At 39.4% G+C, this 458,438-nt stretch overlaps 7 protein-coding genes across 17 annotated transcripts; 5 read left to right on the forward strand and 2 right to left on the reverse strand.

Moving 5' to 3' along the window:
* Nucleotides 1-3,990: 3,990 nt before the first annotated feature.
* Nucleotides 3,991-287,233, reverse strand: LOC131685291 (serine/threonine-protein phosphatase PP1-beta catalytic subunit). 9 transcript variants are annotated; one of them, XM_058968909.1, is made up of 9 exons: nt 287,096-287,233; nt 286,017-286,352; nt 170,139-170,222; nt 40,535-40,666; nt 20,621-20,836; nt 20,398-20,537; nt 20,118-20,216; nt 19,814-20,053; nt 3,991-19,668 (listed from the first exon to the last, which is right to left on the reverse strand). In XM_058968909.1, exons 2-9 carry the CDS (start codon nt 286,066-286,068, stop codon nt 19,552-19,554), a joined length of 1,080 nt encoding a protein of 359 aa, XP_058824892.1. In that variant the 5' UTR covers nt 286,069-286,352; nt 287,096-287,233; the 3' UTR covers nt 3,991-19,551. The 9 variants fall into 9 exon arrangements, with proteins under 9 accessions (XP_058824892.1, XP_058824890.1, XP_058824889.1 ...); XM_058968907.1 differs by having other exon boundaries at nt 287,082-287,233; XM_058968906.1 differs by having other exon boundaries at nt 286,017-286,346; nt 286,923-287,217.
* A 7,938-nt stretch (nt 287,234-295,171) lies between these two features.
* Nucleotides 295,172-300,318, reverse strand: LOC131685287 (zinc finger matrin-type protein CG9776). The gene is made up of 7 exons (XM_058968894.1): nt 300,057-300,318; nt 299,472-299,975; nt 299,226-299,416; nt 298,033-298,268; nt 297,590-297,968; nt 297,051-297,528; nt 295,172-296,995 (listed from the first exon to the last, which is right to left on the reverse strand). The coding sequence occupies exons 1-7, from the start codon at nt 300,073-300,075 to the stop codon at nt 295,365-295,367; spliced, it is 3,438 nt and encodes a 1,145-aa protein (XP_058824877.1). The 5' UTR covers nt 300,076-300,318; the 3' UTR covers nt 295,172-295,364.
* An 18,172-nt stretch (nt 300,319-318,490) lies between these two features.
* Nucleotides 318,491-343,165, forward strand: LOC131685289 (uncharacterized). Of its 2 annotated transcripts, none has more exons than XM_058968902.1 (2): nt 318,491-322,154; nt 343,149-343,165. In XM_058968902.1, exon 1 carries the CDS (start codon nt 318,491-318,493, stop codon nt 319,973-319,975), a length of 1,485 nt encoding a protein of 494 aa, XP_058824885.1. In that variant the 3' UTR covers nt 319,976-322,154; nt 343,149-343,165. The 2 variants fall into 2 exon arrangements, with proteins under 2 accessions (XP_058824885.1, XP_058824884.1); XM_058968901.1 differs by having other exon boundaries at nt 318,524-322,154.
* Nucleotides 323,154-328,153, forward strand: LOC131680951 (uncharacterized). The gene is made up of 2 exons (XM_058961665.1): nt 323,154-328,094; nt 328,139-328,153. The coding sequence occupies exons 1-2, from the start codon at nt 323,154-323,156 to the stop codon at nt 328,151-328,153; spliced, it is 4,956 nt and encodes a 1,651-aa protein (XP_058817648.1).
* On the forward strand, nt 328,075-329,825 carry LOC131685293 (uncharacterized). Its single transcript, XM_058968914.1, has 4 exons — nt 328,075-329,453; nt 329,513-329,573; nt 329,641-329,720; nt 329,776-329,825. The coding sequence occupies exon 1, from the start codon at nt 328,212-328,214 to the stop codon at nt 329,220-329,222; it is 1,011 nt and encodes a 336-aa protein (XP_058824897.1). The 5' UTR covers nt 328,075-328,211; the 3' UTR covers nt 329,223-329,453; nt 329,513-329,573; nt 329,641-329,720; nt 329,776-329,825.
* A 45,453-nt stretch (nt 343,166-388,618) lies between the features above and the next one.
* Nucleotides 388,619-432,695, forward strand: LOC131685294 (actin-binding Rho-activating protein). Of its 2 annotated transcripts, none has more exons than XM_058968915.1 (4): nt 388,619-389,494; nt 430,235-430,377; nt 431,040-431,199; nt 431,296-432,695. In XM_058968915.1, the coding sequence occupies exons 1-4, from the start codon at nt 389,450-389,452 to the stop codon at nt 431,515-431,517; spliced, it is 570 nt and encodes a 189-aa protein (XP_058824898.1). In that variant the 5' UTR covers nt 388,619-389,449; the 3' UTR covers nt 431,518-432,695. The 2 variants fall into 2 exon arrangements, with proteins under 2 accessions (XP_058824898.1, XP_058824899.1); XM_058968916.1 differs by lacking the exon at nt 388,619-389,494 and adding an exon at nt 414,955-415,097.
* On the forward strand, nt 427,511-430,208 carry LOC131685290 (trichohyalin-like). The gene has a single exon (XM_058968904.1). It carries the CDS (start codon nt 428,692-428,694, stop codon nt 430,186-430,188), a length of 1,497 nt encoding a protein of 498 aa, XP_058824887.1. The 5' UTR covers nt 427,511-428,691; the 3' UTR covers nt 430,189-430,208.
* Nucleotides 432,696-458,438: the final 25,743 nt, after the last annotated feature.

A 458,438-nucleotide genomic window follows, 5' to 3' on the forward strand; every position in this document is an offset into this window, starting at 1 on the left:
AGTACCGTTATTCACGCAATTATAAAATAAAAATATTTTTATAAGATAGTGCAAATATCATACTACAAGTGTGCAAAAATTCATTGAATTATCTTAAGTAGTTTTTGAGATATAAAATTTTCAATTTTATCATGCAATAAAGTTTAAGGGTTAATATCTTAAAGAAAAAAAGGAATTTTACCGAAATATTTATACCAAAAGCTATTCACCATAATCCCTATACAATAAAATATACCTCATGAAGATCGGTGATTTTGCGAAAAATTCGAGGATCACTTGACATGGCTTTACTCTGCTGCAATTTGATTCGGTTTTTGTATATTATTAATGGGAAACGAACCAGGAAAATGTTTCTCCGTCATGATACTAAGTGTTTCTTGGGAATCAATGGTGAAAGTTCCATCGTCCTTCTTCACGCTACCTAACCCGTTTGTATGATCTTTTGAAAGAGTTCGCTCGCACATCAGCCTCCAACTCTTTCTTCGAGATTTCCTAATATCTACGTTATATGTCGAAAAAGACTATTTATACTCATCCCACGGTCCAGTCGGTTCAGCCCGGTTGAACAGTTTCCTAGAAACTTGCCTGAGCTTTTCTAGGGTTTTGTTCCAGCATGGTGCGTCGTTATTGGATGTACGCGTTTTAACGAAACAGCTTCTATTATAAGTATCCATAAGTTTAGATGTTATAATATTTGACAAGATCTCCAATTCTTCTTCGGTTTGGATTTCTGCTTCAAAACATGCTTTTGCGCCCAGCAGTTGAGAGCAGAATGTATCTCAATTTGTGTTTTAGGATTTCGATAGACTTCTGTTAGGGTTTCTCCTGCATTATACACGAAGAGTATGTGGTGCGTGTGGTCTGATAGAGAAATTTCATCGGACACAGGCCAGTTTACGATGTTTTCAAAGAGTTTTGTACTTGACATTGATAGATCCAGCACTTCCTCGGGTATCGCATTTGTAAAAGTAGGTTTATTGCCTATATTACATATATCAATATTGTTCGATAATATATACTCTATAAGGCGTTTGTATCGCAAGTAATAATGGACTGCTTATTTCTTTTCCTACAGTAGCCAACAAACTCAGTTACTTCCTGTGGAGGGAAGTAAGCAGAAGCGACTATAACATCAGTCCTCCCTCTCGTTGTTGGTATATTTAACTGTATTGCCACTGCCTTTTTTATAAATTCGGTTATTGGTGTATAGTTAATATTTGCACTTACCAGAATAGCCGCACGTGGTATATTCACCGAGTCGTCAAATATTACCTTACCCGTTTGTGTAGATATTCCTAGAATATTGTTTTTTTAAAGCACGTGATTCTTGGATTAAAGCCACGTCTATACTTTCTTTTGTGAATATGTGGCAAAGGATTCCAGTTGCTTCTTTCGCCTGATGCAGATTCGCCTGGATTTTTTCAGTTTTGTAACTCATCATTCGAGTCCCATGACTTGCGAAGAAACAAAACGTCCACTGTGTCAGAGATTCGCTTAACACAGTAAGGGTAGACCGAATACTACACGACGAGCTATAAACTCGCAACTTCAAAGTCGTAGCATTGGTGGGACAGATGGTGTGGAAGGCGGACACCGAGTGGCTAATTTCTACCAGAGCGGCGGAACAACAAACGAACTGGTAGCTATCGAAAGAATGTGTGTAATGAGAAATAAAGACTGTTTCTTCAACTACAGCATCATCAATGCATTGTCGTCAGCGAGCGAGACCAGAGAACGAGAAAGATGCATTTCAGGCGAAGCTGGAGCGTGTCTATGAAACCTGTCCGCAGTGGTATGTTAAGCTGTGTAAACCGGAGATCGGGCCGAACACACCGTTACAAATAGTAACGGCCAACGGTACATGCACTTCACAGCCTCCCGAGGACTGGTAGTCCGAAACACCTTCTTCCCCCGCATAGACAACCACACTGACACCTGGAGATCATTTGATCGACAAACCGAGAACCAAATCGAGCACGTTTTAGTCTACAGAAAATTCTCCTCCGACATCACAAACATTATCACGCACTGCAGTGTGAACACGCAGAATTTTATGCTAACTATGCATATTTTTGTTTCTCAGTGAACATGAAGTCGAACTACCTCGTAGCGGTCTGCATGCGCTCAAAACTGTGAACGGTGCACAACACTCGTCGAGCACGGACACCAAGGCTCAACATCGAGCAGCTACCAAAGGATAGCTCTGGCGAGAAATACGTGCAGCAGCTAGAGACAGTCGGCCTTATTCAGCGCGGCGTGTGACGTGAGACGACTAATCTCAGCTTACTTTGTGACTTTTCTCACCCGATTCTGAGAGTCGACTCGGGTGAGGTGAGATTCCCCATTGCGGTTAAATGGGCGTCTCACGTCACCCGAAGTGACTCTTCAGAATTGGGTGAGAAAAGTCACATAAAGTAAGCTGAGATTAGTCGTCTCACGTCACACGCCGCGCAGAATAGGGCCGAGTACTACCCTTTCGTAAGTACTAGCCGTACTAATTACGTAGTACTGCCAAGACCGTACTACACACAAAATCTCCGAATCGAGACAAAGACTGGGTTAACGGCCAGGGCCAGCAGTTAGTTGAGGAGAAGCTTACGAGAAGGAACGAAGAATGATGCAAAAAAGCGCAGACTGATCTGACGAAAAAAGCGCCCTGAAGAAGTTCGGGATCGATGGAGCAGCTGTATCGCGTTAATTACACACGGAAATTCTACGATAAAATGAAACGAAAGGGTATGTGCTACAAGCCAACATGTACAGATACGCTAATATGGGAACCTTCCTACAAACGAGTGTGAGGTGATCGATAGGTGTAAGCAGTGTTATGACGAACATCTGTAATGGCAGGCAGACGATATAAGTAGCGCAAGAATCAGTCTGGGGACGTGTGCAACCGACAACAAATTCCCAGCACTGGATTTATCTAAGAATCAGGAAGCAATCGGACGGTAGAGGAATAATAAAACCGTTTCACTAGAGCACTCCACAAGGTGATTTCGAAGGTGTGATAAAAAGAGAGGAGATTGATACGATTTTCCAGAAATCTGTTCACCTTTTTGGCTACCCTGACCACGTTGATATTATGGTACGTTATTTTGAGACGATAGTAGAGACACAAATCCGACTGTTCACTTACCTGTGAAAAGATCGTTTGATCGAATTAAACATTTTTAGGTGGACTCTGTTATCTGAGCTGTAATGTCCAACCCCTGATATCGGAGCGTTACGACGCCGAGGTATGTCTTTAAGTCAGGAACCAAACGACGTACTCATTGTTACGGATGTTACGACGCCTATTAACTGTTAAACATTTTGTTGTAAAATAGTTATGGAACTACATTTCGACTTCGCATCATCTTAAAGCCGGGCTAAACCAACGCCGAAGTTGTGTTCCTTGGCATATAACTAGTCAAGCGTGATGTCCCGCTACAAAAGAAGTACTTATTAATCTGATGAGATCAGTGAAACCATAGTACCATGGTTCGGCTAGGCAAGCCAATGCAATATGCACTAAGCTATGTTCCTCTCTAAGGAGAAAAAATTTGGAATGAAACCATTTTTTTCCACTAATGAGAAAATTTGCTAGAACTACGTTTGCACATGAAGGGCATTAAACCTATAGATACATTAGTTTTGTAATTGCTCAGGCGCTAAGTTAGTGCCGGATTCTGATGAGACGAAATCGAAACGCAATTCCATAACAAATTTAGTAATAGGTAATCCTTAGTGGAGAAAAGTTGGCTTTCAACCTAAAATTTTTCTATTTGGGATGAAATATAGCATAGTGCATTTCATTGTAGTATCATTGTACTGTACTTACCTGTATGTAGAATGTCCAAATTAAAGAAATGTTCCAATCCCAAATGAATTTGTTGCATGATCATTTGCTTTCAGAACAAATGTTAAGTGATACAGAAACAATCGTTACATAAACAATCGGTGTTTTTAGTGTTTAGTTTCTTTTTGCTGAGAAAAAATGCTTATGCATCGGATAAATGCAGCAACACATCGTGGGTTTATTATAAAAAAAACAGTGCTCCGTTACTGATCCTAGCAATCTATACACTGGAGAAAAAAATCAGAGCTGATGAGCTTTTGTCCAATAAATAATTTTGTTCTCTTCTACATCAAGAAGGCAATTCATTTCTTACTTAACAATTTATTTGTTTTGTTTGTAATCGTTTAAATTTACTGATAACAATGATCAACGATTCAGGGTTCGGGAAATAAGAAAGTTGCATGACATGACTATTTAAAAACCTTTTATATATATTTTTTGATGGTTTCTTCTTCACGTTTACAATCAATGCATGTTAATTAACTTGGCGACTACACGCATAGCTTATGATAGCTTTTCAGTGTTAAATACGCGGCCTCGTGTTCTTGATTCTCAAAACCATTCCACTTGCTGGTTTATAATCGCTTGATACAACGATTGTTTGATTATGTTATTTGCCTAATGCTGCACGCTCGCAGTAGAGACCCGTTGACATGTCTGTTTTCACTCTTCTCATCTTCAGCTTGTTATTGGTTCTTTTCCTTTCTTCGCTTCGACCAATAGACGTTTATCAGGTGTTTTTGTTTCATTTCCGAAGTGATATATTCGTCGCAATGTGTGTGTGTGTGTGTTTGCTTTACATTACTTTCCATGGCTTTCTACACTAGATTTTTTTTTTATCTATAATGTTCTGACTTGTTCTGGTTTGTCTATTGTCCTCCTACTGGCTACATTTAGTTCCGGTTTTATAAGATTATGATTTGTTTTACAGTACTTTATTTTTTTATACAACATTGCTATATATTTTCCCAACTCCCGGGACACCTGGAGTGTGTGGGTGTGTTAGTGTATCTATATCTGTCTCAATTACGCGTTAACAAGTTCGGCGCTGGGACTGGTCTATATAAAAACATGATTATCATCACTGTTTTTGTTTTGTTTGTTTGTTTGGTTTAACTCGCACATCGTCAGTGATAGTAGAATTTAGTGTTTTTTTTTATAAATACATACTTTTATAATCTTGGGTGGCTTTGCTAACCCCGTTCTTTTACTCGCTCTCACTCTCTCTCTATCTTTCTCTCACACACATAGAGGACCATTCAAGGTTTTCAACCAATCATTCTGTTGATAATTAGGTCTAAGTAGGCTAAAGTTTTCTTGCATGGGCTGTGTATTGTTGGTGTGTGTGTCTGTGTTTTATTTGCTATGTAGACCGACTTTTGCTGACAAAAATCACAGGTAGGTAGTAGTTATAGTGTTAAAAGCAAAATGTTGTTGATTTCTAGTTGTTTCTATTACCTTACGTGTGTTTACTGTATTGTATTGATGCACTATTTTCTTTTCTTCTTGTTTGTCGTTTTCATCTTTCCATGATAAGGGTTTATCTGTCGTGCAAATTAGTAGACATAAATCTCACGACAGTGTTTCTGTGATTTTCCTTATATTGATGCTAGTTAACAACTCGAGAGGTTGGGGTATTTCTGTGGAAAATTGTCATCGTCTATTGAGTAGCGAAAGCAAATAATAAAAATGTTATCCGATGAATCAGCTAGTATTTTTTTTTCAAATTCACAATCTTTTCAGCAGCGCATTGGAACTGTGTTCTAAGGCCAAGGTGAAGCTAGTACTGCAAGACTTCATCGCATCAAAATCATTTGTGTTTCCAAAAACGGAATGTCCCGGTAGAGCAGAAATCCTGTTATACTGATGAGACATAGCAAAGCCGCGATTTAAGATTTAGCATCAATCCGTCGCTAAATTTTTCCGACTCTCAGTTAGTGTCGGTTTCTAATGAGACAAAAACGTTACGCAGTCCATGACTTTATTAAATCAAGACTTGTGACTTTCACACACAGAGTAGATTCTCCAAAAAAAATCGCATTAGGGTAGAATATTAGTTACCCAATTTTTTCTCCTTAGGCTGGATTTTCATAAATTATTTCATGTCTCCAACATTTTAAAAAGTGTTTCTGGGTTTAATGATGTGTCTCGGCTTTTTATAGTACGCTTGATAACATAACATTACACGATACTGGGTCACCCCTTACGCTTCATTGCAGCGAAAAAAAATCTATCGAGCCAAGATGGGTATAGTAGAGGTTAGTAGCACTACACTCGCATTTGTGTACAATCGAGTAAAAAACGAATACGACATATGTGAATGAACTTGTATTTTTCATTTATATTAAACTCACCGTTACAAATAAATAATAATTAATCGCGACACCTTTACCATATTATGTCGTCATAATTAAAGTATTATTGCGCACTTCACACCAACCTGGACTCCGCACTTTCAAACTGCGACTGATCAAACTGCTACTGAAAACTGCGAGCTGTCAAAACACATGTATTTCAAGTGATAGAGATGGTACTTTCATAGACAGACCAGCCGAACTAACCAGTCTATGAGAAGAATTTAATAGAAGAAAAGTAAGCGCACAAGTGCGATTAAAATCCAGTTTTTAGTGCCACAAGCAATATCATCTTTGCTTTTATGTGGAGTCGAAGCTGCAATCTTCACGTTTTCCACAAATAAAAAATAAAAAAAAAATGCAGCTCGAAAAATATTTGTTGTATCGTGTACCGAGGTAAATTTTACCAATTAAATTTAACTTTAGGAAGTATACAAAACAAACGTTCCTGGATACGTGATGAAGCACCTTCACGATGAAGATCAAACGAGATCCAAAATTGTTTTTCAAATACTTCAGAATGAGCCCAGAAGATTATAAGAAGTTATTGAAACTCGTTCGTCCCAAGCTTACCCAAGGAAAATGTGAAGGCTTAAGGTCCAGGAATTCGTTTGGCAATGGCGCTGAGTATCTCGCTACTGGTGACCCGCAAACATCAATAGCTATTTTTAACAATTTTTGAATTGCCTTCTCCAAAGCATGTAATGTCATTCGTGACACAATTCGGGCTATTTGGGAGATCTTATCACCAACGTACCGGAACCTAAACGTGAAATAAAATCGCCATTGTTTCTAAATGTAACAAGTACCACTTTCTCTCGGAATTATGAAACATTAAATTTAAAAATTTTCCGCTTCATGGAACCTGGATACATAAGTACAATAAAGACTTCATTTGTTCTATTTGCTGTATGTGACACTAATTGTAGTTTGTAATCTCAACTCAAGCTGCTTCAACACAGTGAAATTTCACACGATTTTCTTTTTATTTCAAATACCAAATCCTTCACTGAAACAGCACTAATCAATTCCTCTATTTCTTCATCACCTCTATCACTTCGGCATATTAAATGTTGAGTCACTTGAATTCTGCTAAAAAATAAACAGATACAAACGGAATAAAGCGACATTTCCAAAAGCACCTCTTGAGATATATGACATTTCAATCGCCTTTTTACACTGTTCTACCCACTCCTTAAGCCTAGAAGTTTTTTTCTTTCTTCCCAACTACATGTGTAAACGATATGTTTACCTGCAAATTAAAATGTCGAAACTTGTACTATAGAAATATGTGGATACCCAATGGGTATACTACATCTTGGCAAGTAACATTTCAATCAAATCAGTCGGAACTCTTTGTCTAGTTTTCGCCAGAATTTTGCCTCAAATAAAATCGATTCCTTAGTATGTGCAGTAAACCTGGTGGAAATCAATCAAATTTCTAAACCTTCTAATTAATTTATGTCTCTGCCGTATCGGAAATTGGAATTCAAAAATTCATCTCTGTTTTATTAAGGAGATATTCGCAAAGTCTTAGGAATGCTAGAATATGAGTAAGCACAAAGTTTTTGCTAATATCTGAGGATCAGATATTTAGGATAATTCGATAAAAATACAAAAGAAACAAATTCGTCCGGAAACATGAATGTAAAGGAATAAATCAATCGTTTATGAAAATCCACACCCTTATTCTTGTTTATGAAGTATGCGAGATTCGTTCGAAAGTTATTCGATCGAATAGTAAGACCATTTGATTTTGCTGTCGTCAATGAGAATACGAACCACTTTCGTTCGAACCTCGCATTCGTCGTAAACAAGTGTAACATGTCACCCTGTCCCATTATCATAACATGTCAATCTGTATTTGACTTTGTTCGATAGGAGTTAGGTCTAGAATTGTAATTAAATTAACTGTCCATTTAAAATCCAACCGCTACCAAACCTCACGAGTGCAATCTTCGGTTACCAAAGCCGGAAAACACAAAACGCCAACAATGATTGCGGTTGAATCTATCTGCAAGCAGTCATGCAGCGAATTCAAGACTACGGTTTCACCATACGCCCAGGAACGCGTTTGTTTGAGCAACAGCGGATCCGGTATATAGATCTCCTACTGGACCGTCATGGCGTGCGTTCAAATCCAGTGAGACTATCAGAAACATACGAAATCCAAAAGGACCTTACCGTTGTTCGTTTCTTCCTATCAATTATTACGGAAAGTTCGTTCGATGTCCACTGGACGAATCATTCAAAACCAGCTCGTCGTTGAAGTGGACTTTAGAATGCCAGCAACCGTTCGACAAGTTCCAATCGGTTTTCTTGACTAAATAGTGTCTAGAGATACAGCATCGGTTGGAATTGGAATAACATACCCACATGTTTCAAGTCCATAAAAAGGAAAACAAATCGAACATTGATAATTATCGGGGAATCTCGTCTTTGAGTGCCATATCAAAACTATTCGAACTGGTTCTTTCGCAGCAAACACTACATTGCCGACAGCCAACACGGTTTTATGCCTAAACGACCAACCTATACTCGTTCACAACTTATGTACTCGATGTATTGCAACGGATTGCAAACCGATGCTATTTACATGGATCTATCTGCGGTCTTCGACAAAATCAACCATGATATCGCAATAGCGACGCTGGACAAACTCGTTATTCATGGACAACTTACGCACTGGTTTCGTTTCTACCTCGATGGAAGGCAACTCCAAGCAACATTAAGGACTGTCTACCTGGAACACTCCTTGCTACATCCAGCATCCCGCAAGGCAGCCATCTCGGCCTTGTAATATTCCTCCTTTACTTTAATGGCGTCAATATCAAACCACAAGGACACCGCCTTTCTTTAGCCGATGACAAAGATTTTTCGACCAATACGGGGTACAACCGATGCCGAGCTTTTTTTTTCGAGTGAACTGGACAACTGCAGTACGTGGTGTTATCTAAACCGAATGGTTTTAAATCCGAGTAAATACTCAATCGTCACGATCCAGTTCACCTAGCATTTGTTCAATTCGAACATTCCAAGATACTTCCACATCAAGGTTCTCGGAGTCATCATGGATTCCACACTAACGTTCAAACCACATACTTTGTACATCGTGGATAACGCATCAAGATAATTAGGGTTCAACTTCCGCAAAACTTGAAGGACGTAAACTGTCTACAATCGCTTTATTGCGCATTGATTCGCTCAACACTAGAATATTGTCCTGTTGTTTGGAACCCGTACGACCAGAACTGGCTTGACAGAATCGATGCTGTCCAGCGCAGGTTCAAACGCTTTGCACTCCGATATCTTCCTTGGCGTAACAGATTTTAGCTGCCGAGCTAGGAAAACCAATGTCAGATAATACAGGCCGACACTCTATGCGTCCAAATGGACTGCTCTCGAGCCTTGTTCGTCGTCTTGGACTTACTGTCAACCAGGGTGGATTGCTCCACAGTCCTCGGATGAGTGGATCTTCAAACCCGCATTCGCACTCTACGTAACAACTCTCTCCTGCGATTACCTTTTAGGAGAACAAGCTAGGGTCGTCAGAGCGCTGTTACCGGATATCAGCGTATTTTTAAATGTGGCGATGGCATTTGATTTCCACTTGACGAGGAATTCGATTGAAGCTAAAATATTGTCTAGCCTTAAATGTAGCTAGTTTAAGCAACCACTATAGAGGCCAAGAGGTCTATTGGTGAAACTACAACAAATAAACAAACAATAAGTCGTTAAGTTCCCGAGGTAAGACCAAGGTTACTTAGCATGCATCTCCAGCGCTCAAAGCCACAGAACAACGTTCTTCTTAGCCGAATCGGAATGGATTTGTGTACTCCATGGTGTAACACAAATTTCACAAATTCTTGTTCGAGAGGTAGTTCAATCTTGAAATAGTTCATGCGCTGCTACTACGAATCTTTGGACCTAAAAACAAGGAATACCAGTACACACTGCCAACCGGTTTCAGTGTAGGGCTCTAGCATCGCTCTTCTACTACTTCTTCATAGAATACGTTTCGACTACCAGGTTCGGAAAAACAGATGTGCTATCCTGAATCATAAATCCGCATATAAAGCCAGACGAAGACTTCGTCGTAGTCTGTGCCACCCTGGAAGAATAATTGGGGTCATTAGCAGTCAGAAACGTCGATCAATTACCTTTTAGTTTGAACTTAATTAAGGAGACAACCAAGTTCGATCCAGTTCTTCAGAAGGCGTACAATTTCATCCAAGAAGACTGATGAAATACGATTCGAAACTGCGATGACCTTACGATTACCGTGAAGGTTTATCGATCGTCCAAGGCTGCATTATGTACGGAGACAGAATAGTGACTACTAAGCTCTACCGAAAGAGGCGCCTGAATCAACTCCACAAGCGTCAGCCCGGAGTGCAATGAATGAAAGCTGTCGCATGTAGATATGTGTACGTGTCAGGATTTGACGAGACGAAAGTCAGTTAGGTCAAGGCTTGTCACCTAAAGCAACACCAGAATCTTGGCCTATCGACCACTGGTCCATAGCTGGTTCATGCAGATTATGCGGGTCCGATAAACCGTTGTCAGATAATAAATGCCGACACTCTAGGCGTCCAAATGGACTGCTCTCGAGCTCTGCTCGTCGTCTTGGACTTACTGTCAACCAGAGTGGATTGCTCTACAATCCTCGGATGAGTGGATCTTTAAACCCGCATTTGCGCTCTACGTAACAACTCTCTCCTGCGATTACTTTTCAGGAGAACACGCTATGGTCGTCAGAGCGCTGTTACCGGACTTCAGCGTATTTTTAAATGTGGCGATGGCATTTGACTTCCACTTGAGGAATTCGATTGAAGCTAAAATATAATCTATTCTTAATTGTAACTAGTTCAAGCTACCACTATTGAGGTCAAGAGGTATATTAGTGAAGCTATAACAAATAAATAATAAACCATAAGGTTCCCGAGATAAGATCAAGGTTACTTAGCATGCATTTCAAGCGCTCACAACCACAGAACAACGATATTCTTAGACAGATCGGAAAGGATTTGTGTACTCTGCTGTAACACAGTTTCACATGTTCTTGTTCATGCGCCGGTACTAAAAATCTTTGGATCTAAAAATAGGAACAATACCAGTGTACTGTCAACCGGTTTCAGTGTAGAACCGTACATTACTCTCCTGCGACTTGTCCATGGCATACGTTTCGACAGTCAAGTTCGGGAATGCCGCTGTACTGTCCTGAATTATAAAAAATTGGAAATGTCAATCTGTTACCTCTTAGTTTCAGCATGATCAAGAAGACAACCAAGTCCGATTCAGTTCTTCAAAAGTTTCATCCAAGATGACTGGCCCAATACGATTGGGAACTGCGAGAACTTTACGATTACCACGAAGATTTATCGATCGTCCAAGACTGCATTATGTTCGGAAACAGGATCGTGATTACTAAACTCTACCGAAAGTGACATCTGTATCAAATCCATCCCCAGGGTCAGCCGGGAGTGCAACGGATGTAAGCAATCGCACGTAGCTGTGTGTATTAACCAGGATTTGATGAGACGATAGTCAGTTTAATCAAGGCTTATCATTTAAAGCAACACCAAAATCTTGGCCGTCAACTACCGGTCCATGACAACGGGTTGATGCATGTTCTCGTAATCGTCGACGCATGTAGCAAATTGCCGCAAGTTTTCACAACTCGGCGGATCATGATAACAGCAACCATCAACCTGTTTCGTTCACTGTTGGTCAACAAGGGAAAGTCAAAGGTCCTCGTCAGAGACAATGGCACACAATTCAAAAGTGCACACACTCAATTCAGTTCGGTAATTTCCGCACAGCTGAACAGTCAGTAAAAATTTTCAACTGATAGCTCAGCAAAGTGGCGTTAATTTACTGATTTTCAGCGATATATTTACCGAGTTTATTCAAAACAAACGTCATTTCTACTGAGATCTCTGTAAAAGCTTTGTTAGCCGAGTGCTCGGCTATGCAAAACTCGGTAAAAGTAGCAAAAAAAAAGCTGGGATTCGGTAGCACAAGATTAAGTGTGCAGAGTTCAGCCAGTTTTGGGCAGTTTGGCCGGGAGGAATTGTGTTTCGTAACTTTGAGAAATATATTGTCCAAAAACCTCGGACTCCTCTAGTGGTCAACTTTCCAACGCCTGTAACACCTTTAGCATTAGCAACACAGCATTAGCCGAGCGCATGCACTCTTCTGTGGATGGACTTCAGATGCCGGCACTCAGCAAAAACGTTCCACCTGATGCCGACATCACACTTTCGCCTTCCAGTAAACTCGGAGAACATGAAGGATTCGTTCCTGTGTCATCAGGTAAATACTTAGAATGTATCTGTTCATCCGAAGTTGGACAATAAGATGCTGCCTCCGTTCAGAATCAACCCCCTTGCAGGCGCATGATATTGCTGCTCACGTCGCTTTCAGCCCTCCTATCAACTTTGAGTACATATGGAGGTCCCATTTATGCGTCACCAAGCGTACGAGACTGCTGCTGTGTCATCAGGAAGCACGTCTCTTCACAGCATATTCCGCTCTCTATAGCGACTACAGAAGGACTAAGCACTCTGTGCTATGCGGACATGACTCATCGTACGGTGGGACGCACTGCAGCTAGCACTAAGGAAGTTCCAGTCGAGCAATTGCAGCCAGCGTTTAAAAGTCGTCCCGGTCCTGTGTACGGGAGCGGTCAACCGGTCTTCCAAATCGATACCAGCGATAACTACGAACCTAATTAATGCAAGCACTGATCAGCTCCTTGCTTCCTGTTAACCGCAGCATTCAAACCTACATATATATAATCAGAATGTCAGTCGTATGAACACAGGAATCGATGATAATTTGGTAGCAAGTTCGGATAAATGCTTCGATATAAACGCCCTCACGGAAACGTGGCTCTGCGATAGCACGTTCTCGGTGCATGCATTAGGTGTCAACTACGATGTCTTCCGTACAGATCACTGCTCACGCACCAACCTCAAGACTACCGGCGCACAGTGTCGCCTAGCCGGACAAAACCTCAAAATTTTATTTTAGATTTTTCATGATTTAACTTTTTTTTTATTTCTTAACATGTTGAATAGAGTCTTCTCAAAATATTAAGTGCCGAGCACGAAAGTTAGATTTTTTACAGAACTTCAAAGGTGAAATAGATGATGAATTCTGAAAAAAACTGTATTCAAACCTAAGCTATTCAAATGAATATATCTTTTTAGTTAAGATTCCGATTAGGGTTGAACTGGTTTCATTTGAAAGGTTATTCGCTGGACTTACGGTTGCCATTCAATTTAGTCGATACAAGCCTTTTTTCTCGTTCAGACATGAATAACAAATAACAAATCATGCAATAAATTAAAGTTATAATGTTCAAAGTGGCTGTACTTTTTTTTGAAACAGTTCGGAAAGATCGCTTGTTGTTCATGATACTTGAAAATTAGTTTACTTTTCGAATATGAATATCTTGTTTTGCCCCTTTCTGCCCCGAGATATGAAAAGAGATGATTTTTCATGATATGTCTAAAGGAGACGCATGGTAGCCTTTGATTACCCAGGGTTCGTAATATAATTTATAGATGTGTCTTGTTAATATCAACAATCGAAAAAATGTATAGTCTGCTAAAAAATTCATAACATCTATATTTTTGAAAATGAATTTTTGGATATAGTGCACTTTATATTCGTAAATGTTGAATTTTCGAACCACCCTAATTGCCAAAATTTTGAGGTAATGAAAAACAAAAAATAAACATCAAATATGAATTCAACGTCACAAAATTACCTTAATGTAAAGTTTTCATCAAATTCGGGCCACTTTTGAGGTTTTGTCCGACTTTTGTATGGAAGGTGATCACTGTGCGGCGGTGGGTTGCTTGTACCTATCCATCGTCGATTGAAAGCGCACCTAATTAAGGATATTTTGAAGGTCTGTGGCGAACTGGTGTGGGTGCAAATTAAACTGGCTGGTTAGGCACTTTTTCTCTGGGTGGTTTATTAGCCACCAGACCGGACTCGCGATCTGACCTTGATTGATGCACACACTGAGTCACTGGTACGGATCTCTGCTCATGTAAGCCGGGTTGACGAGATCTTTATTGTTGATGATTTCAACTTTTCCGGATTAAAATGGCGCTCTGCTTCTGACGGATTTAGGTTCGCAGATCCCGAACTGTCATTTTTCCACGCTGGCATCACAAGTTTGCTTGTCTGCTACTACACTGCCTATAATCGCAAGTCAGTCCCATGTAGATATAGAATCCCATACAACATGAGACTGACTGGTGATTATGGGCAAAACAGTCTAAATCTGCTGCGCCAAAGGAATAACGCGGTGAACGAGATCAACAGAATCCTCGATCTGTGCCTTTCGAGCAAATCTGACTGTACACCAAGATATTCGTGGGAAACAGAGCTACAAAATGTCTGACACCATCAGCTATAACTTTGGAAGAGCCGGCTAGAATATCATTATTGACTTCCTTGTTGAATATCCACTGATACGAAATTCTGGCCAATGGCGATGTCAACGTTGCAGTTCACAACTTTTCCAATCTTTTGAGCTATGCTATCGATAGATATATACCCAAATCCAACGTCCTTCAATCTAGGCACCTAACGTGGCAATCTGCCCAGCTGAGACAGTTTAAAGCGACTAAAAGAGTCGCTCTGAAGAAGTACTCCAAGTTTGGGGGGCTACGTGCAGTGACATCATTACGGCCATGTTAACCAACGTAGATTGAAGACCGAACCTAAAACTTTCTGGAAGCATGTAAACAAACGAAGAACAAAGGGTTGCCTTCGACAATGGGCTATGAAGGGCGTAACGCTCTAGTCCACAGGAGATTTGCCAACTATGCTTTGAAAAGTTCGCGGGTGTTTTCTCCAACGAGAAACTGACACCGACCCAGGTTTAATTCGCGGCACTCAGTATACCTCAATCATACCAGTCGTTGAATTCTATCAATATTGACAATAATATGGTACAACTGGCGATTGGTAAAAAGAAGGCTTCAACCTCGGCTGGTCCAGAGGGTATACCAGCTATTATTCTTAAAAAAATGCTCCATCGGTGTAATTGAACCTCTTTGTCATCTGTTTAAATTGTCGCTAACAACCGCTCCCGACCTCTGGAAATCCTTCTTCATGTTTCCATTTCACAAAGTAGATAGAAAGAAAGTTGACAATTACCGTGGTATTACAACGCCAAGTGCAGTTCCTAAGCTGTTTTAAATGGTTGTGTTGGCACAAATTCAAACTTTCAGCTGCTTCTGACAAGAATTATCACGCTATTGCAGTGTCGCAGTTGGATAGACTTGACTTTGGTACAAATAGTCTCCGTTGAATGCAATCGTATCTCAGTAATCTACCCATGATCGCATAGTTGTACCGTTTTCTGTGGGATTTCCAATCTTTATGGGACTGATATGCGATCATGGGCAGTGTTTATGCGAAGAGTGCTTCGCTTCATCTGGTATTCCGCAAGGCAGCCATCTCGGTCCATTGATTTTTCTTCTGTATTTCAACGACGTCAATGTTTGTTTAATATGACCACGGTTGTCATTCGCTGATAACCTTGAATTATACCACAGAATCCGGAATACTGACAACGCCACTTTCCTTCAACACCAACTGGTAACCTTTGTGGAATGCTGCGAAATCAACCGAATGACCTTAAGGTTGCACAGAGAAAGGGTAAAATTCGCAAACGATAAAAGCAGTTTTTTTCCACACCGTATGTCAGATCTTCATAAAAATCAATCAGCGTATGTAGAATGTTGTTACAGTACTGCTGATTGATTTTTATGAAGATCTGACATACGGTGTGGAAAAAAACTGCTTTTTTCGTTTGCGAATTTTACGCTTTCTCTGTGCAACCTTAAATCATAAAGAAAAATGCAGGAACATTACGTTCTCAAGGAAAAAGCTCCAATTCAATTCGAATACTGTCAAGCAGAATCTACGATTGACAGAGCAAATTATGTCAAAGATCTCGGAGTTTTTCTCGATGAACAACAGACGTTTAAGCAGCATATCGGCTATATTGTCACCAAGGTATCACGCTGTTTGGGGTTCGTAATGAGAATATCTAAGCACTTTTCAGATATTCACTGCATGAAATCTCTCTACGGCTCACTTGTTCGATCAACACTGGGACATAGCTCAATTGTGAGGACCCCTCATTACCTCAACGGTGTCCATCAAATTGAGGCAGTACGGCGTAGATTTGTTCGGTTTGCCCTCCAATGATTTCCGTGAAACAACTTATACTAGCTGTCAAGACGTAGATTGGTAGATTGCTTATCGGACTCGATACATTGCAAGTGCGACGGGACCTATCCCGTGCTATGACGATTTTGGTTACTTTGAACAATCGAATTGGCTGTCTCGAGCTTCTAGGTACCATAAATGTAAACGTTCGTCCCCGAGCCCTCCGATTGCCTATTCGCAGGACTAATTCTTCACTAATAAGATGGAGTGAATTGTCAGAAGGCGGTCAAACGCTTGAACTCCTATATCAACAACAGTACGTATTCCGTCTTAGAGCAGGAACCGGCACTTATCCCGCCAACTGTGGAGAAGTGGAACACCAATCTGTTTTCGATAGCCTGCATATATCGCTATACTCGACGTGGCGAAGGTACGGTGTCATGATATCGTGGGAGTATTGCAACAGCCGGTCAACTTGGGGTCACTTGAGTTTCGGTGGTCACATTTATTTGCTGACACGAACGATGAACCAACGTCGAGGTTCCATGCCCTACCATGGACAGCTCGATTGTGCGCGACGAGCAAAAACTAGACCGTCATTAATTTGTTACGCTGACCTCAGAATATGAGCTACAAATCCTTGCACCCATTAAGTCTGGACAAAATTAATAATGTAGCATCATTCGGTGCAACACATGTTTAAGAAACCTTTCATCGACAAAACACCAGTTCAGTTTGGTCCTGGAGCCCTAACGTAACAATATTACTGCCGTACTGAGTCTCCCGTTCTCCAGTCGACTTTTTGTGTATGAGGCTTGAAACATAACAACACCTTCCAGGTGGGAATCTAGCGTGGCTAGTCCGACAGTTCTCCGAAGCTTCGTTTTCGTCTATGCCAATGTCAGCTGTTGTGGATTCGTATACGTTTGGACAACTTATAACGATCAGCTCCCGACACAAGCGTAGCAACCGCCGCACTTATTGTCAGTCAAGTGCTAGGCCACAACAGAATATTTTACGGGGTGAAGTTGACGTCCTGCCTGCAATAAAAAGATCTTATCCACCTTTTAAGCCCCATATACCATGGGACAATTCATGTTGTTTCTTCATTGGGCGGCCACATTCACCATCGATAGATGATCGCTGACATTCTTGGAACTTCCAGTCGAAGAGAACTGCTTTCTACTACAGATAGCCAGCGAAACCCGGGACACAAGCCTGTTCGCAGCGTACAGAGCAGGTGCTGTCTATAACGAAGCCAGGGCGCCTGATGGCCACCAAGTACAGCAATCACGTGCGGATATTCACCGATGGTTTCAGGATCGGTGATGATGTCAGAATAAGCTTCATTGGCACAGGAGAACTGTGCTATTTAACGGCGATTATTTCAGCCCATGACTTCCAGACTCCAGCTATCCAGACCAATCATACTTTGTTGAATCTCTAATCACTGAAGCATCGACGGCAACAAAGTCTTGCCGCCTGGCGACCAAGGGAACCCGAACCAATGTCTTCGTTGAGACACAAAAAATGCTTCAAACGTTTTATAATGTTTGCTATAATACCGCTGTCCAGGGATGCCATTATGCCAGATTTATCTGGCACAGCCAGAGGTTTTGGCAGCTTCCAGACAAAAAGACAAATCTCTCATTCTGCCAGATTTTTAAGTTTTGGAAGCGGCTACATACACATTTTGGAAATTTGGGTAAAAATGTCCCAAATTTTACAAAAATCGATTGATGCACATTCTACGAAAATCCCTAAATTCCGAACGTAGCGTTTTGGTCTGTTGAAAAACAACGGCAACGTATCACCATAAATAACAGACATTTAGATTAGAACACAACTAATTTAAAAAGTAGTGCAAACTTCTCAACTGTTAGTAACAACTAGCCTGATGGTTGTATTTCGACTGCACAGCATCGTACACTGCGATACCCATACAAACGTTTGCTAAACGTTCTTTAGTCGCTCGCTTTATTCAAAATGGCAGTTGGAGGTGCTTACAATCGTATGAATATGAGCCTAAACGTCTGTTATATGCGGTATTACCGAGTAGCGAAATCTAATATAACTTGCAAAATTCTATTACAATCGTTGGAAAAGAGTATCAGAACAAAAAAGCGATATCACAGGCCGCCAACACCATCTATCCAAAAGCACGAAGCTACATTTCGGTCCTTTCCCAGTTATTGTTATAATTCACAGCAGATTTATTGCTTCTGATTCAATCAAAATAAAACGTAACACTAAAAATTTACTGATGGGCAAACAAGAAGATAGAAATTGTGTTTTCTTGGAAAAAAATCCGAAAAAAGACTTAGATAACATGAATTTGTCAAGAAAAAATACCCCAAATCTCTCTCAGTGCACCCGTCTGAAGGTGGAAAACGTCACCGATGACGATGATTGTTGTTGTTGACCGGCGGACGCTGCTGCCGATGTTTGCTCATTCGCGTTTGCTACTAAACGAAGCGGTACCCAGGGGGAACCGGTGGTTGCGGAGGAAGAGGACGACGATGAAGGTAGTGGTGGTGTCGGCGGTGGAACTGCTATTGGTACTTTGACCGCTTTCGGTAAGATTTGTATTGTTTGTGGTTGTTGGGAGAGCGGCCGGTCCGTGGGTGAATGCAACCGTAGCGAGTGTATCTGCTGCTGCATTACCATCACCTGGTGATGGGATGGCGGTGGCGGGGGTGGTATCGTTACTATTAGCTCCTCCTCTTCCTCCTCTTCGTAGTCGTCCTCTTCGCCATCGTCATCGTGTTCGTCGTAGTAGTCAACATCGTGGACGTTCAGTGTTAGGTGAGTGGGTTTGCGGGATTGCTTTGTGGGTGGGTAAGATGAACCACTTGCAGAAGAAGAGCCTCGGGAAAAAGCAACCGAATGCTGGTGGTTTTGGTTATCTAGGCGGGTACTAATGCTACTACTGGTTAATAATGAATCGGATGTGTTTGTCCCGACGCCAGCAGGGACGGCAGCCGATGAACTGGACATTGATCTTGACGTTGACGCTAATGATGAGGCTGAGTTGCGCAATGCTGATAATGATGATGGTGATGATGATGATTTCTGTTTCCTGCTGCTTCCGCCGCCACCACTGCCGCCACCGCGCCGTCGGGTCAGATAGCGATTCAGGAGGGAGAGAAATTATTATTTTCGTTTGCTCGCTGGCACCGGCTGATTCTGGTTTCGCTGGGGCGTCTGCGGCCGCTGCGCGTTCGTACCGGTGTACTGATATTTGGCCTTCTTCTCCGATGGTTTCAGAATCTGCGAAAGTGGACAATAAAACTAGTTACGTATAGATTGCCATTAGATGGAGTACAATCGTTATCACTTTCTTAGTACGGTTTTCTTGCATTCGGCAGCAGAATAAATCGTGATAGGCTTTGTTTAGCTATTGTCGTGAACTCACCTGAAAGGAACACATTAGATGTTCGTCCACTGACATCATACCACCGGCATTGTCGAACTCCCCGCAGTAGTTGGGTGCCGAGAAAAGCGTGACCAGCGAGCGTTTGGCGAAAAACTCGTACCCATCCTCGACGACCTGATGTGCCCGGCAGATCAGGTCCAAATCGTGCATACCGAGAAACTTGGAAACCACATCGACACCGAAGGTGAAACTTACGCCGCGATCGTTCTCACCCCAGCCCTGAAGAAAATAAAATAATATTCTACATTCCACGAAAGCCACATTACACGGGTCACTAATTTACCTTTACATCTTTGTCCGGATCGCTCCACAGAAGATCGCACAGCAGTCCAGTGTCTGGAACGTCCGTTGGTCTCATAATTCTTCTAATTTGTTCCATATGCTAAAATAGAAATAGTAAAGTGAGTTTATTAAAAATTCGAACAATAGAATCAGTAATTTAAATTCTTCCCAGAAATCCTTTAAACTATTGATACCAATTAATCCCGCGGAACAAAACCAAAACAATCAACGGGCTTTTAGGTCGAGAAAAATGTGCAAAGCCGCTTGCATGACAAACTCACATTCAAATCCGGGCTCAATCCACCGTGGCAGCAGAAAATCTTCTCATCGATGATGGCCGCAATCGGTAAGCAGTTGAAGCAATCGGTGAAGGTTTTCCACAGCTTAACATTGTACCTTCGTTTGCACTCATCGTAGAATCCTGAAACGGAGGAGAAGAACAGGAATGGAGTGGATATCGTTAGTAGCCGGCTATAGCCCGTTCGTTATCTTCCAGTTCCGTACCGTATATCCTATTAATACTGGCACACTCGTGATTGCCCCGCAGCAGGAAAAAATTCTCTGGATATTTGATTTTGTAGGCCAACAACAGACAGATCGTCTCCAGCGACTGTTTGCCCCGGTCCACGTAGTCACCCAGGAACAGGTAGTTGGCCTCCGGTGGGAATCCACCATACTCGAACAGCCGCAGCAAATCTGTGTACTGGCCGTGGATGTCACCTGTGGAAAAGTGCAGAAGAGATTGAATGAGCGACTCATGCTGACTGGCGAATGTCATTAATCTTGTTCTGTTGGGTTGAAGCACGCTGGTTCCACCAAGCACTTTTTACTTTCGGATTTACTAGTGCAAAAGAAAATTCTCTTGTTTACCCCTGTGTGATATCGTTTTTTTTATAGCGGGGGCTCATAGGACTGCGGCCTATGACTAAGTGGATCTTGGCCAGTCTCGGGAATCAAATTTAGCGAAATCAGACGAAGTGGCGACTGTGTAAACACCGGTCCTCAGGATGACAACATTTTTGTCTCATAAGAGGACCCTTCACGAGCAGTAATATTGACAAATTATTGATAAATATATTGATCGTGTAAGTACATATTGAAAATATTGATTCTGTAGAATGCAAATGGGATTGACGTATTGAAGTAGCCTTGACAATATTTTTATTGACAATATTCTTGTCCCGTGTAGGGTCCTCTATAGAGTGGCGTCTTCTAGTTTTACTACTCCTATATAATGTTCTCCTGCCGGTCTGTTCGAGTAATTTATACAAAACCGCTTCTATATTGATAGTTGTTATGATGTGAACTAGGAAATATGCTAGAGTGGTGACATGATTTTTAAGAGCCACAAAACAGTCCTCCATCATTAGAGACACTTGAGAGATATTCTCATCTACTCACGAACAAGCCAATCTGTTCGAATCGAATACCAAATTGGACCACTTGGCATTCGATTCGAACAAACCACATCGACCTGAGGAAGAAATTCGTCAGCTCCAAAAGCAAAAGTCAGGATTGACTGGTCGAACGAATCAATAAACCCACTCCCAGGTGCCAGTCCTACACTCCTTCCCTGTACCAGCCAACATACCCAAGATCAAACGAGTCGACAACTGGCTGGAACCACTAGTATATATACCATTCTCCGCATTCCCCAAACAGTCGGGGAGGCACCCATTCCAATGGGAATATATCATCCCAGACGAAGGCTACATGACCAGCACAAACCCGTACCTAACTCTTTGAAACGCCCATTTAATCAGAAATAATAAGAGATAATAAGAGACATCAGCCATCGTCCGACTCAGACCGAACAATGCGTATTTCCACTGCATATTAAACTCTTCAGCTTATCAAAATGAAAAAGCAAAACCGTTTCGTTTCGTTATTCACTGTGTTTGTTGCTAAAGGTTTCTATTCGTCCGATGAGTTGATGGCCTTTTTTTACAATGGAGAATACATTTACGTACTAGCCCAGTACACGTGCTATTAGTAGATGCCAAGCTACCACACGGGGTGTACTGGGGGTGTGTCAGGCTCGAATGGTGACGCAGCCATTAATACTGACTAAACTCCATTGGGCTCCGCCATTGTTCCCCCCAGGGACTACATCTCGGTATTACTTCTGGGGGATGGCTGTACTTGATGTACTCATTCACTCTCGCTTACGCGTTCATATGTCCTGTATGAGGCTTACTTGGGTGCTCTCTCTGTCACACCTTGATTCACTCTCTAACACTCCACATGAGGCTTACTTTTGTGCTCACCTTTTTTGTTCCTTGCGAGGCTTACTTTTGTGCTAGCCTCTAACATACCATGTAAGGCTGACTTGGATGCTCACCCTATCACCTGGTTCACTCTCAATCGTATCACTCTATTACACCCCTGTCGCTCCCCCTGGCATCCCCCCCCTGGGATATTTTTCTTAGGCCGCACTTCTGGCATACCATGTGAGGGTTACTTGGGTGCTCAACGTTTCCATACCTTGTGAGGCTGACTTTTGTGCTCACCCTTAACATACCGCTTCGCTCCTCTGCCACGCCCCGAGGCATCGATAGCTAAGTCCCAACATACTACGCCACGGCCCTCCCATCTTGGCATGAGGCAGTTCACATATACGCCTATAACTCGCTCTTCTGCCTTGCTTCGGGGTGGCTGGGTTTACCCCTTACGCGGTTGCCAGTCGCTGCGCCAGGTATCAACCGGTGAGTCCACCTACCTTTCGAGGAGTTGTCCCACTCACGCTGCCATCTGGCGATCGAGGTCACCCTGATGCGCTCGCGGGCTCCTCTATTTCCACGTAGCTCGAAGCACTCCTCATCTTCCCGAATGACCAGCCCGACTGGCATCATACTCGCTATCACGCAGGATGCATCGTGTGATACGGTGTGGTAGGCAGATATCACCCTGAGGTAGGTACTCTCCAATTTCCGTAGGTAACTGGTTACCCTCAGTGCTCTTGACCATGACGGGCCGCCGTACCTGAGGATAGATACAGCAACGCCTGCCAGTAGCCTACGTCTACTGGTGCACACCTTTGAGCTGTTGGACATAATCCTCGATAGTGCCGCAACAGCAGTCGACGCTCTCTTGCACGTATAGTCGACATGGCTGCCGAAGGTCAGCTTGTCGTCTATAATGACTCCGAGAGACTTCAGACTTCGCTGTGAAGTGATCGCGACTTCTCCCACATGGATAACTGCATGTTGTGCCGACGATAACTACCTCCGTCTTATGCTGAGCGAGTTCCAGGCCTTTCGCGCTCATCCATTCCTCCTCCGTGTTGATCGCGTGTTCTGCAGTTAGTTCTACCTCAGGGATTGACTCCCCATAGACCTCCAAGGTTACGTCGTCGGCAAAGCCGACGATCTTGACTCCAGGAGGAAACTTCAGTCTCAGAACCCCGTCATACATGAGGGTCCATAGCACCGGGCCAAGGATCAAGCCCTGCGGGACTCCGGCGGTAATCGGAACCCTTTTCTGACCGGCATCGGTGTCGTATAGCAGTACGCGGTTCTGGAAGCAGCTTTCCAGAATCCGGTACAGACCCACCGGTAGGCTAAGCCGGTGTAACGAGAGCGCGATGGCATCCCAGCTTGCGCTATTGAATGCGTTCTTCACGTCAAGTGTCACTAACGCACAGTATCGAATGCCTCGCCTTTTTCATTGGATCGCTATCTCGGCAGTCTTTATCACTGAGTTGAGAGCGTCCACTGTGGACTTACCCTTCCGAAAGCCAAACTGGTTGCTTGACAGACCGTCCGTACCTTCTGCGTACGGGGTTAGCCTGTTGAGGATGATCCTCTCAAGCAATTTGCCAGTCGTGTCGATCAGACAGATTGGTCTGTACGCCGATGGGTCGCCTGGCGGCTTCCCGAGCTTCGGCAACAACACCAATTTCTGCCTTTTCCATCTATCGGGGAAACGGCACTCGCCAAAGCATCTCTGCATAGCTAGCCTGAACATGTTCGGGTTCGCTATGATCGCTGCCTTGAAAGCGCTGTTTGGATTTTCATCCGGCCCTGGAGCTTTGTTCATTGCTAGGGATTTAGCCACTGCGAGTAGTTCTTCATTCGTCACTGGAGCCACCATTTCGGTCGTGCCCGCACTGTCTCGTAGTGCAGGTGGCCAGGGGCTTGTGGCTCGAGACGGGAAGAGTACTTCGATAATCGTTGCCAACCGGTCACAATCCGGTAGGCGTCACCCCACGGATTCGCGTTGGCACTCACACAGGTTGTCGAAACACGCCCTTTTGCTGCTTTTAATGGCCTTGTTAGGGGCTAATTTCGCAGCTCGAAACACTTCATGGCGGTTCTCTCTTGCATCCTCGGTGCGGGCTCTTTGCATCCTACGTCTAGCTCTGAGGCAGGCTGATCGTAGAGCTGCAATCTTGGCACTCCACCAGTGTACCGGGCATCTGCCTGTTTCTTGGCAGGGTTTTTCTCGGCATAGTGGTGTCCCACGCGCGTGACAGAACGGCTACCAGCGTATCCCCGCTTAGACTGTCGGTGGTGGCCTCCAGTCCCAGGGTCGCGGTGAAAGCTTCGCTGTCGAAGTGGTTGGACTTCCACCCGCGTGCCTGATAGGGATCTCCCGCCCTCGGATGCTGCACACCATAGTTGATCCTAAAGCGGATTGCTAAATGATCGCTATGGGTGTAGCCTTCGTCTACCCTCCATTCCATGCCTGGAACCAGACTCGGGCTGGCAAATGTTACTTCAATCCACGCCTCCACCCCGTTTCTACGGAATGTACTAGCGGAGCCATTATTAGCTAGTACAGTATCGAGTTTCGCAAGCGCCTCCATTAGCGCTTGACCCCTGCTATTTGTACAGCGGCTGCCCCACTCCACTGCCCAAGCGTAAAAGTCTCCCGCTATGACTACCGGTTTCCGGCCCACTAGGTCTGACGAGAGCCTGTCGATCATCTGGTTGAACTGTTCTATGGGCCACCTCGGTGGAGCGTAGCAGCTGCAATAGAACACACAATTGATCTTGGCAATCGCAACACCCTCGGCGGAGGAGTGTATTACCTCTTGAACCGGAAACCGTCCCGTTGTATAGATTGCCACCATTCCAGACCCGTCCGACACCCAATTGCCGTTGCCGGCAGGGATGTTGTACGGGTCTGATAGGAGGGCGACAACTTTCCTCGACTCCGAGACTGACTGCCACAACAGCTGTTGGGCTGCTGCACAATGGTGAAGATTTAGCTGTGTGACGTTCATGGCTTCTTCTTATTTGCCTCACCGAAGGGACACTAAGGTCCACCCATAGCATGATTACGGGCTTGCTTCTTAGCGGTGCAGTTAAGGCATTAATGCGCCTTAGTGCAGCCCGCTCCTTATGCCCCTCCTCGCCGCAGCGACGACATAGTTTGCTCCTGTCTGTACCCTTACATTCGTGCGACTTATGGCCGGACTCAAGTCACCGATAGCACCTATCCACTGAAGGCGGCTGGGGTATGCTAATTGGGCATACCGACCAGCCGATCTTCAGTTTACCTTTCACGGTAACCTTTTTGGCATCTGCCTTCAGTAGCCTGAAGTAGGCTACTTGGGGGACCTTCCGGCACCCTCTCAAGTGCTCAGAGGCCCGCTCGATTGTCACGTCGCATTGCTCTTTGACGGCTGCGACGACATCGTGAACTCGTCCAGTTGTTTACACTGGAGAGTCATTTCCGCCCCTAACGACCTCACCTGGGTGCCTTCACCCAGGACCTCTTGGGCCAAGATCTTATAGAATGCACTGGATTGTGCGCCTCGCTTCAGCACCAAAATCATTTCTCCTGTATTGGTCTCACGCTGCGCACGTCTTGCCCGAGGGTCGAGAGACTTTCGGCCGCCCTCATCGACTTTAGGACGTCGGCATATTTGTCCTTGTCGGTCATTAACCACAAGGCCTAGCCTCTGTCCTTGGCCTTCTTCGCGGGCCGAGGTGCATTCGGTGTCGGTGTTGGCTTCTTCTTAGTGACCAGCGTCCAGGGGTTTACGCCCCCCTGCCCCGGTTGCGCCGAGTTTCTGGTACCTTCTCTCTGCCCGGCGGTGTCATTTTCGCCCCGGTTTACCTCGACAAAACGGCGTTTGGCCGTGACGGTTACACGCCGTATGGTGTTGGTTTTTGCACCCTCGCCTGGTGACTTCCTAGGGCGCTTCGCGTTCGACGTCGTCTTGCGCTTGCCCTTCGAGGGGAACTCAGCTGGCGCTTCGAGCGACTTGGCTGCTCCATAGAAGGGGAAGGCCCCTATCTGGATACCTATGTCGGCCTTCTCTCTTCCCTCCCTCTTGTAGGCCACTGTCTGGGTTTCTCTGTCGGACTTCTCCCGACATTCCACCCTCTTGGCGTGAGCCTGCTGTTCCTGTCTTGCGACACGAACGGCCTTCCGTAGCACCAGCAGGCTCTGTTTCAGCTCCTTGCTGATATTTTGCTTCGCGTTAGTGGACTCGATTATAGTATCGAGCTGCTCCAGCACTTTACGTATCGCGGTTAGTGGCCCGTCCAGCGCTTTGGTAGGGTTATTTTCTACCACTGCTGGGGGGTCACTGGTGCTGTCGGATGCAGCCCCCGTCGCTCCACTACTCTTCCCACTGGAGGGAGATCTCATCAAACCACCTTTAGTAAAGGGGTTCGGCACCTCCGATTGTTTGTTTTTATTGTTTTTCGCGTCGCTCATTGATCCCACGAGTTGCGCGAGAAAGAAAAGTCCGCCACGCCAGAGCTCCGCAGTAACGTGGTAAGGGACACTTACCGTGTGGGTTGCCCAGGTACCCCACAGGCTCCGTTAACGATCGAGCATCTTTTTCACCCCCTCGATCACTCATCCGTCGGTACGGGTCGCTTCACGCCTTGGACTTGGGGTTATCACCTTTTTTGCTTTACGTGGTGACCGCGACCCAGATCATCACAACCATCCTCCTTTACCAGGGCTTTAGACCTGTAGCTCTGGTTCTCAATAGTTTCAAGTACGTAGGTGGTTATTACAGACATGCTACTATTAAGATCCGTCATTCGCTAGCGGAGTTTGAGTGGATGGCCTGCGGAGCTTCGAATGTTTTGTAGCTTTGGGTGTGGCTCGGCGAGTCGGTGCCCAGTGCAACAAAGCTGACATGGCCACTCTAGCAAGTATGATGCCTGTTTGCTTCGAGTTGTAGTTGTTATATGTTATATGTGTAACCCGGTCCGAGTGAGGCCGAGGGCTTACACTAATGTGTCCGCCTACCAGACGTTCAGCACCGTCGGTATTCATGGAATTTTTTGTGGAAGTATCCTAGATATGTTCGAGGAATCCTACATAGCTCAAAGAGGAGATAACGATCCCTTCGCTCACTGGATCTCTGGGTAGGATATCTTGGAGGGAGCCGCCGCACAGTGGGACCAATCTAAAAAAGGTGGGACAAAACCTATTTGAGGCCTTAGATGTCATTTTAGAGCCAGCATTTCTTCGTAGGATATGTTCACAATATTATTCTGCAACTTTTTAAATATAATATTTTGTTGTTGGACTAAAGTAGAGTACCCGAGCAAAAAATTTTTTTTTTCAAAAAATTGTTTTAGAGGGTCGATGTTTTCGACAAAGTTGTAGAATATTATGTTTTGAATAACTTCTTCTAAGATACCACAGACATCAGACATCAAATTTGAGGCAAAATTGTTGTTTTTTGAAAATATGATCAAAAAATCAGTTTTTCGACATTTCCATGCTAAATACCTTAAGAGCTGGGGTCAGTTTGTGTTGTGAGTCATTTGTGCGGGAGAGTGTGTCGTTTTGTTTCCATAGAGTACGATTCTCGCTTGACGCCGCAAAGTCATTTTCGTTCACGATGTAAGAATGGTGCCGTTTTGGTAATATCGTTCGTGCTGTTTACGAGTTTCCTTTTGATACATTGCATCGAGAAGGTCCATTTGGGTAAACTGGGGGAGTATGAGATGTTCTCGCATGGTGTTGGTTAGGTTTGGAAATGAAAGTTTTAAATGATTGTGTGTTTCGTGAGAGGGCCGTATTCATAGTGCAGTGATAAGCGTATTGTGTCTTGTGAAGTTTTGGTAGTGAAATCGGATTCCTAGAGTAGATTGAGTTTCGCTTTATGATCAAATATGGCATTCCTGAGGATCTGACAGTATGCGTGCGCTATGAAATTCCGTTTGAACTAATACCACTACAATTACATAGCATATGTGTTACCATTGGAATGCCTTCCTGTGATGGTGTGCACCGTCCCATATTTAAAGCGGGGGAAGACAATTCCAACAGGATTATCTATGACATTGCATTAAGTTTCATTCAGCAAAAATAGGACTTACTAGTGTATTGCGATGCTCGTGTGTTTAATTTCAATAGAACGTGAAACGCACGGGCGAAGGCTACGCGAACGCGAACGAAATTCACACCTTTCCGATCCGATTCAGTGGCGGTACGGTAACGTGTGCGGGTGCCGGTATTCTTTCGTGCGGGACTTGTCCGGGACAGTGTCATATCGGACAGGTGTGGATGCTCGCATTTGAGTTGTATGGACGGTGTCTATGGGCGGTGCTGGACCGGGACTGGGACGGATCGAATAGGTATGAATACAGTTTAAAAGTATAGATTGGGTGTAATTGTTCCATTTCATGCACACCGATTAAGTTGTTTACAGCGTCTGGCGAGAATTCGACGACCTTTGTTATATACTCCCATTTCTACACGCCGACAGTTATATGCACAGGGATTCTATTAAAGATGATGCGGTGTTCAATTGTAAGAAATAATGTCACTCACTTTTCTCAGAGATGACTGGGCAAATTTGAATTTTATTTCGATCGGAGTTGTATGAATCGAGTATGACACCACATAACATATGCTTTGTAGATAATTTTTTTCTTTTTTGTCAAATTTTGGCCATATTCCGCCGTAGGCACTTGAAGCTGAGATTTATTTCTCTTACCAAGATACGTTTCAGACCGTCGAATTGCAATAAACACCTGAATCGCGCGCGGAAATAAGTGCATATAACCCCAAATCTAGTAGATTAACACGTTATGTGCAAAAACGCTGTCATGACACGAAAAAAAATTTAAAAAAATCTATTAGCGTAAAAACTATATGCGTGCGTAGTTGATTGTATGTCCGACGTACAAACTCGGTTGTTTTGGGTACTTGGGTAGTGCTTATTTTATACCGCTCAAAGTGTAGTTCAGTCAGCATAATAATTCGCGCAAACATTGATCGCATAAGAGTTGGCATTTTATTCTATCGTTAGTAGAGAAACAGCAATGAAAGTGCATATTAAAAATACTCTTGACTTGTGTTTCTACTAAACAATTCTCAAACGAATATTGATATCAGATTCGCTCGCGCTTTTAGCAATACTCCTACGGCCGGCTGTTTGGAGTTCAAATTGCTGTAGTTTAGGGAAAAACTAAATCACTCTCGATGGCCGGCTATCCAGAGTTTAAATATAAGAAAAATCATAACTAAATATCTTTTTGCTCTGAGTATACGTGTACTCGGAGATTAACCATCCCACCGCATAAAACAAATTCATTTTGTGGTCGCATTGCCTGCTTGTGGCGAATCCTAGACCTGTACCTGTCCTTCAATCCAACTCCGTAATACCTACGGAAGCGTCGCTGAGTCGGGGGCCTTCCTTAAGTAGGTATTACATCAACATTTCCTACCCTATCCTAAGTATCGGTGAAGATGGTCGTGGCCGGCAATAACGATTCTCATGCTATTGGTTTACTGAACTCATATGAGATATAGTTCATTCCCGATCATTTATCTCACAAGCAAGATGAGTTGAGCTACCTATAGGCAACATGATAATCGTTAGTATGCAATCTACGAATAGCACCGTGCTGCGCAACGCAACGCAACGCATTTCCATGCTAAATACCTTAATTAATTAATTTAATATGTTCCACAAACTTGCAGGTAACGCTAAAATACAACTTTTTGTTGAAGGAACTAATAACCTAAAATCAATATTTTGGCTTCTAAAACTATTTTTCATATAAATTTACTCTATTTTCATCAAAGATTTCTGTTTTTAGGTACACTTTTGTGCAGCCAAACTTTGGCTATTGCGATACTCTATTATTCGTAGAATAAAACTAATACTACATAGAAACAGGATATAGTTGGACGCATTGTTTGGGTGACCATTCATGTACGACGGTTTATAACATAAAATGTGTCCATATTATGTTTAATTTATATACATTATTAGCTATCAACAAAATCTTACATTTTTTGCGCACATACAAGCATATAGAACTTCTGGAGTTGATCAATTACGGTTACAATATGAAAAAGTGAAAAAATAATATAAATTTTGAATTTAAACTGCCGAAGAACAACGAATTCAGCTCAAAAAATAATGGTATTTTCAACAGAATTGTTCCAAATACAATATTTGACAACTTTGCTGAAGGCTCCAGCCATTTAAACAAAATTTGATTTATTTAGTTCGGGATTTCTACTTTAAATAAGATTAGTTCTACAAATTCATAAAAGTAGAGTAATATCTATTTGAGGCCTTAGATATTATTGAACCTAAGTGTGTGGAAAATATTCACAATATAATTGAATCATTTCTATTTTTTTAGATGGTTGAAGACTTCAGCAAAGTTGTATAATATTCAATTTCAAACATTTTTGTTAAAAATACCTTATACATACTGTAGATTTATTTTTTAATCCGAAATCGTTGTTCTTTGGCAGTTTAAATTCAACATTTATATTATTTTTTCCCTTTTCCATATTGTAACCTTAATTAATCAACTCAATATGTTCTACATGCTTGTAAGTGCGTGCAAAACATAAGATTTTGCTAATAGCTAATAATGTATATAAATTAATAATAATATAAGCACATTTTATGTTATAAACCGTCGTACATGAATGGTCACCCAAACAACGCATTTTATTCTACGAATAATAGAGTATTGGAATAGCCAAAGTTTGGCTGCACAAAAGTGCACTTAAAAACAGAAATCTTTGATGAAAATAGAGTAAATTTATATGAAAAATAGTTTTAGAAGCCAAAATATTGATTTTAGGTTATTAGTTCCTTCAACAAAAAGTTGTATTTTAGTGTTACCTGCAAGTTTGTAGAACATATTAAGGCTCAAGTTACCTCAAGGCTTGGTAGTATGCGTAAGAAAAATTGTGTTCAGCTTTGCCACCAGATTATCCATTTAAACCTTTTCAAAACTCTAAAAGAAGAATATCAGTCGATTTATTAGATCATCAGGATTCAGTTCATGCAAAATACCTGCTGGAAAAATCATCGGCTTAGCTGGATGGTGCTTTTGAAAAAGTGGCTGTGATTTTTTGTCACACTACCACACCGAGCTGGGGTACGCAACACAACTGCGCAATGAAAAAACCATAGCCACTTTTTCAAAAGCACCATCCAGCTAAGCCGATGGTTTTTCCAGCAAGTATTTTGCATGAATTGAATCGTGTTGATCTAATAAATCGACTGATATTCTTCTTTTAGAGTTTTAAAAAGGTTAATATGGATAATCCGGTGGCAAAGCTGAACACAAATTTTCCTACGCACACTACCAAGCGTTCAATTCTAACACATGCTTAAAAAAGGTAACTTGAACCTTAAATTAATCAATTAAGGTTTTTAGCATGGAAATATCAAAAAACTGATGTTTTAATCATATTTTCAAAAAACAACAATTTTGCCTCAAATTTGATGTCTGATGTCTGTGGTATCTTAGAAGAAGTTATTCAAAACATAATATTCTACAACTTTGTCGAAGACATCAACCCTCTAAAACAATTCTTTGAAAAAAAATTTTTTACTCGGGTACTCTACAACAACAAAATATTCCATTTAAAAAGTTGCAGAATAATATTGTGAACATATCATACGAAGAAATGCTGGTTCTAAAATGACATCTAAGGCCTCAAATAGGTTTTGTCCCACCTTTTTTAGATTGGTCCCACTGTGCGCCGGCGGCTACGAATGTTTACTAACTCCGAGCAGTTTAACTAGGAGGTGATTCGTAGTGAGCCAGGTTTGAAATTTTGAGTTGATCGACCCTGGTGATTGTGTTTTTGTGGTGATCTTTGTATCACCAGTGTACAATCAGAAGAGAGCTCTTTGCTCGAGACGTTCAGGGCGATTAATACAGTACTCGAGATTGCCAGATTGATTCCTCCAGCTGACCGTGAAGTGTTTCCTTGTTTTAATCCGATATTCGTAGACTATATCCGCGCAGGGTACTAATTTGAAAAGCAGCTTCACGTTAAGTCTCCAGCGAGCTTCCAGTACATGCGCCACATCGTTTCGGTTGATCCCACAATGCCCGGAAACCCAGAAAATTGTAGTCAACGAGTCGTAGTGGTTTTCGTTAGGCTGTACATACGGTGCGCGGGATGTACCCGTTTCCAGGACGGAGGTTACCGATGCGAAGTCGGACAGTATGACTGTCGAGATGCCATCTATTTCGTTAACCGGCGTTGGGATATTCGTGCGGTTTCCATTCCAAATAGAACAGATTCAAAAAAAAGTCGGAAGGCGCTGTCTGTCCTTTTTTCCAGACTCGCACTCCCCAGCGGTCGACCAACTTGAACGCATCCAAAGCCGATTTTTCATTGACTGCAAACTTTGTTCGGACTACCTTTACTGAGATGGTCCTACCCCAAACAATATAGATAAACCGGATTTGGCACGAAAAGCGGTCTCGAGTCCTGTGGAGAAGCCCCATTTCAAGAAGTTCGATGCCAGTGTATTCCAGAAATATGTTTTGGGTGACCATCGGAGAATGCCTCCGTTGGTATGCTTGAAAGTAGATTGGAATCCAGTCAGATCATTTTGTTCCTCTGATGGCGGCCCTCGCGTTTTAATTGTAGCACTCGATATCCTCCAGATGGGGATCATGCCCATATCGCAGTATCGATGACGAAATAGTAGATAGTAGACGTCTCGTGGTGCTTCTCGGACCGCCGACGTTTGGCATACCAAAAGTCGCCAACGAACGCAATAGCGAGAATCATAATTATCGCTATTGCGTTCGTTGCTTTCGCCGACTTGTCACAGGTGTAGCCTGTCCCGACCCGACACCTCCAGTGTCTCATCCATCACCATTAGTGACACGTCGTCCGCGAAATCCAAGATTTTCACTTTCCTGGGAAGCCGCAGTGTTAAGACCTGATCGTACATTCCGTTTCAAAGAGTTGGACAGGGAATGGAGCCCTGAGGAACGTCCACTGTGTCTCGCATTGACTTTTGCCCTTCGCTCGTCTCGTACAGCAGCACTCTGCTCTGGAAGTAGCTCTTCAGGATCTGGCATAGATCGTCGGGAACCCTCATTCTGTGCAGCGCTGCAACTTCCCAGCTGGCGCTGTTAAATGCATTCTTCACATCTATCGTGACCAAAGTGCAGTATCGATCTCCTCCTCGCTTCTGTTTGGATGCCTTCTAAGTACACTCGAGCACTGTCCGAATAGCATTCACTGTCGATGCTCCTTCGCGGAATCCGAACTGCATCTTGGACAGGCCGCGCTTACCCTCCGTGCGTTTCGTCAGCCTGTGAAGAATGATTCTTTCCAGGAGCTTTTCGAGCGTATCCAGCAGACATATGGGCCTATACGAGGACGGATCGCCTGGTGGCACATTTCGAGGAAGTTGTCTTCGTTTAAAAACTTCTGTAGCACCATCCTGAACAAGTTCGGATATGCCACGATAACACCACGTTTGGTATTCCACCCGGGCCCGGGCTTTCTTTGATTCCAGGTGCTTGGATGCGTTTGCGAGCTAATTGTTAGGCACTTGTCGATCGTCCGTGTTTGCTTCTTGCCTTTCGTTGAACGGTATCGGTGGCCAGACAGTTGGGTCGTGCTTCGGGAACAGATCCGCGACTTCAGCTTACTCGGGCATATTTCTGCTGACGTCGTCGAGCTCTTCATTTTCACCATCACGACTCGGTACGCGTCACCCCAGGCATTGGCATCCACTTCTTGGGACAGCTCCTTGTGGCAATCTGACTTGCTGAGTCTGATTTCCCGTTTCAAAGCGGCCCTAGCTTTCCGAAAAGCTGCCTTGCGCTCTTCTCTATCTAACACCGATATTGCTCGCTGAGCCCGTTCTGAGACAAGCAGCGCGTAGCGTACTAAGCGAATCGTTTCATTGGACGCCGACTGTTCCAGTTTTCGCGTTCCTTCTTGTTAGATCAGCCGCATCCCCGCTCTCGGTCTCGCCTTTCGGCCGAACTGCCTCAACGAAGATGTCTTTGTTGGAGGCTTTCGATTTCGTCTTCCACCTTCGGTTGCCGGTCATCCTTTTCCGCCATGCTGAAGAGTTTCGTTGAGTGATACAGTAACGAATCGTCTGGTGGTCGCTATGCGTGGTGTACGCTTCGCATACGCTTCAATCCATGTTTGCCGTCAATGAAGGACTACAGAATGTGACGTTGATGATAGACTCCATCCCATGTCTCCGAAATGTGCTAACAGAACCTTAATTCAGAGCTTCCCGCAGGATACAGACACACTTCACAACCCAGACGTTGAAGTCACCACCAATGACTACCGGCTTTCGACCGATCAACTGCTCGATTAACTGCTCCAGCATAAGGCTGAACTGCTCCACTGTTCACCCTGGAGGAGTGTAATAGCTGCACACGAAGCCGCCGTTGCTTTTGGCGATCAGGAAGATTTCGTATGAGCGCACTACCACTTCTTGAATGGAGAATCTACCGATAACTTGTATCACGGCCGTTCCCTATCTATCCGCCACTCAGTTACCGTTATCAGGGGGACTTTATACGGCTCTGCAATCAAAGCGACATCTCACATAGGTTTTGGCGTAGACTGCTGCCACAACAGTTGCCGTGCGGTGTCACAGTGATTCAAATTTATCTGGGTTATCTCCATTACCGGTGGCCTTATAGGTAAGATATTTAAAGCCACCCGTCTGATAGCCGTTTCCGTCCGCTGAACTGCAAATCATGCACTTCGACCTCTGCGTGTAGTCTTCAAGCACATCGCGGATCTATCCGGGCCCTTGCCAAATGTCCAAAATCCAAACACTTGAAGTATTTCTCCGCACGTTTATTTACTCATGGGGCGGCTCTCAATGGGCATCTCGACCATTCAACCGTAACTTTGCCTACCTCCAGTGCCTAGTCTGCAGCGGTTACCGGTAAACGAATCATCGCTGTCTGAGTTCCTCCGTATTCCTTCTTCAATCGGATCGTCGTGTGCACCTCGCCCAGGTTACACTGCTGCTTCAGTGTACCTCTCAGCTCATCTTCCATTGTGATTTCATCTAGGTCACACTCTCCGGCCTTTTCACCCATTGAATTGATAATAGTCTCCTGCTAGGTCCAGCTGTTAATCGTGGGATTCTTCTTCAACTCGAAAGGCATTTCGTCTATTAGATACGCTTGATTCTTACCACGTTTTCCCTTAAACCCCTCAGCTCCGAGTCCTCTCTGACCTTCTCAAGCAGCGCTGCATACGTTGTCGCGGCATTGGTTTTGATGAGCGTGGCTTCTCTCTTTGGCGTCATCTGACGAGCCGAAGGTTTTTCTTTCCTCTTCAGCTACCATTTTCGCTCTTCCTTTAGCTTTTGCTGTTTCTCATGTTACTTTTTTCGACCTATAACGGTACTCCAGCTTTTTCCATGTTAAGTGACGTCCTTACGTTCGACAACAACAGCGTTCTCGGGCGTCGAGGTTTCTTGTCCTCTTTGGAGTCACGGAAACTGGTGTGTTCTCCACTCCAATCTGCTTTTTCTACCCCTGCTTCGGAGGGACTAGGAAGATTGTAGTCTTAGCTGACGCCAATACTCGCTCAGCTACATCAGCCCTCCGCGTTACCGTGTGCTACTCCTTCACGGCAGACTCTAACGCCTTCCGGATTCTGAGAAACGTCTCCTTAATGTCGTTATAAGCATTGTTTCTCGCATCCACAAACTTATGGAACTCCTTCGCCATGTACTTCGCTGCCACTATTTTTGGCTTCTGGAAATCTTGCTCTTCTCTAGCTGTTATTGCTTCTCCTCCTCCTGCTCTTACTGAATGACTTCAGCTGTTGCTGGTGGTGGTGACCTCACCAAACCACCTCTGGCGAACGGATTCACCGCACCTGCTCCGTATGTGTAAGTTTCTTGTTTTTGCCTTTCTCCTTTAGAAAGGTTATGTAATCACTCTGAACATCGTCAACCTGGTCGCGGCCCGGAGGGCCGTCTGTCATATACCATTCGACTCAGTTCGTCGAATTGTATGCGTATGGGTCATTCCATGCGAAGTGATCAAGGCACGTGTAATCGACCTTCATGGATTTGAACCAAATTTGGAGGAATTGTTCATCTAGGGTCAATATATAAAAACCCAAATTTTTGTGTCAATTGAACCATCCCTCGGGTCAAGGGAGCACCCCCCGTTTTGGCAAATTGCCAAAACTCTTGATTTTCTATTTACTCTAGAATCAAACCACATGATGGCTTTTGAAGAAAATTTTTCTAGGAATCTAGAAAAAATATTATTTTTTACCGGCAGTGCTGCCAACTATGCGATTTTTTCAGTTAAATATTTAAAGTTAATTTTTCTCTCAATACAATATTTTAATTTTGAAAATTTTAACGTCATCGCGTTCCTCAGACATTTTTACATAAAAATCACTTATCCCAATATAATATGAGCGCATCCTGAGATACGCCGTTTTGAATAGAAAAAACCGTCATTTCCCATATAAAATTGCAAGCGCAGCACTAAAAAACTAACTTGCGTATTCTGAGTTCAAACATAATTTTTCGTGAAGTAGAAAAAAGAAGAGAAATGATGAAAAACTACGTTTTTGGTTTGCTTCTAGCAGATCAGGGTCGATTTTTATGACCGTTTGAAGATTTTCTCAATTTTGGCCAATAAAAATGTATTTTTATATGAGAAAATGGAAGTTTTTCCCATCAAAACGGTATATCTCAGGATGCTCAGGTGTTTTATGTAAAAATGTCTGAGGAACGCGATGGCATTAAAATTTTCAAAATTAAAATATATGTATTGAGAGAAAAATTAACTTAACTTAAATATTTAACTGAAAAAATCGCATAGTTGGAAGCACTGCAGGCAAAAAAAAATTTTTTTTTTCTAGACTCCTTGAACAATTTTCTTCAAAAGCCAACTTGCGGTAGAACCGGAGATATGAACAAAATAAAATCAAGGGTTTTGGCAATTTGCCAAAACGGAGGGTGCTCCCATGACCCGAGGGATGGTTCAATTGACACAAAAATTTGGGTTTTTATATATTGACCCTACATGAACAATTCCTCCAAATTTGGTTCAAATCCGTGAAGGTCGATTTCAAGTTTGCACCTTTTTTTGATCACTTCGCGTGGAATGACCCGTATGTATGTGTGTGTAAGTATGTATGTATATGACCAAAAATAAGCACATCGGTTACTCGGAGATGGCTGAACCGATTTCATCAAACTTAATCTCAAATGAAAGGTACAACGTTCCCATAGGCTGCTATTGAGTTTCATTAAATTCTGAGCTCCGGTTCCGGAGTTGCGGGTTTAAGAGCGCGGACATGCAGCAAATTCACATTTTTGCCTTTCTTCTATAGAAAGGTTACGCAATCACTCTAAACATCGTCAACCTAATCCCGGCCAATTTTTTTGACTTACATAGGTTTTCTGTATTTTAACAGGGTCGTAGTTAGGGGGATTCGGTGAGGGGCACCCCCCCACATCTCTCATCACCCTTCCCTAAACCGCCCTTCCCTCATCAAGTACCCCTCCACGCGAATAAAATTTTCTAATTCCTCTAGAATAAACTTTCCTAGTGGGTCTGAAAAACCAGTGAAAAATTTGGTTTGAAATGATTTTGAGTTGAGTGACTAATTTTAAATTTCTTAACAAGTTGAAATTTTTTGGCGGGGTCCAAACCCCCGAACCCTCCTCCTGGATCCGCCGCTGGTTTCAAGTGTTTCAGCGTCGACATATAGCGACTTAAGTTCATAGCTGTCGATTCATTGTACGTATGTGTAAATCGCACCGAATATTTAATAGACATTTCCACCATTATATTAAACATAACCAGCCATGGAATCGTACTTTGGATAAATGAGAAAGGCACAATTGCACCATTAGGTGGATTAAAACGGGTTTTTTCTACATTTTATTGGGTCCCAACTCCTGGCCGCTATCTCCACTCGTTGTACCTTGTCGCCTCTTGTGATCCCATGGTTATCTATGAGAGCAGTGAGGTCATGCTAGGGTTGACACTATCCTTCATGGGGAGTAATATTCAGAGCCGGATCGGCGTGAAATCTGGACTGGTCCCACCGAACCTAGTACCACCAACTAAATGGTGAAGAGTTTTGAACGTAATCATAGACCTGCCAGGGTTTTGGTCGGTACGGGGGCAGTCGTGCTGTTAGCCCACTCGCCATTACAAGTCGGTGTCATCCGAGCTTACTCAGGGAGTAGAAAAGCACGCTTGTCAGCCCAAAGTCGCCATCCGATTCGTGACCCGTGTCCTGTCCGTTGACGTGACAGGATGACAATCCAATCAAAGTTAAACCATCTTCAGAGGATGGTCTTGATGGCGATGACTGGTGCGTTCTCGACAACACCTACTGCTGCTCTCAAGGCACTCTTGAACATAAAACCACTACATGTGTTTCTGAAACAAGAAGCACTTTCTTGTGCATACCGTCTTAAGGTTATTGGGCTCTGGAACAGTAACCCAATAGATCGTGTAACTAGCCACACAAGACTGTGGCCCCAAATGGTAACTTGGGATGAATATACACTTGCTCCCAGTGACCTTACACTCACATGTAGTTTTCCTTCTAAAACTTTCAATGTGAAAATTCCTCTTCGTGAGGAATGGTTGTCTGGCTGGATGGAGCGACAACTTGAAGAATACGTAGTTTGTTATACGGACGGTTTTTTGTTGGAGGGCCGAGCCGGTGCTGGTGTCTATTGTCATGAGATGAGATTAAACCAATCACATTCGCTTGGTAGATACTGTACCGTATTCCAAGCAGAAATCTTTGCGATTCTGTGTGGCGTACAATCCGTACTTCAACAGGGATTTTGCGGTAAAAGAATCTATTTTTGCTCTGACAGTCAGGCTGCCCTGAAAGCACTTAGTTCGGCAGATTCGAGATCGAAATTAGTAATCGCATGTCGAACTCAAATCGAAGAACTTAGCATTTCAAATGCTATCTACCTTCTATGGGTACCCGGTCATTCCGGTATTACTGGAAATGAATGGGCGGACGAATTGGCTAGAGCTGGCGCTGCGACTGATTTCGTTGGTCCAGAACCAGTTCTACCACTGTCAATAAGTTGGATAAAGCACAAGATTCGCTCTTGGGCTGCATTCGAACATGCCAACCATTGGCGTAGCTTGCAAACTTGCGTTCAAACAAAGGCTTTTCTGCCGGATGTGAGTCCGAAAATGTCAAAAAATTTGTTGCATTTTTCCAAGCACAACTGCAGTATTCTGGTCAGGGCACTGACTGGACATTGCAAACTCAATTATCACATGGCTACTATTCAGCGCGCTGAGTATTATTCATGTGATCTTTGTGAATCCGATTACGGAACATCATATCATTTGATATGCAATTGCCCTGTATTAATGCAATTGCGCATCCGGATTTTTGATTCTCCATACATAGATGAACCTATGTACAGAGAGCTGAAATTTAAGGATATGCTTTTGTTTCTAACCCAGTGTGGTAAAGAGCTATAGTTTTTTAGCCGTATTTGAATGACGTTCTGTTATCTCAATATCCCCTCGGGGGTGTTGATATATCCGCTCACTGTTTGAGTAGAGGTTCTAAATCCCTCCGGGGGTTGGAAGTTTTATTCCTGCTGTTGTAGCACCTGCAGGTCGTTCAGCATCACTCCGGGGGTGCAGAATGCTCTGTTTTAATTGTTCTGTGTCGTTGTTTTCCTTACCCCTAACCTTACCACTTCCCCAATCCTTCCCATCAGGAGAATGATGAAAAGACGATTCTTGGCAAGGCACAAATCTCTGATCAACATGGGGAACGTGCCATTTGAGCCAGACGCTACTGATTCCTGATTCCTGTCCGTTGACGTTCGCCATTGCCAGTATGTCATAATCAGGATGTTACTGGCGTCGATCCTGATGTGCCGGTTGGGGAGGAGGGGTCGTAAAGTTAATATTAAAATCTTCTTAAAAGAAAACTATTTTTAAAATAAGAAATCATAAGAATTTTCAAAAATGAAAAAAAAAAAAGAAAATTGTGTCCTTTAAACTACCACAATGTACCTGCTCAAAAAAATGATTTAAATTTAAAAAAAAAACTGGACATATCACAATCACAAATGATACGTCAAGATCGATAGACAAGGATTCATGGAATGTCTCAGGAGGAACCTCTACCACAGGAAAACAGGTTAATATTTCTTAGTTCCCACCGCTAGCATACACTTACCGCAAATTTTCAGTGGTGCCTCAAGTTCGAGCAGAATAGGTTGCTGAAGAAAAATTTCGCGTGACTTCAAACACAGGCCTCGAATTTCCTCCTCCGACATGGGCACTGCTTTTCCTGGGCGACATCCTCTGACTGAAAACGAACGAGAAACAATAAAGAAAAATTCGTTAGAAAGGCAGTTTAGGGTGAGCAACAGTTACTGCTGTCGCTGATAGATGCTGCTTTTATGTTAGCAACATGGAAAATGGTTGAAATGTGGTTAAATAAAGTAGAACCCAAAAAATAAAACGAGCATAGCAAAGGTGGTAAGTTACCTTGTGCGCAGCGCACATGGATTCGATCCCCGATCCCGCATATACAAACATTTATACACGTGAAGAGCATAAAACCTATCACTTAGCAAATCATGGAGTGCGTTTTGACTTCGTTTCGTTAGTATCTGGTATCGACTTGGAACAGTATTATTATGCACTTGCACATGTTTCTTCTTAGTGAAGAAAAACTTGGATAAAAACTATTTTCCTTCCTAAGACAAATATTTAAAACAACATTTGCACGTGAAGGGCACAAAACCTATAGCTAAATTACGTATGAAATTTGCGTTTCGACTACGTCTCATCAGAATCAGACACTAACTTAGCGACAGGACTAAGCTAGCATCGGAGTGATGGAAGTTTTGAAAACGAAAACACTGTTTGTGTTTCTGAGCAAACCCCTAGTCCTACGAGATGTCTTGCAAGTAAAGAATTACTGATTAAGTTGATGTAAATTAATGACATCGGAACATTGCCAATGCAATATGCACTATGCTATCGCGGGACATCACGTTGGACTAGGGGTTCACTGAGAGACACAAATAGTGTTTTCATTTTTGGAGCTAGCAACAATCCGGTGCTAGCTTAGTCCTGTCACTAAGTCAGTGTCGAATTTTGATGAAACGAAATCGGAACGCGAATTCGACGAACGAAATTGACATTATAGTAAGCGCAGCTTTATATCCAGTGAAAATTTCGTCGAATTTATAAATCAACAAATAAATTGAGTTAGTTTTCGCAATGCTTATCGACAGAAAGATCTATCTGCCATCACGAGTCCAACTTATCCTGAAAAACTTACAACCAACTAACTTTGCCCTAAACTTAATTTAATTTAAAGCACAAAAACGCGTTCGTCCTCTTTCGAATCAGCAGCCCTTCCGGGAAACAATGTAAATCGCTATTGAAACAAAACAAACCTAATAAAAATCAACGCACGCGATGCTAGCAAACTCACACTCAAGCAGCTAGGTATGACATGTGCGGCGACAGCCGATGTATATCCACCTCGTCAAGGTAAACGCCAAACCGAGAAATAATCAAGTCACGAACACTGCCGTCTCTGCCGCGGTGGTCCTTCTTTTCCCCCCGGCAGCAGAGCTTTCGCACCCAATAAAAGTCAACACATCAACGTCACTCGGGAAAACGGAGCCCAACTCAGCCCGGCAGTCAAGTCGTAATCAGATGAGTGTGATGTGAATATGAATGATGAGCGCGGTTATGTTGTGCGGGAGCATTAGAGTAATTGTGAAATGGATAATTTGTTCTGCTTTTGAAATATTGTAAATGTTGACTTTGAAGTTCATACCAGTAATATGCTTTACAATCAACTCAATATCTTGTGGGGACATCGAAATTGCTCTTAGGTTCCAATTGTAGCACTATCTACCTTTCAACGCCTACAAAAAGTAATTCAAGCTCATGGTACTTCATATCACTGTGGAACTGAATATTCTGCTTTGACAGACATCGAAACCGTTCGGAGTTCATGGGCACTATTGAATTGATGCAAACAGATATAAAAGGTTGCATTCGATGATAATAGGAAAGCATCACATCTCAGACATGCTTAGTGCATATCGTGGTTTAATCCAAGGTTTTTAAAATGAAACAAGATAATTGGGAGGATAACAAAACATTTGAACGTACAGAATATCTTTGCGTTACGTTTCTCTTAACTCCACCCGCATCTGACCGTCGAAGTTGCACGGCGTTGTTTGAGGTGGAACAGAGCCTTGGCCAAGGGGGAGATATTAAGGAATTGGACTGGATGAATACTGTACAGATCAACCAAGAATTTTTCGAATTTCATGTTGTTTAAAATTGTTTTCGTAAACGAGAAATTAAAACATCTCAAACATTTGGTCGGTGTTAAGTCAGACCGGACTAAGTCGCAAAACATCAAAAAATGAGATAATGATAACACTGGATAAAGAATTTCGTCAGCTACATTCGACTTTTGCCAGAATTCAAATATGTAACAATAAACAAGAATTATGACAAAAATTAATTTCCAATCATAATGTAAAGGATACTGCGATTCAAACTTTAAAATCGTTTTTCTCGAAATCAATATTTTGTCACTTAGTCCGGTCTGACTTAACGCCGACCATTTCAAATAGCACGTTTTGCCTTTCTCATCTATAAAGGTTATGCTATCACTCAGAATTTCGACTTTTTAACCGGGACCCAGATGCACAGTTAGAACAAAAGGTGGACTAAAGTCCAAACTCTGTCGTATCGGTTCAAATAGGACGGTTTTATGTAATTTTGGAACGCTGAATTCGTTTTTGATATTAAAACATTTTAAAAATAAGCATTTACTATTCATTAGGGTGTCTCATAAATATTTTTTTTCTAAATCGTTCTTAAAATTTGTGTATATTAATTTTCGTGTGCCTCATCGTTTTTGATATTAACATTTGTAAAAAGAATTTCATTATACATTAGGGTGGCTCAAAAATAATTATTTTGTTGCGAAGGCTCAAAATATTTTTTAAAGAAATTTTTGTGCTCTGAATTCCTATTTTGGTTTTAAAAATAAAAATTAGCTTTACTACTTATTAGAGTGTCTCAAAAGTAAGTATTTTGTCTCTTATATTGATTTTTTTTTTAATAGTAATTTTGGAATTTATTTTCCATATTGAAACGAATTGATTAACTTCTCATTACGGGGCTTCAGAAATGACTATTTTGTTTTTACGGATCAAATAACACGTGTTCGACTAATTTTGGAACGTTTAATTCATTAGTGGGTTGCTTGATATGAAAACTACATTTTCTATCTTTTTTAAACGATTTTTTTAGATTACTTATTTCATATCATAAACAAAAAATCCAAAATCCCTTTTTCGCGTATGTGGTTCATTTAAAATGGTCATATTTTATATGAATAATATCGCAGCTATATCAGTGCTATGAAAATTCGGATCAAAATAGTCTCACCAATTGACCAGAACTCAACTGTGTTCACTCAATTTGGCAGCTATTGCGTAACTTAGCAAGAAATAGTTCGAGAAACATTTTATGATATATTTCAAATGGTTGAAAATATTTACTGACTTTTAAACATTCTTAATACCTTTACCATCGAAAAAACCATACCTTCTACTCGGCTCCCTACTCTTGAACGCTAGTAAAACCCTTGGAGATTATGCTATCAACGCTATTTGAAAGTTGTGCATTATTCTAGCCATAAAGTGATTATTAAAATTTAATATCAGTAATAACCATGCGTCTCCATTCACAGAGTTTTTAAATTTTGACTGCTTATCGCAAGTTTTCGCAAAACTAGCTTAGACTCATTTTAAAGAGAAAATTAAAGGCTTTCGAATGAGTATAGTGTGATCGCGGGCATTCACGGGCGTCGTTTTTGTTATCGCATTAGAAGTTCGCATTCAATAAAAATTCATGACAAACAGTTATCTAAACACTAACTAAACCAACTAGTGACTTATTTTTGGCGATTTTACGATGTAATTTAATCACATGGATAATTTTGGTGAAGAAATGCAATGCATAAAATCCACCGTTTCTTTAAAAAAACGAAAATAACCGTATGTAGGTCCTAAGATCAAATAATGTAAAAAATACATGAGTTATGCCCTTCAAAAAGCTGTTAAAAATTCAAATCACCCAAAATCTCGCGAAAATGTCTCTGATGACTCAGCTGATAGGAAAAAAATACTAGTGAGAATAGCGCACAAGTTTCATATATGGACTTAAGTCCGGGCTCGTCCCACTGTGGGATGGCCGAGTTGCTTGTACTAATCGGTTCAGTTCGTCGAGATCGCAAAATGTCTGTATGTGTATATGTGTGTATGTATGTGCCAAATAAAATCGCTTATTTTCTCAAGGATGGTTTCAGGGTTGATTTCAACAATATTATATTCAAAGTTTGAAAGTTGTAGAATCGCCATAGGTCGTTATTGAATTTCATTTGGATTGGGTTTCTGGTTCCGGAGTTATGGGTTGAAGAGTGCGGTCACTCAGCAAATTTCCATATAAACTGATAACACCATGATGACCAAATGATGCAATATATATAAAAATGTATGCGAAATGAATTAGATTTGCGGGTCTACATCACTAATGATCAATCAAAGTAACTTTGACCACATTGACCGCCCTGACAGTTCTTAATTCCTCCGGGGAACTTGCCAAACTTCTAAGTTAATGTCCCATCTACTTCTCAGCGAATTCTAGACCGATTTTTCCAAACTTGATTTCAAATGAAACAAATGATACTCCCATTAACTGCTATCGAATTTTATTCAGATCTGATTTTTGATTCCAGAGTTGTAGGTTGGTTAGTACGGTTACACAGGAATTTCCCATACAAACCGTTACAATCGTTCAAAAATTTACTGAAATGGACATCAAATTACTTCGATTCGCAGATCTCACTGATGACCAATTAAAGATTCTTTGAAGTTATTGTCCACAATTCCCGAAGTTTCGGGCATACCTATTCCGGAATTAAAGTCACATCGGTAATTCGGTATGACTAAACCGATTTTCACAAATCAAGTATCAAATGGAAGGTACCTAATGCGGTTGGTTGCACCTCCCATCAAACCCTCCTTCCCTTCCGAAGCCCCATTGGTCTCATTGACCACCACAAATAGTTCCGGCAGTCCCGGAAATTAAAAAATAAACTCACATCTGTTTCTCGAAAATAGCAAAGCCGACGGGTAAAAAAACGCGTTAATTGGAAAAACCGCGTAAAAAACCCTCATCAAAAGACTTAGAATATTTTTGGAAGTTGTTTTTTGTGCGTAAGTCGCCATCTTGGATTTAAAAATGGCGTCAAAAATCAATTTCTGGCACCTACTCATCAAGACCATTCCCAAAATACTCATAGTGTTAAGGTGCGGGCATAAGGAGTCTTCCAGACCCGTCTCTACCATCATTGCGAAAATCTCTACCATCTTTGCGAAAAAGTCTTTTGCATTCAAAAGGATACAACAGGAATATTTTACGCAAAAACCGCGTTAAGGCACCATCCATAAATGACGTAGCATTATATGGGGAAGGGGGAGTTTTGTATTTTGTGATGATGTGTGACGACAGGGGGTAGGGGGTCATGTCATGCTACGTAGCTTTTTTAAATGGGAATAGGGGTTAACCCGATGTCACGACAACCTTACCCGTTTCATTTAATTACTGGCTTTTTTTTAAATTTTTCACGGGGACAAGCGGGGGGAAGGTTTACCATCAAACTACATATTTACCAGGGGGGTATTTAGAGGTTTGTGACGAAATGCTACGATGGGGGAGGGAGGTGTTAAAAATCACTCAAAAAATGCTACGTCACTGATGGATGATCCCTAATTGTGAAATCCGCGCAAAAAAACTGTCAAAATTCTTTAAATTTATTTGCATTTAAAAGGACTCAGAAAAAAAGTATAAGTCCTTTGCATTCAAATTTTTTCGAAATCCGCGCGAAAGAAACTTCTAAGTCTTTTGCTGTGGGTTTTTACACGGATTTTCGAATTACCACGGTTTTACGCGGATTTTCCAATTAACGCGGTTTTTACGCGGATTTTCCAATTAACGCGTTTTTTACACGGTACGTATACCCTGCGTAAAAAAAACCTGAGTGTATATAAAAAATAAAACAAGCCGACCGAACGCTTAGCATGTGGAAACTTATTTGTATGCATGTATGTGAAACACACACGCTTTGATTAGTGCTTACATACACTTGTTGTAATTGTCCAAGAATAAAATATTTGCCTTGAAGAACAGCTCATGCAATAAAGAATGATAAATTATAGTATTATTTGTGCAATGAATATACTTCTACAATGATTTCCTCCCATATTATACACTTCGATGGTTGTATTGCATGTGCTGTGACGAAATGTCGAAATAAACAAGATGCCGTCGCCTAATACTTTATCTGTCCAAAATACTGCAAGTTTCATAAGTTCCAACATTTATGTTTGTTCATCATTGTGCATCATTCATCAATATTCGATTACAATTGGATCGTTAATACATGGATTGACATGTGTTTGAATCAAAACTGTTCACGTCATTGAGGTAAGCATCAGCCCTGCCTTTGCAATAACCCGGAAAAAATAGGAAAAAATCTCCGCGTATAAGGGTTGAATATCTTGCTAAGTTTTGTTGATTTTGTAATTTTGTTGAAGCTGTACGAAGGGAATGGTGTAGCATTGCATCGATTTTTCTAACAGGCGCTCAATAACACACTGCTTAGGCCAATTGCAGCGGGCCGTGATTCTAAATGTGATATTCATTGTACAGTTCAGATATGTGCGGGCGTAGTGACTTCGCGATCGCATGTATCATCACGAAGGGCCCGAGTATTTATACGTTAGCGTGTTCAATCGCGTGTGCGTTTGTATGCCGCGTGTGCTAACGTGTATGTAATTTCGCGTATATGAATTCTATTATATAACCGTGTGCTTCGCGTATATTTTTCAATGATCCCGCGCGGACCGTGAATTAGATGCTTAATTTTTAGTTTATTGTACAGATGCTAGAAAAGAGTCGGTTTCCCCATATCACTACAGTTCCCGGTCACGTCACCATGGAACGTGTTGTCTAGTGAATATTTTTTATTGGTCCACCTGAAAGCGTGAGTCTAGCCTGCTAGCACCGAGGGTAGAGACTTCCGGACGTGACCGATTCATGATTGCGCGAATGGTGGGTCAATGCTTGAGACCGTGTTTGTAAGTTTGTAGATACTACAACGTTCATTTAATTACCAGCGTGTTTAATGTTAGCAAAATTACGAGCGTAAGTATGTGTAGATGATTGCAATTGCATATTCGCATTTGTGACCAGATTTGAGTTATCGCGAACGCCACAAGCGTTTGTACGTATATGAGCGAATATGCAATTAATTGTGTTAGTGAGTGTATGAATCTAATTTAGGACATAGTAACAAAAGGAATCATAAGATACCGAATAAAAAAAACATCTAAAGAGATTTATTAATCTTGCTATGCTGACCGGGAATAGACGATTAACGTGATTTGGTAAATTAATTATACCTTATTTATTTATTTATTTAATTGCAGGTTTTAACCAACTTGGTCATTCGCCTAAATTAAACCTTAATTTATCCAATCCGACCTTCCCGAATGATTAGAACCGAATGCATAAATTGAACACCGAACGTATTAGCTGCTCTATCATATACGCCAGTTCTGCATCCATTCCCTAACCCAGCTGTCATAAATACTCAGACGAACACATACGCAGATAGACATACAACTAGCACATAATAATTATTACAAAACGACCACTAATAGGTTTATGTTTTTTTTCTTTTTGCCTTTCTCATATAGAAAGGTTATGCAATCACTCTGAAAAACGTCAACCTAATCCCGACCCGGAGGGCCGAGTGTCATATCCCATTCGACTCAGTTTGTCGAGATCGGAAAAAGTCAGTATGTGTGTATGTGTTTATGTAAGTGTGTGTGTCTGTTTGTGTATGTGTGTGTGTATGTGTGTGTGCATGTATGTGCGTATGCGTCAAATAATGTCACTCATTTTTCTCAGAGATGGCGGGACTGATTTGCCCAAACTTAGTCTCAAATGAAAGGTGCAACCTTCCCATCGGCTGCTATTGAATTTTGGATCGATCGGAATTCTGGTTCCGGAATTACGGGTTTCAGAGTGCGGCCACACAGAAATTTCTCATAAAAACTATAGGAAAAATTAAAAATAGAATTTTTATTTTTGATGCTAAATGTATTCAAGGTGCATAAAACGTCGAGATTTGATGCAAACACGAAAAAAATTTGACGAAGATTCACTTTTTTGGATTCTGCACATTTTTGCCTTTCTCATATAGAAAGGTTATGCAATCACTCTGAAAAACGTCAACCTAATCCCGGCCAAATTTTTTTTTTCGACTCGCATAAGGTTTCTGGATTTTAACAGGGGCGTAGTTGATGGTTTACGGAGAGGGGTTACACCCCCCTCTACTGTTCACTCCCCTCCTTTAAAAATCTCCTTAAATCACCCCTCAGACCACCACCTCATACCCCTCCCTTTCAACCCCATCATCTTTAAACCACCACTATATTACAAATCATACCAATTTAAGCTGGGGAGTCGTTCGTTCATGGGACTTTCGCCCTCCTCACATACCCATCCCCGCATGACAAAATGAGTTAGCAAGCAGATAACATTGATCTAACGCTGATTAGGCTAATGGAGTATGATATTTTTTTGTTTCAAGTGTTTCACCGTCGACACGTAGCTCATCAAGTTCGTGGCTGGCATGCCATTGTGTATAAGTGCAAAGTGTACTAAAAATGTAATGGACATTTCCACAATTATATTGAACATAAAAAGCCTCCGTGCCATAGTTTAGAGAGATGAGAAAGGCACAATTGCACCGCTAGGTGGATTAAAACAGGTTTTTTATAGCTTGTGCATGATGACGATGTCGACCGATAAATGGACGCACAATGACTCCCACTGTGAGCTCCGTCCCTTAACACCGCCATCAAACTGTGGAACAATGTTTGCAAACACGACCTACAGCAAAAGTCAATTCACGTTAGTATGGACAGGTGCAATTTAGTGCTGAAAAGTTCACTTTAGCACAGTGGTATTATCAAGTTTGCGGAACCGTGAGCGTAGGTGTGCGTGGATGATCGCGAAGGACGCAAGCGTTTGCATGTTCACAGCCGTTGGATCATTTGCATATTCATGCGTGTGTTTATGAATGATCGCGTAGATCGTGAATAGGATATTTAATTTTCAGTGAGCGGTTCAGATTCTAGAGGAAAGAGAGAAAGTACGTTCATACCACTATAGTTCCCGGTCATGTCTCCATGGAGCGCGTTGTGGATATCAGCGTTATTTATTATCGTTTCTAAGACCGAGGGTAGACGTAAGCGGTATATGATGGCGCGAACACGGGAGGTTCACGTATGAGACGGTGTTTGTAAATTTATAAGTGTTAGGCGGTTCACTTTATCGCCGGGCTGTCATCATGTTTGGAAGATCGCGAGCGTAGCTATGCGTGGTCGATCGCGAAGGGCTGCCAAAGATCAACTGGTGTATTGTCATCTTCGGGAGTCTTGGTATGGGACACTTCAACTTTAAAAGAGCCCCACACCAGGGCTCATCGTCAAACCCAGGGCACCTCTTAAGAGAAGTTTAAGGCCCTAAGCCCACTATGTACATTATTTAGACCGTGGCTAAATGGGTAATGAAGATCGCCAAGTTAAGTACTAAATTTGATCACAATGTAGCTTAACTAAAAAACAGTAGTCGTACTGAAAGTCTCTATGTGATATAATCACTGTAATACTGCTTTAGTGTAAAAGCCCGCGGACCACATCAAGATACCGTATCATCCCGAGGGAGAAAAGTATTCAGTTTATGGGTTCAAATACTATCAGAATGTTGCCAAAATCTAGATCTTGGTAAATTTAAGAAGCAAACCAATAAATATGACAATAAGAGCATTTGCTCTTCGTGCAGGTAGGACTGCCGCTAATTTTCGATCTTTCTTGTGAATTCAATTCTCAATCTTGATACACGATACAACAGTCATCATTCCACTCAGACAAAACCATACTTATTTCCCACGTACAGCAAATGCCCTGTGGAATAGTTCCCTACGCAAACAAAATTAGTTTGCTACGCCCAAAAAAACGTAAATTTTGTTTACTGATAAGGTAAACATGACATTTAAAATGGTTCCTTTCTTCAAAAGATTTTGTTGAAAAAAAAAGAAAAAAATAGTACCTGCAATTTAATATAATATAAATTTTTGTTTTTTGTAAAAAAATTGCAATTTTCTATCAGTATACTTTAACTAATTCTCGGATAGTTTTGCAGAACGAAATACGGTAATGGAACAAAAAAATTGAAAGAAGTTCATGCAAAAACTTCTTCGCCCTTTCGAATAATTTATTTGGTCTCAAAACGTTCTAATTGCCAAAGAAAAACATGGCGATTCATAAACTGAACAAAACGCAACTGCAAAGTTTTGTTCGAATCGGCGGTGGTCGGCCTCTTTCTTATGAAATTCTTCATGGAATACTTTGTTGAGTGCGATAATATTAGAGTCTAGGTTCCCGTGTACATTGAAGATAATACGGTCGAGGTACGACCACGCGATTTGCCTACCGATACACCCGATGCCACTATTTGAAAATTCATATCGCGATATCAAGATGTTCTCTTCGTTAGCACTTTCACGCCCAACTTTTTTTCTAGCTCATATAGGGTTCCAAAACTATTTTTTTCTTAAAACACGAAAAACTTGTTTTATTCAAGATAAATTTTTACTCATGTAAAACAGTCGAAATTCATAGGTTTGATCAGTTTTCAATAATATTTAAACGCAACGTCATATCACAATTTCATTTTTCATCGTTACCCCAAACCTCGGCAGCACTGCTCCATAGGGATCCAATCACAAAAATTACAGATATGGGTCATTCCATGCGAAGTGATCAAGGCACGTGTAATCGACCTCCACGGATTTGAACAAAATTTAGAGGAATTGTTCATCTAGGGCCAATATATAAAAACCCAAATTTTTGTGACAATTGAACCACCCCTCGGGTCATGGGAGCACCCCCCGTTTTGGCAAATTATCAAAACCCTTGATTTTCTTTTGATCATATCTCCGGTTCTATTTACTCTAGAATCAAACCACAGGATGGCTTTTGAAGAAAATTGTTCAAGGAGTCTATAAAAAATATTATTTTTTGCCGACAGTGTTGCCAAGTATGGAATTTTTTCAGTTAAATATTAAAAGTTAATTTTTCTCAAAATACGTATATTTTAATTTTGAAAATTTTAATGCCATCGCGTTCCTCAGACATTTTTACATAAAAAACACTTATCATCTCAATATAATATGAGCGCATCCTGAGATACACCGTTTTGAAGAGAAAAAACCGCAATTTCGCATATAAAATCGCAAGCGCACAACACTAAAAAACCAACTTGAGTATTCTGAGTTCAAACATAATTTTTCGTGAAGTAGACGAGAAATGATGAAAAACTACGTATTTGGTTTGCTTCTAGCAGATCAGGGTCGATTTTTATGACAGTTTGAAGATTTTCTCAATTTTGGCCAATAAAAATGGATTTTTATATGAGAAAATCGGAGTTTTTCCCTTCAAAACGGTATATCTCAGGATGCGCTCATATTATATTGGGATGATAAGTGTTTTTTATGTAAAAATGTCTGAGGAACGCGATGGCATTAAAATTTTCAAAATTAAAATATACGTATTTTGAGAAAAATTAACTTTTAATATTTAACTGAAAAAATTGCATAGTTGGCAACACTGTCGGCAAAAAATAATATTTTTTATAGTCTCCTTGAACAATTTTCTTTAAAAGCCATCTTGTGGTTTGATTCTAGATTAAATAGAACCGGAGATATGATCAAAAGAAAATCAAGGGTTGTGGCAATTTGCCAAAACGGGGGGTGCTCCCATGACCCGAGGGGTGGTTCAATTGACACAAAAATTTGGGTTTTTATATATTGGCCCTAGATGAACAATTCCTCCAAATTTTGTTCAAATCCGTGAAGGTCGATTTCAAGTTTGCATCTTTTTTTGATCACTTCGCGTGGAATGACCCATATAGATTTTTAAAAACGTTGTTTATAAAGAACATGGGTATTAGGGGATCGAAAAACAAATTTGTGTTCTCGTTCTTTCTTATTGTGATAAATTTCAAAGTAAGCTCAGATGCCAAATTTTACATCATTTGAGCAATTTTAGACACCCGTCCACTTCGCTTGTAGTTTTTGACATTAACACTATTGGAAAAATGAGGAGAAAATATTAAATGCTATGACTTTTGAAGTAGCATCCGGAAAATTACTCTTTATACCTTTTTACAAAAAAATAACCTTAGCATTTGGAGATATTTTCAGGTAAATTTAATAGTTAGAATTGAGATATTTTAGTTTCTTTAAAAATACGGTAAATTTGAGTTTTGAGGCATTTTGTCGCTAAAACACCTTATTTTCAATAACTTTACTGCTCTATGCTGCAAATCATAGGGGGACCCGGGGCTATTAAGATCGTGGGGGTAATTCGAACCACCTCGAATTCTCAGAAAATCATGAGACTTTCTGACTGTCGTACATATTTGTGGAACCGCTAGTTTAACACATAAATTTTGACAGCTGAATTTAATTATTTGGTTTGATTAGAAAGGAGATTCAATGTGTTTCATTTTTTTCATTTAGAATTATTTTTTTGTTTGGGTAAAAACACAGATATTTTCAAGACGCTCACCACTTTTGTGCGAAATGAGCGTACGGGGCTATCCGGACCCCCTATTCCATCAAACACCGTTCAGCGGATTGCGGCTACACAGACGATTGCATATGCCATAGCAAAGCAAATACGTGAGGCGCTAATCGACAGCTGTGACTAACCAGATTGTTTTTGTAACGAAATTTATTTATTTTTTTTTGCTTCTTAAGGAGTTTCTCTAATAAATATTTCATAGGTAAACATAATTGCCTTGTAAAAAAACTAAACAAAACGGTTCCAATTGCCTCGTAGGAAGGTCCGAATTACCCCTACATTACAAAATGAAGTTTTGCAAATCGTCGCCTAGCGCTGCCATGGAGTGGTGCAAATGACCGTTACAGCACCAAAATGTAGCTCAGGTTTAAAACAATTAGGACCTTTGACCGATAATTTTTTTTACATTTATCCACTTAAAAGGGCGATTTGCTTAAGAAGGTCTGAATAGCCCCGGGTTTCCCTACATATTTTGCAGTTTTTCTAATGTGAACAAATCTCAGGAATCAAACGGAACCTTTTTGACCTATTTTTAGAACACGAAAAATTGAGCTTCTAGAGCATTTTGACGTTCATATCAAATTTTGCCATTTTTTCGTGCATATCTCAATTTTCTACGATCAATTTTCATAAAACTTTTTTTATTGAACATGTGAGGTTCTCAGTAACAAAAAAGAAATATATTTCTTACTGGTAACATTATAAAACATTAGAATTTTTGATATTTCGTCTAGATTCCACATTTTTATCATTAAATTGCACATATGAACTCCATTTAACAATAAATTATTGTTTAATTTATTACTTATAGTGTAATATAAGCTTAGGGATCATATGAGCAAAGTTTCATTTCTAATAAAATATGGAAAGTTGGGGTATTACGGTATTTAATTAGAAAATGTGGATTCAACACTAAATGTCGAAAAATTTGATGTCTCTGAATTTTCCTGGTAACGAATCTATTTTTATTTTGTTCCTAAGAATTGCCCATATCCTATAAGTTCATTTTATTAAAGTTTATCGAAGAAAAGAATTTCTGCATGTGCTTCTAAACTACGTGTAAAAATTCAATGGACGCAATTTGAAAAAAAACTTTTACTATTTATTTATTGTAAATGCATAAAATTCACACGGGTCTGTTAAACTCACGCATTGAGCCCCGTCAAATAAACGAATTAAAAATTAATAAAATGTAAAATAAAAGTACCTCAAAGTTGACGTACAAAATCGTAACTATCTTCCGACCGTTATGGAACCGAACCTAATTGATAGGAAAAGATGGAAACAACCCTAACCAAATAACCACGCGAAAAAGTGAAAGTGAACAGTTGCATCGATCTCAACGACTATAGCGCTTCAACGGCCGGATAGACGCCAGCAGTGGAACCTGCTGCAGCAGTGCACACGGTGCTGTTATTATGCGATGCACTTGCAAGGGTGCTGTGCTTCTGCATAGACAAGATACATTGCACGGCAAAACCCCTCACATTGTACTTGACTAGTTGTGATTCCCACTTGGTGTGTCTCATTGTATGTTTTATTTTATTTTTTTTCCTGCAACCCTTGCGTAACACTTTTCATGTGTGCACTTGGAAGCTTCGGCATTCCATCCCTGACGTTGCTTGTTGACACTGGAAAGCGTATGCAAAGGGTCAAGTTGGTGGCTTTTCGGATTATGCAGAAGGTAACACGGGTGGAGTCCTTCGGGTACGTAATTTGCAAGTTCAGAGTGAAAATCGATCTTTCCAATTAAATCACTTGCTTCGGGAGAAAGGTCTAACTAACCTAGCGTGACCCCTTTAGGATACAACTGATAGAGGGATTGTGTAACATGGGCAAATTAACACCACAAAATTAATCAGTCCTAATGATTTGGGAAACTGCTACGCAGCCGGTCGGTTCTGGGTTGTTCTGTTTGTCGTCCTCTGGCGTAGGTTTGCCTATGAAATAGGGTGGAACACAAGGAAAGAGTTCATTAGTCCATGTCGCCCAAAACCACATCTTTTGCGTTATCATTTTATCGTTTCGGAAATGGAAATGTCAAAATCACTAACTTTTGTAACCATCTATCTTCCGTGAAATTTTTATTATTATTAATGGTTAGTTTCGACATTATCAAGATCCTCAGCCCTGAAGCATTCATCGAAAATCTAACCATTGGTCTGTGAAGATAGTCGCAGGAAAATGCTATTGCCGGTAGGCGTGGGTAACAAAGAAAGGCAGAGTCAACAAGGTGTCACCCGAAACATTATAATTGGGTCAATTATTTTTACTTCACTTTTATTTGCTTCGAAGCTTTTTCTCTCTCTCTTTCTCTGTATGCGTTCGGCTCGTTTTAATCTTCCTACCAGTACTCCTCCGACTGACTGATAGAGCCGGGTTCGAAAACAGACTCGAATTCACACACCCACCTGCCAGGGCGCAAGTGCCCCCCTCAATGCACAATGGAACGAATCCTGTAAAAGTTGGTCAAAAGCTGTTTTTAAAGTATTTTTTTGTAATTTTCCGAATTAGAAAAATATTTAGGTATTATGAAATAAGCAATTCAAGTCATGTGAATTATAACACACACTTCAACAGTTGTCATCAATTGGAATCGATACTATTTTTCACTTCTGTTCTAGGCAATGTTCACAGTGGTACTGATGAGACTAAATCCAATAGTTCTTCTTTATCGAGAGTTGTCCTACTGGAGCTGTAGAGCTAGGATCTCGGAAGGGCTCCCCGTAAGAATCAATCACTACAATTGCAGACGAGACGGGAAATGTCACCCACTAAAACACTGCTTAAGACCAATTGCGACGGGCTGTGGTTCTGAATGTGCTATTCATTGTACGGTTCAGATATGTGCAGGCGTAGGGACTTCACGATCGCGTGTGTCATCGCGAAGGGCTCGAGCGTTTCTACGTTAACGTGTTCGATCACGTGGGTGTTTGTGTGTCGTTGTGCTAGCGTAATGTAACTGTGTTCATTCGCATATTCGCGCGAACCGTGAATCAGATATCTAATGTTTAGTGCACGATTCAGATACTGGAAGAGAGTGAGATCTTCCATATCACTAGAGTTCGCTGTCATGTCACCATTACACCATTCAATTTAGCACTCAAATATACACCAAAAATAGCACCCTACTTGACTTTTTATTTCGCCTTGTTTTAATCCCGGAACGGTTATTCTAACAAGTGATTTTTTTTCGAACAGTGTAATTTTAAAGATTCGGAACATAATATTATACTTAATTAAATACAACGTCAGTGAAGACAATTTTTTCAATTCGTCCCACTGTGCATCTGGTCAGGTCGGTGAGCACTAAGCAAAAATATTTTTATATTGTAATATATGCTCCGCCACGTTCTTCCCTGCTAGCTTCCTAGACCGAGCAAAGATTTTGTTTGACTGACAGAAAAACGAAATTTGATACCAACTGCTGTCGTTATATGGTAGCGCGCCTGGTCTGGTTGGGAGAAACTTGAGGAGCTGTCGTCATCAAGGTGATTCGGATTCAGGCAATTGTGAAACGATGTGTGGTATGCTGCTATGTGATTAAAAAAGATCACATCATTTTCTCGGAACAAGCTAGATGGATTTATGCAAACATAGGAAGAAAGAAAAGACCCCGTAGCTTGCTATTGTATTTAATTAGGGATAGAGTCCCGTTTCCGAAGAAATGGATTGGATGAATGCAAATCACATAAAGGTAACTTTCGTAATACAAAGCACATACGTTTGACGGAATTTCATCCAAATCATGGGATTTTTTTGTAAATCGACTTTAAATTTTTAAAATCGATTTTTTCAGTGTAGGAGTCGATAAAGAATTTTTTCAATATTTTTATTCAATTTTTTAGCAAAATTTGTCATTTTTAGATTACAGCTATTTGAAAAAAAAAAATGGTAAAAAAGTTTAGCCCTTAGACATACTACTCAAGGGAGAGCAAGGAGTTGAAGGAAGAAAGTTTAGAAAAGCAAGCTTAGAGTTTACCGGTGACTTAACCCTTTGTGGGAGTTTACCGTGACTTAACTTTTTGTGGGTTCCGGCAGCATGAAGTAACAAGTTACATTACGCTCGTCCGGAAATGCCGCAGACTCAGGTGATTCGCATTTATAATGCTAAAAAGTCCTGATTCCTGCGGTAGCAGACAAAGAGTTAAGTCGCCAGTAAACCTTAAGCTTGCTCATATGACCCTTTCCACGCTTTTCTAAACTTTCTTCCTTCAACACCTTGCTCTCTCTGGGGTACTATGGTTCTTAATATTGAAAAATATACTTCATTTTCAAGTCCTTAGCTAATTGAATGTGGTTGCGAAAACTTATGCGTAGATGATCACGATTGCATGTCCGTCTTTGTGTATTATCGCGAAGAGCCCGAGCGTTTGCATGTTAGAACTGAAGGCATGGACGTAGCCCTAGTAACAATTGAGGTATTATGATAGTTTTGTAGGTACTCATAAAACTTCTATTGCATTTGTAGCGTGCTATAAAACTTCAATTGTGTGTGATAGTAGAAATCATCATCAAAAAATCAGAGGAAATCGTGCATAACAAAATCTGAGAAAAAGATTCTGTCTGACTCATTTGATTGGATCTTCTGTGACTTGGTCAAATACCACTAATTTTTAATTCGAGAATCCATACGTTGCTTCAATGAAATGTTTTTAAGAAATTTTATGATGAATTTTTCAAACGTAAATATAAAATATGATGCCGTTCAGGAATGAAATATTTCCATTTCACAAAAGACTAAACAAATGAATAATATTCTGAAATTTGAAGCCTAACACATAGGAAAATTTTCTGAAAACCCATTTTATTAAAAACCTGAAAAACATGGTAAGTCCACTGGACATGGTAGGAAGGTGGGTCGGGGTTAGGGCATAGCAAAAAAATTTTTTTTTGGATTCTCAAAGGCCCCCCCTCTCATATTGTGACAAGTGTCAAAGTAAGCTCAGATGCCAAAATTCACATCATTTGGACAATACTAGACCCCCGCCCACTTCGCTTGAAATTTTTAAAATTGATGCTATGGGAAAAAATAGAGGAAAAATATATTAAATGCTATAACTTTTGAAATAGCACTCAGAAACTTACAATTCATACCTTTTTTAAAGGGAATAACCTTATTATTTGAATGGAGATATTTTTGTATCTCGAAAAATACGGGAAAGTGGGGTACTCGGCCAATTTATCCCCAAAATCCACTATTTTCAATAATTTTTCTGCTCCGTGATGCAACTCATACATTTTTTTTATTTCGATTATAGAGGTTTTAACCTTAAGGTCATTCGCCTCTTCGGGTTTGAAAAATCTTTTATGAAAAATTTCTAACCCTATGTGCGGGGTCGGGACTCGAACCCAGGTGCGCTGCGTACAAGGCAATCGATTTACCAATACGCTACGCCTACCCCCCAACTCATACATATTTTGAAGTTTTTCTAATGTGAGAAAATCTCAGAAATCGAACGGTACATTTTTGACCTTTGTCCGAATACGGGAAGTTGGGGTTATAGGGCCTTTTGTCATTCATATTAAATTTTATCATTTTCTATTGCATATATCTCTATTATTCTTCACTCAATTTTAATGAACTGTACCTTGTTGAACGTGGGATAATCATAGGAACAAAATAAAAATAGATTCGTCACCTGTAAAATTCATGAACATCAAATTTTCTGACATTAGGTCTCGATTTCACATTTTTATCATTATATCGCTCATATCAACTCCATTTAACCATAAATTATTATTTAATTTGCTACTTTTAGTGTGAAATATTCTTAGAAATCACATGAAAATTGTTTCATTCCTGGGAAAATAGGGGAAGTTGAGGTATTAGGGCAAAACATGAAAAAAATGGGATTTGTAGAGTTAAAGTCAATTTTTTTATTTTTTTGAATTTTACCGGTAGCAAATCTATTTTTGATTTTTTCCTAAGAATTTTTTACGCTCAACAAGGTATATTTTATAAAAATTGATAGAAGAATGCAAGAGATATATGAACGAAAAAATTATCAAATTTAATATGAATGACAAAAGGCTCTATAACCCCAACTTCTCGTATTCGGACAAAGGTCACAAAGGCTCCGTTCGATTCCTGAGATTTTTTCAAATCAGAAAAACTGCAAAATATGTATGAATTGCATCACGGAGCAAAAAAAATATTAAAAATAGGGGATTTTGGGGACAAAATGACCCAGTACCCCACTTTCCAGGATTTTTCGATAACAGAAATATCTCCATTCAAATACTGAGGTTATATCCTTTAAAAAGAGGTATGAATTGTAATTTTCTGAGTGTTACTCCAAAAGTTATAGCATTTAATATATTTTTTCTCCATTTTTTCCCGTAGTATCAATTTCAAAAATTTCAAGCGAGGTGGGCGGGAGTCTAGAATTGTCCAAATGATGTGAAATTTTGCATCTGAGCTTACTTTGACATTTGTCACAATATGAGAGGGGGGGGGGGGCTTTGGGAATTTAAAAAAAAACTTTTTTTGCAATGCCCTAAGTCGGGGTACAGGAATTGTCTACGGTGAGGAAGGAGATGATTAAAAAGAATGTTTTTTTTAATATTGTTTAAATTTATTTTTTAATATTTTTATATTTTTTTTTATTTTTATATTTAGTTTTTTTTTTGTCCACTTGGTATATGAACATCCCTCTAGGGTGCTAGAACCAAGGGCACGGGTTCCGGACGCGATCGTTTCATGATCGCATGAGAACGCGTTTATGTAGTCGTACTTGACCGCGTTCATAAATTGTGTTAAATGTGGAAAAATATTCGCTTGATCACAACGGCGTTTCTAGGTTTGCCAGATCACGGGCGTGGATGATCACAATTGCACGTTCGAATTTGTGAACAGAGCTGTATAATCGCGCAGGACTCAAGCATTTGTATGTTAACGGATTTGATAACGTGGGCGTGTGCGTCGCGTTTATGTAATTTTGCGTGTATAAATTCATTACATATTTGGGTTGAGTTTGATGAATGGGAGTGAGTTCCCTATATCACTACAGTATCCGAAGCTTGGACCCCTGAGATTTCTAGTGTATATGAGTAGGCTGCTAAGACCAATGCTAGAGGCTTCCGGACGTAACCGATCCATGTTGGCGTGGGTACGGCAGTTGGTAAACTTAAACTTGAGACGGCGTTTATAAATATGCAAGTGCAACCATATTGACTTGAACGAGCCGTTGCTATGTACGCGAGACCGCGGGATAGGTGTGCGCCGATAATCGCGATTATATTGCACAGTGGTCCATAATGCAAATTTAGCAGGAAATTTGAGATTTCACTAAAACTAAATAACTTACACACAGAAAAAAAATGTTGGTAAAAATAAAAGTTTTTCACTCTTAGCAAAAAAACAACCAACGCATACTCTTAGGTGAAAAATAAAACTTTTATTTTGATTACTATTCTTCATTAGCTTAAAAGGAAAACTTTTATTTTGATTATTATTCTTGATTAATTTAAAAGTTTTACTTTCAACCTAATAGTTCGCGTTGGTTGTTTTTTGCTAAGAGCGGAATACTCTTACTTTTACCAATATTTTTTTTCTGTGTGTAGCCTTATCAAATCTTTGGAGAAGTTTTCGTAGTTTGTGAGCCCCTTCTTTTTGTTAAAACAACGGTTAGGGTGGTTCTAATTTCACATAGATCAAAAAATTAACATTTTAATCATTCTAGCTAGAGCAAAACGATTTCAAGCGAAGTGGTAGAACGAAAAATTTTGGTAAAAATTGCTGAAGACCTGTAAGTTCTACCTGTTTTACAACAAATTTAAAATCGAAGGTTAGGGTGTTTCTTAGTGTTTCTCAGAAAAAAACTGTTTTATTAAATAACTTTTGCGGTAATGATTTAAAAGTGAAGTAGTTTTCAGGCAACTTTAAGATTGTTTCAATGCGAATAATTTGTATTATGGCACCAAATATCTAATTATTTTTGGTGAAGAGTTATGAGCACTTTTTAAGCAAAAATGGGATTCTTTGGAATACCAATATCACTCATTCGGGCAAACAAAAGATAATTCTTTTTCAACTATAACTAAGGTCATGATTAGAGCTATAATTGAGCTAAAAATAGCTAAATCGTTATTTTCTAAAATTTCATAAAGTTGATTTAAAAAAATCTATTTTTGATATTATAAGTTCTTATATCTTTTGAATAATAGAAGCTAGCGTTTTGATGTGTTAGAAGAAAATATTAGTCTTCTAAAACTCTGAAAAACATCTAAAGGATACGTCGGAAAAACATGAAAACTGAAAAAGTTATATTAAATATTTTGTTCTTTATGAATCGACCCTTTGTAGTATGTTTCAATTACTTTCACGGTGAACAATATAAAAAAAAATAGTATCGGCTTCATGATAAAATATTGCACTTCACAATGCGTTTCTATTATTTTAAATAGTAGGTAGGGTGGTTCTATTTTTTTAAATTAGAAAATTAAATTTTTAATGGTTCGAAATAGAGCTTCGCTGTTTTCCAAAAAATTTCAGGAAATAAAATTTTAAAAACTTTGTCGAAGACACTGGCACTCTACTTCGTGTACTTTTTATTTTACAAGAAATTTACAAAAAATAGGGCGTTCCTTAAAAAATTGTTTTCTTTATATAACTTTTGTAGTTTTGATTTTTCATTAAGATCACTTTAGAAATACTTTCAGATGTTTTGAAGGAGAACAATTTGTCTCAATATACCAAACCTCTAGCTTCTCTCGTTAGAAAGTTATATACTTTTTACTAAAAATAAACTATATTTTGAGTAAATGTTGCAAGATGTAAAAAATATCATATTTGCAATGTTTTGGCGATCTATACTATAAAACAAGCTATTTTATATGACAACAGCGGTATTCAATGTTAAGTGCCCTAATCAAAGGTCATGCTACTTGAAAAAGTTATATTTTTAATATATAAGTTCTCATAATTTTGATACGAAAAAAGTTTAGTAGCTGGTGTTTTAAAGAAAATTATGCGTCTTAAAATAATCTTCAAGTTGTCCAAAGGGTATTTCAGTGTAAAATGAAAATGCAAGTTTTAGAAATAAAACCGGGTTTTTAAGAAACACCCTAAAGCTTATATTTGGATTTGTCGTACAATGGAAATTATAAAAGCTAAAGCTTGCGTGTCTTCAGCAAATTTGTCTAAAATGTGTTGTTCTACAACTTCATCGAAGACAGTCAAGCTCTGTCTCGAACCGTTAAAGAGTTCACTTTTAAATATTGCTAAAATTAGAACCAACCTAGTTTCTGTTTAAACCAAAAGAAGGGCTTGCAAGATACAATAACTTTGCCAAACATATTTTAAGGCTAAATCATTTAATTTAAAAAAAAAAAAAGTTAAAATTCCTGCTAAATTTACATTCTGGACCACTGTGCATCGATTTCATGCGTGGACAGATTTGTATTATCGCGAAAGGAACGATTGTTTCTACGTTAACGTATTTGATGGCGCAGGTGTTTTTATGTCGCGCATGTTAGCGTGTTCATAACTTTGAATTCGTTCATATAACCGTGTAACCGTTTGCATATTCGCGTGATATTTCGAACGATCGCAAAAGCTGTCATTATTTCGGTTATTTTTGAGTGTGAGCTCCCCCATCTCGCTGCACACTGGGTCAGAAAGAAAAATGAACAAGTCAAAACCTTTAGCGGAGGTGGGCGTAGCGTAGTTGGTAAATCGATTGCCTTATACGCAGCGCACCTGGGTTCGAGTCCCGACCTCGCACATAGGGTTAGAAATATTTCACAAGCGATTTTTTTAACCCGAAGAGACGAATGACCCTAAGGTTAAAACCTCTATAATCGAAATAAAAATAAAAATAATCTAGCGCTTTGGGTAGACAATTTTTTGAAATGCTGTCTTTGGCAAAGTTTCTTAGTTTTACCTGCGCCTTTTTTTGGAGATGTAAATTAGTTTGACATTTCACTGCATTGGTGGCGCAGCGATGAAGTTAAGAAATAAGAAAGCATTTTAGCGGTTTGGAGTATTTGACGAAGTTAAAGAACGTTTAAAACTATGATAAGTTGTCGATGACACCAAAGCTCTATATCTGTTAATAACAAAGTTATAGCGATTTTTATAAAATTTCACTGAAATTCACGTTTTTTGAACTATTTTTTTTCATATTCGTTAAATAACACTTACAATATTATGCTTCTACCAGAGCTTATAATATGCGATAATATAGAATTTTCGACACGTTTTAAATAAAATATGAGCAAAAATATTGGAAAATAACATTAATTTAAAAATTAGTGTTCTCAAGAAGTTGCAACTGTCGACGCAAAAATCCGTCGACGTTTTTTTCAGTGTAGCATATATGTCGTACCAAATGATGGTCGTCCTACTTGAGGTGACATAGTTCACACAAATCTCTCATCTCATGCTTCCACAGGAGCCTATGTCTATTGATGTTATTTGGTCTTTAGACCGGCGATAACTGGGCGCTATCAGCCTTCTTCCGATAATAGCAGAATGAGAGTGTGCGCGATCGGATCTAGGCGTGAAAACACTACCGAAAAATAAATAGTTGATCGAAGATCTGTACCCATACGGCTTTAATCTGACTAGTTTCGATGATCACATGTCAATACGTACTCAAAATTCGCCGCGTCTGTATTTATGAAACCAATTTCAAGTACCGTTATTGCTAACTAATCAGTGCATCGCGGGTTATCAATACTTTGTAATTACATAAATAATAAAAAATGTTGTAATAAATAGTAATCTGGTCATTTACGCAGATTGCCGTTGTTTAGAAAACAGGTTACTCTCGGTAGCCGGCTGCCCAGAGTTTAAAAGAAAATTGAAAAACTAAATAAGCTTAATCCTTGCCACCGTGTTAGTTGTCCTCGTTGTTTTCTCACATAAATACAGGGTTGTTACGACAGACGACAAAATAAAAACGCACCAAATCCGCGCGAGATTTAGCCCGGTTCTCGAACCAAATAAATGTTGCCTATACATTTTCAAAACTAGCAATAGTTTTTATTTGAAAATTTTAGGAAATTTCTCATGTACCTATATCTTTTATTAATAAGCTAAATAAATTGTGCCTTAAAGCATTCCTATCTGGCGGAGTTATTGTGAACATTATAACCTAAAATATTTTCGACAAAATTCTGTCGCTATTGATAATTCTGATTGCCTTCTTTTGACCGCACCATCTGATCGTGCATCCACATGCTTCACGTTCGACTGGCGAACGACGAATTCAGCACTTAGTGCAAAAATGCATGCGAATCTAACATAACTTCCCAACATTCGATTAGATCTCTTGGGCGCACTATATTGACAGCTCTGCTTGAAATAGACTTCCAATCTCTGGATCATATTTTTCGTGGAAAAGATCGCGAAAAAAATATGATTTGGCAAGAGAACTGTTCCTGTGGCAAGAAAACCAGCATTTTCGTGACAGATAACACTACGTATTCGGAAGTAAAGGAAGTTCCACAACAAACGATTGTTACCATTCATTAAGCCTCATAATGAACCGTTACGTTTTGGACAGACTTAGTCAGCTGTCGCTACAACAAGGATGTGGTACAATGATACTACAGTGGATTCTAGTTCATACCAAAAGAATCAGCAAATTTCCTCCAGCTCCGTCTAGTAGCGAAGCATTGGGCGATAATGAAGCGGAATTTGAAGATTAAGTGCACAATCTCTAGCGATATTGGTCGGATGAAGGATTGGAGGAATCAGCAGGCCAAGGCTGTGATAGAAGAAGGTCAGCAAAACAAAAAAGTGCGTGGATCTCGTTGAAATATTTAACGAGGAATGATTAGTTAGTTTCAGTTGTTTTCGCCAAATAAAGTTTTATTATCTTTGCTTCATCCTTAGAAAATTATTCGATTGAATGAAAGTTATGTGCCACATTTCTAAGAATCTAGCATTTATTGTTGGTTGCAGGATTTGGAATTCTCCTTTTCGTGAACAGACATATGGAAGATATGCAATAAACTGATTGTCGTGAAAACGAGCGCTAATGTCAAACTCTGGTTGATTGCCATGAAAATTGAAGCCTTCTGGTCACAGCTGCAGGTTTCCTGCCAGATCAACAACGTACCAACATGCTAATCCGCAAAAACAAATGTATATTTCTTGGGAACATCACAGCAATCCCTGGCAACAAAAAACTTCTGGCTCGGAAGCTGTTAGGAATCCAATTTGACACGTTTCAACGACCATAAGGATGTATCGGTTTGATTTGGTGCGCACCTGATCATATGACTTTCGGGCTCGCATTTTAACCGTTTTAGAGCTGCACAGACGGTTGTTTTGGCTATTTTCAAATCCTTTGCGAAAACAGATCGAAATGGTGAGTTAAGCGTAAGCAATTAAGCAGGTTGTGTGTGTGATCTTGTTTTAAAGGCAAGATACGATCACTGTCGCCAATGCGATAAACACGTGTTTTTTAGTGAATTTGTGGGTTTATGCATTGGGCCGGGGTCCCAAGGGTTGCAGGTTCGAATCCTGCTTCTGGAGTGATTTTTTCACACAATTTCTTTCGTTTCACTCACCATTTCGGTCCGTTTTCTCCGTTGGATACTACCGAAAAAATCTTAAATAAGTTATTGGCACTTACGCCAAAGCCTAAAAAAGATGGGTGGGTAATGTCAGAGACATAACCGGAGTGAAGTAGAATACACTTTAGTTTGTTAATACGAATGCTACAATTTTGACTATCTTCTGATAGATTGTATTAAAACCAGTTATTTTGTTATTTCTAATGGAAATATCGAAATATGGTACACGTACATCGAAACCAAAAATATTCGAACATATTAATCCTCATATGGTAACCCTGAAAAGAGCATTTAATGAGAGTGAAACAATTCATTTGGCAACAGCAGAGAATCGGATATACTTGTACCGTTATTTCGCTATTTCCATTAGAAACACCGAAATAACTTATTTTAATAAAACCTTTCTGAAATTAGTAAAAATTGCAGCATTCGTATTAATAGCTTAAAATGTATGCTACTTCATTTCGGTAATGTCGTTGACATTATTTTCCCATCTTTTTGTAAAGAAATGGCGATATAATCACAACAAACGGTCCTTATCAGGACCACAAAATCGTTCTCAGAAGATTTACAAATGAAATTTCCATTTCGTGCTTTGGAAAATAACTTCCTTTTTATCGGGTTAGTTATTTTCTATAATAATATCCGAAAAATGTGCGATAAACCAAATAAACTGACCAATTGGAAGGAAGCAAGAAAATACCTACAAAAATTTGAATCAGAAAAGTGACATTGACGGAAAAATGCTTCGATCGTTTCTAAGTGTTTGGCAACTGAAGTTGCCGATTTAGCACATTTCGAGAAAAACGATTTTTAAAGTTTGAGATTGAATATCTCGAAACTTAAATATTATATAAAGAATTCAAAGAAGACAATTGATGCTCCTATCTATTATGTATTGATCTCTCAAATATTAGGAAGATCGGTTGACTATGTTGCGAGCATTTACTAAAAATTTAAACAAAAGTCGCACTCACGTGTCATAGGCGTGTATTAATGACAAAATTTGTATGGCGTGTCATAATAGTGCATGGAAAATTTTCCATAGAAAAAAAAGCAGCAATTATTAACTTTTATTCATATCTTTGGCTTCATTTGATCTATAAACATTCGGTGAGATGCATTTTACAGGAAATGAGTCAGGGAATCTGGAAAAAAAATAATTTTTTGGTTACAGTGTTGCCAAATATGCTAAATTTTAAGTTTAAAAGTTAAATTGCATTTTTCTCACAATTCGTGTATTTTTATTTTGAAAATGATTATGCCATTGTGTTTCTCAGATAGTTTTACACTTAAAAACATCTTATACATCAAGATAACTTGAGCCAATCCCCAAACAATCATTTTAAGCAAAAAAAATAAAAATTTCTCGGCACGTTACTCGCTATATCTCAGTAACCAGGCAGAATGTCAAAGTTCTGAAAACGCCATTTTGTAGAGATTTTTTAGAAAAGTAATGCGGCATATCTAACTCAGTTTACCTCAAAATGGCGTTTGTCATAAGATAGCACAACAGCGACGAATCTGACAAGTGGACTTGCTGAAACCGACTGAAATTCTTTCTGACCAGATTTGCGGCTTGGTTCATGAAGTTAGCGGTAACCAATCATGAACAGTCAGATGATTTTAAATCGGTTTTTTCGCGTGTGTGTGTGTATTCTATCTTACATCCATCAGAAAATAAAATGATGGCTTCTGCTAGTAGCACGCTTCAACACAAACTGATTCATCCACCAGTCGTGTACAGCTCACAAATATTTCTCGGTTTTGTACAGCCATCCGTTCGCGCCATGCAACCAAATACGAATGTTGATAGAAACAAATCTGTAGCGGACCTATATTTAAAACTTTTCATCATTTAAGTGTTCGGTTGGTGCACCATATTGACGGCTCTGGCCGAGATAAGCTGAAAATTTTCACCATTTTCGGCAGTTTTTGAAAGATTTTTTAAAACACAGTATTTTCGGTATTAATGCATGTTATACATACTCCAAATTTTAATAATACATTGCGGAACATATTTTCGATAAAATTGCCTTAAACCTCAAATGATTCTATTAAGTATGATGGAAGTTATTAACGTTTAAAATCTGACGCGACTGCCACAGCCGATATTTTGAAACGGGCCCCCATATTGAAGCGTTAGAAGTATTCTACTTCAAAAAAATTATTCCTTTGCGATCCTCGTACGCGACCATGTCGTAATTCATTGCTTTTGGGCAGAGTCAATTCGCTCCTTTTTCTATCGCGTGGTAATTCGAGAAAACACCAAATTGCACAGGATTCCAAGATAAAAACTTTGTGAACGGATTGCTGTTTAAAACGTTTTTAACCGATCACTTCACCGGTCAAAAAACGGTGGATCGATTCAACATGTGCAAAGTTTTATATTAGAATCCAAATGAAAAGAAAACTCAGAATATTGGATGCATCAATTCATTTCAATTGATGTTTCAACATTTTTAAAATAATTTTAATTTCAATATCTGCAACCTTGTTCATATTATTCTTAATCACTCTAAATAGTTACAAAGCGGCATAATGGAGTCCCATATTAATGTTCATAACCATGACTCGTTTCTTTGAGGGATTAGTGATCCCAGTGATTCGCTCCAATCGTTAAAGAATCTGATAAAATAAAATACTGTCGAAAATTAAATTAACACCAAATCTGCGCGATGCGTAATTTTTTTTCGAGAGTTGTCCTACTGGAGCTGTGTCTCGAAAGGGCTCCCCGTCAGAATCACATACTACAATTTGCAGACGAGACAGGCAATGGCGCCCACTAAAACACTGCATTAGGTCAATTGTAGCGGGCCGTGATGCCGAATGTGATATTCATTGTACGGTTCAGGTATGTGCGGGCATAGGGACTCGCGATCGCGTGTATCATCGCGAAGTGCTCGAGCATCTGTACGTTAACGTGTTCGATCGCGTGTGCCTTTGTATGTCGCGCGTGCTAACGTGTATGTAACTTCGAGTGTATAAATTCTATTTTATGACCGTGTGCCTTTCGCATATTCGCGTGTGTTCTTGGATAATCGCGCGAGGACCGTGAGTCTAATACTTTATTTTTTGGTGTACTGCTAAAATGCTAAAAGAGTGTAAGATATTCCATATCCCTAGAGTTACCAGTGATGTCGCCATGGAACGTGTTGTATAGTGGATATGAGCTTTATTTTTTGATTGGTCCTACTGAATGTATGGACCTAAGTTATTAGCACAGAGAGTAACGGTTTCCGGACGTGACCGATTCATGAGCGCGCGAAAACGGACGTTTGTAGGTTCACGTTTGAGACAGCGTTTGAAACTTCGTAAGTGCTAAAACGTTCTCTTTATTACCGGGGTGTTATAGAGTTTGCGCGATCGCGAACGTAGGTGTGCGTTGTTAATCGCGAAGGGTTTAAGTGTTCGTATGTTAACGCATTTGTCACGTGTGCTCGCGTTCATGTGACTTCGCGTGTACAAAACTGGATTTTGTAACCATGTGGCATTTCCTATATACGCGTGCATTCTTGGATGGTCATGAGGACCTTCATTCTGATAGTTTTCGGAGTACAATTCAAAGTCTGACAGGGAGTAAGTTACCCCATATCACTAGAGTCCTCGGTCATGTCGCCATGCAACGTGGTGTCCAGTGGATACGAGAGCTTTCTTTTTTAATTGGTCTAATTGAAGGCATGGACCTAGTCTGCTGATATCAAGGATAGAAACATCCGGAAGTGACCGATTCATGATCGTGTGACCGCGGAGGTTTTTAGGTTCACGCTTGAGACCGCGTTTCAAAATTTATAGGAGCTGAAACATTCACTTTATCACTGGGATGTTATCATGTTTACCAGATCGCGGGTGTAGGTGACAGGAATGATCGCGAAGGGCTCAAGCATTTGTATATTAACGAGTTTGTCACGTGTTTAATTTCGATTTTATAATGATGTAGCGTGTACTGTTGTTTGATCGCGCGCGAACCGTGAATATGATACTTACTGTTTAGTGTATGGTACAGATGGTAGAAGAGAGTCCGTTTCCCATATCACTAGAGTTCCAGGTCATGTCACCATGGAACGTGTTTTTTCGTGAATATGAGCGTAACTTTTTTAATTCGTTAAACTAAAGACATTGATCCAGACTTCTAGGACCGAGGTGAGACTTCCGGACGTGACCGTTTCATGATCGCGCGAGTGGTGGGTTAATGTTTGAGACCGCGTTTGGAAGTTTAAAGATGGTACGTTTACTTAACTACCGGGGTTTTTTCGTGTAGGCGAAATCGCGGGCGTAAGTATGTGTGGATTATTGCAATTGCATGGTCGAATTTGTGGCCAGGTTTGTGTTATCGCGAAGGCCCCGAGCATTTGTACCTATATGAGTATAAATAGCGTATAGTAGAGATATACCAATAAAAGCAATCATAGCATGCCGAATAAAGAAAAAAGATGCAAATAGCTTGATTAAAGGTTTATAAATTGACGTATACTATTTCGGTATACATCAGTAATGGAAAAGCAAACTAATTGATGTGCAAAAGTACAGACTAATGAAGTAGAATAGAAAAACACATTAACATGCAATCAAACTCGTCTAAATGCAGCAAATGTTGAATATTTACCATTAACGACAATTAACAAACAACGACCATTAACGAAACGAAAGACTATGATTATTACAAAGCGACAACTAATAGATTTCCACTTATGTATTTATTAAATTAATTTAATTATTAAATTAATTTAATTAGCCTATGCACGATGCGGAAGTCCACCGATAAATGGACACGCAATGACTTTCACTGTGAGCCCCGTCTACGAATACCGCCATCAAACTATGGAACAATGTTTGCAAACATGGCACACAGCAAAAGTCAATCCACGTCGCCAGTCGGTCACGTTACCGCTCGCAGACCAGTGGTTGAGCGTTGGTATGCGCAGGTGCGGAGTATGAAGAAACATAGAACATAAAAAAACGCATAGGCCCTCTCGGTCTCCTCCATGCACTACTATCGAGGCGTAATGTAATAAGCATCTTAAAGCAATTGTCTGTCAGAGGTTCTGTAGCACTGATGCACCCAATATCCTTGATGATGTTTGCAATACCGTCAAACCGCTTAACCTTGGGGAGGGGGGTTACTAATACCTTGCAATTCAATAAATAAACAAATAAATACTGTTGCAATAAATTGTGATTCGGTCATTTACGCAGATTGCCTTTGTTTAGAAAATAGCTTGCTCTGGGTAGCCGACTGCCCAGAGTTTGAAAGAAAACTGAAAATCTAAATAGGCTTAATCCTTGCCACCGTGTTAGTTGTCCTCGTTGTTTTCTCACGTAAATAGTCGAGGTAGCTATTGAAATTTAACCGATCGTCGACCGTCACACCCAGGGACTTCAACGCACGTATCGATGGAATTAAGGGTCCACCAGCACTGGTCACTGCATGAACGTTTTATGGTTGTTGATCAACACTACCTCCGTATTGTGGGGAACCAGCTGCAACTGCGCATCACTACGGCAAGAGCAACTCAGCTGGTCTTGTCAAACACGTTCCTCACCTCGATCTACCGTAGAAATTGTTCTCCAGCGGCAAATTACAGCAAACCATTTAGCTCCTGATTCCATGAGCCGATTTCAGTGAGCCATTTAGACATCAGCATTGTCGCGATCAACGCGAATAGTTCCCGGTGGTGAACTTACATTTCTCCGACTGAGAGTTCCCTGACGGCGGAATTTATCCCGATACCGATACCCATTTCCGACTCTCGTTTAGTGAACCAATAAGCCCCGGCGATGGACCTAGCCTACTCAACGGGCATACCGGTAGGTGCCGAGGTCTGTTGACAATTTTCACTACAAGTAACGTATGAAATCTTCTCAAAAGATAACTTTTTCAAAAGGAATTTGGATAATTTTATTTTTAACATTAGGCACATTTTTGACGAACATATTTAATTTTTGAAAACAAAAAAATATTTCGGAGGGTGTTTTGTCATCTTTATCTTAACGTAGTATTATCCACATCTTTTTCGCCGACAGACCAAAATCTTTGAACGGATTAAAATCACTTCGATAAATTTCCTTATGAGTTATAAACATCTGATATGAAAAGTTACAACGTTCAACTCATATCTAACGTATTCAATGTGCCAGAAGCCCCAGAATGAAAACAAGGTTCGCATTATAATTACCCTATCACTACATAAGATCACCTTTTCGACGAAACGCCCCAAGAAGATCGACCTCGCAAATCCTGAAATGACGTCTCGACCGATTAAAGTTCCAGTATCAATTACCGATGTAAACGTCAAGTGCTAATGTGTACAAAATAAACACAATTACAAACACTCGATCCGTTCTACTAGACAAACTATTGTTCATCTTGGGAATCCATTGAAAAACCGGTATACAAACCAAGCAATTTCCACCGAGTAGTAGTTTCAGTTCAGCTTCCTCACCTTTCGGTTCGCCAACCAGCTGGCGGCAATGTATTCACCAATACATTTTTTTTTTCTCTTTTCAATTACACGTACGTGCAGTAAAATTGTACTCAATTTGTCCCTTTGTATTAACAGTGGCTCGTTCGCAGCGTCAAACTTCACGGCGCTACTAATTACTGAAATTATCAAACGCTCTCCACATTTTCCCTCCGTCCGAACATTCCTTATTCTGAGTCAGGTTTGAAAGTATGTGAGAGAAAACCTGATACGGCAGTGCGGGACAGTGCGCAGTCAATCCAGTCAGTCAGTCAGTGGGCGGCGGTAGTATGTAGTTTGCCGGCGGGAAAGAAAAACAATTCTATCAAAGCTAATTGAGGGTTAATTTAGGGCTGCTGCTGCTCCCGGGAAAATCGATTGTGTGGTGACTGCGAAAGTGGATCGTTTGCGAATTTGCGTGCGAATAATTAGGTCAATGTTGGTTCGTCGGTTGCCTTTGTCGGTCGGTCGATCGGTTGATCGTGTGAGGAGCTGTATCCTCGTGATAGATCAGCTCTGGTTGTTTGTAAATTTGTTTGCCCTGGTTGTTTGTACAACTTATTTGTAAACTTGGCTGCAAATTATTTTTAGTTAGATCCGTGTCCACCGATGTAACAACCAGTCGGATGTCGACACAGTGAATACCTTAGGAGATATGAATAGCTGTATGAAAAAAATATTTGACCTTTTTCTTCCGTAAATATTTAGAATAATGAGAGAGAAAATCGAGTAAAAATTTTACAGTGCGTTTCGCCTGACACTATGCATGGAGCATCCCGAGACATTACTCGGAACCAGTGAGTTTCTTTAGGTGTGCAAAAAATTGTGTGACGGTTTGCATTTAGCGTCTAGCTGGTGTTAATTTGGTGCTAGTTTGATTAATTCGTCCAACTGGCCCCAAGTTGGTGATAGCTACTGATGAATTCGTAGCACAAAAATCCAACTTTATCCTCATTAGAACTTTTTATATTATTTATATTTTTTAAAAACATAGTAAATCTCCTGTTAGATATCCATAGTATAAATACACTACTTAACACGAACTGATGGCAAAAATTGTCTGACATAGATCAAACCTGTAAATCACACAAACTCCCTCGCGTAAAAAAACCAGTTCAACTCATTCCGGTTCGCCGGTAATTTTTACTGAATTATTCATTTCATGATGCAGCACACGCTATCGAAAACCGCCTATACAATCGAACCATCCGCGTAATTTGAACCATCTCCATGTCACGTGGTTCCACGGCTATACATATTTACGAAACAACAAACAGGCCAGGAGGGGAGTAGACAGATACGTTTCCACTCGATATTCCCAGAGTGCCAAAGTCCATCCAGCAATCGCCCACCAATATCCGTGTAATGCCGCAGAACACCTCTTCCCACCCAGTCAAGTTTAGTTCAACTTATCAATATTTAATGTAACTGGATACCATACCAGTTGACAATAACCGGTAACAATGCCAACCTCCTCTCTCCTCCTTGCCCAACAGTGGAAATAATTGTAAACAAGCGTAGTCGAACTATTTTTAGTAACCCCCGCTGGACTACAAATGACACATCCCAAAACCAAGTTCGTCCCCAGTCGGTCTTTGCCGTGTGGGGCATTGGTAGCATGTGCCACTTGATTATTATTATTCGATTCATGTTCATAGTCTGGTTACACACGCTTAATGGGCGGTTTGCATGGCGGCAGCCGGTTGGACGTGTCCTGATGGAAGACGGATATTTGAGCTGTGCCATCATCGTATTGTCTCGAGCTGGTCGCCCTTTTGGCTATCCGATAATGCGGTTGTGGTTGCATAACAAGGCACCCCAATGTGTGTATAGGTATGTAAGGAGAAAAATGAATCGGAATCGGCCACAACTTTGGGATCTGCCGGTAACTTGGTAAATCGAGTGAAATGATTAGTTTAAGCTTTCCAATTATCCTATTTTTACCCACTCTCTATTGTCAGTTACTCTACTATTTTCAGTTACTACTATTCGATTTTCATCTAGATCCTATATTAAAAATTTAAACTGAATTTAAATTGATTTACAAAACCATTCGGCCTTATTTTGCGCGGCGCGTGACGTGAGACGACTAATCTCACTTCACTCTACGTGACTTTTCTCAACCAATTCTGACGAATCACTTCGGGTGATGTGAGACACGCCCATTTAACGGTAATGGGTTATCTCACATCACCCGCGTGGACTTTCAGAATCGGGCGAGTAAAGTCACGTAGAGTGAGGGAGATTAGAGGAATTCCACGAAGATCCGTCCAAAAATCTCCAAAATCGTGATCGACCATCTTAGATTTCGATGAAACTTTACAGGTTGGCACGGAAGACTAAACATTTTCCACAGTCAAATTTTTTTGACTCAAGCGCAATTTTTTAAAAGAGCGTAGACGATTCTACATGCAATAATTTCAATTTTTTTTTATTCTATTACACTATTTTATACAGTAAAACTACCTGAGAACGAGTTACAGGTAATGAATACATCTGTACGAAAAAAATATACACTGAAAAAAAATTTACGCCATTTTTCAAAAAATCAAAACTTTATGATAAAAATTCAAATTGCCAAAAAAACATTTTTTCTAATTATTTTATTTTTTGTTCACAAAAACCTAAAGAGAAAAGAAACATTTTGAATGTAATTTCACAATGGAGAAATTATCAGCAAAAAAGTTTTTCTATCAATAACTTATTACATGTTTTTAAATTTCATACTAATTGACATACAAAACTGTAATTTTATTACAGAATATAATTCTAAGTATCATTTTGAATCAAAATTTAACAAATATCTTCCAAAATACGATAGATTTCGAAATATTTGCTTCTCTATGATCCAAATACACTGAAAAAGCATCTTTTATGTCTTTAAAACGATAAACATTAGACTTTTGACAATTTATAATAGGGTAACGCGTATAACTTTTAAAAAGGACATAATTACACGAATTAATTGTTTTTGTTGGAGCAATATATCTCGAAAACTATCGCATTTTGGAAGATATTTGTTAAATGCATTTTGATTTAAAATGATACCGTAAACCGGGGTGACATTGATCACTTTTCGAAGTAATCATTACATAATTTTAGACGCAACACATTTTTTTCAAGTTTAATATTTTTAAAACATGTACTGATGTATGGAGAACAAGATTGGATGGTTTTATCTAAAATTGTCCGTTCACAGCTATTTTTTCAAAAATGATTTCAAGTTGAAGTCCGTTTTCGTATTCCGGGGTGACTTTGATAACCTGCATGTTCACCCACATTAAGTTATTGATGTCAATGTTTTTCATTCCAGTGATTGTTTAAACTAATTCTGGAAGGATACTCATTGTTAAATAGATGATAATTAGTATTATACAAAGCATTTCAATGTACTGTAAAATTCGAGTAACCAAAATTCGTATAATTTTTTTCAACTTGAATGAAAAAATCTGAAAACCTTTAAAACTACTAAAATTGTTTTGTTTCAGTGTTTTATCAATGTACAAAAAGTGTCATCCATTTTAACACGTTGGAATATTGAACAATAAAAAATGTTGCGAATTTTAACTTAAAATAATTTGAAATAATTACCAACTAGTTTCACAAAAAATGTATTAAAAATAAACAAACTCTTAAAATTAAATTAAACATATCCCAATCTAAAGGAAAATAAAAACTCGCTTGTAATTTATTACTCTTGCTCAAATCTGAGATTTATTTGTTTTATAAAAATAGACACTTTACGAAGCTTCGTAAAAATCAGGTAAAGTCAAATTTCGTTTTTTTTGTAGTTTTTGTACACAAAAACCGAACAATATACTCAAAATGTATAACAAATCAATATTTTATAAGTTTAGAGTAAAAATCATTTCAAATTAAAATGATTCGGTAGACTATTCTGGTTTAATAAGCGATCTACGAAAGAAGTGTCCAGTGATCTAAGTCACCCCGGTTTACGGTACTTAGAATTATATTCTGAAATAAAATTACAGTTTTGTATGTCAATTAGTATGAAATTTAAAAACATATAAAAAGTTAATGTTAGAAAAACTTTTTTCCTGATAATTTCTCCATCATGAAATTATATTCAAAATGTTTCTTTTCTGTTTAGGCTTTTGTTGACAAAATATAAAAAATTAGAAAAAATGGGTTTTTTTTGGCAATTTGCATTTTTATTATAAATTTTTGTTTTTGTGAAAAATGACAACTTTTTTTCAGTGTATATTTTTTTCGTACAGAAGTACACTCAAGTATTTTTATTACGCGGTTTTCTTCGCGCGGTATTTTTTTACGGTTTTTTTACGCGGATTTTGAAATTTACGCGGTTTTCATTTACGCGGATTTTGAAATTTACGCGGATTTCATTTTCGCGGATTTTGAAATTTACGCGGTTTTCATGTACGCGGCCTGTATAACCCGCGTAAAAAAACCTGAGTGTATTCATTCCCTGTAACTCGTTCTCAGATAGTTTTACTGTATAAAATAGTGCAATCGAACAAAAAAAATTGAAATTTTTACACGTAGAATCGTCTACGCCCTTTTAAAAAAATTGCGCTTGAGTTAAAAAAACATTGCCAGAGAAAATCATGGAGAGCCATGTACCGAACACAAATGTAAAGTTTTCGTTCGAATCGACGATGGTGATATTTTGCGGTCGGCCGGTTTCTCATGGAATCCCTCATTAGTCATTAGGGCATCGCAAAAAAAAATTTTAATTCTCAAGGCCCCCCCTTCCATATTGTGACAAATGTCAAGGTAAGCTTAGATGCCAAATTTCAGATCATTTGGACAATTTTAGACTCCCGCCCACTTCGCTTGAAATTTTTGAAATTGATACTACGGGAAAATATAGAGGAAAAATATACTAAATGCTATAATTTTTGAAGTAGCAATCAGAAAATTACAATTTATACCTCTTTTTAAAGAAAATGACCTAAGTCTTTGAAGGGAGATATTCCTCTTTCTAGAAAAATAGGGGAAAGTGGGGTACTGGGTCATTGTGGCCCCGAAATTCCCTATTTTCAGGATTTTTTTGCTTTGTGATGCAAATCATACATATTTTGGAGTTTTTCTAATGTGAACAAATCTCAGAAATCGAACGGAACCTTTATGACCTTTGTCCGAATACGGGAAGTTGGGGTTATAGGGCCTTTTGTCATTAATATTAAATTTTATCATTTTCTCGCGCATATATCTCTATTATTCTTCAATCAATTTTCATGAAATGTAGCTTGTTGAACGCGGAAAATTCTTATGAATACAACAAAAATGAATTCGTTAGCGGAAAAATTCAGAAACATCAAATTTTTGTACATTAACTCTACAAATCACATTTTTTTTCGTTAAATGTCCCAATACCTCAACTTCCCCTATTTTTCCAGGATGGAAACTTCTCTCATGCAATCCTCAAGCGTATTTTACACTAAAAGTAGTAAATTTAATAAGAATTTTGTTGTTAAATGGAGTTAATATGTGCCATTTTATGATAAAAATGGCTGCTACTCCGTTATCGATCTGGACTAACTGAAGTTGCACAGGGAATCAGTAGATAATTATGCTTGGGAATAGCGAAACATCTTTCAATGTCAACTCCTGGTAATCCTAAAGTGTTTTATTGATCAATATCGGTGCCGGCCATTCCCGAACGTAGATCGCGGAAAGAAAAGGAAGGAATGTTAGTCCGATACTTGCTTTTGCTAGAGGCCTTATGTACTACTGCGCGCTCCACTATCACGAGAGGAGGAGATGTTTGTAAGTAAGTATAGAAGTTGGATTTTTATATCTTCTTTACCGACGCCAGAGAAGTGACTCCACTATCTGGACTAGAGGTATTGATTCATCAACTGATGGACCGAGGACCAACGGCTTTACTTCCCTTCCGAAGGAAGACGTGACACCACAATTTTTTCCACCTCACAAAAAACCCAACGACCTCGGTTGGGATTGAATCCAGACCAACTGGAATGAGTGACGGTCACGCTTACCACTCAACTGCCGGTGTCGTCATCAACCCTGTCATGATCTTGGCCCTATTGGTTCTCAAAACTATTTTACAATAAAACTGTTGAGCTTAAGATTGTGAGACCTTGGTTGAAACTCCGTTATTGATCGGGGCTCGTTGAAAGCACAGGGTATTAATAGATTATAACGCCTGGACGTAACAAATCATCATTCAGTGTACAACTCCTAGTAATCCCAAGATGTTCATTGAACAACTCCGGCGCCGTCCAAGCCCGAACATGGATCGCAGCAGGAAAGAGAAAGAATGTTGGCCCGGCACTTGTTTGGGCTAAAGACCGGTATATACTATTGCGTTCACCACTAGTGTCACGGAAGAAAGGAAATTGTTAGTAGGGATAGGGGTTCGAAATTGTGCTGGAGTTCATATGCAATTCATGCTTTTAGGAATTTATGCGCACCCGGCCGTAAAGTGCCCAAAATACGTTTTAGAATGATCGTAATAACGAATAGCGAGAAAATGTCCAGAAACATGCTCAAATCAAGTATAATTTTTACAGAAGACAAACTAGCAAAAGGAAAAGCACCAACAAATTAAGAAAAAGAAATTAGGAAAAGTAAACAAACTTGGGCTATAACAAAACACTATCGATTATTTTCGCGACGAGAATATGAAATAAGTTTGAGCGGCCCAAAATAAGCATTAACTGTACTGAAAACCTTGCTTCGTATGAGGGAGGCACTAGCAATTTTACACGCGTGTGCTTAATTATTATTGTAAAGACTAAAAAGAGAAGCAAGCAGGTTTATCACGCATAGATAAGAAGAAGAATTTAATTACTTTCAGCACAAAAAATTAGAAAATCAAAGAGATGCAAGAAATGAAGAAGAATCATGCTTTTATCTTTTTTTACGACATGGGAGAAGGAACCCAATGGATTAATTCTTTGCTTTTGTCTGAAGCAATAACTTAACGATATCAACCTCCTAGTAAACACCAGGCTCTGTTTTACGTTGAAACTGTTGGGGTCCAGAAACAAAAGCTACATCTTTGTTAAAAATAAGTGCTTCCTTTGGCGGCGTTGGACGCCGCTCAATTTTTCAACCGTTCAATGCGCATCACACTTTTTATATCTTATGTTGAGCCACCAGATCACAGTCTTTCGGTATGCTCGCCGCATGAGCAACATAACTATAGCAAGTCACTTTTCAGACATTAGCACTATATGCCCAGCCAAATGAGGTTTACCGTACTTTATCAGCTTTCCAAAGTACTGGTTGTACACTTGATATAGCTTGTGAGTTATGCTTCTGCGCCATTCTCCACGCGCCAGGACTACACAGAACAACAGGGAATATCAGCGATCTATAAACAGTGCGTTTGAAGGTTGCAAGACTTCAGTTGATTACACGAACCGTAGCAAGTCCTATTAGGAGCTGTAATATGCCTTTTCCCCTTGCGGCTAGCATCGGTGATTAGCTCGGAACACAGTTCGGAATGCGTCGTTAACTATCCGAGTGAACAGATTGATTCCAGCAACTTCCGTTTTAAACGGCACAAACGCCTCTTCCACTAATCTGCGAACGACTCCAATAATGTCGATGTTAAACGCGAAGTCTAAAACCGTGTGGGTTCCATTCCTTTATACACAATAATTTTGGAGGTGACCTACTAGCGCTTTGTTGAGGGACAAATTACCCTGTTTCAACCCATCTGACAACACGATAGAGCCGGATGTCCATCCGGTTATTCTAACGCTTCGTGTTGACCTATCCAGTGTCATACGAATTATCTTAATCAGTTCGATCGTAAAGAAAAATATAAGTTTTTGGTAAAAAAAAATTAAAACCTCGCAAGTGAAATGAAAGGATCAAAAATATACTATTTATTGTAAGCTTTCATATGCTTCAGTCTACCTTCTAATCTCGCCCAGAGCAGCAGTTAAAATTGTTACAACTTTCAATAAGGCAAGGAATTCCTAGGGACTGTTCATAATTTACTGATTGTTTGTAGAGTTAAAGGGGGTAACACTAAACGTTACATTTTGTGACATATGGGGAATGAGGAGTAGGCTAGAACGTGACGTAACATGTTTTTACTGAAGAAAAACATCTAAAACTAATACAGCACGTACTAGGGGAGAGGGGATAGAAAAATTTGTGTCATGGGGGGTCCTACTCCTTTTGTTGCTTATCTGCTGCACAAACAGTACCGCATCGATCCCCTGACTGCGCAGTGAAATGAGAAAAACGCAGAAGTGAAAAGTTCCTCTACTACGAGAATTTCTATTACGACTGACTTTAAACAAACTCGGATTAGACCTACCGTACGGTACGTGGAACAATTACTAAAGGTTAAAACGGAGCTTTTCCTTACGGAGCTGAGTCCAAATTCCTACATATGGATGATAATATCGAGGTAAGTCGATTTGCAACACACACTAACGCAGTGTTTGTTAAAGAAACCATGTCGAAATACGGAGAAGCGGAATCCATTATTTGCAGAAACTTTTCCCCATTATCTAACGATGTTACCGGCTAAATCGAATAAAATAAAACGGCAAAATCAAAGCTTATAACATTCTCATATTAACCAGCAACAGTCACCATTCAACATAAAAAATTCTTTGTATTTCAAAGAGTTTGTGTTGTGAGAATCAAAAGACGGCGAAACATAGCCCTTACTACCTGACTTTAAATGCAAACCACATATAATAAAAACCTATTTTAATCCACCTAGCGGTGCAATTGTGCCTTTCTCAATCATGAATCACGAGAATGTGTGCGTTGTTTATATTCATTAAAAACTTTTAAATGCATATATTACATTTTATTATTATACCTCACATGACAACTATATACAGGAAAATAAATCATTATTCGAGTTCTAAAATTTTGAAAAAGAAAAAACAGCCACGGTAATATTGAACTGAAAAAAGGTGCGAAATCGGCAAAGTCCCAAAAAGTCGATTTTTATAAAAAAAATGTTTTTCGAGATAACATAAAATCTCGACGTTTCATGCATTTTAAAGATGTTTGGCATCAAAAATACGAATTCGATTTCTGAAATTTCATGAGGTCCCCCCTTTGAAAAAAAAAATTTGAGTTCCGGCTTATATGGGAATTTCATATGTGACCGGACGGTTTAGTCTATATTTCCGGAACCATATAAGCGATCCGTACGAAATTTTATAGACATCTATGGGGATATTATAGCTATCATTTGGGACTAAGTTTGTGAAAATCGGCCCAACCATTTCCGGGAAACTGATGTGAGTTCGTAAATTTTGAAAGATGGCCGCTTTTCCCGGGCACTTCCGGAACCGTTTATGGTGGTCAATGTAGTCAACGAAAGTTTGGTTGGCCGTCGGTGACCTAGAACAGCAAATTTAAGTTGTTTGAGAGACATTTTAGCGAAATTTTTACCTTTTTTGCTTTCATCGGAGTATCGGTTTGAATCACAATTTGCTATGTGATCGCACGCCACAACCTGTAACTCCGGAACCGGAAGTCGTATCGGGATGAAATTAAATAGCCATTTACGGGGACGCAATACCTTTCATTTGAGGCCAAGTTTAGTCGAATCGGTCTAGCCATCTCCGAGAAACCGATGTGACTGTTATTCTGAATTTAGATACTTCCGCCGGGGCTTCCGGAACCGAGGATGGTGGCCAATGTGGCCAAATAGACTTTGAATGGATGTTAGTGACCTAATACTACAAATCGAAGCAGTTGTGGTCGTATTTTGGAAAAATTTTCACCTTTATACATTCATTGCAGAATTTATTAAAATCGACATTTTCTGCGTGTTCGTACTTATCACCCTGTAAATCCGGAACCGGAAGTCGGATCCATTAGAAATTCAATAGCAGCCTATGGGAACGTTGCACCTTTCATTTGAGACTAAGTTTGTCAAAATCGGTTCAGCCATCTCTGAGAAAAATGAGTGACATTTTTGGTCACATACACACACACATACACACACACATACATACATACACACATACATACACACACAGACATTTGCCGAACTCGACGAACTGAATCGAATGGTATATGTCACTCGGCCCTCCGGGCCTCCGTTAAAAAGTCGGTTTTCAGAGCAATTGCAATACCTTTCTATTGAGAAAGGCAAAAACGCTGATCACAACTCTGATCAGATCCCTGCTTGCCCTATTCGGGTCGATGTTAGGTACCTAGTCGACGTATATTTATTCAACCGGTATTTCGGTACCAATAACACGGTGTTACAATGATTTTGTACTTTTTTTATGGAATAATATAACTTTCGTAATTTTTGTATTGTGCTGCTGCTCCATCAGAAATAAAATAAATTTTAGGAAAGTTTGGCAATTGTTCCACAAAATTTATCATTTTTGAGATGAACAACTGAACTACAGTCTTCCACTCTTCCAGCCTTCCTGTCTTCCAGTCTTCATTCAAGTTTGTTGTTGTCACTCCTACAACATTTTTAGACTATAGCCATTTGGAAAAAAATTGGTAAAAAAAGTTGACCCTTTTCAAAAGACAGTCTAGATCAGTATTCTTCAACCGGGGGTGAATTCACCCCCAGGGGTACGTCAGATTATGAATTTTTCCGGGAATTTTTTTGACTTATTATCTTAATATTTCCATCGAATTATTGTCTCTATATTATAGAGTCAATAATTCGATGGAAATATTAGGATACCAAGTTGAAATTTACCCGGCAAAATTCATAATCTAGCGTACCCCTGGGGGTGAATTCACCCCCGGTTGAAAAACATTGGTCTAGATCATTTTTGAAAAAACAGAGTATGCAAAATGGCTTGTAGTGACATAGTTCTCATGCACAGAGTTTCATTAAAATCTGAGAGTGCTGCCAACTCTGAATACGATTTAGCGCAAAATTCGTCATTAGAGAAAGGTACAGCTCATGTTAAAAAGACGCAAAATATCCTCAGAATGTGTGCAAAACTCCCAAACGTGAAAATCTTTAGATAAGATTAAATTGTTGTGTACAAGGACCCAAGACCAAACATAAAGTATGCTTTATTAGTGTTTCGGGTTCTCCTCGTCAGTATCTAACACCAACTTAATGCTAGTTAGATAAGTCCAAACCAGCACCAAATTGGCGCTAGCTAGACATGCTAGGTCTTGTGTCCTTATGCACAAATATTTGGTATTATCCAAAATTGTTCCCGTTTGAGAAATTTACATAGTACCAGACGTTTGATTCTTATACCATAAGACACTTTCGGTTCACATTATAGCAGCGTGAAACTTTCAAAAAATTGATTTTTTTTATTTTATGCGACAGTACTTTAAGGAGACCCTGTGATATAGGCCGCGATAAATATAATTTTATAATGCAAAAAACGTTAGTTAAATCTTTAAACGCGTTTTTCACAGTATAACATTTTTCAAAATTTGCTGCCATCTCAAAGAAAAAATAATTCGATTGACTTCGAATTTGAACTGACTGCTCTTGAATGTATTTATTCTACAATGACGTAGGTTTTTTTTAGATTGGATAAAAACTGACGATTTGGCAAAGGCCATATTTTTAATCAAAAAAAATTTTTTTTGGAACTATATCATTTTGTTAAATTTTGATATTTTCCGAAAATTCTACGTCATTGCATAGAACACCTTCTACTTTAGCAATTTTTAATTCAGATACTCATTCGGCCGGAATCGTGACCCCAGTGGAGGAACTTTTTCCGGTGCCTCCGAAGACAGTGCATAAGTTGCTCACTTGAGAAAAATCACCGGACCGACCCATTGAAATTTCGGAAATCGGAACCCCATTTTTGATTCCAAATGTCCAAACATGACATGTCTTGAGTATTTTTTGAGCAGTATTTTGTTGAAAATCACAAATCAAATTCCCAGAGGGGCCTTTTTTAATAAAATATTTTCACAACGACACAAAATCTCGACGTTTCATGTAGGGTGATGAGCCTATTTGCGCCATGTTTCTATTATCACCCTACCCATTTGAAGCCGTTGGTTAGAGCAGTGTAAGCCATCTTTGTTCAACGCATTGAGTCAAATGGTAGCGCAACAATAGGGGCACTCGATTCGAGTTTTCATTGTGCTCAAACACGAGAATTTTACTGTTTTCAACGCATTTGTGTTATTATATTGGTTCTTAATAACGAAGCAAAGCGGTTGATGTCAATTTTTACGCATTCTATTGATTGTAGGGCAAGAAATTATCGAATTAGTGAGGCACCTTGCTTAGTATGGTGAAAATAGGCTCATCACCCTATTTAAAAAACCTTCGGCAAAAAATTTAAAACTCAATTTGCAAACTACAATATTATATCAACTAAATTTTTATATCCGGATGACACTAGATCTGGACGTTTCGTGCATTTGTAAGATTGGCATCAGAAATACAAATTCGGGTGCCCCTCAAAGATTTCTGCCGGGTGAAAATGTTCGAGCTCTGTAGATTTTTTGTAGTACCACTTAATCAAGTTAGATTGAGTTCAAATATTGCAAAGCAGGATACTAAAGCTTTTGTACATTCTCCCCTACAGAAAAAAAGGTTATTTTTAATGGCACTCTAATGTATATGGATGAAGACAGAAACGAGGTACGACTACACAATCTGGCATCACGTGCTTGTGATAAAGGGTACAAACTGAGAGGTGGTATTTGTTAAGGAGGCTATGAGGAGATACTACTATTCAAATATTGCAATAACGTATGCGGAATGAAATTTGTCAAACGCTTCTAGCATTAAAACAAAAATGCAACCCTGCGCAAGGCACCATACTAAACGTCATACTCTAGGCATACATATTTTAAACATCCAGTGTTGATTTTGATCCGCTAGGAGATACCATCTGAACAAAATGGCAGCAAACGCCACTATGGCACCTAGCTATTTTTGGTCGAGAGTTGTCCTACTGGAGCTGTAGAGCTAGGTTCTCGGAAGGGTCCCCGTCAGAATCACACACTACAATTGCAGACGAGACAGGCAATGGCGCCCACTAAAACACTGCTTTAGGCGGGCCGTGATTCTGAATGAGATATTTATTGTACAGTTCAGGTATGTGCGAGCGTAGATTTCGCGAGCACGTGTATCATCGCGAAGGGCTCGAGCATTTGTACGTTAACTTGCTCGATCGCGTTTATATGTCGCGCGTGTTAACGTGTATGTAACTTCGCGTGTATAAATTCTATATTGAAGCCGTTTACCTCTCGCATATTCGCGTGTGTTCTAGAATGATCGCACGCGGACCGTGAATCTGATACTTAATTTTTCGCGTACGGTTCAGATTCTAGAATAAATCACTAGAGTTTCGTGTCATGTCGCCACGTAACGTATTGTGTAGTGGATATGAGCTTTATTTTTTGAGTAATATAATTTAATGTATGGACCTAAGTTGCTAGAATGGAATGATCACGCGCGTTTCCGGGTTCGCGTTTGAGACCGCGTTTGTAAATTCGTAAGTACTAAAACGTTCACATTGTTACCGGAGTGTTATAAAGTTTGCGCGATCGCGAATGTAAGTGTGCGTAGATGATCGCAAAGAGCTTCAGTCTTCGTATGTTAACGTGTTTGTCGCGTGTGCTCGCGTGTATGTGACTTCGCGTGAATAAATTCGATTTTTTAACCCTGTGGCCATTCAGATATTCGCGTGTGATCTTGGATGGCCACGCGGACCGTCATTCTGATATTTAGTTTTCGGTGTACGGATCACATTCTGACAGGGAGCGAGTTACACCATATCACTAGAGTTCCCGATTATGGAACGTGTTGTCCTGTGGATATAAGAGCTTTCTTTTTAATTGATTCAATTGAAGGTATGAACCTAGACTTCTGGAATCGAGGATAGTGACTTCCGGACGTGACCGATTCATGATCGCGCGAGTGCGGGGGACTGTAGGTTCACGCTCGAGGCCGAATGTTGAATGTTTATAAGTGCTGAGACGTTCATATTATCACCGGGATGTTATGATGTCTGCGAGAGCGCGGGTGTAGGTTGCGTGGATGATCGCGAAGGGCTCAAGCATTTGTATGTTTGTCGCGTGTGTTATTTCGTGTGTATAAATTCAATTTCTACGTCGCCATAGAACGTGTAGTTTAGTGGATATGAGCATCATCTTTTTGATTGGAGCTTTCTGCTACTAGGGTCGAGAATAGGGGTTTCTGGACGAAACGATTCATGATCGCGCGAACACGAGCTTTTGGAGATTCAATCTTGAGACCGCGTTTGTAAATTTATAAGTGCTAAGCCGTTCACTTAGTCACCGGGGTGTTATCCTGTTGCCAAGATCGTGGGTGTGGTTGTGCGTGGATGATCGCGAAGGCCTCGAGCGTTTGTATGTTGAAGTTTTTGTCGCGCGTAATAGCGTGTATGTAACTACGCGTGGATATATTATTTTTATAAACGTGTGGCCATTCGCACGTTCGCGTGTTCTTCAATGATCGCGCGTGGACGTCTTGTCTAGTTTTTATTTCTATTGGTCTAACTGAAGGCATGAGTTTGGGCTTCAAGAATCAAGGGTAGAGACTCCGGACGTGACCGATACATGTTTGCGCGATCGGTGGATTTATGTTTAAGACCGTGTTAGAAGATTTTTAGGTGTAAATGTTCATTTAATTACCGGGGTGTTTTAATGTTAGCGAGATCCTGGGCGTTCGCATTTGTGACCAGGTTTGTGTTATCGCGGTCACGTTTGTAGGATTGGAATGAGAGATTGTTAGTGTATATGAGAGAATAAGCAATTCGTGCTAGTGAGTGCCAGCATGGATCTAACCTAAAATATAGCAATAAAAGAAGGATGCCTCCAGAGAGAATTTGGCCCTTTATTTGACCATGGCAGTGGATAATTAAGGTCGCCAAGTTAAGTGCTAAAATTGATCAAAGGTAGCCTTACTAAAAAGTTTCTAATCGTATCCCAAGTTTCTATAATATTATCACTGTAATACTGCTTTGGTGGAAAAGCCCCTGGACCACATCAAGGTACAGTATCATGCCGAGGGGCCTAAGATGAAGCCAGTTTTTTATTAAATCTGGAACCGTCTACCGACAAATCTACATTGACGAATACCTCCAAGAGTGACTTCGTTAGGTCTCATAAAGGTGGTAAACATTTCAATGCTCCAGAACATCACTCTGTCAGAAAACGTAGGGCCATCGGTAGCTAAAACTTCGCAAAATCGCACAACTGGTCTTTTCTTCAGTCATCCAGTGCAGTACTCTGTGTCACTCTTTCGAGTTTGAACCGCTCATATAGTAGTCGGTCTTTGCCTTTATTGCTCTTCTCCTATTCATTCATCTTCTGGGCCACCGATGGATCAAAAGCCCTTGTCGTTGTGTTTGTTATATTTATTACGCATTATAAACATGTAGTTTGCAATTTGACATTTAACTCAATTATGAGAACGTGTCTGATAGGGAGAGCGGAGATGCCAACTTGTCATTAACATTTCGCAGTGAATTTCTTCACATTCATTTGGGATATCTTTTATACTTTTGTACGCTTGCTTTGAACTGCAAACTTTGGAAATGATCATTGAAGTGTTGATATGAAGCAATACTCCAGATGGCCGGCTGTTCAAATTACTCCATTCAAATTCTCGGAAATTGATCGCGAGCGACTTTCGTATAAGTTGCTAAGATAATATTGTCTATAGATGAATAGATACTTCTTCTATATATATCAAGCAGCTTTGTTCTTTTATGTAACGCCCCGCGGAAGAATTATTATTAAAATGCCTATTCGAACGTCATTCAAATTTCTACTGGAGGTCGAACTCCTGAAAACTTTGATCTAAAATGAAAAGACAAAGCGCGTGAGTATTTAGCCAAATCACAATATCTACCAAGATATATCCTGATTCACTTCCCTACCTACTAACACCGATCCTATCCTGCGACACTTGTGGATGATGCAGAGAATTCCTCGGTCATAATAGTCACAAGTGTTGCACTAACATTCCTTCCCATCTCAAAATTGACCTACATGGGCGTGGCCGTCTACGTTATTGATCATATCATAATCTTAGTCTCTTTTGGTCGCACGTTGAGTATGATGTACTTACTATAATACTTCTTGATGTACTTACTATAATACTTCCAAGTATTATACAATTGGTTCAATATGCAATTTCAACAGGCTGTGATCAATCACGAGAAACTCACGGGCGGTCAACTAAGATAAGCTAAGCTAAGGATTTTTCGAGGGGTTGAAGTTTTTGCACAGTACCCATTTTGAAAAATGAGTTTGACTATTTTTATTGGCACTCCAATGTATATGGATGATAACAAAATCAAAATACGACTACGCGATCTAACATCAAATACTGACGATAATCAGTTCAAACTGACAAGTGGAATCCGTCACGAAGAATATATGGAGACACTACTTTCCAGGTATTCCTTTAAACACAAATGCTAGTCCTAAATCACAAAGTACTGCCATTACACAGACGGTGCTTTGTTCATATGAACCAACGTGTTAGTTTTGTGATCATACGGCACATTACCGAAAATCATGCACAGAGGGATGCCAAATTTAAGGTCGCTAAGACTTCTTCAAAGGCAACATCTAACACCTCCAAATCAACAACCGACGCTATTTATGTTCAGCACCGTGACCCATAAGTGCAAGAAGCGAGGGGAAAGATCTGATCGCGAGTACCATGACATCATTACCGGTGGCGATATTGACGTGGACGACCACGAGCGAGAAGTAAATAATACCCAAGATGTAGATTAAACAAATGTTTTCTCACAGCGAAAAAACGTTTCGTGTCAGATCGGACAAGCACTCAAAAATATATAAAATACACGTGGCATCGTTCAATAGCTCAATAGTCGTATGAAATGAACGGTTTAGAAATAGCTACCTAAAACAAAAAAAAAATCTATCGGATTTATACTTTTCGTTTGAAAATCGGATCACATTTCATATTTAATATTTATTAAAGAGTGGTATTGATCTAAAAATTGGACGAAAGTTGTGTGTGAATAAGACATAAAAAGTCACAACAAGACTTCAAATCACTTGTCTAGATTGCGATATAAATGACGATAAATATAATCGCTCTTCTGTCGCGTATCATTCACTATCGATGAACCATAAACCAGAGAAGACTAACCGAGCATGCCATAGGTGGGGACAGCGGACGACAGCACAATGGAAGTCCGCTTGAGTCTTCGAGTGTAATGAATGATGTTTAATTATTCGATTCTTCACTTGTCAGCTCGTTCAGTCTTCTTTCAGTGCACTTGTGCGCGTTGCTGCGTTGTCCGGAGACTGGAAAGCGCTCTTCGCCAGCTACACATCACAAATCATTTCGGAATAGTGGATACATGACAAAAGAAAAAAAATTTCGTTAAAAATTTAAAGAATCCTGGATTACCTGGCATACCTTCAAAGGGTGTTTGAAAATATTAAATTACTGTATGTGTTTGATTCAAGTTATTTTACAACAAAGCCGTTTTAAACCGTCGAACAAAACGTAACTACTTAAATTGATAAACCATCTTGAAAAAACTAATAAAAAATTTCAAATAAACGTTTCTTGCCTCAACTGCAACATAGCAAAAATATTTCGTTGACAGCATAAAGCGAGCAGATCGATATTAAAACGGAAACAGATTCGTTCAGCGATAGTGAAAAAGGAAAATTTCAGCGTTCATTTCATTCATTCATTTTATTGTACCTCAACGAGTATCGCCCTTTAAAAATCAAAAGTAACTGAAATGACGTTGGCATAAGCAATCGAAAGTCCATTGAACGCCGAAGGGGAGGGGGTAAGAGGTGCGATGACGACTGCTAGCAAATTACCGCATTTGTTTTTGTTTGCTTCCCAACCAACGGGTGGCGGTGGTGGTTAGAAACCTCTTTACGCCTTACTCTGCTTCCGACACCGATCGGTTCGGTTGTTCGGAGTCCGTAGCTGCGACTGTGCGAGCAGTGCCACCAATGCAATCGAGTGCACTTGTAGCGGTTCATCGGGAGCCAGAGTGGGCGGAATGCAATGTATAGATAGATAGATCTGTGATTATAAATTGCATCACTTGCGGTCTTCATCTGTTGGAATTTTATCAGAGATTGTGTGGAAGACTACTTATTAGGGACACTAATAGGCGAAATCCGAATAAAGTAGTTTTTATTTTAAACTTTTTTGTATCACTACCCTGATTCCTGAATAAAGCCAGCTACTTACAAAACACGAAATAAAATTTTGGCTAAAATATGCCCCATAACAGTAACTCATTTAGGCAATTGTTTATAAAAATGTTGATTACTCTAGTCAGCCGGTTGCCCAGAGTGTAAATTATTATTGCTGTTGTCTTCTCTGCTCTAAAGAACAAAATATGCATCGATGATCACATTGCCAGCTTGTGACGATTATTTGATCTATCATTAACATTTGGTTATATTCCGTGGAATTTAAGTAGATGTAGATGAGTCGGTGGACTTCCAATAGGTAAGTATGATTTTAACATCTAAAATATCGGTGAGTGTGGTAGTGGTAAGCAACATGACGATTCTTATTATTACCAACGGATTATTGATTTCAACAAAAATAACGTCCAGTCTAACTTGTTTTTCACGAAGTATGATGTGTACTCCCTGTACTTTTATTGGTCATCATTGTGAAGAGGTATGTCGGTTAAAAATTTTAGAATTTCGCCGCATGTTGGAACTAATTACCAAATGTAAAATAAAACAGGTAAAATTCTCACAAACCACTCATTTCTCGTTTAACAAATCACTAAAGCGATGTTGAAGCATGCCTTATACCCAGAACACCACTTTTCGTATATAATTTTGTGAATCTTCATCCACAACATACGGTAGATTGTTTCCCGCTCCCACCTGTCACACCCTGCCTTATCTGCAGTCGATTTCAGCCCTGCCCAGGTTTCTATTCAACTCTTCCTCACTGATTATCCGCGATGACGATGCATAGGAACGCGCCGCACCACCACCCTTACTGGATCCCCATCAACACGTGCACACCACCCACTTGCAGCACGATGCGCGCCAAATGAATAGCTGCTTTAGCGTCGATATAATCTGCTTCAGTTCAGTACTGCTATGTGTATTGCATATTTAAGTATTGACACCCCTCGTTGAATACGAATTGCCGTTTGTTCGAATTAAACTGTGGTAAGGTGGATGGTCCCGTGCTTATCTTATTCTATATTTTCTTTTCTGATCTGATTATGCGGCAAGACTCTTTACTCTATCTTTACTCAAAAATAAGGGATGATTGTGCCAGGTGAAAAAATCGGAATTAAAAAAACCATAAAATCAGCTTTGCATAATTTCTACGAAGCAAAGAAATGTACCATACAAGGAACGGGCATAGCAGTCTGATGGTGGATCGAGATAATTGTTTTACCGTGGATGTTTGAAATGCGTTTCCTCAAATCATAATTTTTATTTTAGTGCTTAACACTCTCAAACTCAAAATTAATTGATTATGCTCAGTTTTTACTGCTGAATTTAAAAATTTTATAAGCATCCTACATTTGTTTTTATGTTATATGACACGTTGTGGTGTTTATTATGGTTTTAACCTATTTTACAAAAATCAACAATTCAAAATAAATAAAGAAAAATAGAAGAAAATACGAACATAATTGTTGACCTCTAATCTGTACTTACGTGTGAGGATCTTCTTTCTCTGTGGGGAATCATTTTCTGCTATACCTTCTGAGGCTTGTTAAGAGTTCAGTCTGTCATCTCTCTGACTCTTGTGTATGTCCATGTCGTCTTCGCGGGAGCAGTTTTGAATTTCACTGTTGGCTGGTTTTTGTTGCTTTTTGCGATTCTGACTAACTCTGGTGAGGAATTCCACACATATCCGTCCGAAAATATTTAAAATCGTGACCTTCCATATTGGATTCCTATGAAACTTTACATGTTTCACCGCCATGGAAGGCTAAACATTTTTCACAATCAGGAAGATTATTTTGTCTCAAGATCATTTGCTTAAAAGGGTGTAGACATTTCTACGTGTCATAATTTCAATTTTTTTTGTTCGGTTACTGTATTTTATACACCAAAACTTTCTGAGAATGAATTACAGGGAATGAATATTTCTAAACCAAAAAATATGCACTGAAAAAAATGTGTCATTTTTCACAAAAACAAAAATTTGTGTTAAAAATGAAAATTGCGAAAAAAAACCATTTTTTCTATTTTTTTATATTTTGTCAACAAACCAAAAGAGAAAAGAAACATTTCGAATGTAATCGTATGATGAACTTATCGGTAAAAAAGTTTTTCTAACGATCACTTCACACATATTGTAAACACCATACTAATTGACATACAAAACTGTAATTTAATGACAGAATATAATTCTAAATATCGATTTAAATCAAATTGCATTTAACAAAAAATTTCCAAAATGCGATAGTTTTCGAGATATTTGGAATTGTGTTCCAACAAAAACAGTTAATTGCACTGATTAAGCCCTTTTTAGAAGTTATTCGCGTTACCTCTTCATAAAATGTCAAAAATCTATTATTTATCGTTTTGAAGACGTAAAAGAAACTTTTTCAGTGTATTTGGATCATGGAGAAGCTTTCAGTCAAAAAGTTTCCCTAACAACAATTTTTGACATATTTTCATAATTCATACTACTTGCAGTCAAAAATACAATTTCATTTTTTAATTTGACTCTAAACGCTCTAAACAAAAAAATTCTGAAATGTGGTAGTTCTCGAGACATTTTAAATTTTGTTTTAACAATACAATTATTTCATTTTATTACGACCTTTACATAAGTTACTCGCGATTCAACAACAATTTGTGTTTTAAAAGGCCCATAACATTTCTTATATCTTCTTCTTCTTTGAAATCAACGCGATATTCTAACACATTGGAGAGCTACTTGAAAACAATTAAAATATGATCGAACTATTTAGTATTTTAATTGGTTTCGTATAGCTTTCAAATGGTTTACAATATCGCCTTGATGTTAAAGAGAAAGTTACAGGAAATATGATGGGCCCTTCGAAAAACTTATCGTTGTTGATGGAGAAACGCGAATAACTTTTGGAAAGGTCGCAATAAAATAAAATAAAATAAAATAAGTGCATCGTTAAAACAAAATTTAAAATATCTCGAGAACTACTACATTCTCAACAATATTTGTTAAGAGCATTTTGATATAAAATGGCGTTATATTCAAAAATAAAATTGTATTTTTGACTGCAAATAGTACGAATTAGAAAAATATGTCAAAAGTTGTTGTTAGGAAAACTTTTTTATTGAAAGCTTCTCCATGATTCAAATACACTGAAAAAGTTTCTTTTACGTCTTTAAAACGATAAACATTAGATTTTTGATATTTTATGATTGGGTAACGCGAATAACTTTTAAAAAGGGCATTATCAGTAGAATTGACTGTTTTTGTAGGAACAAAATTCCAAATATCTCGTAAACTATCGCATTTTGTAAGATATTTCTTAAATGCATTTTGATTTAAAATCATACTTAGAATTATATTCTTTAATAAAATTACGGATTCGTATGTCAATTAGTTAGAAATTCAAAAACGTGTGAAGTTATTACTGGAAAAACTATAAAAAATATAAAATAAAAAAATTAGAAAAAATGAGATTTTTTGCCATTTAAATTATTAACACAAATTTTTGTTTTTGTGGAAAATGACATAACATTCTTTTCAGTGTATATTTTTTTCGTAGAGAAACATTTATCCCCTGTAACTCGTTCCCAGAAAGTTTTGCTGTATGAAACACAGTAATCGAACAAAATAAATTTTAAATTAATGCACGTAGAAATGTCTACGCCCTTTTGAAAAATTGCTCTTGTATTAAAATATTTCAATTGTCGGAGAAAATCATGGAGATTTATAAACCGAACACAACTTCAAAGTTTCATTCGAATCGAAGATGGTCATATTTTGTGGTCGGCCGGTTTCTCATGGAATCCCTCTGTCATATAACTGTCATATTTTTGTTGTTACTCGGCTAGCTGTTGGTTTGGTGATAGTAACGATTATTGTTTGTCCGTCTTTCAGTGATTCAGAGGCAAATGTCGAAGGCTGTTTGTGTTGGTTGTAGTAGATAATATTCCTTTCAGTCTATCCTCTGACCACGCAAAAAACAGAAGTAAAAAATCGCTACGCTATAGGCACCAGTGAAGAAAGCCAGCGCTTTGTTCTCTATCCAGTGCACGAATAGTATCGTGTCGTTGCCACCGGTTGTGCAGTGAAATGAGACTTCCAAAGGAAACAACCGGATAACACAACTTTAATAAAAATCGTGTTAGACCCACAGTTCAGGAGGTGGAACAGTTAAAGTTGAAGTGGAGCTTAGCCTCGCAGAAGTTATGTATATTCAGCTACACCACGTCAAAAACTGTGTTTTGATCACGTTTAGAAGTATAGCAAAGGCAGAAAACTTCATTGCAAGGGGGTATGCGTAGCGTAGTTGGTAAATCGATTGCCTTGTACGCAGCGCACCTGCATTCGAGTCCCGACCCCGCACATAGGGTTGGAAATTTTTCATAAGAGATTCTTCTAATCCGAAGAGGCGAATGACCTTAAGGTTAAAACCTCTATAAAAGGAATAAAAAAAGTCATTGCAAAGAACAACATGCAACACGAGGTCGAATTTAACGACATAAGAATTAAGATCCCCGTATATATGGAAAGTGACATGGTGGACGATCGCATCCATGAGCTGGCACCGCACACTAAGGAAGATTACATCAAACGAATTATGTCGCAATAAAGAGAAGTGGAATCTATTACGAATGACACTTGGAGAAGACTAGATTGCTCGTCAGTGGGCACTCAAAAAATCACAAACCTCGTGCAACGATAGGGAACTCGGACTATGGCTACTTTCTATTATCCCAAAGGTATCGACAAAGCCTTAGTTCAGGGTATTGAATGATAGTCAAGATTTCATTCGTGTGATGTCCAGCCATGCACATTTCCCGCATATTGAGCTTTGTGGAGAGCAATACCTCTGCTTGTGGTAACAGTTGTCACGATACCGAGCACGTTGTACGGTCATGGTGTGGGCAGGGTTATGATACTCACAGATTTTTCTCTATTGTTACAGATTGTTTTCAGTTTTTTATCACATATTATTTTTAACAGATAACCGACTTTTTGGCATTTTGATGATCATAACATATATCACAGATTTCCGATTTTTACAAAAAAAAATTACTATTGTAGTCATCACAGATGGTAAAAAGATTTTTTTTTTGATCGAAACACTGATTTAAATGTGGCATGTCTTCATCTGGGTATTGTGTTCCAGTTCGGGATAACCTTGTAAGCCCTTATGGCCAACATATGTCCCTTTATGTCCCTTTAGAGAATAACAATGATAGGTGGGTAATGCCTGGAATATAACCGGTGTATCGTGACTGTACGTAGCATGGGAATTGAAATCTAATAGCGGGCCCGTACACGATCTATAGTGTTGTCAATACTTGAATGTTACTGATAGTGTAATGCAAAAACCGATTGACAAAACATCAGACGGATGCTACACACAGTGTTTTAGTTAGGAGGTTTGCTGGAGTTTATCTACCCAGTGAACAATTTTATTACCGAGCACTCCGCGAAACACCAAACATTGAAATTGGCACACACGCGCATCTCACAAATATCAACAAAAATTACATGCACAGCTACATATGGAAGACGAACACACAGAATATTTTCTTCCAGCTGTTCTCTTTCATCCACATGCTTCCCGTTCGAAAACCGATCGACGAATGAAGAACAAAAATAATCCAGGTGAGCTGCGTACAAGGCAATCGATTTACCAACTACGTTATGCTCGTCCCCTTCCCAGCGTTCGACTAATTCTCTTGGGAGATCCATATTGATGGCTCTGTCCGAAATCGTTGGAAAGTTAAGGTATTTTCCGAAAGATTACCTGAAAATCAGTTTTTCGTTATTTATAGTTTATATTATGTAACTTTGAAATTTAATACAAAATTTGTGAACTGATTAGTGTAATCATGGAGTAATTTCGTTCGGTACAATTAAAGAGTTGAACGTTCAAAGCTGTATTCGAAAAGGAGCCTCATGTGTTCATTTTCATTTACTCGTCAGCAAACCAAAGCTTCTGTGGTTGGCCCTCTCGAGACATCACTCGAAATCGGTTTACATAAGTTATTACAGGGTTTAGAGTCTAACTGACGCCAATTTGATACTGATTTGGTATTATCGTCAAACCAGCTCCAAGTTGGTGCAAGTTATTGATGAGATGAGTTCGAAACACCAAAATCCAATTTTTTTAAAGTTAAGTTTTGCACTCTCTTTCACAAATTGATTTATTTATTTCGCTTTACAAAATGCGTAATTACTTAATTTGAAGAAATTCAAAAAGTAAAACAAAAAAAGCTAATGCAAACGTGTCGTATCGAATGAACGAACTGAATAATTTTTTTTGACGAATTATGGCTGACTGTATGGGTTATGCGTCATTAAAGAATAATTAAATCATTTTTCCGATTCTTGTTTAGTTTCCCAGTGTATAATGGATGGAATATTGATTAAATCCTTCTAGGATTCCATAAAAGTGGTGACAGCACACCACCTTAAGGACACCCGCAGCCATTCAGTTTCCTTATCTCTACAGATTGCAAAAATGTTGCCTCAAAGATGGATTCGAGAGACACATTGTCAAAAACACCTTCAATATCAAGGAAAACTTCAAACTTAAGGGGAAACCCTCATCAGTCAGCTTGAGCAAATATATTTTTGGATTTCTCCTATAAAGAAACGCTATGCAATCACTGTAAAAATCGACTTTCTAACCGAGGCCCGGACTCCGAAGGGCCGAGTGTCATATGGCGAATTTTGCGCCAACTGGAACAAATGTTGGCAGCCTACTCTCAGATTTCAATGAAACTTTCTGAAAATGATAACTTTGTCACAAAAAGCTATTTTGCATACTTTATTTTTTCAACCATTTTCACAGTGCAGACCACGGTCAAACTTTTTTTTACTATTTTTTCATAAATGGCTATAGTCTAAAAATGACAAATCCTACAAAAAAAGTAGTAGAAGTGATTTTCACAAAATTAGTCAAATTTTTGAATAAAAATATTGAAAAAATTCTTCATCGACTCATACACTGAAAAAAATCGATTTTGAAAATTTAATATTGATTTACAAAAAAAAACATCTTTGATTTGGATAAAGTTTTGTTCCAAGATAGGTAATTATGTTCCCTACCAACCGTCAAAAATTCATGTTGGGCACTTTCAAGGAAAAAAAGTTATTAGAAAAAAACTTCCTTGTCCAAACTGATTTTTTTTTCAGTGTATTTTTCCCAACTGCTAGTTGCCTGATACACGTGCAATTTCCCAACTGCTAGTTGCCTGATACACGCAAAAAGTATCAGTATCGAATTTGGTATTCGTTTGGTATATTACCCTGGTTACCTGAACCTTACCTGCATCAATACTCATTTTACCAAATAACGGTACTATAAAACTAAGGCTGTAAAACAGTCTAGTAGCAAGAGTTGTGAAGAGCAGTTCTAGTAAAATTATCCTTATGGATAAATTGTATAAATTAAAGTTAAACACTATCAAGTGCTGTGCAAAGATAAACAATCCGAAGTGTAATCGTAATAATTCACAACCGGAAGTCGCCATCTTGGATTTAAACATGGCGTCAGACATAAATTTTTGGCACCTACTCGTCAAGCCCATTCCGAAAATACCCCATCAGTCTAGATTCTAGACTGTGAACTCAGGACTCTGCACTCTTCACGCTGGATTCTGGAAGCCGGGTTCTGACCTCGATATTCTGGACTCTGAACTATGGTCTCTGGGGTCCTGATTCTGGACTCTGGAATACGAACTCTAGATTCTGAAGTCTGGACTCTGAGCTCTGGAACCCCTACTAGGGACTCTGAACTCTTGGCTCTCCTATCGGGACTCTGTATTTTGGGTTCTGGTCTCTGGACTATGGACACTGAACTTTAGATTCTGGACTCTTCACTCTCATCGCTGGAAGATGGACTCCTGGCGCTGGCCTCGAATTTCTGTACTATGCACTCTGAACTCTGAACCATGGCTCTGTCATCTGATCCTTCACTCTGGGATCTGAACTCTAGACTGGACTCTGAACTTTAGGCTCTCCACGCGGGTCTCTACATTCTAGACGTGACTCTGGATTCTGGTCTCTGAGTTTTGTGCTCTGGACTCTGGGCTGTGGGCTCTGAGCTCTGAACTCGGGACACTGGGCTCAGGGTTGAGGACTTTGGTCTCTGGACTCTAAGCTCTCGCTTCGAGATTCTGTGTTATGGATTCTGGCCTCTGGGTTCTGGGCTCTGTGCTCTGGAGTCTGAACTCTTGCCTCAGTATTTTGGGTTAAGTATTTCGGGCTCTGAATTTTGGTCTCAGAGCTCTGGCCACAGTAATTTAAGTTGAGGACTCTGGGCTCTGGACCCAGAATTCTCGACGCTGTTCTCTGAACTCTGGACATTTTAAACTCTGGATTCTGAGCTCTTGCCTTGAGATTCTGAGCTATGGACTCTGGACTGTAGACTGTGGTCTTTGAGCGATGGGCTCCGGATCTTGATTCTGAACTCTGGATTCTGGACTCTAAACTCTGGACTATGCACTCTGAGATCGGGACTCTGGATTCTGGACTCTGGGATCTCTCCTCGGGACTCTGGGCTCTGGTCGCTGTGCTATAGAATCTAAACTCTGGATTATCGAATCTGAACTCTGGATTCTGGACTCTGAGCTCTGGAATCTGGACTTTAAACTCTGGTCTCACTATTTTGGGTTAGGGCTAAGACTACATGTTAAGAAGACTGATATTTCTTTCCTTCCCTCATACGAACCAGAAGCAACAGAGGTTACATCGCCTCTATTGGAGGAAGGTAGGAAGCTCAATGTAAAATTGTATATGTGTGTGTGCATCACTATAGGAAGTACTACCTTTACCCGCAAGTGGCGTTGCTGTTACTGTCTCCAGACAGAGTTGCCAGTCTTCTTGACATGCAGTCTTGGGTTAGGGGCTCTGGATTTTGGGTTCTGGGTTATGCGCTGAGAACTCTGAGCTCAGTATTTTGGGATAGGAACTCTAGACTACGCTTTCTGGTCTCTAAGCTCTTGACTCTAGGTTTTGGACTCTGGGCTCTGGCATATGAACTATGAACTCTGGGCTCTGAGCTCTGCGCGCTGGACTCTGAACTCGGTACTCGGAACTCTGGATTCTGGACTCTGAGCTTTGTCTTCGGAACTCTGGGTTCTGATCGCTGCGCTTTGGACTGTGGACTCTGCATTCTCGACACTGAGGTCTGGATTCTGGACTCTACATTCGCCTCAATATTTTGGGTTAAGGACTCGCGACTCTGGATTCTGGTCTCTCTCCTCGGGACTCTGGACTCTAGGCTATGGTATGAGGAGTCTGGGCTCTCTCGATTTAGCGCGAAATTCGTCATATAACATTCGATTCAGTTTGTCGAGATCGGAAAGTATCTCTGTGCATGTATGTATGTGTATGTGCCATTTAAACTCACATATTTCTCAGAGATGGCTGAACCGATTTTGCAAACTTAGTTGAAAGGTATAACGCTCCCATAAGCTGCTATTGAATTTTTAGTTGATCCGACTTCCGGTTCCGGAGTTACGGGCTGAAGAGTGCGGTCACACAGCAAATTCCCATATAAACTGGTAACACCATGATGTCAGAAAGATGTAATATGTTTTAAAATGGGTGCACCATTACTTGGATTTGCGGATTTAGATCAGTAATGACCAATTAAAGTAGCTTTGACCACATTGGCCACCTATGACGGTTCTTGATACCCCCGAGGAACTCGCTAAGTTCCTAAGCTAATGTCACACCTACTTCCCAGATTTTTGCAAACTTGATTTCAAATGAAAGATACAGTAATTCTATTGACTGCTATTAAATTTAAATTAAATTCATTCGGTTCTGACTTTTGGTTCCGGAGTTATAGGTTTGTTAGTAAGGTCACACTGGAATTTTCCATATAAAACGTTACAAACGTAATACCTCAGAGACTAAAAATCTATTGGAATGGTCACCAAATTACATCGATTAGCAGGTCTAGATCATCAGATTGCTAATCAAATATTCTTTGAATATATTCTCCACTATGGACAATTCCGGAAGTCCCGGCTTTCGGGCATATTCCAGCATTAAAATCACATCGATTCTTCGGACATGACTGAACCGATTTTCTCAAACCAAGTCTCGAATGGAAGGTATAATATGCAGTTGGGTACTAATTCGACCCCCCCCCACCTTACTCTTCCACCTCACCCCTTTCATCACCTCCCCTCCCCCTTGGACCATCCTTACACCCGCATTCGCTTGATCTACCCCGCATACCAAAATAAGATAAAGGATTTTACCAGTACTTTATTAAAAAAATACTATAATATTTTAAATTTCAATTATCGTAATAGTCCATATCCTGTTCAGAAAAGTCTTCCGAATAAGAAAGTATTTCACTTTTTGTTTCAGACTAAAAATTACGGGTTAAATCGGAGATTGAGTTATCCGCGGCGAACTCCAACGCTAGATTGTTTATAAATCCGCAATTTTTGTTCATTTTAGTTTGAAAATACGCAGAGATAATATGTTTCTTTAGTTGTTTTCATGTTCACAAAAATCCTACGAAACCACCTTTTTTATAAGCCACTGATGAAGAGGTCTCAAACAGGTTATAACTTCGACCTAAGGTACCTCCAGAATCCCGTATAAGTCGCAGCGGAATAGCTTCTTGGTATATTGCTACTCTGAGTGAGTTTTACGTATTCACAACCTCATACAAGATACCATCCATAACAACATGTGACGATATCAATCAAAACGTTTAAATGATGAAAGAAGATGTATTTATGATCACATAACGACGACTCAAGCTCATTCAACATTTGCCAACTCATACGTAATACTTTCAGAGCAGAGAGTTACATCTAACACCTCTCCCCTTACAGATAATGCAAATGTTTGATTGTCATTTGCTGCATTAAATATATTCAGGTTTGTGCTACTAAAGTATTAGTAGCCTCTTAAATTGATATCTAATCAGAATATGGAGATACGGTTCTATTCCTATAGAAGGCAGGACCGAATAGATAGTTGCTGTACACTTTCACTGAAGATACCACACACGTGGGCTTACCCGAGCAGAAGAAAATAACTGCGGAATACTAAATTTAGGTATCAATACCAACAACTGTTTACCACAATATGGTATTAATGAGCTCTACATAAGAGGTAAAATACCAAAAAAAAAAAAAAATAACACAGACATGTTCTACAAATAACTATTTGATAATGAAACGAGTTATTATAATACCTGAATAATAATGAAACATTTTTCAACCTTCCAATAATAAAATTCACGCTATGGAGGTATTCAATAAGGTATTGGTTTGGTATTTGTAAAAATAACTGGAAAACATAAATAATACTAAAATAACGTATTATACCTCATTGAGGTATTAAGCAGATTTGAAATATGTTTCTTCAATACCTGCTTAATACCTCAATGAGGTATAATAATCAATTAATACTAAGTTTTGGTATGAATACCAAAAAATAGTATGCTCGGGTTATTGCCCAGTTATTTTCTTCTGGTAGGGTAAAGGCGCCTACAGCGATCCCTGAATACGGTTTTAGGAGTCCCACGACTTGCGTCAAAGACTTGCTGGACTCAACATGGGCAAGGCCCTCCAACCACTCAAACGTCTGCACGAAACTACGAACGATTTTTTTCCGTGTGTACTTTATTTACACTTTATTTGAGGTCTAATCTCTTTGTTTTGCGTGTAAATAAATTTATACGAAGTTAATCATTCGTTTCCAATAAATCTTGCCAAATGAGATAAATAAGATTTTTTTTATCGGTTATAGAGGTTTTAACCTTAAGGTCATTCGCCTCTTCGAGTTAGAAAAATCTCTTATGAAAAATTTCTAACCCTCTGTGTGGTGTCGGGACTAGAACCCAGGTGCGCTGCGTACAAGACAATCGATTTACCAACTACCCCATGGGATGAAAAAGGTATCAAATACCCTAGTTTCATTACAGTACATGCTATGAAGATCTTTGCCTGTTTGTTGTCGTGATTAGATTTGCCACAATTGGCGTTGTTGTTGTCGTCGATAACATTGTCGCAAAGCGCACGATGAGATTCAAAGTTAATGAAAACACTCAATAAAATTAAATGTTTATGAAATGTTCTGCACCCGAATCGTTTCAGGCCAGTTGACACTTTGAACAGTTCATATGTTAAACACGTGGTCGGAACACATTTCATTACTTACTAGCGGTTATTGATTTTCTGTCGGCGGGATCAACAACAGTAAATCATGTCCTACAACCCGGAATTTAACAAACGAAGATTTAAAACTGTTCACCGACCGGGCTAGGTTCGAATTGAGCACACTACCACCCAGTTTTCGAAGCTTTGGAATCGACCGAACTTAAATACTAAGTTCTATTCCAAAGCTAAGGAACTCGCCGCCTGGGTGGAGTGTGGAAAGCACGTTATCATGCGGTTGCGTGCGCACGTGATGCAAATCGTACATGTGTTAAATGTACGAATCGGGGCGAAGCATGTTCCCGACGATAGAACATGAACAATTCTGGGAAGCTTACAGCGAGCGCCCCTAGGAAGATGGAGCATCGTGATATAGGGGGGCTCTATAGCAGTAATCATCATGGGAAACTAATTGCCGCCGTCGATGAGGAAGTTTCCCCTTCTAAGCTGGTTGGATTGTTGAATCGAAAGTGTTGCATGTGAGTAAATCGATTTTACGTGTGCACAATCTGTTTCCAGATCAAATAGATTTGCATTTGGAAGTCGGCTGTCTCCACAATTGAAAGTGACCGTTTGGTCGTTCAATTGTTATTCGGAGCAGATTTTAATTCAAGAATACATCGCTAAAGAAACATGGAGAAAAGCACTATGTTTGTGTTTTCTTGCTGGAAGACATCTTCATAATCAAACACTTCGTACCTGCAAGCCGCTACCACTGTCATCATAACTCATTGATGCAACCCTTCTGGGGAGAATCATCTACGGGGCATAATTATTTAGTAGTACTGGCCAAACACGAAAAAGGCCCAGCCCACAATAATTATCACACATTTCGCGGGTGCCGAGAACGGATGATAATTTGATAATTGACGTACAGCAGCACCTGCTAGGTATCGGCAACCCTACGGCGGTATGGTGAGGACTGTCCACGAATATTTATTGTATGCTCCAAGGATAGTCCCCGAGAGCGAAATCCGCCACGAGCTGACAATCGATTTTTGCCTCGTAATATTAAACCGGATTGTGGGTTGCGGGTGCGGTAAATGCCAGCGCTAGTTGTTGCTCTCAAAGCAAGACTCTTCACTCGTAAATCAAATTATCGACTTACGCACAACATTGTGAACAAATTGGAAAAGATTACATTTTACACTTAAAATGACGCCGTAAGTTAGGGAACGAGACTAGAAGTTGGGCGGTCGGTGTACGATAGTTCAACAATCAAACAGTATTGCTTTTTTGGGATCATGAGACTCGAAGCTTAGAATTCAGAATTGAACATCAACTTATATGTTTTATGCTATATTTCTCCCCAAATTTGGGAGACAATAAATTTCCCCAGCCAATTCTGAAATAAGAAACCTAATGAATTAAAAGCACCCCTAATATCCAAGAACACTAATACTATCTGCTCTTTGTTAGCGTAAGGGAATTTGTCTATTTATCTTCGATTCTTTGATTATGTTGCAACAAGCCATTTGCCATTTGGAAAGCATACAATCGGCCGATACAAGTTGTGATCGGAGGCGAAAAAAAGCGTATTGGCCAATTGAAATGCTTGAATGCGGGTTGGAAGTGCCACTCTCATTTTCCACCAGTCTTGAGGGACAAAGTTACTCGCAAGGTACATGTCGAATAAATTCACAAACCCCATTTCGTAAAATTGGGATGATTCACGAATAAGTTGAATTGGAAGCCCGCAGCGTTACTGTTGTATAACGAAAAATATTGTTGAGTAAGCTGTATCGATTATAATTATTAAAACAACCCCATGCCGTGCCGTGGGAGCTGAAGTCTGCTGAGGATCGCCTCGATGCGTGGAGGAGTACTCCAATATCACAAACCCGTCGATGACCAACCAAGTCTCTAGGGAGATTAGAGGTGAAAGCAAAGGTCAGTGCCTAGGGATGAGCAATTCTTTAGAAGTCATTGCACTTATTGATCACCAAAGGTACTCATCCGTAGGTATCTTCTCGATTTAGGCGAATATTATTAATAAGTTAAGGTCTGTTTCGAATTTCTTTAGAAGTTTAAAAAAATTATTTTCGAGATGATACTTGTGTAATCATGAATCATAAATCCGTCATTGAAATCCCAGCAATTAAATCCGTGCCAACTGCTTCAAAAATGTGAAATTTACGATGTCAAAGAATTCCATTAATTCAGCACTAGATTAATTCTCTGGCAAAGTTCTCAGTGTTTCAACACTTGATTTTTGATATCCCTGGAAGCACTGGGAGCTCGTTGCTTAATCTTAAATTTCATAGACCAGAAACTATTTACTTGGACTTTGTGAGAGCGCTTCCTCGATCTGATATTTTTGATGGCCAGTTACAGAAAACCGGTTTGCCTATACTGGTGAGGAAATATTCTTCCTTTTCTTGCAGCTTCCAGGCACAGTAAGAAAATGTTCCCTTATATGGATAGTCACAGTAACACTCTTTCTGAACTGATCCAGGAGAGCATAAGAGTTTATCACGGTCTGCGGCGTAGCTCTTTTAAGAATTCCTGCGAAAGAGTACCTAGTGCGCTCATTAAAAGAACGCTTAAGTTTCCCCTCGTGTTGTTGGTATGCGGGACATGACGAGTCGTGGAAGAGGACGTCATTTGACAAGACAGAGTCGGTGAAAGTCACACGATACGAGTCTGAATGGACCTCCGATTTTGGCTCGTCCTTTGTGACCAATCCTGATCGCAATTGCTAACAATTCAAAATCTGTACTGACTAGAGCAGGGTTTTTTTTTAAACAGCCAATCTCGTGCTCCAGCAGAACTACGCATGTCAAACTAGAATCGGTGACTACTACGTTTATTTCAACTTTGTGCGCGGGCACGTTCACGCGGTAATTTTGGCGTAAGGATCTTATTTGCTTACTTTAGATTGGAAACCGAAACCCTGAACATATCTAGGCGGACTATTGAAATATCAGAATTCGATCATACGGCTTATAAGATAGTGCATTACTCTCTGTACCACCGAACAAATGCACTGTACCCAATAAACCAGTAGAGATAGAAGGCTGGTGTCTTCGGCAATGTTTCTCGCGAGAACATTCCTCAAAGTTTTGCCAAAAATAACACAACTTTATCTCTTCAGTTCACCGAATATGTTTTGTATCAATATTTTAGGGTAAAAAATCATATTCTTTAAATCCAGTTGGCAGACCCATGGATACAATCTGAAACAAATGATTCATAAAAAATCTTGTAGCGTTTTTCTTCTTCTTTCAAATGCATGCTGAGTGATCCATTCATGAATTATTTTAGTACATATCTCAGAAACTGTTCAAAAATTAAGTCGCTTAAGTTCACTGAAATTTTTAATATCATAAATTGTGACAGTTTTGTAGAACATTTTGAACTTTTAAAAAATCTTGAAAAAAAATTTAACAAAAGAATTGATTTTTCAGGTATTTTCTCTATATTTAAAGATTGAATATTACATCCTTCGTCAAAGTTTCTTGAAGAAGTATTAACTAGAACTTGGCATAATACACCGACTCGCTATCTCTAATTTTTTTTTTTTCGAGAGTTGTCCTACTGGAGCTGTAGAGCTAGGTTCTCGGAAGGGCTCCCCGTCAGAATCACATACTACAATTTGCAGACGAGACAGGCAATGTCGCCCAATAAAACACTGCATTAGGCCAATTGTAGCGTGCCGTGATTCTGAATGTGATATTCATTGTACGGTTCAGGTATGTGCGGACGTAGGGACTCGCGATCGCATGTATCATCGCGAAGGTTCGAGCATTTGTACGTTAACGTGTTCGATCGCGTGTGCGTTTGTATGTCGCGTGTGCTAACGTGTATGTAACCTCGCGTATATAAAATCTATTTTATAACCGTGTGCATTTCGCATATTCGCGTGTGTTCTTTGGATAATCGTGCGCGGACCGTGAATCTAATACTTTATATTTGGTGTACGGCTCAGATGCTAAATGAAAGTGAGATCTTCCATATCACGAGTTCCCGGCGATGTCGCCGTAGAGCGTGTGGTCTAGTGGATATGAGCTTTATTTTTTTGATTGGTCCAACTGAATGTATGGACCTAAATTACTAGAATGAAGGCTAAAGATTTCCGGACGTGACCGATTCATGATCGCGCGCGTTTGCGGATTCGCGTTCGTAACTTCGTAAGTACTAAAACGTTCACATAATTACCGGAGTGTTATCAAGTTTGCGCGATAGCGGGCATAGGTGTGCGTAGATGATCGCGAAGGGCTTAAGCGTTCGTATGTTGACGTGTTTGTCGCGTGTGCTCGCGTGTATGTGACTTCGCGTGTATAAATTCGATTTTGAAACCCTGCGGCCATTCATATATTCGCGGACCGTCATTCTGATATTTAGTTTGGTGTACGGATCACATTCTGACAGGGAGTGAGTTATCCCATATCACTAGAGTTCCCGGTCATGTCACCATGGAACGTTTTGTCTAGTGGATATGGGAGCAATTTTTTTTTAATTCTTCAATTTTATTTTTTTTTTAAATTAACATGGACCTAGACTGTTGGTACCGAGGATAGAGACTTCCGGACGATTCCGATTCATGATGGCGCGAACGCGGGAGTTTGTAGATTAACGCTTGAGATCACGTTGGTAAGTTTATGAGCGCTGAGACGTTAAACTTATCACCGGGGTATAATCATGCTTGCGAGTTGGTGGGCGTAGGTTGTTTAGAAAATCGCGAGGGGTTCTAACGTTTGTACGCTAACGTGATTTTCTAACATATTTGCGTGTGTTGTGTGTTCTTGAATGGTCGCGCGAACCGTGAGTCTGATATTAAATTTTCGGTGTGCGGCCAGAATTCTGGCAGAGAGTGGGATCCCTTATATCGATAAGCTTCCCGGTTATGTCGCCATGAGACGTGCCGCCGAATAGGTATGAGCGTATTTGCCCAATTGGTCCAGCTGAAGGCATGGACCCAGGCTTCTGGGATCAACCGATCCGTAATTGCGGGCTCGAGGGCATTTTTGTAGGTTCCCGCTTGAGACCGCGTTTGAGAATGTGTGAGTGTTAAGATGTTGGCTATCACCATCTTTGCTGACCCAGCTGAAGGCGAGAGTAGAATGGCAGTATAGGATTCGAAAAGAAGAGATGAAAGACAATATATGAGAGACGCAATAGATAAAACAGGTACAAGATACAGCTAAACTTATGATCATAACATGAAAGACATACATTAGTACTTCAAACACTACTAATACTTGAATACCCAACCACCACACATAGCACATCCTTTCTCAATTATCTATTTGTTACTACTTGATTGTTGTTTATGAGCGGGTGAATAGAAGAAAGATAAAGAACAGAAAAAAGGCTCCTATCAGCCCTCCCGGCCTCCTCGATACACCACTATCGAGGCGTATTGTAATCAACATCTGGAAGCGGGCTTCTTATATAAATAAAATCTTGCGTCATAATGATTGGTGGATTATTAACATAAGAACTAATTAACCTCTAGTAGTAGCACTTGGTGGAAATAGAAACCAAAAAGAGCGAAGGGTCCTTATATTTAGATAATTCTATTTAGTCTATTGTAGCCTGATGATGTTTACAATACCGTCAATCCTCCCGCGAGAAGGATAAATAAATAGATATTAATAGATAATAGAATAGATAAGATAATAGATAACACAGAAATAGATATTACATGCATCTAAACTACTTTTAGGTGTTTGGTGATGTGGTTCACGTGGATTGGATTTCTTCAAAAACTACGTGTTTCAGTTTATTAAGTTGATCTAGTTGAGCATTAACTAGTGGCTGAACAGTATGTTTAAGAGAAGGTTCCATCCATAAGAGATTGTCATCTCTGTTTCTGAAAACAGCGAATCCGATTCGTTATAAACGAGTGTTACTCGCCATCTTCACGAGCCAGAGCGACAGAGCGATTTAAGAGATAAAAACACCCACCTTCAGTCTGATCATCTCTTGTAGATGACAGTCCATCGATCCGAATCGAATGACTCGATCACTATGCTCAAGATTAAATGAGTCCCCGAACAACCGAACCAGCATGTTCCCCCATTTGAAAGTAGAAACATCCATATCAGCCGCCCGCCAAAACACTCGATCGAATGATTATTAGTCATGAGATTCAGAGAATTCAATGAACCAGCACTCGCTCGGATCTCCCACTCTTATCGACCAAGCAAGAGTACGCGCCCATTAGGCTCATCACCCAAGCCCAGGGACACCGACTCGCTATCTCTAATTATACGAAAAATAAATTTTGAATCTGAATCACTTAGAGGATTATCAATTAGCCTTGAAATAAGGGGCGTCTTATTGTTATAAATTTTTCCGAAGATAGTATGTCGCTTTAACCAACCATTTCGATGCTATTCAAAACGATCACGTTTTTCGTGTTTTAAACCACTGTGCAACGGCTATACTTCCCTTCCGAAGGAAATCACTGATTTTACTCCTCAGAAAATCTCAACGACATCGGTTGAATTGATTACTTTGGGAACACGAACTTGCCTTATCTCAGTGCAGAAAATCGCACAACATTCACATGTTCTGGAAGGACATGTGTATCTGTTAGATACGAATCTTTGCTCCGACAGTATAACTGACTTGTGTCTTACAAGTCGTTATCTGATCAAAATGCATTTTCTTTGATCATTTAACCGTTTCGCTAGATATCGTTCTGTTTTGTTATCCATAATCTAGAACTTCAATCAAAAGGAGATTGGCGATTAAGTTCCACGGGTAAGTTTTTTATGGAGCCATTTAAGATTTCTCATTTATTTATTTTACAGCTACCAATGGGATTTTTACATAATATTGTATTTGAGTCATGAAGTACAGAGAATATTCTGATTCATTTCCATTCAGTTATTTTCATTAGTTCAGCAGTGCGAATTTTTGGAACCGAATTGAAATTAGTTTATCATCAAAGCAAAGCTTGATCGAAATACAGTGGAGACCCATTTTTATCAGCCCCTGGGTGAATGTTAGGCTGATAAAACCGGGACATTGATAAAATCGGGACATAAAATTTTTTCTTTCATTTTAAGAAACCGAAGCTCTCAAAATATTCTTCTTTAGTCCCTAGATATAGCTTCATAACCTTTCTTGATTAATTAGCTTAAACTTCCCTTAAGGGGGTCTGACAGCGCAAAATTAAAAAAAAATGAAAATAATTTTTTTTGGATATTTTGGATCTCTAAGATAAGTAAAATATGCTCAAGAAAAAATTTGCTCGAACTCCATTTGGTTCGTCTGCTAGAGCCCATCAAACTACCAACTATCAATTTTCATATGAAGCTGATAAAATTGGGTCAAAAGCCGGGGTAGCTAAAATTGGAGGCTGATAAAATCGGGTCTTCACTGTATTGACAAAACTCGACATTTGATAATATTTCATCCGTATCCGCAGATCGGAAGTCTAGGTCACAAAACTAACAGAATTAATTTAATAGACGAAATATAAACATTTCTATCAATACGGTTATCTCAAATTTCTCAGTTTTTCAGATATTTGCATTTGGGTTTCATAATGTTTATGGTTCAGTTACAAGGAATCCGGATATTGGGATTTTTAACCAAGATTTAAATGAAGATATCAGAAATTCTAAGTGCTGAGACCTTGGGCCAAAGTTTTTTTTAAGTTACCTAAATTTGTTTACGAATAAAAAGACTTCTAAAGAAATTTTAATTAGTCTAATTAACAGAAACTATACAGCATTTAAAACCGAATTGTTGAACCATTTGCATATTGTTTACATAACAACCTGAACACGTCGCTTTTTTAACCATAAACAATTAATTTTTCATATATTTGACACGACTTGATGCCTTAGCCTACCTGAGTCGTAGGTTTGAAAAGCATGAACATTATTGGGAATCCGTCCGATCTCGTACACGCAACCTGGTACTTGGTTACTTAGTAGGTCATTCATTTCTCTCGTGTTGTCGTACAAGTTTTGATACTCGCGGTCGAATGATTTTTTCTTCTTTTTGCACTCATGCGTGATATTTCACATTTCGGTCTTCTTTGGTAGTTGGTTAATTGATGATTGCGCTGGTTATTGCTTTGGGGGTAAAGTGTACAGCTCCTGCAATTTGCAGTTGATATGAGAAGAGTTATTACGAAGCAAAGTGGTTTTCATGCGTAATTTTTTGGAAGTGAGCCGAATATATAAATTCAGTTGGCAGAACCATGAAAACAATCTGATATAAATAATTCATACAAAATCTTGTAGCGTTTTTCTTCTTCTTTCAAATTCATGCTGAGTGATCTGCCCATTCAAGAATTATTTGAGTACATATCTCAGAAACTGCTTAAAAATTAAGTCGCTTGTTTCACTGAATTTTTTTATATCATTAATTGTGACAGTTTTGTAGAACATTTTGAACTTTTAAAAAATCTTGAAAAAAATTTTAACAAAAGAATTGATTTTTCAGGTATTTTCTCTATATTTAAAGATTGAATATTACCACCTTCGTCAAAATTTCTTGAAGAAGAATCAACTAGAACTTGGCAGAATACACCGACTCGCTATCTCTAATTTTACGAAAAATATATTTTGAATCTGAATCGCTTAGAGGATTATCAATTAGCCTTGAAATAAGGGGCGTCTTATTATAAATTTTTCCGAAGATAGTATGTCGCTTTAACCAACCATTTCGATGCTATTCAAAACGATCACGTTTTTCGTGTTTTAAACCACTGTGCAACGGCTTTACTTTACTGTTTGTGCAGTGGATAAGTAACAAAGCAGGCAATTGCTGTCTTCAACAATATTTCTTGGTTTTATCTGCGCCTTCATTTGGCGATGTAAATTAGTTTTAATTTTCACTGTACAGGTGGCGCTACGATGTTAACTTTCTTAATTCGCAGTTTAGAGGTCGAAAGTCTTCGGAAAAGTTTCAGGACGTTTAAAATTTGACACGTACACTAGTGAATTGAGTGTACTCAGAGGATCAGGCACTCTAACGAAACCGTTTTTGAGCATCAGTGGCTACTCGTTTTGGGAATCATAGGCACGTCTCCGAGAACATTAACTATCAAAAATTCAAATCAATATATCTCAAATATGTCAAAATATGTCGCCCGCATAGTTTCGCATATGTTACGACATGGTACACCAAGGACTATCGATGACTTAGCGATAAATTTAACAAATCGTCGCTGTTGTGCTATCTTATGACAAACGCCATTTTGGGGTAAACTGAGTTAGATATGCCACATTACTTAACTAAATAATCTCTACAAAGTGGCGTTTACAGAATTTTGACATTCTGCTTGGTTACTGAGATATAGCGAGAAAATGACTGTGTCTGGGGATTGGCTCAAATTATCTTGATGTATAAGATGTTTTTATATGTAAAACTATCTGAAAAACACAATGGCATAATCATTTTCAAAACAAAAATGCACGAATTGTGAGAAAAATGCAATTTAAGTTTTAAACTGGAAATATATCATATTTGGCAACACTGTAACCAAAAATTACTATTTTTTCTAGATTCCCTGACTCATTTCCTTCAAAATGCATCTCACCGATTGTTTATAGACCAACTGAAGCCAAAGATTTGAATAAAAGTTAATAATTGATGATTTTTTTCTATGGAAAATTTTCCATGCACGATTATGACACGCCATACAAATTTTGTCATCAGTGCGACTTTTGTTTACATTTATAGTAAAAACTCGCAACATAGTCAACTGATCCTCGTAATATTTGGGAAATGAATACAGAATAGATAGAGGCATCAATTGTCTTCTTTGAATTGTTTATACCATTTATAAGTTTCAACATATTTAATATCAAACATTAAAAATCGTTTTTCTCGAAATGTGCAAAATGGCGCTTGTCATAAGATAGCACAACAGCGACGAAATATGAAGAAAATAGTACAAAAACGTGGATATAAAAACCGCTATAACTTTGTTACTAATAGATATGGAGTTTAGGTATCTTCGATAACTTAGTTTTAAACGTTCTAAAGCTTTGCCGAAGACTCTGAACCTCTTAAATTCCAAATAAGAGTTAGCATCGCAACGCCACCTATGCAGTGAAAATTCAAGCTAATTTACACCACTAAAAGAGGGCACAGATGGAACCAAGATACAAAGGTTGGTAATTTTTAATAGGGCTGGCTAGAATGTTTTACATTATACGTCATTCGACAGAACAGCTCATGATAAAAAGAAGGATATAAGGAAATAATTGAGAAGCAATCAAAGCAAATAATAACCGAGAATCCCCGAAAGCTCGGCCAGACTTTTCCCCCTCACTTTTAAACATTTGGCACCATGTCGTTCTACCTAATGCATATTCGGCATAATTTGTATTTGTCCATTCGATCTAGTGTCCATTCCGCTGAATGATCTGCGGTCTAATGACCTTTGGTCTACTGACCGGACGCCGTTGGTGAGCTAGCGTATTTGTTCGACGCATCCATACGTTTAGCTCTGTAGCACGAAAAACACTTTGAATTGGCTTCAGAAAATTTGGTGACATATTAATAGACAGTATATCTAGCGATTTAATTAATAGGAAAAATCTTACATTTTTCGATCTTGAAAGCAAGCGCGTGGCTTTTGCCGCATTTGAATAGCTAGAGTACAATCCACTGTGAATATTTTACCAGGCGTGCGTCCTGTTACCAGCTTAAGGTTCCACAAAACCGAACAAAACCCACTCGCAAAATTCCAGAAAACTTTATCATTAAAATTGTCACAATTTTCATTAACACACCCGATACCTTGCCGATTTCCCAACTCAAATGAATTTTGACCTTTTTGTGCGAGTCCGGCCTCCGATGACAACGATACGGTCGTATACACGTGGCTATGGCTTGTAGAGCAGAACAAAATGTCACACCGTGCGACTTTCCGGAATGTGGAGTACTCCCTCGGTGCGGTTGTTTTTCACTAAATTCACACAGCGCTTGGCGACACGGTCGCTGCTTCCTACGCCTTTTGAGAACCGACTTTTCACACACAGACAGATGCCTGTGGGGAGCCAGTGAGCTTGTGTGTGGTAAGTGTGTACGGTAAAAAAAGGACTTCTTGTGAACACATTAAGATACGTAGACGTTCCCTGTTAGCAGGTAAAGGGAAAAGTCGCTCCGTCCTAGAAACTTCCAAGGCCGAACACACGGTCCGTCCTACAAGATTAAGACAAATATGATATGTACAAAAGATTGTCACGTCATTCAATATGCATTACACAGGGCTCTATGCTATATTTCTCCTTGGTGGAGAACAATTTTGGAAAAATCCTTTTTTATCCATTTAACCCTTTGCGACGTAATTTTTTTTTCATTGCTGATACCGTTATTTTTAACTTTATATAGGATTTCGGAGTCAATGATTCTGATTCTCGAAAATGTAAAATTCAAAATGGCGGATCCAATATGGCGACTGTGCTTGGCTCAATTTTTATGTTTGTTTTTATATGTTTGTTTTTAAAAAGTCTTAAAAGAGGGTTTTCAGGGTAGCTGATTCTGATTCTAACGTCGAAAATGTTAAATTCAAAATGGCGGATCCAATATGGCGACTGAGCTTGGCTAAATTTCATGATTCTTTCATATTGGCCCAAAACGTCTTACAGGGAGGTTTTCGGGGTCATTGATACTGATGTCAAAAATGTAAAATTTAAAATGGCGAATCCAATATGAAGACTATGCTTGGCTAAATTTCATGTTTTTTATATTGGCCTAAAACGTCTTACAAATCGGTTTTCGGGATCGCTGATTCTGAAGTCGAAAATGTTAAATTCAAAATGGCGGATCCAATATGACGACTGTACTTGGCTCAATTGCGTATTTTTTATATTGACCTAAAACGTTTTACAAGGGGATTTTTGGGGTCACTGATTCTAATTCTGCCATCGAAAATGTAAAATTCAAAATGGCGGATCCAATATGGTGACTGTGCTTGGCTAAATTTCATGTTTTTTATATTGGCCTAAAACGTCTTACAAGGGGGTTTTCAGGGTCGCTGATTCTGATTCTGATGTCGAAAATGTAAAATTCAAAATTGCGGATCCAATATGGCGACTGTGCTTGGCTAAATTTCTTTTTTTTATTATATTGGCCGAAAACGTTTTACAAGGAGGTTTTCGGGGTCACTGATTCTGAGGTCGAAAACGAAAAATCCAAAAAGGCGGGTTCAATATGGCGACTGTGCTTGGCGAATTTTAATGTTTTTTTATATTGGCCTAAAACTTCTTACAAGGAAGTGTTCAGTGTTGGCCAAATTTAATGTATTTTATGTTGACCTAAAACATTTTACAAGGGGATTTTTTGGATCGCTGTTTCTGATTATGATGTCGAAAATGTAAAACTCAAAATGACGGATTCAATATAGCGACTGTGCTTGGCTAAATTTCATTTTTTTCATATTGGCCCAAAATGTCTTACAAGGGGATTTTCGGGGTCGCTGATTCTGATTCTGAAGTCTAAAATGTAAAATTCAAAATGGCCGATCCAGGTTAAATTTCATGTTTTTATTGGCCTAAAACGTCTTAAAAAGGGGTTTTTGGGGTCGCTGATTCTGATTCTGACGTCGAAAACGTAAAATTCAAAATGGCGGATCCAATATGGCGATTGTGCATGACTAAATTTTATGTTTTTTTATATTGGCCTAAAATGCCTCAAAAGGGGATTTTCGGGGTCGATTTTGATTCTGACGTCAAAAATGTTAAAATCAAAATGTCGGATCCAATGTAGCGACTGTGCATGGCCAAATTTCATGTTTTTTGTATTGGCCCAAAATGTCTTACAAGGGGGTTTTCGGGGTCGCTGATTCTGATTCTGACGTCGAAAACGTAAAATTCAAAATGACGGATCCAATATGGCGACTGTGCATGGCTAAATTAAATGTTTTTTATATTGACAAGGCGATTTTCGGGGTCGCTGATTTTGATTCTGATATCGAAAATGTAAAATTCAAAATGGCGGATCCAACATGGCGACTGTGTTTGGCTCAATTTAATTTTTTATATTGGCCTAAAACGTCTTAAAAGGGGGTTTTCGGTGTCGCTGATCCTGATTCTGACGTCGAAAATGTAAAACTCAAAATGGCGGATCCAATATGGCGACTGTGCTTGGTTGAATTTCATTTTTTTTGTATTGGCCCAAAATGTCTTACAAGGGGGTTTTCGGGGTCGCTGATTCTGATTCTGACGTCGAAAACGTAAAATTCAAAATGGCGGATCCAATATGGCGACTGTGCATGACTAAATTTCATGTTTTTTAAATTGACCTAAAACATTTTACAAGGGGATTTTCGGGGTCGCTGATTTTGATTCAGACGTCAAAAATGTTAACTTCAAAATGGCGGATCCAATATGACGACTGCACTTGGCTCAATTTCATATTTTTATATTGACCTACAATGTTCTACAAGGGGGTTTTTGGGGTCACTGATTCTGATTCAGCCGTCGAAAATGTAAAATTCAAAATGGCGGATCCAATATGGCGACTGTGCTTGGCGAAATTTAATGTTTTTTTTATATTGGCCTAAAACGTCTTACAAGGGGGTTTTCGGGGTCGCTGATTCTGATACTGACGTTGAAAATGTAAAATTCAAAATGGCGGATCCAATATGGCGACTGTGCTTGGCTAAATTTGATTTTTTTTTCTATATTAGCCTAAAACGTCTTAAAAGGAGGTTTTTAGGGTCGCTGGTTCTGATTCTGATGTCGAAAACGTAAAATTCAAAATTGCGGATCCAATATGGCGAATGCGTTGGCCAAATTTAATGTTTTTTATATTGACCTAAAACATTTTACAAGGGGATTTTTTGGGTCGCTGATTCTGATTATGATGTCGAAAATGTAAAATTCAAAATGGCGGATCCAATATGGCGACTGTGCTTGGGAAAATATCATGCATTTTTCATATTGGCCCAAAATGTCTTACAAAAAGGTTGACGGGGTTGCTGATTTTGATTCAGACGTCAAAAATGTTAAAATCAAAATGGCGGATCCAATATGGCAACTGTGCTTGGCTCAATTTAATTTTTTATATTGGCCTAAAACGTCTTACAAGGGGGTTTTCGGTGTCGCTGATCCTGATTCTGATGTCGAAAATGTAAAACTCAAAATGGCGGATCCAATATGGCGACTGTGCTTGGTTAAATTTCATGTTTTTTGTATTGGCCCAAAATGTCTTACAAGGGGGTTTTCGGGATCGCTGATTCTGATTCTGCCGTCGAAAATGTAAAATTCAAAATGGCGGATCCAATATGGCGACTATGCTTGGCTAAATTTCATGTTTTTTTTGTATTGGCCCAAAATGTCTTACAAGGGGTTTTTCGGGGTCGCTGATTCTGATTCTGACGTCGAGAACGTAAAATTCAAAATGGCGGATCCAATATGGCGACTGCGCATGGCGAAATTTCATGTTTTTACATTGACCTAAAACATTTTACAAGGAGATTTTCGGGGTCGCTGATTTTGATTCAGACGTCGAAAATGTTCAATTCAAAATGGCGGATCCAATATGGCGACTGTGCTTGGCTCAATTTCTTTTTTTTTATTTTGGCCCAAAACGTCTTACAAGGGGGTTTTCGGAGTCGCTGATTCTGATTCTGACGTCGAAAATGTAAAATTCAAAATGGCGGATCCAATATAGCGATTGTTCTTGGTCAAATTTTATGTTCTTTTTTAAATTGGCCCAAAATGTCTTACAAGGGGGTTTTCGGGATCGCCGATTTTGATTCTGAAGCCGAAAATGTAAAATTCGAAATGGCGGATCCAATACGGCGACTGTGTTTGGCTAAATATTGTTTTTTTTTATTGGCCCAAAACGTCTTACAAGGGGCTGATTCTGATTCTGATGTCGAAAATGTAAAATTCAAAATGACGGATACAGTATGGCGACTGTGAATGGCTAAATTTATTGTTTTTTTTGTATGCGGTAATGTAATATTCTCTGGAAAATTGTACGGCCCAATTTGTTTAGAGAATTGAGGATTGAAATAAGATATTTTCTTCTTTTGCCAAATTCCATCTATTTCCGTAATAAGAATGCTGAGAGGATAATTCATAGTCACTCTCCGAATTACAATCGACCTCAATTTCTTTATCAGTATCGCAAGCAACATCTTCTGATAGAAAATCTGTCGTGACGAATTCACTATTTTCAGTATTATCTTCAGACTAGCTGTCAGTTGGGATTTCAGTGTCTACAAAACTTTCTTCTAAAGCACTAATATTATATTTCTGATGATAAGACGTCAGGGCGTCATTTTGAATTTTCAAATTCTGACATCGAAATCAGCGACCCCAAAAACTCCCGTGAATCGAGTTTTATGCTTATTGTAATGAAATTCACAAATTTCGTAAAAATGGCTGCCATTTCGTAGCCACCATTTTGAATTTTAAAATTCTGTTATCAGCATCGTAATCAGCGACCTTAATAATCACATAATCTATTTTTATACTAGTTGAGAAGTTATCCCTGTCTTTAAGAATCTTTTATAGACCATCACAATAATAAAATCCATTTTTGCATACTTTGATAATTAATATAAATAAGATAAAACTGACATACGAAAAAATTCTGCAAAAAATCTATTATTTAGTTCAATGTTTGAGATACTTGCAAAAAAAACATATCTCTAGGATATTTAATTCTGACACAGCGGAATTTATTAAAAACAAAAGATGTTCGAGTTTTAATTTTTGAATAAGTAATTAACAAAATTCGCATAGTTTTTTGTGCGAGTTGTACTCCTTACATCTCTAAGAGTTGATTAAAAGAAAAAAATCCATTTATATGTCAACGCTAACTAGAAATCCAATAAAAACTTAGGAGAAGTAGATGGGACATATACGTCCCACTGCATCGCAAAGGGTTAAGGACAAAATTATTTGAAACCACCTTTACGCGTGAGGAACGCAAAATCTATAACTAAATTAGTTATGGATTTTGCGTTTCGACTTCGTCTCATCAGAATCCGACACCAACTTAGTGACAGGACTAAGCTAGCGCCAGATTGTCTCCGTTTTTTTGGAGCCAGCATCAATCAAGCGCTAGCTTAGTCCTGTCACTAAGTTAGTGTCGGATTCTGATGAGACGAAGTCCAAAAGCAAATTCTATAACTAATTTAGATACAGGGCTGTCGTTCCACACCGGCCGATTCAACTGAGATAAATTCAGTTCATTAATTAATTCATTAAATACTCAATCAGAAGAAGTTCTGCTACATAAAACTAGGCTGTTCTTTCAGTCGAAATATATAATTGATTAACACAAACGCTTCAATGCACAGAACTTCCTAATAAACGGATATTCGTCATAATCTATATAACAACCTTCACATGCTGGTACAGCTCCGGAACGGTCAACAGCAGCGCAGTAAAAAACAACTTCTCGCACAAAAAAAGCACAGCCATTGTTCGCTAGCAAATCTCCCCATTAGTCCGGAATCGCAATAAAATTTTGGCTGAATCAGGTCTACTAATCCAGCCCAATTGCGAAAATAGCGCATAAACGGCTTCCCACTACTGGACTGCGGCGGGTCTAAAGATGCAATAAAAACAAAACAAACAACCGCCGGACTGCCTTATGCGGAGGAGGAGCAGCAGTAGCGTCTGAAAATAATGCGCGAAGTCAATTAAATTTTATTGTTTTTTTGTGCGTTCTCTCGTCGATCATCAGAGGCTATGCGCCCCTCCGACGCGCCATGATAGGAGAGCATCGGGAATTCATTGACCTAGCGCAGCGAATAGCCAAAATGCTTAAATCTTTTAATCTAAGAAGAAAATCTACACTTTCCGCCTTAGCCGAACGAATTTGTTTTTGTTGTGCTAAATCATCAAAAAATTTATGTGTCATGAATGAAGTTCGTGGCTGATCGTGAACTCCTTTTGCATGTAGCCATGAATGTACCAGGGCTGGTAATGGAAACCAGTCAGTGCGTAGTTTGCTTTTCAGTTTACATATCAGACGATAATAAATGGAATATCATAAAGTACGGTTTATTGCTCCATTGTTCATGGTAACTAACTAGCTTGCCGACTTAAGATTGATTTAGTGTAGCGTATAAGTTTTTTTTCTATTGGAAAAAAGGCATTTGGGTTTCGTGAACTGTTAATATTTTTTTTTACTTTTTAACGACATTCAATTAGCTAGAGATTACTGATTAGGGAAAGTTATGAAAATCAAGTTAAAGCAAGGATGCGAAATATACCGATCAGAAAACTAGAAGTTTCAGGGTCATTAGAAACAGGCTTAAAATCTTACGGACTAATCTTTCGTCTTCTGCTGGTAGAACTCGAGCTTACGCAGCATTACTACGAATCGCTCAAGTCTACCAACATGTCTCAACGGCAAAAACAGACTTTTCCCTCTTTACCATGGGAACGGACATGGCAAAGAGGGACAAGTGTGTCTTTGAGACATGACGGTAGACTTGAATTATTCGTAGAAAATCTTGCCTAAGCTCGACTCCTACCAGCAGAAGACAAAAAATTAGTCCGTAAGATTGTAGGCCTGCTTCTAATGACCCTGCCACTTCTAGTTTTCCGATCTGTATATTTCACTTCCTTGCTCTCACTGGAGTACTGTGGCTCTACATTTTCATAACGTTTCCTACTCAGAAATCTCTAGGTAATTGAATGTCAATAAAAAAAATGTGACTGCATATTAGTCTAAACAAACAAGGCAAAAAGAACTGTAAATAGAGAAAACCTAATTGACAAAGAATGTACCAACTACATACACCACTAACCAAAGAGCATTAAAGCCGAATTGCCATAATATGAAAAACTGTACAACGCCGAGCAGAGTTCATCGGATCAGGAGAGGATCGGAACCGTGAAATTGTGAACATTTTTCATTTACACCACATTTAGCACCGATTCAGATACGGACGAAGGAGCTTGCCAATAGTGAAGGTAATATGTACTACGTATTTGCCGGTACAGTGGAGTGAAAGTAAATTAATGGGAAATCCTCGATTTGGCTTGTCAAGCATTCCACTACAATCTCTCAACAAACATTGTAGCAAACATCAACTTTGTTTGCCTACTACTTGTGAACAACAAAACAATTTGCTGTCACTCGTTATCTATAATCGGATTGAATTTTATTTTTGGAATTCATTTTAAAATGTTGCATATTCACAACAATGTGTAGTGAAGGTCCACTTCCTGCCAATCGAAGCTTTTTACCAAAAGTGTTGTCAAATAATCGGATGATATTTAAATGTTCAATTTTTGACACAATGGAAACCATTTGATCTGGCACATAATTGAAAAAAAAACCCTAATTGCTTCACGACGACCGCCATAAATCCTTATTACAATGTTCAATAGATTCGATCCGAAATGCTGCCGCCGCACCGACAGCACCAGCGGAACCGACGACGCGGCGGTCGGGTGTGCGCCAAGCTAGCTTTTCGATCAGTCAAAACTTTGTTCCGTCGAGCGATGATAACGACCGAAATAAAAAAAAAAATACCATCGCATATGAGGCAACCGCAACGCACATCTGTTGGCAATGTGGTGCTGGAAGGGAACTTGCCTGCACTGGGTGGGCTTTCGCATAAAACCTGTCAAGTCCATACTCATACTTTGGCGCTTACCCGTCACTGGTCAATCGGTGATCACCGAAGCATATTTTATGGTACCGTATAAAATAAAGTGTTTTGATGGATTGCAAATGTTCTGTGTACGGAAATATATTATCTGGTTAAACTGTCGACGCACAGAGGAGTAACTAGAACAAATTCCTGGCCAATAACCAATATTTTTTTTTTGATTTTCTATTTCGTTATATTTTTTTTACATACCTACATACCTGCTGAATAACGTGGCAAAATTAAGAGTATGTCAAAAATTGTTAAAGATTTTTTGCATGGATTTAAAATGGTGATATTTTAAGGGGTTTTTTCATCATTTTAATTATGTATCCAGCAATATCGCTTTCTAGTAATGATGACCAGTGTTACGAAATTTCAAAATCAGTTACCTATTTCTGCTTGCATTTACCGAAACCGACATTCAGATTCAACGCCTCTGTCATTCATTCACTTTCCAACTGACTAAAATTTCATGCAGAATCGAATGCTTGAGTGCAGAGGAAATATAAATTCATTCACCAACCAAAGCATTCATTTGTTATTATGTCGACAGTTTGAAGGCAGAAGTTAGCATCTTCTACATTTCCGAGCATAAGTGAACTGCGTAATCTATATCTGGTGCACTTTTCATCGATAATCCCTCTCAGAGCCAGCATAGAAATAAAATTCACTTTGCTTCTGAAACCGAACATGTCCGTACCTGAAAGCGCTGCGTCGGGAGAACGAATGACGATGGAAACGAACCAAAAATTTCATTCATCGCAGCGGGCATGAATTGAATTTCGTTTTCTTTCAAGTTCATGCAGCGATGTCAATTTTTTTAAGCTCTGATGATGACTATATTAAGTAAGACAATATTATTGCAAACGTAGTTGAACACAACCATTTGTATAACTTCAGCCTAAAACTAACTGAAAGTATTAGTGTTGCTGTGCATTGTACCAACTTTAACAAAAACGTTTTTTAAACATTTTATTCCAAACTTGTATGATAAAAAAGTTACATTACACGGCGAAATCCGGCAAAGTTGCTGAAGCAGTATTAAAAAACCAGATTCCAGCTATCCAAAAAACATAAGAACTCTTCCGATCTTGTCCGATCCACAAATTCCAAGCGATTTGAAAATATTGAAATTTTTAGTAATTTGAGGTGCACCGAAATGCTGTAGGGCCAAATACTATGTTTTTCAAAATGTATCTCTATGGAAATATGCTCAAGCGTCCATTTTCTTCCCCCTTTTCCACTGATCAACTGTTTGTGCAACTGGAAAAACGAATGTATTCCCAAAGATCACCTCGAAATTACTAGTATTCGAAAGAATTTAGAAAATTGACCTCTGCACTGGTAGGGTGATAGATGCCAAATTATTCCAAAAACTTGTTATTGTATATTTTTGTTCATATTAAGGCATAATAAAAGCAATAGCAAAAACAAATCATTTTGGCCAGGATTTGACCCCACCCAAGCAACATATGTAACAAGTCAAACAAAAATTTTAATCTATTTGGTTGAATATCAGTTGTAGGAAAGTATCAAAGCATTTTTTCAGACCATGGATTGTTGCTAATAGACCACAAACAAGTTTGTTGCTGCTAATCGAACCGTAAAAAGTAGTTTTGCTGGCTAAAAGAATTAGTTTCCTTTTAACAACACCGACTCTAAGCGATAGTTAGTAGGTGGAGCCTATTATGTTTCATAACTGTTAGTTGAAAGTAACTCAACACTATAGTGGAAAGCAGCTGTCAGCGTTTGTTTGCAATTAGTATCATATAAAGAACAAAACACTTGCAAACTTAGAAAATACTTGTCGACACTTTAACAAAACAAATTTGCGACAACGAGATGGCGATATCGATGCATCTGTATTCGTTGTTTTTCATCTGTCAATGAATCAGCCACAACGAGAAGGCGGCCATGATGCTATCATAAATTTTTGCACCATATTCGAATTGCATATTGGTAGGCGCAATCGAAAACTGCGTCATTTGTCTGGAGCGCTATATCTTATTGTTATTTTCATCCATTCCTGATTTTATGTGAGGTCGCATTGAAAATATAAACGTAAAATTGAAAAATTCACAGTAAATCTAGATGCGCCGGTGAAATTTAAGTATACAAGAGCAAAATATTTGCTTTCAAATATTCCAAATTATCTTGCCAAAATCACATCGCATTATTTCAACGCCGAAAATTTTTCAAACATAATTGAACTCGATTTGAAACTAGGGGGCAAAATTGATTTTCAATACAGCGTACGTTTTCATGACAAGTTACAAATAGACTCCGCCTTGGGCTTTTTTGGTGATGAAACAGTTGAGATCATGTTCACATAGGCTAGATTATTACATGTGATTTGGTTTCATTATTAGTTGTTAATATTATTTTACTACAAAATATGTTGCTTGGGCAGTTACTCCTCTGTGCGACGGTAAGAAATAGTACATGGTCAAGGTATTTGTCTTCAATGTTACATGTTTACGCACATTTCATAAGATAAGTCTGCAAAAACGATAAAATCAGATTATATCGCAATTGCACATTGTTAAGGTCCCTAAGCCATACATATATTTACGAAGTTTATTTTTATCTTGAACGGTTTTCGACTTGTTAACATTTTAATACGTCTGTTATGTTACACAATTTTTGCACTGAGTTTTGAGGGTGTCCAACGAATATGAAAAAATTGGTTCCATTTCATGATTGCGAGATCATGGGTGATTTATCGCCTTTACGACCATATTTGTATTATCGCGAAAAGCCTGAGCGCTTGTGTGGCATTGTGCACGTTTGTTTTATGACGTGTGTATTAATATGTCGCGCCTGGTAGCACGTTAGTAGTTTCGCGTGCAATAATGCGTTTCTATAACCATGTGGTCGTTTGCGTATCCCAATGTGCTATTGAGTGCCGCCGAGAAAGAAACAGCAAAGGAAGAAACAACACAGTAACACGGTGCTACAGTGATTTAAAATTTTTCAAGAGACTTAGTATAGGTCGTAGGTCTCATCAAATGCAATACAAAAAAAAATTGAAAAATATTTTGGGAGCAAATCAAAATTTATCGCAAAAAAAAAAAAATTAGGGGCCTGTTCTGAAAAAGTGAGAAATTTCGTCTAATTTGATATACACCCAGGTTTTTTTTACGCGGGGGATACGTACCGCGTAAAAAAACACGTAAAAAACCGCGTAAAAAAATCGCGTTGATTGGAAAATCCGCGTAAAAAACGCGTTAATTGGAAAATCCGCGTAAAAAAACCGCGTTAATTCGAAAATCCGCGCAAAAAAAAAAACTCTCAGCAAAAGAATATTTTTGGAAGTTTTTTTTGCGCGGATTTCGCCATTAACACGGTTTTTGTAAAAAATATTCTAAGTCCTTTTGAATGCAAAATACTTAGAAGATTTTCGGAAAGATGGAAGAGACGGGTCTGGAAGATTCCTTATGGCCCGCACCCCAACAATATGGGTATTTTCGGAATGGTCTCGAAGAGTAGGTGCCAGAAATTGATTTTCGACGTAATTTTGAAATCAAAGATGGTGACTTCCGGTTTAGCGAAATTCGCTGTAACCCAATCAATATGGGTATTTTCGGAATGGTTTTGACGAGTAGCAGACAAACGTCGATGTTTGCCGTCATTTTAAAATTCTAGATGGCGACTTCCGGTTTACCGAAATTCTCGCATGAAAAATTTGTACAATCATCTAAATCATCCTCAAATATAAGATCAAATCATAAACCAGCAAAATATTTTTATGTGTTCGTCCAGGAAAGTGCGATGAGAATGGAAGAGAGAGAAGAAAGATACGTATGTGTTGTGAGTTGGGGGTTTGAATTTATTCAAATTAAACATATTGCTTAAATTTAAGTAAATTCAACTGTTTAATTAAAACTATTTGTACTACAACTTCAACTTCCAAAAATACCAATATTGATTGGGGGATATAGCGAATTTCGCGAAATCAGAAATCGCCATCTTGGATTTAAAAATGGCGTCAAAAATCAATTTTTGGAACCTACTCGTTAAGATCATTCCAAAAACACTCATATTCCCGATCAGAACATCATAACAGAAAGCTATCAAATTTATATCTCATGTTGATATAAATTACTCTCTGTGTTATGTTTATGATATACCGATCAGGAATGCAAGAAAGCTTATGTCACGATTATATCTTCTGGTACTATCATTGGATTAATAATATGATATTAATGTACGCATACCACGATGATGTTACAGTAAGTTATGTATTCTTTCACAATTATCTTTGAACGCTAACGGTTACACAAACAACAGTATATTTGCTTATACACTGAAGTCTCTTTTTATGCGTCGTAATTCAACTTTTTAAAGCGAATTTTCGAAATTTTTGATTTATTTTGATTTAGATTTTCAAAATTACGCGTTTTGAGTATAGTTTTAGATGCAATTGGTTGGAGAACTTGTCAGTGAGGTGTTTGATTGACTTACTTGGTTTGCAATTGGTTTAAGAGATGACATTGCCTATTTTCTGAGACACTCGTCTGACACATAACTTCGAGTAGGAGGCGTATGATTTAAATGTTAAAGCCATTATCATTAAAAGCTTTCGAATCGTGAAGTTATCAAAGAACTTTTCTAAAGATTATAATTTTCCTATAAAACTTATTTCGAAGAATATGCTGGAAGTATCAAGCAGTCCAGATGAAATAAAGAAACGTGAATTGAAATCAAAAAGCATTTAAAACTAGTTTTTATGGCTTAGTCTAATGAGTATAAAATTAATTTTTCTCTAATCTATGCTGCATATTGCGAAAACGAATTTTCAGGTCACAAAAAACTATCTGATATATTATACTGATCTCCAAAATTTTCGTAATGTATTTTGAGGATCTTGAGAAGACTTTCATTGCGATTTCTCCAATTTATGCAGGTTTTTATGGACACTTAAACCTTATCCAGTTTGAGCGTTTTTTGAATTTCTAAACTATCGCGACTTTTTTATTTTATCCTCCGCATAAAAAGTGTTTGAGTTTACTTAAGTATATTTTGAATGGTTGAACTGACAAGTGATTTGAATGCGTTTTAGATAATCCTTGAAATATCTAAAAACTTTAATGCAAAAATATTGTTAATTTCCTCCTTAAAATTTAATCAAATTTGAAAAAAAAAGTGTTACAGAAAAAACATGAAATATTCAAGAATCCGTCCCATCGAAGAAACATCAACAATTTCTCGATTTTTTCATAAATCTGTTATATTCGCAGTTGATAGACATAACTTCTGTAGAAGATTTGCATTTCTAGCAATTTATTAGGTGCGAGATAATTGTACTGGTTTGTTTAGTCTTCCCCATATCAAAAATGCCAATAACAAATCCCCAAAAGAGACTTATTTTGAAACCTCAAAACACATTCGTTGCTTTGAATCTATGCGGAATTCTAATTAAGATTTGTCGTATTCTCCCTAAAATAATGTACGTAAAATACCCGCTCAATGTTACCTTGTCGCAACGACATTATTTCTAAAAACCACGTAAAACACGTTAACGTACAAGAGAAGCGCCAAAGCGCACTATTCAGAATCTAAAAATAGTCCCTCTTTCCTAATCTGAAAAGATAATTATAAAGCTATTCAGTCTATCGTCATATAGACAGCTGTATTGGTGAGTAAATCTGAATAAAAACAAAGCGTATGACACCAGGAAAACAAAGAGCAATTAGGCTTGGGCAAAGTTCAATGTGTGCGTTCTGAAAACGTCTTCTGCATCTATAATCGTTTTACCCTTGACGGAAGCGTGGAATATCATGCTAACATTAAACATCAGTCGAAAACAACGTCGTTGGTTCATGCAGGAAACTTCCCCATCAAACTCAGAATGCCCAGGTTCAAAGCGGCAAATCGACAAATAATAATCAGCGTGTCATATATTCACAATAAATAATCAGCCAGCAGGTATGCAATCATTTGGCAATGCCATAAAAGCTTTTGATGCATGGAAGCTTTTTGCTCCCAAAGCAAAAAGCGCCTTAATGTATGCTTTATTTTTCTCGTATTCTATTTTTAGACGTGCACGCTAAAATCGTTGATATTGTACAATAAGTAATACAAGCTATGTTGGGGTCAAATATGCTATCTCATGTTGTTATGATCGTGTTATATTGCTATCAACGTTTGTTATAAATGTGATATTCGTAGAGAATTTTTTGTTAGAATCTTTGTTATTTTAACACCTAACGGTTTCTGCTTTATAACAAAATTTGATAGGAAATTTTTCGTAACAAAATATCAGCATGAGTTATAATTGTGTTATTTCCTCCTGGTCGGGTTGACTGGGTCATAGTGAATGTGGCTAACCCGGAAGTCGCAATCTTGGAATTCAAAATGGCGTCAAGCATCAATCTTTGTCTACTACTCGTCAAGACCATTCCGAAAATACCCATATTGATTGGGTTATAGCGAAATTCGCTAAACCGGAAGTGGCCACCTTGGATTTAAAAATGGCGCCAAACATAAATTTCTGGTACCTACTCTTCAAGACCATTCCGACAATACCCATATTGCATGGGTTGTAGGGAATTTCCGCTAAACCGGACGTTGCCATCTTGGATTTCAAAATGGCGACAAACATAAATGTCTAGCACCTACTTGTCAATACCATTCCGAAAATACCCATATTAATTGGGCTATAGCGAATTTCGCTAAACCGGAAGTCGCTATTTTTGATTTCAAAATGGCGTAAAAATCAATTTCTAGTACCTACTCTTCAAGACCATTCCGAAAATACCCATATTGATTGGGTTATAGCGAATTTAGCAAAACCGGAAGTCGCCATTTTGGATTTCAAAATGACGCCAAAAATCAATTTCTGGCACCTATTCTTCAAGTCCATTCCGAAAATACCCATATTGATTGAGTTATAGCGAATTTCGCTAAACCGGAAGTCGCCATCTTTGATTTCAAAATGGCGTCAAAATCAATTTCTGTAACCTACTCTTCAAGACCATTCCGAAAATACCCATATTGTTGGGGTGCGGGCCATAAGGAATTTTCCAGACCCGTCTCTTCCATCTTTCCGAAAATCTTTTGCATTCAAAAGGACTTAGAATATTTTTTGCCAAAACCGTGTTAATGGCGAAATCCGCGCAAAATAAAAACTGCCAAAATTCTTCGAAGTTCTTTGCATTTAAAGGGACTTTTATTTTTTTTTCAGAAAAAAGTCTAAGTCTTTTGCATTCAAAAGGACTTAGAATATTTTTGCAAAAACCGCGTAAATTGGAAAATCCGCGTAAAAAAACCGCGTTAATTGGAAAATTCGCGTAAAAAAAACCTCGTAAAAAACCGCGCAAAAAAAACCGCGTAAAAAAACCTGGGTGTATTAATTACTTTTTATAGCATTTTTGTCTTCAATTTTATTCCATGAACTAACTTTTTCAGTGTAATAATTTCATGGATTTTATTCGTTTTGTTTATTTTATGCGTTTTGAATAGTGGACTAATTTTAAATATATGATCATTCCATTTCAAAATTTTTTTTGTTCAGTATTCTTTTTATTCATTTTATTCATAGGGTAGATGAGCCCTTATTCATCTTATTAATTAGGATGTCGCACTATTTCGAGTACAACGTACCCTTTTTCATCCTATCATGTGAGCTAATGTGTTGAATAGAGATAGCAGATACTGCTCTAACTGATGTGGTCAAATGGGTGGGATGAATAGAGAAGCTAAGATGAATTAGGGCGCAATAAGCCTAATTCATTTCATCTATTTTATTCGATTAATTCTTTGGATGCCTTATGATCAGTTTATTAATTTTTCAGTTCATACATTTTATTCAGTATCTTCATTTTAATATTCGAACTATTTTTTCATTCATTCATTTTAATCATTTAATCCAAATTATTAATTTGACACATTAATTTATTCTAATGATCTTCTAACATTATTAATATTGTTAAATTTTGCTTTTTAGTCATTTAGGTCATTTTATTCTGTTTATTTTCTGTTCTTTTTATTCAATCTATCAACTCAATTCTATTTATTTTATTCATTCTATTCATTTAATAGATTTTATTACTTTTGTCTAGATTATTTAGATATTTTATTTGTTTTGTTAATTTTATTTATTCTCTTAATTCGTTTAATTTAATCAATTTTATTCGTTTTGGTCACTATATTCAGTTTATCCATTTTATTCCTCTTGTTCAACATATTCATCTTATTCGTTTTATTAATTTATTTCCTTTATTTGTTTTACTCAATTCGTCCATTAGATTCATTTTTTTGTTCAATTTAAATAGTTCATTTTATTGATTTTGCTTATTTTATGAAGTTTATTCATTTAATTCATTTAGTTAATTTAATCCATGTAATTAATTTAATAAATTTAAGTAAGTAATTCAAGCAGTTGCTTGGCTATAATTCAATTGAATAATTTTATGCATTCAATTAAATTAATTCATTAATTGAATTCAATAAATTTATATCATTTTATTCTTTTTTTCGATTCTTACCTTTTATTGTTTTTTTTTTCATTTTATTAATATTATGAATCCTTAACAGTCATTTTTGTTATTCATTTCATTCGATTTGTTAATTTGACTCAATTGAATTTTTCTTTTCTTTTTTTTTGTCATTTAATGAGCAGAACTAATTCGATTATTCATTTTATTAATTTGATATAAATTACTCATTCTACTTATTTTACGAATGTAATAACTTATTTTAATTTTTTATTTCATTATTTTTTTTTTTAATTTCGCTTGTTTTATTGATTTTTTACAATTTATTCAGGTTATTCGTGGTTTTATTCGTACAGGACTAAAAACTATGGTCATCACACCTCTAGTCTAGTGCCTACTTCGTATGTAATTTGCAAACTAATGAATAATCCAACAGTGATATATGTCTGAAATGTCTCATCTAGGTGCTAGGTGGATTAAGCCGGCTTTTTAAAGAATGTTTCCTTTAAAAAAATCCGACTCAGCATTTCAACGAGAATATTTCTATTTCTCGGAATATATGGAAACTACATTTTGAGACATCTTGTTCCAAAAAACACTATCTCTAATAACCATTCTGCTCTTTGCTGCATATCATATATAATTTGCTGTTTTCTAATTTGAAAAAACTCAGAAATCGAGCGAAACCATTTGCGACCTTTGTCAGAATACGTGAATTGAGGGTTCTAAAGCATTTCATCATTTATATCAAATTTAATCATTTACTCGTGAGATATAGACATATATCCAATTTTCTTCATTCACATTTTATTAAATGTTAAAACCTTGTTGAAGTGAAAAACCCTAAGGAACAAAATAGAAGCGAATTGCTGTCGGTAAAATTTAGATCCATTGGATTTTATTACATTTAATCTCGATTCCCTATTTTATCTCTAACTATTAATTTCATTTAGCAATAAATTTTTATTTAATTTAGTATTTCTAGTGTGAAAAATACGGGGTATTAGAAAATTTGATGGAAAAAATATGATTTCAAGACTAAATGTAACAAAATTTGATGTTTCTGAATTTTAACTAACTCAATTTTATTTCTGAGAATTTTCCACGTTCAACAATAAGATGTTCACGAAAAAATCATGAAATGACTGACAAAATACCCCCCCCCCCCCCCGTTTTTTGTATTCTGATAACGGTTTCGATCGATTTCTGCGATTTTTCCGCATTTGAAAAATTGCAAAATATCAGAATTATTATTGAGCATAAAGGATTTTTGTGATCAGTTATCTCATAATTCCAACATTCCATATTTTTCGGGAAACGAAAATATTCATGTGTATAAAGTTAGCACGACCACTTACGAAAAAGTGAACCATGGCGACATATGGATTGGTTGTCACTGAATTGTCGTAAGTTAGTTGTGAAATCCAAAACTTCGTCGCGTTCGTTCTTTTCAAATTTTTTTCACAGTAGTGCTAACTTAACAGTAAAATTAGCACAACATAATTGCTTTCGCTTCAATCACCATTTCGATCAGTTTTCATCTTTGAAAAAAGTCTTAAATAAGGTATTGGCACTTACATAAAACCAAATAGATGAATTATTAGAATATTTTTCCTTATTATTTCCTCTAGTGCCAATGAGCGAAGTGGGTGGGAGTCTAAAATTATCCAAATGATGTGAAATTTAGTATCCGAGTTTTACTTTGTCATTTGTCACTAGAGAGAATGGGTTTGTATTTCAGATTTCCAAGATGATTTTTTTTTGCAATGCCGCGTTGGAGAATGTATTTTACATTACTTGAAGTACATAAAGATGGGTAGCAGAGAAAAGCGTGTTCCGTCAACTTACCCCAACCGTCAGCTAGCCGCGGGCAACCCTAATCATCCGCATACAAAACGTGCGACAATCCGAATCATATTTTATTCCGCATATCTTTACGAACGAGGATCACAAAACAACTGGATGAATCATCTCTCGAGTATACTCAAAAATATATTAGCTATATGTGGACTATTCAAAACCTCTGCATCTGCGACATTATAATACGTTCATACTTTGATAAGATAAGAAAAACCGATTTAATCCACCTAGCAGTGAGATGAGACATTTCTTACACATTTCACTATTGGATTAGTTTGCAGAACTCACGAGAAGTAGGCACCCAATTAGAGGTGGGATGAAAACAGTTTCTAGTCTTGCATGAAAAAAATCTCGAATAAACTGAATAAATTATAGAAATCAATAAAACGACCGAAATAAAAAAGTAAAGCAAAAAATGAAACAATAGGTTTCTAAATTCATAAAATGAGTAGAAAAATTAATGGAAATCATTATAATTTTGATCCAAATACACGAATCAAATTAGATTAGGTTATTACATAAAAATTAAGATTATATTTAGAAATAGTTATAAGATTAATAGAATAAATTGACTCATACTAACAAATTGAATGAAATAAAACGAAATGAACATGAAATGCATAAAATTAAAGATATGAATAAAATGCATCAAATGAATCAATTGAATCAAATGAATTAAATGAATCAAATGAATCAAATGAATCAAATGAATTAAATGAATCAAATGAATCAAATGAATCCAATGAATCAAATGAATTAAATCAATCAAATAAATCAAATAAATCAAATAAATCAAATGAATCAAATGATTCAAATGATTCAAATGAATCAAATGAATCAAATGAATCAAATGAATCAAATGAATCAAATGAATCAAATGAATCAAATGAATCAAATGAATCAAATAAATCAAATGAATCAAATGAATCAAACGAATCAAATGAATCCAATGAATCAAATGAATTAAATCAATCAAATAAATCAAATGAATCAAATGATTCAAATGAATCAAATGAATTAAATGAATTAAATGAATCAAATGAATCAAATGAATCAAATGAATCAAATGAATTAAATCAATCAAATAAAACAAATAAATCAAATGAATCAAATGAATCAAATGAATCAAATGAATCAAATGATTCAAATGAATCAAATGAATCAAATGAATCAAATGAATCAAATGAATCAAATGAATCAAATGAATTAAATGAATCAAATGAATCAAATGAATCCAATGAATCAAATGAATTAAATCAATCAAATAAATCAAATAAATCAAATAAATCAAATAAATCAAATGAATCAAATGAATCAAATGATTCAAATGATTCAAATGAATCAAATGAATCAAATGAATCAAATGAATCAAATGAATCAAATGAATCAAATGAATCAAATGAATCAAATGAATCAAATGAATCAAATAAATCAAATGAATCAAATGAATCAAATGAATCAAACGAATCAAATGAATCCAATGAATCAAATGAATTAAAAATCAAATAAATCAAATGAATCAAATGATTCAAATGAATCAAATGAATCAAATGAATTAAATGAATTAAATGAATCAAATGAATCAAATGAATCAAATGAATCAAATGAATCAAATGAATTAAATCAATCAAATAAAACAAATAAATCAAATGAATCAAATGAATCAAATGAATCAAATGATTCAAATGAATCAAATGAATCAAATAAATCAAATGAATCAAATGAATCAAATGAATCAAATGAATCAAATGAATCGAATGAATCAAATGAATCAAATGAATCAAATGAATCAAATGAATCAAATGAATCAAATTAATCAAATTAATCAAATGAATCAAATGAATCAAATGAATCAAATGAATCAAATGAATCAAATGAATCAAATGAATCAGATGAATCAAATGAATCAAATAAATCAAATGAATCAAATGAATCATATGAATCAAATGAATGACATAAATCACATGAATCAAATGAATTAAATGAATCAAATTGATTTAATTCATCCAGTGAATACAATGAATCAAATTAATGAAATGGATCAAATGAATAAAAAGAATGGATGAACAAAATATACAAACAAAATAAATAAAACAAACGAATCAAATAAACAAAATGAGCTGAAGTGATAAAATGAATAAAAGAAGAAAATGAGCAGAATTAAATGCATTGATTAAAATGAAAAATTGAACAACAGTAAAAGGTTATAAATTAATATAAAGAAATAAATTGAATCAAATAAATTATTTGGATGAAATGATTAAAACTGAAAAAGTAGTCAGATTATTAAAATGAAGAAACTGAACAAAATGAATAAACTGGAAAAAATTAATAAAATGCATGCAACGAAAACAATGAATGATATGAGTAAAATGCACAAAAAGAATAAACTGATCAGAGTGAATCCAAAGAATGAAACGAATAAAATAAGTAAAATGAACGCAGATGAAAAAAAACGAATAAAAAGATGCGAAATGAAACAATTAATTAAAATGAAATGGTCATATATTTGAAGCCAAACACATTTTTGAATAAAGAAAATGAACAAACCGGATTGTACGAATTCGAAAACCATTGCATCAGAAAGTTTTGAAATGTTTTTGAAAATCCCATCTTCTGAGAAAAGGCTAATAAATATGCAATGGACTTTCTAGGGCTTCCATCTTTTTTTGGTTTTATTCTTTTTGTTTTCATGCTTCTTTACTTGACGAATTCAAAGTTTACTTTTTGGTCACATATTCCCGAAAAAAGATTTATGTGCAGAACAGAATTTACTCGTCCAGTATTTTAACGCGCAATTGAATATAGTAAAGTGAGACAAGGTCACATGTGCTTTCAAGCCCCTTGAACAGAGAACGACAGAGGGAGAATGCGATTCGTGAATGAGACAGGTAGATATTTCAAAGTTTTTTTTGCATTGAAGTAAATAGTGTGAAATATCTAGGCTATTTCGATTGCATAAAAGCCGTGTTTGTATTGTTTCGTTCGGAATTCTCGTTCAGGAAATATGGATAAATAAGTCCTATACAGACCAATATTGTGAAAAAGAAATGATTCAAACTACTCAGTATATCCAAATATGGACGACGATAAGTTAGAAAACACATTGTAGTTGCATCCCCCATCGAGAGTGGGTACTTTGGGGACTTCTTTTCCTGGATCTAATTTGTGGATATTTTTGGTCTTTGATCCGTTATTTTTCATGAAAGTTCGTATCGAATGTGCAGCTGATACAACTCATGGTTCATTCGCCTGCGCAACGTTCCGTCTTTCATCTGCACGCCACCATAGATGGTACGCAACACTTTTCGTTCGAAAACTCCAAGGGCGCGTTGGTCCTTCACGAACATAGTCCAGGTCTCGTGGCCGTAGCGGACCACCGATCTAATCAGCGTCTTGAAGATAATCAACTTCGTGCGGCGGCGAATTTTGTTCGACCGGAGCGTCCTCTGGAGTCCAAAGTAGGCACGATTTCCCGGTATGATCCGTCTCTGAATTTCTCTGCTGTTATCATTGTCGTCGGTTACCAGTGAGTCCAAATACATGAATTCGTTGACCATCTCGATTTCGTCACCGTCAATCCGAAATCGGGGGGGAGGTTCACATTGTCGTCTCTAGAACCTCTTCCTCTCATGTATTTTGTCTTCGAAATCCTGGCTTCAGCTTTCAGTCTTTGAGCATATATTTCATTCAAAATTCAATAGAGATACGAATAGTTTAAATATCGCACGTGGAATGTCTCTTTTGAAAATTTCCATCGTCAAACTTTCACATTACCCAGTTAGGCCAAATATTTTTCTGATATAGCCATGAATTTCCTTAATTATAGTGTAGATAAAGGCTTTGAATACAATTGAATTAAAGTTGAGTTGATGTAGCAGCAGACAAAAAATAGTTTTGTTTTCTCAAACCTTCGCAATTACAATTAATAAATATTTCAGATTGGCAGAAGATCTTATCACACAACTTAGAAATGCATACAGAAATAGCTAGATAGATGCGATAGAAGAGAGACAGAGAGAGAGAGAGAGAGAGAGAGAGAGAGAGAGAGAGAGAGAGAGAGAGAGAAAGAGAGAGTGAGAGAGAGATGGGGGGGGGGGCGTGTGAGGAATGGCAAATGATGGTTAATGCAGTGACATTATTTTTTATAGGTACATTATTATGATATATTGATTCTTACATTCTTATCATAAATAATGTAAGTAGTAATTTTTGCTCCATAACCAGTATAACCTAAATCTTGCAAAAGAGCTAAATTTTCGCTAGATTTTTGGGCTTCAAACATACAGTTGCTTTCGGTGACGCCACAAGTATAACTATATTAGAAATCTTTTATCTCACTACTAGGTGAATTACTTGTTGATCTGTGTATTGATATACCATCCAACATTTACCTCATGATTGAACGCAATGCCTAGTCCAAGGAATAAACACTAGGACTCACTGTTTCTTTATCAACGCATTATTTTGTATTTGAAGTGAACTTATATATTGATTTTTGAGAAATAGTTCATTTATTATAAAGGTAATTCACAAAATGTTCTCAACATCGAATTCCTTGAATCACGTAGATGTGTTATATTCAAAATCGGTTTAGTTTTGCCCCTAAAACACCAGTAAAGCAATACTCTGTATGAAACAATCTCATTTTTAATTAGTGGAAATTGGTAAGCGAGGACTAAAAATACAAAATGTCTAATATCTCCGCCGCCCGTGCACGGATTTAGACAATCGGTAGCTTGTTAGAAAGGTATTTTTACAAGCTTTTTATTTATGTGCATATTCGTGGAACAATATTGTATTGTTCGAAAGTTATTTGCAAAAAACCTGCTGTGTTTTGACAAAATTGCCCATATCTCAGAAAGTAAACAACATATCGAAAATCAAAAATAATAGTGTCAAATGGCAACGTTAGGCCTTTCATTTGAAACTAATTTCATTAAGATCGGTTCAGCCATTGCTGAGATAATTACATGACATTTTGTACATACATACATACACACATACACACACACACATACAGACATTGTCTCAATTTGTCGAGTTGAGTCGATTGGTAGATGAGACTCGGCCCTCCGGGCCTCGGAAAAAGTTGTCAAAGTTTGAGCGAATCCTATACATTTATTTTGTAAGAAATGTAAAAAGCAATTAACCTTTGAGTATGCAGTCACTGTATTCGGAATTTTTTGAACAAAAATTTCACTACTTCAGTACGTTTGTGCGTTTTTAGATTTTTTATGTTTTGTTTTAAAACAACTTTGCGTGTTTTAGAATTAAGCACAATCGCTGAAAATTAACAATTTTAATCGATTCTCTTGAAACAGGAAAAACACCATGTTTACCATGTTAGTCTCAAATAACCTAATTTCTCAAGCGTAACTATGTTTTAATTGCTACAAGGTTCTACTGTATCGACTTGTTTGGCTATTTTCGGCAAATTTAAGACTAAGAGAAACGAAAGCAATGAAATTGAAAGACGGATAGGTTATTCTAGAACGAGTCAGTTAAATACTTAGAACGGAAAACTGGGACTAGGCAGGCTCATATGGACATGATCGAAAGGAAATTTGAAGAATCCTTTGGCTTAGTAAGTTGGGCCGGCAAAAAATTCTTCACAAATCCTCACCTAGAATGACCATGCGATCATTCTTTCCACCTCTGCTAGCATCATGCCGTGAGGTATGTATGCAATCGACACCAAGCTATCGGTGCCGCACCGATCCTATTGTGATTGAAGCAAGTGCAACTAGATGCCAAATCTGACCTAAAAAGTACAGAACCATCGCACGACTTTAAAAACGGTGAAAGATGCTTTGGAACTATGTATGTGCACTTCTCATTAATGCTCCAAATAACATAAAAAGTGTGTTACGTTTTCTACGCATAAAAGCTACTACCAAATCGTATATTATATTTACAGAATTCTTCGTTTGCTTTTCCAAAAGCACTTCGGTACATTAACCTACCGTTTTACGTATACTAAAATTTAATAATCAGTTCATGATCAACGTGGGAAAAAACAATGTCGAAAATTTGAGATTTGGCAAGCGATTTGTTCGTGTAGGAAGCGAAGTACCCTTTACGTGACATATTGCAACCCTGAAAGGTGCGGGTTGGATTCCTGCTGAACTTTTAACAAACGTAATCAAGTCCTTCTTAATAACATCCTAATTTGTTGCTTCAAACGGTTTTAGGCAACACCGGAAAAAACATATTTTGTTTCCTGTCGTATTTACCTCGGAAGCTAATATCTATTCCTGCATTTCCTACACATTGCCACATACATGCAGGGGTTGCAAGAGTTTCTTGCACTGATGTACGTGATTTTTACTGGGTTGTTTTTAGGTGTAAGACTTATTTTACTGAAAATATAAATATGTTTGAGAATTTTTGTTTTGTAACCCATCAAAGTCTAGATTAGTAATTATTTGTTCACGTTCAGCCATTACTCTTTTCTTTTAAACGTGTTAAACGGTTTAAACAACCAATCAGGTTTGATCAATCGATTGTTTCAGATCGATGTATGACGGTAAAACCTACCGATAACTCAGGAATCCTAGATTATGTATATACAGAAAAAAAACAAATCTCCCAATTAACACATCCGCATCGGAAAGAATTGAACTTCGTAATTGAAGAGCAAACCCGAATACATATCAACGAAAATCAGCTTCTAGCTGGTTTCTAATCAGACGCGGACTGGCAACGCCAAACGATGGAACGGTAAAATGATAGCAATCTGCTGATTTCGTTCACGGAAGCGAGAATTGTTATCTGCAGGCGTTTTTTTTTCATTTTCTTAGTATACCTCCTATACAATAACATCTTTCGCTTATAAGTATCTCTATGGGGATTTGAATTGGATGTTGGAAATTTTTTTTGTTTATCAACTTCTCAGTCAAGGCCATGACGCGTTACACGCGACGGATAAGGCAATGCGTGCAAAATGTTTATTGGCTTTAGGGTTGTGGAATTCTAAAGGACAACTTTATTTATCATTCAATATATACAGGAAAGTTATCCATTTAGGAACTAGGAGGCTGAGCTACAGAGCAAAAACATGTTAACCGATTTACAAAAGCTGCTATCAAATTCTATTCACATCTAAGCAACAGTGAGCAATGTGGCGGTAACTAGATATTAAATTATATTCTGCCGTATTTTTACTTCAGAAGAAAAATCATTCTCACGCTATTTGTGGAGACGGAGAATTTCGCCACTGGAGGTTCCAGTTTACACATTTGATGCAGAATAATATGGGAATTTAACTAGATACTTATTCTTCCCATTAGTTTCCACCAAAAATTGAAACTCTTTCTCTCACAACTCTCTGTCGCAGTCTTTTTAAGAGCAGACTTCGCTGTTGGATCCCAGTCATCGCATTCGGAATGTTTTCTCTCTGAATGTCAGCGCAAATGTAACTACTGATTCCAAAACCGATTTTACCATGTTCAGAAACCTATAAAAAAAATTCGTTCAAGTCATAGTGACAACTGAGGAATTCCACGAAGATCCGTCCGAAAATCTTTAAAATCGTGACCGACCATCTTAGATTCCAATGAAACTTTACACGTTTCACCGTCATGCAAGACTAAATATTTTCCACAGGTAATAAGATAATTTTGACTCAAGAGCAACTTTTCAAAAGGGCGTAAACTAATGTAACTTTCAAATGGTTTACAATATCGCCTTGATGTCAAAGAGAAAGTTGCACGAAAGTTTACGGGCCTTTTGAAAAACCTATTATTGTTGATGGAGAAAAGAGACTAACTTATGAAAAGGTCGTAATAAAATAATTGTGATGTTAAAACAAAAGTTAAAATATCTCGAGAACTACTACATTTTAGAAAATTTTTGTTAAGAGCATTTCGATTTAAAATGGCGTTTAGAATCATATTCAAAAAGAAAATTGTATTTTTGACTGCAAATAGTATGAATTAAAAAAAAAGGTCAAAAGTTGTTAGGAAAACTTTTTTATTGAAAGCTTCTCCATGATCCAAATACACTAAAAAGGTTGCTTTTACGTCTTTAAAACGATAAACATGAAATTTTTGACATTTTTTGATGGGGTAACGCGAATAACTTTTAAAAGAGCATAATTACACGAATTGATTGTTTTTGAAGTAGCAAAATTTCAAATATCTCGAAAACTATCGCATTTTGGAAAATTTTTGTTAAATGCATTTCGATTTTAAATGGTGCTTAGAATTATATTCTGTAATAAAATTACAATTTTGTATGTCAATTGGTATGAAATTTAAAAACATGTACGAAGTTATTGTTAGAAAAAAATTTTACCGATTTTTTCTCCATCATGCAATCACAATCAAAATATTTCTTTTCTCTTTAGGTTTTTGGCAACAAAATATAAAAAATTTAAGAAAATGGGTTTTTTCGCAATTTAAATTTTTATCATAAATTTTTGTTTTTTTGAAAAATGACACAACATTTTTTTCAGTGTATATTTTTTTCAGACAGAAGTATTCATTCCCTGTAACTTGTTCTCAGATAGTTTTGCTGTATAAAATACAGTAATCGAACAAAAAAAATTTGAAATTCATGCATGTAGAAACGTTTACGCCCTTTTGAAAAAATACTCTTGTATCAAAATATTCCAATTGCCAGAGAATATCATGGAGATTCATACAGCGAACACACCTGCAAAGTTTCGTTCGAATCGACGATGGTCATATTTTGCGGTCGGCCGGTTTCTCATGGAATCCCTCAAATGCAATAGCTGCATCTAGTACCTCAAAATCAACAGCATGTACCAACAACAAGAATCAAGGCAGCATCAGTGGTGCAAAATTTCACATTCAGTTTGCCTATTTCTGATTAATTTGCTGAAACCAATATTCAGTTTCAACACTTCCCTCATTCATTCGCTTTCAAATTGACTGAAATTGTATGCAGAATCGAATGGTTGAGTGCAGAGGAAATATAAATTCACTCACCAACCAAAGCATTCATTTGTTATTATCAGGACAGTTTGAAGGCAGAAGTTCTATAACATTTTCGAGCATAACTGAACTGCGTAATCTATATCTGGTGCACTTTTGTATGATAATGTCTCTCAAAGCTAGCATAGAAACAAGATTCAATTTGCTCTTGAAACCGAACATATGCGAACATGAAAGCGAAACATTCGATTCATCACGGCGGTCATGAATTGAATTTTGTTTCTCTTTCAAGCTCACGCAGGGATGTCATTTTTTGTAAGCTCTGATTCTGGGCAGCATTAACGATGATAGCATTAACGTGCATCAAGGGAGCATGAACGATGGCGATATGGACTGTATGGTAACGCCGCAAAAAGGTTTCCAATTGCAATGGCAAGTCGGGCGCAAGTCATTCTGATGACCAGCCACAAATATTCCTTTATCAATTTTTATTTTTTCCATCTATCACATGTTTGAAATACTGACGACTCTGTTAAGCTAACGCGTTGAATCGTGGCAAATAAACAATTTTCATAAAAAATAGTTTAATTGAAACGGTTACATCCGTATAATTTCTCTAATCGATATTGAAATAGGAAATCATATATGGTAGGGCCCGTTACAACTTCAAACCCCGGGGCCCGGCGCGGCTCTCGACGGCCCTGGTTACAAGGACGGAAACACGATTTGTATTCATTAACATAACTAATATAGTTATAGGTTTCATGTCCTTTGCGCGAAAAGGTGGTGTTCCCTAATTTTTCCCTAGTGGAGACAAACTGGTTTCCATCTAAATTTGCCTCCTTAGGGAGAAATATAGCGTAGGGCTTTGGATTGCTAAGCCGAACCAAGTTTCGATTCCACTGTTTCTCATCAGTTTAAACAGAACATTATATCTTGCGAGACACGCAAGACGGGTCGTCGCGTGGCCCTGAGACTAAAAATTGGATAGATTTGATGGGCGGGCATCATGCATCTCTCCCAATTAGCAATTGAAACTTTTTGCCAATTCGAGATGTTGCACAATTGCTGCCCAAGAATTTTTGTTTGCTAGATTTACTCGAAAAAAAAACTCACGCGTATTTTACTGATTGTGGAAAAATTGTTGTAAAATTGAACGTATCAAAATAAAGCTAATTGTTACAGACATGAAATCTTCAATAACAGCTGAGTACAGATTTAGAAACGCTTATAAGTTATCTAGTTCGAAAAAATATCTCTTTGTTCTCCATTTCATCTCACACTTTAAATATTTAATTAATGCGTGTTCGACAAGTTGCAAATCAGTAATACTGTTGCTACCAACAAATATAATTGACCAAAAAAGAGTGGTATATGGGCTGTATCATTGTCGTACATGTCTATGTCATCATCGTTAATGCTGCCTTGATACTCGCGATGAAATCTTCTTCCTTGTTTCTTGCACTTACTGGTCACGAATGTGAACTCATCGTCTTTCACGATTGCTTCATCGCTAATGATGCTTGCTTTTGATTATGAGGTGCTGGATGCAGCTTTTGCCATTGGTATTATGGCCTGAACATCAGCTACAAATTTGGCCTGAATTTGTGGTAATCTGGTAAGATTTTTCAGATAACTTGCGCAGAGACTCCCGTATCTTTCGCAGAAAATACGGGAATTGTTTTTTAGCCTTCACCGCACGAAGAGCCTCGATAGAGCTGAGGCTGTCCGAAATGATGAAGTAGTGATCTGTGGGCAGAGTATCGATGATCCCAAGGGTGTACTGAATTGCAGCTAATTCTGCGACGTAAACTGAAGCGGGATCATTGAGCTTGAATGAAGCGGTGACAGTATTATTGAAGCCAGTGGACCCATCGAGATTTGATCCGTCAGTGTAGAACATTTCGTCACAGTCGACTTCTCGGAATTTATCATAAAATATTTTTTTGGGGATCAATTGCGGGCGTATATAGTCCGGGATTCCACAAATCTCTTCCTTCATGGATGTGTCGAAGAACACAGAAGAATCGGAAGTATCTAGGAAACGGACACGGTTGGAATTGTACGAAGAAGGATTGATGCTTTGTGCCATGTAGTCGAAGTACAAGGACATAAATCGGGTTTGAGAATTAAACTCGACGAGCCTCTCGAAGTTTTCAATCACCAACGGGTTCAAAATGTCGCATTGGATGAGTAATCGATATGAGAGATCCCAAAATCTATTTATTAGTGGGATAACGCCCGCCAGCACTTCGAGACTCATCGTATGGGTCGAGTGCATGCAACCCAAGGCAATGCGTAAGCAACGATACTGGATTCTCTCCAGTTTGATGAAGTGTATGTTCGCAGCGGAGCGGAAACAGAAACACCCGTACTCCATCACTGACAATATCGTTGTTTGGCATAATCTGATCAGGTCTCCTGGGTGAGCACCCCACCATGTTCCAGTTATTGTTCGGAGAAAATTGATCCTTTGTTGGCATTTCTGTTTCAGATACCTAATGTGACATCCACAGGTACCTTTAGAGTCGAACCAGACCCCGAGCTATTTAAATGTGAAGACCTGATTGACAGGGCCGTCGAGAGCCGCGTCGGGCCCCTAGGCTTGTATTACTGCCGGGCCCTTTTAAATCTAAGCCCTCTAGTTCAGCACGAGTTAGTACCTCTCCAGCCATGAGAAACTCGTGAGTCCGTGGTTTCTATTATTCTCCGGTTGGCTCATATTGACACATCCACAGATAGCGTGCCAGACAGGTGAATTTCGACAGCTTCTTATGCCGTGGTATCCAAATTGGGTAAAATTGCCATAGTTACGAGTTTTTCAATTTGCGAGTACTCGGGTGTACATAACAATTAACAACGTAATTAAAGGTGCACGGTGCGAATTCGTGTATTCGTACCTCGTTTATGTCATCGCTTATATATACAGAGGTACTGATTTCATGTCGCCACAACCAACCATATATTTCGTTTCGCGACAAACGCTTGTACTGGATTGATGGTCTGGAACATAATCAGCATGCTATGTCTAACATGGTGAAACTGTAGGGTGTAAACATTGGTCAGCTCTAGCTCAGTTTGTACTTTTAACAATAGATCTTAAGGAGAGCGTCTGGTGTAGTGGGCAAAAAATCGACTCCTTTTTTATCGGCTTAATTGTTAGTATTGAACCTCTAGAATAGTCTTCTAGTCCTCCTCTAGTATTTGCTGTAATACACGCATATTTCAATCTACCGGCAACCATTTTCGAAAAACTGACAGCGCTAAAAATACAGTTTAAACAATACACTCTAAACTACTTCTACCCAAATTTTCAAGAAAAAATACCCAATGAGTTATTTTCTACAGCGTTTTTTTCCGTGACGCGTATTGATGTAGGACACCCTTTAATAGTGTTTTTTCTCGAAACGCCTTTTTCAAAATGGCGAACACGATAACACAAAAACTAATCAACGAATCTACTTGATTTTTTGTGAGAATGCACAATATGTGTAGCTTGTCAGTAAACTGAATAAAAAAATTCTTCTTATTATTTTAAAGAAAAGTGTCCGAATTATGAGATTTTTCGGTTTTCAAGAGGAAATTTTCCGCAGCTCGAGTTTTTTTTTCTATTTTTTGGTTCATCAAGTAACTACAAGTCTAAGCTTTATAAATCTTATTGAATATCCTGTGCCAGACAATTTTATCAAGAGTTATCGCGTTCGCATTTGACGTGTAAATGGTTGAGCGTCCACTCTTGGAACGCTCGTATGTGTCGCTTTGCGTGACTGAAAATATATTTTTTGTGTGCACAATGAATAAATAAATCTTAACATTACACAAAAGATCCTTCGTTGCCTTCCTTTCAAAATCGTAAAACAAAATAACTTTCGGTTTGTGCACTTAACACCAGACGCCCCCCTTAAGAAACGTCTCGGAAGGTAAACAGGAATACAGTTTGACCACAATCTGGGAGGGAGAAACAGACACTACGCACGAAGTGTAAATAATAGCACTTGTCAAGAAGCAAGAAAACTTTCGACAGCCAAAATCAATCAAGGTGGGCGACGCATAAATGAGCAAATTTCTTTTTGCGTGTCATTGATGCAAGCGTGTTACCGGCACATGACTTCAATCGTGTGATGGAAAGGATCTTGGGACAGTATAAAATCAGTGAAAGTTTTTTTCCCGGGTGCTTTACATTGATTTGAAGATAAAGTCAGACGACAGTTTGCTTCCAGTACTCGAGTGAAATGGGACAAATTTCGGAACGATGTGTCTAATCTTATACTTTTGAAATAGGATTTTTGTGCCGTTCTTCTCCTTCATTCTACTACGGTTTCCTAAAAAATTGCTTAAACTGAATATTAAAAACCGATACAACATTAAATTCAATCTGAAAAATAGAATTTAATTTTATAAAAATTTAACTAACAGAATCCTTGAATAAGGAAACTCGCCGGTAGAGGCATGTTTATCTGATTTGTGAAATGTTGACCAATGCATAGGTATTTGATAGGTAGATATATATAGGTACGGCTGCAGCCTTGGAACGTAAATATCCATATAATGAAATAAACGAAAAAACGTTTGATATAACATGTTTTCGTTTTTATATTTCCCCTTTATTTACTTCTGAAAAATATTGCCATCCTAAATAAAGTACAGAAAACTGTTTCCACCTTTCTTTTTACATCATCAAACAATTTTAACCGTCGAACTGTCAAATTTAGCCAAGGTTATTTTGCAAATAACTTTCGAAGTGTATGATTTTAACTAATAGATAGAAATGGAATTTTTTCATGATTCTGATCATCAGATTAAGCTGCATGAGCACCCGAACATTAAAAATATTATGTCGATGTCAAACTTCACGTCGAAGTAACTTGCCAATTTTTTTCGAAACTTTGTTTATATTTATTAGCATGCATCTAAGCCGTTGATGATTTTCATTTTCGCAGTATACTCTCAAAAGAAACTTTAAACTGGAGAACCATCAAATCTGACTAGCAAGGTGTCACTCATTCTAAAATTGTTAAATCAGTCACAAATTTTTAAAACTTTCTTCGCACGATTTACACCATTATTACTTGTCTTTACTATAGATATGAAAATAGCTTTTATGACATGTTTTAAATAGAAAGATGATATAAATTATTTTAAACCAAAAAGTATTTTTGAATTACCAAAAAACGTGCACGTCACAGCATATTTTTTGATTCCATATTCCCATTTCTTGGAGTAGAGAACATTTACAGCGTCGTCACATTTCCATAACTGGTTTTATAACAAGCATAAAATATATTTTAGGGGTAGTTCATTGAGCTTAAAATGTAAATATTATTTGAAATTTTCATATAAAATTAGCGTTTATTTTACATTATAGCAAGATCGCAATATTGTCTTAAAACGATGCTCGAAACTTTTGAACGCATCTAAATTCTTATTCATCATTGAATACATAGAAATACAATTTATTTGATTGTGGCAGCACGGATTACCGAAAAATCTATCTGGCTAATTTCAAAATGGCATTAAAATCACAAAAAAACTTTAATAATATTTACTGCTACACCCAATCTAGACAAAAAATCAAGGAAATTCATCGTTCGGAAACATTTTCAAGCTAGCATATGATAACAATACTCTCATTTCCTCGATGAACACTTTTTTGTGGCTCGGAGTGACAGTTTCGTTCTGGCTGGCTATGACATTCACATTTATTGAGTCTGTTTCTCCCTCCCAGACCACAATAGGCCACTTTCTCCTTGTAATCGGCACTCTTTTTTTTTATTTTCGAAATAGTGGGTTAGAAAACGATTGTTGTAAACTGTGTGTTCAATTTTAATTCCGTAGGCGAGTTTTCCTCAGTAGTTTCTGAGCATGGGTTCTGTAATAAGCCGTCTGACTAGCTGGTATAAGTTCGTCATATTTAAATGCAGAGTTGTTGGTTTCATAGTAATGAATTGTGTTTTGTTTTCCAGCGTCATGTACGTAGAAATTGATGGGTCTAACCACATTCTCAAAACAAAAACACCATTGAGGACATCTGGGAAACAGTTTCTCTATGAATCCTCCATAACGGATCCCAATTCTCCGAATTATGACTTTAATTTCCCAATAACTGCATTTCAAGTGAGCAGTGCCAGATCCTACAGCTGTACCTGGAATTGTTGAAAATCATCAGTACTGTGTTGTCGACATGGTGGAATCGAATGTAAGTTATTTCCGTAAACCCGAGTCCGTGTGCAGAAAATTCTCAAAGCTTTTTTTATTTTTTTACGATTCTTATGAAAAAAAGTACAGAAATCCGCAAACTATGAAGTTTTTTTTCGAAGCCTGGTGTGTCAAGCCTTATGTACTAATCAACTTAGCTGGACCATAATGTCTTACATATCTTTGTTAGCTTCTTCGCAGGGTTGGTCATCCATATTGGCCCTACTCGTTTCTACTTATTTGCTTGTTGATGCTGAGAGTTCCCCGACGGCAGAATTTCTCACGATACCGATGTCTGTTTTCGTCAGCCATTTAGCTCTAAGCCACTCCAGTGAAGAGATCACCGGCGGTAAAATTTCATTTATGTCCCGATTATCTTCGACTTTGCGTTGGTAGTTCGTTCGAAACTGGTCTACTCATAACTGAAGCAAATATCGAAACTTGTCAAGACGTGAACCGATCCGGAGCTGCCGATCAACTAGTCTTACATCCCTTTGCAGTCAGCATCCTAGGGTTCCACGACATGTTTCTAGATTGACTGAACTCAAATAACATTTTACCTGTCAAAACGGCTTGTAGTATAATTATTTTCCTGATCCGAATTAGGCATGAAATTTCCAAAAATAAGACACAATTTGTGTCTCCGTCTTTGGAGTTTGCGTCAATCCAACGCTAGTTTAGTCCTGGCACCAAGTTAGTGACGGATTCTGATAAAACGATGTCGAAACGCAAATTCCGACTTTAAAAATCATTTTAGGAATTTCAGAATAAATATAAACATAATAAATTAACTTTACAGTGTCCACATGTTTCTTAGTAGCAATTTAAGTTAGATTACATATAATGTCCATTTGAAACAGGGTTAACTCCCATCGAGAAACTTTGGGATCGGTCTTAATGAAAACTCCCATAATCGCATGCTTGTCATGTGTTCTACAAAATTCACTATGGAACTGACTTGCTTACAGATGTAGTATATGTAAACACGACAATCGACAGTCTGCGAAAAACACCCATGCCTCACATCGCAACTCATTACTCTGGCAGCTTCTTTATTTGCCATTAAAAGCTTTCAACTAAAACTTCAAAAGTAATTACACAAGTACTTTGTCAGTAGTTACACATCCGATAGAGAGAGAGAGAGAGAGAGAGAGAGAAAGTCCTCAAAGAAGTGTCAATATTAACTTTCCTCATTCATTACGGGTGTCAAATGTAACCAAAGAAGCGAACCAAATTATGTGCTCGGAACAAATATGTCTGAATAATTCAGAAAGCATCCCAAATGGGTAACTTTATTTCGATGTTTGAATACTTTTACGAAGATTGACAGATTTCCAAAATGGACTTGATTAAACATTCAATCGAGTGGACCGATGGACCTGGTCTATAGTTTAATGTATTGAGCCGATTTCAATGACTGACTGACTGACAGGAGGAAAATATCCACTCGGGAAACTTTTGCAAACTTCCTTCCCCCGTAGGGGCCACCACTCCCACGCGATAAGTAATCAACGTACCATTTCCCAATCTTAATGCCATTTTCATAAACTCCAGTGACGTTTTCAATCGACTCAAATCCAAATTAGCCACAATCAATCATCCATTTATAGTACACCCATAATAGAGGCATCTTGCAATATTTGTAAGAATAATTTTTGCAAGTGTTTCTTCGAGTTAAGCGAATCATAGCTTCTAACAAATTTTGCGAGTATGTTTTATTTTGGTTTTATTATTTCAACTATTAGTCAATTAACAGGCGCATTTAGTCGTATGATGCACAAGACCGCGTTTGTAATCCTAATCGAAGTAGCGCCTAAATATACATACCATGTCAAATAAAGACGCTTCGTGCATTTCAACAAAACCAGTTGAATTTTTAGCACAATTTTAGTGTTCTTACAGATAGAACAAAGTATTCTATCGAATGTAACAGATTCTCACGGAGCCGATTTTGGGTGCACCAACAGTGCCTTAATGCAAAAAAAACAGCTCTGCCCACGTTTTGTTTTAGCCAGCCGAAAAACGTAGACGTAGGCGACGGCGATGCTACGTGAAATTGGAGATTTGCTGGTTAATTAATGTTCCACCTAATCTCGACTTTCCCCACCAGCTTGGTTTTAAAATTTTCTCTTGTAGTAGAAATTTGACAACAAGCTCTCGGCGATGAGACTCGTGTGAGTTTAGAAACAAGTCCATGTTTGAGTAACAAAACATTCTCGTCCGTGGCTTCCGCAGCGGGAATGGATGTACGAACCGAATGTGCATGTTGCTCATATGCGCAGAAATAAAAGTAGTTTAATTATGTTTTTGGTTCACCGCAGGCGTGATATTGTTTGCACTATCATAATGTTCCCGTATAATACCTTGTGAGGAACCCCACGAAGATCCATCTTAAAATCTTTAAAATCAATTCCGATGAAACTTTATACGTTCTACCGGCACTAAACATATTCCCCTTGTAATGAGATCAGTTTGACTAAGAACAATATTTTAAAAGGACGTAGAAGTTTTTGCATGTAGCATTTCCCAACATTTGTTCGATAACTGTATTTTATACAGCAAGACAATCTGAAAGAGTTACAGAGAATCGTGAATACGTACACGAAAAAATATAAACTAAAAAAATGGGGACATTTTTCATAAAAACAAATATTTAATTAGAAAACAGTATTTTTGACTGCAAATAGTATGAAATATAAAAATATCTTAAAAATTGCTGTTAGGAAATTGATTGCATCCATCCATGATCCTAACACACTACAAAAATCTTTTTCGTGTGTAAAACAAAAAAAGATTATTGATGGGATTCATGATCTATCGAATCGAGCGCGAATAACTTATAAAAAGGCCATAATTTATTTATTCTCTTCATATTTGTCTCGAATTGTTTTATTGTACAAAATACGGTGATCAAACGAAAAAAATTTGAATGCGATGCATGCAAAAACTGCTACGCCCTTTTGAAAAAAATATCTTTTTTTCGAAAGTTGTTATACTGAAGCCGCAGAGCTAGGTTCTCGGAAAGCCCCTCCGTCAGATTCACTCACTACAATTGCAGACGAGGCAGGTAATGTCGCCCACTAAAACACTGCTTAAGGCCAATTGCAGCAGGCCGTAGTTCTGAATTAAAATAAATTTAAATAATTTTAAATACAAATTGACCGAAAAACAATATTTTTATTATATATTATTATTCTAAATGTAATTTAAAATCAAAATTAATTAAACTAAAATCTTCCAAAATGCCATAATTTTCGAGATGTTTAAAAATTTGTTCTTGCAAAAACAAATTTGAATCATTGTGGTGAAGTTTTCCTCACAACAACTTTTAATATATTTCAAAAATTCATACTATTTGCATGAATATGATTCCAAATGCCATTTCAAGTGAAAATACTCACTACAAAAATTTCGAAAATGCAGTAGTTTTAAATTTAAAATTTTGTTTCAACAAAAACAATAATTTGATTTTACTACAACCTTGTAATAAGTTTTAATAATTTCTGGCAACTTTCCTTTTGACCCCTAGGCGATATTTACAACTACACCCAGGTTTTTTACGCGGGGGATACGCGCCGCATAAAAAAAAAACGCGTTAATTGGAAAATCCGCGTAAAAAACCGCATTAATTGGAAAATCCGCGTAAAAAACCGCGTTAATTCGAAAATCCGCGTAAAAAAAACTCTCAGCAAAAGACTTGGAATATTTTTGGAAGTTTTTTTTGCATGGATTTCGCAATTAATGCGGTTTTTGCAAAAATATTCTAAGTCCTTTTGAATAACGACTTAGACTTTTTTCTGAAAAAAATTTCTAAGTCCTTTTAAATGCAAAGAACTTAGAAGAATTTTGGCAGTTTTTATTTTGCGCGGCTTTCGCAATTAACACGGTTTTTTAAAAAAATATTCTAAGTCCTGTTGAATGCAAAAGACTTAGAAGATTTTCGGAAAGATGGAAGACGGGTTTGGAAGACTCCTTATGGCCCACACCCCAACAATATGGGTATTTTCGGAATGGTCTTGAACAGTAGGTGCCAGAAATTGATTTTGACGTCATTTTGAAATCAAAAATGGCGACTTCCGGTTAAGCGAAATTCGCTATAACTCAATCAATATGGGTATTTTTGGAATGGTCTTGAAAAGTAGGTGCCAGAAATTGATCTATGACGCCATTTTGAAATCAAAGATGGCGACTTCCGGTTTAGCGAAGTTTACTATAACTCAATCAATATGGATATTTTTGGAATTGTCTTGAAGAGTAGGTGCCAGAAATTGATTTTTGGCGTCATTTTGGAATCAAAGATGGCAACTTCCGGTTTAGCGAAATTCGCTGTAACCCAACCAATATGGGTATTTTCGGAATGGTCTTGACGAGTAGGTGCCAGAAATAAATAAATCTGCATCTTCCCCGCAAGGTTTTCCATGAAAAATTGATTTTTGGCGCCATTTTCAAATCCCAAATGGCGACTGCCGGCTTAGCGAGATCCTCTACAACTCAATCAACATGAGTATTTTCAAAATGGCTTTGACGAGTAGCAGACAAACGGTTAGCGTCATTTTAAAATTCTAGATGGCGGCTTCCGGTTTACCGAAATTCCCGCATGAAAGATATGAGCAATCATCTAAATCACCCTCAAATATAAGATCTAATCATAAACCAGCAAAATGCAAAACATATTCATCGAGAAGAGTGCGGTGAGAATGGAAGAGACGTATGTGGTGTGAGTTGGAGGTTTGAATTTATTCAAATTAAACATATTGCTTAAATTTAAGTACACTAAGGTTTTTTTTTACACGGGGGATACGTACCGTGTAAAAAAAACCGTGCAAAAAAAAACCGCGTTAATTGCGAAATCCGTGTAAAAAAAACCGCGTTAATTGCGAAATCCGTGTAAAAAAAACCGCGTTAATTGCGAAATCCGTGTAAAAAAAACCGTGTTAATTCAGAAAACCGTGCAAAAAAAAACCGCGTTAATTCCGAAAATCGTGCAAAAAAAACCGCGGTACATTCAATGCAAAAGACTTAGACGATTTTAGGAAAAGGGATGATTTCGGAGTTTTATCAAAAATGTTCTAAGTCCTTTTGAAGGCAAAAGACTTAGACGATTTTTGAACAGGTTTTTTTTGCACGGATTATGCAAGTAGCACGGTTTTTGCTTTTTCCAATTCCTTAGGTTTTTGGAAAAGTGGAAACGTCGGATCTTGAGGTTTCCTTTTGTCCCGCACTTTAACAATATGGTTGTTTTCGGTACAGTGTTAACGAGTAGGCACCAAATATCGATGCCTGAGGCCATTTGGAATACCAAGATGACGACTTCCGGTCTAACAGAATTTTCAATAACCCAATCAGTATGCATATTTTCCGAGCGGGCCTAATGAGCGCATGATAGAGATCAATGTCTGAGGCCATTTTGAAATACAACATTGAGACTATCGGCTTAGCGATATTCTGTATAACTCACAACATGGAGTGTTTTGGAACTGGATTGACAAATATGCAGTTGCCAGAGGTCTGAGTATAAATATCCAGCGTAAAACAAAAAGATACATTTATTTTTGTATATTTTGCATTTATAAGATAAGAAAAATGAATGGATTTACTCGAATTTGAGTTGGTTCGTACGCAAGAGCTCATCGAGCGAATCTTCATGCGAGACTCAAAGTCGAATCAAAAAGCTGACATAATCAGAGGGAAATAATAAAATCAGGTCTTCGCTGTATTTTTAAGGGGGGCGTCTGGTGTAAAGTGCTCAAACCGAAAGTTATTTTGTTTTACGATTTTGAAGGCAACGAAACAATGCATCTTTTATGTAATGTTAAGCTTTAAATTTGTACGTTTATTCTGTACGAAAAAAATATTTGCGCGGCCTTATTCTGCGCGGCGTGTGACGTGAGATGACGAAACTCACCTCATTTAACGTGACTTTTCTCACCCGATTCTGAGAGTCGACTCGGGTGAGATGAGATTCCTCATTGCGGTTAAATGGGAGTCTCACGTCACCCGAAGTGACTCTTCAGAATTGGGTGAAGTCACGTAGAGTGAGGTGAGATTAGTCGTCTCACGTCACACGCCGCGCAGAATAGGGTCGGCAGCCACGCAGAGCCACACATACGAGCGTTCCAAGAGTAGACGTCCAACCATTTCCACGTCGAGGAGCGCCGCGGCTAACACGATGACTCTTGATAAAATTGTTTGACACAGGAAATTAAGTAAAATTTGTAAAGCTTAGATTTGTAGTTACTCGATGAACCCAAAAAAAGTTCGAGTTTAGGAAAATGGCTTCATGTAAACCGAAAAATCTCATATTTTTCTGTAAAATTCGTGCACTTTTCTTCAAAATAATAGAGAGAACAATTTTTTCATTCTGTTTTCTGTGGTTCACCGACAGGCTACACATATTGTGCATTTTCATAAAAAAATCAAGTCAATTCTTTGATTAGTTTTTGAGTTATCGTGTTCACCAATTAGAAAAACGCGGTTTCGAAAAAAACGCTATTAAAGGATACTCCATATCAAATTGCATCACGGAAAAAAATGACGTGGAAAACAATCCATTTGGTATTTTCTCTTAAAAATTTGGGTGGAAGTAGTTTAAAGTGTATTGTTCACACTGTATTTTTATCGCTGTCAGTCTTAAGAAAATTGTTGCCGATAGATTGAAATCTGCGTGTGTCACAGCAAATACGCGCGAGGAATGCATGGCTGTTTAAAACAAAAGAAGTTCAGCGTGGTCACCGAGATTGCGGGAGACTATTCTAGAGGCTCAATACTAACAATTAAGCGGATAAAAAAGAAGTCGATTTTTTTGCCCACTACACCAGACGCCCCCTTAAGATGAATGAGATGTACACTAAAGCAGAGATGATGCTTATAGAGATGCGCGAAGACTGAAGCCAAAAGTTCCAATCGAACCCAAAACAACGGTTCCAAACTAGCAATGTAAACAAATATGGCGGATTTAGGAAGTAATGCGTGGGGAGTATTGAGATTGAAATGAAAAGAAATGCATGTCTGCATCCTGCATCCTCGATACATTTTTTCTAGTGCAACGAAAAACATGTAGACAGGCTCAGTAACGTAAATCAATGCGTTTCCAAGTTACATGATTGAGTATTGTGGGAAATATTTCAAAAAAGGAATTCGCCAAGCATTCATTAAAACTACAAGTTACTCGCTGTTTACACAATATTCCTGGTTGCCAAAACTAGCAGACAAATAATTTGTAAAACCGTGCAGCCAAATTTACTGTTTTTCTCGCCGCGTGTCTTTATATTTAAAACATCGTCTTGGCACTAAAATAGAAGTCACCATCTTAGATGAAAACATGACTTCCGGAATTGACATCCGGTATCTATTCATTAACGCTATTACAAAAATTCTCACATTGTTGTGGTAATTGAAAATTTTACTAAACCGAAGTAGCCATCTTGATTTTCGAAATGGTCTCAGACATTGATATTTGGCACCTACTCGTCAATCCCGTTCCAAAAATACTCATATTGATTGGGCTTTGGAGAATTCCACAGAACCGGAAGTCGCCATCTTGAATTTCAATATGGCACCAGACATCGATATCTAGCGTCTATTCGTCAATTCCATTCCAAAAATACCCATATTGATTCGATTTTAGAGAATTCCAATGAACCTGAAGTCGCCATCTTGGTTTTCCAAATGGCCTCTGACACTGATCTCTATCATGCGCTCTATTAGGCCCGCTCTGAAAATATGCATGCTGATTGGGTTATAGAGAATTCCACTGAACCGGAAGTCGCCTTCTTGGTTTTTAAAATGGCCTTAAACATCGATATCTGACGTCCACTCATCAATCCCGTTCCAAAAATACCCATATTAATGGGGTTTCAGAGACTTCCAATGAACCGGAAGTCGCCATCTTGGTTTTCAATATGGCCATCGATATCTGACGTCCACTCATCAATCCCGTTCCAAAAATACCCATATTGATGGGGTTTCAGAGACTTCCACTGGACCGGAAATCGCCATCTTGGTTTTCAAAATGGCCTTAAACATCGATATCTGACGGCCACTCATCAATCCCGTTCCAAAAATAGCCATATTAATGGGGTTTCAGAGACTTCCACTGAACCGGAAGTCGCCATCTTGGTTTCCAAAATGGCCTTAAACATCGATATCTGACGTCCACTCATCAATCCCGTTCCAAAAATACCCATATTTATGGGGTTTCAGAGAATTCCACTGACCCGGAAGTCGCCATCTTGGTTTTCAAAATGGCCTTAAACATCGATATCTGACGGCCACTCATCAATCCCGTTCCAAAAATACCCATATTAATGGGGTTTCAGAGACTTCCAATGAACTGGAAGTCGCCATCTTGGTTTTCAAAATGGCCTTAAACATCGATATCTGACGTCCACTCATCAATCCCGTTCCAAAAATAGCCATATTGATGGGGTTTCAGAGAATTCCACTGAACCGGAAGTCGCCATCTTGGTTTTCAAAATGGCCTTAATCATCGATATCTGACGTCCACTCATCAATCCCGTTCCAAAATTACCCATATTAATGGGGTTTCAGAGACTTCCAATGAACCGGAAGTCGCCATCTTGGTTTTCAAAATGGCCTTAAACATCGATATCTGACGTCCACTCATCAATCCCGTTCCAAAATTACCCATATTAATGGGGTTTCAGAGACTTCCAATGAACCGGAAGTCGCCATCTTGGTTTTCAAAATGGCCTCAGACATGAACATTTGGCATCTACTCGTTAATGCTGTTCCAAAAGCAATCACTTCCACTTTTCCAAAAATCTTCGAAATTCTTTGCATTCAAAATGGAAAAGCAGAAACCGTGTAAATTTGAAAATCCGTGCAAAAAAACTTGGTCAAAAACCGTCTAAGTCTTTTACCTTCATAAGGATTTTTGCTAAAACCGTGTTAATTGCGAAATCCGCGCAAAAAAAGAATTGATCAAAAATCGTCTAAGTTTTTTGCCTCCAAAAGGACTTAGAATATTTTTGCGAAAAACCGTGTTAATTGCGAAAACCGTGCAAAAAAAAACCGTGCTAATTGCGAAAACCGTGTAAAAAAAAGCCGTGTAAAAAAAAACCGTGCAAAAAAAACCGTGTAAAAAAACCTTAGTGTAAATTCAACTATTTAATTAAAACTAATTGTACTACAACTTCAACTTCCAAAAATACCAATATTGATTGGGTTATAGCGAGTTTCGCGAAATCGGAAATCGCCATCTTGGATTTAAAAATGGTGTCAAAAATCAATTTTTGGAACCTACTCGTTAAGACCATTCCAGAAATACTCATATTGACTGGGTTATAGTGAATGTGGCTAACCCGGAAGTCGCCATCTTTGAATTCAAAATGGCGTCAAACATCAATCTTTGTCTCCTACTCGTCAAGACCACTCCGAAAATACCCATATTGATTGCGTTAGAGCGAATTTCGCTAAACCGGATGTCGCCACCTTAGATTTCAAAATGGCGCCAAACATAAATTTCTGGTACCTACTCTTCAAGACCAAGGATGCAAAATGCCTACCTTTTCTGCGGCTGTAATTTTTCTGCCTGCATTCTCATTTCTCTTTTGACGCTGCTGTCGTTCGCTATTGCAGGGCGCCCAGTGCTGTACGGCAGTCTGTAAGCAAAGCAGTAACATGACAAAAAATACTGCCCCCAGTACAGCCACCAGACGCGAGCGGTACAGCTACTCTTTCTACTTTTTACACTTTTTAATATTTTTAATCTATTCAATATTTTCAATCACAAACGACCACAATAAATGCGGTTCGTTTACGCCACGACCGGCATCATCGCTTTCGTGTGCAGGCCTCTCCCTTTGACTACGCAGAGAAAAGTGTACAAAGCGAGAGAACAAACTTTACTACGCCACACTCTCACCGTGCAGTCGGAATACAGCAGCATAACAAAAATGTATTCTATTGCTCTACGGGAAAATGTACTCGGTTTGGCTACTGTTCTGGCAAGAGCTGTAGTGATGCGTCGCTGTAGCGGGCTGTACGACTTGTGCAAATGTAAATATAACGAAAAAAATGTAGTTTACCAGCACCTTTGGCATCCTTGTTCAAGACCATTCCGACAATACCCGTATTGCATGGGTTGTAGGCAATTTCCGCTAAACTGGATGTCGCCATCTTGGATTTCAAAATGGCGTCAAACATAAATTTCTAGCACCTACTTGTCAATACCATTCCGAAAATACCCATATTGATTGGGTTATAGCGAATTTCGCTAAACCGGAAGTCGCCATCTTTGATTTCAAAATGACGTCAAAAATTAATTTCTGGCACCTATTCCTCAAGACCATTCCAAAAATATCCATATTGATTGAATTATAGCGAATTTCGCTAAACCGGAAGACGCCATTTTTTATTTCAAAATGGTGTCAAAAATTTCTGGAACCTACTCTTCAAGACCATTCAGAAATTACCCATATTAATTGGGTTATAGCGATTTTACTAAACCGGAAGTCGCCATCTTTGATTTCGAAATGGCGTCAAAAATCGATTTTTGGAACCTACTCTTCAAGACCATTCCGAAAATACCCATATTGTTGGGATGCGGGCCATAAGGAATCTTCCAGACCCATCTCTTCCATCTTTCCGAAAATCTTCTAAGTCTTTTGCATTCAAAAGGACTTAGAATATGTTTTGCAAAAACCGTGTTAATAGCGAAATCCGCGCAAAATAAAAAACTGCCAAAATTCTTCTAAGTTCTTTGCATTAAAAAGGACTTAGAAAATTTTTTCACAAAAAAGTTAGTCTTTTGCATTCAAAAGGACTTAGAATATTTTTGCAAAAACCGAGTTAATGGGAAAATCCGTGTAAAAAACCGCGTTTATTGGAAAATCCGCGTAAAAAAACCGCGTTAATTGGAAAATCCGCGTAAAAAACCTCGTAAAAACAGCGCAAAAAACCACGTAAAAATCTGGGTGTAGTTGAAAGCTACATGACAACAATGAATAAATAGATCAACTATAGGGTCTGACGATTAAACCTGTGTAGTTGTGACTGGTGTACTGCATTAAGCATAAATGCGTTAGACATACGGAGGTTAGGCATACGTATGTTTGGCATAATGGTCTTTATGTATAAAGACGTTAAGCATAAATTGTCGTGTTGATGTATAACTAAAAGAATCTTCCAACGGCGATGGCGTGGGGCGGTAAGAGCACTTGCACTTTTTTGATCTCGTAGACATAGCTGACCAAACTAGATCAATATTTTATCCTGGTTTATAAACTTAAAGACACATTTGCACAAATGAAAGAAGAGAATGCTTAGCATGGGGAAACTCATTTGTATATAAGTATAGAGTATGAATATGCATATATACTTTGATGCAAGATTACAGATATGCATGCTGCAATTGTCTTATAAGAAAATATTTGATTTGAAGAACAGCTCATGAAATGAAGAATGATCAATTTTATTATCATTCATTTCAAAAATATACAAAAATGGCGGTTTCAACTATCCCATATTACTGAGTTCAATAATATTCTTTTTGCTATCAAAGACAAAACTACACAAACTGTCTGATGCGAGAGATAACTTGTCATGTACAATGACGATTCGCCGACATAAACAAGGTACTGCCGCGTACGTAACATCCGAAGCACAATATTAAGCCAATCCAAAATATTGCAAGTTTTCATACGGTCCGAAAATTAATTGTTGTTCATAGCCGAACCAGCTTAAAATTTTAAAATTAATATTAAAATTAATACACCAACAACAATTTTGTTGTTCATTATTGTGCATTATTCGTCATCATTTGGTTACAATTGTAGAGGTAGTATATCGAATAGACTTGAAATGTGTTTTAACTAAAATTGTTTACATAAATGAAGATCCCCCTACTTTTGCAACATGAAAAAAAATTAATGGGAAAGAAGAGGGGACCGGGGGGGCGCAGAGATCTTACGTGGCTTCTCTTTTGTCGGTTCTCACGGACTCCTGCCAACAGAAGACAAAAGATTAGCCTGTAAGATTTTAGGCCTGTTTGTAATGACCCTACCTCCACTAGTTTTCCGATCTGTATATTTCACATCCTTGCTCTCACTTGAGTACTATGGATCTAAATTTTCATAGCTACCCCTACCCAGTAATCTCGTTAAAAAGTAACAAAAAAATTTACTACTTTCAACCCTTTTATATTCTCCCCGGTTCGGAATTCCCCATGGCTTATGAGACCAACGCCGTAGGTTGATAGTCATTACCAGATCAGCTGTACTTTTCCAACTTTTTATGATTTAAAATTTCAGACTCTAATTAAAGTGCAGCATAAATACAGTTATCTTCCCCCAATCATAGGAAATAATCACAAGCACAACACAGCACGGCTACACTGAAAGCTTCCCCACCACAACGTATCGGTCGGTATAGAAACGATCTAATTGATGCAACAGATTGCGCCCCCTCTTTACCGGGAGTTTGTGCAGTTTGTGTGAAAACTGGAACAGCACTTTTCACTGTCAATGTCGCTATGATTGTTGCGACTTCAGCGACATGTTGCCGACGATGCGTTGGTGTTAGTGCCAACAAGTACTATGTTTAACTCAATTGGCGTCGATTGTAGTGGCAACGCAATCATTGAGCATTTATATCCTCTCAGTCTAACATATGTTACATACCGGTCGGACTGACGTCCGTTTGCTGGTTGGTCACTTTTCAATGGAACACGAATGCTGTTGGTTACTCACCTGTAAAGAGAAACAAACATTTAGAATATAAATTAAACATACTGCAGAAACAAGCATACGAAAAACTATTCTAATGAATTAATCATCAACAACCTACGCAACGAGATACCGATCTATGATTACGAGTTTAAGTACTTCTGCCGAGTTCTACACGGAATCTAAAAACAAATTGTACCGAAAAAAAGATAACGCAAAAAACAGGATAGTACCTAATGAGCTTCTGAAGCAGACACAGAGAGATAGGATGTACAGAAGAAACAGATATGTTACACAAATAAGATCTACTTAGAATCAGAAAAAAATACTGAATGTAATAAAAGTTTTTCGCGCGGTAAGCCTGCTTGAATGACACTTTCCGGAACGAACGCTGAATTCAAACAACATCCGATAACCGAACCGATAATCCGAATCGGTAGAGAGGCTTAAGTAAAGCAGTAAAAGTGTTTATCCCGGTTATTTATTGGATCCATCTACCGTGAAGTTGAATTACTTCACGGCCAATGATGGGAGAGGTGTGTTCGTTGAAAATTGTTCACACGGAAAATCAACCTGAAAACTTTGCTTTAAGCAGTACTGTTATTTGGAAATGTTTATAGCAATAGCAATTGTTTCATTTAGTTTTTTTGTTCGTTATCTCCATACAATACTAAATATATTTCTATAGTATTACACCAGTTGATTGCTTGTGAACACGAGTAGTGTGGTTTAGCTTTCATCTGGTCGCCAAGTCGGTCTTTTAGATACTGATGAGACGTGATGTGATGAGACGAAGCCGAAATTTATATCCATGACACACAAATGCCCTTCATCCACAAAATGGCTAAAGTCGATTTGTTCTTTTTGGATTGTTAAGATTTCAGCCTAAGGGCCATTCACTTCTTATTTGGAGCTAGAAAAAAATGTCTAGCCTTATTGTGCGGGGATTGGGAATTGAACCCAGGTGAGTTGCGTACAAAGCAAACGATTGTACCCTAACATTGCATTACGCATTGCAGTCAATGAAATAATATACACTGCAAATACATGTATTTCATGAACTTGAGCTTGTGCGACCACCCCTGGCTGCTGCTACTCCGTTATCGATCTGGACTAGCTGAAGTTGCACAGAGAATAAGTAGATAATTATGCTTAGGAGTAGCGAAACATCTTTCAATGTGCAACTCCTGGTAATCCGAAAGTATTGGTCAATACCGGCGCCGGCCAGGCCCGAACGTAGATTGCGGAAGGAAAGGGAAAGAATGGTTAGTCCGATACTTGCTTTTGCTAGAGGCCGTATATATTACTCCGCACTCCACAAGTATCACAGGAGGAAGATATTTTTGTTAGTAAAAGTATAGAAGTTGGATCACTTCTTCTTTACCGACGCCAGAGAGGTGACTTCACTATCTGGACTAGATATCGATCCACCAAACTCATAGACCGGGGACCAACGGCTTTACTACCCTTCCGAAGTAAGACGTGACCACAGCTTTTTTCAGCTCAGAAAAATCTCAACGAACTCGGCTGGAATTGAACCCAGGCAAAATTGAATGAGTGGCGGTCACGCTTACCACTCAACCACCGGCGCCGTCCACAAATACATGTCTTTTATGAAGATATAAAAACTAAGCAATTGTCCAAATATCATTATCATATTCATATCATATTTTTGCCCTATTGTTCCTAACATGTAAAATTAAATATTGTGACTCTTTTGATGTAAAATTTAGACGGAATGGATCTAGCTAGGGAAAGGCGAACAACTCACATTTTGACATGCAATTAAATATAATTTTGTGTGAGTTCGGACGCTCCTTTTTTGTGAATTTTGCCAGATTTAAAGTTACAGGATTTGTTTTTGCTGTGTATTTTAATCGCCTACAGTTGTTGATTAGTAATATATAACGCTTATTTGCCTTAATTTTTGACACAGAGATGTCAGCGAAAAAAATATAACAAAACAGAGTGTAACAACAGTAAAAATAGCTTAGAGTCGCCCATTGTTTCCAAAAAATAAACCGTTATGTGGTATTTGTAGGAAATTTAACAAAGAAATAAAGTCTCCAAAACTACGAAACGATCTGACGCTTGAGAAAAAAGTTATTAAGCTGAAACCAATTGATGCTCTGACGATTGATAAAATATTCATTTTTTCTAGCACCACTGCTGTTGGTTGTCCAATTATATGCAATTTTGTTTGGATCTTCTCTTAATGTGTCTAAATCATTTATCTATACTGTTTGGCCACTTCGCAAGAGTTTTGAGGGGTAAATTGAATCTTCTTTTGTACATAATAAGAGAAAGTTAATGATTTTGTATATAATTCGACTGTCAGCAGCAGTGATGCAATGAAAATTAAAATTTTCATCAATCTTCATCAATGGGTTTTTGCTTATTAACTTTTTCCACAAGCATCAGATCGTTTTGTGGTCTTCGATACTTTGTTTCCTTGACAAATTTTATATAAAAATCAGACATCTATTTATTTAGGAGGTAACGGGCGACTCTTAGAAGAATTAATTTGTGAAAGACGTTTTCCCCATACGAAATCCCATGTAAACATTAAACCGTGGGCGCAAAAAAATAGTTTTACCGATCGAACTAAAAATTTGCAGAGTTGTTCTGAGAGCTAAATGGGACCCAAAAAGTTACTAGAAGCGAATTTTTATGTTTTTCCTATAACCATGTCCCACTTTAATGGTTACAGTCTAAAAATGACAAATCCTACAAAAAATCTTGTAGGAGTGATTTTCACGAAATTATTTAAATTTTTGAATAAAAATATTGAAAAAATTCTTCATCGACTCCTACACTGAAAAAAATCGATATTAAAAATTTGAAGTCAGTTTACAAAAAAACTTATCTTTGATTAGGATGAATTTTTTCCAAGATAGGTAATAGATACCTACCTAAATTGGGCACTTTCAAGGAAAAAAAGCTATTTGAAAAAAAAATTCCTTGTTTAAACTGAATTTTTTTTCAGAGTATTTTTATCTAAAACTAAACCAATCAAAGTCATAATCATCTCAGAATCCAATTTCCGAACTGCTAGTTGCCTGATATACACAAAAAGTATCAGTAACGAATTTGGTGTATATTCATAACAAACTGGAATGAGGGCAAAGATAAGCAATGTAACATCATCGGTATATGCGAGATTTAACTAAGTACCACTTGGCCGTGTACGAAGAAGTATCTTGTCTATGTACCCTCCCGGGAAGTAGAGATTGATGGTGTAGTCTCCAACAAGGGTCTTAATTGCGAAGTATGGGATTCGCGCCTTCATGAACCCTTTCCTTCGGACAGTGAAAATTCTGGTTCGCAAGCAATTGCGTTCAGGAAAAATCAAGGAGTATATGAAAAAAATTATTTTCCATCAGCCTCATTTCGAACCATTCGCCGAATCTGCTCTTCCAAACTTTGATCTTTTGAACGGGTCTATCTTTTTCTGTTTTTCTGCCGCGAGGCATGAACTACCGTCGTTGCAAACAATTGGCCCTACAGCGATTTATTGTAGAAACAAGGCAAGCTGTGGAAAATGCGGAGAGAATCATGAAAGGTTTTTCTGCGCATATCAATTATATGGGGGCATACTGAAACATTCTTTTAAGGAACGCTCTGATAAGAAATGCAAAAGAGCGCTACGCCACCGATAACGACTAACGTTTACTTGTACACGAGAGTCTGATAACGACTAACGTTTACTTGTAGCGAGAGTCTGACCATCTCACTGTGGGAACATCTTCTAAGGTGCATATAAATTTCCGAAAGAGGAAAATCAGTTTTCTCTCCTAAGCTTCCTCATAAAGGCCTGAGAGTGTCCCTTGAAGCGTGCTGTTACAAAACCGAAGTAAGTTACTATGTTTTAATTGGCGGAATGTTCTACTGTATCGATTTTGTTGGTTATTTTCACCAAATTTGAGACTAAGAGAAACGAAAGCAATGAAATTGAAAGACGGATAGGAATTCTAGAGCGAATCAGTTACAAACTTAGAACGGAAAACTAGGACTAGGCAGGCTCATATGAACATGATCGAAAGGAAATGTGAAGAATTCTATGCCTTCTGCCCAACTCCTACTTAGCAGAAGGCATAGAATTCTTCACATTTCCTTTCGATCATGTTCATTAGACCTCTCCACATTTTGAAAAAGTTTTGAAATATACATGGGTCAGCTCAAATTTTTGTTCTATGTGTGAATTTAAGAACTTTCGCCAAAAATGGCTTAATTTGGACGTGATTTAGAGGTGTCTCCAATCAAAAATCGTGTTTTTGCTATGTTTCCATACGAAGATCACTTACACTCTGATTTGATAGGCCCTACATGCCCACATATCATCAAAGGTTGTTCCTTACAAATATCTTAACATGTTTTAACAGGTGGACCTAGCTCTAATCGCAATAGAAAATTTGTTAACTGTATTTTATATAGCTAAAAGGATACCAAAACCAAGAAAAAATACTACTAATTTTCCTTGGTTTTGATATATTTTTCTATATGAATATCCATTTAACAAATTTTCTATTGCGATTAGAGCTATGTTCACCTGTTAAAACATGTTAAGATACTTGAAAAATCGGGTGCGTGTTTGGCATAAATACGGTAGGCATACATATGTTAGGCATAAGTGCATTAGGCAAAATGGTCGTTAGGCATAATGGACGATTGGCATAATATACGTTAGGCATAATGGACGATAGGCATAATTCACCAAAGTAAAAAAAAATAATCGCAAGGCTTTCGCTATTACAGAGATTTCAACCTTACGCTTGTTTTTTCGGGTTAAAAAAAGAGACTCCAAAATGAAAAATTGCAAGCGAGATATTTATTCCTTGCAAGTGTAGAGTTTTTCCCTATTTTTTCCGTGGACGACATGAAGAAAGTATTCATCCATTTAAGTGAACAAATTTGGTACAAGCACATTTCAAGCCTCTTAGATGTATTACCAATACAGTTGTATCCAAATATTTAAAAAAGCCAAATAATGAACAAACATTAAGTTTTTGCACCAATGGAAACTTGCAGTGTTATGTACAGCATCAGCATTAGGATACGAATTTTATGTTTGTGACGAATTACGATACCTTTTTCGTTTCGGTAACTTGTCACAGTACACGAAAAAACTCTCCCTCATAGCAGACAGTTTCCTTAGTTCTATTTTTGATGGCCTCGAGAATATAATCATTGACCTTAATAATATGAGAGATAATCAATATAGAAGCAGCAATATTCGTATATTCGTTGAATGAATAATAAATCGCGTCATTCTTTCTTTCATGAGTTGTTCTTCAAGGTTATATAGTTTCTTCTTGGACAATTACACCATGCATGCGTGTAGGATCTAATCTAAGTTAACCCTTTCATTCCCAAATTGTTTCTAGCGTCCATGGGGCTTAAGAAAAAAAAGGAAAACCCGTGCTGGAAGCTGCTCAATATTTACCTTCCGATGCTCAATACAATTTTTCAATAGGGAGAGTTTTTTATGTACTGTGACGAGTTACCGAAACGAAATACACTCAAGTTTTTTTACGCGGTTTTTTTTAGCGCGGTATTTTTTACGCGGTTTTTTACGCGGTTTTTGAAATTTACGCGGTTTTCATTTACGCGGATTTTGAAATTTACGCGGTTTTCATTTACGCGGATTTTGAAATTTACGCGGTATCCATCAACGAGGTTCCGTTTAACGCGGATTCTTAAATTTAAGTGGTCTTCATTTTCGCGGATTTTGAAATTTACGCGGTTTTCATTTACGCAGATTTTGAAATTTACGCGGATTTTGAAATTTAAGCGGTTTTCATTTACGTGGCATGTATTCCCCGCGTAAAAAAACTGAGTGCATGCTACGAAAAGATAGTCGAAGACGGTCCAAATTGATGCGTTTTAGCAGTTTTCAATAACAATGAGAAATAACGAAGATATATCAAAATTCCATTGATCAACGCTAACTGAAAATATCTCTGGTAGCACTGCTCTAGCGGACCCTTGGAATAGAATGATAATGAGAAGGTGGACATTTAGGCATCAGAAGGTAATATTTATGAAAGATCGTATAGCTTCAACGAGTTTTTAAATATTTCTTCTCAGAGGGGACGCTCAAAAATTGGCAATTTCGTGGAGCGATGGAAGTTCAGGAATCCCAAAGGCATCAACTAACCTTGGTCCAAGAGAATGGATGAGGGTCATGACTTCATTCGGGTGATATCTCGGGTCGTGTACAATCATTATACGTAGGATGCCTATCTCCGGCGTATTGGGGTTGTGGAGAGCGGTCTCTGCGCTTGTGGTAGCAGTTATCGCGATATTAAACATGTTGTCTGGTCGTGCGCTAAGTGTTCTAGTACCAGATCTCCGTTTAACGAATCCATTCGGCCTCGTTTCAGTCCAGTCCGAGATGCTATACCAAATTCGTTACTGATACTTTTTACGTGTATCAAGCAACTAGCAGTTGAGAAATTGGATTCTGAGATGATAATGACTCATTGGTTTAGCTTTCGATAAAATTACACTGAAAAAAAATCTGTTTGGATCAGAAATTTTTTATACAAATAACTTTTTTTCTTTGAAAGTGCCGTCAATATTTGGCGATAGGTACACCCAAAACGTACCCGGTAAGATTCGCTTACATTAATGCAATAAATACGAGCGAAAATTGCAAGCGTTCTGGAAATGTGCGAAAATTGCAAGAAGCTTCCTTGCATGTAATGCAAGAAACCGAAAAAAACGAATTTTGCCTATGTATTAGCGATGTATGTGTATTGGTGACCAATATGCGTTAGAAAAAAAGACTGTTGGAATTGAAAAATGAACCGCGCACAAACAGATCGCTAAGCAATTCTTTATCCACCCAACCATACTACCAGATAGTAATAAGTGGATAAAAGTCATATATAAACACTTGGATGATTTCACGATTAATGAAAAAAGTAAAACACGCAGCCGGATTTGAACTCTCAGGCCCTTGCGCATCATATCACTAACTACAAGTACTGATCTGCCCTTACATATAAGAACAGGACGTTAAAACTCGTACAATCGTCACATCCGCAATTTGATGCCGTCTCGTGTGCAATGAATAAACCACAATACTGCGTTTGATGATGTTGGTGAGGAATGAATAAAAGGTAGACGGAAAATAAAAACTCGTCGTGCGTTGCTATACCAACCAGCATAGGCACGTGAATGTGGTGGTAATCCTTTGACAGTTGTGTTGAAGAATCGTATGTACGTATAGCGAGAGATGATGTGATTTTATATGCTTGCAACAATTGCAAGCGGCTTTAACTGCAAAATTGCAAGCGATGCTAACATTATTTGCAAGTGATTGTCGCTTGCAATTATTGCAAGAGATTTTTGTTTTGGGTGTAGGGAACATAATTACCTATCTTGGAACAAAATTTAATCCAAATCAAAGATGGGTTTTTTTGCAAATCGAATTTAGATTTTTAAAATCGATTTTTTCAGTGAAGGATTTTTTCAATATTTTTATTAAAAAATTTGGATATTTATACTAAATAATCAGAACCATCTTGGATATTGAAATGACGTCAGACCTCTGGCAACTGCATATTTGTCAATCAAGTTCCAAAGCACTCCACGTTTTCTGAGTAATACAGAATATCACTGAGCCAGTAGACGTCATTTTGTACTTAAAAATGGTTTCAGACATTGGTCTCTATCATGCGCTCGCTCTGAAAACAGGCATACTGATTGGGTTTTGGAGAATTCCGTTAGACCGGAAGTCGCCATCGTGTTATTTGCATAATCCGTGCCAAGTAGTTGTTCAAAAATCGTTCAAGTCTTACGCTTTCGAAAGGACTTGAAATTTTTTTAAAAGAACTCTGAAATTATCCCTGTACAATCATCTAAGTCTTTTACATTGAATGTAACGCAGTGTTTTTGCACGCTTATCAGAATTACCGCGGTTTTTTTGCACGGTTTTCGGAATTAACACGTTTATTTACACGGATTGAAAAAATGCACTGATTCCCTGTTTAACTTCTGCTAGTCCAGATCGATAACGCAGTAGCAGCCAGGGGTGGTCGCACAACCACAAGCTCAAGCAACGCGTTTTTTGCACGAATTTCGTAATTACCGCACGGTTTTTTTTCACACGATACGTATCCCCCTGTAAACAAACCTTAGTATACGTGATGCGTTTTTATCACTAAGTCGTCTGATAACATGCTTCTGCAGATATTTCTAAAGCACGGGCGGACCCAACTGGGTTTGTACTTACTTAACGGCGGGGGTTAGTTGGAGATTTTGGTGGGTTAGGAGATGGAGTTATGTTAGAGCAGTGACCAAGAGAACGTACCGAATGGTTTTTATATTCATCGCAGGTTTGCAAGCATTAAAGGGCGAACACGAAATTATTGCGACACCGAAAATGTCATGTCAATTTTCTCCTAATGTTTAAAATCAAACCAAATTTTTAGGGTAGTTTTATACATGTACTTATTATGCGAGTTTCGGCAAAGCAGTCAATAAAACAGTATAGCAAATCGTTTTTGCTATATACCCACAGTCGTTAAACATTCACCTTTATACATATATTTACTTCAAAAATCAAAAGAAAAGTTAATCGTTGGAGCCTTGAGTGTAAAATTGAACGCATTTTCGCTTGATGCCCTCCATCAAAGTCTTTACAGTGTCATCCGGTACCAGCTTCTCAGTTTTTTTTTCATTTTCCTAACATGTCCTTCTAGTCTTTGACTGTCTTCTTGCTCTTCCGAAGTTCCCGCTTCATCATTGCCCAGTACTGCTCCACCGGGCGCAGCTCCGGACAGTTTGGCGGATTCATGTCCTTTGGAATAAAATGGACAGAATTGGCCTCATACCACTCCAGGACACTTTTAGAATAGTGGCATGATGCCAAATCTGGCCAAAATAGCGGAGCTTCGTCGTGCTGCTGCAAGAACGGCAAAAGGCGCTTCTCGAGGCACTCAGATTTGTAGATCTCGCCATTTACTGTGCCTTTTGTCACGAAAGACTCACTCCTCAGTCCGCAAGAGCAGATGGCCTGCCAAATGAGATATTTGGAGGCAAACTTCGACATTTTCTTTTTCTTAAATTTGTCGTCCACATAGAACTTGCTCTTGCCGGTGAAAAACTCCAACCCCGGAATTTGCTTAAAATCGGCTTTTATATACGTTTCGTCGTCCATCACACAGCAGCCATATTTTTTCAGCATCTGCTCGTAGAGTTTCCGTGCCCGAGTTTTATCCGTCGATTGTTGCCGCTCATCGCGGTTTGGGAAGTTCTGTACCTTGTATGTATGTAGTCCAGCTCTCTTCTTTGCATTCTGGACGTAGCTCTGCGACATGCCGATCTTTTTAGCCAAATCACGGCTTGAGACGTTGGGATTTGCTTTAATCATCCTCTTCACCTTTCCCTCCGTCTTTTTGTTCTCCGGTCCCGGTTTTCTTCCAGCTCCTTTGCCGTGGTCCAACATCAAACGCTCCTGGAACCGCTTCAACACTCTGGAGACGGTTGAATGGTGAATGTTCAACATTTTTCCCAACTGCCGGTGCGACAGGTCAGGAAATTCCAGGTGTTGGAAAGAATTTGTTCTCTCGACTCGCGTTGGTTCACCTCCATTTTCGTTGAATCGAAAAACACGACTTCGAGTTTGACAGTATGTAAACAATACACATCAATGAGAAAGTGTGCAAAATTTGGTTGATTTTTACCCAATGGTAAAAAAGTTATGCCCTGTTGAATGTGTCGCAATAATTTCGTGTTCGCCCTGTAGTATTTTATACCGATCAAATTCGTTAATGCATATTTAGCAGCGTGGGATTTTATATAGTAGTTTCAAAGTAGAATAGGAACCGAAAAAATACATCCCCAGCAGAGCGTTAGTTTTGAATTTTGAAACTGGTAGAAGCTTCCGTGCTGTTTGTTGATTCATTTGAAACACATTTAGAACTGTGTTGTGATTAAAAGGTATTCAGCAAACTACACTCAGATTCGATCGACTGGGGAAAATAACTGCTTAACTTAAGTAATGCCCAAAAAACACGCTCAGGAATGGTTCAGTTTTTTGTAGTCAATAATAGTGCCATTAAAATAGATACAGTCACTGCAATTATCATCCTGGAAAAAATGTTGATTGTTTTAAAGTGCTTGTATATTCTAGAACACTGTGGTGGTCTTTTCTCCAATATGATAAATAACGATTGAGAAAAATCGTCCCAAACGACTTATTTGGTGTTTCCAATGACAATTTACGGCACAAGTTAGAAGGGAAAAACTTAAGTGTATTCTACTTCATTACGGTTATGTCTCTGATATTACCCACCCATCTTTTAATTAATTTTAAATAAAATACTTAATTTTTTCTGCTTTTTTTAACCGTAAGTGCGTTAATAAGCAAAAAAATCGATTTTTTTGAAGCGGATTGATGAGGAACCCCTTAAGGAAATTTGCGATAGCTCTTCAGCTGTATCCTAGATGGTAGCCCCATCACTAGACTAGGTATCACAAACCTGTTAAGGAGACATGCCAATTCATCAACTAACAGCCCCGAAAAACAAAAATAAAGATACAGGAGAACGATGGTGATGGTTTGAGTTTATCAGATGGTTCGGATATATTAGATTATTAATAAAAACGTAGCTTTGCGGATTTGAATCCAACGAAGAAACGGTCGATGGACACTAAAACGAAACAAAAAAAATAAACAATATTTGTTGGAAGACGGAAATAAAACCCACCGGTCATTATTGACCAAAGAGAACCAACCTGCATTGCTTATTCATAACACCCACTCAATTAGAGAAAACTAATCTATAAATCAATAAACAACTGAATCAAGCCACAGTCGGCAACTAGCACAATTTGAAGGTAGGTACGATACAACAAAAATAAAAATACAAAAATGTAGTACCAGAGCAACTGCTAAACAAACTACACACATACACAAAACGACGGAAAGTGAAGAATGGAAGTGGAAACTATAGAAGCGCTACTACAGAACTGTATTCGAATTTGGGCAAGGAGGTTATCCACAAAGGATCAACTCGATAGACAACGTTTATCTAAAGGTCATACAATAGATACCCATCACGTGTAACTAGTGTGGAAAATTGAGATTATCTCTGGTATGTGTTTGTATTGTTGTTTTTTTCGATTAAGTACCCATAAAATCTGACGAGAATATGTCTTTCAGTTTGCCCTTCTTCCTAGTTTCCGGTGTTTGTTGCTGCTGTTGTTGTTTGTGTGCTGTGTGTGGTGTCGTGATGATGGATTGTAGTGATAGTAGTAGTAGTAGTAATAGTAGAAACAGTTGAAGCAAGCAAACGTGTGTTTGTGTGATGACAAGTTACCGAACAGACAGAGTTCCATTCCGACAAGTTTTCGGACGCATGCACGTATACATACACGGTATTGTTTATCGGAGTGCAGAGTATTGGTATTTTGTCATGGTTTTTAGTTTCAGATCGAGAAGGCACGGTTAGTTTCATCGGTAAGATTCGATCGAGAAAAACACAATCCAGGAAGGCACAAAGCAGCAGAAAAAAGAGAAAAAAGAAAACGAAAATAAAACATTAATAAATCGTTCGTTGATATTTGTTCAATTGGGTATGTGTGCCGAGCGATCCGCACTGACTCTCGGTGGTTGGGAAGTAATATACGTTATCACAATGTGCGATGATGACTGATTGTTATATAGGTAGTGTCACGTGATGTTCAACTACAACCGAGCACGATATTCTCCGTTGTAGGAGATTTATTGACGGAGCTGGCAAGTTGCCACCTGATTTTCATACGTGACGTACGTTGTTTAAAACTAAAATACGGTTTGGATAGCGCTATTAATGGACGATGGCATTGGACCGACGGAATTTTTTTTTACATATTTTGCTTCAGAACGAAAACGGTTTACCTTATGACGCAATCAACTGTTCAATGCATCTTTCTAGGATGCGCAACGAAAGATGTGCTCACTTATAAGATTAATGGCACAATGAGAGATGCACTGTTAGTCTCCATTTGGCGTGACGTTTGCGACGTAATCGATAGGTAGATATGAACCGAGTATATAAGAGAAATATTTCCGAACGGATTAACGTAATACTAGGTACATAAACAAAATTTTGTACCCAAATCTTTAAAAACTCGATCCCAATATTCATAGGTTTTTTTCCAACCTGCTAGGAAAACCTACACCCGTTATAACTTCATACAATCTAATAAAAAACTTCCGTCAAACAACAGAAAGCTGGCATCGTTTTTGTTCCCATCATAATATGCACCCTCGACGAAGCCTTGTGTGAGGCATTTGTCTCGTTCGAACACAATTAAGTTATCAAGAAACCATGTGCCTCGATAGGCAGAAATCACGGAAATGCACCCCACCTCTAACGGCACCTCCACCTCAGTGCGCATCCCCCAGCCTGCTCAAACTTTGAATTAAATTTTCAATTATTCATGGGGAATACATTGAAACTTAGTCCCTGTGCTACTCCAGGACGACGACGACGGCCAGCCAAGTGTTTCGCACTATCGCAGTCCCCCGAACCCTTTTGGGGATGTTGGAAAGAGCAAACCGGACAAACCGGTACACGGCAAAAACACGAATTTTCCTACTTGTCCCGCTGACAAATGTGAGCATGTGTGCGAAAAAGTGGTTGGAAAAACGCCGAAAAGGTCAAACCGGTTGGAGTGGAAATTCGATTTACGCTCAAACGGTGACATCCAAAGGACGACGACCAACCACCACGATACAGCTTCAGCAGTACCATCCCCAGAGCAAACGGGAATCAGTGCCCCAGTGTTGACAGTGCAAATACACTCCCCTTACTGGATGGTTTGGTGCGAGAACCTTTACCCATCCAGGATGCTGAAAAAAGCTGGAGAAAATTGCTTTTGTGCGCGCGCGAAGCAAAAGGAACTTTAATTTAAATGTTTCCTTCCTGCTGCTGTTCTTCGGAGCTGCCGTCTTGGTGACGGTGCCGCCGTTGCCAAGATTGATTGTGACATCGCCCAATGAATCGAGAGGAAAGTTTTTACTCTCGCAAGTGCGAGGGAAAACTTTTGTTTTGCTTGATCGGTTCGAACACTACTTTATACGAGATATATTATGTTGGGTTCGTTGGAAAATTATCAAACTCATAAATTTGTGTCCTTGCTTCAGGATCGATGGAGTTGGCGATGTTTTAAACAATTTTAGACCTTGGTATTCGTAAAAAAAACTGATTTTTCAACATAATAAAACCATTACCAGACTCAAATAAAGGGTGTCCCATATCAAAATGCATCATGCTGGGTATTTTCTCTTGAAAATTTAGGTAGAATAAGTTTAGAGTGTATTGTTTACACTGTATTTTTATCGTTGTCAGATTTTCGAAAATTGGAAAAAATGGCGTCACCCGAAAAGTAACGCCGCGAATTGATTTTGCGTAAGCACCTAGAAAATCCTCAACTCTCTCAACGAGACATCGGAAAACAATCGGAAACCGTGCAGTCAACGGTGAATCGTGTGATTAAACGTCACTACCAAACTCTGAGCGTCGAATGAAGGCAAAAAAACAGTCAGGATGGATATTCTATTAGTGATCAGGATCACAAGCGTGTAGTGAAAGCGTTTAAGCGGAATCCCAATGCTTCGGTCAGGGATGACATACAAACGCTTGAGCCCTTCTCGATCGACCACGCACACCTACGCCCGCGCCACAGTGGCACAACTTAGAACAAAAGGTGGACTAAAGACCAAACTTTGCCGTATCGGTTCAAATATGACGATTTTCTGCAATTTTGGTACGCTGAATTCGTTTTTGATATTAAAACACTTCAAAAATAAGCGTTATTCATTAGGGTGTCTCAAAAATATTTTTTTTCGAAATCGCTCTTAAAATTTGTGTATATTAATTTTCGTGTGCTAAATCGTTTTTGATATTAACACATGTAAATCATACGTTAGGGTGGCTCAATATGTTTGTGAAGGTTCAAATTTTTTTTAAAAAAAGTTTTTGTGCGCTGAATTTCCATTTTGATTATAAAAATAGATATTAACTTTACTACTTCTTAGAGTGACTCAAAAGTATTTTGGCTTTTATAATGATTTTTTTTTCAATAGTAATTTTGGAATTCATTTTGCATATTGAAACGAATTAATTGCCATCTCATTATGTGGCTTCAGAAATGGCTATATTGTTTTAACGGATCAAATAAGATGTGTTCGGCTAATTTTGGAACATTTAATTCATTAGTGGGTTACTTGATATGAAAGCTACATTTTCTATCACCTTCAAAACAAACATTTTGAGCGTCTTAGTAGATTGTATGATTTTTTTCGTAGGTGTGTTTTAAGTTACTTAGATTGCTTATTTCATATATTAAATGAAAATAAATCCAAAACCATGAAGAATGAGTTTAGAGTGTATTGTTTACACTCTAGTTTTATCGCTGTCACTTTTTTGAAAATTGGAAAACATGGCGTCAAAGCAACGTCGCGAATTGATTTTGCGCAAGTACCTAGAAAATCAACTCTCTCATCAAGATATCGGAAAACAACTCGAAATCATGCAGTCGTGTGATTAAACGTCACTACCAAACTCTGAGCATCGAACGGAAGTAGAAATCCGCTCAAAATGGATATTCTATTAGTGATCAGGATCACAAGTGTGCAGTGAAAGCGATTAAGCGGAATCCCAATGCTTCGGTCAGGGATGACATACAAACGCTTGAGCCCTTCTCGATCGACCACGCACACCTACGCCCGCGCCACAGTGGCACGACTTAGAACAAAAGGTGGACTAAAGACCAAACTTTGCCGTATCGGTTCAAATATGACGATTTTCTGCAATTTTGGTACGCTGAATTCGTTTTTGATATTAAAACACTTCAAAAATAAGCGTTTACTATTCATTAGGGTGTCTCAAAAATATTTTTTTTTTCGAAATCGCTCTTAAAATTTGTGTATATTAATTTTCGTGTGCTAAATCGTTTTTGATATTAACACATGTAATTTTTTTTTCACCATACGTTAGGGTGGCTCAAAAAATATGTTTGTGAAGGTTCAATTTTTTTTAATGAAGTTTTTATGCACTGACTTTCCATTTTGATTATAAAAATAGATATTAACTTTACTACATCTTAGAGTGACTCAAAAATAAGTATTTTGCCTTTTATAATGATTTTTTTTTCAATAGTAATTTTAGAATTTATTTTCCATATTGAAACGAATTAATTGCCATCTCATTATGTGGCTTCGGAAATAGCTTTTTGTTTTTACGGATCAAATAAGACGTGATCGACTAATTTTGGAACATTTGATTCTTTAGTGGGTTACTTGATATGAAAGCGAAAGCTACATTTTCTATCATTTTCAAAACAAATATTTTGAGCGTCTTAGTGGAAAGTTTAATTACATTCACTAATCAATAGTATGATTTTTTTTCGTAGGTGTTTTAAGTTACTTAGATTGCTTATTTCATATCTTAAATGAAAATAAATCCAAAACCATTTTTTCGTGTATATGGTTCATTTAAAAATGGTGTGATTTTATTTCGATAATATCGCATACCCTAAACCCTTAAGCTATATCAGTGCTATGCAAATTCGGATCAAAATAGGCTCAGCAAATGACTAGAATTCAACTGTGTTCACTCTATTTGACAGTCATTGCGCAAGTTAGCAAGAAATAGTTCCAGAAACATTTTATAACCAATTTCAGATGATTGAAAATATTTACCCATTTCCAAACATTTTTAAAACCTCTACTATCTAAAAAAACATACTTCCCACTCGGCTCCTTACTATTGACCACTAGTAAAAATCTTGTAGATCATGCTCTCGATGCTATTTGAGAGTTGTATTCGTGTCATTATTCTAGCTATAAAGTGATTATTCAAATTCAATATAAGTAATAACCATGCGTCTCCATTCACAGTTTTTTTTTAATTTTGACTGCTCATCGCAAGTTTTCGGAAAACTAGAATATAATCATTTTAAAGAGAAAATTAAAAGCTTTCGAATGAGTATAGTGTGATCGCGGGCATTCACGGGCGTCGTTGCTGATATCGCATTAGAAGTTCGAATTCAATAAAAATTCATGACAAACAGTTTTCTAAACACTAACTAAACCAGCTAGTGTCTTATTTTTGGAGATTTTACGATGTAATTTTACCATACGAATAATTTCGGTGAAGTAATGCAATGCATAAAATCAACCATTTCTTTGAAAAACGAAAATAACCGGTTGTGGTTCCTATGGTCAATTATACAAAAAAATACTTGAACTATGCCTTTAAAAAGCTGCCAAAAATTCATTCTACGTTCAAATCACTTAAAATCTCGCAAAAATGTCTCTGATGGCTCAGCTGAAAGGAGAAAAATTACTAGCGAGAATATCGCATAACATGCATATATGGACTTAAGTCCGGGCTCGGGCCACTGTGCCGCGATTTTTCAAACATGAAAATACCCCAATGATCAAGTGAACGTTTTGGCACTTATAAAAACGCTCTCAAGCGTAAATCTCGTAAATCGCGGAATCCCAATTCTTCGGTTAGGTATGTGGCCAAAAATTTGACTCTGTCCAAGTCTTCCGTTCAGAGAGCCGGGGACCGGAAGGAACTTCATACGTACACAGTGCAGAAGGCACTAAATCGTGATGAACGGCAAAATACGGTGGCTAAATCTGTACATCCAGATGCTGCCGAAGCCTCATTGTCTTATCATGGATGATGAGACTTACGTCAAGGCGGACTTCCGGCAGCTCTTGAGGCTACTGTTCTTTACCGCTCATCACAAGTTTGATAGTCCGGAGGAAGTAGAAACTTTCAAAGTTTGCCAATACAATACATACATGATTTGGCAAGCGATTTGCTTATGTGGCAAACGGAGTGCGCCATTCGTGACTACCGGGACCGTAAACGGGGAGATCTACCTCAAAGAGTGTCTACAGAAGCATCTGCTTCCTCTGCTGAAGCAACAGTAGGGCCCTACGATTCCCTGGCCGGATCTAGCTACGTGCCAGTATTCGAATGTTGTCCTAGAGTAGTACGAAACCAACAGGGTCACTTTCGTACCCAAAGACATGCACCCAGAACTAAGGCCCATCGAAAAATACTGGGCAGTTATGAAGCAGGGACTACGGAAGCATCCCAAAGAGGTCAAATCGGAGGAAGACATGAAGAAAAAGTGGGTTGCCGTACAGAAGAAGAAGCTGCAGCCAGATGTTGTTCAGAACGCAATGAGTGGAGTTAAGCGTAAGGTGCGAGCGTACAATTATGGTATTGAAGTTGAATGAAATAAATATACCAAAAGCGTACCAATGGGTTAAATTTTATTGTTTGAAAGTTTGCAAACGATCGGTCCACTAGGTGATTTTCTATAGCGTCTTTTCCGTGACGTAATTTGATGTGGGACACCATTTATGTCCCCATCAGCGTTAGTAACTTCAGACCAGGGGGTCTAGGTTCAATACCAGCCGAGATCGTTGAGATTTTTTAGAGAAAAAAATATATGGTCACGTCTTCCTTCGGAAGGCATGTAAAGATTGCGCCACCTCTCTGACGTCGGTGATTGGCACTCAGTGGCGAACAGTGGCCGACGGAAATTGGTAGTAGACGAGCCTCCATATACACTAGAGTGACAGGAAAAAAATGACCCCTATCGGCCCACCCCTGAGTCGATTCCTAGTCCCACCAGGAGTACTAGCACCAAATTTGAAGCAAATCGGACAAGTCTAACTACCGGACCAACGTGCCTGAAGTTTGTATGGGATTTTTCAACAATTTACACGGAGAAAACCCACCAGGTCGCATTTTCGCCGCTAGGTGGCACTGTATGCATCGTATTATCACTGTAAGTGAAAATAAGAAAGATAATTTAATTGTCTACAACTTTGTCGAAGACCGCTAGTAAATCTGGCTTTGTTAAAAGAAGTTATTAAACTTTTAACGAAGTGATGTCTGAGTCAGTTTTGCATGGGGCCTAGCAGTGCATGGTTGTGTATCAGTACTCGATTCACACGAACTAAACATTTTTTGTGAAATAATCGTTAGGTTTAGCTCAATGGTATGTTCAGAAGAATTATAGTGAATAATACGAGTCATGCTTTGATTAGAAAATTTTAGTTCCACATGTTACCGCATAGAGGGCGCCATTACTAACTTTTCAACGAAGAGAGAGAGATGGTGTCTTCTACAAAGTTGTAGAACAGGCATTTTTGAGTATTTCTTCCGAACATCTTGATACTCTATCTCTCTTATATGAAAAGTTAGTGGGGGCGCCCTCTATGCGGTCACAGGTGGAACTAAAATTTTCTAACCAAAGCATAACTCGTATTATTTACTATAGTTCTTCTGAATATACCATTGAGCTAAACCTAACGATTATTTCAAGAAAATGTTTAGTTCGTGTGAATCGAGTACTGATACACAACCATGCACTGCTAGGCCCCATGCAAAACTGACTCAGACATCACTTCGTTAAAAGTTTAATACAGTCGGGTCTCCTACTACGCGATTAACTGGGGGCGTGAAAAAGGAATCCGCGTTGTAGGATACCCATAGCTTATGGGATTTCGACTAATTGGGGCTGTGGCCGATTATTTCGTCCGTGTCAACATGTAGCGCCATACTTTCTTTGGCAAAGTTGTTGTACTCACTTGGGCCTACAACTTAGCGTAATTGGGTATCCAATTAGTTGAGAACTATGCCGCCAGGGGTGTTAGGAAGAGAGAGTAAATAAATCTAAACTCTCGTCGTAATTTCGACTATCATCAAATGGATTCAATGTAAAATATATCAAGACCCTGAGTATTTTGAAAGGTGGTGTCTTCGGGGAATTTATAAAAGAAGTCCAGAGCTTTTGGATGGTAGAAAGTATAACTCGCAATTACCCCACCAGGCGGCGCTAGTGCCAATGCAAATATTCAACACATGTTAAAATAATTCTATATCTCAACAACGTGATTAGATAGACTAGTACTGCCTTCAGCAAAGTTGCTCGAGACATCGAGGACTACCCAACGGTGATAGATTAGTTTGGAATATTCTCACTATGCGGCGCTAGTGAGCGTAGAAGCTTTCAACATATGGTAGATTATGATGTATCTCAAAAGTCTAATAACTTGGAAAAATGGTGTTTTCGGCGAAGTTCTCGAGGAGGTCAAAGGCTACTGGATTATGGATAGATTAAACTGGAATGGACCCACCAGGCGGCGCTAGTGAGCATTTTCTTTCAAAGCATGTATCTCGAGATCATGATCATTTGGAAGGGTGGTGTCTTTGGCAATATTTATAAGCAGGTCGAGCTCTGTCCTACGGCGAACAAATTAGTTCAGAACTCGTCCACTAGATGGCGCTAAAGAGAATGAAATTTTCTCAACATTATAGATATATTTCTAAAGTCTGATAATTTTGGAAAACGCTGTTTTGGTAAAGTTCTCCAGGGAGACAAGTGCAGTTTGACACTGTATACGAAAATTTCGATTTTACCCACTAGGTGACACTAGTGAGCATGAATTTTTCCTTTAAATTTCTGCATCTCAATATTAAGGCAGTTTAGAAGAGTGGTGTTTTCAACAAAGTTTCTCGAGAGGTCGAGGACTACCCAACGGTAACAGGTTAGTTTAGAATACTCTCACTATGAGGCGCTAGTGAGCGTAGATGCTTTCAGCATGGAGTAGATAATGATATATCTCAAAAGTCTAATAACTTAGAAAGATGGTGTTTTCGGCAAAGTTCTTGAGGAGGTCAAAAGCTACTCGATTATAAATAGATTAAAGTTGAATGGACCCGCCAGTTGGCGCTAGTGAGCATTATTTTTCATATCCTGTATCTCGAGATCATGATCATTTGGAAGGGTGGTAATATTCATAGACAGGTCGAGCTCTGTCCTAAGGCGAACACATTAGTTCTGAACTTGCCCACTAGGCGTCGCTTATGAAAATGAAACTTTCTCAACATTATATATTTCCAATGTCTGATAATTTAGGAAAACGCTGTTTTGGTAAAGTTCTCCAGGGGGACAAGTGCTGTTTGACAATGTATAGAAAAATATCGATTTTTCCCGCTAGGTGACACTAGTGAGTACGCATTTTTCCTTTCAATTTCTGCATCTCAACATAAAGGCAGTTTAGAAGGGTGGTTTAGAATACTCTCACTATGCTGCGCTAGTGAGCGTTCATGCTCTCAGCATGTGGTAGATTGTGATATATCTCAAATGCCTAATGATTGCGCGTTTGGCAAAGTTCTTGAAGAGCTCAAGGACTACTCGATCATGGATAGATTAACTTGTAATGGACCCGCAAGGTTACGATAGTGAGCAAGTATATATTATATTCTGTATTTCGAGATCATGATAATTTGCAACGGTGATGTCTTTGGTAATATTCATCGGCAGGTCGAGTTCTCCCATACGGTGAACAGATTAGTTTAGAACTCACCTATTAGGCGGCGCTAACGAGGATGAAATTTTCAGAATATTATAGATCTTTTTTTAAAGTCTGGTAATTGCTAGGTTACGCGAGTAAGCACGTGTTCTTGGTGACACTAGTAAGCACGCTTTTTTTTCATTTTCACCATTTCAACATTACGGAAGTTTAGAAAGGTGGTGTCTTCAACAAAATTGCTTGATAGGTCAAGGACTACCCAATGGTGACCGATTAGTTTGGTATACTCTCACTATTCGGTGTTAGTGGGCGTGGAAGCTTTCAGTATATGGTAGATTATGAATTATCTCAGAAGTAAGCAAGCAAGCTGCCCTGGTCAAACAGCACTCTTAGACTTTTGAGATATATCATTATCTACTCCATACTGAAAGCATCTACGCTCACTAGCGCCTCATAGTGAGAGTATTCTAAACTAATCTGTTACCGTTGGGTAGTCCTCGACCTCTCGAGAAACTTTGTTGAAAACACCACTCTTCTAAACTGCCTTAATATTGAGATGCAGAAATTTAAAGGAAAAATTCATGCTCACTAGTGTCACCTAGTGGGTAAAATCGAAATTTTCCTATACAGTGTCAAACTGCACTTGTCTCCCTGGAGAACTTTACCAAAACAGCGTTTTCCAAAATTATCAGACTTTAGAAATATATCTATAATGTTGAGAAAATTTCATTCTCTTTAGCGCCATCTAGTGGACGAGTTCTGAACTAATTTGTTCGCCGTAGGACAGAGCTCGACCTGCTTATAAATATTGCCAAAGACACCACCCTTCCAAATGATCATGATCTCGAGATACATGCTTTGAAAGAAAATGCTCACTAGCGCCGCCTGGTGGGTCCATTCCAGTTTAATCTATCCATAATCCAGTAGCCTTTGACCTCCTCGAGAACTTCGCCGAAAACACCATTTTTCCAAGTTATTAGACTTTTGAGATACATCATAATCTACCATATGTTGAAAGCTTCTACGCTCACTAGCGCCGCATAGTGAGAATATTCCAAACTAATCTATCACCGTTGGGTAGTCCTCGATGTCTCGAGCAACTTTGCTGAAGGCAGTACTAGTCTATCTAATCACGTTGTTGAGATATAGAATTATTTTAACATGTGTTGAATATTTGCATTGGCACTAGCGCCGCCTGGTGGGGTAATTGCGAGTTATACTTTCTACCATCCAAAAGCTCTGGACTTCTTTTATAAATTCCCCGAAGACACCACCTTTCAAAATACTCAGGGTCTTGATATATTTGACATTGAATCCATTTGATGATAGTCGAAATTACGACGAGAGTTTAGATTTATTTACTCTCTCTTCCTAACACCCCTGGCGGCATAGTTCTCAACTAATTGGATACCCAATTACACTAAGTTGTAGGTCCAAGTGAGTACAACAACTTTGCCAAAGAAAGTATGGCGCTACATGTTGACACGGACGAAATGATCGGCCACAGCCCCAATTAGTCGAAATCCCATAAGCTATGGGTATCCTACAACGCGGGTACCGCGTAGTAGGAATCCGCGCAATGGGAAGCCGCGTTGTAGGAATCCGCGTTGTAGGAGACCCGAATGTAACTTCTTTTAACAAAGCCGGATTTACTAGCGGTCTTCGACAAAATTGTAGACAATTAAATTATCTTTCTTATTTTCACTTATAGTGATAATACGATGCATACAGTGCCACCTAGTGACGAAAATACGAACTAGTGAGTTTTACCTATGTAAATTGTTGAAAAATCCCATACAAACTTCAGGCACGTTGGTCCGGTAGTTAGACTTGTCCGATTTGCTTCAAATTTGGTGCAAGTACTCCTGGTGGGACTAGGAATCGACTCAGGGGTGGGCCGATTGAGTTTTCAAAAATTCATCATTTTTCTGGGCAGTCTAATATACACGGTACAATGAATCATGTATAGAGAGTCTGACCACACCCATAACTTAACACAGGACTCTTCGTTCAAATTCTCTGTTTCCCTAAGGCGAAGCAATCATTACACTTGCCGTTCGTGAGTGTGCCTTCGTTTCAAATTTACGGCTCTGTTACAACATATCCCTTACAAAATGCATGTCTTGTTAACAAACACTTTTGAGTGTCCAGTGTGGATTACAGAATCGGAGACAAGTAACAACAACTCTACTGTCGCGACTTATGTTTACTTATACTGCGTCATTTTACAATTGAGACTCGGCTTTGACTTCCATTGTCACCGGATGGATTTTTGAAGACGATGATATTTTCTTTCTCGTTTTGAGACATGAGGGAAAAATTTCAACTCATGAGCCCTACAGTCAACAATACTGACTGAATCTCAAAGGCACCCATTACAATGTCGAATAAAATTTAAGAAAACTTCATCATAAGTACTAGAATGGCCAACTCGATTAAACAGAGCTCTAAATGTACTTGAAAACGCTGCCCGCTTTACTACGATTTTCGTGTACAGTGGGTAAACATCTATAGGAAAATCAGAGTGAGTTATGAAAACACAATTGCATACCTATACTACAAATGGTATGCCAAACAAGATATTGTTACAAACATTGACGCACCAACATTCTTAGGCCTTCGATATTTCTCCATAAAGAGAACAATTTGGAGAAGGTGGGCAGTTGGTAAAACGATTACATTGCACGCGACTCACCTGGATTCGATTCCTAACTCCGCACAAATGGTTGGAAATTTTTCTAAAGATATTTTTCGAAGCCGAAAAGAGAGCCTAAAGTCAACACCTTGTTTAAACCTCTATAATCAATATAATAAAAAAGAAAACAATTGGGTAAAATCCAACGAAATTGTATTGACTTTCGACTGGATTATTTTTATCTAGAATTTTCAACGGCTTTTGCAGTACTTTATAGATTAATTGATTTTGTTTTTGAATCACAACGTTTCGACGCGTTGTTTGTGCCTTCTCCAGGAATTTTTTCTCCCCTGAAGAAGGTGCAAATAATGAGTCGAAACGTTGCAATTTAAAAACAAACAAAGTCGTATTATTCCACTAAGGACTGCAAAAGCCGGTGAAAATTCTAGGTAAAACCCAACAGTACTTCCAAAGGAGCTAATTTGGCAAGCACCCAGCTGTGCGCGTGAAAGGCACAACATCTATAAACTAGTAAGCCATGAATTACGTTTCGACTTTGGCTCTACAGAATTTGGCACTGTCTTAGCTCAAAATTGACGCCTACATCCTAAACGGAAGCACGACTTATTGCCCAAAGTAAACAACTGGTCAATCATGAAGTCCCGCAAGAACAACAGCTCGGAACCGCCGATAAGATTAGCGAAATCGAAACATGGTTCAGCTTAGCAAGACAATGCGATGTGCTATATGCTATACCCAAATATGGTTATAGCGTAGCTTTATATCTGCTTTTGTTAAGATAGGTACGATCTAGCCCCTCGATCTCTAGAATCGTTGCTTCATTAAAAAGTCAGCCTCTAAATAAGGCGTTGCATCAACAGAAATCATTAGATGTAAGAGAAAACCTAGATGTAAACAAAAGTGAAATTAATCTGCATTGATTGCTACATCTAACGTGTTTAGTGCTAATCTACAAATTGAATTCTTCAAGGTAATAATTATATTTAAGAAAGTGTTCTGTGAATTCCATCGAACAGTGTTAACACCAATTAATTCCAGCTTAGCAACAAGTGATTTGTCGTGTGGCCAATATCCCACAAGATCCTCGTGCGAGGCGATTAAGATAGGGCAAATAGATTGCTATTGGTGGTACACTGCGTAAGGAGAGACATAACCTTGTTATCAGTAGAATAACCCGTGAAAATTATTGTAAGTAGATTTAAGGGTTTGGTTTACTTGTTACTAAAATAAAATATTTTTAGTTTGAGTCGCGCAAAAGCAAACGGACTGCGAAAAGTTTTTACAGCTTTAGATCTGCATATAGAGCAGTCTGTAAGAGATTCATATATTACCAGAAAAATAGAAAAATTGTGCTAACGGGTTTTCAATAAAAATGAGAATTTTTTCAGTCATACAGTTAAAAAACAATAAAAGACTTTAGGCGAATCCATTTATCCTTCAAAAAAGCCAATGGAGAAGGGGCCCTGGTTAACCGCACGACGCAACTTAGTCGCGATGCTCTCACAAGAGCGCTGGACGGCACTAACGTCCATCTTCCGGATACAATTCCGGATTCTGGCGGTCAACTGCTTCGTATCTTTGGCTTGTCCGGCCAGAAGACGTACTTGCTATCCGCATGATGCTCCTTTAAGAACGGCAGGAGAATTTTCTCAAGACACTCCTCCTGGTACACTTGTTGATTGATGGCCAGACCGCTCGGCTTGAACCACGGCTTTGAAATCCCTCTGTCCGATATGGCGGTGTACAGCATAACTATTTTTTCACATTTATGCCTAAACCTATATTTTACTTCGGGGTGTGGTGCCGACTTGTCACTGGAATAGTAGCTGTCATTTTCTGGAATGTGGGTCTTCGAGAGCGGAAAGTAACTTTCGTCGTCCAGTACGAACGACGTCCAGCGGTAGTTCTTCGTCATCCATCGACACTGCGATTTCACAATCGCTATCTGCTCGTCTGTGTACTCTGAGGACCGAGACATCCTTCCGATAGATGGTATCCTTCATCTTGAGGGTTCGGTGAATCAAGGTATGGGAGCAGTAATATTCTCGGCCAGCGTCACGCAAACTCGTTCCGTCCTTGTTGTCGAACAGCTTTTCCAACGCTTCCTTCTTCTTCTTCGTGATTATCTTTGCTGGACGACCGCTACCGGCCTTCGCTCAAGGATGCCAGGATCCGGTAAACTGTACTCACGGGTACGTTTTCGTCTCGAAAGTGGTCTTCCGTAAACTTTTCCCACGATGACCATGCGTTTCGTAAAACCGACCAACACACCCGCGGAGTGCTTGCTGTTTCGACGCCATCTTCGATTGAACTGAGAGCACCCGAGCGAAATGTCACCGATTTCTTACTTTAATTACAGAAAGGTATTGAAATCGTTCTCATTTTTTATTGAGCACCCGTCAATACAGTGCAGAGATTGACAGCCCGTTTTCTGCACCATTGCAGAGCTGTCAAAATTTATCGGCCTGTTATCGGCACTACTCATGCTTTTAGACAGCATGTCGTTTTCCGTAATGATTTTGCGATGCTTTATTATGTTTCTTTTTCAGTATGATGAACAAAAACCTGTTTTAATACACCTAGTGGCGCAATTGTGCCTTTCTCATTTGTCCAAACTACGATTCCATAGCTTGTTCAGAACAATGGTGGAAATGTATATTACATATTCAGTGCGATTTGCACATAGTACATACAATGGATCGACAGTCACGATCTTGAGGTACTATGTGTCCGCACTGAAACATCGCTTGAAACCAGCGGCGGAGGAAGATCCATTAAGAAATTTTAAACTAGTTATAATTTTAAAATAACAACCCCTTACTGCATACTTCTACCTAAGCCAATACAAGCCAAAAAAAGCCGGGATTAGGTTGACGATTTTTAGAGCGATTGCATAACCTTTCTATATGAGAAAGGCAAAAGGGAGGAAAATGAAAATCATTTAGAACTGTAATTGATAATATAATGGCAAAAGATGGATATTTTAATCCTAACGGAGTTTGATTTTCCATACAAGATATGATAATGTCTTACGAAAATTAACGTAGCCTTGGACATTGGTACCTTGCCATATTATTCATTTCATATTTCCGCTCCTTTTGGTATCTAGACTGTACTGCCCATAAGAATCCCAGATTGAAAAATAGCAAATCGAGAAATACGCTGTTCAAGATTTGCATTTTCATTGAGCCTCATGGATGGGACAACCATGTTTTGGTATTTTTCTTGATAGTTTCTTAACTAACGTAGTAGTATTATTTTTAAATCAAAGGTGATTTCGAATGCAATCCAACAGATAATTCATTTTTAACGAAAATCCATATGGGACATTGCAAGATTTTCTGCCGAAAGGTTTACCAGCTTTGGAATGCAAATAACTCGCTGCACTGAACTAAATAACTAGATTTGACGCTATCTGATCGAAAATATGTGCAACAATTGTGAATCCTATTCCGTTAAATGAACGACTATTAAAAATAATAGAAATACTGAATTTTTCAGAAGCAGTCATTATCTGCGCAATGATTGGTTCGTAATACTCGACCGGCGAGCGAGCATCTTATTGCATTTTTAGGACCGCCCCATGGATTACTATTAACAGTGGCCCGCCTACAAGAAACTTCTCAAATAGCTGAAATAACCAAAAAAAGACAGCCGAATTAACCTTGCTCCGACTACATTCTCTGTCAAAGATGTGAGATTTAAAGATAATGGCGCGGTAGCATATAGATGTGATTCTAGCGAACTCGCTCTAAAACTGGTGTCCACTTCCAAAGAGTTGCTCTCCGAGAAATATGACATCGAGATTCAAGAACCACTCAAACCCAGAATCAAAATCACTGGAATTTCGTAAGAATGCGCCCAGGATGAAATTATCGGAAAACTAAAAGCACATAACAGTCTGTCGGCATCGTATCGACTTAAGATAGTGAAATCGAAGAAACGAGAACAGGTGAAGAACAATCCCTTTGTAATAACATTGGAAACTGATGCCAACACCTACAACTGCTTGCTGAAACTTCGACGTGTTAACATTGGCTGGGTCCGCTGCCGGATTTTCGAAGACGTCGATGTTTTCCGATGCTACAATTGATCCGAATATGACCACAAAGCACAGGCCTGCTCCAAGCCAGTATGTTGCCCAAAATGTGCCAAAGCCAAAGACTGCGACACCGCTAACGCGAAGTGTGTGAACTGTGTTGGAATGAATGCAACAGTACAGTCTGATACCGAACGTGAGTCACGCTGCGTGAAGTTTGGATTGTCCACTTTATTCCAGACGCCTGAAGATGCCTAGATCAAGGATTGATTAACTCGTAGCAATTACCCGCAATGATGGAGCTGTCCGGAAAGGAAACCACTGCCGACCCTGTAATCATATCGAGAGAAACCACACAATTACAGACGTTGCAGTTCACCCTAATCAACCTACCCGGTCCACAACTACAGTCTCGGGAAATCATTTCGAAACTAGTGTCAACCCTGGTTCGTCAGGTAAAAATAAATCGCGTATATGTCTTCCCGAAGCTAGATCTGATGCTACGCACACGTTGAAAGAGTTTACTCATTTGCAAACACAAACTCCCTCTGTTTCACATGATCACCTCAACAGTATCTGGCTTTATTACCAGAACGTATGCGGCTTGCGAACCAAAATAAATGCAGTTTTTCTTGCTGTACGTGATTGCAACTTCGATGTCATTATTATGACAGAAAGTGGTCTTGATGATCGGATTGAGTCTCTTAAAATTTTCGGCAGTTCTTATAATGTATTCCGTTGCGATGTGAACAAAAACATCAGTGCGAAATCCACCTTCGGAGGTGCTCTGATCGCTGTTGCACAGCAACATTCTAGTTCAACCCACGCCACGGGATTAATTTGGAACAAGTTTGCGTATCGGTATCCATCAATGGACGTAAGAAATTTAGATGTAAGGATGTGCAATTTAAAGATGTCTGAATGATTGAGTCACATATTGCATCAGTGCGTGAGCTTCGGGATCAATTGAGGACACTGTCTTGGTTTGCGGAGATTATCATCAACCACGCTTGAGTTGGTTATCGCATGACGACGTAATTCAAGTTGAAAATACTGCCCAGTTACCTTCAAAAAGATCCGCATCAATTGAGGAAATGGATTTTTCAAATTTTAGCCAGTTTAATGTACATACCAATCAAATCGGACGGGTCCTTAAGTTAGTTTTCTGCTCTTAGGACCACAACATTTCGGTCGAGAAGTCAGTGCCCCCCCCCCTTCTGCCCATCGACACGCGCCACCAACCGCTAGTTGTCATGATGCAAACGGCTGGTTACCCGGTTATGCCGTTAGTTGTTCCAGCTAGCCAACTGCTGAATTATCGCAGGATTGATTTTTCCGAGCTGTGAGACTATTTGCTCTATCTGAACTGGTCAACGCATCTGGGAAACAGCGATGCAGATGCAATGACTATAAATTTCTGCCGAGTAATTCAGGACTGGTTACAGAATATTCTCCCAGTTAAAACGACAGCCTGTTTTCCCGGCGTGGAAAACATCAACGCTGCGAGCCCTTCGCCGAAAACGAAATGCATGCCAACGCAAACGATCGCCGGCCACGAGTCAAAAATTTCACGTTGCCAGTGAGGCATACCGGAATCTCAACGCTGTTCTGTATACATCGTACGTACAACAAGTTCAAGTAGGCTTACGAAGTAATCCTAAAGGATTTTGGAACTTTGTAAAATCAAAACGGAAAAATTCCAGCGTTCCTTCCAATGTGTACCTCGATGAAAAGGCAGCGTCGTCCACGGCAACAGCTTGTGAATTGTTTGTCAAGCCGTACAGCAACTTATACCTCACCAGACCAACATGGCTTCATTCCCGGACGATCTGTTTTAACAAACCTGCTTGAATTTACGTCAACTGCATCAATTGCATGAAGAAGAAAACACAAGTGGACACTATATACACAGATTTGAAAGCTGCTTTTGACCGAATTGACCATGAAATTCTTCTCAAGAAGTTGTACAGGTTAGGAGCGTCCGACAAGCTTACGTCGCGGCTACGCTCCTATCTTACGCACAGAATACTTTGTGTGAAATTGGACTCTTGTATATCGGCTCCGTTTACCACTAGATCAGGTTTACCGCAGGGAAGCAATCTGGGCCCACTGCTTTTCTCACTGTTTTTCAATGATGTAAAGGGCGAACATGAAATTATTGCGACGCATTCAACAGGGCATAACTTTTTTACCATTGGATAAAAATCAACCAAATTTTGCACACTCTCAATGATGTGTATTGTTTACATGCTGTCAAACTCGAAGTCGTGTTTTTCTATTCAACGAAAATGGAGGTGAACCAACGCGAGTCGAGAGAACAAATTTTTTCAAACACCTGGAATTTCCTGACCTGTCGCACCGGCAGTTGGGAAAAATGTTGAACATTCACCATTCAACCGTCTCCAGAGTGTTGAAGCGGTTCCAGGAGCGGTTGACGTTGGACCACGGCAAAGGAGCTGGAAGAAAATCACGACCGGAGAACAAAAAGACGGAGGGAAAGATGAAGCGGATGATTAAAGCAAATCCCAACGACTCAAGCCGTGATTTGGCTAAAAAGATCGGCAAGTCGCAGAGCTACGTCCAGAATGCAAAGAAGAGACCTGGACTACATACATACAAGGCACAGAACTTCCCAAACCGCGATGAGCGGCAACATCGACGGCTAAAACTCGGGCACGGAAGCTCTACGAGAAGATGCTAACAAAATATAGCTGCTGTGTGATGGACGACGAAACGTATATAAAAGCCGATTTTAAGCAAATTCCGGGGTTGGAGTTTTTCACCGGCAAGAGTAAGTTCTATGTGGACGACAAATTTAAGAAGAAGAAAATGTCGAAGTTCGGCTCCAAATATCTCATTTGGCAGGCCATCTGCTCTTGCGGACTGAGGAGTGAGTCTTTCGTGACAAAAGGCACAATAAATGGCGAGATCTACAAATCTGCGTGCCTCGAGAAGCGCCTTTTGCCGTTCTTACAGCAGCACGACGAAGCTCCGCTATTTTGACCAGATTTGGCATCATGCCACTATTCTAAAAGTGTCATGGAGTGGTATTAGGCCAATTCTGTCCATTTTGTTCCAAAGGACATGAATCCGCCAAGCTGCGCCCGGTGGAGCAGTACTGGGCAATGATGAAGCGGGAACTTCGGAAGAGCAAGAAGACAGTCAAAGACGAGAAGGACATGTTAAGAAAATGGAAAAAAAAACTGAGAAACTGGTACCGGATGACACTGTAAAGACTTTGATGGAGGGCATCAAGCGAAAATGCGTTCAATTTTACACTCAAGGCTCCATCGATTAACTTTTCTTTTGATTTTTGAAGTAAATATATGTATAAAACTACCCTAAAATTTTGGTTTGATTTTAAACATTATAAGAAAATTGGCATGACATTTTCGGTGTCGCAATAATTTCGTGTTCGCCCTTTAGCAGCAGTGTTAGGTTCCGGGTGTAAGCTCATATTTGCCGACGACCATAAGCAGTACTAGCCAGTCAGCCGAGGACTGCTCCCAACTGCAAGCAGTGTGTAAAATTGCCAAATGCTTCGTGATGACGTTGCACAGGAAGAACGATCCGTTAATCTTCGATTGCAGTATCGATGAGGTTGCGCTACAGAGAGTCAATGAAGTCTGTGACCTGGGTGTAACTCTTGACCAGAAACTGTCCTTCAATTCTCGTATGACCAACATAATCGCGAAAGCAAATCGGCAGTTGGGGTTCATTTCGTAGATTTCACGGGATTTTACGGATCCGTACTGTCTAGAATACCTATACTGCGCTTTGGTCAGACCAATGCTCAAGTTCGTCTCGCCGGTTTGGAACTTGCCTTGGCGTGACCCACAAAATTTACCACCGCATCGCGACCGTTGCCAGCTGCTCAATTTGGAGACATTAGAATGTCGTCGTATATCCAGCAAACTACTACCTTGGTGAAAATTTTAAACGGAGAATGTCATGCGCGCCTGAATTGCTGTCCCGCTTAGATTTCCGAGTAGCGAGGAGAGCACGAGATACATCATTATTGTTGCCGAGGTTCCATCGGACATTTTTTGGATTCCATGAACCACTGTCTTCAATGGACAGTGGTCCAGAATGTGAATTTAGCAAGAATTTTAATTTTTTGCCAAAATTAAATGATTTAGCCTTACAACATGTTTGGCAAAGTTGTAGTATTTTGCAAGGCCCTTCTTTTTGTTTAAACAGATGCTAGGGTGGTTCTAATTCTAGCAATATTTAAAATTGAACTTTTCGACGGTTCGAGATAGAACTTGACTGTCTTCGATGAAGTTGTAGAGCAACACATTTTAAACAAATTTGTTGAAGACATTTATCTTTTATACTTTCCATTGCGCGGGAAATTCAAATGTAAGCTTTAGGGTGTTCCTTAAAAAACGGTTTTATTTCTATAACCTTTGTAGTTTTTGTTTTACACTAAAATACCCTTTGGACAAATCGAAGATTATTTTAGGGCGCATAATTTCCTTTTAAACACCAACTACTAAACTTTTTTCGTTTCAAAGTTATGAGAACTTTTATATAAAAAATATAACTTTTTCAAACAGCATTATCTTCGTTTAGGGCACTTAACATTAAATACCATTGCTGTCATTTGAAATAGTAAGCTTTGTAGTATAGATCACCAAAAATAGCAAATACAGTACACTCAGGTTTTTTTTACGCGGGGGATACAGACCGCGTAAATGAAAACCGCATAAATTTCAAAATCCGCGTAAATGAAAACCGCGTAAATTTCAAAATCCGCGTAAATTTCAAAATCCGCGTAAATGAAAACCGCGTAAATTTCAAAATCCGCGTAAATGAAAACCGCTAAAATTTTAAAATCCGCGTAAAAAAACCGCGTAAAAAAATACCGCTAAAAAAACCGCGTAAAAAACTTGAGTGCATTTCTTTATATCTTGCAATATTTACTCAAAAAATGGTTTATTTTTTGTAAAAAGTATATATAACTTCCTAACGAGTGAAGCTAGAGGTTCGGAATATTAAGACAAATTGTTCTCCTTCAAAATATCTGAAGGTATTTCTAAAGTGATCTTAACCTTCCGGAAGTCGCGCTAGCGCACTGAGTGCACGCTGCTCTGCAAATCTAGCGAAATCGTCTTAGCGCACCAGCGGCTGCTCGTTCGGTGGGCCATTTGCGCGACTTCCGGAGTTTTAATGAAAAATCAAAACTGCAAAAGTTATACAAAGAAAACGATTTTTTAAGAAACACCCTATTTTTTGGCAAACTTCTTGTAAAATGAAACGACATCGATTTTCAATGTCTTCGACAAAACTTTTTAAATTTTTATTTTCTTCAATTTTCTGGAACTCTGTCTCGAACCATTAAAAAGTCAACTTTGATTTTAAAAAAATTCAGAACCATCTTACCCACTATTTTAAATAATGCAATATTTTATCATTAAAACGAAACAATATTTTTTATGGTTTTTGTTTTAGTGTTTCGGATTTTTCTCGTCAGTAACTAGCACCAAGTGGGTGTCTGGTCTAGTAGACAATGTATCTAATCTAGTACCCAAATTAGCACTAGTTAGACACTAAAATCCAAAAAGTCACACTTCTTATGCACAAAAAAATTGGCATAGTCCAAAATTTTCCAATTTGGGAATTTGCATAATATTTTTTATGTGAATGTAATTTAAAATATTACAAAGAGTCCATTAATGAAAAACCAAATTTTTAATATAACTTTTTCGGTTTTCATCTTTTTCAAATCTTCAGATGTTTTTCGGAGTTTTTTTAGAGCGAACATTTTCTTCTAATTCATCAAAACTCTAGCTTCTATTATTCAGAAAATATAAGCACTTAATATATCAAAAATAGATTTTTTTTAAATCAATTTTATGAAATTTTAAAATTTATCGTATTCGCAATTTTTACTCAATTATAACTATAATCAGGACCTTATTTATAGTTGAAAAAGAATTATCTTTTGTTTGTCCCAATGAGTGATATTGTTATTCCAAAAAAACCCATTTTTGACGAAAAAGTGCTCATAACTTTTCAATGAAAATAGTCAAATATGTGGTGCCATGCAACAACTTATTCGCCCCAAACCAATCTTAAAGTTGTTTGAAGACTACCTCAGTTTTAAATTTAAATTTTTCTAAGAAACACCGTAACCTCCGACTTTAAATTTGTTGTAAAATAAAAAGCTTACATGTTTTCAGCAAACTTTTCCAGAATTTGTCGTTCTACAACTTTGCTGAAGGTCGTTTGGCCCTAGCTAGAATGATTAAAAAGTTAATGTGGTAAAATTGGTAATTCTTGGTAAAATTAGAACCACCCTAACTGTTGTTTTAACAAAAAGAAGGGGCTCACAAACTACGAAAACTTCTCCAAAGACTTAATAAGTCTAAGTTGTTTAGTTTAAGTGAAATCTCAAAATTCCTGCTAAATTTGCATTCTGGGCCACTGTGCAATGATTCGAACCTCGAAAATATTTGCAAGCAATATAAGAAGATTGCGAATACTTTGATTATTATGTGTATTAGTAAAAAGAAAACTGACATGTAATTTTACTTATTTTTGTACATCTAACCTTACGCTGTTGAGTGAATATTTGTTACTGTCAGATCCGTAGACATTGGTTTTGCGGACGTTTGCGGTCTACCATAAGATGACTGATTGCTGTTTTTGATGGTAGTAGGTCGACTTTATACTTTTGCGCAAAGTGTTCCGTTGTGTAGCGTCTCACTGGCACGTAAGAATCTGACCTGGGTGCGTAACCAGCGTAGTCTGACTAAATGTCCTATTTTTGGTTGATCTGCATGACATCGTTGCGTGTATTGGTTTGATCTGACACATTCTCACCACACGAATACCGCTACTAACACCCGGAAAAAAACAGTGACCGAATCAACTTCTCTGTGTCTGGAAATGAATTTTTAATCAAGATGTTGGAGTTGGCGATGACAAATCATGTAAGCGTACCTCTGTAGGGCCATTTCTAAATGTATGGAGATGTTAATTTAAACGTTGCCGCATTTGACGGTGTGCTGCATGTTGTTCCGTGAATCAAATGAATCCGCTTGGTTAATGTTCTTGAACGAAATCCGCTAGTCTAGATCGATAACGGAGTGGTAGCCAGGGGGTGGTCGCACAAGCTCAAACTCAATACAGCGCAGCATTTTAAAAAAATATTCATGTGATTTATCCCCCTAAAAATTATGATGGAGAATGAACCCTTCAAAAACACTTATAGACATGGTGTCTTCAGTAAAGTTGCTGAGAATTTTATTAGAATAACATTCGAAGACTATTTACTCGTATGCCATTTTTTACAATTTTCCATCAACTTTCTGAAAAACAATGTCGGTCTGTTTGTTTTGTTGAACAGTGTAATTACGTGTATTTGAACATCAGATCGTATCAACCACTGGTACATAAAATCATAATTCTAGCTGCACCATACAACGATATTGTACGAAGAAAACTTGGGGAATGCACTCGAAAAACAAACACGTTGCCTAGACTGTTTCGTTTTGTAAGCAAAAATACACCTTCATCAACGGCCAGACATTCTTCGTTCGTTCAACGGGCTAGGGTACACGTACGCAAAACAAGTTTGAATGAGAAACAGCAAACGAATGAGTTATAACTGCTTCGCATGGTTCTTCAGGTGAGTTTGTTTACACGCAGTACAGTAGGTTCGTGGTTCCCGGAAATAGCATAGGCTCGTTGCAGTTTTGCTCCATTTTTCGCTCTTTGTATAAACACAACCAATTGAGGTGGCTGACTTTAGTGCAGTGATTGCGAACCATTTTCCTCTTCAGGCAGCAGTCAGTAGTCCGAAAAATCGATACCTATCTGAAAGGGAATTACTTTATCGGTCGACAGCTTCCCCAAATACCAACGGTAGATTTTTTTGGTACTATCGACCGTCACTATTGCCATGGTTGAAGGCCCTGGTTTTGATACAAACTATACCTGTCCATAGTAATTCAAACACACAATCAACTAAACTATACCAACAGGCACTAATGATAGCCCCAATTAAATCAAACTAATCAATAGGCTGCTTTTCGTTTATTTGTCGCTAAACAAAATTCGCAAATCCTATCGACCGGAACATGCCATGCCATAAGGTTCCTGCATTATAGCTGTATTGAACCGCTCGGGATGCGTGCCGGTGCATCCACGGCACGGAAAAATGCAACCATACCGATAGAATTCGAACAATCGAGCCCCTCGCTCTCTGTCTCTCTCTCTCTCTCTCTCTCTCTCTCTCTCTCTCTCTCTCTCTCTCTCTCTCTCTCTCTCTCTCTTTCGCTTCATCGCTCGATTAACCCAATAATGCGAAATGCGCTCCGACTGGCAGGGTGCATGATTTGCTGCATCGTCGGTTCAATTAGGTTATTTATATTATTGATGTTCGTCGAGGGTAAAACTATTTTTGACTATCGGCTCAGTGGAAACAATATAATCTGAGGAGCCGCTGGAGACGGGATGCGGAAATCAACTGTCAACTGACAGGGTAACGGGATCGAACCGAGGCTGGCAAGATGGGACATTTTCCATGTTCCCATAGGTGCTATATTAATCGATTCTACTATCAGTTGAAGGTCAAGTTCCAGCCCGGTAATGGATGTTAGTTAGAATGAACTGAATTTAGAACAACAATAACATCATCGACAGTGCTGATAGTTGTCTATCCATTCACTGGAATGCAACCGGGATTCGAGAAGAAGAATAATACAATCAATCACGATTATTCGAGGCATGCGAGCTCGGTGCCAGTCGCATGGGGAGAGTTATTGTGCACTAGCTATTGTCAACAGAATGATATATCAGTGGTCAGCCGATGGCGAATCAAGCAAACAATTCTTCCATAGTATTCCCATGTTCAAGGTCTAAAATTGAAAATGTACACTGAATTTATCAATATATTTAGCCATCAACAACATATTGGAAGTCAAATGTTGTTAGTCCAACATTGATCGGTTATTATATTGATCTATGGCAATCATAACTCTCAGTACTTATTTTTAAATAAAATACAACTGCGTTTTATGTGCCCGTAGTGAAATGACAGAGAATGAATGAATTGGTCGGTGTTAAGTCAGACCGGACTAAGTAACAATTTACTGATATCGAAAAAAACAAGTTTGAAGTTTGTATCGCAGCATCCTTTACATGGTAATTGTAAAATATTTTTTGCCTTTTTGTTACATTGAAATTTGTAAAATCTGGTAAAAGTCACATGTAGCTGAAGAAACTCGGTATTCAATGCTATCATTATCTCGTTTTTTGATGTTTTGCGACTTAGTCCGGTCTGACTTATCACCGACCAATTGAGCTTGAGAGCAGCTGTTTATCCTCAATATAAATGTTTAGCGAAATGCCAATGCCAACGATGCTTACGCACTTACAGTTATCGGGGAATGGAAGGAGTGTTAGCGTAACAAACGTTGTCATGGAGACCGTGTATATCTCTGCATCTCCAGGATGGCCACGGGAGGAGCTTTTGTTAATGGTATGAGGAGTTACTTAAACCTGGATTCACCTTGGTAAGTGATAAGCGACTATCAGAGGTGTTTATTGCTCTGGGAAGCTGGTTGCCGGGAATTTAGTTTTTTGAATTAATAAGAAAATGCTTAATTTGTAAAAAAAAATGCAATTTTAACTCTGGACAGCTGGAATTTAACTCTGGTGAATCCGAAGATATTCAAAAAAAATTAATGCATTTTTATGTACAACTGCAATATTCTGGCGAGAGCACCGACTGGATATTGCAAACCCAATTATCACACGATTACTAAATATACAGCATGCTGAGTACTATTCGCGTGATCTTTGTGACTCCGATTATGGTACTTCATATCATCTGAAATGTAGCTGCCCTGCCGTAATATAATTGTATGTCCGGATTTTTTGTTCCCCATACATATATGAACCTATCTACAGGCATCTATAGGGAATATGGTATGTTCCTAAACCAGTGGGTTCAAAAACTATAGATTTTACCAGTAGAGTTCAAGCTGTTTACTGTTTTGTGTTATGATTATAGTTGTCTTTTTCCGTTTCCTCACCATCTTCTTTCACCTTACTATCCCTTCCCATAAAAAACTGTATGATGAAAGTATACGACAAGGCACAATCCTCCGAATAACATGGATAACGTGCCAATCGAGCCAATGTATTCCAACTCCTGATCGTCTACAATGTCCATTGTGACAATTTTAGGGACTAGATCTACGTGTACTATGCATATAACGCAATCGAGCTGCGACTGCATGATCTTTATTCGAATACACACGATAACACTATTCGAAAATTCATATCGCAATACGGAGAAGTGCTCTCCATTAGAAACGAGAAATGGATTAAGTTCTATACAGGCATCAGCAACGGTGTTCGAATGGTGATAACACGACTGAAACACCCTATTCCTTCCTTTGCGATCTTGCAATCTGGCTATATCTTTACTCAGACCACGACGCGTACTTATGACAATCAGTCTCCCACTTGTCTGTACTGTGAACTGATACTAGACTGGCCAGAAAAATAATGAATTTTTGAAAACTCAATCGAGCCACCCCAGGGTCGATTCCTAGTCCCACCAGGAGTACTTGCACCAAATTTGAAGCAAATCGGACAAGTCTTGCTACCGAACCAACGTGCCTGAAGTTTGTATGGGATTTTTCGACAATCTACTTGGAGAAAACCCACTAGCTCGCATTTTCACCACTAGGTGGCACTGTATGCATCTTATTATCACTCAAAGTTAAAATAAGAGAGATATTTTGATTGTCTACCACTTTGTAGAAGACTGCTAGTTAATTCGGCTTTGTTAATAGAAGTTTTTTTTGAGAGTTGTCCTACTGCAGCTGTAGAGCAAGGTTCTCGTAAGGGCTCCCCGTCAGAATCATACACTACAACTGCAGACGAGACAGGCAATGGCGCCCACTAAAACACTGCTTTAGGCTAAATGTAGTGGGCCGTGATTCGGAATGTGGTATTTATTGTACGGTTCAGGTATGTGCGGACGTAGGGACTTCACTATCGCGTGTATCATCGCGAAGGACTCGAGCATTTGTACGTTAACGTGCTCGATCGCGTGTGCGTTTGTATGTCGCGTGTGCTGAAGTGTATGTAACTTCGCGTGTATAAATTCTATATTAAAACCGTTTGCCTTTCGCATATTCGCGTTCTTTCTAGAATGATCGCGCGCGGACCGTGAATCTGATACTTAATTTTTCGTGTACGGTTCAGATTCTAAACAAAGTACCATATTACTAGAGTTTCCAGTCATGTCGCCATGGAACGGGTTGTCTAGTGGATATGAGCTTTATTTTTTTATTGGTACATATAACTGAATAAAACAGATGGAGATGGCTTTTGGTCACGGTTTTAGCCAATATTATTTTATTTGGTCTATCGCCTACGTTTCGAAGGTCTACGCCTTCATCTTCAGGGCAAAACTACAATTAACAACTTGATGACATATAACAATCACAGATTTACAATCAGTACAGAATTACTTACAACGGTTACAATAATATCATAGTCAAGTGATTTTGAACATTGAATCTCAAAACGCAACACGCTACTCTACACTGTAATATTATTAAGTTTGGTTGAAATTAATTTTAAACGGAAATATTTAATTTATCGGAAAGCTTACATAAAGGAACCCCGCGCACATCACTAGCAGACTGAGCAATGAAATGTTTCAATAGAGCAAAAGTATGTGTAATTATCGTCTTGGTACGGAACAGATGGTAGTAGAAACGAAAATTTGACAGATGGGATGAATCCGCAGAGCGAGAGAAACAATGAGAGAAAGAGCAAGTAATGGTTATGCTTAATGCGAGAGAGAATGCAACACACCAGAGTATGCTGCGTTCAAATTATTTGTGTCGGTCCTGAAATTTATCGTCGAACCGTCACTGAAAATATGGCACATTTCTAGAATTTGAAGGGCCGGCAGTCTATTGTCATGATCAAGAATTTTGGTTCTTGACAAATCAAAACTGTGCTCCTTTTCGATCATGTGAACCATTAGCGCCGTCTTTTTGAACTCATCTGCGTTTCCTGTCTCCCGCTCACAGTTTGACGATTTGAAATCGTTGTATCGTTTTATAAGCGAGCGGTGGCCAGCTAGTCGTTGTTTGAGTTGCTGAGTTGTTAAACCAACGTATGAGCTCTCACAATCTGAACACGGAATGCGATAGATCACATTCCGCTTAGATTGTTCTGATGTTGGATCTTTTAATTTTGTGAATAGAGAAGAAATGGTTTTTGTACATTTAAAGCTTAAGGAAACATTTTTGTGGTTTCTTTGAATGATTTTAGAGAGGGCAGGCGTGAGACCATCTACATGGTGGAGCGATCGAAATTCCATTTTTTCGCTCTCGGGGATGCGCTCACTCTCAGCACTCACTTGCTGGTTGATGATTCGGTTTATTAATCTGTTTATCAGGCCGCTGGGGTAATTATTATTGCGTAAATATTCTCGTACCGTCTGCTTCTTTTCGATTTCAGATTTGCAAGTAGACAGCCGAAATACTCTCGCAATGAACCTTATGGCAGTGTTAAGTTTTTGTGTGAGTGGATGGAAAGAGAGGTAATTTAAAATTCGTCCCGATGCTACTGGTTTTCTGTACCAGTCGGTTTGAATTTTTTGTTCGTTCGTTCTTATTAGGACCATGTCCAGATAAGGCAAACGGTTGTTGCTCTCAATCTCGCACGTGAACTGAATGTGTGGATTGTATGCATTCAGGGCGCTTTGCACGTGTTGAATTTTGTCAGCTGGGAGAGCAGTGACCAGGTCATCCACATACTTTCTTAAGAAGGGAATGGGTATATCGATCGTTTCTAACACATGATCTAGCAACGTTTCCATTACTAGATCTGCTAAGGCTGGGGATAATGGGTTTCCCATAGCTGTTCCCGATTTTTGCCGATAGTATGCTCCGCGGAATGCGAAATAACTGGAGGAGAGATTGAAATCAATGAGGCTGATGAAGGTATCTTCATCTTTTATTGTTGTGTGTTTCTCGATCGAACTCCAATTGTTTCGCACCGCTTGAATGACCAGGTCTCTGGGTTTCTTCTCTATTCACAAAATTAAAAGATCCAACATCAGAACAATCTAAGCGGAATGTGATCTATCGCATTCCGTGTTCAGATTGTGAGAGCTCATACGTTGGTTTAACAACTCAGCAACTCAAACAACGACTAGCTGGCCACCGCTCGCTTATAAAACGATACAACGATTTCAAATCGTCAAACTGTGAGCGGGAGACAGGAAACGCAGATGAGTTCAAAAAGACGGCGCTAATGGTTCACATGATCGAAAAAAAAAAAAAGGAGCACAGTTTTGATTTGTCAAGAACCAAAATTCTTGATCATGACAATAGACTGCCGGCCCTTCAAATTCTAGAAATGTGCCATATTTTCAGTGACGGTTCGACGATAAATTTCAGGACCGACACAAATAATTTGAACGCAGCATACTCTGGTGTGTTGCATTCTCTCTCGCATTAAGCATAACCATTACTTGCTCTTTCTCTCATTGTTTCTCTCGCTCTGCGGATTCATCCCATCTGTCAAATTTTCGTTTCTACTACCATCTGTTCCGTACCAAGACGATAATTACACATACTTTTGCTCTATTGAAACATTTCATTGCTCAGTCTGCTAGTGATGTGCGCGGGGTTCCTTTATGTAAGCTTTCCGATAAATTAAATATTTCCGTTTAAAATTAATTTCAACCAAACTTAATAATATTACAGTGTAGAGTAGCGTGTTGCGTTTTGAGATTCAATGTTCAAAATCACTTGACTATGATATTATTGTAACCGTTGTAAGTAATTCTGTACTGATTGTAAATCTGTGATTGTTATATGTCATCAAGTTGTTAATTGTAGTTTTGCCCTGAAGATGAAGGCGTAGACCTTCGAAACGTAGGCGATAGACCAAATAAAATAATATTGGCTAAAACCGTGACCAAAAGCCATCTCCATCTGTTGAAAACAAAGTGGTCGTTCTTCCAGTTAGCGAAAAAACCATATAACTGAATGTATGGACCTAAGTTGCTCGAATGGAGGGTAAAGATTTCCGGACGTGACCGATTCATGATCGTGCGCGTTTACGAGTTCGCGTTTGAGACCGCATGTATGTGACTTCGCGTGAATAAATTCGATTTTGAAACCCTGTGGCCATTCAGATATTCGCGTGTGTTCTTGGATAACCACGTGGACCGTCATTCTGACTATAGGTTCACGCTTGAGACCGCGTTTGAATGTTTATAAGTGATGAGCCGTTCTTATTATTGTTATCATGTCTGCGAGAGCGCGGGTGTAGGTTGCGTGGATGATCGCGAAGGGCTCAAGCATTTGTATGTTGGTCGCGAGTATGTGGCTTCGTGTGTATAGATTTGATTTGTATGTCTCCGTGGAACGTGTAGTTTAATGGATATGAGTATCATCTTTTTTCAATTTGTGAATTTATAAGTGCTAAACTGGTAACTTAGTCACCACGGTGTTATCGGGAGATCGTGGATGTGGTTGTGCGTGGATGATCGCGAAGGCCTTGAGCGTTTGTATGTTGACGTTTTTGCCGCGTGTGCTAGTTTGTATATAACTTCGCGTGGAGACATTATTTTTATCGCTAAGCCGATAGTAGCCAAGTTCAATTTAAAAATGGCCTCAGACATTGATCTCTATCATGCGTTTATTAGGCCCACTCTGAAAATATGCATACTGATTGGGTTACAGAAAATTCCGTTAGACCAGAAGTCGCTATCTTGGTATTCAAAATGGCTGCAGGCATCGGTATCTGGCGTCTACTCGTCGAACCCGTTACAAAAATGCCCACATTGATGGGGTTTTAGAGAATTTATATGAGCCGGAAGCTACCATCTTGTTTTTTTTTTCAAAATAGCTTCAGACGTCGATATCTGGAGTCTACTCGTCAAGCCCGTCCAAAAATACACATATTGATGAGTTTTAGAAAATTTCAATGAAAAGAAAGTCGCGATCTTGTTTTCAAAATGGCCTCAGACACTGATATTTGACAACTACTCGTTAACCCCGTTCCAAAAATTCCCATATTAATGGGGTTTTAGAGAATTCCAATGAACCGGAAGTTGTCAAAAAAATGGCTGCAGGCATCGATATCTGGCGTCTACTTATCAAGCCCGTTCCAAAAATACCCATATTGATTGGGTTCTACAGAATTTCGCTAAGCCGGAAGTGACCATCTTGATTTTTAAAATGGTCTCAGACATCGATATTTGGCGTCTACTCGTTAATACATACTGTTCTGAAAATAACCACATTGTTGAAGTTCGGACCAAAAGGAAACATCAAGATCCGACGTTTCGACTTTTCCAAAAATCTTCTAAGGAATTAGAATAAAAGCAGAAATCGTGCTACTTGGGACTGGTGGTATCCAACGGGGAAAAACGATCGGAAATGGTGAGTAAAGCTAAGCAATCATGTGAAAAAAATTCCCCACCCAGAGGCGAGACTCGAACTCGCAACCTTTGAGACTCCGGCCCAATGCACTAACCCTTATGCTATCCCTGGGTATGGTGACATCCCAGAAAGAACATATTATTATCCCACTGGCGACGAAGTACGATGGGTAATGAACTAAAAATTAGACATCAGACGATTATAAAAACCCGGGCCTTGGTATCTAGCGGGGAAATTAAATAGATCAAATGTGTTGGGGTGACCAGCTGCCGTTGTGTGTGATTCCTCGCTTTGCAGGCAGGGTACGATCACCGTCGCCAGTGGGATAATCATATGTTCTTTCTGGGATGTCACCATACCCAGGGATAGCATAAGGGTTAGTGCATTGGGCTGGAGTCTCAAAGGTTGCGAGTTCGAGTCTCGCCTCTGGGTGGGGAATTTTTTTCACATGATTGCTTAGCTTCACTCACCATTTCCGATCGTTTTTCCCCGTTGGATACCACCAGTCCTAAATAAGGTATTGGCACTTAAGCCAAAAGACCAAAAAAAATGAATTATTAGTTTACGTGCTACTTGGGGACCATTCATAAATTACGTAACGCAAAAATTGCCCAAAATTGACTCCCCCCTCCCCCTATGTAACAAATTGTCACAAATTTTTCCATCCCCCCCTCCCCTGTAACGTAACAAATTCCAAGAAATTTTTTTTTCTGCGATGAAAACATGTTACGTAACGATCTAGTTAACACCCCCTCCCCCCTATGTCACAACTTGTCGTACCCCCTCCCCCCCCTAAAAGCGTTACGTAATTTATGAATGGTCCCTTGCATAATCTGTACAAAAAAAAACTTGTTCAAAAATTATTTTTTGCTTTCAAAAGAACTTACAACATTTTTGATAAAACTCCTAAATCACCCCTTTTCCTAAAACCGTCTTTTGCATTGAATCTAACTCGGTTTTTTTCACGGTTTTCGGAATTAACGCGTTTTTTGCACGGTTTTTTTTACACGGTACGTATCCCCCGTGAAAAAATACCATAATGTATACGCTTTTCATAATATTACCATAGGTAAGAAACTTGTGAGGACTCGGAATTGAAAAACTTGTGAGGACTCGGAATTGAAAAACAATTAAAAAAAATCGCAAAAACTTTGATTTTTTCCATCCGACACAAAAATTGCGGGATACCACTGCCAACAAAGGCCCAGGCTGGAAAATGTTGCTCATCTTGTGATAAAAAAAACCCTGAACAATTTTTTTGCATCACAATCATTACCACAAATCCTATATTCAAGAACTACTTTTCGTGTTATAATTGCATTATGAAAAATCCTGAAACATGTCTATTTTTGCATGTGTTACTGTAATGCATGAAAAAATAGACCACTGCACAGTGTTTTAAAACGTCGTTTTCGTGCTCAAAATTAATAGCGTCTAAACCGTTGACTTTAGAGGTATAGTTTGTTCGGAGAAGTTGTTGTTCTTATGATTGCGCATCCACAGGAGTATACCGTTCAGTGATTAATTCACCTATAAGTGATATACGAAATTTATTTTCCGAACTAATTGAGATAGAGACTTTGTGTCTTCGACAAAGTTGTAGAAAATATTACTACAAAAGAATTTGTTGAAGGCACTATATATCTAGCTTCAATAGTTTACGAGTTATGGAACATATTATATGTAAGACCCCTTAGAATTAGTTTTTTCATGATAACTTTTTTAGACATTCTCGTATCTCCTTGGAATCTTCAACAAAGTTGTTTACGGTATCGAAATACATATTTTTGCTAAACATAGTTACTACCTATGTGTTGAATTTAAAAAGATATTTCAAATTTTACGATATTTTTGGGGTAACTTCCACCTTAAATAATTCGTTAAGGAGCAAATAACATAATAACATACTGAAAGTACTAGCTTTTTGCTTTCATATTATGGCCCGACTGTCAGTCGACGCGATTCTCCCCGAGTGTTATGTTCAATACAATATGCCATCGCAGTGGTATAAAATGAAATATTCAAGCGCACTATCTCAATTAGTTCGGAAAATAAATTTCGTATATCACTTATAGGTGAATTAATCACTGAACGGTATACTCCTGTAGATGCGCAATCATAAGAACAACTTCTCCGGACAAACTATACCTCTAAAGTCAACGGTAGACGCTATCAATTTTGAGCACGAAAACGACGTTTTAAAACACTGTGCACTGTAACAGTGGAGCAACCCATTAAATCAAGTGCCCCTACTGTAGTTATTCGTTGTAGACAAGCCATTGATGACATTAACTGAGACGATTTGCAGACAATGTTGTAATGTTTGCGAGGGAAAAAATTGATTGATTGATTGATATGAAATAGCATGCATATCTTCATTAAGCTTCACTATAGAGTCGTATAAACAGGAAGGTAATAACATTAAAGGCACGTCTACAACGAATAACCACAGTAAGAGTGACAGAATTCCGCCTTGCGGGCATCCCTTATTTGTTTTCATACTCAGTGTCGCGTAACAACTTGGATAATTGCCTTAATCGCAGTGATTCTCAAGCTGGGGTCTGTGGACCCATAGGGGGGCGTGGAGTCGTTGCTGGGGGTCCGCGAAGAAAAATATATTTTTCGAGTGCAGATTGAAATTTCAAGTCTTGTTTCCTACCAAGTTGAAAATAACATATTGATAGCATACAAAATCGATGTTTATCCCTTGGGGTCCGCAGCAAGCCAGGGTGATTTCTAAGGGGTCCGTGACACGAAAAAGGTTGAGAACCGCTGAATGGTTTACATCACTGTTACAATGGTATAACCCGTTAAATCTATTTTTTCATACATTACAGTAATGCATGAAAGAACGGGCATATTTCTGGGCATAGTTAAATCCCCCTAAAACAGTCCTAATCCTATTAAACATAACTCCCTAAAATTCCTGTATAATATATTCCCAGAAAGCTGTACAATAGGATATAAGACAATAAAGAACTCAATGTATATCAGTAGCCAAAAGTAATATTTGGAAAATAGAATTTATAATGTCATAAGGGCACAGAAGCATGCGGGAAACGAATAGCAATTCTTCACCTTTAAAAAGTGTCTCTAGTGTGCAACTACACACAAATATAACTACACTAGTTGGCGTATTTTTGTTAAATAATGGAACTGACAAGACTACTTTGTTATTACCAACCGCAGCTAACGCTGTACTGCAGCAGCAAAAAGAAAGAACAAGTTTGTTCAATCGGTTGCATAAAGTGTAGGTAGAATGTTGCGCAATAGAAGCAACTTTTATGGTGAGAAGCTGGATTCTACTCAATCTGAAAAGTTCGAAAGCGATTAAGTGTAGTGTCAAACCGGGGTGCTTATCTTGAATGGGGACGCTCGGTGCATTGATGCAAGTTTGTTCAACGCTTAAAAGTTCAATCAGCAGATGTAGCATGAATAAATTTTAAAGTAGTTCAATATAGCTAAAAAAACACACGAAAAGCGTTTTTATGGATATGAACTTCAGAAGCCTTGGTATTAGGTGTACTGAATTGAAAAATTTCGCCGCATCAAATTAGTATCATTTTTCTTCCGACGAATCCCTCATTCACAATCCATCACATCGGACATGTTTCCACCCAGACACGCAGCTTGCCCGATACAACGACCTTTGGCTGCGCGTTGGTCCGCTTTGATTCACCCATCCTTACCGTCCATGCCAATCAGAGATCCGTTTGCTTGCCGGAGGAAGACGAAATCTGACAAAAGGATGCCAATCCCCCCGGAGCAGCGGGTGTCTGGTCGGGTCGGGTCGGTTTTCTACCAGAGCGATTTGTATCGCTGCCGGTTCAAACCGGTTCTCGTTCCACAGGTAGCTGCTCTTTTTATGATGCTACTACTCAGCTCGTTCCGTCGACGACCTGTCGGATGTGTTTTTTCGGGTTATCTTTATCCGCGAAGGTAATCCGAGTTAAATCTGACGGAATTTTTATGTCACTTGTCGTTGAATGGAAGTAGTGACCCTTGATAGGCGCACCGGAAGGGATATATGATGGTTTGTTGCGGTACATCGTCGTGATAAGAGTAAAACAGCTTTCGCGGAGAAACATCAATGCCGTGTAACTCTCGAGCGTGATAATTCGACTTATTTTTGTCACCATTTAAAGCTACCAACCACCTTGAATTTGTAATTCTCCCCAACTACTGCAAGCAACTTTGTTGCCATAGATAAACAAATTCGCACCGATACATTGCCCGTTTCCGTACTCCATAAATCACCGGTACGTGATGACGCGCCACATGCATCCGATTTTGACAGCCCACCAAGGGCACATGTAAAAACATATGTGGCCCCGCTTGGCTGCCTTTTGAATTTGACAAATCGAGTAGCAAATCCTCGGTAGAAATATACTGCAAACTACTAACTGTGCTAGACTGAGTTGGAAGGGAGGACTGGGGACCGGACAGGCACAGGCAGTGTATGAGCAGGGATTGACGTCACTCGCACTTGCCGCGACGGAGGTAAACATCCAAACTGCTCCATTTACTGCAAAGACCGATGAACGGACGCTCGGGGCCGGCGACGGGACAGTAAATTTAAAATTTGGACAAATATTTACACCGACCAACTACATATTTAAATTTGCCGCCAAGTAACCGGGAGAATCCGTTCGATGTTCCGGTTGAGCTGGTCATGCTACTTGCCGGGTCCTGTCTCCTCCTTCTCGCTGAGCAGATCCGATCCCCATACTACATTCGCAAGTCGCGCATTATTTTTTCAGGTCAACCAGCTGAGTGGGTGCTGGGTCGGGCACCGATTTGTCCTATAGACTAAGCAAATTTCCAGCTAATCCAAACAATACGGCAAACAATGCAGCAAAAACGAGGAAAACAAACAAACAACTGAAACATTGAGTTGGTAGGTAGGGTGACGAGGTTATTTTCATCAGGTTGTTCTACGCTTTTAATTTGAGCATGTAAATTAGAGTAGCGGCTGTTACTTCTTGTCTGTCCAAAATGAGTGTTTTACATATATCTATAGTCGGACTAGTTGTTGTGCAGTTGCAAATCATAGCATTGTTGTCAAGTCGATTAAGATTACAGGTATTTTCAATCCGAAAAATATAACAATTGAATCTTCTATATTCAGAAAAAAATGCACCAATCGATGCACACATAACCGTTGAAAGAAAGAGTGTAACCACATTTCTGAACAGTTTCAAAATAGTCTCATTGCCCTACTGGTGTGACTGTAGCGGGAGTGAGTAGCATCGCATGTGTGCACTTAAGTCACGATTTTTCATGACAGCTCATTGATGGACGACAACAACAGCAATGGACAATGTATGGCTTGAAAAAGATTGCTATGAAATCAGTTTCTATGAAATCTTGAATTCGATTATTATTAGTTCTCCGAAATCAGAATTCGGTTTCCACTTGTGTTCGGTTTTGTTACTATACAAAATGTGACTAAACCAAACAAATACAAGATCTGTTAATCCGATTATCTCATCCAGTCTTCCCATATGCACATCGCACACAATGTTCGCTCTGGTTCTGTGCTCATATTAAACCCACACTTCGTGTACGAACTCAAGCACGCTGTTTCGTACCTAAACACGTGCACATGGTCGCCTGCACAACTGAACCCCATGTACGTACACGGTGTGCGTACACATCGGTCCGTGGCACCAGTTTTCTCTTTCTCACTCTCATCGTAACTAGCGCTGATTCTTTTTGCCATGCGCGAATCTTTCTCGTGTACGCATCCGGTGTACGTACACGGATGTTTGAACTAGAGTTTGCACATCGTTCGCTTGAGTTCGATGTTCGAGGCGAACTTGTACATCGAGACGAAGCATGTTTGAAGTTGAACGCGTGCACGAAATTTTGTACACAGGTACAAAATTGTCCACCTTCATGGGAAGTCTGATCTCATCATTTGTAGATACAGAAATAGTTATCGTAGAACACTTTTTTTTTAATATTCAGGTCCGGTTTTAAAATGAATGCATACATGTGGCGTAAGTCGGTCAGTATACTTTTAAGGCACTACTCGGTGAAAAATATTTTCATGTTCAGAACTTTTCCGTAATCAGCAGTAGCTACTTTAACGATAGCGTGCTACATGAGAAATGCAAACACGAATGTGAAGTGCCTACAATCCTAATACTAGTACGAAAGTACCGATATCCTATTAGATAAACAGCAGACGGGTGCATAGGTGATTGTCCATGCATTTTTTCGTTTATTTGGGTGTTTTATACTGATCGGCGATATTAATCGGACCGGGTTAAATGTTTGATTTTTCCTTTATGCTTTCCGGAGATATGAACGAAACTAGACATCGAAAAGTTAGACGTTGATATTTTTCGGATGCACACAAATTCAAGCCAAATAGACATAATAATCCAACGATTTTTTCTATTTTTATGTGGCAATTAAAATTTTCCGTTGCTAATAAAACCCCGTTGAATTATCATATAGACGAATTTCGCGCCAACACGAACAAATGTTGGCAGCACCCTGTCAGATTTTAATGAAACTTTCTATACATGAGAACTTTGTCACAAAAAGCCACTTTGCATACTTTGTTTTTCCAAAAACGATCTAGACTGTGTTTTGAAAAAGGTCAAACTATTTTTTTAGCATTTTTTTTCCAATGACTGTAGTCTAAAAATGACAAATCCTACAAAAAAATATTGTACGAGCGATGTTCACAAAATTAGTCAATTTTTGAAAAAAATATTGAAAAAATGGAATTCTATACTAAAAAAACGATTTAAAACTTTAAAATCGATTTTCAAACAAAAAAACATCTTTGATTTGGATGAAATTTTGTTCCAAGATAGGTAATTATGTTCCCTACCTACCGTCGATTCTAGTTGGGCACTTTCAAGGAAAAAAAGTTATTAAAAAAAAAACTTTTCCTTGTCCAAACTGATTTTTTTCAGTGTATTTTTATCGAAAACTAAACCATAAACTAAGTCATAATCATTTCAGAATCATGAAACATGCAAAAAGTATCAGTAACGAATTTGGTATAGCATCTCGGGCTGGACTGGAACGAGGCTGAAGGGATTCCTTTAACGGAGATCTGGTACTAGAACACTTAGCGCACGACCAGACAACATGTTTGATATCGCGATAACCACCACCACAAGCGCGGAGACCGCTCTCCACGACGCCAATATGCCGAAAATGGGCATTCTACGAATAATGATTGTACATTAGTGTGGCTCGCGGTTGTATGGGAAAACTTCAAAATGATTTAAACTAGCGGGCACGGCGCTTTTGAGTTCCTTTTGTGGTCCCAAATGCCTATGCAAAATTTGGTAGCGATTGGTTGCTTCCCGGGTTTGCGCATTGCGTTCAAAGTTTGTATGGGATTTTATATGGGAAAATCAATTATTTTGCATTTACGTCAATAAACATCGCTATTTCACTCGATATGAAAAACCAGCTTTATAAAACTATAGTTCAAACCTTGGTTAACAACTTTGTCAAAGACAAGTTTTCAAAAAATAGTTACAACGATTTTAAAACGTATAGTTCAATCCAAATGCAGAAATTTATTACTTTTTCCAATACTGCCAGTGCATTATCGACATCCACATTAAATAAATGAGAATATCCTCATCGCAGAGACCTTGTACCTTTGAATGAAATGTTCAGAATGAATTTCTGAATAACATGGGCGTAGTCAGAAAATGAAAAGAAGAGGGGGAGCTTATGTACTCCCCAGTCCCTTTTTTAGATTGTTTTGTATAAGACTTGGGTTCTAACCTGAAGTATATTTCTGGTTCGTTAACATCACCACTGTTTTGCGTGAACCTAACTCAAACTGCCAATTTTCGAGCGTCCTCTGACAAGAAATATTTAAAAACTCGTTGAAGCTACGCGATCTGTCATAAATATCACCTTCTAATGCCTAAATGTCCACCTTCTCATTATCATTCTAATCCAAGTGTCCGCCTTCTCATTACCCGGAATGGAGTACTGCGAAAGAACTCAATCTAAGGTAATCCATGATTTTTCAGATAAAGTACTTAAAAATTCACTTGTTTTCTCCAGGAAATACAGAGTGCTCTCCATGCTCCATCAAATGGAGAGCCTCCCGTAACTGTAACGATGTGGGCATGGTCGTTGATAGGTAAATATAAAACCATCAGTTTTGTGGGGAGAATGTTGGCAACACAGCCTCTTTTATGATTGCACTCACCACTACTGTCATAATAATTAGCATAGAAGCGATGCATAGCAGTCATCATATGACGAACGTTCCGTGTATTCCAATCACACGATGAATCGAATACACAACGTAGGCTCTAGCCACCAGAAGAAACATTGTTTCTCTGATGATCCGTCCGTTAATCCGTCGACGGACTGGTGCCAATAATCGCGTTATTCAGCATTCATCAAGTTTTTCCATTGCATTTGTAGCGTAGCGTATATTGTGAAAAAATCGGGCGATCCGACATGGCTTATCTTTGCCCTCATTCAAGTTTGTTATGAAGATATGCCAAATTCGTTACTGATACTTTTTGCGTGTATCACGCAGGAATCAGGAATCAGAATATATTGGCTTAAATGGCACGTTCCCCGTATATAGTCGGGGATTTGTGCCTTCTGAGATAATTATGACTTTCATTGGTTTTGTTTTCGATAAAAATACACCAAAAAAATACAGTTTGTAGAAAGAAATTTTTTTTTTCAAATAACTATTTTTCCTTGAAAGTATCCAACTTGAATTTTTGAAGGTAGGTAGGGAACATAATTACCTATCTTGAAACAAAATTTCATCCAAATCAGAGATGGTTTTTTTTTGTAAACCGACTTTAAATTTTTAAAATCGATTTTTTTCAGTGTAGGAGTCGGTGTAGAATTTTTTCAGTATTTTTTTTTCGAGAGTTGTCCTACTGGAGCTGTAGAGCTAGGTTCTCGGAAGGGCTCCCCGTAAGAATCACATACTACAATTTGCAGACGAGACAGGCAATGTCGCCCACTAAAACACTGCATTTTGCCAATTCTAGCGTGCCGTGATTCTGAATGTGATATCCATTGTACGGTTAAGGTATGTGCGGGCGTAGGGACTCGCGATCGCGTATATCATCGCGAAGGGCTCGAGCATTTATACGTTAACGTGTTCGATCGCGTGTGCGTTTGTACGTCGCGTGTGCTAACGTGTATGTAACTTCGCGTGTATACATTCAATTTTATAACCGTGTGCCTTTCGCATATTTGCATGTGTTCTTGGATGATCGCGCGCGGACCGTGAATCTAATACTTTATTTTTGGTGTACGGCTAAGATGCTAAAAGAGAGTGAGATCTTCCATATCACTAGAGTTCCCGGTAATGTCACCATGGAACGTGTTGTCTAGTGGATGAGCTTTATTTTTTGATTGGTCCTACTGAATGTATGGGCCAATGTTATTAGGACAGAGAGTAGTGGTTTCCGGACGTGACCGATTCATGAGCGCGCGAAATTGGACGTTTGTAGGTTCATGTTTGAGACAGCGTTTGAAACTTCGTGAGTGCTAAAACGTTCTCCTTATTACCGGGGTGTTATTAAGTTTGCGCGATCGCGAACGTAGGTATGCGTTGTTAATCGCGAAAGGCTTAAGCGTTCGTACGTTAACGTGTTTGTCACGTGTGCTCGCGTTCATGTGACTTCGCGTGTACAAGACTAGATTTTCTAACCGTGTGGCATTTCCTATATACGCGTGCGTTCTTGGATGGTCACGTGTACCTTCATTCTAATAGTTAGTTTTTGGTGTACAATTCACATTCTGACAGAGAGTAAGTTACCCCATATCACTAGAGTCCTTGGTCATATCGCCATGTAAAGTGGTGTCCAGTGGATATGAGAGCTTTCTTTTTTTTTAATTAATCCAATTGAAGGCATGGACCTAGTCTGCTGATATCAAGGATAGAAGCATCCGGAAGTGACCGATTCATGATCGTGCGAGTGCGGGAGTTTTTAGGCTCACGCTTGAGACCGCGTTTGAAAATTTATAGGAGCTGAGACATTCACTTTATCACCGGGATGTTATCATGTTTACGAGATCGCGGGTGTAGGTGCCGGGGATGGTCACGAAGGGCTCAAGCATTTCTATATTTACATGTTTGTCACGTGTATAATTTTGATTTTATAATGATGTAGCGTGTATTCTTCTTCGATCGCGCGCGGACCGTGAATCTGATGCTTAATTTTTATTTATCACTGGAGTTCCAGGTCAAGTTACCATGGAACGTGTTGTTTAGTGAATATAAGCGTCACTTTATTTGATTGGATCAACTGAAGACATTAGTCCAGACTGCTAGAACCGGGGCAAGACTTCTGGAAGTGACCGTTTCATGATCGCGCGACCGTGTTTGGAGGCTTTTAGATGCTACGTTTACTTAACTACCGGGGTTTTTTTTCGTGTAGGCGAAATCGCGGGCGTAAGTATGTGTAGATTATTGCAATTGCATGGTCGCGTTTGTAGCCAGGTTTGTGTTATCGCGAAGGCCACGAGCGTTTGTACCTATATGCGTATATACAGGGCAGGAAAATTTCGAAAAATGAATTGATTGCTGTTCGAAGCTTCACGAAGCACCTTCTCAAGCATACCACATGCAATCGATGAGTTTGACACAATCGCTGCGAACATTTAGGGGTAAAACTTATCTCTGCTCGGACGAAGCGAGCTTCGCATCTAGTTCGCTCTTTACAATGTTCGAAAAAGTTCACATTAACCTTAGAAGCACACATCGTCGAACACGACGTAAGCTCTTGGCTCGTGGTTTTTGCGTTTTTGGAACATTTCCACAGAGTTTCGAAGCGATATTCGGTGAACACATATAAAGCGAATGCCTCGTTTATTTGAGAATCGCGAACATCGAAGTTTTATATCCCTTCAAGCATCAGCATCATGAGGCCACCGCGAACATGTTCGCTATGTGACTATCTGTCTTAAAATCATAAACTGTAAATCTTATTTTGAGTATAAATAAAATGGATTATTTTAAGATTATAATTTAGGATTTAGGGATTAGGTGCGTCGCATACCTTACCAATTTATGAGCCACGAGTTTGAATGAGCGTAGTGGTAGTGAAATTCAAATTCTTTTTTTCGGAATACAATTATGTTTACTAGCTACTTTGATTACAAACTCGTCTTTTCTTCTTCAATCGGAGTATATTTTCCCTGCCAAGGAGTTTAGGTGAAGATGTATAAAGTATGTTTAATGGGGTAAGGGTTTCAGCGTGAAAAAATGTTTTTTGGTGAAATGACTCTTTTGGATGAAATGATACATTATAATGTACAAAAGTTTTGATCAATTCGCTTCGCCCAAGTTTCTAAAAAAATCGCAAATAGTGTTTTTTAACGCTAAAACCATTACCCCTCTCTTAATAATCTCCCTATCTAAAACAAATTCTTCCTAAAAAGAACAATTTTCGGATGGAATCTCACTGCTGATGTCCGAGTTCAGTTAGACGGCGAACTTCAGTTATTTGCATCCACTGAGGGGTAGTTAGGCGTAGTCCGTTGGCCTTTGTTTTCAACTTGTTGCGGTTTCTAACGTTCTTGCGCAACATTCCTAAATCGGCTAGTCATATTCTCTCAATAATATGTGATGATTTGTGTGTTAAACGTTATTTTTAATTTTACCAAATAAATTTATTAACAAATACCTACATACTTGAATCCATTATTATTGTCATTAATTGAATTATAATTTCTTGGCATCTGTACCAAACCAAGAGGAAAGCTTCCAAATGATTTTTATAATATTGTTTTATAAGTTTATTGGTTGATTACCTAATCACAAGAGACAAAATATTTATTTTCAAACATTTTCGACAGAATCTGCTCACTTAATAAATGAAGTGTCAAACTTATTACATGTTCCACTTTTATGAAATTTATTTCCTGACTCCTGTACATGTGTTTTGTGATAAATAATGAGAAGGATATTCCAACTTGTTTGTATTGTATTTGTTAACTAATTACTGATGGAGAAACGCAAAGAACTTACAAACAATGTTCTAGTGATTTTTTTTTGTTGTAAATCCAAAAACAATTCTGAAAAGGACAAAATTTGGTTTATCTTCTCCATGATGTAATCTTCCCTTATTTGACTTTTACTAATAAAAAGTAAAAGAAAGAAATCTTTAGGGCCCCCTGTATTTTTTTTTTGAATCAGTTATAGCCGAAATGCTTTATGTAAGGGAAATCTCGGAAAATGAGAAGCGAAATAAATAACTCCAAGTAGAATGAAAGTCGTTCTAAACTCGAACTTTTTCGAATACTGTCTTTCCATTATTATTCGCTTTTTGTCGCATTCCATATTTTGAAATATTATTTTGAAGACCCATATTTAAGATCAATACAATAGTAATTCTTCAAAAGGGCTAATGAGACTTTTGTAAACAAACTTATTTTGCTCATTTTTCCGCTACAGAGTTAAATTTTATGAAAAATACACATGAATCAACATCTTTACCCTTGGTAGAATCGATTTCAAATGTTTTCTGTGTTGAAATGATAACAAATTAAGAGAAATCAGCAAAACAAAAGTTTGTTCACAAATCTTATTAGCCCTATTCAAATGTTGATATGGAATAATAAAATCAATCAAGATCAATTTCGATTTTTTTTAATTTTGCGGTATGTAATCCCTTAAGTGGTCGATTTAACGGCTTCTTTCAAAATTTATCGAACCTACTCCCATTCGTTCATTCGTTAGAGTAGTTTATGTTAAAGAGAGTGCACTAAATTAATAGAAACACTTAAATTTAGGAAGTTATGACCCTCGCTACACAATGCAGTTTGCGACAGAATTGCTCAACTGAAAATTATTAAATGAAATGAATGAAAACAAACATTAGACTATAGCATTTTGTACGCATGCACTTCAGAGGTCCAAGGGTTACAATTTCTGTTCTAGTTCTCGGATCGCCAACACATTTTTTTCGATTTTTTGGCCCAGTTCTCAAGGGAAATCCAGTTTTTAACTTTTTGCATACATATTGCATTGAATGAAGAACTTAGATAATGTATTCATAAAGTATTAGTAATAATTCGATTGTCCGTCCATTTTAAAGGGCTATTTTCTATAACTTTACAACTGATTTAATTTCACTTTCAAAATTTCTCGAAATATCATGTTCTAAAAGTTCTCAACCGATATAACATTCGAAAACAGTTATAAAAATGTCTCATCACACTGGTAAATGGATTCAAAGCATTTTTTTAAATAAGTGCACGAAAAAACATGCGCCCTTCTGAAACATACTTCTGAATCAAAATGGTTTTACTGTTAGTCGAAAACAAGATTTACAAAACGACCAGAACTGCCAAATATGCATCGGGAATGGTCGAGTTTATTGACATTCCCTATTTATTTCTAGGATTCATCATACACATCATGACGTTATTTATTTAACTGATAATCGATTTTTTCCTTTGAATGGGTATCGATATCTTTATCCTCAAGAAACTGACATAACTGGATCCTCAAGAAACTGACATAGGAACATGGCTAAGATAAGCGAGCCACTCAATACGTTGTGTACATTGTGTTTAACTTCATTTTCTAGCCCTAATTTATTTAATTTGAAAATTTATCCCCGCCCTGTCACGAAATCTTGATTTTATCCCTACTGGTAATATATCAGTAGGTTATCTTAAATAAACTTGTTACGTCACTTTTCTGTTAACCCCAGCATCCATAAGCTACACATTGTCACAATTATTTTTCACCCTTAATACAAGGCCTCTGTCTAGAATATACTTTTTTGCATAACTAGTAGGTAGGTATTTGAATAAAGAAAACTAATATCGTCCGGCGAACATGTTAGCGATGGCCCTCGCGATGCTAAATTGATATAATCCTTCGGTGTTCGCGTTTCTGAAATACTTCGAGGTAATCTTTTTTCTGTGTTCGCGAATATCGCTTCGAAGCTCCGTGTAACTGTTTCAAAAATATCGATCACACGAACCAAGAGCTTAGCTCGTGTTCGTCGAAAACTACGCAAAAGCTTTTACATATCTTTCCGAACATCAATGAAATGAACAAGAAGCTTCATTTGTCCTCGCCGAAGAGCATGCAAAAGTATCGCCCAAATGTTCGCAATTACGATGGTAAGCGATTGTGATGCGAAGCTTGTGAATACGAACCAGTAACGCAAAGCTTCGCGCTTTGAAAGTATTCGAACATAGGTTCGGTTCGAATATTTCCTGCCCTGCGTATATATAGCGCATAGTAGATATATACTAATAAAAGGAATCATAACATGCCGAATCAAGAAAAAAAGATGCAAAGAGCTTGACTAGAAGTATATAAATTGAACAATACTATTTTTGTATACATAAACAATGGAAAGGCAAACTAATAGATGTACAAAAGAAACAGACTAATGAAGTAGACTAGAAAAACACATGTAACATGCAATCAAACTCGTCTAAATGCAGCAAATGTTGTATATTTATAATTGACGACAATTGCATGCTGTTAGACTTTCATCATGATATGCTGGCCGGGAATGGATGACTCACATCCGTCGGTAAGTTATCCAACCCGATTTTCCCGAATGAATAGAACCAAATGCTCAGATTGATTACCAGAAGTATTAGCCACTATTCTATCATATACGTCAGTTCTGCATCCATTCCCTGACCCAACTGTCACAAATATTCAGACGAATACAAACATAGATAGACATACGACTAACACATAACAGTTGTACACTAGTACGAAAAACTACGATTATTACAAAGCTACAACTAATAGGATTCTACCCACTCTACTTTATTAAATTACTTAATTATTAAATTAATTTAATTAGTATATGCATGATGATGAAGTCGACCGATAAATGGACACACAATGACTCCCTCTGTGAGCCCAGTCCACGAATACCACCAATAGAACAATATTTGCAAACACGGCACACAGCAAAAGTCCATCCACGTGGATCCGCCAGTCGGCCACGCCACCGCCCATAGACCAGTGGTTTAGCGTTGGTATGCGCTGGTGCGGAGTATGAAAAGACGTATAACATAAAAAAGGCGCATAAGCCCTCTCGGTCTCCTCGATGCACCACTATCGAGGCGTAATGCAATAACCATCCTAAAGCAATTGTCTGTCAGAGGTTCTGTAGGACTGATGCACGCAATATGCTTCATGATGTTTGCAATACCGTCAAACCCCCTTGGGGAGGGTATTTTCAATATTTTTATTCAAAAATTTAACTAATTTTGTAAAAATCACTCCTACAACATTTTTTTGTAGGATTTGTCATTTTTAGACTGTAGCCATTTGTAAAAAATTGGTAAAAAAAGTTTGACCTTTTTCAAAAGACAGTCTAGATAATTTTTGGAAAAACCAAAGTATGAAAAGTGTCTTTTTGTGACAAAATTCACACGTACAGAGTTTCATTGAAATCTGAGAGGGTGCTGCCAACTCTGAATACGATTTAGCGCGAAAATCGTCAATCAACAAGTTTTTTTGTCTTAATTCCAAGCCTTTTTAAATGCAAAGAATTTAGAAGATTCTTGGAAAAGTGGAAAAGCGGATCTTGAAGATTCCTTCAGGCCCGCACTTCAACAAAATTATTGTTTTAAGTACAGTATTAACGAGTAGACGCCAAATATCGATGTTGAGGCCGTTTTGAAAACCAACATGGTGACTTCCGGTTTCGTGAAATTCTCTAAAACTCAAATAATAGGGATATTTTTGGAACCAACTTGACGAGTGGATGCCAAATATCGATGCTTGAAGCCATTTTGAAAACCAAGAAGGCGACTTTTGGTTCCGTGGAATTTTCAAAAAAGTATGGGTATTTTGGGTAAATATGGGTATTTTCGGAACGGACTTGATGGAGCAGACACCATAAATCGATGTTTGAGGCCATTCTGAAAATCAGGATAGCGACTTTTGGTTAAATGGAATTCTCTAAAACCCAAAAAAATTGGGTAGTTTTGGAACGGGATTGAAGAGTAGAAGCGAAATGTCGATGTTTAAGGCAATTTCGAAAACTAAGATGGCGACTTTCGGTTCAATAGAATTCTCTAAAATCTTATCAATACGGGTATTTTTGGGGCGGTATTGTTTAGTAGACGTCAGATATTATTGTTCAAGGCCACTTTGAAAAGCAAAATGGCGACTTCCGGTTCAGTGGGATTCTCTATAACCCCTCAATATTGGTATTTTTGGATCGGGATTGATGAGTAAACGCAAGATATCGACGTTTCTGGCCATTTTGAAAACGAAGATAGTGGCTTCCGGTTAAGTAAGATTCTCTAAAACCCAATGAATATGCCTATTTTGAAAGGAGCGGAAAGACAGAGTTCATTTCGCTATACTTGTCAGCGACCCAGAGCTTCTGTGCTTTGCTAACCGAGACATCACTCGGTACCAACCCGTTGCTTTAAGAATTCATATATGTTGTGTGAACTGTTTGAATTTAATGTCTAACTGGCGTCAATTTGATGAAATTAAAGATGGTCGGGTTTCAATTTTTTCGAACCCGAACCCGACCCGAACCCGAGCGCATGAAAATTTAAAAACCCGAGCCCGAAATTATAAAATTTGAAAAACCCGAACCCGACTCGAGCCCGAACATTTTAAAACATAAAAACCCGAACCCGACCCGTACCCGAGAACGAAAATTTTGCAAAATTCTCGGGTCGGGTTCGGCCCGACCCGAGAATTTTAAAATTTGAAAACCCGACCCGAAGTAACCCGAAAATTTAAAATTTGAGAAGCCCGATCCGAATTTAAATTTGCAAGGCAATTTCGTATAATTTATTACATGTATTAAATAAAGCTGTGGCAATTGGCAATTCGTATTCGACAGTTTACATGACGTTACTCACGTTACTGGTTGGAACGGTCAAACCTGTATCGAAGGTTATCAATCATTTTCTGACATGTTCTTGATGTCCCATCATTAGCATTAGGATGATCTATGATTGGGTATCTAAGTTATTTTATGCTTCAGATTATGCGGTAAGCGCGCCAATAGAGATGCTTCGACATCTCCAATGGAGCTCTCGGAACAACTCCAAACTTTTAAAAATCCGTTAATGGCTTCAACAGAATACACAACATTTTTGCGATCAATTCGTTAGGTTCGTGGAAATTCATGTATTTTCATGAAGGAATCCGGATCATGCAATAGCTCAGCCCGGGAACAATCTGACAGAAAGTGCTTGTATCATATATGTACCACTGATTTGATAGTGGTGCTATTATCCAATCACCATATGAGTGTCATGAACAACGAAACCTGGCGGAAGTGAACCTAGTTTAGGTCTGATGGGACAAAGACAGTCTCTAGAAAATAAATTTGGCCTAAACTATCTTCTTTTAAAAGAATAATGTGCCCTTTTTAAATTTGAGCCGCCATAATGACACCAAAGTACCACCAAATTTGTGAGTTCAAATCCTTATTTTGCCGGTACAGTTTATTTTAAATGCTAGCTATCTTTATCATAAACCAATTTGATTATTAAACTTCCGTTAAAGCAGGTACAAACTATTTGTTTCATTTGACCAACTCAACAGTGCTCGCTTAAAGTTTGGTTGGGGTATAAATGTACCCCAAAAAACCGTTTGCGTTAGTGTTTTGTCATGTGTACATAATTCAAAAAAATTATATCTTTTTTTAAAAGCAAAAATATCGATACCTACTAAGCGAGAAACTTGTGTAATATTGTATTAGTTTCAACTCTACTGAATAATAGTATCTGTTATTTGATATAACAAAGCACTATAGCAAAGTAACTAGAAAATGCGTTTGTATCGGTATCGTAATTTTTTGCTTTTGCGGTTGAAAGAGTCAAAACACATTCGTGAATATGATTTGTATATAGTATGCAAGACGCGTCATTCGATTCGTTATCTTCTGCAGCCCATGCTCTGGAACATACTTTATATACACGTACCATGCACCGGCTCTACCCATTCCTTCGACGCCTTCCTGTTTCATCTCTGTTACTGCATATTGCTGTATTTTTAACGTTTGTATTGGCGTTTGGTTTTCAAAAAAGCATCGGATAAATATACTTTTTGGCCGGTTTTTGAAAAAAATTATTCAAAAGGAAATTTAAAAAGCTTTACAACGTCGTATAAATGGTCAGAATCGATTCGAAACTACCGGAGTTATAGCAATATGAAGAAAAAATGGAATTTTGACGTATTTTAAAGACTTGTTCTATACAAAATGAAATATTACATAATTAATAGTCAAAACACGAATATTTTTAAACAGGTTACTTTACGAATGATTTTAGAATAAAACTATCCAATTTAATTATAAATTTAATAAAAATTAGACATACTAGAGCGATTTTCGTTCTGGGGTACGAATATACCCCACAAAACCGTTTACATGGAGAAAAAGTCGCCGCGGCCTAAATATCGGTTTTAAAGTACCTGTCGAAATTTATATCCCATTATAGAAAGATGAACCGATATTTTCCGATAAATTTCTGTTGACTTGGTTTATTACTAATCATCATGAAAAATAAATCACAAAGAGATTTTAGATGTGAAACACGTATTGTTGAATGCTCTTTCATGAATGTTCGTTTAAAAAATTAAATATTTCAGGCAGTTTGCGAATCTGAAGAGACGGAATTTTATACAAGAAAAAAAATACAATATTTGAGCGCCAAAAATATGACGAATTCTAGCGATTCAGAGGTGCTAAAATTTGGTACGGTTATATGTGTCATCCATTCGTATTACGAAGTATAATTCACTACTACAAAAAAGACTGCGTTTTGTATATAGACGCAAACAGTGTCATGAAATGGATGGGTTGTTTTGTTCAAAACACGAACCCGACCCGACTCCGATAATTTGTAATTTGAAAAACCCGAACCCGACCCGAGCCCGAAAGTCCAAAATTTCAAAAACCCGAACCCGACCCGGACCCGAGAATTTCAAATTTGAAAACCCGGAGCCCGACCCGAACCCGAGAAGCTTAAATTTACAGAACCCGACCCGAAACCCGTCGGGTTCGGGTCGGGTCCGAGTTTCGGGTCCAAAAACCCGAACCCGACCATCTCTAATTCAAATCCAACTTTTCCCAAAATGGTTGTCATGTCTTGAAACAGGACGGCCTACCACCAACATATCCGAGTAACCAACAGACAGGAACGAAAACTGATTGTCGGGGTAGCTAGGATCGAAGTACTCAGTTTCCAAAACCAAAACAATTTCGGTGTGAAGTATAGAGCACTCAACTCGAGAATGTGGTTTTCAGAACTTAAAAGAACGAAAAGAACGTACAATCTTGTTTTAGGATGCTCTCACTATGTCATGAGTTATTTTCAGACTCCCCATTATTACCAGGTCAAGGTCGTCGACCGTAGCTACACCGAGTGGTTAAGAAAGTGATAAGATTTACTCGGCTTTTTCTCCTGCGAGTGAACGATTCGAAACTTACTTAACCGCAACAGTCACCTAACCCCCTAACCGGTCCATGTAAGATTCCACACAGCGGAAAAAAATGAATAGAAAAACAAACACTATCTTTGCGGCCTCCGCTGCTCGAAGCTACGTAGGTTACGAAAAACGCCATATAAATAATGCAAAAGTTTAAAAATAACCTTCCGAACGGGAATCTATTTTTGAATTCCTTCAGACGACGACGACGACCGCGCCGTTTCCAACTTCCTCCGCTGACGATGATTACACCGACGTCGTGTTTATTCCGGTTGTAACCACCCCCCCCGTTACCTTCCCGGAATTTTCCCCATTCCGGCCGACTCGATAGTCCTACGCATATGTACTATCCCCACCGCTGCCATCACCGCATCCAGTGTTCATTTTCTATGGTTGTCCGCTCGGAGCACTCTGATTTTTTTAGTGCGTGGGCGGCGTTGCTCAAAACGATATTATTCCTTGTTTGAGTTCGTCCGTCCGGTGGGCAACAACACAAAAAGGAGAACCCCGTTCGGGCGGTGCATCAACGGTTTGGAGTGGTACGATGCTAATGTTGCCTTTGCGGCCGCCGGGCCTGTGTCTGGGCAAACTTGCTCAGGTTGCATTCCTTTTGATCTCTTTGGTGAATGAACTCGGTAGCACACATAGAGCATTGGTCTGAGGTCGGTGGTTCTGGTGATAACTACGCCTCTGTGTTTATATCTCTGTTAATTGCATTCGTTGGTTGGTAGTGTCCGCCTTGAGTTGGTTCGATGGTTTGTTTCTGTGAACTTTGAAATGGGTTGGTAGAATGGTTTTGTTATATTGGTCAATTGGATGATGCTTTCTTTTGTAAGCGTTCTAACTTCAGGCAATTTCGATAATCAAAAACAGATTAAAATTTCTCTTCTTTTGAGTTCTTGCGAACCTCCCTCCAGCACCCTAGCCGGCATCAATCTGTAAATAATTGTTTTTCCAAGAAACATAGCTAAAACTTTATCCTCTATCAGAAACCTATCCCTGAAACAACACCCGTAGCCGCTTCAGGTTATTTACTGTGACCCAAATTGGAAGAAAAGTTGTTCATTTCCTATTGATGCGTAACTCGCTGCTGAAGGTCACTCCTTTCTACCCTTCTATCGACCCATTACCTTTCACAGGGTGCCGAGTGCCTGCTGATTTCTCCCCTTCCGGAAAGAAAATAAAGAGAAATACATATGGCTATTGAAAAAAAAAAACAAAGAAATATATTGAAAAGGATATTGTTCACTTCAAAGAAAGGAAGGAAAGGATTTTCATTTATGCCAATTACGTATAGGTTTTTCGTGCCTGCTTGCACTCCAGAATGTAGTAGGAGGTTGATGTTATCCGACCAGAAATTGACCAACCACCCGACACCCTGTTCCTTACAGCTTAAGGAGCTTTATTCCGCAGGATAAAGTACTAAAAGTTCTAATCTCGTTTCCCACTTTAACCCCCACCTTTCTCACCATTCCAAACGGACAACCTGTGGTAGCGTGAGCAAGCAGAGCAATTTTCTAATTCCCATTTTGCACCTTATTCAAGCGTCCCGAAGCAAGCCTCGGGACGGACGGGTTCCGATCGTATCGCCGGAGCAACCCGCATCGTTAAATATCGAAATTAGGTTTGTGGGTTAAATAGCTGGGTTTTGATTACTTACTGCTGCTGGCGGCTATCGAGACAACGATGACGACAGCGATGGCGACGACGTGGGCAACGCCAAATAAATGTCACCTTTACACGAACAACCGTACTAAATCCCCTCCATGGGCGGGTGGTGGTAATGCGGGGTAACGGGCAACCCCAATGTGGTTGGAAGTACTCAACTGTTTGCATGTTACGAGTTTTACTTCTTCTGATCAAGCGATTTGAGATAAGAGAGGCGGCTTAGGGAGTAATAAGAATGTTGGCACCCAGAAAACAGGGGTTTACTCGATTTATTTTAAACTTATTTAAATAAAACCTAATTTGGACAACTAGATTTTTCAGATTGATAATTTGATACGATTGGAGTCGTAGATTCAACGAAGCTTGTTGATCATTTATATATCTATAAGGACAGTATTTTTTTTTGAGAGTTGTCCTACTGGAGAGCTAGGTTCTTGGAAGGTTTCCTGTCAGAATCACTCACTACAATTGCAGACGAGATAGGCAATGGCACCCACTAAAACACTGCTTTAGGCCAATTGTAGCGGCCCATGATTCGGACTGTGAAATTTATTGTACGGTTCAGGTGATTGGGCAGACTCGTATGACTATGTATGGGTCAAAATTAAAATCGTTTGTGACATTTATAATGTATTATCGGTGCTCAGAGCCATTTTCATTTGCTGATCGGACATCCCATTTAACATTATCAAATGAATGACAAAGTTCGAGATCTGAATAGTTTTCTTATGTCTGCTGCTCGAACTTCTTACTAGTCGCTAGCAGCTGAACATAACTATATAATATTGTATGAAAAATTTAAATTTTTGTGAAATAGCTCATGCGAAACTTTCATCACCATGTGCAGAATTGCATGAAATTGAAAATGATTAGGAACATCTTCTAATTATCACAAGCATTCTAGACCCGAACCCCATCTTACAAGGCATTGTGAACCAGTTCACGAATTTATTAATAATATTTTACGATTTCGTGAACTATTTCACGGGCTCGAATGATCAGTCGTGAGTATTATACTAGGAATCATGAACCAGTTCCAGATATTTTATGATTTTGTGACCGGGCATGCATGGTCAGGTGGGACAATTACACTAGGAATCATGAACCACTTCACGAATACATGAACAATATTTTCCAATTTTGTGACCTACTTCACAAGCACGAGTGGACAATCGTGACTGTTATCCTAGGAATCATGAACTAGTGATTATTATCGTAGGAAGTGACTAAGATACTAGGGATCTTGAATCAGTTCACGAATGAATGAATGACATTATATGATTTTAGATCGGCAACAATTTTGACTTTTTTCGGAACACTGTTAAATCGTACGGAAATTGGCTTCACATACCATTTGTCAAATAAGAGCCTTTTCTGAAAACTCTAGCTCACCCACAAGAGTTTTCAAGTTTGTATGGTAAAATATATGAAAAATAGGCAAAACAAACAATAAATTCATAAGAAAATGCCAGTATCATCTTGTGTATCCCGTAATCTGCAAATATATAGCTTAAGGTGTAGGGATCAATATTTCCGAAGACTGCAAATTGATCCGATTTGGCAGTAAAGAGATATTCTCAAATAAAATAATATGTTGCCTCTCTTTCTCGCGTAGGGTTAGAATAGGCAATTTAAAAAAAAATCGGTTAATATGCAACCTTCAACAAAGCTGTTCGTTAAAAAATAAGCCATGTGGCTAAAATTTTTGAGGTATGCAGAGTTACTGTGGAATTTTTTTATTTAATTTTAAGTTTTTATTACCGAGTTTCCATATATACTATTATAGAAACTTCAAACCTCTTCTGGGTGAACTAGAGCTATCGGAAAAAGCTCATATTGTGCATCAAATTACCATTCAAATCAGCAGTGTTCCGAAAAAAATCAAAATTGTTGCCGTTCTAATGGATATAGAATCGTGACTAATGCACGATAATTGAAAGTATTTATGAATAATATGGAAAGTTTCGTGAAATAGTTCACGAGAAAATATGTTTTCATTTTGTGAACTAATTCACAACCAAGAAAACCAGATTATGTTCAAGATGTGATAAATCAATAATCAGTTCACATCGTATAGTCAGACTCTGAATAGTGTTCCCAAATGTATGAATAAAACTACGAGTCAACTTTGGTTTTATGAATAGAACATTAAAATTGTGTATTAGTTCACGTACAGAACATCGATTAGTTAATGACAAGGTAGAAACCGTGACTGAAGTTCACAAAACAAAAAGAAATATCTCTCCTAATAAAAGCGTTATGTAAGCGTTACTGAAAGGAATTTGAAAATAATTATGAAACAGGATGTTTGTTCATGGTCCTGTTTTTGTAACGTAAAAACGTGCACACTTAGGAAATCAGCGGTTCAACTTTTATTTGAAGAGTGTGAATACTGCAGAATATTTAAAAATTAATAACACATACACCCAGGTTTTTTTATGCGGGGGATACGCACCGCGTAAAAAAAACCGCGCAAAAAACCGCGTAATTGGAAAATCCGCGTAAAAAAAACCGCGTTAATTGGAAAATCCGAGTAAAAAATCGCGTTAATTGGGAAATCCGCGTTAAGAAAATCCGCGTTAAGAAAATCCGCGTTAATTCGAAAATCCGCGCAAAAAAAAACTCTAAGCAAAAGACTTAGAATATTTTTGGAAGTTTTTTTTGCGCGGATCTCGCAATTAACACGGTTTTTGCAAAAAATATTCTAAGTCCTTTTGAATGCTTAGACTTAGAAGATTTTCGGAAAGATAGAAGAGACGGGTTTGGAAGATTCCTTATGGCCCGCACCCCAACAATATGGGTATTTTTGGAATGGTCTTGAAGAGTAGGTGCTAGAAATTGATTTTTGACGCCATTTTGAAATCAAAGATGGCGACTTCCGGTTTAGCGAAATTCGCTATAACTCAATCAATATGGATATTTTCGGAATGGTCTTGAAGAGTAGGTGTCAGAAATTGATCTTTGACGCCATTTTGAAATCAAAGATGGCGACTTCCGGTTTAGCGAAATTCGCTATAACCCAATCAATATGGGAATTTTTGGAATGGTCTTGAAGTGTAGGTGCCAGAATTTGATTTTTGACTCCATTTTGAAATCAAAGATGGCGACTTCCGGTTTAGGGAAATTCGCTATAACTCAATCAATATGGATATTTTTGGAATGGTCTTGAAGAGTAGGTGCCAGAAATTGGTTTTCGACGCCATTTTGAAATCAAAGATGGCGACTTCCGGTTTAGCGAAATTCGCTATAACCCAATCAATATGGGAATTTTTGGAATGGTCTTGAAGTGTAGGTGCCAGAATTTGATTTTTGACTCCATTTTGAAATCAAAGATGGCGACTTCCGGTTTAGCGAAATTCGCTATAACTCAATCAATATGGATATTTTTGGAATGGTCTTGAAGAGTAGGTGCCAGAAATTGGTTTTCGACGCCATTTTGAAATCAAAGATGGCAACTTCCGGTTTAGCGAAATTCGCTATAACTCAATCAATATGGATATTTTCGGAATGGTCTTGAAGAGTAGGTGTCAGAAATTGATCTTTGACGCCATTTTGAAATCAAAGATGGCGACTTCCGGTTTAGCGAAATTCGCTATAACCCAATCAATATGGGAATTTTTGGAATGGTCTTGAAGTGTAGGTGCCAGAATTTGATTTTTGACTCCATTTTGAAATCAAAGATGGCGACTTCCGGTTTAGGGAAATTCGCTATAACTCAATCAATATGGATATTTTTGGAATGGTCTTGAAGAGTAGGTGCCAGAAATTGGTTTTCGACGCCATTTTGAAATCAAAGATGGCGACTTCCGGTTTAGCGAAATTCGCTATAACCCAATCAATATGGGAATTTTTGGAATGGTCTTGAAGTGTAGGTGCCAGAATTTGATTTTTGACTCCATTTTGAAATCAAAGATGGCGACTTCCGGTTTAGCGAAATTCGCTATAACTCAATCAATATGGATATTTTTGGAATGGTCTTGAAGAGTAGGTGCCAGAAATTGGTTTTCGACGCCATTTTGAAATCAAAGATGGCAACTTCCGGTTTAGCGAAATTCGCTATAACTCAATCAATATGGATATTTTCGGAATGGTCTTGAAGAGTAGGTGTCAGAAATTGATCTTTGACGCCATTTTGAAATCAAAGATGGCGACTTCCGGTTTAGCGAAATTCGCTATAACCCAATCAATATGGGAATTTTTGGAATGGTCTTGAAGTGTAGGTGCCAGAATTTGATTTTTGACTCCATTTTGAAATCAAAGATGGCGACTTCCGGTTTAGGGAAATTCGCTATAACTCAATCAATATGGATATTTTTGGAATGGTCTTGAAGAGTAGGTGCCAGAAATTGGTTTTCGACGCCATTTTGAAATCAAAGATGGCGACTTCCGGTTTAGCGAAATTCGCTATAACCCAATCAATATGGGAATTTTTGGAATGGTCTTGAAGTGTAGGTGCCAGAATTTGATTTTTGACTCCATTTTGAAATCAAAGATGGCGACTTCCGGTTTAGCGAAATTCGCTATAACTCAATCAATATGGATATTTTTGGAATGGTCTTGAAGAGTAGGTGCCAGAAATTGGTTTTCGACGCCATTTTGAAATCAAAGATGGCAACTTCCGGTTTAGCGAAATTCGCTATAACTCAATCAATATGGATATTTTCGGAATGGTCTTGAAGAGTAGGTGTCAGAAATTGATCTTTGACGCCATTTTGAAATCAAAGATGGCGACTTCCGGTTTAGCGAAATTCGCTATAACCCAATCAATATGGGAATTTTTGGAATGGTCTTGAAGTGTAGGTGCCAGAATTTGATTTTTGACTCCATTTTGAAATCAAAGATGGCGACTTCCGGTTTAGGGAAATTCGCTATAACTCAATCAATATGGATATTTTTGGAATGGTCTTGAAGAGTAGGTGCCAGAAATTGGTTTTCGACGCCATTTTGAAATCAAAGATGGCGACTTCCGGTTTAGCGAAATTCGCTATAACCCAATCAATATGGGAATTTTTGGAATGGTCTTGAAGTGTAGGTGCCAGAATTTGATTTTTGACTCCATTTTGAAATCAAAGATGGCGACTTCCGGTTTAGCGAAATTCGCTATAACTCAATCAATATGGATATTTTTGGAATGGTCTTGAAGAGTAGGTGCCAGAAATTGGTTTTCGACGCCATTTTGAAATCAAAGATGGCAACTTCCGGTTTAGCGAAATTCGCTATAACTCAATCAATATGGATATTTTTGGAATGGTCTTGAAGAGTAGGTGCTAGAAATTGATTTTTGACGCCATTTTGAAATCAAAGATGGCGACTTCCGGTTTAGCGAAATTCGCTATAACTCAATCAATATGGATATTTTCGGAATGGTCTTGAAGAGTAGGTGTCAGAAATTGATCTTTGACGCCATTTTGAAATCAAAGATGGCGACTTCCGGTTTAGCGAAATTCGCTATAACCCAATCAATATGGGAATTTTTGGAATGGTCTTGAAGTGTAGGTGCCAGAATTTGATTTTTGACTCCATTTTGAAATCAAAGATGGCGACTTCCGGTTTAGGGAAAATCGCTATAACTCAATCAATATGGATATTTTTGGAATGGTCTTGAAGAGTAGGTGCCAGAAATTGGTTTTCGACGCCATTTTGAAATCAAAGATGGCGACTTCCGGTTTAGCGAAATTCGCTATAACCCAATCAATATGGGAATTTTTGGAATGGTCTTGAAGTGTAGGTGCCAGAATTTGATTTTTGACTCCATTTTGAAATCAAAGATGGCGACTTCCGGTTTAGCGAAATTCGCTATAACTCAATCAATATGGATATTTTTGGAATGGTCTTGAAGAGTAGGTGCCAGAAATTGGTTTTCGACGCCATTTTGAAATCAAAGATGGCAACTTCCGGTTTAGCGAAATTCGCTATAACTCAATCAATATGGATATTTTTGAACTGGTCTTGAAGAGTTGGTGCCAGAAATTGATCTTTGACGCCATTTTGAAATTAAAGATGGCGACTTCCGGTTTAGCGAAATTCGCTATAACTCAATCAATATGGATATTTTTGGAATGGTCTTGAAGAGTTGGTGCCAGAAATTTATTTTTGACGCCATTTTGCAATCCAAGATGGCGACTTCCGAAATTCGAAATTCGCTGTAACCCAATCAATGTGGGTATTTTCGGAATGGTTTTGACGAGTAGCAGACAAACGTTGATGTTTGCCGTCATTTTAAAATTCTAGATGGCGATTTCCGGTTTACCGAAATTCTCGCATGAAAAATTTGGACAATCGTCTTAATCACCCTCAAATATAATCATTAACCAGCAAAATGCAAAATATTTTTATGTGTTCGTCCAGGAAAATGCGGTGCGAATAGAAGAGAGAAGAAAGAGACGTATGTGGTGTGAGTTGCGGGTTTGAAATTATTCAAATTAAACATATTGCTTAAATTTAAGTAAATTCAACTGTTTAATTAAAACTATTTGTACTACAACTTCAGCTTCCAAAAATACTTATATTAATTGGGTTATAGCGAATTTCACGAAATCGGAAATCGCCATCTTGGATCCAAAAATGGCGCCAAAAATCAATTTTTGGAACCTACTCGTTAAGATCATTCCAAAAACACTCATATTGACTGGGTCATAGTGAATGTGGCTAACCCGGAAGTCGCCATCTTGGAATTCAAAATGGCGTCAAACATCGATATTTGTCTACTACTCGTCAAGAACATTCCTAAAATACCCATATTGATTGGGTTATAGCGAATTTCGCTAAACCGGAAGTCGCCACCTTGGATTTCAAAATGGCGTTAAACATAAATTTCTGGTACCAACTCTTCGAGACCATTCCGACAATACCCATATTGATCGGGTTATAGCGAATTTCAAAAAACCGGAAGTCGCCATATTTGATTTCAAAATGGCGTCAAAAATCAATTTCTGGCGCCTACTCTTCAAGTCCATTCCGAAAATACCCATATTGATTGGGTTATAGCGAATTTCACTAAACCGGAAGTCGCCAACTTTGATTTCAAAATGGACGTCAAAAATCAATTTCTGGCACCTACTCTTCAAGTCCATTCCGAAAATACCCATATTGATTGGGTTATAGCGAATTTCACTGAACCGGAAGTCGCCATCTTTGATTTCAAAATGGCGTCAAAAATCAATTTCTGGCACCTACTCTTCAAGACCATTCCGAAAATACCCATATTTATTGAGTTATAGCGAATTTCTCTAAACCGGAAGTCGCCATCTTTGATTTCAAAATGGCGTCGAAAACCAATTTCTGGCACCTACTCTTCAAGTCCATTCCGAAAATACCCATATTGATTGGGTTATAGCGAATTTCACTGAACCGGAAGTCGCCATCTTTGATTTCAAAATGGCGTCAAAAATCAATTTCTGGCACCTACTCTTCAAGACCATTCCGAAAATACCCATATTGATTGAGTTATAGCGAATTTCGCTAAACCGGAAGTCGCCATCTTTGATTTCAAAATGGCGTCGAAAACCAATTTCTGGCACCTACTCTTCAAGTCCATTCCGAAAATACCCATATTTTTGGGGTGCGGGCCATAAGCAATCTTCCAGACCCGTCTCTTCCATCTTTCCGAAAGTCATTTGCATTCAATATTTTTTGCCAAAACCGTGTTAATGACGAAATCCGTGCAAAATAAAAACTGCCAAAATTCTTCGAAGTTCTTTGCATTTAAAAGGACTTAGAAATTTTTTTCAGAAAAAAAGTCTTTTGCATTCAAAAGGACTTAGAATAAGTTTGCAAAAACCGCGTTAATTGGAAAATCCGCGTAAAAAAAACCGCGTTAATTGGAAAATCTGCGTAAAAAAAACTCGTAAAAAAAACCGCGCGAAAAAAACCTGGGTGTATAATAAATGCAATCCAATGACGTCATTCAGATAAGAAAATGACGAAGTGAAAATGATGTGAAAAACATGAAACCGCGGTAGAGGATGTTTTTTCAGCAGCTGCGTCTGGTTTTGTATTTGGAAATGACCACTTCGGTGTCCTCGTCGTCGCCAGAGTGTAGAATTGAAGTCGTGCATTCCGGCACACGTGGTTGCTTAGCTGTGCGATCATCACGTTTGCGCTTCGGAGCATTTTTTGGATTCCTTTTCTTTCGCTTTTTCATTTAACGTTTATGTTTATTACCTTCACCAACAGGCCATGGTGGTTGCTTAAATTATTTACATTTCAAATTTGGCATTTTTTCGCTTTTATCGAATTCCTCGTCTGGTTGAAGTCAAAGGCCATCGCCACACTGTTAAAAATTCGCTGGAGTCCGGTAACAGCGCTCTGACAACCATAATTGGTTCTCCTGAACGGAACTAGCAGAAGAGTTATTACGTAAAGCTCGAACGCGAGCTTGAAAATCCAGACGTCCGAGAATTGTAGGGCAATCCACACTGGCAGAGGGTAAGTCCGAGACGAACAGGGCTCCAGAGCCGTCCCTCCGAATGCCGAGTGTATCGAGATGTATCAACTGGCAACGGATTTCGTAGCTCGGCAGTTGGAATCTGTTTCGCCATGGGAGATGTCGAAGGGCGTAGCGCATGAACCGGCTTTGGACAGCCTCGATTCTGTCAATCCCGTTCTGGTAGTACGGATTGTAAACAGCAGAACAATATTCCAAAGTTGAACGAACCAACGCGCAAATAAAGTGATTTAAGACATTATACGTCCCTGAAATTTTTCGCTATTCGGAAGATGAACCCAAGCTGTCTTGATGCCTTATCTACGATGTATGAAGTATGTGATTTGAACGTTAGTGCCGAATCCATAATGACTCCGAGATCCTTGATGTGAGAGTGACTTGGAATGCTCGAATCGAAGAAATGGTAGTTAAACTGAGTCGGATGGCGTTTCCGCGATAAGGAACGTGATGAACGGGCATTTACTCGGGTTTAAAACCATTCTGTTTAGATCACACCACGTGCTAAATCTCTCCAGTTCCCTCTGAAGAAGTTCGGCATCGGTTTTATCCCGTATTAGTCGAAAATTTTTCATGTCGTTGGCGAAAGAAAGGCGGGGGTCTTTGCAATGTGGTATTGGCGTCATTAAAGTAGAACAGGAATATTACTGGACCGAGATGGCTTCCTTGTGGAATGCCAGATGTAGCGAAGAATGGGGCAGATAGACAGTCCTAGTAGTTTGTCCAGCTTCGTTAATGCGATAACATGGTTGATATTGTCGAAGGTCGCAAATAGATCCATGTAAATAGCATCGGAATTCGATTATGCTTTTTCTATTATCTACTTCAACAACACCTTAAATTATTATATTGTTGACTCACGCGAATTATCTGACGCGCTTTCATTAATGACGAGCACTTTCCTTTCATACGAGCACGTAATGTTTCAACGGAACTTTGAATTGTTTAGAGGCTGATCGAATACTGGCGCCATCTTGAACAGATGCAATTGTGTTCTTTATGTCCTCTTTACTTCCTTTTGGCGTTTTTCGCACGAAATTACGCACAATTTTCCTGCCAAATAATTCAAATTTAGTGTCCCCAAGCGGCACCTTTCGTGCACCAATCGTATGTTTTATGTTGATGCCCGTATTTGTTTTTCAAACACAAAAATATCGAAAAACCAACACAATACTCGTGTTCAGCATTATTTTTTACGTAAGAAAAAACTTACATGACATTTTTTACATTGATTAAATGTACTGTACTGAGGACGAAAGACAATGCGTTTTCGCAGAAGAACACGGGAAAACATAAAGGATGCCGTAACTAATACAGCTGATCCACGGAAACAGCTGAGATTCACGAGCGACCTCTGCAATATTATAGCAAAGATATAGGACATTATCTATTGTACCCCCATATCTATTTGATCCCATTCTACTGTAATATTCGATTTACGTTGCCTATTTTACGCAGTGAATTCGAAATAATGGACTTTTTTACGATTCAACTTTTTGAAAAAAGTTTGGGTGCTTACAGCACAGTATGAAGTTGTATACAATTTTACATAAAAGTTAGGTGATTTTGGAATGGGGTGACGAGTAGATGATGGAAATCGATGCCTAACGCCATTTTAACATACATAAAAGCCAATATTTGTATGTATATGATTTATGGACTCCCAAACGGCTTAGCCGATTGCTGTAAAAATTTATACACAGTAGGCATTTGTTATGGAGCCTGTTTGTATGCTATTGGTTGGGAATTATCTGCCCGCCATATGACGCTTCGGGACAATTTGTTTTTTCCGCATATATCGTTGAAAGTCGCAGCAACGCGCGATGGGTATTAGCTAGTTCTCTATAATCCTAACGGTTTAATATTTACAGAATGGAAAAACATAGATTTCCATGGCAAAAAAGCTAAACGGAAAATTTGACTAATTAGAATTGACCGAAGTAGTGAAAAAGGGGTACGGCAAACCCATTCACCTATTTCATTAACATAATCTCGACCAGGAATAGAGTGAGTTAACCACTCCACCATTGAGGAACTGTGATGACGTCATCAAGCAATCAGTGATATTAATATCTTCAGCTTGATTTTGTCCACAGAAGCTTAGAATAGAAAACGAGAGTGATATGGCCGATTGAAGAGGAAGAGGGGCGATGACGAGCACTTTTAGGAGTATCACAAGCAGATGTTATGGTTGTAACGATGACTACGTAAATATTGGGAAATGAATGTGTAATGTCCTCACAGTTACGCTATGATAAACTTGCTAAGGCATCCAACAAATAAAACTTCCATATCAACATTAGAATAAGGCTAATAAGATTTGTAAACAAACTTTTGTTTTGCTGATTTCTCTTAATTTGTTATATTTTCAACCCAGAAGACATTTGAAATTGATTCTACCAAGGGTAAAGATGCTGATTCATGTGTATCTTTCATGAAATTCGACTCGACAGCGGAGTAATGAGCGAAATAAGTTTGTTTATAAAAATCTCAGCCCTTTTGAAGAATTGATATTGACTTGTTCTTTTCAGGACGGCATTCACGGTAGACAAATTAGGGTTTGGTCGCTCTATAGGGATGGGAATTCGTCTTATATCAGTGCTTTGCAAGGACTGAAATTTACACGCTAAGATTGCATTTGCAATGTAACCACTGATATGTGTTTTTTATTATTTTAATTTTATTTCAATTATAGAGGTTTTAACCTTAAGGTCATTCGCCTCTTCGGGTTAGAAAAATCTCTTATGAAAAATTTCTAACCCTATGTACGGGGTCGGGACTCAAACCCAGGTGCGCTGCGTACAAGGCAATCGATTTACCAATACGCTACGCCCACCCCAACTGATATGTGTTGTATACAACTTGTATTAAACCTAGGAGAGATAAGGGTATGAAAACAAACACTTTATTTGTGATTTTTTTTCGAAATTGGGTGAAGCGGATTGATCAAAACTTTCGTACATTATACTGTATCATTTCACTAACATTCTGTAATTTTTCTATGCAAAAATATCGACAAGCGACAAGTGAAGCTTTTTGTATAATGTCTCCTGAAAGAACACGATTTGCCGTTCGATTTAGCCATTCAAAAACTACTTAACCAATTTATTTCAAACTTTACATACACATTCTATGTACAAAATGACTAACCCCTACGTCGAGGTATTGAGATACTTTTTCAATTAAGAGCTAGGTTCTCGGAAGGGCTCCCCGTCAGAATCACACACTACAATCGCAGACGAGACAGGCGAATGGCGCCCACTAAAACACTGCTTTAGGCCAATTGTAGCGGGCCGTGATTCTGAATGTGATATTCATTGTACTGTTCAGGCATGTGCGGGCGTAGGGACTCGCGATAGCGTGTGTCATCGCGAAGGGCTCGAGCATTTGTACGTTAACGTGTTGGATCGCGTGTGCGTTTGTATGTCGCGTGTGCTGACGTGTATGTAACTTCGCGTATATAAATTCCATATTAAAACCGTGTGCCTTTCGCATATTCGCGTGTGTTCTAGAATGATCGCGCGCGGACCTTGAATCTGATACTTGATTTTTCGTGTACGGTTCAGATTCTAGAAGAAAGTGGGTTCTTCCATATCTCTAGAGTTCCCAGTCATGTCTCCATGGAACATTAGAGTGACAGGAAAAAAATGACCCCTATCGGCCCACCCCTGATTAGATTCCTAGTCCCACCAGGAGTACTTACACCAAATTTGAAGGACTCAGACATCACTTCGTTAAAAGTTTAATAACTTCTTTTAGCAAAGCCGGATTCACTAGCAGTCTTCGACAAAGTTGTAGACAATTAAATAATCTTTCTTATTTTCACTTATAGTGATAATACGATACATGCAGTGCCCCCTAGCCAGTGCAGTAAAATTTCATTTCATTCAATTGAAACTGAATGGACGCAGTCAATCAGTCGTCTACGGTAGCATTCATATTCATTTAACGCATCAGTTGCTGTTGATCTGAAGCTCGGTTCATGGCACTTCACTCACCGTTGCTTTCAAATGAGTCGCAATTCATATTCAACCTCCTTCGTTTGATGCTCTCAAATGAAGAGATCCGCTTTCAATTTGCCCAGTGAGTACCAGTCAAATGAGATCCGGGTAAAATTAAGAGAAGAAGAGACAACTGGCTTCGTATTTTTGGTTATCTTGCCTTTCTTGTGCCAGATGACAGATGAGTGTATACAGCTAGTGAGGTTGGCAGTGCAGCCAATTTCTTTGTCATATTTAGATATGTTGCTATAATACACATAATAATGACCGTTTCATTAACACACATTTCATCAACATTTATCTGGTATTAATCAATCCAACATTTTCATAACATACTACATATTTTTAGCAAATTTGGCCAGCATAACAGCCTATCCATCAGAATCAAATTTGCAACAAAAATATAATAGAGATGAACTTACTACCAAATAACGTTTTTCATTGCAACCAGTTCATATAAGCTAGATTACGAGATATTACTATTTATTCATTATTTCATTACAATTTAGGTTCTATGGCACTCTTGAAGCCCTTCATAAAACTTAGAATGCACTTGTAGTGTGCTATAAAACGAGAAATGCTACCTGGGTAAGCCATATATAGTTTTTCATTCCATTCGATAAATTTTAGGTCCAATATAATAATATAACGGTATTTCAAAAAAAAATTCGTTGTAATACCTAAAAACGATTTTTTTTTATTTTTAAATAAAACCTTTGTAAACATAGACAACCATACCTAGGAAAACTGCGGTTGTTTACATCTGGCCTATCAAGACAACACCCAAAATGAAAAAAAAAAACTATATGCATTGGATAGCGATAGCGGAATTCGATATGTCAAATGCTTCTGATAGTGTCAAGACTGTCAACATATTTCTTTATTTTAAATTTAAATTTTATTTTCACGTTTCCTGAGTTGGAAAAAAAAACATGGTTGTGATCACAAAAATCAGTTTTATCGATGTATGTAATAAAAAAGATTTTTTTCTCATTTAATGACCCAATTCATTGCTGAAATCAAATATGTAATTCAGCTATTTTCTTTCCACCTCCACCAATATTTTCCTGTACACAATTCCGATGACATGGTAAACTTTGATGGTTACCGGAGACCGCCATCTTTGTTAACAAAATGGCCTAAATTAAAAAATTCAGATATTTTATAACTACTTTAAATGATACCCATGTTGATAGTTGCTTTCACTGTTTCTTGGTAACTAAAGCTTACCATCTTGGATTTCAAAATGGCCTCACTTCCTTTTAAATGGTATCCACGTTGCCCTCATTTCTGATTTTAAAATGAATGATGAATCTGTTATGCTGGCCAAATTTGCTAGAAACATGTAGTATGTGATAAAAATGTTTGATTGATTAATTCCAGATACATTTTGGCGAAATGTGAGTTAATAAAACGGTCATTATTATGTGTATTATTAACATATCTAAATATGACAAAGATTTTGGCTGCACTGCCAACCTCGCTAGCTGCATACACTCATCTGTCAACAATTATTCAGCAAGGTACAAGAAAGGCAAGAAAACTAAAAATACAGAAACAACTGCTCCAAGGTGAAGAGAAAGAAAGGTTAGGTACATTTGTCATTTTTCAGTGTATTTGGTTTTTACTTGTAAAATTAAGCATGGCTGCCGGGCCCCTGGACGAGTATCCCGATTCTTTGGCGTACGATGAACAGAGAGAAAAGGCGGTTTCGCCTCGGATCTTCCGATTCAATTACTTAGGGACGCTTTTTATCCTGAAAGTACCAATAAAAATAACTATTTCCAAACCAAAACTTATATCACAGATAACAGATGTTAGTAATTTCTTTTTCATATCCTCCTGGTTTATCTGCTTCATCGAAAAAAATGTCAACCTCACTCATACAGAGAAAAAATGTTCCTACCTGTATCCGTCTTGAGTTGCCTCGTCTTACCATAGCCTTTACCCTGTATGTATTTATTATCTTGGTCAGAGTTATTTTCATATCAGTGAGTGTTCATTCATATTGATTTGTGAGTGGTTCATTGGAATGGCTCACTTCCATTAGCTGAGACCGTGCTAATGTGGGGTTGGTTTTCAATAGAAACTAAACAGGTAAAAACGTCAAATGACCAGAACCTGTTATTCAATTGAGAGTGAACTCTGAGTGACTCAAACGAAGACGGCAGCAGAACTCAACTGATATGGTGGTGGTATGCTTACAGTGAAAGACTCGTAGTTTCACTTGAAACGAATATTTTCGTTTGAAATTGATATTTTACCGCACTGCCCCTAGCGACAAAAATGCGAGTTAGTAGGTTTTCTCCATGTAAATTGTCGAAAAATCCCATACAAACTTCAGGCACGTTGGTCCATTAGCTAGACTTGTCCGATTTGCTTCAAATTTGATGCAAGTACTCCTGATGGGACTAGGAATCGAATCAGGTGTAGGCCGATTGCGTTTTCAAAAATTCATTATTTTTCTGGGCAGTCTAATGGAACATGTTGTCTAGTGTATATGAGTTTAATTTTTTATTGGTAAAACTGAATGGACCTAAGTTGCTAAAATGGAGGGTAAACATTTCCGGACGTGTCCGATTCATGAAAGCGCGCGTTCGAGACCGCGTTTGTAACTTCGTAAGTACTGAAGCGTTCACATTACTAACGGGAGTGTTATCAAGTTTGCGCGATCGCTGGGCGTAGGTGTGCATAAATGATCGCGAAGGGTTTAAGCCTTTGTATGTGACGTGTTTGTCGCGAGTTCTCGCGAGTATGTGACTTCGCATGCATAAATTCGATTTTGTAACCCAGTTGCCATTCACATATTCGCGTGTGTTCTTGGATGGCTACGTGGGTCGTCATTCTGATATTAAGGTTTCGGTGTACGGATCACATTCTGACAGGGCATGAGTTATCCCATATCACTAGAGTTCTTGGTCATGTAGCTATGTTGTCTAGTGGATATGGGAGTTATTTCTTCGTAATTTTTCTTTTTTTTTGTTTCTTGTTTTTATTGATTGACGTGGGCCTAGACTGTTGGTACCGAGGATAGAGACTTCCGTACGTGCCCGGGTCACGATAGCGCGAGCGCGGGAGTTTGTAGGTTGACGCTTGCGATCGCGTTTCTAAGTTTATGAGTGCTGAGACGTTCACCTTATTACCGGGGTGTTATCATGTTTGTGAGATCATGGGCGTAGGTTGCTTGGATGATGCAAAGTGTTCTAGAAGAAAGCACACACTTCAACGCACCTTCACAAATAAGCCTCAATTCAGTGACTACACCATAAATCTCTACTTCTCGGTCGGGTACGTAAACACAATTCTACGCAAAAATCTCCTAGCAAGTAGCTTCGTTAGTTTATTCAATAGAAAATCGAAATTATCGACAATTTGTAAAAACGGGGGTGTTCCCCTTAACCAGCGGACCAGAATTGATTAAAAAATTGAATTTTCATATTGAAACCCATAAAGCTCGATTGTGCGGGACTCGTTCACATCGCTCGGAATAAACCATATAGTTTCTAAAATCGCCAACAGCAACATAATTATTGCTAAAGCGATAATCAGTTCTGAGGAATTCACACCACGCTGATTATTCAAAAAATGTGAATCGACACCGGTATGGTATGAACTTTTCCTTGAATCAGAAACGCAAATCTGAATTGTTCTTCGTCAGCGGCGTAAAACTGTATCAAATGCAACAAAACAGGAACACTTCTGATGACTGACAGTTGCTGTAATTGTTGATGATGATTTTGCTAGTTGTTCATGGAACGTGTCGAATAATATTGTACCTACAACTTGCGGAAAGGTCCGGAAATAATAGGGTGGTGAATTTTCCATGGTGACTACACCTATAAAGAGATCTTTTAATGGTATGTTCAACGGTTTAGTGTGCTTTTAAAATACAGCTGTTTCCCAAATTTGCTCTGATTTGCCAATTTTATATCATTCTTCATGATAATAAACCCTACTGGCAATATTTCACCTTAACCGTTTCAAACCCCATGTATGGACCGGGGAAAATGAATTTACAGTAGCGCTTTTTGCTCGTCATAATACGGTTTCACGGCAAAAAAAAATGAGCGGAAATGAGACTTCCTGTTCCTATTTGCAGCTTGGCACCTCTATGCCATTCAGTCGTTCGTCAACTAGATGTGGCAGAAAGGATGTTCTGCTCGTGTACAACGCTAGTAGCCAGTAATCGATTTATAATGACATGTCGGGATTTCTGTTTTTTTTTCTGTCTGTAGAGAGGACCTGTTGAACCGTTTGCCGTTATTGGATGGCCTCTTTAATGAAGTTATTAATTATTTGGCACTGCATAGAAAATGACAGGTGGCATTTAATTATTTTTGCAATCTGGTGTTTTGTGACATAACTGAATTCTACGCTTAAATTCTATTAAGAAAAACTCTCTGCAAAAAAGCAACCACTGGCTGATGAATAGAATTTTTCCACACGGCAGCACCATTCAATCCTTAAACATAGGAAATAAAAAAACGAATCCTGGAGTCTACCCTCGCCTTGTCCCAGTTTGCGATACAGTCGTAATAAGACGCAGAAGATGTTAATCAAAACGAATGAATAATAATTCTTCGTCTTGACATTTGCTTCCACCTAAAAATCTGGCCAAGGTCACTCACAGTTCCTGACGACCGTTTGCAGAGCGCGCAATCGTGTTCGGGAAAGTAATAAAATGGAAATGGAATTTTTTCGCCTCCGGGTCGGGCAAATTGACCGCTGTCGTTTTTGTTCTCTATCCGTAGTAGCCCAAAGTCCGTATTTGTTTATGCATTTGTTGGACCGACGGTCAAGTTCCTAAAATCAGGTGCATCTACTTAACGGCCTTTCCGGTCAATATCGGCCTGCCGTTTGCTCTAGCCAAATCCACAGCAGTCTGCTTCCAGTTAGAAAGTGTTCGTCCTGCAATAAAGCACAACGTTGAAACAATTTGAACTGATGAATGATGAAGAGATAAAATACTAAAACATATTCCTCCGGTATTAGCTGCCTGAATGAGTAAATATATTGTCCCGAACTACTCGCTTTTCCGTCCGTGGGTTGGTTTTCTTCCAGTCAATTTTGGATTTAGGAAAAGTTTTTCTCTGGCAAAAAGTTTTCCTGTTGTCATTCGCTTTCCTCGGGGTGCGCTGCAATTGTTTGAAGGCGAAGGAATTGAAATCGCTGTCATGGTAGGTAGTAGCAATTCTGACAACTCGTTACAGTGCCTAAATGAACTTTTGATCGTTTTTCCCGTTCGGTCGGATTCGTGGGCGTGCGTCGTCGTCCTTCGCACAAAGTTCGATTCGATTCCTTCGTTCGAAGGATATGAAGTTATATGATGGCCGGGGAAATGAAAATATGTATATGTATATTTAAGATTGCATCATCTGTTTTGTCGAAGGGCAACAAGTGTTGGCCAATGTCCAACTGTAACGTGCTGTTTTGTCATAAATGAATAAACAGCAATCATCACCGAACATAATCAACAATTTCTCCCGGTTATTATTGATTTCATGAAATGTGCGTTTAAATAGTCGAACGTAACATTTGAAGGAGTGTTCAAGGGCGACTGTAAAATTGCATGAAATTGAAAATTTATAGGAATTTTTTTAGAGCTTTGAATGAAGCGAATTGATCAAAACTTTTGTAGAATGTAATGTATTATTTCAATAACATTCTTTAATTTATCTATGCAAAAATAGCAACAAGCGACTCCCCTCTCGCAGGTTGATGGGATTGACGGTATTGTAAACATTATCAAGCCAAAATAGATTAAATATAGTTTTCTAAATATAAGGATCTTCGGTCTTTTTAGTTTCTATTTGCACTAAGTTCTACTACTAGAAGTTAATTAGTTCTCATGTTAATAATCCACTAATCAAAATGACTCAGGATTTGATTAATATAAGAAGTATCTAAGTATCTAAACGTTTGGCGTTCATAAATTTACAAACGCGGTCTCAAGAGTGAATCTACAAACACCCGTGTTAGCTCGATCATGAATCGGTCCGTCCGAAAGTCGCTACTCTCGACCCTAGCAGCCCAGGAACCTAGACATGTCGTTGGATCGGTCAGAAAAAATGACGCTCATATCCACTAGACAACAAGTTCCATGGTGACTTGACCGGGAAAACTAGTGATACGGGAGAACTCACTCTCTTGTAGCATCTGAACCGTACACTGAAAATTAAGTGATTACCCAAGAACGCGAATATGCGAATGGACACAAGGTAATTAAATCGAATTTCTACACGCGAAGTTACGTACACGCTAGCACACGTGATAACAAAACGTCCAAGCGATCGAACACGTTAACTTACAAACACCCGAACCCTTCGCGATGATACACGCACATCTGCGCCAAAAATTTCGCAAACGCGGAAATGCCCAGATGTTTGAGTGAACGCTATAGTACCGTAAACTGGGGTGACATTGATCACTTTTCGAAGTAATCATTACATATTTTTAGACGCAGCACATTTTTTCAAGTTTAATATTTTTAAACCATGTACTGATGTATGGAGAACAAGATTGGATGGTTTCACCTAAAATTGTCCGTTTACAGTTATTTTTTCAAAAATGATTTCAAGTTGAAGTCCGTTTTCGAGTTCCGGGGTGACTTTGATAACCTGCATGTTCACCCACATTAAGTTCTTGATGTCAATGTTTTTCATTCAAATGTTTGTTTAAACTAATTCTGGAAGGATACTCATTGTTAAATAGATGTTAATTAGTGTTATACAAAGTATTTCAATGTACTGTAAAATTCGAGTAACCAAAATTCGTATAATTTGCGTCCAACTAGAATAAAAGATTCTGAAAACCTTTAAAACTACTAAAATTGTTTTGTTTCAGTGTTTTATCAATCTACAAAAAGTTTCATCCATTTTAACACGTTGGAATATTGAACAATAAAAAAATGTTGCGAATTTTAACTTAAAATAATTTGAAATAATTGCCAACTAGTTTCACAAAAAATGTATTAAAAATAAACAAACTCTTAAATCAAAATTTGGCACATCCCAATCTAAAGAAAAATAAAAACTCGCTTGTAATTTATTACTCTTGCTCAAATCTGAGATTTATTTGATTTATAAAAAATAGACAAAGCTTCGTAAACTTCGTAAAAATCAGGTAAGGTCAAATTTCGGTTTTTTGTAGCTTTGTACACAAAAACCGAACAATATACTCAAAAAGTATAACGAATCAGTATTTTATAAGTTTAGAGTAAAAATCATTTCAAATTAAAATGATTCGGTAGACTATTCTGGTTTAATAAGCGATCTACGAAAAAAGTGTCGAGTGATCAAAGTCACCCCGGTTTACGGTACTTATAATCTGACTATCCTATCGCGGTGCGGCACGCACAAATAAACGCTCATTCTCGCGCGATCGTAAAGTCCCTACGCCCGCACACCAGAGCCGTACACTTAATATCACAATCAGAATCATGACCCGCTACAATAGGCTTCAAGCAATGTTTTAATGGGAGACATTTTCCGTCTTGTCTGCAATTGTAGTGAGTGATTCTGGTGGGGAGCCCTTTCGAGAACGCAGCTCTACAGCTCCAGTAGGACAAAATAAAGAAGAAGAAATAAGTAATCAATCTAATCCACACATCGTGTATCAAAAGTGTAAGTGAATAGCGTTCAGCAAAGTGAATAGCGTTGAAGTCCGATTCCCAGTTAATAGACATATTTAGGAAATCGACTTAAAAAAATAAAAATATACCTTACTTGGTAAATCACTACAATGCAATAACAAATAAAGCAAATAAATCAGCCCGCACACTATTTCTGTTCAATGCACTTCATAACTACAATAAGACCACATTTCCTCTTCCATCATATGAAGCACGCTGCATGCTCATTCACATCCAAACTCTTAAAGAACGCCGCGAATTTGCAATGATTTATCTTATTAACAAGATCATTTCTCAACGCGTATAATGTGCATCATTACTTTCGCAAATAAATTTGTATGCAGCGAGCCGAGTTCTCGAAAAATTCCATTTAGAAATATTTTATAAGACAAATAATGTTGAAAACGAATGATGCACCATTATAATCAAAATTATGGAAAAAATAACCTCACTATGTCCTGAACTAAGTTAAAATTAGATATAATGACTAGAATTCAAGCAAAGATTATCAAATAATTTTTCGATGTGTACATCTAGACGGGAAATGTCACCCACTAAAAAACACTGCCTTAGCCATACTGCAGTGGGCCGTAATTCTAATGTTTAATTTTGAGTGTACGCTTTAGATCGCCTTTATAAATTCGGACCGAGAGTATGGACGTGGACCATTCATGATCGCACTTTAGACCGCGTTTATAGTCGTAAGTGGTCTAAATAATGGGGGCGCACAGTGGGACCAATCTAAAAAAGGTGGGACAAAACCTATTTGAGGCCTTAGATGTCATTTTAGAACCAGCATGTCTTCGTAGGATATGTTCACAATATTATTCTGCAACTTTTATATAGAATATTTTGTTGTTGGACTAAAGTAGGGTACCCGAGCAAAAAAAATTTTTTCAAAAAATTGTTTTAGAGGGTCGATGTCTTCGACAAAGTTGTAGAATATTATGTTTTGAATAACTTCTTCTAAGATATCACAGACATCAGACCTCAAATTTGAAGCATAATTGTTGTTTTTTGAAAATATTACCAAAAAATCAGTTTTTCGATATTTCCATGCTAAAAACCCTAATTGATTAATTCAATATGTTCCACAAACTTACAGGTAACACCAAAATACAACTTTTTGTTGAAGGAACTAATAACCTAAAATCAATATTTTGGCTTCTAAAACTATTTTTCATGTAAATTTACTCTATTTTGATCAAAGATTTCTGTTTTAGGTGCACTTTTGTGCAGCCAAACTTTGGCTATTCCGATACTCTATTGTTCGTAGAATAAAATTAATACTACATAGAAACAGGATATAGTTGGACGCGTTGTTTGGTTGACCATTCATGTACGACGGTTTATAACACAAAATATGCTTATATTATTTTTAATTTATATACGTTATTAGCTATTAACAAAATCTTATATTTTGCACGCACTTACAAGCATGTAGAACATATTAAGTTGATCAATTAAGGTTACAATATGGAAAAGTGAAAAAACAATATAAATTTTGAATTTAACCTGCCAAAGAACAACGATTTCGGATTAAAAAATAAATCTAAAGTATGTATGAGGTATTTTTAATAAAAATGTTCGATATTGAATATTACACAACTTTGCTGAAGTCCTCAACCATCTAAAAAAATAGAAATGATTCAATTATATTGTGAATATTTTTCCACACACTTAGGTGCTATAATATCTAAGGCCTCAAATAGATATTATTCTACTTTTATGAATTTGTAGAACTAATCTTATTGGTTAAAATAAAGTAGAAATCCCGAACTAAATAAATCAAATTTTGTTTAAATGGTTGAGGTCTTCAGCAAAGTTGTCAAACATTGTATTTGGAACAATTCTGTTGAAAATACCATTTATTTATTTTTTTAGCCGAAATCGTTGTTCTTTGGCAGTTTAAATTCAAAATTTATATTATTTTTTCACTTTTTTGTATTGTATCCGTAATTGATCAACTCAATATGTTCTATATGATTGTAAGTGCGTACAAAATGTAAGATTTTGTTAATAGCTAATAATGTATATAAATTAAAAATATTATATACACATTTTATGTTATAAGCCGTCGTACATGAATGGTCACCCAAACGACGCGTCCAACTATATCCTGTTTCTATATAGTATTAGTTTTATTCTACGAATAATAGAGTATCGGAATAGCCAAAGTTTGGCTGCACAAAAGTGCACCTAAAAACAGAAATCATTGATCAAAATAGAGTAAATTTATATGAAAAATAGTTTTAAAAGCCACAATTTTAGGTTATTAGTTCCTTCAACAAAAAGTTGTATTTTGGTGATACCTGCAAGTTTGTAGAACATATTAAATTAATCAATTAAGATTTTTAGCATGGAAATATCGAAAAACTGATTTTTTGATTATATTTTCAAAAAACAACAATTTTGCTTCAAATTTGAGGTCTGATGTCTGTGATATCTTAGAAGAAGTTATTCAAAACATAATATTCTACAACTTTGTCGAAGACATCGACCCTCTAAAACAATTTTTTTAAATTTTTTTTTGCTCGGGTACTCTACTTTAGTCCAACAACAAAATATTCTATTTAAAAAGTTGCAGAATAATATTGTGAACATATCCTACGAAGAAATGCTGGCTCTAAAATGATATCTAAGGCCTCAAATAGGTTTTGTCCCACCTTTTTTGGATTGGTCCCACTGTGGAGCGTTTTGTGTATGCGAGATTGCGGGAGTATGAATCATCGGCGCTCGCGATTGTATGTTCCAGTTTGTGACCATGTTTGCATTATCGCAAGAGACTCGAGCGTTTCTATGCTAACGTATTTGACTGTGTGAAAGTTTGTAGCATTTGCCAATGTGTATTTATCATCGTTTGTACAACCGTGTAGCAGTTTGTATATAAACGTAGGCTTTGAAATTTTTGCACGGGTCATTAATCTGATATTCAGTTTTGAGTTCAAATGAGAAAAAAATCCTCTTCGGCTATGGTCCTGAAATTTATGAGTTTGTTTTTTTTCTTTTCTGAGAATGTTCCAACTCAAAAAATGAGAATGGACATTAAAAATAAAAATAAGGAAGAAACTATCGGAATATTACCAGTAGGTCCACTGTAATCGAAATTGGGCAATCAAACAGTTTACCTACCCCAGCCCCCACCCTTAAATGTAAAACTAATATTCTGTACTATACACTAAGGTACTTTTTATACGGCTTCTACACTTTTTACATGGTTTTCGAAGTTGACACGCTTTCTGCATTTATTCTAGACCTTTTGAATGCAAACCATAGAAGATGGGAATGTAGAAATGATGTATTTTGAGAATTTCTTTCGGTCCGCACACTAACAATATGGGTATTTTCGGAACGGGCTAAACGGGTAGATGCCAAATATCAATGACTGACGCCATTCTGAAAATCAAGGTGCCGTTTTCCGATTTAGCGAAATTCTCGGAAACCCAATCCGCATGAGTATTTTCGGAACGGGATTAAGGGGTTATATACAAAGATGGAACTAAAAAAATCGAAAAAAATGAATATTCTGAAAGTACATACTTTTGAAAATATTTGTGCGAAAATTCATCCAGATCGGAGCACTAGATTTCATATTACAGCCGTTTGCAAGTTTAAACGCAATTATCTCGGTGAACGTGATATCTCAAAAACTATTCATCCGAATTTCAAAAAAAAATTGTACTTGTACGTGTACTTGGACGGTTCCTTCTTTATCAAAAATTTTTCGATTCCTTGCAGTGAATTTTTGTTTAAAATTTTGAGCACCACAAAACTTAATTTTTTGGTCAACATGTTTATCTTGCAATAAAATTTTGTATAGGGAAACCGATCCGTTCAAGTACACCACAATACATTTTTCTTCAATAATCTCTTTAGTTTTTGGATTTCAGTTGAGCGGTTCGGCTTGTAGAGCGTTCACCGCAAACCTCTGCCAACAAGCACGATTTGGAGGATGGGCAATTCCGACAATTTTGAATATTTTTTTTAATTCAACTTGTTTTTTCAATCTTTGATAGTGCTATCAACGAACTGTTTTTCGCTTTTTCAAATAAAATTTCCATAAAGCACTTTAAAAAAATAACGAATTTAGCTCACTTTTTCGCCCCAACTTTGTTTATAACCCCTTAACGAGTAGTCGCCAAATATCGATGTCTGACGCCATTTTGATAACCAAGTTGGCAAATTACCGTTTGGCGGAATTTTCTTAAACCCAATTAATATGGATTTCTTTTGGAACGGACTTGATGAGTAGATGTGAGATGTCGGCATCAGGCGCCATTTTATAAACCAAATGGCTGCTCTTGGTTCAAATTTATGAATAATTCAAACATCAAGGATATTTTCGGAATAGGTTTGTGGAGCAGACGTCGTAGGCAATTGTCTTACGCGGTTTTGAAATCCAAAATGACTTCCGGTTTAGTGGCTATTACCCAAACAATGTCGATGGTTTTGAACGTGTTTCACGAGTAGACGTTGTTGGCCATTTTGAAAGCTAAGATGACATTTTTCGGTTTGGCAAAACCCTCTATAACTACAACGACGTAGGAATTTTTGAATAACGATGATTATAAGATGCCGGATGTCAATCCTAGAAGCCATTTAATAATCCAGGATGGCGACTTCTCGTTCAGTGAATTCCTATTTAACCTTAATATTATATGAATTTCGATAAGTCACCATCATGGATGTTAAAATAACGTCAGGCAGTGACCACGGGAAACGGCATAGTCGTCACGCCACGTGAAATGTATCGTGCATGTAAACTTATGAATAGTGCTATTGATGCGTGTCTTAGATTCGACCTCACAACTCGCGATATTTGAGCAGTCAGTTTCCACTTATAATCGGCAGTGATTCAAAAACCTACCACATAATTGGGTCAGCTCAGACATCAATTTGAGATGAAATACTTAAGTGGCCCAAATCCGTTTATACTTAATTTAGAAAATCGCCCAGCATTTTCAAGATCTGACAGTGTTGTAGGGGTTTTAGATGTAACTCTCTGCTCTGACGGTATTACGCATCAGTTGGTAAACTGGCTCGTATCAATCGAGCTCGAACCATCATTTTCTGATCATAAGTACATCGTCTTTAATCATTCAAAGGTCTAGATGTAGCACCCTCTTGTGGTTCTACTGTGTAATAATTAAATTTTGAATAGGTGATAGTGCAAAATTGGATTTAATTGCGTGGACTTTGCTAGAATGTAAATTTCCACTTTTTTTGGTCAAACCGTTGATGCGTGCAGATTTTTTTCACTCCTTTTCGGATATTCGGTGAATCGAAAATTGAGCAACTTCCCACAACATCAGGTGTGAATACTGACAGTTGCGAGAAACGTACTCTTTCTAATCCCTTAAAAATGGGTAAAATTTAGATCAAAATCAAAGGAAAAAGCACAATCTCTCGAACAATGCGTCGGTTTATTGTAGTCTCCGAACCATTGAGTTCGAGAAAGGTTACTTTTCGATTGCGCTGAAGGGTGATCGATCTGTCAAAAGATTTGCAACGGTGTCCTTATCTATCTCTCCTAACTTCATCCCCACTTTCAGTGGTTTTGTTTTAAGGCAGTGTTTCTCAACTTGAGGTCCGCGGACCCCTGATTGGATATTGAAATTTATTTCCCAACAGACTGAAAATGAAATGACAGCATACAAAATCAATGTTCAACCGTGGAGGTCCGCAACAACCCAGAGTGATTTCTAAGGGGACCGTGGTACAAAAAAGGTTCAGAACCGCTGTTTTAAGGTATTGTTTGGCTTTTTCCGGATAACTAACAAAGCTGTACCGGGCTGAGAAATTGGAGGAGATAAAAGAGCGGGAGGGAACTTCTGTTTTGTTGTCGAACCATACAGCCATCACCAGAATGAGGTATTCCTTTCAATCCGTCGAATCTCAAGGAATGTTTGAAGAGGTGTGATGTTTTGATGCGGCTAGATTTTCATAAACCTTGTTCGTGGGCGGTTTATTGGGAAGTTCTGAGAAGCAAATCGTTTACAGAGAAAGTACAGCAGCATCTTTGCAGTATCAAGGACCAATTTCTGGAATTTCTGGCAATAAGGGTTATAAACTGAACTACGGCTTCCCAAAAGTAACGGCAAAAGTTTATAAACCTAAATCGGCTACAACCGAATTTGAAAGACAATGTCTCTTCGGGAGTGTTGTCATTCTGTTATTTCGCTATATCCGCTCATCGAGAAGTGTCTTTTATTCCCTTTGGGAGTGAAGAATATTCTGTCGTTATTTTCTTTATCCCCAATCTTACCTCTTCCATTCCTTTAGGAAAATGAAAGGACAAATCACGGCAAGGCACAAATCTTCGATCAACATGGGGAACGTGTCATTCGAGCACACTTTCGATGGCCTATTGCCTTGCGACGATTTTAAATACTGAGACATCTTTCAATTCCAAAAAAAAAGTTGATCATTCCAGTATCCTGATGACTAAGTAAGGTCCATCAATAAATGCCAAGAAATGAAGAAGGAAAAGGTGAACACAGAAAAGAAAGGAAACACCAGAAATTGCATTGTATATTATTCAGCCATTCTTCAAATAATGGGATTTTCGCAAACATTTCAGAACTTTCTGAAACAATGGTACACAAATTCGTCTAATTTGTTTTATTAATTTACTTTATGTAGATCATTTTTGTCTTCAATTTCATTCCATATACTATTTTTTCAGTTTATAAATTTCAAGAATTTTATTCGTTTAGTTTATTTTTTATGTTTTGAATATTGGACTAATTTTAAATATATGATCATTTCATTTTAATCATTTATTTCATTCAGCATTATTTTTATTCATTTTGTTCATTGGAGTCAATTTAATTGGTTTCATTCTTTGGATTAGAGGTGTGCACCAATGCGCCGCCGCACCGATAATTTTGATCTGTAATCGGTGGCGCACACCTCTACTTTGGATGCATTCTGATCACTTTATTCATTTTATGCGTTTCATCCATGTTTACCAGTTCGCACAACTTATTCAGTTTCGTCATTTCAATATTTTTTCTAATTTTTTCACTTTAATCACTTCGTCCAAATTATTGAATTAAGATACTTCAATTCATTCTATTAATCTTGCGACTTTCCTAACACTGTTTCATTTTCCATTTCAATAATTTCAAACTGTTTATAATTTGTCGCTATTATTTTATTGATAATATTTATTTATTTCGTTTAACCCTCCTCAAGGTTGAGGGGTTTGACGGTATTGCAAACATCATCAAGCATATTGCGTGCATAAGTGCTACAGAACCTTTGACAGACAATTGCTTTAAGATGGTTATTGCATTACGCCTCGATAGTGGTGCATCGAGGGGACCGAGATGGCTTATGCGCTTTTTTATGTTCTATGTTTTTTCATACTCTGCACCTGCACTTACCAACGCTCAATCACTAGCCTGTGCACGGTGACGTGGTCGACTGGCGGGTCCACGTGGATTGACTTTTGGTGTGTGTCGTGTTTGCAAACATTGTTCCACAATTTGATGACGGTATGCGTGGAAGGGGCTCACAGTGGGAGTCATTGTGTGACCATTTATCGGTCGACTACGTCATCGTGAATAGACTAATTAAATTAATTTAATATTTAAATTACTTTAATAAATACATAAGTAGAAACCTGTTAGTTGTCGTTTTGCAATAATCGTATTTTTTCATACTAATGTACAATTGCTATGTACTAGTCGTATGTCTATCTGTGTATGTGTTCGTCTGAGTATTTGTGACATTTGGGTCCAGGAATGGATGCGGAATTGGCGCATAATACTTCCAGTATTCAATTTGTGCATTTGGTCCTATTCATTCGGGAAAAGCGGATTGAATAAATTAGGGTATAATGAATTTACCGACGCACGTGAACCATCCATTCCCGGCCAGCACAGCATGATGAAAGTCCAACAGAATGCAATTATCGTTAATGGTAAATATACAACATTTGCTGCATTTTGACGAGTTTGATTGCATGTTACATGTTTTTTTTTCTATTCTACTTAATTGGTCTGTTTCTTTTGTACATCTATTAGTTTGCTTTTACATATACTTCTAATCAAGCTCTTTATATCTTTTGTCTTTATTGGACATGTTATGATTCCTTTTATTAGTATATAACTACTATATTGTTAATTTAATTAATTTTATCCGTTTTATAGATTTTATAACATCCATTAATTTTATTTATTATATTAAATGTATTTAATTTATATAACTCATTTAATTAACAGAGTAAATTTCATTCTAATTCAATTAATTAAATTTATTTAATAAACCTATATTTTTTCAGCGGTTTGATAGGACTGCAGCTTATAGTTTAGAGTATCTCATACCGTCCCGCGAGACCAAATTTGCAAAACCAGACGTCGCACCGGTCCTCGGGAGGAGCACTGAATTTGCACCTGTTTGTCTCGAAGTGTGTAACGTCAAATCCTCTGCTTCGTCTAATCCAATGTATCCTGATCCTAACAACGCGTGCTAAGTCGTCAGACACAATTAAAACTTCGAACTGATTTCGCTTTTGTCTTCTTCCTGATGTCCTCTTGAGCCCCTAGGTCTGAAGCGGATCAATCGACTACTGAATAAATCAGAGAGCGCTGGTAACCGTAATGTCCACGAATACTAATTTCCTTAAAACTATTCTACCAGTTATAATTCCTGTTCTAGCATGTTTTAATGATTGTTTTGTTTGATAATCAGAGATTATTAAAAATAAATAAATATTACATGTATGGTCAGAGAGAACAGGCATCCAGATTCGAACAAACATCTCAATTTTTACGCTTGGGATGGACGTCTGTTCTCTGCAGAGCTCTGTGCCGAAATCGATGTTACTTCTCAGTTTTGCACGACCAGGAGGCAACTTGGTTTTAATCCCACTGCTCTGTCATCGACGTTACGTGATATTCGCTATGGAATATTATTTGTTTGAGGGCGATTAATAAACAGTGTCTCGCAGAAAAATGAAAATCGTCTTAAATACATTTCTCCTCCAAGAATATTGCAAATTGATGTTGGTTTTATTATCCCCACTCTTCTAGTACGTCTCAAATCATTCATATTACGTCATTCGTAACCCAACTTTGTACCGGGAAACAAGTGCTTTTGTTCTCTCCGGTGTGGTTTAGTTTTTTCGGTGGTACGAAGGTGCTTGCTGTGGCAGAGGCTGCAGTGAAGCATTACTAATAAACAGTCCCGCGAGTGATAATTGTTACCTGCGATATGAGTTAGAGTAGTGTAGTGAAGTGCGTTACTAAACATTTTTCTTGCCTGAAAGACGGCTTTGTTTAGACGAGCTATATCAGCTCTACTGTGTGAAGGTCACGCGGGTGACGGATAAAACAAACGAAGGATCAATTCACCTACCAGCTCGTCAAGAATAAACTGGTGAAGTGTTTCGTTTTTTTACTTTTCTTATCGATTTTTTTTATTATTGTTTTTGATTTTTTATTTTGATTTAAATTAAATAGTGCGGTCGAGCGTGTTGCTCCCGCAACAAAATGGAACAAACAGAAGGATCACCCTCCGATGACGAATATTATGGGGAAGAAGAACATATATCTGATACTGAGACAGATAATGTTATGGTCGATCCACTTCCCCCAGTTTCCCCCAATGTCTCACAGCCCCCCCGAGTCAAGGTTTACCAGGAAGGATCCGCTGGTCCTTGGGTGGTATACTTTCGGCCCAAAAATAAACCGTTAAACAGCATAACTGTTGCACGGGATCTGACAAAACGTTACTCGGCCGTAACCGAGATTAAAAAGGTTCAGTCAGATAAACTGCGCGTAGTCGTTACTGACTTGAAACAGGCCAATGATATCGTTAGCAATAGCCTCTTTAGGTTGGAGTATCGCGTCTACATCCCTTCTCGTGATGTGGAGATCGACGGTGTGGTAAGTGAGGCGGGTCTAACTGTCGATGATCTGATGAATGATGGGGCTGGCCGCTTTAAGGACCCTAACCTTCAATCAGTTAAGATTTTGGAGTGCAAGCAATTGCACTCAAAGTCCATCGAAGATGGTAATTACTATCCATCAGACTCGTTTCGCGTAACCTTCGCCGGATCTGCACTTCCGAGCTACGTTGAAGTGGGAGGAGCTCGTCTACCTGTACGCCTGTTTGTACCGCGGGTCATGAATTGTTCCAATTGCAAGCAGCTAGGTCACACGGCCACCTACTGTAGCAACAAGCAACGGTGCGGTAAATGTGGGGAACGCCATGCGGATGATACTTGCAGTAGCCCCGCTGAGAAGTGTGTTTACTGTGGGGAGAATCCGCATGCACTTTTGACATGCCCAACGTACAAACTTCGCGCGGATAAACTGAAGCGATCCGCCAAAGATCGCTCCAGACGCTCTTACGCAGAAATGCTTAAAAGAGCTGTTCCACTTATCTCCGAAAACCCATTCGCTCTCTTGCCAACTGACGATAACGCCTCTAACGACCCTTGCGAGGGGCATTCTTTGGCTCCGCTTGGAAACTCTAGGAAAAGACCTAATCAAAACTCACCTGAACTTCCTCGTAAGGGTCCTAGGTTGTCCCAAACAAGGGTACAAAATAAAAATAATTCATCAACTTGAAGTGCTGGTACAAATCCGAAGATAATACCTCCTGGTTTTGGGAAATTGAGATGCAACCAGGAGTTTCCAGCACTCCCCGGGGCACCAAAAATCCCAAGTGCTCCAATTTTACAGTCAGAAACTCAACCTAAAACGGGATTCCTTAAATTCTCTGACATTGTGGACTGGATATTCACAGCTTTCAACATTACCGATCCTATGAAAAGCTTGCTGGTTGCTATTCTACCAACAGTAAGAACATTTTTAAAACAGTTGACTGAACAATGGCCCCTCCTTACAGCGATCGTATCCTTCGATGGCTAACTTATTAGACGGAATCAGGGATCTGATCACTGTTTTACAGTGGAACTGCAGAAGTATTATCCCCAAAATTGATTCATTAAAACACTTGCTAAATTACAATCATTGTGATGCATTTTCCCTATGTGAAACATGGCTAACTTCTAATATAAACCTCAACTTCCACGATTTTAACATTATCCGCTTGGATCGAGAAGACTCATATGGGAGGGTACTTTTAGGGATCAAAAAGTGCTACTCCTTCAATCGAATCAACCTCCCTTCGACGCCAGGCATTGAAGTTGTCGCTTGTCAAACAACAATCAAAGGCAAAGATCTTTGCATTGCTTCTATTTACATTCCTCCTAGGGCCATGATGGGATATCGAAGATTCTCCAACGTGATTGAACACCTTCCCTCGCCCCGCCTGCTTCTTGGAGACTTTAACTCTCACGGTACGGGGTGGGGCTGTCTATACGACGATAATCGATCTTCGACAATTCAAGACCTTTGTGACAACTTCAATATGACAATTCTGAACACAGGGGAAATGACACGAATTCCTAGACCACCTGCGCAAGCAAGTGCACTGGACATATCTTTATGCTCGACATCACTACGGTTAGATTGCAAGTGGAAGGTAATATCTGATCCCCAAGGTAGTGACCACTTACCAATTGTAATTGCAATCACCACTGGTTCAAGACCATCGACACCAATCAATGTTCCCTATGACCTCACACGAAACATTGATTGGAAGAGCTACGCTGCTGAGATATCCAAAACTATCGATTCAACACAGGTACTTCCCCCGGGGGAAGAATATAAGTTTTTGTCCAACTCGATTCTCGATAGCGCGATTCAAACTCAGACGAAACGAGTACCCGACGTGAACACCCAAAAACGTTCTCCCAACCCGTGGTGGGACAAAGAGTGCTCAGACGTGTACGCGGAGAAAGCTGCCGCGTATAAAACCTTCCGGAACGACGGGTTAGTTGCTAGTTATCGAGTGTACGCGATATTAGAAAAGCGAATGAAAAATTTAATGAAAGCTAAGAAACGCAGTTACTGGCGCCGGTTTGTCGACGGGTTAACAAGAGAAACATCGATGAGCACTCTTTGGGGCACGGCCCGACGTATGCGAAACCGAAACAGTACTAACGAGAGCGTTGAATATTCAAACCGTTGGATATTCGATTTCGCCAAGAAGGTTTGTCCGGATTCCGCCCCGGCACAGAAAATCTACCGCGCCGCGTCGCCTTACAATACCGCGAACGAAACACCGTTTACGATGGTGGAGTTCTCACTTGCTCTCTTATCATGTAACAATAAAGCCCCGGGGCCAGATAGAATCAAATTCAACTTAATGAAGAATCTGCCAGACTCTGCCAAAAGACGCTTGTTGAATTTATTTAATAGGTTTCTTGAAGGTAACATTGTCCCACATGACTGGAGACAGGTGAGGGTCATCGCCATCCAAAAACCAGGAAAACCAGCCTCCGACCACAATTCGTATCGTCCGATTGCAATGCTGTCCTGTATCCGGAAGTTGTTCGAGAAAATGATCCTGTTTCGGCTCGACAATTGGGTCGAAACAAATGGCTTACTGTCAGATACACAATTTGGCTTCCGCAAAGGCAAAGGGACGAACGATTGCCTTGCGTTGCTCTCAACAGAAATTCAAATGGCATATGCTAACAAAGAGCAGATGGCATCAGTATTCTTGGATATTAAGGGGGCTTTCGATTCAGTTTCGATCAACATTCTTTATGAGAAGTTGCACCAGCATGGTCTTTCGCCAATTTTAAATAACTTTTTGCTAAACCTGTTGTCTGAAAAACAAATGCATTTCTCGCATGGCGATTTATCGACATCACGATTTAGCTACATGGGCCTTCCCCAGGGCTCATGTCTAAGCCCTCTCCTCTACAATTTTTACGTGAATGACATTGACGAATGTCTTGTCAATTCATGCACGCTAAGGCAGCTTGCAGATGACGGTGTGGTCTCTATTACAGGTCCTAAAGCCGTCGACTTGCAAGGACCACTGCAAGATACCTTGGACAATTTGTCTGCATGGGCCCTCCAACTGGGTATCGAGTTCTCCACGGAGAAAACTGAGCTAGTCGTATTTTCTAGAAAGCGTGAACCAGCGCAACTACAGCTTCAGTTAATGGATCAAACTATTGCTCAGGCTTCAACATTCAAATATCTCGGGGTATGGTTCGACTCTAAAGGTACCTGGGGATGTCACATTAGGTATCTGAAACAGAAGTGCCAACAAAGGATCAACTTTTTCCGTACAATAACTGGAACATGGTGGGGTGCCCATCCAGGAGACCTAATCAGGTTGTACCAAACAACGATATTATCAGTGTTGGAGTACGGATGTTTCTGCTTTCGCTCCGCTGCGAACATACACTTCATCAAACTGGAGCGAATCCAGTATCGTTGCTTGCGTATTGCCTTGGGTTGCATGCACTCGACCCATACGATGAGTCTCGAAGTGCTGGCGGGTGTTCTTCCGCTGAAAAATCGATTTTGGGACCTCTCATATCGATTGCTCATTCGATGCGATATTCTGAACCCATTGGTGATTGCAAATTGCGAAAGGCTTGTCGAGCTTAATTCTCAGACCCGATTCATGTCCTTGTACTTCGATTACATGGCACAGAACATCAATTCATCTACGTATAACGTCAACCGTGCTCATCTCTTAGATACTTCTGATCCAACTGTATTTTTCGATACATCCATGAAGGAAGAGATTTGTGGAATTCCGGATCATATTCACCCACAAGTGGTCCCAAATATTTTCTATAACAAATACCATCAAGTCGACTGCGCCAAAATGTTCTACACTGACGGATCAATTCTCGACGGGTCCACAGGCTTCGGTATCTTCAACGAAAATCTTGCTGCCTCATTCAAACTCAATGATCCTGCTTCAATTTACGTCGCAGAATTAGCTGCCATTCAGTATACTCTCGGGATCATTGACACCCTGCCCTCAGACCATTACTTCATCGTTTCGGATAGTCTCAGCTCCATTGAGGCCATCCGTGCGGCGAAGCCTGGAAAGCACTCACCGTATTTCCTGGGGAAAATACGGGAATATCTGAGTGCTTTATCTGAAAAATCTTACCAGATTACCTTGGTTTGGGTCCCGTCACATTGTTCTATTGCGGGCAATGAGAAGGCGGACTCTTTAGCCAAGGTGGGCGCATTAGAAGGCGACACTTACGAAAGACCAATTTGCTTCAACGAATTTTTCAGTATCTCTCGTCAGAGGACGCTCGATAGTTGGCAAACCTCATGGAGCAATGGGCATCTGGGACGGTGGCTACATTCCATTATCCCGAAGGTATCAACGAATGCTTGGTTTAAGGGGTTGGATGTGAACCGGGACTTTATTCGTACGATGTCAAGGATTATGTCCAACCATTACTCGTTTGACGCGCATCTCCGTCGTATAGGGCTTGCTGAAAGTAATCATTGTGTTTGTGAGAACGGCTATCACGACATCGAGCATGTTGTTTGGCTGTGCGCAGAGTACTGTGTTGCCAGGTCCCAACTAATAGATTCCCTTCGGGCCCGAGGTAGATCACCCTATGTGCCAGTCCGGGACGTCCTGGCAAGCCGTGACCACCCCTATATTTTTCTTATCTATATCTTTTTGAAAACCATTGATGTCCAAGTTTAATACATTTTACCCTCTCTCATTCACAGTAGAATCTCACCAACCTACCCCTGTATCTACAATATGGCATTGCTTCACGAGTCTTCGGTGCATACTCTTCTTGATAACCGTCTATCCAGAACATCATGACATACCGCACATGCAGATGATATAGAGTGCCAATAATTATCCGAAATATCGACCCTCCCCTCGCCCCTGCGATTACAGGCTGGAAACTACAACACTACAACAAAGTGTGCATATCCGCCACAATGATCAATCAGCAAACGACGATGTCAATTACACAATATGTATCCCACTTCCTACCTTTTTCCTTTACTTACATAAGAGGGGAGCAAGCCGCCCCTAAATACGGCTTTCCCTTCCCCCACTAACATGTGACATGTAATATAAAAAAAATGAATTATCGGCCTCGTTAAGCTACAGCATTTGGGCCTAAATAAATGTATTTTAAGATAAAAAAAAAGATTCATATTACGTCATGCTCTTCCCCAACTATCAATAGGCGACATCATTCATGAACGGCCCCTTAGTGATAATTTCAGAGAAGACAATACAATGAAAAATAGGATTGACAGGATATTAGTGCGCGCTTAGCACCTTATGTCACATCTTTATGTTTGGTATAATGGTATACTAAGAATACCAAATCATGTGATGTGATGGCCAGAAGCTTAGAGAAGAAACCCCAGCCCGTCCCCCCAATTCATTTAATGAATCTAATTCATTTAATTATTTTGATTACCTCACTACATTTATTCATTTTAGTTTATTCAATTTATTCATAGTATTTATTTTATTCATTTAATTAATATTAATCTTTTTACTTTTTTCGATTCATACATTTTATTATGCTTTCATTTCTTTTATTCATTTCATCCAATGTGTTAATTTGACTCAATTTGATCTATTTTGTAAATATTGTATCTATTTATTATTTCTCATTTTTCATTAAATGAGCTGAACTGACTTGATTAATTTATTTTATTAAGGTGATTTAAATTAATCATTCTACTCATTGTATGTAGTTTAACTTTTTCATTTTGTTGGCTTTTTTATTTTGTTAGTTTTTTTTTTTGATTTTCTATAATTTATTCAGTTCGTGCAGGACTAGAAACCGTGTTCATCTCACCTTTGTATGAGTCCTGCAAATTAATGAATAATCCAATAGTGATATGTGTAAGAAATGTCTCATCTCACTGCTAGGTGGATTAAGTCGGTTTTTAATAGGATTAATTTACAATTGCGCGGTTTTTCACAAGGTTCGTAAACTAGAGTAAAAAGGAAACCTTAGTGTACATGTAAAAAAAAACCAGAATTTTGATTCTGATTGTTACATGTCCATCTTTGTAGCATGAGCTGTTTGAATAATGATTGAATTGATCACTACATTCGTTTATCAAGGATAGATTGCACAGTCCAGCAGATTTTTTCCCTCTATAGAATGCGAGCTTTTTCTTTCAAGCTTAGTTTTCATATTTGTATCTTTGAGATCTGGCATTCGAGCTCAAAAAGTTAAGAATTTGGCAATCTAGATCATGAAATTCCGAATGCTCTGGCATTCGAGTGGATTTGGATCGATCTTTCAACCTATTTTTGCTCAGCACCTCAACACTGCCCAAATTCCTTCAAACATTTCTGATAAATCGTAGTGTCCGGCATCGAATAATTCATTCGTATTCTTAGATTTGAGTACGTACATGAAGAAAATATCTTCGAAATGTCACCAGAAATCACATATTTGTGCTGCACGGCCTGCCAGTACTCATTTTCAGATCAAAACATCCAAACAATTTACACCCCAATAATAACATCCCGTGCGATTTTGGTCGGTTTCGTTTCCTCCCTACACTGTGCCACCTTGCCAAGCAATTAGAGTAGGTGAGGTGTGCGACGACGACGACGACGACAAACGGTTGTGGAAGCTATTTCGGGAAAATTGAATATTCTTCCAACCTGCCGCAACCCCCTGTTGATTATTTCCGCTGCCGACGCGTTATGTAGGACGAGCTGCGAGCTGCCCGCAGTAATGAATGTGCGTGCCAGCTGCCGGAAAATGAAACCAGCCACGTGGACAATTTCCTACCTTCCCTTTTCCCCCGGAAATCACATTAGGTACATCAAATATTGAAATGTCTTCATAACGAAACAATTGGGGAAACAGTGCTCGCGCCCCCCGGCACAACGTTCAAGGTTTGTCGGAACGAACCGAACCGGATAAGGTGTAACCTGTTGCTAACGAGGACAAATAGCACTATTTTTATTGGTGGATATATTTAGATTGGTGCAGTCTTATTCGTGTTTTTGGTTGATTGCACCGCTGTGTAACAATTGGAGCGGAATGGAAATTCTCTGTCGGAACGGGTTGAACGAGTTGTATGATCCTATATAGATTCTGAAAGGTATCTGATGATAGCTATTGAGGCAAATTCGTTCAGTTGCTGGTGGTGAGGCTATATTTAGCTCGTGTTAGATGGGAGTTAAGTAAATTATCGATTATGTGGAAATTGATTTCCCTGCTGCTCATCGCATATTTTAAGGTGTTAGTTAAACAACTCACGACGTTCAATAATTCTTAACGTGGATATAAAAAAAAAAACCTGACGTTAACCTCAATATCACACAAAACTTTACCTGTGAATCAATCCGTCCACCGTCCAAGTCCAAGAACACCACAGGAAAAGGAACCGCACAAGACTATCCTTTCCCTCATCCATCATAAATTCCAATGGCCACACCGCCCGCCCAGCGAGTGGGACACTGGCATTCATGGTCAAGTGGTGTGCTCTAGTTGCATAAATTGGAATGGAATATTTCATCGCTTTCCCACACTCACCGCAGCCCAGGTACACTTTTCCACAGAACACAAAACAGCACCGTCCAACCTGTTGCGATGAGCTTCGCCGTAAGTGCACTCCGTGAAAAAAAAACTACAAAAATCAATAACCAACAGAAGGAATTGGCACAAACTCTACCTCCCGTCGTCATCGTCGTCGTTGGTTGTCGTAGTTGTCCAACAAACACTTTGGCACTTCACTCGTAGTTGCCAAAGTGTTGGTCAATCTAGTAGTTGGTGAGATGCCATGCATGCTCATCCAGCAGCAATTCCTTTTGCTGGGAATTTTTTTTTGCCACCGACAGGACGTTCGCTTGCCATCCGGTGGTCACGTCACCCTATCACTTCACAACAAGAACTTCCAACTAGGCCTGGGGGCGGACCAGGAAAAGCGTCGTAAAGTTTTTCTTCCTGTCACGTGTTTCTATTCTGGAACCATTATGTATTTGTGCAAATTCTTTAAAGGACAAACTTGGCTCTTCTGATGTCGCGGCACTTGCACCACACGGTGGGGTGTTGGCAGCCTACTGGTGACAGGCAGAATTGCAGCCGAGGAGGGCAGAGAGAGAGTGTGTCCAAGTGGAAGTGTGAAAACTTTTCAAAGGATTATATTTTGCGACTTTTCCCGAGGACTGCAAGCCGTGTCTCGACTATGACATTGTTGGAGGTTGTTTCCGCGAGAGGAAAAAGGAACTGTGAGTCGGACGTCGGGGGTAGTTTTCTTCCTCCAATCTGGTGAGGTTTTCTGGTTTTTCTCTATTCTGTAAATTTGCTCTAAAAACAACGTTTCCACTGAAGGTATAATATCTTTATTCCGAATTTAGCTCGACAGGAAAAAATCCTATCAATGCACGAAGATTTGGCAAATACCCACGCTGCAGAGAATTTTTAACGCTCCAAGCGATCATAACTTTGCATAACTGGATTAAAGGCTGCACATTGCAATGGCTATCGGATTATTCCTATTATATTAAACTCGTTCTTCGTGTGGGAAAATGACATGCATGCGCACCGCATATGGTGCAGTACTATTGCGAATGCATCTGCACACACACACACAGAACCATAAATTGTCGTGTCATGAGTTCTTTTTTTATTTAATTGCTCGCTGTTCTTTTTCTTCCATCCATTTCACAGCACCGCACAGTAACTACGACAGGCTAGTTCGTGTAATCGTAAACAGCTATGTCAATTTCGAGTGATGCTGATAATTGAACACCCGTCATCCACAGCAATGGAGGCGACAATTACAGATCTCTTCACATGTTTGTTGATTGGTTCGGAGAAGATTTCACGCAGCTAACCTGGGTTTGATTCCCAACTCCGCCACATTAGGTTAGAGATTTTCCGAAACATTTTAAAATCTCTAAAATCGAAACAAAAGAAATCATGCGTTTTATAACTGGGTTTAATTTTTCTACCATAACGCCTACATAACGCCTTTATTTGTTTTAGATGTTTATTTTTGTGAACCAATGATACCTTGCGATTTTATCCATAAATTTAGGAACATTGTTCACGGCCCCATTATGCGGCGTGAATTGATTCATGTTTTTGTGGTTATGAGCTAGTTCACGAAATTAACGTATACATTGGATACATTTATGGCTTCTTAACTGATTCATGACTCCTGGTATATTAGTAACGATTAATCATTCGTTCTCGTAAAATAGTTCACAAAATAATAATATATCATTCAAGGATTCATGAACTTGTCGACGCTTTTCTGAAAATTAAATCCCCTGATTTTCCAGGCCTATTTATACACTTTGCGTTGTGTTGCGTGAACACTGCATACTTTGTAGATTGCAGACTGATGACTCTCATTTCCACCCAGACTACTTGAGAAGCATTGTTCGGGAACAATAATTGATCCAGTCCAAACGAGAATTTCGCCTGACAACCACCATTGAGGGCCACGACCATCTTTACCGTAACTTGGGATACGAGAAAGTAAGTGTTGATGTGGTACTTACTTAAAGGAAGGCCCCGACTCAGTGACACTCCCAGAAGTACCATGGATTGGGTTGTGGGACGGTTGTTAGTCAGGATTCGCCTCAAGCAAGCGATGCGACTGCGAATATATTTTCGTGCATAAAAAGTTTGAAACCATTGACTGTTAAATATGTAAATATTCTAGATTTGAAGGCGTTTAAACTCTGGGTAACCGTTTATCGAGAGTTTGTTTCATCGAAAACAGCTTTAACTCCGGACAGCCGGCTGTCGGGAGTGCTTTCGACAATATAAAATGGACCATAAACAATGAGTAGTGGTATTGTGGACCATACATAAATTATGTCACGCAAAGATTGCCCATTACTAAAAAACTTTCTCTCATATTACCACGCACTTTACTCCTTGATCTAAAACGAACCAAATGATTTCGGTATTTCCTTTTTTGTAGGAGCACAATATTGCCACTATACGCAAAAGTGTCCATGTTCTATGGAAATTCCTATATACATCGTACAATCGTGCGTAAAACGGCCGATTGTGTCAAAGTACATGATGTGTTCCCCATCTCATTTATATCACTATTTTTCATAGCTCTTCCACTATAATTAAAATAATTGGTCCTTTATAGGAATTATCACAAGCTTATAGAGATCCCGTAACATGAAATTTTGCACCTCGTTCGAGTAAACGTTGCGATATTGCAATGAAGATGCGAAACAGAAAAAAATAACGATGCTACGTTCCCAAACGATATTAATATCATGCACGAATCAAACACACCCCGTCTCCAAATAGTACAAACTTATTCTTAACTTAGTATAATTGACTGACCATTTAATGGACTAAAAGCAAACCATTAAATATGACAATAAAACATTTGTTCCTGGTGCTGAAATGATTGCCGCAAATTGGTGATTGGTTTTGAATTGTTCTTATGAATTGTCAATACTCTACCCTCACCCATAATTCAAAAGTCATCATTCACTCAGACAAAACCATGCGTATTCCCCACGCGCATTGAAGACCCAGTGGTTACGTTTCCTAGTTGGTCAAATAAACACTGAACAAACAAATAAATTAGTTTGCTCAGTCTAACGAAATGCGAGCTCGATTGGCATCATCCGGCGGATAAGTGTTCCATACCATTTTGTACTAAAACATACAAATTTAATTCACATTGTTTATTGCATGATCGTACAACTTGTAGTGCATTTTTAGTTATTTTTTGAAACACAACTTTTTCCAATGGAAATATCTTCTATTTCAATTGAGGGGAGCTTCCCCTGTAAACGGGGTTTTCGTGACTTATCCATGTCTGTGGTTTAAAAAGTTGAAACTCATAATAATTAATATACTTTATTGACAACAATTGCAGTGATTTTTTTTTGAGAGTGATCTAACAAGCGGTAGAGTTTGTTTCTTAGAAGGGCTCCCTGTCAGAATCACTCACTACAATTGCAGCCGAGACGTAAAATGCCACCCACTAAAACACTGCTTAAGGCCAATTGCAGCGGGACGTGATTCTGATATTCGGTATACGGTTCAGATGTGGAGACGAGGAGATTTCATGATCGCGTGGAAACCAGCGTTTATATGTTGGTGCTTGAGACCGCGTTTATACATTTGTAAGTGCTAAAATGTTCACTTAATCACCAGCGCCTTTTCGAGATCGCGAACGTAGGTGTGCATGGATGATCGCGAATGGCTCGAGCGTTTGTATGATAGAGCGTTTGATCGCGCGCGGAAATTCGATTTTATAGCCGTGTGTGCGCTCGCGTGGGTTCTTGACTGTTTGTGCAAACCGTTAATCTGATGCTTAATTGCGAGAGTATTGTTCTGATACTAGAGGATAGCAAGTTTCCTCGCATCACTAGAGTTCCCGGTCATGTCGCCCTGAAACTTCTAGAGTATATGAGCGAAATTTAGTTTGAAAAATGGTTCTACTGAAGGCTTGGACCTAGGCTACTAGGACCGACGCTAGGGGCTTCGGACGTGACCAATTTATGATCGCGAGGTAACATGCGTTTGAATAATCGTTGAGATTGAGATCGCGTTTAAAAATTCGCAGGTGATTAAAAAAATTCACCTAATCACGTGTTAATGATTTAGAGATCACGGTCACTGGTTTGCGTGGGTGTTCGCAATTGGAGGTTCGCCTTTGTAACTAATGTTGTATCATAGCGCAAGACTCGAGCGTTTATATATCAACGGAGCGATCGCGTGGCGCCCTGAGATTTCTAGTGAGTTTAGTTTTTTTTATAACTGAGACTGAAGGCTTTCGAAAGTGACCGATTCATGATCACGTGGGAACGGGCGTTAATATAATCGCACTTGAGACCGCGTTTTTGAATTCGTATGTGCTAACAAATCGACTTGATCACCGGAGCGCTCTATGTATGCAAGCTCGCGGCTGTAGGTGTGCGTATGATCACGATTGCATGTTTGCATGCGCGACCAGATTTGTATTATCTCAAAGGGCACACAAGGGTTTAGGTAAATTCGATCTACAATTCGATCGCGTGGGCGTTTTTATGCTAAAGATGGTAGCGTGTGAATACCCGAGCAGAGTCTGACAACAAATTGAAAACTAAACTTGATGGTGTTATGTTCCGCAAATGATTGCTCAGGTTGTTGTCGTTGGTTGGTCGTTTTAACGGTTAAAAGATCAAAATGGAAAGCAGCAAAATTGTCCTATGACATCAAACAGAAAACTAATTCTGCTATCAGTGAGAGTAAATTGAAAGTTCATTTAGATGTTGAAATTTTCATGATAACAAAATATGTACTCACTTTGATGTTTTACCAAAGAAATAAAACCATAGAAAATTCTTCTAAGAAACAAAGATAGCAAAATGAGATCAAAATTTGATGTCATATTTAAAAAATCTAAAACTGACAGTAAAATAAGATTTCAATTTGATGCTATTATCAAAATATGAATTCTTCGCGTGTTTGATTTCGTTTATATATCCATGTAGTCGTTTGCATATTCGCGTGGGTTTTTGAATATTCGCACGCACCGTTATTCTGATTGGAAGTGTATGGTTCAGTTGAAGGGAGAAAGTCAGCTCCTCGTTATCACTGGAGTCCTCAGTTGTGACGCCTTAAAATTTGTTGTCTGGTGTACATAAGTTCCGTAGTTTAGAGTGGGACCACCAAGATTTATGATTTCGTGAGAGCGGGCGTTTGTATGTTGGCGCTTGAAAACGAGTTTATGAATTCGTTTATACACGTTGACTTAATCACCGGGAGGATTTCATGATTGCGAGATCATTGGTGTAGGTTTACGTTTAAGATCGTGATTGCGACCGGATTTGTATTAACGTGAGACTCGAGCGTTTGTATGTTATTGTGCGCTTTGAAATGAAAAATGGGCAAAGCAAAAACATACAGCACATGAAAAAAGGGATAATAGAGTAGGGGTCAAATAGGTATGGGGGTACAATAGGTATAGGGCCTTATCTTTGCTATGCTATTGCAGAGGTCGCTCATGTTGTGTGAGTTAGATACACGGTAGAGAACATCGTTAACGACAGTCATTTCTGCGGTTACCGTGGATCGGTTGTAGTAGTTACGGCGTCCTTTAATTTTTCGCGTGTTGTTCTGCGAGAACCCATTGTCTTTTGTTTTTAGTACAGTACATTTAATCAATGTAAAAAAATGCAATGTGTTTTTTCTAACGTAAAAATTAATGCTGAACACAAGTGATGTGTTTGTTTTTTGATATTTTTTGTTTTGAAACAGCCGTTTGGAGGCACTATAAGTCAACCAATTAATTTCAATTGAAAACTTTCAGCCATTTCCTAAAACTCCACTGCGCAAACAATCGACTCGAGGCCGAGAGCGACGTAAAGTCGCACTTCTCGCTGATTCAGTGGTGCTGGAATCTTTACAAGCTGAGCAGCTACAGCTAAACAGTCGCAGAAGCTAGAAAAAAATTTGCCGCTGAAAAAAAAAAGAAAAAGGAGAGGCAGCAAAACGGCAGAAACAGATGAAAAAGGAACGAAAATTGCTCGAAAAAGGATCCAAAAAATTTATGCTATGAATCGCAAACAGCTAAGCAATCACGTGAGCCGTAATGCACAACTTCTATTCCACACTCTGGCGACGACGAGGACACCGAAGAAGCTATTAGCAAGTACAAAACCAGACGCAACTGCTGAAATATACACGTTTTTTGACCTTTCCTTGCATGGTTTCATGCTTTTTCACACCATTTGCCGCTTCTATTTTTTTTACCTAAATTATGTCAATAAATACCATTTATTATTTGCTATTAATTTTTAAATTATCTGCAGTATTCATACTCTTCAAATAAAAGTTTGCCTGCTGATTTTCTAGGCTTATACATCGTTAAATAGAATAGTGACCTATTGTAAACCCAGATTTAAAAACGTCGAAAAAGCACCTTCGCTTTAATAGATGTAGCTTGAAAAATATTCAGCCAAACATAATATCATTATTGCGAATAGGTTGCCAGATGTATAACCCTTCCAACGAGTGCTTGATTGTCTAAATCAGTGCAAAAATACCATCGCACAAGCTCGCCAAAATAAACTGACCTACTTGACCCCACTCTACTCTAGTATTCCGAACACCGTAGAACACTAACTAATGTCGGAACATTGGTTTGGGCTGGTGAGAGTAAAAAAAAGTATGCAACGTAAAAAAGGCCCAATAAGCCCTCCCGGCCTACTCTATGCACCACTCTCGAAGCGTATTGTAGTCAACATCATAAAGCAATTTTCTGTTAGATGTCAATATGAAAAACTACAATTATATACAATATGGTTTTTTGTTTTGCTATTTCGGATTCTCCTCGTTAGTATCTAGCACCAACTTGGTGTTTAGTTAGATATATGCAATAGAATAGGAATGGCTGTTTTCCAAGTTGACACCTTGAATGGAGATTTACGAATTCAAAATTTAAAATAAGTTTATTTATTCTGATACATGAAATATTGTTGATATCTTAGTAATGTTATTTACGTTATTTACGTATTTTATTTTCTAAGAGTTGTCCTACTGGAGCTGTAAAGCTGGGTTCTTGGTAGGGCTGCCAAAAATCATCTGGTATTTTGTCATCTTCGGGAGTCCTGGCCTGGCAAGTTTTAAAGAGTCTCAAACCAGGGCTCATCGCCAAGTCTAGCGAATGAAAATTATTTAAGTTATTTTATTTCTTTTGTTCATTTTTTTTGGGTTTTTTATATTATAAATTTTACTCATCATCTTTGTTTAATTTTATTTACTTGATTTACTTAATTCGTCCCCATTCTTTTTATTTATTTATTTTTTTCATTTTCCTCATGTTATCCACTCAACACTTTCTATTTATTTCCTTTTATCCACCTTATTGATTTCGTTCGCTTTATCCCTTTCATCGCGTTCTTCTCGTCGCTAGTTGTGCGCGTATTTCGAATAAATTTTGAAGGAAATAATGAAATAATAAAGTAGTGATGTAAGACATGCCTCATCTTACTGATAGGTTGACTAAATAGATTGTTCGCATGAAGACAGCTTGAAACAGGCGACCAAAACATGGTTTCTTAACGAACGTGATATTATTCAATGAATTGCATCAATTTCAGCAAGCATTTACTGATATAAACATCTGCACTGACCGCTTAAGCTTTGTATAGGCGGATGAAGGCAATGAAACACCATTCTCAGAAATAGCTGCCTACACCAACACCTTTCGGGTTAAATTTCAATATAGCGACAAATTTAACATCGCCTTGTGTTGCTTCAATGTCGTCAGTGTGATAGCCATTGTTTTTTGCTTAATTTATTGTGCGAAAACATAAAGCACGATTCCTCATCCAAAATGATGAATTTTCCGTTCGCAGTGTTTACGGTGAAGTGTACGGGTACAAATTGGCATTTTTCCGAGTTGTTTTGCTGTATATTTTGATCGCTAAGGTTTATGATAAATAACTTTTTTTTTAGAATGTGGCAAGTGAGCTTGAAATTTTTGTGGCAGTTTGTGTAACCTTTGTCCATCCTTGTTTAGGCACTTGAAAGTACTTATTTCTTTATTCTGGCACATCGTTTTGATGGGCGACCGCATTCGTTTTTTTTCAACTTTTTGCCATCACGACAAATCTTTAAAGCATTGAAAATAGTTGCACGAGAGATTGACTTGCACTGAATCGTCTAAACAAGTTGGCGACAGATTTACGTAAATCCAGCTTGTACATTTAATTTTCACATTTAATTTTCACGCAACAGCGCAATTTAAGGGTAACCTGTCAACAGGAGTACATTTATGTATTCAGTATGACAAATGCATCGATAGACCTTTTTGGTGCGTGGAAAAAAAGCCTGATTTTAGTCTAAAAGCTTTCCGTTAATTTCTCGCAGATTGTTTGCAATCTAAACCGTCGTATTTCTACATATGTTGCACGGATTTGACAATGGTTGGAGAGTTGTTTATGATGTAGAGATCGAAATAGAGTGTGAGAGGTTTATTTTTATTTGTTTGTTTTTTATATTGAAAGTATCGAAGACTGTTCGTTGGACAGTTTATTTTATTTGAAGAAAATTGAGAACAATTGGTCCTCCTCTTGTTCACGAATCCTCCATGCTATTCGAATATACAGCTCAATTGAGGGATCGCGAACGAATTACCTATTTCTAGTGTCAATGCTAGAGTCAAGTTTCCTGTGCCTTATGAATATACCGCTATCGAGGTACGACTGAATGCTTTCCATATCCAAAATGATCAGGTAATTGCCATTCGTTTATTTATAAATATTCAGCGGTAAATCGAATACAGACGTGACGCAACAAACTAATTATGTCGGCGCACTGCGTTGTAATTATTGTCTACCAAGCATCTAAATAGTAAATAACTAAATATCTTTTTTCCGTACAACAGGAGTTATTAACGTTAAACTTATAACACAATCTTGATAGTCTCTATTAAAATGTTTGATCATGGTTGAGACACCATCCCCACCAAAGAGTAAAACTATGCGGTGGTGATAATTTCCAGTTCGTTCAATGCGAGCTGGCAGCTACGCGCTATGTATAGAGGATTTGGCCGCACGCATAACTTATCAAACAGTCCTTTCTCCGCTCAAATTCACAATTTACCTTAGGCGACGCAATCATTGCATTTGCCGTAAGTGAGTTCGTTATCGTTTCAAACTGGCCCTTCTGTCATATTATACCTTATACAATCTGCATATTGCTTCTAAGTACCCTACCTACATACATTTTTGAGTGTCCCATGCAGATTGAACAACAAATTGTATGTAGTGATTTTTCGTTTACTTATACTGTGTATTTCTACTGATGAGTCTGTCACTTGACTCCCGCCGTTTACCGGATAGATTTCTGGTGACGATGGCATTTTGATTCTCGTCAAATTTCAGCTCTACGAAAGATATATTAAATTTCTATTCTGTACCGGTAATTCGACACCAAAAATGAATCGGTATTCCCGGGATTTCCGGTGCCGACAGTGATGACTTTGTGGACGAAAACGACGACGATCTTCAAAAGATAGACGGCGTTCATGTCGCCGATTACGCTGCGCTGTGAATCGTGCACGTTGATGATGCTGTAGTTGAAGAAAGAGTTTTTGGATCTTCATTAGTCTCTATTTCCCACATTTGTCGTTTTGACCGCGAGATGCCATCGACGCATTACATTTCTCTCTTGTGTTGAGTCTAGGATGTGTGTCATCACGGTAAGAATAAACAGAAAATATGAAAATATTAGTGATGTTTACTCAATATGAAGGAAAAACAATCGTGAGGTTTCCAGAACTCACCTTCCGGCAAAAAAAATCTCCACAGATCCTCCGAACAAAACTAAGCAAAAATAGCGAACGAAATCGATACAGTACAAGTGGATTATATGAGTGTGTATTATTTGCCGTTGTGTCGAATATCATGTCGGTAACTAGGTAATAGATTCAATCGAAGGATTGTTGACCGAAAATGATTTGAAAAATAAAAAATCTAGTTAAAGCTGTACTAAAAATATATAACACTGAAACTTGAATGCAAAATGATCAAAGAAACTAAAGCTCGCAGAATGATGCAGTGCAGTCTTGATTTACGGGTTGAATTTTTTTTTTTGAGCGAGGCTGTTTTTTATTCAGATCATCTGTCGAATGACCCAATTTTCCAAACAAATTCGTTAGTTGGGCAGAGGTGTAATAGCCATAAGGATTGCATACCATGGACTTTTTGTGTATGTAAGAAGCAATAAATCAATATTATAATTCTAAAGAACTGCTCATGTTCAAAAGAAGGAAAAATTCGTTTGAAGCAATTATTCAAGTTTTTCATAAAACAGTGCACAACGGCCCAGAATTCAAATCCCATTTTACCAAAAATTAACTTATTAATCATTCTACGAAACGATCTTCAGTGAAGTTGTAGAACAACAAATTTTCGGAACGTTTGCCGAAAGACATATAAGCTCTGTCATACTTTTCATTGTACAAGAAATTTAAAATCAAATTTTGGGATGTTTCTTACAAAGAAAAGTTTTAGTCACCTAACTTTGGCGGTAATAATTCAAAACTCAAGTAGTCTTTAGATAACTTTAAGATTGTCTTAGAGCGAATAAATTGTTTCATGGCACCGCATCTCTAGCAATTATCGTTAAGAAGCTATAAGCATTTTTTCTTCAAAAATGGAGTTTTTTGGGCAACAAATATCAGTGGTTGGGGCAAACGAAAGATAACTTTTTTTCAACTACATGTAAGGTCATGATTCGAGGTATAATTTTTTTTCGAGTTGTGTTTCTACTAGAGCTGTAGAGCTAGCGTCTCGGAAAAGCTCCCGGTCAAAATCACTCACTACACTTGCAGACGAGACAGGAAATGTTAGCCATCAAAACACTGCTCAAGGTCAATTGCAGCGGGCCGTGCTTCTGATTGTGATATTGAGTGTACGGTTCAGATGTGTGGACGTTTCGAAATCATAGGCGTAGTTGTTGGTGGATGATCGCGTTTGCATATTCGCCTTTGTGCATCATGGTGAGAGATTCGAGTGTTTTTATGTCAACATGTTCGATCGCGTTGGCTTTTGCATGTCGGGTGTGATAGCGTCTATGAAACTTCGCGTATATAATTTCAATTTAGCAACTGTATACACCCAGGTTTTTTTTACGCGGGGGATACGTACCGCGTAAAAAACCGCTTAATTGGAAAATCCGCGTAAAAAAACCGCATTAATTCGAAAATCCGCGCAAAAAAACTCTCAGCAAAAGACTATATTTTTGGAAGTTTTTTTGCACGGATTTCGCAATTAATGCGGTTCTTGCAAAAAAAATCTAAGTCCTTTTTAATTCAAAAGACTTAGAAGATTTTCGGAAAGATGAAAGAGACGGGTCTGGAAGATTCCTTATGGCCCGCACCCCAACAATGGTCGGAATGGTCTTGAAGAGTAGGTGCCAGAAATTGATTTTTGACACCATTTTGAAATCAAAGATGGTGACTTCCGGTTTAGCGAAATTCGCTATAACTCAATCAATATGGATATTTTCGCAATGGTCTTGAAGAGTAGGTGCCAGAAATTGATTTTTAACGCCATTTTGAAATCAAAGATGGCGACTTCCGGTTTAGCGAAACTCGCTATAACTACATCAATATGGATATTTTCGGAATGGTCTTGAAGAGTAGGTGCCAGAAATAGATTTTTGACACCATTTTGAAATCAAAGATGGCGACTTCCGGTTTAGCGAAATTCGCTATAACTCAATTAATATGGATATTTTCGGAAAGGTCTTGACGAGTAGGTGCCAGAAATTGATTTTGATGGCATTTTGAAATCAAAGATGGCGACTTCCTGTTTAGCGAAATTCGCTATAACTATATCAAAATGGATATTTTCGGAATGGTCTTGAAGAGTAGGTGCCAGAAATTGATTTTTAACGCCATTTTGAAATCAAAGATGGCGACTTCCGGTTTAGCGAAACTCGCTATAACTCAATTAATATGGATATTTTCGGAAAGGTATTGACGAGTAGGTGCCAGAAATTGATTTTAACGGCATTTTGAAATCAAAGATGGCGACTTCCGGTTTAGCGATATTCGCCATAACTCAATCAATATGGATATTTTCGGAATGGTCTTGAAGAGTAGGTGCCAGAAATTGATTTTTGACGCCATTTTGAAATCAAAGATGGCGACTTCCGGTTTAGCGAAACTCGCTATAACTACATCAATATGGATATTTTCGGAATGGTCTTGAAGAGTAGGTGCCAGAAATTGATTTTTGACACCATTTTGAAATCAAAGATGGCGACTTCCGGTTTAGCGAAATTCGCTATAACTCAATTAATATGGATATTTTCGGAAAGGTCTTGACGAGTAGGTGCCAGAAATTGATTTTGACGGCATTTTGAAATCAAAGATGGCGACTTCCGGTTTAGCGAAACTCGCTATAACTACATCAATATGGATATTCTCGGAATGGTCTTGAAGAGTAGGTGCCAGAAATTGATTTTTGACACCATTTTGAAATCAAAGATGGCGACTTCCGGTTTAGCGATATTCGCTATAACTCAATTAATATGGATATTTTCGCAATGGTCTTGAAGAGTAGGTGCCAGAAATTGATTTTTAACGCCATTTTGAAATCAAAGATGGCGACTTCCGGTTTAGCGAAACTCGCTATAACTTAATTAATATGGATATTTTCGCAAAGGTCTTGACGAGTAAGTGCCAGAAATTGATTTTTGATGGCATTTTGAAATCAAAGATGGCGACTTCCGGTTTAGCGAAATTCGCTATAACTACATCAATATGGATATTTTCGGAATGGTCTTGAAGAGTAGGTGCAAGAAATTGATTTTTGACGCCAGTTTGAAATCAAAGATGGCGACTTCCGGTTTAGCGATATTCGCCATAACTCAATCAATATGGATATTTTCGGAATGGTCTTGAAGAGTAGGTGCCAGAAATTGATTTTTGACGCCATTTTGAAATCAAATATGGCGACTTCCGGTTTAGCGAAATTCGCTATAACTACATCAATATAGATATTTTCGCAATGGTCTTGAATTTTGCATTCAAAAGGAACCGCAAAAACCGTGTTAATTGCAAAATCCGCGCAAAATAAAAACTGCCAAAATTCTTCTAAGTTCTTTGCATTTAAAAGGACTTAGAAATATTTTTCAGAAAAAAATAATTCTTTTGCATTCAAAAGGACTTATTTTTACAAAAACCCCCGTAATTGGAAAATCCGCGTAAAAAACCGCGTTAATTGGAAAATCCACGTAAAAAAAGCCGCGTTAATTGGAAAATCCACGTAAAAAAACCTCGTAAAAAACCGCGCAAAAAATAACTGCGTAAAAAACCTGGGTGTACCACAGGGTAGAGAAGATCCGGACGTGACCGATTAATGATCGTGCGAACACGAGCGTTTGTAGGTTCAGGTTTTAAACCGCGTTCGTGCATTTACAAGTACTAAGACGTCATCAAGTTTGCGAGCTCGCGGACGTAGGTGTACGTGGTTGATCGTGAAGTACTCAAGCGTTCGTATGTTAACGTGCAAGTCGCGTGTGCTGGCACATGTGACTTCGCGTTTATAAATTCGATTTTGTGACCGTGTCGCCATTTGCATATTGGCATGTGTTTTTGAATGATCGCGCGGATTGTTTTCAGTGCGCGGTTTGTTCGGTGTTTACTTAATTTTCAGTGTGCAGTTAGGATGATAGAAGAGTGATTTACGCCTTACCACTAGAGTTCTCGGCCATATGGAACCTGGAATCCTGGCAGGAGAGACCCAAACCGGGTCTCTCAAAGTTTAAGAGTCCCAAACCGGGGCTAATCGCCCTGGTTGGTGGTTCGATAGACAGCAGACGTTATTTCCGCTTAGTCAGCTCTTAACTCCTGACGAGGAGAATCTGAAACGCCTTAATTCGAAGTTAATCTCAATTTATCTGCCTAGGAAGAATAAACATATTACCACATTGGCGTGAAAGCCACAATAGTTTCTATTTTATACTTAATTCTTATCTTTTGTGCTATCGGGGACATCAGTTCCGACCAATTGTTTCAACCGAAAGCCTAAGCTAACGAAAGGCTATATGTACCTAATCAGAATTTATTATATGTGCGGTACAAATTATCGAGCTTTGTTGAAATAAAGAGATTGGTACAGATTTTTGGCTGGCCTAAAATTTGAAATGAAACCGCTCGTAACTCAATTCTTAAAGTACTATATTAAAGACAGTGAAAAAGCTCTACTGGAGCTGATGGGCCAATAGACAGTAGGAGTTATTTCGAGCTGAAAAATTGGCCTGATCTACCCTTCATTAATAGTTATCCAATGCAGCGGTGCAAACTGCGCAATAATATGCTCGCTCACCGATCGAATAGTACGAAAGTCGATCGCAGAATAGTGGAAGAGGTATTTGTACTTGTACAAATGGGGTTGCAAAAATCGAACAAAATATAAATTCAACAGACAAAAGCATATGGTACTTGATAAAGATAAGGTGTAAAAGGATTGGATACTTTACGAGCTTGTAGTCGAGAACATATATCTTGGAACACTACGCTAGCCGCGACGTAAAGAGGTGCGTTGCGGCTGCAAATGGAACATTCTACGGTTTTCGTAGACAGCTGAAGTCCCGTAGCCTACGAACGCCCACATTACTCCCGTTAAAGAAATCGTTGATACTCTCTATTGCTTCGCGCGGCGAGATGTGGTCGTTGAAGGAGTCAGAGTATTGACTACTGGCCCCTACTAGGAAGGACTCTCAAACGTACACTAAGAATCGTCCGCGAAATCTGTCGAAATAGTATGCCAAGCTCCAAGACAACATCCAATACCAAAGCTCTGCCTTGCTTAGTGCTGAAATCTGTAACAGAGTCACGATGAATTCTCAACAATTTCCACCGCTGGAAACTGATGCCGATGATGATGATGCAACCCCCCACTTCTCCCGGGGCGGAATGGTGTAGCTTTGTGTAGCCCTGGAGGACAAAGGCTGTGGTACGGTCTGCGGACACACTATATGGGAGCAACAGAACGATACACCATCTAATGCAACAGAGCAGAAACACATTCATCACAAATCTCGTTGATTTACTACTAGTTAGAGAACGCTGAGACGTTCACTGCTGCGCACATATTCCGAACCGATGCGAGCGAGAAATAAAATCAAACTTCACAAGAGATGGCCATTAGTGGCGCAAGCACTTCTCCTGCAGCAATTCGCCAGCGATGGGGTCTTCAGCTCCGCATATCGGCGGGAAAATGTAGTACCTCTAGTAGCTATCAGTGCCATCAACCAACACCACACACCATCCGACCAAGATCGGTATTGATGAAAATAGAAAGGAGGAAGTACCGCCCCCGAAGATCACTATCTATCCCAGTCAGGCGTGATGACTACGCTCGACACGAATGGAACAAGATTTGCTCGCCTTTTTACCATTTTTATATTCCATCTTAATTTTATTCGAATCAGATGCGAAGATGATCCCGCAGTGTCACCCGGGGGTTTCGGTATGCGAGCGCAGAAGTTGTTCAGTCTCCGCGTAGTGTGCATGTAAGCTTCTTCCCAGTACAACAATAAAACAAAACCCATACAGTAGTCGACTGGCACCAACCAGTACCGACCGGCACAGCCGACTAAAGTGGTGAGTATCAAATAATAATAATTCACCGAATGCGACTGACGGGTGGCAGGGCACGGGGGTGCGGTGGAGGATGCTCGGTGCTCGCTCGACTAGAGTGAATTATTTTGCGATATGATACGCTGGAAAGAGATGGGGCGAGGTGAAGGGCCACAGTGGTGTACACTTACAAAGGACTGTGGAGAACAGTGGAGCTAGAAAAAGGTGAAATAACAATAAAAACCAATCTCGCGAATGAGGAAAGAGCGGCTATTTTCGCTACGGAGTAGGTAACAAACAGATAGCAAAGCGTGTGGGGGGAGGGGGAGGCGGTTGATGGGGAGGATGGTTATTGGATGAAACAGAAGAGAAAGAAAAGAAACAGTTAGTTCACTAGTGCGCGGAGAACGCAGCAGCCTTGTGTCGGTGGATCGATGCGAGCGGAAGGAGGTAAATATAAAAAATGAGACACTTTCGGGGCTGGTGAGGAAACGATTCTCAAAATATTTAAATTGGCAATACGTTTGAAATAGGTTTCAACATTTCAACAATAAAAACGGAAGGATCAGAATGCTTCAGTTTCATTGCTTTAGTAAGGGATTACAATATTCTTTGCATTATTCGGTTTAAACTGCTCCCTAAGTTTGTATCGTATTTTGAAAATAACGAAAAGAAGGGGAATGTGGTTAAAACCGACACCTGAAGCTGAACTTTGCAATGGGACACCACCAGTGATGTACCGATGGGAAAAATTCCATCTTCTCGGGTTTTTATTTTTCGGTTTTAACCGGGTTTTTTTCCCAAATCATTTTAACCCGGATGAAATATGGGTTTTTTCGTTTTATCGAATGTATGATGTTCATTTAATGTTTTATAACATTTCGGTAGTCGCGCTAGTGCACTGAGTACACGCTGTTCTGAAAATCTAGCGAAATCGTCTTAGGGCACCAGCGGCTGCTCGTTCAGTGGGCCATAAGCGCGACTTCCGGAGGGTTAAAGCATCTTGCATTTACATTTGAGAGACCGAAAATAAAAGTCGCAAGGATAAAATATACTTTGTAGAACCCAGTCCAGATATCTTAGCATGTAAAAATCGAATATAAACATCAAGCGTAAAAATCGGACAGAGATCCTTTAGCATGAGAATCGCTTAGAATCAGAGCTAAAAATATTCAAATTCATTGAATGAAAATTGATTATATTCAGCCGCATTCATTTTCAATATTCAGTGACGCAGCTGAAAACGTCAAACGAACAAACCGCCCATTCATCCATGCAGATTTTCATTCGTCTACGATTATTACACGAAGCGACCGTGCAGCAACGAATCAAACGCATCAAAGTAGGCCCTGGCACAATCTAAGCGATGATGATTGTTGTTTCATATGCTTTACCTGCATTTGAAAACATTTTCCTAGATAATCAGTGAAATGAATATATTGTACGATATTCAACTAAATGAATAAGGATGGATATTTGATTGAATATTTTTTCTATTCACCGCGAGTGGTGTCAGGTTCATTTTCAGGCGTCAAAAAAGAGCTTCGATTATTTTTAACTCTGCTTAGAATATTCTCACCCGAAAAAGTCGGTAAGTATAAACCTCCAGTATAATTCGCTCACAGGAAATTCCGTACAACGTTACATTCAAGATTAAAAGTTGGATAAAGAAAAGTCCTTTGAAAGAACCGGATATACTTTTTACGGTTTTTATTCTATACGACATAATAGAAAAGGTTCGATTTTGAAACTTGAAGTTCAAAACCAATTTTCACATTCTAGTATCTTTATAACGGGTTTTACGAAGCAATTTCTGTTCCTGCGACTTTAATTTCGGTCCATTCCATATTCCAACTTGTTTCATATAATACTGGGAACAATAGTCATTGTTACTCTGACTAGTGAAAATTAGAGTAATCGTGTGATGCCAAAACTACTTTTATTCTGCTTGTTACTCATTTTAGGGGTTGCTATAGTTTTAGCGAAATAAGGTAAGTATTCATACAAAATTTAGAAAATAACTATTTAGTTCGGTGAAAAGTAAAAGTGAGTAATATGCAGAATGCGAGTGGCCTTGACATTCGTCTTTAGTATGAACAGTAATCAGAAGTCTCACAAATCGCAATCTAAATTCTTTCGGAATCAACTACATCAGCAACACTAGAAAAAATCTTTAGCACGTTTAGGTGGATTCACAGTAAGAAACGCAATCGAATTAGCCCAAAACGTGTTGAAAAGTTTTATCACTTATTTATAGGGTTGCCACCTCTTGAGAGGCTTTGACCCGGAGATTTTAACTGACATGGGGGGGGGGGGGTGGATTTTCAGTGGAACTAGACAGAAATTGAAATCAAAACGATTGGTCGGCATTTTAGAGCACTTTATTCGTTTTTTATTACTAAGTTAAAGTAAAGCTGTAATTTAATCTGGTGTAATATTTAACTTCCCCGACTAAGTGCCACGAATACAAAAGCATCTGCTATTCTCGCTGTGGAGGACAAGTCGAACGAGCATTGCTCTCCTCCACAACTAACAGGAAAAAGCGAGCAAAGGAGGCAGGGCAGCAGCATCACACAGGAAGCACTATGTGGTGTCGATTATTCATCACAAGAGGTCCCAACAAGGGGCAAAACTCACCTCCATAGCCAACAGTTACGAATCGCTGGAACAACAACACCGGAAGAACTCGTTTGATGTTGACCTAGCCAGTTCGATCAGAACAAATTTACAATACCTTGGTGCAGGTCCAGCTCCACTAATAGTGAATTGATTTGGTAAAATTGCAGCAAAATAAATTTTTTACACCATTTTGAGCGACTTAGTGGCATGTAACATTTCAATTGTAGCATATAGTGAAATATTACTTTTCTTAATTTGTAGTAAATTTGATTTCTTTTTCATTTCTTTGTGAAAGAAATCAGACATATTTGGTAAACTTATCTTCGCCTTCTTGAAACGGTTAGTCAGGCAAAATAAATCTGAACCAGAGTAATAGTTAACTTACTTTTTAAATATTTTGTAATGAATAAAAATTGAAATTATGCGTCTTCCCACCAAACCCGGAGAAATTGATATAAAACCCGGAGGCCCGGAGATCGTTCCCGAAAAGTGGAGTCTCCGGGTCAAACCCGGAGGGGTGGCAACCCTACTAATTTAACCACAATATTTGTAAAGAAATGTTGGATAACCGCTATAACAATGGTTCAATCGAGGAAAATCATTCAGAATTCATATACATGCAATACTTTATGACAATATGGTCCTAAATAAAATAAAAATGTTTGGATAACAATACATTAATGTTCAATTACTAGAATATCAAAAAATTGCAAATAACCCAATCTTCCCGCGAAAAAACCGTTTTAACCGGGAAAAAAAACCTTGGGTTTTTTCCCCAGAATTATAAAAACCCGATTTGGTACATCACTGGACACCACAAAACAAATAAAATATTTTCTGCGCAGAATTCTTGTTGAGAAGGTTTTTAGCATGGCCCAATTTTGTCAGGCTACTCAAAAACTAATGTCATAAAAAATATTGGTTGCAAAAACCCTTCACTCTCGCAGGTTGATGGGATTGAAGGTATTGTAAACGTCATCAAGCCACAATAGATTCAATAGAGTTATTTAAATATAAGGACCTTCGCTCTTTTTAGTTCCTATTTGCACCAAGTTCTACTACTAGAGGTTAATTAGTTCTCATGTTAATAATCCACCAATCATTATGACTACTCAGGATTTGATTTATATAAGAAACCCACTTCAAGATGTTGATTACAATACGCCTCAATAATGGTGTATCGAGGAGGCCGGGAGGGCTGATATGAGCCTTTTTTTCTGTTTTATATCTTTCCTCTATTTACCCGCTCATAACCAACAATCAACCAGTAACAAATAGATAATAGGGTGTCCCAAAATTACATCATGTTAAAAAACTCATCGGGCTCACTTCTTAAATGAAAGGTTAAGGTAATAGAAGCACTTTCTTCTTCGGAGCGAATTTGCTAAAATGCTCCCTACTGGTGGCGAATTTTGATTTTTTGAAAAATGGGCCGATTTTGGGTAAAATTTCAAATGCGTGTCTCTTGAAGTGCTCCTGAATTTTATTTTCTGAATGCCCTAATGGAGAAGTTTGGTTAGTTAGCTTGTACAAATTTTGAATTATAAGAGCGGCAGAGCCATTAAAACTTAGTATAGAGTGAAATTTTTTGTTGTTTTTCAGTAGTTTTTCTTCAAAACTGGGTATCTACAAAATTTTAAAAGTAAAGAAAACACTTTATATAGTTGAGCCGAATACATGGGCGTAATTTTGCTGAAGAAAGTGTATAGCTACGACCAATGGGGTATGAGTTATTTAAGTTTTGTTAAATAACCTTTTGACATTTTATTTGGTTGGCAAAGCTGTATTATCGTGCAACATGAGGCCAAACTATGTCGCCATTCACCTCTGATACAGAACTCCTATCCCTTACCGCCCGGCGGTGCCAGCCGGGGTACAGGCCTCCTTTTGCCGTTTTTGCTTAAACTCGGAACTGGGTCGGGTTCTATCCCCAACCGCTGTGTGTTCGTTCACTTCGACATGTTGACGGATTGGAGCCTGTTTCAGTTTCGTTTCGAGCGAGAGTGGCATTAGTGAAGATCGTCTAGGAGTCGTATGCTGACAGGGAAGGGGGACAAACGACGCGCGCGTGAAACTGCTAGCGTATTCGTCTTGCAGAGTGAAGCTTTCGGTACAGTTAATGGTTATTTTGGGCAGCTCAAAATTCTTTCCTGGTTTTCTTTTGTAGGTTTGTATACAACCCTCGACTAATATTTTTTTTTTCAATGGTTGGGAAATCAGCCCCAATAGAACTTCAATCTGACTAATGTCGATGACCACGGGTTAATGTGTACTAAAAATTCGCCGCTCCTGTTTTTATGAATCTAATTTCAAGTTCCGTTATTGCTAACAAACCCGTGCATCAGGTCCAATTCTTTGTATTTCCCTTCAATGTTCGAGATTATCGTTCGTATACGTATTTCACAAGCAATTTGATATGGAAAATAGGAAATACTTTCCTTGTTTATAACATCTCGCGCTATCATAACAACATGTTATCACTCGGTAGTTTTCCACCCAATAAATATATCTTAGAAAAGGAACGACGAAGTGGTTTAATACTGTCGCAATAAATAGTGATCCGGACCATTACGCAGATAAGATTAGCTTTCCTAGGCAATACTCCCACGGTCGACTGTGTGGAATTCAAATTGCTTTTGTTTAGAAAACAGTATACTCTCGGTAGCCGGCTACCCGGAGTTTAAAAAGAACCAAAAACTAAATAAGATCTTTTCTTTTTCGAGTGATCGTGTACTCGTAAACCAACTAATCTACTATCTAATAAACCATGCTTTACAGGTCGCATCGCTTGCTTCGAGCGAATCCTAGACCTTATACCCTTCCAAACGACCAACTCCGCGACACCTATGGAAGAGCCTGATGAGTCGTCTACCTTCCGTTAAGTAGGTGGAGCATCAACACTTCCCGTCTACCTTGTCCTTTATCCTTCCCCGTAAACGATGGAGATGGGGGCGGCCGACAATGATAGCTATCATGATGTTGAGGTTTTAATATGGGTCGGACTGGTATGAATTCCTACTTACCACTTCCTAAGCAACTCTTATTAGATAATCAGCAGTCGAGCATGATGGAGTCAGTGTGCAATCCGCCAAAATCATCGTCACAACGCAACGCAAATATTCATAAAAAATAACTCTGTTCTACAAAATAAAATAACTTAAGTATGCTTATTCCGCATATTATTTTTCGGAAAATAGAAGGAAAATGATGAAAAATGGCGAACACAAGTGCTAGGGGGTAACTCACTCCCTGTCAGAATGTGATCCGTACACCGAAAACTAAATATCAGAATGACGGTCCGCGAATACATGAATGGCCGCAGGGTTTCAAAATCGAATTTATACACGCGAGCACTCGCAACAAACACGCCAACATACGAACGCTTAAGCCCTTCGCAATCATCTACACACACGAATACCCGCGATCGCGCAGACATGATAACACTCCGTTAATTATGTGAACGTTTAAGCACTTACGAAGTTACAAACGCGGTCTCAAACGCAAACGCGCGATCATGAATCGGTCACGTCCGGAAATCTCTAGCCTTCATTCTAGCAACTTAGGTCCATACATTCAGTTGGACCAATCAAAAAAATAAAGCTCATAGCCACTAGACCACACGTTTTACGGCGACATGCCTGGGAACTCTAGTGATATGGAAGGACCCACTTTCTTCTAGAATCTGAACCGTACACGAAAAATAAAGTATCACATTCACGGTTCGCACACGATCATTCTAGAACCCACGCGAATATACGAATTTAAAGACGCGAAGTTACTTACACATTAGCACACGCGACATACAAAGGCACACGCAATCGAACACATTGACGTACAAATGCTCGAGCCCTTCGCGATAATATACGCGATTGCGAGTCCCTACGCCCGCACATACCTGAACCGTACAATGAATATCACATTCAGAATCATGGCCCGCTACAATTGGCCTAAAGCGGTGTTTTAGTGGGCGAAATTGCCTGTTTTGTCTGCAAATTGTAGTATGTGATTCTGACGGTGAGCCTTTCCGAGAACCTAGCTCTACAGCTCCAGTAGGACAACTCTCGAAAAAACATCTTCATTTTTTTTTTTTGAAAAAACGTCAATGAATATTGGAGAAGGGGTTCTGGTCAGCCGTAGTCGCGATGCTCTAACAAGATCGCTGGATGGCACTTGCGTCCATCTTTTGGATACAATTCCGGATCCTGGTGGTCAATCGCTTCGTATGCTTGACCCGCCAATTATTTTTGTATACTAGGGTACTCAGGGAGCCGAAAAAAATCCTCTATGGGACAAATTAGTTGAGTTCATATCATTCGGCGCATACGGTATCTTTATTTGCTCAAAATACTCCAGCGTCTTCTTAGCGTAACGGGAAAACGCCTTGTCCGGCCAGAAGACGTACTTTCTATCCTCATGATGCACATTTAAGAACGGCAGCAGATTTTTCTGGTACACCTGTTAATTGATGGTCAGACCGATCAGCTTTGAAATCCCTCTGTCCGATATGGCGATGTACAGCAAAACTTTTGTTTTCAAATTTATGCTTAAACTTATATTTTACTTCGGGGGTGTAGCCGACTTGTCGCTGGAATAGTAGCTGTCATTTCCTGAAATGTGGGTCTTCGAGAACGGAAAGTAACTTTCGTCGTACAGCACGAACGACGTCCCGCGGTAGTTCTTCGTCATTTACCAGCACTGCGATTTCACGATCGCTATCTGCTCATCCGTGTACTCGGAGGACCAAGTTTTCTTCCGAAAATGATGTCCTCCATCATTAGGGTTCGGTGAATCAAGGTATGGGAGCAGTGATATTTTCGGCCGCCGCCGTCATGCAAACTCGTTCTGTCCTTGTTGTCGAACAGCTTTTTTAAACGTTTTCTTCATCTCCGTTCTCATTATTACCTTCGTCTGCGGCCACCACCGGTCTTCCGCTCCACGCTCAGGAATGCCAGGAACCGGTAAACTGTGCTCACGGGCACGTTTTCGTCTCGAAAGTGGACTACCGTGAACGTTTTTTCCACGATGAGCATGCGTTTCGTAAAACCGTACAACACGCCCGCGGAGTGTTTCGACGTCATCTTCGATTGAACTGACAGCACCCGAGCGAAAAGAAATTGTGTCACCCATTTCTAGGGAGTCCAAAGAGCAATTCTTTTGGAGAAACAAAATTTACGCTCTTTACTTTAATTACAAATAGGTATCGATATCATTCTCATTTTTTATTGAGCATCCATTAGTCGTATCCTCTGCAGAGTTTGTTTCACGATTGTAATAATATTTGCTAACCGTTCGCGCGAAATCTAATTATTCAGTACAGCGAAGATAATTGATGTTGAAAAACAACTCGGCAACTTCAGTTGTCAGAATTTACTTTCTGGCTACTTTTCTAATCCAAATTATAAAACGCATTTTTTACTTCAGTCATAGTTCACCTTCACTCATGCACATCCATTCCAACACGTATATTTGCTTTATCGTGCTTTTTCGAAAATTATTATAGAAAATAATGAACCCGATGAGAGGGAAATTATTTTCCATGAAACAAAAAGAAAATTTCAAAGACGAAAAGGGTTTTTTTGTCCTAATAAGGACCTTTGTTGTGGACGCCGTTTCCTCGCCAGTAACAGTACGACTTTTTAACACATCTCGTGGCAGAGGCAAATTTGAGAGCCCTTTTCATTGACCTCTGCAAGCGGAAGGCGTTCGTTCCTTCTAGGAAACAACTAAACGGCGACAAAATGCTTGTGGTTTCTACGACGTTCTAACGCCCGCCCGGTGAGTGGAGAATATTCACCATAGACAGTAACAGTGCGGCATCCTCACGTGACGTGACCCTTGCAAAAGTCATTATTTCTCTATCCGGGTCACGCAATACAAGACGCCGCCTACGACAACGCACTGATTGCGGTGGTTCTACGTTCTGGTAGACTGATCCAGTGACCAGTATACGATCGACTATCCAGTAAACCGGACGGTACACTAGTGTAGCCCGGAGCTCAGAAAGCATTGAAGAGCATTCCTGTGACTCTGATTTAATAGATAACCAGGTAAGTAGCCAAAACAAAACACATATCGTAATGAATTTGTGGTATTATTCAGGATTTCTTATTTACATGAGGTTAACTCCCGGTTTCAGGACGTTACTTTTTGCCATTTTAATTTGGATTTTCTCCTAATAATAAATTCTTGGAGTAATTGCAAGGAAATGGTCCGTGGCTTGACATGTAGTTAGTAGATAAGTAAAATCAACTTACAGTAAATCAAAGCAAGGATGTCATAGTAAACGCAATCAATTTGGTCGGTTTATATACTGACACGTAGTGTGTTTTCTTGCAATAATTTCTGGAAGAAAAGTCAAAGATTCAATTATTTAAACAAAATAATGATCTAATCAAGTAACTTGTATCCAAAGCATTTTTCCTTGTCCTGATACTAGGTGTAAACCAACAGAATACCGTATGCAATAAAATTACAATTACAAAATATGGAAGAAGACGTGAAAGTACTTGCATTTCATATATTAGGCAAAGAACTCAAAATTCATTTTGATAAACTATTCATTTCTATACTCCAATCCTTTTTAATTCGATATCAGGATTCTAAAAAAATAATTCATTATTCGAATATTTTGAAAAATTACGTACAGTTACAGAAATTTCGCATTTTTGCATTTCTAGTGTTTACAAGTAAATTGGTTTTTATTAATTTTAAATTGTGTTCTCTTAGAAATTACGGTCTAAAACAATTCAAATTGATTGATGTATATGAATGTTTTGAATTCAAAACTATTTGCTACACACAGGAAAAAATATTGGTAAAGGTAAGAATATTGCGCTCTTAGCAAAAAACAACCAGCGCCTACTTTTGAATTGAAAATAAAACTAAATTAATTAATCAATAATAATAATAATCAAAATAAAAAAATTCCTTTTAATTTGTATAAGAATAGTAATCAAAATAAGTTTTATTTGCAAACTAAGAGTGTGTGTTGGTTGTTTTTTGCTAAGAGGGAAAAACTTATTTTTACCAACATTTTTTTCTGTGTGTAAATATATGCAATCCATGTTTCCATGTTATTAATAATTAAGAAAAAATTATCAGAATATTTTACCTGACAATTTACATCCATTAGTTTATACATGAATTCTCAGTCATGTTAATTTTTATTGTCCCTAACAAATAACATTCCCAGAAATATAATTCTAATAATGAAAAAAAGTTATGGAATTGGTAACCAGTAAATTCAGATACGGTTAGTAAAAATGATTCAACAAAATCGCGTAAAAATATGTAACCCAAACATTCCGAGATAAATTTTCCGTTGCGAGAACTATTTACATTTAAGCTCCGGGTTCCAAAGAAGCCGAGCATCACACATCACACACAGCAACACAACACATCGAGCCGAGCTACTACTACACTTCACCCCATCCCATCCAAATGCGAAAGAAAATGCGCGCTGGGTGATACCTATATCGGGGACATTCCGCTTGTATTTTCCTCCCATTCTGTCGCCTATTATGATTATGATTACTTCGCTTTGATGAATCAGGGATCAACATACAATATGATAATACGAGGCGAGAATTTTCAACGTCGTGGTTCGTCGTCGTCGTCGTGTTGTGACATTGTTTTTCCAGCCAGATTTTGTACCATCCGCCAGCGGAAACGAAAGAAACCGCGCCGCCTCGGAGAATGCTAATCATTTGGAGTAATGATGACGAAGGTTCACCATCACCATCAGGGAAAATTTACCAAAGTTGATTATGATTAGTGGGAAGCATACTTAGAATGGAAAATTAATATCCCTACCTTCCAGGAGTCGCTGTATCAGATTATCCACGTCCAGATCGTAGTCGGACATTGTCGCTGCCCTTCCTTTCCTTTTTTCAATCCGGTTAAGTTGGAAGCAAGCTGATGGATGGTTCAGAGTGCAAACGAGAATGCCGATGAAATGAGTCTAGCTCTGGAAGCACCGTCGCCGCGTGTTAATTGCTGACGTCAAAAGGTTTTATTTATCGTGTAAAATTTTCCTTGCACTAAAAATCACCGATTTTCCTTCGTTCCACTCTGCGACCAGTATTTTTTCCACTACTTCCCGTACACTACCAACCCAACTAGAGGACCGATTTCTTTAGTCGCCTGTTGCTAGAGGAAAGAAAAGATTGAAATTTGAAAAAAACAAAAAAAAAACAACCGGACCGAACCACGGATGTTTATTAATAACTGTATCTTCGCGCTCTTTCGCACTCGCTCGTATATTATATCGCTTCTTCTCGGCGGCACCGCACTAGCTTGCGCTGGTTCGATTTTTTACTTGAAAATTTTACTTTTTATCGAATCACTACACCGATCCACCACTACTGGAAAAATATAACGTAACAAAAGCAGAAAAGAAGTGCTGGGTACAGCGAAAAAAAAAACATTCAATGACGTTATTCGGAAGTCAGCACCAGCTGGCAGTGAATTTTATTCCATTTTGATTCGAGGTACACACAATCACTTCGTACCAGACGAGATCCGCCGAAAAGAAACTAGCCTACTTCTGTTTTGCGCAATCTGCACACGGCTTTGTACTAGAGATAGAAGCGGCACCGCCTCATTAAAACTAATCCCCGGTTTCGTTCCGACTAAACTCCAGAGCAACTGGATCGGTTCGACTGAACTATTTCCGAACGCACTATTATCACACCCTTTTTTCCCGAATAGACCACTTACGGAATAGCCGGAGCTTCGCGAAAAAAAAAAAATTCGTCGGAAACGAAATTATTCACCACACACACACGCACTCGGGTGCAAACACGGCAGAAAAATAACTACTTCTCAAACTAGAAATCGACTAAAACGCGGCGCGGGTTCCCCCACCTGTTTGCCAACCTTTTTTGACCCACACTCTTGTTCTATACAGCGATCCTATCACGACGGTCCTATGCAGCGCGTTTCCGTTTAGCAACCTGTCCCGGAAAATGCTCGCAATCGAATGAAAGGAACGATCCGAAACGAACGAATGCAACCCGACCGACCGTCACTATGGCTGACAGTTGCGTGGAAAATCTGAACGTTTTGTGTGCTTCTCTGTCACTCCCATCCGCTTTGCACACTCACGATCAATCACGCAAATATATCGTTTTGCTGTCAGGGTTCCCAGTAAGAAATTAGCTCGCGCAGGGTCCCATAAAATGTTTCACAACACTGTAAATAATGTTGTAACGACATCTGGTCGGTGTTCAGTCAGATCGGAAAAGCCGCAAAATCTTAAAAATTGAGATAATGATAACACAAGATCACGCAGAAAAATTTAGCATATTTAAACCAAAAATATGTGTTATTGAATTCAATCAATTATTGTTTATCACTTTAAACAACAAAATTATTAATTTCACAATATTTTTTTTATTAGAAAAACAATGTAAATTTGCTTTCAATAAAAACATTTTTAATTTCAATAATTTTTATTTATTTTCAATAAAAAAAATTATTAGAAAGCAAAATGATAAACTTTTTTATTGAAACAATAAATAAATTTTATTGAATTCAATAAATAAATGTATTGTCCCCGACCAATAATTTTATTTATTGAATTTAATCCATATTTTTATTGAACCTACAAATCTTTTTTCTGCGTGATGAAGAATTTCATCGGCTACATTCGACTTTTGGCAGATTTGAAATATTGCGCACTTCCCACCAACCTGGACTATGCACTTTCAAAGTGCGAGTGATCAAACTGCTACTGAAAACTGCGAGCTGTCAAAACACATGTATGTCAAATGATAGAGATGGTACTTTCATAGACAGACCAGTCGAACTAACCAGTCTATGGGAATAATTAATAGAATAGTAAGTGCGCAGTGCGGCTAGAATCCAGCTTTTAGTGCCACAAGCAGTATGTTTTAATAAGCAAGACTTATGTCAAAAATTAATTTCGAATTATAACGTAAAGGATGCTGCGATTCAAACTTTAAACTCGTTTCTCTCGAAACCAATACAATGTCACTTAGTCCGGTCTGACTTCCCACTGAAACGTCCAAAAACTTGTTTCAAAATCGTTCAACACGGGTCCAAAGATGGAAATGAAACGTTCAACGGTTATTTGGACGTTGTCCAAATTGGTCCAACGAACGTCCTTCATTGGACTATTTTGAAACCAACCGTTCTTAGAGGGTTACAACCGACCTTAGCAAGCAAGGGACTGCCCCAAGATGGAGAGAAAGGTGGGAACATTTGACACTTTTGAGTGTATTAGTATTATACTTGCAAAATTAAGCATGGCGGCCGGGGCCCTTGATGTAAACATCATCATCCGAACGAGCATCCTGATTCTTTGGCACACGATGAAAAGTGAGAAAAGGCAGAGCTTCACCTCGGATCTATCGATTAGAAGAACACTTATGGACACTTTTTACCTTGAAAAAAAAACGATTAAATTAACTATGACCAAACCGAAACAAAACTTATGGCAACAGAAGGACCCACTACGTCAACTGCTTGTGCTTTTCTTCTTCAAATCATTTTTTATTATATACATCGATAAAGCTGATTTTCGTGATTACAACAATGTTTTTTTCCAACTCCGGAAACGTGCAAATAAAATTTAAATTTAAAATAAAGAAATATGTTGACAGTCTCGATTTGACACTATCAGAAGCATTTGACATATCGAATTTCACGACAAATGATGCCCTGTCAGAAAAAAATGAATACATGTTTTCCCGGTTTTCCCGCAAGGTTATTTTTATTTGACAATTTGACATAAACACCATCCAATGCATATAGTTTTTTTTTCATTTTGGGTGTTGCCTTGATAGGCCAAATGTAAACAACCGCAGTTTTCCTACGAATGGTTGTGTATGTTTACATAAGATTTATTTTAAAAATCAAAAAATCGTTTCTGCATATTACAACTAATTTTTTTTTTTTTTTTTTTGAAATAATGTTATATTATGTATACTGGACCTAAAATTTATCGAATGGAACGGAAAACTATATATAGCTTAATGACCCAATTTGGTATTGTAATTAGCCAAAAGATGAGACTTTTTAAGCCCTCAAATTCCTATGAATGCGCTGTTCAACTAAACACAACTATCCAGCTTTTTACGTGCCATAATGGCGGTCTAAATTGTTCAGTTCGTAATACGTTTAATTGCCCTTTTTTGACAATAATCGTTTACGCCAGCTGTACAGCAACGCCCAGTTGAAGACGTCGGGCGTTCATTGAACAAACATCCAACGCATTGGACTATCTAATCCACCAGAAGATCCGGACCTTTTAACAGCATGTCGTTGAATGATGCGCCGGCCACACTCGCATTAGCGTCCCATTTCAGTCGTAACTTGTTCCAAAAGACCATGTTGCATCGCCAATTGATGATGCAAAATCTTAGCAACGCTGTCGTGATGCTCGGTGTAGGCTGTGTTGGCTGGTACGCAGCAGCCTGCCATAATGGAGTCGATGGTCTCGTGTGGCGAATGGCACATCCGGCATATATCCTTGATGTCTTGGTGGAAAACATAGCTCCAGCAATTCTTCGTCGACATTATCCTGTCCTGTACGGCTATCAGAGTTCACCTTGCTTGTGTCATATGTTCGATGCAGCCTTGCCGAAGTAGGGCTGCTGCAACTGGTTGAGATGGTCACTGTGCACAACTTTCTGCTTCCACTTTACAATCTTCTCCTCCGTAGTCTGTAGACTACAGTTAAGGTTGTAGTTAGCTTGCGCTAGGTGAAGTGCGGTGTAGTTCCATAGCACAAACTGCTTGATATACTGTCGATTAGCATTTTCCACAAAGTATTATCGCAGTCGTAGCACCAACGGACCATGCCTAGATGTCGCCTGTTCCTTGTCCCGTGGCCATGTCAATCTCTCCAAAGGCGACTGCGGATGGTGCATTCCAGGTTGTCCAAATGACTCTCAATTTTCTCTCAAGATCTTCCAAGTCAGTCCGGCTCCATTTGATAACGCCGCACTATGGGGTAACTAAGCCGAAAAGCTGGACAAAATTATTTTCTGCTTTTTGCAATTATAATTCAAGAGAAGCTTAAATATTTGATGTTGAGTACATTTTTCATGAAAAATCCACCTAACAGTGTGAAATTTGTATTCTTCTAATATTTCCTCGAAAAGATGGCCTAAATGAAACCATTGCCATTGGTGGCTGTGGTTTTCTACGCCATGAGGAATCAATCAGTGCGCCGATTACAAATCCAAAAGCCGCGAATAATGGCGGTTTGCTGCTTTCTCGGTGGATGTCGCTGAGTGTCGACTCAATTATGTCGACGCCAAACAGTGTACATACGGCTTAATAATTGGGTTGCTGCTACACTATCTTATGCGGAAATTAGACACCACACAGTGGCTATAGTAACATTTGTAGGATGATTTTCTAACGCATTTTATTATTTTTGTGCATTGGGGACAGTAGGTACATAAACTATCTTGTTTTATGTTATTTTTCTCAAAGCAAAAAGTAATATTGTTAAAGGAGGCGATATTTAACTGAATACTACAAATACTACAGAAACTGCTGCTTTGTATGCATGCATTCAATATTACAGTTACAATAATGCTGTTCGCCATTGTGTATGAATGTTTAGTTCAAAGATTGAGGTGCATATGTAAATGATCGCCCCGAGAAAATATTTGTGATGACGTAGATGAAAAATTACTAGGGGAATCTCATTCGCTTGGTAAACAGTAAATTAAGGAAAAAACTCTTTCAGCTTATTAGCTATGAACAAAAGCATAAAAAACCTTTTTCGGAAGTGCTACTGTATACAGAAGAAGTGTGTAACGTTAACATTCCTCGATGAGTCTTTGTTCCTCATGTACAAGTTCTACCGCTGGTTTGAAAAGGCGAGGAGGGAGGGAGGTGAGGTTTTGGCATCGAAAATATATGACAACTAAAAACGGTAAACAATTTACAAAAGTGATAAGAAATCCTAGCAGGCGATTCAGCTAAATAAGACGAATACTGCCTAAGATCGCAAATCAGTCCCATTAAGATAAGAAATCCCATAGAAAACGGGAGAAATATGCGATCATGGGTGGTATAGTTGCTTATAATGTTTGATAAAAAGCACCAAAATGATGTAAAACTACAATTTTCAAATCGCTCTAAAATCAACGGTCGGATGAGATGGACTGACAATAGCCGATAGTTTCCAATGCTTTTATCCTTTTATCTTAATTTGACTTAATTTGATAACTTTTTCATTTACGAAATAGTATACTATATGTTACTATAGCCACCAATGGCAATGGTTTCATTTAGGCTATGTTTTCGAGGAAATATTAAAAGAAAACAAATTTTACACTGTTAGGTGGATTTGTCATGAATTTGTATACACCACCGTACCCGCATCAACCAGTTCATCCTGCGCTGCCATCACCGGGACGCCCGTTATAAAGTATTACGGAAGCCCTCGAGCGCTCCGATGCAGTCGTGCTACCAGTCAGCGGCAAGCTCAGTCGTCCCGGCTCTGCGTGCGGAGGTCGTGAGGAGGTCTACCGAACTCCCTTCTCAGGCGAGTATTTTGCTGTGACGATCCGCTTCCTGAAAACCTTTTGGTTTCTAGCTTGCCATCGAGTACATTACATTCGGATAATATGCCGGGACATCTGTCTGGCGTTGACGGTTTGCGGTTGTACTACCAACACGTCAGAGGACTAAGGACGAAAATAGAGGACATGTACTTGGCTGCAGCTGACGGTGACTACGATGTTTACGTTCTGAAAGAAACTTGGCTTGATGATCGTATTACATCTGTGCAGCTCTTCGGCGATGGTTACACGGTTTACCGTGCGGATCGATGCGATAGCAACAGCATTCACGGTCGCGGCGGAGGAGTTTTGATAGCTGTTTCTTCCGCACTTGTCTCCTGTGAATTTGGTGTGGATAGTTCATCATGCATCGAAGCTGTTTGAACGAAGATTACCACATCTTCACTTTATTTGCGCTGTTTACATTCCTCGAAAAACGTCTTGACTGCAATATTATGCAGCTCCATCTAGACTCTATAGAATGCATTTCTTCTCAGGCAAATGCCAACGATGCGATGATAGTGCTTAATGATTTCAACCAACAAGGACTTATGTGGGTAGCCTCTGAGCGTGGATACGCTTACCCTAGTCCGTCATCCTCGACAACTAATCCCGCCAGCCGTTTACTACTGGACAGGATGGCTTTTCACGGATTAAATCAAGTAAATACGATCTCCAACCACCAATCTCATTTTTTGGACCTCGTCTTCGTAAATGGGATTACTCTGCCTGAGTGTTCTGTGAGTGAAACTTCTAATGTGATCGTTCCTTTGGATAACTATCATCCCGCTTTAGAAATAACAATTTCTACCAGTATCACCGTGCAATACAAAGAAGCTTTAGTTGCGGATCGTCGTAATTTTCGCAAAACTGATCTAGCTCTCCCTGTTGTTGATCGACTGGAGTGTACTGCTTGGATGTAGATGCTGCAGTTGACCTTTACAACCGACTACTGCTTGACTGTGTTGAAATATCCGTGCCTAAATGCCAACCACCTAGGAAGCCTCCATGGTCTAACGCCATGCTTCGGAATCTAAAACGTACTCGTGCCAAAGCTCTTCGAGCGTACACTAATCGAGGATGTCCTTTTCTCAAGCGCTTCTTTGCAATAGCCAGTAATGAATATCGTAGTTACAATAAACTGCTGTACAAACGATATGTGAACCGCATTCAACACAACTTACGAAGAAATCCGAAAGGCTTTTGGTCTTTCGTTAACACGAAAAGAAAAGAAACTGCCCTCCCATTTAAGATGGTTTACAATGACGAAATAGCGACTACGATTGTGGAAAAATGCTCACTATTTGCCAGTTACTTCTCGGGTGTTTTCACGACTGATGTGCCATCTGTTATCGAGCTTGAAAATGCGGTTCGTGATGTTCCTGTTGACGCTGTGGACATGGATGTATTCACAATTTCAGAACAATCGGTTCTCTCTGCAATTCGGAAAACTAAATCGTCGTTTGCTCCAGGACTAAGTGCTATACCCTCTGCTATATTGAAAAAATGTTCCGATACTTTAGCGATCCCACTGGCACACCTTTTCAATATGTCGCTTCAATAGCAAAAATTTCCTAATGAATGGAAGTGTTCGGTGATGTTCCCGGTGTTCAAAAAAGGTGACAAGTGCAATATCGAAAACTACCGTGGTATAACTTCATTGCGAGTCGAGTCGAAGGTTTTCGAATCGCTCATCAACGAGGCGCTGCTTTCAGCTTGCCGGCACTACATTAGCACTTGTCAGTACGGTTTTTTCCCTGGTTGAAACGAACCTGGTCTCTTTCACGTCCTTCTGCACAGAACAAATGTCCAAACAACTGCAGGTGGACACTATCTACACTGATCTTAAGGCTGCGTGTGACACTGTTAACCATGAAATACTGTTAACGAAGCTCACTAAACTTGGATGCACTGCCCGATCCTGCTGTTGGCTGCGATCATACCTTATTCACCGTGAAGTCGTTGTCCAAATTTGTGACAATGTATCTGAATCCTTTTCCTACCATTCTGGAGTTCCTCAAGGTAGTGCGCTTGGTCCGTTACTGTTTACACTGTTCGTGAATGATGTGGTTTTCATCTTGATGCGTGGAGGAGACGACTTGAATTTTTTTCTAATTATAAAGAAAGAATCCGATTGCTGTGAGCTACAGTATCTCGTTGATACCTTTTATAGTTGGAGTAAAAGAAACATGATGGTTCTTAGGGTTGCTAAATGCTTTGTTATCAGCTTTCATCGGACGAGGAACATGTTTACTTTCAACTACAACATCGCTGGAACTCAGCTGCAACGCGTTGATCATGTAAAAGATTTGGGCATCATCCTAGATGAAAGGCTAACGTACACCCATCACTTCTCAGTGATCATTGACAAAGCTAATCGTCTACTAGGTTTTATGTTCAAAATATCCAACGAATTCCGCGAGCCTCTGTGCTTCAAAGCGTTGTATTGTTCACTGGTGCGCTCACAGCTGGAATTCGCGAACGTCGTATGGTGTCCCTACCATGCAACTTGGAGCCAAGGAATTGAAGCCGCCCAGCGCAGATTCATACGATATGCCTTACGTCAATTGCCTTGGAATGATCCGCTGAACTTGCCACCATATGAAGACCGTTGTCGACTACTAGGACTACACACCTTAAAAGACCGTAGGCACACCTCGCAAGCCACCTTCGTATCTAAGCTTCTTCTGGCTGAATATGATGTTCCCGATCTCCTATCGCAAATTAACCTGTACGCACCAACCCGTGTCCTTCGTCCTCGAACACTGCTGCAGACTGAAATGCGCAACACTAACTACGCTGCCAACAGACCGATACTAGCAATGGTCCGTCACTTCAATGATTTTACCGACATCTTCGACGTCGTCATTAGTTCTGCACAGTTTCGAAATCATTTGTTATCACTTTAGGTTAATTATGTATAGTTTAGTTCTAGTTCATTAAGACTCAGTGTCAGTTGGACTGAAATTGTTTAAATACAAATAATAAAAAAATACTTTGTCTTCCAGGTCCTTGTTGATTAATGGCGTTACAACATAAGTTTATATAGGGCGTTAAATCTCCTCCCCCCCCCCCCCCCCCCCCCGGGCAAAACAGAATTGCTACGGCTCTGACACGAGAAGAACATCCGAGCGACAAATCTATTTCAGCCGCCTTCAACCGCATTATTGTTCGTAGGGGTAATTAGCACAGACGAGCACCTGCCTATAATCGAAAGTCAGTACTCATGTAAACAGGGAAACCAATAGAACCTTGGACTGATGTGCAATTATGGGTGGAGTATTCAAACGTCAAAATGTTCAACACGTCCGACAAAGTTCGTCCAACTCGACTGGGGGGGTTAACTACTACGAAACGAGAAAAACGAGGAAATGTATTTCAGACTGTCGATGGCCGCTTTCGGATTCAATAGCATAACACAAATTTTATGATAGCGTTTCTATTTTGTGGCAAAGGTCCGGTACTTCACTTAGACTTGGTTCCAAAGAAAATCCTGCCCCACCTTACGAACGTCTCTGGTCAAAAAATTTAATACATCACCATATAACCTGTAAATGTTGGATTACACACGAAACCTAAAACCTACGACTCGAATAAAGGAAAACAGTTATTTTTCTCAGAAAATCTGAGCCGCCATATCGTCGGCATCGATTCCCAGCATGGCCAGTTCCTCCAGTTCCGCCCGCTTGCGGCGTGTTTCTTCGTTTTCAATCTCCGGCGGTGGAGGTGCTTGCGGGATTTCCGGTTCACTGCTCATCGCCGTGCCATCATCGTTACTGGTCGTATTATCACCCGGTGAACTGGTTGGTGGAAACAGGGAATCCGACGAGTGCTCCACCACCATACCATCGTTGGAACCCATTTCCAGTGGCTGGTTCTGGGATTCATCGTCGTACGAAACGGCCGCACCCGATACAACTGCGGTGTTGTATTGAGCGGCGATCTGTTGATTGTAGATTTCGATCGCTTCCGGTACGATCATCTGTGGCTGGTCAGTGTCCAGAACCGGGACAACCGGTTCGGGCGGCATCACTTCGGGAAGTTTTGTCTCGTTGGCTATAACATCACCCGGTTTTTGTCTGTCGCCGTCGAAAATGATGTCCAGGGCTTCCTGGAAGTCTTTCGGCAGAGGACCTTTGCGAGGGATTGGTGCATCACTAATCGGTTTCGGTACCAGGTCGGCTTCGGTTTCATCGATACCCGGAGGTAGTATGCTTTCGTCCGGTTTAGAGGGATGATTTGGTGGCGGAGGTGGAGCTCCCATTAGAGCTACAAATTGGTAGGGGTCAGGCATCATATCGACGAATTCTTCTGATTGTAGCTTGGATCCGTTTTCGACGCCGATTGGCTCACTGCCAATCACTTCCTCGACTGCGTAGGATTCCTCTTTTTTGAGGTCTTGTTGTTGCTTTTTGAAAACGGGCATCCGTCCAATGAAAGGCAACTTTTTCTGTCCAATCGCCATCGAAACCGGTTGTTTCTTTTCTTTCTTTTCCTCGTCCTTCTTTTCTTTGTGTTTCTTTTCCGGTTTTGGTTTAGGCTCCGGCGGGAAGTTTACTACAGGTTTCTCGATAACCCTTGGTCTGCTACGAGAGCGAGATCTGGACCGGGAGTACGAACGTCGTAACCGGAATCTGCCGCGCCCATAACTGGGACTACGCCGTCCACGCGATCTGCTGCGTCTTCGTCTATCGAAGCGACCCCCACGTTCCGCATCCCGCTCACGACGACGGTCAGGGGGGCTTCTTCTGTCTCTGCCGAAACCAAACCGTCGACTTGGGCTAAAGTTTCGTCGCCATGGTGGAGTTATGGACCTACTGCGTCGCCGATCGTCGGGAGCACCTCGTCGTCCATCATCGGTGGCCCCACGGCGCCCATCATCGCCTCCTCCCCGGCGCCCATCATCACCTCCTCCCCGCCGCCCATCATCTCCTGGTCCACGACGCCCATCGTCGCCGCCGCCACCGCGGCGTCCATCATCGGCAGTTGCTCGTCGTCCTCGATCTGAACGATCACCGTCTCCCCCTTTCGAGGGTACCTCGTCCCGGCGTTTAGTCATCTTACCTTTCAATTGTTCCAGTAGCTGTTTTTCCGTTTCGGAAATAACCGGATCCGGGGTTACCCACTGGGAAAGCATCAGTTCGTCTCGTTTCTTTTCGCGGCTTTCTGCACCGGCCGTCATGAATGGTGGAGGCGGAGCTGTAAGTTCCTGCGGGGGCGGTGCCGGCTGAACGACGGTCCATTTGCCTAAAGAAAAATGTGGTTTGTTATAGGGGAAAAATTAAAACCGATCAGAACTTACCAGCCGATGCATCCAGCGGATGAAGATGGCCATCTTTAGCCGCTTCCTGTGCCTTTAGAATGTTTCGCATTGCTACCCGAATCGAGGTAGCCGGATCGAACTCATCCCCGCGGGTGCTCTTCTTGTCCGAATCGGAATCGGAGTCCGAACTGGTGCTCGAACTGCTGGAAGAAGCTGCTTTCTTCTTCTTTTTCGAACGCTTCTTTTTCTTCTTCTCGCGTTTTTCCTCCTTCTTGCTTTTTTTCTTCTTTTTACCACCCAAATCAATGCCCGTATCTTTCTGCAAGGAACTGGCAGTTAGAAAATCAAGCTCACCTTGCCCGGCGACGCGTGCCTGTGCCGCACCACTGTCCGGAACGTCCCGTGTGGTTGTGCTTGCTTGCTGCTGCTGTCGATCGCTGTCCCGCATCCGTTCGTAGGCTTTCTGCCGTTCGGTCATCCAGTCGATTTCAAAATTTGGCTGGGAATCGATGAATTCCTGGAAGAGAGGAACCAAAATTTGAAATATCCTCGGAAAAGTGGTAGATTGATTAACTTACCCCGTAGTTATCGCCATGCATCTTCGATTTGAGGTGCACCGAAGCGCAGTGTAGATCGCCCATCCAGTAGTTGCAAACTTTGCAGTACCAGGCCGTTGCCGGAATGAAGAACTGCAGCCCACGGATGGGTGTCCGCTTGCTGGGTAAACCCGGATGGTTGGTACTATCGTCTGGCGGTAGCTTTTCGCGCCATGGATATTCTTGCGATGTGCTGGTTGCCGCCAGATGCTGCTCCGAGTGCAGATGGTTCAAATATTCCTTGGCTGTTTTGGGGAATATATCGCATTTGGAGCACCAGTGCAGTTCGGGATCGTAGTAAATAAAATTGTAATGTGATCTGCGCTTTCGGTCGTCGTCCGCTTCGGTTTTTACGGTCGATCTGAAATTATATTAAATATAAGACACCTGGTCGCACCATAAAAAAAACAGGAGAAACAACTCACTTTTCCTCCTTCTTCGCCTTGCCACGCTTCATCGTTTCCAGGACCTCATTCTTGAGACGCTCGGGTGAAGCAGATGATTCCGACTCCTTCCGATTTTTACTGCCAGTTTCATGATTCGGCGATCCGCTGGTATTGATAGGAGGTGGTGGAGGCGTTGGTGACTTATCCTTGCCAATAATTCCATCCAACATGTCGATGACATTCTCGATTGTGCTGATCTTGCTCTGAATCTGTGACTGCAATAAGGACCGGGGAAGGGGAATCGAGGGAGGAAAATCGCATCAAAGGAAGGGAGATACAGAGAAAAACAACACGTTAATTTGGTTCCGAGCCCGGCGGGTAAAGCTTACGGTATGATATCGTATTTTGGAACCTTTTCTGTTCTGATCATCTTAATAGCAGGTTCTATGTGTGAGAAACGCGATACGAAGCTTTAGGTAATGCGGAGACCAGATAAATCAAGTTTCTCGAATTCAAGCAATCTGTCAGTTCTAAAAAAGAAAAGTTGACGATGGGTGAACTGTTCCGGCTGCCTTCAAATTCCTCGTGTCGTTCCTTGGTCTGTCACAGCATCCTTAAAGACTAGTTACAGGAGAACCTAGCTGAGCCAGCGTAAGCTGAAAATTATCAAACATCTCAACCTAGTATTTTTCAACTTACATCTGACTCTTACAAAGGAATATCTCTACATAGATAATCAGTACAATACATTCTCTACTACAGCGCCTAAGAGAGGGTGCCATCAGCACACCACACACCACCCTTCCGTGTGCTCCAAAATAGGCTAGGGGCTCTCGGGAACATTTCCTCCCATTCCGTGATCGGACAAAAATAATCAATGGAACAAAACAAAAAACGACCGAATCTCGACCATATCTGGGAAGAAACGACCCTCACCCTGATAGTTTAGTGGTTTTTCTCATCCGGGATGATTCAGCTGGCAATAATGATCTTTCGATATCACAATGTGAAGGTCACGCACACAATCAAATGCTGCAGGGGAAAAGTGTTGCGTTTGAAAGAGAATACAACTGGTGGAATTGAAACTAAATCAACAAGCGCGCTTCTCGCACTCACAAGCTTCGGTGCGGGTTCGTACTGTTTCTACAAAAATTATCAATTTGTACGTTGAACGGGTTGATTGAATTACGGCTTTCGCAGTGTGATTCAATGGCCGATCAAACGTCACCTACCTGAAGTTTGTCGTTCTCCTTGATGAAATTACTAGTTGTGGGCGATGGCGGATCACGTCCAGAGCTAAGATCACCACGCTGCTGCTTAAGTATCTTTAGTTCGCGTTTCAACGCGCCAGCTCGACGCTGGTAATCATCACGTTGCTTCTTCAGTGACGCCCGCTGATTACGAACTTCCAAAGCGATAGCAGCTGAAAATCATTCATTTTACTTCGACGAAACAAAAACAAACCCATCGCAAATTACCTTCACGCTTTCGTTTTTCCTCTTCAGTTTCCTGAATAACTGGCATTCCTGGCGGCGGAGCACTCCATCCCTGCTGGCTACCATACTCATCACCCGGTGGGATCGGTTGTCCCATCATCATAGGCGGGGGAGCACTTACCATTGCGCCGTAGCTATCAATCGTAGCAACCGCCGGTGCTCCGTAATCATACCCAACATAGCCGGTAGTCATATAGCCCTGAGCGGCGGGTGGTCCGTAACCACCGTAAGCATCATATATCGGTCCCGTACCCATGTACGAGGCATTTCCAATCATCGGCGGCGGTGGAACATCCTGCATCATTGGCGGTGGTGGAGGACTTGGGCTGTGGCGGCCTCTACGTCTTCTCATATTCGAAGCGTCCATGTCGCGGGGTCTTCGCCTGGGATCTCGGCTATTGCTTCGATGTTCGCGTCTTCTTCGACCGTAATCTGGACTTCGGCTGCGACTCCTACTGCGCGACTTTCGTTTATCTTTCTTTTTGCCTGCAAAAAATGAAACAATCAAAAAGTAAACAAACCACGTTAGCATCAGCTATCTGGGTGGTAACTCAGAACGGTGCTTACCACCTCGCTTGTCGTCCATCTTTGAATTTCCTCGAGCAGACGGTGATCGAAATGAATTTTGCAAATACAGAATGTGGCTTCGATAGCCAGTTTTAATAGTTAATTTCACCCTTCACTACAGCAGGCAACTTTTTACTTTAGTTTTCAAATATTTTTTTAAGAGAAACAGACAATATCCAGCAGAAAAGCTGCAAATTTTCACAGCGAAAGAACGTCTTCTTTCTCTACAAGCACAGTATATGCAGTTTGAGTGTCTTTTTCGTGTCGTGTCACCTTTCAATTTGAGCCAGGGCGGCCAGATTTTATTTCTTAGTATCGATCAGATTGGTTAAAATTCCAAAATATTCTATAATTCGCTGAAAAGGTTGAAAGTTTAAAATGGGGAAAAATAATTTATCCAGTAACTCTTAAAGACAAAACGTAACATGAAATTTAAACTAAATAAAACACGACCCGCCACATTCACACTACGAGTTCAAACCTCGACAAACATATGATTACGGCCTAAAAGCCAACTGTCAAAATTCACTTTGAATGGAAATTCCGGACAAACCGTTACACGCCAATCACAGATATTATAGTAAACGAAAGAGAAAAGTTTTCTCTTTCATAAACTGTTGTGAACTGTGTTCGACTAGTAACGGTTTGTCTGGAATTTCCATTCAAAGTGGATTTTGACAGTTGGCTTTTAGGCCGTAATCATATGTTTGTCGAGAAACGTACTCTAACCAAATACAAATTATCCTTTGCTTTAACGCTATATTGATGACATTTTACTTGTTGTAAATTATTGAAAGGTTTTTTTTTAACTCTGTAATGTGGGAAGAGCAAGTTCTAGTTTTATTACTTAAAATTATTGTTATATATTCAATTTTTATTATTTTAAAATTATTACTTATTAAAATTTTAAAATCGTTCAAAATTATGAATCAATAACTAAACCACTCCTGACCATGTTCTTACGAGGGAAATTGGAGGAAAAACAAATAGCTTCTAGATTGAGGCTATTCTACACACCGGCGGAATTTTGTTCCTCATGAATTTCAAATGGGAGATGAATTTTCGTTTTCCGTGCTGGAACTTTCAGCTGATAAAAATTCGGCAAAATTTTGTTGACTTTCAGCGAAGAAAATTTGTAAGTTGTTTCCAAATATTCTCAAACAGAAGTTTAACAATCATCGAAGTATTTTTGTAACTTATTGTGTTGTTTTTCATTTTCATCTGGACGAAGTTTCTGAAATTTGGATCTGACAATGACATGTCTGAACGTTGCTTAAAAAGCTGGAAAATTCGGATAAATCTGGAAGGTTGGCACCCCTGGCTACAAAGTGAGTGCCTGTACAAAATGAGTACCGGCGAAAAAGCCGGTAAAGTGGAAGAGTTGCCAAATTCGACGAGAGCATTTCAAATGGGCCCATAAATAAAAATGTAAACAATTCCTGTTAATACTTCAAATGAACACTAAGAGCATGTTCAGGAGTGTTCTAGATTCATAATTATGACAGTTCTATAATATAAAACTGAAAATTTTAAAACTAGAACTTGCTCTCCCCAGCAACAATTTTATCGGATGTTCTATTCAATTTAAAATTCATGTCTCGCCATACCTTCACTGCATTCAAATATAATTTTTCCCCAGTCTATCGGGTTAAGTGTCTGTGCTGAAAACTTTGCAAGTATTTAAAACACAGTTCTAAACGTGTTTTAAAATCGGCAACAAATAGAACGGCGTCGTTTTAAATTTTAAAACAAAACTGTTCGAAATTATAAAACAAAACGCTCTGCTGGGGATGTAAATGTTTCAGTTCCAGTTCTACTTTGAAACTCCTATACAAAATAAAACGCTCCTGAACACGCCCCAATAAAGCTTTATACACACCTTAAACAAACCGATTCTGAAGCCTGGCTATTCGCGAAATAATTGGTTATGGAAAAGGCACATAAGCAAAATAACTTGATTTGTTTATGTTCCCTTTCACTTCCCCTCAAAAACTAACGGTTCATATACACTAGACTAGGGTGACCATAGGTCCTGGTTTCCCTGGACATGTCCTGGTTTTTCACTGACTGTTCCGGTGTCCTGGGAAGTTGAGGAAAACGCTTGATTTGTCCTGGTTTTTGTCCTGTAAGCCTAAAATATTTTTCTTTACTGAGTCTTCGCTATATTTAGATCGCAGTTACGACCGATCGCAACCATAACTGCAACGTAAACTCACCCTCAAGCAAAATACGAGAAACAAAGTTTTGTACACTCGAATCCCTCAATTGTATCATCCGATCAACTTTCTTCTCTTACGTGGAAATTGAAAAGATTAAGAACGAGGTGTTCGTACATAGCATATGAATGACCTGTAACTGCCGTGACAAGCATAACAGTCCCATATGTATAGGAAATTCATAGTAAATGAGACTCTTATGCGTATCACGACAGTGTAATCCGTTTTCAAGGAAATTTGGCAACCGAACAAATCGAAATGGTTCCAGTTGTGGCCCAATCTCTGGCCGCTATCAATGTCGATGAAACAATGATAACTAGAGCTTCTTCCTGGCTTTCATCGAGGCTAACGTATTGAGAGACGTATTTGTGTATTTTTCACGAAATGACATGTATTTTGTGTATTGATGAGTATTGATTATTTCTTTAATAATTCTTACGTGTTAGCGCATTAAAAACGAATTTGTGTATTGTTCACGAAACGCAATGTATTATGCGTATTGGTGAATTATTTCATAATTCTTATAGATTAGTGTACTAAAACGTACAATTGTATGCACGCATTGTATTTTTGTTGAATAATCAATTGAAACCGAATGCTACTGAATTTTGACGTTTAAATGTTATTGTAGAATGCAAGCAGAATAATTTCACAAACGCAAATAATAAAATTAGTACAAATGGAATTACCAGTGATTTTTCAAGATTGACGAACAATTCAGCATTATGCCAAATTTTCTTGCAGAATCCAGCAGGAATTCCAACTGGACTTTGAGTTATGGCTGAACTCATTCCTGCAAGTTGATCGGAAGCGACTCGTAAGTCGTAATTCGGATTCTTCTGTTTTGCATTATTTTTTATTATTTTGATTTTAGAGGTTTTAACGTTAGGGTCATTCGCCTCTTTTCTGGTTAGAGTAATCTCTTGTGGAAAAATCTCTGTGCGGGGTTGGGAATCGAACCCAGGTGAGCTGCGTACAATCTTGTGTTTTGCATTCTCAATCCATCGAGCGTTGGTTTCGATTCTATTTCCCCAACAAGTGTTGATTTATAATGCAACCTATATATCTAAACAAAATGATCCATCGCAATGTAAACTTCGAACTTGCAAGATTTTAGAGCTTCACTATTTAAGGTAAACATTAAACCATTGTTTATGGCGATAAAACGAGCGAATTCTTGATCAAAAATTTGCTACTGATGCTGGAAGGAAGTTTCGGATTTACCTATGTTCACGTCCCCTAGGAGTATTTTGAGATGTACGGGATGTTTATTTTCTTTAAAGATTATGGGATTGTTCGTCTGAATCAAACTAACAAGGATTCTGATTGATTTCTGCCTACATGTCATTCTAATGATTCACCGATTCTGAATCCGTTTGCTTAGAGTCCCAATTCCGAGAAAAGTAAACAATCTAGCTTGAAAAAAAAACATACGCTATGTCATAATAAGAAATATACTGAATTAGTTTCATTTGGCATCAAATTAATGTAATATCTGTATAGCTTGTATCAACAGTGTATTACTTGACGAATTGGATTGTTATCGACGCATTGAAAAATATTTCCGGTACTAACGTATTTTTGTGTATTAGCGTATTTTCGACGTATTATCGATGTATTGAAAAATTCTTCCGGAAGTAACGTATTTTTAGTGCATTAGTGTATTTTCGGCGTATTAAATGTATTAAGCTGTATTGAAGTATTTCTCGTGTATTTTTTCAATTGGATATTTTCAATTCACTTCGAATGGGGAGTGAACTGCCCCTCGGCGTACATTGCCTTTAAATCCGGGATTCGACAAATTCCTTTTGGTGCCTCTGAAAAGACAAATAGGCATCTTTAGGGGTGTGCGGGTTAAGGCATATTCTGATGCAGATTAGTACCGTGAGTTAATGTCTCAGTCCTTTTTCAATTTTTAGGCCCGAAACTATTGAAAAAAACATTTTTTAGTTTGTTTCCTTTTATGACAATAACACATCAACACCCATGCGACTTGCACGACTCTATAGGTTGCCTTATCAGATCTACCATAGTTTGCAGGTGAAACCTGGGATGGCAGGCTGCTAGCGGATTGACAAAGTACCAGATCATTTTGTGTGGGGTGCAGTCCCGGTTAACAATGAGGCGAACGAGATATTTGCAGATACGTCATTTAGTGGGACAACTGTCAGTTTGTTGGTTGTTGGTTTAATTTGTTTTTTTTTACTTTAAAAATCAGAAAAGAATAATTAAGGTTTAAGAATGATATGAGTGCACTCGTAAGGACACCCGCTATCAATACATATGAAAAACTGGCACAATTTTTCCAAATTAAAGATCCCTATTGAAGACGTTTTGGTGACTTTGCTTCTGCTTGAATTCCCTTTCCAGTGGCATTTTTTCGTCTTACTGAAAATCCACGAACATTGTTCCAACCAATGAAAAGGGAAATGACCTAACATCAATAACTGTCGTAGAATAACTTCATTGCGTGGTAGTGATTATGGAACCACTTCAGGGTCAACACTAGCAGTATACCTAATCCAAGATTAACATGTCTTCACTGGACACTGAACAGCGACTAACCTGCCGAGTAGAGCATCCTACTTAACAGGGAGTATGGAAGGTCGCACTCAAACTGATATTATTTACACTAACCCATCCGATATTTTTCATATAACAATTGATAAAATGGAGAGTTTTTGCAGCTGTTTCGATCCTAGTTCTCAGCTACTTATTTTTAAATCAAGAATGGCGTAGGGAAGTTACGTGGGACCGTTGATGTTTCTACTTTACTTTATTTGTTTATGGTTTGTAACAAGAACAGCGTGCGTGTAAATTCGTAAAAAGACCTCGGTGATCGAATCCTCATGAGACTTTTTGGCTGAGCTATACCTGTCGACTGCTGTTGCGGCACTATCGAGGATGATGTACAACAGCTCAAAGGTGTGCGCCAGTAGACGTAGGCTACTGGCAGGCGTTGCCGTATCTATCCTCAGGTACGGCAGCCCGTCATGGTCAAGAGCACTGAGGGTAACCAGTCACCTACAGAAACTGGAGAGCATCAACCGCGTGATGTGCCTCAGAGTGATATCTGCCTACCGCACGGTATCACACGATGCATCCTGCGTGATAGCGAGCATGATGCCAGTCGGTCTGGTCATTCGGGAAGATGAGTGCTTCGAGCTACGTGGAAATGTGGTGAAGTGGAACGCAGTCTCGACTGCAACCACCCAGATTGCCTGTAGGCTACAGGGAATTTGGCGCACCGAGCAACTGACGACGGGCACGACTAACTAGTGATTGGTTAGTTGGAGCAAAAAAGGCCGAGCGCAGAAAAGTGAGTGAATGATCTGTTCATGCTGAGGCAGGTTTGGCGCAGCGACTGGTAACCGCGTAAGGGGTAAACCCAGCCGCCCCGAGGCAAGGCAGAAGTGCGAGTGTATAGGCGTATATGTGGACTGCCGCATGCCAATATGGGAGGGTCGTAGCGTAGTATGTTGGGACTTAGTTATCGATGCCTCGTGGCGTGGCAGAGGAGCGAAAGGGTAAGCATCCATGTCAGCCTCACATGGTATGTTAGAGGCCAGCACAAAAGTAAGCCTAGTAAGGAATGAAAAAGGTGAGCACAAAAGTAAGCCTCATGTGGAGTGTCAGAGAGTGAATCAAGGTGTGACAGAGCGAGCACCCAAGTAAGTCTCATACAGGACGCATGAACGCGTGAGCGAGAGTGAATGAGTATATCAAGTACAGCCATCCCCCAGAAGTAATACCGAGAGGTAGTCCCTGGGGGGAACGATGGCGGAGCCCAATGGAGTTTAGTCGGTATTAATGGCTGCGTCACCATTTGAGCCCGACACACCTCCAGTACACGCGGAGCGGTGTTGCACTAATGCGCACAAGTGCCTTATCTGCACCGCTAAGAAGCAAGCCCGTAATCATGCTATGTGCGGACCTTCGTGTCCCTTCGGTGAGGTAAATAAGAAGAAACCGTGAACGTCACACAGCTAAATCTTAACCATTATGCAGCAGCCCAACAGCTGCTGTGGCAGTCGGTCTAGGAGTCGAGGACAGATGTCGCCCTCCTATCAGACCCGTACAACATCTCTGCCGGCAACGGCAATTGGGTGTCGAACGGGTCTGGAATGGTGGCAATCTGTATAACGGGACGGTTCCCGGTTCAAGAGGTAATACACTCCTCCGCCGAGGGTGTGGCGATTGCCAAGATCAATGGGGTGTTCTATTGCAGCTGCTACGCTCCACCAAGGTGGCCCATAGAACAGTTCAACCAGATGATCGACAGGCTCTCGTCAGACCTAGTGGGCCAGAAACCGGTAGTCATAGCGGGAGACTTTAACGCTTGGGCAGTGGAGTGGGGCAGCCGCTGTACAAATAGCAGGGGTCAAGCGCTAATGGAGGCGCTTGCGAAACTCGATACTGTGCTAGCTAATAATGGCTCCGCTAGTACATTCCGTAGAAACGAGGTGGAGGCGTGGATTGACGTAACATTTGCTAGCCCGAGGCTGGTTCCAGGCATGGAATGGAGGGTAGACGAAGACTACACCCATAGCGATCACCTAGCAATCCGCTTTAGGATCAACTATGGTGTGCAGCATCCGAGGGCGGGAGCTCCCTGTCAGGTACGCGGGTGGAAGTCCAATCACTTCGACAGCGAAGCTTTCACCGCGGCCCTGGGACTGGAGGCAAACATCGACAGTCTAAGCGGGGATGCGTTGGTAGCTGTTCTATCACGCGCGTGCCACGCCACTATGCCGAGAAAAACCCTGCCAAGAAACGGTAGATGCCCGGTATACTGGTGGAGTGCCGAGATTGCAGCTCTACGATCAGCCTGCCTCAGAGCTAGACGTAGGATGCAAAGAGCTCGCACCGAGGATGCAAGAGAGAACTGCCGTGAAGTGTTTCGAGCTGCGAAATTGTCCCTTAACAAGACCATTAAAAGCAGCAAGAGGGCGTGTTTCGACAACCTATGTGAGAGTGCCAACGCGAATCCGTGGGGTGACGCCTACAGGATCGTGATGGTCAAGACCAAAGGGGGCTCTTCACCCCCAGAACGGTCTCCGGACCGGTTGGCGACGATTATCGAAGTACTCTTCCCGTCTCGAGCCATAAGCCCCTGGCCACCTGCACTACGAGACAGTGCGGGCACGGCCGAAACGAATGAAGAACTACTCGCAGTGGCTAAATCCCTAGCAATGAACAAAGCTCCAGGGCCGGATGGAGTTTCAAACAGCGCTCTCAAGGTAGTGATCATAGCGAACCCGAACATGTTCAGGCTAGCTATGCAGAGATGCCTCGACGAGTGCCGTTTCCCCGATATATGGAAAAGGCAGAAATTGGTGCTGTTGCCGAAGCCCGGGAAGCCGCCAGGCGACCCATCGGCGTACAGACCAATCTGTCTTATCGACACGACTGGTAAACTGCTTGAGAGGATCCTCAACAGGCTAACCCCGTTGGCAGAGGGTACGGACGGCCTGTCAAGCAACCAGTTTGGCTTTCGGAAGGGTAAGTCGACAGTGGACGCTCTCAACTCAGTGATAAATACTGCCGAGATAGCGATCCAACGAAAAAGGCATTCGATACTGTGCGTTAGTGACACTTGACGTGAAGAACGCATTCAACAGCGCAAGCTGGGATGCCATCGCGCTCTCGTTACACCGGCGTAGCCTACCGGTGGGTCTGTACCGGATCCTGGAAAGTTACTTCCAGAACCGCGTACTGCTATACGGGACCGATGCCGGTCAGTAAAGGGTTCCAATTACCGCCGGAGTCCCGCAGGGCTCGATCCTAGGCCCGGTGCTATGGAACCTCATGTATGACGGGGTTCTGAAACTGAAGTTCCCTCCTGGGGTCAAGATCGTCGGCTTTGCCGACGACGTAACCTTGGAGGTCTACGGGGAGTCAATCCCTGAGGTAGAACTAACCGCAGAACACGCGATCAACACGGTGGAGGAATGGATGATCGCGAGAGGCCTGGTGTTCGCTCATCATAAGACGGAGGTAGTTATCGTCAACAACCGCAAGTCGGCACAACATGCAGTTATCCATGTGGGAGAAGTCGCAATCACTTCACAGCGGAGTCTGAGGTCTCTCGGAGTCATTATAGACGACAAGCTGACCTTCGGCAGCCACGTCGACTATAAATGCAAGAGAGCGTCGACTGCTGTTGCGGCACTATCGAGGATGATGTCCAACAGCTCAAAGGTGTGCGCCAGTAGACGTAGGTTACTGGCAGGCGTTGCCGTATCTATCCTCAGGTACGGCGGCCCGTCATGGTCAAGAGCACTGAGGGTAACCAGTTACCTACAGAAACTGGAGAGCTCCTACCGCGTGATGTGCCTTAGAGTGATATCTGCCTACCGCACGGTATCACACGATGCATCCTGCGTGATAGCGAGCATGATGCCAGTCGGGCTGGTCATTCGGGAAGATAAGGAGTGCTTTGAGCTACGTGGAAATAGGGGAGCCCACGAGCGCACCAGGGTGACCTCGGTCGCCAGATGGCAGCGTGAGTGGGACAACTCCTCGAAAGGTAGGTGGACCCACCGGCTGATACCTAGCATATCGAGCTGAGTGGGAAGACCCCATGGGGAAGTTCACTTCCACCTGACACAATTCCTGTCAGGCCATGGCTGCTTCCGACAGCACCTCCATAGGTTCGGGCACGCGGAGGTCCCAGCCTGCCCGGACTGCCCAGGTGTAGACGAAACTGCCGAACACATACTGTTCGTATGTCATCGGTTCGACGTCGAAAGAAGAGCAATGCTTGACGTCTGTGGCTGGGACACAACCCCTGATACCCTTATTCAGCGGATGTGTCAATCGGTGGAGAAGTGGAACGCAGTCTCGGCTGCTACCACCCAGATTGCCTGTAGGCTACAGGTAATCTGGCGAACCGAGCAACAGACGACGTGCACGGCTAACTAGTGATTGGTTAGTTGAAGCGAAAAAGGCCAAGCGCAAAAAAGGGATGAGGCAGGTTTGGCGCAGCGACTGGAAACCGCGTAAGTGGACTGCCTCATGCCAAGACGGGAGGGTCGTAGCGTAGTATGTTGGGACTTGGCTATCGATGCCTCATGGCGTGGCAGAGGAGTGAAAGGGTGAGCATCCAAGTCAGTCTCACACGGCATATTAAGGGTGAGCACAAAAGTCAGCCTCACATTGTATGGTAGTGGTTAGCACAAAAGTAAGCCTAGCAAGGAATGAAAAAGGTGAGCACACAAGTCAGCCTCAAATGGTATGGGTGAGGCGAGCACAAAAGTAAGCCTAGAAAGGAATGAGTAAGGTGAGCACATAAGTCAGCCTCGCAAGGAACGAAAAAGAGTGAATCAAGGTGTGACAGAGCGAGCACCCAAGTAAGCCTCATACAGGACGTATAAACGCGTGAGTGAGACTGAATGAGTACATTAAGTACAGCCATCCCCCCAGAAGTAATACCGAGAGGTAGTTCCTGGGAGGAACGATGGCGGAGCCCAATGGAGTTTAGTCGGTATTAATGGCAGCGTCACCATTTGAGCCCGACACGCCCCCAGTACACCCCGTGTGGTAGCTTGGCATTTACTAATAGCACGTGTACTGGGCTAGTACGTAAATGTAATCTCAATTGTAAAAAAAAGATAGGTGTAGAAAATTTTGTTTAACCCTTTCATGCCCAACTTTTTTTTAGTGCATGTACGATTTTAAAACTATTTTTCATTGAAAACGGTGGGGTCAAGAAACACGAAAAGCCATTTTTCATAAAGATAGGTGCTTACCACGCAGTGCTAGAAGCTGCTCAAGTTTTACCTTTCAATGCTCAATACAATTCTCCTAGAATATTTACAATAGTCCACTTGTGTGGAAAACGTAGCCAAAGGCACTCTAAATTGATAAGTTTTGTCAGTTTTCAATAATATTGCAACAAAACGAAGATATATGAAAAATTCATTTTTCGTCGTCAACGTAAACTGTCCCTGGCAGTACTGCTCCTATGGAATGCAATCAGACTAATTTCAATAACTTCAGTTATAGAGCTGATCCTTGTAACTGTTAGTACTCAAATGAAAGACAATAGTCACATTTATTAGCCTTACTTGTTTTTGTGAGCAAATCTTGCCTCAATCAAAAGTTATAGCTGTTTAAAAATGTTGTTGTCCACAAACAACATGGGCATGAATGGGTTAACATTTGTGTATTCGTAACATAGGGTTTAGTTAAGTTACTGCTCTCCTTTCTCTGAAAAAAGTGGCCTGACTATGCTGTACCATTGCAATGACAGCTATGCGGTGCGTTTTTTGGGTGCTTGTTTTGGCCCTGCAGAAGGCGGCCATCGTATAAAGATTAGAACATGACGGACCACGACCATCAAGAACAGACGTCCAGAATATGTAATTTGCTTTCGGGCAGATTCCCGCCACCATAACTGTGATAGTTTAGTGCGCGCGTGCGACAGTGAAAATCCTGTCGGAAGGTGCTGGCCCGTGATCCGGGTGCTCTTTGTTTTGTGGTGCCAGTTCGCTGCCAAGGGTAGCTAAGTGCTAAGGAGTTTTCGCTTCCCCGGCTAAACGACGCACCCGCCCTCTCGCTGTAGAGGATAAATCGAACAAGCCTTGCTCACCTCTACTGCTAACAGTCAAGGATAGGAAAGCAGGTAAGTCGACGGCTCCACCTGGGAGGAATATTGCGGTGTCTACCGATATTCCTTGCGGTGAGCAAGGAAATCCGATGATTCGTCACCAACGTCGCTAGGGAGGTTACAACAAAAGAGCCAAGCTCACTTCCCTAACTAATTGCTAAGAACCGCTGCTGGAGCAGCCACCGTAAATAGGGAGAATTCGGCCGTTGTTGTCCCGGCCGGTGGGAAGAAACCACCCACCTTTCCGCCCCCAGCAGCAGCAGTGAAGTGGAGGAAATAAATGTCCGTAAATTTAGATTTGTTAGTTAATCTTTTTATTTGTATACGAAAGTCCGAAATTCTGATAGAAGCATCTAAGTCGCCCTGACAAGGAGGGTCCGCCGGGCAAACAAGAACCCGAGTAGTGGGCAAACCCTTACAGCTTTTTACTATTGTATGTTGTGGTTGTGATTTTTCTTGCGTTGTCATTTTCCATTTCCCCAACTTGTTTCATCTCCCTTTCTCTTCCAAACCCGGAAATGATGAGACGACATGGCAAGGTACAAATCTCTGAATAACATGGGGGACACGCGAATCGAGCCAATATATTCAATAGTTTCGCCGACCCTGCTCCATGTAGATTGTCAAAATCCCATACAAACTTAATAGATGTTAGTCCGATAACTAGTCTTGATTTAATTAGCTCAAAATTAGACCAGTGGGTAAGGGTCCTTTTTTCTGGCCACTTTAGTAAACTTCCATTTATGGGAATAGTCCCTTCTTATATCCCATTTGATTTCTGTGAACAAAAACTAGCCTCAATCGTGACAGTAGCTGAACATCGTTGTTTATAAACAGCATCGTTGTGATGCGGTTAAATTTGTTTTCGAATAGCATCTTCCGAAGAAAATCCACTACCCACTAGAAATACAGCCCGGAACTGCCGATCGGCTGACGGCACATTATTCATCAGATTTATTTTCGTAATCTACAACCCGGAATGATGGTAAACAACAACGTGAACCTACACTGCTGACGTTGTATGGTTTAGTTTGAGTGCGTCGATTCATTCATAAAATTCCTAACTACGGGTGGAGCTCGATCGGGATCCCTGCAGGGAACAGACGTAAACACATTCCATCGGAAATGTGCCGCACGGGATCGGACGGACACCAAATATGGACATTCCGATGGTGGTGGTTGTGGTGGTGAATCACTGAAATAGTGGTTATTTTATTGAATATATACGAACATTAGCGTATTATCTGTGATGATTTTTTTAATTGTCAAATTTAAGCAGTATGTATTTATCTAATTACATAACGTTTCCGATATTGAATGTTTGATTTATTGCAGGTTTTTACGTTAAAACAAAATATAATTTATCACTGTTTAATATCACTGGCAGCACGTTTTTTTTTTATTTCGATTACAGAGGTTTTAACCTTAAAGTCATTCGCCTCTTCAGATTAGAAAAATCTCTTATGAAATTTTTTTAACCCCATGTGCGGGGTCGGGACTCGAACCCAGGTGCCCTGCATATAAGGCAATCGATTTACCAACTACGCTACGCCCACCCCCATTCAGCACGCTTCCTGTGGTAACCAATCAGTGTTTACTATGCTATGTTTCTTCTTAATGGAGAACAATTTAGATAGAAACTATTTTTTCTATTAAGTAGAAAATTGTTTAAAACCATCTCCAGTTTGCTCAGGAACACAAGTTGTATCTCGGTTTTTTAGAGCATCAATCCGGCGCTAGCCTAGTCCTGTCGCTAAGTTATTGTCGGATTCTAACTAATTTAATCAGTGTTGATTATTTTGAACAAATAAAAATTATCTTTACGTGTAACTCTAAATTCGAACAGAATATCTTTCAAAAACCACTACCAAAGGATAATTTGGAAACTTTACTTGTTCTAGGATAGTTTATGTGCGAATAATTTAATATAATCGGAATGTTTATTTGACATTTAAAATTCACACATTCATTTACTTGCATCGACCTCGGAGGACTTTTCTATGTTTCATTTGTAATAATATAAATCGAATTTCAAGCGCCCGTAAAATCAAAATAGTTTTGAGATGATTACGAATCTTTTCAGGAGCAGAAAAGTGTTTATTTGTTCGGAAATTTACTCAAGTAGGTGTCCATTTTTCAGAGATAACTTATTCACAGTAGCAGATTGTTTATAGTCTACAGAATGTTTACAGGTCAATGCGAAACCGGCTCAGCTTCGATCCGGTTCGGGAAAGTGAAATAAAAATTCCTGAAATATCTCTCCCCTCTATTAGTACAACTGTTGATGACATAAATCAGTCCGCTTTCATAGCTGATCCGTGAGATTCCACCCAAACGAGTAGGTTTTTTTATGAATATGGTCATCACCACGCTGCGGTTGAGATTGTGGAAAAAATTCCAAATATGCACTGGCTTTGGAATTCTTCCCGTTGGCACATTTTTCAGGTTGGAATCACTTATTTGCGTCAGCAAACTCTCAGCTGCACCTTATTTACATAAGATACTGCTTCCCTTGTAGGTTACTCGGTTTTTTTTCGTTTGCAAAAAAGTGCTGATTTGCGTTGTTTGTGGGAAGCTTTCAGCTGACAACAAAATATCAACCGTATCGACCGACTAAAATGTATATTGCGTCTCCACCGTTCAGGAATGGCACGGGAACGCGAAGTGTTTTGCGCTGAAACAAAAAAACGGAACGCCTATCAACACAGCAGACATTGAAATATGCGTCAATAGATTTCGGTTTTTTTTTGTTCGAAGCCTGTTATGACAGTCAATGTTGTTCGCACCTATTATGTCCGTCAATTTCCCTTTTTTCCGATCTGTTGCCGAGCGGTCGGTCGACTGTTGGAAATTCACCGTTTTTAAAATAGGACGTGGCATGTGGTGAAGTCCATAAAATCACAATAATAATGTCCGAACGCTAGGTGTGTTTTTATTGGCCATTATTCATTCTCAATTAGTGTGCGCTTGAGAAGAAGGATTTGGGACATTTGCTAATAGGATTGCTGTCAGCCACGATAAATGTGCCTGTTTTAATTTGGAGAATGTTAAAGGTAGTTAAGATATGGATGCGTTGAAACATTAATCAAATTTTATTTGAATCTGCGCACTAATGTATAGGTCCTTTATTTGAGAACGAGTTATATCATTGAAAGTTAGTAGAAGCGCTCGAAAGTGGTTTGGACGAGCACAATATTTGCAACTACTCGCTCAAACTAATTTTTTATTCAACGTTCAACTGCAACTTTAGGTAGCGCCTCCTAACGACAAGGAGACGAACCTCCACACACTGATTCGCAATCGGATGCTTGATTTTGCACTCATCATCAGATCCAGACGCGCTATGGATATGTGGACGGACAACGGCGCTGACATGTTTGCGAAGCCGAGGAAAATGCCGGTCGACCGGGATTGACGCAAACTCATCCGAGCCGTCCGAGCCGGAGAAAATTTCGTTAAGGTCGAAACCGTAATTACCCTACAATAATAAACAAACAAACAAAATTCTCTTCGTGTCCCCGTTTTCGAGATAGACCGGACGTCATACGCATACGGATTGAGCCTCCGGAGCAGTGCTTGCTGGCGGTGAGTGTTGAACGAGTTGTTTGTGATTTGCAGTTTCTTCTTTATGTTAGCGACGCGAGCCATTGATTCATCGTTCGGGAATTTTCTTCCTAGTAGAAGAGGCGACTATTGCTGGGTTTTTTCACTATGAAATAGGCAAACAAAACTCATGGCGTTTTCGTTTTTTCTTTGTGGTACACCGGTGTAGTGCAAAAAGAGAGATAGACTGATTACACCCAAGTTTGAATGAGTGTAGCACCGACTACTCCGGTGTAGTGCACAGTCAAAAACGAAAATGCCATCAGCAAGTAGTTTTCCATGCTGGGCATTGGAATTGTCAATTTATTCCTCGATTGCTTTATTTGACGTTTTGTGTAGGAGAACTGTGGGTAAATGAACATTGTTACGCAACATGCGAACGCGCCTCCGTTATCAATTTACCCTCAACGAGGTCAGCCGCCCCAGCTGCAAGCGGGACAGCGGGTAACTGACAAGTCAGTGGTAAACAAACAAAAAAAAGGATAGCGACGACGAAGAAAGATATCGAGATTAAAAAAGTGGTTTGAGATAGTCATTAAAGCGAAATTAAATTGAAACTAATAGCTAGAAGTACGGTTTAGGATTGTTTTAAGGTTGCTTATATATAGTAGTACGGAGTGGATTAACAGCTAAAAGTACGGTGCTGAATTCTTATAATTAATAGTACGGTTGAGTTTATTAAAGGCTAGAGGACTGTTACAGCTAGTTCGTGCTATTGAAGCATCGCAGGTAACCGAGCTCATGATAAGGGTTAGACGACCGTACGAGACCATTTCCCGGAAGTGACGGAAATAAGTGAAAATACTAAACGTAAGTAAAATGAAGCAATCGATGAAGTTGTATATAGATATATCGTGTCTAATCGGCAGGGAAAATTTAACGGACTCTAAATAAATTGAATTATCGTTTTTGCGTTGAGTTTGTTCAAATTTACGGAATTTGATTTACGTATTGTTGCCATTCGGGAACAAATTAAATTTTCCGTTTAACTTTCGGGGATGTCAAGCGGTAGCGTAGCGAGTGCGGGCAAACGTACCCAGGGAAAAAGCGATTCTCCTGGCGATGAGGGAGCCGGATGTGGTACGTGTCGACGACTCGATTATAGCCGAATGGTGCAGTGCGACGATTGTGATGTGTGGTTTCACTACGAGTGCGTTAACGTGGAGGACAGTATTCGGGACCGAGACTGGAGTTGTAATGGGTGTATAAGGAAATCGTTGGAGCAGGAAAGGCGTGGTTTGCGTGAACAGTTGGAGCATCTTGAACGGGAGCAGAAGCAATGGCAACAGAAGCAACAAAAACACCTGGAGCAGGCTGAAGAACATCAGAGACGGCTTGAGCAGCAGCAAAAGCAGAATCAGTTTAATCAGTCGCAGAAGGGAAAGTTGCAGTTGCAACAAGGTTCGCTGTCGGGAGTTGTTACAACACGATCTAAGGCATTCCATAGTGATTTTCAGGGCGCAATTCCGAAGCAGCCAAGGCAGAAAGATGAAGTCTCGGAAAACATAGCGGATCAGCAATATAGCATAGAACGATCAGCGAACTCTAATGCTAACTGCACCACGTCAACCAGAACAAGTAGCAAAGCGACCTCGAATGTGTCAAAACGGTCAGCAAAACTCCGCGACCTACAATTGAAAGCTCTAGAAGCACGACAAGCGCTGGAGAAAAAGCAGCTAGAGGAGCGTTTAGCTCTAGATCTAGAAATGCTGGAGATGAGCGACTCGGAATCGGCAACAAACGAGACCTGCGCCAAGATCGAAGATTGGCTAAACAACACGGAGAATATAGGAAAAGAAGTGTTTAAACCTTTTGATGAAACGCCCCTTCCGGTATACGATGAGCTTCTACGAAAATCAGTAGTAGTGTCGACTCGGGAAAGTCTTCCCAGTAACTATGTCCCAGTAGTGGTCTCTGGTCTGCAGACGTCTTTTGGTAATTCTGTTCCGCCTGAGTTTCATAACAATTATGCCTCCGGTGTTGGTGATATCGATCGTCCTTTACCAGGTGTGACTGTAACGAGAACTGTGCCTGGTTATCAACCATTGTTTACCAGCCACCCAGCAGCACTACCGCCGAGTCTACCACCTTTTCAAACGTACTCAGCTGTGTCTCAGCAATCAATTATGACGGCCACACATCCAACAACGTGCTATTCGCGTCCTACAGCCAGCTATCCGCATCCGGTAGTTCCCAGTTTCCAATACCCTGTTCCAACCTATCAAGGTACCGTGCTGCCACCGGTGGTAACATCTACACCACGTCAGAACGTGACATTTAATCATCAGCAATTAAACGGTGACGACGTGCCTCTGAATAATAGTCATCTAGCGGCGAGACAGACAGTGAAAGATTTACCAAAGTTCGGAGGAGATCCTGAAGACTGGCCACGGTTCATCGCAGCCTACGAGAGAACGTGCAGGATGTGTGGTTTTCGAAATGACGAACTGCTTGATCGACGGGAGAGGAGTCTATACGACAAAGCCCTGAACGCGGTTAAAAGTCTGCTTTTACATCCGGACAACGTTCCGGTGATCATAAGCCGATTGAAAACCCTTTTTGGAAATCCGGAATCCATAGTGGAAACGATGGTCAGGATGATGCCACCACCAAAGGCTGACAAAATGGAAACGATTGTCGATTTTGGTGTTGCCGTGCAAAACTTGTGCGCTACAATACAGGTGTGCCGAATGGATGAGCGGTTCTACAACGTTGCTTTGCTGCAAGAGCTTGTGGACAGCTTACCGTCAACCTTGAAAATGAATTGGGCATTCTATCGGAAACAGAGTGGAGCATGTACATTGCTGGATTTTAACGAATGGCTCGGACAAATGGTGGAGGCTTTAAGTCAAGTGATCAGACCGCACGTGGGGACTAAATTGAACAAACTCGAGAAGAGAGGCCGAAACGAAGAAGCGCATATCCACCTGCACTCTGCAACCCCGCCTAGAGAAGAAAACCGCACAGCGTGTTTGGCATGCTCGAAAGAGTGCGAAGATCTCAACAAATGTAGTAGTTTTCTCAACATGACGCCAAGTGCACGATGGACGCTGATCAATCAAAAGAAGATTTGTCGAAAATGTTTGACCAAGCACTTTAAAACTTGTGACAGGAAAATCCCTTGTGATCAAAATGGATGTAGCTACCTTCATCACCCGTTGTTGCACGACGACAGCAAACACGCGAGACAGGTGCCAAACAGTTCATTGCAAAACACCTCTTGTAACACTCATCACTGTTCGCTTGGGGGAGTACTGTTGAAGTACATTAGATTCACGGTACATGGAAAGGAGAAGTCCATTACCACCTACGCCTTCCTTGACTCAGGATCGACCTCCACTCTGATGGAACATAGTCTGTGGGAGGAGTTGAGTCTTAACGGCGAGAAAACTCCGTTGTGTATGTCTTGGACTGGTGGTCAAGGCAGATACGAAGAAGAATCGGTTAAATTTGCAGTTGACATCGCGGGTTCCCAAACTCCCACTCAACGCTTTCATCTGTCGAAGGTACACACAGTACGAAGCTTAGATCTTCCTTCTCAATCGATAGCGATTTCGGATCTGGTGAAACATTACGGACATCTCTCCGGTCTTCCTATCGCATCTTATGCTGAAGTTAAACCGCGAATCCTGTTGGGTGTAGACAACACTAGGTTGGAGTATCCACTCGACTCAAGAGAAGGGAGTGAAAATCAGCCTACCGCCGTATTGACTCGACTAGGTTGGCTAGTTTACGGTCCGTGCTCAGTAGTAAAACCATCAACGTCCAGCAGCGATAGTACGTACAGCTATCACATCTGCCAGTGCGATGCGTTGAACTCTACTGTTAAGAACTATTTCTCCCTGGATAGCCTCGGAGTTCAGCTTACTGGGAAGTCGCTGATGTCAAAAGATGATGAACGGGCGATGACGTTACTGCAGTCGAACACGAAGCAACTAGGAAGAAAATTCGAGACCGGTTTACTGTGGCGGTATGATGACATCTAGCTGCCGGACAGTAAACCTATGGCTTTGAAGCGTCATGAGTGTTTGGCCAAGCGCTTGGTACGGGAACCAGAATTGGCAAGAGTTCTCCAGGAGAAGATAGCGGACTACAAAGCGAAAGGATATATTCGAAAACTTTCGAAGCAAGAAGAAGCAATGCATAAGGGACGCTCGTGGTACCTGCCGATCTTTCCAGTTGTAAATCTCAATAAACCAGGAAAGCTTCGCATGGTTTGGGACGCAGCAGCCAAGGTAGGCCGCGTTTCACTAAATTCGTTTCTGTTGAAAGGACCTGATCAAGTTACGCCTCTTCCAAACGTTCTACAGCGGTTTCGTGAGTATCGTATAGCGGTCTCAGGGGATATTCGCGAGATGTTCCATCAAGTGCAGATCAACAACGAAGATCAGCATAGCCAAAGGTTTCTGTGGAATGATGGAATCCTCAGCGATACCCCAACGGTTTATATCATGCAGGTGATGACGTTCGGTGCGAGTTGTTCTCCCAGCAGCGCACAGTACGTCAAGAATCTAAACGCAGGTCGATTTAAGAACCAGTTTCCAGAAGCAGTGGAGGCGATCTGTAACGGAACTTACGTCGACGATATGCTTTATAGCGTCGAATCGGAAGAAGAGGCGGTGAAACTGGCGCAGGATGTACGGTTCATACACGCTGAAGGAGGGTTTGAAATCCGGGGATGGTTGTCGAATTCGAAAAAAGTTATTGATGTCATGGGTGATCACAGTTCTTCTCAAAAGGATTTGAACAAGCCTGGGGAGCTAGCAACCGAGAAAGTTCTGGGCATGTGGTGGGATACTGTCAGTGATACGTTCACATTCAAAATTCCGCAACGATGCAAGCACGAGCTGTTATCTGGACAGGAAGCCCCAACCAAACGGGAGGTGCTGCGAATCCTCATGTCAGTCTACGATCCGATTGGGCTTCTCGCAAACGTGCTGATGTTCTTGAAAGTCCTACTTCAAGATATTTGGCGTTCTAATGTTGGCTGGGACGAACCAATAGCAGATCAGCAACTCGAGAAGTGGAGAACATGGCTCAGTGTGTTACACAACGTCGAAACAGTTTCCGTTCCTCGGTGTTATCGAACGATGACAACGTCGTCAGCCAAATCCAATGAAATCCAACTGCATGTATTCGTCGATGCAAGCGAAAACGGATACGCAGCAGTCGCCTACTTTCGGTACGAAGAGGGCAACACGATAGAGTGTGCCTTCGTCACTGCCAAAACTCGTGTAGCGCCACTAAAGTACGTTTCGATTCCCCGACTGGAGCTTCAAGCAGCAGTGATTGGAACACGCCTGGCGAAGGCGATAGGAGAGACGCATCGAATAGCCGTACAAAAACGGTTTTTTGGACTGATTCGAGAGATGTTCTTTGTTGGCTGCGTTCGGATCACAGGAAATACAGCAAGTACGTCGGCGCCAGAGTTGGCGAAATTTTGGAAAACAGTGAACTTTCGGAATGGTTCTGGGTTCCGACAAAAATGAATGTCGCAGATGAAGGCACGAAGTGGCAAAGAATTCCTGATATTTCGTCATCAAGCCGATGGTTTAACGGGCCTTTCTTCATGTGGCAGCAGCGAAGTTCGTGGCCACCTCAGCCGATGAATCACGGAACTACCACAACAGAAATCAACCATTCGGTAAACCTTCATGCTGTTCGAGTTCCAGTCATTAACTTTGCTAAATATTCGAGCTGGCGAAAGCTTGTCCGAGTTGTTGCTTATATGCGCCGGTTTTACAGCAATATTCGGGCTAGAATACATCAGAGTACACCCACGATCGGAATCCTCAAACACAGGGAGTTATCTGAAGCCGAAAACTTGATCTATATACAAGCACAGCTAGATGAGTTTAGTAAAGAAATGTCCTTGCTATTGCGTTCCAAGGATGAGGACGGAAGAAAGGTAGCTCGTATTCCCAAGCACAGTTCGATCTACACATGCTCACCGTTCCTAGACGATAATGGGGTACTTCGCATGCTTGGAAGGGCGGCTGGTTGCCAATTCATACAGCCAGGCTCCGCTCATCCTATACTGCTACCGAATAAACACCCGATTACCACACTTATCGTACGTTTCTTTCATGAGCGCTACCATCACCTGAACCATGAAACAGCAGTTAACGAATTGCGCCAGAAGTACCGAATCCCGAAGTTGCGAAGAGTCTGCTACAAGGTACGGCAAGAATGTCAGACCTGTATGAATGCTAGGGCTCGTCCGCGACCGCCCGTTATGGCTGACCTTCCGCTGGCAAGGCTTGCAGCATATTCTCGACCATTTTCCTATGCTGGTGTCGACTACTTTGGCCCGATGCAGGTAGTCGTTGGTAGACGCGTTGAGAAGAGATGGGGTGTGCTCATCACGTGCCTAGTAGTCCGTGCCGTCCATATAGAGATCGCCCACACGCTTAATAGCAGTTCCTGTATCATGGCGTTGCGGAACTTCATGGCCAGGCGTGGAACGCCTTTAGAACTATTCAGTGATCGTGGAACTAATTTCGTTGGAGCAAATCGTGAACTGACCGAAGCAATTCGCTCTCTAGATCAGGAGAAGCTCATGCAAGAGCTCGAAACCCCAGATACCAAGTGGACGTTCTTGCCACCGAGTAGCCCACACATGGGTGGAAGTTGGGAAAGATTGGTGCAGTCTGTTAAGAAAGTACTGAATAATATGAAGCTTCCAAGATTGCCAACCGACGAAGTTTTCAGGAACAGCCTCATGGAGGTGGAGAATATCCTAAATTCGCGACCCTTAACTTACGTACCCATCGAGGATGTCGAACATGAAGCCATCACACCCAACCACTTTTTGTTAGATTCATCCAGTGGTTCCAAACCATTACTACCCTACGACGAAAGCCTCGCTACGCTATCGAACTCTTGGAAAACATCACAAACTCACGCGAATTTGTTCTGGAAGAGATGGTTACGAGAGTATTTGCCGTCGATAAATCGCAGCACAAAATGGCATTATCCAGCTAAACCAATCCAGATTGGTGATGTTGTCGTCATTGTCGATCCAGATCTGCCAAGAAACACGTGGCCCAAAGGACGTATTGTGGACGTCAAGCTGAAGGATGGACAAGTTCGTAGTGCAACAGTGAGGACAACAGCGAACATTTTCGAACGCCCAGCAGTCAAGCTGGCGGTTCTAGACGTCGGCGCAACATCGAATACACAGGAACCCGGAGCCTGTGTACTGGGGGGGGGGGGAGTGTTACGCAACATGCGAACGCGCCTCCGTTATCAATTTACCCTCAACGAGGTCAGCCGCCCCAGCTGCAAGTGGGACAGCGGGTAACTGACAAGTCAGTGGTAAACAAACAAAAAAAAAAAGGATAGCGACGACGAAGAAAGATATCGAGATTAAAAAAGTGGTTTGAGATAGTCATTAAAGCGAAATTAAATTGAAACTAATAGCTAGAAGTACGGTTTAGGATTGTTTTAAGGTTGCTTATATATAGTAGTACGGAGTGGATTAACAGCTAAAAGTACGGTGCTGAATTCTTATAATTAATAGTACGGTTGAGTTTATTAAAGGCTAGAGGACTGTTACAGCTAGTTCGTGCTATTGAAGCATCGCAGGTAACCGAGCTCATGATAAGGGTTAGACGACCGTACGAGACCATTTCCCGGAAGTGACGGAAATAAGTGAAAATACTAAACGTAAGTAAAATGAAGCAATCGATGAAGTTGTATATAGATATATCGTGTCTAATCGGCAGGGAAAATTTAACGGACTCCAAATAAATTGAATTATCGTTTTTGCGTTGATTTTGTTCAAATTTACGGAATTTGATTTACGTATTGTTGCCATTCGGGAACAAACATTGTTGCCCCCCCCCCCCCCCAACTAAACAGGTAGCCAAATCAAGTCAATATTTGTTAACCTCACAGAAACTTGATCTACCAAGAAGTAAAAGTATATTGAAACGATTTCATTTGACAAAAAAAACTTGTGCATTTGATTAAAATATGATGTTGTGGTAGCCAGCCCCCTGGTTTGTAGGACTGGGTAGGTTATACACAGCAATACGTACAAGCAGTTTACGGTGTAGAGAAAATTGATGACGGGACAAGCTGTCATTTCTGAACAGATAGAAGGTGAAGGAAGGCTAACAATTGGAATACCTAAATTAAACCTACAATTTGTTAAATCTACTAAATATTAATAATTCCTTAATGCTAATCTTAACGCTATTTCGGTATCACAGGATCGCTTAAAACTATCTTAAGATACGTAAGTAAACTTAAATATACAAATATCGCCTTAATCTAACATGCAAATGATATGTACAGGTGATTGAATATCGGAACACCTCCACGTGGTGTAGACCGTTTAAAGATAATTGAGAATAAGGTTAGTGTAGACATACATGCTTAAAACTTAAAGAAGTTAACAGTGTTCTTGAAACTTCTAACCGCAGATTAGTAAAAACCCGGCGAACGCGATTTGCTGACCGTTTTTAAGAGCCTTTTTGGGGCTGCAGGAGGAAAAACAAAATTTGTAAGACTATATATTACACAATTAACTTAAAATTTAATAAATTATACTATTCTAGCTTTAAGCTGCCAACTAAAAAAGGCTGCTCTAAGGATTGTTAATCCTCACATCCGAACAAACTTAAAGAAATTTTGGAGGAATTTTCGGATCTAACCTCAAATATGGCTGATGAGAAGGCATCAGCGGAAGCTGTTGGTCGAAGCTGCATCCACTGCGACGATGATGATTACGCTGACGATATGGTCCAGTGCGACCGATGCGACTCGTGGGCCCATTTTCGCTGTGCCGGTGTGACCGAATCGGTGAAGGATGCGTCGTGGAACTGTTCGAAATGCAGCACCCTGCTGCAAGTACCGATTCGTACCGACAAGAAGGCGCCCAGTAAGAAGGGGCCGACGAAGAAGATCGGCACAAAGAGCGATGGTGGCTCAGAATCCGGTAGAGGGGCGAATTTGGAAATTTCCCTCCAACAGATGGAGTTGCAGCAGAAAGCTCTGGAATCAGAGTTAGAAGAGAAGAAAATCATCCATGAAAAGCGACTCGAAATGGAGCGCTTAATTTTAGAAAAGCGAAAGGCACAGCGAAAGGAAATGCTGGCGAAAGAGAAGAAACTGATGGAGCAGCAGTTAGCAGACGAACGGGAGTTCTTGGAGCAACAGAAAAAACTTCGAGTTAACTTCCAGCGAGCTCGTGAAGAGATATTTTGCCTGCCCGAAGGCGACCAAGAAGAAGGCGCTATCGAAAGAGAAGGAACCTCCGACAAGGTGCGGATGTGGATGGAGTCCATTCCAACGGATCCACGAGGGGCTTATCCAAAGGACCTGCGACGGGCCGGATGCAATCCATCGGAAACCGAAGCAAATGCTGTAAATAAAAATAAATTAGAATTCCCAATACCCAAACAAGTGCCCGGGGATTTGTACGGTCGGAAATCGGGCACAGTTGATCGTAAGCAACCAACGCTAATGCTAAACGGGTCGGGGTGGAATTCAACTGGCAATTCCCACCAAAGCAAGTTTTCCCATAATCAAAGGGGGAACGCATTTCTACGGTCGTTGTTGCTGGACAACGAAGAAAACGAGGAGCAAGATGAGGAAGAGGAACAACACTCAATATTGCAGCAGGAATTAACGGAGGAGGAAGAAACCGTTCTTCGGAATCTTGTAAATCGCCGAAGACAGAACCGAACGGGGTTTCAGCGAGCAGGGCCAGCTAGAGGACCAACTCCGGAACAGCTAGCCGCGCGACATGCAGTGTCAAAACATCTTCCTATCTTCAAAGGGGAAGCGGAAGTTTGGCCGCTGTTCATAAGTTGCTATGAAACTACTACAGCAGCTTGTGGATTCACCAATACAGACAACCTGAAGAGACTCCAGGACAGCCTTCAGGGTCTGGCGAAAGAAGCTGTGCAGAGTCGCTTATTACTGCCAGAGTCGGTTCCCGAGGTAATCGAGGACCTCCGCAAGTTATTCGGCAATCCGGAAAAGCTACTGAAATCGCTGGTAGCTAAAGTCCGTAGAGCTCCAGGACCAAGTCTGGATAGACTTGAAAGTTTCCTCTACTTCGGGATCACTGTTAAACAGTTATGTGATCATCTCGAAGCCGCTGGACTACATGATCATCTGAGTAATCCAATGCTAGTCCAGGAGCTGGTTAGTAAGCTACCATCCGAGTATAAACTGGACTGGGTACGCTTCAAGCGGGGCAAGAGAGGGACTCCGCTTAGGCTGTTTACTGATTTTACCAACGAAATCGTATCAGAAGTATCGGAAGTAGCCGAATTTAGTGGCCTAGAAACAAAGGGGCAGAGAGAGGTCGGAAAACCTAAGGGAAAGAAGGAGTTTGTGCACACCCATTCAGCACAAAACGTCCAGCCGTACGTAGCTCATTCCACGTCGGCTCCCAAGGGAAAAAGACCGTGTGTCGTTTGCAAGAGAACGGACCACAAAGTGCGATTTTGTGACGACTTTGAGAAACTAACACTACGAGATCGACTGAAATTAGTAGATAAGTATAAGCTCTGTGCATTATGCCTGTGTGACCACGGCCGAACTCGCTGCACGTTCAATGTTCGGTGTAACATAGACCATTGCAAAGGTGGGCATCATCCATTGCTCCATCGCACTGAAGAGCTCGTTCAGGTGGCTGATGTCGAATGCAACACTCATCTTCGCTCAAACCGTTCAGTCCTTTTTCGCATATTACCGATAACTTTGCATAATGGCAAGTCGTCTGTAAATTTGATCGCTTTCTTGGACGAAGGCGCATCTGCAACATTGCTGGAGAGCACAGTAGCAGACAAGCTGAATGCTGACGGTGTTCCAGAACCATTGGTGGTTCACTGGACAGCGAATGTGAAGCGGCATGAGGACCAATCTCGACGGTTGGATTTGTTGATCTCCCCGAGAGGATCAAACACTAAACACCAGCTGAAGGGTGTTCGTACGGTAAAGAATTTGATGCTGCCAATACAGAGCATCAAGATTCAAGACCTGGCGAATCGTTTCGAGCATATGAAAGGCTTGTCTGCAAACGATTACGACGCCGATGCACCGCAAATAATTATTGGCCTGGACAATTTACACTTGTTCGCGCCATTGGAGTCACGAGTAGGTGGAGTAGGAGAACCGATTGCCGTCCGATCCGCGCTAGGCTGGACAGTGTACGGACCAGATAAACCGGTGTCATCGGCAAAAGCGTTCGTGAACCACCACATCACTCATACCGTAAGCAACCAAGAGTTGCATGAGATGCTTGGAGCACAATATGCATTGGAAGAGCTCTCTACATCGATGGTACCCCTTGCTGAATCCAACGAAGATAAACGGGCGCGTGATATTCTGCAGAAAACAACCGTTCGAGTAGGGGATCGATTTGAGACGGGACTGCTATGGAAAAACGATGTTCCTGACTTTCCAGACAGTTACCCGATGGCGGTGCGTCGCTTGAAGGCGTTGGAGAGGCGGCTTTCCAGAAATCCGGAACTACAGCAAAACGTTTTCCAGCAAATCGTGGAGTATCAGCGCAAAGGGTACTGCCACAAGGCAACAAAAGCAGAGTTGGGCGAGACAGCGACGAACAAGGTGTGGTATTTACCGCTGAACGTGGTGCTTCATCCAAAGAAGCCTGATAAAGTCCGGTTGGTGTGGGACGCTGCTGCCGCAGTCAATGGGACATCACTCAACTCTAACTTATTGAAAGGTCCCGATCTACTTACTTCGCTGCCAGCAGTGATATGCAAATTTAGGGAAAAGAGTGTTGCCTTCGGCGGTGACGTGCGCGAAATGTACCACCAGCTGCGCATACGAGAGGCGGATAAACAGGCTCAGCGCTTTCTGTTTCGTTTTGAGTCCAGTCGTCCTCCCGAGGTTTACGTAATGGACGTAGCAACGTTCGGGTCAACCAGCTCTCCGTGCTCGGCACAATTTGTCAAAAATTTAAATGCCGAGGAGTATGCAGGACAGTTTCCAGATGCAGCGAAGGCTATCGTGGAACGCCATTATGTCGACGACTATTACGACAGCGTCGACTCAGAAGAAGAAGCCGTAAAGCGTGCCAAAGAGGTGCATTTCATCCACTCGAAGGCCGGGTTCGAAATCAGAAATTGGGCATCGAATTCGGAGAAGGTTCTACGGGAATTAAAAGAACCGAACCAGGAGCGAACGATACACTTTCACCAGGACAAGGTCACCGATCGGGAGCGAGTACTGGGTCTCATCTGGGACACGAAATGGGATGTGCTGTCTTTCTCGATTCCGGCTCAGGACGAAGTCATAAGTTCCGGAATGCGCCCGACCAAGCGTCAAATCCTGAGCATCGTCATGTCTCTTTTCGACCCGTTGGGTTTACTTACTCCATTCACCGTGCTGGGCAAAATGTTGGTTCAAGCTCTTTGGCGGACCGGGTGTGATTGGGATGAGCCTATCGACGATGATTCTAATGCCAAATGGCAACAGTGGACTGAGATGCTACCGGAAATAGAACGAGTGCGAATACCCCGGTCTTATTTTGGGAATCTTCACTCAGACAGTTACGGCCAAATCCAGTTGCACGTGTTTTGTGACGCTGGTGAGAATGCGTATGGTTGCGTAGGTTATCTGCGAATTGTCGTCAACCAAGAGGTGAGCTGTTCTTTAGTAATGGCTCGATCTAAAGTTGCTCCACTAAGGCAGCTAACGATACCGCGACTGGAGCTGCAGGCCGCAGTGCTAGCAGCACAAATGATAAAGGCGATTCGACAAAACCACTCACTTGAAATACATCGAGTTTTCATTTGGAGTGACTCGCAGACAGTTCTGTCGTGGATACGGTCGGATCAACGAAAGTATAAACAGTTCGTCGGTTTTCGGATCGGGGAAATACTGAGCTTGTCAAACCTGTCAGATTGGAGATGGATTCCGTCGAAACTGAACATCGCTGACTGCTTGACCAAGTGGGGACGTATGCCCTCCATGGAGCCTGGAAGTTCCTGGTTCAGAGGACAAGAATTCATTTGCCAAGCACCGGAAACGTGGCCACAGCAAGTCTTACCTCCAGCAAACACGACGACAGAAATGCGGGCGGTTTTTCTCTTCCACGACATAGTGCTGACCGGACCTTTCATCGACACCAATCGAATTTCCAAATGGAATGTCCTCATCAGAACGGTAGCTTGTCTATACCGTTTCATCTCCAATTGCCGAAGAAAATGCCGTGGTCAATCTATCGAAACCCTTGAGCCTACGGCGAATCAAGAAAAGCTGATCCGGGGAGCGCTAACAGCAACCAGAGTTGGACTACAGCAGGGAGAATATCGGAGAGCCGAAGAAGCTCTGTTCCGGATGGCTCAAAGTGACGCGTTCGGAGACGAAATAAAAACTCTCCGAAAAAATCAGGAATTGGAACAAGACCAATGGATACCCTTGGAGAGATCGAGTCCACTCCACAAGATGACGCTACTGTTGGACTCTTCCGAAGTTCTACGGCTCGAGGGACGAACCGCAAATGCCGAGTTTTTGCCGTTCGATTTGCGATTCCCTATAGTATTACCCAAAGATAACGCAGTGACGGCAAGAATGGTACAATATTTTCATGCAAAGTGTGGTCATGCCTTCAGGGAGACGGTAAAGAGTGAAATTAAACAACGGTTCGTGATTCCAAAGCTCAGCTCCGTCGTCGCTAATGTGGAGAAACATTGTGTTTGGTGTAAGGTCCACAAGAATAGACCAAGCGTACCACGAATGGCTGCGCTACCAATTCAAAGGCTCACACCATACCAGCGACCGTTTACATTCGTGGGGGTCGACTATTTGGGGCCAGTAGAAGTTACGATCGGACGGCGCGCGGAAAAAAGGTGGATTGTCGTTTTCACGTGCTTGGTCGTTCGTGCCATTCACTTAGAGGTGGCTCACAGCCTCAATACCCAGTCATGCTTGATGGCCATCAGGCGCTTTACTTGTCGCCGAGGATCGGTTGCAGAATACTTCTCGGACAACGGGACCAATTTTCGTGCGGCGAGCAAAGAAATCCAGCAGCTGTACCGTGACGTGCAGAAGGCGTGCGCTGAAGAGCTGACGGATGCGAGGACGCAGTGGCATTTTAACCCCCCTGCTGCTCCCCATATGGGGGGAGTGTGGGAGAGAATGGTTCGGACGGTGAAAGAGGTGATGAGCGCTCTGAACGACGGGAGGAGATTAACCGAAGAAATTCTTCAAACTACATTGTGTGAAGCTGAGGATATGATCAACAGTCGGCCGCTGGTATTCGCTCCGCAGGAGTCTCCTTTGCCTGCACTAACACCAAATACTTTCCTTCGGGGATCATCTCCCAACGAGCCACAGGAGGTTGTTGTACCAACGAACGTTGCACATGCTCTGCGAGATTCATATAAGCGATCTCAGCTACTAGCAGATGAAATGTGGAAGCGGTGGATAAGGGAATATGTTCCCAGCATCAATAGTCGGACGAAGTGGTTTACAGAAACGCGCCCGCTGCAGAAAGGTGATCTAGTGTACGTGGTAGAAGGAGATCGACGGAAATCTTGGATGCGGGGTGTCATAGAGAAACCGATTATGTCCAGCGACGGACGAGTGAGACAGGCGATCGTGCGAACAAACAGCGGTACCTATAAACGTCCGGTCGCAAAACTGGCGGTTCTGGAGATTGCTGAGGGTAACGCTGATCCGGTGAAAGGAGCCGGAACAGGATTACGGGTCGGGGATTGTTGTGGTAGCCAGCCCCCTGGTTTGTAGGACTGGGTAGGTTATACACAGCAATACGTACAAGCAGTTTACGGTGTAGAGAAAATTGATGACGGGACAAGCTGTCATTTCTGAACAGATAGAAGGTGAAGGAAGGCTAACAATTGGAATACCTAAATTAAACCTACAATTTGTTAAATCTACTAAATATTAATAATTCCTTAATGCTAATCTTAACGCTATTTCGGTATCACAGGATCGCTTAAAACTATCTTAAGATACGTAAGTAAACTTAAATATACAAATATCGCCTTAATCTAACATGCAAATGATATGTACAGGTGATTGAATATCGGAACACCTCCACGTGGTGTAGACCGTTTAAAGATAATTGAGAATAAGGTTAGAGTAGACATACATGCTTAAAACTTAAAGAAGTTAACAGTGTTCTTGAAACTTCTAACCGCAGATTAGTAAAAACCCGGCGAACGCGATTTGCTGACCGTTTTTAAGAGCCTTTTTGGGGCTGCAGGAGGAAAAACAAAATTTGTAAGACTATATATTACACAATTAACTTAAAATTTAATAAATTATACTATTCTAGCTTTAAGCTGCCAACTAAAAAAGGCTGCTCTAAGGATTGTTAATCCTCACATCCGAACATATGATTAAAACCAAAATCTGCATTCATGTCTATCGCTGATGTTAAGTTCGGCATGTAGAATATAAGGTCTTTTGAGGTGAAATATTAACTTTTTTCTGAAAATGGGGTTACATCATAGTAATTCCACCTATTACAGATATTTCGCCATAATAAGTACGCGTCACGAGGAAATGGTTTAATTGAATACTTTCGCTGACGTCACAAATAAATTTGAGTGTTCATTTTTGACAGTTCGCTTGTACTGTTTACATGGACTAGTCGTCCACAAAATTTTTCTAAGTCCATGTAAACAGTACAATTGAACTATCAAGAAAAGTAAGGTTAACTGTGTCAGTAAATAACCTAATGGTCACGGCTGTTTACAAATAAAATGTCTTAGGGGGTAAAATGGACTTGTTGTAGTGGGAGCAATATGAACAATCTTAATACTCCAACTACCAAGCCTCCAAATTAATCGGAACGCTTATTTCAAATTGCTATATCTTCATTGCTTTCCAACAGATTCTAGAAATTTTAACAGCTGTGGATAATGCCAAATTTGTAGATGTGTTAAGATGCTCCTAGATAAAAAATTGGTTAATATTACGCCAAGAAAAAGTATTTTTCACGTGATAAGATTTTTTACAAAATATCCACTATTATCCAGTGTGTATGCAATGGTAATGCCCTGCTGTAACATCAGCATTGCTCCATCATTCGTTTTCGAGCTCTTCATCGAGACAGAAGTTGTTTTTTCTAGTCCGTAGTGCTGTGTGGCGATAAAGAATAGTGCTAATCCGCATTCAAGGTTATTTTGCCAGTTCGGTTCGGTCCTCAGTCCTTTGTTCGCGTGTGAGGATTAAACAATAGCCAGCTGTATAAGCTGGATCGGTTCGTCGTTGGACACCAGTTTAAAGCTAAGTGGTTTTTGTCTTTTGTAACACATTTATTGCTTTCTTCCGTCTGCGCGGGCGCTGACCCCGTGCGTTGACGTTTTCTATGGTTCCCTCTCCGGATGGTCAAATGGAAGTTGAATCGGGTTCAACTTCTAAGGCTCCCCCCGGCCCAAATGCTATCCAGAACTCTCAACTGGTCCATTTGTGGTCTTCTTTCGGTCCAAGACTAAATGACTGAATCTTCTTCAGATTTCTAAACACCTGACAGAACGGTTCTCGGCTGTGACCGAAATTTCAAAGGTCTGCTCGGACAAGATAAGGGTGTTGCCAGCCAACTCAAAGCAGGCAAACGATATTGCTTGCTGTGAGCACTTTACGCGGGATTATAACGTACATATTCCAGCTGTAAAGGTACAATCCGAAGGCGTCGTCACCGATGAGAGCTTGACGTGCGAGGATCTGCTGAAGTACGGGGTTGGCCGTTTTAGAGACCGCTTACTTCAGCGAGTGAAAAAACTTGAGCGCAAGCGTAGTAGTAGTTGCGGGGGATGGTTCAAAAACGTACCCCAAATCAAACTTCTATCGGGTGACCTTCGCTGGTACCGCTTTGCCAAATTACGTCCTCTTGCACAAGGTTCGTCTGCCTGTGCGTCTGTTTGTGCCGCGGGTCATGAATTGCACAAAGTGTAAACAATTGGGTCACACAGCCACCCATTGTAGCAATAAGGCCCGCTGTGGAAAGTGCGGGGAGAATCATCTAGATGATTCGTGCAGTAAGAAAGCCGAAAAGTGTCCTTACTGTACAAAGAGTCTGCATGATATGTCGGCATGTCCCGCGTATGAACTACGCGGGGATAAACTGAAACGTTCCCTTGCGGGACGATCCAAACATTCTTTCGCAGAAATGCTAAAGAAGGCTACGCCACCATCCTCAACAACCATCTATGCTCACTTGCCTCCTAACGAGGGCGAGGCTGGTGATCCACAAGAGGAAACATCTACTAGGGTGCCTAGGAGTTATAGGAAGAGGAGGAACATTTCCTCTCCTAAAGTTCTTTGTAAAGGCCAGAAGGTGTCCCTTGACGGGGCTCCGAAAGTGACATCTATTGGAAGTGTTGCAACCAAACCGAAGCAATTAGCTCCTGGTCTCGGAGCATTAAGCTCAGAGAAGGAGTTCCCAGCACTTCCAGGAACATCAAAAATCCCAAGTGTTCCTTTGTTTCAGTTCGAGAATAATCACAGCACTGGAATTATCAAACTCTCGGACATAGTGGACTGGATAATAAAAACTTTCAATATTACTGATCCTATTCAAAGTCTTATGTTAGCTTTTCTCCCTACAGTGAGAACATTTTTGAAGCAGTTGACTGCTAAATGGCCCCTCCTCTCAGCGATTGTATCCTTCGATGGCTAACTCATCGAAAGAGGTCACGGATTTGATCACTGTTCTATAGTGGAATTGCAGAAGTATCATCCCGAAAATCGATTCCTTCAAAATTTTAATAAATAGTTTGAGTTGCGATGCATTTGCGTTATGTGAAACCTGGTTAACTTCAGATATAGATCTCAACTTCCACGATTTTAATATTATTCGCCTGGATCGAGACACCCCCTTTTGGGGATCAAAAAGTGCTATTCCTTCTACAGAATTAACCTTCCCTCCTCGACAACAGGTATTGAAGTTGTCGCTTGTCAAGTAACAACCAAAGGCAAAGGTCTTTGCATAGCTTCCATATATATTCCCCCCAACACCGCGGTTGGGTACCGATGGTTACAAGACATCTTAGAATCCCTGCCAGCACCGCGACTAGTTTTAGGAGACTTTAACTCTCACGGTACAGCATGGGGTTGCCTCTATGATGATAACCGGTCTTCCTTAATTCACGATCTTTGCGATAACTTAAATTTGACAATTTTAAATACGGGTGAAATGACACGGATACAAACAACATACAAAAACGCTCTCCTAATCCGTGGTGGGACATAGAGTGCTCAGAGGTGTACGCGTAGAAGGCCGCCGCGTATAAGATCTTTCGGGACGACGGGTTACTCGCTAGCTATTGACAATATGCGACGTTAGAAACGCGAATGAAGAGTTTGATGAAAGCCAAGAAACGTAGTTACTGGCGCGGGTTCGTTGACGGACTAACGATGGAAACATCGATGAGCAATTGAGCGCTCTTTGAGGCACGACCCGGCGTTTGCGAAACCGAAACAATACTAACGAGAGTGCAGAATATTCAAACCGTTGGATATTCAATTTCGCCAAGAAGGTTTGTCCGTATTCCGCCCCGGCACAGAAGATCTACAGCGCCGCGTCGCCTCACGATAGCGCGAAGGAAACACCTTTTCCGATGGTGGAGTTCTCACTTGCTGTCTTGTCGTGTAACAATAAAGCCCAATTCAGACGATACATCAGCTTCCGTCAACGTCAACGGAACGTCACCGTTCCGTCAGGATAAGTTACATGCAGTTAAATGGAGGCATTCACACACAACATCAACGGCACGGAACGTTTTGACGTACGGCACGTGTGAACGGGCGCAAGAGAAAAGTATTTAACTTATCCTGACGGAACGGTGACGTTCCGTTGACGTTGACGGAAGCTGATGTATCGTCTGAATCGTCCTTAAAGCTCCAGGGCCAGACAGAATCGAATTCAACTTGTTGAAGAATCTGCCAGACTCTGCCAATAGACGCTTGTTGAACTTATTTAATAAGTTTCTTGAGACTAACATTGTCCCACTCGATTGGAGACAAGTTAAGGTCATCGCCATCCAAAAACCAGGAAAACTAGCCTCCGACCACAATTCGTATCGTACGATCGCAATGTTGTCCTGTATCCGGAAGTTGTTTGAGAAAATGATCCTATTCCGCCTCGACAATTGGGTCGAAGTAAATGGCTTACTGTCAGATACACAATTTGGCTTTCACAAAGGCTAAGGGACGAACGATTGTCTTGCGTTGCTTTGTACCGAAATTCAAATGGCCTATGCTAGCAAAGAGTAGATGGCATCAGTGTTCCTAGATATTAAAGGGGCTTTTGATTCAGTTTCGATCAACATTCATTCAGAGAAGCTGCATGGTCTTTCAGCGACTTTGAACAACTTTTTACTAAACTTGTTGTCGGAAAAGCACATGCACTTTTCGCATGGTGACTTATCGACATCACGATTTAGCTACATGGGTCTTTCCCAGGGCTCATGTCTAAGCCCCCTGTTATACAATTTCTATGTCTACATTGATGAATGTCTTGACAATTCCTGCACGTTAAGGCAACTTGCAGACAATGGCGTGGTTTCTGTAACAGGACCCAAAGCTGTCGATCTACAAGGACCATTACAGAATACCTTGGACAATTTGTCTGCTTGAGCTATTAAGCTGGGTATCGAATTCTCCACGGAGAAAACTGAGTTAGTTGTATTTTCTAGGAAGCGTGAACCAGCACAACTACAGCTTCTATTAATGGGTCATACTATCGCTCAGGTCTTCACAGTAAAATATCTAGGGGTCTGGTTCGACTCGAAAGGTACTTGGGGATGCCATATTCGGTATCTGAAACAGAAATGCCAACAAAGGATCAATTTTCTTCGAACAATAACCGGAACATGGTGGGGTGCCCACCCAGGAGACCTAATTAGGTTGTATCAAACAACAATACTGTCGGTAATGGAATACGGATGCTTCTGCTTTCGATCCGCCGCGAACATACATTTCATCAAACTCGAAAGAATTCAGTATCGTTGTTTGCGTCAACCCATACGATGAGTCTCGAAGTACTGTCGGGCGTTCTCCCGTTGAAAAATTGATTTTGGGAACTCTCATATCGATTGCTCATTCGATATCTTGAACCCGGCGGTGATTGAAAATTTTGAAAAGCTTGTTGAGCTCAATTCTAAGACTTGTTTCATGTCCCTGTACTTTGACTACATGGCGCAAAATATTAATCCTTCTTCTTACAATCCGAACCGTGTGTATTTCATAAATACTTCTGAATCTACTGTTTTCTTCGACACATCCATGAAAGACGAGATCTGTGGAATTCCGAACCACATACGCCCTCAAGTGGTTCCAAACATTTTTTATAATAAATTCCGAGAAGTCTACTGTTCTAAGATGATTTACACTGACGGATCAAATCTCGAAGGGTCCACTGGCTTCGGTATTTTCAATCAAAAGTTCACCGCCTCCTACAAACTCAGTGACCCTGCTTCAGTTTACGCCGCAGAACTAGCTGCCATTCAGTATACCCTTGGAGTCATTAAAACATTACCCGCAGGCCATTACTTCATCGTTTCGGATAGCCTCAGTTCCATTGACGCTATTCGCTCGATGAAACATGGAAAGCACTCCTCGTATTTTTTGGGGAAAATACGGGAGCTACTGAGTGCTTTATCTGACAACTCTTTCCAGATTACCTTGGTATGGGTCTCTTCTCATTGCTCCATTCCGGGCAATGAGAAGGCGGATTCCTTAGCTGAGGTGGGTGCCTTAGAGGGTGACGTTTACGAAAGACCAATTTGCTTCAGCGGATTTTTCAGTATTACTCATCGGAGAACCCTCGAAAGTTTGCAAACTTCGTGGAGCAGTGGGGAGCTAGGAAGGTGGCTACATTCGATAATCCCTAAGGTAACGACGAAACCTTTGTTGAAGGGGATGGATGTGGGTCGTGACTTCATTCGTGTGATGCCCCGACTCATGGCAAACCATTACACGCTGGATGCACATCTCCGGCGTATTGGGCTCGTGGATAGTGGTATCTGCGCTTGTGGCGACGACTATCTCGACATCGAGCACATTGTCTGGGCGTGCACCGAGTACAGTTTCGCCAGGTGTCGGCTAATGGATATCCTGCGGGCCTGAGGAAGACCAACCAACGTCCCGGTTCGAGATGTGCTGGCAAGCCGCAATGTTCTCTATACGTCCCTTATATAGACCTTTGTGAAAACCATCAATATACAAATCTAACCTCCCCTTCTTATTTTCTTTATCGTTCTCAGAACCCTCTTCCACCTATATCAAAGCATCTCTATCGAATAAGCCAACAAACACGGGACCTACAGCACGAACATCACACGCTTAACTCGAAATGTAGTTGATCCACATCTGAGCCGTACTACGAAATCGTCTGGAGAAACCCCTGCCATCTTGAGGAGGACCACCCGGCGTCCCAGTACATGATTCTTCCTGATGAAGGCCACCCGAGTTTGTAATCAATCCGTTGATCTCCCGATGCCTGAAACTGAAATAATTTTCTCTCCCTGCCATCTTTGTCTACCCTCCCTCCCCTGACTCTTATACCCAGAAGTAACACCCCTACCTCCCCCCCCAAATATCTTCCCGAAGCATTTAGCTCTTCCTGTCTCTTCTAGTTTTAACTATTATATTATATAATCTCTATGGAAATGCCCAACTCTACTACCCACTAAAAATAACTCTAATTGCGAATCTTTTCAAAATTCAATCATACCCTCTAGTTATTCCTACTTTTAAGATAGTCGTAAAAATTGTCCCCCTTAGTTAAACATTATTTGCTCCAATAATCTCACTGATAAAAATGTCAAACCATATTGCCATAAAAACTAAATGACCAGAATCTTACGAAAATCATATTACCCACTTGTGTAGATATATAAGATAGCTATAAAATCGCATTAGACTCATTTAAAAAAAATCAATCCTAGTTTCCACCAGCAGACGAACGAGAACGGCCTAAGTCTAATCGATTTCGCCACCTCCAAGAACATGGCCATAAGGAGCACCTTCTTCCAGCACCGCCTCCTGCACCGATACACCTGGAGATCACCGCAACAAACAGAGACGCAAATTGATCATGTTCTGATTGCTGGACGGCACTTCTCGGACATTATCGACGTAAGGACCTATCGGGGCCCTAACATCGACTCGGACCACTATTAGGTGATGGTTAAACTGCATCCAAAACTATCCGCAGTGAACAGTGTAAGATACCGGCGCCCGCCGCGGTATAACCTGGACCGACTGAGAGAAACCAACGTCGCGACAACGTACGCGCAGCATCTTGAAGCAGCGCTGCCACCGGAGGAGGAGCTCATCGATGCTCCCTTTGAGGACTGCTGGACCAGAACTAAAGCAGCCATAAGCAGTACTGCGGAGAGCGTCCTTGGATACGTACAGAGGAGTCGACGGAACGATTGGTTCGATGGCGAGTGCCAAGAGATATTGGAAGAGAAGAATGCAGCACGCGCAGCGATGTTGCTTCAAGCCACTCGTCAGAACGTGGAGTCATATCGACGGAAGCGAAAACAGCAGACTCGTCTTTTTCAGGACAAAATACGCCGCCTGGAAGAGTATGAGAGAGAGGAGATGGAGCTGCTGTATCGCTCTCAGGAAACGCGGGCGTTCTTCAAGAAGCTGAATGACTCTCGCCACGATTTTGTGCCGCGGGCCGAAATGTGTAGAGACAAGGAAGATGGCATCTTGACGGATGAACGTGAGGTGGTCGAAAGGTGGAGGCAGTACTACAATGAACATCTGAATTGTGCGCAGGCGGACAATTGGGCGTTCGAGGAGGACGATTATGTCAGTGTCGCAGCCGACGGGGATGTACCGGCGCCCACTATGAATGAGGTTAACGAGGCTATTCAACAGCTCAAGAACAACAAGGCCATGGTAAGGATGGTCTAGGAGCGGAACTCTTCAAGATTGGTCCGGAGAAACTGACGGAATGCATGCACCGAATAATCGAAAGAATCTGGGACAGAGAACAGCTACCGGAGGAGTGGAAGGAAGGGGTCATCACCCCGATATACAAGAAAGGTGACAAATTGGACTGTGAAAACTACAGAGCGATCACAGTGACAAATCCTGCTTACAAAGTGCTATCCCAAATACTGTTCCGGCGCCTATCACCGCTGGTAAATGGATTTGTCGGGAGTTATCAGGGCGGTTTCATCAACGGCAGATCAACAAACGACCAAATCTTTACAATACGGCAACTCCTCCAAAAATGCCGTGAATACCAGGTCCCGACACATCACCTGTTCATGGACTTTAAGGCCGCATATGACACGGAGGATCGTGTAGAGCTATGGAAAATGATGGACGAGAACGGCTTCCCTGGGAAGCTGACAAGACTGATTAAGGCTACGATGGATGGTGTAAGGTGTTGTGTCAAAATTTCAGGCGGCCTCTCGGGTCCGTTTGAAACACGCAGGGGACTAAGACAAGGCAATGGGTTGTCCTGCCTGCTGTTCAATATAGCGCTGGAAGGTGTAATGCGAAGAGCGGGGTTCAGCATACGGGGCACGATTTTCACGACATCCGGACAGTTCGTGTGCTTCGCGGACGACGTGGACATAATCGGTAGAAACAAGGAGACGGTAGTAGATCTGTATACCCGACTGAAGCGCGAAGCAGCACGAGTAGGACTGAAGATAAATGTGTCTAATACGAAGTACATGCTGGCTGGCGGAACCGATCGCGATAGGGAACGCTTGGGCAGTAGTATTACGATCAACGGCGATGAGTTCGAGGTGGTTGACGAGTTCATCTATCTAGGCACATTGGTGACTGCGGCCAATAATACCAGCAGGGAGATCAGAAGGCGTATGATCTCTGGAAGTCGTGCTTACTATGGGCTCCACAAAACTTTGAGATCCAGGAAGCTTCATCACCGCACGAAATGCTCCATGTACAACACACTGATTAGACCGGTGGTTTTCTACGGGCACGAAACGTGGACAATGTTCGAGGAGGATCTGCAAGCACTCGAAGTCTTCGAAAGAAGGGTGCTGAGAACGATCTTCGGTGGTGTGCAGGAGGATGGCGTGTGGAGGAGAAGGATGAATCATGAACTTGTGCGACTCTATGGTGAGCCAAGTATCCGGAAAGTAGCTCAAGCGGTGGGCGGGGCATGTTGTGAGGATGCCGGACAACAACCCCACCAACTTGGTTTTCACCTCCAACCCGGCAGGTACAAGACGGAGAGGAGCGCAGCGTTCCCGGTGGCTGGACCTAGTGGAGCAGAACCTGGCGAGTTTCGGACACATGAGAGGTTGGAGACAAGCAGCAACTGACCGAGTGACGTGGCGGAATATTGTGGAACAGATTAAATCATGATAATATGATGTATAATCAGGAAATATAATATAATATATGATGAAAACCAAAATACGCGGATAGTGATGCCGGTTTGTCGATGGATAACCGAAAGAATCATCAATATGCACTCATTGAGGTACAGCTCAACGTATACGTAATCGAAACAGTACCAGCGAGAGCGCAAGTTCGTCAAAACTCTGTGCTGTTGATACTGTTCTTGCTTGCTTGCCCCCTATAAAATAACTTACAAGTGACGGTATCCGGACTGCTTGAATGAAAACCCATCGTTCGCATGATGCGAATTAGGAGATTGTGGTGGACTGCCAATGTTGTCAGAATGTCGGCCGATAAAGCGGTACCAATGGTCTTCGAAACATGGGTAGCTATCATGGTAGATCGACCAACCTGAAGAGGGCCTACGGAGTCTTTGTGCACTTGGATGCTGGTGACGACCGGCCATGAAACGAGTAAGCTGTAGACGATTCTTCATACTGCAAAGGACAATAGTGGCTTATGATTAATTATGCTATCTTTCATAGCCGCCATAGGTAGCAGCACCATTTGACTCCTCCTCGAGCACCATTAGAAACTGTTCTTCTCGTTTTGAAAGGTCACCACCAAGCAGTAATTTGCCACTAATCGGCCCTACAATTGGTCAACAATCGCTATACGGGTCTTGCATGCAAACTTGAATACAATGGTGATTCACGCATGTGAACATGTATTCGATGGTGTTTTTCAACACATTTGAACTTAAATGTTTCCACAGGTAAATTGGGAAAGGGTGCTCTAGCTTGTATGTCTGTTCTTTGTGTGGAAATGTCGAGTGTGCCACATTGTATACGATTTCCGCCTGAATCTAGCTCAAAACGGTTAGTCGCTAAGCGGCTGCTGGAATTTTACAGAATAGTCAGTATTTGTGTTTGGACACAAACGTGTTCCTTTATGACAAATTGTTGTAACTATTTTCAACCGAATAGAATAAAAATCGAACTATTACTTTAAATACATCAGAAGATATTAACGCCCAAGTTCTCACGCTACCTATCTGCCGACATTTTGTTAGTCGTAATCGTACTGTCGCGCTAGCTTAAATGTCCACAATTTGAAAGACGCAGCTGCTGTAAGGCATATGGTTTAATTTGCTGTCACCCTCTACCCGAGCTTAGACATTTTTTTTGACTGTAAGGTAACGCATCCGTTCCACCGTTTCGCTCCTCTAGAGAGGCCCCCATTAATGAGCAGTTGAGTCAACAAAAGCATTCAAAAATACAAAGTAAAAGTAGCTAGCAGTACGGATAATCAGGAAGGCGAAACGGCCGGTGTCGGTTTTGGCCCGATGACAAATCAATTTCATGGACGAATTCCTGACGGTGTTTGTTTTGTTTTGGTTCGCCTTAGAAGGTCACCTTATGCACTTATTCGCTAAAAAGAAATTGAAATTGCTCCGTCAACTTGGAGCACACAGAAAAAAATATGATGTAATTTTACCTTCATTTTCATGTACATATATTAATCATGTACAGTCGTGATTCGCTGGTTGGGCCACACCTCTGTCCAACTAACGAATTTGATTCGTTAGTTGGACCAACTGACAAATGTCAAAAACTCTCCAAAGGAGACGTTAGTAGTGCAATTGCATCTATTCACATCTCTAATAATTGTCAGATTGATTGTCAAAGTAAATTTGACATAAGAATTTGGCATTCAGATGCTTTTTAGTTGGACAATGGTCCAACTAGCGGAGGTCCAACCAAAAAGCGGTCCAGTTAAAAAATGTTCAACCAGCGAATCACGACTGTAATATTAAATCTTTACACAAATACACACGACGTGTCTTGCTTTCGTGAAGTAATTTTGCTATAATTTTACATGTTGATTGAAAATTATAGCTGTGTGCAGGTGAGGACAGCTAACACAATGAAAACAAAAATGCCTGAAATTTTTGACGTTCCTCGTAGCGGCTCGGCATCAATTGACGATTCATTTTCCCGATGTTTTTATTATGTAGGACATGGTTGAATAGAACATCAATATAAGGTGCATCTCCACGGCAATGCGAAGGAGGTGTCACATGTCTCAAATTTAATTACCTAAACGAACATTTCGCTAGTAAGAATGATACATTTTGATAGTTTGTCAAATTAATTATACAAATCAGTCAAATTACCTCACATCAAACTGTTGGCAGTAGCAATAGTGGAAATCGACGAAGATCATCCCGAACAGGTGCCCCATAAGTAAAAATTCGTTGGAAACGACACCCCCATAAATTTCGCTCGCAAGAATCTGGGTTAGTCAAACATTAGTTCCGGATGCTCCACCTATAAAGAACACAAATGATAATGACTCGACATCCCCTCTACCGAAACAGGCGACAGCCGCTCGATGAAACGTGCCGTGTAAATTTTCACTCGAATTCAAGCAGGATTTTTGAAAACAGCGAAACTCGCACTTGACCCAAACAGAGAAAACGGCGATGACATTTTCGAAGTTTTGTTTTAAATGTTATTTAAAAACCATACCGATTTTTACACCAATTATTCGTCCAAAATGCTCACCAAAGACGCCTTTCCATTGAATGGAACGAACATTCGCGATCAAGACATTTAAAAGAGCGGATTGAAGAAAAATTAAAGTTACGATGTTATTTGTATCACGCTCACAGTTTCGTCGTTTTACTTTCGTTGGTTTGGTATCTTTGTTGCACTTACGTTATTTCAGTTTCGTCAATTGTGGTGACTAATCTTATTATTTTTTAATCAATTCTATAACTGAACTGTTCCGCCGAGGCAGTATGCCAATGAGGACAACCAACATTTGTAGTTTGTCACTTTTGCGCAGTGTGTTGAAGACAAATAAAGGTTACGTTATTCTGAGCATCACTCTTACACTTTCGACATTTTTCAATTAGTCGATTTTAGTGTCTCATTTTTGCTCGCATTGTCACAAGTATTTAGATTTGATCTACTGTAGGATAGATTTAGATAATCAAAAATAAAAATGTGCTGAATGTGCATTAGTGGTGCTTAGAATAACATTACTTGTATTCTTTTTCTCTAAAATATTGGCTAGAATTAAGGAACTGCGTGCTCTTGTTCCCCTTATGGAAACATTACCTATATTGAGCATTTTAGTAGAAAGATTGTAGTAAATTTTAATAATTTAGTTACAAAAACCGATTAAATTAAAATAACGTAAGTGTTGCAGCAGTACCAAACCTAACGTAACTAACATGACGAAACTGTATTTATGCACTGTTGACGTGTCAGTTGTTTGTTCGTCATTATTTCGATTGCGCATTTTTCAGCTGCATTACCGAATAATGAAACGAATGTTTGTCAGCATGTACATTAAGATACGTAGAATGCGGGGGAGTGATAATCTCAGTTTGTTTACATTTGTTAGTTACGGTGTTTTCAAAAATCATGCTTGAATTCATCTTTTCTTTTACCGAGATAGTCGGGAATCAACCATGTTTTCATTTCTCAAAAATGATTTGAAACACTTCATTGCCTTTATACAACCGGCATCGCTCCGTCCTTGGCAGTGCGAGAGGAATTTCATCAGAATGTCGAAACGCGTTCATTAACCAACGATGCCGGACTGGATCGTAAAAGTGAAGCAGGCGGCGCCATTGAAATATTTTCCGAGCTAAAGTTCAAAATGCCCCGCGTGAGTCTCCTTTGGCGGTATTTATCTGTTCGATAGACCTACTCACACACACACACACACACACTTACATATATAGGTATGAGCAGAAGTGGTTCTGATTCCGGATCGTAAACATCCGAATCCGATCCCGAGTAAGTAGCTGTTGCGCGAATCGTAAAATAGTTTGTAAGATGATGCCGCGGGTGCAGTAAAAAGTGTATGGAACATGTTTTTCGAAAATTTAATTTTTCCACATTTGCCGTGAGGTACGCACTTGAACTTGTGAGAGATTGATGGCAATATAATGTGGAGAGCGGATGTGAATATGATCACATAAACAACACCTAGCACGTCGCAATAAACAGCCAATGTGCTAGAAGTGGGAAATTAAACCTCACTTAATACAGTTATTAAGCCATGTGCTGTTTTTGGGTTTGTTTTCCGATTCCACATACACGTAGTCACATTTTTTTGCACGAGTGTTGACATTTTTTTTTATTTTATGAAAATAAAGTTAAACCTTGATCAATATTTTTCACTGTGTTATCTGTCAAAGGGGCTAACGCATGTGGTTGCTTGCTCTGTTTACATTTACGAAGAAAATCAAAAAAACTATATTATTACATGTAGAAAGTTGAATTGTATCGAAGAACATAATAAATGAATAATTTTACTCTTTGTGCAATTATTTTTTTCCATTAGACAAACCCTGATGGCCTCATCATGTCGTTCATTGCAGTAATTCGCAATAGTTATATCAATGAATCACAAACGACTGTCCAAGATCCACGGATTACCGAGGGAATCCGGCTAATTTTGAATCCATGGGTCGATGGACAAAGGCTCTACATTCAATGCCGCGGGTATCTTACTCGAACAGCTGCAATTTCCACAGTACCTAGCAACTTCCCCGAAAACCAATCCGCTGAAGAGGACAATAACTTAAAACCGTTACATGATCAACATGGATGTTAATCATACGGACGAACACCAGCAACATTCGCGCAGGAGAAGGGGAACCAGATCAGACATTCCTCGCGGCAAGGCCTAGCTTTTCCGTGCTGTCTGTTTCCCGACCGTCTGGCTGGCGCCGCTCGAACTGATGACATTTTAGTTGAAGAATACATTAACATTCTAGTATGGGCAATCGGCGACGTCGATGGCCTGAGCGTGGCGTGTGGCCAGCGATTTATTTTCGTTGTTTCGCTGGCCATTTTTCAGGAGTGGTTGGTTTGGAGATCGCGCAGGCAAAAAATATGTAGGTACGTGAAAAATCAGATTGAAGATCTCCAATGGCGACGGATGGTCGTCGGTCGTTTGTTTCCACTCTGTTCTGTAATGTACGATCATCGAGCTCGGAGAAACCAGATACATCCTATTTCGACCAGTGTTTGCGATGTTTGGTAGTGGCGTGATGAGAATGGAAAAAAAATAATCAATTTACATATTTTCTTCGGTAGTGGAGTAATCGAGTGACAAGAGGAGGGGAAATCAGGGAGCCGAAAAGTTCGCGTGGAGTTATTTTTACAACAAAAATGCGTACGAGACTGTGCGGTTGACAGAACGGTTCGCAGCGGTGCGGTGTGCTGATTTCCGTTGATGGTGGGTGGATCATACAGCTGTCTCACCCAGATGATTTGGAAGTCATTCATATGAATGTCACATTTATCAATTTTAGTTGACGTAGCACGTGGTATTAGAACTCTTATGGCCAAATTTTCAGCAAAATAAAACAAACATGGTTAAATAGACGACCAACTATTTAGATGCTGCGCAACCAGCGAAGAACCTTTCAAAAGTGGCCTATTTATACCTCCCAGGATTGTTGGCGGAGTGAAGTGACATGGGGCAAAACGCGACCGTTGGGTTTGAAACAAGTACAACATGTGTCATTTTTAAAGTTCGACTAAGAAAACCTCAAAAGTGGCCATCTTTGAAAACGCTTCTTTTTACACAATCTTCATCAAAATCAATCAATGTTTGAGGTTAGTTGAACACTAATGAATCATTCGGGAGCTTTTTGCTCACAGTTCGATAGCAAAAAAAAACAGATGCATTTACGCTCCCGATGATTCGTTTTGGAGAAAGATTTTGCAAACGGTGTTCAAAGATTGCTTTTTCGTTTTCAAAGGCTGCTTTACACTGAGAAACAAAAATATGCATAGTTAGCATACTTTTTATTCCCGTCTCTTTTCTTTTGCTATGATTTTTATGCATTTTCATGCATAAACTTCTAATAAGCATTCAATGATGTCGAATATGTCCAATGCATAAAATTTACAGCAGAAGAAACGAGAGGCAGATAGAAAAGTATGCTATCGATGCATAAATAAAATTCTGCGTGTACGAGACTGTTTCTGGTGAACTAAAAATCAAGTTTTTTAAACTTTTTACTAAACTTGGGTGATATGCTGCCCATTTTTTAATTTTCTTAATAGAATTACATATCTTTGGTGTCGGTTGAGAAGTGCTACACCTAAAACAGACCTTGCGCTAAATGTTTGATAATTTCTTGCCCCGTCTTTTCACTATCTCAAGTTATCCCTTCTAAACAATAAAATCAACAGAGGCAGCAGAGTCTGTGTCGGCGCCGATTTCTTAAAGCTACCGAACACGTGGGGGAATTTGTCCCGAAGTAATTTAAAACGGGAGTGGACTGTATACACTTTGGTGGAAGGAAAAAAATGGCGGAACACGGGATTTCTTTCCTTGCGTTCTGGTAACGGATAACAATAATTAAACCACCTTCAAATTCTTATTCAACTATTATTCACATCTACTTTATTTATATTAATCACTTATTAACTGAAAATATTATTTACTTGTCATCCATCGCATGAGTTGAATTTGAATGAGGTCGAACGACTTACTGCTACGCCTTAAATACGAAAACCCACAAAATGGCTGCCTTGTCATTAGCGGAAACACGAAGTGCCCTCTCTCTCTCTCTTCCGGAAATGCAAAACCGCGCGCAATCACTCTCTGCTGACATATCACAGTTGATCCACAAAACATATCGATCGCAGCAATCGGGGAGTCGTTCAATTGTCATTTCAAAATTTTCTTCGAGCTGAGTAGAAGGGCTCGAACATCCTCCGCCCAGAGAAGAAGAAAGAAGATTACCTTGGCGTTACTGGCTGGTTTTCCAAGATAGGCAATGGTGCCAATTTGTGAATGGGCCGTGTGAGAATTCCAGACCGTGTGCGAACGTCCACAACCCGGACTAAGTCATCTTCGCCTGGATACGTCTGCTCTACCTTTCCCATTTTCCATACTTGTGCAGGTAAGTTGTCCTCCTTTATTAGCACAATCATTCCAGGGCGCACTTTGACACGTTTGCGCGTCCATTTTTCTCGACCTTGAAGCTCAACTAAATATTCTCTTGAAATGGTCTCGAAGAACCTGAATGTATTGCCATCGCGACAATCTATTCTGTGGTATGCCATCGCAAGTGGGCTCAGGAATCGCTGTAAGCGGACGGTCAATCATTAGATGCCCCGGAGTCAGGACTTCCTGGTCATGAGGATCATCCGAGTGTGCAAACAACGGCCTCGAATGCAATATGGCCTCGATCTGACAAAACAACGTACTAAATTCAACGATGGTAAGTGATTCTGGGTTACAAATTTTCCTTAACACGGTTTTCACACTCTTTACTCCCGCTTCCCACAATCCGCCGAAATGCGGAGCATTTGGTGGGATGGTCTTCCACTGAATCTGTTTTGGCTGACAAAACTCAAAAATTTTCTGTTCTGTCATTTGCTTCTTGAACATTTTATACAGTTCCCTTAGTTCACTCTTTGTTCCCACAAAATTTGTTGTTGTCGGAATAAATTTCCTCGGGGACTCCACGTCTAGACACGAAACGTTGCAAAGCTACCAGAAAGGCAACTGTCGAGAGATTTTCCACCGCCTCCAAATGTATTCCATTGGTGACCATACAAATGAAAACGCAAATGTAGCCCTTCACTGGAATTGCTTTACGGACGCCCTGCCTTATCATAATTGTAGTGTATAGATATTGTTGGAAGAGAAATAATTTATCTAAAACCGATAATTTTAAGAAATATCATTCCAATATTAGAATATGTGAGTATAACGTATACATTCCACCTTAATGAATCGGTACGAATGTGAATGCAACAGGATAAGAACATTCAAGCAGTCTCATTGGTGTGTAAGTTTCACTATATATACCTTGTGAGAAGAAGAGGGATTGACTGGTTGACAAAATACAAGAGCAATGAGTACAGCTGTGTGCGTTTCAGCGTGTCATGCAGTGACTACAGACATCGAACACGTGTAAGCGTGTGTTGATATATTTTGCGGCAGAGAAACCGATGGAAGTGCGAATACGATTCAGTCTGTTAAGAACTATTGATAGGTGAAGACTCTTTGAAGCGGAGAATGCTTCGACCATGGATACGACAATGGCGCAGTGGCTCCCAGTGACTAGTGCTTGAGAAAAAAGCGAAGTAAATATGTATTCGCGTTTTAAATAGCATCATGCACTTTTGGTTTGGCTTTGCAAACTAATGAAAGCAAGAGGAACTTTTTGCAGTTTTGTTGAGTTTGATCGTGTGAGGTGGAAAGATATTGACGTGCGGAAAAAACGACAGAATATCCATATACAGTACAACGGAATTGGTATTTTTGTTGCCTTTAAGTTTCCGTAGTGGTAATCAAGAAGATGAAAATACAAATGAGAACATGTTTGTTAAAGATTTCTTGCGTTTTGACCGAATATTGATTCGTGTTTGAAAGCACGAATCAGGGTTGAATTGTATTGATTCGTGCGAGAGGACGCGAATTATATTTGAATTCGTGCGAGAGGACGCGAATTATGTTTGGATTCGTGCGAGAGGACGCGAATCATGGTCCGATTCGTGCGAGAGGACGCGAATCAGATGAAATATGTTTGAATTCGTGCGAGAGGACGCGAATTATGTTTGGATTCGTGCGAGAGGACGCGAATCATGTTCCGATTCGTGCGAGAGGACGCGAATCAGATGAAATATGTTTGAATTCGTGCGAGAGGACGCGAATTATGTTTGGGTTCGTGCGAGAGGACACGAATCGGATGGAATATGTATGAATTCGTGCGAGAGGACGCGAATAGGTTTGGATTCGTGCGAAAGGACGCGAATTATGTTTGGATTCGTGCGAGAGGACGCGAATCATGCTCCGATTCGTGCGAGAGGACGCGAATCATGCTCCGATTCGTGCGAGAGGACGCGAATCGGATGGAATATGTTTGAATTCGTGCAAGAGGACGCGAATTATGTTTGGATTCGTGCGCGAGGACGCGAATCATGTTTGGATTCGTGCGAGAAGACGTGAGTCAGATGGAATATGTTTGAATTCGTGTGAGAGGACGCGAATAGGTGTGGATTCGTGCGAGAGGATGCGAATCGGGTGGAACATGATTGAATTCGTGCAAGAGGATGCGAATCGGGTGGAACATGATTGAATTCGTGCGAGAGGCCGCGAATATGATGGAATATGATAGAATTCGTGTGAGAGGATGCGAAATATGTTTGAATTCGTGCGAGAGGGCACGAATTATGTTTGGATTCGTGCGAGAGGACGCGAATTAGCTTTCGATTCGTACGAGAGGATGCGAATTGGGTGGAATATGTTTGAATGCGTGAGAGCGAACGCGAAATAGGTTTAAATTCGTGCGAGAGGACACGAATCGGGTAAGATAGGTTTGAATTCGAGCGACAAGACACGAATTATGTTTGGTTTCGTATGAGAGGACGGATAGCAGTTTAAGAATCATTTGGGAGGACGCGAATTATGTTTGTGTCCACTATCCAAATCTGGAATTTGGTTTGTTTTAAGTCATGCGAGCAGGCGCGAGTGACGTCGGAAATATGTTGCATCGTGCGAGAAGAAACGAGTTGGGTTCGAATGCTTATTACAACGTCACGATTGTTTCTTTGTTTGTGTGCACAAGAAAAATTTTATTTATCCATGATACAAGATAATGGACTATGGGATATAAATAGCGAATACAGAGAGCTTGTGCGCGAGACGTTCATATAAAGAACAGTACTCAATAATACAGAACTTTCATGATATATTTTGGATTTTTCGATACCATATTTTCCCTTGGAGTAGAGGTGAGAAAGGATGTAGTGTATAGATATTGTTGGAAGAGAAATAATTTATCTAAAACCGATAATTTTAAGAAATATCATTCCAATATTAGAATATGTGAGTATAACGTATACATTCCACCTTAATGAATCGGTACGAATGTGAATGCAACAGGATAAGAACATTCAAGCAGTCTCATTGGTGTGTAAGTTTCACTATATATGCCTTGTGAGAAGAAGAGGGATTGACTGGTTGACAAAATACAAGAGCAATGAGTACAGCTGTGTGCGTTTCAGCGTGTCATGCAGTGACTACAGACATCGAACACGTGTAAGCGTGTGTTGATATATTTTGCGGCAGAGAAACCGATGGAAGTGCGAATACGATTCAGTCTGTTAAGAACTATTGATAGGTGAAGACTCTTTGAAGCGGAGAATGCTTCGACCATGGATACGACAATAATGAGCCCGGCGAAATCCACACCAACCTTCAAAAATGCAGAAGCTTTTTCCAAGCGACATCCAAGTAGATCTCCCATAAATTGGTTCAATGTTTTAGGATTTACCTTGAAACAACGAACACAGCTTCTCGTAATCAGTCGTATGGTGTTGCGACACTTAGGGATCCAAAACTGTTGTCGAAGAATCGCCATCAGTCCTGACGAACCTACATGCAGGTTCTCCTGATGTAATGCCTTGATTAGACTTCAAACCACCGGATTATTAGCTGGCAAAATCCACTGGTGCTTCACGTCGAATGGTAACTTGGAATGGCACAGTCGGCCACCAACTCGCAGTAAACCTTCATGGTCCCATAAAGGACACAAATTTTGCATATATTTGCAGGGCTCACCTGTTAAAACACACTGGATCTCGCTGTTATATTCCAGGTTTTGCACTATCCGGATTGTTGTCTTCATAGCCTCACGAAGCTTAATCAAGACTGGTAGTTTTCCTAAAGTGCGATTTTCCTTCCTTTTCTTGCCGTTGTTGCAAAATCGTAGCCTATAGGCGCGTTGCAGTTTCCTAAATGACTCGAATTTAGTGAACACTGGAAGTTCGTCGTATTTCGCGACTATATTCACCGAAACGATTAGCCTTAACTCTGGGATTTCTTCGATGGGCAAGGGAGGGGGAATTTCCATTCGATAAATTGCATGTCTCAAAACCGCTGGACCATTCCACCACAAATCACTATTCGCTACCTTGCTAGCTGATAACCCTCGTGACACTATATCAGCGGGATTATCGTTTGTTGGAATATATTTCCACTCAAACTTAGTACCAGTTGCTGTTATTTCTCTCACTCGATTGCGAACATATCAAGAGTACTTATTCAAAAGGTCCTAAGTGACATTGAGCTCGAACTGAGAAAAACGAGGGTGAAGTTTCATGGACCTAAAACAAATCCCTATTAGAGAACTAATATGTGTTTTGATGGAAAAAGTATGCCAATATAGTCTAAGGACTATGCTCTTTTGGTAAATAATACTAAAAACATGAAATGTTTAGTGCTAATGTAGTTTTTAAGCGCTTTAGAATGCGTCCTTTTGAAAATTATAGGACTTTTCACATAGGTCTTTTATTCCATCCGACATTGTTCCGACGTTGATCAGACATTGGATCAACATTGAGTCGATGTTGGTCAACCATGGATCCTCCATTCTTGATGACTTCAGTTCAATATGCTTTGTCCATCATAGCCTATTAATTTTCTTGCATTTTCTGGAAGGATACTACTTGAATTTCTTGCAAGAAGGCTTCTCACCATCACACACAAGGAGGCTTGTGGCATTTTGCATATTGCCAGAGTACTTGCATTTTTTGTAAAGAATTCTTGCATCAATATTCGTTTGGGTACGTATACTACAGCTCCGCACTAGGTATTCCATAATGAACAAAATGCTGGCAGTATTGAGAAGCAGTTGTCCGATTCTGGTAGATATGTACATAAAGTTAGACAGCATGAATTTTCGGGAGTAATGTACGAAAGGCTATTCTTGTGTTTACCATTTATAATAAATTGTATCCCGAGAAAAATGCGGTATTAGGGTGATGAGCCTATATCCGTCTTGTTTCTATCATCACCCTACCTATTTGAAGCCGTTGTTAGAGCAGTGTCTGCCATCTTTGTTCAACGCATTGTTTTATATAGTTAAAATAGGCACTTTACCCTATATAGTGATTATATCATCAATGAAATAATTTTGACAAACCTCCACAAAGATTTCAATAAGGAGAAAGTACCCAACTTCGACATTTTTCATATATCATATTGGAGACATCCCTTTAGTACCGTCTGTTGAGTTAACATCCTACTAATGGGTTGTTTCTCCATGGTTTTAGCTCCTTTCTGCTACATTTACATCTCAAGCCAGAAAATCAAGAGCTTATATATCTCGGGTGGGTTTTCAAAAGGCCGTAAGCGACCAAAGTAAACAAACTGAGTTATCTCTATTGTGCTCTCATCTATTTGTACAGGAATGCTGGTGTTAACGTTGCCGCATTCGTAGGTGTGCTGAATGTTGCTCCGCGAAACGAAAGATTTTTCTTAAGCAATGCTTTTGAACATAATCCACACTACGCCTGGCGGAAGGACATGGCAGAGTGTACATTTCTACCAGGTTGAGCTTTATATGCAGGCTTAGTAGTTTCTCCACTTCCCGAATAGCTGGTCTTACGAACCATTGAGGACAATCAATAGTAACACGGTTCGCCCGTTTGCTGTGGATCTACAGTCATCGCTATATAACTATCGATTCAGTTGGTCGGAGCAATTTGCCTTTTCAAAGTAGACACTCGTTCAGGAAATATGTTTGCCTTGGTAGTCACAACGGAACACTCTAGCTTCTATTCTTAGCGAGATGAGAAGGTAGAAGGAAGAAGCTTCAGTTGGCACGTCTTAATGCGTTTGCTTGACTGAACTGTGTTTTTTGCATATTGACAATCTTGCTAATGTGCAGTGCGACCTGTTGTTGCGATGTGGAAACATTTATTTTTTTGCCAACTGCAAACTGGGAGTTATTCACCTCTCTCTCGTTCTCGTACACGTGCATGTCGTCATTGTCACTGTTGTCTTTGGGCTTGACATCAGATGTTATCCATGCTTGCTGCATATACGAATCGCAAGTGTGAACCTACCATGTTTGGAATTAGGTTCCTTGTTAACAGTATTGGCTATTGATTTGAAGGCATTGGATGCAGCTTTTTGGTTATCATTATGTCCTGAATAGCAATCATAAATAGTGTAATTGCCAGTGATTCAGAAGGTGTTGGTGAAAACTGTGTGTTGTTTTTGATTTCTGTATATGAGTCTTCCATAGCGGTTTTTGTGCATGGTTTTCTGTATTGAATTACGGAACTTACACGAATTAATCTGACCTTGTGAAGAAAAAGCATTCTGTTTTGTACAACCAGGTGTGACAGACACCAACTGTGCTTTTTCAATGACTATATCGAAAATATGCAATGCATCGTGTAGTCGTATCCATATACACGGCGATCTTGATTCGAACGTCGTACAACCTAAACACGGATTGATATGCAAACTAAATCTTTTTGCATGGACCAGTATGTTGAACGATATCAATACTGCGTGGTTGGTTTGATGGAACTAGATAACTTCTGTATGCTTAAGCGCCATTGTCGCCATCAGTGAATGTTCCTGCTCGCGAATATTGACGTGAGTCGATTCCTAGTCCCACCAGGAATATTTGCACCAAATTTGAAGCAAATCGGACAAGTCTAGCTACCGGACCAACGTGCCTGAAGTTTTTATGGGATTTTTCGACAATTTTCGTGGAGAAAACCCACTAGTTCGCATTTCCGCCGCAAGGTGGTACTGTATGCATCGTATTCTCACTGCAAGGGTGCTTACAGAGTGGCGGCGAGAAGCTGAGCTGGAGCTGGAACTGACATTAGGATGCGAGATGCGAGAAACCTGCCTGCAGCAAAGTAAAGGGATGATGTCAGAGCGTAAGCGGGCAGTCGGCGCAGATCCGCTCGGCTTTCACTCTGACATCACCCATTTGGTTTGCAGCAAGCAGGTTTCTTGCATCTCGCATTCTAATGTCAGTTTCAGCGCCAGCTCAGCTTCTCGCCGCCACTCTGTAAGCACGCTAAGTGAAAATAAGAAAGATAATTTAATTGTCTACAACTTTGTCGAAGACTGCTAGTCAATCCGGCATTGTTAAAAGAAGTTATTAAACCTTTAGCGAAGTGATGTCTGAGTCAGTTTTGCATAGGGTCTAGCAGTGCATGGTTGTGTATCAGGACTATATTCCCACGAACTACACATTTTTGTTAAATAATGGTTAGATTTAGCCACTGATAACTGACATACAAGTCAAGTTCTCAATGTGTGTAAGAAAAATAACTGTCGTTTTCAAATGATAGCAGCAAGTAGATACTTGCCGCTGGTCGGCGCTACGATCGGTTAGCAGATTTCCAGCAATCGGTATACGGACCTTGCGTGCAAGCTTGGATACGATGGTTACTCACGTATGCGAAGTTGTGTACAACGGTGATTTGCAACGTATTGTTATTCGAATGTTTACACAGGTTTTCCAAAAAAAATGTTCTAGCTTGTATGTCTGTTCTCTGTGATTTAGCTGAATAGCATGTTCAGAAGAATTGTAGTACATAAGTCGAGTTATGGCTTGGTTAGAACATTTTAGTTCCACGTGTTACCGCATAAAGGGCGCCAACACTAACTTTTCAACGGAGAAAGATAAAACTTAGGTGTCTTCCACAAAGTTGTAGAACAGGTTATTTGCAATAATTCTTCCGAACATTTTGATATTCTATCTCTCTTCTATGAAAGTTGGTGTTGGCGCCCTCTATGCGGTCATGTATCAAAAAATGTCACTCACAATTCTCAGAGACGGCGGGGCCGATTTCAAATTAGATTCAAATGAAAGGTTTAACATCGCCATAGGCTGTTACTGAATTTTATTTGGATCAGAGTCCTGCCTCTGGAGTTACGGATTGAAGAGGTCGGCCACACATCAAATTCTGATAAACACGAGGGGAAAGCACTAAATCTCCAATACGACGCAAGTACCATTAAGTACCATAAAGTACATTATGTACCGCAAAGATTTAAAAAAGTGCACGGCAAATTCGTTGTACTTTAAATAACGAAAAGATTTTAAGTACAGCGCTTTCGTACTTTAAATACGCAAAATATGTTAATTACCTTCAAGATGTACTTTAAATACTTTAAGTACGTACACATCGATATTAATTACATTAAGTACCTTATTAAGTACAACAGAAATATTTTTAAATACTTTCATTATTTACTTTAATTCTGTTTAAAATACGTTCGTATTTTCAATACGACACACTCAAACTTGCTAGTGCTTGCCCTTCGGATAAACATCTATTTCTCCAGAATGGCTGACTTGGTCTCAAATGAAAGATATACTTTCCTCACTATCCTCTGTCGAATTTCATTTGGATCACAGTTATGGTTCCAGAGTTATGCGTTGTAGAGTGCGTTCACAAGTTTCCTGAACCTTTTTTACTTTGATCGTATAAAGAAGGTTAGGCAACCACTCCAAAAATCAACTCTCCAACAAAGGTGCATCATATACCATTCTATTCAGTCCACCGAGATAGGAAAATGTCTGTGTGCATGTATGTGTGTATATGTGTATATGCGTGAAGGTATGTTTTAAACTCACACAGTTTCTCAAAGGGATGGCTGAACCGATTTGCACAAAGTTAGTTTCAAATAATGCTCCCAGTAGTTTGTATAGAATTTTTAGTCGAACGCGCTTCTGGTTCAGGAGTTAAGTGTTGAAGAAATACATCAAATTCCGATATAAATTGGTAACACCATGATGTCCGAATGATATAATATATATTACAATGGGTCCTATATTACTTGGATTTGCAGATGAACAATTAAGATAATGTTGACCACATTGACCTTCTTTGACGATTCTAGATACCCCCGAGGACCTCGCCAAGTTTCTAAGCTAATGTCACATCTGCGAATTCTTGACCGATTTTTACAAATTGGATTTCAAATGAAAGATGCAATACTCCCACTAACTGCTATAGATTTCATTTCATTCAGATCTGACTTTTGGTTTTTCATACCCGCATGTTCTTCAACCATCCCGCATACCAAATTAAGGTAGTTGGTTCCCGATGAATCTAATGATCATAGTATTAATTCCCTTCCCATTACCAAGCATTTAAAATATCCTAACGTGAAGACGATATTGAGCTCACGCTGAAATAGTTAATTAAATATTGTATTTTTTGTTTCAAGTGTGGCAGCGTCGACATCAAGGTGCTTATAGTTCTAAGGTGATTCGTGTTTGGTAGTAACTGGGTGAGGAGTGAGGTAAGCGTGCAGCAGAATGCGGGGAAGAAAAATGACAGCGAACAACTTTGTTTACCCACTGAAATCCAAGCAAACATATGGAGAGAACTAGTAAGCAGTAAGTTTTTGAGGATCGTACTACCTGAGAATAAAAACTCCTTGGTCGACATGTTGCTCATCAGGTTCGTGGCAGTCGTGCGTTTGTATATACGCGCCAAGCATTGGCGTGCGCACGGGGGGGGGGGTAGGGGGGGTAACATGTGATACTTCCTGCATAACTCATTTTGATTAAGCAAGCCATGAAATCGTTGAACACCTCGGTAAAATCAAGTACCTTGTGGCAGTTGGCGCAAGTTCGTTGAAATCAGGAATCTCTATCGATAACATGATAAAGTTGCTAAGAGGAAGCGGTAACTGCAGCAAAGATTCGATTACCGACTTAATAATACAAGAGTGCTGGTGATCTATTTCATATTTTGCTTTGACTAAAAATTATCAACTTTTTTATTGCAAAGGAATATATGGTGATTGCAGGAGGCAGGGCCGTCGAGAGCCGCGTCGGGCCCCAAGGTTTGTATTACTGCTGGGCCTTTTTAAACCTAAGCCGTCTAGCTCAGCATGAGTTGGTACCTCTTCTGCCATGGGAAATTCGTGAGTCCGTGGTTTCTATTAGTCTCCGGTTGACTCATATATCCACATCCACAGATAGCGTGCCAGACAGGTTGAATTTCGACAGGTAATTATTCCGTGGTATCCAAATCGGGTAAAATTTCCATAGTAACGATTTTTTCAACATGCGGGTACTCGGGTGTAAATAACGATTATCGACGTAATTAGAGGCGCACAGTGCTAATTCGTGTATTCGTACCTCGTTTGTGTCATCGCCTATATATACAAAGGTTCTGACTTCATGTTGCCACATTCAACGATATATTTCGTTTCGCAAAAAAAAACGCTTCTACTTGATTGATGTTCTGAAACATAATCAGCACGGTATGTCTAACATGGTGAAATTGTAGAGTGTAAACATTGGCCATCTTTAGCTCCATTTGTCCTTCTAACAATACATCTTAAGGAAGCCTCGAAAAGTAAACAGGAATACAGTTCGACAACAATAAACCTTATGATCTGCTTATAATCATCACTCATTTTTTCGACATACTGAATTGGAACACGATACATTACTTCTACTGTGCAGACAAAGCAGGAACACGGATTGAGTTATTTGCTGGTAACGGTGGAGCAGTTTGTAGCTTTTGTTGTAAGCAAGATGAGAAGGTAGCAGATGCAGCTCGAAATTCTCGTTTAAAATTATTAAATCAAAAAGATTTTTTAATTTACATAAGTTTAAACCGTTTCCAATTGTAGATATTATGCAGGTTTTGTAAATAAACAATGTGCTATGTCTCACGTAGGAGCCGGTTTTTATATGCTGTGAGAATATGCAGAACCCGACAACAATATAGAGTAATCATCGCAGTAATCAGACGATTAAATTAAACAACTGCGAGTACAGCGGGCAACCGAGTACTGCTGCTGTTGGCTGAACTGAACTGTTTGATTGCTTTAGTTTGCACATTATAATTGGGTTCTTATAGACATCACATGCATCTTTGGCGAGGCCCAAAATTACCGTTCTATCTTAACACAATTCTTTGCTAGGGATATTTTGCTAGAGGGAACAATCCTTGAACGTGCAATTAAAAATACAAAAATTATCCTTTTTTATCACCGGTTAAATAAGGTCAGTCTACCTTCTCATCTCGCATAGAGTAGAAGCTAAAAATCGTTCCACTAAAGATACACGGCAAAAACGACTGCAGACGAATTGTCTTGCTATTGATTTTTGGAAATGTGTTGCAAGACTAGCTACTCGGGTAGTAAAACAATTACTAAACGTACAGATTGTGCTCAATCCGGGAAAAGTTAGTGCCCTGTAAATGCACCATATCAAACATTAAGAAGCACAGTCGTGTGTTTCGCGGAACAATGTGCAGCACACCAACGAAAGCTGCCTCGTTACCAACAATATCCTCGTATATAAAGGCCTCCAGAGATATGTGCTTACATGACTTATCTTCACACACCATCGTGATTAATAAAATCATGCCAAGAAACGGAGAAGTGGTTTTCATAACAGCTGAATATTCCCATTTTCCCGGGTGCCCCTAACATTGTTCTTATGGTGAGAATGCTTCCGTACAAACCAACTCCTTCATACGTAACTTTTTATGCTTATCAAGCGAAAATGGGACGTTTCACCAGAAAAACACTGGTTATGCACCCATGGTAGATTCCTATGCCTATTTCTGCAAAAATATCCACGAATTTGACAGGAACAAATCTTCACTCAACAACAATCGCACACAGTATCTCCAAGCCAACAACCGGCACCACCATTAAGAATCGAACGTAGAAGAGAACGGATGCGTTTGTCCTTGCGCTCGCATTTCTGTTTGACGCTCTATTGCTTTCTTCGAACATGTTTTGAATTGGCTTCTCAATAATTTACAGTGTATACTCCTTCGTTTGTTTTTTAACATGTACACAAAGTGGAAAACTCGCTTAAGAACGTTTGTTTTAACAAAAGACAACTATCAAATAAAGTTTTCATTTTTTACACTTTCATCATATGACAATTTAATAAGGCGAATGATTATAAAGAAATTACTATTACCATTTTTATCGGAACGTGTTCGACCATCTTCCGGGTTAAAGCGCGGGCCCCTAAATGCGACCCGGGCCCCAGGGTAATTGCCCTGGCTGACCCCCCCTCTCATCGGGCCTGGCAGGAGGTAATACATGGAAAGCGGTGAAACTTTCAACTTTCTTCTAAGACTTACTGTTATAATCTTAGAAGATGTTTTGGAATTATATAGGTATCACTTGTTTGGATAACAACTTTTTCTACTTCTATCTTTTCTACTTCTATCTTTTTTCCTTTTAACGACATTAAAGCAGCTAGAGATTACTAAATAGCAGAAGTTATAAAAATTCTAGTTATGAAATGATTTGGAATATACAGATAGAAAACATATCAGTTCTCATGGTAAAGAAGGACGACTCTGCTGTTGCCGTGAGGCATGTTGGTAGATTTGAGCGGATATGCAACTTTTTGGAGCTAGCCGTCAATTCGGCGCTAGCTTAGTCCATTAACTAAGTTAGTGTCGGATTCTGATGAGAAGAAGTTTAAACGCAAATTTAATAACTAATTCATAAAAATAGATTTTTGGGATGCATATAAAAAATGGTTTTGATTATTTTGTAGTTTTTGTGTTAATTTATATTATTTTTATTTGAGTGTGAAAAAGCAATACATCATGAGGGGGTCTGCTACCATAACTATTGGATTATTTGCCCTAGCATTAGACCGGAAACAATTTTATCTTTTTTTCGGAACACAGCTCATTCAAATGGCAATTGAATTAAAATGGTAATTGAATGGAAATTATATGCAAACTATAAGATTTATCCGATATCTCTAGTTCACCTACAAGAGGTTTCAAGTTTCTATATGAATATATATGAAAACTGAGAAATAAAAACTTAAAATCCAATAAAAAATTCCACAGTAACTCTGCATACCTTACAGCTTATTGTCGCGTAGCCTTTTTATAACGAATAGTTTTGTTAAAGAATGTATATTGATTGGAGGTTCCTCGACAAATTTGTTGAACTTTGATTGATTTTTTTGGAATGTCTTATTCTAAGCATGCGAATTTTTCATATATTTTCACATACAAACTAGTGAACTAGAGTTTTCGGAAAGAGTTCATATTCGACGAATGGTATGTGAAACCAATGTGTTAATTATCGAAAGTTATAGTGCCTCAATATCGCTTATAAGCTACTCTTCCGTGTTCTGTTTAGCAAACAACGCCAATTGACAGAATATTTTGTCAGTGATTACCACAGCGGGTAACGAGAAGACAAACGACGGACCATTACCTTGTGAAAATACTACTTGCGGGCTGGTAATCATACTAAAAGATAAATTGAAGCATGGGGTTGCACTCAAAAATACGATATGATACAGAGTACGAAGAAACGAAACCATGCTTCTTGGTTTCATGAAAGTCAAAGATGACTAAATATAAATCCAAACTACTAAAGATTTACTATTAAACACTATGATGAAGAAACGAAAATGAAGAATGATCCTGAAGCATGAACAACGAGTTGTACGGATTTTACAAGCATGCTTTCGTCTGGAAGCTCTTAGGCATGTAGCGCGCAGGAGCGAGACTCGCAAGAGTGATCAGTAGACAAGCTGCAATTTTTTTATGGACTTATCTGTGAGCCACAATCCATTGCCAAATCCTGGCGAGATAGAAAGAGAAATAATATATTTCGTAAATATTTTGATCTGATTACGCAAATACAGAAACAAACTAATTTTTGTTTTTTTTTTAATATGTCACAATTGTATGGATTTTTCCACCAGTTCATTGTACTTTTTTTTATTGATTTTATTTATTTTTTTGTTTTAATGTTCAGTTGTAAAACTTTTCATTGAAACATTCTTGAGTGTTGGATCTTTAAGAAAAAAATTTATGGTTTTATAACAACTGAAGCAAGGTAACTTTATAGCAGGCGGTCTGGTAAAATTGAAATAGCTTGTATGTTTCTGTTTCCTCTATTTTTTAACAAAATTTTCCCAACATAATTACTAAAATTTACAAAAAAAAACAGTTAGAAACATTTGAGCTCTGCGAATTTAGAATCGTTATGCTTCTTCTTATCCGGTTCACTGCTCTTTGTGGTTGGAAGTTTTTGACTGCAATTTGCTTACAATGTCTTACTCTTGAGACCTCGTGCGAAAATTGTGAAAAATGTTAATATTTTCATAAATTGTCGCGCGATGGAAACAAAGAGAGAATTAATTTTGCACAAAAGAAATGAAATCCTCCCCAGTATGATTATCACAATGGCCAAATCTCTATATGTGCAGTACATACAGATTTCAAAAATTTCGTTAGGACTTTATGAAGGCTTTCGAAGCTAATTCAGGACTTTCGGGCATGGATGTGGGAAGTTTCTTTCCAGTATAGGGTTATCAAGTAATAAAACTGAACCGTAAAGCAAAACATTACGGCCAAAATCGCGGCTCTGAAAGACATTTGATCAGGATCTATACAAATTCAATAAATGCAATGAACTGATGAAACGTATGTCAAATTTGACTTTAAACAACTTTAGGTTGCCAAAGATCACTGAGATATTCCCAAGAAGCATAAAATTGTTGTTGCGGACAAGTTTGCCGGAAAAAGTGTATGATCTGGTAGTAAATTTGCAGTTATGGCCCTAAGATCCCGATTTTCATCACAACCAATAATATGAACCGAGTTATACACCAACGATTGTCTGAAAAGCGGCTAGTGGCTAATTAGGTATCCCCGGGCCCTCCTAAGTTTTTGCCAAATTTAGTGAGTAACCTCTACTGTAAGAATGCGCAATACCTGTACCGGGTAATGCCCCCTAATGGAAAAGGCTGCGCACGCCTATGGCGCCAAGTATATTAAGAATATAAAAGGCATTTCCACTGTTATATTGAATTAAACCTATATTGAATCATAGTTTGGATAAATGAGAAAGGTACAATTACACCAATGGGTGGATTAAAACAGGTTTTAAGGTAGTGTTTTCACGATAGTCGTCATCGGTCTAAGAACCAAATGTCATCAATAGACGTAGATTCGCGTGGAGGCATGAGATAGGAGACTTGTGAGAAATATGCTATCTCACCGTTTGACGACCGTGAGCTTATGCGATTGCCCAGAGGGTCCAGCAGGCAAATTTAGCAGGAATTTTAAGTTTTACTAAAACTAAACAACTTTATAAGTTTTTGGGAAAGTTTTCGTAGTTTGTGAGCCTCTGCTTTTTGTCAAAACAACAGTTAGGGTGCGTTTAATAATTCTCGATCGAGCCTTCAGTGAAGTTGTCGAACGACAAATTTTAGAAAAGTTTGTTTAAGACATGTAAGCTCTATAGCTCAGACTTTCAATTTTACAAAAAATTTAAAATCAATGTTTAGGTTATTTGTTAGTGTTTCTTAGAAAAACTGTTTTATTCATAAAAAGTTTGCGGCATGGATTTGTAACTGAAGTAGTCTTCAGACAATTTTAAGATTGTTTATAGAGCGTATATTTTTTTCTAACTATTATCGTTGCAAAGTTTTTCGCCAATAATAGGATTACCAATATAACTGATTGGGGCGAAATTTTTTTTCAACTACATTCGAGGTATAATTGAGTAAAACATCGCTATTACATTATTTAAATTTCACATAATTGATCTCAAAAAAATATTTTAATGTGATAAGTATTTAGGGATCATTCATAAATAACGTAACGCAAAAATTGCCCGAAATTGACTCCCTCTCCCCTCATGTAGCAAATTGTCACAAATTTCTCTATTCCCCTCTCCGCTATTACGTAACAAAATCGTCTGATATTTTTTTTGTTCAGTAAAAACATGTTACATAACGAACTATATACGACACATAATATAATATAATATAATATAATATAATATAATATAATATAATATAATATAATATAATATAATATAATATAATATAATATAATATAATATAATATAATATAATATAATATAATATAATATAATATAATATAATATAATATAATATAATATAATATAATATAATATAATATAATATAATATAATATAATATAATATAATATAAATTCGTAAATATAATGAAATCGATCATGCAATGCACGAATTCATTCTGCAACGAAGTATTTTCGTGCATTGTAAATAATAGGTTTCGTTCATTTCATGAACAAGAATGGCCGTTTGGTGAACGAAAGCTTTCGTAAATTTTACACACTTAATATACACTGCACGAATGTTATCGTTGATAACAACATTAATTTTCGTGAATGAAACGCAATGTTTTATTTATTTTAATACACGTTTGTGTATATTACGAACCATTTCGTTGGTCGCACCAATTCATTTCGTTTGTTTTCGAAAAGTTTTCAGTCGATCTTTTGGGATCGATGTTTGACAACATCGATTTTTTTAAATATCAAAAAATCGATGTGGCCAAATCGATTTTATTGTAGTACGAAGAAATGACCGCTTGATGAACGAAAGTTTTCGTAAATTTTACTTATTTAGTTTGCATTGCACGAATGTTATCGTTGATAACAACTTCATTTTTCGTGAATGAAACGAAATGTTTCGTTTATTTTAATAAACGTTCATGTATATTACGAGCGACTTCATTGCTCACACGAATTTATTTCGTTCATCTTAGGAAAGTTTTCGTATTTATTAGCATATTATTTTTTCAATCGATATTTTAGGATCGATGTTTGACAACAACGATTTTTCAACTAACTAAAAGGATCGATCTAGCAAAATCGATTTTATTACAACCTGCTCACCTCTATTGACGACTAGAAAGATTGTTGTGTAAAGAATTATCTAGTGTACATGGAACGAATGTTACCGTTGATAACGACATTATTTTTTGTGAATGAAACGAAACGATTCGTTTATTTCAGTAAATGTTGGAGTATATTACGAACGACTTCGTTGGTCGCACTAATTCATTTCGTTCATCTAAGAGAAGTTTTCGTATTTAATAGCATATTATTTTGACATTGCGCCGGCAGAGAAAAACTTAAACTTATTCATACAAAACCAACGAGCAGTTCGCGGTGGCTCAACTGAATCCGTACTGCTCCAGTTTCTGGATCAACTGGAAGCGAAAGAGGTTCAGAAAATCTTCCTGAAACCGGCAGACACGGATACGGCTACTAAATAGTCAGACCGAGACCGTCGTGATGATCAACAATTATCTGACGTATAGCAACAATGACTCTATATTCTATCTCTATTTAAGCTCTTTTGACGTTGACGGTTTGACGAATGGTACTCGTAAATATTATAAAGATATTCGTATATAGCAGCGAACAATTCGTTTGCCGAACGAAGCTGTTTCGTAATAAGCCAACGAAAGTCATTTCATGGTTTTCACGAAAAACTCGTAATAAAAAATACAAGTGTTTCAATAGAACTACGAACGATTCATAATATGTACGAAAAATTCGTATATATTATGAAAACTTTCTGTACGAAACTAATTCCTAGCGATTTACGAATATACTCTATCAGTGCAGCTTACTCCCCCAATGTCTAACTAGCTTACTCCCCCCTATGTCACAACATGTCACAAATTGTCGTACCCCCTCTCCCCTAAAAGCGTTACATGATTTATGAATGGTCCCTTAAGGTAGACGATATTCATCTCATTAGTCAGGATGTCACACTATTTCGACTGTAGCTCAGCTTACAGGAATAGACCTTTCTCGTCCGACCTAACCCCCTTTTTTCTTATTTTTATTCAAAAGACTACACATTTTTAATAATATTTCCGCTGAAATGCGACTTTTTAGAGCTATCGTGATTTTTTAATGATTTTTTTAAATTTGAAAAATTCAAGAATGTTGAGTATTTTTTTCACCTTTGCAAGAATGGTGGGACTCAAAATATGTGTTTGGGCAGCACTGTTTTGTATATTTTTGCTTGGCTTCCTGGCAACGCGGCAAATGAAGTGGTGAGTCGCGGTACAAAGTTCATTGGTTATGTAAACAAACTAAAGTGAACCTCTCGGTGGAGAACGTTGCATGGTAATGTTTAACCTCATTTTTTTGACAGTTCAAAGAGATTGTTTACATGATCTTGGAATTTTTGTTGATTCGATCATAGTATGAGAAACTTGGTTTGGTTCGCTGCCAAATGTTAACACTTTCCCAACAAGGTCGCTCAGCTGTATTTTTTAATTGATGTCGGCATCATACATTGTTCCGTTAAATTTAACATTTTTACTTTTCTTGTACATGATTCATTGAAGAAGCAAGGAATTTCTAGCCAAACATTTGAAAAAGGCCTACTGCCAAATGCAAACAAATCGAATTTTGATGTTCTCTATTAAAATCCTGGGACAGAACCTGTGGATAGATGTTTTCTTTTTCTTTTTTCTGTTCATTTTATCTCTTGTCTTGTATAGCCACTCTTTCTTCCACACATATTTTAAATGGACTGGCTACATTTGACAGTTCCCCCTGACTGTATTTGACGGTTCCCTTTGGCTGCATTTGACAGCTCCCCCTGGCTACAATTGACATTAGGTTTTTTCGTATCAACACGCTGCGTCCCAGTTAAAACTATCTATCTGGCCATGTACATAAACATAACGCAACAATGGATTATGAAGAATTTTGATAATGTTTTTATAACAAATTATAAAAGAGCCCGGCTGATATAAAAGTCCTAACTAGCAATACACTTATTATAAAATGATTATAAAGGATTATTGTAACTGATTCCAAAAGGATTATAAAGGCAGTGAAATATGTACTCAATGAATTAAGGGGTGTGTCTGATGTAAACAATATGCGCAATCAAACTAAATAAAACAGTATTCAATTTTTAAATAGAATTATAATGAATTCGACCAAAACTTCTTTTGCCTTTTTCTCATTTTCAAATGTTTGGGTAGATTATTTTATCGTTGTTGCGATCAATTTCGTTTGGTTTGTTTTGTTCACAATGTTAGTCGCAGAGCATTTTGGTGATCTATGGTAATCGATGACCTTTACACCCCATACTAGGTCCGCTCCTGTTGCAGCTGTTTCGCCCTGTCCGGCACCGAGTCAACCGATGGTCCAACCTGCGCCGCACTCGTCTGTCGCTATGTCAGTGGCAGGGACTTGGATTAAAGGCCAAAATTTCAGCTACGGTTGGTGGTGTTGCTGCAATCGGTTTGCCTTCGGCCACGTTGGACATTCGGCTAACGGGAATATTCAGCGATTCCGATTCGAAGGAAGTAGCGCCAGTAGCAGACTGCTTCGGTTCAGCAATACGCTCCGGTATCGGACGAAGCTAACACTCCGACAGGACGAAGGTTTCAACAAGGGGCTCAGGAATAAGTAGCAGAGTCCTTGCACTTCCTGCTTGTCGAGTGAACAATTCCGACGAAACCACTGCCGCTCTCGCCAAGTTTGATCACCGTAATAAGTGCGACGTCAGCGGTATAGTGCCAGGTTTAGTCGAGAACAGTGCCAGGACTGACTTGCCAAGAGCTACAAGATTAAATAGCAGGGCGTTTTCAAAGTGAGCATAGTATAACGTAGAGGCTTTAGCCAGGTGATTTATTCAGCAGAATAAGATAGCAAAATCATCCAAAACATAAGACATGGCTGCCGAAGTGAATCCACACACATCATCACCTACAGAGGCAAGCAATATTGGAACGCAGCGAAATTCCTCACAATGAATTGATCTCGTTAGGTGAAATTCCAGGAAGTACAATTTTCATAGCATAATCGACCGAAATTGTAGTCCTCAGCCGAGAGAGAGACGGATAGGGTAGCAGCAGCTAGGAATTTTCTTTCGAAAGCTAGCAGTGGTTTCGCGTATCCTGCGCTAAGTAGAGAGCGTTAAGACAGATCTCCGAAGCATGTCAAGTGCTATCAGATGAGAAAAAACGTCGCATCTATGACCAGTACGACAAGGACGGTCTGCTGACCAACGGTTCCGTCCGGTACCACAATAACACACGGCACCGGCGACACATATATATTCACAACATACTAATTACTTATCCTTCCGAAAAAGTGAATAAATTGACTATGCAATTTATCATTCGCTGCCTAGTTATTTCCCGCCAATTTGAACAAGACAGCAGTTGCAGATAGCTTTATTGCGGTGCAAAAATGATGGCAACTCGGGATATAATATAAATTTACATATAATTTCTCCTCCCTGATATTCTTCCAGAATGTATAATGCTCTTCATTCTTATCACTCCTATCAAATCCTTCTTACTCCTTATCGTCAGTGCCGAGCACTGTTTTGCATTTGCCGGCTAAATCAACGACAATGCGATAATCGTCAATCGACGAAACTTTTGCTGAAATGGAACTTGAACACGAATAGGGTAGAAGCATTATAATTCGCCACTGCATTAGTTTTCGCCATCCTCTTGAAACAAGCAGCTTTTTCATGAACTAGAAAGCGTATAAAGCTATAACAAATTGAAGTACATGAATAAAAAAAACACTAGTAACAAGGAGATAATCAATTAATAAAGTCCTTAGGAAAATTTCATCGTTTAATCTTGGAACCAAAAAAATGGTCCATCGATAGTGCTTTATTTTTCGACACAACAAGAAACATCACATTCGAGAATTTCTAGAAAAATGGTATTAAATCGCAGAACCAGCAGGAAATTTGTTTATTTTAACTAAAGTCAAATATTTGCAATACAACTGCATCATCTGTTTACATGAAATTCTGAAAGTTTTGAACATTTTTGCTATACAAATGGTGGCGCTATATAACTCCAAAAACAACACGATTTTAATTATCACCCCTGGCGAAATCGCCTACACTGTTCTTGAAATTGCTACTGTGCTAGTTTTCACCCCCCAGTTCACCTGCTGTCAAAAAAGTAAACAAACAATTGCGTTCGGTTGCGTCGGTTTGCTGCTGTGTTGAAAATGGTAATTCCCTTGGATATTTCTCTTTCCTTTACATTTATATTCGTATATTACACATTTATTTACATATATATTCATTTTCATTACCTTTAGAGGCCAACACGATATAGAAAATTGTATTCCGAGGCTGAGCTTGCTGCTGCAATTTCCAAAATTCAAACTAAGGATATGAGCGTGAAGAAAGCAGCTAAACATTATGGTATTCCTCGGTCGACGATTAGGTCACGACTTAGGAAAAAGGATCAAACAGTGTTTCGACCTGGGCCGGCAACAGTTTTGACACTGGATGAAGAGCTTGAGATAGAGGAATGGGTTTTCGATATGCAAAGGCGTGGATTTCCCGTGACAAAGCAGTTGTTGCTGTATAATGTTCAGACATTTTTGGACGCAAACCTCAGGACACACACATTTCCAAATAACGTACCAGGTAGGTCATAATACTTAATAATGTAGCTTTTTCCACAACATCTTCAGTTTTTCAGGGCGTACGTGGATGAAGCTTTTTCTAAAACGACATCCAAAAATTTCCGTGCGGACTCCAGAATTTGTTACAAAAGCAAGTGCTACGGTGTCACTGGCCAACATACATTCCTGGTTTGATAAAATCGATGAATATCTGACAACTGAAGGATTCACCGAGATTCTTCAGGATCCACAGCGCATTATTAATGGGGATGAAACATCTTTCTATCTAAACCCTAAAAACAAATCAGTTTTCGTTTTGCGAGGAAGCCGAAATGTCTACGATGTTGAAAAAAACTCGAGCAAGCTTAACATAACGACGATGTTTTCGTTCTTCGCATCTGGTGACACAGTTCCACCTACCATTATCTATCCTTATAAGACAATCCCAAAAGCTGTAGTAGATAGTGTTCCATCGAAGTGGGGCATTGCCAAATCTGATAGCGGCTGGATGACGTCCGATGTCTTCCGAGACTACATAAGAAACGTCTTGGATCCATATTTGGTGGCCAGAAAGGTAAAAAAACCAGTAATTTTTATAATTGACGGTCACAGCAGTCATATCAACTTGAAAACATCGGAGTTGTGCCGCCAACTGGACATAATATTGATCGCTTTATATCCAAACGTAACCAGGATAATGCAACCTGCGGATGTGGCTGCATTTAAACCATTAAAAATTGGTTGGCCGAAAGCTGTAGAGCGTTTTTGTCGCGATAACCCGAACGGTGCTGTAACAACGCATAATTTTGCGAAAGTTTTGCAAGACTGTTTGCGGAACTCCCTGACAGTGAAAACCATTCAAAACGGCTTCAGAGCATCTGGAATTTTTCCGTGGAACCGCAATGCGATTGATCCATCCAAATGCATAGGGCAAAGTGCCGCAATGCAGGAGTTAATTACACCACAATCGGTATCAATTTCCGTTGAACCATCTTTGGAACCACAGCTTCAGCAAGCAAAAGAGACGCTTAAACAATGTGCATCAGCAATCGGAGAGATGAGAATCAAAAAATACAAAACTGATTTCGTCTGTCTGGACAACGATGCGGACGCAGCATTGTTCAACATCTTTAGAGCTCTACAGCAAAACTTTCCGGAAGTAGTAGACGCACCGCACGAAAATGTAAAAGGTCAGTTATGCGATTTTGATTATGGTGAATTTTTTGCTGCTGCACCAACGTCCGCGAATGAATCCACTGAGAAAAATTTGGATACACTGCCCTTAACCCCACACGACAAGGAAAATTAAGTTTTCGATGTTGCAGTGCCAGGACCTCCAAGGACGCCTTTGAAGGATTTTCTCAACATACCACCAACTCCAAAACGTGTTGCAAAGCGGGAATACAAGTCGAAACGATACCACGTGTTAACATCAGATGAATTCGTCCAGGAATTCAAGCAGAAGGAAGAAGAAAAAAAGCGTATTAATGAAGAGAAAGAGAATAGAAAAGTTGTACGAATTCAGCGAAAGATTGCAACAGAAATAAAGAACGAAAAGAAGCGAGAAGAGAAACTGATGAAGCAAACTGCGAAAGGGAAATCCCGCAAAAAGAACGTTTGATTTCAACTACGATACAAAAACTTTTTATAACTTTCCTGAATTTTCAATAAAATGAATTACATGTTTCTGAATAATGAAACACAAATTATTTTCGTTTTGTTCATAATTGTTTATTTTGATTTTTGAATACGTTATGGCATTAAAAATGTATAACTTGATTACAGAATTCAAGGGTGGCGTAAATTGACTAAGTGGTGGCGAAAATTAAAAACGAGGGACGAAAATTAAAACAATTATTATTGGATGAGAATTGGTATTTACTACGAAATATTAATATTTATCAGTAAAATGTAATCGGGTAGATGCAAGGAAGGATAGTTCTCTATATACGTTCTATATACTTCATTAATATATAGAAAACACGGATTTAAAAGCAATTTAAGCGGAATCATTTGTTCAGGGTGGCGAAATATAGTGTTCTTACCCTAATAAATAATTGTTCCATTCGAAAGCGATATTGTCCTCATGTTTGCAGCTATCATACGCTGGTAGGCATTCTGACCAATGGAAACGTTTTTCGGTATGGGCATTGAACGATCATTTCAACAACTTATCATCGACCGAATTCGTTACCTATAAAGTTCAGGTAAACTTCACCACCTAAAAATGAGTAATCAATCGGATCATCTTCTTAGGACTTACCCCACGAGCAAACAAACAAATGTGTACTAATCCTTATCCATCATCCAGAAAGCAATCGTTTTATAGCCCAATGCTTGATCTTACGATTCAGCATATGCCACCGGGTTTTGCATCCAGCGCCGATTGGTCAATGTATGAACCAGGGGTGACATTACGCATCTCGAAACGAAAGGTTTATTGTATTCAAGCGTGTGTGAAAAGGTCGATTCGAATTGGTTGCATAATGTGGCACCAGGTTCCCATTGTTCCAATCCTCATCCCTCTTGAGTTGATAGTCTTTCAAAGAGCATCGAAAGTATTCAAGTAATGTAAATTTTAAAAGTCCATGTAAACAAGTCTTAGGTAAACAAGCACACTGAACTGTCAGAAAAGTGAGGTTATACATTTTCATGCAATGCTCTATGTTTTTTTGAATGAATCATTTCAGCATCAGTGATGCCAGGTCTATTTAAACAATAGCCTGCAGTGAAAATATAAAAGTCTGCAGATTGCTACAAAAATCTTCAATAAATTTGACATAGAAATGTAGTATGTATATATTTTAAATGATCAAAAATGTTGAAGGCTGGTGTATAAATTGGCTGGCATAGGCTTTGTTCTGCTAAATATTTGTAATCTGCAAAACATCTGCAGTGAAAATGCAAAATCTGCAGATTTACTAATATATATGCAGATCTGGCATCCTTTTAGTATTACCCACAGTAAATTCATCCAAATGGTGTAAAAATACGGGGAAACAAGGCAAGATAGGTATTCAGAATATGGGGTTAAATGAGCAGCTTGCACTATTTTTGATTTTTTCAATAGTTAGAGGTACCAAATCATCGCGGCAATCGGCAGTAACGAATTGGGGATAAAAAAGGAAGCATCCTATCATATAAAATTTTTGACGAGAAAGGTCTATTGGATTGCGCTTAAATAGGTATCAGCATCCTTACTTCGTTCCTAAGAAGTAGTAACAAAAAAATCTGGACTGGAAAATGTAAAAGTTGAGTATACGCACCCTTATTCATCCTACCATTTGACCTGATTGCGTTCAATAGGGATAGCAGACACTGCTCCAACTGATATATTCAAACGGGTGGGATGAATACAGGAGCTAAGATAAATTAGGGCACAGTTAACCTATATAGTTTTAATAATAGAAGCTATAGTTTTGATGTGTTAAAAGAAAACGCTCGTTTTCGAAAACTTTGAAAATCATCTAAAGGATAAGAAAAGCATCTAAAGGATAAGCAAAAAATTAAAGCTGCAAAACTTATGTTAAAAATTTGGGTTTTCATGAATTTGTCCCTTAGTAATAAATTTAAATTACTTTCCCGGTGGGCAATATAAAAATATAGTACCGTTTATTTTAAATAGTGGGTAGGGTAATTCCAAATTTATTAAAATCAGGAAATTAACTTTTTAATGGTTCGAGATAGAGTTTCGTGGTCTTTCAGAAAATTGAAAAAAAAATCTAAAAAACTTTGTCGAAGACACTGGAGCTCTATGTCTTGTTCTTTTCATTTTCAAAGAAATTTGCGAAAAAATAGATGTTTCTTAATAATAATTCTTTAAAAAATGGATTTTAATTGTTTCGTGTTCCACTCGTTAGTAACTGATACCAACTTGCTGCTAGTTTAACGATATATCCTTTGGGGAAAAAAGGTTGCATACTCGCAGGCGATTTTGGCTCTCATGTCCAACGCCTGCGTATTTCTCTCATGTTTCCCTATACTCGTCTACGACTCAGAGTTCCAGTGTTTAGCTAACCGAGATATCACTTGGTACAAGTAAGTAGTTTCGAGAAAAACACGGTTAAAGTTATCAGTACACCCAGGAAATACATAAAAGACGTTGCGGTAGAGTTGAAAATTTGATAATTTATATATGTATTATTGTCGCCTTCCATATTTTGATATATCATTTATAAGACCTTAAACTTCATTTCAGGCCAATAAAGAAAAAGATATTTAAAAATTTCTACAGTGCTATAACTCACTTAACTAACCACATTGTTGATTCATACCAGTTGAACATAGCTTGAAGGAACTTTTTTGCATTGCCATATCTTCAGCTTCCCCCGACGGTTCCCTTTTTCATTCCCTAAAAACCTTGTCGTATGAATGGGATGCTTAGTTCAGCTGTCTACCCGTTTTTTCCGAGATGCTTTTTTTTCTAGCTTTAAATATAGAAGAAACCGACGCCCGTCTGCCAGAAATTCGCAGTGTCAAGCGCTTGTACCAGGCAACGAATAGTAGTTACATTTAGTTACAAGCTGAATATTTGAAACTGTAAATGTCACATAACTCACGGGATGTGTTTCATACACCCATTTCCCCCTCGCTCAAACAGTTGGTGTCGTCGCTGACAGTGTAGACCATCTTTCAGGATGCTCCTGTTCCATCAGTCACCCTGTGCCCCCTCCCATCAACGTGCAGAGGTGATGATTTGGCGAAATTCCTTCGCCATGACAGAATCCATCTGGCCCAACGAATGACTTGTATCGCACCTAGTTCCGACGCGGACCGAGTAAGAAATAAGTCACGTTGCTTGAAACATTCACCATTGCCAAGGTTTTGGGCGACTTTTTTTTCCTGGATTTTCTCTGAGCAACCGGGTGAATAAATTGTCAGATAGGGTGATGAGCCCATTTGCGCTATGTTTCTATTATCACCATACCCATTTAAAGCCGTTGGTTAGAGCAGTGTCTGCCATCTTTGTTCAACGCATTGAGTCAAAGGGTAGCGCAACAATAGGGGCACACGATTCGAGTTTTCGTTGCGCTCAAACACGAGAATTTTACTGTTTTCAGCGCATTTGTGTTATTATATTGGTTCTTAACAACGAAGCAAATCTGTTGATGTCAATTTTCACGCATTCCATCGATTGTAGGGCGAGAAATTAACGAATTAGTGAGGCACCTTGCTTAGTATGGTGAAAATAGGCACTTTACCCTATATGACTTTTTCGTCCAAGAAAAAAAAGAGCGGACATTCTGTTCGACAGAATTGTATCCCAATTTAATTTCTTGAGTGTAAATAAATCCAGATCTAGTCTGTTCGCGCACGGACGGTACACATCCGCAATTATAAATTTTGCGCGCTATGTTTCAGTTCGGTATTATTTTAAAGCACATGTGGGACTTGCTAGAGACATTTGAACGCAGAGAGATCGGGTGCCTGTTGCTGCTGCTGATGGTCATTAACTCGCGCGGACCGTGATCTTGAAATACCGGATGAGGACCGGGTGGTGTGTTTAGTTGGCATGTAAACAAAACGAGGCAAGGAGCTTGAATGAAAAACTTGCGTGCTGGATGAAGTGACCGATCGGCGGAAATCGTCGGTCAATCAAAAGTTTTACTATGACGCTTCAGCACCTTTGATTGAATCCGTAACGTGAATCTGTTTCACTTTTGGATTATTCCGTACTGATTATGAAGAAGGTGATTGAATTATGATGTGGCGTCTGTTGACCCTTACCGTTTCGCGTAGGTACAGCAGTAGGCTACGGTCGCTCTATCAGGTGTGATTAATGCATTGCACGCCCGGCAGCGGCGCACTGTTTACAGCAAAATAAGCGGAAAGTTTCCCTGCACTATTCGCTGACTTAATCAACTTTTACTATCTTTCACTGTGTACTGATGATAAAAATGTGAGATATAGTGCCAAAAAAATCATTGCAATTATTTTACAACCTATGATGTGATGTGGGTGTCGGTGGCGAGGCAGTGGAAACGACACAATGCTGCTTTCTTCTGACAGGTGCTGTTGGGTGACAGGTTTTTCTCACACAGAGATGATGAGTGAGGGGATAAAATTTAAGTGAATGAATTCATTCAATTTTTGTGTGCACGACTTTCATGTGAGCGTGTCAGAAAAATAACGGCGAAATTTGTTGGACGAAAACAGAAGCAAATTTTAAGGCTGACATGTGAATCATAGCATGTTACCCCCGGCTTTGTTTCGGTTATCGTTCAAGAGTTTCGTAATTTGGCCGGTGGATTTAGCTTAGGTTTTCATTAACGTTTTTGAAAGATGCGGAAACCTACGCTGCGAGATGGCCACAATGCATATAAATTATTCGTAGTACAATCAAAGACTTCACGGATCGGTGAGATTTGGCGATTGGCTTGGTTCGTGTAATAAGCGATCTTGTCCTTACAGAGACCACTTAAAGTGAATCATCTCCATTCAAAAGGCTGGCTAATTAATGCCCATTGCCGTCGTTGAATGTACAAAGGAGCATCCAAAGTGATATTTCTATTTTTACTCTATTCCACCCCACTGTTTCATTGACGGAATGGGTATAAATTTGAATAATTATTTTTGATTTCTTATTTTGAAACAGAAAACAGTGTCATAACAGAAATTGTGAAATAATTGTATTTGAACTAATCGAGATTTACACCTTGCCTATTGATCCAGTGTGTTGAACGAAGATGGCCGAGGTTGCTCTACCAACAACTTCAAATGAGTAGGGTGACAATAGAAACCCGCTGAGGTATTATTTTTTTATTATAGAGGTTTCAACCTTAGGGTCATTCGCCTCTTTTCAGGTTAGAGAAATCTCTTTTGGAAAAATCTCTAATCCTATGTGCGGGGTTGGGAATCGAGCCCAGGTGAGCTGCGTACAAGGCAATCGATTTACCAACTATGCTATGCCCGTCCTCATTAATTAAATTATAACGGAACACCATTTTTTTAGTGGACTTGTTAGTAGTTAAAATAACAAAAAAATATACCACGTAACAACGCGAGAAATAGTTTTGAAATCTCTTTGTTATGCGTTTCTGATCGGGAACAGAATGACGATATGCTCAATACCCTAAATACAGCGGCAGATGCTTTGTAGGCCACGCTATTTGTGATATCAATGCCAAGTTTGCTGCTATAAATTAAATTAAATAATATGTTTTGCTCATATTGGCTTGATCTTTTAAATAGTCAAGCTTAGAATTTAATTTCTTTGCACCAAAAGGCGGTTTTATCGAAATATACATCATTTAATCAATGCGATTAATTAGAGGTTTGAAGAATCCAAATGGAGCTCCCAAATATCTATAAATAATAATGCACAATATTGGTTATAAATCATAAAAACGCATAAAAACCACTTAATATCACAGTCTAATTATAGCATTAGAAGAAGAAACCGGCCGACCACAAAATATGACCATCGTCGATTCGAACGAAACTTTGAAGTTGTGTTCGGTTTATGAATCTCCATGATTTTCTTTTGTGGTTTTCGTTTGAAGCGAAACTGAGTCAGTTCCTAACCCCAACTGCTGTCAAAATGTATGAACTGACAGCAGTTGGGGTTAGAACCTGACTCAGTTTCAGGTTCAAGCGAAATCGCCATTTGATAATTGCAATAATTTGATACAAGAGCAATTTTTCAAAAAGGCGTAAACATTTCAACGTGCATTAATTCCAATTTTTTTTGTTCGATTACTGTATTTTCAAAACTCAAAACTTTCTGAGAACGAGTTTCAGGGAATGAATATTTATGTACGAAAAAAAACATTATTTATAAGCTATATTCTTATAGCTTTCCAATGGTTTACAATATCACCTTAATGTCAAAGAGAAAATTGCAGGAAATATTATGAGCCTTTAAAAAAACTTATTGTTGTTGATGGAGAAATGCGAATAACTTCTGAAAAGGTGAAATAAAACAAAAGAATTGTGTCGTTCAAACAAAATTTGAAATATCCCGAGAACTACTACATTTCAGAAGAATTTTGTTATGAGCATTTTGATTTCAAATAGCGTTTACAATCATATTCAAGAAGAAGATTATATTTTTACTGCAAATAGTATGAATGATGCCACAAGTACAGATTTATCTAGAAAGGTACAGATTTTTGAAGCATTTTTAAAACAGATTCTGTACGGTACGGATTACAGATTTTTGTGAAGAAGTACAGAATGGTACAGATTTTTTTACATGCCAGCAAGGTAAAATAAGTTGAGTTAGGTAAACGTTGAGTTAGGTAGCAGTGATGGCAAGAATCTGAAGTGGAGCTGGTACTGAATGAGCTTGAACTGAAGCTGACATTAGAATGCGATAGGCGAGAAACATGCTTCCAGCAAATCAAAGGGATGATGTCTAAGTGAAAGCCGAGCGAATCTTCTCGGAGTGCATTCATTTACTCTGACCTGCTCCATTTGAATTCCAAACAGGTTTCTCGTATCCTATTGATATTACCAGTCCCACCTCAGCTTCTTGCCGCTATTCTGTTGGCCACCATTGGTTACAAACAAAGTGGAAGCGAGAATTTGAGCTGGAGCTGATATTGATATTTGATTTCGGTCGCGGAATAAACGGTAAAACTACGCGACAAATAAGATTTTGTTAACAACTTTATTTGAACGGTCGAAAAAGCACGTTTTAATTTTGGGATGATGATAAGACGATAGCCGCCAGAATTCAGTCACCAAATTTTCTGGCAGAGACCGCTCTACTAGATTTCTGTCAGTCTTGGTTTGGCAGCCCTCTCAGATTTCTACGCGTATCCTGTCGGGTTAGTTGAGCTAGGGCGAACTCGGTTTTGCTCGCGTTTCTGGCAAATTTTGACAGGAACCGAGCAAAACCCTGGCATAACTCAGACATAAACTGTGCAAAGATCCTGGCAATTCCTACCTGGTAGAATTTAGCACGAATCAAGCAAAACATTTGACAGAGATGTGGCAGGAAGCGTACAGAGATCTTGGCCGTACATTCCTGGCTGGATTCTGGATAAAAATGAGCAGCATCGGTTGGTTTAACCGCTTCTGTCAGAAACGGTTGTTGCATTTGCGCGAATTCGTTGCTAGAATCCTCGCACAAATCGTGCAAAATGCTCGCAGAAACTCTGCCAGCATCAATTTCGCTTTGCTCAACTTTTGCTAACTTTCTGCTTGCCACGCTGACCGGGAATCAGTGCGTTATACCAAGGTACGCACATACAATAAAGGTGCGCTCACAGTAGTAGGGCGCAAGGTATCTGCTCGTCAGGTGAGGGACAAGCAGTGCAACCGTTCCACAATTACCCAGTCAAACTCACACGGAATTCTAACTGGTTTCTTGCGGAATTCCAGCTCAAATAAAACAACCGAGTTAGAATGTCTGGTTTGAATTTCCCGAATGAAAAATATGTATAAGAAAAACGATTTTTTTAAAACAACCTTGTTATTGTTTGGGTACAGAATCCGGTACAGATTTTTCTATAGAAGAGTACAGATAGAAAAGATTTTTCAACTCCCGGTACAGATTTAATTGTGGCAACACTTCATTGAATTCTGAAAATATGTCAGAAGTTGTTGTAAGGAAAACTTTTTTATTGAAAGCTTCTCCATGATCCAAATATACTAAAAAGGTTTCTTTTACGTCTTTAAAACTATAAACGTTCGATTTTTGACGTTTTATGATGGGCTATAGCGAATAAGTTTTAAAAATGGCATAATCACACGAATTAACAGTTTCGCTGGAACAAGATTCCAAATATCTCGAAAACTATCGCATTTTGGAAGATTGAAATTTTAAAACACGTATAAAGTTATTGTTGGAAAAACTTTGTTACCGATAAGTTCTCCATCATTCAATTATATTCAAAATGTTTCTTTTCTCTTTAGGTTTTTGTTGACAAAATATAAAAAATAAGAAAAAATGGGTTTTTTTGCAACTTAAATTTTTAACACAAACTTTTGTTTTTGTGAAAAATGGCACAACATTTTTTTCAGTGTATTTTTTTCGTACATAAATATTCATTCCCTAAAACTCGTTCTCAGAAAGTTTTGCTATATAAAATACAGTAACTGAACAAAAAAATTTTGAAATTAATGCACGTAGAAATGTCTACGCCCTTTTAAAATATTGCTCTTGAGTCAAAATAATCTTACTAATTGTGGAAAATGTTCAGTGTTCCATGCCGATCAAACGTGTAAAGTTTCAAAGCAATCTAAGATGGTCGGTCACGATTTTAAATATTTTTGGACGGATCTTCGTGGAATTCCTCATTTGTGACAACTCTACGTATATAACGCATATTCAATGCATGTAAGCCATAATGATTTTTAAGGAATGTATGCTTTACAAATACATTTACTGCAATTATAGAGCAAATATAAAGCCAATATAAAGCTAATGTAATGGTAATATTTGTTATGCATCTTCTCTTCAGTATTATATTCGACATATTTCATTGCATTCGAACATATGCAATAGAGCCTAGACAGCAAAAGCATGCCGAGACTGACGAGATAAAGTACCACTGTTTCCATTAAGATCAAATATTCACCTCTTATCATTACAATAGTGCCAACTACAGCTCTATATTTTAAATTATCCTCTCTTTTTACGCGCTTACTTCGCCATCTGCACGCGAGTAGTGGAAAGAGTTCGCCACACTTCAACTTTGCGCACAGCGAGACGAAATCTCGGGTGGGTTTTCAAAAGGCCGTAAGCGACAAAAGGTGGGTTGAAATCAGTCATGAGTTATAGTTGCAAGTCATGCGACTCTCCCGTTAATGGGATTGAGAAAATTGCATGTCGCGGCCAATGCGGATCGATTTTCCGCCACACCTGTATTCCCGGTATGCAGCGATCCGCACTCTTCGGTCACCGGGACGTACACTTGCCGCCAGCCGTGAGGAAGCCCTTAGTCCCCCCACCACAGTCGAGCCCTTCCTGTGTAACCCGTCAGGGTAACAATTTAGCACTGGGTGGAGATATATCCTTTCGTGCGTACTCTCTCCGTAGAATGTATTGTTTACGTAAAATTATGCTCACCGCTGTTTCGATACCGTTCACAATTAGTTTGTAATTTTTTGTATAATTTCGCGTTTGTAAACGGTTTTGTGCGTTCAGATAGGTGTAGTAATTTTTGTTTTATGTTTGTATATAAGAAACATAGGGTTTAGATAGGTCACCGCTCTCCTCTCGCTGCAAAAGTGATTGCTAACTATGCTGTGCCATAGCAATGACAGCTATGTGGCGGTGTGTTTTTGGTGGTTGTTTGGTGGAGTGGAAAAGGCGGCCATCGAGATAAGTTCGAAAGTGACGGACCACGGTGACAATCAGACGTCCAGAAAATTGTAGTGGTTTTTTTCGGGACAGTTTCCCGCCACTGTAAAATCGTTAAGTGCGCGTGTGCGACGGTAGATTCCCGTCGAAAGTGCCGGCCCGTGGTTCGGGTGCTAAAGAAAGTGTGGTGCTGGATCGCCGTCGGGAGAAGCTAATTATCAAGGAGCTTTCGCTTCCCTGGCTAACCGTAAAGGATCCAGACGAACCATTCCGCCGTCGCTGGGAAGGATAAGCCGAACGAGCCTTGCTCTTCTTCCCAGCTAATAGCCAAGGAGGGCGAAGCAGGGTGGACAGCGGCTCCCCCTGGGAAGAACACTGCGGTGTCTTCCGGGATTCTTTGCGGGGAGCTAGACCGGACGAAGTGAGTGTTGAATTCGAGAAAAACAAGTTCAAAGTTTAATCGCAGCATCCTTAATATTATAACATTATAATTCGAAACTTATTTTCGCCATAATTTATACTAATTGTAACTGAAAAAAGTCGAATGTAACTAAAGAGATTCTTTAAACAGTGCTGTCATTATCTGACTTTTTCAGATTTTACGACTTGGTCCGGTCTGACTTAACACCGACCAATTGAGGTATAATGGCAGTTTTATACCCACTCATAAAACGTATATTCGTCTGTGACGTGCTATAAAATTTCAATTATTATTTGGGAAAGTTCATTGTCATAAAATATTATCCATAGATTCGTGAGCTGATTCTAGTAAGTTATTCGCTCTCTTGTGTGCTTGGGAAATGTAGAAGCTATCTCTAATTATTTTAATTATTTTCACTTCCATGAATCTCTGCACATGGTCTTGAAATTTTCACGAGAACTGTACTGCAAAATTTGAAAAATTATTCATGGAATCAGGTTTGTTCAGAGTTTTAGCGAGGAAAAAGCACTTTTTTGTCATTTTTTTAAAGAAATTTGGGTGAAGTGAATTGATCAAAAATTGTGTACATTATAATGTATCATTTCAATAACATTGTGTAATTTTTCTATGCAAAAATATCGACAACCGACTCGGTGACGAGGCCTTTTGTAGAACGTCTCTGGAAAATCACGATTTGCGGTATTAACTGTAGCTCGACCAAAAATTCTTTGTAATCGAAAAACAAAAAAAAAAATAGCCAGCGTTGGTTTCTTTTTCCGTATGTATATAACCTATAATACTAATAATGTGAATGGAGAGCGCAGAAAAAAATTCCATGTCTGTCATTTATAAAAGTTTGTTAACGCTTCTTTCATGACCTGAAAATGACTAAAACTCTGTAAGGAGATAAAAAGGTAAACAAAATCAATATTTTCAACTTTTTGCTTGGAACCACATTTTTCCATCGTAGTCTAATTTAACTTTGAGGATATTGTTTGAAAATTTGGGGTGAATACGGATTAATGTTTATTTTTAACCAAATAGCTTGTAACGTGACAGATCGAAAATTCAAAAAAGTTTTGTGAATTACACCGACAGCTTGCATACAACGTCTAATCCACATTTTTTCCTACTACTTTGAATCTATTTTTTGAAACTGTATTGTGAAAACCTTAACGCTTTATTCTATATGGGAGACTACATATTTTGCATTACTAAATAAACAATTTTTATTCAAGAATAATATTTAAAAAGGGCGTATGAGATCTTGAATGCACTACTTGCAAAATATATTGTTCGAAAATTTCCATTTGTGTATCAAAACTATATAATAACGAGTTCTATATTGAAAATTACCAAAAAACAATGATTTTTTTATTAACGAAGGCCTAAAAATTGCATTATTAGGAAGTTATCAGTAAGAAAGCATTTTTAACAACGACTTTAAATATGCTTCCAAATTTCTTAGATTGGCCGGTCATTATAATTATACTATTCCTATACAATAATAAAACTAAATATCATTTCGAAACAAAATGCTCTTAAGAAAAAATTTTCCCTAATATTTTGATTTTTTCTTCAACAAAAATATCTAGTAGTGAAAATACGACCTTTTAATAAATTACTCACAAATACCAAACGCTAAAAACAACACGTTTACAATTTAATTGAAAATAAAAGAAGTTTAAAATATAATTGCATGGTGGAGAAAATAACAATAAAAGATTTTATAATAAAAACTTATAATATATTTCAAAATTTCTTCGCAAATTTAAGGGCCATCGGAAAAGATTTTTTCAATTTAGTTGTGCAACCTCCAAACTCACTGCGAAAATTGTGTAACGTGACAGACGGCAGTGCGGTAAAATATCAATTTCAAACGAAAATATTCGTTTCAAATGAAACTGCGAGTCTTTCACTGTAAGCATACCACCACTATATCAGTTGAGTTCAGCTGCCGTCTTCGTTTGAGTCACTCAGAGTTCACTGTCAATTGAAAAACAGGTTCTGATCATTTGACGTTTTTACCTGTTTAGTTTCTATTGAAAACCAACCTCACATTAGCACGGTCTCAGCTAATGGAAGTGAGCCATTCCAATGAACCACTCACAAATTAATATGAATGAACACTCACTGACATGAAAATAACTCCGACCAAGATAATAAATACATACAGGGTAAAGGCCAGCGTTGGGAAATTATCAAAAAATCAAAAATCGGTAACGCATAAAATTACTACTGATATTCTTACTCGATATTCATTCTCCGCAAAATCACGGACGAGTTTAGAAAAACAATGAAAATATGAAATCCATTACGCCTTCTTCGATCTCATCATCGTGATTAGTTTTTCTTTCACACGTTCTCATAAAATCATATAAAGAGAAAATCAATCTCACCAATTATCAGCGATGAGCGATATTGATATTTTATTATGCGCACTGCTCAATCAGTTTCGTCTGGCGTTTTGCAGTAGCTACGATTGAACAACTAGAGGTAAATATAACGGAAGATGAAGGAAATTATATAGGGCCCAAAAAATGTTCTCCTATGCAGCGAAACAAAATATTAATTTAACGTTACAATATTAGGAATGTCCCTATACTATTAAACATGTTTCATTTTCAGGATTTTAGTTTACCAGCTGGATTTCCATCGTCATCGCCGAATCCTGTTTTAATGCACCTAGTGGTGCGATTGTGACTTTCTCATTTTATCCAAAGGGACCATTCATAAATTACGTAACGCTTTTAGGGGGGGGGGGGTACGACAAGTTGTGACATAGGGGGTGTTAACTAGATCGTTACGTAACATGTTTTCATCGAAGAAAAAAATTTTTTTCTTGGGATTTGTTGCGTAACAGGGGAGGGGGGGGGGTGGAAAAATTTGTGACAATTTGTTACATAGGGGGAGGGGGGGTCAATTTTGGGCAATTTTGCGTTACGTAACTTATGAATGGTCCCAAACTGTGATTCATTAGCTACCTATGTTTAATATAATTGTGGAAATGTCTATTATATTCTTATTACACTTAGAATGTATTCTATGACTACCACGAAAGTCGCCGCTGACACACTTTGAACCAAAATTTTATTATTTAATTGGTTTGATCACCATGAATTCAATGTTATCTTCGTGTGATAATATTTCGAAATGCTGGGGGAATGTGTTTGGAAACGATTACTAACCAAGCTGTAACTCTGGAACCAAAAGTTTGAACCGAATTAAATTCAATGTCTATGGGATTACTATATCTTCCATTAGAAATTAAGTTAATAGAAATCGGTCAAGAATTCATTGAGAAATAGGTATGACATTAGTTTAGAAACTTGACGAGATCCATGGGGGCATAAAGGGGTAGCAATAGATTCAGCGAGAAAACAACACTTTTTTGCGATTTTTTAGAACTTTGCGTAAAGCAAATTCATAAAAACTTTTGTACTTTATAGTGTATCATTTCGATAACATGGTGTAATTTTTCTATGCAATAATATCGACAAACGACTCGGTGACAAAGCTTTTTGTATAATGTCTCTGCAAAAAACATGATTTGCGGTGTTACCTGCTATTCAAAAACTACTTAACCGATTTCTTTCAAACTTTGTATACACATTCTATGTTAAAAATGCCTAACCCCTACATTGAGTCTTTGAGATATTTTTTTTATTTAAGGGGGTGGTTACCCGAGCAAATTCTCATGGGTTCAAACACCACATAGTCCCTTGAAAAGACCTTAAACATGGTTCGTGCCAAAATTCACAACCATCAAGGCACCATAAAATGGTCTCAATACCACATAAATACACCAACATATGGTATTTTATATGGGATCTACCAGACCATGGTAATGGTGTTTTCATGGGTTGAACCCATTTTAAACACCCATGTCAAACCCCATGAGCATGGGGGTATTATGGATTTTACGTTTGCTCGGGACGCATAAAAAGGCGGAATTTTTCGTGCAAAATAGTAATTTTTATCTAAAGTGATTAAAAAAAACCCCTTTAATCGAAAATTTATCTCAAAAAGTCAACGTAGGAGTTAGGTATTTTTGACATAGAATGTGTATGCAAAGTATGAAAGAAATCGGTAAAGTAGTTTTGGAATGGTAAGTAAGTAAGTAAGTAAGAGACGTTCTACAAAAAGCTTCGTCGCCGAGTCGTTTGTCGATATATTGTTAGAGAAAAATTACAGCATGTTATTGAAATGATACACATAATGTACACAAGTTTTGATCAAATAGCTTCGCGCAGAGTTCTAAAAAATTCGCCGTAAAAGTGTTTTATTTTCACGCTGAAACTCAAAGCTCCTTTTGCCCATTTTAATTGATATTACATCTTTCGGCCATCATGGTATTACCAGTTTATATGAGAATTTGCTGTGTGACCGCATGAACGAGTAAAGGCGCTTTAACCTAGGCTTATTAGCAAGGGCAAGGAGGAATTTCCAAAAGCTCCAACTTATCAGCATGCAATGCTCTAACGTGTCGAATGAAATTACCATGAACTAATTTACCCTGCTGCATGTAATTGCACCCACGGCCAACTATGCACTTATGCTTTCCATCCGTTGTTGTTTCAATTGCCTTCAATATTTTATCTTGCAGCTTCTCCATGTTAATGCTAACGACGCCAAAACACCGAAACCGAAAACTTCACAGCGTTTCTCTGCTGCCAACAAAGCCGACGAACGTTTAACGCTGATAAAAATCGTTCACGAAGTTTCAATAAAATTTCTTCTACGCGAATGTGTAGCAATCACGTGGCGATTTTATTTTGGTTACCGTTGCGAGCACAGCAATGGGTGACAAAGGGCACATAAAATTGAAAACGAGAATACTAGATCAAAATCACTCTCGGTATATCAAGTTATGAGGTCCGTGATAATGATGGTGGTAATAATGTAAACTATTATCATCAAAGATTTTTTTCGACGGTGATCATTGATTTTTAACTTTTTGATTATGATTATGACAACACTGGTAAAGGCTATGATAAGACGAGGCAACTCAAGACGGATACAGGTAGGAACATTTTTTCTCTGTATGAGTGAGGTTGTCATTTTTTTTCGATGAAGCTGATAAATCAGGAGGATATGAAAAAGAAAAGAATAAACAAATGACCTAATGGGTTTTTCTGTTAATATAAGTTTTGTTTTGGTAATATTTTTTTATTGGTACTTTCGAGAGAAAAAGTGTCCCTAAGTAATCGAATCGGAAGATCCGAGGTGAAACCGCCTTTTCTCTCTTTTTATCGTGCGCCAAAGAATCGGGATACTCGTCCAGATGTTTATGTTTACTAGCAGGGGCCCGGCGGCCATGCTGAATTTTACAAGTAAAAACCAAATACACTCAAAAATGACAAATGTTCCTAAACTTTCTTTCTCTTCATCTTGTTCATGTCTCTGTATTTTTAGCTTTCTTGCCTTTCTTGTACCTTGCTGAATAATTGTTGACAGATGAATGTATGCAGTTAGCGAGGTTGGCAGTGCAGTCAATTTCTTTGTCATATTTAGATATGTTACTATAATACATATAATAATGACCGTTTTATTAACTCACATTTCGCCAAAATGTATCTGAAACTAATCAATCCAACATTTTTATTACATACTGCATGTTTCTAGCAAATTTGGCCAGCATAACAGCCGATTCATCATTAATTTTAAAATCAGAAATGAGGGCCACATGGATACCATTTAAAAAGAAGTGAGATCATTTTGAAATCCAAGATGGCGACCTTTAGTTACCAAGAAACAATGAAAACAACTATCAATATGGGTATCATTTAAAGTAGTTATAAAATACCGGCATTTTTTAATTTAGGCTATTTTGAAAACAAAGATGGCGGTCTCCGGTAACCATCAAAGTGAAAACCATAATCAATACATATCTATAGGGACCATCCATAAATGACGTTGCATTATATGGGGGAGGGGGGAGTTTTGTATTTTGTGATGATGTGTGACGACAGGGGGTAGAGGGTCATGCCATGCTACGTAGCTTTTTTAAAGGGGAATAACTAACATCGTTTTTTTATTTTTCTAAAAAAAATTACGGGGACAAGGGGGAGAGTTAACGTCAAGCTACGTAATTACCAGGGGAGGGGGGTGGTTTTGGGAAATGTGACAAAATGCTATGATGGGGGAGGGGGGTGTTAAAAATCACTCAAAAAATGCTACGGATGGTCCCATATCGCTTTTGCAAGGCTGATCAGTAGATGACGGAAACTGATGATTGAGGACATTTTGCACTCAGTCCAATATGGTGACTTTTAGTTACTTCAAATCAATAAACCCACCTTCGATATGACCTGTTTATAGCATTCATATCGAGCAAAATCTTCTCGAAGTCTTTCTGGAACAGAACATCGACTATTCTCGTGTCTGTAGACTGTGCTGGAACCAGTGTGGAAGTGTTTTATCCCTTTACCATGTCATCGTAATTGTGCACAGGAAAATATTGGTAGAGGTGGAAAGAAAATAGCTGAATTACAGATTTCATTTCAGCAATGAATTTGACAGCTTCGTACAATTATGGTAGCATACTGGGGCTATCATATTTCTTTTTCAAATTTTTTTTTAAATTCGCAGATTTCAGACGAAAAATAATGAATCTAGTAATAACAGCTTATTGGAACTGGTTGCAATGAAAAACGTTATTTGGTAGTAAGATCATCTCTATTATATTTTTGTTGCAAATTTGATTCTGATGGATAGGCTGATGTGATAAAAATGTTGGATTGATTAGTACCAGATAAATGTTGGCGAAATGTGTGTTAATAAAACGGTCATTATTATGTGTATTATAGCAATATATCTAAATATGACAAAGAAATCGGCTGCACTGCCAACCTCGCTAGCTGCATACACTCATCTGTCATCTGGCATAAGAAAGGTAAGATAACCATAAATACGAAGCCAGTTGTCTCTTCCTATCTTTGGTTTACCCGGATCTCATTTGACTGGTGCTCACTTGGTTAATTGAAAGCGGATCTATTCATTTGAGACGATCAAACGAAGGAGGTTGAATATGAATTGCGACTCATTTGAAAGCAACAGTGAGTGAAGTGCCATGAACTGAGCTTCAGATCAACAGCAACTGATGCGTTAAATGAATATGAATGCTACCGTAGACGACTGATTGATTGCGTTCATTCAGTTTTAATTGAATGAAATGAAATTTTACTGCGCTGGACAGACGTACTAAAGTGACAATAAAGCGAAAGCCATTCATGATAGAAAATAACTTTCTGAAGAAAAAATGTGCGGTTTAGTGACCTTAATGATGTGCAATTGTGATATAATCTGGTTTTATCGTTTTTGCAGACTTATCTTATGAAATATGCGTAAACTTGTAACGTGACAGACAGAAGCCTTGACCATATATGGGAACACTTGGAGTTATTGATGTCCCAAGAAGTGTTGGGAACTCTTTTCCTGTGCTCAGGTTTTTGAGACTGGGCGCGAATTGCGTTGGTTTTGAACTAGTACTTCCCCGAGTAGTTATTTTTGGAGGACCTTGAAGAGACACCTTTTGGTCTTTACATCGAAGCGTGGGAGGAAATGTTCCTCCTTTTTCTATTGCTTCTAGGCACAGAAGATGTTTCATTCTGAGGTTCATCACAGTCGCCTTCGTCAGTAGATAAGTTAGTATGGATTTTCGTAGAGGGCGGTGGCATAGCTATCTTTAGCATTTCTGTAAAAGATCGCTTAGAGCGTCCCTAAAGGGATCGCTTAAGATTCTCTTCGTGCTGTTTGTATGCGGGACATGTCGGGAGATCATGTGGGTTTCCCCACAGTAGAGACACTTTTCGACATCTGTTCCACAGGAATTTTCCACATGATTACCACCACATTTCCCACAACGAACCTTATTGCTATATTGGGGGCTGTGTGTCCCAATTGTTCGTAATTAGTACAGTTCATGGTCCGGGGCACAAAAAGGCGAACAGGTAAAGGAACTTTGTGGAAGAGGAGGTAGTTATGTAAAGCAGACCCAGCGCAGGTCATCCGATAGGAGTCTGAGTTGCCATATGTCCTCTTTCCGTCAGCGGCGACTGATGCTGAATGCAAACGTATGCACTCCAATATATTCACTGGCTGAAGTAAAGGGTCTTTAAAAAAGCCAACCCCATGCGTCAGCAGATCCTTACGATTCAAACTCGAATCAGAAACAACCCCGCAGACTTCAACCCTGTCAGCTGGTATATATACTCTGTACTCCTCCGCAAAGGGCCCGTAGCCAGCAATATAATTTGCTTGATTCAAACTATTTATTTACCACCAGGGCGAATTTTCGATACTACTGTCACGGCCGAATATCGTTCCTTCAGAACTTGAGAAATTTGCCATAAATTCAAACACTTTTTGTCTTTGGCCCGGAAGAAAATTACGTAAGGCCGAGCATGGATATACCTTGAGACGGAGAGTCGATTTTTTTCTACATCCATCTTACCTCGAGGCGAGCCATTGTCAGCGAAATTCATTTTTGCAAGGGCCAATTGCCCAGTGCACGTTAGTAGGGGAACCAAGAAAGCGAAACGTAATATAAAAACGGTACTTTTCTTTTATTTATAACAGTATCCAAGCAGCTCACAAGATGATACACACTGCCACTGCTCTGCTGGTCGTAAAACTGTTAACGCGTACACACAAGAGAAGAAAAAATCCAAAACCTCGAAGAGGCGGACAAGGCTCAGGATAATCTTGAAAGGGGATTGGCTATTTAGCTTTGCTTTGTTGCGTTGCACTGTACGGACTGAAAAAAACGTCTACACGCTCTGAGAGTCACTGTACGAATGATAAAAATTCTTGTTCTATGTACAAGCGTAATAGTTTATTTGCTCCGAATCATCAGTGCAACGATAATCCGAATCCGGATCAGAACTCGAACAAATGACGGATTGTTTATGAGTATCACTAGGCCATCACAGTTGATTGAGCAAATGCAATATACCCATGCGATGAATGATTGGTTGAATTTCACTTTTGAATCGAATTAGATTTTCCGTATATGTGATTCAGTGAATCAAAGCCGGGGAGCAGTCAATCGCCTCCAACATTTGCATAGCTATTTGGAACCACATAAAGAATTTAAAAAACGTTGTGTTGAAAAAAGACATACGGCGGGTTGCTCTAGAGTACAGTTTCATTTTATATAATACGATTTTCTTTAATATGTGCTGCTAAATTAGGAAATGTATTTCAAACCATGAATATATGTAGTGCTTCAATAAAACTACTATCACGCTGCAAGGTGGATTAATTTTATTTTGCCTTTCTGCAAGCACTCTGGAAATCAACAAGCTAAACCCGGCATTATCACAAAAAAATTTAAACAAAATTTATATAAACATCTTATGCCGAATAAGTTAATTAAATATATTTATTTTAAAGTACTTTTCCAATTTATTTGCACATTGCTAATTAGATTCGTTGTTGTCGAGTGTTTTGTGAAGAAGCCATACTACCATGGAACAAAAGTTTGCGAACATGAGAAAGATTCAATTGCACCACTGTGTGGATTGAAACAGGTTTTATATAACAACTGTAACCATGGTTTGGGATATGATACCGGCTGTACCTTGAATGCACCTCTGGCGTGAACTTAGCTACTTTCAACTGGAACCTTGCGATTCGTTTCGACGCATTAACACATGACCCGGGTGAGATCAACAACCTATCCAACCACAGATGATTCATATATTCGATTACGTTCGCAGCATGGGCGACATGGACACATGGGCTATCGAATTTTCAACCGGATGATGACGAATAAGTGGGTGTCCTCGTAACAAGAGACTGTGAATCGAATAAATAAACGTGTGGTGTTGATATTCGCGGGAAAAAGCACCGGGCGTCTCCATGGAAACGCATGGCTGTTACGAAACATTTTTCGCGCTAAACCAAAAGTGCATTTTCTCCGATACTCTCCCGCTCTCTTTCGTCCCAGAGAAAAGCATCGTTTCTCAGCGGCTGTACCAGCAATAACACACCGGTCAATCTGAACTAGCGTCGCGGCGTCGTCGACGGCGGCTGTTTTCCGCCTTGACTGCAACGCATGGCGAAGAAAATTTATAAAAGCATGCGGCGTACTTTGGTCAGCACTCACTCGTAGGAAAGTAATTAAGACGCTAGCATCGCATCGCCCGCTTCGTTTACGCGCGTTCCCTCTGCTGAAGTTTGTTGATTTTCTTTTAGACGGCAGTCGGAAGACGGTGATCGGCGGCGACGACGACGTTACCCCGCATTAGGTTTGCCAAATCCATCACCCTTCCTAGCCAGCTGTGCCGTGTGTGAGTGTGGAAACAGCAAATTGCACCACCCGAGAGGAGGTTCGCAAATCTTCCTCAGTCAGCAGCGCGGCGGTAACCCTGAATCAAAGAAGATTTTCGGAGGAACAGTCGTTGCTCAGAGCTTGAACAGTGAACAGCGTTTTTTTGTTGGAAAGAGGATCTCAGCGAATCTCTGCCTTCGTGTTACCAAAATAAGTGTAACAGCAATCCGCGCAAGAAGTCGAGTTCTGAAATCGAAGTCAAGTGCTCGAGTTTGTTTGCGTTTCGTTCAAGATTGTTGTTATGATCGAAATTGAATAACAATTGTGCAAATTTGTGCAGCCGAGAAGCGAAGAGGTGTTTAATTAGCCTTTGGTGTGAGTGCCGAAGCGGTTTGGTAACATTGTTTCTTTTGAACTCGTTCGCGGTGAGGCTCCGAGGCCGAAGATCAGAACCATCCGCAACAGTATCGCAAACAGGCACTTGGCCAACCCGTCAAAAGTGAAAACATTTCATATATTTATGAACAAACTGTTAAAAAATATAGTGCAACTTTCGTGTTTCGATTCGTTCTGGGCCACTTCTTCACTAGTAACGCTTCAAGCACGCAGTCCGGTCAGAAACAGTCGTCCAGTAGCGGTAGAGAAGCCGACAGTGAACTCAACAAAATCAACACCATGACGGACGTCGCACATGAACTTGGTGCCCTGCGGTTGATAGTGGTAAGTACTCGGGCAATTTGCCGGGTTTAATAGGGCGTGAAATTTTCGGGACAGTAGAAAGTGCACCGGCGGACAACGGACGGACAGACGGCTCGCGGATACGGGTCATAAATGGTGCAAATTGGGCGCAGAAAAAAAACTACAACTAACGGTGGCTGTTGCGATTCCCGCAAGGTCTTGTGTGAGGAGGTTTTGCGATTGGGTGCGGTTAAAGAAAGTTTTTTTTTGTTTCTGCCTTTGCTTGTTTATGTTTATAAGCCGAAAAGTAGTTGCACTCGACGCTTTAGTGGGAAAGTCTCGTTAAAATTAATCGGAAGCTGTAACAAGGTTGCTGGCAGCGGACATTGGCATTCGGACAATGGAATGTATTCAGCTCGTTTTTGGTGGGTTCGGTTAGTGTTGAATCGTTGATTTTGAAAATTTTCTGAGTCTTTGTCGAAAGATGGGTTTGAAATTCAATTTATGAGTTGCTGTTTTTATAATCATTAGCTTTCCATCGCCTTTATTTAGTTTTGGTGATGCTTGTGCTTAAAATTTTGAAACTTTACTAGTTTACTGTGTTCGAATATTTCGCCCTGTCATTTTTATTTCTATTACTTTATTCGAATAATTTATCAGAACTGTACTGCCTATGATCGCAAATCAGTCCCAAAAAAACAGGAAATTCCACAGAAAACGGACAAATATGTGATCATGGGCAGTGTATTGAGTTTCGTTTGCCAAATAGGTACTGATTATGTCATTCCGGCCAACATGCACTTCTCTTAGGTTCGGAAGTACAAAACGCATCATCATTTGACCTTAACTTACCCACAAATAGCGAATGTTGGCTTGAGTTGGAAATTGATTTTGACTTGCTATGAACTATATAAGGAGTAGCTAGTTACGTTGTATCCTATCATCAAGTAAATTATTAGCAGAGAGAAAAAAATCGGAAATTGAAATACGATTAAAGTAGAGACTCATAAAAAATTGGCATTTTTGTTAAAAGTCATGTGTCGGGTTAGCATTCTAATACTAGGCATCTATAGAAACTATGGTAGTTTTTCTACTGTCGAATTACCTTGTGTGTGAATGACTACACGGACAGAAAACTGTTCCCAAAATCGCGAACATTACAAATTGGAACAATCACGTTTTTATGCTACGAAAACAGGACCAAGAATAGAAATGATGTATTTTATGTTTTATGATTATGCGCAATGTTGTTTTAAAACAACATTCTGAAAATCGTCTAAAAATTATTGTATTAACGTGATATAGCTGTTAGACGATTTTCACAAAATTCTAAAAAAATTGATTTGCGCCTTTAAGGGTTAATTTCCTTACAGTAACGTCTTCATAAAGCTTTTATTAGTAGAAATATTTGCCATGTCATTAGGAAATCGATTTTCTATATGTGAACTAGTTCGCAACTATGTGAATATTATTCATAAGTCCAAAGGTTGACTCGTGATTTTATTCATAGATTAGAACATTTTTCTGTGTCCGACTATACATCGTGAACTGATTCATGATTTATTACATCTTGATCATAATCCGGATATTTTCTCGTGCGCTATTCCACGAAACTCGAAATATTATTCATAAATCCTTTCAATCCTCGGGAACTAATTCATGATTCCTAATATATTAGACAATTATTATATTCACCAAACTATAAAATAATATTCATGGATACGTAAGCTGATTCACGATCCCTGGCGTATTAGTCGCTACTTACCATTCGTCCTCGTGAATTAGTTCATGAATCATGAATTATTATTCATGGATTCGTCACCTGGTTCATGATTCTTAATACAATAGTGCCCGTAAAATAATTCACAATATCATAAAATATTCATGGATGCGTGGACTGATTCATGCTTTCTAGTACATGCGTCACGATCTAGCGTGCTTGTGATATTTAGAAGATATCCCTAATCATTTTCAATTTTATGTAACTCTGGCAATGATCATGAAATTTTCACATGAACTTTTTCACAAAGTTTGGAACATTATTCGTGTAATCATTTTTATGCCATACACTTTCCATGAAATATAGTATAGTTATGTCCATCTGCTAGCGACCAGTGCTAGGTATGAGGAGTAAATATAAGAAAACTATTATGACCTGGAACATCGTTATTCGTTTGATAAGGCTCAGTGTGATATCCGGACAGAAAACGGAAACTGCGCTAAGCACCAAAAATACATTATAGAACCACAAATCGTGTTCCTGATATAGTCCACAGAATAGGATAACACGAATCAGTTACACTTTTATGATCCAGTTCATATTGCTACGTTACTGCTAGCTAAAATTTGAAAAGTAACCAAAAATTAACACACCACGATACGACGAAGAGAAGTTACGGTTTTCATGATAAAATTGTCGATATCATGAGCATGAAGCACATTACTCCACGTGTCAAATTATAAAGTACGCCGATATTTTATTGGCGTAAAATATCACGATAACATGCGTATAAATTACGAAAATCATGAGTACAATCGTGAAACCATGAACATAAATCACGCTTCTCGTGATTGAAAAATGACGATAGCATAACGAGACATTTCGAAAATCGTGGCTAAAGTCCTGAAATCATGAACATATTTTTGTTTTAAACGAAAATTAGCCAAAGTTGGTTAATTTTCTACGGAATAATTAAAAGGCGTAATAACTTCCAGTTTTGGTGGTTAAATATGTTTATTATTCAAGACTGTCCATACTTTGCCAATCGAACAAAATACATTTGTCTGCGTGTGGCGGATACTATCACCAATTGAATGAAAGCGTTTGCGGAACGTTTGTCGATAGCTAGGAATGCTGGATCGAGGGTAATCGGAGCCGGAAGCCGCAGTTTCGACGAAAATGTTAGCCAACGGTTTCAATCGTTCGAGATGTCGTAAACAGACTGGGAGCATAGTCTATAAGTAAGCATTGAACAAAAGCCGGAGCCGGACTGTCGACTTATAAGAAGTTGGTAACTTCAACTCGCGACAATTGACAAAGCTAGACGGATGCGATTCCGGAAGCTGTACATGACGATACTAATGAAGTTCGATTGTGTAGTAAATCGGACGACATAACCTACGTCACGGCAGACTTCAAATAGTCTTCTGGTTAGAGTTTTAACGGCACCCAGACGACGTAGCAGTCACTTCAAGACATATGAAACTGACAAAGTTCTTTCCGGTTTGGCAGGTTATCCGTAGATGTTAGCCTTTTATGAAAACCGTGGCCATCAACCACAAAATTACCTAAACGACCTTTCCGGGAGTAACGCCTGTAATCATGCCTTTTGAAGGAAAACTCAGTTTCGTCGAAGTCGATAATTGTCAACTGTAGATTTTCGACTGATTCTGTCTTCGTTTTTTTTTTACTACGGGTATGTTGATAATTGACAATGTCGGGCTATTTATAAACTTTTCGATTACCCAAATGTATTAGATTGAGAATACTGTAAATATCCGTTCAATGTTCCGTACGTTGTTTTTTTTAATATTTTGATATTAGAACTCGTGTAAAAATAGAGGAGCGTGCGATTGTTGCATTCCAAATAAAGTAAAATGTATTGACGTATTGTAAAACGAATAGTGCAATGCAGATTTTTTATTTTATTAGGGTCTTACTAATTTATTCGAAGTTGCTTTTATATGATGCTTATACATTGGTCTATTGAACTTACCTTTCACTGATTTTGTAAATTTTATATTATTTGCGCCTTCTTGGGTTATAACAGAGGTGTTTTTCTTTTAAAAGTGAATCCACCGTATGCTGAGCCAATATATAATGAAAAATGATTAAAAACTTCTATTTTTACCACATTATGCGGTATGCTTTTAGGAAGGGAAAGAAAATATAACAAATTAAAAATGCCGAAGAAAAATGTGTATGTTCCTGCGACACTTGAAGTAGACTAAAAAACTGTAGAAAGTGAGTGGCAATTAAGGGCAAACTATCGTTATGCGGCGGCGAACAAAATAATGCCAGGATTTAAACGAACTTGAAAATTCAGATTCGCTCAATTGAAAGCTTAGCTGATCTTTTTTCCTGCATTTTAAACAAATTGAACTTCAAGGATGAAAAATATTGAACTCTTTTTGTCATATTGAAAGGTTATGTAATCACTCTAAAAATTGTCATCCTAATCCCGGCCCGGAGGTCCGAGTGTCATATGCCATTCGACACAGTTCGTCGATATCGGAAAATGTATGTGTGTGTATGTGGAGAAAAATGTCACCTCTGTTTCTCAGATATGGCTGAACCGATTTGCACAAACTTAGTCTCAAATAAAAGGTACAACCTTCCCATCGGCTGCTATTGATTTTTTTATTGATTGAACTTCCGGTTCCGGAGTTACGGGTGGAAGAGTGCGACCACGCAGCAAATTCCCATATAAACTGAAATGAAAAATTCTCAAAGGAAAATTTCGAAATCGAATTTGCATTTTTGATGTCAAATGACTTTAAACTGCATAAAACGTTGAGTTTTGATGAAATCTCGAAAAAAATTGTTTGACGAAAATTGACTTTTTTTGACTTTGGCATATAGAAAGGTTATGCAATCACGCTAAAAATGGTCAACCTAATCCCTAAATAAAATTTGACCTATATAGGCTGAGGTAGGAGTATGCAATGAGGGGTTGCTACTTTAAAATTAAAACTAGTTTAAAATTTCTCAACAAGTTGAACATAACCAGCCATGGAATTGTAGTTTGGACAAATGAGAAAGTCACAATTGCACCACTAGGTGGATTAAAATAGGTTTTTAAATAAGAAATATAATCAATTTGACCAAATTTCGCCCGTAGCACCTTTTAAAGAAATGCAGTACCATAATCATCGTGACTGAATAATTCGTGATTCGAATCATGACAGAATGCATTGAAGGGATGCGCATCTTTCTCTATTGTACATAGCCATCGAGAGAGGTTTGTGTCATGAAGTCTGAATCACCACCATGTGCTGTAAGGCTTCTTGCGAAACCAACTAAGGCACTAGACTGCACTTCGTGAAGGTTTAAGAGCTTTTAACGATGAAGTTGGAACGATTTGCAATCTTCGACAATGTTAAAAATAATAAAAATATCTCTGATTCTGGTGTTAGTGCTTTAAAGCTTCAATCGTTTGGTAAAGTGCTTTAAAGCTTCAATCGTTACTTGAGAGGAACGACTCAAGGATGGGCCAATGGGGGTATTTTTTTCTTGTTCTCCTATTCAACATTTATGTGCATACTGAAATCTAATAGTTTTTTTACGTTGCTAAAGAACGTGATAAATATCAAAAGTCCAAGATTGCTCCCTTGAGGCATTCCCTATGTGTTGGTAAGTCACTTAAAAACTAAGTGTACTTAAGGTTTCATTCGCTAGAAACGTGGCGGAAGGACGTCTGTTCTCTTGCGTTTTTCCTTGCGGCTGCGTCTGCAACATACCTCCGGATGCTATTGTTCAATTTGTAGTTGTTGCTGGCATTAGTGAAATACTGCTTTGTCATGGGGTTCCGGTTAATTGGTATAATATCGTAGTTTGGCTGCTTCAATTCGTTTTAGTTCTCTTAACCATCGATTGGGCTATAGCGGTTTCGGTTTAGGATGAGGTGATGGCTAGGCTGTCCCAAAAAAAATCGATGTTCGAAAAGTCATGGTGCTCAACCCTATAATGAAAGATAAGCATATTTTAAGCACTTTTGTAGAACAAATCAAGTTTCTAAAAAATCATCTAGAGGTTCCGCAAATGCGATTTGTGAAAAATGGTCATTTTTGAGCAAAATTGTCGTATATAAGTGGTTTTCGCAACTTTTTCAAAGCCCAATTATTTTTAATATATTTTTTCATTTTTCTGTGGACCTTAGAGAATAAATACCATTCAAAAGTTTTTTTACAAATAGTCCTTATATTACTTATAGAACCTTTTAATCATGACGAAAAAAAATTTTTGGTTAATTTTGAAGAAAATCCATACAAAACGAATGTCAATATTTTTTTTCAATATACCAAAGGCATGTTTTGGAAAGTACTGTTCATTGCAAAAATTTTCGTGAACAAATGTTGTGAAAATTTGGTCGAGAGGTTGAGATATAGCATTTTTAGTAAATGCTTTCAAACCATGAAACTTTGCTACATTTTTTGAATTGTTCAATATCTCAACCGTAACTTGACCAGTGTAGGCATATTGGGTGTCACATAAAAAGGATTTCTCTTAATCTTACAAAACATTTTCATATGTGGAATCTACCATCTTATTCTAAGATAGTTTTTGAGAGATTTATGGGATTGTGCATGATCAACAACTTTTTCGAATTAGAAGTGATAACACCAATGATGCTATAACCTATGTAACATTCACGATTGATTAGATTTATTTATTAATGTGAATATACAGGGTGTTTGGTTCATGGTTAAGAATCTCCCGGGGAGTGATAGACTGTCATATTTGGAGAAAAAAATTGTTCTACACATACCATCAAATCTCAACCGTTACAGAGTTATTGAACTTTTTGTGTAAAAAACTTATTTGTCTTAAAATACCTCTAACTTTAAAAGTGTACTTTGTATTTTAAATGTTTTAGTACCATTCGAAAGGTGAGAACATTTCGCATTGAGTGATGCCCTCACATATTTCAGCTAATGAGTTTAAGTAGCCTTTTCAAAGTAATTTATTGAAAATCAAACAATTTCAAACGATTGTTCGTTCATTTCTTGAAAATCCTAATAGTTAACCTCATCATTTAAATAATTCAGAGTGTTAGTCTTGATGAGCTGCTTAATTTGTTCTTTGACGTGATACACTTACCTTTCCTTATTTTCATGATTTTGGGTTATTCAACTTGGATATTTTTTATCTCATTTTCACTAGTACCAGCTCTAATTGAAAAATTACGGCACCTATTGTACTTTTTTTCTTTTTATTCAAAAGCCAGGAAAATTTTACAGTGAAAAATGTATTAATACCTTTCAGTTAAGTGAATTTAGTATTCTTTTAAAAGTAAATTAGTTTAAAGTTAGTGCTAATATTGGCATTTTCGTTAATTTTCTTAAAATAGTAAATAATAAACATCACCATTATTATCATGGAAATAATGCATCTCAGCAAGTTCTACAGTTCTTTCTTTGACTCCATTCAATTATCTCTTTTGGTTTCGACGCAAAATCGTTTTTATCACATCGTTTCATATGCAAAAATAATGATTTCGAACCCACTACATTTGTAGGGAGCTCATGCTGTGTTAACTATTAAATAGCAGCAACATGAAAAGAGATATAGATAAAGTGTCTAATAAAAAGTTATAGAGAACATTAAGGGGCATCAATGAACAATAGTTACGATAAATTTTGTTGATTAATAATTAGAATAATTAAAAAACTCTCCAAAAAACACAAATTTTGAGTTATTTCGTTAGTAAAAAATCATTTAGCACACTTAACTAAAAGATGTTTGTACATACACTGATAGGACATTTTCTCAGCTTTTTAATGAAATCTTGCTAATAACGATATAATGCATATTTTTTAGATTAGAGTCTTTTAAGCACTTGCAAGTCGGTTACAGGAAAAGTATAGTAATGAAATTACAAAGAAATGAGAAGAGATAGAAATATGACGTCCAAGAACAAATCATGCATCGTCCCAAAACCCAACTTTTGGATAATGGATATTGCTATAATCATACTTCATTATTTCGAGAAAATTAGCAAAAACCTCCTCAAAAACACTAACTTTTAACTACTTTACAGTTAAAAGGTAATTAAAACTAATTAGTTAAAAGATATGAGAACACCATTCAATAGGAAATTTTCTTACCTTTCGAATGGAACTGAAACATTTAAAATACAAAGTATACTTTTTAAGCTAGAGGTATTTTAAGACAAATAAGTTTTTTACACAAAAAGTTCAATAACTCTGTAACGGTTGAGATTTGATGGTATGTGTAGAACAATTTTTTTCTCCAAATATGGCAGTCTATCACCCCCGAGAGATTCTTAACCATGAACCAAACACCCTGTATGCTAAGTCTTGTAATAAAAGACTCAAATTGAAACTATTTGATATGTTATCGAATAAATATGGCATGATTCAAGTTTTAGAAGTTATTTTGACTTTGTGTATTTTGGGTGATAGTCAGTAATAATTCTTTTCTATCAGTGTCATTTTTAGAGCCATCTCGTAGATTTCTCCACATAAAGCTACTGTTCTTTCAGTACGATCATTACTGTCATTTAAGTTTGAACGGAAAAATACAGGAAAACGAAAATAGCAGTTTATTTCCTCACAGATTTTTCCAAAGAAAAGTAGCATATATAGCATTAGTACTACTGATTGAATTTAGTGAAAATTCAGCAAACGCAGTAGAGAAAATTGAATTATCTCGTTGTAAATTTTTGTACCATTTTCAGTTTAACTTTAAGATTTCCAAACAAACTTTGACATGCCTGTAACGATTCATTGTAGTCCATGCTGATTGATATGTGTTAAAGACAAATCCAGTTATATCGGAATATTGGAATATATTTTGAGCAACTTAATCTGGTAGCGTACAGAGATTCGAGCTATTTTACTCTGATCAAGAATTTCCCAGTACTTTTCTTTTTAAAGCTTTTACATGAGTCACATTACACCACGTGTCAACGTCGAAAGTAAGCTGAAGAATAAAATATCACGATGTATATTAATTACGAAAATCTTTAATACGATTGTGAAGTTATGAACGTAAATCGCATTATTTGAGACTAAAATATCAATAATCGTGACCTAAGTCCTGAAATCATGACCATAAATCATAAATCACACTATTCTTAAGAATTTTTATGAACGTGTCCACTGGAAAACAGACACGTTATCTATTTTTAGGTCCAGTGGACTGCGCTCAAGGCTTGAGATATTTATTATCACTGCTGGAGTGGAAACGCACCCAACTAGAGACTGGGAGATCGCAGGTTTGATTCCTGCTTGAGGACATATCTTTTCGCGGTGTTTCCAATAAAATGGTGAATTTTCACCGTTTCTTCATTCTCACCGTTCCGGTCATTCTTTCTCTGTCCGTTTTCCAGTAGACACGTTCATAAAAATCCTTAAGAAAGGAAAAAAAAACAAAGACTCACGTCAAAACAAGGAATATACGCTATTCTGCCAAAAAAAAATCCGATGAACAAAATATCACGAAAATGCGATGGAATCGCGAAAATCGTGACTAAGCTTTTGAAATCATGAACATCGTTTAAGGGACGGTTCTTTTCGATTTGAAAAGTTCGTTGATTTTTGTGGAATAATTCAAAGGCCTGTGATAGTTAAATACGTTTATTAATCCAGACTTCGTGAAAATCAGTATCTGGGTAAAATTTAATATAACCGCTTCGAAATGACGATTTCCGTTTGCCTCTGCGCGGGAAACATGGTCCGAGAGCTACGAGCCTATAGCCTTTTGTAGTATACTGATGTTGACGAAGTCTAGAATAATAAACGTATTTAACCATCAAAACTGGAAGTACTTACGCCTTTGGATTATTTTTTTTTCGAGAGTTGTAGGACAACTCTACAACTAAAGTTATAGAGGTAGGTTCTCGGAAGGGCTCCCCGTCAGAATCACACACTACAACTGCAGATGAGACAAACAATGGCGTCCGCTAAAACACTGTTTTATGCCAATTGTAGCGGGCCAGAATTCTGAATGTGGTATTCATTGTACGGTTCAGGTATGTGCCGGCGTAGGGACTTCGCGATCGCGTGTATCATCGCGAAGGGCTCGAGCATTTGTACGTTAACGTGTTCGATCGCGAGTGCGTTTGTATGTCGCGTGTGCTAACGTGTTTGTAACTTCACGTGTATAAACTCTATATTATAACCCTGTGCCTTTCGCATATTCACGTGTCTTGCAGAATGATCGCGCGCGGACCGTGAATCTAATACTTAATTTTTTGTGTACCGTTCAGATTCTAGCAGAAAGTGGGTTCATTAGAGTTCCCAGTTATGTCACTATGGAACGTGTTGTCTAGTGGATATGAGCTTTATGTTTTGATTGGTCTATCTGAAAGCATGAGGCTAGGACTGATTCATGACCGCGCGAGCAGTGGGTTATGTGCTAACACATTCACTTAATTACCGGGGTGTTGTAATGTTGGCAAGATCGCGAGTGTAAGGATGTGTGGATGATTGCAATTGCATGTTCGCGTTTGTGACCAGGTTTGTGTTATCGCGAAGGTTACGAGCGTTTGAATATCTAGAATGGTAGAGATTGTGAGTGTATATGAGTCTATATGCAATTTATTGTGTTAGTAACTGTTATGAATCTGATTTAAGATATAGTAATAACAGAAAAATAAGTCAAGCAAAGATCGATGGAGGTAGAACACAAATATAGATAATTTTTAGTTTGCAAGGATAATGTTAGGGCAGAGTAAACATAAAAAGTGGAAGAATATAGAGATTTTCTACACTATTGAGTAAATGGAATTTTATTAGCTACAGAAAGAAATAGATATTACATGCAAGTGGTTCGCGTGGATTGGATTTCTTCAAAAGCTACGTGTTTCAGTTTATTATGTTGGGCTAGTTGAACATTAACTAGTGGCTGAACACTATGTTTAAAGAAGAGGTTCCATCCATAAGAGATTGTCGTCCCTGTTTCTGATCCGATTCGTTATAGACGAGTGTTACTCACCATCTTCACGAGCAAGAGTGACAGATCGAGCGAGAGCAAGGATGCAAAATGCCTACCTTTTCCGCGGCTGTAATTTTTCTGCCTACATTCTCATTTCTCTTTCGACGCTGCTGTCGTTCGCTAGTGCAGGACGCCTAGCGTTGTACGGCAGTCTGTAAGCAAAGCAGTAACATGAAAAAAATACTACCCCTAGTACAGCCACCAGCTACAGCTTCTCTTTACTTATTTTACACTTTTTAATATTTTTAATCTATTCAATATTTTTAATTACAAACGACGACAATGAATGCGGTTTGTTTACGCCACGACCGGCATCAACGCTTTCGTGTGCGGGCTTCTCCCTTTGACTATGCAGAGAAAAATGTACAAAGCAAGAGAACAAACTTTACTACGCCATACTCTCACCGAGCAGTCGGAGTACAGCAGCAAAACAAAAATGTATTCTACTGCTGTATGGGAAAATGTACTCGGTTTGGCTACCGTTCTGGCAAGAGCTGTAGCGATGCGTCGCTGTAGCGGGCTGTACGGCTTGTGCAAATGTAAATATAACGAAAAAAAATAGTTTGTCGGTACCGTTGCACAGTGTTTTAAAACGTCGTTTTCGTGCTCAAGATTAATAGCGTCTAAGCCGTTGACTTGTTGTACAGGAATTGACAATACGTTCTTATATTTCGTTTACGTAAAAATACAGAGAAGCGGATCCTTGGGGAGATCTATGTAGCAAAATCGTGATGTCGATAAATCTCCATGCGAATTGTGCATGTGCTTTTCATATAAGTTTAGCGACTGCGACTGATGCTGAATTTGCAATTTTCAAAACAGCCAACCCAGTGTGTTGGAAGATCCGCGATATTCAAACTCGAATAGGAAACGACACCATCCGTTTCGACCTGGTTGGCTGGTACGTATAGTCGGTACTCCTTGGTAAAAGACCCGTAGCCAGCAATATCATTTGCCTGCTTAACACTATTTACCACCACCCTAAGCTTATCAGGGAAAATTTTCGATATTTTTGTCGCGGACGAATAGCGCTCTAGATAGGCTATGACTGGAAATTTTCTATAAATTTAAACATTGTTTGTCTTTGACCCATGGATCATGGATTCAGTTGGGGAAGTCGATTTTATTTCGACATCCATCTCACCTTAAAACAAATCATTGTCAGGAGAAGTCATTGTTGCACGGACCTCGAGCCCAATGCAGAATGGCAGGCGAGATAGGTATGGAAAGGTAATACAATAGCGGTATCCAGGCGGCTCACAAAGAAAAGAAGCTCGCTCTGCTGGTCGAATAACGATTATTTTCGCGCACACACAAAAGAAAGAAAACATTAAAAAACATCGAAGAGCCGGAAATCGCAAAAGATAGCCTTTAAAGTGGATTAGTAACTTTTGCAGTATACGTTGTAGCGTTACTCTGCACGGACTGGGAAGAGTGTCTAAACGGTCCGTGAATCACCGTACGAATGCTCCGAATACATTGATTGATTTTTAAGAAGATTGCGTAAAGAGTAGTGAAGCTTTTTTCGTTTTCAAATATTACGTAACGTAAAAATTGCCCACATTTGACTCCTCCTCTTTTATGTCACAATTTTCTTTATCCCTCCACCTCATCTAGTACGTCAAGAATTCAAACTTTTTATTGGTTTTCTTCAATGAGCCATGTAAAGTATGATCTAGTTTACTTCCCCTTCACAAAATGTCATATTTTGTTACATATCTTTGTACTCGCAGTCAGATGTTCTTTCTTGTCCTTTGCACTTACCGATCACGAGCTGAGTTATTTGTATTAGTTTTTCCAGTTACAGACGATTTGATAGCCGTAGATGCGTGGGAAACCGACTGTGATGCAATCTCCTCAGCATGTTCCGCGCAAGGTTTTCGATGGAAGGTGTGTAGCACACGCTAACGCTAGTGTAGGATTGACATAACCTCATACTTATTCTCGGTTCAAAGTCAACAATTGGGAGCACTGCTTCCGCTCGCGCGCCAGCGTTAGCAACGACGAGCCGAACCTCGACTGGCCATCTTTTTGCTCCCGATCGCCTCACATATAATACGTGCTCTAGTCGCTGCCATTTAAGTGTAATACCGTGATGGAGGATTTTCTAGCAATGCAATCAAATTCTCACAGAAGGTTCGGCGGAATCCAAAACAAGTGTTTCAGCGTGAAAAAAAACATTTTTTGGGATTTTTTTTGTAACTCTGCGTGAAGCGAATTGATCAAACCTTTTGTACATTATAGTATATCATTTCAAAAACATGCTGTAACTTTTCTATGCAAAAATATCGACAAGCGACTCGGTGACGAAACTTTTTGTAGAACGTCTCTGGAAAAACATGATTTGCGGTGTTACCTGCCATTCCATATCTAGTTAACCGATTTCTTTCAAACTTTGCATACTCATTCTATGTAAAAAATACCTAACCCCTAGGTTGAGTTTTTGAGATAAAGTTTCAATTAAGTAAGTAAGTAAGCGGTGCCAAATTGTGTAGCCGTACCGCGATTTTCCCATCTACCATATATCTCATAAAATCACACGTTTCAGGTTGTTACGCAAGATGAATATTTTGCCTAGGTCAATTTGCTAAATGTAGTAGTACTGTGCTGTCCATGTGATGAAATTCCGTAAACCAAAGCTCCATTTTGATCGTCAGTTATTGATCCACATCTCGAATACTCGTTTGAATGCGAACAAATCTGAAGTATTTGGTCGGAGCACCACATTTTGCCGCTGAGACTTACTCATCATCACATATTATCACAAGCAACGTAAGGAGTTTATTTGTACTTCAGACAAGTTAGCAACTGTTTTTGTTGTTCGTCTCACACTTCAATGCAGAAATGTCGTGACAATTGTCTTCAATCTTTAGAAAAAAAAGAATTCAGGCCTTTGCCAGAATCCAAGCGCCAAATTTGGATCTGATTCAGGCCCAGGATTTTGTCTGGGGGGACGGGATGGCTTGGTTTCGGGTACTGAAAAGTTGCTGAAAAACTGTTTGGTGATGTGATGCACATCCGTGTACAACTTTCGCGGTACATCATTCCCTCGTTTATTACCTTTGTATTAGGATTATATTTCCAAGATCTGCAATTGAATAATCTATTATTAAAAAAATAATGGAATCCTATCGACGAATAATAGAAACTTTTCTGTCTGATTTTGGGTGTAGCCAATTCTAGATAATTTGTTAGTGGAAAGTTTAACAAAATTTGCTTTCTACTTTCTGGGTACTTCACCAGTACTTAAGTATTTTTAGTTTCACCCACTTTACCGTGTTCAACGTTAAATACATACAGATTTTAACTATAGTTAAAACTGCTACCTTTAAAATCGCTCGTATTGAAAATAGCCGTCTTTAACCTTTCGATGTAGCAATGCTCTGCTAACCCATCAGTACACTGACTTGCCTCCTTTGGTAGCGAGTTAAGTGCCAGAATGGCCCAAAATAACCGAATGTTGCGTACCATTCGACTATGCAAACAGCTGCACAGGAAGAGCAATTGATAGTGCCAATAAAGGTCACTCCCGCTAATTACGGATTGACTTTTAAGATTAAATTCGGATGTCCTGGCTAGCATAGAAGAAGTATCGCGTGTTTATTTTCAAACCTATTTCGACAGTTGCATTATTGGCCCTGTTAAAAAAAGGATTTGTTAAAAAAATATGCGAGACATTTACATATTTAATAAAATTTCAAACATAACATACCGTAATGTGATGTGCGGGGTAGTATTTTCACACTAATTGAATACATGGTCATTTGATGGCGCAGTGACGCTAAAGTTCACACACAAAACATTTCGTTCGGAAAAGTGCAATACAATAAAAATGCGATGTTCTCAAGTTTTTGACTCCATGTTGTTAGTCATCTGAATACGAACAACTTGATGTTCATAAAGCATCTCGATTCTATCAGTGTCATGATTTTGTCAACCTAAAATAAACATTAAACCTTAAACGTTTTTTGACATTAAAACACGGAAAGATGATCGATAAAAATTCTATCTGCGAATGTGGTTCGTTTTGACAAGGTGAAATCATATTGAAAGCACTAATCTGTAAATTTAACCAGAGCTTGGCAGGCAATTAAATAATAGAATTTTTGATTGTTACTGACGAACTGACCAAAGATGGCGTTTAATTTCTATGTGAATCACACGACACTCGGATTGTCAGAGTATACAGTCGCCAAAACTTCCTACGCTTGATAGTAAACGGGGAAAATCCATCAACGAACAGCGACCTGTCATCGCTGGGGGAAAAATAAAGCAAAAAAAGCACATTTGGCTCTATTTTGGAATTTACGCCACATTTCTATTCACACGATAAGTAGGCCTCTTTCATTTGAACAAGTGTAAACAGTCTCTGACTTGTTGATGGACCGTAACTATACATAATTATTACCGACAGCGTGGTTGACTCTGTTTTACGACTTTACCGGCCAATAATGGTGGGATTCTCACACCCGTTTTTACGAGTAACACTTTCATAAGTGAATATTTAGCAAATGAAGTGAGATGCTTTTTATTTCTTTCTGAAACCATCTGTTTGAACAAATAATTTCGAAAATATCACTACACGTTAGGGTGGCAGTAACTTTTTGCGATGTTGGAATTTTGTCTATCGATGGCAACAATAAAAAAAATATAAATAAAATCGCCGCCAGCAAAAAAAAAATGTTCAAATTTTAAGCGAACTCGGACACGTGCCCCAGAGTTATGGCAGTTTTATAGGCGAAAGACATGTATTTTTGTCTTACATAAAAATTAATACCATTTTTAAAAACGATCGAGGAAATTTTGAATCTTGGCTGTGTTCGAGCACATATGTATTTTTTCGGAATAAAAACTGGAGTTTTGAACAGAATTGTTGTTTAAAAATTCACAGATTTATGGTTTAAACAAAATGCTTTATTTTTTTCGTTGATTTAAGATTTTTTATAAACCTTCCATTTTGCTCCCGGACTCAACCATGTTTAAAAAAATTATTCGAAAACGTCCTATAATTTAGTAACAAAATTAATTAAACAAAAATTTTCATACTAGTCAGTCAGTCAGTTAGTTTAATTCATACTTTCAAGTTTGCAGAACGGTTCTGATGATCGGATTACTTTCGTTTTTCCGCCTGATGGTGTGTAGGGGATTCTGATTCCACTAAATATAAATCTTCTTTGTTCCCACTGATTTATGTTGTGGAACAATAAAAACAAACCTATCTACCATCCTACCTCGTTCAAAATGAACTCAAGTGTGTCGAAGTGTGCAGCACGCGACGCCCATAAAACCTTGATCCCGAAATTGACCCTTTTCTGCTGACAAAGACACATTCCTGCACCGCACTAAACGGGTCTGCAGTCACCTTGTCTGATGTCCACATTTCATCAGGTGTGTTGTATAAATAAACACATCCCTTTACATCCAAAAGCAAAGTGCTTTATCTAGCCATTGGCACGAGCACACGCTAGCCAGCACATTATGGCTCAATGAATTGCGAGCTAATTGAAACCGATTGTTTATGTTATGAGGTAGCAGCTAGCACCCGGCGAAGCTTCCATCCTCGTCGAGATCATCTGAAGCCGCTGAAGGGTAGTTTACGTAATTAATTATCTCGTTTCCCTCGGGATTGGACCCGGGGGCCGACATTCGATCGAAGCGCAGTCGAAGGAATTAATTTCATTCACAACTCGCAGGTGAACCGGTGTGACTGCTTCACACCGACCGCAGAGGCCGCGGTTGATGGTTCCTAGGCGGTAGCAATCGGTATGCGATGCTGCTACACGTACATGTAGATCGGTTACTACTGGTTTTGGGATCTGGGTTTGTGGTACTGTGATAGCGAAGGACTCTCGAAGCGTGCCTCGACCACGAGCTTCAGGTCATAGCGAGGAAGGTTCTGTATCGTGTATCTGTCATCGCAGTGGTGGATAATTTGAGCGAAGTTGTACAAATGGAGACATAATGCCACTGGCATCAATTCAATATTTTAAGCCTCCTCCACAGTCGCGCTTCGCTGATCCTCTTTAAACAAGAGATAAGGAAAGAAAAAAGACATGCATGCAATAAATATCGCTATATCAAGCGTTGCTTGCGGAGAGTCTTGTTTGAATTTTATGTTGGAAAAAATTGTACCTACAGAGCTAGTAATGACCCAAAAGTTCTCGAATGATGCTTTACTGATGGAAAAATGGATAATCCTTTGTGGGCTTCCAACAAACTAAACAATGGATAATTCTAGAGAAAATTTTCAATAGGACGTAAGTAACAATGAGAGATTCTCTTTGGGGTCTTTCTCTTCTGTTCATTACTCGGCCATTTCAACATTTACTACTCTACTCTTTGCATAATATTCTAGTAAAAACCGTCGGCTTTCGATATGTACTGGAAAATTAGTTTAAAGTGTTGTAATGACGTCGTAATAAACGAAAGAGAAAGTAAACAAAGGAGGCTCTCAATGTTACTTACGTCCTATTGAAAATTTTCTCTAGAATTCTTCAATAATATTGTTTCAGGCCCCGAGCCAGGATTTTGCTTCGGAGAAAATTTAGTAGTGAAGTAGTGCAAGATGTGATTACAAAAACTCGAAATCTTTACACACAGATACTCACCAAATCGTATGGAATTGGGATGGATGACATAACATACGTCAAAGCCGACTATTAGCGCTCTCTAAATCAATGTTGGTACATTAAACGATTAATTATACTAGAAATATTGTCTGCAGATGCGATCCTTGCAATTTATATGGAAGCACAATGGTGCAATGAAGTAAACAATGCGAAAATTCGAAACGCGAAAAGAAATTGATTGGAATTTATTATGTAAATTATAACTAACTAGCTGTGATACCAGACATTGTGCATGAATGGTTCATATGATTTTTGTGCTACCTAAATTAGGACGACATTTTAGTATTTCGTTCGATCGTTTTTATTTTTACTATGCGTACGAAAAATTCAAAAAGATTTTTTTATTATTTGTATTTGTTGTAATTATTGTTTATAATTGTCAAATGTTTACATACAATATTTTTTGTGTTCGTCTGTTCACGTATACTTGGCAACATATATCTTATACATGGATTGGAAACTGTGATTTCGAATTTTGGAAATGGGTTTTCTGACATAGTGAAAATATAACAATCTATGAAATATCTATCGATAATATTTCAACCAAATCATTGCCATTGCGGTTGTTACTAGCCTAACTAAGAGAGGTGCAGATAAAAAGGAAGAACAGAGTCTTTAGGGGGTTAATACCGCCAGTGTTTTGCCGCCATTTATTTTTTTAAAGAATTGTTTTAGTTAGTAAAAATCAATCAGGCCAGAGTTGTACGCTCATTTCTGATGATTTCCATCGATTTTAAAGTCTAAATATATCGGTCAAACGTTGTGGTGTTTAAACGTTTTGGCATTTCGTAATGCGACACCGACTAACGGATATGTTCAGATGATCTTGCAGATGTACAAAGTTATTTCAATTGTCAAAATACACAATTTTTATTAACGCATAATTTTTCTTATCTCGAGTATTTTCGAAGATATTGAACATTTCTTTTGAAAAACGATAGTTTTTTAAATCATTTATAACTCTACTGGAGACAACCAGAGACAAGAGAACTCCATTGAGTTTTATAGTGTTAATGTAGCATTTCTAATTGTAATTACAGCTGGCTGCCCGTTTTTTCCCGTTCAAAAGCTATTACTTTTAAAACTTTTGCGAATTTTTCCAAATATTACCCAATAAACAAGAAAAAAGCCGAAATAGCCCGATGATCTCTTCGAGATCCGTTCTTTAAATAGTCGATGATGACGTCATTCATAGAAGCGTAGCGCGCTAGGTACACAAATCTGTCGTGCTGGACTAGGGAAGCGGTATCTTCTGTGTGTAAATGCGCGATATTTTGACTACGTTGTACATTATTTAAATTTTCAATGCCATGATATCAAAAATCTTTAGGTTTATCTATTGGAATCAATTCTTAGAAGTATTTCGGGGCGATATGTGCAAAAAAATTGAAAATTTATCGTAAGGTGGCTGAATTATATGCGTTTAAAATTGGACTTTACGTTACATCCCATTTTTGTAGAATTTGCAACGTGCACCGCTGTATCGAAAACAAAGACGTAGTCCTACGTCAAAAAATATGGGCACTAACATAAGACGGCGCCGGTGGTTGAGTGGTAAGCATGACCACCACTCATTCCAGTTGGCCTGGGTTCAATTCCAGCCGAGGTCGTTGAGATTTTTCTGAGGTGAAAAAATCTGTGGTCGCGTCTTCCTTCGGAAGGGAAGTAAAGCCGTTGGTCCCCGGTTCATGAAATTGGTGGATCGATATCTAGTCCAGGTAGTGGAATCACCTCTCTGGCGTCGGTAAAGAAGAAGTATATCCTACTTCTATACTCTACTAACAAAAATATCCTCCTCCCGTGATACTTGTGGAGTGCGCAGTAGTATATACGGCATCTAGCAAAAGCAAGTATCGGACTAACTATTCCTTCCCTTTCCTTCCGCGATCTACGTTCGGGCCTGGCCGGCGCCGGTATTGATCAGAAACACTTTAGGATTACAAGGAGTTGCACATTGAAAGATGTTTCGCTAATCCCAAGCATAATTATCTACTGATTCCCTGTGCAACTTCAGCTAGTCCCGATCGATAACGGAGTAGCAGCCAGGGGTGGTCGCACAAGCTCAAGCTCAAAAAGATATGGGCACTAACATGAAACATACTTTTGAGGGCACGATAGGTCAGCCGTTTTGGGGGCACCGTAGGTCAAGCAATTAACTTGAATTGAAGACTTTCAGCCATTTCTCAAAGCTCCCTTGCACAAACAACCGAATCGAGGCCGAAAGCTGCACTTTTTACTTATTCAGTGATGCTGGAGTCCTTACGTTTTAAGCAAACAGCTACTGCTCAAAAAAAGCGCAAAGCCAGAAAAAAATTACCGCTGAAAAAAAGAAAACGGCAGAAACAGTTGGAAAATAACGAAAATCGATCGAAAAAGAGGAGAAAAAAGAGGAAAAAAGAATCGTCCCGCAGCTAAGCAACTACGTGAGCCGGAATGCACAACTTCTATCCAATACTCTGGCGACGATGAGGACACCGAACAAGTCATTAGCAAGTACAAAACCAGACGGAACTGCTGAAAAATACACGTTTTTTCAACATTTTTCGACATGGTTTCATGATTTTTCAAATAATTTGTCACATTCCCAATTTCTTACCTGAATTGCGTCAAAAAATATAATTTATTATTGCTGGTATTAACTTTAAAATATCTGCAGTATTCATACTCTTCTAGTAAAAGTAGAACCGCTGATTTTCTAGGCTTGTACATCGTTTTGTTTAACCTCGAATAAAGTGACCTATCGTACCCCCAGATTTTAAAAGCGTCGAAATAAAGTACCTTCGCCATAATAGATGTAGCTTGAAAAATATTTAACCAAACATAAAATCATTATTGCCAAACCGTCACCAGATGTATAACCATTCCAACGAGTGCCTGTTTGTCTAAATCAGAGCTCACCAAAGAAAACTGACCTACTTGACCCCACTCTACTCTACATTTAAAGGGTAGAACTACCAAAAATTAATCAAACACGATAACATGCACGCTGAATGAATGTTTGTTTATTAATGGAAAACCTATTCAGCTTTTTGTTGGTGAATGATGGCTGCGTTTTCAAATGCGCCTTTTACTTTGACAAGTCGGCCGTACAGTACCAATTTTGACACGCCGTTCCCTACAACTTCAAGTTTCACAACTCTCACCTTCCGCGCTTATTTATGATCTCAGCCCAAACGTTAAAGGTTAAACAAGAAATCGGTTAGTTTGTTTCAATCCCACTTATTGATGATGTCAATTGCTTCGCATATCTGTTATAAGCATATTTTCAGCTGTTTGAAAGCTACTTTGCGTGTCGAGAGTATTAAGGGATTAGAATCCCTACTGTTACCTGAATTCATCACATACGACATAACCGGAAGAACGTGCCCGGGAAAGTATGCCATCTAACAATACGGTACTTTAGCACAGTATACTGAAACCTCCATTTATGAACTCAACGGTTCTTAGCTTATTATTACTAATAAAAGTTAAGTATATTCGGAATCGAATGGATGTCTCAATTCATATTAGAATCAAAGACGCCAGCTTAGAATAATTTTCTATAACTTCCGACAAAATGAATATTTTCGGAATAGAGTTGACGAGTACATGACAGAAATCTATGTCAAAAGCCATTTTAAAAACCAACATGACCACTTCCGGTTTGGATAAGTTCTCTATAACCTTATCAAATGGATATTTTCGAAATGGGATTGACGAGTAGATGACAGAAATTGATGTCGGAAGCCATTTTGAAAACCAAAATGGCGACTTCTAGTAGACTTCTAGAGATAAATTCCCTAAAATTTCAACACCATGGATATTTTCAGAATGGGGTTGACGATTAGATGATGCACACCGATGTCGGAAGCCATTGACAACTAAAATGGCGAATCCCGGTTTGGATAAATTCTCTATAACCATAGCAATATGAACATTTTCGGAATGGGTTTGACGAGTATTTCCTTCATCTACTTGTCATGCCCGTTGCAAAAATACCCATACTGTTAGGGCGTTCGAGAATATAGCCCAACCGAAAATCGCCATCTTGGAGCTCAAAATGGCGCCAAACATCCATTTCGTTCATCTACTCGTCAAGCCCGTTTCAAAAGTATCTGCCATATTGTTATGTTATATTCATTAAATTTTGTGAACTGTTTTGATGAAACGATTTGACATAATAATGCAAAGCGAACTTTTTTCTAACTAAACCACAAATAACACTGGTTTGGTTCGTAAATGGAGCTTCCAGTGTACCGTCTTTACGCATCGGCGCGCTGGACCAGGGACCCCGGGATTTTGGGAGTCTCGCACTTTTTTTTCTTCTAATTTATTTGACACGGATCAATGCGTTAGCACAACGGAGCCTTGGATCTTTCGTGTGTTCACAAGATGCAAAAAAAAACAAGTTTCTGCCTGTCCGTCGGGTTTTTGATGACGCAGCTTGCTGCTGCGTGTTGACATCCTTGTTCTTGGCAGTAATGCATTAGTTGCGTTATCCTCTGCAACTTTTGGTCAAGCCGTCTGCCTTCTCTCGTGTTGTCGTTCACGTCCATGTCGTCATCATGCTGATCACTGTCGGAAGATCTAGTTTGTTTCTTGTTCCTACGGGTCGCTGTTGTAAATCCGTCTTCGTCGGCATTTGTTTCCTCAGTTGCACTCAGTTGATCATAACTTTTTAGCGTGTGGGTAACAAATGATCGGTAGCAGCTTGGAATCGCACCTTGCATCGTATTGAAAGTAGATATCAGAGCGGCAGGAAATGAGACACTGCATGACAATTGCATCAATTAAAACGTCAATCCAACATGTCGATAGAAGACCTTACCCAATCAACAATAAAACCTTGTTTGGCAAGCGATCAGTGGATGTGGCAAAATATTTATTTCTTCGTCACATCTGGGTCTGTCAACGGACAAATCCACATGAAAGCATCCAAAAGTGTCTTCTGGTGATCTTACGAAGACTCGACACTATTTAACCGGATTTGGCGATCAGTCTAAGACTGACACAGTACTAATAATAATGCCGCATCAAAAAAAAATTAAGCCTTGCTTAAGACAAACGTTCATCCAATCCCAAAAGTTTAAAAATGCCATTGTGAAAGTGTCTACTTATGTCAACCTTAACCGCACCCTAGATTTGATTAAATGAGTCATAGCAAATATGCGTGCATTTGACGATATTTGAAGAATCTCGAATATTTCGTAGCGTATATATTTTTATAAATATTCTGTCATTATGATGAGTATGCTTCACACAAGCAGAACATGTTTGTGCTGTTGAAATAAAATTATGTTTATATTCAAATTCAGTCCAATTCAGTAATTTTATTTCAAAACTTTAATTTATGGACAAATGAGGCATATTATGCGTCGCGGAGACGTGTACTCGGCAGCCATTATATTCTGACTGTTTCATATTACTGGCATTGAAACGAATTGTACCAATCATATTGATGGATTCGAGTGATTTTTATGTTTCATGTTATGTTTTATGAAAGCAATTACAAAAAACTTTACATGACAGCTAAATTATTGACCATTTTTAATGTAGAATAGTAAACATGTTAATGGCTGTCTTGGAACACCAATTTATTGAATAGGGATATTGTTATTATTACGCTTTTTCTACGCATAATCACTATAAACAAACGTCACAAAGCGTTTATCGGAATATATAACAAAAAATATCATTATTTCTATTCCGGCAGAAAGAAATGGGAACAAAACGAACGAATCTCAAGGCGATTCGCGCGCCTGGGGTGAACGTTATGTTGATTGATTTTAAAGATTGCCAAATTCGGCCATCTGTAAACGAGGCGGAATATTGATTGAAAGAAAAATATGTACCTCTTTCCAAAGTCGGATGCCAACTCTGTTCAGTTTTATCATATCAGGAACATCAAGAAGTTGAGGAATTCAATGAGAAAGTGGTCAACCATAAAATATGACCATCTTCGATACGTACAAAATTTTGCAGTTATGTTCGGATCCTTAATCTCCATAATTTCCTCTAGCAATTAAAACATTTTGACTCAAGAGTAATTTTTGAAAAAGGTGTAGTATGCTATATTGCTCCTTAGTGGAGAACAATTTAGGTAAAAATTATTTTTTTTTCTCCACTAAGGAGAAAATTATATAAAACCCGCGTGTGAAGATCACAAAACGAATTTGCGTTTTAACTTCGTCTCATCAGAATCCGACACTAATTTAGTAACATAACTAAGCTAACGCCGGATTGACGATGGCTCAACAAAAACGGAGGCATAACTTCTGTTCATAAACAAACGTTTAATAAAGCGTGATGTCTCACAAGAAAAGGACTTCATTTTAAACTGATGAATACAAATTTTGTCTCCGACGCTAGCTTAGTACTGTTACTAAGCTAGTGTCGGATTCTGTTGAGACGAAGTCGAATCGCAAATTCCATAACTAATTTAGTACCAGGTTTTATGTCCTGGGGTTTAACTCATTTTTCTCCTTAGTGCCGGAAAATGTTGGAGAAATAGTGGTAGCTTGGCACAAGCAGAAAAGTTCATTATGACGAACAACATGCAAAACGACGTCAATTATGATAACATCAGAATTAAGGTTCCCTTGTATATGGACGATGATAAGTGGGATGTTCGTATACACGACCTAGCACAGGCACTAAGCCACTATACATTAAACAAATTATTTCGAAATGCGAAGAAGTGAATTTCCCGGTATTTTCAACTGCGTTCAAGTTGTGAGAATCCTTCTTATTTGACTATCCAATGCAATTCACCTAGTAAGTGGTGCAACCTACAATAAAACAACGTTTGTCACATATCCGGGCAGATCTCTATATGCTAGCTCTGTATCCAGGTGGCCCACAACCGAAAAAATCTGCGCCGAAGCAGCTACGAGTTACTAACAAGTCGCCACCGACACGTGGTACTACAACATAATCGATTAATTAACAAATAACGAATTCGTTTTAAACCACGAACCGAACTGCTAGCATCAACAAGGTAATAACGATTGCATTTAGTATCTCCAAATCAACATCCATTACCGCCAGCAAAGAAGCAAATGCTGATGAAGATGAACGACGGGCAGCAGTAATTAATGTGTAATTTGCAAACCGCGCAAGTTAAAGTCGTCTGACTCCGGCGCTAACGCATTATCTTATGCTAAAGTCCAGTGCTGGATACGTGTAGCGATCACTAATAATATTCCTTATTCCCAGTGTGTGAAAGAGGTAGAAATAAATTTAGGGTCTTTCAGGGGGAGGAAGACGGGGTTTTCCTGCAAAAGGTTACCACTTGGAGGCAGACATTTAAATTGTTCATTTGGACGGTTTCAATACTCACACTACTCATGCGCAGTGACAGTCTGTATCCAGAGTTATGCTGCAGCATAGGGTAATGCGGTAGCGCTGAAGTCATTATTAATGCTAGGTTCGAATTCCAGTCTGGTGAGCTTCAATACTTCACTATTCGATCTGTTTCCCCGTTACCTCTGCATTCTTTTGCGATAGTGAAAACATCGTTGTGTTAGTTGAGTACTGATTCAATCTAAGTTGCTGAATTTCAAATCGTTACAGAATCAATAGAACCATTAGAAAATCGGTAACCTTGAACGAATTCAGTATAGATTCCAGTTCAAATGCAGCAAAGGATTAAGTCGGAGTCAGTCGTTGGATTTGAGCTGTAATAAATTCAGAATTCCGGATGGATTGATCAGGTGAAAGCCCATGATTGAGGTGAACCGGACCCTAAAAGGGTTCGTACAATTTCGAGAATAGCTATGAAAAGCTATTTAATCGAAAAGCTTGGATGTATCCCTGCGAGGTAATTCAATAACTTGGCTAATTATGATTTTTGTTGAATCAATGACCGGCGTATGACAAAAGAGAAAACTTGGACTGACACCAATGGATTTCGAAGAAATGTTCCAGCACACAACCGTTCATGATTGAATAACACCTGAAACGTTAACACAAATCGCAACAAAGCCAATCAGAACTAATCCGACGTATAGATGACCCGTGCAACACGCCACGCTACAAGCAAACACATACCAAACTTCGTACGCAACCTGGCACCACCGTCACGCGTCATCATAAAGTCGCAACCCACTCACGGCGGAAACAAAGCAAGCGGTTGGCGTTTCTTCGTGACACGTAAACAAACCGCCAGTAAATCAACAGAAGGGCGAATCGTGACCGCCATCAGCATCAATCTCCATGTTGACCAGTTTCAGTTTCCCATCGGTCACCCGCGTAGACGGAAGTTCGGAGCGGAACCAAAGCTGTTATAACTGCTCGATACAAGTGCCATAATTAGCGATACAAGCGAACGCAACTCATGCCAAATACGGAGACATCGGTAAGTGTTTGGGCATTAATTATATTTTAATAAATGTCGGAATTTCATGTTTCGTCCACCGAAAACTACGTCAGAAGAGGCGAGTTAGTTAATTAGATCTTCATCTACCCTGGCTTCGTTCGCAATGGCGGTTTGAATGCGCCTAATTAGGCGATCGGTTCGCTCGTCAATCGTGGCGTGAACAAATCAGTGAAGGGAAAAGTCTAAAGTCAACCCGAACATTGTTGAGGAAGGAAAAACAAAAGGTGGAGAATGGTGTGTTATTCGGAATTGTTATTTCTGCGGCCAACGATGTGAAATAGCGTGACAGTGTTCGGAAAGTTCAGGTCGGTGATGCGTTTCTTGTTTTGTTTTGTTTTGCATCGAACCCGTAGGTAATCTATTTTTGCTCGATATTTCTTCTGGTTCACTGAAGTGCGTCACCTTGTTGCCGAATTGCGTGGTGCCCTGGACGGACAGACGGACTTCATTGCACTGTTCAAACAAAATTGAACTGCACCGTACAGAAGTGATCAAAAGTGCAAAGTGCGGGTAATGGGAACTGTATTGTTTAGGCGTTCGCGTGAAAACGATTTCAAGACAATATCATTAGAAAGAAGAAAACAGTTGGATAGCGATATTTGATTGCATGCGGTGCACGAAGAAGCGATTGCAACGGTACACACCATGGCTGCGAAGAATTTGGCGTACCTACATGCTGGCAAGACTGATTAGTCTTTCGTGATCGTGGCATTTGATAAGCATTACGTCAGTCTTCAGCAGCATGCAAAACTTTGTACCAAATTGTGTAAGGGTGAATTGCACTTTGCAGCCATTCATTTCAGCAGTAGAATTTCACTAACAACTAGCCATGTAATTACTCTACAACTTTTTGGTACCGCGAGGCGTATTTTCGATGGCGCGGCGTTAAAGACCTACACCAGTTTAGCTCCTCTCGGTACTTAGCCCTTCAATTGAAATATACGAAAATCACGCTGCAAGTGCCTGACTGGCTGACTGAATGACTAGCTAACTGACTATTTATTCGAGACCGCGAGATCAGCTCGTGGATGGACCATCCAACCGAGCGGCTGGTGCTGGCCTTAGCTTTGGCATCCGTTCAAAATATTCACATTCCAAAGTGGTTATGAGTCGTGCCGGCTAAAATTAGAACCATCTAGAGGAGCTGCGGCAGTTTCGGGAAAAGCAAAACACACCGAAGGCGGAAAACCCGAAGGGTGTACAACAACACGTTGAACTTGAACCTTCGGTCGGTAGGACAGAGCGGGACGCGTGGGTGGGTGGATAGAAAAATTTCTGTCGAAAAATGTTTGGCCATTTTGATATTTTGAAAGGCTATGAATGAAACAAAAAATTTAAATGATTGTGTGATAATTTTTGCGCTAATGTTACAAACTCACGATTTTGATATGGCAGGTCTAATGACCCGTCAACAATGACGGAGCTTTCTGACAACTCAATTCATTTCATTACAATTTCTTAATTTATGGTTTATTATCTCAAAGCAGGCTATGTTATACATCGTACCTAGCCACTAAATGCAAACGGAGGCTTACACGCAAATTGGTTTGCGGAGTGTGATAATGATCTGTAAACAAAGACCACTTTAGGTTTGGGCTGCTGTAATGAATGAAAAAATAACCCAACATCAGCATTGGAAGTTGCGCAGAAAATTCAACAGATAGCGCTAAAGTATGCAATTTAAATTGCGCAGTTTTCAACGGTGTACCACCCCGGTGATTTTGTGACCAGATTACCTAAATTCGCCAACCTGGATGACCTAACCTCGGTCAATCATCATTAGGCTGACATCATAATGGCACATTGCACATCATTCCGATGAGTCGTCGTCGTCGCGGGGCAAAAGTAGGTAAAGTTGAACCATTCGGCTAAGTGCGCGAAAATAGCAGCTTAAAAAACGAAAATCGCAGTACAGCTCTGCATCACGCCTCATCCTCGGTTTCGGCGGGCCGGCGCCCATCAGAAAATATAATGGCAGCCGCGCAGCATGATGAGTGCCAATTATGTCTACTCGACAGGCACAAGGAAAGTTGTGTGTTATCGCATTAGGTTTTTTTTGCGGTCGCACACTTGCTTTGAGCTGTCAGTTGTTTTTAACATTGCTGTTGGCTTTACTAAAAGATTAATAATCAAATCAAGATACATTGTTAATCTCGACATTTTAAATTTCTATTTTTTCACTCACCTGTGGTGTGTTGTTACGGCATCTATTCAAGTGGCGAAACTATCAACAAGCCGTACATATGTTTATGGTTCACCACAACTTAAGAGCTCTTGTGGCCATGATCGCTTACTACCAAACAAGAGAATCGAAAAGCGGGCGGCGCTGTACCTAACTTAGATATTAAATACATTAGTGAGAAACCCAACAAAAATAAAAATCGCCGAGCACGGTCAACATATAACTTAAACTGGCCTCTACAGAGCAGATGACAACTTTGGTTGGTGAATGAGAAAGCATCAATTTGAAATGAAAACGTATGGTTTGGTTATGAAAATCCCGCCAACTTGAAAATGAATGATTAAGGGAGGCTTTGAATTTGAATCATGGTTGGGTTTGATTGAGCTGAAAGTTGGCATTTGAAAATGATAATTTGCACCGCTGGTCCGCAGCATATTCAAGCTTGTTTTTGCCAATAAATTTACCAAGAAACTGATGATCTGGCAAGGAATTTACAATTGTTGACTCAAAATCAAGCTTTCATTGCCATTGTCATTTCTCAGCCTGCACCCTGACAGACGTTTATCCGCCCATCTAAACTCTTTCAAGATGAGGACCTATTAAGCCTAACTGTTCGCATGCGCTAGTCCGTATAGCACACCAGTTTCTTCCACAGGCAGGCGCCGGCTGTTATCCAGTCTCACAAGTTTCAGATACATTACATAGAGAATAGTCGGCGGCAGAAATTTGACAGATAGTAGAGAGATTTTGGTTTGCTAACACGAGACAAGAAATGCAAAATAATTGTGATTAGTATCGTAGTTATGTGCAGAGCCGTAGCGTGCGAATGATCAGCTTGGCCCCCGTCAAGGGCGCCATCCTTGAAGGGGGCGCTAAAATCTTGATCTGCTATGTATAATAACTGAGGTTAAGTAAAAAAATAAATCAAGATAAGTTTCCCATTTCCAGGTATCAACTAAATTATTAGTCGAAAGTAGATTTGGAAATGAGTGTCAAGTGGTGAAAAGAATAAAGAACGTTGCAAACTACAAAGACGAAAGTTGTTACAAACTTTATCGCTCGTTTTAGCAGTTTTATTGCTACACAAATGGGACAGAAATCTTCTCGATTATCACCGAGAAGGTAACCCCATGCCGTACCGTGAAAATATAAGTTCTCCTCGGTGCCGGAGACGTTCCACAATATCACAAAAATTCCGTTGCCCAACGTAGGCCTAACCCGTTCTACACAGAGTTGAGTCTCTGGTTGAAATGATGAGCTAGTTGGAATTTTTGGTGTTTCTGGAAGCGTTGAAAACTAATTTTTGATCTTAACAGTCTAGAACCTGGAGCTGCTTGCTTCGTATTTGTGTTAGCGCTTCCTCGAATTGTTATATTTTCAGCAATGCTTCAAATTCTTTAAACATTTACGCGGGAATGGCAATAGATCATGAGAACTCTCCCAAAAATAAGCACATCCTCACGATTCTCTGCGAACTTGCCACCGGGTCTTATTTCTACTTTAACTAATTTGCTTGTATTTATTGCAAAACATTACGCCCGATACAAACAGCTGCCTGTTTAGCTGTCGAACCATGTTGAATAAGGCGTAATTAGGCAAAGCAGGTCACCTGATGCGGATTTGAAACGACATACAAATTTGTCGTGTCCTGTACGATTGAAACAGCCAACCCCGAGCTTTAGCAGATCCACGAAAACCATCGAATCGGTAATCACAGCGTCGATCTCTACTTTATGAGCGGGTATGTAAGCTAACATGGTGTCACTTATCTGTACTCGCTGTTTTCACCGTAAAAATCTACCAACCAGGTCACAATTCCTAAAAATTGTCACCTATTTATATTGTCATTCTACGTATAACTGTCCCATGTTAATTTTCGCGCATTTTCTGTTTTTTTGTTCATTAAATATTCCCTTTCAACGTATATTTTCAGAAAACACATCCAAATCATATAGTTTGTTCCAAGACTCCGTGTAAAAATACTAAATCTGTTTGTCCCTTTGTTGAAATTCTACGCATAACTATCCCACTAACAAAATAAACAAAAAAGGTTTACAATAAACATAATTAATTTGTGCTTTCTTGAGAAATACATTATACTAGATACTGGGGAGACTGGAAAATTTAGCGGAAAGAGCAAGTTTTTTCCAAAACGAGATAGGTGCCATATTAAAAGGTGCGATCAGTCCTGTCGTACTATCCGTCACCGTTATCGCTTGCAAATACTTATAACACGGCGAAGGAATTTCCGATCTCGGTGAATCATCGGTACCAATGTAGTACCGCGCGGCTGTAGTGACAGCTTTCTAAATCTAACCAGACCCTCATTGAGCCTTCGTGTGCCTTATGAATCGCTTTCTTAGAGGTAAAAAGCTTGGTTTTAAGTCCACAGCTGCAAATTCCTTGTCAGATCATCAGTTTCTGGACAAATTTATCGGCGAGCACACACTTGAATTAGCAGGGTGCCTTGTGCCAGATAAAACTTTTTTCCTAGGGCCTCGTTTTCGACGTGGATGTGTGCAGGATCAATTTTCTGTGCTCGTGTTCCGTCTAACACAATTTATTACTGAAGGTTTCAAAACGATACTTTCTCCACTAACCCGTGTATTTTCCAAAAAAATTCCTCCTGAACATTCCAAATTCGTCTACTAGATTTTCTGCTATATAATAAAATGTCCGGATTCTAAATAAGTCCAACTTGGCTCGGTCGAGAATCAACGTGTCCTTAAGTTGCTCTTAGCTAATTTGGTAACCCTATATTTGTCGACAATGTTGCTAACATTAATCAATGCCGAAACTTTCAACATTTTAATTTTACCAGCAAAGGCACATTGTGTGAAGTTGACCGGAGTAGCTCCCCCACGGATTAGTCATAAAATAAGTAGGAATAAGTGTGACATTTCCATGTACGTACACTAGAGTGCCCAGAAAAAAAATAAATTTTTGAAAACTCACTCGGCCCACCCCTGAGTCGATTCCTAGTCCCACCAGGAGTATTTGCTCCAAATTTGAAGCAAATCCGACAAGTTTAGCTACCGGACCAACGTGCCTGAAGTTTGTATGGGATTTTTCGGCAATTTACATGGAGAAAACCCACTAGCTCGCATTTTCGCCACTAGGTGGCACTGTGTGCATCGTAATATCACAATAATTGAAAATAAGAAAGATAATTTAACTGTCTACAATTTTTTCGAAGACTGCTAATCAATCCGGCGTTGTTAAAAGAAGTTATTAAACTTTTAGCGAAGTGATGTCTGAGTCGGTTTTGCATGGGGCCTAGCAGTGCATAGTTGTGTATCAGTACTCGATTCGCACGAACTAAACATGTTTGTGAAATAATCGTTAGGTTTAGCTCAAGAGTATGTTCAGAAGAATTATAGTACATGATATGAGTTATGTATTGGTTGGAAAGTTTTGGTTCTATCTGTTACCGCATAGAGGGCGCCAAAACACTTTGAGATTTTTCGTTATCATTCTGTTGCAAAGACCAATACCGAATGCATACTTGTCCCATGTTCTATGGGATTCCCTATATACATTAGGGTGGGACAAAAATTAGATTTCTGCTCCGAGCAACTTTTATGTACTATTTGGGTCCTAGAACAACTGTGCAAATTCTTAGCTCGATCCCTGAAACTATATTTTTGCGCCCATTGTTTAAAGTTTACATGGGATTTTGTATGGGAAAATTAACTATCTCAAAATAATTTCTCTAGGAGCCCATTACTCCCTAAAAAACTACAAAGGACAGCCCTATGGGGTTGTACGAATTGCAGACGTAGGACTGCAATACGTGAAATATTACATTACATTTATTACATTTGGATTAATAATTAATCAAACATTTCTTTCTACAGTTCACTTCATGAATCAAACCGTCTTGCTCATCAGGTCATTTTATTTACAATGAGCTATTGAATCCGATTAAAGAAAGAAGACAGAAAACTGCGATTGAAAACCGCACTAATATTTGGAACTGCCTTAAAATTTTAAAAAAATTCTATTGTGTGCGGTAAACAACCAGACCGATGCTTAAAAATCATGTTTTAGACAATACAGTCACAGTTCTTGTATAGGACAAGTTTTATAGATTTATTTTGCCGTTATTGTAATTTTCCCGAAGTACACGTAAATGTACCAAATGCTGTGGTCTTAATCATATTTCGAAGCAAAACATATACAAGAATCGAAAATAGTTTTATGGATTTGCAGCGATTTTTTGAGTAACAGTGTTTCTATTCATAAATAGGCTTTGTAGTACCTATGTATTGGTAGAATCAAAGTGGGATTGGTTGAGTGGAAATGAATCTCGTGGAATCAATAAATTGATGAAACGTCATGATGATGTCATGGAGACGGCAACGCAAAGAAAAACCGAAAGCTTTCGCTTCGCGCTACGAATGCTCAGATTTCTATCATACACGCAAAACTTGGATATACCTACACATTCGCCTCAAACAATAAAGCGAACGGTGTACCGTGCTTTTGAATCAAAAAGCTGTGCCAGTACACGAATGGAAGATATGCACCAAGCAAAATGAGTCAACGCTGGTGATGATGGGTCGTGCGAAAGAGACAACTAGTACCACGACGCTAGCCTCTGCTACACTGGCTGCGGGAGCATGCAGCGCAGTGCTCTGCTCTGCCTGCTGTCCAAGAGGCAACTGAGCTTGCCCGACCAAATCTGCTCTTTAAATAGTCGATGATGACGTCATGCATAGAAGCGTTGCGCGTTAGGTACATAAATCTGTCGTGCCAGACTAGGGAAGCGCAGCTTTCTATGTGCAAATGCGTGGTATTTTAACTATGTTGAACATTATTTAAAATTTTAATGCTATGTTATCAAAAATCTTTGGATTTATCTATTGGAATCTATTCTTAGAAGTATTTCTGAGCGATATGCGCAAAAAAATTTAAAATTTACCGCAAGATGGCTGAATTATAAGCGTTTAAAATTGGATCATATATCTATACTATTTGGCCACTTCGCAAGAAATTTGAGGGATACATTGAGGCTTCTTTAGTACATAATAAGAGAAAGTTTGGATATAATTCGACTGTCAGCAGCAGTGATGCTATGAAAAGTGAAATTTTCATCATTCTTCAGGGTATCAATCGGTTATTGCTTAATAACTTTTTCCACAAACATCAGATCGTTTCGCAGACTTCTGGACTTTGTTTCCTTAACAAATTTTCTATAAAAATCAGACATCTATTTATTTTTAGGAAATAACAGGAGACTCTTGGAAGAATTGTTTTGCAAAAGACGATTTTCCTGTGCGAAATCTCATGTAAACTTTAAATCGTGGGCGCAAAAATATATTTTCGCCGATCGAGCTAAAAATTTGCAGAGTTGTTCTGGGAGCTAAAAAGGACCCAAAAAGTTACTCGGAGCAAAATTTTATTTTTTTTCATATAACCATGTCCCACTTTAGTCTAATATACATGGGACAATTATGCGTATAACGGCAGTATACCTAAACCTATACTTATACCTACACAGTATACAATATTCTGTTCAACGTATCTCGTGATCTTGATCATGTAGAGGGTTACTTTGTTCAGCAAACTTGTTCAGAAGATCAAGAGCTAGCCTATGGAAGATCAAATAGTTTGAAATACAATTCTGCCGCCAGGTGACGCCAGTGAGTATGTTATTTTTTCAGCTTACTGTATCTCAAAATCTAGATTTTTTTTTGGAAAGTCAGTGTCTTCGATGAAATCGCTAAGCAAATCAAAGCCTATGAGGTGGTATAACGAATGTTTCAGAAACCTACCATTAGGTGGCGCTAGTGAGCATGTAGGTTGTTTGACTTAATGTATCTCATTTTCTCAGTCATGTAATTAAAAAACAAAAAAAATCTTCAGAATCAGTTTTTTTTTATTAAAAACATAATTTTTATTCTTCAAAAAACGATCATGAATATTGGCCCTAGTAGCCGTACGACACACCTTAGTCACGATACTCTCACAAGAGCGCTGGACGACACTGAAGTCTTTTGGATACAATTCCGGATCATGGTGCTCAACTGCTTCGTATTCTTGGCCTGCCAATTATTTTTGTACACTAGGGCACTGAGGAAGCCGAAAAATTTTTCAATGGACGGCACTGGGGCAAGTTGGTCGGGTTCCTTTCTTTCGGCACATACGGTATTTTTTTCTGCTCAAGATAATCCAGCGTCTTCTTGGCCTTGTCCGACCAGAAGACGTACTTGCCATCCGCATGATGCTCCTTTAAGAACAGCAGAAGAATTCTCTCAATACACTCCTCCTGGTACACTTGTCGATTGATGAGCAGACCGCTCGGCTTGAACCACGGCTTGGAAATCCTTCTGTCCGATATGGCGATGTACAGCATAACTTTTTTTTCAAATTTATACTTATACATATATTTTTTCGATTACTTTTTTACGGTCACGATCACTTCCATTCGGAACTGTCTACTTTCGATGTTAAGTATCATTGTAGAATTTTACAGCATAAAACAGCACATTTTCTGATAAAATATTTGTGGTGGTTAACCCTAGAAGTAATTATAGAGAATTTAATCTTCAAGAAAATTTAGCTCGAGACTTAATGTTTTCAGCAAAGATTTCGAAAATGCTATTTCAAGCAACTTTGTTGAAGACATTAATAGTTTATATATTCAGAGTATCAAAATATAGTAGACTATATGTAAAAGAAAACCTTTAAAACAAGTCTTTCTGATATTATAGAATTTGATAAATCTCTTCTGCGGTTTACATTGTATTCAAGGTTCTGAAGTTTTCTAAAAAAGTTATATTGAAGAGAACTGGCTTTAAAAATGTTTCCTAAATATTGTTTTATATCTCGATATGCTGCATTCATGTAGCCTTCATGTTTTCAACAATATCGTTAAAAATGATATTATCAACAACTTTGCTGAAGACACCAAGTCACCATTTTTGAAGAGTTAATTTTCCACAATTACTTCTAGGAGAATTAATCACTAGAATTTGTATATCAGAAGATGCGCTGTTTTATGTTGGAAAACTGCTTCGAAGTTGTTAAACCTTCAAAGTTGATGATATTGACTGTTGAAAATGTTTTCGAAAATTTGTCTCACTTTAGAATTTTACATTCTTTGCCTTCTTTGACATATTGTACAAGAAAATAATCTATAGAGATTTTAATATTCTGGTTGTAGATGAAAATCGAAATAGTGAACATGCGCCTTTTGGTTTTCCTCCTATTTTCAGCGTACGCAACTATAGCGCAACTTGATTCTCTAACATGTACACAAGATGCGCATTAGTTGCCCACTCTGTAAATAAGGAAAAAGCTCGACTGTTTTTAATATATTCTTGTTGGATTTATTTCGGCTAAGCAGTCATTCACTATTTTTGAACTTGGTTTTTATTTATCCGACTTTTCGGCACTGAAGATGGCGCTATACAGTGCCGAAACGTCGGATAAATAAAAACCAAGTTCAAAAATAGTGAATGACTGCTTAGCCGAAATAAATCCAACAAGGTTTCAATACTGTTGGCATATTGGTTCTCCTTGTCTGTAGACTGGAATTGAGTTCTATAATATGAGGACACGAATGAACTCATGATGAATGAAGTTCATGTTTGACAATTCTCGGTGGTTTGTTTACTCTGTCAGTTGCGTGAGTGCAAATGCAACGGGTGCTCACCTGTTACATTCTTACTCACGTAACTCCCATGTAAACAAACCACCGAGAATTAGGTTCTTTACAGACACAGTTAACCTCACTTTTCTTGACAGTTCGCTTGTACTGTTTACATGGACTTTGTGGAATTTGTGGACGACTAGATTCGCTCGAAGCAAATCGTAAAGAATTTTTCTAAGTCCATGTAAACAGTACAAGCGAACTGTCAAAAATGAACCCTCAGTTCATTTCTGACGTCATCGTAAAGTATTCAATTGTCAAACGAAGTTCATCCGGCTCATTTTGTGGGGTTATGTCGGTTGGTGTAAAACCTAATGCCATCTGTTAGACTACTTATGTTTCTGAATTTTCAATAATTGATGGAACGCTTATTAAATTTTAGCATTTTCAACAAAAAAATTCATTAACCCACCCCCTCAAGGCAAATTCTTGGTTCCGCCACTGCTTATGTGAGGATTGCATGAGTTCGAATGCAACAGATGAACATCCGTTGCACTCGAACTCACAAAACTGAAGAAGTAAACAAACCGCCGAGAATTAGATTTTTTACTGAGGCAGTTCACCTCACTTTTTATGACAGTTCACTAGTTCTGTTTACATGGAGTTAGAAAAAATTAGTGGACGACTAGATTCGCTCGAAGCAAATCGCAAATAATTTTTCTAAGACCATGTAAACAGTACAAGCGAACTGTCAAAAATGAACATCGAGTTCATTTGTGGCGTCAGTGCAAAGTATTCAATTATCAAACATGAACTTTATTCACCATGAGTTCATTCGTGTCGTCATCTTGTAGATCTCAATGAGCCTTTACCTTGTTGTTGAATGAATGTTGAATTTGACGATACATTTTTATGTTGTTTAATTTAATACTTTACGATTTGCTTCGAGCGAATCTAGTCGTCCACAAATTTTTCTAAGTCCATGTAAACAGTACAATCGAACTGTCAAGAAAAGTGTAGTTAACCGTTTCAGTAAAGAACCTAATTTACACGGAGTTTTTTTTTCGTGAGCGACGTCAATGGCTCCCATGTCTTTCTTCCATTTTTTTAAATACAACAAATGACAGAAAATATTTTGTTGTCATTCATCGTTCAAAGAATTCCGGAAGAAAATATCCGATTCCATATTAAATTTGCAAAAGGGCAAATATGATTTGTAAACAAACTTTTATTTTGATGGTTTCTCTTAATTTACTATAATTTCAGAGCAGAAAACAATTGAAATTACTCCTACGAAGGGTAAAAATTTACATTAACGCATATTTTTCATGAAATTCCACTCTGCAGCAGACTAATGAGCGAAACAAGTTTGTTTACAAAAAACACTTTCGCCCTTTTGACGAATTCATATTGAATTGTATTGAGCTGATGAAAAAACATTTAGAACCTCCTCCGTCTGCGAATCGCAAATCTTGCCAGGAAGCAAAGTCAGCGCAGCGGATTTGATGTAGGTCAGACTGTATCGCTTCCACTCGACGAGCGACTCCGGCGAAAAGAGCGCAGAAAAAACATCAACAAAACAGAACGTGACCTGGTGAACGTCTGTAACGGGGGCCTCAGCCGGCTGGCCATAGAATTTAACGAGCGGCAAATTAGCGCACCGCACGGTACCGTACAGTTTGTTTACACTTTATACATACCATTCGTTCTCTCCTCTCCAAACGGCTGGATTGATGAAGCTGCATACCGAACCGAACCGAACCGAACCGATCGGAATCGGGGCACTGTTCCTCGGCTTTCCTATTCCGCCTGGGGGGAGCAGTTGACCACGCAGCTTCACTTCACAATTCAAGTAGATTCAAGATGGCCAAACGAATTGAATCGATCGCAATCTTCATTCGATTTGAATGCATCTCGAGACGGAAAGAGTAAGCATCAAGTGGTGCGGGTTTTACCCCGGCTTTATCTGCATGTAATAGAACACCCTTGAGCAATGGAATCGAATTTTCACGGGGCCACTGAGAGTGTATGTTTGTTTATACCTACACTTCATCTTGACGATTCGAAAGTTGCTACAAGCGCCAGCTGCTGTCCGCAGATGTGGGAAATTTTTAACTACTTGACGGGTTGATTTTGGAGTACCTACAGGTCACTAGATGAGTGTGGCATAACAACACGTAACATCATCATCGCATCGGAGTGCCACGTGACGTTACATGAACGTCAAATCGGTTATTATTTGTCCGTGTGCGAGACAACCTTTCACCGAATGCAGTAACCTTCCTGGCGGCCCATCAATATCCACCCGTCACGCCTCTCGTTTTTTATGGTTCGCTTTTTCGGAATCAGTAAAACTTTTGATAGTTAGGTTAGGTTTCGGTCATCTTCTGTTTCTTTTCCTTCTCCTCATCCTCCAACGCGCGAGTTTTATGAACTCTGCCTGCAAACGCGTTACGAAATCTAGACGAAGATGCGTCGTGTTCACGCTGAAGTTGATTGGACAGTTGGACGTGAACCGTCAAATCGTGATTGTATCTAGGATTACATGAAAAGATTATCAATAATTAATTTTGCACACCAGGCTCTGCTGTGAGGTGCGATCCAATAATGGTACGCGTGCCCGTCCCGCCGTCGTTCGCGTGATTGTGTGGTGAGTAGTTCATCTCCTCTCAACCGGCCGCTGGGCTTTCTCCCGCAATTACGGTTGTATTTTCCTGTGACCAACTGGGGCTCGTTAGATAATTCCGATTTTTCAGTAGGACAGTCCGCTTACCTAACTCTGGGGCAGATGATAGGGGAAACAACTATTTATCGCTTTTCATTGAAATCATTTTCCTGATCAGTTGGCTGTGGAAAAAAACGCTGTCCGCCTGATTGGACGTTGCCTTTCATCTGTCATCGTTTCGTCTCGGACCGCTTCCTCTTTGGCACTTGTGTGCAACGGTAGCTGTGAAATTCGATTCGAATCGATTTGTTTCTAAGCAATTGCATCATTGGTGAACTGTGCATTCCTTCGAGTCATTTTTCTGTTCAATTTTCTCTCTCATTATCGTTCATCGCCGGGCTGCAGCGACCCAAAAAGAAACCTCCCACGTGCTTGCAGACGTTTAATTGATAATAAAGCCAACAAAGAGACCTATTGCGCCAATGAAAGCACCGCGATCTCACGTTGCACACCGTACGACGATGGTGACGTGACGAGACGAGATCGAGAGATGAAGAAGCGCCATTATGTAAATTTTGACATGAAAGCATCGCCACTTTGTGGGATTCCCACATTCGGCGAGACAGGCTACCTGGCGTGTTCTCACCGTTTTGCAACCTCTCGGGAAGCGAACATGTATCGCATCGGAGTCACGCAGAGCTTTCGCTTTCAAAGCCTACTCACGTCATCGGGGTTTCAAAGAAGAATGCCGCCTACCATGTGGTTTTGAGGTTAGAATCTATATAGGAAATCATTTGTTTATCAATTACAATATGTAGCATGAAGCTATGGTTATTATATTATCCGGCGATTTGACGCTGGTCTGTGTGTTAGCACGAAGAAACACCACTTTAGCATGCAAACTTAAAGATCAATCAAGCGGAACAGTCTGCGCGTTGGATCCATCGGTCATTCAGCCATTTGACCTGACCGACTTAATTATCATGTGTGAATAAAACCCCTGACCGGTGGTAGATCCGCAGTTTGTAGTGATTCGGATGTTCTAGCGCCAACATCAAGTTTGAGTTCTAATCAATTATCGAAGCAGCGAACAAGCAAACCATATTGGTCGTATTGCGACGGACAAAAGATGGGCGGTATCGTATCGCGGATGTTCCGTGGTCATTCGGACGACTGTTGCTTGAAGTGTCAGCGTTCCTGTTGCGTTTGTCTGGATGCAAATCTGGAATATACCCAGCGGCGGCTGTGGCGCCTGGAGGAACGTGATCGGCGCCGAAGTTGGGGACGACCGCTCTATCTAACTGAGGACGATGATGATCTGGAAGACATTCCACTGCAGCCGCGTAGACAGGCAACAATTCGTAGAAATCGTACCCAGCAACAGCCACAGCAGACACAAAATGAACCAGAAGAAGAAGAGGAGCAGCCGCAGCAGCAACCAAGAAGACAGCAGACTACGAGACGCCAGAGTCAACAACAGCAACAACAGCAGGAGGAAGAACCGGAAGAAGAACAACAACAGCAGCAACAACAGCGCAGGCGACCGGCTCAGCAGCGAAGACAGCGCCAACAGCAACAAGAGGAACCCGAAGAGCAGGAAGAGGAACAGCAAACTCAGCCACGCCGACAGCAGCGCACACAGCGTCGGCAGCAACAACAACAACAGGTGGAACAGGAAGAACCCGAGGAGGAAGAAGAGGAACAGCAAACTCAACCACGTCGGCAGCAGCGTACTCAGCGTCGACGACAACAACAACAGCAGCAGCAACAGGAAGAACCCGAAGAGGAGGAAGAGGAACAGCAAACTCAGCCACGCCGGCGAACTCGTCGTCGACAACAACAGCAGAATCAACAGCAGGACGAAGATCAGGATGAAGAAGAACAACAACCCCCACGACGCCAACAGACTCAGCGAAGGACTCGGCGTCGTCAACAGCAGCAAAATGAGGAGGAAGAGCCAGAAGAGGAAGAAGAACAACCTGCACGTAGACGAAACCGTCAACAATCTCGACGGCAACGTAGGCAACGACAGGAAGATGAAGAAGATGAGGATCAGGAGGACGAGGAAGAACAGCCAAGTCGACGTCCCCGACGCCGTCAATCGCAGCGTCGCAGTCAACGTCGAAATCGTGATGAATCAGATGAAGATGATGATGATTTTGATGATGACACAGAAGAAGAGAGCGAACCACGTCGAACGCGTCGACGGGGATCCCAACGCCGACGACGTCGTAATCGTCGTAGCGACGATTCAGATGATGATGTATCCGGCGAGGAAGATCGTCTCGAAAGACGCCGTGCCCGCCGTCGGGAGAAACATATCAAACATAAGCACGAAAAGGAACGATGCCTTCAACCAGATCTATGCCGTCATGGATCTCTTCGCCGCCCCGCTGCTCCTGTTCTACCCCAGCCCCGCGAACAGGAACCTCCGGTGGCTCATGGTCCGAATGTCCGCCGTATGGTCGCTTGCTACGAACTGATGCGTTCGGATATCAGTGAAAGCGATTCCCAGTCCCTGCAAAATCTGCTCTGCAACGTCGATGACCACCCGATGCGGGATTCTGCACGCCGCAAAGAACGTTGCTGTAAAATTTTAATAATATCATTAAATCACAACAAATAGCTGTCAAAATCATTAATAATTCATTTTTTTCTCTTTCTCCTTGCAGGATTCGCCACTGTCGTCCAAGGTTGCCCTATTTAACAAAAACGCCAAAAGCCATATCGCGTCCCAGATAGCAAATCCCTTCTCCGAATCACAGGGTGTTCGCGGAATGCAGAGACTGAAGATCAGCAAAGAGGAGTACGGCAGGTAGGTTTATACTTGGGATCGCGTGCTTCGCCCCACACCATTGAACTGCTGACCAACAAAACTAACCATGTGTATGTGTGTATGTGTGCAAGTTCTTTAACGCCGCTTACTTCTTCTTTATTTTATTATCGCTGCCTTGCTGCGCATAACCAATCAAAAACGAACCTAACGCTTCACTAACCTCGATCGCCGTCCAGTGAAATCGAGTGTGGCTACAAAAACCGGCGCTCGCCCGATGGTCTGGAGCCGCCCCCACCAATCTACCATCAAGTGTGGCCCGCCGACTAACCTCGCTCTGCATTTCACGCTGCAGCACCCTTGCCGGAAGAAGCCAATCTAACACATAATTGCAGGGAAATTCCTACCAATTAATTAACTAACCAAGTCAGTAGGTGAGCAACGCACAATCAGCGAGGAAAATCGAACTCAGAACAACAGTCTTTAGTCGCACTTCTTTTGTAAGAGAACTGTCAAACTAAGCTAGCTAGTCACAGTGTATATCCGTTTTCCTATTTTCAGCGTAGTTTCTAACCACAACAATTTATATATTATTGGAGTAGTTAAGAACATAATCAACAATAAAGTAATCCTAACCAGCACCGCAATAAAACAAATACGTTTTACTACATTTTTTCCCTTACTCTTTCCGAAACTCTTATCAGACCGAAAGCCGGAAGCCTTACTGAGTACCGGGGAAAGAAGGCCAACATTCAGGTGTACCAGGAGATGTTGGAACTCTGCACGGTGATCGATGACGAGGGTCAGCCTATATCGAAGCAGGAACCGGAACTGAAAGTGATCCTATTCGGCGAATTGTTCAATGTAGGTTCCTCATACATTCTTTCAAATGCTATAACAATCATTTCAATTTGTTTACTTACCGGCCATGTTTTTTGTTCTTCGCTCCCCCTCATGCAGATTTACACCCACATCAACGATAAGCTGGTTGGGCTGCTGTTGCGTGCCCGCAAGCACGAGCTGATCCAGTTCGAGGGTGAAGTACTGTTCCAGCGCCGCGATGATAACGTGCCCGTTTTCCTGCTGAAACCGATCAAGGAGATTCGGGGTATTCTCGTTGGAAAGCAGACCGAAATCCGCCGGAGTCTCAGTCCGAATCCGACGCCGACCGGGATGTTGTAAATGTTAGCTCCACTGCGATTATGTACTGTTTTGGGGGCAAGGAGATGCTTTGCTATCTAGAACAAACGAGAGCGGGAATGAATGCGTTTGACGTTTGTTGTTCGTTGATGGGTGACTTGGATCGATCGCGAGAGAGAGTGACTGCGGCGAGTGCGTGAGTGACGTAACGATAAATTTGTACTGAGAACAATGATATGTATATTTCAGTAGTTTTTTGCTCGGGAAGATGGTCACCCGAGAACCAAAAACAGTGGTAATTGGATCAATTGAAAGACAATTTTTTTTCACTATCTTATTTAAACAATTCAAACACTTTCGTTATCACATTTTTTCAAAGCTTATTTCGATATTGGTTTTTGTCCATCGTTACTTTAATTTTCGCAAAGGAAGAAACAGCTAGGCATTGAACTCTTCCAATGAATTCCAGAGTAAAAGATTACTAACATATCTAGTGTTATGAGAACAGAAACAAACAGAACCAAAAATAGTCGATAAGTTTACAACTTTTACAAACCGATAGTGGTGATTAATTGTTTAGGCTTTCTTTCGCTTCTGTGGGATCAACAATATCTTTCGTGCAATAGTTAGTTTTTAATTTGCAATTTTCCGTTTGCCAAGTTCAATATTTCTTTAGATTTTGTCTAGTGCGGTAGTCACAGTATTATATTGTACTTGAACATTAAGCAGATGAGCGCTAAAATGTAAACAAATCGTGAACATGTTGGTATGGTGTGAATGGAAAGCAAAAACCAAACAAAAGAAGAATGGTAAATCATCATTCCTCTGTATCCACAGGCTGTAGCGATGATGAAACCATAGCGTGAAAATAATTGTCGTGGGAAAAAAGTGGTTAAGCAAAATTTGCGGAAAGCTTCCGCTCTTCGGAAAAACACAATCGATATGAATCAAAACAAAAAAAGGAAACATGCGAGAGGAAAAAAGCGGTTCCATTGGATTGGAACTATGCTTTGCGAGCGAAAACAAATTCGATAAAGTGTAGTGCAATCGGAAACTAGGTAAATGAAGACAGGAAAAAAGTATACTAACATGAGTATGTTTATGTTTTGTGTAGGAAATTCTTTGCTAGAGAGAAAAAAATGGTACTGTAATTAGCTCGTTAAGTAGAAGATAATAAAGATACTCTTTGTTTACATTATTACCACCAGCAGGAAGTTTAAGCGGGTGTGTTTACTGATTAAAGAAATTCCTGACTGCTGGTCCTAACTTAATGCCATAATGCCGCTCGTCAGCCTTAGACAAGAAAAAATTTCCCCATCTAGCCAACCCTGAGTCCAAATTTGAACCAAATCGAACAAGCCTAGCTACCAGACCAACGTGGGATTTTTCGATAATTTACGTGGAAGCACCACCAGATGGAACCGCATGCATCAGTTTTTCACTGCTATTAAACTAAGAAAAATAATTTTACTGTCAACAACTTTGTCGAAGACTGCAAATAAATCAATGGAACATTCTAAGAAGTTGTTAAACTCAGTGTTCATGAGCCCAACCCCAACAACGTATGGGCAGGGCCTTGCCACTAACGATTATTTTTTGGTTCATTACCAGGAGGGTGTCACTCCTGTCATTCGCTATGGAGATATACGGACTTTGACAGTAGTCAACATATGATGGGCCTAGCTGCATCTAGGCCCACGTCGCCCGTGCAATAGCATTGGGTTGTTTTGATTTTAACAAAGGCAGATGTTGGCTAGGACAAAATGGCTGCCTAGCAGGGGGCTGTTCATTACGGATTCGCCAGTAAGTAACTCACGGTCCCTCGAAATGTCAAACCCAACCATGACGTTTTGCTTCCGTCAAAAACACGGTCACTCACTTTTTGCCATCATGTTTGCAATGTGGTTGATCATGACAACCGAGATGAAAATATAAACATATATCTTGAGCGTTTTTTCAAAACGTCATATTTGCAATGAGTTACTCTCTTTGTTTACTTTCTCTTTCGATTTTTACGGCGTCACTATAATACTTTTCACTTATTTTACAGTACAGATCGAAAGACGGTGGTTTTAACTAGCATACTATGCAAAGAGTTGAGGGATAAATGTTAAAGTGACCGAATTATTAACAGAAGAGAAAGTAAACAGAGAGTAACTCATTGCAGATATGACGTTTTGAAAAAACGCTCAAGATATATCAGGATACAGTTTTCATATACGGACAAATCTAGAAGTTGTAAGTTAAAATTTGGGTTAAAAGTAGCTTGTTCGTTCGCCGGAGTGGAAATCTGATGATTAAAGCACATCAACGTTGTTTCAGCAGTTACTTCAGCATCTTGGATTTACAATAAAATAAATTTCTTCTGGGCTGCTCCTTTCGATTAGAATGATCATGCATTAGTAGCATTTGTTGGCGGTTGGCGCAGCATACAACACTATGAGAATCACTACCCTTATTTCGAACGAATTTCAGCAGTTGTTTGACCGAAGCATGCCTGTATCATCCGGCACAACACACTATGAAGTATGTGATATAAATTCCTAGAATGACCCGTTTATTTTCGAAACAATTTCATCCAAATCGCACCTGATGATTTGCACCAATGGCAATGCGAAACTATGCACAGACAATAACCAGAAAGGTGACTTTTCCAATGGACGGTCGAAAATAAAATTTAAGCATGATTAGTTCCTTCGTGTATTTATTAATCTACTTTAATTTGTCTTCACAATTTGAGTAAAATTCAAGCTTGGAGCATTCAATGTTCACTATTCCTTTCCATTTTGGAACGACAGAAAGATAAATGCGTTACGCGAACCGTATGGATAACTGATAGAGATAGAAAATTGCTTCGTGGTTCGGACTCGAATGAATAAGCATTAACTACGAAAAATATTACGCAACAGAATAATCATGTTTACACTTAAAATTTTTAGAAAATTATAAAATAGACTAGGCACAACATCCACTGTTGCTGAACCGTTTATATTTTCCATCTGTGGTTCAAATAGACACAATTTCGCACTTGTAAATTGTTGCTCTGTCGGTGTCAGTTTTCTGCGACACGCTAAGAGAAAGTTGGTCGTCAGTAAGTACCCACTGGGATGACTGGACCAACTGTTTGTTCAATTGCGGCGGGCAAACCACCCTTTGCTATTCCAAGTCTGACCCTGATAATGCCACATCGCCAAATACCGTTGGATACGAGGAACCTCCATTCCTACCAATTTTCGGAGTACGATCCCAAGCAACCAGAAGTTCGGATAATACTTAAAAAGTGCACTTTAAAGTTCACATAAAGTTCTTTACGAACTTTCAAGCTGCTTAAGCTTTAATGGGACTTGAAAGCTGCTTAAGCCGCTATTAGAACATAAAACGTATTGCAAAATTACTTAAAACGAGAAGCTTATGCAGCTCCCTTATACGAACTTTTGGTTGCTTGGGATGTGTAGCATCAAGACTGCTTCCTTGGTTAACGGAACGAGAGCGATTGCAACTGTGGTTCCAGCAGAATATCCGGAGTTTTGACAGATTTTTTTTAATTGAGCAATCGCTATTGGGGGGTGTACCTCACTCATGTAGATTTTGTTTTAGGAGACGGAGTTGAGCTGCCAAGTTGAAAAATAATGGTTTATTAAAACAATAGGAAAATACGTGATCACATCAATACCCATAACTCCCGCGGTTTAACTTCATGTTGTGTAAGGAAGCAGAATTTCGGCGTTCAGCTTGAGAGACTCATATTTCGCCATATAAGCACAGCTTTCGAACGTAGTGAGAAAATGCCGAGAGGAATTAACCGTCCATTGAAATCAGGTTCAGCCATGTATCGCCCGTTACCAGCGACTTCAAGTCCAGTCAAAGCGTATCAAACTCTCTCGCGATGGATCTCAAATTGATCTTCATCTGAAGATTGTATACGGCTGCCAAACGTCCTCGGTTAGACCGATTAAGTCCACTAGGCGATTCTTGGCTTCTTCCAGCAGTTGCTCCAGTGAATTCCTCAATTATCGTCGTTGCAGGTTCCTCGTACGAAAAAGACCGAGAGTCCTTACGATGCCGATATCTTCGTTTTTCAGTAACTAGGCAGTTAATTTTGTAAGTTTCAGGTCGTGTTGTTGATTTGGGTAATTACCATTTCTTGTTTATCCGCAATTTTTTTTGTTTTGAATAACACGCGTTACTAAGGCTACCACGGTATCTATATAGAACTTCACCGCGCTGATGACTGTTTGTTTGCACGCGCCATCAAGCGGTGAGAGCGGTCAATTCTGAAGGGACCGAAGGCACTCATTGTAAGAGCATAAAATGTACCACGGATTTTCAAGACGTTCACGTCTTTATTATTTGTCTTTGGTATGGGGGTGAATCAGTAATCGATTCCAACGTAGTTTATTTTTTTGCGAAATATGGGCTGGATTTAGCTGAACAGTTTTTTCGATAGAAGTACATAGTAAATAAGGTCGTTACAAATATTTTTAGAAGGTTGTGCCCAGAACATTTTTTAAAACGCTCTAAAAATGTTTTTTTCCTTTTCCCTACACTGAAAAAAATCCAAACGTTAATTCTATTTGCTTCAAACCGCTTAAAATTCATATGAAGAAGAAATGCTATTGCTATCACGCGCACACATACCTTCTATGTGTCAACTGTATAAACTATGTATGCACACACATAAGTTATATATGCATACTGTTATAGAATGGGGTTTTATGTGCCTAATAGTTATGAAATGTAAATGTAAGATTAATATTTCTTGTAAATACACACATTAGGTTTATGTTCCAGCAAATAGTGTCTATATGCCTCCGTTAATTGCAAAAATCTATGTGTAAAATCAATAGGCATAACGTTTACTTTTTTTTGAGTGTATAGAAAGGCTATGCAATCACTCTGAAAACCCACTTTTTAAGCCAGGCCATTCGACTCAGTTCGTCAAATTCGGCAAATGTCTATATGCGTGAGCATATGATTTTTATGATAAGGTTTAAGAAGTTTCAAAAACTGGCCTGTAGTGATTGGCACTGTGTGGGACTCACGACTCACGTTCGTGCCTAACCACTAAAAACACTCCTTACTCTTTACGCCCTTCATCCCCACAGAACTACGTCAAGGTATTACTTCGTGAGGGTTTCGTTGTACTTTCTTCGCACCTCTTTCTTTTGCTCTATCTTGGAGCCTAACTTGATTCATGAAATGGCTCGACCTTTCAGCTTTGATTTAACTCTCGACTCTCCCTTGCTTTTCTTCTCCATCTATTACGTCGCCGTTTAGCTCTCATCCCCGTGAGCGGCTTAGGTGCTGTTTCTTTGAGCCATTTAGCTCCTGTTTCCGTGAGCCATTCAGCTCCTGGCCTTATCGCGATCTACTTGGATAGTCCCCAACGATTAACTCATCCTACTCCGACCGATAGTTCCCCAACGGAGGAATTTCCCCCGACACCGATACCCGCTTCCTTGAGCCATCTAGCTCCCAGTTTTTTCAAGAACAACTCGGATATTATCCTACTCCGACTGGGAGTTCGCAGTCAGCGGAATTTCTCTCGGTATCGGTGTTTGCTTCGTTTGCCAATTAGGACCCATTTTTGTCACGATTCTGTCGGATAGTTCACGGAGGCGAATCTACCCCACCGTGAATTCCCCGCCGGTTGATTGCTCCCGATATCGATGTTCGTTTCCGTGAGCCATTTAGCTCCTCGCTTCGTCTACTCAGTCTAGTCCGCGGCGGTGGACGTAGCCTACTCAACGAGGCAGCTAGTAGGTGCTGAGGTTCATTCAGCAATTCCGTTAGGAGCGTAGCTTCCGGTTCGCTGGTTCCCCAACGACCCACTGCTAGCTATTTGACGCGGTCTACTCGGCCCAATCCCCGCCGGTGGATCTAGTCCACTCACGAGCTGCCCGGTAGGGTGTCGTGGTCGGTCCGGCGATTCTGGCGATGTCTGACGTCCGGTTCACTGGCGCCCCGACGATCCAAACCCGGTGCTACGTCGCATACTACGCAACTGGTCCCCGGCGGTGGACTTAGTCTACACCGTCGGAGTGTTCCACGGCGGCAGAATTTCTCCCGGAATCCGATTTGTGGTTTCACGACGGTGTTCTAGCGAATGTCGCTACTTTGTTGGTCCCTTCGCCACTTCCTCTGCAACTCGGAGAATATACTCGTAACCAGGCTTGTTATTTGCTCACACAATATTCCACAAAGGGATGATCCATAAATGACGTAGCATTTTTTGAGCGATTTTTAACACCCCCCTCCTCCATCGTAGCATTTCGTCACAAACCTCTAAATACCCCCCTGGTAAGTACGTAGCTTGACTGTAACTCTGCCCCCCTCTTGTTTCGCAAATTTTTTTAAAAATTCTATTCTATTCCCCTTTAAAAAAGCTACGTAGCATGACATGACCACCTACCCCCCCGTCGTCACACATCATCACAAAATACAAAACTCCCCCCTCCCCCATATAATGCTACGTCATTTATGGATGATCCCAAAGAGCGAAATACACCGATGAAAAATAGAGCAGCACAAAAACACTGCGATGTGCAGAACGACCGCACAAAGAGAAACTTGAAAACGAAAAAGAGTAAGATCTGTGCACCAAGAGCTGCACAATTTCGTTCCAAGAGTCACCTTGAAGAGCCACTTTTTTGTGCCTCCCATCACTGGAAAGCAGGTAAGAAGGCGAATCAAACTACAATTCAGATAAAGTTTGATCGGAAGAACGTTTTAAAAATGTTTTTTGGTCGCCTTCTCTACTTACGTGCGCGTGGGACCAAGACACACTAAAGAGCCTCTTTATTTCTACTCTTTGTGGCGTGCAGCCATGGAGTAGAATACACGTGTGGGAGCAACACGCATCGGAGTGATGAGGTTTATTGTGAAAGAGAAGAGCGGTGGTTCGCATGAAAAGTGCAAAGAGCTTTTGTTATTCTTCTCTTTATTTGCTCTGAGTTGCATAACATCCCTGCTCGTAACTACTCTGTTGACAACAGTGTCCCAGATATGCTCGTCGTGGCACATGTCTTCGACGATATTGTTCACTGTCACACCAAGGCATACACCTTCGGACTTCTTCGAATCTAGGGCATTAGAAGACAACGTGTTCCGGTGTCTCTTGCACGTTCACACACTCCGTGCAAAGGGGCGACGAAGCGTGTCCAAACCGATGCAGGTACGGAAGCATCCATACCTGGGCAAAAACTACGTCAAATGGAAGTTCACCTCTTCATGCTTCCCATGTACCCAAGCAAACACATTTGGTATGAGTCGGTGGGTCCACCTTCCTACTTGTCCTACACTTGCTGCCACTAAGCCAACGAGTCCGCTAGGACTGGTCTCCTTGTATTACGTGCATTTCTCCGCTGGTAGCATTCCACGTCCTCAGCCAGGGTGATACAGATTACGCATTAGAGTGACTCGAATATGACATTTTTCAGCACTAAACTATAGTTCAAGCCTTGGTTAACAACTTTGTCGAAGGCGGTAACTAGCTACGAGTTTTCAAAAAATAGTTATAACGATTTTAAAACTTATGGTTCAATCCAAATGCAGAAATTCATTATTTCTTCCAACACTGTCAGTACACCACCGACACCGATATTTTGAACTTAAATAAATGAGAATATAGTCATCTCAGAGACTTGGTACCTTTGCATGAAATGTTCAGAATAAATTGCTGAATAACATAGACGTAGTCAGGAAATAAAAAGAAGAGGGGGGGGGGGGGCTTGTGTACTTTCCAGTTTCCTTTTTAGATAGTTTAGCATAACATAAGGAGCACATCTTCAACGCAGGTTTATATGGCCGAATTAAAAATTAATTTTACGTGTTTGAGTGCTACTATTCAAGGGCTCTACCGCTATCTCATTTAAAATGGTACAACGGTTTATAAATTTTACATATTTACAAACCCTATTTCTTAGCCGTTCAGAGTCAGAATTTTAAAAAATGCATATCCTTAGATTCCTTGAAGTCTTGTTTCTATTGACGTTTTCGTTTGAGAATCTAGGAACGAAACCAGGATAGTTACTTCAAACAAGCGTTTTTTGATAAAATTGAGTTAGGTTCACGCTAAAAGAAGGTGATGTTGGCGAACCAGAAATATACTTCAGGTTAGAACCCAACGCGATTTCCAGACCTGAGTTAGTTTTCGCCTCAAGCAAAACCAACACATAAATTTGTAGGTGTAAATCCTAAATATTGTAAATATTATTTCCCACAACAAAGATTGTAGTATGATTCATATTTGGGTCTATCAATATATTAAGAAAGTTCAGTCGTTGACATTTACAAGGACGTAATGATTCTTTGTCTTATACAAAACAATCTAAAAACTAGGAGTGGGTAATGTCCGGGACATAACCGCGGTGTTGACGTAGGACTAAACTTGGGCATATCATATGACATTCATGGATAATTCGAGCCAATGCACTTTTTGAATGAATGTTTACTGGAAATTTCATGTCGAATGAGATTGCCACATTCACTGATTTTCTAGGACTTGCAAAAACCTACGGGTTCGTAGATTAATTTGATAAACATTTGCTTATATGAATCACTGGTACATGTACAGCAGACTTGACAGGCGCAAACTCAATCCAAGTTATTAAATGGAACTTTCTAATTCAATTCTTTCTCCATTATGTTTTCATCCTAAAAAGAACGGTTTGCAAATAACTATTTTTGGTGATACCAGACGAGAATCCTTTCTAACGATTCGAACCTTGTCCGAATTCGCTTCTGCTGCGTACATACACGAACATTCCCCTTTCGCAGCTCACATCGAATGAGCATTGTATATCGCAATGCGATCTCTTTTATAAACTTCTTAGTGCAGATGGAAGTCCATCCTTTTGTGCGACAAATTGAAATATTTTCATCATTCTTTTTGGTGTGGTTTTCGCTTAGTAGCAGGGTTGCCACATTCACTAATGTTCTTGAAAGATTTGCAAAAACCACCAATCAAAGCAGGCTAATTAATGCTTTTACAAAATCTATCAAAATTTACGGTAAAATCTACGGAATCTACCACACAATTGTTTTGATTATTTCCCAACGAATCGCGCAAAAATCTGTTTGTTCCGTACAGCACAGCACAAATAATTGACGTTGGAAAACAAATCGGCAACTTCAGCTGCCAAACTTTTCTGACTCAAATTTTTGTAGGTATTTTCATGCTTCCGTCCAATTGGTCAGTTTATTAGTTTTATCGTACATTTTTCGGATATTATTATAGAAAATAACTAACCCGATAAGAGGGAAGTTATTTTCCAAAGCACGAAATGGAAATTTCAATTGTAATTCTTCTGAGAACGATTTTGTGGTCCTAATAAGAACCGTTTGTTGTGAATATTATTTCGCCGTTTCCCGCTCGGCATGATGATTATTCGCTTGGTATGGATAGCGCACAGATTGGTATCTTCCAACAAACTAACCAGGCAGGCCTCGCTGGCTTCTTAGAGGGCCATTACGGCTGAGCTCCGGAAGAGATCGGTTTTGAAATGCTGTGCAATCTCACGGACCAGGCACTGGAAGAGCAGCTTGCGAATTAGTAACTCTGTCCACTTCTGAGAGCGATGAATTTCACGCAGGGCGACGACAGTTCTTGGTTGGCAGCAATAAGGCAGTAGCTATGATTTGGTTGGTAGTCCAAATGCAGCTTCTCGTTGAGCAGCACACGTACGTGTGTTCTGCTCTGTGGCTTAGACACGTCTGGCTTTAAGAAAAACTGTGACACCCATATTTATAGGTTCTAGCATTAATGTTGATTCGCATTAAAAGTAGTTTTTGAACTTTTTAAACAAGTTTTATATAGCAAACAAGGTATCAATAGCAAGCGTTGAACGTTTTCCTTTCGATTTATGAACCAATATTAGTAATTCCTTTAGTAGGAGAAAAGTTATTAAGGTTCAAAGTGTACGTAACGCATCCGCTTTGAAAATTTTGAAATGACACCCAGTATAGTAAAGAAAGACGTAAGTCCTACGTCAAAAAGGGACTGGGGAGTACACAAGCCCCCCCCCCCCCCCCTTTTCTTTTCATTTTCTGACTATTTTTCTGTTATTCAGCAATTCATTCTGAACATTTCATTAAAAGGTGCTAAGTCTCTGCGATGAATATATTTTCATTTATTTAAGTTTTTAATGACGATGTCGGTGGTGCACAGGCAGTGTTGGAAAAAGTAATTAATTTCTGCATTTGGATTTTACCATAAGTTTTAAAATCGTTATAACTCGCAGCTAGTTACCGTCTTCGACAAAGTTGTTAACCAAGGTTTGAACTATAGATTTAAAGAACTGGTTTTTGATATTGAGTTTAATAGCGATCTTTATTGACGTAAATGCAAAATAATTGATTTTCCATATAAAATCCCTTGTAAACTTTGAACACAATGCGCAAACCCGGGATGCAACCAACCGCTACTAAATTTTGCACAGGCATTTGGGACCACAAAAGGAACTTAAATAGTGCTGTGCCCGCTAGTTTAAATCATTTTGAAGTTTTCCCATATAACCGCGAGCCACTCTATTACGCATACGCCTCCGACGATATCGTTCTGTACGCACTCGCGACAGAACAGCCATTAAGTGAAACGTGCTTTCAGCTTCGTCCGGTTCCGCTTTGAGTTCAGCTCAGTTGCCCAGGCCGGTATGCCATAGCGAGACGTCTCGTGCTGCATCTTGCTCCTCCGTGATTCGGCATGATCCTTGCCAATGCATAAGTTGTCCTCGCAGCCTTCTCACATACATAGTCGACATGGCTGTTGTAATTTAGCCGATTGTCGACCATTAGGTGCTTCAGGGCACGCATCGATGGGATAGATTGTCTCCCGACGCCGATTACGACACGCTGGATTTTTCTACAGCACTACCTCGGTCTTGTGGTGAGCCAGTTGCAACTTGACGTCAGCCATCCAGGTTTCCACGATACCTATTGTCTTTACCGTCAACAACTTCAACTCTATTATAACTTCAATTCGTCAAGGATCTCGCTTGTTATCATCAACCCAACATCATCTGCAAAGCCGACGATCTCAACTCCCCTGAGCAGTTCCAGTGTTTACACTTCGTTGTACATTATATTCCAGAGCGTTGGGCCGAGTATGGAGCTGAGGTACTTCCGCCGTGATCCTAATCGACCTTTGCCCCATGTTAGTGCTGATTATATACTATTCCCCAGAATTCCATCCCCCAGAATGCACTATTTCCCAGAAAGTCTTACACCACCCCCTCCCCCCCCCCCCAAATATTTTCATGAAATTTGAAAAATATGAATATGTTGAACAAAAATGTGCCTAATACTTTAAATACTAAATACTTCTCTAACTTTCATTTGCAAAAAATATCTTCTGAGAATATTTATTTGCTGAGAAAATTGGCGACAGGCCTCGGTACCTACCGGTCGATTCGTTGTGGAGGCTATGTCTACGCCGAGGACTACAACGAGTAGATCACGGCGAAGCGGAGAGCTAAATGGTTCCTGGTATCGTGACAAAACTGGGAGCTAACTGGTGCATGAAACGGACATCGGGGCCGAGAGAAATTCCGCCAACCCTGCTACTGCACGGAGAACGACGACCGGCAAGCTAAAGTGGAAGACGAAAGCCTTCAACAAAGACTTCTTTCTTGAGGCATCTCGGCCGGACGGCGGGATCAAGAACGTTGATGCGGCTGATCTAACAAGAAGGATTGTCACGGTTTGTGACGTTACAATGCCGCGAAAACTGTAAACGGCGTCCAGCTTACTGGGTAAATAAGTCGCTCGGTACGTTACACATTGCACGTTTCAGAGCCAGAAAACTCGCTCAGAGAGCAAGACCGGAGAGTGAGAGGGGAGCGCAAGGCGACGTTTCTGGAAGCTTGGGCCGCTTCAAAACGGGATATTAAGATTAGCAAGCTCTGGGGGACGTGTACCAAGTCGCGAAGGCGAAGATGACGGCCCATCGACACCGGCTGAAATGTGCCCTGGTAAGCTAAAGATAATCGTTGAGGGTCTCTTTCCGAAGCATGATCCAACTACCTGGGCACTGACACCGTACGGCCAAGAAGAAGCAATAAACACAGACGAATGGCAAGTCGCTAACGACGAACTCAAAGAAGCGTCGATGCGACTAAAATCAAAGAAAACCCCGGTCCGGATGGAATACCAAACGTGGTGCTGAAAGCTGCGCTCCTGGCATATCCGGGCATGTTCAGAGTGATGCTGCAGAAGTGCCTAGCTGAAGGCAGTTTCTCCGAAATGTAGAAGATACAGAAACTGTGCTGCTTCCAAAGCCGGGACACACTTGGAAAACTCCTGGAAACAACTATCCTTAACAGGCTGACGAAATGCACGGAGTGTGAGCGCGAACTGTCCTAGGTGCAGTTAGTGCTCAGGGCTCCATTGTCAGTCCAACTTTTTAGAACGGGATGTACGATAAGGTCTTGACACTGTGGCTACCCAGGAAATCGTTAGTTTTGCGGACGACGTGTCACTAACAATGATGGATGAGACACTAGATGGAGTGAAGGTGCGGTGACGGAGACAATAGACGCGATCGAGAACTGGATGAACGGGATCAAGCTGCAGCCAGATAGCTCACACAAGACCGAGGTGTTGTTGGTCAGCAACTGCAAAGCGGCTCAGCGACGTCGGAGGACACGTGATTGCATCCAAGCGTGCACTAAAGTAATTGAGAGTGATAATTGACGACCGGTTGAGCTTCATCAACCACGTCGAGAACACCAGCGAAATGTCGGCGATGGCAACGAGCGCAATAGCGAGGATAATGCCAGACGTCAGCACCCCCCGAGAAACAGCACGAGACGTCTGCTATCTAGTGTTTCGTCATCGATACTGCGATATGGGATTCCTGCCGGGGGAGCATGGTATAGCATAGCATAGCACGAACACCTGCACAAATCGTAGATGGAGTTGCAGAAATGAGCATATCCATTGTCATATTAGTTTTCGCCACAATCCGTAATGACGTAGACCCGCTCATATCCACACACCTGGCCACGTCCTTACAAGCATTGAAACTTCATAATAGTCCTATCATCTACTTAATGAAAACGCTCGGAACCGAAACAATTTTCATTAAATTCACAGAGATAACAAAAGGCGAAAGTTATAAATAATGTAATAGTTGGATGTTATATAAATCAATATTACTTATACTAATTATTAATACTTACACACGCAGCACTCCTAGGACTCTAGTCTTCTTCATCAGTGCAAAATCCCAATAGCGGGGTTCTTGTAGTTTTTTTAGCGGATCTGCGCTGAAGTTTAAAAAAGCTTCAAATGCAATTTCGTGTGCGTTTCCAGATGACGTGAGAAATTTCAGGAGCATCTTCCGGTGCGATTCTGCTGGAAGGGGAAGTCACCCAGGAACAACTTCCATTATTCGTTCCCAATGCCCACAAAACATCAGGTGTAAGCACAACACTGTACCATAAAAGAATATTTCGAGTATAAAATCGCGAAAAAGGATCCCGCCTCAACCGTTTCGAACATAATTGTCTCGGGAAGAGCACTGCAAAAAACCAAGCGGAACCGCGAAAAGCTGAGCAGGATACTCTGGCTGACGGCCATACGAGTCGCGAGCACGTACAGAACAATATCGTGGTAGGCAGTATACGTTACCGCCTGGATGATCACCCGGTGGAGGATATCGAGTGCCACAATCGAAGGAACATCAGAAACGTAAGGAAGATGGTGAGAATCGATTTTATGACGACGTGGCAGCAGAAATGAGACAATACGGAGAAAGGATGGGAGACCTACCGGCTAATTCCAAATCTGTTGACGTGGGTCAATAGAAAGCACGGAGAGGTGAACTTCCACCTGCCGCCTCTCCTGTCGGATCACGGATTCTGGAAGTATCTTCACCGGTTCGAGAACGCAACGTCATCATTTTGCCCGGTACGTGAGAACGTCTAGGAAACACCGGAACATGTGCAGGGAGCTGCTCGAAACGGAAGGACCGGACATCATTTGTAAAGTTTTATGTTGCACTGTCAGTACTGATTATGTTCATACAAATACAGGTTCAAAAAGACTTTCCCTTCCCTTCCTTTGAGTTTAATTTTTTGAAATATTTGTTTTGAAATTAAACAATATTTATGTAGTCTTTCGAGATAGTGACTAGGATCGAATCGAAGTTTCCTATTTTGATCGTATTCATATGAAGGCCATATCAGACTTTCTGGATGACGGTCCCGGTTACAAAGAAAATGCCGCCAGATAATTGATATAAAACTCCACGAAGTTCCCAGTGGGTGCGGTTGGTGTTCCGGTTGAAACTGTTGGCCACTCCTTTTTGTCATCATAGCGGCTTCTGGTTTTCGGCTTCTTCCCAATCCTTTGTCTATAACCAATATTCCTGAAACACTTTTATTATGTTGGTGAAAGTTAAAATGGACACTTTCAACGATCTAGCTAAATTGGGGTGCGAGTAGTTGAAAAACGCTAGCAAAAATTTAATAGGTTACTTCTCACTTGAAGATTATTTTTATGAGCTGTTACCAATATAAAACAAGATTTTGTTAATAGCCAAAAAGATCTGGGTTGGAGAGAATCGAAAGCCGGAAGCCGCAGCGACGACAAAAAAGGTTTCTAGCGGTTTCTAGCGGAATTCAAAACACTCCGATGTCACGAACAGGCGGGGTGTATCATTGGAGTTCATTTTGAAATATCCAATTTAAGAGGCTTCCTGTATCTGTGGCTTGAAAAGGGGAATATGCATTGTAACCGGGACCGTCAGCCAGGAACGTCTACAACTGTACATTTTTTCTTGCTGGTATATTTAGAAGCCCTTCAAAAGAGAGAAAAAATATTGTTACGAAGACTCATTTGCTTGTAATTAGTGCGATACCACAGGCATGACGCGCGGGACCAACAAACAATCGATCATGCAGACGATCCTTATCGAAGAAGACGCTGGGCAGTCTCGCCAAAAGTTTGAAGATCGGGTAGGGTTGTCACTCAAAATCGTCGCTCACTGGAGCAAGGGGCCATTGAAACAGACAATCCAGTCCTTCAGTAGACCCATGCATGCCAAGCTCGAATCGATAACTACACCATCGATCTCAACTTTGTTAGCGGGTATGTAAACGAGTTAGTTCCTCATGCAAGTCTTGTCGTCAGTAACGTCATTTGTTTGCTTTAGACAAAATATAACAATCCTGAGCTTATCTAGACGAAGTTTCGAGATATCTGGCACAGCTGAATATTTCTGCGTCTTGCGGAATATTAGAATACTTTGTGGGCTATCTTTGATCCGACAGAAGAACGAATAGGGCCGAACCAAGTTCAATATGTTTGATTTTAAATATAAGCTCAGATCTTTGGCGCCAAATCTTGTTCGGCATCCATTTTAGGATCATTTGGGTCATTTCAGGAGTACAATATTTATGGACTTCCAGAAATTTCAAATCAGACAATCGAAAAACAATGTCATGAAGCATCGAGATCTGGTGTAATGTTGAAAAAATGTCTTTGTGACACAAGGAATATTTTTGTATTGAGATGGGACTTGAGTTTGGAAATGCAGTGCTTATTTTTTTTATATGCCAAATGTTTTAGAAATGAATGAAATGTCAAAATCTAATGTCAATTCGAAAAAAAAACAAGGTTTTTGATTTTTATTTGAAGTTTGAAAATTAAAAGTACCGGAGAGGCAACTTTTGTCAATACAATCTTTAATGAGAAGATACAAGATCCGTTGTTTCATGCAGTTGTAAGACTTTTGGCATAGAACATAAATTAAAAGCAGCCTTTTCAAACCCCAGTATCAACTCAAATCCAGAATTTTCGAAGTTTCATAAAGGTTATCTTAAAACAAAATTCAGGATGGCAGGAGATCTCGACGCTCCATTACATCCTAAGCCATTTAGCATAAAAAATCGGATTCAATTTTTGAATATTTTAAGGGTCCTTTTGTGTTTTTCACGGGTGAAAATTTTTGCACTTTGGCCGTTTTGCGCAACCCCTTAATCGCGTCCGATTGAGCCAAATTCAAAAAACTGCTCATGTTTGAAAAAAGGAACCAAGTCCTATGTTCGAGTAAACTGGCTATACGAGAGGATAATAGGGGGCACATTATGAAACTAATTCGAATCGACTTTTTCTTACAAGCTTGTATACAACAAACCTTTCGTTTCGAGATGCGTAATGTCACCCCAGGTTTGCTTGCGAGAGGCCGCCGCTTTCGACGGCACATCCTCAGCAGCTTAACACCGCATAAGTTCCTTGAATTAGGTATGCGCAAACCTTTGGCTTAACCACAAAAAATGAATAAAAACTAACTTTTCTGGGGAATGTGGCATTTTGGGGAATGACTTTCTGGGAAATGGGGCATTCTGGATAATGGCTTTCTAGTGAATTGTACTTTCTGGGAAATATCTTTTTGAGGAATGGTACATGGAGAAAGGCTTTTTGGGAAATGGCTTGCGGTGGAATGGTATACAACCGTTCGTACTCGGTTCTGTAACTTTTCAGAACCTTGCACAGATAGTTCGGAACTGGCATTCTGTGCAGTGCTACGGCGATAGCCTCCCAGCTGGCACTGTTAAAACCATTCTTCACATCGATCTTAACCATGGCGCAGTAGCGATTACCCCTTCTCTTTTGCTTCGATGCTTTCTCCGCGCTCTCGATGACTACGGATGGCGTCAACCATCGATCGGCCTTATTCTGCGCGGCGTGTGACTTTTCTGACCCGATTCTGAGAGTCGACTCAGGTGAGGTGAGATTTCCCACTGCGGTTAAATGGGCCTCTCACCTCACCCGAAGTGACTCCTCAGAATTGGGTGAGAAAAGTCTCGTAGAGTGAGGTGAGATTAGTCGTCTCACGTCACACGCCACGCAGAGTAGGGCCGGATATTCCTTTCCGGAGCCCGAACTGCCTCTGCGATAGTCCGTTCTCACTTTCAGCGTAGGTCGTCGCCTGTTGAGGGTGTCCCTTTCCAGAAGTTTACCAAGATTATCCAGCAGGCATATAGGCCAATACGATGCTAAATCCTCTGGTAGTTTCCCTGGATTTGACAACAACACCAGATTCTGGATCTTCTATCTATCCGGGAAGTAGCTATCATCCAGGCATTTCTGTTTCCCTACATGTGTTGGCTGTGTATGTGTAGACTAGACTAGACTAGACATCCCACTGTTCAGTCCGTTTAGCCCGGTTGAACAGTTTCCTAGTAACTATTTTGACCTTTTTTTAGGGTTTTGTTCCACCACGGTACGCTTTTATTGGACGTAGGCGTTTTAGTTGGACAGCTTCTATCGGCCCTATTCTGCGCGGCGTGTGACGTGAGACGACTAATCTCACCTCACTCTAAGTGACTTTTCTCACCCAATTCTGAAGAGTCACTTCGGGTGACGTGAGACGCCCATTTAACCGTAATGGGGAATCTCACCTCACTCGAGTCAACTCTCAGAATAGGGTGATAAAAGTCACGTAAAGTGAGATGAGTTTAGTCACCTCACGTCACACGCCGCGCAGAATAAGGCCGTATATTTGGGGCTCTATTCTCACCGTCACCTCACCTCACCACACTTGAGTCACCGTCACCTCACCTACCAGTCACCTCACCCACGAAGAGGTATTCCGAGACTCACTTTAGGTGAGGTGACTGTTGGGTGACCGTCGTCACCCAGGTGACTCTCAGAATCGCAATTTTTTAAGTCCCCTCACGGAAATTGTAAAGTGACTGCTAGGATCACTCAATCACTGACCCGGATATTTCGAAAGTGCATTGTGTCGATTGATTGATTGGTTGGCATTTTGAAATCCAAGATGGCGCCATTTTGAAATCCACGATGGCGGCTTCCGGTTACCATGAAACACTTAAAACCACCATCAATATGGGTATCATTTGAAAGGTATTGATTAGTAGAATGCGAAAATTGACGATTGGCGCCATTTTGAAATCCAAGATGGCGGCTTCCGGTTACCATAAAACACTCAAAACCACCATCAATATGGGTGTCATTTGAAAGGTATTGATTAGTAGAATGCGAAAATTGACGATTGGTGCCATTTTGAAATCCAAGATGGCGGCTTCCGGTTACCATAAAACACTTAAACCACCATCAATATGGGTGTCATTTGAAAGGTAGTGACTAGTAGAGGGCGAAAATTGACGATTGGCGTCATTTTGAAATCCAAGATGGCGGCTTCCGGTTACCATAAAGCACTTAAAACCACCATCAATATGGGTGTCATTTGAAAGGTAGTGACTAGTAGAGGGCGAAAATTGATGATTGGCGCCATTTTGAAATCCAAGATGGCGACTTCCGGTTACCATAATACACTTAAAACCACCATCAATATGGGTGTCATTTGAAAGGTATTGATTAGTAAAATGCGAAAATTGACAATTGGCGCCATTTTGATATCCAAGATGGCGGCTTCCGGTTACCATAATACACTTAAAACCACCATCAATATGGGTGTCATTTAAAAGGTATTGATTAGTAGAATGCGAAAATTGACGATTGGCGCCAATTTGAAATCCAAGATGGCGGCTTCCGGTTACCACAAAACACTTAAAACCACCATCAATATGGGTGTCATTTGGAAGATATTGATTAGTAGAATGCGAAAATTGACGATTGGCGCCATTTTGAAATCCAAGATGGCGGCTTCCGGTTACCATTAAACACTTAAAATCACCATCAATATGGGTGTCATTTGAGAGGTATTGATTAGTAGAAAGCAAAAATTGATGATTGGTGCTATTTTGAAATTCAAGACGAATTTGACTTGGTTCATCTGCTAGAGCCAATCAACCAGATTTTCATGTGAGAGGTGACTGATAAGATAGGGTCTTCCCTGTATTTCGATGTTACCAATAAAAAAACTGTCTATAATAATCCGTTTTGTGAAATCGGCTTAATGATCCATTCGGCGAAACGGCATTCGGCGAAATGGTAATCGACGAACTTACCCGCCCGCTTTTTTTAAAATAATTTGTTAATTGCTTTTAATAAGAGCGTTGAACTGAGAGGGAAAAACAAACGCTACGCACAAAGTGTAAATAATAGCGCTTGTCGTGAAGCAAGGAAACTTTCGACAGCCATAATCAATCAAGGTGTGAGATGTTTAAATAAACAAATTTCTTTTTGTGTGTCATTGAAGCAAGCGTTTACCGGCGCATGACGGGGAACGTGTAATTTAAGGCAATATATTCTGATTCTTGATTCCTTGGTTCCAGTACTTGAGTATGAAGCGCTGCTGAATAGATAACGAATGCTTGTTTATGTAAAATATATCTGAAGTGAATCCCAAAAGGTATTGCCGTTACCGGGATATCATTTCGAAACGTGTGAATGTGAATATTTGTTGTTTAAAAACAACATTGCGAAAACCATCTCAAAATTATCCCAATAACGTATTAAAACTGTGAGACAATTTTCAGAAAATTTGAGAAAAATTGGTTTGCGCCTTTAAGGGTTAAATGAGTAAATAATCTAGCTCCATACAGTTTCGATAAATTTAGTGTTCCAGTTTTTCTTTAAATATAAACAAACTTGCAAAGAAGCTTCAACTTATTTTATTTTCGAACAATCGAGCGTAATTTACGATTTTCTGCTCCAGTATTTATTCCATAAAAACATGTGACATTTTGTTTTCATGTGCTGTTTTTTTACTGAATTTTAGTGACGGCTGATTGAAAAATATATGTTTGCCCTTTCATTAGGCTTCATACCATGATTTTTTTAAATAATATTCTGACAAAAAACCGTTTAAATATGCAAGCATAAATTAATGCCGTTTTCGTCGGTTAAAAAATTAAGCGAGCGCAAAGAAATGGGCCCTTAGAGATTTATGTTAATATAAGCAATAAAAGTGATATTACTAACCCGGATAGAAATTAACAATAATAATTACCCTACCAACAATCACAAAATAATTAATGTTATGCTTATTATTATGTTTCCACATTATTATGCGCAGAATTATTTCAGAAGATTTACAATGAAACTTCATATAACATTTATTTTCTTTCACCACAAAAAAATGATGTAGTAAATTAGCATTAAATATTACTGTTTCTAAGGGCCGATTTCTTCACCCTCGCCTAACTTTCAAACCAGGTTCACCAGTACGTTTAAACTTAGCTCAAGCCTTAGTGATGGTGAAGAAATCGGCCCTAAGAAAAAAATCCGGAAAATTGATTTCTTTAATGTTTAGGAATACAGTGAAGCCCCTTTTTATCAGAGCCTTGGTGAATTTAAGCCTGATAAAACGGGGACATTGACAAAATTGGGAGATTTTTCTTTTCAATAATCCGAAGTTCGTAAAATATGTCTTTAATCCATAGACATAGCCTCATAACCATTTTTGACTTTTTAGTTTAAATTTTCCTTAAGGGAGTCAGAACAAATTTTAAAAAATAGGGGAACCCGGGGCTATTCGGGCCTACTTAAGCGAATCACCCTTTTAGATAAATAGATGTGAAAAAAATTACTGACAAAGGTCCTAATTGTTAGTTTGAAACCACAGCTACATTTTGGTGCCATAAAAGGTTCATTTGCACCACTCAATGGCATCGCTAGGCGACGATTTGTAAACCTCTACGTGTTTCCATCCATTTTACAATGTAGAGGTAATTCGGACCTCCCTACGGGGCAATTCAGACCGTCATTTTTCTTTAATTTTTTGCAATGGAATTATGTTTACCTATGAAATATTAATAAGAGCCACTCCTTAAGCAAAAAAAATTGCTTTACAAAAATTTAATCTAGTAAGTCACAGCTGTCGATTGGCGGCCTATGTATTTTCTCTTCTGTGGCGTGTGCAATGGTGTGCGCAGCCGCAAGCCTCTGAACGGTGGTTGACGGAATAGGGGGTCCGAACAGCCCCGTACGCTCATTTCGTAGAGAAATGGTGAGCGTCTCGAAAATATCTATGTTTTCACCCAAACAAAAATCATTTCATTAAATAGAAGCCTCAAGCTTTCCAAAGCACTTACTTTTTATTGTTTTCACTTTTATTTATTGCTTTAATCACGGTTGTACCATTATAATAATTTTTGTTTTGAGGATAGCAAAAAAATGAAACACGTTGTATCTCCTTTCTACAAAGAACGAAGAATCAAATTCAGCACTCAAAATTAATGTTTCAGGATAGCGGTTCCACGAATATGTACGATAGTCAGAAAGTCTTGCTATTTTCTGAGAAATCGAGGGGATTCGAATTACCCCCACTGTCTTAATAGCCCCGGGTCCCCCTATATAAAAACAATGGGCCCTATTCTCACAGTCACGTCACTTAGTGACTAGAAGGAAATTTTCTTCTAGTCACTAGGTGACGTGACTGTGAGAATAGGGGCTAATATTTTTGCATATTTCGGTTTTCTAAAATAAAAAAAATGCTCAAAAAACAGATTTACTCGAAATCATTTTGGTTCATCTGCTATAGCCCATCAAACTACCAACTGTCAATTTTGCATGAGGCTGACAAAATCGGGTCAACAAGCTGACAAAATCGAAGGTAGACAAAATCGGGAGCTGATAAAATCGGGTCTTCAATATACATCCACCCGCTTTTTTACTGTAAAGTCGATTTTACATTGAACTTTGCTTAGAAACAATAAAATTTATTATTTTTGTACTTTTCGGTAAATTATTGTAAAATTACTGTACAGTCACAGTGAAAACTGTAGCTTTGTTGCTTTACATTTCTATTCGGGATGAAATGGCATTCTCAGTAATTCAGCTGTAACTCAAACTCTCCGTAGTGTAATTTGAAAACTCGTACAGCATAGACAATTTGAAGGTATGCGACCTTTAAATGTTGACCAGCTCTAGCCGTGAGCTATGCCGCAATTTCCTGAAACCAAGACCTTAAGGTTGGCATGGTTATCCTGAAGATTCCTGTGTAGCAAAGAATTGCCTGATTAGCCGGTACACGCGGTAATATTTTTATTATACTCTTTCTCACTTTAACAAACGTATTCTATCTTTATTCCAACTTTCCAAATGATATCCAACCTTTTTTCGGGCTTCTTCTGCTACTTCATGCCCACTTGGATTCTTCTTTTGTTGTCGATCTTCCATTTTCTTTACGACGGCCTTTGTCGTCCGCTGTGCTAGAACCGATGAAGGGTTGGCGATGTTGGCATTCGCTGAGAGACTCCTTGCTGCGTCAATCTTCACCAAGAATGGTTGTGGCCTTGGTTTTCGGCTAGTTCTCGCAGGCAAGTCGGAATACCCGAAACAAAGGCGTCAGCGCTTGGTAATGATAATGAACCACCAACGAACTACGCGTCTTTCACAGCGTATAAGCAAGGTATTTTAATAAAAACTGCGAGGGCTTGTAAACAACATAACGCAAATCGTAGTTTAATAATTTTATGGGGCATTCTTCAAAGCTTATGGGGAACCTATATCCTTCGAGACTTTACCTAATGTCCAATTACTCTTCTAACTTTTTACACTTCACTTTTGTAATTTTTCGCTTCTATAACTCCTATTTAACTAACTTGCCTGTTCAACGCTTTCCGGGTAAGCAATCAGCCTTTGCAATGATTTGTTGCATGATGCGAGTAGAGCGGGTTGGGTCATTTTCCTTCTGTAAAGTTCATTGCCCCCATCTGTGGTACATAATGCAATGCAAACTACTCACTGATCGCCATCCCACCAATGTCTTCGCCTGCCACCACCCTCTATCAATCGATGCCAGCTAGTGGTGCGTTTGAATGGTATGCTGGGTGGGAGAGGGCATAGCATAGTTGGTAAGTCATTTGCCTTGTACGCAGCCTACCTGGGTTCGATTCCTAACCACATATAGTTATAGATTTTCTTCATATTTTTATAACCCGAAGAGGCGAATAACCTTAGGGTTAAAACGTTAGTGTGCTTCTTGAGGGTTTATCAACCGTGACTCTCATGGGAGGTCGGTTTACAACAAACACATCAAATATAAACATTTTCTGCCTATAATTTCGAAAAACAAATGTACGACAATAAAAAACACGATAATCCAAACAAACTTCAAGAATTCCGCCGCTTACAGGTCTTTGATTTCCATCATTTATTTACTTGCCTCCTATAAAAATTTCATTCGGATTTTTAGTATTTTGTGGTAACCGCAAGCTGCCACTTTGAATATCAAAATGGCGCCAATCGTTAATTTTCGCATTCTACTAATTAATACCTTTCAAATGACACCCATATTGATGGTAGTTTTAAGTGTATTATGGTAACCGGAAGCCGCCATCTTGGATATCAAAATGGCTCCAATTGTCAATTTTCGCATTCTACTAATCAATACCTTTCAAATGACACCCATATTGATGGTGGTTTTAAGTGTATTATGGTAACCGGAAGCCGCCATCTTGGATTTCAAAATGGCGTCAACGTCAATTTTCGCATTCTACTAATCAATACCTTTCAAATGACACTCATAATGATAGTGGTTTAAGACGTTTTATAGTAACCGGAAGCCGCCATTTTGGATTTCAAAATTCCGCCAATCGTCAATTTTCGCCCTCTACTAGTCACTACCTTTCAAATGACACCCATATTGATGGTAGTTTTAAGTGTATTATGGTTTAAGACGTTTTATGGTAACCGGAAGCCGCCATCTTGGATTTCAAAATGGCGCCAGTCGTCAATTTACGCATTCTACTAATCAATATCTTCCAAATGACACCCATATTGATGGTGGTTTTAAGTGTTTTGTGGTAACCGGAAGCCGCCATCTTGGATTTCAAAATGGCGCCAATCGTCAATTTTCGCATTCTACTAATCAATACCTTTCAAATGACACCCATATTGATGGTAGTTTTAAGTGTATTATGGTAACCGGAAGCCGCCATCTTGGATATCAAAATGGCTCCAATTGTCAATTTTCGCATTCTACTAATCAATACCTTTCAAATGACACCCATATTGATGGTGGTTTTAAGTGTATTATGGTAACCGGAAGCCGCCATCTTGGATTTCAAAATGGCGTCAACGTCAATTTTCGCATTCTACTAATCAATACCTTTCAAATGACACTCATAATGATAGTGGTTTAAGACGTTTTATGGTAACCGGAAGCCGCCATTTTGGATTTCAAAATTCCGCCAATCGTCAATTTTCGCCCTCTACTAGTCACTACCTTTCAAATGACACCCATATTGATGGTAGTTTTAAGTGTATTATGGTAACCGGAAGCCGCCATCTTGGATTTCAAAATGGCGCCAATCGTCAATTTTCGCATTCTACTAGTCAATACCTTTGAAATGACACCCATATTGATGGTGGTTTTAAGTGTTTTATGGTAACCGGAAGCCGCTATCTTGGATTTCAAAATGGCGTCAATCGTCAATTTTCGCCATTCAAAAACTTCCCAAACTTGGCCAAAAGAAAAAGTTACCCGAAAATTCTAAAAAAAATCTAAAAATAAACGCAACACTTTTTGGTTCTAGTCACCTAAATTTTTTAGGTGAGAATTTAGTCACTTTTTTTCCTTCTCACGGTGACCGTCGTCACTCAAAATGACTCTGGGAATCGCTCTGCCAGGTGACTTCTGTCACCTTGGGTGACTATAGTCACCTAGGTGACTGCGGTGATCGCTTTTTTCGCTCTCACCTCACCCAACTAGGTGAGGTGACGGTGAGAATAGGGCTTCTCGTCAAGGGCCCTATTCTCACCGTCACCTCACCTAGTTGGGTGAGGTGAGAGCGAAAAAAGCGATCACCGCAGTCACCTAGGTGACTATAGTCACCCAAGGTGACAGAAGTCACCTGGCAGAGCGATTCCCAGAGTCATTTTGAGTGACGACGGTCACCGTGAGAAGGAAAAAAAGTGACTAAATTCTCACCTAAAAAATTTAGGTGACTAGAACCAAAAAGTGTTGCGTTTATTTTTAGATTTTTTTTAGAATTTTCGGGTAACTTTTTCTTTTGGCCAAGTTTGGGAAGTTTTTGAATGGCGAAAATTGACGATTGGCGCCATTTTGAAATCCAAGATAGCGGCTTCCGGTTACCATAAAACACTTAAAACCACCATCAATATGGGTGTCATTTCAAAGGTATTGACTAGTAGAATGCGAAAATTGACGATTGGCGCCATTTTGAAATCCAAGATGGCGGCTTCCGGTTACCATAATACACTTAAAACTACCATCAATATGGGTGTCATTTGAAAGGTAGTGACTAGTAGAGGGCGAAAATTGACGATTGGCGGAATTTTGAAATCCAAAATGGCGGCTTCCGGTTACCATAAAACGTCTTAAACCACTATCATTATGAGTGTCATTTGAAAGGTATTGATTAGTAGAATGCGAAAATTGACGTTGACGCCATTTTGAAATCCAAGATGGCGGCTTCCGGTTACCATAATACACTTAAAACCACCATCAATATGGGTGTCATTTGAAAGGTATTGATTAGTAGAATGCGAAAATTGACAATTGGAGCCATTTTGATATCCAAGATGGCGGCTTCCGGTTACCATAATACACTTAAAACTACCATCAATATGGGTGTCATTTGAAAGGTATTGATTAGTAGAATGCGAAAATTGACGATTGGCGCCATTTTGAAATCCAAGATGGCGGCTTCCGGTTACCACAAAACACTTAAAACCACCATCAATATGGGTGTCATTTGGAAGATATTGATTAGTAGAATGCGTAAATTGACGACTGGCGCCATTTTGAAATCCAAGATGGCGGCTTCCGGTTACCATAAAACGTCTTAAACCATAATACACTTAAAACTACCATCAATATGGGTGTCATTTGAAAGGTAGTGACTAGTAGAGGGCGAAAATTGACGATTGGCGGAATTTTGAAATCCAAAATGGCGGCTTCCGGTTACTATAAAACGTCTTAAACCACTATCATTATGAGTGTCATTTGAAAGGTATTGATTAGTAGAATGCGAAAATTGACGTTGACGCCATTTTGAAATCCAAGATGGCGGCTTCCGGTTACCATAATACACTTAAAACCACCATCAATATGGGTGTCATTTGAAAGGTATTGATTAGTAGAATGCGAAAATTGACAATTGGAGCCATTTTGATATCCAAGATGGCGGCTTCCGGTTACCATAATACACTTAAAACTACCATCAATATGGGTGTCATTTGAAAGGTATTAATTAGTAGAATGCGAAAATTAACGATTGGCGCCATTTTGATATTCAAAGTGGCAGCTTGCGGTTACCACAAAATACTAAAAATCCGAATGAAATTTTTATAGGAGGCAAGTAAATAAATGATGGAAATCAAAGACCTGTAAGCGGCGGAATTCTTGAAGTTTGTTTGGATTATCGTGTTTTTTATTGTCGTACATTTGTTTTTCGAAATTATAGGCAGAAAATGTTTATATTTGATGTGTTTGTTGTAAACCGACCTCCCATGAGAGTCACGGTTGATAAACCCTCAAGAAGCACACTAACGTTTTAACCCTAAGGTTATTCGCCTCTTCGGGTTATAAAAATATGAAGAAAATCTATAACTATATGTGGTTAGGAATCGAACCCAGGTAGGCTGCGTACAAGGCAAATGACTTACCAACTATGCTATGCCCTCTCCCACCCAGCATACCATTCAAACGCACCACTAGCTGGCATCGATTGATAGAGGGTGGTGGCAGGCGAAGACATTGGTGGGATGGCGATCAGTGAGTAGTTTGCATTGCATTATGTACCACAGATGGGGGCAATGAACTTTACAGAAGGAAAATGACCCAACCCGCTCTACTCGCATCATGCAACAAATCATTGCAAAGGCTGATTGCTTACCCGGAAAGCGTTGAACAGGCAAGTTAGTTAAATAGGAGTTATAGAAGCGAAAAATTACAAAAGTGAAGTGTAAAAAGTTAGAAGAGTAATTGGACATTAGGTAAAGTCTCGAAGGATATAGGTTCCCCATAAGCTTTGAAGAATGCCCCATAAAATTATTAAACTACGATTTGCGTTATGTTGTTTACAAGCCCTCGCAGTTTTTATTAAAATACCTTGCTTATA

This window comes from Topomyia yanbarensis, chromosome 2 (genome assembly GCF_030247195.1).
Source record: "Topomyia yanbarensis strain Yona2022 chromosome 2, ASM3024719v1, whole genome shotgun sequence".
Classification (NCBI taxonomy): domain Eukaryota; kingdom Metazoa; phylum Arthropoda; class Insecta; order Diptera; family Culicidae; genus Topomyia; species Topomyia yanbarensis.

Excerpts from the sequence above, each read along its gene's own strand:
- LOC131685291 (XM_058968909.1), bottom strand. The coding sequence starts at position 286,068 with ATGTCCGACTACGATCTGGACGTGGATAATCTGATACAGCGACTCCTG. Across the intron at positions 170,223-286,016 it reads GATACAGCGACTCCTGGAAG|CACACAAACAACAACAGCAG; the intron begins GTAGGGATATTA and ends CACCACACACAG. Across the intron at positions 19,669-19,813 it reads ATCTAATGTGTTCCTTTCAG|ATTCTGAAACCATCGGAGAA; the intron begins GTGAGTTCACGA and ends CCACTTTCGCAG.
- LOC131685287 (XM_058968894.1), bottom strand. Across the intron at positions 298,269-299,225 it reads AGGAGAACGACAAACTTCAG|TCACAGATTCAGAGCAAGAT; the intron begins GTAGGTGACGTT and ends TCCTTATTGCAG. Across the intron at positions 297,969-298,032 it reads AAGGCGAAGAAGGAGGAAAA|ATCGACCGTAAAAACCGAAG; the intron begins GTGAGTTGTTTC and ends ATATAATTTCAG.
- LOC131685289 (XM_058968901.1), top strand. The coding sequence starts at position 319,972 with ATGAATGTCGCAGATGAAGGCACGAAGTGGCAAAGAATTCCTGATATT.
- LOC131680951 (XM_058961665.1), top strand. The coding sequence starts at position 323,154 with ATGGCTGATGAGAAGGCATCAGCGGAAGCTGTTGGTCGAAGCTGCATC.
- LOC131685293 (XM_058968914.1), top strand. The coding sequence starts at position 328,212 with ATGGCTGCGCTACCAATTCAAAGGCTCACACCATACCAGCGACCGTTT.
- LOC131685294 (XM_058968915.1), top strand. The coding sequence starts at position 389,450 with ATGACGGACGTCGCACATGAACTTGGTGCCCTGCGGTTGATAGTG. Across the intron at positions 430,378-431,039 it reads AGCAAAGAGGAGTACGGCAG|ACCGAAAGCCGGAAGCCTTA; the intron begins GTAGGTTTATAC and ends AACTCTTATCAG. Across the intron at positions 431,200-431,295 it reads TATTCGGCGAATTGTTCAAT|ATTTACACCCACATCAACGA; the intron begins GTAGGTTCCTCA and ends CCCCTCATGCAG.
- LOC131685290 (XM_058968904.1), top strand. The coding sequence starts at position 428,692 with ATGGGCGGTATCGTATCGCGGATGTTCCGTGGTCATTCGGACGACTGT.